We start from the raw sequence: 525225 nt of genomic DNA on the forward strand, positions 1-525225 counted from the left end.
CATTCCTGGAACTCAGTGCTGCATATGACACAGTTAACCATAAGTTGCTTACTCAGAAAGTGTATAATGTCAGTAAGGACTACACTCTTTCTATGTTCGTGCAATGCATGCTACAGAACAGACGCTACTATGTAACCTTACAATCTAAAAACAGTCGATGGTGGACACAGAAAAATGAACTTGCACAGGGTAGTGTCTTGGCTCCAATATTATTTAACATCTATATCAATGATCTTCCCATCAGCCACCAGACACGAATGTTCATATATGCTGATGATGCAGCAATGGCCACACAAGATAAAACCTTTGAACAGGTGGAGAAGAATCTCACGGGAGCCTTAACAGAACCTGCTGCCTATTACGACAGCAATAATCCCAAACCAAACCCCAGTAAATCTGAAGTATCCGCCTTCGATCTTAGGAACAAACAAGCCAAACGGAAACTCCGAGTCATGTGGCAAGGGGAAGAGCTGAAACACACAAACAGCCAAAAATACCTGGGAGTAACATTGGACAGAGCACTTACTTTTAAGCAGCACTGTCACAATACTAAAAAAAAGTTCTGTGCCAGGAACAACATACTGCAGAAGCTAACAGGTTCATCGTGGGGAGCTCAAACACATGTTTTGCATACCACGAGTCTGGTGCTGAGTATCTCAGCAGCGGAATATGCGGCGCCAGTTTGGAGGAACTCTGCTCCCACTAAGCAAGTTGACGTCGCTGTAAACGAAACTGTACATTTTGCTGCAGGATGCCTCAAACCAACTCCCACAGACATAATTTATCCCATCATATGCATAGCACTACCCACTATCCGCAGACAAGAAGCCGCCGAGATCGAAAGATCAAAACAAAAGAATGATCCTCGACACCCGATGCATATGGACCGAAAACAACGTGTCCAGCTGAAATCCTGCAGGAGTTTAATTGAAACTACTGAAGAGCCCGTCGCAAGGCGGCTATCTCTCTGGGAATAAGTGGTGCCACACTCCACAATGGAACTTCTTGAGGAGGGATCTGCAGGATTTCAACTACCTTATACAACTTGGAGGTCATTAAACCGGCTGCGTACTGGAGTAACTGGGTGCAAATCAAACTTATTTAAATGGGGTTACAGTGATAGCGATAGGTGTGAATGCGAAGCAGTACAGGACTTGGGCCACGGACTGATCTGCCCAGATATGTCTATAACATGCACTAAAGATGATATTTTGAAAGTCAATGACAAAGCAAACTACGTTGCTAATTACTGGGAAGGGAAGATATAATTGGTGCACCCGGATACAGAAGAAGAAGAAAAAACAGGAAGCAACAAGTGAATAAAATGTGTCATGCAGAATGGCAAAAGTGATATGTAAGCAGCAAATCTGATGATAAGTGCGCTAATGAAACATGGAGCAGACTATGTGCTCGATTGGAATGCAGCAGCACCCAACGCTTAAACATGTTAATTGATTTTTTTGTCAAACGTGTCGATACAAAGGATATAATCGTAGATGTAGTTAAGCTGCAAAAGTTTTTTGTAGATCTAAATGGCGGATAAATGAATTGTATTTGTCATTTCCAGTGCATGAAAAAGGTGACAAAATAACAGTCAAAACAAGATACCAAAAGAATAAACAAAGCAAAATTTTCGCGGAATAAGTGAAAACAATGAGGACACTGAGCAGCAGATGGTCTTTGGAAGTCGTGACAAAACTGATGTGTATGCTGCGTTTACTTCATATGCCATGCGTGCGTCTACTGGAAACTACATTGCTACAAATAAATGGTAAAGTCATAGTGGTGCTACGAAGCATATCACTTCAAATAAACAATACTTTGTTTTGTACAGCGATTTTTATGTTCCTGAAGTGATTACATGGGAAAAACACGGTACTAATATGCGTGTATTTGGTTAGTTTACAATTAATTTACTATTAGACATTCCAATGAGTGATACAGTGCTAGAACAGAAAATGCTTGATGGAAGTGCTCATTTGTTCTCAGCCAAAGCAGCTGTGTGTAACTGCTATAATACAACATGTGACTATAAAAGAGTAACGATTTGTAACAAAGGCAGTGGCAAGGGTGTCATGGCACACAATTTGGGAAACAGGCTGTATATATTGAATAGTCATGCTGTCAGATCAGAAATGAGAAATCAACTGAATTCAGTGACACACTCTGAAATACTGCAAGTTACCGTTAAACATTTGGCTATCAAAATAAACAACACCTGAAGAACATTTTGAAAAACTTGATGTCAGTGTTACAGATTGTAAGGATGAATTTTACAATGGCTGTGTAACAGAAAATATGCAAAGATTAGTATTCAGATAATGAGTAAACCACTCCACAGTTGCTGACGAATTAATCCATGCAGTTACTGATGGATCAATCAGTACAGAGTCGTTTGGAGATGCTCGATTTTATGTATGTTTTAATGACAATTTCAGTCAACTCTGTCGAATTTTCTTTCTGAAACACAAATATGAGAGATATGATACAATTAAACAATTTTTAATTGAAGCTTGAACCAACAGACACTGCATTAAACAATTAAGATACGACGGAGGCAAAGAATTTAATAACAAGAAAGTCAAGGACTTTCTTATACGAGGGTAACTCAATTATTATCCGCAATTCAGTTATATTTTTGTTTGTAAAGTACTAAGTAACGTACTTAGTTGCAACAAATCGAGGGAAAGGACCAACAAGATGACCTTCTGACAAAGCCAGTTGAGCGATTTCAGTTAAATTTACTGTGAGTAAAAATTGAAACAATATTTATTTGTTTGATTTTTTCCTTTTGGAGGAAGTGGGACATTAAAAGAGTAACTGTTTAAGGATTCAGAATGAACTGTTATTCCATGGTACTTTCGAAATATCCTTGGATTTGACAGAAACTCATAGTAGGCAGCCACATATGTAGCTCAAATACATATTTGGGACAGCTATTCCTTAGTGTAGTATTTCTCTACTTTGCACACATACTGAATCCTGGAATGGTTTAAATGCATTAGCTTTGTAGATATTTGACACTTGAATTTATCGAAGTATATAGGATTCACAAAAATTTGTGGTAAGTTAAAGGCTGGTCTACATGCAACAATCTGACTGAGGCCACAATAAATCTCCACAAACCTGAAGTGCCTACACGACACAATGTCAGTCTACTGCTGCCCTGCCATATGTTGGACTACGAGAGAAAATTCTGTGACTAGCGTTGGCTCTCCCGCAAATGATATTTCAGGTCACAGCATTAATTGCTAATAGTGGAAATTCTTTTGTGTTGAGTAACCGACTTGTGTTACAAGGAAAAATACAGATTCATATGGAAAGAACGATCTTTAGTAAAGATGTGGCTCCTGAAGGGACAGCAGCTTTCATATCTTATATGCCTTCGAGATTGATGAGGCGAATCCAATGACTGGTAATATCATTTTCGAGTGGCTGTAGAGACATACAAATATCTACTGACACACAATATGCCATGATACTAGCGTGAGGATGTTGTTTCTAGCTATAATGTTCAGTAAAATGATTAAGTAAATTGATGACAGTTTAAATTAGGGCATAAAAACGTTTTGTTGCTCTAATGCAGCATATAAGGTACAGAACACACATATAAAAAGAATACACAACACACATAGAAACTAACAGCAAAGAACCTATACAGGTTGTAGGCACTTCAGTTAGGAACTGCACAACTGATATGGTTGCAGGTTCGAATCCTGCCTCGGGCATGGATGGGGGTGATGTCGTTAGGTTAGTTAGGTTTAAGTAGTTCTAAGTTCTAGGGGACTGACGACCTCTGATTTTAAGTCCCATAGTGCTCAGAGCCATTTTTGAACCTATGAAGGGTGAGTCACTAACTATTACCACTTAGAATAACTCTGAAAGTATGATAGTAACAGAAACGTTTGTTTGACAATTGTTGCATGGGACAACGGGGACCATAAGATGGCGTTGGTTTTTTGTTGTTGGGTAGGGTCGCGTCAGAGTTATGAAGGTCAACTTCTTTTTTTTTAATGGGGTGCTAAACGTCAACGAAGGCTAATGTACAGGTGTTCGAATTGATGACCTTTGGTATCAGTGCAGTGCAGTAGTCTTCTTAGCATGGATTGAGTGTTATTCTTTATCACTTTGGCACTTATCGAAGCACATGCTCTGACAATTCTCTCTCGTATATCGTGCAAATACTAAATATTCGCTGAATACGTCGTAGCCATCTAACGTGCCATTGACGTGTAAACACATTCGCAATGTAACACTAATAGGAAAGGTAAGACTAGTATCTTCGAATCAAGTGAATGTGAATGATGTATTCCCTTGAAGAACTAGTCTATATGCTTCTCATTTATGGAGAATGCCAACGAAATTCAGTGAGAGCTAGAGAATTATACGCTGGAAGATATCCTAAATGTACTCACCCTACACGTCGTACAGTTAAATATAAGTATGATAAATTGAGAACAACTGGATCTTTACACATTGGAAACAGATCTGGCAAAGGAAAGTTACTAACGAGGAAACAGAAATTGGTACTCTTGCCATTGTGAATCGAGATCATTCTGTTAGTTCATGTCAAAGTGCAAGGGAATCTGGCATGAGCTAGAGTAATGTTGATTGTGCTGTGCATCGCTATAAATATCATACTTACCATATCAGTCTCCACCAAGAGTTAACTGGTACAGATTGTATGCATCTCAGTGAATTCTGCTGATGGGCTCAACTTCAGATTGAGAGGGATGACACATTTATTAATCTGATTTTATTTACTGACAAGGCTACATTCACGAGCCGTGGGAATGTTAATTTGCATAACATGCATTATTTAGCAACTCCAAATCCATGTTGGCTGTGGCAAGCTGACACCAAAAACCGTTGTCAGTGAAAGTATGGTGTGGGATTCAGAGGAACAGAATTATAAGCCTCTATTTCATCGAAGGAAATCTTAATGGTTGGAAGTACTACACATTCCTCCAAGAAAAGTTAGGTCTGTTGTGCTATGGTAGGCTGTGCAACCTGACACCCAGCTGGTGTGAGTGTGAATATACCATAATTTTTCGCACGCCATACACTTATAAATGATAATCACTCTGCTTGTAAGGATTGTTATGCTGTTGGAACATGACGTCACTGTAGTAAGTGTGCTGGCACATGCAGAGAAAATGACTATGTTTGTTCATAAAGGGTGTGGGAAATTGCGATTTCACTACACTGATAGCTGTAAAGGGGTTGAAAGATTTCATGTGGAAAGTTGTGTTCAGTCATTGGAAAGATATAGATTTATGTGAGATATTGATAATTCCAGAGACGCAGTCGTCAGGAGGAGGTATTTCCAGTACATCGTTCATTGTCAAATGACACCAGATTGGCTCTATAATCATAATATTTAATTATAATTACACTGATAAATATGTGGATGTTTCTGGCTTAAGGCACGATACACAGCTGAGATGACTGAACTTGACAGGCAGGGTATAAGCACCCAGTTGACCCGAACGTGTCGTCCCCTGGGCAGGTGAATAGCGAACTAATACTCACTATGTGTCGTGCAGCCTTTGGAGTCGCGGGTGTTGAGATGATTCTGCGAATTTTATGTGGAAATCTGAGATGATTCAATGTGGCGAGTGTTTGCGTTTTACAATTATGCCTCACCCCCACACAAATTGACCAGGTGTCTGTTTCTATTCTTTATTTGGATAAGAAAACCTCGAATGTGATGTTTGCATCCAGGTGGTGAAAAATAGGTGGAAGAGACAGTTGCCTGTTCTCTCGACATGAGAAACACATACGATTATAAGCATCAAAGCCTTAGTTTATTTTGTAAAGTGCAGGGATGTCTGGACTCTGTTATATCATTGAAAGGCGAAAGAAAAAAATTCGAAGATTGCAGCTTCTAATTCAACACTTTTAACCATTACATTGCAATGAACTAGCATTATATCAGGCTTTGTACTGTAGCTCACGAAAGCTTTAACATCATTATGTGACTTTAAGAATAACAAATCGCACCAAGAATGACGTGTTTTTATAAGTCTTCAACGTACCATTGCTTTGAAATGGCATACTTTTAAACCACCCAAGTAACAGTAAGAAATTACAGAATCCATATGGTGTTTTCCAAGCACCCAGCCTTCCTTCAGGCTTGTGACCAGGATACACTCACATGACACTGGTAACTACAGTGACACATTAGAAATTTACACAATGCCAAAAAACTTGGGGACTGTACACCTCCACTATCCTTTATATGTACAAATTCCTAATCTGTCCCATCCTTTGCTATGAAAATGTTGCACGAGTATCCACCCCTCCCCAGTACTGTATGTCCATCTAGATTCTCGAACACCATGCACTCCACCTCGCTTTCTGCATCTATTTACCTTCCCCAAAGGATCTTTAATCAACTCAATACATACCTGCAACTTCTTACTCAGACTGAACACCTCCAAACGATCTACACTACCCATAAACTCAACTGCAACAATCCTATAGTTCCCTCTCTATTTCACAATCCTCATATGATGCTGCAGCTTTACCAACATATTCTACGAGCCCCCCACTTACAACAAGCTCCACAAACTCTTCCAAAGAAACTTCATCCATCTCCCCCTTCCAGATCATGAACTCCACCCCAACATTTACCCCTCCTACTAACTATAGGTCTGACCTACGTCATCAGGGCTTCCTCCCCTCTCCAAATGTCCTTACCCTTTTTTTCCCTTCTGCCTTTCTTTTCCCCTCTTGTTTCCCAACAACTACTCAAGTCACCAATTCCCCAATATACTTTGCCCCCTCTTCTGACACAACAACTATTCCTTCCCCATCACTGCAATGTACTAGTCCTCTGTCCTCATATCCCCACATCCCTACCCTCTTTACCAGACAATCTTTTGTTCTTCAACAACTGACTCCATAACCCATGGCATGTTCATCCAGTTTCTAGTGACTGGAAAATGCTTCTTTTTCATATCGTTGTTTCGGCAGCATGTTCTAAATGTGCGCTTATTATTACTATTTTTAACTATTAGCAGAAAAAGTCATCCATGGAATAACTCAAAATTTCCATTTTATTTTTCACCCTTAAATAGTTTTAAATTCAGTGTATATATCTCTGCTATATGTTACAGTATTATGAAAAGGAAAGTTGCCACTCACCATATAGTGGAGATGCTGATTCGCAGATAGGCACAACAAAAAAACTGTCAGAAATAAAGCTTTTGTACAGTAAGGCCTTCGTCAAAAATAGATGAAAGACACACACACACACACACACACACACACACACACACACACACACACACACACACACACACACACACACACACACACACAGGCGCGCGCGCACGCAAATGCAACTCACACACTGATGACATGAATGAAAAACGTAACACATTCATGAACAATGTCAGTATCATGTTTGAAAACTGTTTTCCTCTAAACGTTACTCAAATTAAACAGAAGTCTATAATAAAACCATGGATTACACAAGGAATAAAGATTTCCTGTAAGACAAAAAGGAAAATGTATCTGTCGACCAAGAATAGTTCCAATGCTGATGATTTAGCTAAATACAAGGAATACTGTAAAATATTTAAAAAAGTAATTCAGACATCTAAACAAATACACTACGAGAAGAAGATAGCAATGTCAGGGAACAAAATAAAAACAATATGGGATATAGTGAAAGAGGAGACTGATAGAACCAGAAAGGAACAGGAGCAAATAGCACTAAGGGTGGATGGCACATTAGTAACCGATGGGCATAGTGCGGCAAATCTATTTAACAAGTACTTTATATCCATTACTGATAGAATGGGATTGTCAGGATCAGTAAATAATGCCCTTGAATATCTGAAACTAGCCTTTACAAATAGCTTCAGGTACATGAATATGTCACTCACTTCACCAAAAGAAATAACTTCCATAATAAAATCTTTAAAAACGAAGGTTTCTAGTGGTTAAGATGAAATATCAACACAGTTAATTAAAGCATGTTCTTGTGAGTTTAGTACAATTCTAAGTTACTTGTGTAACCAGTCAATTATAACTGGGACATTTCCTGACTGGCTGAAATATGCAGATGTTAAGCCTCTATTCAAGAAACTGGATAAAGAGATGCCATCAAACTACAGACCGATTTCACTTTTGTCAGCATTCTCAAAAATTTTAGAAAAAGTAATGTACAGGCAGCTTCTCAACCATCTGACCACAAATAACATATTATCAAGAACGCAGTTTGGATTTCTGAAGGGTTCTGATATCGAAAAGGCTATTTACACTTACAGTGGAAATGTACTTAATTAATTAAATAATAAGTTACAGGCAGCAGGTATTTTCTCTGATTTGTCAAAGGCATTCGATTGTGTAAACCACAACATTCTTTTAAATAAATTAGAATTCTATGGTGTCACGAGCAGTGCTGCAAAATGGTTCAAGTCATACCTCACTAATAGGAAACAAAGGGTGTCACTGCAAGGGACTAGTGAATTAAGTCATCAGTCATCATCAGAATGGGAAGAAATTACATATGGTGTCCCACAAGGATCCATCTTAGGGCCATTGCTTTTTCTGGTATACATTAATGATCTCTCATCAGTTACACTGCCAGAAGCAGAGTTCGTTTTGTTTGCAGATGGCACAAGTATTGCAATAAATAGTATGTCGAGTGTAGTTCTAGAAAGATCCGCTAATAATATTGTCACGGATATTAATAAATGGTTTAAAGCCAACTCACTGACATTAAACTTCGAAAAGACTCACTATATGCAATTCAGAACCTGTAAGAGGTTTCCACCCAGCATATGCATAAAGTATGGAGAAGAGCAGATAGAAGAGGTTGACAGTCTTAAATTCCTGGAACTACAACTTGATAATAAATTCAGTTGGAAAGAGCACACCACAGAACTGCAGAAACCCCTTAACAATTCTGTATTTGCAATTCGAGTATTAGCAGACATAGGCGACATAAAAGTGAAAAAGCTTGCATACTTTGCCTACTTTAATTCCATAATGTCATATGGTATAATATTTTGGGGTAACTCTTCAAGTCAAACAAAAGTTTTCAGAGTCCATAAGCATGTAATACGTATTATTTGTTTAGTTAACTTATGGACGTCGTGTAGAAACCTCTTCAAAGAACTGGGTATACTGACTACTGCCTCTCAATATATTTACTCCTTAATGAAATTTGTCCTAAATAATATATCTCTTTTTCCAACAAACAGTTCAGTTCATACATACAATACCAGGAACAAAAATGATCTGCACGAGGACTTAAAAGCACTTACTTTAGTTCAAAAAGGGGTCCACTACTCTGGAACACTCATCTTCAATAATTTGTCAGCAAACATAAAAAATTTAGTTACAAATAAAGATCAGTCTAAAAGGAGCCTGAAAGACTTACTAGTGGCCAACTCCGTCTACTCCACTGACGAATTTTTTAATAGAAACAAATTATGTGTTGTATATATTTATACTATTAGTATTGTTATTTCAGCTTAAAAAAGAGTGACATGTTCCACATCTACGAGGATCTCCTCAACACGGATCTATGGAACGAAAAACTAATCTAATCTAATCTAATCACACGACTGCAGTCTCAGGCAACTGGCCAAAAGTTTTGTTTGTGACAATCTTTCTGTTGTGCCTATCGCGACTCAGCATCTCTGCTATATGGTGAGTAACAATATTCCTTTACATAATACTATTACATTCCATTCTGAATTTTACATTGTTTGATTGACGCTATATGTTTGTTGATTTATTGATCCATTTTCATCTACAGATGCACAATGTACAAGAGATATTTGGATTTTTATGTTAAATTTAACAATTTTATGTAAAATTATCCGTTTGTACATAATAACACACATTAATATAGCAATTAATGATGAATACTTAAATAAGTGTTGTTATGCTACATACAGAGAGACAATATTCAACTGTTCTTCTGTGTGAGATTACATTGGGTTAACAGAGAAACATTTATTTTTGTAGATATTCACTTACTGTGTAACAGCAGCTATCAACAAAGTCCAACTTCAATTTAGATTTGAAGTGACTAATGTTCCGTGTGTGTTTAATGGTATCTGGTAAGGCACTGTATGCTTTGATACTAGGATGGATAAGACTGTTTTGAAGTAATTTTGTGTTGGCACTTTGAACATGAACATTCAATTTTTGTCTTGTATTGTCGCTGTGTATTGTGTGAGTTTTAGTGATGAGTGATCTCTTTGTGTGTAAGTTTTGTTTTAAATACATTATATTTTCAAGTATACAGGGTGGCCCATTGATAGTAACTAGGCCAAATATCTCACGAAATTAGCATCAAACGAAAAAATAAGAAGAACAAATCTGTTCGAGAGTGATGGAGGAAAATCAGATGGCACAATGGATGGTGCACTAGATGGCGCTGCCATAGGTCAAATTCATAGAAACTGCATTTTTAAATAGGTACCCCCATTTTTATTATGTATTCATGTAGTATGTAAATAAATAGGAATGTTTGAATTGGAACATTCGTTTCATTTTGTGATGGATGGCGCTGTAATATTCCAACACTTATAATATGCCTCACCCATTTAGGTGAACAGTTGGTGACAATGTGGTTTTTTAAATGAAAACACAAAAAGTAATTACACTTGAACTTTATTTCAGTTATTTTAATGTGATACATTTGTTTTTGTGACCTTATCATAAACTATGGAAATGCATGCTGTTACTGTGTGAGCAACCATAATAACCTCCTTAATGTAATGAATGCTCAAAATGATGTCCTTCAACGTCATTGCATTTGGAAATATGTGTAGCGAAATTCCTCTCAACAGCGTGTAGATCGCCTTCAGTAATTTTTGCACAGGCATTGACATTGTGCTGATGTATGTTTTCAGGCATTGTCGGCGAATAACAATAAATATATCTTTCAATTTTCCCCAGAGAAAGAAGTCTGGAGATGTAAGGTCCAATGAACATGCTGCCCATGGCATAGTCATTAAATAATCTACTTAATTCCACTTCAGCTGCACGCATGCTATGGGGCAGACATCCATCATGTAAGAAGGACATCGCCATTCTGTTATGAAGTGAAAACATCTTGTAGCAGAATTGGTAAAACAGTAATTAAGAAATCGGCATACATTGCACCATGTAGAGTGCCATAGATAAACTAAGGGCCATTTAGATGTCCTCCCATAATTCCACACCATACATTAACACGCCACGGCTGCTGATGTTCCACTTGTTGCACCCATTGTGGATGTTCTGTTGCCCAATACTGCATATTATGCTGGTTTACTGTACCCCTATTTATGAATGATGCTTTGTCACTAAATAGAAGTCTAAAAAAATCTCTTATGGTCTCGTTTTTTTTATTTTATATCCAGTGGCAAAAATTTACAGGATGTTCAAAATCATCGCCATGCAATTCCTGGTGTATTGAAATATCGTAAGGGTGAAATGTATGATGATGTAGATTTGTCAAAACCAACATTCTTGAAATTCCCGATTCCTGCTCTGTTTGTTTGCTACTGATGTGCGGATTAACCTTGTAGCCACTACATAGCCCCATTTTATTAATGATAGATTCGGTCATATTCTTAATGTTCAACTTTATTGTGAAGCAACGAGCCAGACATTAACATGGAACATCTAAGACAAAAACAAACACAAAGCAAAGAGTAATTGGTTATGTGCACACTAGAATCTTTGCCGCTGCCCCTGTACTGTGCACACTCAACTATTCGTCTGCGTGCTCCCACAGCCTTAGCTGCAGCTAAAATACTTTATTTGTTGCAGTTCTTCGTTATGTCATCTTATTTGGCTGAACACTTCCGGTTTCTTTAAATACATTAACTACCCGACAAAAGGTCCGGACACTTGGATGCTGTCTGTCAAGATAACGATTAAAACACATAGCACCGGCTTGTTGAGCATTTTGGTCTCAATAGCCACAAATAAACACCATATCTACCGTTTCTGCGACTGTTAAAGTTCCTTTTTAACAAGATTATGTCTCCTACGTAATTATTGTGAGTGGACAAGCGTATTATCATACCTAATTTAAGTAATGAATTGCACACAGTGCTGTCAGATGCATTGCAACATTTGTGACATTATTACAGTGCCACCCATGACAAAGCAAAACAAATGTTTCAAATCAAACACGCCTATTTATTTGCAGACTATACGAATATGTAATAAAAAGGGGCACCTATTTTTTTTTAAAAAAGCAGTTTGCTATCAATTTAACCTAGTAGGTCATCCATAGCACCATCTGTTTTCCTGTCACGATCGAACAGATTTGTTCTTCTTATTTTTTCGTTTGATGCTAATTTCGTGAGATATTTGGCCCAGTCACTATCAATGAACCAGCCTGTATACATACAAGGAAGAGGCAGGATCATCCTTTTTTGAAACAATGGCCTATGTGATTTGCCATTATGAACCCTTTCCATTACTCTTATATTTTTTTTTGAATTTTGAATGTTTTAGTTTCATCTCCAGAATTTCCCCAGAACATAATCTCATACTGTATGTGAGATTGTATGACTGCATAATATACACACTGAAGAGTGTTGTAGCAGGTACAAGTTATTACTGTACGTAACACAAAACAAGAAGTACTTAATTTTTTGTTCATTTGCTCAATGTGTGCTTTCCATTTCAAGTTGTCTTGTAGATGAAGTCCAAGAAATTTGGTACAGGTTGTTTTGGTAATTGTCTGTCCATATAGCTCTAGATTGGGTGATATCAGATTATTTGTTTGTGCTGTGTGTATATCTATTCCTACAGTTTTTCCAGTGTTTGTTATTGAGTCATCGTTATCAGAGTAACACGTTAGCATGTCAGTGGCTTCTCTTACGTTTTTACAAGGGTTTCATCTGAGCTTGTATCATCAGCAAATTGAAATATTTTACTGCTGTCATTGCTTATGTTTAGGCCATTTACATAGAGTAAAAACAGAACAGGACCCATTACTGATCGTTGTGGCACATCATTTTTAACAGTGAGTAGCTTGGAATTATATTTCCTAATGGCATTATCCCCTTCCTGACCTATTTACATATATTCTTCCCTGTTCTTAATATACGAGCTGAGCAGCGTGTTAGCTGTTCTCCTGATGCCAAGATTTTCTAGCTTGTGCAGCAATTTATCATGATGTATGGTGTCAAATGCCTTCGACAGATCTAAAAATATGTCCAAAGTAAGTTTTTTGTTGTCTGATGCTAACAAAACCTCTAATAGAAAGGAATGAACGGATGATTCGCTTGAACAGTTTGCTCTAAATTCATGTTGAGATTCTGACATAATGCCATTATCCTTTAAGAAGTCTGTTAGTCTCTTATTGAAGAGCCTTTCAAAACATTTTCGAGAAGACAGACGAAACTGCCAATGGTCTATATCATCTTTGTTTCAGTTCTTGTACAATGGCTTTGCTTTTGCTATTTTCAAACAGGAAGGAAAAGTTTCTGTAGCAAAAGATACGTCACATAGATGACTTAAGAGCTTAGTAATCAATCCCCACATTTCTTTATAATGAAATCTTATATATCATCTACTACTACAGAGTTTTGGATTTTGAGTCTTTTTATTGTGACCTGTACTTTTCTAGATTTGTTGGGTATAGGAACATTGATTTGCTCGAGACTTTTTCCCTGTTTATGTATTCTGTTTTCTGTTTGTGGTTTGTTGTAGTAGTTTCTCTGTTACATTCATAAAATAATTATTAAACCCATTAGCTTCTTCTTCTGGGTTATTATTAGTCTACATTTAGGACTCCATATAAGATCTGTTTTTCGGTTTCATACTAATTTATTTAGTGGAGTATCAAGCTGAGTGGCACTCTGGAGATCTATATAAACATATTACATTTAACTTTAATGCTGTAATTTCTATGCCTGGCATTTCAAAATCTTTCTCAGTGTTTAAGGATTCAACATTGTATAAGTTATTGAATTTGTTACCTTTGTTTCCGTATTTCCTCTGTGTGCAATCTCATTTCTACTAGTTTGTGCTGCTAACACATAATCCATTATTTTCACTGTCATTAACTTATCTTCTTTCAGCCAGTTTTTAGTTAAGCAAAGGATATAACATATCAGTATTCACTTGACACCAAGATTTCCAGCTTTCTTACTTTATTCCTAAGTGACTGTATATTCTGATGAAGAAGAGTGACCTGGTGGGATTTTGGATTTGTTCTGATTGTACTTGGCTGACCCCTTACCTTTATTCCTGAAGTTAAATTTTGTGGGAAATCTTCCTTCTCATCTTGGGGGCTTGAGTTTGATTTTTCCGTTGGTCACAAGAAAATGTCTTGATGGTGAAAAGGGGCAGTTCTTTATCTCTTTGGTCATTCTTCTTGTATGGTTGATGTTGATGTGGTTTCTGCTTTTGCTGCAAGGACTGCTACTGGAGGTATTGTTGATAGGTGCATTATTTATCATTGAAGCCTTTTGGGAATAAAAAATCTTGCAGAAGACATGGTCGACTGGATCTCCTGTAGTTATTGCTTCTGGTATTCACTGCACATTTCTTGTAGTTGTATCTTGCATATCTTTGGATGTGGAACTTGGATGAGTTGCTATTTTTTGACTAGATGTTGCTGCTGGTATCATATCCTGGTTTAGTCTATGGTAGTTTTCTTTTGCTGTCTTCTTTGAGTGATGAAGATGTAGTACAGTTCTTTCTCGTGGCTCCTCGTATATCTCTCACCATTGTCGAGTTTGATAAATCGGTTTTTGCTGTTGATTTTTCTTGTATTTTCCCTGTCATATTTGCTGATAGATCTTTACATTGTATGTATATCAGAGCTGGTATTTGCAGATTGACACCTACTGCTAGCTATAAATGTCTACATAATTTCTGCTTGCCCTCCATTCGCAAGTAAAGTCCATATTTTGTATCATCGCTTCTGCTGAGGAATTTATTGACGTCCATTACTATTAAATGGTCGAAATTTTTCGCAGTGCTCATGAAGAATTCGTTTGCAGCATAGATTCTGTTGTTCAGTTTTGGTACATCGTATCTGTATGGAATTGTGCACAAGATTACTTTTTTGTGGACTCTCTTTTGAAGAGAATCTGTTAAGGTGCATTTGAAATCCTCAGATTTCTATAAGATGTCGTTTGCCCCACCTAGAATTATGACTCTGTCATGTTTCGTATATGCTTTCGTCTTCATGTCTATGTTAAAACGACGTCCTTTAAAGGAGCGTTAGGTTTTATAATAGAAGAGATGTAGTGTTTTTGATTTTAAAAACTGATCATAATTTTTGCACATGTCTGTCAGAGAGAATTAATACATTCACTGTGTATCATTGTTCGGGGAACTGGTCGCTTTTTTAAAAGTTTTCGTTTGTATTAACTCTGTTGGCTTTATCAGGGCAATTCATAACACAAGCACTTCAGTCCTTCGCCGCAGTATTTTTGCTTCCGATGCTTTCATTCTGCTATTCTTTCTCGCTGTTTACAGTTTTTGAAGGTTTTGTTTTGAGTGGTGTACTCGATTTAAGATAACCTAACAGTTCAGTATTTTCATTTTGAAGATTCATTAGATCACTTTTTTAAGTATGAATTGCTGATTGCATATTTATGATGCACTCTTTTAAATGTTAAATATCAGCTACACACTTAGTACATGGCATATTTTCTCTTTCAATGGCTGTATTTCCGTGTGGAAAAACATTGTTCACATCAAACTCAGGAGTCATTTCGTTTGACTTCATATACATACCGGTTGTTCACTATTTCTGGATCTTCTTTCCGAACAATTTTTACTTCATGCCATTGTTAATCAACAATGAACTTCAGAATGCACAACGTTTTCTTCTTTTTACATCTACTTTACTATTTTGTTGTCCATTGGCTGAAGAGCGAGTTGCTTGTACCGCTGACAGTCCACCCTCTCACTCACATGGTTCGTGTGGGGGAGGGGGGGATGGCGAATGTTAACGAAAGTCGATAGTTGTTCCCTGCGGTCTTCGATAAGTGCGTTTGACGTCATGAGTGCACAAAGTCTCGGCGAACTGTACGCGCAACGTGACTGTGATGAGGTGGTGTGGTTCTTTTGCGTTCCGGTATATGGTGCTTAGCTTGAATCACACGAGTGATGTCAGTATATCATGACGAAGTAGAGATTGAAGATTTTGAATATGATGAAGAACTGGAAACATATTTTTATCCTTGTCCATGCGGCGACAGGTTTCAGATAACTAAGGTTCGTAGTCTTCGTGCAACAACAGAGAGTTAAGCATCGCTGCTTGTAACATTTATTTGTTTTGCGCAGAAACATATTGCTTCAAAGATTTTCATGAGCTTCTCTGAAAGTATTAATATTCCGTGATCATCGATTACGGTTTTATTATGGATTGGTTCTGAACGGTTGAACGTCCTTTGTGTGCGTTAGACGGTCTGTGCGTATGTTTACACGCCACTGTAAGAATATGGTATTTTAACTTAATTATAGGTATGTATGTTTATTTCCATAACTATTACATAGATCCTTTTAAGCATGTGTGATGCTCGTATATAGAACGAATTTTAATAAACAATATCTGTACAAATGTAGTTCCCATAGAAGGTGATACAGTTAATTAACACAAACAGTAGCAGGGCAAATTAAAAAAAAAAAAAAAAAAAAGATAATACTAGAACAAATCAGAAATTACGCGGAAAAAAAGTTATACAACGGCTAGCTGATGTTGTACAGTACATAATATTGAAAATAAGTGTACAAAAACTGTATACGGCTATTGGAAAAGTTCATCGAAGGAATAAAAATTATTTTAATGAGATTACAGAAGCGTCCGATTCCACCCGTCTGCTTTGATCCATGTCGTCATCAATATGGCGCAAGTGTCCATTCTCAGCATCTGCAATATGGTGTCTAAGATGTCACTAATATTCACGGCAACAAACACGAAAATACTTATAAATAAAACAAAAACATTTCCCTCCACGTATACAATGAAACTAACGATACAGCTGCGGGAAATCGGTGTTTTTTTTGGGGGGGGGGGGTTGAGGCAAGCTAAATACAAAAGTACAGAAAACCTCACCACTATCCCAAAGCACACAAAATTACGAATAATTTAAAAAAGCACAGGAATTGGACACTTCCCTTGACCTACTCCGCGTCGTAATGACGGCACACACACCACCACCCTTACGTCATGGGTCAAAGCAGACGGGTGGAATCGGACGCTTCCATTGACTCGAATTCTCTCTGAAACCAATGAAATGTAGCATTATCATAGTAAAAGGAAGAAGCACTAAGAAATGTATCTTTGATACCGAAAGGTGTACAGTATTCCAGTATTAAAATATTTAATTCCATGCCAAATAACATCAAATGCTTAGATAGTAAAAGAAGTGTCTGACTCCACCTGTCTGCTTTGACCCTTGACGTAAGGGTGTTGTGGTGTATGACGTCATTACCACGCAGTGCTGATGGGTTGGTAGTGTTTGATGGTGCCCTCTGGTGGTGTATGTGCATATGTACTGAGTGTAATGTGTTGTGTTGGGTTCATATGAGCTTTTGGTGTTGTATATGTGAAGTCGTTGGCAGTGTTTGTAGTTTGGGACGTAAGTGTTGGAAGCTTTGTTAGATGTTATTGGTTTGCTGTGTGTAGTGCAGTAAGATGTTTAATTTACTGTGTGGCATCTGTTCTTAGGTATGGATTGATGATGAAATATAACAATGCTATGTTGCGGTCAGAGACAGGAGAGGACATGTTGTCCATTATTAAATTCCGCCGATTATTTGAACTAATTGCGGAGATTGTGATGTGTAGCATTTGTCGCGAGAATGTAAGGTTGACCACAGTTCCAGTGTCTAGGACCAGGGATGGATACATGTGGCGGTGTCAGCGTGATAATGCCTGGTGCTCCATTAGATGTGATACCTGGTTCAAGAAATGTCGGTTGGCCATGACAGATTCTTTTGCTGACGTACTATTTTTGTTATGGGTCCTTGATTAGTTTTTCTGGTACTGACAGTTGTGGTTGACCTGTATAGGTCAAGGGAGACGTCCTATTCCATTTTTCGTAGTTATAGTTGTCTATATTGGTGTTTTTGTATTGTCAGCTGTGGTTGATCTATATAGGTCAAGGGAAATGCCAGTTTCAAATTTTCGTAGTTGTAGGTGTTTGTGTTTTGGTTTTGTCAGCCATAGGCCAAGGGAAATGTCTGACTCCAATTTTTGTAGTTCGTGTTGTTTTTGTAGCATGAACTGTTGCGGTTGACCTAGTAAAAGAATCCAAAGGAAATGGACTTTGTGTCACTGATTTGCTGAAATGCATTCCCAGATTGTGGTGTTGAAATAATTTGGATGATGTAATAACACATTTGCAAGTTAAATCTTTTAAAACATGATTTTAACTGACATTTGCAGGTTACTTTTGATTTGAAACTATAAATAGCAAGTATGAGGTTATATTTCCGGTTTTGTAGCGTTTTGCTATGCAGACTTTGAATAGTGATTACGTATTGGAATTTATTTTACTAATTACATTTGACAACTATTTCATTCTGTTTCCTGCTACATTTTATATGCATATCCTGTTTTTGTAAACCACCTGTTTCTTAGATTTTTGCTGACAGGGTGTTAAACTTCAATCTTACTTTTTGTTTTTCTAGATTTTCTTGAAAGTAGTGTCCATGAAACTCTATGGAGATTATGTATGTTTAAATTAATAGTTATGAACCCACATGTGCAGTCTGTTTTAACGCTTTTCTGAAACTTGTAATGTAATTTGGTGCAAAGAGGCGAGTTGTGCTTGGGAAGTGGGGTACTGATCACATGAAAAGCTGTACTGGAAACAGAATGCATGCATTTACAATGTTGTTACATATCGTTATAAAATCAAGAGATATTTAACATTTTGCGTTAACTTGCCAATTTCGAGGCAGAAGTCATTGTAAGAAGTTGTCTCGTCATGATAGTGGATGGCTATGGAATTAGTTGTTTGATTGTTGATGAGTAATTGGTGATGTTTTGCAATCGTAAAGTCATGAAAGGGTGAAATTTTGTGGTGGTTATTCGCCATTGTATCTATGACGTGAGTATGTAGATGATTGTGGTGTACTGGTGTATTGCAGAAATACTGATTTTTTGTCACCAATTAAAGCATCATGTACTGAATATGCTGGTAGCTTGTGGGCTTATTATGTGATCTTTCTGTGAAGATGATGTACCTGAGCTCTCTGTTAGAGGTCGTTGCTCATGCTCCTGACTGGCAGTCACCATAAAGTCAAGTTGGATTAAGTTGTATACATAGCCCATAAAAGACAGCAATCAAAAAATTAGGAGAATCACCGGATGGTAAATAAAATTACTCAAGGCACTGGTTAATGTTGAAATGCAATTAGAAGTCACAAAAGGTTATAACTTGGATATTCTCTAGTTTCAACTTCATGGACGACAGCAGTTGAGTACCATGCACAAGTTGTTCTCTCACATGGTTTGAATTTGCAACAGTAGATCAGACTCGGTGTCGCTGCTGTTGCATATCTGTCATGCAGGGACTAAACTGACAGGTGCAGCATTGCGAGACACAGTGGGACAGGGAGGAAGGTAGGAAACAGAGGTGAAAAAGAAGAATGGGGAAGGAGAAAGAAAAGTGAGTGCAGTGACAGAGGGGACAAGAATAGGAAGGAGGTGATATGAAAGACGGGGTAGAAACTGTTGGGCGGAGGGTGTGGGGCAGTAGGTTACCATAGTTTGAGGCTGGAATAGTTTCAGAAATGGGGAACATGGTGCAAGGATAACTTCCATCTGTGCACATCATAAAAGCTGGTGGTAGAGGGGAGGATCCAGATGGCCCAGGTTGTGAAGCAGCTGTTGTAATCAAGCATGTTATGTTTAGCTGCATGTTGTGCCAAAGGGTGGTCTACTTTGCTCTTGTCCACAGATTGGCAGTTGCCATTAATTCTGATGGACAACTAGTTCATGGTTAAACTAATATAAAAAGCTGTGTAACAATTTCAGCAGAGCTGGTAATAACATAGCTGCTTTTACAGGTGGCCCAGATTCTGATGGGGTAGGATAAGCCTGTGGCAAGACTGGAATAGGAAGTGCTAGGTGGGTGGATTGGGCAGATCTTGCACCTGGATCTTCCACAGGGATATGATTCCTATTGCAAGGGGTTGGGATTGGGAGTGGTATGGGGGTTGTCTAGGATGTTGTGGAGGTTGGGTGGACAACGGGAAATCATTTTAGGATCTTTGGTAGGATGTGTCTCATTTCAAGACATGATGATATGTAATCGAAACCATGATGAAGGGGGCTCTCCTATGTAGTTTGTTCATGCAATTGTGTGCAGAAATGGCATGGGAGATCTGTTTGTGGACTAGGTATGGGGGATAGTGCCCGTTTGTGAAGGCTTTGGAGAGACCCTCAGCATACTGTGCAAGGGAGTCCTTGTCACTGCAGATATGCTGTCCCCAGGTTATCAGGTTGTATGGGAAGGATTTTTGGTGTGGAAGGTATGACAGCTGTTGAAATACAGGTACTTTTGGTAGTTGGTGAGTTTAATGTGGCCGGAGGTGGGATGGAGTCATCAGAGATGCAATGAGGTCAATATCCAGGAAGGTGACACAGTGGCTGAGGAGGACTAGTTGAAGCGGATGGGGGAGAAGGTGTTGGAGGTTCTGAATGTGTGAGGATAGCATGCCTTGGGCTTGACTCCAGGACATGGAGATATCATCAATGAATCTGAACCAGGCTAGAGGTTTGGCAGGCTAGGAAGGTCTCATCTAGATGGCCCATAAACAGAGGGTGCCATTGATTTGTTTTTGAGCCTTCTCTTCAAAGGAGAAGTAATTGTGAAGTTGGCAAGGTACGTGAGGAATGAATTAGTGGGTTTGGAGTCTGAACAGTATTGGGAAAGGTAGTGTTCAATAATGGTAAGACCATGGGAATGAGGGATCTTGGTGTGTAGGGAAGCTGCATCATCAGTGACAAGTAGGGAACCAGGAGGTAAAAGGGTGAGGATGGTGAAGAGTCGATGAAGGAAGTGGTTGGTATCTTTGACATGGGAAGTGATGTTCTGGGCAGTTGGTTGGAGGTGTTGGTCAGTGAGGGCTGAAATTCTTTTAGTACGGGCACAATAAACAGCTACAATGGGGCATCCAGGATTGTTGGGTTTGTGGATTTGGAGGAACACACAGAAGTTGTGTATGAAGTTTCGTAGAGGTGAGAAGGCAAATGGATTCAGGGGAAAGGTTCTGAGAAAGGCCTGAGGCTTTAAGTGGGGATTGGAGGATATGTTGTAGTTAGTGAATGGGATCACTCAGGCAGAGTTTATAAGCAGAGGAGTCAGAACCTGTGTCTGTAGGTAGGATGACTAGGTAAGGGTTTGTTTTGAGGTTGTGTTTGGCTATCATTTTTTCTGTTGAGAGGTTGGTATTCTGAGAAAGGGACCTGGGGAAGGATGGTGAGGTAAAAGAGAGGAGGCAGGAATTTCTGGAAGGTGATCAAGGGATTGGGGGGGGGGGGGGTTCATATTGTATGGTTGTACGAACTGGGAGAGCAGGGTTCAGTGTTGGGATAAAGTTGACATTGGTTGGAGATACTGGTGGCAAAGAGGTGTTTCCATTGCAGGTTTTGGGAGGAGGAGAGTAGGTCTTACACAGCCCAACATGGTTAAATTGGGGTGTAGGGCTAGAGATGAATAGGACTGAAACTTGTGTGAGGTTGATGATTTGGGTGGAAAGATTAACAACAATGTTGTGGGAAGGTTTCAGCTCTGTATTTGATGCAATATTGCTGGGGAATTGTACGGGTGTGGTAAGTTGGAAAGGTCAGCTGACAAGGTTTGGGTACTGTGTCAGTTGATGAGGAGGAAGATTGTGGATAGGATAGGGGTTCGACAGCAGTGCTCAGAGGTGGCATTAGGATGTCACTAATTCAGATAACTTATGGAGATAATGTCTGTAGTGCTCCTCCAGGTGCACACACGCGATTCAATTTCACAGAAGTGATATATATAGCAGGGATTGCTCTGTAGCTGTATTTTATGGAGGGAACAGAGATTTTTCTGTGCCATGGAGATGTGCTTTGGCAGTACCAGGTTTGTGATGGCAGGGGACTGGCGAAATCTGAAAAGTTGCAGGTTATTGTGGACGGAGTGGGATCCCGAGAAAAGCGTTGTTATAGTAAGGCTGTTGGGGAGGGTTCTGTGGTTTAGGCACCATGTGTGAATGGGTTTTAGACAGGGAAAGGGATCAGAACAGGTGCAGAAAGATGGAGCAAAGATCCACTGTGGCAGTGATGGTGTAGGAGAAACAGGAATGACACAGAAATGGGCAAAGGAAGATTATAGGTGGTTGCGAGGGGAGCTGGAAAACAAAAGACATGTTAAAAATACACACACACACACACACACACACACACACACACACACACACACACACACACACACACACACACACACACACACACACACACACACACAGAGAGAGAGAGAGAGAGAGAGAGAGAGAGAGAGAGAGAATATGTGCAGATACATAAAAGCATACAAAAACACATTAAACGATGTAAAAATACAAACAAATATGTTAAAAAGGTACAGAAATGTGGGAGAAGAGAAACAGGTGTGTGTGTGTAAAACACGTTATCATTATGGTTAGTACCATTCTGTCTTTTCCTTATATTGTTGATATTCCAAACTGGGGGTTCCATTGTCATGTTTGAAACCATTTATTATATGTCAATGTTGGAATAGGGATATATCAGCTGCAGCACAGTGTTTTTAAACATTTTAGGTTAATGTTTCATGTTAGAGTTAAGCTGATCAGCCATAACTTTATAATCACTGACTTACTATCCAGATGGCAGCATCACTTGGTGAGGAATGACTGCTAGTCACACACACACATTCCATGTAGTGTCAGTGAGTGTACTGTCCATGTGTAGAATGTGGAAGGTGCTTGATGTGTCGTGAGTTTAACCGACGACCGATTGTGATGGAGGCTCAGCACGAGCATTTAGGGAATTGCATGACTTGTTGGGTGTTCGAGGACTGCTGTGGTGAGTCTCTTCAACACGCAGTGAAACCAAGGGAAACCATGTCCAGATGCCTTGGGATTGAGTGGCCACCCCTCATTAAAGATGTAAGCCATCATAGGTTGGGCAGACTGGTAAAACAGGACAGGCAGTGAAGTGTTGTGGAACTAACATCAGACTTTAATGCAGAGCAGAGTACAAGTGTGTCTGAACACAGTGCACTGACCCCTACTAACGATGGACCTGCGCATTGGGCAACCCTTACATGAGCCAATGTTAACACAATAACATTGGCACCTACCACAGAAATGGGCGTGTGATGATTGGCACTGGATGTTGGTGCAGTGGCAGAGCATTGCTTTGTCTGGTGAATCTTGATACCTTCTTCATCATGCTGATGGGAGGACATGAATCCATCATCTTCCAGGGGACAGCTTCTTGACACTTGTAGTGTGGGACAGAGACAATGTAGTGGCTGCTCCATTATGCTTTGGGCTACCAAGAGACCCCTTTGCTTCCATGCCACAATGCGTCACAGCTGTTATCTATGCCAAAGGTGGATGTACGGGCTATTAGGTAGGTGATTAAAGGAAGTCAAATAGCATTCAGAATAGACACTTCGATTGTCCCAATTTTATCAGTTAACTTTAAGAGTATTCATAACAAAATTTCTGAATTTACTACGCCCCAGGAAAGTTCTCGTGCTCAAATTATTCTTGGGACTAAGAGCTGGCTGAATCCAGAACTGAGATATTTAGTGAGTTGTGGAATGTGTATCAGAGAGAGAGAGAGAGAGAGAGAGAGAGAGAGAGAGAGAGAGAGAGATATTAGAGGCCATAGGAGGGGGAGTGTTCATTGCAATTGACAAAAATATTCTCTTTATTGAGGTCAAAGTTGAGTGTGACAGTGAAATCATCTGGTCATGTGTAACAAGTATTGGTGAAACCAAGTTCATTGTTGAACATTTTTACTGGCTACCCAATTTGGCTCTGACAGTTCTAGAATCATTCAAGGAAAGTCTATGGTCAATAGTGCATAAAGACCCAGAGCATACAATACTAGATGGAGGCAACTTTAACCTGCAGAGTATAGAGTGGGATGCTTATGGATTCATTGCAGGGGAGGGGGCTGCAGATGGTCAGTCAAGCAAAATACTTTTGAACATGTTTTGTGAAAAATGTCTTGCGCAGCTACCTCGGCGGCCCACACACTTGGAAACACCTTGGAGCTTGTAGCTGCTAATAGGCTGGATGTTATTAACAATGTCAGTAGAGAGATGGGGATTAGCGATCATGTGATTACAGCAGCTATGATTATGAAGTTAATAAATCAGTCAAGAAGGTTAGGAGAGTGTTTCTGTTAGAGCTGATAAGCAGTGAATTGGCATCACTTAATTCTAGTAAGGTGGATGTAGAGGAATTATTGGCCAAGTTTAAACAGATTGTAAATCGTAGTCTGGAGAGTTATGTGCCTAGTAAGTGGATAAAGGATGAAAAAGACCCACCATGGTTTAATAACGAAATTCGGCAGATACTGAGAAAGCAGAGGCTGTTGCACTCCTGGTTCAAAAGGAAATGCGTAAATGACAAGAAGTGAAGGTTAGTAGAGATGTGTGTGTGTGTGTGTGTGTGTGTGTGTGTGTGTGTGTGTGTGAGAGAGAGAGAGAGAGAGAGAGAGAGAGAGAGAGAGAGAGAGCGAGAGCGCAAAAAGAAATCTGAAGTCTTAGATTTCATGTTTAAGAAATTTTTAACACAGGAGAACATACAAACATACCATCATTTGACCATTGGGTGGCTCTTGTATGCATGGGAAACAACTGAAAGATTTGAAAGCAAATAAACCACTATTTTACAAATAGTACTGTATAGCCTTGGCCCCTTAGCTAGCTTGCATTTATTGTGAATCTCTCACCAAGTGCAAAGTCCCAGGCAACTGGAAAAAAGTGCATTTGACTCCAATATATAAGAAAGGTAAAAAAAAAAAATGGACCTGCAAACTTCTGTTTGCTGCAGAATCCTTGAACATAATCTCAGTTTGAATACAATAAACTTTCTTGGGACTGAGAAGCATATGTGCACAAATCAGCATAGTTTTAGATAGCATCACTCTTGCAAAACTCAGCTTGCTTTATTCTCACATCATATACTGACAAAGCTATGCGTGAAAGACAAAAGGCAGATTGCATACGTCCAGATTTCCGGGAAGCAATTGCTATGGTTCCCTGTTGTAAGCTGTCAATGAAGGTACGAGCATATGGAAGAAGTCCACAGATGTATGAGTGGCTTGATGACTTCTTAAATAATAAAACCAGTATGCTGTCCTCGACAGTGAGTGTTCATGAGAGACAAGAATATCGTCAGGAGTGCCCCAGGGAAGTGTGATAGGATAGCTGTTGTTTCTATGCGCATAAGTGATTTGTCAGGTAGGGTTGGTAGCAATCTATGGTTGTTTGCTGATGCCATGGAGTATGGTCTGGTGTTGAAATTGAGATTGCATAGATAAAATTTGACTTAGACAAAATTTCCAGTTGGTGTGATGCTCGGCAGTTAGCCCTAAATTTTGAAAAATGTAAGTTAATGCGGATGAGTAGGAAGATTAAACCTGTAATGTTCAGATATAATATTACTGGTGTCCTGCTTGACACAGCCCAATTTTTTAAATATCTGGGCATAACAATGCAAAGCGATTTGAGGTGAAACGAGTATGTGAGAACTGTGGTAGGGAAGGCTAATGGTAAACTTCAGTTTATTGGGAGAATTTTGGGAAAGAGTGGTTCACCTGTATAGGAGACCACATGCAGAACATTGGTATCCCCCATGGTGACAGGGGGGGGGGCGGGGGGGGGGGGAGCAGGTTGGATTGATGGATGACATCAAAGCAATTCAGAGGCGAGCTGCTAGATTTGTTACTGGCAGGTTCAAACAACATGTAAGTGTTAGAGAGGTGATAACAGGCTACCCTTTGCCACGCATCATACGGTGACTTGCAGAGTATCTCTGTAGATGATCATAATATTCTGGCTGATCACTTTACATACCAGTGGTGGAGGTGTTTAGAATTCGTTTCCCCTCTGCAGGTCCGGGGGTTAGAATAGGTCCGAGGTATTTGTAGCTGTTGTACGAGACGTCTAAACGGAGTCTACACGTTTCGGCCTTTGCGTTTTCCACCATGCACTAAGCAGTGTCGCTTTTTGCACTGAAGATCACCATAGACTTCTCAGCACCTCATATCCAGCACGGTAGCCAGTCCGTTGTGATGGGGCTTCCATGCACCCTGTTGGTCGTAGCCCCCTGACAACACAGTGATACCTCTGCTGATGCCTGCGCCGTTAACTCCCCACATATGCCATGGAGTAGATGCCCATCTCCCAGGGGCATTGGGACTCCCAACAATGGCCATCCTGCTAGGTGGCCCTTGCCAAGGCTGGGTGGCGCCCATGGGGAGGGCCCCTGGTTGGAGAGGGTGGCATCAGGACAGATGACATGCCATGAAGCCTAGTACGTCATCTCTTGCTGGTGGTCCGCTGGCAGCAATCTCTAAGCAGGCAACGTCTGATTTCAATGCTAAGATATATGATTCCAAACCGTTCCCCTCCCTGGCCACACCATGAGAGGGATTCCAGGCTAATGATGGCAGTGATACCTACTCGTCCCCATACCTTGTATGCACGAGAGTTGATGAGGAATCTTTCCTGTCCATGACGCCTCAGTTTGGGGAGGTGTAGGGCTTGTCCAAAATGCGCTCTGGGTCAGTTTTGATAAAAGTAGCATCCTCTGCCCAGTCATGAGCATTACTCGCGTGTGACAATTGGGATGTTTCTGTTACCATCACGCCCCGTAAGGGCTTAAATATAGTCCAGGGTATTATATTCCACCGGGACCTTCTTTTGCAGTCTGAAGATTAGCTGGATGCCAATTTAGACCGGCGGGATTTTTGTTTCGTCCTGCATGTCCACCGGGGTCCAAGGGATAATCAGGTTGCCACTGGAGCCTTCATCTTGGCCGTTGAGGGTGATATATTGCCCGAGAAGGTCAAGGTGATGGTCTACCGCTGTGACGTGAAACCATATATCCCTCCCCCAATGCGGTGCTTTAATTGCTGAAAGTTTGGCTGTATCACTTCCTGCTGTTCTTGCAGCGTCACATGTCGAGATTATGGATGTCCATCACATCCCAATACTCCACATGCCCCGCCTCCCATCTGTGTCAACTTACCAAGTGATGGAAGCAGGAGTGTTCAGAGTGGTATGTCCGACTATTACATGCCATACGCTAACTTCAAGTCTGGGCAAAGTTTAAATGTGTTTTCGGGTACCAGACCCCGACAGGTGTTCCCGGTGTTAACATAAATGGCGTGTTATCTACTGAAGCACACGTGATTGCCGAGTACTTTGCTGAGCACTGTGCTCGAGCCTCTGCATTGGTGAATTACCTCCCAGCCTTTCGCACTCTCAAATGGCGGCTGGAAGGGTAAGTCCTCTCATTCACTACACACCACAGTGAATCCTATGATGCCCCATTTCCAGAGTGGGAGCTCCTCAGTGTCCTTGCACATTGCCCCGACACAGCTCGTGGGCCAGATCGGATCCACAGTCAGATGATTAAACATCTGTCATCTGACTACAAGTGAAAACTTCTCGTCATCTTCAGCCGGATCTGGTGCAATGGTGTCTTTCGATTGAATGGCTGGACAGCACCATAATTCCGGTGCTCAAACCTGGTAAAAACCTGCTTGATGTGGATAGCTATTGGTCCATCAGCCTCACCAACGTTCTTTCTAAGCTGCTGGAATGTATGGTGTGTTGACGGTTGGGTGGGGTCCTGGAGTCATGTGGCTTACTGGCTCCATGTCAGGGTGGCTTCCGCCAGGGTCGCTCTACCACTGATAATCTAGTGTCCCTTGAGTCTGCCATCCGAACAGCTTTTTCCAGATGCCACCTGGTTGCCATCTTTTTTGACTTACGAAAAGCATATGACTTGACCTGGTGACATCATATGCTTGCCACATTATACGAGTAGGGTCTCTGAGGCCCTCTCCCTATGCTCATCCAAAATTTCCTGTTGCATTGTACTTTCCGTGTCCAAGTTGATGCCTCCCATATCCAGGAGAATGGGGTTCCACAGGGCTCTGTATTGAGTCTCTCTCTATTTTTAGTGGCCATTAATGGCATAACAGCAGCTGTATGGCCACCCGTCTCACCATCTCTGTATGCAGACGACTTCTGCATTTCGTACTGCTCCACCAGTACTGGTGTTGCTGAGTGGTGCCTAGAGCACCATCCACAAGTCGCAGTCATGGGCTGTAGCCCACGCTTTCCAGTTTGCTGCCACAAAGTTGTGTGTTATGCACTTCTGTCAGCTTTGTACCGTTCATCCAGAACCAGAACTTTACCTTAATGACGACCCATTCACTGTAGTGGAGGCATATCAATTCTTAGGACTGGTTTTCAATGCCCGATTGACTTGGTTTCATGAACTTCATCAGCTTAAGTGGAAGTGCTGGCAGCGCAGCACCTCAATGCCCTCCACTGCCTGAGCAACACCAACTGGGGTGCAGATCAATCTACGCTGCTGCATCTTTACAGAGCCCTTGTTCAATCCCACCTTGACTATGGGTGTCTGGTTTATGGTTCTGTGGCGCTCTCTGCATTGCGTTTACTCAACCCAGTGCACCACTGTGGCATTTGCCTAGCGACAGGAGCTTTTAGGACGAGTCTGGTGACCAGTGTCCTTGTGGAGGCTGGAGTCCCTCCATTGCAAGTTAGGCATGCACAACTGCTGGCCAGTTATGTTGCATGCATTCGTAGTTCTGCTGTGAATCTGAATCGTCTCCTTTTCCCCACACACGGTGGTTCATCTCCTGCATCGGCAGTCCAGGTCAGGGCTTGTAATTGCAGTTCGTGTCCGATCCCTTCTTCCAGACTGGAGTCCTTACCGTCACCACCTGTACTTGAGGTCCATGCATGTACACCTCCATGTTGTACACCTAGGCACACCCTGCGGGTTCGGGGGTTAGAATAGGCCTGCGGTATTCCTGCCTGTCGTAAGAGGCGACTAAAAGGAGTCTCAAACTTTTCGGCCTTATATGATGGTCCCCTGTTGGGTTTGACCGCCATCTTTCAAAATTTTCCGAAGAGCGAGCCGATTGGGGAAGAAGGGTGCCTTACTTGGTGCATTGTGTCAATCTTGCGATCAGACCTTTCGCCAGCTTATACACCGTTGAACTTTAGTCCTGTCCGCTCTCCATCTCCTCGGCATGACTCTTTTTCTCCGTGCAGATAACACCTTGAACTGTGCAGTGCCTCTTTCTGCACCGACGGCGACCATGGACCACATGTTACCTAACATCCAGCACGGTAGCCAGTCCCTTGTGGTGGGGCCGCCATGTACCCTGTTGGTTGTAGCCCCCTGACAACACAGGGATCACTCTACTGATGCCTGCGCCGTTAACTCCCTACGTATGCCAAGGAGTAGATGCCTATCCTCCTGGGGTATCGGGACTCCCGGCAACGGCCATCCTGCCAGGTGGCTCTTGCTGTGGCTGGGTGGCGCCCGTGGGGAGGGCCCTTGGTCGGAGTAGGTGGCATCAGGGCGGATGACCCACAATGAAGCGTGGTACATCATCTCTCGCTGGTGGCCAGCTGCCAGCAGTCTCTAAGCGTTCTCGGGCTCAGTTTAATGCTCAGAAATATGATCCGAAAACGTTCCCCTCCCTGGCCACACCGTGGGAGGAACGTAAGTCTCAGGATGGCAGTAGCAGTTATTCGCCCCACTTCTTAGTTTGTACGAGGATTGATGGGGAGTCTTTTCTCTCCACAAAGCCTCAGTTCTTCGTCGAGCATTTAGAGGACAAGTTTGGGGAGGTGGAGGGCTTGTCAAAAATGCACTCTGGGTCAGTCCTGATACAAACGGCATCCTCTGCCCAGTCACGACGGTTACTCGTTTGTGACAAGTTGGGGGATGTTGCCGTTACGATTACACCCCATAAGAGTTTAAATATGGTCCAGGGAGTTATTTACCATAGGGATCTTCTTTTGCAGTCTGAAGAGCTGCGCGCCAATTTAGAGCGCCGAGGTGTATATTTCGTCCGGCGCGTTCATCGGGGTCCGCAGGAAAATCAGATTGCTACCGGTGCCTTCATCTTGGCCTTCGAAGGGGATACATTACCGGAAAAGGTCAAGATGATGGTCTACCGATGTGACGTTACGCCCTATATCCCTCCCCCGATGCGGTGCTTTAAGTGCTGGAAGTTTGGCTATATGTCTTCTCGCTGCACTTCCAGCCTCACATGTCGAGATGGCGGACGCCCATCACATCCCAATACTCCATGTGCCCCACCTCCCATCTGTGTCAACTGCGGGGAGCACCATTCACCTTGCTCGCCAGACTGCTGAATTTTCCAGAAAGAGCGTAAAATCATGAAATACGATACCCTGGACCGACTAACCTATACTGAGGCCAAGAGGAAATACGACGAACTCCATCCTGTGAGAATGTCATCTTCCTACGCTGCTGCTACAACACCTGTGCTAGCCCTGTCTGTTTCTCCAATTGTGGCCGGATCGACGAGTAGTAAAACTCCTCCTGCCCCCTCGCCAGTGGGTGGCTCTACCCACCGGGTTGCTCCTGCGCCACCTACCTCAGGAGCAACACCATCCCACCCATCGGGGACGTCCGTCCCCACTTCTAAGCCGGAGAAGTGTCCAACTTCTTCGGCTTCTCACGCTCGCAAGGGGTCCCTTGGGACCCTCCCTTCCCAGGATTCCGCCAGCGAGAAGCCTGATGACCGACAATGGCGTAAGTGCCCGCAATCAGCTGGTTGTAGGGCTTCAAGATCCTCCTCCGTCCCGGAGACTGAATCGGTGAAGCCCTCCCAGCCGGTGCGACCCAAGGAACGGCGTGAGAAACCCAAGAAGAGCTCTCAGCCCAAGGAACTCGTGGCAGCCATCCCACTGCAACCTTCCAACTCTGCGTCTGAGGATGCGGTGGAGATTCTGGCGTCCGCTGAGGACCTCGATCTTGCCGGACCATTAGACGCCATGGAAAGCACTGTCACAGGTGCTAAATCGGAGTCAGCAGGTGACCCAGCGGCGTAATCTCCCTTCCCAGTCCTGTCACGCCTTTCTCAGCCATGGACACCATCCTCCAGTGGAACTGCAGAGGTTTCTTCCACCATCTAGCTGAGCTCCGCCAACTTATCAGCCTTCACCCTTTCCTCTGCATAGCTCTGCAGGAAACTTGGTTTCCGGCAATGCGAACCCCCACCCTCCTTGGCTACTGGGGTTATTATAAGCTTATGAAAGCTTATGAAAGGGTGTCTGGTGGCATCTGCAAATATGTCCTGAACTCTCTTCACAGCGAGTCTGTACCTCTCCACACACCTTTAGAGGCTGTCGCTGTTCGGGTGTGGACGCCACAGGCTGTTACCGTCTGCAGTCTTTACCTTCCACCGGATGGTGATGTCGCGCAGCATGTCCTGGCTGCTCTGATAGCTCAATTGCCTCCACCTTTCCTGTTACTGGGCGACCTTAACGCCCATAACCATCTGTGGGGTGGGTCAGTGGCAACAGGTCGAGGCGCCATCGTTGAGCATTTATTGGCGCAGCTCGATCTCTCGATATTAAATGATGGTGCCCTTCGCACACTCCCGTGTGGTGCATGGCACATACTCCGCCATTGACCTTTCGATCTGTAGCCCTAGCCTCTTACCGTCTGTCCAATGGAGAGTGCATGACGACCTGTGTGGTAGTGACCACTTTCTGATCTTTGTGTCACTGCCACAGCGTCAGTCTTCTGGGTGCCCTAGCAGATGGGTTCTGAATAAGGCTGACTGGGACTTGTTCTCCTCCACTGCCGCTATTGAGCATCTCTCTAACGATGACATTGATGCAGTGGTTCAATCGATCACCACCGGCATCGTTACTGCCGCCGAATCTGCCATTCCCCGTTCTTCTGGGTCCCTTCGGCGGCGGACTGTGCCTTGGTGGTCGCCTGAGATTGCTGAAGCGATTAAAGCTCGCCGGCAGGCACTCCAGCGTTACCAGCGACATCCCTCAATCGACCACCGTATCGCCTTCAAATGGCTGCGTGCGCGAGCCCGCTGCATTATCTGCCAACGCAAGCAGGAGTGCTGGAAGCGGTATGTGTCCATTGGCCTCCATGTCACTCCATCGCAGGTCTGGGCCAAGATTTGCTGCCTCTGTGGCTATCGGACCTCTGTCAGTGTCCTGCGCTCTCACTGAATGTAGCAGTTTGTACTGACTCCGACGTCATTGCAAACCGCTTGGCAGAGCACTTTGCTATGAATTCCGCTTATGCCAACTACCCCTTGGGCTTCCGCTCCATTAAGGAGCGGATAGAATGTCTGAGTCTTTCTTTTTGCACTCACCATCCTGAATTATACAATGTTCCATTCAGTGAGTGGGAATTTGGAAGTGCCCTCGCCGCTTGTCCTGATACCGCTCCTGGGCCAGATAGCATCCACTCTCAGATGCTGAAACACCTTTCAGTGGACTGCCAGCGACGCCTCCTCGATCTTTACAACCGCATTTGGGTCGAGGGTGAGTTTCCGTCGCAATGGTGGGAAAGTCTTGCTGTCCCCATTCTGTAACCAGGGAAAAACCCTTTGGAGGTGGACAGCTACCGTCCCATTAGCCTCACCAACGTTCTTTGCAAGTTGCTTGAACGGATGGTGAGCCAGCGCTTGAATTGGGTACTGTAGTCTCAAGGCCTTCTGGCTTCGTCTCGGGGTGGGTTCCGTAAAGGCCTCTCCGCCGCCGACAATTTGGTGAGCCTGGAGTCGGCCATCCGTACTGCCTTTGCCCGCCGTCAGCATCTGGTCGCTGTCTTTTTCGACATGCGGAAGGCGTATGACACGACATGGCGTCATCACATCCTTTCTACACTTCATGGATGGGGTCATCGGTGCCCTCTGCCGATCTATATCCGCAGTTTTCTGTCGTATCGTACCTTCCGCGTGCTCGTCGCGGCCTCATATAGTTCCTCCCAAGTCCAGGAGAACGGTGTGCCACAGGGTTCTGTTCTCAGTGTGTGTCTGTTTTTAATAGCTATTAACGGGCTCGCTGCGGCCGTGGGAAATTCTGTCTCTGCTTCCCTGTATGCTGACGACTTCTGCCTTTACTACAGCTTTATTGGCATTGCAGCTGCTGAACGTCAGCTACAGGGCGCAATCAGCAAGGCACAGTCTTGGGCTGTAACGCATGGTTTTCAGTGTTCCGCAGCCAAGACCTGTGTTACGCATTTCTGCCGGCGACGCACTGTTCACCCAGAGCCGCGGCTTTATCTTGACGGCGAGCTTCTTACAGTGGTGGAGTCACGTGGGTTTTTGGGGGTGGTTTTTGATGCCCGGTTGACTTGGCTGCCTCATATTCGGCAGCTTAAACAGGCGTGTTGGCGGCATCTAAATGCTATGTGATGCCTGAGCCACACCAGGTGGTGCGCCGACTGATCTACTCTCCTACGGCTTCACCAGGCGTTAATCCAGTCCCGTCTGGACTACGGTAGTCTGGCTTATGGGTCAGCATCCCCATCTGAGTTGCGGCTGCTGGACCCAATCCTCCACAGCGGGATACGCCTTGCCACTGGTGCCTTCCGAACCAGCCCTGTGGACAGCATACTTGTGGAGTCAGGTGTCCCTTCACTGCGGTTACGACGCCAACAATTACTGGCTGCTTATGCTGCCCATGTTTTTAGCTTGCCCGAGCATCCAAATTATCGTGTCCTCTTCCCGCAGTCAGTCGTTCATTTGCCAGAACGTCGGCCCCGGTTGGGTTGTCCGATCGCCGTACGTGTCAAACAGCTTCTTTCCTGGCTTGGGTGTTTCCCTATACCACCTCCTTTCTGGGCCACTCTGCGTACACCCCCGTGGTGTGTGCCTTGCCCTTGCCTTCGGCTCGACTTGGCACATGGCCCGAAGTACTCAGTCCCTCTGGAGGCCTTCCGACGCCGCTTTTATTCCATCCTGGCCACGTATCAGGGCTCTGGCGTTGTCTACACCGGCAGTTCGATGCTTGCTGGTCTAGCTGGTTATGCACTAACTCTAGGGGACCATTCTGAACAACGTTCGTTGCTGGCTGGTTGCAGTGTTTACACTGCTGAGCTGGTCGCCATCTTTCTTGCCCTAGAGTATATCCGCTCCTGCTCAGGTGATTCCTTCGTTATCTGTAGCGATTCCCTGAACGGTTTACGAGCTCTCAACCAGTGTTTCCCTCGTTCTGGTCTGGTGATGGCTATCCAGGAGTCCCTGCATACTCTCTCCCGTAGCGGCAGGTCTGTGGTCTTTGTTTGGACCCCGGGCCATGTTGGTATACCCGGCAATGAAACTGTCGACCCCCTGGCGAAAGAGACCACCAGTGCTCCATCTCTGGAGATTGGCCTCCTGGCGGCTGATTTGTGGGCAATCTTACGCCGCAAAGTTCTCTCGTTCTGGGATGGTGAATGGCGCGGTCTGACCACCCCTAACAAACTCCGTGCCGTCAAGGACACGACGACTGTGTGGCGGTCATCCATGCGAGCCAACCGCAGGGACTCAGTCGTCCTTTGTCGGCTCCGCATTATTTACTGTGTCGTGAGGATGCCCCTCTTTGTCGTTGTGGGGCGTCCTTGACGGTGGTCCATATTCTGTCGGAGTGCGCCCTTTTAACCGTGCTCAGGCAGACTTTGTCAATGCTTGACACGCTCTCTGCTCTTTTATCAGTTGACGCTGCCATGGTGGACTTGATTTTGTGTTTTATTCGGGCAGGGGGTTTTTATCCTTTAATCTGAGTCTTTTAGTGTTGATTCTGGCTTTTAGCCTCTGATTTTAAACTGAGTTTTTAAAGTGTTCTTGGTGGTTGGCTTTTCCTCTTTTTCTCTACTGTCGGCCAGCCACCGTCACACTGTGTGTTTTAATTTGTTTTGTCTGGTCTCTGTCAGAGTATTTCATGTCCTGTTTCGTCTGCTGTCTTTCCTGTTGTTCATTTTTTATTCTCTTCGGGTGGTTTTAGTTTTTATGGAACAAGGGACCGATGACCATAGTAGTCTGGTCCCTTTAATCCCACAAACCAACCAACCAACACCTAGGCCACGGCTTTGCCTGGACCTTTCCCATGGCCCTAAGGACTCAGTAAACCCCATGGCTCTCCATTGCCACTTCCTCTTGATTCTTGACATGTACCGAGGTCACAAAGTGGTTTACTCCGACGGCTCGATGGCAGATGCTAATGTTGGCTTCGCGTTATGTCCATGGAGAACATATTGAACAGCATTCCTTACCTGATGGGTGCAGTGGTTTCACTGTCGAGCTGTTTGCTATATCTCGTGCTCTTGAGCACATCCGTTCATGCCCTGGGGAGTTGTTTCTTCTGTGTACTGACTCCTTGAGCAGCCTGAAAGTTACCGACCAGTGCTACCCTCATCATTCTTTGGCAGCAACCATCCAGGAGCCCATCTATGACCTGGAACGGTCCAGTCATTCAGTGGTGTTTGTCTGGACCCAAGGTCATGTCGGAATCGCAGGCAACAAACTTGCTGACAGGTTGGCCTAACAGGCTACACAAAAACCGCTTATGGAGATCGCCTTTTCTGAAACTGATCTGCATTCAGTATTACACCCCGAGATTTTGCAGCTTTGGGAGACGAAATGGCATAACCTCAGCATGCATGCGATTAAGGATGCTATGAATGTGTGGCAGTCCCCTAAGTGGGCCTCTCGCAGGGACTCCGTGGTTCTCTACCGGCTCCGCATTGGTCACGCTTGGGTGACACATGGGTACCTCGTGCGCCGCGATGACCCACCTGTGTCTGTGTGGCGCCCAGCTGACAGTGGTCCATATCTTGGTGTGCTGTCCATATTTGGCTGCGGACTCTTCATTTACCAGACTCGTGGCCATTAATTTTAGCTGACAACACCTCATCAGCTAATTTATGATTTGTATGTGATGGTGGTTTTTATCATTCTGTATAAGTTTTAGCACATGTTCTTTGTCCCTTTGTGTTCTGCACTCTAATGCTTTTAGGGTGGATATTTTAATGTGTTGCAGAGTAGCTGGCTTTTCCTTTTTATTCTCATGGTCAGCCAGCCACGGTCATTTGCAATCTTGTTTTACCCCTTCTCCCTTTTTTCTTGCTTGTGTTGTTTTCTTTTCCTGTTTTGTCCAAAGTAGTGTTGGTTGTCCTTCTGTCATTCTTCTGGTTCTTCCTTTCTCCTGTTATTGTGCTGTATGTCTCCTTTCTTTTCTTCTTTCCCTTGTGTAATTATTTTACTGAGAACAAGAGACTGATAACTTCGCAGTTTGATCCTGCCCTCGACTCCCCTCCCCCCATTTTTAAACCAACCAACCAAACTGTTCAGGTTTTGGTCACATCACTGTTCGGGAAAAAATGTGTTTTTGTGAAAATATTGATGTTTTGAAATTCTGTGTGGAAGTTTAGCTTACTTAGCTTTGCAGAATAGACTAAAATGAGATTTGTTTGAGTGGATTGTCTACTGCATTTCATGATGAAACATTTGTTGCTGCATGTGGAACAATATGTAAAAGAACTTATAGGTTTCTTAAAGTATTTGAAGTGTCTGGAGGTAGTGAATATATTTAGAAACTCTGACCATTGACACTGGAAAGTGTGATAAAGAAATAAAAAGATGACTCATCCTTGGCCGAGCCACATTAGCTAAACTCATGAAGATCTGACAGAACTAAATAATATCCAAAACAACAAAGATGCACCTGGCAGAATCATTTGTGTTCTCTGTGTTCTTGTATGGGTATGAAACCTGGACTGTGAAAACTAGTGACAACAGCTGAATTGATGCCTTTGTAATGTGGTGTTGGCTGAAGATGTTACATGTATCTGAACAGAGAAAAGAACAAATTCTTCCATTATAGAACAACTTATCATCACAAGAAGTTTATCTTTCCATGTTAGTCAAAGAAATCCCCAGCACACATATTAAGAAGAGCTAAAGACTAGTGGGGATGGGTATGGGTAGTCTAAGATCCAATTACTTAAGAAATAAATGAAGTGGGGTCACAACTTTCAACAGCGAGTAAACCGACTGCTGATGATACCGTAGAAAGTAACACATGGAAATCAGTTGTTACTAATATTATTCTTGTTATTAATATGAGTTCAGTATGAAATATTGGTATTTTATTACTGTTCTAAATTTGAAAAATTAATAGCACATTCTTAGCAGATGTATTAGTGTAAAAAAAAATTTTACAGGAGGAGCTGAAAGCTGGGGAAGAAGTAGCTACGTGCCCAAGTTGTTCACTCATTGTGAAAGTGATATATGATCCAGTAAGTGTGTTTCAAATGCTTCTGGTAGTGGAGACAGACTGTTCTTAATTTTGAAATTAATTGTATGGTTTTTTTTTCTGAATTACGTGACATGACCATAAGGTTTCTTTAAACATAGGAAAATTTCCAAGACGAAGAAGAAGAAAGAGAGACTGAAAGAAAGCCTGTTCCTAAGTTTGTCAACTAAAACTAGAAGATAATGGTTGGACGAGGAAGGGGCCGTGGTTCCCAGCTGACAGGAGTAGAGCAGCTGGGCTTTGGCGTTGGGGAGTCAATGCCAACTCCTGTGCTGCAGCCGCCACCTCTGTACCCACCACTGGAGAATAGACCTGTGCCCCTCAGGTAAGGACTTATCTAGCTGGGAATTACTCGGATTAGCAAAGGAATGTGTTTGTGCCATTCCAAAAAGTGCAGTGCAAGTCTTTTTAAAACTGGGAGTGCATATACTTATGTTCATCATCTAACATTCACTCTTCAGATCATTTTCAAACATGTATGGTGCAGTGACCTCTACACGAGACAGAACTTGAAAAATAGATTCTTTGATGTCTCACGACGGTGCCGGCAGTTGCCTCTGACCCGAGCTGTTTGCCCGAGCCCAAGCGTGTTCTCATTGTCCCTCTGCCTCAAGATTTCCCACCCTCCGCAGCTTGTCTGTTGCTTATACTTCAGATTACTGCTCGTGGCCCAATTTCGAATTTTTACTCTTCGGACTGAGCATATTCAGGTTGATGGAGTGTTTGTACTCGGACTTTCCTCTCACCGACCACACTCCCAAGGTATGGCAACTTTGTTTTAGTGGTTTAGAAAGTCTGTTGCAGTTTCCTACCATCATCCTGGATTAGATACATGAGTGTACTGACTGATCTGTGACATCTTTGTGATTGGCTGTTATTAAATTGAAAGCTGTTGTCACTAAAATGATTTAATGAAAGGCATAAGAATGGTTTTTTAGTTTATTTGAAAGTGACTTCATGTAAATTTTATTGTGACCTTTCTGTCGGTTACTGAGTTGAAATGCAGTACTTTATCAGGATTTAAATTTGGTTGTTATAACTGCCCTGTGTATGTACTTATGAGTCAAAGTCGGACATAAACTGTGCAGATCATTGCTGTGAATCATGCAGCTACAGGAAGCAATATTATAAGTAAGTCGATGACTCAAAATTTAGTTGGAAGTGAAAGTTAAGATTACAAGTAATGTTAGCTCAAATTAGTACCTATGAACGAAGCCAAAAGTCATCTATAGACAACATACACCATCAATATTTCCAACTCGATGTCCAGATACAGAAAGTGAGATAACTGCCATATTTAAGGACTGGTGTACAGAGGCCCCAATAGCAAGATAAAAACTGCTGATCTAGCCATCAAGAGGAGTATTTATTGCTTCTAATGGTGTTACTGCCTTCCCCTGATGTCATGACTACTGAAATTGGAACTACTATTGCTGTCACACACTACTCAATTTTCTTGTTACTGAAGTGGTGAGATATTAGATCCTTCCTCTCCTTTAACCAGGCTGTAGGGGCCAGTTCTCCTTATGGTGCTGTGTCTTTCACAGCTGCAGACAGTGTTGCAGTCACTGGGGGCCTCCAAAACCTATTGGCTGTGGCGGTCTCTTTACGGCATGGACTGAGGTCAGACCTGTGGGTGAAAATGAGGGCACAATAAGTGTGGCATCTGGAAGTCAGGTAGGAGAGGTGACTATACTCACTGGGGGTGACTGGAAGGCACAAGTGACAGTGTTGGTCCTTTGAGATGGCAAGTTGGTTTTCGGTGAGATCGTTTCAGGGACAGAGCTGATTTTGACATCGTGTGGAGTGCTCTCGTCTGGCCACTATTTTGAACTGTTAATGCCTCCCCTACAACTTCAGTAACTGGCATGAAAATAAGGCTTCAAGGTCATCTCGTCATCTTACAGCATTGCCAGTTTTTTAGTGATAATTTCAAACGTTTGTAAAAATTTAAAAATATTTGGCAACTCTATTTTTAGTCTAGAGTATGATGGAGTACTTTCCAAAAGAAAATTCTTGCTAGCTGCTAGGAAAAAAATGAAAACTAACCTTATAAGAAATTTTGGAGGAAAATAATTTTTTACTTCAACCTGTGGCAGTAACAGAATCACTAATGTAATTGTACTGAAAACTATATATGAACATCCTCAAAGTTTACAGATACATATGCTGAATCTTTTATTTCGGAAACATAAAAGTATTCTGAGATAAAAAATAATATTATAAGAGGTGTGAAACTGTGCTGACTGCATAGAAAAAAATGTAGTCGCTAATGAATTTTCGTTCTGTAGGGCTGCAAAGAAACTTCCCACAAGAAAGTTGTTGAGAATTATTTTAGGTAACATTTCAGACATCATTATTGTATCTTATCACGTACAGAGGGAAATTACTTCTGCGATAATCCATGCGCAGCAGCGCACGTGTCGTTGTAAGCCATCGCCAAGAGTTTTGTTCGGACAGCTCATTGCATCCGTGACTCAAAATGCCAATATATGCCATGCAGAAGTAATTGTTATTTTGAAGCCTATATTTTCACTGAACTTAAGGAAAATATTTTTTCGAAAGTTTTTGTGAAATCCAAGTTTTATCTAAATTTGCTGTAAGTCTATTACACTCGGCATGCAGTAGACATGCTTCGTACACAGAAACCTCTTTCTTACTACTGTAATATTCTCTGCCTTGTGTTACAAATTTCGTCCACCATTACAGTTTCTGAATTAAAAACCAAGTGAGCAGAGAAGACGGTGCATTGAAGTGACTGGACAGAATAATAAATTTTATCATGGACATTACCCTGTATTTCTCTAGCCATTGGATACTGTCCTCTGTCATACTAAAGTAATACAATTCTATGTTCTAGCTTTTTTGTAAAAGTTGTCAAATATCATGGATTTCTGTGCTCTTCTCGGAGAATCAGAATAGGTGCTGGGACTGTATAATGTTAGTGCACTATACTGTTGATACAGAAGCACCACAACATTTTGTCATTTTATGAACTGCATTACCCTTACTATGAAACAGCTAGTAAATCATTATATGAAAAAAAGGAGTTAAATTTTGAATGTACAAGTAAACCGAATGCAGTAAGATTATATCCAAATATAAAGACATTTGATTCAGGTTTTTGTTAATTAATGCAGACTTGACAATCTTATTTTAATTGACAGTTACTGTCGAGTAAACTAATTGCCACCACTTCTGATAAATTTATCAGACGTCTACTGTAAGGGAAAAGCATTCGCAGTATGTCTTCTATAACTAAGATGAATAGACAAACATTTAAATCAAGTCAGCTTTTTACATAGACAGCACTTACCTAAACTGAAGGATCTTCTGTCTCAGTGTCTTCAGATTCACTATCGCTTGTTTCAGCCAGGTGTATCATCACAGATTCCACTATGGTGCCTCTTAAACCCTGGTTCAAGAAATCAGTTTCTTGCAGTGCTTGTGCTTGTTTTACACACCTCCCCCAATCCTGCTGAGTAACATTATCAAGAGCTTCGTGTCTTAGCTTCTTGACATCAGCCCCTGCGGGTTCGGGGGTTAGAATAGGCCCGCTGTATTCCTGCCTGTCGTAAGAGGCGACTAAAAGGAGTCTCAAACTTTTCAGCCTTATATGATGGTCTCCTGTTGGGTTTGACCTCCATCTCTCAAAATTTTCCGAAGAGCGAGCTGATTGGGGAAGGGCGCCTTACTTGGTGCATTGTGTCAATCTTGCGATCAGACCTTTCGCCAGCTTATACACCGTTGAATTGCAGTCCTGTCCGCTCTCCATCTCTTGGGCATGACTCCTTTTCTGTGTGCAGATAACACCTTGAACTGTGCAGCGCCTCTTCCTGCACTGACGGCAACCATGGACCACATGTTACCTAACATCCAGCACGGTAGCCAGTCCGTTGTGGTGGGGCCGAAATGTACCCTGTTGGTTGTAGCCCCCTGACAACACAGGGATCGCTCTACTGATGCCTGCGCCGTTAACTCCCTACGTATGCCAAGGAGTAGATGCCTATCCTCCTGGGGTATCGGGACTCCCGGCAACGGCCATCCTGCCAGGTGGCTCTTGCCGTGGCTGGGTGGCGCCCGTGGGGAGGGCCCTTGGTCGGAGTAGGTGGCATCAGGGCGGATGACCCGCAATGAAGCGTGGTACATCGTCTCTCACTGGTGGCCAGTTTAACTCTCCGAAGTACGATCCGAAAACGCTCCCCTCCCTGGTCACACCGTGGGAGGAACGTAAGTCTCAGGATGGCAGTAGCAGTTATTCGCCCCACTTCTTAGTTTGTACGAGGGTTGATGAGGAGTCTTTTCTCTCCACAAAGCCTCAGTTCTTCGTTGCGCATTTAGAGGACAAGTTTGGGGAGGGTGGAGGGCTTGTCAAAAATGCACTCTGGGTCAGTCCTGATACAAACGGCACCCTCTGTCCAGTCATCACGGTTACTCGTTTGTGACAAGTTGGGGGATGTTGCCGTTACGATTACACCCCATAAGAGTTTAAATATGGTCCAGGGAGTTATTTACCATAGGGATCTTCTTTTGCAGTCTGAAGAGCTGCGCGCCAATTTAGAGCGCCGAGGTGTATATTTCGTCCGGCGCGTTCATCGGGGTCCGCAGGAAAATCAGATTGCTACCGGTGCCTTCATCTTGGCCTTCGAAGGGGATACATTACCGGAAAAGGTCAAGATGATGGTCTACCGATGTGACGTTACGCCCTATATCCCTCCCTCGATGCGGTGCTTTAAGTGCTGGAAGTTTGGCCATATGTCTTCTCGCTGCACTTCCAGCCTCACATGTCGAGATTGCGGACTCCCATCACATCCCAATACTCCATGTGCCCCGCCTCCCATCTATGTCAACTGCGGGGAGCACCATTCATCTTGCTCGCCAGACTGCCGAATTTTCCAGAAAGAGCGTAAAATCATGGAATAAAAGACCCTAGACCGACTAACCTATACTGAGGCCAAAAGGAAATACGACGAACTCCATCCTGTGAGAATGACATCTTCCTACGCTGCTGGTACAACACCTGTGCTAGCCCTGTCTGTTTCTCCAATTGTGGCCGGATCGAAGAGTAGTAAAACTCCTCCTGCCCCCTCGCCAGTGGGTGGCTCTACCCACCGGGTTGCTCCTGCGCCACCTACCTCAGGAGCAACACCATCCCACCCATCGGGGATGTCCGTCCCCACTTCTAAGCCGGAGAAGTGTCCAACTTCTTCGGCTTCTCACGCTCGCAAGGGGTCCCTTGGGTCCCTCCCTTCCCAGGTTTCCGCCAGCGAGAAGCCTGATGACCGACAATGGCGTAAGTGCCCGCAATCAGCTGTTTGTAGGGCTTCAAGATCCTCCTCCGTCCCGGAGACTGAATCGGTGAAGCCCTCCCAGCCGCTGTGACCCAAGGAACGGCGTGAAAAACCCAAGAAGAGCTCTCGGCCCAAGGAACTCGTGGCAGCCATCCCACTGCAACCTTCCAACTCTGCGTCTGAGGATGCGGTGGAGATTCTGGCGTCCGCTGAGGACCTCGATCTTGCCGGACCATTAGACGCCATGGAAAGCACTGTCACAGGTGCTAAATCGGAGTCAGCAGGTGACCCAGCGGCGTAATCTCCCTTCCCAGTCCTGTCACGCCTTTCTCAGCCATGGACACCATCCTCCAGTGGAACTGCAGAGGTTTCTTCCACCATCTAGCTGAGCTCCGCCAACTTATCAGCCTTCACCCTTTCCTCTGCATTGCTCTGCAGGAAACTTGGTTTCCGGCAATGCGAACCCCCGCCCTCCTTGGCTACTGGGGTTATTATAAGAACCGGCAGCTTATGAAAGGGTGTCTGGTGGCATCTGCATATATGTCCTGAACTCTCTTCACAGCGAGTCTGTACCTCTCCACACACCTTTAGAGGCTGTCGCTGTTCGGGTGTGGACGCCACAGGCTGTTACCGTCTGCAGTCTTTACCTTCCACCGGATGGTGATGTCGCGCAGCATGTCCTGGCTGCTCTGATAGCCCAATTGCCGCCACCTTTCTTGTTACTGGGCGACTTTAACGCGCATAACCATCTGTGGGGTGAGTCGGTGGCAACAGGTCGAGGCGCCATCGTTGAGCATTTATTGGCGCAGCTCGATCTCTCGATATTAAATGATGGTGCCCTTCGCACACTCCAGTGTGGTGCATGGCACATACTCCGCCATTGACCTTTCGATCTGTAGCCCTAGCCTCTTACCGTCTGTCCAATGGAGAGTGCATGACGACCTGTGTGGTAGTGACCACTTTCCGATCTTTGTGTCACTGCCACAGCGTCAGTCTTCTGGGCGCCCTAGCAGATGGGCTCTGAATAAGGCTGACTGGGACTTGTTCTCCTCCACTGCCGCTATTGAGCATCTCTCTAACGATGACATTGATGCAGTGGTTCAATCGATCACCACCGGCATCGTTACTGCCGCCGAATCTGCCATTCCCGTTCTTCTGGGTCCCCTCGGCGGCGGACTGTGCCTTGGTGGTCGCCTGAGATCGCTGAAGCGATTAAAGCTAGCTGGCGGGCACTCCAGCGTTACCAGCGACATCCCTCAATCAAACACCTTATTGCCTTCAAACGGCTGCGTGCGCGAGCCCACCGCATTATCTGCCAGCGTAAGCAGGAGTGCTGGGAGCGGTATGTGTCCACCATTGGCCTCCATGTCACTCCATCGCAGGTCTGGGCCGAGATTCGCCGCCTCTATGGCTATCGGACCCCTGTCAGCGTCCCTGCGCTCTCACTGAATGTAGCAGTTTGTACTGACTCCGACGTCATTGCAAACCGCTTGCCAGAGCACTTTGCTCTGAATTCCGCTTCTGCCAACTACCCCTTGGGCTTCCGCTCCATTAAAGAGCGGATAGAGTGTCGGAGTCTTCCTTTTTGCACCCACCATCCTGAATTGTACAATGTTCCATTCAGTGAGTGGGAATTTCGAAGTGCCCTCGCCTCTTGTCCTGATACCACTCCTGGCCCAGATAGCATCCACTCTCAGATGCTGAAACACCTTTCAGTGGACTGCCAGCGATGACTCCTTGACCTTTACAACCGCATTTGGGTCAAGGGTGAGTTTCCGTCGCAATGGCGGGAAAGTCTTGTTGTCCCCATTCTGAAACCGGGGAAGAACCCTTTGGAGGTGGACAGCTACCGTCCCATTAGCCTCACCAACGTTCTTTGCAAGGTGCTTGAAAGGATGATGAGCCGGCGCTTGAATTGGGTGCTGGAGTCTCGGGGCCTTCTGGCTCCGTCTCAGGGTGGGTTCCGTAATGCCGCTCCGCCGCCGTCAATCTGGTAGGCCTGGAGTCGGCCATCCGTACTGCCTTTGCCCGCCGTCAGCATCTGGTCGCTGTCTTTTTCGACATGCGGAAGGCGTATGATACGACATGGCGTCATCACATCCTTTCTACGCTTCATGGATGGGGCCTTCGGGGCCCTCAGTTGATCTATATCTGCAATTTTCTGTCGTATCGTACCTTCCGCGTGCACGGCACAGCCTCATATAGTTCCTAGGAGAACGGTGTGCCACAGGGTTCTGTTTTAAGTGTCTGTCTGTTTTTAATAGCCATTAACGGGCTCGCTGCGGCCGTGGGAAATTCTGTCTCTGCTTCCCTGTATGCTGACGACTTCTGCCTTTACTACAGCTCTATTGGCATTCCAGCTGCTGAACGTCAGCTACAGGGCGCAATCCGCAAGGCGCAGGCTTGGGTTGTAGCGCATGGTTTTCAGTTTTTGGCAGCCAAGACCTGCGTTACCCATTTCTGCCGGTGACGCACTGTTCACTCGGAGCCCCGGCTTTATCTCGACGGCGAGCTTCTTACAGTGGTGGAGTTACATAGGTTTTTGGGGGTGGCTTTTGATGCCCGGTTGACTTGGCTGCCTCATATTCGGCAGCTTAAACAGGCGTGTTGGTGGCATCTAAATGCTCTGCGGTGCCTGAGTCACACCAGGTGGGGCGCCGACTGATCTACTCTCCAACGGCTTTACGAGGCATTAATCCAGTCCCGTCTGGACTATGGGAGTCTGGCTTATGGCTCAGCATCCCCATCTGTGTTGCGGCTGCTGGACCCAATCCTCCACAGCGGGATACGCCTTGCCACTGGAGCCTTCCGGACCAGCCCTGTGGACAGCATACTTGGGGAGGCAGGTGTCCCTCCACTGCGGTTACGACGCCAACAATTACTGGCTGCTTATGCTGCCCATGTTTTTAGCTCGCCCGGGCATCCAAATTATCGTGTCCTGTTCCCGCAGTCAGTCGTCCGTCTGCAAGAATGTCGGCCCCGGTCGGGTAGTCCGATCGCCGTACGCGTCAGACAGCTTCTCTACGGGCTTGGGTGTTTCCCTGTACCACCTCCTTTCCAGGTCCACTCTGCGTACACCCCCATGGTGTGTGCCTCGCCCTTGCCTTTGGCTCGACTTGGCACATGTCCCGAAGGACTCAGTCCCTCCGGAGGCCTTCCGACGCCGCTTTTATTCTATCCTGGCCACGTATCAGGGCTCTGGCATTGTCTACACCGGCGGTTTGATGGTTGCTGGTCATGTCGGTTATGCACTAACTCTAGGGGACCATTCTGAACAACGTTCGTTGCCGTCTGGCTGCAGTGTTTACACTGCTGAGCTGGTCGCCATCTTTCGTGCCCTAGAGTATATCCGCTCCTGCTCAGGTGAGTCCTTCGTTACCTGTAGCGATTCCCTGAGCGGTTTACGAGCTCTCGACCAGTGTTTCCCTCGTTCTGGTCTGGTGATGGCTATCCAGGAGTCCCTGCATACTCTTGCCCGTTGTGGCAAATCTGTGGTCTTTGTTTGGACCCCGGGCCATGTTGGGATACCCGGAAATGAAACTGTTGACCGCCTGGCGAAAGAGGCCACTAGTGCACCATCTCTGGAGATTGGCCTCCCAGCGACTGATTTGCGGGCACTATTATGCCGCAAAGTTTTCGATTTATGGGACACTGATTGGTGCAACCTGCCCATGCCAAACTAACTCCGCCGTATCAAGGAGACGACTACTCTGTGGCGGTTATCCATGCGAGCCAACTGCAGGGAATCAGTCGTCCTTTGTCGGCTCCGCATTGGCCACACTCGACTCACGCACAGATATTTACTGTGTCGTGAGGATCCCCCTCTTTGTCGTTGTGGGGCGTCCTTGACGGTTGTCCATATTCTGTTGGTGTGCGCCCTTTTAACTGTGCTCAAGCAGACTTTTGCGCTGCCTGATACGCTCTCTGCGCTTTTATCTGACGACTCTTCCTTAGCGGACATAGTGCTGCATTTTATTCGGGCAGGGGGACTTTATCGCTTACTGTAATTGTGTGAGTTTTTGTGTTCATTCTGGCCTATGGCCTATGATTTGTCTGATTTTTTTTTTTCCATGTGTTTCTGAATGGTAATTAGATTGGCAAGAACTTTCCCCACCACAAAAAAACAAGTTTGGCCCCTGGTATGAATCCTGTGGTTAATGAACCAGTGTGGGCGATGATTAATTGGCTACCTCTACCAGTAAGCACTTTCGAACTGCGTTTCGTGTGGAGTCATGCTATATATACTTATTGGTGTGGTTCTGTGAAACCCAAGTTTCATCCAAGTACACTACAGGCCTGGTGTCTTCAGCACGCAAGAAGTGCATTGTATGAAAAAACTTCATTTTTGCTGCTGCAGTGTCTCTGCGTTCCATTAAGAACTTCCACCCCTCCTTACACTTCTTGAATCGGAAACCAAGGGAACGGAGAAGACGAAGAATGGAGGACTCTGAACCTGAGTAATTAATTTTTTCACGGAGGTCAGCCTGTATTTTTTTTAGCCATCGGACGTTATCCTCTACATCTACATCCACATCCATACTCCGCAAGCCACCCAACGGTGTGTGGCAGAGGGTACCTTGAGTACCTCTATCGGTTCTCCCTTCTATTCCAGTCTCGTATTGTTTATGGAAAGAAGGATTGTCGGTATGCTTCTGTGTGGGCTCTAATCTCAGATTTTGTCCTCATGGTCCCTTCGCGAGATATACATAGGAGGGAGCAATATACTGCTTGACTCTTCGGTGAAGGTATGTTCTCGAAACTTTAACAAAAGCCCGTACCGAGCTACTGAGCATCTCTCCTGCAGAGTCTTCCACTGGAGTTTATCTATCACCTCCATAACACTTTCGCAATTTCTAAATGATCCTGTAACGAAGTGCGCTGCTCTTCGTTGGATCTTCCCTATCCCTTCTATCAACCCTATCTGGTATGGATCCCACATTGCTGAGCAGTATTCAAGCAGCGGGCGAACAAGCGTACTGTAACCTACTTCCTTTGTTTTCGGACTGCATTTCCTTAGGATTCTTCCAATGAATCTGTCTGGCATCTGCTTTACCAACGATCAACTTTATATGATCATTCCATTTTAAATCACTCCTAATGCGTACTCCCAGATAATTTATGGAATTAACTGCTTCCAGTTGCTGACCCGCTATATTGTAGCTAAATGATAAGGGATCTATATTTCTGTGTATTCACAGCACATTACTCTTGTCTACATTGAGATTCAATTGCCATTCCTTGCACCATGCGTCTGTTCGTTGCATATCCTCCTGTCACCTTGTTCATTTGACCTGTAGCTTCTGACCGAATAGTCAGCTTGAGATTTCCAAACAGGATGAAAAGAAGTGGTGGACGGCTGTGTTATGTGGTTCCTTTTGCCGAAAGAATGAAAGTTGGCTAATGTGAACTGTAGTATTCCCACTGTGGTCCCCCTCTCCCAAGGGGCTTAAAACTCTTTTGTGAGTATGTACTTGGCAACCTGCACTGTCATCATGGTGGATGACATGCCTATGAAGCAGATGAAGCTTTCTCTCACTGGTGGTCACATGGCTCCAGCAGGTCTTCAGAAGGAAAGAACTTGGTCAGTGCATAGAGATATGACCCCAAAACGTTTCCTTCTCTGGCTACGCTGTGGGAGAAATGCCAGGCTAAGCGACAAGCAGAGATACTCCCCCAATACCTGCTGTTTACAGGGACAGATGGGGATTCTCTTTTGCTCACAAAGCCTTTATTCTTTGTAGAGAATATAGAGGGTAAGTTTGTGGAAGTTGCAGCCATCTCCAAAATGAATAGCCGGTCAATTTTGATTAAAACAGCATTTCCAGCCCAGTCACAGGCGTTGGTTGCTTGTGTGACAAGCTGGGTAACATTTTTGTGACCACAACCCCCCATTAATCTGAACATGGTTCAAGGTATCATTTTCCATCATGACCTCGTCTTCAAGTCCGAAAATGAGCTACGCATCGATTTGGAGCAATGGAGTGTACTCTTATCTGTCGTTTCCATAGGGAGACAAGGACAGTTGGATTGCTACTGGTGCCTTCATTTTGGTTTTTGAGGGTAATTCGCCACCTGAAAAGATCAAGGTGATTGTATACTGATGTGAAGTGATATTGTATGTTTTGCTGACCCCCCTCCCCCTGCTCACCCTTCGCCATACAGTGCGCAATGCTTCAAATGTATGAAATTTGGGCATGTGTCTTCGCTTTGCGACACCAGCCCAGTCTGTAGGAGTTGCAGACAACCATTGAACTTGAATGTTCCCTCTGCTCCTCCTCTGTTTGCATAAACTGTGAAGAGCACAATTCTGCCTGCTCACCAGACTGCACCAGCTTTCAGAGAGAAAAAATACGGAATATAAGACTGTACAGACTTACATATCAAGAGGCTGAGAACAAATGAATGTCTGCACCCTGCACACATGGCAACATTGTATGCTATAGGCTATGATGAGGTCGCCCCTCTGCTGATGGTACTTTCCTCTATTATGCATCCTTTTGTGAGCCATCATGGCTGCTCGACTATGCCTGCCCTCTGATGGTTGGGGGCTCTCATCCTGCTGCTTCCCCAACACCCACTTTGGAGGCAATGGTTCTCCATCCACCAGGGACCTTGTCCCATCCCATAGCTGGAGATGCATCACTATCACCTGGCTTCTTACACCAGGAAGGAGTCCCTCAGGACACTCCTCAAAGACATCTGCCAGTAACTTGATACCTGCCAGTAGCTGAAGGAACAACAAGCTGCCGGTTGTAGGAATTCATGATCTTTTTCAGTCCCTGAAACTAATTCAGTGAAACCCTCCTAGTCGTTCAAACCTTCTAAATAACAGAAAGACAAAAAGAAGTCATCCAAGACGAAGGAAATCCCAGTGGACCTGACGCCACTGGACCCTACATGTTCTGCTTCTTTGGCTGCGGCAGCAACCCCAGTAGCCTCTGAGGCTCCAAATTGCACCACACACAATGTCTCGTAATCTTTGTGTCTTAATGTAATAGCTTCTCGCAGCAGGTGAACCTAGGACGTAACCAACCTCCTTAGTCCTTACACGCCCTCGCAGTATACAAACAGCACAATTCTCCAGTGGAGTTGTAGTGTTTTTTTTTCTGCCACCTGGGTGATCTATGACGTCTCTTAAGCCCCTCTCCTGCTTTCTGCTTTATCAATTGAAGACATAAAGTCTGAAAATGAGTTTGTGATAATATTTTTGGTACTTTATTTTATAGGTCCGTCTTGACCACAAAAATTTTTACACTTCACTATTACCGGTTTTGGCTACTGCCATTTTCAGATCTGTTACAAAACAAAAACAGTGTGTAACCAACTAAGTCAAGTTTGCTGACACAAAATCTCTAAAAGTCCCTGATGCTATGTAAGGAAGGAATTTCAAGACTTGTTTCAGAGAGGATATGAATAGCCAAAATAAGAGTGCTTTTGGTACACATTAGATGGAGAAAAACATTTGGTAGGAAACAGAGAATAATATGAAGGTGTCGCATAGGGCACCGAAGCGACAGTTATTGAATCTACTTGAGGAAATGGAGATTTATGTGCACAATAAACGACAACCAGAGTTACTGCTGAATGAACAGAAGGATTTGAACCTATATGCTTCTGTCACCCAATCTGTGGCCCTTTGTACCTGTGACCATCTTGGCCACCTCCTGGTGTCCATTATTCCTCGCCAGTCTTTGAATATGGTTCTAGGAGACATTTTCCATGGGGACCTCATCCTTCAAACTGTTGAGAAACTCTGGGCCACTGGAAGGTGGGGTGTTCATTTTGTCCGTAAAGGCTGTAAGGACAATTGCATTAATATTGGTTCCTTTATTCTGGCATTTGAGAGGGACACTCCTAGAGAAGGTCAAGGTTAATTGTGATCGGTGTTATGGAAGCCGCACATCCAGCCACCAACCAAGTGGGATTCAGCCCATTTGCCTCGCATTTGGATTCTTATTCCATGCTTATTCAGTGGAATTGTAATAGCTACTACCATCTCCTTCCAGAGTTGCAATTCCTTATTTTCTTTTACTCTGTAGTTTGTGTCCCCATTCTCCAGGAATCTTATTTTACTGATACTCATTCACCAGCCTTTTGTAGGTTCCATACTTTCTGTTAGAACCAGGTTGGCACTTTGAGGGCTTCAGGTTGGTATCTACATGTTGGTCCATACAGACTTTTAGTATATGGATTCCCATTTGTACTGAATTAGAAGCGGTTGCTTTCAAAGTACATTTACACTCTGGGGTCACAGTTTGCAATATCTAACTCCTTCCTGCTAGGCCAGCTACAGCTGCTGCCCTAACTACCTTCCTAGAACAACCCTCCCCTCCCCTCCCTTCCTCCTCCTCAGGGTTTTAATGCCCATCACCCCGTGTGGGGCAGTGCTTCATTTGATTGAGGTCTCCTTGTAGACAAGCTTCTTGTGGACCATGACCCATTTCATTGCTATAGATCTTTCGCTCACTTCCCCTCCCCTTCTCCCTTCATTACAGTGGTCGCTGCAAAATGACCTCATCAATAGTGGCCACTTCCCGTTGATGCTCTTGCTCCCTGTCAGCCGCACAATGATCAGGTTAATCCCTTGGGCTTTCCATAATACTGGTTGGCTTCTGTATATTTCCCAGGTAATGTTCACCATCTCTTTGTCGGGTTGTATTGATAGTCATCTGTGACATGTCTGATACAATTATTTGCCTTGTCATCGTTGCAGTCCCCCACTTGATGGACTCATTTTACCTTTTACTGCTGGCCCGTCCCTTGTTGGACTACGGCCATCACCACCCATCACCATTGTCGGGCTTTGCGATACCTTAATTGCCACCCGTCCTCATACAGTCTTATTACCTTTTCAATGTCTTTGTGCCAAAGTCCATTACTTAACCAAACAGAGCAAGTGGGTGTTTTCCATCTGAGTTCTTGATATTCATATGACTGCTTCTCTTTTTCTCCAAAGGCTTTTTTAATTTTCCTGTAGGCAGTATTTATATTTCCCCTAGTTATATATGATTTTATATCCTTACATTTGTCCTCTAGCCATTCCTGCTTAGCCATTTTCCACTCCTGTCAACCTTACTTTTTAGATGTATCTACAAACAAAGATGATGTGACTTACCAAACAAAAGCACTGGCATGTTGATAGACACACAAACACACAAAATTCAAGCTTTTGCAACCGACGGTTGCTTCATCAGGAAAGAGGAAAGCTGAGGGAAAGACGAAAGGATGTGGGTTTTAAGGGAGAGGCTAAGGAGTCATTCCAATCCCGGAAGCAGAAAGCCTTACCTTAAGAGAGAATGAGGCCACTCGTGGAAGTGTTTTAAACATGACTATTTGTAATTGATTTCAATGTTCTTACACACTCAGTTCCATCTTGTGTTAAGATCCATTCTTTTTAGATGACTTGGTCATCTTCGGGTCATCCTCCCAGTGATTGCTAGTCAGTTGTGACTGTCAGTAAAGATGAATGGAGTGGAGAGATTTTATGGGTTTTAAATTTTCATCTGAAAAATGAGATTAGGCTAATTTGAATAAATAACATATATTTTTTATTACAGCTGGTTTTGGCCACTAGAATATTATTCTGTGTAAAGAAACAATGTTTTGTGAGCACTGCTATGTTATCAGTAAGATTCTTGGCTTAAATAATTCTTGAATGCTTGAGAAAAAGATTTACTTTATGGAACTGGCTGGAGCTGAAAATTTTTCTAGTGTTTAATATTCACATAAAATACCGCAGAAAACATTTTTTTAAAATTATAATTGTACTATTCACCTTTTCAATATGCCCATACTAACAAATGAAATGTTTCAAACTATCAACTTACTTGGTTGTCGCACCTGTAGGGTGTTTGTGTCACTATGTGGCTTGTGGCTCAGCTATCACTTGGAGCTTAATATTGCAAATATTGTTCACTGTGAGGGAATTAGGCATGTTCTTCTGTCTACATATTCCTAGTCTTTGTGTTTAAGTTGAAGGCCTGTCGCCTACCTGGCAGCAGCTCCTTATGTTGTGTTATGCACACAGCTTACATTCGACACAACAGTTAATGCCGTTGTTTACAGTCAATTGGTCAGCATTGGAAGGAGTATTTGTGAACTAACCGTGAGTAATATTCATTTGAGACCTAATGGCCCTTGATGCAGACCATGTTTCTAACTTCAGATGGAAGACAAAATTCTGGTTGACAAGGCCAAGAACTATTTCTTCAGGGTACACTGGGTGTGTTTCAAAGCCAGTGTGTTACAAAACTGTATGGTATGACTGCAACTATGTTGTTGTTTATACTGGTGTCCAAGGAACGGCACTCTATTGGATGCTTAGTGTTATTTCCTGAATATAGCACAAGGATCTGGTGTGCAGAATACTGTGCCATGATGTGTAATCTCACATTGCTACTGAGATATGAGATGGTCTGTCATTTGGCACTAGAAGAGATATGTGCAAGTGCAGAGAGAGCCTAGTTGTGACATATAAAGTTTGGACACGTTAAGAAGTTGTTAAATCATAAGATATAGATTTTTATGAACAAGAAGGAAATTTATTCATTATAAATAGTACTGTCAGGTGTGTGCAGGCCAGGGAGAGAGACAGTGGCCAGTTCTGGCAGGACAGAGGGAGCAGGTCACAAAAACTGAAGTCTGTGATGGAATTAGGAAGGAAACGCCTCATAAGCAAGCAGTAACCGATGCCATTGAGAGCTTGTATCTCAGAGACAACACACTTTCGCGGCAGCCAGCAGTGAACACGATTTGTCTCCTGCAATCCTATTGGCTACACACTATGGGTACCCAGAGGGCAGATTGTAAGCAGTTCACATTTTGTGGGAACACACGACCCCTGCCAAAGCGACTAGCTTACTTGCCACATAGGCCACAACGAATTATACTCAAACAGTATGGGAACATATTTTAATGTATAAATTGAAATAATTATTACAGTAGTTGGGCAATCTGTATAGGCTTCAGGCACAATAAGCTGCAGTTGGGGAAGCCAGTGGTATGGCTCTGGAGGTCTTCTGGCAACAGGGGCATGGTAACTGGCTTCTGATTAAATCATACTGTGATGTGTGGCTTCCTCCTTCAACGAGAGGATTTACCAGTGTGTGATCACACATTATTTTAGCTGCTGTATTATAATTTCCGTGTATTTTAACAAAGAATTTTGTAACATGTCCTTTGAGAGAATTTTACAGTTTTTTATACAGTATCCTTCTGTGTGGATGTGTGAATGGGAATGTAGTATGTATCAGACTTAAGTTAAGAATTTTAGCTCATAAATTGCAACCATAATTTTTAACCATATTTCTGTCAAGTTATTTTAGTAATGACCTTGGTCTTCCGTAGTGCAATAGAAAGTGGATCAAACACTTGAACTGTAATATGATACAGAATAAACTGCTACTCACCACATAGTTGAGCCACAGGCAGGCACACTGAAAGCAAACTGTGTAGAAAAATTCACATTCTTACATGCACAATTTGCAAGCACATGGCCTCTGTCACAATTTTTTTTCCCCCGCCCTATATCTGGAGGTGGACTATTGTTCGCCAACTTATAATATCTAACAGTCTTCTTTCAGTATGACTGTCTCCTGGTAAATGTTATTATTTTGTGATGGATTTTTTATTGTTTGAAGCAACTGAACTGTAATTTATTTGCTTCCAATTTTTCAGTAGGAGCATATAGCTTAGTTTTTCAGTGAGAACCTCAGCATTCTTTTGTAGTCTAACTGCTGCATCAGTGCCAGTGCTAACATATACACATATTGACAGGTTTTGCTGGCATATAATAAAATTTTGTTAAATGAGATAATTTCTTGTCAGATGCACTCCAGAAGATGAGTACTGTGTGGAATTGCGGAGAGATTTCATCGAATGCTTGCACGACTCTCCTGCATACCTTGTGGCACAGACAGTTCGCTCTGACATCGAACGCTACTCGGATCGTTACCAAGCGGCTGTGTCAAGTAAGTCGAAGCAGCAGCCGCTTACTTTTCCCACTTCTCACCTTCCCTTGGAACTGAGGCCTGTCGTAAAAGACAAAGCAAAACGAGAAAAGGCGAAGAAATCGAATGCTACTTCAGGAGCGTCAAAGGCTGTTGACATAACTACGAGGTAAGTTATTAGATTTATTATAAAGAATGACTGTCACTTGCTAATCTGACACACAGTCGCTTTTTCCCCTCTTTCAAAGAGTCTGATGTTTCTGTTTGACGCAAGTGGGAGGGAGATATTAGTGAGTAGTATTAAGATTTGGTATCTCAGTACTTCTTAGTAAGATTAACCCACTTCTGCCTGAATTAATTTTCACTTCTGAATTTTATAAATCAAACATTTATTTGTTCATTGTAATTAATGAAACTACTACAACAAGCTAAATAAAAAAGTAATTAATTATTTAAGCAAAAGAGGGTGTAACATATGTCATGCTAGATAGATCATACATTTTAAGTGAAAGAGATGACAGTAAGTAAAATAAAGCAGTGTCTGTCATTTACATTATATTAAGGCAACAGCATTCATTTTCTTTGGTATTGTGCAACACACACTATGCACAAACCATCATCACATTTGCAGCTCATTGTTCTTGGAGTTCCTTTGTAGTTTTCTGCAGTGCAGTGTTGTCTTTTTTTCTCTGGCATCATATCTACCATATGACCTCTTTAATCATTTCTGATGTCAAGCAGCACTCTGCCTTGACTTGGGTTACCTGCAGGGTGATCAGGACCTGTAGGGATTGCTGCATTGGAAGTCAGGTAACATTTCACAGCATAACACTGAAATTACAGTTGTGGCATATTCATAGCTGCCTTTTTGTAGATAAGCCACACATTATGTACAGACGTATCCAGTAGCCACATAAAAATTGGCTACCACTATTTCTCTCCTCTGATGTTCACTCAATATAATGCTATATTTTTGTGCATTTGGTCAGTTCCCCCCATATTTTTGTTGTATTCTCCAATAACATATGCTTGCAGTACAATTACTTTTTTCTTCTCGTCTGGAATATCAGCTGAGAGCTCACCGGATTGCTCGCACAGCTGGTTGAAACAATTGTTACAGCAGAAATATCTAGCCATCTTTTAATCATCATTCCACTTTCTGTGCAGTTCTTGTAATCATAATCTCATGTCTTATTCCTTTTGGACATTGTCTTAGAGGGTATAAGTTGACATTCTTTAGGCAGAAGATTCTCACAAATAGTGCCAGTTGCACCATAATCTTGTTCTTTTAGGTGAATCAACTATGTTGGCTATGTAAACAGATTGTCAAAATAAAACCTGTAGGGCAGATTTTTTACTTTTATCAGCACGTAAATCAATCATTTGAACCAGAGGCACAACACATTTTCCAAATGCCTTCTCAGACACTTCGTTCCATTGTGGATCAGTTCCTTGGTGTATTTAAAAATCTGATAGATAACCCATGTTTGTGTTTAGGGACCGTGCTTTGTACCCAAATCTAATGGGTTTACCTTTGAGAAATTGAGAGACTTGAGTTTCTCCTGACGTATACAACTTTCAAGTAACTTCCAGGAATTTCTGTGTCACCTGGCTGAATTCCTGGAACTTTGAGAAATTGTTTTCATCCATACCTGCCAAAATACTGTATCATGATCTCATTGTAATACAAATCTTGCTCAGGCTGAAAGTGGAGAGAAAACACTTTTCTTAACATATCTGTTAATGGACAAAGTTTTCACATTTTATCATTTACATTAATTTTTGTGTAAGGATATGAGTAAATGAATCTCATAATTGTTTCAAATCTGTATCTTCTCATCTTGTGCACCATTTCATTTCTCATGTCCAACCCTGAATCCCAGTAACATCTGCTAGGTAGAGGGCTATAGCCCAAGAGAATTAGAATTCCTAGAAAACATTTTATCTCCTATTGTGTTATTGTGGTAACTGGATAGTTCTTGAACAAAGCATATTTTGTAGATTCGGTACTGAGAAATTTAATTATTTCATCGTTCCAAAACAGTTCAAAGTAAAGCACTGAACTGGAGACAAGCTTCTGTATTTACTGTAATCATTCTCAGGAAATAAAGAATTATCACTTTGCAGATCCTCCAATCTCTTAAGTTTTTGAGATCTGTAGCTTTTCTATTTCATATGAAATGACATTTCCTGGTTTATCATGAGAGCAGTCAGTCCCAGGTTCACCATCTAGAGCAGTCAGTCTCAGGTTCATCACCTAACCTGTTTTTGTAGGTCAGTACCCCTCCTGGACCAGCATGAAGTTGCCTTGGTCCAAGATTTTCTATTTTTCCATCCCCATCTTCTTCACCAGAATATTCATCTGATTCTACATTAGCTTCATATAACCATTGCATCTTTCTCCTCCTCAAGAATAGCCAGTATTTTATGCACAAACAGGCTTCTGAGAAAGAATGAAACATTATATTGACTGTTCTGCCTAGAGAAAAATATGTGCAACACACAATTAAAAACTGGATTTGGAACCATAATAATTGCATTTTGTGGCTAACCTTAATACAAATTTCAACACCTTTAACATTATAATTAAGCAAAGCTTTTAAAAATGGTGTAGTATATTGCTTCAGAAAATAGTACAACAATACATATCTCAAATGCATGCATTGTTGCCAAAAAGAGAAAACAGCAGTAGAATGTTGGGTGACATATGCAAATGTAGTTCTCATGCAGCATTCTTGTATAAAACGTTCTTAATAGTCTTGCCATGTCAAATCAGAATAAAAAGCATACTTTCAACGACAATCATAATCTTCATCAGGATGTCTAAGGAGGTTATAAACAAAAATTCAGTTGCTTATTACAATTTGACACTGCTTGAAAATCAGTTCTATGCTGAACAGATAGAGCTGCCATTAACCCAAAGATCGATCCGAACACCACAGTGCTCTGCTAGACACAATCCTGTCAGAGGTTACATTCCTCTGATCTACACAGCCTGTTATAGAGGGACTTACTGTTTAACCTAGACTCTGAACCATAGTGCATCTCACCATTTTTCATCTAGGCAGGAGTTGCTAGAGGTGAAAGTAGTGATAAGTGACACAAAAATATTCCAGGACTGACTATCCTTCCCGAAACCTTTGTATCCATAGTCTGTCAGTTCACCAGTGAGCCAACAACCCACTGTGGATGATATTGGGGTGAAAATTATTGTGTGGAAAGTGTCACTTTACCATTTTTATTATGAATCTAACAAAGTACTGCAACCTCAAACCAGCCACACTTCTCCAACCTATGACCCTCATCGGACCTTACCTTTAGGGCAGTTATCAGTATGCTGTGCTCCAACATGTGAATTCTGCCATGATAGAAGTGAACTATATTTCAGAAGCTCAGTGTCCTCAAAATAAGGATGCACATTTGAAATTAGATAAAACAAGATCAAAGCTGGTGCTTCAATGTGTGTGTGCCGCTGCTCGAGATATAAAGGCCACACAAGAAACCTCACTAACATAAGTTCCTGTTTTATAAATGCCTCTACACATCTATCTGCACATGGTTCTGTGTTTGGAGTGAACATATTAAATTAATAGAAGTGGATGGTATAAAGTTTATTGTGTGTGGTACATGTTCTCTGTGCGCCAGTGTTTGGATGTCTGCATTCATTTTTCACAAAGCAGCCTGAAGATGGCATGAATGAAATGTTTAAACTAGTTGCTTGAATAATAAAATTTTAAGGAATAATTACCACTGCTGGCATCCTTTTTCTGTGAATTATTGATCAGGCACAGTTCTGCATATACATCTGTATTCCGAATCTACAAAAACAGCTAATTATGTTGAGGAGTGCTTTTAAAACACTTTACCACATGGGACTTCTCCCACCTCACCAGGATAGTTACGAAACCTGCAAATACATAATACTCCACCACTGCCGGTCCCAAGTCCGGGACCTCATTTCGCAAGTGATGAGGAAGGAGGAGGGGGAGGAGTAACACCTCGTTAAAAAATCTGGGTCTATCAGGCTCCGGATGGTAGAACCCTGTAAGGGCCCCTGCCTAGGGTTACTAGATGAAAACCTGGTCAACGGTCTGAAAGGCGGAAGAGGAAGTTCAGATTTCCAACGGTGGAGAGAGCGGAAGAACTACCTCCAGGACTCACAATCTTGGTTGTATATTTTGTGGTGTTTAGGCCACACCCAAAATAACTTTCATCAATCATGGAAGTGTGTGATGTAAACTATTTTACCCAAGTTGAACGTTCAACCGTACGCCAGTACGTCGGCAGACATTCGAATTCTGAGGAGTCTGCAACATTGCACAAAGACAAGTCGGAGTGTCTTGGAATCTCATCTAAATTTCAACATAGGCAATCAACGTACCTAGCAACTTTCAATGCAAACTCATTGTTGAAAACCGGGAAACTAAAACATCTAACAGATACGCTAAAGAACCACAACATACTCATAACAGCCATTCAAGAAACACGATACATGGATACAGATACCTTTGATTCCGGAGGTTTTAGAATATACAAAGGTAAAGTGGTAGAGTAATGAAAAATGTACCACATCTTGGGACAGCCTTTATAATCATCAAACAAATCCTTAACTCAATAGTTGGCTTTGATTCCCAATCAGAAAGAATCTCAAGTCTTACATTCACAAGCACAGACAAAATCTACACAATTATCAATGCACATACCCCTATAAATGAGGATAACAGGAAAAACAAGGAAAAAGTGGAGGCCTTTTGGAATCATCTAGATGACATTATTCAGAAAATTCCAGATAAAAACATCATTCTTCTTGGAGAGTTTAATAAACAGATTGGTAAAGAAAAAAGATGTAAGAAAATAGTTGGAAACTATCCTGCACACAAGAGAACAAACAGAAATGGTGTGAGACTAATAGAACTTTGCCAAGCACACAATTTAATTCTTAAATCCACAGCTTTCAAGAAACTACCACGAAGACAAGACATGGGTATCCCCAAATCCTAGTTTTGGGGATTTCAACTTGATCATGTGGCAATCAAGAAGATTTCTAGCAAAGAAATCATGAATGTTAGGGTACTCGGGTGCAAACTTGGATTCTACCTTTCTAAAATTAAGTTCAAAGTCATCCCAAACAGGAAACACAGCATGAAACAAATTAAGGGTCGGAAGTATAGCACAGAAAAGATATTAAAATCAGATGAATTCACAAAAGCAACAGAAACCATTCAGACACAACACTGGGGATATTAAGGAAAACCTCATTACTACAGCCAAACGGATGGCACCTAACAAAAAAAGTAAAAAGCATGCCTGGTGGTCGCTGGAATGTGATGCCCTCATTGAAACGAGAAAACAGGCATGGCAAAATTGGCAATCACAGTAAACAGAAGAAAGTAGACTGAATTTCATTACAGCTAGAAAACTGGTAGATAAAAATATAAAACGGATTAAGAAGACACATGAAAACAAAACTCTCCTCCAAATTGATGAAGAATTTGCTAAAAACACAAGAAGCTTTTACAGAACTTTCAAACAAAGGTTATCAAGATACAAAGCACCCACCCTCCAATTTAGAGATGTAAATGGGACCATTCCTCACAAAAACACGGAAAACTGCAAAATACTAGCAGGCTACTTTGAGAAACTCTTGAATTGTGAACCCATTCTTGAAAAATTTGAATCCATCCCACACAACCGTGAGAAGCCGGATTCAGAACCACCAACAACTGAAGAACTACAGAATGTCATTTCAGAACTTAAAAACAACAAGGCGTCCGGAGAAAATCAAATAGAGGCTGAACTATGGAAAAAGGCTGACAAAAATGGTTACATCCCTAAAGTGGGTTTTTGATCAAATCTGGAAAGAAGAGAGCCCCGCAGAATACCTATCCACAAGAAAGGTTTGAAGACAGACCCCAACAATTACAGAGGAACGTACAAGATTCTTTTTAAATTCCTTTTGAACAGGGCAGAGCCGCAATTGGATCCGCAAATCGGGCAATACCAGGGAGGTTTTAGAAAGGGTAGATCATGTTCGGAACAAATTTTAAACCTCAAAAACTTTATGGCATACCAAAAATCAAGGGCAAAGACGTATGTAATCTCCTTCGTTGATTTCAAAAAAGCATATGATTAGATTGATAGAGAATCTCTATCAGTCCTGGAAGAAATGGGTTTGGATAAGAAAACAACTAATATTATAAAAGCGACCCTTACAAATACATTTTCGAAAGTTGAATTTATGTGCGAACTATCGGAACCCTTTGAAATAAAAACGGGAGTGCCACAGGGCGATGGGCTCTTACCATTGCTGTTCAATTGTGCGCTTGAGAAAGTAGTCAGAGAATGGAACACAAATATTAAGAGTGGTATAAGACTGGGTTGCAAAAAGAAGAACCTTAAAGTAAATTGCATTGCTTTTGCAGATGATATGGCCCGGTTTGCTGAAACAATAGAAGCAGCACGGGAGCAAATCCTTGAACTAAAGAAACAAGCAGCTAAAATTGGTCTTCACATCTCCTTTGAAAAAACTAAGATATTGACAAACATCAAGCACTCATGTAAATACCTCAAAGTTCAAGAACAGAAGATTGAAATAGTAAAAGAATTCAAATATCTTGGAGAATGGATTAGTTGGAATGCTGGGGAAAGCAAAGCAATGGAATCCAGAAAAAATAAACTTGAATTGGCCTTCCAAATAACAAAAAATACATACAACAAAAAAATCCCTTTCATGGGGGTCCAAAATTACACATTACAAGACAGTGATTAAGCCAGAAGCACTGTATGCAGCAGAAACACTTAACATGAATTTCAAAGGCCAAATGGAGAAACTTGAGCTAAAGGAAAGAAAGTTTTTAAGAAAAATCATTGGGCTAAAATTTCAATACAGTAAGATTATATAAAAAAAAAATGAAACTCTCTACAAGAAAATTGAAAAACTTTCAGATTCTATGCGAAAAAGGAGAATTAATTTTTATGGTCATCTTCTCAGAATGAATTCAAACAGGTTAACTAAACAAATCTTTGACTTCTTCCGTAACCAAAAAACGAAGCCCAACTGGTTTAAAGAAACTGAGAAAGACTTAGTGGAATTAAAGATTTCAGAAAATTCACTTATTGATCGAACTGCTAAATTAATTACTAAAGATGAAAACATAAGGTTCCAAGACAAATCCACACAAAAGTACAAACCCTTCATCTCGGAAGAAGAGGGGAGAAGATCAGAAAGAATGAAGAAATACTGGGCCCTAAGAAAAGAACAACACACAAAGAAATGATTGATCCAGCATACCCCAAAGAGGGTGAAACGAAAGAAGACGACATAATTTGGTATTCCCCAAGTCAGTAAATCCCACAGACTGGGCAACAATGGTATCACAACATGTAGGTAATTAACAGCTTGCCAGTTTACCACACTCACGTACCTTCACACCTGGGATAAACGCATCACACATGCCATAAGCTTAGTTTATTAACAATTGCTTCTAAGAATTGACAGTTTGTGACCAGCAGAAAGATACACTGAAGAGCCAAAGAAACTGGTATACCTGCCTAATATTGTGCAGGGCCCCCACGAGCATGCAGAAGTGCCGCAGCATGACATGGCATGGATTTGACTAATGTGTGAAGTAGTGCTGGAGGGAACTGACACCACGAATCCTGCAGGGCTGTCCATAAATCCGTAAGACTGAGGGTCTGGAGATCTCTTTTGAACAGCACGTTGCAAGAAATCCCAGATATGCTCAATAATATTCATGTCTGGGGAGTTTGGTGGCCAGCGGAACTGTTTAAACTCTGAAGAGTGTTCTTGGAGCCACTTTGTAACAATTCTGGACATGTAGGGTGTCGCATTGTTCTGCTGGAATTGCCCAAGTCTTTCGGAATGCACAATGGACATGAATCAATACCGGTGATCAGACAGGATGGTTATGTATTTATCACCTGTTAGTCATATCTACATGTATCAGGTGTCTAATTGCACATATCCCACATCATTACAGGGGCTCCACCAGCTTGAACAGTCCCCTGCTGACATGCAGGGCCCATGGATTCATGAGGTTGTATCCATACCTGCACATCCATCTGCTAGATACAATTTGAAAGAGACTTGTCTGGGCAATGTGTTTCCATCAACAGTCCAATGTCCATTTTGACAGGTCCATGCAAGATGTAAAGATTTGTGTTGTGCAGTCATCAAGGGTACACAAGTGAGCCTTCAGGTCCAAAAGCCCATATCGATGTTGTTTCGTTGAATTGTTTGTATGCTGACACTTGGTGATGGCACAGCATTGAAATCTGCAGCAATTTGTGGAATGTTGCACTTCTGTCACGTTGAACGATTCTCTTCAGTTGTCACTGGTCTCGTTCTTGCAGTATATTTTTGCGGCCGAAGGTATGTTGGAGATTTGATGTTTTTACCAAATTCCTGATATTCACAGTACACTCATGGAATCGTCATACAGGAAAATCCACACTTCGTCACATTTTCAGAGATGCTGTGTCTCATTCCTCGTGCACCAATTATACCACCACGCTCAGACTCACTAAGTAAATCTTGATAAGCTGCTGTTGTAGCAGCAGTAACCGATCTAACAACTGCGACAGACTCTTGTCTTATATAGGCATTGCCGACTACAGTGCCATATTCTCCCTTTTTAAATATAACTGTATTTGAATATGCATGCCTATACCAGTCTCTTCGGCACTTCAGCGTACCTCAAACACAGTCATAAAGTTCACTGTTTGTGTGACTTTACTTGGACAATGTTACTAGCACTGTGTGTACTTTAGGACGCTTGCTGTGCAATCCCAGTGGAACCACAAACTCATCCCATCCAAACCCTGAGCCACCTGTGCTCTAACAATGGTGCTTCATGCCACTTCTCACACTTCTTATTGGCAGCAATGTCAAACACTATTGTTTCCCGAATATTAACTCTGCTTTTCATTATATCATTGTCTGCTGTTTTCTGGCCTGGAGACAAACTGTGAATCTTGCATTAATAAATACTGATGACCTTGTCAACAGGAACTGAAGTGAAAAGGTGTCCGTCCGTCCCCATATACTATGTCTTAAGTTTTACCTTCAGTTCTTTCTCAGTATCACTGCGTGTACTCCTTCCCTTTAGAGACCCCACTGGCTCCACTCCATGTTGACTGGTGATATTGGGGCCCACTAACTGCAGCTGCCGCCCACACATGCCATATGGCCCACTCATATCCTCACATACCTGAATAATTTGATAGGCTTGCTGGATTAAAACACAAATATCCCCACTACATACACTCTGATCTTTATGCTGTTGTCACCATTCTTAGTGAAAAAAATATTGCTTCAATGAAGATGTTTACCAGCTAATTACTTTCCATAATGAGTATGTTTAATTGGTTGAATTTTTGACTGGAGTGTAAACTGCGTTATGGTAGTACAATGCCATATCTCACCTAGCCTCCACTGTTTTTAAACTTCAATGACTTAAAGAAGAACATCAACCAAATTTCTAATCATTGATGGTATTAGCTGGGAATCTTTTTTCCACTCTTCCTATCACTAACATTGTAATTAATTAACTTTTCTGCAGAGATTAGCTTTTTCACCAATTTTACTAATTAAGTTTCCATTCTGTCATTAAGAATGCCAATTAGCCAATCAACCTTTATTGTCTATTACAAATATATAACTCTCATTTAATACACATCTAAATCTTTCCCAGATATATGGCCTTGTGATATTGTTGTTTCACTTTGACATGTATATGCTTTGTTTAGCCATAACACTTTTCGTTCATTATTTAATCCGTTTATCTCTATTCACTTTCTCATACGAATCATCACTTTACACTGTGGACAGGATTGGACAGGGAGTTTAGTTCTCCACCTTGAGGTCTACCATACTCAGGGGTGATATAAGAAGGCAATGGTGATCAGTGCTTTGCTGTGATGCCATCTACACCTTCAGACTTTCTGCCGCTGTACACACTGATCCATACTTTTTGCCTCTTTTTTCCCCAACTGTGGGCATCAGTGTGTCTGATTAAATTGTCAGACCACACTTATTGTCTTAACCTTTCACCTGGATCCGTAACTGCCTTGACCTAGATACTTTGTCGAAAATTATCTGTTTACTTAATTCTTACTGTTCTCTTTTTGTTATCATCATTCATACTGTTCTCACTAAGGGATTCTCATACTTTGTTGGGAACACTTTGTCTCCTCCATAGGTTGTTCTGCCCTTCTAACGCACCCTGCCACCCTCCCAGGCCCCCCCTGTGGGCTCACTGTTGTTTGACGGGTTTGTGCTTGGCTAACATGGGACCCCAGCCTTCACAGTATCTTTCCCCTTTCGTGCTGCATGTCTATCCTCTTGCTATTCTCCCCCCTCCCATGGGGAAAATGCCTGGGATGTTTTTGGAAATATGTTCTGCATTTTCAGTGGTCAATACCAGTACAGTCTCTCCATTGTTATTCATTTCTTTTTTCTTTTTTTGTTCCCCTTCTCCTATCCTCCTCCAGCTTTGGTGTTTGAGGTTCCTCTTCTTCTTCCTCCCTGCACGCTCTTGAAGGCCATTGCACTTTTCTTTTGGAGACTACTTCCGATTCTCAAGCACAAAAACTGCTTGTAGCTTCACTCCTCCACAGCTATCCTGTTCATGCAAGGCCCCTTGAATGGTGAATTCTTCCCATGGTGTTAATTACAATAATCTGCTTGATGGTCTGACTGAGGCAGGAAAACAAATGTGCAGCTCTGATCTGTGTGTCATTGCAGTCTGTCGGATAATGAAAATGGTAGTGCATCCTTAGTACCCATACACACTTTTTTTCCCCACTTTTGATGGAGTGGTGCTTCCGTCTGAGATGAAAGCAGGCTATGAGGTCATCACAGTCTGACTGTACATTGCGAACCCAATGCGCTGCTAGCAGTGTCATCATTTCAACCACACTCAAACGTCCTGTTGACACCCATCCAAATGTGTAACCTGTGGTAGGGACGCTCATGAGGGTGATTGTCCATGGCCTTCTCCCTGCTGTATCAATTGCAATGGTGACCATACCATCTCTTCCCGAGATTGTCCCATATATCTTGATGAGCGGGCTGTCCAGCAGATCTGGGCAAAGGAAAAACTGTCTTACCCTGTCAGTCGCAAGTTGTTGCATAGTCAGAAGCCCTGTGTTCTACCGTATGGCACTTAAAATACTGTTCTTGCTACATTTCGCTCCATGAAGGACCCGGTCACACAGAAAAGCAATCTCAGATTCAGCACCGCAGTTGTAAAATCACCCAGTTTCAGGGTAGCATCACTGTCTCCCCTCCAGCATTGCAACAAGCCACCAACTTTCGCCTCCCAGGGCGAGGTCACCTGCTAAACAACCGACAGACTGAAAAGAACAGAAGGAATACTACCGCAAAGACTTCTTACGTCCCTGCAGCCAACAGACATCTCAGCCTTTCTCTGTCAACTGAAAAGGCACCAAGAAATTGAACAAAGGCAAGCAGTCTTCGACAGTGTCACCACATATTACTTTCGCCCTGATTACTTTCGCCCAGCCGACCTTGTTGTTCGTGCACACTGGCAACCGTTTTTCTGCCTTGGACTCCACAGACTGACAGAAGGAGAATGCTGACATATCTGTAGATCTCATGGAGCAGGATCCTCCAGCCTCTGCACCCTGTAGCAGTCAGCCTTCGAAGGCGGGTATTCACCAGCAGCCGAGGTGACTCCCCTTTGTTTTTTCCTTCTACCCCTTTCCTCGTCACGAGACTCTTCCAGTGGAATGATTGCGGCCTTCGATCCAATGAAGGGGACTTAGGGCTCCTCTTGGAATCACAGTGTTTACTTCTTTTTTGCCTCCAGGAAACAAAATTGCATCCTCACAACTGCTTTGAGCTCTTGCATTTCTTCCTGGTCCACTTTGACCTTCCTCCCGAGGAAGGCATTCCGTCTCAAGTGGGAGTCATGCTGCTCACCAAGGATAACATATATAGTCAACCCGTCTTCCTGACTATCCGGCTTCAAGCTGTTGCAGTTCGTGTTTTCCTTCCTCACTCGATCTTCTCCCTTTGTACCATGTACATCCCTCCTTCATTCAGTGTTACCACTGCAGACTTCCTCAATCTTATTGGCAACTCCCTCACCCCTTGCTGCTACTTGGTGACTTTAATATGCACCATCCCCTTCGGGGCTCTTCCAGAACCTGCCCTCTTGACTGATCTGTCAGCTTAACCTCATCTGCCTTCACGCAGGAGCACCCATGTTCCTTTCAGTCTCATATTCCTATTTGCACCTCTCCTTCTGCACAGCTCAGTTTGTCCATCTCAAGTGGTCCATTCTCTAGCACATACTTCAGCGACCATTTCCTGTGTGTTATCTGTTTGCTGACTCGTACCAACCTAGGTGCGCATCCAAATCGTAGCTTTCTAAGGTCGATAGGAGGCTTTACTCCATACTGGCGACCTTAGACAAACATTTCCCCAGTTTTGATGACCAGGTAGAATAGCTTACAAATGTTATCCTTACTGACAAAGAATGTTCCATTCCTCCTATTCCTCTTTACTGTGCCATGTCCTGATGGCTTGATGGACTGAGGTGTGCCGCGACTCGGTTCACATGTAGAGACGTGCTCTCTGTGTTTTTAACAGTCAACCTATGATGCACACTGCATCATTTACTAGGTTTGAAACAGCTTCACACCCTCTTCCGTTGTGTGGAGCAACCTCCAATGGCTCTCTGGGACCAATTCCCAGCCGGGCCATAGCAAACAGTGTCGTAGCTGATCCTGTTGCAACCTCCAACACCTTGGGCTGCTTTTTTGTGGAGATTTTGAGCTCCACCCACTATCACCCTGCCTTCTTCCATCGGAAATGAGTGGAGAAGACTCGGGAGATACCTTTTATCTTCTCAGAATCGTGAGTGCTACAAAGCCGCCTTTACTATGAGGGAGCTAGATAATGCCCTCACTCTACCCTCATCCTCTGTCCTAGGGCCAGATGATGTTCACATTCAGATATTGCAGAACCTTTCTTTTGTGGGCAAGTACTTCCTCCTTCACATGTAAAGTTGCATCTGGGCAGAGGGCACGCTTCCCAGATGCTGGCTTGAAGACAGTCATAACCATGCCTAAGCCCAGTAAAGACAAACACCTTCCTTCCAGTTACATGCCCCAGTGCTCTCACTAGCTGTGTTTGCAAGGGGATGGGACATATGATTCATGCCCAGCTGGTCTCACCATTTGTCAACCAATGCACAACGTGGATTTCAAGCATGCCATTCTACAATTGACCATCTCTTCATTTTGTTCACTTTATTATGAATGGATTTCTATGGAAATACCAGATTGTGGTAGTGTTTTTCGATCTGGAGGAAGCCTATGACATCTGCTGGACGATTGGTATCCTCCGTGCTCTCTACATGTGGAGCACCCGAGGTCGCAAGCTCTGTTTCCTTCGGCAATTTTTAAGACTGAATTTTCATGGTACAAGTGGGTTCTGCCTTGTTGGACACCTTTATCAAAGAAAATGGTGTGCCTTGAGGTTCCATCCTGGGTGTCATCCTCTTTGCTATTGCCATTAACCGTATCATGGCCTGTCTCCTCTTGGGTGTCTCCAGCTCCCTTTTCGTTAACGATTTTGCAATCTATTGCAGTTCTCCTTGAGTCATGTCTTCAGCAATGTCTCAATTGTCTTTATTCCAGGAACATTGACAATGGCTTTCACATTTTCACTGACAAAACTGTATCTATGAATTTCTGGTGGAGCAATTGGTTTCTTCCACCATATTTACATCTTGGGCCTGTTGCTCTTCTGCTCACTGAAACTATAAAATTTGTGGGGCTCATGCTCAATAGGAAACTTTCTTGGTCCTCCCACGTGCCTTATCTGGCCACCCACTGTATGCTGTATGGGTCCTTAGCGGTACTTCCTGGGGAGCTGGTCGGGCCACCCTCTTCTGTTTGTACTGGTCCCTTGTCTGTCCAAAACTAGACAATGGGTACTTTGTTTATGCATCTGCACATCTGTCCCCCTTACGCTGTCTTAATACTACCCAGCATCGCGGCATCCATTTGGCCACTGACGCCTTTTACACTAGCCCAGTTGAGTCTGCATGCAGAAGCTGCTGAACCACCGTTGCTATACTGCTGTGTATTTTTCCTCAGCCGGTATGCATGCCATTAGTCTGCTATGCATGGCCACCCATCTTGTGCCGCCTCCTTTAATGACACTTTTGATCACCAGTGTGGGGTGTGTCTCTCTTCTCTGTTACCTCCTGGAATTCTAATTTGGCTCTTGCTATGGCAGCTTAATTTCAAGCTACCAGCAACTTTCCTGGTGGGTGTAAGCCCTTCACCACCTTGGCTTTGTACAGCGGCCCGTGTTCACCTTGGCCTTCATTCTCTTTCTAAGGACGCTACTCCAACCCCACTCTTATCACTGTAAGTTTCACAATCTTCGCATGGAACTCCGCGATAGTCGCTTTGTGCCCACTGATGGCTCTTGGACTGACTGTGGTGTTTGGTGTGCCTATGTCATTGGTAACAACGATTTTATAGTATTAGCTTCTGGAACACTGCTCAATATTTGCAGCAGAGCTCTTCGCCCTGTATCTGGCCACGCAGTTCATTCAGAGACACAACTGTCTGTGCCCTTCAGAGCCTCTGTATGCTGTACATTGTCCATACCTTAGTGCCGTGGGTCTAGGAAAGCTGTCTTTTGTTCACTCTAGATGGAGCCACTGTGATGTTTGTGGGTTCATGGTCACATTCACCTTACAGGAGAGGAAGCCGCTGATGCAGCTGCCAACATTGCAGTCCTCGTACCGCGGCCTGCTAGTTTTTCCATTCCCTCCGACGAGTCTCTGTGTTGCCATCTGTCAGCAGGTGGTATCACTTTGACATGACCACTGGTCCTCTCTTCGTGGGAACAAGCTTTGGGGAATTAAGCCTATCCAAGCAGCTTGGATGACCACTTCTCGGCCCTCTTGCCGTGAGATCATTTTAGCTGGGTTTCATATTGCCATTTGTTAAGTAGGGGACCTCCTCCCCCACTTTGTGCTCATTGCTCTCAACCTTTGATAGTTTGCTATTTCCTATCAGAATGCCCCTTTTTTAACCTCTTACATTCTTATTTATGTTTGCCATCTTAGTTCTCGGCCTTTTTAGCAAATGACACGTGGGCTGTGGACCACATTGTACTTTTTATCTATTGTAGCAATATGGTGAAGGGCATTTAATCTTTAGTTCAGGACTTCCATTTCTCTATGGTGTATTTTATGGACCTTTCTTCAAGTCCCTGTTTGCAGCTGTCTTTCCTTTCATTGATTGGGCTTAATGTGTAGTTGTTTTTAACTCCTGTTCTTTCATCCCGCCCACCCTTTTGTGTTCTGTCGTTCTTACATGGATGTGTATGACTAGTTGTTCTTGCACCCTAAAATAAAATAAAATATATTAAAACCCTCCAAGGTTGCCAATGGCCATCTTCCATCCTGCACCTTGCCCTCCCAGATGGCCTTTGTACAGATCTGTAGGTTCCCCTTGTCAGGCAGGAACCTATAATGAACATTTTACTGAACAGGGACTACTTCTGGCTATCTTATCTGCACACCATTCAGTCTGTGGCCCTGATTCCATTCATGACCTGTTGCTTCAACACTCCCTCCCCTCCTCTGTGCTCCCCATCCCTCCCCTCCTCTGTGCTCCCCCCTTTCCCCCCTCCTTTCCCCTTCCCCCTCATTCCAGTCAATCAACCGACCAAAAGAAATTTATTCTATCTCTGACCAGGTTATAGGCAACACATCCAGTAATGCTTATGTGAACAATTTTGGGTGCTCATTTCCATCTGGGTGATAGTAATTAAATTTCTGACAAAAACTGAAGCCGCATCTGCTGAAGTAGCAAACGAAGCCAACATATACCTGTCTTGAAAACTTAGTGTGCTTGCTTTTAATCAATTGCGCATCCATTATCAGATTATGCACAACTATATTCTTTGAAACAACTCGAGCTCTGCAACCAGCACCTGTGTTTTGTCTTTCACATGCACCCTAAATTATAATTCTGTTCCACTTACACTAGTTAACTTCATTATTAATCTCTCTCTCTCTCTCTCTCTCTCTCTCTCTCTCTCTCTCTCTCTCTCTCTCTCTCTCCCCCTCCCCCTCTCCCTCCCTCTCCCTCTCCCCCCCCCCATACCATTGCATTTGTTGAGGAATGATAACCAGTCTCATTCATTTCCAACATTTTTGGGACTGATTCTTTGTGTGGTTCATCACCATTATTGGATGCTGCAACAGTATCGGAATCTACCTTTGTAGTAATCTTTTTCAATTCTCTCTCCACCTGCTGTTCTAATTAAAATTTACATTTTGTAAACTATTCACCAATTTCATGCCTCGTCTCAATTTTGAATCTTACCATTTCCAACTACACATGAGAATTTACTGCTTGCGTGTTAGAATTTACTTTACATATTTTAGTGATGAGTTCCATCTGGAGATTACTGAATTTTGCAATTAGTGACAGCAGCAAGACATTTCGTAATCAGGCTTTACCCCTGGGGCCTACTGCTTTGCCACTTCATCTATTTCTGCTTGAGTGCCATAAACTACGACCAGCATTGAACTACTCACATTAATTTCCAGTGGTTAAATTTCACTTGTTCTAGTGCTACAGTGCTTTGAGATTCTGCCCTCGTCTCCGTGTCAGACAGTACTCATGAATACATATCTGGACCAAAACTTCTGAACTCCTCAATCCTCTATTGCACTATTAAGTGTCCATACTAATTAGGTCCTTATCTTATACATTTGTTTCTATAGCATCTTTAATTAGATATGACATTTTGCCTTAGAGTTATTATTTTGATGTGTGAAACCATTTGAGAGTCAAGGAATTTTACAAATATCTCATTCTGGTTTTATCACTGGCACACATTTTTGGGATGATGCACTTTATGTACAATCCATTTTCTTGAAATTGGTGATAGATAGCAATATCCTCCCAAGTTAAAAAATAATTCATTATGTTCACTACATTTCATACGCAGCAACATATGACTTAACATGCACCAAACACAGAAATGCAGATTCATAGCTGTTGTCATACTTTTGATACAACCACAGTAGGAGATTTCGCTCGTCACCACCCTCAAATATTTATAGTGTGCTGAGGGCAGTATGAGAGGAGAACGAGGAGCACACTGAAACACTGATAATGATCAGTGACGAGAAAGCACACATTTAGTGCTGAATACTCTACTTTGTATAAATCAGCTCAGGCAGCAGATACTGAAGTTAAACAACTATTCCAGAAGCTAAGGATAGATGGTTAATAGTTCTTGTCCCACTAGAATGTTCACTGAAGATGGGCTGTTATGGAATCGCTAGAAGCAGATAATGCGACGCAAAGTACACAAGAGAAGACTGTCTTCTCGGTAGTCGAGCTGACCTGGAACTTCATGCTCTGCTGTGACACCGGCGCGTATCACTTGTCTGGTGGTGCCACTGCTGCAGCCTTGTGGTGCAGCAATCACTGGGTTATATTCTCTCTCTGGAGTGGGTTGTCGACCTATCAATGCCTGTTGGTGCATGCTGTGCTTATGACACCACACTCTTCCACTCAAATATCCTGGCCGTGGTTGCATATGGCTGCAGTGCAAACTGAAGGCAAGGGAGGTGGTCTGAGTGGAGATGCAGCAGATGGGACGGAAATTGGGACTGCACCCAGTGACAGGCTTCCATCTGCACTTCAGCATTCACCCTGAGCCCTCACGGGAACATTTGGCAAACTGCAGGGAGGGCACATGCAGACATCTAGGGCTGGAGTCTCGAACAATGGAGGACCACGGCTGTGATTGCTGTTATAATAGCATCGGGGATGAGGTTGTGTCTACCTCCACAGGAAGCACCTCAGGCTGACATGCCATATGGTCTGCAGCAGATAGCCGTGACCCTCGCTCCTGACTGTGTGCTGAAACTGTTGAATGAAAGATAGCAGCAGAATGATTGACTGCCAGGGAGTGAAGCTGGTTCCCATTGTCTTTTGAGCAGCAACCCTGTAGGGAAAGAAACCAAGCACATGTTGTGTCAAAGGACGCATGAAGCAGTCCCCTGTTGCCATTGCTGTCAGGCTGGAAGGTCCTGAAGTGCACTGTATTCAGGATCTAAAAATGAGAATTTTTGTACTGACCAGTACTCCTCTTTGGTGCGTGCAGCAGATGAAGCAGGGTGCGATGCTGGCAGCCTTGCAGAAGTTCTGCCAAGGAAGGTCCATCTTAAGGCATCACATGGTAGTTGGACAGGAACAGTTGCAATGCCTGCTCCTTTAACTGAGTTCTACGGAATTTATTCATCTGCGCCTTGAATGTTTGCACGAAATGTTCAGCTTCACCATTTGATTTCAGGTGGAACAGTGTCATGGTCTCAGATTCAGTACTGTTGGTCGTGCAAAATTGTTCAGTTTCCTGTGAGGTGAGCTTTGGTCCATTGTCAGACACTAGCTCTTTGGCAAGTCCTTGATGCAAAAGATTGAAGTAAGTGTTTTGATAGGACTGGCCAATGCCGTAGAGTTCATTGGCACCACAAAGGGAAGATGCCATGTCTTCAGTCTGGGCATCCATCCCTGGCCAAGAATAATGGTGTCACTCAAGCTGACCTCGCAGTACCTCAGTACCCCTGCTGCAAAAACCTTACAACAGGACTTAACAACTGGCTGGTTTTGAGCATGAGTACTCGTGTCTGCTCAGGCACATGCTCGCGAGTAGGTGCAAGGTCGTGGAGTAGGGAGGGAGGGGAAATGCGCGCGCACGTTTGAATAGGGCCGCAATGCGCGTATTGAATTCGCGCCGACTGTGTAACATTTAAAGTACTACAATCAGCTCTAACAGTCACTTCACTGGTTAAGAATCATGTCAAGTCGCCGTTGTGTAACCCCAACCATGATTTCGCTGTTCAACCTCCATTGGGAGGAATTGTATCTGTTTACAGAAAAAGATGGTGTTGCAAAATGTTTAGTATGTCACAAAACGCTGAATTCTAGAAAATTTAATTTGCAGCGACATTATATATTGTACCATGCGAAAGACTACGGAAGTGGAAAATGGGATGGACCAGATCGTGCACAGGAAGTTATTAAACTTAAAAGGAAGCTATCCAAAGAAGATCTTTATGGCGAAGAAAAATCAACTGAGGGAGCTCTGAGTGAGTTGCAAAATTGCTTTGCTTTTAGCAAAATCCCTGTGCCCCTTCACTGATGGCGATTTAATAAAAGAATGTTTGGTTTTTGCAGCGGAGCATTTGTGTCCACCTCAAGTTGAACAGTTTTGGATTGTGCCATTATCTAACATGACCATTATGCGTCGCATACAGGACATGGCAGACAATGTCCAGAGCCAGCTTGCAAATATCTGTAAATATTTTATGGCGTATTCTCTAGCTCTGGACGAAAGTGTTGATATCACAGCTTGCCATATTTATTAGAGGTGTTAATAGGTCTTCAGGTGAGGGAGGAGCTCCTCAATGTAGTAGCCATGAAGAACCCTACAACCGGAGGTGATATTTTAAGTAGTGTTGAAGAAAGTGTCGAAAATATAGGATTGTTGTGGAATTCTTTAGTTTCAGTGTCTACAGATGGTGCACCAGCGATGACAGGGAAAAAAATCAGGTTTTGTTGCACTGTTGAAGGAGAAAATGCAAAAACCGACCATGCCGAAAGAAATAAGGGGCGTTCACTGTGTAATCCACCAGGAAAACTTATGTGCAAAGAGTATCACTCTAAAAAATGTGATGAGTGTTGTTGTTTGTACAACCAATTATATAAGGAAGCAACACAGGCAATTTAAAAGCTTTCTTGAGGATGTAGAAAGCCAGTATGGTAGCCTGCCTTATTACAGTGGCGTCCACTGGCTTAGTCGTGGCGAATTATTAAATCGATTTTTTTGCCTATTAGATGAGACAAATATGTTCATGGAAATAAATAACATGTGTGTTCCTAAATTGAAAGAGCCTTCGTGGAAATGTGATCTCGCGTTCTTAGCAGATGTAACTAGCTATCTGAATGCTTTGAACATTGCACTACAAGGTAAAGATCTGCTAATTACTCATTTTATAGATCGAATACGAGCTTTTAAAATGAAATTGACGCTTTGGGTAAGTCAGCTGGAAACAGGAAATCTAGCTCATTTTCCTAAATTATCATCCATGCAAGATGTTCACAAAGACTGTAAACGTTATTCACATAGTTCAGTTGCCCTTAAGGAAGAATTTGCTCAACGCTTTCAAGATCTGACAGCACTAGACAGTGATTTTGATCTGTTCTCCTCTCCATATTCAGGGAATATTGAAGAGATTCGTCCTGAGCTGCAACTAGAAATTATTGAACTGCAGTGTGACAGAGCACAGAGACAAATTTCAGAACAAGAAAAACATTTTGGGATTCTACAGACACTTCCCTCAGGATAGATTTCCTCCTTTGCATAAACTGGCGGCTACAAAAATATCAATGTTCGGTTCCACGTATGTTTGTGAACAACTGTTCTCTGCAATGAAATGTAATGCATTGTCTGATCGAAATTTAAACTGCACGCTGCGCCTACAGTGCACAAGAACAATTACTCCGAACATAGATGCAATTGTAAAGGGCAAAAAGTACAAGATAACCGAGAATCCCACACTTCAGTGACACCTTTTATTGTGTAACAGTTCACAAATTAATACGAATGTAGAGGCATACACTAAGCTAATAAAATTATGTGGCACGTGTACATTCTCCTTTATTTGTTTCATTTGTCACAGTAATAATTAGTGAGTGATATCCCTGCAGGTGGCCGCGGATTTACATTGACTGGCGGCAGCTGTTGTGTGCCCCACGTGACTCTCCCTCACTCTCCGCTCTGGTACGGTAGTGGGGGTAGCGTGCTTGCGCTGCTCCATGCTCGCGCTGCTCCATGCTCGTGCCTTGCTGCTCACAGCTTGCTCCGCGAGCACGTATGTTGTGAAGCCCTGCCTTACAACATCCTGCTGAGAGGTGCATGGGATGCTAACCTGGGCCTGGTCATTCGCTGTTGGGAACAGTAAAATATCACGCAGTGCTGACAAGGATTGGCGGTGAACGAAGTACAAACATACGTACGGCAGAACTGTGTCTTTCACTTTCCTTGGCCATCCCGTGTGCATGTAATTCAGCACAGTGCCTAAATCTGCAATTATAGCTGTCTCCTGTGCTGTGCGATGAAAGACCATCGAGAAATTGTAATCTGCAGAAGCATCCAGTGTGTCTATTCGACAACACGATGCGTCAGAGGAGTAAACTGACCATCCTTGACCACCTGTAACTTTGAAAACATATCAGCGTTGAAGTGTTGAGCCATAGGGTGATATAAGATTTCATAGTTGTAGTTCGTCGGCAGGAAAGCCCATTGTGGCAATTTTTGTGCCGTATTTGGCAGGACAGCATTGATTGGGTGGAAGAGTGCGTGGGTTATGATCCATGACCAAGTAGGACTGACTTCCATAGAGGTAATGATGAAACTTGGCGGCACTATAAATGATCACCAATGCTTTTTATCAATCTGACTGTAATTTTCCTGAATCTGTCAGAAGTTTGAGGCAACTGCTATTAGACGATCTGTTGATTGAACATGTTGCGACAGAATGGTGCATAGGCCAATAGAAGCAGCATCAACTGCTAACACCATTGGTTTGGCTGGATCAAAACATATGAAGCATGTAGTACTAAGTAGTGCCCATTTCAATCAATTAAAGGTCAGCTGAAATTCCCTGGTCCATGCAAACGGAACATCCTTACACAGTAACATGTGAAGCATGTGAAGCAGAACCGCAGTCTGAGAGGTGTGAGGGATGAACTTGAAGTAGTAGTTCAGTTTGCCTAACACTGGATTGCAATTCCTTTAGAATTTTAGGAGCCAGCAAATCTTTGATGGCTCACAAGTTACTCTGTGGGGTGAATACCCTGCATTTAATGACATGTTCCAGATATTCTATTTCCATCTGGAAAAAAATGGCACTTGTCTTGAGGCAGCCGTGCCACTTGTAGATTCTGCTGTTGTTGTTCTGTTAGCTCCATCACAGCTTGCAACAACTGCTGCATTTGCTCACTCTGTAACTGAATAATGGGCATTAGAGAATCAATCGTCTTGTGATGCAGAAGCCATCCCTGTAAGGAATTTCGATTAGATGCCACACACAAAATAACACACTCGTCTCGGCAATAGTGTCTGTCCTGAATCAAAAGTCCACACACTGATGTACCATGTATATGGAAAGAAATAACAAGAAATAAATAAGAAGCAACAAGGGTAAGTAGGTAAAATCAAAAATTAATTCTGTAACTTGCACAGATCCTTTTTCTGCGTAGCGCCAGCTGTTGTATCACACGTTTGATGCAACCTCAAAAGGCGATTTTACGTGTTGTAGCCCTCAACTGTTTACAGTGCTCTGAGGGAAACACTGTGAGAGGAGGAGGAGGAGGAGGAGAACATTGAGACACTGATAATGATTAGTGACAAGAGCACACACATTTATTGATGAATACTCAGCTTTGTACAACCCAGCTCAGACCGCAGATTCTGAAGTTAAAACTGCTGTTCCAGAAGTTAAGTGTTTGTCCCACTGGAATGTTCACTGAAGGCAGGCTGGTGTGGACTTGATAGAAGCAGATGACGCAGTGCGAAGTACGCACGTAGAACATGGTCTTCCCGGTAGTCGAGCTAACTTGGAATGACCCACTCTGCTGTGGCACCACCACTTGTCACTTCTCTGGTGGTGCTACTGCTGTGGCTTCGTGGTGCAGCAATCGCTGGGCTACATTCCATCTCTGGAGTGGGTTGTCGACCTGTTGACACCTGTGGTGCTGCCTGGTGGTGCATTCTATGCTTAAACACAACAATAGAGACAACCTTTACTTTTCACTGCAAGAATTTCTTGCAATAATTTACCTAATGTCGAAAGATTACAATAACGATGTCCATTAATGAAATGATAGGCAGTTCATCATGAAGTGGAGAATGAAATAATAAGATATGCAACAATCACACTTTTTTTACCAGATAGTTTCTTTAAAATCGTTTTAGAATGATTGCTGTTCGGCTGTCTTGCATACTTTGCCACTCACTGAGTCAAGTTAAGCAGCTAACTTGCACTGAATCATACACCATTTGAGAGGTTCACCATGTGAGGTAGTCATCACTTCCACCTGCTAGCTGGCATCACACGTCATCTAGCAGACTTATGGTGAAGTGAGATAAGCCATTGTCTTTTCCCTGCTTCTTTGATTGGCTTTACAATAATGCTTGTATCACCTCCAAAAAGGAATAAAATGATGTGTCATTAACATTAACTACAATAATGTCAAAAATAAAGGTTGTGAGGTGGGTCCTGCGTGGACAGTGTAGTCAGTAGAGCACTTGCCTGCGAAAGACCAAGATCACGGGTTCGAATGGTGGTCTGGCACATAGTTTTAATCTGTCAGGAAGTTTTAAATTGGAACACACTCCACTGCTGAGTAAAAATTCATCCTGGTTTTGGAGAATATTTTAAACAAGATTAATAACAGATATATTTCCAGAATCTGAGATGCAGTCTATTCTATGGCACAGTGTGAAATCATTACCAAAGTCGATTGGCATAGGGATACACAGTGCCATAGAATAGACTTCATCTCAGATTCTGGAAATATATCTGTTATTAATCTTGTTTAAAATATTCTTAAATTAAAGTCTTATGTTGTATCAGTCACTGACAGTGCAACAATTTGATTCACACATCAATAGAATAGTTTTGTAATATATGGTACAGTTCTGTAGAAGCCAGTCAGTTATCTTAGTAAATGAATACTGGCAGTTAATTGCTAATTATATTCATGGTTCCTCAAACATTTCTTTCTTGTATAAAACTAAACCGACTCTTTTCCCATAACTTTCTGAAAAGGGGGAAAAAATATGTCATTCTCTTACTCACTGCATTCGTCTTACACATGGTAAACTTGTTACCAACTTCTTTGACCATCTTTACTACTTGAATAATTTTAGACAAATAAACCCAAGTGAAATAATTTCTCTCTGTTTCTCACCATTTCATTTTGTCAGAAATGATACTTTCTTGCTCCGTTAATAATTATTTTGTCACGTCTCATATAACAAATGTGCTAAGGTAAGAAAAAAGTGTTATTTGATTTTTGAATTGTACTCTAAATTATAATAATATTCTGTGGTTTAGGTTAGAAGAACTAGAAAAGACAGAAGGTCAGCTAGGAGATGCAGAAGAGGAAGAAGAACAGAAGGAATCTGAGGAAAAGGATGCAGATGATGCGGAAGACAAAGATGAAGAGGAGATTGAAGACCCCGATGAGGAAATGGACGATGGAACAGATTATGCAAATAATTATTTTGACAATGGGGAGGGCTATCTAGATGATGACGATGACAATTTGGAGGATGGGCCTGTATATTGATGTGTAAATGAATGTAAATAGTGTGATAGGTTTTTATCATGTAAATATGTAACATACAACATAATTGTAATGGCTTTCATTGCCACTTGTTGACAAATTGTGTGATGGCTTCTGTCTTGGGGTTCTTTGGCCAATGTTTGATTAATTATTTTTGTAATGTTTGGAGGGTGAAGCTATGAGACTGCCAGCCACTCATGCTGGCGAAAAATCATAAAAATCTTCAAACGGACGTCGCCCAAAGGACCTGATTCAGAAGCCACAGGCAATTTGCCATTCCCCACAGATTAAAGAATCAATATAAAAAATTGATTGTTTGTGTGTATATTTATAAATATTTTGTGTCTAAGATGTTCATATTGTGTGGCATTGTAAAATTAATAGTTGTATGGCAACTCTTCCTTTCTCAAAAAGGAAGCACCTTGTAGCCTACCTGATTTACCTGCACAGATGCCTTCAGTAGCTGGCACCTTCTTCAAAAAATGGCTGGAATGTTGGTGGTGATAGGAGGCTATTGTCAGTAATGTAGTCCACACCAAAACTTATAAGTTCAAACACTTCAGTATCACTTTGATGTTGTCTGATCTGCGGTTCATGGCCAGTTACCGAGTCATATACTTCAGTTCAATGCAGATAAATAGGTAGCTATGTATTGCATCTGGCAATCATTGTCTACCGTATTTACTCAAATCTAAGCCGCACCTGAAAAATGAGACTCGAAATAAAGGGAAAAAAAACATTCTGAATCTAAGCCACACCTGAAATTCGAGACTCGAAATTCAATGGGAGAGAAAAGTTTTAGGCCGCACCTTCAAATTGAAACAAAGTTGGTCCATTGTAATATGAGACACAATTTAAGTCGACGATACCGCTACAGTAGTTTGGTTCGAGTCGTAAGCTTAGCAGTTAAGCTTTACCAGGTAGCCATTGCTATGCGTCAGGCGCTCCGTCCGTATTTATACGGTACCCTTCCTTTTTCACGTGCTTCGTCTGGTTTGAATTGATTGCTTATTTTTCTTTGATCTGATAAGTGCCGTATTCTTTGTTGTAGGTGTTTACGTCACTCTAAGCTGAAAATGCATTACTGTACTGTGTTGTGCATTGTTTGTTGCAGTCTGATAGTGCGCTTTTAAGGCCTGTCTCCGCTCGTGGCATGGCTTGCTTTTGTGTGCGCTACCGCCGCTTAAAAGAAAAAAAGAAAGAGAGGACTCATCTCATTAGTAAAACAATGGCAAGAGACTGCTATTTGTTGTTACTTACACAGCCGCTTTCTTTGATAATTATCAACAAGAACCAAATAATAGACTGCGTATGATAGAACATGTTCTGAATGAGAGTTAGGCGAAAATTTTCTCCGTTTGAAAATCTTTTGCGGGCGCTTCTTTAGTACATAAAATTCTGCACAGAAATTAGTCATCTTAGATTTAAAAATCTTGTCAGTTGCTGTGCTTCATTTCTGACTGTATCACTATTAGGCATAAGAATAATATGAATATAAACATGACACAATATGTATATTCTTCCACGTTTGCTGGTGTCTCACTCTAGTATCGTAGTTTATTATGCATACAGGATTTAAATGTGATAGCAGCAAACACGAAAGAATACATGGCAAAATGTTTATATTCGTATTATTCTTATGGTGAGGAGAACACTGAATGTGATTCACATTTCATCAGGTTCCTATTAGCAACCATCTCTTCTCACAGGTAGGAAAAAATTCAGATTGTAGAGTTTGCCACATTGACAAATATCCCTAACAGTCTTGCCAGTCGGATTTTCGCACTACATTGAAATTCTGCTACATTCAAAGATGAACAATACACAATTTGTATTTACTTCGTTGGATAATGTATGAAAATGCAGTGGTCGAAACTCGGGATGGAGGAAAAGTCTTGCCTTCCACTACTCTCTCTCTCTCTCTCTCTCTCTCTCTCTCTCTCTCTCTCTCTCTCTCTCTCTCTCTCTCTCTCTCTCTTTTTTTTTTTTTTTTTTTTTTTTTTTTTTTTTTTTTTTTTTTTTTTTTTTTTTTTTACGCAGTGGTTTTGGCGCCAGTATTTATCTTTGTGCCTACAAAGCATGCCTGTGTAGCGCTACATATATTTGACGGCAGAAGTTAGTTGTGGCGGCACCTACCAACATTTTTCAGAACTTCCGCTTGCTTTAGACTCAATTCTAAGCTGCAGGCAGTTTTTTGGATTACAAAAAGCGGAAGAAAAGAGTGGCTTAGATTCGAGTAAATACTGTAGTTGCAACGTGAGTACAGTAACCTAATACCAATATGGCAGTCGATGTAACAGTGGCAAAAAATTATCATTGAAATCACAAAACAGAACACTTTCTTCAATAGCAACACAGTTAAGGCAGGATATCTCAATATTATTCAATTCAAATAGAATTATTAATGTTAGCTAGAAGTGCAGTCAGATTTTGTTTTCATTAAACAACACTGTCATTGTAGGTCATTGTTAGAGATCAGTACAGTCACATTAAAAATGATTATAAAAAATTGTCACTGAAGTATTAAGTAACAAGTGGCAGGATATAGAACACGCTATGAATGTGATGCACTTTTTTGGTTTAACATATCCATAGGGCAGCTGTGGTACATTTGCCATATAGGTGGGGATAGGCATCATTAGCCACTACAGTCTCACCACAGACTAACGATTCCATGATAGGGTTGAGTGTTATAAAGAGTTGTGTAAGAATAAACTCTTACTTTGAACACTTACAATGCTTTAAAATTTGGCTAGGTTGGAATGTACTGTTTTTTTTATGAACAACAAGAACCAATAGAATTTTGGATTACAGAAAATGTTATTGTAACAATATTACGAGAAGAAAAGTTGTTACTCAGCATATAGCAGAGATGCTGAGTTGCAGATAGGCATAACAAATAGATTTTCAGCTTTTGGCCAGTGGCTTTTGTCAACAATACACACACATACGCGTGCATACACGTGCTCACGTAGACGCAACTCACACACGCAACTGCAGTTTCAGGCAACTGAAACCACAATGTTATTGGTTTTAATTTATAAAGAAATTTCTTCTGCAATGTGACTTCCCCTCATTTACATGCCTAGGTTTTACATGACATTTTTAATTAGTAAGTTAATCAATCTTTGCTGTATTTCATGTCATACAGAAAAATTATGGCAACAAAAGTTGGTAGTCAAAGTTCAGAATCTCATAGAAGTAATGGCAGAATTTAATGTGAAAAGTGAACATTAAATTCTGTTATGCCAAAATTTTTCCCTGGTTCAGAAATATTGTAGATCCAGGGGTGATGGTAGGTTGAGAGTTTGGGTTGGCTGTGAAGTTTGTCAGGATAGCTGAGGCAGGTAGGGCAACTGCTCTAGAGAAGTGGAGCATCCTGCTTAGTCCCAGTCCAGCACAGATACTCACTTTCCCAGTGATTTATTTCAATGCCCCTAGTGGCTAAAGTCCGATCTATCATAATAAAATAAAATACATTACTGTAAACTTGGAATACTGCACAATTGAATTGTTTAGGCACTAATACTGAAATGTGTCTTAGCTAACCCCAGACCTGTGCCGTGTGAATATTTTCAAATAATGATATTTTCTAGTTAACATGATCTCTGGCCAAATTAATCATACCAATCGATTCGGAATACTCAGATGGATGATTTTCATAATGAAGTTGCCTAACTATGAAGTTGCCTAACTATGAAGTTGAAGCTTTCATGTGTCTACTACAGATTATAAAAATGACTGTTAGAAATCAAATTAATTTGGAAAACATATGTTAATTTTTTGGGGAGGAAAACGCACCAGGTGGAGACAACCCAATCTGCCACTTCTCAATGTATAGTTTGGTGTAACACGAGTTGCTAAACTATGGCCCATTGGACAAATCTGGTCCGCGACATCAGCTCATCCAGCCCACCGATGGCACTTCAAAGTGCTTGATAAAATGTATGGTGCATGAGCTGTTGTGATAAATTTAAAAAGTATAAATATTATTTTTAGAAAAAAGGACATCTTAAATATTATTCTGAGAATATAGGAGACCTCCTGACTGCTATGTTCTTAATCTTACCATTTTCAGTTTTAAATTATTGTATCTATATGTAGTACAGAATGATGATGCAGCCCACCCTCGCCACTTTGTCAGTTATCCGGCCCACTGTGAAAAAAAGTTTGGTAACCTCTGATTTAACAGTATCTAAGACAGAGAAAATGAAAGACAAGTACGATGAAGGAGTTATTGCAATGAGATAGAAATTGGTAGATGTGATGTACATGCACAGACAACCAAATGATTGCAACTTTAGACAAATTGGATGATTTGTTATAGACAAAGAGCTACATAAATTGAGCAAGTCAATGTGGTGTTCCATCTCTAGCCCTAATGCAAGCAGTTATTCAGATTGGAATTGATTAATAAGAGTTGTTGAATATCCTCCTGAGAGATATCGTGCCAAATTCTGTACAATTGGTAAGTTAGATCGTCAGAATCCTGAGCTGGTTTGAGAGCCCTGTCCATAGTACTGCAAACATTCTCAATTGGGGAAAGATCCAGAGACCTTGCTGGTCAAGGTATGGTTGGTAAGCATGAAGAAAAGCAGTAGAAGCTCTTGCCATGTGTAGGTGGGCATTATCTTGCTGAAATGTAAGACCAAAACAACTTTCTATGATGGGAACAAAACAAGGTGCAAAGGGTGCTGCTATGAAAAGAAATGGCAACCCAGACCATCATTCCTGTTGTCATGCTGTATAGTGGGTGACAGGTTGGTATTCCACCTGTGTCCGGGGCATCTCCAGAGACACCTTCATTGGTTATCAGGGTCCATTTTGATGCAGGTCTCATTACTGAAGTCAGTTGATGAGATTCCAGCCAAAGACACTGCTCTAAAACTGCCGCTGTGTGAAGTTCACAGAATAAAGCAATGGTATGTTTTTTAAGTAAAACAGATATCAGAAAGCTGACCAGGGTATTTATTATTAGCCCTGCACCAAGATTTCTTGAACTGTTTGTATGATAAATTTTTCACTAACACTGAATTTTTAACATTTCTCATTGGTGTAACTTCATCTTTATCATTTACAAAGCTGGATACTGAGGAAGAGTTCTTACCAAGTCATTCAAATTCTGCAATGTGTTGTCTTCAGAAGAAATTCTGAGTGCTGTATTTGCAGAAAATAGATTGAATGTGAATGTAACCATCTGTTAGTGAAAGGGCTTTCCTATATGAGATTTCTGGCAGTAGCTGCACTGTAATGAAGTTATTTGTAATAAAACTTTCCACATTAATTGACAGTGCATCCCTGCTCCCAAAGTTGCCTCGTACAACCTGCTGCCCTTAAGGCCGCATGACACATAGCCCCTGGTTCAGTGTGAGCCACTGCCTTGTCTCACAGGCCCCTAGTTCTTGCTGCTTGAGCCTCATACACACCTAGTGACATAAGTCACAGAATTTGGGCCGAGGTGTGCAGTCATTTCACAACATTTTTCTTGTGTCCTGTGACTATCGTGATACAACAGCCGCAAGTATCAGGTCCCCAGTGGTAACGGGGAACATGCGACAAATTTATGTGACTTCTTGTAGTCTAAGTTTTCACAGTCTGTTCCTGCTTGCCTGCTGTGGAGACAATGGGGAAAATTTTCAGGCCTTCTTTTGTCTCTAGGATGTGGCATCCAAAGTGTACAAAAACAGAAGCAGGAGGCAGCATGCTGTGGAGCATTTGACCAAAAATACAAAATTTCACACTGTTGTTGTTGTTGTTGTTGTTGTTGTTGTGGTCTTCAGTCCTGAAACTGGTTTGATGCAGCTCTCCATGCTACTCTATCCTGTGCAAGCTTCTTCATCTCCCAGTACCTACTGCAACCTACATCCTTCTGAATCTGCTTAGTGTAGTCATCTCTTGGTCTCCCTCTACGATTTTAACCCTCCACACTGCCCTCCAATACTAAATTGGTGATCCCTTGATGCCACAGAACATGTCCTACCAACCGATCCCTTCTTCTGGTCAAGTTGTGCTACAAACTTCTCTTCTCCCCAATCCGATTCAATACTGCCTCATTAGTTATGTGATCTACCCATCTAATCTTCAGCATTCTTCTGTAGCACCACATTTCGAAAGCTTCTATTCTCTTCTTGTCTAAACTATTTATCGTCCATATTTCACTTCCATACATGGCTACACTCCATACAAATACTTTCAGAAATGACTTCCTGACACTTAAATCTATACTCGATGTTAACAAATTTCTCTTCTTCAGAAACGCTTTCCTTGCCATTGCCAGTCTACATTTTATATCCTCTCTACTTTGACCATCATCAGTTATTTTGCTCCCCAAATAGCAAAACTCCTTTACTACTTTAAGTGTCTCACTTCCTAATCTAATTCCCTCAGCATCACCCGACTTAATTCGACTACATTCCATTATCCTCGTTTTGCTTTTGTTGATGTTCATCTTATATACTCCTCTCAAGACACTGTCCATTCCATTCACCTGCTCTTCCAAGTCCTTTGCTGTCTCTGACAGAATTACGATGCCATCGGCGAACCTCAAAGTTTTTATTTCTTCTCCATGGACTTTAATACGTACTCCGAATTTTTCTTTTGTTTCCTTCACTGCTTGCTCAATATACAGATTGAATAACATCGGGGATAGACTACAGCCCTGTCTTACTCCCTTCCCAACCACTGCTTCCCTTTCATGTCCCACGACTCTTTATAACTGCCATCTGGTTTCTGTACAAATTGTAAATAGACTTTTGCTCCCTGTATTTTACCCCGGCCACCATCAGAATTTGAAAGAGAGTATTCCAGTCAACATTGTCAAAAGCTTTCTCTAAGTCTACAAATGCTAGAAACGTAGGTTTGCCTTTCCTTAATCTTTCTTCTAAGATAAATCGTAGTGTCAGTATTGCCTCACGGTTTCCAGTGTTTCTACGGAATCCAAACTGATCTTCCCCGAGGTCGGCTTCTACTAGTTTTTCCATTCGTCTGTAAAGAACTCGCGTTAGTATTTTGCAGCTGTGACTTATTAAACTGATAGTTCGGTAATTTTCACATCTGTCAACACCTGCTTTCTGTGGGATTGGAATTATTATATTCTTCTTGAAGTCTGAGGGTATTTTGCCTGTCTCATACATCTTGCTCACCAGATGGTAGAGTTTTGTCAGAACTAGCTCTCCCAAGGCCGTCAGTAGTTCCAATGGAATGTTGTCTACTCCAGGGGCCTTGTTTCGACTCAGGTCTTTTAGTGCTGTGTCAAACTCTTCACGCAGTTACATATCTCCCATTTCATCTTCATCTACATCCTCTTCCATTTCCATAATATTGTACATCGCCCTTGTATAGACCCTCTATATACTCCTTCCACCTTTCTGCTTTCCCTTCTTTGGTTAGAACTGGGTTTCCATCTGAGCTCTTAATATTCATACAAGTGGTCCTCTTTTCTCCAAAGGTCTCTTTAATTTTCCTGTAGGCAGTATCTATCTTACCCCTTGTGAGATAAGCCTCTACATCCTTACATTTGTCCTCTAGCCATCCCTGCTTAGCCATTTTGCACTTCCTGTCGATGTCATTTTTTAGACGTCTGTATTCCTTTTTGCCTGCTTCATTTACTGCATTTTTATATTTCCTCCTTTCATCAATTAAATTCAATATTTCTTCTGTTACCCAAGGATTTCTACTAGCCCTCGTATTTTTACCTACTTGATCCTCTGCTGCCTTCACTACTTCATCCCTCAAAGCTACCCATTCTTCTTCTACTGTATTTCTTTCCCTCATTCCTGTCAATTGTTCCCTTATGCTCTCCCTGAAACTCTCTACAGCCTCTGTTTTAGTCAGTTTATCTAGGTCCCATCTCTTTAAATTCCCACCTTTCTGCAGTTTCTTCAGTTTTAATCTACCGTTCATAACTAAGAGATTGTGGTCAGAGTCCACATCTGCCCCTGGAAATGTCTTACAATTTAAAACCTGGTTCCTAGATCTCTGTCGTACCATTATATAATCTATCTGAAACCTGTCAGTTTCTCCAGGCTTCTTCCATGTATACAGCCTTCTTTTATGATTCTTGAATCAAGTGTTACCTATGATTAAGTTGTGCTCTGTGCAAAATTCTACCAGGCGGCTTCCTCTTTCATTTCTTTGCCCCAGTCCTTATTCACCTACTACGTTTCCTTTTCTCCCTTTTCCTACTACCGAATTCCAGTCACCCATGACTATTAAATTTTCGTCACCCTTCACTATCTGAATAATTTATTTTATTTGATCATACATTTTTTTCAATTTCTTCGTCATCTGCAGAGCTAGTTGGCATATAAACTTGTACTACTGTAGTAGGTGTGGGCTTCGTATCTATCTTGGCCACAATAATGCGTTCACTATGTTGTTTGTAGTAGCTTACCCACATTCCTATTTTCCTATTCATTATTAAACCTACTCCTGTATTACCCCTATTTGATTTTGTAATTTCACAATATAACATAGAAAACAATTTAATAGACCAGTTCAGGAGAGAACACAAGGGACTGTGAGAGTAAAAGAAGTGTTTATTCTCCAAACAAAAGTCAAACTGGTTTAATTACTGCCCACTACAGTTTTTACTACAAGGCGTGGAGTGGAGAGGAAATTGGTATACAGACTGTGGCAAATACAATGAGGATAGGTACTCTTAATGAGAAAGCACATATTATATTTCTTAATTTGTACAGTATGGTCATTGAGTTTTATCTGTACTATGATGACAAATGTTAATTATATATGTACCCACCATCCAGCCACAAAGGAGAACTCACCTTGTGAGTCAATGCCATCCAGGAGTGGAGCAACAGAATAGCATTCATCACTGGGGTTTCAACCACCTCTTGTGTCCTGAAGTGAAGAATATCCTATCCATTAACTTCCCACTCATCCCACAGTAGTATTCTGCCACCCACTGAACCTATGCAGTATCCGTGTCCATCCCCATTCTGCTCCTGCACCCTACCATTGCCCCGTGTCTCACATTCCTGCAATAGACCTAGATGCAATATCTGTACTCCCGCCCCTATCACTTTGGTCCAGTAACAGGCATCTCATATCCTATGAGAGGCAGGGCTACTAGTGAAAGCAGTCATGTGCTCTACAAAGTATGCTGTAACCACTGTTCTCCTCACTGTGACCATGACAATTAACAAGCTGGTTGTTTACATGGATGGCAATTGACAAACTGGCCACGAGACAGCTGGGGCACCAGTTACTAAAGCTGCTGCCCAACACAGTGCTTCACTTCGATGACTGCTTCACTACCGTGCTATCTGGATCCTTCCTGTCATTGCCAGATTTCTCGAATTGTGCAATTTGTAACTTTCCCTATAATATACATCTTATTTTGCTGTAACTCCCTCGCCTTCACCTACCTGTAACCTTGCCTGCTCTGACTCTAGCACTATACTGCCTTCTCTTCTGCCACTAGTTTGTTTTCCCCTCTCTCCTTCTCCACTGCCCTCTTGCCCCCCCCCCCCCCCCCCCCCTCCCCGAACTACTTCCCAACTGTGCCTAACAGCTGTACCCTGCCTCCACTTTCCCGCACATTCTCAAAAGTAGCAGTACACCTTTCCCCATCCTTACCGTGCTATCCTCCCCCTCCCTGTGTGTGTGTGGGGGGGGGGGGGGGGGGTTCCTACTCTGTTGCTCACATTCCCAAATACTGGATAAATGAATTCTGGGTATTCACCCATTTTCATTATAATGCTCGGCTAACCACAATATGGTTGTCTCCCTGTGGAGCCGAGTCCTGAAATAATGTAACTGGCATAATTTGAATAATAAGATGAGTATGAGATCAAAGAGGGGAGGCTGAATCTTATTGGTGGAGTTGGGGTGACAATGATTATAACTCACACAGTTGCATCAGGTGTATGGGTAGGGTGTGGGTTCCACTTGGTGAGCTTGAATATAACTTGCACAGTTGGGTGAGGTGTATGGTGATTCCCTTGTGGGAGGAGACTGACAGTTGACTGTAAATGAAGTTAGTCCTACTAGTCTTACCTAACATCCCTTGTACTATACATGACCTTGAGGTTAGAGCCCGGTTATAACCAGTTTGGTTCCCAAACCGGTACTGCTTGATTACAGCTACTTAGCAGCTGTCTTGAGAGTTGTGGCAATTGGGCAGGAGAACAGACCAAAATCAATCACTCTGCTGGAGAGATTCAAGGAGACTCAGCAAAATGAATTGTCCCGATATTGTGGGTAGTTAGTGAAATCAGTGGTGAAGAAAACAGAAAACTACATTGCATTAAAAGTATCTTATTTGTTGTTGTTGTTGTTGGGATGTTTAAGGGTGACTAAACAGCTAAGGTCATCAGTCCCCCATATCTTATTTGCCAGACTTTTAAATGTCTAATGTAAACATTTTACTGTGTAACTAAATTTGCAAAAATAAATAACATTTTTAACATAAACACCAACTGTTAAGAACGAAAAAGTTTACATGTTTATAGTTAGTGTAATGGAGAATCGTGTGTCAGTTTTCAATTACAAATGCCAGAAAACTGAATTTTTGTCAATTGCTGTGACATCTACCACAAATGGAAATGGTGTATTGGGTAAGGCCTAGGTATTTTTTGGCGTAGAATCCAAATTGCAATAAAAATGGAAGTGTGGGGAGGAGTCAGAGGGAAGCCAGTTCTAGCAGGGACAGGTGTCCCCTTCAAAAATATTAACTTTTTATATGGAAGACTTTTTTGGAATAGTGCTTACTTTTCAAGATATTTAGTTGTTTCAGGTTAAACAAGCTGCATACAGGGTGCATCATCATTAACAGCAAAATGTGACACTACTGAGAGAATATGATAGCAGAAGCAACAACATTCCAGTAAACATGGATATGGAAACAAGCCGTTTCCGAGATGATTACAAAAGTATAGTTACAACCCGCCACTGACTTCAGCATGGAATATTGCCCTAGTTTGTACAAATCTGCAAGGTTTTGCAACCTTTTGTAACACGAGCATGAAGACTCTGAACATCTTGTGCTTGCCCTCCATACACAAGAGCTTTCAAGTGCCCCCACAAATAAAAGTCTAGTGGGTTTAGGTCCAAAAAGCATGGATGCCAAGTAATTGGTCCACCTCGACCTATCCATCCATCACTGAACCCGTTCCTGCCTGGTCTCTATGCTCACTGGACATAAACCCACTGGACTTTCATTTGTGGGGGGCATTTGAAAGTTTTTGTGTATGGAATCCCAGCACAAGATGTTCAGAGACCCTGTGCCTATATTATAGAGGGATGTAAAACCATACACAATACTCCAGGGATACACCAGCGCATCTGAGATACATGTATGAGGGTCACTCCAAAAGAAATGCACACTATTTTTTTTTTTAAATCCATCTTTTGTTCTACATATTTGAAAGTTTTACAGTGTGTAGATACATCCTTTAGGAACAATATTTTCATTTCTCTTGGAACCAGTGCCTGTATAACCGCACAGTAAAATTCTGGACCAACGTGTTGGAGCCACTGGCAGGGTGCACAAGGGAGTCATCATCTTCAATCCTTGTTCCACAAAGAGAGTCTTTCAATTCCCCAGAGAAATGATAGTTAGGTGGAGCCAGGTTAGGACTGTAAGGTGGGTGTTTCAGTGTTGTCCATCCGAGTTTTGTGATCGCTTCCATGTTTTTTTGACTGACAGGTGGCCGTGCATTGTCGTGCAACAGCAAAACGTCCTGCTTTTTCCGATGTGGTCGAACACAACTCAGTTGAGCTTGAAGTTTTTTCAGTGTCGTCACATATGCATCAGAATTTATGGTGATTCTACTTGGCATGATGCACACTGGACTCGCATTCGGGAGGACGGCGGTTCAATCCGATCTTCGGCCATCCTGATGTAGGTTTTCCATGATTTCCCTAAATCACTTCAGGCAAATGCCGGGATGGTTCCTTTGAAAAGGGCATGGCCGATTTTCTTCCCCGTCTTTCCCTCACCCGAGCTTGCGCTCCGTCTCTAATGACCTTGTTGTCGACGGGACGTTAAACACTAATCTCCTCCTCCTTCTCCAGTTGGACATGATGTCCATAAGCAAGAGTTCTTTGGAATCGAAAAACACCGTAGCCATAACTTTTCCAGCTGAAGGTGCGGTTTTGAATTTTTTTTTTTTTTTAATTCTTGGATAAATTTGTATGATGCCACTCCATTGATTGCCTCTTCATCTCTGGTGAAAAATGATCACCTGTTACAATTCTTCCACCATTCTTGTACTGTCCCATTTTTCTTGTTTCTTTGTGAGCCACTGTCAACATCCTGGGAAACCACCTGGTACAAACCTTTTTTAATGCCAACACTTTCAGTGTTCTGCAAACACTTCCTTCCCTATCCCAATGTAGCATGATAATTCATTCATGTGATGCGTCTGTCAGCAGTCACCAATTCGTTAACTCTCTGCACATTGTCTGGATTGTGTGCAGCATGAGGCCTGCAGCTGTGAGGAGAATCCTCAATATTGCTGTGCCCGCTTTCATCACATAACCTGCTTGCCCACCAAGTAACTGCACTGCGATCGGCAGCAGCATCTCCATACACCTTTTTCAACCTCTTGTGGATCTTTCCCACTGTCTCATTGTCACAGCACAGGAATTCCATGACAGCACGTTGCTTCTGACGAACGTTAAGTGCAGCATCCATCTTGAAGACATGCTGTGACTACACCACTCACGGGAACAGGTTGAACTAAGTTTGAAAACAAGCGGGAAGGATGTATCTACACATTGAAAAACTTTCACACATGCAGAATGAAAACTGTATTTTTACAAAAATACTGTGCATTTCTTTTTTGGAGTGACCCTAGTATCAATGCACATGGAGGGCACATTGAACATCTCCTGTGAGAAAGAGTTGAATGTGATATGCTGGTGTGTTCTGTTTGTGTATGTTTCTCATGATTAATGAGTTGTAGAAAATAAGTTACAACATGAAAACAAAGTGTTTCCAGACCCATGTTCGTACATTATGTAATCAAAAGTACCTGGACACCCCCAAAAAGATACTTTTCCATATTAGGAGCACTGTGTCACCATCTACTGCCAGGCACTCCATACCAACGACCTCAATTGTCATTAGACATGTTGAGAGGGCAGAATGGGGAGCTCTGCAGAACTTGCGGGCTTCGATGATGGTCAGGTGATTGAGTGTCACTTGTGTAATACATCTGTATGCGACATTTCCACACTTCCAAACATTCATAGGGATACGTATAGCACAAAAGCGTACAGGCCGACCTCATCTGTTGACTGACAGAGACTGCCGACAGTTGAAGAGGGTCGTAATGTGTAATAGGCAGACATCTAGCCACACTATTACACAGGAATTCCAAACTGCATCAGGATACTCTGCAAGTACTATGACAGTTAGGTGGTAGGTGAGAAAATGGATTTCATGGTCGAGCGGATGCTCATAAGCCACAAATCATACTGGCAAATGGCACCTCGCTTGGTGTTCGGAGTGTAAACATTGGATGATTGAACAGTGGAAAAATGTTGTGTGGAGTGGCGAATCACGGTATACAATGTGGTGATCCAGTGGCAGAGTGTGTGTACGGCGAATGTCCGGTGAACGTCATCTGCCAGCGGGTGTAGTGCCAACAGTAAAATTCGAAGGTGGTGGTGTCACGGTGTGGTTGTGTTTTTCATGGAAGGGGCTTGCACCCCTTGTTGTTTATCATGGCACTATCACAACACAGACCTACATTGATGTTTTAAGCACCTTCTTGCTTCCCACTGCATCTTTCAACTCGATCAAGCACCTAATCATAATGCACGGCCTGTGGCGGAGTGGTTACATGACAATAACATTCCTGTAGTGAACTGGCCTGCACAAAGTCTGGACCTGAATCCTATAGAACACCTTTGGTATGCCAGGAAGTTTCGCTTTTTGTATATTTTGGAATGCTGACTTTGTGCCAGGCCTCACTGACCAACATTGATACCTCTCTTTCGTGAAGCACTCCATGGAGAATGGGCTGCCATTCCCCAAGAAACCCAGAAACTGACTGAACATATGCCAGTGAGAATGGAGCTGTCATTGAGTCAAAGTGTAGGCCAACACCATACTAAATTCCAGCATTACCGATGGCAGGCAGCATGAACTTGTAAGTTATTTTCAGCCAGGTGTCCGGATACTTTTGATCATGCAGTGTATAACATAATTTCTTCGTCTACATTAGAAGAATGTGTCCTACAGTTTGTGCTATACATTTTTGTTACACCCTGTATACAAAAGGCAGTGTCCCGACTCACTGACTCACCATCGATCAGCTCAAACCACTGAGGATAGCAATTTGAAATTTACAGAGAGTGTTTGTTGATCTTATCCAGCAGGTGTCTATTAAGAAGAGATTTTTCGATATTCGAACTGTAAGGAAGTGAAATGTGGGGTGAAAGGGTTTCTAACAACATGTTGCTATTAAGGAAATTTTCAAGCTAGAACTGCAAAAATAATTAGTATTAGGCTTCTTGGTGATAAATTTAAAAAGAAATACGTGTTTCAAGAGTGTTGTAAATTCAACACCTAAGGGGCATCGGCTGGAGTGGCAGAGTGGTTCTAGTCGCTGCAGTCTGGAACTGCACGACCGCTACGGTCGCAGGTTCGAATCCTGCCTCGGGCATGGATGTGTGTGATGTCCTTAGGTTAGTTAGATTTAAGTAGTTCAAAGTTTTAGGGGACTGATGACCTCAGAAGTTAAGTCCCATAGTGCTCAGAGCTATTTGAACATAAGGGGCGAAATATGAGATGAAACGTTTTTAGAGAATAAATTGTTAGAAAAGAACAACTAAGGTAGTTTTAAAGCCACATATTTGGAAATTGGTATTGATTTCTTAGTTAAGAATAAAAATTTGTGTTTCAGTGTTTTTATATATTCAACCCCCAAAGGGGTGAAGTAGGGTATCAAAATGTTTATGAACTATTTCATTTTGGAATCTATGTTAGAAATAAAAAAAAGTATGTATTTCGAAATTCAATCTCTAATGGGGTGAAATAGGACTTCAATGGTTTATGAAAGCATTGCATTATGAATGCATTATGGAAGCATTTTTAAAGCTAAATCTTTGAAAACTGATATTTGGCTTCTCAGCTAGAAATGAAAAAAAGTAAGTGTTAGACACGTTTTAGAAATTCAACCTCTAAGTGGGTGAGATAGGGCCAGACAAATTCACTGATTCGTCATCGCCCAGCCCAAACCACCATAGGTGGAAACTTTAAATTCGGTGAGGCGTGATACAGTGTAAGAGAGATTGTCCGAAATTCCTCTTCTAAGGGGGTGAGATAGCAGATGAAAAGTCTTTATGGAGATATGTCGCTATTATGTCAATTTTGAAGCTAGAACTACTAAAATTGTTATTTGGTTTCCAAGTCAGGAAAAAAAATGTGTTTATGATTTTTGGAAATTCAGCCACTAAGGGGATAAAATAGTGGATAAATTTTTTCTGAAAATAAATGATTATTAAAGAAGTACCACAGAATTTTTAAAGCTTCCTATATGAAAACTGGTATGACTTCTCAGTTAAAAATTAACAGTACGTGTTTCAGTGTTTTTGGAAATGCAGCCCCCAAAGGAATGAAATAAGGGATGAAAGGTTTAATGAAAACCATGGACTCCAGCTACCACAGTCACTTTTTGCTCAGATGTTCTGGTACATTTGGAAAAGACCATGCTTCTGTGGTCTTAATTAGCTTGAAAAGTTCAGCAGGTGTTTGCAATTTGTGATCAATATAAAAATTCGAGTGAAGGAAAACAAGAAAATCTGTACAGACCATACAGCCTACGCGAGCCAAGCAGCGGGCGCTAAGCTAGTTGGTTAATAATGAAGGGAGGTTACAAGCCTCATCTGTGTTTTACACTTACACCAATTGCGTCTTACGACTCGAGCTAGGAACCAGCGTCTCACCTCTTCTCCATGTTCATTGTAAATACGTGAAGAAACTGATCAAGAAGCCACCCAGAATCCCATTTTCCTATCATCGTGATATCTACCTCCTTATCTGACATCCTAGTAATTTTGTACTGTCTTTTACCACAGGGACCTGAAAAAGCTCAGCTCAATCCCATCACCATCTAACTCAGTGAGCAGCCACCTGCGTGCCAGAGGCGGATGACGTCAAATCGCGCATCAACTCCGATCTGAGGGTGAGCTTCTGACCCTCGCCATGGAACTACACGGCAGAGTCCTGCATGGCGGCCCGCTCATGGGCCTGATCGACCCAGTCCACGTGCTCAGCTCCTCGCGTGATGTGGCTCCACTGTCAGCTAGCATCACTGGGCTACACAGCTGGCTGCAGTCCATGGCACTGAATGGGCCGCCAATTAAACGTACATCCCGCACTGCGACCAAGCTCAAACGCTCTAGTTGTGCTGTTACCACCTCTCAGTGAGGGATTTCCCTATATACCGTGAAAAGCGTTTAACACGAAATGGATGGGGCCAAAATATTTTTATTTGTTAAAAGAAATTTATTTTACACTATGCTTGCGAAATGAATTCTCGATAGTATGTTACTAGTAATTTTTTGAAATGATATTTGCTGCTATTTGCAGTTATAATACATATCGTTAGATACTTTTGTTTACTCTTTGAATATCTTCATTTTAATCAAAATGGTGGGTCGTATTCGCATAGCCCCCCATGAACCATGGACCTTGCCGTTGGTGGGGAGGCTTGCGTGCCTCAATGATACAGATAGGTAGGTGCAACCACAACGGAGGGTTATCTGTTGAGAGGCCAGACAAACGTGTGGTTCCTGAAGAGGGGCAGCAGCCTTTTCAGCAGTTGCAGGGGCAACAGTCTGGATGATTGACTGATCTGGCCTTGTAACATTAACCAAAACGGCCTTGCTGTTGTGGTACTGTGAATGGCTGAAAGCAAGGGGAAACTACAGCCGTAATTTTTCCCCAGGGCATGCAGCTTTACTGTATGGTTAAATGATGATGGCGTCCTCTTGGGTAAAATATTCCGAAGGTAAAACAGTCCCCCATTCGGATCTCCGAGCAGGAACTATTCAAGAGGGCGTTGTTACCAAGAGAAAGAAAACTGGCATTCTACGGATCGGAGCATGGAATGTCAGATCCCTTAATCGGGCAGGTAGATTAGAAAATTTAAAAAGGGAAATGGATAGCTTAAAGTTAGATATAGTGGGAATTAGTGAAGTTCGGTGGCAGGAGGAACAAGACTTCTGGTCAGGTGAATACAGTGTTACAAATACAAAATCAAATAGGGGTAATGCAGGAGTAGGTTTAATAATGAATAAAAAAATAGAAGTGCGGGTAAGCTACTACAAACAGCATAGTGAACGTATTACAGTGGCCAAGATAGACACAAAGCCCATGCCTACTACAGTAGTACAAGTTTATATGACAACTAGCTCTGCAGATGACGAAGAAATTGAAGAAATGTATGATGAGATAAAAGAAATTATTCAGGTAGTGAAGGGAGACAAAAATTTAATAGTCATGGGTGACTGGAATTCGACGGTAGGAAAAGGGAGAGAAGGAAACATAATAGGTGAATATGGATTGGGGCTAAGAAATGAAAGAGGAAGCCGTCTGTTAGAATTTTGCACAGAGGATAACTTAATCATAGCTAACACTTGGTTCAAGAATCATGAAAGAAGGTTGTATATATGGAAGAATCCTGGCGATACTAAAAGGTATCAGATAGATTATATAATGGTAAGACTAAGATTTAGGAACCAGGTTTTAAATTGTAGGACATTTCCATTGGCAGATGTGGACTCTGACCACAATCTATTGGCTATGAACCGTAGATTAAAACTGAAGAAACAGCAAAAAGGTGGGAATTTAAGGAGATGGGACCTGGATAAACTGACTAAACCAGAGGTTGTACAGAGTTCCGGGGAGAGCATAAGGAAACAATTGACAGGAATGGGGGAAAGAAATACAGTAGATGACGAATGAGTAGCTCTGAGGGATGAAGTAGTGATAGAAATCCTTGGGTAACAGAAGAAATATAGAATTTAATTGATGAAAGGAGAAAAAAAAATGCAGTAAATGAAGCAGGCAAAAAGGAATACAAACGTCTCAAAAATGAGATCGACAGGAAGTGCAAAATGGCTAAGCAGGCATGGCTAGAGGACAAATGTAAGGATGTGGAGGCTTATCTCACTAGGGGTAAGATAGATACAGCCTACAGGAAATTAGAGAGACCATTGGAGGAAAGAGAGTCACTTGTATGAATATCAAGAGCTCAGATGGAAACCCAGTTCTAAGCAAAGAGGGGAAAGCAGAAAGGTGGAAGAAGTATATAGAGGATCTATACAAGGGCGATGTACTTGAGGACAATATTATGGAAATGGGAGAGGATGTAGATGAAGATGAAATGGGAGATATGATACTGTGTGAAGAGTTTGACAGAGCACTGAAAGACCTGAACCGAAAGAATGCCCCGGGAGTAGACAACATTCCATTGGAACTACTGACGGCCTTGGGAGAGCCAGTCATGACAAAACTCTACCATCTGGTGAGCAAGCTGTACAAGACAGGCAAAATACCCTCAGACTTCAAGAAGAATATAATAATTCCAATCCCAAAGAAAGCAGGTGTTGACAGATGTGAAAATTATCAAACTATCAGTTTAATAAGTCACAGCTGGAAAATACTAACACAAATCATTTACAGACGAATGGAAAAACTGGTAGAAGCTGACCTCGGGGAAGATCAGTTTGGATTCTGTAGAAATGTTGGAACACGTGAGGCAATACTGAATCTAAGACTTATTTTAGAAGAAAGATTAAGGGAAGGCAAACCTACGTTTCTAGCATTTGTAGACGTAGAGAAAGCTTTTGACAATGTTGACTGGAATAGTCTTATTCAAATTCTAAAGGTGGCTAGGGTAAAATACAGGGAGTGAAAGGCTATTTACAATTTGTATAGAAACCAGATGGCCGTTATAAGAGTTGAGGGGCATGAAAGGGAAGCAGTGGTTGGGAAGGGAGTGAGATAGGGTTGTAGCCTCTCACTGATGTTATTCAGTCTGTATATTGAGCAACACTAAAGGAAAGAACAGAAAAATTTGGAGTAGGTTTTAAAATCCAGGGAGAAGAAATAAAAACTTTGAAGTTCGCCAATGACATTGTAATTCTGTCAGAGACAGCAAAGGACTTGGAAGAGCAGTTGAACGGAATGGACAGTGTCTTGAAAGGAGGATATAAGATGAACATCTACAAAAGCAAAACGAGGATAATGGAATGTAGTCGAATTAAGTCGGGTGATGCTGAGGGAATTAGATTAGGAAATGAGACACTTAAAGTAGTAAAGGAGTTTTGCTATTTGGGGAACAAAATAACTGATTGTGGTCGAAGTAGAGAGGATATAAATGTAGACTGGCAATGGGAAGGAAAGCGTTTCTGAAGAAGAGAAATTTGTTAACATCAAGTATAGATTTAAGTGTAAGGAAGTTGTTTCTGAAAGTATTTGTATGGAGTGTAGCCATGTATGGAAGTGAAACATGGACGATAACTAGTTTGGACAAGAAGGGAATAGAAGCTTTCGAAATATGGTGCTACAGAAGAATGCTGAAGATAAGGTGGATAGATCAAGTAACTAATGAGGAGGTATTGAATAGGATTGGGGAGAAGTTTGTGGCACAACTTGACTAGAAGAAGGGATCGGTTGATTGGACATGTCCTGAGGCGTCAAAGGATCACAAATTTAGCACTGGAGGGCAGAGTGGAGGGTAAAAATTGTAGAGGGAGACCAAGAGATGAATACACTAAGCAGATTCAGAGGGATGTAGGTTGCAGTAGGTACTGGGAGATGAAGGAGCTTACACAGGATAGATTAGCATGGAGAGCTGCATCAAACCAGTCTCAGGACTGAAGACCACAACAACAATTCACACAGATTTCTTAGCCATTAGGCACATAACTAGGCTTCGACACATCCAGAACCGAATTTGAAAACTGACTGGTTAGTATAATGAAATGTGCTGACACTGCCAGTTCTTGAACCTTCCAAAAAGCAGTATTGTTTATTCTTTTCGGTCTAACAAATAAACAAAAATAAGAGCACAACTTCTGAGAGTTGATACAACTGCACGAAGTATGCAATGAATATATAATTTTACTGAGAAGCTGATTATTGTCGTGTCAAACCATTTTATTTCATGCTAGGGAAAAACTGATTATGACATTACGCCGGATCCGCAGTACTATTTCACATCAACCGATTATTTAAATTAAACGTTTTCATGTTCGACGATTGTCACTGTTCTAACATCAAAACATGATGACCTGGCGTGCGATAAGGTAGCCAATATAATGTCTGCAATGCAATAATAATTCACAAATAAAGAGTTTCGTTTATTTGGCTGCAATAAATGAATAATAATTTGAGAAAAGTTTACATAAATTAAAGCCACAAGTCAAACATATACAATAATCGACACTCGTGGCGTGAAAAACATTTACAACACATTCATTCATTCATTTTCTCTGATACTGGGGTTGCTATTAAGAAAGAGAAGAGCATTAACATTGTCTGGGTCTAGAACGTCCCGTCGCGCACTTAGAATGAAACTTCCAGAACTAAAATTTTTCTCTGATGCGAAGCTGGATGATTATACACACAAAATTTTTCTGGCTATCTTCAGGAAAGTCGGAAACATTTGTCCGTTTTCGTTCCAATCATAAGCTACATTTTTGGCCAATTTCCAATTCTGGTTTAAATACCTATCTAACTCGTCAGTGGGAGTAGCATTGTCTTCAATATCTGCCCACAAAGCAAACTTCTGCACTTTTGTTCATGATGGTAAAGCAAAGACTTTTAATATACCGTCTGGCAAATCATCAGAATGTAGAACTACTGGAAGAAAGAAAAAAAAAAAAGAAAAATAAAACACAAATTTTCCGTTCTTAAAAATACTGGAATTATTTTCCAGCATTTGAGGACTTCGTCAAAGTTGATCTCAGATTCCACGTGAGCAGTCTGATAAACAATTCGCGTATATTTGGCTACTATTTAGGTGATACGAGGGCTGCTATATATATTTCTGGCCTAATAATGAAAATACGAATATTTATCAACGAAAATGGTTTATTGTTTTTCAAAATATTCTCCATCAAGATTTATACACTTTTGCATGCGCTCAAACCAATTTTCGAAGCACTTTTTCCACTCCGATTGAGACACCTCCAAAACATGGTTTTTGAATGCTGCAACAGCATCTTCTGGCGACGAAAATCGTTGACCACGCATTTTTTTCTTGATGTGTGGGAGAAAAAGAAGTCATTGGGTGCCAAGTCAGGGCTGTACGGCGGATGACCCATCACTTCGACGTTTTGGCCGGTCAAAAAGGCGCTGGTTTGAGCCGATGTGTGACAGCTCGCATTGTCATGGTGCACAATGATTCGTCTTCTCTTGTTCATTTTTCGAATTTCTCCGAAGACTTCAGGCAAACAAATGGTGGTGTACCACTCAGAATTGACCGTCCTACGTTGCTCAAGCGGAACAGTCGCCACATGACCAGTTTTGCCGAAGAAACAGGCGACCATTTGCTTCGAAGTGCTTCTTCCACGAACAACGTTCGTTGGATTTGGCTCGTCTTGGAAGACCCACACGGTCGATTGCTGTTTTGTTTCGGGCTCGTACGCATAGATCCATGATTCGTCACCTGTGACGATCTTATAAACGTCTTTTGAAGCACCGCGATCGTATTTTTTCAGCATTTCTTTACACCAATCCACACGAGCTTTCTTTTGAGCGATTGTCAAATTGTGCGGGATCCAACGAGGTGTTCATGCAATATCGAATGTATGCTGGTGGGAGAAATGCCTAGGCATGCCTCTATCTCACGGTATGTCACATGACGGTCTTGCATTATCAGTTCACGTACGGCATCGATGTTTTCTGGCACAACGGCTGTTTTTGGACGACCTTCACGGAATTCGTCTTTGAGCGAGCGTCGGCCACGATTGAATTCGTTGTACCAGTTTTTCACAGTGCTATAGGATGGTGCTTCGTCGCCATAAAAAGATTTAAGTTCATCGATGCACTCTTGTCGTGATAATCCACGTCGAAAGTTGTGAAAAATGATCGCATGAAAATGTTCACGAGTTAATTCCATTTTTGTGCCAAATTGATTTCTTCAAGTCCCTGTAAAAGAAAAAAAAATTGTCGTAAATCAAAAAGTTCCGAGTACATTTATGCTAAAAAATGTCAAACTTTCCAATGGAAATGTCAGATTGCACCTGGCAACACTTAGTGTTGCCTAGGCCAGAAATATATATAGCAGCCCTCGTAATATACCTGAGAGAACCGTCTTTTCTGTGGCCGAATTTAGTTCTATTTGGCAGACAACTCTTTATGAGGGAGCGTCCTTTTGTGAATGGTCATTCGAAATTATTGATGTAATAGTTACTGAATTGTATGCTTTACCTCTTCCATAACTTCACGCATTTGAGATCCAGACATTATTTTCAGATGGCGAAATGGTGCCTTTCCCTCTAGCATAATTTTTTCATGCGGATTCGCAATATGTATTTCAGAGGGTTCTCCGTGCTGAGGTTCTTTACTTGTGCTTCAGTAGCCTCATCTTCCATGGCAACAGGAAATGCAGTGTAGGTGATTTTTCCGCTCCCAGTTCTTTTGAGCTCTCCTTGAAGGAATGTATGAAATATCCCTGCTTTACAATTCCTCGAATAATTTACGTGCTAATGAATACCAGTTTAATATAAAAACACAACGGCTGAAACACCGTAAGAACATAGATCAATTCGTCCGTCAACGTGATGTCAATCCTTCTATTCTCTCTATTTCTCGTTTCTCAGAGAGTTTTTTTACACAATACCAAATACTGCCTTTTGACGGATTTGTCAATCGCGTTTCCATCGAGTATCGTTCGACTGCTCCAGTGTTTTCTCTAGGCTACCAACAAGGCCTGTTTGCTATGGAAATGTCACAAGTTCCTTCACTGCAGTCGGAACAAAATGAAGTTGCGGGAAATTGTATGTCATACACCGCACATTAAAAGCGTTTTTTTAGCAATGTGTTTAGCATGTGACAGGAACAATATAGTCCAGAATATCCATGAAGAGCAGCGATAGTATTGGCACCTTGGTCAGTCGTAAAAACTACATCTTTTGAGATAAATCGTCTCAAAAATTCCTTTCTAATATTTCCATCTGTTTTAGACTCATCTGCAAACAGGGTCGTAAACAAGAAACGTGGTCTGAGGTCCCAATTAACAAAATAAGAAACTGTCAGGTAATGAACCCTCTTTGCGCTACTAACCCACATATCTGTGTCGCCTTGCATTATTACTTCAGGCTGTCTGCCCCTGTAGATGAGTGGTCAGCGCGACAGACTAAAGCCCAGGTTTGATTACTGGCTGGGTCGAGGATTTTCTCCGCTCAGGGACTGGTGTTGTGTTGTCCTAATCATCATCGTTTCAGCCCCATCGACGCGCAAGGCGCCGAAGTGGCTTCAAAATCTAAAGACTTGCATATGGCGAACGGTCTACCCGACGGGAGGCCCTGATCACACGACACACAGGGTGTTACAAAAAGGTACGGCCAAACTTTCAAGAAACATTCCTCACACACAAAGAGAGAAAATATGTTATGTGGACATGTGTCCGGAAACGCTTACTTTCCATGTTAGAGCTCATTTTATTACTTCTCTTCAAATCACATTAATCATGGAATGGAAACACACAGCAACAGAACGTACCAGCGTGACTTCAAACATGTCAAAATGTCCTCCGTTAGCGAGGATACATGCATCCACCCTCCGTCGCATGGAATCCCTGATACGCTGATGCAGCCCTGGAGAATGGCGTATTGTATCACAGCCTACCACAATGCTAGCACGAAGAGTCTCTACATTTGTACCGGGGTTGCGTAGACAAGAGCTTTCAAATGCCCCCATAAATGAAAGTCAAGAGGGTTGAGGTCAGGAGAGTGTGGAGGCCATACAACTGGTCCGCCTCTACCAATCCATCGGTCACCGAATCTGTTGTTGAGAAGCGTACGAACACTTCGACTGAAATGTGCAGGAGCTCCATCGTGCATGAACCACATGTTGTGTCGTACTTGTAAAGGCACATGTTCTAGCATCACAGGTAGAGTATCCCGTATGAAATCATGATAACGTGCTCCATTGAGCGTGTGGAAGAACATGGGGCCCAATCAAGACATCACCAACAATGCCTGCCCAAACGCTCACTGAAAATGTGTGTTGATGACGTGATTGCACAACTGCGTGCGGATTCTCGTCAGCCCACACATGTTGATTGTGAAAATTTACAATTTGATCACGTTGGAATGAAGCCTCATCCGTAAAGAGAACATTTGCACTGAAATGAGGATTGACACATTGTTGGATGAATCATTCGCAGAAGTGCACCCCTGGAGGCCAATCAGCTGCTGATAGTGCCTGCATACGCTGTATATGGTACCGAAACAACTGGTTCTCCCGTAGCACCCTCCATGCAGTGGCGTAGTCAACGTTACCCTGTACAGCAGCAACTTCTCTCTGACGCTGACATTAGGGTTATCGTCAACTGCACGAAGAATTGCCTCGTCCATTGCAGGTGTTCTCGTCGTTCTAGGTGTTCCCCAGTCGCGAGTCGTAGGCTGGAATGTTCCGTGCTCCCGAAGACGCCGATCAATTGCTTCGAACGGCTTCCTGTCGGGACACCTTCGTTCTGGAAATCTGTCTCGATACAAACGTACCGCGCCACGGCTATTGCCCCGTGCTAATCCATACATCAAATGGGCATCTGCCAACTCCGCATTTGTAAACGTTGCACTGACTGCAAAACCACGTTCGTGATGAACAATAACCTGCTACGTACTGATGTGCTCGATGTGCTTGATGTAGAGCAATGAGTCGCATGTCAACACAAGCACCGAAGTCAACATTACCTTTCTTCAATTGGACCAACTGGCGGTGAATCGAGGAAGTACAGTACATACTGACGAAACTAAAATGAGCTCTAACATGGAAATTAAGCGTTTCTGGACACATGTCCACATAACATCTTTTCTTTACTTGTGTGTGGGGAATGTTTCCTGAAAGTTTGGCCGTACCTTTTTGTAACACCCCGTATACTTAGGTCTAATTTCCTTTCTAAGTTTTTTTCACTTTTTCTGTGATGTGTTGTGTGAGACAGTTGTGGGGCCAAGCATAATAGGTTTTGTGGATACTTTTCCGTAAGTCGTATCAGTGTCGACAAATCTCTGAGCCAGATCCAAAAACCCATTTGTCAGTAAATTTGACCTGGGCAGCTTTGGGGAAGTCGTTGCTGGTCAACATATGCCACTTGTTTGTTAGACACACACGAACGTCGTGAAATATGCATATTGCCAGATGACCCTTAAGCATGTAAGTAAAGTCATTGCACTCCACACAACAAGTATAGTTACCACTGCTGCCACCATCATCCGCTACAGGCTTAAATATTGATCAAACTGAACTTCTGAGCTTTGGATCAGGTTCTATGGTTCTATAGTCACCAGCCATTAGTTTTCGTTTTATTCTCCGTTTTCTTGATATCTTTGCTTTCTTTTCAAAGCACTTGCAATTTCCGCAGTCATCTTCTATATACTGAGAAAACAAAAAAGTCTCTTATACCATCACTTCTGTTTGACACGTAATAAGACAAAGTATCTACGCAAAAGATTAAATACGGACTTTCGTAAACAATACCCTAGAATTTATTAACGATTCGCAACTCATTTATGTGTCCGTCGCAGTACGATTTCTACTGTGTTGGACCCGGCCGGCCACGGTGGCCGAACGGTTCTAGGCGCTTCAGTCAGGAACCGCGCGACTGCTACGGTCGCAGGTTCGAATCCTGCCTTGGGCATGGATGTGTGTGATGTCTTTAGGTTAGTTAGGTTAAAGTAGTTCTAAGTTCTAGGGGACTGATGACCTCAGCTGTCAAGTCCCATGGTGCTCAGAGCCATTTGAACCATTTGTTGGGCCCGCTGTGTTACAAGGGATCCATTTTAGAAGTATGGAGCCGTCACAATGTTGTACAGCTGGTGCCATCCTGATTATACAAATTAAAACAGCCTAAACCGCGTGCATGAAAATAGCCGAGGCGATTAGTGTCATTAGGTAAGGCAACTAAGTAGCCGATGTGAGAAATGACAGCAACGAACTAAGAAGCAATATGATGCAAAAATACAAAATGCCAGTCTTTCTACGAGTCCTTCTGCAAAGTCGCATGCTCCTTTGGATTAAACTCACTTAGATTTCAGACAAAATACGTGTTTGTGGGTTGTTGTTGTTGTTGTCTTCAGTCCTGAGACTGGTTTGATGCAGCTCTCCATGCTACTCTATCCTGTGCAAGCTGCTTCATCTCCCAGTACCTACTGTAACCTACATCCTTCTGAATCTGCTTAGTGTACTCATCTCTCGGTCTCCCTCTACGATTTTTACCCTCCACGCTGCCCTCCAATGCTAAATTTGTGATCCCTTGATGCCTCAAAACATGTCCTACCAACCGATCCCTTCTTCTAGTCAAGTTGTGCCACAAACTTCTCTTCTCCCCAATCGTATTCAATAGCTCCTCATTAGTTACGTGATCTATCCACCTTATCTTCAGTATTCTTCTGTAGCACCACATTTCGAAAGCTTCTATTCTCTTCTTGTCCAAACTAGTTATCGTCCATGTTTCACTTCCATACATGGCTACACTCCAAACAAATACTTTCAGAAACGACTTCCTGATACATAAATCTATATTCGATGTTAACAAATTTCTCTTCTTCAGAAACGCTTTCCTTGCCATTGCCAGTCTACATAAGATAACAAAAATCGCAATACGTTTAGAGAGGAAGATGGTTTCTGTCTCAGAACGATCTACACTGAAGTACCAGAGAGACTGCTATAGGCGTGCGTATTTAAATACATAGATATGTAAACAGCCAGAATACGGCGCTGCGGTCGGCAAATCCTATGCAAGACAATAAGTGTCTGGCGCAGCTGTTAGCTCGGTTACTGCAGCTACAATGGCACATTACCAAGCTTTAAATGAATTTGAACGTGGTATTATAGTCGGCGCACGAGCGATGGGACGCACCATCTCTGAGATAGTGATGAAGTGGGGATTTTCCCTTACGACCATTTCACGAGTGTACCGTGAATATCAGGAATCCGGTAAAACATCAAATCTCCGATATCACTGCGGCCGGAAAAGACCCTGCAAGAATGGGACCAACGACGACTGAAGAGAATCGTTTAGTGTGACAGAAGTGCAGCCATTCCGCAAATTGCTGCAGATTTCAGTGCCGGACCGTCCACAAGTGTCAGCGTGCGACCCATTCAACGAAACATCATCGCTATGGGCTTTCGGAGCCAAAGGCCCACTCGTGTACCCTTAATGACAGCACAACAGAAAGCTTTACGCTTCGCCTGGGCCTGTCGACACCGACATTGGATCACTGATGACTGTAAACATACACTCCTGGAAATGGAAAAAAGAACACATTGACATCGGTGTGTCAGACCCACCATACTTGCTCCGGACACTGCGAGAGGGCTGTACAAGCAATGATCACACGCACGGCACAGCGGACACACCAGGAACCGCGGTGTTGGCCGTCGAATGGGGCTAGCTGCGCAGCATTTGTGCACCGCCGCCGTCAGTGTCAGCCAGTTTGCCGTGGCATACGGAGCTCCATCGCAGTCTTTAACACTGGTAGCATGCCGCGACAGCGTGGACGTGAACCGTATGTGCAGTTGACGGACTTTGAGCGAGGGCGTATAGTGGGCATGCGGGAGGCCGGGTGGACGTACCGCCGAATTGCTCAACACGTGGGGCGTGAGGTCTCCACAGTACATCGATGTTGTCGCCAGTGGTCGGCGGAATGTGCACGTGCACGACGACCTGGGACCGGACCGCAGCGACGCACGGATGCACGCCAAGACCGTAGGATCCTACGCAGTGCCGTAGGGGACCGATCCGCCACTTCCCAGCAAATTAGGGACATTGTTGCTCCTGGGGTATCGGCGAGGACCATTCGCAACCGTCTCCATGGAGCTGGGCTACAGTCCCGCACACCGTTAGGCCGTCTTCCGCTCACGCCCCAACATCGTGCAGCCCGCCTCCAGTGGTGTCGCGAGTGGCGTGAATGGAGGGACGAATGGAGACGTGTCTTCTTCAGCGATGAGAGTCGCTTCTGCCTTGGTGCCAATGATGGTCGTATGCGTGTTTGGCGCCGAGCAGGTGAGCGCCACAATCAGGACTGCATACGACCGAGGCACACAGGGCCAACACCCGGCATCATGGTGTGGGGCGCGATCTCCTACACTGGCCGTACACCTCTGGTGATCGTCGAGGGGACACTGAATAGTGCACGGTACATCCAAACCGTCATCGAACCCATCGTTCTACCATTCCTAGACCGGCAAGGGAACTTGCTGTTCCAACAGGACAATGCACGTCCGCATGTATCCCGTGCCACCCAACGTGCTCTAGAAGGTGTAAGTCAACTACCCTGGCCAGCAAGATCTCCGGATCTGTCCCCCATTGAGCATGTTTGGGACTGGATGAAGCATCGTCTCACACGGTCTGCACGTCCAGCACGAGCGCTGGTCCAACTGAGGCGCCAGGTGGAAATGGCATGGCAAGCCGTTCCTCAGGACTACATCCAGCATCTCTACGATCGTCTCCATGGGAGAATAGCAGCCTGCATTGCTGCGAAAGGTGGATATACACTGTACTAGTGCCGACATTGTGCATGCTCTGTTGCCTGTGTCTATGTGCCTGTGGTTCTGTCAGTGTGATCATGTGATGTATCTGACCCCAGGAATGTGTCAATAAAGTTTCCCCTTCCAAGGACAATGAATTCACGGTGTTCTTATTTCAATTTCCAGGAGTGTATTTCCTGGTCTGACGGGTCTCGTTTTAAATTGTGTCCAGAGGATGAACGTGTACGGGTATGGAGACAACCTCATGAACCCATGGACCCCGCGTGTCAGGAGCGGGCCTGTTCAAACTGGCGGAGGCTCTGTAACGTTGAGGGGCGTGTGCACTTGGAGTGATACGGGACCCCTGATATGTCTAGGTGGCACGTACGTAAACTTCCTGTCCCATCACCTGCATCCATTCATGTCCATTATGCATTCCGACGGACTTAGGCGTTTCCAGCAAGACAATGCGACACCCCACCCGCCCAGAATTACTACAGAGTGACTCCAGGAACACTATTCTGAGTTTAAACACTTCCGCTGGCCACCTAACTCCCCAGACATGAACATTATTGAGCATATCTGGCATGCCTTGCAACGTGTTGTTCAGGAGAGATCTCGAGTCCCGCATAGGCTTACGGATTTATGGACAGCCCTGCAGGATTCATCGTGTCACTTCCCTGCAGCAATACTTCAGACAGTAGTTGAGTGCATGTCACGCCTCGTTGCGGCACTTCTGCGTGCTCGCCGGGGCCCTATACGATATTAGGAAGATATACCAGTTTCATTGGCTCTTCAGTGTAAAGTGCACGTGAAATAATATTAATAGGTCTATATACGGGTAGAAAACGGCCTCAGAGAAACGAAAATCGAGAAAAGACACGAAAGTATTATTGTATGACTGTGTACATCGAAGTAATAACAGCAGCTGTCTTATAACTGAATGGCCGACCAGAGTAGCCGAGCGGTTCAAATGGCTCTGAGCACTATGCGACTTAACTTCTGAGGTCATCAGTCGCCTGTAACTTAGAACTAATTAAACCTCAGGACATCACACACATCCATGCCCGAGGCAGGAATCGAACCTGCGACCGTAGCGGTCCCTCGCCTCCAGACTATAGCGCCTAGAACCGCCGGCCCGAGCGGTTCCAGGAGCTTCAGTCTGGAACCGCGCGACCGCTACGGTCGCAGGTTCGAATCATGCCTCGGGCATGGATGTGTGTGATGTCCTTAGGTTAGTTAGGTTTAAGTATTTCAAAGTTCTATGGGAATGATGACCTCAGAAGTTACATCTCATAATGCTCAGAGCCATTTGAACCATTTATAATTGAATGTCAGATACAAATGCATCTAATGAAATTAATAATAGTGCACCGCTGTAGTAGGAAGACATGTAAATAAACACTACTAAATTTGTCGATGTTTTGACGCGAAGTCGTTAATAAAAGTAATTTACTTTGGTAAATACCGAATCAGATCTCATGCCGGCACCCTCAATTCACAACTAAGGCCAATCTTTGAGTCTTTGTTTCCTGACCTAACATATTTGCCTCTATTTTTTTAATCAAGAATTTGTCAACTTATATGAAGGGCTTATTTCAATAGTGGTACAAGTGCATTTTTGTTCCTTCTGAAAAATCTGCAGTTGAGATACCAGAAATATACAAGTACATATACTTGAATATTTCTGGTATCCCAGCTCCAGATTTTTCAGCGCTCATTTAACTTTAGGACTCTGTATCTCAGAATGAACCAAAATGGTCTTGTACCACTATTGAAATAAGCCCTTCATATGTATTCGTCTTCCATTAACATTAACCACTGGCAGCTTCACTATTTAATTGTTGTCAGATTGTCTTTTTTCACATTCCTTGCGATATTTCGTATGTTAAATATTTGATTACGTGTTAACTCTTCTTAGGTCCTGAGTCGTACCATTGGTTTTTCTTTTCCCATAATGCATACAGCTTTGGAAAAATTTGAAGTCCTATGTACCTACAATTTTCGCCAATAGAAGCAAGTGCACAAGGACAAACATCAGTAATGGGAAAGCAGACTACGGTTTCTTTTTTCGATCCAGATACACGTAAGACGTCACACTGGGATTTATTTCAATCAAATTTGTCATATTCCAGCTTTAGACACTACAAAAACTATACATAGTTTCAGAAACCGTGGTATGTTAAATTTTAAAAACAAACTTGTAGATGACGCTAATATAAACTAAATTGAACCTTACGACGTGGCAGCGGCGTGTATATGCTGCATGTGATGAGTGAAACGTTCTTCCCAATACAGCTCTAATTAATATTAGATGAGGTGACACCCACAACACTTAGTTTTGATTAAATGTTTAGAGAAAATTTTACTAGTGAAATAGAATTACATAAATTAACGATAAAATGATGCCCGTGGTGGAAATAAGAGGTAAAAATAAAATACAGTGCGGAGCAGCCTAGCCTGTGCAGTGAAATCGTGGTCTCCTTTCGCCTGACCGTCTATTAGCCAGTGCGGTGTCAGCTCATGATGGTCTGACATGAGACGGCTGCAGCAGCCCGCTGCACTCGGTTCACAGATCCAACTTGGGGCCCTATTCTCTATCGTTCATACCGATCGGTGTAGTAGGTTAGTCTCGGTAGTGACGTCATTTTCGGTTCTTTATCGAAATATCCTATTCAGCAAGCTTCTGAGACTTGTTACCGAACACTCCTCCCACTGATTTTACGACAATTCCACAGAGAGGTTTTGGATTTCGGTCTGGCCCTATCGATCAGTGAGCTGTGCTTTATGTACACCTATAATTTGTTATTTTAAACATATTTAGCGGTTTTAGCTTTGGATTTAGTGATTGTATTACTAAAGAATCACCAGAGGACTCATCCAGTTGGAAAGTGAGTTCATAGTAGATTATTTTCGTTTGTTAGAAATATGGTTAGGTTAGGTTGTTACTGTGAATGATTACATCAAAAAAACGTTTTCAGTCAATATTATCTCAAAACACGTGTTACTTTTATGCAAATAAGAGTTTAAATATCATTTTATCAAGAAATCGGCTGTGAACTGACGTGTATTTTTTACCAAAAATGGTTTAGTTAGTAATTATCGAAACGTGTTTACAACTTTCAAGTAACAATGGAAAGCAATTATGTGAAGCCTTATATGGGAAACCTTCCAAACTATCACGCGTTTATGACTTACGCAGCACTGTTTGGCAACGAAGTCAGCCTCTGTTCCTCTACGCAGTAATACAAGAATTGAGGCCCACATTCCAGTAGTTCGGCGTGGTCAAGTGGTTAGCGCGCGTGAATGCGATGCGGAAAGTCATTTGTTCGCGCATGGCTAGATGTAAAAAGTTTTTTTTCCCTCTTCATATATGCAACACGTTCTGAGACATTGTTATTCGTGTAAGTAAAGATTTTTCTGCAATATTCGTTATTACTTACATGTAAGAGTGCACTTCCTCAGTAATGATTTCGTGATGTCTGTGGGTTTAATATACGAAATATGAAATTGTTGGGGATGAAATTGCTGTGAGTGAGACAACCGACAGTGACCTTTACATTTTTTCTTGTCAGAAATAATTCACCATTTTTTCCGAATATGTAGCGATTTCCGAGTACGCGGTTAGACAGGAATCTAAGAGCACAACTTAAATTACTGGGAATGTAACTATCAGCAGTCATCTGCATAATCTTGCTTGTCATAAGTATTTATCTGCGATCGAATCCTCAACCACAGTAGACAGAGATGAAAGATCTCTGCTGAATATTTTTAGACTGTAGCACCATACACGAAACATTTTCTTTCATGAGATGCATGTTATAAACTTCGATGAACTGCAGGAGCTCTCGAAAATGCGTTTTTTTTTTCAATTTCGTTTTTAAGACCCAAATCGTTGACGCATTATATAGGGAAGTGGGCTACTTAATTATCTAGATCTCTAGGAGTATGTTATAACCACATTCTGTTTATCTTCTTATTCTTTGAAACTCGCAGAATCAATTTTTGGCGTGTTTTTATAGATGTATTAGTACAATGTGAAACTCTCAGAATCATGTTTTTGTGTGTTTTTATAGATGTATTACTATAATGTGATAATACACTATTCCTAACTCATTTTCCGAAATGTAAAATCCAAAACACGATGTCAGTGTGAATGAGAAGAAGATAACACAATGCGGTATTTACGACAATCTGCAGAATACAGTCAAATACGCTATGCATGCATGGAAACATGCGGTCACAGAAACTGTAAAAATTTTTATGCATTTCAGCTAAGACTCATGGAAATGGATATACTGCGCCTGATACTGTTAAGGAGGCAGCAAGGATGATGAAGGAGGGCACGTCAGCTCGATGGAATGCGGTGTCATGGGTTATGGCAACGTAAACGCAATTTTCAGAACTAGGAAGAATGGTGCGCCTGTGTCTTCTGCTAGCCGCTCTGTGTCCGTGGCGCTGTGCGCGCTGCAGTGCGCATGCGCGGATCTGCGGCAGCTTGCTCTTGATTGGCTTGTGTGACACGAACCGACAACAGCGCTTCGGATCTCTAGACCTGAATGGTACCGCTGCCGAAATGCATAGTGAATAGCGCGGGAACTCTAATTCGAGTACTGGGACGTTCGGTGCTATTGACTACCAAAACTATCGGCACAATGGCGGAAAGATACAGAATAGGCACCCTGGCTTGTTTTGTCCGAGACTTGTCCGGCCGCTTTGCAGGACCCTGTTATAGGGTGCACCATCATGCGCATACCACATTCCTCAAAGTGATGCAAGAGGCATGGGTGAAATTTGAGCCCAATTAGAGGCGACTTAATCGAAAAGTTTACATTTCGAATTCATTTGCACTAACTGGCACAAAAATTCGTGTAGAAGTAAGTTACTACACAAATGGCTCACTTGCGGACCCACATTAACCACCACATTTGTTAATATATTGTCGCTTACTTCTAACTGTGTCACTTTTCGCTTTTAATTATTATGCACTCAACACTTACTCACAGCAGTATTTTCGCCATAACTCATCGCTAAAGACACTCCTGTTCACAGCTATTATGAGTTTTATGCTGTTGTGGTTTTCCAGTCAATCGTTCTAAGACCGTTAATACACAGACACGAACCGTGTCAACGAAACAACCATTTTAGTTGTTGTTGAGCAAAACTTGTCAAATGTTTTGAACTATGTTGTGACTGTCCGTGTAACAAATTTTCAACCTGATGACGAAGAAAGTTAACGGCGAATCACAAAGTCGACTGCCGATACATGAACGCCTCGGAATCTACAGTGAAGCTTGATGATCAGAGGTTGTCGGGCTCTGTTGACAACTAAAGCTGACCATCTGTGCTATACTCTACGCTGCTGCATTCTGTCTTAGCGTGCGTGCTCCTCACTTAGTGAACAGTCATGTGGGCAACGGTCCCTTCAAAGATTTAAAAGATTGCATTTCCCATAAAGCAACAATAGTTTCATTATTTGCGTCTCTGCCTTATTATGTCGTAATGTAAGTAACCACTTATTAAATGACAACATTCATTTATCATCTTATTTTGGCGTCTCTATGATTAGATATCTTCAGATTTCAGGAGGTCGTTCTTTTATTTATTTGCATTCTGGGTTTTGTCTGCTCGGCATTTTCAAATTACTCTACTTTTTTCTAATTACTCTACTTTTTTCTCGGAATACAAACGTCTCAAAAATGAGATCGACAGGAAGTGCAAAATGGCAAAGCAGGGATGGCTAGAGAACAAATGTAAGCATGTAGAGGCTTATCTCAATAGTGGTAAGATAGATACTACCAATAGGAAAATTAAAGAGACCTTTGGAGGAAAGAGAGCCACTTGTATGAATATCAAGAGCTCAGATGGAAACCCAGTTCTAAGCAAGGAAGGGAAAGCAGAAGGGTGGAAGGAGTATATAGAGGGTCTATACAACTGCGATGTGCTTGAGGACAATATTATGGGAATGGAAGAGGATGTAGATGTTAATGAAATGGAAGATATGATACTGTGTGAAGAGTTTGACAGAGCACTTGCTGAGTCGAAACAAGGCCCCGGAAGTAGACAACATTCCATTAGAACTACTGACAGCTTTGGAAGCGCCAATCCTGACAAAACTCTACCATCTGGTGAGCAAGATGTATGAGACAGGTGAAATACCCTCATACCTCAAGAAGAATATAATACTTCAAAACGCAAGAAGAGCAGGTGTTGACAGATGTGAAAATTACCGAACCATCAGCTTAATAAGTCACAACTGCAAAATACTAACGCGAACTCTTTACAGACGAATGGAAAAACTGGTAGAAGCCGACCTCGGGAAAGATCAGTTTGATTCTGTAGAAATGTCGGAGCACATGAGGCAATACTGACTCTACGACTTATCTTAGAAGATAGATTAAAGAAAGGCAAACCTACATTTCTAGCATTTGTAGACTTAGAGAAAGCTTTTGACAATGTTGACTGGAACACTCTCTTTCAAATACTGAAGGTGGCTAGTGTAAAAGACAGGGAGCGTAAGGCTATTTACAGTTTGTACAGAAACCAGATGGCAGTTATAAGAGTCAAGGGGCATGAAAGGGAAGCAATGGTCAGGAAGTGAGTTGACAGGGTTGTAACCTATCCCCAATGTTATTCAATCTGTACATTGAGCAAGTAGTAAAGGAAACAAAAGAAAAATTATTGAGTAGGTATTAAAATCCATGGAGAAGAAATAAAAACTTTGAGGTTCGCCGATGACATTGTAATTTTGTCAGAGACAGCAAAGGACTTGGAAGAGCAGTTGAACGGAATGGACAGTGTCTTGAAAGGAGGATATAAGATGAACATCAACAAAAGCATAACGAGGATAATGGAATGTAATCGAATTATGTCGGGTGAGGCTCAGCGAATTAGATTAGGAGATGAGACACTTAAAATAGTAAAGGAGTTTTGCTATTTGGGGAGCAAAATAACTGATGGTGGTCGAAGTAGAGAGGATATAAAATGTAGACTGGCAATGGGAAGGAAAGCGTTTCTGAAGAAGAGAAATTTGTTAACATTGAGTATAGATTTGTCAGGAAGTCATTTCTGAAAGTATTTGTATGGTGTGGAGCCATGAATGGAAATGAAACATGGACGATAAATAGTTTGAACAAGAAGCGAATAGAAGCTTTCGAAAGATGGTGCTTCAGAAGAATGCTGAAGATGGGTAGATCACATAACTAATGAGGAGGTATTGAATAGAATTGGGGAGAAGAGTAGTTTTGGCACAACTTGACAAGAAGGAGGGACCGGTTGGTGGGACATGTTCTGAGGCATCAAGGGATCACAAATTTAGCATTGGAGGGCAGTGTGGAGGGTAAAAATAGTAGAGGGAGACCAAGAGATGAATACACTAAGCATATTCAGAAGGATGTAGGTTGCAGTAGGTACTGGGAGGTAAAGAAGCTTGCTCAGGGTAGATTAGCATGGAGAGCTGCATCAAACCAGTCTCAGGACTAAAGACCATAACAAACACCAACAACTTTTTTCACAAAAGCTTCGCAAGTTCTTACTCTTCTTCCGCCTTTTATCGCGATTTAGCAAGTTCTTTATATATACGTGATGTCTCAATTCCTGCAGTTTCTTCCCGAATAACGCTCCGTCTCGAATTTCTGTGGATTTCGCGACAGTGTTTTTTGATCTCGTCATAAATCTGAGCACTGTCTGAGTACGATCGATTTCTGTGTAGCACCATGCTGCACGTTTCCGAAAGCGACTTCGCCTTCCCGTGCTGCTCTTATTTCACTTTGCTTCAGGAGGAAAATACATCTCTCCGGAATTTTGTAAGGCTTTGTCCAAATCAAAAGTTCATTAACACCCACAAGAGACCTGGTTTGGATTTTAAGCTGTTGTCAGGTATTACTAACGTATGCGATTCGCGTCTATGTTCTAAGCCCACTTAGAAGCCGAAACAGCACTACAGTGGATGTTAATAACATTTTAGTTTGAAAGAAGTTCACTAAAATAAATTCTTAGCGGCTGTGGAACGCAACGTAGAGAAAATTGTGAAAGAAAATAAATCACACTTGTAACGCACATCCACACATCCTGGGTTTAGCATCCATTATTTCTCTGTGGCGGCTTCGTATGCTGTCTGCCACGATTAACTTATGTGGCACTTTGGACCATTCAGGTAAGAGTTTATACTACACAATTAGGGCAAAGTACTTACCAGTCGGCCGGCCGCTTGTGGCCGAGCGGTTCTAGGCGCTTCAGTCCGGAACCGTCCTGCTGCTACGGTCGCAGGTTCGAATCCATCCTCGGGAATTGATGTGTGTGATGTCCTTAGGTTAGTTAGGTTTAAATAGTTCTAAGTCTAGGGGACAGATGACCTCAGATGTCGAGTCCCCTAGTGCTCAGAGCCATTTGAATCATTAACTTAGTCTGCTGTCGGGAAGTGGAAAACAGGTCGATTTTGTGGACGTAGGATTCTGAAGCCCAACGCAACGGGCCTTTTTCACATATATGGAGTATTGCTAGAAATGGAAGTAGGTAGCTGCGTGGATGTGATCGCCAACTGCTTACCCTAACACATACGTCACAGGACTAGTCGCATTTTGTCAGGGTAACTTTCCTGTTGTCTTCCGTGCAGTAGACTGTGGCAGCTGGTAGTGAAACCTCTCGCTCCTGTGACGGATAGGAAGAAGCTGCTCGACGACTCGCCTGGAAGCGGATGTGGATGCGGATGTGGTACCCCAGACATAAACGTGGCCCGCAGCGTGCCCAGGTCTGCGGCTGTAGACTAAATATACAGCACTAACAGGGCAGCAGGGGCTTCGCGCCATTCATCTTGGTCTGGGAAGCTGCCAGCGGTTCCTTCACACCTGTACGCCTTGCGCCTAGTTGCCCCGTGCCTGTGTTCGCCTCATATGCAAGAAGATGCACGCTTGAACGTCCACTGCTCTTTCTCGACACGTGCGCAAGCGCGATTCCGTTCACACGTTCGCACGTAGATGCAACCACTCGCGCTGTTCCAATGGCCAGTAAAGGGTGGTCCATTGATAGTGACCGGGCCAAATATCTCACGAAATAAGCATCAGACGAAGAAACTACAAAGAACGAAACTTGTCTAGCTTGAAGGAGGAAACCAGATGGCGCTATGGTTGGCACGCTAGATGGCGCTGCCATGGGTCAAACGGGTATAAACTGCGTTTTTTTAAAAATAGGAACCGCAATTTTTTATTACATATTCGTGTAGTACGTAAAGAAATATGAATGTTATAGTTGGACCACTTTTTTCGCACTGTGATAGATGGCACTGTAATAGTCACAAACGCATAAGTACGTGGTATCACGTAACATTCCGCCAGTGCGTACGGTATTTGTTTCGTGATACTTTACCCGTGTTCAAATTGACCGTTTACCAATTGCGGAAAAGGTCGATATCGTGTTGATGTATGGCTATTGTGATCAAAATGCCCAACAAGCGTGTGCTATGTATGCTGCTCGGTATCCTGGACGACTTTATTCAAGTGTCCGGACCGTTCGCCGGATAGTTACGTTATCTAAGGAAAAAGGAAGTTTTCAGCCACATGTGAAACGTCAACCACGACTTGCAACAAATGATGATGCCCAAGTAGGAGTTTTAGCTGCTGTCGCGGCTAATCCGCACATCAGTAGCAGACAAATTGCGCGAGAAACGGGAATCTCAAAAACGTCGGTGTTGAGAATGCAACATCAACATCGATTGCACACATACCATATTTCTATGCACCAGGAATTGTATGGCGACGACTTTGAACGTCGTGTACAGTTCTACCACTGGGCACAAGAGAAATCACGGGACGATGACAGATTTTTTGCACGCGTTCTATTTAGCGACGAAGCGTCATCCACCAACGGCCGTAACGTAAACCGGCATAATATGCACTATTGGGCAATGAAAAATCCACGATGACTGCAACAAGTGGAAAACCAGCGACCTTGGCGGGTTAATGTATGGTGCGGCATTATGGGAAGAAGGATAATTGGCCCCTATTTTATCGATGGCAATCTAAATGGTGCAATGTATGCTAATTTCCTTCGTAATTTTCTACGGATGTTTGTGCAAGATTTTTTACTGCATGACAGAATGGCGATGTACTTGCAAAATGATGAACGTCCGGCATATAGCTCGCGTGCGATTGAAGCGGTATTGAATAGCATATTTCATGACAGGTGGATTGGTCGTCGAAGCACCATACCATGGCCCGCACGTTCACCGGATCTGACGTCCCCGGATTTCTTTCTGTGGGGAAAGTTGAAGGATATTTGCTATCGTGATCCACCGACAACGCCTGACAACATGCGTCAGCGCATTGTCAATACATGTGCGAACATTATGGAAGGTGAACTACTCGCTGTTGAGAGGAATGTCGTTACACGTATTGCCATATGCATTGAGGTTGACGGACATCATTTTGAGCATTTATTGCATTAATGTGGTACTTACAGATAATCACGCTGTAACAGTATGCGTTCTCAGAAATGATAAGTTCACAAAGGTGCATGTATCACATTGGAACAACTGAAATAAAATGTTCAAACGTACCTACGTTAAGTATTTTAATTTAAAAAACCTACTTCTTATCATCTGTTCGTATAAATTGTGAGCCATATGTTTGTGACTATTACGGCGCCATCTAACACAAAGCGAAAAAAGTTGTCCAACTAAAACATTCATATTTCTTTTCGTACTACACGAATATGTTTTAAAAATGGGGGTTCCTATTTTTAAAAAAACGCAGCTGATATCCGTTTGACCTATGGTGGCGCTATCTAGCGGGCCAACCATAGCGCCATCTGGTTTCCCCCTTCAAGCTAGAAAGCTAGACAAGTTTAGTTCTTTGTAGTTTTTTCGTTTGACGCTTATTTCGTGAGATATCTGGCCCGGTCACGATCAATGGACCACCCTGTATATTCGCTTTGCCGGAAGAGCTGTTGCCACAGCCTGTGTATTCCGAGACGAAGACGAAATCGTAGAAATACGTAATACGTGTGTGAGCCTGATGGAGGACATAAAGGTGACAATGACTAGCGTATTTAGCAACTGCATTCGTGATTTCGAAGTAATATTGCATCCTGTTTGGCCACAGCAGAAAATAAAAAAATACAGAGACGCTATATCTGCAGCGACTAAGTTCTGTCACTTCGAATTATTGTTACCGGGAACCCTTAAGGCAGTTTGAAGTTCCATTTCGAGTTATCTGCTGCATCGAAATGTAAGATCAACCAAGAAGTGTTCCAGGCTGTGCTGAAATGCCTGGGAAACTACACTTATCTGCTTGATGAGCACTTAGCTGGTTTTTCTCCGGAAAACGAAACTCTTATTCTGAAGGGCCAAAGAAACTGGTATAGACATGCGTATTCAAATACAGAGATATGTAAAATAAACAGAATACGGCGCTGTGGTCGGCAACGCCTATATAAGACAACAAGTGTCTGGCGCAGTTGTTAGATCGGTTACTGCTGCTACAATGGCAGCTTATGAAGATTTAAGTGAGTTTGAACGTGGTGTTATAGTCCGCTCACGAGCGATGGGACACAACAGCTCTGTGGTAGTGATGAAGTGGTGACTTTCCCGTACTTTCATTTCACGACTGTACCGTGAATATCAGGAACATAAAATCTCCGACATCGATGCGGCCGGAAAAAGGTCCTGTAAGAATGGGACCAACGACGACTCAAGAGAATCGTTCAGTGTGACAGAAGTGGAACACTTCCGCAAACTGCTGCAGATTTCGATGCTAGGCCATCAACAATGTTAGCGTGCGAACCATTCAACGAAACATGATCGATGAAGTTCAAAAAAATGATTCAAATGGCTCTGAGCATTATAGGACTCAACTGCTGTGGTCATAAGTTCCCTAGAACGTAGAACTACTTAAACCTAACTAACCTAAGGACATCACACACGTCCATGCCCGAGGAAGGGTTCGAACCTGCGACCGTAGCAGTCACGCGGTTCCGGACTGAGCGCCTAGAACCGCTAGACCACCGGGGCCGGCGATCGATGAAGTGCTGAGTGCTATTGACAAGGGATTTCAGATAGATTCCGTATTCCTGGATTTCCGGAAGGCTTTTGACACTACCACACAAGAGGCACGTAGTGAAATTGCGTGCTTATGGAATATCGTCTCAATTATGTGACTGGATCTGTGATTTCCTGTCAGAAAGGTCACAGTTCGTAGTAATTGACGGAAAGTCATCGAGTAAAACAGAAGTGGTTTCTGGCGTTCCCCAAGGTAGTGTTATAGGCCCTTGCTAGTGCGAAAAGTGGCAGTTGACCTTAAGTAACGAAAAGTGTGAGGTCATCCACATGAGTGCTAAAAGGAACGCGTTAAACTTCGGTTACACGATAAATCAGTGTAATCTAAAAGCCGTAAATTCAACTAAATACCTAGGTCTTACAATTACGAATAACTGAAATTGGAAGGAACACGTAGAAAATGTTGTGGGGGAGGCTAACCAAACACTGCGTTTTATTGGCAGGACACTTAGAAAATGTAACAGATCCGCTAAAGGGACTGCCTACGCTACGCTTGTCCATCCTCTTTTAGAATACTGGTGCGTGGTGTGGGATGCTTACCAGATAGGACTGACGGAGTAAATCGAAAAAGTTCAAAGAAAGGCAGCACGTTTTGTATTATCGCGAAATATGGGAAAGAGTGTCACAGAAATGATACAGGATTTGGGATGGGCATCGTTAAAAGAAAGGTGTTTTTCGTTGCGACGGAATGTTCTCACGAAATTCCCATCACCAACTTTCTCCTCCAAATGCGTAAATGTTTTGTTGACACCGTTCTACATGGGGAGGAATGATCATCAAGATAAAATATGGGAAATCAGAGCTTGTACGGAAAGATATAGATGTTCATTCTTTCCGCGAGCTATACGAGATTGGAATAATAGAGAATTGAGAAGGTGGTTTGAAGAACCCTCCGCCAGGCACTTAAATGTGATTTGCAGAGTATCCATGTAGATGTAGATGTAGATAAAGGCTTTAGGAGCCAAAGGCCCACTCGTGTATCCTTGTTACTGCACGCCTCCCCTGGGCCCGTCATCACCAATATTGGTCTGTTGATGCCTGGAAACATGGTGCTTGGTCGGACGAATCTCTTTTCAGATTGTCAAGAGGATGGACGTGTACGAGTATGGAGACAACCTCATGAATCCATGGACCCAGAATGTCAGCAGGGGACTGTTCAAGCTGGTGGAGGCCCTTAATGGTGTGGGACATGTGCAGTTGGAATAATGTGGGACCCCTGGTACGTCTAGATACGACTCTGACAGGTGGTACGTACGTAAGCATCCTGTGTGATCACCTGCATCCATTCATCTCCGTTCTGCACTCCGACGGACTTGGGTTTGGCTCCAGGAACACTATCCTAGGTTTAGATAATTCCATTGGCCACCAAACTCACCAGACATGAGCGTATCTGGCATGCCTTGCAACGTGCTGTTCAGAAGAGATCTCCACCTCTCTGGAGGATTCATGGAGTCAGTTCTCTACAGCACTACTTCAGTCATTAGTAGAGCCCATGCTCACGGAGGCCCTACACGGTGTGGCAGGTGTACGAGTTACTTCAGCTCTCCAGTGTATTTAATCCTCAACGTTGGCAGCCGATAATCTGAGAATATCTGTTTAGTTCTAAACATGCAGCACTGTAGATGAATATGGGAAGGTAGCGCTGAAGGGATAAGCCGTTTTCTTTTACGTCGGTCAAATCCAGCGCGCGCGCGTGCGAGTGTGTGTGTTTGGCGCTTGGCGATGACAGACGGCCTCATTTTGTTCAAAAGTTTAATTAGATCTTTTTTACTTTACTTTAGATTTCCGTATCTCAGTAAGTAAAAGTGGAATCCTTATAGGATCACATTTTGCCCGTCAGTCTGTCTACCTGATTGTCCGACTGTTAAGGCTCCTCTTTCTCACGAACAAAATGGTTCAAACGGCTCTGAGTACTATGGGACTTAACTTCTGAGGTCATCAGTCCCCTAGAACTTAGATCTACTTAAACTTAACTAACGTAAGGACATCACACACATCCATTGCCGAGGCAGGATTCGGACCTGCGACCGTAGCGGTCGCGCGGTTCCAGACAGTAGCGCCTAGAACCGCTCGGCCACCCCGGCCGGCCTCCTCACGAACAGGCTGACGTATCAAGTTTAAATTTGTATTACATACTAATGTATATGGTCCATTCGCGGTATAAAAAGTTTAAGCTTCTAAGCGGATGTAATCAAAAGATACGGGCATTCTTTTCATACTCGCAAATTCACTATAATCATGATATTTGTCAGTACCCAAGATTTCACACTACAAGTAAAGAAACATCCGAAAATTTACAATTATATCTCTGTAAAAATGCCTTTTTGTCGTTGCAAACCTACATTGCGTTTGTAATTTGTCAAAAATCTCAGGAACTACTCTAGAAATTTTGATATGGTTTTCAGTAACATGTGGAGTGATTCGCGAGAATGGAATGTGTGTTTAATTGCTGAAAGTAAGGAGCAACTACAGCCGTAGTTTTTCCCGAGGGCATGCAGCTCTACTGTGTGGTTATATGATGATGGCATCCTCTTGGGTAAAACATTCCGGAGGTAAAATAGTTCCCATGCGGAACTGTGGGCGAGGACTCCTCGGGAGGACGTCGTTATCAGGAGCAACAGAACTGGATTTCTGCGGATCGGAATGTGGAATGTCAGATCTCTTACTCCGGCGAGTAGGTTAGAAAACTTAAAAAGGGAAATGGATACGTTAAAGCTAGATATGGTGGGAATAAGTGAAGTTCGGTGGCTGGAGGAACAGGACGTCTGGTCAAGTGAATATACGGTTATAATTACAAAATCAAATAGGGGTAATGCAGGAGTAGGGTTACTAATGAATAACATAACAGGGATGTGGGCAAGATAATATGAACAGCATAGTGAATGCATTATCGTAGCCCAGATAGACAAGAAGCCCACACCCATCACAGTAGTACAAGTTTATATGCCAATCAGCTCTGCAGATGATGAAGAGAATGAAGAAATGTATGATGAGATAAAAGAAATTATTCAGATTATTAGTTAAGGGAGTTGAAAAATTAATAGTCATGGAGGACTAGAATAATAGGAAAAGGAAGAAAAGGAAAAATAGCAAATGAATATGGACTAGTGGAACGGAATGGAATAGGATCCCGCCTGTCAGAATTTCGCACAGAACTTAATTTAATTATATCTAACACTTGGTTAACGAATCACGAGAGAAGGCAGTGTACATGGAAGAGACCTGGAGAGATTGGAAGGTTTCAGATTAATTATTTTATGGTTAGACAGAGATTTAGGAACCAGATTTTAAATTGTAAGGTATTTCCAGGGGCTGATGTGGACTCTGACCACAATTCATTGGTTATGAACTGCAGATTAAAACAGAAGAAACAGCAAAAAGGCAGGAATTTAAGGAGATGGGACTTGGGTAAACTGAAAGAATGAGAGGTTGTAGAGGGTTTAAGAGGGAGAATTAGGGAACTGAATACAGTAGAAGAAGAATGGGTAGCTTTGAGAGATGAAATAGCGAAGGCAGCAGAGGATCCAGTAGGTAGAAAGACGAGGGCTAGTAGAAGTCCTCGGGTAACACAGGAGATACTGAATTTAATTGATGAAAGGAGTAAATCTAAAAATGCAATAAATGAATCGGGCGAAAGGGAACGCAAACGTCTAAAAAATGAAATCGGTAGGAAGTGCAAAATGGCTAAGCAAGAATGGTTAGAGGACAAATGTAAGAATGTAGAAGTATATATCACTAGGGGTAAAATAGATACTGCTACAGAGAGTTAAAGAGACCTTCGGAGAAAAGAGAGCCACCTGTACGAATCTCGAGAGCTCAGATGGGAAACCAGTCCTAAGCAAAGAAAGGGAAGCAGAAAGGTGGAAGAAGTACATGGAGGGACTGTACAAGGGAGATATACTTGAGGGCAATAGTATGGAAATGGAAGAGGTCGTAGAGGAAGATGAGAAGGGAGATATGATACTGCGTGAAGAATTTGACAAAGCACTGAAAGACTTGTCGAAACAAGGCCCCGGGAGTAGCCAACATTTCGTTTGAGCAATTAATATCCTTGGAAGAGTAGCCATGACAAAACCCTTCCATCTGGTGAGCGTGATGTATGAGATAGGTGCAATACCCTCAGACTTGAAGAAGAATGTAATAATCCCAGTTCCAAAGACAGCAGGAGCCGACAGGTGTGAAAATTGCCGAACTATGAGTTTGATAAGTTACGGTTGCAAAATACTAACACGAATCCTTTACAGAAGTGTGGAAAAACTGGTAGAAGCCGGCCAGGTGGAGAATCAGTTTGGATTCCGGAGAAATGTGGGAACACTCGAGGCAATACTGACCCTACGACTTCTCATAGAACACAGGTAAAGGAAAGACAAACCTATCTTTATAGTATTTGTAGACTTACAGAAAGCTTTTGACAATGTCGACTGGAACACTCTCTTTCAGCTACTAAATGTGGCAGGAGCAAAATACGGGGAACTAAAGGCTATTTACAATTTGTACAGAAACCAGATGTCAGTTATAAGTGTCGAGGGGGGCGAAAAGGAAGCAGTGATTGGGAAGGGAGTGAGACAGGGTTGTAACCGATGTTACTCAATATGTATATTGAGCAAGCAGTAAAGGAAAGAAAAGAAAAATTTGGTATAGGAATTAAGGTCCACGGTGAAGAAACAAAAACTTTGCGGTTTGCCAATGACATTGTAATTCTGTCAGAGACGGCAAAGGACTTGGAAGAGCAGATGAACGGAATGGATAGTGTCTTGAAAGGAGGATATAAGATGAACATCAACAAAAGCAAAACGAAGATAATGGAATGCCGTCGAATTAAATCAGGTGATGCTGAGGGAGTTAGTTTAGGAAATGAGGCACTTAAAGTAGAAAATGTGTTTTGATATTTGGGAAGCAAAATAACGGATGATGGTCGAAGTAGGGAGGATAGGATGATGGTCGAAGTAGGGAGGATATAAATGGCAGACTGGCAATGGGAAAGAAAGAGTTTCTGAAGAGGAGAAACTCCTTAACATAGAGCATAGATGTAAGTGTCAGGAACTCCTTTCTGAAAGTATTTGTATGGAGTTTAGTCAAGTGTGGAAGTTAAACATGTACGATAAACAGTTTATACAAGAAGAGAATAGAAGCTTTTGAAATGTGGTGCTACAGAAGAATGTTGAAAATTAGATGGGTCAATCAAGTAACTAATAGGGAGGTATTGATTGAGGAGAAAGAAATTTGTGACACAACCTGAGCAGTAGAAGGACACATTCTGCGGCATCAAAGGGTCACCAGCTTAGTTGAAGAGGGAATCGGGGGGGGGGGGGGGGGGGGTAAATATCGTGGTGCCATTTTTTGGCAGGAGAATGCTTGTTCATAAATGACTCGAGAGTCTATGAACCATCCACGTGATGTTCAGGTATTTCCATGACCAGCAAGATACACAGATCTGACCCCAGTAGAGCATGTGTGGGAAGATCTCGGATATCGACTTCGTCCAAGAGCTAGTATCCGAGATATGGAGGACCAGTTACAACAGATGTGGGCCAGTTTGATACGACAACTTCATGACACCCTTCCCAGCTGTATGAGTGCATGCATCCAGGCCAGAGTATATGCAACGTCTTCTTTCTTTGTAAATGTGATTCGATTTTGTAATGGGTGAAGTAGCAACACGCTCTTACCCCGTGCAGTTCCATTCTGTCCATTCCTGCTGTTCTGGGTGCTTCACTTCCTTCGTCAGGGAATGCATATGCGAATCAAAGCAACCGGAAGAGAAATGAGGGCGGCTGTTACACATAAAGGGGTCCAGATCACTCTCTTCTTCGGGATGTATTCATTGGAAGTGCGAAAGAAGGCTTTTTGTATTCTTCAGGTTCATGTTTGTTGTTCGTGAGTAGCTGTAGACAGTCATTTCATTTCACCCTGTTTTAAAATCCGTGGAATTAACGAACTACAAACAAGGAAACGGACATTAGTACTATTGAGATTCCTTGTGTTTCTTATTAGACAGCTCAGTGAATGTGCTAAGACGTAGGAAACAAAGCACCAAACGGAGAGAACCGCAGATAGTCTCCCGACACTGTTGGACGTGTGATTCTGTCTGGGCTGGGGAGATTCCTGCGCCTGCGCTCGAGAGTGGCCCTTAGCTATACGGACATTTCTGAAATCTTGCTTCTCCCTCCCCCCCCCCCCCCCCCCCCCCCCTACCCTCTCATCCCCCAAAAGCACTCCGTTTTTAGGCCATCGGGACCCTCAGACCGCCGTGTCATCCTCAGCTGAGGATGCAGATAGGAGGGTCGTCTGGTCAGCACACCGCTCTCCCAGTCGTTATGATGGTTTTCTGTGACCGGAGCCGCTACTATTCGGTGGAGTAGCTCCTCAATTAGCATCACGAGGCTGACTACACCCCGAAAAATGGCAACAGCGCATGGCGGCCCGGATGGTCACCCATCAAAATGCCGGCCACGCCTGACAGCGCGTAACTTCGGGGAACCAGTGTATCCACTGCGGCAAGGTCGTTGCCCCTCATCCCCCACTCTGTGAAAATTTCATCTCAATCTAACAAATTCCAGGCGACCCTCAAGTGCCTTGAAGTTGGAACATAGCAGCCTCAAGACGTATTTCCTTACATATTCCTTACATGGTCAGTCTGGGATTGATCTGCAATGCAATGCAACTGCAGCAAGACTTCACAAGCCGAGATCACTAAAAAAGCATTTTACATTGTAAACATTTCAAAGCATAAAATCCCATGATGACAGCATAGCTCTGTCGAAACTAATCATCCAATAAAACGCTTTTTTGAGCAATCTTAACTTGTGAGGTTTTCTTCAACTACCAAAACAATTTCCATTAAACATATTCTATTCTTCCTTATCTCCACGAACACGAATTCCTTACAGCCAAATGGAAAAACTGGTAGAAGCCGACCTCGGGAAAGATCAGTTTGATTCTGTAGAAATGTCGGAGCACATGAGGCAATACTGACTCTACGACTTATCTTAGAAGATAGATTAAAGAAAGGCAAACCGACATTTCTAGCATTTGTAGACTTAGAGAAAGCGTTTGACAATGTTGACTGGAACACTCTCTTTCAAATTCTGAAGGTGGCAGGGGAAAAGACAGGGAGCGTAAGGCTATTTACAGTTTGTACAGAAACCAGATGGCAGTTATAACAGTCGAGGGGCATGAAAGGGAAGCAGTGGTTGGGAAGGGAGTGAGACAGGGCTGTAGTCTATCCCCGATGTTATTCAATCTGTATATTGAGCAAGCAGTGAAGGAAACAAAAGAAAAATTCGGAGTAGGTATTAAAATCCATGGAGAAGAAATAAAAACTTTGAGGTTTGCCAATGACATTGTAATTCAGCCAGAGATAGCAAAGGACCTGGAAGAGCAGCTGAATGGAATGGACAGTGCCTTGAAAGGAGGATATAAGATGAACATCAACAAAAGCAAAACGAGGATAATGGAATGTAGTTGAATAAAGACGCTCGATACTGAGGGAATTAGATTAGGAAATGAGACACTTAAAGTAGTAAAGGAGTTTTGCTATTTGGGGATCAAAATAACTGATGATGATCGAAGTAGAGAGGATATAAAATGTAAACTGGCAATGACAAGGAAAGTGTTTCTGAAGAAGAAAAATTTGTTAACGTAGAGTATACATTTAAGTGTCAGAAAGTCGTTTCTGAAAGTATTTGTATGGAGTGTAGCCGTGTATGGAAGTGAAACATAACCGATAAATAGTTTGGACAAGAAGAGAATAGAAGCTTTCGAAATGTGGTGCTACAGAAGAATGCTGAAGATTAGATGGGTAGATCACATAACTAATAAGGAGGTATTGAATAGACTTGGGGTAGAAAAGGAGTTTGTGGAGCAACTTGACTAGTAGAAGGGATCGGTTGGTAGGACATGTTGTGAGGCATCAAGTATTGACCAATTTAGTATTGGAGGGCAGCGTGTAGGTTAAAATTTGTAGAGGGAGACCAAGAATGAATATACTAAGCACATTCAGAAGGATGTAGGTTGCAGTAGCTACTGGGAGATGAAGAAGCTTGCACAAGATAGAGTAGCATAGAGAGCTGCATCAAACCAGTTTCAGGATTGAAGACCACAACAACAACAATATCTCCACTGAATAGTTGTCTTTCTTGAGAGTAATGTATATGACTGTGGTGTACATAGTTCCGCGTAGTCAGCGCGTACACAACTTTTGTGGTGTCACCGCCAGACACCTCACTTGCTAGGTGGTAGCCTTTACATCTGCCGCAGTCCGTTAGTATACGCCGGACCCGCGTGTCGCCACTATCAGTGATTGCAGACCGAGCGCCGTCACACGGCAGGTCTAGAGAGACTTCCTAGAACTCGCCTCAGTTGTACAGCCGACTTTGCTAGCGATGGTTCACTGCCTACTTACGTTCTCAATTGCCGAGAAGATAGTTTAGCATAGCCTTTAGCTGCGTCATTTGCTATATGTTGAAGCGTCTTTGTGGAAAAAATCGCTATTGATAGAAAACATCCTGAAGAAATATTTTGTAACATGTGCTAAAAAAAAAGATGAAAGTCAATATTCGTAAAAGAAGAAAGAAATTTTTGTGTTTAATATACCTATTTTCTTGACTTTTCAATCTTCCTCTTCATGTATTTTCTAAATACCAAAATAGCTGTAGCTGTATTTGAGCTGACTTTTGTTGGCATATTGTCATCAAACAAAATTAAAGCCACAGTTTCTGCAGCTAAGTACCAGAGGTGATTTTAAAATTACTGGCTCAGTATCTGGATAATTTATGAGTTGACTCATGAATAGGGTTATGATAAGGCACTCCTAAGGTGGTTGCCTTGGTGCTGTGACGAGGCAACGGTTCGTGAGGGGCTGCTGCGACCCGGGTTCGGTAATGTAACTGCAAAGCTGCACAACCGGACCAACAAGAAGAGGCCGCCGCTCTATGCGGTAACCGTGCAGACGGCCGACGGCGGGGGCGACATCTTCGGCTTGCGCAAGCTGCTGGGCTTCCCGGTTAAGACCGAAGCTCTCCCGTGCGCCAGTGCTTGAAGCGCCAGGGCGAGGGCCATGTCACGAAGTACTGCCGCTACGCAGCGTCAGGTGCTCTGGCGAGAACGACAGTCGCGCCTGCGACCGCGACAGAGAAGCATTGCCGACGCGCCCGGTTTGGCGACCCGCACGCCGCCAGCCAACGCGGCTGCTCGGATTTTTCAAGCCGCAGTCTCACCGAAGGCAGCGAAGCGGCCGCGACCGTACCGACGCGCCGGAAGAAGCGACGACGACGGGCGCAGACCAGCCCGGCCCAGCACAGGGACAGCGCAGAGGCAGCTTCCCCGTCGTCGTCGCCTCTTCCGGCGCGTCGGTACGGTCGCAGACCAGCCCGGCCCAGCACAGGGACAGCGCAGAGGCAGCTTCCCCCGCCAAGAGCGGCGTCTACATCAGCACCACCATGGAGGAAGCAAACAGCAGCCCTCAAAGCCGTCATGGCGGCAGAGAGGGCTGCGTTCGCAGCTGTTGTGGCTGCAGAGAAGGAAGAGGCCTTGAGGCAGCTGCATGCAGTTCTTGCCCGCGTCTAGCAGAAGGGTATCGAACCAATGCGAACGCTCCTGTAACCTCGCAGAATGGCTTTCGGGTGCCTGCCTCACCGGCCGCAGGGGAAGAGTTCCAGGAAGACAATCGCCACCCCAACGGTACCGACGGCGACGCCGACCATCGTGGGGGCAGCCACCGCAAGGGATCCAGAAGTCAAAAGGGCAGCCTACGTCGCGCATGCGCGACAGAACTGCCTGCAGTTCTCCGATCAATCTGTGGTGCAGAGCTGCCCGATGAGCAGCTGCGCAGAATGCGCCACGCACTAACAGGGGACGCCGACCAACAGCGAGATGCCGTCGTTCAGCACCAGTCTCATGATGCTTTGCCAAATCACTGACGTCACGGCACAGCACAGGGCGCAAGGCAACACACTGCACTGCCGCACCGAACTCCTTTTATTATAACCACCAATGGCACAGACACGTTATTTTCTTGCACGATACCCGCTATTAACGTATTCTACCCTTGCATGAACTGTCGCAGTCAGAAAGACATCCGCAGCTGCTCTTACTACCCGACCCAACTATTTTTCTCTTGGCGCTTGTCTTGGCACTTTTTTCCCTACACCCTTCAAACCGCTACCCTTCGACTTTCGACCCAGTCTATCTCCAGATGAGCGCGTATTAATGGTTAACCTTAACCAGACGTATGAAGACATCGCAATACACACATCGTGCGACACCTCACTTTAGTGAAAACTAACACTCATGCAGAGATCGCAGTAGACCTTGTAATGGTACTTGAATTACGCAACCATTACGGCACCTCACCAGAACCTCTCGGTACCAGCAATATTCTACTGCGATTCTGTTAACTACTTAACATATTCCTGAGACAACATTCAGATTTTATTTTATTTGTGATACATCGATATGTTTATATTGCAATGATATTGTTCTTATGTGTGTTCTTTCTTTTGTGGTGGTTAGTGTTTAACGTCCCGTCGACAACGAGGTCATTAGAGACGGAGCGCAAGCTCGGGTTAGGGAAGGATTGGGAAGGAAATCGGCCGTGCCATTTCAAAGGAACCATCCCGGCATTTGCCTGAAACGATTTAGGGAAATCACGGAAAACCTAAATCAGGATAGCTGGAGACGAGATTGAACCGTCGTTCTCCCGAATGCGAGTCCAGTGTGCTTTCTTTTGTCACCATGATCTTTGACGTACTTGTAACTCTGGGCGCGTAACTTTTGGGCGCGTAAGCGATTATTAGTTAGTTGTTAGAAAGTCGGACCTTGATAAAGTCAAGTCTTGGACGTCATGTTGGAAAGACGCATATTGTAGCCAGTTTATAAAATGTAAACTGTAACAGTGAGGAAGATGTTTTCAAGTATGTTTTGTATTGTGAAGTGACGTTTTGTGTGTTACGTGCTATCGCAACAAAAGCAATAAAAAAAGAAGTGTAACTTAAATTCGGAATGCTGATTATTTTTTTTACATCACCGTTGTGCTAACTTTGAAAGGTTTAATCTTCAAGAATGGTTTGTGAAGAGCATCTACAAAACTTTTGAATATCGCAGAATAAAACCTAGGCCTCTTTGCATCCGAGCTTGGAATCATCGCCACCTAGATTTTCGACGATTGAGCCATGATTATACAACGAGACCAGCGTGAGAAACACGAAAAGATGAGTGCCTAGTTTATTCATTATTACATGAAATGACTTTAATAACTGTGCTCTAATGACACCTGCCACATAGTAACTTAGTTGTTGCCCGAAAATGCAGTATTTAGCAGCGTGAGCAACACCACAATCATTATTAAATTTTGACCTTTGTTGTGGTAGGGTTGTTAGAACCTTTTGAGTTGGCCATCATGTCGGTGTGCGCGTGGAGGGTCTCCACCTCTTTATTTTTTTGCTGGACTTCCGAAGGCAACTGTGCAGTCACCGCCAGACACCACACTTGTTAGGTGGTAGCCTTTAAATCGTCCGCGGTCCGGTAGTATACGTCGGACCCGCGTGTCGCCACTGTCAATGATTGCAGACCGAGCGCCGCCACACGGCAGGTCTAGAGAGACTTCCTAGCACTCGCCCCAGTTGTACAGCCGACTTTGCTAGCGATGGTTCACTGACTTATACGCTCTCATTTGCCGAGACGATAGTTAGCATAGCCTTCAGCTACGTTATTTGCTACGACCTAGCAAGGCGCCAGTATTCGTACTATTGATATTGTGAATCATGTACCATAAAGAGCGACGTTCTCCATGAATGGATTAAAGTTAAGTATTCCACCAGCTAGGTCCGTTTTTCTCAATTCGAATTCCCTTGTCATGTTCCAGACCTCACGCCAGTCTGGGTGAGCTAAAACGCGTGCATTTCGGCCTACTTTAGAAAAACACGGTTGGCTCTCCTGCCAACCACAACAGTAACGATACATGTCTCTGTTGCCACTGCATCGTCCTTCTAAACTGCAATAGCCATCCCGGCAGACGAATTAGAACATCGGCACCTTATACACTGTGTGATCAAAAGCATCCGGACACCTGGCTGAAAATGACTTACAATCAGTATGGTGTTGGCTCACCCTTAGCCTTGATGACAGCTTCCACTCTCGCAGACATACGTTCAATCAGGTGCTGGAATGTTTCTTGGGGAATGGCAGCCCGTTCTTCACGGAGTGCTGCACTGAGGAGAGGTATCGATGTCGGTCGGTGAGGCCTGGTACGAAGTCGGTGTTCCAAAATACCCCAAAGGTGTTTTATAAGATTCAGGTCAGGGCTCTGTGTAGGCCAATCCATTACAGGGATGTTACTGTCGTGTAACCACTCCGCCACAGGCCGTGCATTATGTACAGGTGCTCATCGTGTTGAAAGTTGCAGTCGCCATCCTCAAATTGCTCTTCAAAAGTGGGAAGTAAGAAAGTGCTTAAAACATCAATGTAGGCCTGTGCTGTGATAGTACCATGAAAAACAACAAGGGGTGCAAGCCCCTGCGATGAAAAACCCAATTACACCGTAACACCAACGCCTTCGAATTTTACTGTTGGCACTACACACGTTGGCAGATGACGTTCACCGGGCATTCGCCATACACACTCTCTGCCATCGGATCACCACATTGTATACCGTGATTCGTCACTCCACACAACATATTTCCACTGTTCAATCGTCCAATGCTTACACTCCGTACACCAAGCGAGGTGTCCTTTGCCATTTGCCAGTATGATTTGTGGCTTATGAGCATCCGCTGGATCATGAAATCCGTTTTCTTATCTACCGCCTAACTGTCATAGTACTCGCAGGGGATCCTGATGCAGTTTGGAATTCCTGTGTAATAATGTGGATAGATGTCTGCCTATTACACATTACGACCCTCTTCAACTGTCGGCAGTCTCTTTCAGCCAACAGACGAGGTCGGCCTGTACGCTTTTGTGCTGTACGTGTCCCTTCACGTTTCCACTTCACTAACACATCGGAAACCGTGCATCTAGGTATGTTTAGAAGTGTGGAAATGACACGTACAGATGAACGTCACAAGTGGCATCCAATCACCTGACCACGTTCGAAGTCCGTGATTCCTCGGAGCGTCCCATTCTGCTCTCTCACGATATCCAATGACCACTGAGGTCGCTGATATGGAGTACTTGTCAGTTGGTGGCAGTACAATGCACCTAATATGAAAAACTTATGTTTTTGGGGGTGTCCAGATACTTTTGATCACGCAGTGTACCTTCTTGACTTCAATTGCATTTTGGAAGGCATTGCTACCTTTTCTTCCTTTGATTGCGAGACTCTGCCAACTCTTTACTCGCTATTTAGTTTTTACGAAAAGAAACAATAAGCATCCCTTATGGTCTTATTCTGTTAACTAGCTGAGTCTGTGACATTGCCCAGCTATGTATGTATTCCAATCTTCTATTAGTCCATCTGGTCCTTTCCACTCTCCATGTCCATCACCTCCTTCACCCCTCTCTATCCATCTCCTCCACCCAGCCTTCTCCTCTAGCCCACTACCCTTTATCCATCTCTACCTGCTTCTCTCTCTGTCCATCTCCACCTGCCTCTCTCTCAGTCTACCTCCTCCTGCCCCTCTCTTGTCCATCCCCTCCCCCCTCTCTATGTCTATCTTCTCGCCCAGCCCCTCCTCTGTCTCCCTCCTCCCTTTTACTTTATCTGTGCATCTCCTCCTCTCCTGTATCTCAGTCCATCTCCATCTCTCCCCTTTCTCTGTCAGCTGACCGAGCGGTTCTAGGCGCTTCAGTCAGGAACCACGCTGCTGCTACGGTCGCATTTTCGAATCCTGCCTCAGGCACGGATGTGTGTGATGTCGTTAGGTTATTTAGGTTTAAGTAGTTGTAAGTCTAGGGGACTGATGACCTCAGGTGTTAAGTCCCATAGTGCTTAGAGCCATTTGAATCATTTGAATCTTTCTCTGTCCATTTTATCCCCTCTCTGTCTCTGTCCATCTCTTCCTCTGCTTTCTCTGTCCATCTCTACCTCTCCCCTCTCTCTGTCAATATCATCCTCTCCCGTACCTGTGTCCATTTCCACTTTCGTGCGTCTGACCATCATCACCTCCCCCTTCTCTCTCTCTACGTTGTGACTCTCGTCCCAATAGTTGGCTTGTGGTTCCATCCTCACACTATTTCTTTCCAGATCGTAAATTATGTGTGTGCCAAATCTGGTTGAAATATTTCCAGGGGTTTAGAATGAACTTTTTTACCCACGGATTTATCCGCATATGTACATGTCAAATATGTTTCATAGACATACTTCAATTTTTGACTCGTATTGTCTACATATTTTACCTGTACCTCTAGTGAATTTCGTCCTGTAGTTTGAGTTTCACCCAGCTCAATTTTATGACTTCGTAGCTCCTGATATAGTGTCGTACAGCGAAACAATTTGGCAGGTACATCCAATGGTATATATGGCTACTATGTGATAAATGTTTTTTGAATAAAGTAGTAAAGAGGTAATAAATTAAAATGTCACCCATGATGCGACAGTTTTTCAAACATGTCAGTGTTTAGGAAGTCATATCTCCTGAATCATGTGTCGTGCTATGATATATTTTTGTAGGTACACTCAGCGGCATATCTGGATACTGTCTGCAAAATGTGTTGCAAATACAGTTAGTAATAAAGAAGTAATCAATGTAAATGTCATGCATGATGCGGCAGTTTTTCACGCATCTTAGTGCTTGTGACTTCATTTCTCGCGAACTATGTGCCTGACAATGATACAATTTTTCTGATACATTCAGTGCTGTATATGAACAGTATCTGTGAAGCGAGTCGCAAATACCGTTAGTATTAAAGAAGTAATAAATTAAAACGTCTTTCTTCATGTGGCAGTTTTACTGCATAAACAGCGAAAATGTACCAAACGGCAAACTTTTTTTCTTCTCATCATTTTCTGGGATTACCGGAGAGCAGAAGTTTCGTAAATGTTTGAAATTACGTGTAAAGTTTGTTGCAAGTCACTAAGTGCTCTCATTTTCAAAGACTGGATGACTAATTTATATTGCGGTTCTCTGTCTTAGCACATCTTTATTTTGTAAATCATTGTGATATGTAAGGCAGTGGGTGTCTCCTACTGTACCACAGAATGGTGTTTCTTCCCATTTCATTCACGAGTGGAGCACGGGAAGAATGACTGCTTAAACACCCCTGTGTGTGTATGTATGTGTGTGTGTGCTCACATCTTAACCACATGGTTCACATGGCTCTTACCACTATGGGACTCAACTGCTGTGGTCATTAGTCCCCTAGAACTTAGAACTACGTAAATCTAACTAACCTAAGGACACCACACACATCCATGCCCGAGGCAGGATTCGAACCTGCGATCGTAGCAGTCCCACGGTTCCGGACTGCGCGCCTAGAACCGCGAGACCACCGCGGCCGGCACATCTTAACCGTCTCTACGCCAATGGTACTTGTTGCATTGAAGAACATCTGTAGATTCTTCACTTAATATGCGTTCTTGAAACTTTCTAAGTAGGCTATCGCAGGATAATTGGCATCTCTCTCTTCAAGTGTCTGACAATTCGTGTTTTTAACGTTTTGTTGATGTTCTTCCACAAGTTAAGCAAACTTGAAACAATCTGTGGTTACCTTCTTTGTATGCGTTCAGTACTCTCTCTTAGTAATATCTGGTATGCGTGTAACTAATCTGAGCAGTGTTGTAGAATAAGATGAACGAGTGTTTTGTAAGCAGTCTCGTTTTGTAGACACTGTCTTTAATAGTTTTTATAGCACCTTCTTTAAAAATCTGGAATTACACACATCAAAAAAGTTTTGCATCACCCCGGTTCCCAGAACTCCTGAAAACTGAAGTTGACTGTGGACAGTCTCTTTGACCGTTCAGAGATGTCACTAAGCCGCGCAGGATACATCATGCATCAGGTATCATGTGATATGGAACGAAAATCATTTCTACTAGCATTTTCAGGTCCCACTGTATTTCAGCTTCTTCAGAAAGTGTCACCTACCTGTGAACCACTGACTCTATAATATTCTGAATTCAAAGGAAGTCTTAAGAAATGTTTTGACTAGCAAGTTGATGTCGCTGCTCGCAGACGTAGATTCTTCCAGTGTTTCAAGAAATCAAGTCAAAACTAAAATGAGGTGATTACTCATTTGTGAAGGCCTGACTCAAGAATGTCATTTCTGTTGTGAAAATGATCAGTGTAAAAAATCTTATGCAGACTCACTAATGCGTACATGCTTACTGACAATAAATAAATTATGAATAATCCGCCTCGATTGAGAAAATTCCCGGTGTTTACCCAGGTTTCAACGTGGGTAACCACGCCTTGTTCAGAACAAAATAAAAAACAGCTTGCCTAAATGGGCATAGTAAATTTCTAAAATGAACACCCACAACGGCAGGTCCGCATAAAATTTATTAACATTACACGGTACACACCACAACAAGGCGTGGTTATCCACGTTGAAACCCGGGTAAACACCGGGAATTTTAGCAATCGAGGCGGATTATTCATAATTTATTTAGATAATTAAGATTGCTGACGCTCTGCAATGATGAAAGTTCTTACTGACAATAGGTTAGAAAAGAATCTGTTTAGTCTAACAAATCTGTATTTACAAGACCGTGTGCCACCTTTTTGGACGTAAGGAAAAACGCATGCCTACTGAGGTGACGAAAGTCGTGGGATAGCGATACGGCCGGCCGGAGTAGCAGTGCGGTTCTAGGCGCTACAGTCTGGAACCGAGCGGCCGCTAGGTCGCAGGTTCGAATCCTGCCTCGGGCATGGATGTGTGTTAGTTAGGTTTAAGTAGTTCTAGGGGACTGATGACCTCAGAAGTTAAGACGCATAGTGCTCAGAGCCATTTGAACCATTTTGATATCGATACGGACATTTACAGATGGCAGTAGTATCGCGTAGACAAATCATAAAAGGGTAGTGCATTGGTGGAGCTGTCGTTTGTGTTCAAATGGTTCGTGTGAAAGGGTTTCCTACTGGATTATGGCCGCACGACGGGAATTAGCAGACGTTGAACGCGGAATGGTAGACGGAGCTAGACCCATGGGACATTCCATTTCGGAAATCGTTAGAGAATTCAATATTCCGAGATCAACATTGCCGAGTCTGCCGAGAGTACTAAATTTCAGGGGTCGGACAACGCAGTGGCCGACGGCCTTCATTTAACGATCGAGAGCAGCCACGTAGACAAGCAACTCTGCGTGAAATACCCGCAGAAATACACTCCTGGAAATTGAAATAGGAACACCGTGAATTCATTGTCCCAGGAAGGGGAAACTTTATTGACACATTCCTGGGGTCAGATACATCACATGATCATACTGACAGAACCACAGGCACATAGACACAGGCAACAGAGCATGCACAATATCGGCACTAGTACAGTGTATATCCACCTTTCGCAGCAATGCAGGCTGCTATTCTCCCATAGAGACGATCGTAGAGATGCTGGATGTAGTCCTGTGGAACGGCTTGCCATGCCCTTTCCACCTGGCGCCTCAGTTGGACCAGCGTTCGTGCTGGACGTGCAGACCGTGTGAGACGACGCTTCATCCAGTCCCAAACATGGTCAATGGGGGACAGATCCGGAGATCTTGCTGGCCAGGGTAGTTGACTTACACCTTCTAGAGCACGTTGGGTGGCACGGGATACATGCGGACGTGCAATGTCCTGTTGGAACAGCAAGTTCCCTTGCCGGTCTAGGAATGGTAGAACGATGGGTTCGATGACGGTTTGGATGTACCGTGCACTATTCAGTGTCCCTTCGACGATCACCAGAGGTGTACGGCCAGTGTAGGAGATCGCTCCCCACACCATGGTGCCGGGTGTTGGCCCTGTGTGCCTCGGTCGTATGCAGTCCTGATTGTGGCGCTCACCTGCACGGCGCCAAACACGCATACGACCATCATTGGCACCAAAGCAGAAGCGACTCTCATCGCTGAAGACGACACGTCTCCATTCGTCCCTCCATTCACGCCTGTCGCGACACCACTGGAGGCGGACTGCACGATGTTGGGGCGTGAGCGGAAGACGGCCTAACGGTGTGCGGGACCGTAGCCCAGCTTCATGGAGACGGTTGCGAATGGTCCTCGCCGATACCGCAGGAGCAACAGTGTCCCTAATTTGCTGGGAAGTGGCGGTGCGGTCCCCTACGGCACTGCGTAGGATCCTACGGTCTTGGCGTGCATCCGTGCGTCGCTGCGGTCCGGTCCCAGGTCGACGGGCACGTGCACCTTCCGCCGACCACTGGCGACAACATCGATGTACTGTGGAGACCTCACGCCCCACGTGTTGAGCAATTCGGTGGTACGTCCACCCGGCCTCCCGCATGCCCACTATACGCCCTCGCTCAAAGTCCGTCAACTGCACATACGGTTCACGTCCACGCTGTCGCGGCATGCTTCCAGTGTTAAAGACTGCGATGGAGCTCCGTATGCCACGGCAAACTGGCTGACACTGACGGCGGCGGTGCACAAATGCTGCGCAGCTAGCGCCATTCGACGGCCAACACCGCGGTTCCTGGTGTGTCCGCTGTGCCGTGCGTGTGATCATTGCTTGTACAGCCCTCTCGCAGTGTCTGGAGCAAGTATGGTGGGTCTGACACACCTGTGTCAATGTGTTCTTTTTTCCATTTCCAGGAGTGTAATTTGGGATATATGAAGAACGTATCCTTTAAGACAGTGCGGCGAAATGAGGCGATAATGGGGTATGGCAGAAAGCGCCTCTCTTGAGCTCGAGACCAAATCGGTTGGACGCAGGACAACTGGAAAACCGTGGCCTGGTCACGTGAGTTCCGATTTCAGTTGGTAGGAGCTGATAGAAGGATTCGACTGTGGTGCAGATCTCACGAAGCCAAGGAGCCAGATTGCCAACATGGCACTGTGCAAGCTGATGGAGGCTCCAAAATGGTCTAAAAATGGTTCAAATGGTTCTCAACACTATGAGACTTAACACCTGATGTCACCAGTCGCCTAGACTTAGAACTAATTAAACCTAACTAACCAAAGGACATCACACACTTCCATGCTCGAGGCAGGATTCGAACCTGTGACCATAGCAGCAGTGCAGTTCCGGACTAAAGCGCCTAGAGCCGGCCAGTGTGGCTGTGTGGTTCTAGGCTCTTCAGTTTGGAACCGCGCGACCTCTACGGTCGCTGGTTGGAATCCTGCCTCGGGCATGGATGTGTGTGATGTCCTTAGGTTAGTTTGGTTTAAGTAGTTCTAAGTTCTAGGGATCTGATGATCTGAGATGTTAAGTCCCATAGTGCTCAGAGCCATTTTGACCCTTAAACCGTTCGGCCACAGCGGCCGGCCAAAATGGTCTACGTTTACAAGAAATGGATTGGGTCCTCTTTTATGTAGCGATACCTGGAGGTCATATTCAGCCATTCATGTACTTTATGTTCCCAAGCAGCGATGCAAGTTTAATGGATGACCATTCGCCATGTCTCTGCGCTCAGTTGTTTGCGACTGGTTAGAAGAACATTCTGTTCTGTTCGAGCGAATGATTTGGCCATCCAGATAACCGGACATGACTCCCATCGAACATTTATGGGACGTAATAGAGGGATCGATTCGTGCACAACATCCTGCACCGGCAACGCTTTCGCAATTATGGAAGGCTATCAATGCACCATGGCTCTATTTTTCTGCAGGAGACATAAAACGACTTGTTAAGTCAATACAAAGTCGAGTTGCTGCACTAAAGTAGGTGCGAGATGACTAACGTAAACTCAGTGTATCTGCTGGAGCAATACAGTGCGGAACGGTGACGTATTCGTTACACTTCGACAGCCGGCGCGACCAAGGGAACATCAGGGCCAGACCCGGAAAACAACGGGCGCGTACGATCCTCGACTGAGACAGTCAGTAAACAAGTTTCGAAACACTAAATTACAGCCTTATTCACGCTGTGGCGTAAACCACAAAAGAGACGACTAGTTTCATCGCGTTGCACGTTGTAATTAGTATAAAAAGTCCGGACGAGGGACTGAGATGTGTAAAACGAAGTACAACTGACAAAACTGCAGGAACTCAAGCATGCCACAATCGTTCACAGTAAAAATTCAAGTTCTAGTCACATCAAACATGTGCCAATTGAAAACTTGCACAGATGAAAATCACTTGACTGCGAACTTTGATGGCAGTAACAAGTCGTTAGCTGTGACTCTTCTAGTTAACAGGGTCCCAATAAATTCTGAAACTGACACAGGGTCGTCAATTTCAATCGATGATCCACAGACGTATCGAAAGTTTCGAATGCCAGTTAATAGATTTTTAACAGTTTTATGTTCAGTTACAGCAGTCAGGAGATTCAAAAAATGGTTCAAATGGCTCTAAGCACTAAGGGACTTATCATCTGAGGCCATCAGTCCCCTAGAACAGAACTACTTAAACCTAACTAACCTAAGGTCACAGAAAATGCCAGTAGCCTCTAATTTGTTATCTAATGAATTCATTCTCACTGTACACGTGGTCTGGTGACAAACTGGTGGCTGTTTTTCATTTTGAAATACTATGGATATGTAGGAAACAGACTCTTACTCTCCTAGGATATCACTGTCTCGATTTTTTTGAAGGAATCATGCGAACATACCATAATTTTGGAAAAGTAATCTAACGAGAATTTCGTAAAAAAGTTGACACTATTCACCTCCAGAAACTATGAAGGTTTGTGGCAGGGAATCAATGTTGTATTTGGGGTCCAAGGTGGTAATTTCATCTTCTTAAAGTCTGCAATCATAGTGTGTGGAACTTGCAAGCTTAATATAGACTATTCCTTTCCCCCAACTACATACAACAGTGACGAGTATTTGAAAACCATACAGACTGCATCAGTGGACTACTAGGAAAGTGCTCTACAGTTTGACATTTGGCAGACTTCCCATTATCTTAAACTTTAGGTAAGCCGATTTTCTGACCAGTTGAACTTATGGTAGCTGGTGTGGAGGGGAAAATTGTTTAAATGTAATGTTGGAACCTAGCACAAGTGAACTTGGCGTAGGAGACGCGAGATGGCATGAGGCAGAGAAGCCTTTCGCTCCCCAATGCTTGTTTAAGATGTGAAGTAGAGATATCCAAACTTGAGTTAGGAGAAGCAATTGCAGTGATCATACACTTCTGAGTAGCCCATATTTCGGAATTCTACACTGTTATAAAACTCCGACAGGTCTGAGTTGGATTGTGGCGTAATAGATCCAGTGCCAGTATCCAAGTCTTGGATTCTGACGTCATAAGTCTGAGCCATTATACCCCAGTCTACATATTTGGTCGCCATCTTGAATTCCGAAGGGCATAGAGCTTGTCCCATTATTCCAGGTCTTGGATCCTAATGTCATAGAGCCAGTATTCCAGGGCAGCCATCTTGCATTGCCACCTTCGATTCTGATGTCGTAGATTCAGTGGAAACGTCTGATGTCGCTATACTTTGCCTAAAACATACCAAACCATGGAGTAACGGTACTTTAGCGAGGTCCTTACATAAGATGTGTCTCACTCATTGAGTGGTATTCTCGTTGTTCATGTATATTTTTACTGTCGTTGGATGGTTCTTACACACTGTAGTCCTGTAAAACTATCAGCTCTTGAGAGAAGAATGTTGCAGTTTCTTGTACTGAATACAAATCCTGCCCTATTCTATCCCTCAGCAAACACACACACACACACACACACACACACACACACACCAGTAATGATATGTTCTGTAAAGATGAGCACTACTATGATCAATGATCATGACATTTATGTATGGTCGAGACGAAAGTGTAGAAGCATGACGCGAAATTCACTTCTTCGGTAAAATTTTCGTTGATTTAAGCACAAAGTTGGGTGAGCTGCCGTTGATGTGTGCTGGACGAGCGAATGAGAAGCTCTCCTGCTAACCTTGCAGAACTAGCACTCCTGAAAGAAAGGATATATCCTTTCTTTCAGGAGTGCTAGTTCTGCAAGGTTAGCAGGAGAGTTTCTGTAAAGTTTGGAAGGTAGGAGACCAGGTACTGAAAGAAGTGGAGCTGTGAGGACTGGCGTGAGTCGTACTTGGGTAGCTCAGTTGGTAGAGCACTTGTCCCGAAAAGGCAAAGGTCCCGAGTTCGAGTCGCGGTGCGGCACACAGTTTTGTAGCGCTGTGTTCTTGCTTCCCACATCGATGTTATTGGGCAATTTGTAATAGTGGCAGATGTGAGGTAGCATTACTTGTGTACAGCTGTCGACTGTATCAGTTTAATATCTAATCGTTCTCAGTAACGTCTCGCGAAAAGAACGCCTGTACGTACACCCCATAAACAGTTTCGCACTCTTTATAACGCTAGTATGATCAACTCTAGACTCTCACTTCTAAATTTTATCGGCGAGGGCTATATATGGTATTGAACTTGCCGCCTTTTCACCAATAGATTCTGTAATTTTTAGCATTAATTTTTCACGGAATAAACGTCTACATTCCTTTGAATTGAGTCACTGTAAACATAGTCCATTACATGCAGCATGATTCCAAACATAGCACTGAACATACATGTACCACAGTCTCTGTCCTCCCCAAAGCTATACCTCAACGCGATAATTCAAGGGATATTTTCTTTTTCTACATAGAGTTTAGTGTTCCCTATATAATATCAACTTTAGACAGAAAGTTCATCGATTCTGATACGTTTTTAATTGATTTCATCATAAAATTGAAATGGAAGTTCAGTGTTGTCTAAATTTACATCACACCAAGGGATATCTACAATGAAAATCGTAGCAGCCATGCCTGCGACGACGCCCAGCTCCCGACCAGTTGCATGGCTGGTTAATGTAGGTTTATAAGGAATCATACGATGATGATGTGTTTATAGATGCATGTAGGTTTCTGTCTCCTGTCTCATTAGCATGACGAAGCTGTTACTTGCCCAGTGTTCATGGATGGTGCGAGGGATGTCAGGCCCCTGAGATTCGTGGCCCAGTGTGTGCTGGAGTTGCTACAGCTCAGTGCTGGTCGCTACTGCAGGACAGAGGAATGACTCTGGACGGCAGTACAAGGGCGTGTGCGGAAGACTCTTAGCCTCCCTGGGTTTGAGCGTACAGTTTAAACTTAAGTTAAACAGCCACCAGTTTCAGTCACCAGACCGTACATACACTGAGAATGTACTTAATTCATTAGATAACAAATTATAGGCTACTGACATTTTCTGTGTCCAGTCAAAAGCCTTTGACCACCTGAATCATAGCATTCTATTTAGTAAATTAGAATATTATGGTGCCACCAGCTGTGGTGCACAATGGTTGTCTAACTAAAAGGAAACAAAGGGTGCTATTGCGAAATACTAGTGCAGTAAGCAGTTAGTCTTCTGACTAGCAAATATATATATATATATATATATATATATATATATATATATATATATGTGTGTGTGTGTGTGTGTGTGTATGTATATGTGTGTGTCCCTCAAGGTTCCATCTTAGATCCACTGCTTTTTCTTGTGTACATTAAAGGGGTGGAGGCACGGGGCCCTTTCCTTAACTGGTATTCGTTTATTTAAAGACACATCCGGACTTAGGAGAAACAGTTTGCAGTGACCTCTGAGTGAATAGTACCTTATTGTCAAGTAGGTTAGCAGACAGGACTGGAACTGTACAAATGTCCTTTGTCTCTAACGTCATACAGCTAGGGCCAGTTTGCTAGAAGTTGGAATCTGACGATTTGGAGCCTATCCCAGTGTGCTCCGGTCACGATGTTTAATCGCTATCTTGTGCTTCAGGTCATTCATAACATATTGTGACGTCATAGTAGAGCTGTGTCAGTACCTCAAGTCTAGGCCAGTATGCTAGAATTCCACACACTTATAAATAGGTCAACAGCTATTACGAAGATTCTGAAACCATAGAGCCAGGGCCAGTGTTCAACTCTAGGCCAGTATGGCCCAATATCTCAAGTATATGCCAGTATGTCATAATTTTACGCTGTTATACATAGCCTGGGTGGTCTGAGCTGGATAGCTGCATCCTAGAGCTGTACCAGTATGCCCCAGTCGCCATGTTCGACTGGCATCTCGTGTTTCAGGGCAGCCATATTGGATTCTAACGTCAGAGGCTGCTACTCACATCCTAAGTCTCAGATTATGACACCATAGAGCCATGCTGGTATTTTTGTCGCTCAGCATGACATTGCAGTTTACACTGAGGAGAAAACTCTGCTTCCATAGGAAACACACTAGTGCACTAAAGTTATTTTTTGAATTTTTTTTCAGAATATCTTGAAAGCCCTGCCTAAATTTGAATCACCGCCATTTTTACATTGGGGAATTGAGCTTTATCAGAGATGGGAGGGTTGGGGGTTAGGAAATCCCGTGACTCATTGATGATATCATTAATGATGTTATCAGTGACATCATTAGTCACATATTTTTTGTCAGAACTCTCCTTACTATACTACCAATACAATTTGTAGTAAATCAGCATTTGTGATTAAGTGACTGAAGCACATACAATAACTAACATATCATTACGTTACATTGTATTAATACTTGTTCCATAGATCACAAATATGACAATTTCGTAATGATGTGGAAATTGTCACTTTAACATAAGGTTTCTTTACATGATATAATTCATTAAACTTTTATTTTTATTTATTTTTTTAGAATTAGTTCTTCATATCTAAAATGTATCTATTAAGTAAAAGTTCGCATTCAGAAATTCTTTTGTTTTTAAGTGTTGGTTAGAGTTTTAATGCAATTTGGTAAATGACCAAAGACTATTGTGGCAGCATAATTCACCCCTTTCTGAACCAAAGTTGGATTTAACCCAGAATAGTGAAGAAGATCATCCTTTATCCAATGTTGTAGCTAAGCACTTCGCTATTATTTTTTAATTGATATGAGTTATTAATAACAAATTTTATAAGCGAATATATTTATTGTGAAGCTACTTTGAATATCCCTAGTTACTTTAATAAATTTCAGCAAGGTGGTCTTGGAAGGGCTCCAGATATTATTCTGATTACATGCTTTCGTATAGTAAATACTTTTTCTCTTAGTGTTAAATTACCCCAACACATGTTGCCAAGTGAAAGCAGTTAATGAAAACAGGTATAGTAGGCTAATTTACTGATATGTTTATCATCAATATTTGTAATGACCCTAATATCATAAGTAGTTGAACACGAACGTTTCAGAAGGTCATCAATATGTTTCTTCTAATCCATTTTCTCATCAATGCACACACTATGAAATTTTGAGTGCTCTTGTTTGTTGGATTTGGTTACTATACTTGTATCATCTGCAATACAAACTAACTTTGCATCTTCGCAAATGTAGATTGCCAAGTCATTAATATACACTCCTGGAAATGGAAAAAAGAACACATTGACACCGGTGTGTCAGACCCACCATACTTGCTCCGGACACTGCGAGAGGGCTGTACAAGCAATGATCACACGCACGGCACAGCGGACACACCAGGAACCGCGGTGTTGGCCGTCGAATGACGCTAGCTGCGCAGCATTTGTGCATCGCCGCCGTCAGTGTCAGCCAGTTTGCCGTGGCATACGGAGCTCCATCGCAGTCTTTAACACTGGTAGCATGCCGCGACAGCGTGGACGTGAACCGTATGTGCAGTTTACGGTCTTTGAGCGAGGTCGTATAGTGGGCATGCGGGAGGTCGGGTGGACGTACCGCCGAATTGCTCAACACGTGGGGCGTGAGGTCTCCTCAGTACATCGATGTTGTCGCCAGTGGTCGGCGGAAGGTGCACGTGCCCGTCGACCTGGGACCGGACCGCAGCGACGAACGGATGCACGCCAAGACCGTAGGATCCTACGCAGTGCCGTAGGGGACCGCACCGCCACTTCCCAGCAAATTAGGGACACTGTTGCTCCTGGGGTATCGGCGAGGACCATTCGCAACCGTCTCCATGAAGCTGGGCTACGGTCCCGCACACCGTTAGGCCGTCTTCCGCTCACGCCCCAACATCGTGCAGCCCGCCTCCAGTGGTGTCGCGACAGGCGTGAATGGAGGGACGAATGGAGACGTGTCGTCTTCAGCGATGAGAGTCGCTTCTGCCTTGGTGCCAATGATGGTCGTATGCGTGTTTGGCGCCGTGCAGGTGAGCGCCACAATCAGGACTGCATACGACCGAGGCACACAGGGCCAACACCCGGCATCATGGTGTGGGGAGCGATCTCCTACACTGGCCGTACACCTCTGGTGATCGTCGAGGGGACACTGAATAGTGCACGGTACATCCAAACCGTCATCGAACCTATCGTTCTACCATTCTTAGACCGGCAAGGGAACTTGCTGTTCCGACAGGACAATGATGGTCGTATGCGTGTTTGGCGCCGTGCAGGTGAGCGCCGCATGTATCCCGTGCCACCCAACGTGCTCTAGAAGGTGTAAGTCAACTACCCTGGCCAGCAAGATCTCCGGATCTGTCCCCCATTGAGCATGTTTGGGACTGGATGAAGAGTCGTCTCACGCGGTCTGCACGTCCAGCACGAACGCTGGTCCAGCTGAGGCGCCAGGTGGAAATGGCATGGCAAGCCGTTCCACAGGACTACATCCAGCATCTCCGATCGTCTCCATGGGAGAACAGCAGCCTGCATTGCTGCGAAAGGTGGATATACACTGTACTAGTGCCGACATTGTGCATGCTCTGTTGCCCGTGTCTATGTGCCTGTGGTTCTGTCAGTGTGATCATGTGATGTATCTGACCCCAGGAATGTGTCAATAAAGTTTCCCCTTCCTGGGACAATGAATTCACAGTGTTCTTATTTCAATTTCCAGGAGTGTATGTTAAGAACAATAAGGGACCCAAGACTGAACCCTGTGGGACACCATTCTTGATACATACATATAGACAATATAATTCACGCAGAAGAGCGACCTGATGCTATATTTGAGCTAAATGAACAGTCAAGGTAGCAACAAAATTTGTTTATTAACTGGTTTTGGCTTATGTGAAAGCCATCTTCAGAATTTTGGCCCCCTATAGCCGGTTCTGGAGGCTCCTCGCTTTTCTCGTGATACCACGACCTTTGTCTGAAGATAGCTTTTACATAAGCCGAAACTGGTTAATAAACAAATATTATTGCGATGTTGACTGTTCCTTTTGAACCCATTCTTGATACTAGAGGACTCTACTGATTTTTGCAGACTATCTGTACTGTTAATTTCAAACTTCTGTATTTTTCTAGTTAGAAATGAATTAAACTATTTGGGCATTACCCCACTGCTATAATACTTAACCTTATCTAGAAGAGTATCAATACTCATGCAGTCAAAAGCCTCTGAGAGATCACAAAAAATTCCATTAGGTGATGTTGCTTATTCAGAGCATTTAATATTTGGTCAGTGAAAGCATATATAGCATTTTCTATTGAAAAGCCTCTCTGAAAACCAAACTGAAATTTTGTTAGTAATTCATTTTTACAAATATGTGAAGCTACTCTTGATTATATAACTTTTTCAAGATATTTGGGTAAAGCTGTCAGAAGTGAGGTAGGTCAATAGTTGTCAGTATCAGACCTATCCCCACGGTTTAACAATAGCATATTTCAGTCTATCTGGAAAAATGCACTCTTTCAGTGAGCTACTACATATGTGGCTGAGAATCCTATTTATCTGTTGGGAACAAGCTTTTAGTATTCTGTTGGAAATGCCATCAGTTCACACAAACTTTTACTTTTGAGGGGATTGATTATTTTCCTAATTTCAGTAGCAGAGGTGGATTGAATTTCTATTTGCATAGGTATTGCCTCTGGATATACACCCTCGCATTTTACAACGATCATCTAGCTCTTGATTTCTCTAAAGTACTTAAAAATGACAGTTAAAAATGTTTTCTACTTATGAGCTTTTGTTAACAAACTTTTCATTGAGTTTGTTAGAAATACAGTCTTCGTGTGTTCTCAGTTGCCTCGTTTCCCTTTTAAAAATATCCCACATTGTCTTAATTTTATTATCAGAGGTGCTAACCTCAGGCATAATGCACATATTTCTGGAATTTTTAATAACATTTCTTTATAGAGTGCAGTAGTTTTTATAAAATTTGTCTGTTTCTAGATCATTACTTCTCATAGCTATTAGATACATGTCCCTTCTCTGTTTACAAGATATTTTTATCCCTTTGTGAAGCCATGGCTTTTTAGATGTTTTCTGACAATTATGCTTCACTGTTTTCTTAGGGAAACTGTGTTCAAATAAACTCACAAAAGTATCATGAGACATGTTAAATTTTAAATTAACATCAGGTTTCCTGTACATCTCATCCCAGTCTAATTGTTGCGAGCTTTTACTAACATTTGCAATTGTTAAATCGAAAATTGAATGCTCCATTTTGGAGGATTGTTTTGCATCACTGTATGGAGGTATGTCATGTGCTGTAACTAGCTGTGCATCATGATAAGAAAGGCCAATATTGACAGGAAAAGTTTTTATTTACTAAATTTGTCTTGGTATACAAAAACGTTATCGATCGGTATGTGGCCTTCCTGTACTACCTGAGTAGAAAAATCAATAACTGATCTCAAATAGAAAGCGCAAAGCACTTCAAGGTCATTCCTTCTATCAGACTCTTTCAGAAAATCTAGTGTAATCCCCGCAAACAATTATGTGCTTCCCTCTGGCTGAGAGATACAACAACAATGAATCCAATTTTTCCAGAAACAGCTGAAAATTTCCCAGTGTGGACCTATGCACAGCTACAATTATAAAAGTACCATTGTTTAGTTTAAGCACGCAGGAATATGCACAGCAAACGGTTGAAATTTTTGCGACATATTCCTAAGATCACGATGGCGTACATCCTTAAAAGTGTTCTTGATATCTTTATCCGTTTACAAGATACAGAGATTCAAACGTATGCCACTTGTAGACGAAAAATTCGGTATCAGGCGATATCTAAACAATACATATCTGCAGTAAACTGCCCAAATTTTAACGGCATATTTTCTAGGCGCTTCTTTAGAATATCCATCTGTCCGTTTTCAAATGTCTTTAGCCGTTATCGAGAAATGCCACATAAACTTTTTTGGGGGGGGGGGAACAAAAATCCAGTCGCGGCTTCTGAGACGGCTATGCACAGCATATGGCTGTAACTTTTACAATGTATTCCCATGATCACGATCTTGAAAGACTTCTAAATTTTTCTTGATGCTTTTATCCGTTCCCATACGAAAACGTAGTTTATAAAGTGACGTAACACGGAGAAATGTGCTCTAAAGTGTCTATGCTATCACCTGGGAACCAATTTTTAGTGCTGAAACATATGCAATTTTTTTCTCACCCAAACTCGGGTCTGAGGTGTAAAATTAGTTTTGCTTTAATTCAGTTTCACGTAAGTAAACCATTCAAATTTTACTGAGCAGTACATTGTCTTCCATAAGTGCACCGGGGAGAAGAAGGGAACTAGCGGAAAAATACTTCTAAAAAAAAAAAAGTGACTGGAAAGTGGGGTACCAGCCGCCTAAAAATTTGGCATTTTTGCATATTCGCGCCTTTTTATGTAGGGAGAGAAGAAGACATTAGCAGTCACAGAGAGACGGAAAAGTGATAAATAGTGGAAGATGATAGACAGAGGCTGCGTTGTAGAAAGAGCGAAGGAGACAATGTCTGTGTGAGACAAAGAGATAGACACAGCGGCAGTGGAACATGGCTGACAGTGCCAGAACAGTACTAGAAAAAGAATGACGAAGACAGTGCCTTGGGGGGGGGGGGGGGGGATGATAAGGTAAAGTGGAAGTGAAAATGAAACAAATAAACCTGAACCGTGAATTTTCTTTATTTACTGGCTATTCATCAAGAACATTGACACATTTAATCACACTAGGTGAGCATGGAAGTAGTTGCCAGGAAGTAACTGATGGAAAATACTTTTAACAAATATGCATTTATTCCTAAAAGCCTTTTCAAAAGAGATTTAAAATAATATTATAAGCAGAAAAGTACACTTGAAATATCAAGTTACAGTTTTATTTAGAGGCAAAGAACATTATTAACAGAGGGGCCTTCAGGCTGAGAAACTTGCTTGCTCCCTTTCAACATGGTCGTAGTCATGACCGCTCACAACAACCTCTGAAAGAGTACACTGGTGCAAATCTGCAACACACCAGATTACTTCAAACAAAAATTTTAACAACTCATACAAACATGTAAACTATGCACCCCATGGAAATCGTAGAACCCTCAAAGTATTTGCCACCGAAAGTGCAATTTTTTAATTTTTTTAAGGGCTCTTACGGTGGAAAGGTGGAAATCTTATGACCTAAAATGACTATTTAAATAAAACCAATAAAATGCAGACTTACATAAAATGTACAACATGCTCAATATTACACTTATACCACCTCGAGAGCTGATAAGCAAGATACAAACTATTTCAAGAATTCTGCATTTAAGCAATAAATTCGTTAACACCGAATCCTACAAACATGACAGAGGCAGCTATTAACGTACGGGAGACCGACAGACAGACAGAAACTGCCTAACAAATGCGGGTGAGAGACAGACGAGCAAGCTGGGGGCGGGAGACTGACCAAAAACATAAGTAGAATCTAACAAGTAACTGAAACAACATATCACTACTCACTTAACTTCTAATAACTAGGATTTCTGGCAAAGACACCCCCAAAACGCTCTTCCGAACCGTCCGCTGCCAGTCACTTCAACGGACGCAGGAAGGCGCGCTGATTTCCCGTCTCACGCCGTCGCACCTCTCCCTGTCCAGACCGATGTAGTGGGTTGACTGCTGTTGCTCTCGTGGTGGCCGCGAAGCCACTACGCCTCGCTATGCGCCGTGGCCACTGGACTCACGTGGCGACCTCACTTGCGCCGACGCTCCAGGCGGACAAGTCATCTTGTGTCCCAGGGCGCGACCTACCAACCGATCGATCCAACTGCCAATGCCCATTGCCTGAGCAAACTCGAGCAGACTGGCGGCCTAACACATACTAGCACTCCGAATAACAGACACTGACTGTCCCACACTGACCCGGCTGACCAACTGACCACACTCGCCGAGACTTACAGACTGACACTTCTCAGACTGACTGACCCAGCCTCACTCCGACTGACCAACTGCCCCGACATGCTTCGACTGACAGACTCACCAACTGTCGCGCTCATAGCGCCCCTTAAATGCACGTGAACAGGCAACTTTTCCCCTTTCCCACTAGAGGGAGACACCAAAGCTGCGATTGCAGCAGCGGCGCCACCGCCAGCAACGGAGGGCGACTGCTTTACACTACGCGCTGCAGCGCGCTTTTCAAAACAGCAATTTTAACTACGGCTCAGAGCCCTCGGTCACACATTTTTAGTCTTACTGACCAGGTTTCAACACTTCTAAGAGTGGCTTCATCAGAATTTAGACATACAGAGTAGTTTATAACATAATTACAAATTAATGGAAGAATTGTTTTTTAATATATAAAAAAGTGCAAGTGCTGACTAAGCTAGTCAGAGACAGTACTCACATGTCAAGTATAACATAAATAACAAGCCAGAAGGGCTTTAGTCACCAAAAGGAATGTGTGAAATCGAGCCTCTAAGGGCTGCTCATACCTGTACAGCCACAGGTTGCAACGGTCACTGAAGCAAGTAGCCATGTTTAAACTGAAGTGCAAGTGCTTGCGAGCCAGTGATAGTGAGAGACAGAGTGTTTGACAGCGACAATGAGGAAGAGAGAGATAGTGACAGTGAGAAGTGACAGCAGTAACTGAAAGGAAAGAATGAAATATTGGCAGTAAGAGAGAGAGCAAGAGGGAGTCAGTAAGAGCGAGAACAGACTGTAGTAGTAGGGCAGACTAGGAGACAGAGACAAAAGCCAGGCTCCACCTCTCGGCTGATGTAAATCTACAGAGAGGCAAATTAAGTGTTTATCTTTTTCTGTTTTCCTCATGGTATCTTTGTTAAATTTAGTCGTGTTTTTCTGTTCAAGAGGTTTAATCTTGCTTTTTTGTAAGTGTAAATTCATTCAGCCAGTAGCGCAGTAGATGATCATTTGTGCTAATTTGAAGGCTATCCGTAAGCCAGTCAGTCAAACCGCAGGTCTCGGCCGGTACACGTTTACAGAGTGGCAACTTAGATGTTAATCTTTTTCTTTTTTTCCTCGTAGTAGATTTATTAAATTACGTGTGTTTTTTTCTGTTTAAGAGGTTCAATCTCGCGTTGTTGTAATGGTCAATTCATTTAGTCTGTAGTGCAATAGTTGTTCTCCGAATAGCCAGCTACATAGCTCTTTGCCGCCCGATGTGACCGAGCGGTTCTAGGCGCTTCAGTCTGGAACCGCGCAACCGCTACGGTCGCAGGTTCGAATCCTACCTCGGGCATGGCTGTGTGTGTGATGTCCTCAGGTTAGTTAGGTTTAAGTAGCTCTAAGTTGTAGGTGACTGACGACCTCAGATGTTAAGTCCCATAGTGCTCAGAGCCATTTTACATAGCTCTTTAACGCATCAGCGTCCATTCGTGGCACATCAGGAGGGCAGCAAGTTGCGTATCTAGGATTCTTAATCTGCTTTTATAGTTTACTACTTCAGTTAGCACGGTTAGGATGTGTGCATGCTGCGTGAGGATGCAGGAGGAGATGGCCGCAGATCGCGAACAGCTGAATGCGCTTTTGGCTACGATCTGCCTCCTTCAGGCTGCTGTCTCGGGGTGTAGCGTTGGCAGAGAATCCGGCACATCACATGGAACATGTCAGGTATCGCTTGTTTTTCCCATGGGCGCTGCTTCCGAGCCATCTCCTACTGTAACCGCCGCGGTGTACCCGACCTCACCACAGGGCAAGCGGTGGGTGGTAACACGTTCGCGTCACTCAAGGCAGAGAGCCAATGTCGAGACTGGCCTCGCCCATTCACCCTGAGAGTGGACATCTGTCTCAAGCAGACACAAGGGGCGGAGAGGGATTTATCAGTTATTGGGAGCTCCAACGTTAGGCGCATTAGGGAGATACTATTCAGGGCTGGAAAGAAACCCAATGTGCACTCAGTATCTCTGTTGGGAGGGGGGGGGGGGGGTTCATCCGAGTTGCGGAGGCGGCCTTGCCTGCGGTACCGAGCGTGCTGGGTGCGGCTGACTGCAAGTTGTGGCTCACGTCGGCACCAACGACTCCGGTCGCATGGGTTTGATGCAACCCTCAGTTCATACAGGCGGCTGGTGGAGGTGGTGAAGACTGCTGGCCTCGCGCACCAGGTGCAAGCAGGGCTCGCAAATTTGCAGCATTGTTCCCAGGGTTGATTGGAGTCCTTTTGTTTGGAGTCGTATGGAGGGTCTCAAGCAAAGGCTTCGTCGATCTTGTGACACCATTGGCTGTATATTTCCAGACCTGCGTTATCGTGTAGGGATTTTTAGGACTATCCTTGATAGAACAGGGGTGCTCTACACAAAAGAAGCAGCTGCTCAGGTAGCAAAGCACTTGCGGAGTGCACATGAAGGTTTTTAGGATAGATGGTAGTTTGAGATGCTCTAATGGGCACTCGCCAGTCGATACACAGCAAGGGACGTCAGACGGTGTTCAGATAAATGACACTTGGACTGTCAAATTTTTTCAGGAAACTGTCGGAGTATTCGTAATAAAGTTTCCGAATTTAGTGCCCCCCAGGAAAGTTCTCGGCTGAAACCCGAAGTAGAAAGATCTGAGTTATTAAACGAGTTGTGGAGCATATAACAGAAAGACAGATTAGAGGCAGTAGGAGGCGGAATGCTCATTACAGTTCACAAAATTGTAGTGTCTATAGAGGTCGAAGTTGAGTGTGACAGTGAAGTTATCTGGTCTCGTGTAACAGGTGTAGGTGAAATTAAGTTAACTGTTGGATGTTTTTACCTGCCACCCGAATCGACTGCGATAGTTCTAGTCATTCAAAATCAGTCTACGGCCAGTAGCGCGTAAATACCCAGATCATGCAATACTAGTTGGAGGCGACTTTGACCTACCAAGTATCGACTGGGATGTCTACGGATTCATGCGAAATACTTTTGAACACTTTTTCTGAACATTGTCTTCTGCTGCTGGCTCAGCAGCCCACACAGAAAGGAAATATCTTAGACCTTTTAGCTGCAAATAGGCCGAACCTTACCGAAAAAGTCAGTATAGAAACGGGATTGGCGATCATGTCATTATAACAACTAAGGTTACGAAAGTTAATAAATAAGTGAAAAAGGCTAGGTGAGTGTTTTTACTAGACACAGCAGATAAGTCCGCAGCTCGTGGTCGTGCGGTAGTGTTCTCGCTTCCCACGCCCGGGTTCCCGGATTCGATTCACGGCGGGGTCAGGGATTTTCTCTGCCTCGTGATGACTGGGTGTTGTGTGCTGTCCTTAGGTTAGTTAGGTTTAAGTAGTTCTAAGTTCTAGGGGACTGATGACCATAGATGTTAAGTCCCATAGTGCTGAGAGCCATTTGAACCATTTGAACAGCAGATAAGCAGTTGCCAGAATCTCACTTGGACAGTGAACTGACATCACGTAGTTCCAGTAAGATGGATATAGAACAATTATGGGCAACGTATAAGCAGATTGTAAATCGTGATCTGGAGAGTTATGTGAGGACGAAAAAGACCCACGATGGTTTAATAACGAAATCGGAAGATGCTGAGGAAGCAGATGTTGCTGCACTCACGGTTCAAAAGTGAACGTACAAGTAACGACAAGTCTAGATTAGTAGAGATTCGTGCGTCTGTGAAAAAATCTACGCTCGAAGCATAAACCGCTACCACCTCACACCTTAGCGAAGGATCTGGCAGAGAACTCGAGAAAATTCTGATCTTAAGTCAAATGTCTAAGGCTTTCATTCAGTCCCTTGCTCACCAGTGTGATGTGGCAGTTGAATATAGCAAAACGAAAGCGGGAGTTTTGTATTTCACCTTCAAGAAATCGTTCATGCCGGAGAATACAAACATACCGTCGTTTGACCGTTGGACATACTCCCGTATGGACGACATAGTAATAAGCACACTTGGCACAGAGAAACAACTGAAGGATTTGAAAGCAAATAAATCACCAGGTCCAAAATAAATTCCAGTTTGGTTTTACAAAGAGTACTCTACGGCATTAGCCTATTATCTAGTCTGCATTTATCGTGAATCCCTCGCTCAGCACCAAGTCCCAAGCGACTAGAATAAAGTGTACTTGATTCCACTATATGAGAAGGGTAGAAGAACAGATGTGCAAAATTACAGGTCAATGTCCTTAACTTCGTTTTGCTGCAGGATCCTTGAACATATTGTCAGTTCGAATATAGTAAACTTTCTTGAGTCTGAGAAGCTTATGGCCACGAATCAGCATGATTTTAGAAAGCACCGCTCGTGTCAAACTGTTTGCCCTTTCCTCACATGATATACTGAGAACTATCCATGACAGGCAGCAGGCAGATGCCGTATTACTACACTACTGGCCATTAAAATTGCTACACCACGAAGATGACGTGCTACAGACGCGAAATTTAACCGACAGGAAGAAGATGTTGTGATATGCAAATGATTAGCTTTTCAGAGCATTCACACAACGTTGGCGAAGGTGGCGACACCTACAACGTGCTGACATGAGGAAAGTTTCCAACCGATTTCTCGTAGACAAACAGCAGTTGACCGGCGTTGTCTGGTGAAACGTTGTTGTGATGCCTCGTGTAAGGAGGAGAAATGCGTACCATCACGTTACCGACTTTGATAAAGGTCGGATTGTAGCCTATCGCGATTGCGGTTTATCGTATCGCGACACTGCTGCTTGTGTTGGTCGAGATCCAACGACTGTTAGCAGAATATGGAATCGGTGGGTTCAGGAGGGTAATACGGAACGCCGTGCTGGATCCCAACGGCCTCGTATCACTAGCAGTCGAGATGACAGGCATCTTATCCGCATAGCTGTAACGGATCGTGCAGCCACGTCTCGATCCGTGAGTCTACAGATGGGGACGTTTGCAAGACAACAACCATCTGCGCGAACAGTTCGACGACGTTTGCAGCAGCACGGACTATCAGCTCGGAGACCGTGGCTGCGGTTACCCTTGCCGCTGCATCACAGACAGGAGCGCCTGCGATGGTGTACTCAACGACGAACCTGGGTGCACGAATGGCAAAACGTCATCTTTTCAGATGAATCCTGGTTCTGTTTACAGCATCATGATGGTCGCATCCGTGCTTGGCGACATCGCGGTGAGCGAACATTGGAAGCGTGTATTTGTCATCGCCATACTGCCGTATCACCCGTCGTGATGGTACGGGGTGCCATTGGTTACACGTCTCGGTCACCTCTTGTTCGCATTGACGGCATTTTGAACAGAGGACGTTACATTTCAGATGTGTTACGACCCGTGGCTCTACCCTTCATTCGATCCCTGCGAAACCTTACATTTCAGCAGGATAATGCACGACCGCATGTTGCAGGTCCTGTACGGGCCTCTGTGGATATAGAAAATGTTCGACTGCTGCCCTGGCCAGCACATTCTCCAGATCTCTCACCAGTTGAAAACGTCTGGTCAATGGTGGCCGAGCAACTGGCTCGTCACGATACGCCAGTCACTACTCTCGATGAACTGTGGTACCGTGTTGAAGCTGCATGTGCAGCTGTACCTGTACATACCATCCAAGCTCTGTTTGAAGCAATGTCCAGGCGTATCAAGGCCGTTGGTTGTTCTGGGTACTGATTTCTCAGGATCTATGCAGCCAAATTGCGTGAAAATGTAATCACATATCACTTCTAGTATAATACATTTGTCCAATGAATATACGTTTATCATCTGCATTTTTTCTTGGCGTAGCAATTTTAATGGCCAGTGGTGTAGATTTCCGGAAGGCGTTTGACACGGTGACTCGTTGCAGACTGTTAACAAAGCTACGAGCTTATGGAACAAGCTCGTAGTAGCTCGAAGACTTCTTAAATAACAGAACCCAGTATGTTGTCCTCGTCGGCGAGTGTTCATAAGAGACAAGTGTATCGTCAGAAGTGCGCCAGGAAGCGTGAGTGGGCATCTGTTCTCTAGTCACAAAATGATTTGGCGGACAGATGGGCAGCAATCAGCGGTTGTCTGCTGATGATACCTGGGTGTACGGTAAGGTATCGAAGTTGAGTGACTGTAGAAAGATACAAGACGACTTATACAAAATTGCTAGATGTCAGCTAGCTATAAATGTGGAAAAATGGAAGCTAATGAGGTTGAGTAGGAAGTACAAACATGTAACGTTCGGATACATCTTTGCTAATGCACTGCTTGACACAGTAAAATCGTTTACATATCTGGGCGTAACGTTGCAAAGCGATATGATATGGAACGAGCATTTGAGAAATACGGTAGGGAAGGTGAATAGTCGACTTCGGTCTTGGAAGAGTTTTAGAAAAGAGTGGTTCATCTCCAAAGGAGATCGCTTGTGGGACCCTGGTGCCACCTACTCGTGAATACTGCTCGTGTGTTTGGGATTCGCACTAGATCTGACTAAAGGAAGACATCGAAGCAATTCAAAGGCGGGCCGTTAGATTTGTCACCGTTTGGTGCGAACAACACGTAACTGTTATGGAGATGCTACGGGAGCTCAAATGGGTATCCCTGGATGGAAGGCGACGTTCTTTTCGAAAAACACTATTGTGAAATTTTAGAGAGCCGGCATTTGAAGCTGACTGTGGAACGATTCTTCTGCCGCCAACATACATTGCGCGTAAGGACCACAAGGATAAGAGATAGATAGTCGTCTTTCCCTCGCTCTATTTGTGAGTGATACAGGAAAGGAAATGGCAAGTAGTGGTACAGGGTGCCCTCCGCCATGCACCGTACGCTGGCTTGCCTTGTGTCTATGTAGACGTAGGTGTAGATGTAATAACAATGAGTTCGGCTTAATGAGCGGGTGAGAAACGACAACTTGGAGTGCATCGGTATGAGCGACTTACAGCGATGGACTAATGAGTGTGAGTTAGTTACATTTAAGGTAGCTTGTGGGCATTTGAAATGAGTTGCGTATTTTAAAAAAGCGCGACTATGATCGAATGCCAAAATTCTTTAGAAAATTTTAAAGGTGTTGAGGAAGGTAGAATGAGGCAGCTGGTAGTCACGTTTGAGAGTCTATTAAAATCAAAAGAAATATATTCGCATTTTTGTGTGCTCCGATAGGAGAATTTTTCAGCTGGTAGTGTATAACCGAGACGTCAAAAAGATAATAATGCAAGCTTCAAATGAATTCACAGAATGATCTGATGAATGGACAGTAAAATAAAGAAGTTAATATTTCGTTGAGAGCATTGGGCTTTGTATATTATCAGGTTTGACCTAATGCTATGGCGTACGATACGAAATGCATGCATTCATGTCCGAAACAACATTGCATTGTAATTGGGAATATCACAGACACTGCAATTTCGCATTTATCTGTCGACATTTCAAGTAAAATGTCTCCCCTGTACGGGAATATACATAATGGATATACGAGTTACAGGTTTTAGACACATGGTTAATGACATATGGTAGTTGGGGCCTGGCCGTGAGTCGTGCACGGATAGCCAAATGGTGAGGCGACCGCTCGTGGTAAACGGGGAATCCAGGTTCGAGTCTCAGTACGGCACAAGTTTTCAGTGTCGTCATTCCACTATACAGCTGATGGTTGTCCATATTCGTAACTGCGAATACATCCTATGTACAAGTTTGGCAGTGAAAAATGGACCCCCAGTGCAGAAAAAAATTGTTCAAATGGCTCTGAGCACTATGGGACTTAATTGCCGAGGTCATCAGTCCCCTAGAATTTAGAACTACTTAAGCTTAACTACCCTACGGACATCACACACATCCATGCCCGAAGCAGGATTCGAACCTGCGACCGTAGCGGTCGCGCGGTTCCAGACTGTAGCGCCTAGAACAGCTCGGCCACTAAGGCCGGCCCAGTGCAGAAAACCATTCCAAAATTGTACGTTGATCTTGGAATAACGGCGAAACGCATTTTGCAGATTACTTGAGAACGAGGGGAAAGATTAGCTTAGGGAACAGGCTAGAGTGGAAGTGTGATAGGTTAATGGAAGAACAGATGTAGCTACGCGGATTGATGTTAGATGGACCCCCAGATGTTCTTTCAGCTTGCCGAAGAGTTGGAAATGACATGTTGTAATACAGAGGGGTCCAGAAGAACGTATCCACTTTTTAAAGTTCATAAATGGCAAAATAACTGACGGTCTCATCTTTGGTAGTGTAATGGTTTGTAGTTCCGGTAATCGCACAAGCATTGTATTGCATTGTTTTGTTTTGTCAGATGACAGTCGCCAGATAGTGTTTTGTTCTTAGTTGCACCTAGTTACTCGAGTAAAAATGGCTGGTGCAAGCCTTACATTCGATGGAAGGAAGTCAGTTTTGAAGTGGTATTTTAAATACGGAAACATTAATGAGGTTCAACGGCAATGACGAAATGAGTATCAAACAGAGTCACCGACACGTTTAACGATTCGTCGCATCCGAGACAAATTTGAAGCCGAAGGCTGAGTTAAAGACGTACACAAACAACGATCTGGACGTCCTGTAACAGTAACACGTCCAGCTAACTCCCGTCGTGTGTTTCGACAATTCACTCGCTCACCACAGAAGTCTGTGAGACAGTGTGCCGCTGAAACTGGAGTGAGTCGCTCAAGTGTTCGGCGAATTTTGAAGGCAGGAAAGTGGAAGTGCTTCACCCCACGACTGCTACACTCAATGAACGAGGACGACCCAGATCGTAGAATGGAGTACTGCGAGTGGTTTACTAACATGGTGCGCAACGATGAAGAGTGTGCAGAGATGATTGTGTGGTCTGATGAGACACAGTTCAAACTCAATGGTACAGTAAATCGCCACAATTGAATCTACTGGCACGCCGAAAATCCGAACGTCCATGTAGACAAAGCCGTGAATTTGCCAGGAGTAAATGTGTGGTGTGGGTTGTCTTACCGGGGCTTGATTGGGCCATTCTTCTTTGACCGCACAGTTACCGGTGAGGTGTACCTTCAGAAGCTTCAGGCATCCATTTTACCTGCCATCCGAGACTTATATGGAGACGGAAGAGTTTACTTTCAACAAGATGGTGCCCCAGCCCACTAACAAAATAGTGTTAGGGCGTATCTCGACGAAAATCTACCAGGAAGATGGATAGGCCGTACGGTGCTGTGGAGTATCCACCACGTTCCCCAGACCTAACTCCTCTGGACTTTTACCTGTGGGGAACACTAAATGACGACGTTTATCGACACAAGCCACGCACATTGGATAAACTTCGAGAATCCATCGTACATTCGTGTGCAAATATCCAACTGAACACGTTGCAGTCAGTAGTTCGTGCTGCAGTTCGGTGGCATTGTTTGTGTGTGGATGTTAATGGGTCAAATGGCTCTGAGCACTGTGGGACTCAACTGCAGTGGTCATTAGTCCCCTAGAACTTAGAACTACTTAAACCTAACTAACCTAAGGACATCACACACATCCATGCCCGAGGCAGGATTCGAACCTGCGACTGTAGCAGTCGCGCGGTTCCGGACTGCGCGCCTAGAACCGCGAGACCACCGCGGCCGGCGTTGATGTTAATGGAGACCATTTCGAACACCTACAGTGATATCTTCAAGTTGGACTTTAAGCTACACTTTCACCAAAAATAAGACAACTCCGCCAATTAGTTTGCAAGTTATGGACTTTTAAACAGTGGATACATTTTTTGGACCCCTTTGTATTTGGACTTTGTGGCACATCAACAACACACTCGTCTGTGCGGCCTCGGCCAACTTGTTGGCTCCATTTCACCACGACTCGACGCGACATAGTATTTAGTCCGCCAAAATTTCACTGTGAATGTGCGTGCAGTTTAGACGGTTTGTCTACAAGAACTGTGCTCTCCCGCGCAATTCTGCTCTGATGTACGTTTTCAGTTGCTGCGCCATTTCTCTTAGACGCTGCCGTACATGTGTTGCCCGTGCCGCAGCAGAATTATGCCTGCTGGACTCCCGGAACGTTTATTCTTCTCTGACAACGCGTTGCTCTTGTTGCGTAATGGTCTTAGCGTGGAACGACATGTGTAACTTACTTTTTGAAGTCCTTACGTATAACTTCAGAGTATTTTACTTCTTTTCTTAAATACCACGTGGCGTGTTTTTTTTATAAATAAGTACCGTTTTTAAATTAAAAAAGGCGTGCTAAGATATCTCAATAATTTTATTTTTACATGAAAGCCTGTAGCTTAATCTACTTTTCTACATAATTTCCGTCAATATTGAGGTACTTGTCATAACGTTGTACCAGATTTTGAATTACCCTCCTCATAGAAGTCTGCCGCCTGACTTGTTAACCACTGCATAACCACTGTTTTGACTTCGTCCTCGTGTTGAAGACGCTGACCGCCCAGGTGTTTCTTCAAGTACAGGGACAGATGGTAGTCACAGGGCGCAAGATCGGGGCTGTACGGAGAATGATCCAGAGTTTCCCATCGACAAGATGTGATGAGTTCGATGGTCTGATTCGCCACATGCAGCAAAACGATGCCCTTGCTCAACTTCCATAGACTGTTGCTTTGATTCTGGTGTGACGAAGGCCACTCATGATTCATCGCCCGTAACAATTTGGCTTAAGAAATCATCACCGTCATTGTGGTACCACTCAAGGAAAGTCAATGCACTGTCTAAACGTTTGGTTTTGTGCACAACCGTCAACATGTTCAGTACCCAACGTGCGCACAATTATCGGTAATTCAAGTGCTCGGTCACAACACCATACAAAACACTACGAGAAACATTAGGAAAGGAACTTGTAGATGACATCGGAAGTTCACTGAGGCTTTTTGCGGATGATGCTGTGGTATATCGAGAGGTTGTAACAATGGAAAATTATACTCAAATGCAGGAGGATCTGCAGCGAATTGACGCATGGTACAGGGAATGTCAATTGAATCTCAATGTAGACAAGTGTAATATGCTGCGAATACATAGAAAGATAGATCCCTTATCATTTAGCTACAATATAGCAGGTCAGCAACTGGAAGCAGTTAATTCCATAAATTATCTGGGAGTACGCATTAGGAGGATTTAAAATGGAATGATCATATAAAGTTGATCGTCGGTAAAGCAGATGCCAGACGGAGATTCATAGGAAGAATCCTAAGGAAATGCAATCCGAAAACAAAGGAAGTAGGATACAGTACGCTTGTTCGCCCACTGCTTGAATACTGCTCAGCAGTGTGGGGTCCGTACCAGATAAGGTTGATAGAAGAGATAGAGAAGATCCAACGGAGAGCGGCGCGCTACGTTATAGGATCATTTAGTAATCGCGAAAGCGTTACGGAGATGATAGATAAACTCCACTGGAACTCTCTGCAGGGGAGACGCTCAGTAGCTCGGTACGGGCTTTTGTTGAAGTTTCGAGAACATACCTTCACCGAGGAGTCAAGCGGTATATTACTCCCTCCTACGTATATCTCGCGAAGAGACCATGAGGATAAAACCAGAGAGATTAGAGCCCACACAGAGGCATACCGACAAAATCTTCTTTCCACGAACAATACGAGACTGGAATAGAAGGGAGAACCGATAGAGTTGTCCGCAGCTCGTGGTCGTGCGGTAGCGTTCTCACTTCCCGCGCCCTTGTTCCCGCTTTCGATTCCCGGCGGGGTCAGGGATTTTCTCTGCCTCGTGATGACTGGGTGTTGTGTGATGTTCCTTAGGTTAGTTAGGTTTAAGTAGTTCTAAGTTCTAGGGGACTCATGACCATAGATGTTAAGTCCCATAGTGCTCAGAGCCATTTGAACAATTTTTGAACAGAGTTACTCAAGGTACCCTCCGCCACACACCGTCAGGTGGCTTGCTGAGTAAGGATGTAGATGTAGATATAGATCCCGCAAGGAGGAAATCGTAAAGCGTCTGTTTTCTCTCACCTTATTGTCCACTTCCTGCACCAAACTTTCATTAACGACCGAAGGACGCCCACTCCGTTGTTCATCATCCACATTTGTGCAGCCATCTTTAAATGCTCTCATCCACTTTCTTGCCATTCCATCACTCATAATTTTTCTGCGTAAACTGCACAGAGATTACGATGAATATCGATCGCTTTTAGGCCTGTAGCACTAAGAACTCTTATAACAGCCCGTCCTTCACAGTCGGCGGGACGCACGATTATTGGAGGCATCCTAAACACTCAGTACACAACGTAAACGAGGAAGAATCAGACTGTAACGGCGTCAGTGTGTAGATTAAGGTGCAGGTTTTCATGTAAAAATAAAATTATTGAGATATCTTAGCACATCTTTTTTTAAATTTCAAAACTTTACTTACTTAAAACACGCGGCTCGTATAACGCAAGGGAATTGGGTGGTTACCGTAGTCCAAGAGTGCAACTGTCTATTACTTCGATGTGGATAGCACACCTCGTTTCGGAGAACACGCGGAGAGGACAGGAACTTCCGTGTTGACGACCGCCTGGGGGCTGTGACGTCATGCGGGCAGTCGGTAAGTAGCGGCATTTGCGGTGGACGGCGGTCTTCGCTGCCAGCCAGTAGAGCCGCAGCTGGCAGCGGGCGAAGATGAAGTCGTGGTCATGGCTGCTGCACTTGGCGCTCTGCTCGCTTCTGGGTGAGTTCACTTTCGTGTCGTCTATTTTTACGTGTTTAATGTCCGTCAGCCAGGTTTGACATCCTGAATCTCCAGGGTTTAGCAACGGTCTCTCGGTTCTACATCTACACCCATACTCCGCAAGCCACCTGACGGTGTGTGGCGGAGGGTACCTTGAGTACCTCTATCGGTTCTCCCTTCTATTCCAGTCTCGTATTGTTCGTGGAAAGAAGGACTGTCGATATGCCTCTGTGTGGGCTCTAATCTCTGTGATTTTATCCTCATGGTCTTTTCGCGAGATATACGTAGGAGGGAGCAATATACTGCTTGACTCCTCGGTGAAGGTATGTTTTCGAAACTTCAACAAAAGCCCGTACCGAGCTGCTGAGCGTCTCTCCTGCAGAGTCTTCCACTGGAGTTTATCTATCATCTCTGTAATGCTTTCGCGATTACTAAATGATCCAGTAACGAAGTGCGCTGCTCTCCGTTGGATCTTCTCTATCTCTTCTATCAACCCTATCTGGTACGGATCCCTCACTGCTGAGCAGTATTCAAGCAGTGGGTGAACAAGCGTACTCTAACCTACTTCCTTTGTTTTCGGATTGCATTTCCTTAGGATTCTCCCAATGAATCTCAGTCTGTCATCTGCTTTACCGATGACGAATTTTATATGATCACTCCATTTTAAATCACTCCTAATGCGTACTCCGAGATAAGTTATGGAATTAACTGCTCCCAGTTGCTGACCTGCTATATTGTAGCTAAATGATAAGGGACCTTTCTTTCTATGTATTCGCAGCACATTACACTTGTCTATATTGAGATACAATTGCCATTCTCTGCACCATGCGTCAATTCGTTGCAGATTTTCATGCATTTCAGTACAATTTTCCATTGTTACACTACAGTATCATCCGCAAAAAGCCTCAGTGAACTTCCGATGTCATCCACAAGGTTATTTATGTATGTTGTGAATAGCAACGGTCCTACGACACTCCCCTGCGGCACACCTGAAATCACTCTTACTTCGGAAAACTTCTCTCAACTGAGAATGGCATGCTGCGTTCTGTTATCTAGGAACTCTTCAATCCAATCAACAATTGGTCTGATAGTTCATATGCTCTTACTTTGTTCATTAAACGACTGTGGGGAACTGTATCGAACGCCTTGCGGAAGTCAAGAAACACGGCATCTACCTGTGAATCCGTGTCTATGGCCCTCTGAGTCTCGTGGACGAATAGCGCGAGCTGGGTTTCACACGATCGTCTTTTTCGAAACCCATGCTGATTCCTACAGAATAGATTTCTTGTCTCCAGAAAAGTCATTATACTTGAACATCGACATTCGACCGTCGGACTGCACAACTCACTTGGCATAGAACAGGCGTGCGAATCTCAACAGATAATACACAAAATGCCAGTTTATCAGTAACTGTTCTAAGTTGTCTTGAATAAGAGGATGAGTCTCTCCTGTGCTAGCATCTTCATCTCTGGCTAACTACTGCACCCGCATCCACCAGAACCTGTTTACTGTAGTCACGATTTTGTCGCCCTCTACATTACCACGTTACCCCTACTCTCCCCTCCATATTACACTGACGATTCCTTGATGCCTCAGGATGTGTACTATCAATTGATCCCTTCTTGTAATCAACGTGTGCCATTAGTGATACGATACGCAGTTAGCTCTTTATTCGCACGAAGTAATGGCCGCTATCGACAGAGGATCTCAAGTTGATTCCGTATTTCTAGATTTCCGGAAAGCTTTTGACACAAGCGACTTCTAATCAAGTTGCGGGCCTATGGGGTATCGTCTCAGTTGTGCGACTGGATTCGTGATTTCCTGTCAGGAAGGTCGCAGTGCGTAGTAATAGACGGCAAATCATCGAGTAAAACCGAAGTGATATCAGGCGTTCCCCAGGGAAGCGTCCTGGGACCTCTACTGTTCCTGATCTACATAAATGACCTGGGTGACAATCTGAGCAGCTCTCTTTGGTTGCTCGCAGATGATGCTGTAATTTACCGTCTAGTAAGGTCATCCGAAGACCAGTATCAGTTGCAAAGCTATTTAGAAAAGATTTCTGTATGGTGTCGCAGGTGGCAGTTGACGCTAAATAACGAAAAGTGCGAGGTGATCCACATGAGTTCCAAAAGAAATCCGTTGGAATTCGATTACTCGATAAATAGTACAGTTCTCAAGGCTGTCAATTCAACTAAGTACCTGGGCGTAAAAATTACGAACAACTTCAGTTGGAAAGACCACATAGATAATATTGTGGGAAAGGCTAGCCAAAGGTTGCGTTTCATTGGCAGGACAATTAAAATGCAACAAGTCCGCTAAAGAGACAGCTTACACTACACTCGTTCGTCCTTTGTTAGAATATTGCTGCGCGGTGTGAGATCCTTACCAGGTAGGATTGACGGAGGACATCGAAAGGGTGCAAAAAAAGGCAGCTCGTTTTGTATTATCACGTAATAGGGGAGAGAGTGTGGCAGATATGATACGCGAGTTGGGATGGAAGTGATTAAAGCAAAGACGTTTTTCGTCGTGGCGAGATCTATTTACGAAATTTCAGTCAGCAACTTTCTCTTCCAAATGGAAAATATTTTGTTGAGCCCAACCTACATAGGTAGGAATGATCATCAAAATAAAATAAGAGAAATCAGAGCTGGAACAGAAAGGTTTAGGTGTTCGTTTTTCCCGCGCGCTGTTCGGGAGTGGAATGGTAGGGAGATAGTATGATTGTGGTTCGATGAACCCTCTGCCACGCACTTAAATGTGAATTGCTGAGTAATCATGTAGATGTAGTCGTAGATCTACACATTTATTCATTAATATTCATCTGCAGCGCCATATTGCAAATCCTCGTACTCCTCAGAAGTGCTTATTTGTCGACGTTTGGCAATATTATGAAAACGATAGACTGCTACTCACCATACAGCGATGTTCAGTCGCAGATAGGCACAACATAATAGTGTCAACACTCCATCGTGGATTTTCCATTGTTTGATATCTGCCACGTTTCACATTCGTATAAGGCTACGCTCCAGGCAAATACCTCCACAAAATACTTCTTACACGTAACGTTTCATTAGATGTTAACAAATATCTCATTTTCGGAACTGATTTTCCTTCTATATCCCCTCTGCATTTCCTCTCTGGCCATCGTCAGTTATTTTGTTGCCTAAACAACAAAACCCATCCTCTTTTAGTGTCTCGTTTCATTTTCTAATTCCCTCAGCAGCGCCTGCACTATATTACCTCTGTTTTACATCTGTTAATATTCCTTTGACGTCTTTTCAAGGAACTATCCATTTAGTTCCACCGATCTTCCAAGTTCTTTGCGCTTTCTTACAGAACTGCAATGTCATCAGCAAACCATAAATTTTTATTTCTTCTCCGTGAAATTTATTTATGTTTACAAATTACTATGTGGTTTCCTCGCTCAATGTGCAGACAGAATATATAATTCACAATCGACATTAAGCTAATAACACGAAATGAAATTCGTATAACGTAACTTGCGAAATTGTCTCAAACAAATCTCTGAGCATGAAAAATAGCTCTCGAATCCACTATCATCTCAGCACTGGTGAATATCTTAGCCATTCATTTTTAGAACTTGTAATTACCCGTAATCATATATTGCACCGTGTATCTAATAAAGCCTGTATCACCAGCGTGTATCTAAAAAAGCCTGTATCAGCATAAATATCCACTTAATAAAGTTCTTGCTCATTTTATGTTTTCACAGACATTAACAATTTAAATTCTTCCGAATTTTAAGTGCACCAGTATTTGACTTTCCCATTCCATTGACTTAATGAAGAATGATAACAAATGCCGTTTTAGGAATTGTATTCCATTAGTCGGAGGCATGATCTTTACGCCGCTGCTAGTGTCAGCAAACTACTAGAGTTAATAAAGGTTGCGCTCCTGAAACACTGCGTCCGTCTTTTATAGGTTACTCATTACTGCAAAACGTGTGTTAAGAAATTAAGGTCTATAACACGTCGAATACAAGTTTTCAACGTTTAGCAACATGGTATACCACATATAATAGTTTCTTGTTTAGGTTGTTATACCAGATACATTAGCAACGGAGTAACAAATTTGTCGTGTTTGCTCTTGTAATATTTGTTACACACTGTAAGTAAAGCTCTGTATATATGTTGTTACGTTGTTTTTGTCGCCGTCGTCGTCGTTGTCGTTGATGATGTTTGTGCCGTCGTCTACGAACTGAACGTTTTATTTCAGCTCTTAGCGCTTGTCTGCTCTGTACAAACCTCTTCATCTCTGCATAAAAACTGCAACCTACGTCCACTTGAACCTGGTTAGTCTAGTCAAGGCATGGTACCCCTGTACATGCACAGCCCCCCTCCTCCTACTCTCTCTCTCCCCTCTCTATCTCTCTCTCCCCTCTCCCTCCCTTCCTCTCTCCTATCACCAAACTGATAATTCCTTGATGCCACGGGAAGTGTCATATGAGACTATCCCTTCTTGTTTCCCTGGTTCGATACAGAGCCTATCTATCTAATCTTGTGAAGCAGCAAATTTCAAAAAGCCTCTATTATCTCCTGGTCTCAACTGCTTATCATCTACGTTTGACATTCGTAGAAGACTGTAGTCCAGACTAATACTTTCTCAAAAGACTTCCTAACACTCGACTATTTTATTCAACTTTAAGAAATTTCTTTTTTTTTTTTTTCAAGGAAGCTTTTCTGCTGTTGTCAGACCGCATTTTCTGTCCTCATCAATTATTCTGCTGTGCAAATAGCTACACTGTAATTTCCTACTCTAATTTCCTCAGTAACATCTGATTTAATTCGAATACATGCCCAGAAGCCTTCTTTTAGTTTTGTTGATATTCATGTTATTATTATTCTCAGGAACTATCTATTCTGGTCAAGTGATGCAAAAACTTTGCCATCCTTCATAGAATTACAATGTCACAAGAAGAAAAAGTTATTAGTCCTTCTCTATGAAATTTAATTAATTTTTCTAATTTTTCTTTGTTGTAATATTTGCTCAGTGAATAACACTGATTACTGGTATGGTTTCCCGGTATACTTGCGTTCCATCCTTATTAACTTCGTCGCCGACGGGATGTTTAACCTTAAATTTCGAACCTTCCTTCGTGCAACTTCGTAAAGGGTGTGAAATCGGCACTTTGTGCAGCTTATCACTAGTTAACAATAATCGCTGTATATAAACGGCAATGTGCGGACTGGCTCACTCACAGACTCATCGCCCAACCCAAACCACAAAGAATAGAATCTTAAAATTTCCAGACGCCGTTGATTTTATACCGCAGGTGTCGATTAAGAAGTGATTTTTAGATATTCCGTCCCTAAGGAGGTGAAAGAGAGGACGAAATTTTTTTTGAAAATAAAGCACTATTAAGGCAATTTTGAAGCTAGACCTGCGGAAATTGGTAATCGTTTTCTCGATCAGAAATAAACACACGTTTCAGTATTTTTGGAAATTTGTCGCCTATGAGAGTGAAATACTTGGTGAAAGCTTTTGGAAAATAAATCATGATTAAAGAACTACTAAAACATTTACAAAGCTACATTTATAAGAACTGATATTTGACTTCTCCGTCAGATATAAAAAAAATAGGTGTTTCAGTGTTTTTGGAGATTGGACAACATAAGAGAGTGAAATAGGGAATGAAAAGTTTAATGAAATTATTTCATTAAGAAAGTATTTTCAAAGCTAAATTGATGAAAATTTGGATTTGGGTTCCCTGTTAGAAATTTAAAAAAAAAATGTTTCACTGTTTTGGAAATTCAGCCCCTGAGTGGAGTTAAATAGGGGATAAACATTTTTATCAAATGTTGCATTACATTACAGTTTGGAAGCGAAATATATGAAAATTGGTATTTGACTTCTCGGTTAGATATTAAGAAATTAGTGTTACGGGACGAAAGTTTCTATGAAATCTCGCCACAAGAACGGAAAAGGCATGGTTAACTGAAACCTTTGATTCGATCTAGCAGAACAGCTTTGTTTGTCATTAGTACATTCGGAAAATACCATGATTCTATTGCCAGAATTAGCGTGAAATGTTTAGCCGGTGTTGCAATTTGTGAACAACAAAAAATTCGAGTAAAGAAAAACAAAAAATACCTATGCAGACCATTCAGTGTACGCGAGTGAAGCAGAAGGTGATAAGCTAGCTTGAGACACAGGCAGCATCTCGGACTTACATTCAGAAGATCTTAAACACTGTCTTCCTTCTCTGGCAAATACATGTGCAGTTGAGGTAACTGCCTTGTATACTTGACCTTCTGAATACACTGGGATACCCCACAGTATGCTCCAGCGTACAGTAAGAAACAAAAGTAATGAGCATAGAAACCGTACGAGGTGCGTTGCAGAAAAACCTGAGTAGCTCGGAAAACAATCAGTTACATCATACATTTGTGCTCCTTACTCAGTTGCGGAGACGGTTCGTGTTGTAACTTAACGTGGCCGAAGTCGTTTTAATGTCTCTCAGATCTGCGTGAGGAGACTGACGGTTAAAAGACAGCCGATTTCCTCCCAAGTACTGCCGTATCCGCATTTTGTGATCAGAGTCCATAATAATCTCGAAATCGACAGGACGTTAAACCGTGATGTCTCTTCTTCCATTTCGAGACTGTGGTCCGCTTTTTATTAAATTTCTTTTTCCGCATTTCGAAATGAGGTAGGTCTGTAGATAACAATTATTAGTTTCCTCGAGGAACGTTTGTTGCCTACCAGCCGTCGGCACACGGACCGTGCAGTCGAACGTTAACGTGGAGCGTGGCAAGTTCAACGTGCTGCTGAACGCTCAGGGGCGATGCGACTTGTGCATACGGTACGTGGGCCCCAACGTGGTATACACTATCGCAACGCACTCCAGCGGCAGTTCAGGGATGTTTCTAGTTCGTAAATCACACTGTTTACTCAACGGGCGCGCGTAAAATTCCCACGTTAGCTCTATTACAACGCACATTTCCTCCAACGTCCACGAAAAGGAAAGTACAATGTCCAATCAGTGAGGACATAAGTTACTAAAAGTTCCACTACAAACAGTGCGGTACAAATTTGGAATGCTTCTCCACATAAGATAAACATTATTTCATCATTCCCACATTTTAGTAAAACCTCAAGGTCAGTCTTACTTGATCACTATCCCTACCCAGTAGCAGAATCTTTGCAATATGTGAATTACGAAGCGTAAAAGAAATAGGAGCAAAATATCTCTATACAAGTAGCGCAAGCTGTCCTGTAAATCAAGCAAATCGAACAAAGTCCCCCTCAAAAAAGGTGAACTTATGTTTACATAACGTCAAATATTATAGCATATATCAATATTAAACTAATAATAATGTATCAGAACCTAATAAAAACGCGAATGTTAGGGGAAAAAATTTGGTAGTGTTTGGACATAAACCACTGCCCCAATTACGAGTGCATCAGTGGACACTGACGCTACTCCTTACACTATACCAAGAACACACGCCAAGCATCTAATCACCTTGCTAAAAAGATAAAAAGATAATCGTAGATAATTATGTTATTAATTGAAATTTAATTATAACAAATTGTACCAAGAACAATAAGTTTTGGGTGGATCTTCAGTGTGTTGCAGCCTTCAAATAGCCTACTCACATAATACGCAAGTTACAATAATTCTTTTGCCACGGATATCATGTTTCTCATTATTTTATTGGAACGAACTACACAGTTAACAACGGGTTTTCCAGTGATTCTCAATTTGCTGGTGCTCAGAAATGGCATATATACATAAAGGCTTCAAATGAATGCCAAAATGGCGCCTCACAACTCTGCACTGAAGGGAGACGGCTTGCGTGTGACGTAGTGGCGTTGTGCCATCTCATTGGTCAACGCTCAGACGCAAGCTCGGAATATCTGACATGCCAGGTATTGCTCTGCACGTTCGGAAACACTCCCGAACGTGCTATTCCACGCTGTGACGTCAGAAACATGCCAACGCTCAACGCTCGGATGCTCGGTTCGTGTGCCGACGGCTTAAGGAAATGTCGACGCGTTGTAGGTAGCGCAGCGGTTGCGGGGAATACCCGCGAGTTTCTCCCCGCTCCAGGTGTGCCGCTTCTGCCGAAGGTCGGCAGAGCTGCGCGGGTCATCAGAGGTGCGCGTCAAGGACGCTTCGAGATTTGGCTCCAGCGACTGAGAGATATGCCGCGCTGAGGGAGCCTGGCTCCACCTGCCACTACACTGTGTTTACCACAAGATATAAACATCACGACACAATTCTTCCGCGTTTGCTGGAATCTCATTGGATTTCGTTAACATGGAGCGGGAGCCAAGCTGTCTCAAGTACAGTCAAGCACATCCCCGGATCTTCGATATTTCCGAATCAAGGCAAGAACCTGATAGTGCCCCCTCTCCCCCCCCCCCCACCCCCCACCCCACCCCTCCTTCCTCACACTCAAGCGTTTGAGATTAGAAGTCCAAAATTTAGAAATTTTGTAGCGGACATCTTTCTGAAGATTTTGATATAAGTAACATACGTTCCAGGAAATGTAAGACATGTTATTTTGTCTTAAATGTGCCAAGGCGCAGAACCACGCCTCTTCACACAGCATTCTTCTATCGCACGTCACAAGATTTCGTTCTGTGGAATTCAAATGTGTATATTTTGTAATGGAAGCAATCAAACCTATGTTCAGGGCAGTGGAAATTAAAATATCCCATAGTGCCTCTGCTACTCCCATTCGGCCGGTTTGACATCCCAACCCTCTTGCAACAAACTCACAAATAATACTGGTGACCAGGAGAATAACAACTCTACAGAAAATTTGCACTCTTTATTGCCTATTAGCTAACAACTTTCTTTTTTGTGTGACATAAAATTAAATATAGGAACGGTAAGCAAGACAGTACATATTTCTTCAGTCATTAGGTCCCCGCATTTTATGCTCTCTAATGTTGCTACAGCTTTACACGGTGTGCTTTCCTTTCTGCGAAAGACTCTGTTACCTCATCAAAGTCCGTCAAACATTTTGCTACATGAAAAATGAAAATGTTGTCTAATACTGAAAAAGCTGTTAATACGAATAGTAACCAAGACTGGTATGGTTTCTCGATTTGATTACGTCTATTTTGTCTCTGTCTGCTAGATAAAACGAAATAGGCCTTTCTAATATTGCACCAGTTGTAACACATGAAACAGGCGAGAATGTTTTGGCACAGATGGTCATTTTTATCTGCCTCATTTACAGAAACAACACGACAGAATATACACTCCTGGAAATTGAAATAGGAACACCGTGAATTCATTGTCCCAGGAAGGGGAAACTTTATTGACACATTCCTGGGGTCAGATACATCACATGATCACACAGACAGAACCACAGGCACATAGACACAGGCAACAGAGCATGCACAATGTCGGCACTAGTACAGTGTATATCCACCTTTCGCAGCAATGCAGGCTGCTATTCTCCCATGGAGACGATCGTAGAGATGCTGGATGTAGTCCTGTGGAACGGCTTGCCATGCCATTTCCACCTGGCGCCTCAGTTGGACCAACGTTCGTGCCGGACGTGCAGACCGCGTGAGACGACGCTTCATCCAGTCCCAAACATGCTCAATGGGGGACAGATCCGGAGATCTTGCTGGCCAGGGTAGTTGACTTACACCTTCTAGAGCACGTTGGGTGGCACGGGATACATGCGGACGTGCATTGTCCTGTTGGAACAGCAAGTTCCCTTGCCGGTCTAGGAATGGTAGAACGATGGGTTCGATGAAGGTTTGGATGTACCGTGCACTATTCAGTATCCCCTCGACGATCACCAGAGGTGTACGGCCAGTGTAGGAGATCGCTCCCCACACCATGATGCCGGGTGTTGGCCCTGTGTGCCTCGGTCGTATGCAGTCCTGATTGTGGCGCTCACCTGCACGGCGCCAAACACGCATACGACCATCATTGGCACCAAGGCAGAAGCGATTCTCATCGCTGAAGACGACACGTCTCCATTCGTCCCTCCATTCACGCCTGTCGCGACACCACTGGAGGCGGGCTGCACGATGTTGGGGCGTGAGCGGAAGACGGCCTAACGGTGTGCGAGACCGTAGCCCAGCTTCATGGAGACGGTTGCGAATGGTCCTCGCCTATACCCTAGGAGCAACAGTGTCCCTAATTTGCTGGGAAGTGGCGGTGCGGTCCCCTACGGCACTGCGTAGGATCCTACGGTCTTGGCGTGCATCCGTGCGTCTCTGCGGTCCGGTCCCAGGTCGACGGGCACGTGCACCTTCCGCCGACCACTGGCGACAACATCGATGTACTGTGGAGACCTCACGCCCCACGTGTTGAGCAATTCGGCGGTACGTCCACCCGGCCTCCCGCATGCCCACTATACGCCCTCGCTCAAAGTCCGTCAACTGCACATACGGTTCACGTCCACGCTGTCGCGGCATGCTACCAGTGTTAAAGACTGCGATGAAGCTCCGTATGCCACGGCAAACTGGCTGACACTGACGGCGGCGGTGCACAAATGCTGCGCAGCTAGCGCCATTCGACGGCAAACACCGCGGTTCCTGGTGTGTCCGCTGTGCCGTGCGTGTGATCATTGCTTGTACAGCCCTCTCGCAGTGTCCGGAGCAAGTATGGTGGGTCTGACACACCGGTGTCAATGTGTTCTTTTTTCCATTTCCAGGAGTGTAATTCACGAAGAACCAATATCAAATGCCTATTACGCTCATTACAAGCAAAAAATCTTATGTGCGGAAGTAGTTTCACGTTTCATTCATACGATCCAGTTTTTCAAGCATGAGATCGAAAAATAGTAGTAGTACGAAGTTTGTATGTAAATTCGGAATCGTCATATTTTTCCACATAATTTGTGTGATGTCCTGTTTCTTCAACTTCCTCGTTCTCAGAAACAATCTTTCCATCATTAATTCTTTAACTATTCCTGGCATTGTCAAAACATATTCTTCGGTGACCGTAACTAAACTTGCCAGAATCACCGTTCTGCTATCTCGCATTTATTCTTAGGTTAGGCGTTATTACGTCTTTCCACGAGAAGTTTTCCGCACTATTCCGAGAATAGAACTTCTGAGGCCACTTACTGGGGACTGTACAACTGACCGTTAATAATGTAGCGCCCTGCCAAAAATTTTCTGTTAAAATTTCATTTTCTTGGATACACCGAGAAGATAATATGTAGTCTTTCTTACCCTGTTATTCTTATTAGGCGTTTATTTCCACTCTGGTAGTAGTATGAATCTATGGATTTCGTTAGTGAAAGTTTATTTCTTCTTGATGCGACGGGGATTCCCCTGGCAGGAGACATCACGCACATTATGCACGCATTCAAAAGTCGACTTATGATTCGTTCAGAAATCAGAATGTTTTAAAACATGTTCAAAAACCAACGGGAATGCGTTTCAAAATCATACGGATATTCGATAAACTAACGTGTGCTGGATGCTAGGAACTACTGTGAAACAAGATTTTTTTCCTTGAAGAATATGGATTTGGCGCCTCACTGAAAGAGCCGCACGGGGTAGATACCCCTGTTTGCCCCATTCCCCCCCCCCCCCCCTCCTCCCAGACCTGGGCCTGGCCAAGTGCGATAATAAGAACACGCTGTACGCTGTGCGTTACGCCCATGGCGACTGAGCGGTAAAGGACCCTACACACGCACCAACCTACTGACCGACCCACAAATGGGACGCGTTTTCTCGACCGACAGACGAACTTTCGTTCGACAGCCGATCCACCCCGTCCAGTCGCTCCAGCCAACACATTGTGCCGTTGTGTAGAGCTGCCTTACCAAGATGTGTTCGTCTTTTGTCAATACGTGCGTGATTAAATGCTGTTATAATATACGTGAAAGGGTATAAGGCGGACGAAACTTTCACAGAATTTCTGGAAATATTTCAAGATTGCAGATGCTTGTGGGTCATGTCATGTGAGGAGTATAGCAATATAGATGCAAGACAGGAATAATCCATAATGGTTTCTTGTGGAACGTAGATAGAATAGAAATCCGTGGACCTTCTGTATTTCTGCTCTTAGATTTTATTTCCGGTACCTGTTGGAAATGAAATCTAAAAATCTAAATAAATATTCAGTTGATTTTAATTCATAAAATATACTTGCTTCTTTGTTAAGAGTTTAATAAGTCCAGTCTATATCCAAGTTCTTTGCTCTGAAGAGCAAAGTGTGGGATTTTTTTCACAGTTCTAAAATTGCTAAAGTCTTCATCCCTTACCTATCTGTTGTATTTATTAGATGATTTATCAGCTACCACGCCTAGTCATTTTTCTTCGAATTTGAAACGACTTTCTTAAATTTACACATCATCATTTTTGTTACATACATAAACAAATTAATGAAGTTTACATGAACATCTGTTCTTTTGCTTTACCATGGTGTATTTCCTCAGCGAATCATAAAACAAGCGTTCTTCGTTGTTTGCAGCCGATAAATATCTGGAAAAAATATTTTTTTGTGCCAGCAGCCATTCAATTTTATTTATTCTCCTCCTATTTTTGTACTAGCTATTACCTTCATCGGAGATGATAATTTACATTACTTTGTTAAAATTACATCTCTGCCAAAAGGGCAACATGACGAATGTGAAGAATTATCACAATAATTGTTTCACTAAAATTCGACTGTAGTAGATTTACAGATTAGAAGTGTGTACACACTTACTCTTAATTCGTAACTTTTTATACTTGACGTCTTTTTTGGCAGAGACGTACTTTTGACCAGTTGATGCACAGAATCAACTCCTGTGGAGATGGTAGCCAGTACCAAAACAGGTGCAGAATAAATAAAATTGTACAGTCATTGGCACAAAAAATAATTCTTTCCAACTATAAATCGCGTTGCAGGTTTGAGGAATCATTTTAGCTAGTAATTGGGGGGATACAACAGCACGGTCGCAAGTTCGAATCCTGCCTCGGGCATGGATGTTTGTGATGTCCTTTGGTTAGTTAGGTTTAAGTAGTTCTAAGTTCTAGGGGACTGATGACCTCAGGTGTTAAGTCCCATAGTGCTTAGAGCCATTTGAACCATTTGATACAACAGCAGTAAATGTGAGGCCGTCTTAATTTCTTCCACCGGCTAGAAACCTTATTATAGCTATACCTAACAGCGTCTCTTCAAAGCTTATAGCCTCTCTCATGACTGAATTCTGTTTCGTTAAGGTTGCAATGCATTGGCGCATGTGTAGGGGCGTTGATACGGGATAACAGCTTTACCGGCGCATTCAATTGGAACAGTACTGGCCAGCCAGTGGTCCAACTAACCAGCAATGATATGAGCAGTTGCAGTTCAGACGTAAAAAGGGAAAAGGGAACGAAATAATTTTCGGTAATACACCAGCGATACCCACGCTACTTAGGGGACCAGACGGAAAGCATAACATTTTCTCGTTTTTAGATAAGCAGAACTGTAATTAAAAACAAGAATGGTGAAAATTGCTAAGTTAAACAGAGAGTAATTTTCTGCGGGAGATATGAGTGACGCAAAAGCGTGTTGCAGGAATTTTACTGTATTGTTAAATACAGGAGCCACTGAGGTATTACTTCAATCAGTCGTCTGGTAATCTACGAACTCCTTCCATATCCGAATCCGAGAAACACTTTTCAGTGCTGCTACTCTCATCTGCTACATTGATAACGAGTCGATCAACAACAGTATCTGTGAAGCAGTCCCAGCGCCACATTTTTTCCTCTTCTTTTATGACGTGCCGTTCTGTATCCCACCAACGTTCGGCAGTTACAGAGCTTCTTCCATTAGTTCCAGAACGCCCTCAATGTAAATGCCACGTTATTTCTCGCGACAAATCCGTTCATTTGGTTCCAGAGCAGTTCTATTGGGTTCGTATTGCAATGCTACGATGGTGACTGTAAAAATGCAGTATATGTAGGGTGTGAAAATTGTTTTCCATGTTTCGACGACGTTCGATCACTCTGCTCTCATACAGTCCAAATAAAAAAATATTTGATTTTTCATTTTTGTTTGAAAAAATCTGACTTGTTATGTTTTCTCAACGTAAACAACTTTTATTAATAGTCTTTTATAAAATATCGACAATTAAGAATTTATATTTGCAATGAAAACTGGAATTTTGTGTGCAATATGAAATCAGAGACAAGAAGATGTGTATTTTTTATTAAAAAAAGACGATTAGATTTATGTTAATTAGAATGTATTTGATGAATTTTACATTTAAAGGTGTATTTCAAATTGATTAGAGAAACGAAAGACCAATGCGAGATTTGAACCACCTATCCATCGATTATACAGGATTTCCATACTACAACACTAATACTTCAGCTGCGCACCACGTTTTAAAAACCGCCTTAACTGTAGTAAATACATTCACAGCTAACTTTTTTCTGTAAATTTGTGAAAAGCATTCAGAACAATCTGTTTCTCACCACTTTCACTAATGGTGTTTCACTATGGAGGAGGAAGCAGCGCCAGCCACTTTCACACTACACAGTAACAGTGCAACAATCAGGACACAAACAGTACACAGACTGCGACAGTACACGATTTTTGAAATAAAAGCTACGTAGCTAAAATAAGAAAATCGTTGACGGCTGTTAATACATTAGGACATACTAAAATTTCATTTACTGTAACATAATAATATGATAGCTAACATCATAATATGATAGCTAATACATAATTAGGGCCTCTTTCCAAGAGCGTAACAGTACCAGTGTAGGGTCAGAAAGGAAGGGCGACAGTGTTGGCCGCCTTCCGGCCGGTCGGCGTTGACAGAATCCAGGCGCATGCCCTATCTTTCTCAAACGATTTTGTGACAACTATTCAGCAAAAAAATATCATTTTTGCGTTACTTACAGTTTTATACCTGTGTTAGGTTCATGATGGTGTCCCTCCTGCGGGTCCGGGGGTTAGACTAGGACCGAAGGTATTCCTGCCAAAATATGAGGCGACTAAAAGGTGTTTCACACGTTTCAGCCTTTATGTGATGGGCCCCTGTAGGGTTTGACCTCCATTCTTCAAAATTTTCCCAAAGAACTAGCCAATTAGGGAAGGGCGCCTTACAAGGCACATCGTGTCCATCGTGCATTGAGATCTTTAGCCCAGTTTCTCGTCATCTCGTTGCAGTCTCTTGGGCGAGGACATCTTCCTGGGTGCGTTGTTCACCATTTTATATGCAGTGTCGATTTCTGCGTCGACGATGACCATGGACTTCTTTGCACGTGATATCCAGCAAGGTAGCCAGTCCGTTGTGGTGGGGTCGCCATGTACCCTGTTGGTTGTAGCCCTCTGACCGCACAAGGATGGCTCTGCTCATGCCTGCGCCGTTTCCACGTATGCCATAGGGTAGATGGCCATCCCCCTGGGGCATCGGGACTCCCGGCAGTGGAAATCCTGCCAGGTGGCCTTTGCTGCGGCTGGGTGGCGCCCGTGGGGAGGGCCCCGAGTGGGTGGCATCAGGGTGGATGACATACGATGAAGTGTAGTCCGTCATCTCTTGCTGGTGGTGACATACCAGCTTTCTCTAAGCGATCACAAGTTCAATTCAACGCACAGGAGTACGACCCCAAATCGTTCCCCTCCATGGCCACACCATGGGAGGAACGACAGCTAAGGATGGCAGCAGATCTTATTCGCTCCGTTACCTTGTATGTTCGAGAGCTGTTGGGGAATCTTTCATGACGATGAAGCCACAGTTTTTTGTTGAGCATGTAGAGGACACGTTTGGGGAGGTGGAGGGCTTGTTCAAAATGAGATCTGGGTCAGTCTTGATCAAAACAGCATCCCCTGCCTGATAACGAGAGTTACTCGCTTGTGACAAGCCGGGGGATGTTTCTGTAACCATCACCCGCCATAAGACCTTATATATAGTTCAGTGTATCATATTTCACAGAGACCTTCTTTTGCAGTCTGACGATGAGCTGCGCGCAAGTTGAGAGCAGCGAGGTGTACATTTCATCCGGCGTGTCCACCGGGGTCCAAAGGATAACCAGGTTGCCACAGGTGCCTTCATCTTGGCCTTTGAGGGTGATATATTGACGGAGAAGGTCAAAGTGATGGTCTACCGGTGTGATGTAAAGCCCTATATCCCTCCCTCGATGCAGTGCTTTAAGTGCTGGAAGTTTGGCCATATGTCTTCCCGCTGATTCCGATATTGCGGACGCCCATCACATCCCAATACTCCATGTGCCCAGACACCCATCTGTGTCAACTGCAGAGAGCATCATTCTCCTTGCTCTCCTGACTGTAGGTTTCTCCAAAAGGAAAGGGAAATCATGGAGTACACGACTCTGGACAGACTGACCTACACTGAGGTTAGAAGAAAATTTGAATGCCTGCATCCTGTGCGTATGACATCGTCTTATCCGCTCCTACAACAGATCTGGCACCATCAGCTCCGCCAATCTAGGTCACCTCTCAGAGCTGGAAGACTGTACCCGCCCCCTTGATGGTAGGGGGCATTTCCCTTCCTATTGCTCCTGCATCACCTACTTCGGGAGAAACACCCCCCAACCATCGGGGACATCTGTCCCCATATCTAAGCCAGAGAAGTGTAAGTCTTCTTTGGCTTCTTTCGCTAGGAAGGGGTCCCTTGGGTCACTCCCTTCGCAGGTTTCTTCTAATGGGAAAGACGACACCTGCCAGAGGATGAAGAGCCGGTCGTAGGACTTCACGCTAATCCTCAGTCCCAGAGACTGAGCCAGTGAAGTCGTCCCAGCAAGGGAAACCCAAGGAGCAGTGAGAGAAATCCAAAAACAAAAAACCCCTAAGACCAAGGAAATTGCGGTGCACCCACACCACCGCCATCTACAAGCTCTGCGGATAAGTATGGGGTGGAGATTTTGGGATCTGCTGAGGACCTAGATCTCGCCAGACAGACACAATGGATATAGATTGCTCAGGCAATAAATTGGTGGCAGCAGGTGACTCTGAGTCGTAAACTGCCTCATTGAATGTTCCATGCCTTCCCAGTCTCACGATGTCACCCTCCAGTGGAATTGCGGCGGTTTTTTTCACCGCATGGCTGAGCTACAGCAACTGTTAAACATTACACCTGCTATTTGCATTGCCCTCCAGGACACCTGGTTCCCAGTACTGCGGACCCTTGCACTCCGCGGCTTTAGGGGATATTACAGGAACCATAGTGACTATAATCGGGTGGAGTTTGTGTTTATGTCCTAAACTCGGTGCTCCTTCAAACCTCTCTTGAAGCTGTGGCTGTCAGAATAAGGACGACGCAAGAAATAACAGTCTGCAATATGTATCTTCCTCCAGATGGTGCAGTATCCCTGAATGCATTAGCTGCATTGATTGCTCAACTCCTTAAAACTTTCCTACTTTTGGGAGATTTTAATGCCCACAACCCCTTGTGGGGTGGTACCATGTTTACTGGCCGAGGCAGAAGAGATGTCGAAACTTTACTGTCTCAGTTCGATTTCTACCTCTTAAATACTGGGGCCGCCACACATTTCATTGTGGCTCATGGCCATTGATTTATCAATTTGCAGCCCAGGACTTCTCCCATCTATCCACTGGAGAGCACATGACGACCTGTTGATAGTGACCACTTCCCCATCTTCCTGTTACTGCCCCAGCATCAGGCAGACGGATGTCTGCCCAGATGGGCTTTAAACAAGACGGACTGGGGACCTTTCACCTCTGCTGTCACCTCAGCGGTGACTCCCCCACACGGTAACATCGATATGATGGTTGAACAGGTGACTAGCACAATTGTTTCTGCAGCAGAAAACGCGACCCCTCGCTCTTTAGGGTGCCTGAGGCGTAAAGCATTCCCTTGGTGGTCGCCGGAAGTCGCTGAAGCAATTAAGGAGCGTCGTCGAGCACTACAGTGGCATAAAGCGGCACCCTTCCCTGGAGCTCCTCATAGCATTTAAACGGCTCCGTGCCCGTGATCGCAACCTTATCAGACAACTGAAGGAGGAGTGTTGGGAGTGACACACCTCCACGAATGCGTGCCACATGGCACCTTCCAAAGTCTAGGCAAAGATCAAACGTCTTTTCAGGTACCAGGCCCCAACAGCTGTCCCTGGTGTTGCCATAAATGGTGAGATATGTACTGACGCAAACGCAAATGCCAAGCGCTTTCCTGAGCACTTTTCTCGAGCCTCTGCATTGAGGAATTACCCCCCAGCCTTTCGCACACGCAAATGGCGGCTGGAAGGGAACATCCTCTCATTCACCACACGCTGCAGTGAATCCTATAACGCCAATTTACAGAGTGGGAGCTCCTCAGTGCCCTTGCACATTGCCCTGACACAGCTCCTGGGCCTGATGGCATCCACAGTCAGATGATTAAACACCTCTCATCTGACTACAAGTGACACCTTCTCATCATCTTCAAGCGCATCTGGTGCGATGGCGTCTTTCCATCACAATGGCGGGAGAGCACCGTCATTCCGGTGCTCAAACCCGGTAAAAACCCACGTGATGTGGATAGCTATCGGCCCATCAGACTCACCAACGTTCTATGTAAACTGCTGGAACGTGTAGTATGTCGGCGGGTGGGTTGGGTCCTGGAGTCGCGTGGCTTTCTGGCTCCATGTCAGGGATGCTTACACCTGGGTCGCTCTACCACTGATAATCTTGTGTCCATCGAGTCTGCCATCCCAACAGCATTTTCCAGACGGTAACACCTGATTGACATCTTTTTCGACTTATATAAAGCATATGACACGCCTTGGCAACATCGTATCCTTGCCACATTGTATGTGTGATGTCTCTGGGGACCACTCCACATTTTTATCCAAAACTTCCCGTCGCTCCCTACTCTCTATGTCCAAGTTGATGACTTCCATAGTTCCATCCATATCCAGAAGAATGGAGTCTTGCAGAGCTCTATATTGAGCGTTTTAGTGGCCATTAACGGTCTACCAGCAGCTGTCGCCCCCCCCCCCCCCCGTCTCACCTACTCTGTATGCAGACGACTTCTGCATTTCGTACTGCTGCTCCAGTACTGTTGTTGCTGAGCGGCGCCTCCAGGGAGCCATCGACAAGGCGCAGTCATGGGCTCAAGCCCACGGCTTCCAGTTTTAAGCCGCAAAGTCGAGTGTCATGAACTTCTGTCGGCGTCCTACCGTTCATCCGGAACCCACATTTTACCTTAATGACGATCCACTCACCATAGTGGAGACATATCAATTCCTAGGACTGGTATTAGACGCTCGATTGACTTGGTTCCCTCATCTTCGTCAGCTTAAGCAGAAGTGCTGGCAGTGCCTCAATGTCCTCCATTACCTGAGCAACTCCAGTTGGGGTGCAGATCGCTCTACGTTGTTGGAGCTCTACAGAGCCCTTGTCCAACCCTGAATTGAGTATGGGAGTGTGGTTTATGGTTCGGCAGCACCTTCAGCATTGCATTTACTCGACCCTGTGCAGCACTGTGGGGTTAGATTAGCGACAGGAGCTTTTAGGACGAGTCCGGTGACCAGCTTACTGGTGGAGGCTGGTGTCCCTCCACTACAGATCAGACGTGCGCAACTTCTCGCCAGTTACGCAGCACACATTCATAGTTCCCCTGAGCATCCGAATTACCATCACCTTTTCCCGCTTGTGGCAGTCCATCTCCCTCATCGGCGGCCCAGATCGAGGGCTAACGATTGCGGCTCGCGTGCGGTCCCTTCTCTCCGAACTGGAGTCCTTCCCTTTACCACCTCTGCTTGCCGTTCCTTCACGTACGCCTTTTGGTCTACGCCTCGGCCGCAGCTTCGTCTGGACCTTTTGTATGACCCTAAGGACTCCGTTGACCCCGCCGCTCCCCGCTGTCACTTCTTCTCGATTCTTGGCGTGTTCCGGGGCTCTGAAGCGGGTAACACCGACGGCTTAATAGTTGGTGGTCACGTAGGCCTCCCATGTGTTCATGGAGGAAATATTGAGCAGCACTCCTTGCTAGTTGGCGGCAGTGTTTTCACGGCAGAGCTGGCGGCCATATCTCGGGCTCTTGAGTACATCCGCTCATGTCCTGGCGAGTCATTTCTCCTGTGTACTACTGACTCACTGCGCGGCCTACAAGTTATCGACCAGTGCTACCCTCGCCACCCTCTGGTAGCGTCCATTCAGGATTCCAACTATGTCCTGGAACAGTCCCGCCGTTCCGTGGTGTTTGTGTGGACCCCAGGACACGTCGGAATCCCCTGCAACGAACTTACTGACAGGTTGGCCAAACAGGCGACGCGAAAAAATGGTTCAGATGGCTCTGAGCACTATGGGACTTAACATCTGTGGTCATCAGTCCCCTAGAACTTTTTTTTTGTCATCAGTCTACTGACTGGTTTGATGCGGCCCGCCACGAATTCCTTTCCTGTGCCAGCCTCTTCATCTCAGAGTAGCACTTGCAACCTAACTCCTCAATTATTTGCTTGACGTATTCCAATCTCTGTCTTCCTCTAGTACCATGGAAGTCATTCCCTCATGTCTTAGCAGATGTCCTATCATCCTGTCCCTTCTCCTTATCAGTGTTTTCCACATATTCCTTTCCTCTCCGATTCTGCGTAGAACCTCCTCATTCCTTACCTTATCAGTCCACCTAATTTTCAACATTCGTCTATAGCACCACATCTCAAATGCTTCGATTCTCTTCTGTTCCGGTTTTCCCACAGTCCATGTTTCACTACCGTACAATGCTGTACTCCAGACGTACATCCTCAGAAATTTCTTCCTCAAATTTAGGCCGGTATTTGATATTAGTAGACTTCTCTTGGCCAGAAATGTCTTGTTTGCCATAGCGAGTCTGCTTTTGATGTCTTCCTTGCTCCGTCCGTCATTGTTTATTTTACTGCCTAGGTAGCAGAATTCCTTAACTTCATTGACTTCGTGACCATCAATCCTGATGTTAAGTTTCTCGCTGTTCTCATTTCTACTACTTCTCATTACCTTCGTCTTTCTCCGATTTACACTCAAACCATACTGTGCATTCATTAGACTGTTCATTCCGTTCAGCAGATCATTTAATTGTTCTTCACTTTCACTCAGGATAGCAATGTCATCAGCGAATCGTATCATTGATATCCTTTCACCTTGTATTTTAATTCCACCCCTGAACCTTTCTTTTATTTCCATCATTGCTTCCTCGATGTACAGATTGAAGAGTAGGGGCGAAAGGCTACAGCCTTGTCTTACACCCTTCTTAATACGAGCACTTCGTTCTTGATCGTCCACTCTTATTATTCCCTCTTGGTTGTTGTACATATTGTATATGACCCGCCTCTCCCTATAGCTTACCCCTACTTTTTTTCAGTATCTCGATAGCTTGCACCATTTTATATTGTCGAACGCTTTTTCCAGGTCGACAAATCCTATGAACGTGTCTTGATTTTTCTTTAGCCTTGCTTCCATTATTAGCCGTAACGTCACAATTGCCTCTCTCGTGCCTTTGCTTTTCCTAAAGCCAAACTGATCGTCACCTAGCGCATTCTCAATTTTCTTTTCCATTCTTCTGTATATTATTCTTGTAAGCAACTTCGATGCTTGAACTGTTAAGCTGATTGTGCGATAATTCTCGCACTTGTCAGCTCTTGCCGTCTTCGGAATTGTGTGGATGATGCTTTTCCGAAAGTCAGATGGTATGTCGCCAGACTCATATATTCTACACACCAACGTGAATAGTCGTTTTGTTGCCACTTCCCCTAATGATTTTAGAAATTCTGATGGAATGTTATCTATCCCTTCTGCCTTATTTGACCGTAAGTCCTCCAAAGCTCTTTTAAATTCCGATTCTAATACTGGATCCCCTATCTCTTCTAAATCGACTCCTGTTCCTTCTTCTATTACATCAGACAAATCTTCACCCTCATAGAGGCTTTCAATGTATTCTTTTCACCTATCTGCTCTCTCCTCTGCATTTAACAGTGGAATTCCCGTTGCACTCTTAATGTTACCACCATTGCTTTTAATGTCACCAAAGGTTGTTTTGACTTTCCTGTATGCTGAGTCTGTCCTTCCGACAATCATATCTTTTTCGATGTCTTCACATTTTTCCTGCAGCCATTTCGTCTTAGCTTCCCTGCACTTCCTATTTATTTCATTCCTCAGCGACTTGTATTTCTGTATTCCTGATTTTCCAAGAACATGTTTATACTTCCTCCTTTCATCACTCTACTGAAGTATTTCTTCTGTTACCCATGGTTTCTTCGCAGCTACCTTCTTTGTACCTATGTTTTCCTTCCCAACTTCTGTGATGGCCCTTTTTAGAGATGTCCATACCTCTTCAACTGTACTGCCTACTGCGCTATTCCTTATTGCTGTATCTATAGCGTTAGAGAACTTCAAACGTATCTCGTCATTCCTTAGAACTTCTGTATCCCACTTCTTAGCGTGTTGATTCTTCCTGACTAATGTCTTGAACTTCAGCCTACTCTTCATCACTACTATATTGTGATCTGAGTCTATATCTGCTCCTGGGTACGCCTTACAATCCAGTATCTGATTTCGGAATCTCTGTCTGACCATGATGTAATCTAATTGAAATCTTCCCTTATTTCCCGGCTTTTTCCAAGTATACCTCCTCCTCTTGTGATTCTTGAACAGGGTATTCGCTATTACGAGCTGAAACTTGTTACAGAACTCAATTAGTCTTTCTCCTCTTTAATTCCTTGTCCCAAGCCCATATTCTCCTGTAACCTTTTCTTCTACTCCTTCCCCTACAACTGCATTCCAGTCGCCCATGACTATTAGATTTTCGTCCCCCTTTACATACTGCATTACCCTTTCAGTATCCTCATACACTTTCTCTATCTGTTCATCTTCAGCTTGCGACGTCGGCATGTATACCTGAACTATCGTTGTCGGTATTGGTCTGCTGTCGATTCTGATTAGAACAACCCGGTCACTGAACTGTTCACAGTAACACACCCTCTGCCCTACCTTCCTATTCATAACGAATCCTACACCTGTTATGCCATTTTCTGCTGCTGTTGATGTTACCCGATACTCATCTGACCAGAAATCCTTGTCTTCCTTCCACTTCACTTCACTGACCCCTACTATATCTAGATTGAGCCTTTGCATTTCCCTTTTCAGATTTTCTAGTTTCCCTACCACGTTCAAGGTTCTGACATTCCACGTCCCGACTCGTAGAACGTTATCCTTTCGTTGATTATCCAATCTTTTTCTCATGGTAACCTCACCCTTGACAGTCCCCCATCCGAATGGGGGACTATTCCGGAATCTTTTGCCAATGGAGAGATCGTCATAACACTTCTTCAACTACAGACCACATGTCCTGTGGATACACGTTACGTGTCTTTAATGCAGTGGTTTCCATTGCCTTCTGCATCCTCATGTCGTTGATCATAGCTGATTCTTCCGCCTTTAGGGGCAATTTCCCACCCCTAGGACAAGAGAGTGTCCTGAACCTCTATCCGCTCCCCCGCCCTCTTTGACTAGGCCGTTGGCAGAATGAGGCTGACCTCTTATGCCGGAAGTCTTCGGCCGCCAATGCTGATTATTTATCAAAATTTAGGCACATGGGTACATTATCCCTAGAACTTAGAACTACTTAAACCTACCTAACCTAAGGACATCACACACATCCATGCCCGAGGCAGGATTCGAACCTGCGACCGTAGCAGTTGCGCGATTCCGGACTGAGCGCTTAGAACCGCTAGACCTCCGCGGCCGGCCAGGCGACGCGGAAACCGCTTCCGGAGATAGGCATCTCCGAAGCTGCCCTGCAACTCTGTCTTACACCGCAGAGTTTTCCGACTTTGGGAGACGGAATGACATAACAGCACGCACAACAAACTGCATGTCATTAAGGAGACTATGAATGTGTGGAAGTCTTCCTTGCAGGCCTCTCGCAGGGAATCAGTTGTCCTCTGCCGGCTCCGCATTGGCCATACGTGACGAGGACCCACCTCGGTGTCGCTGTGGCTCCCAAATGACAGTCGTCCACCTCTTGCTGGACTGCCCACTTTTAGCCGCTCTGCGGCAGACTTTGAACTTTCCCAGTACCCTGCCATCCGTGTTGAGCAACAATGCCTCCACAGTAGCTTTAGTCTTAAGTTTTATCCGAGACTGGATTTTATACTTCTATGTAGGTTTTAGCGCATGTCCTCTGTCCCTCTGTGTCCTCCACCCTAGTGCTTTTAGGATGGAGGTTTTAATGTGTTGCAGAGTGGCTGGCTTTCCCTTTTTATTCTCGTGGTTGGCCAGCCACTGTAATCTGCTTTCATGTTTTACTCTCTGCTTTTTCTAGCGTCTCTCTGTTGTTTTCTTGTCCTCTTTTGTTCCTTTTAGTGTTCGTTGTCTTCCCTTCGTTCTGGTGACTTTTCCTTTTTTCCGTTTTGTGTTATATGTTCCGTCCGTTTTATTCTCACATTTGTGGCATTGTTATATTAGGAAGAAGGAACTGATGACCTCGCAGTTGGGTCCCTTCTCCCGCCTTTAAACCAACCAGTCGTGATGGTGTGGTCATAGTTACAATGGTATATACATGGAAGTAAGAATTTCAAAAAAGTTGGCACTGAAAAATCGGGGTCGCTATGATTATGGGTTTGGTGCATATTACATAATGTTGCCGATATGACATTTAGCTACACATCGAATCTTTTTTTAGACTTGGATGGGGGACTCAGCCTGTCACCAATCTCAAGAAAATTGATCTGCTATAGCACACTCGTTTGCGATCGCGCCGCACCAGTAATAAAACCAGAGTGAAATAACAACAACATTCTTCATATTTAATAAACTATTTGAGACATCTAAAAGAGATTTTGGCAAATGATAGTGCAGAAAGAGGAGAATATTTTGCCATGTTTTATTATGCATCACTTTATTATCTACCGTGTTATTCCACTAACTACAGACTTTTTTTAATGAAAAATTTAAATTTTTAGGCCTATCGATAGATGGTGAAGCGAAAAATGCTATGGGTTTGAGAACAATATAATTGAAGATGTTACACATTCATTTTGTACCAAGGATGCTCTCTTTCGTAAGCTGCTCATCTTACTGTTCCTCAAGTCCCCACTTAATAAACCACTGTTTCAGAATTCTCTCGCAATTGTCTGCACAACGTGTTAGTGAGGTGACATTTCAGAAACTCCGCTGTGTTTTGGCAAAATAAGCAGATTTTAACATGGCATCAAGAGAAATCTGTAGGTTTCATTCAAGATTCACCACTCGTGACTCTTCTCCGAAAGCAGTTAATGGTTAGTAAGCCAAGCGAAAGTAAGAGCTTCAGTTTAGAACGGCACTTCTCCTCCAATGCTCAGCATTTCCCGTACAGCACCTGACTGTAACCCCCACCACTTCCGTTCTTCACATGCATACCGATTGCTACTGGCCACGGTATTTTGGCAGACTCTACGTGTGCTACAGCTGCTGACTTTGTTTACATCAGGTTTCTTCTTATGAAGAACGATGCATAGAGGCAAGGTGTGCCGGCGGTCTGTCGGTGCTACCTGCTGCCACTGGCTAACCTCTTGTGACCAAAGGCTTTCTTATGAAGTGTATCCACTTGAAAGTAAACTTCCTCAAGTCGGTTACAGAAGCTATTTCTGCAAGTTCTTTGGCGTGGAAACACCCCCGGCAAGTCGACTTTCACAAGTTCCGTCAGCTTGCAGAAGTAGCTTCCTCCAGTTAGGGGAAACAGTTTGTTGCCTCTTACTGCGAGTACTTGCCGAACTTGTCGAGTGCTGAAATTTATTCTCAATTTTTTGTACAAGTTTCATATGTTAAATTCTGATGCGAAAATATCATTGTCAAAAAGAAAAATGCAGCAAAGACAGACAGGCCGTAACAAATGTATCATTGGAACCCCTAAACATACACTACTGGACATTAAAATTGCTACACCACGAAGATGACGTGCTACAGACGCGAAATTTAACCGACAGGAAGAAGATACTATGATATGCAAATGACTAGCTTTTCAGAGCATTCACACAAGGTTGGCGCCGTTGGCGAAACCTACAACGTGCTGACATGAGGAAAGTTTCGAACCAATTTCTCATACACAAACAGCAGTTGACCGGCGTTGCCTGGTGAAACGTTGTTGTGATGCCTCGTTTAAGGAGGAGAAATGCGTACCATCACGTATCCGATTTTGATAAGAGTCGGATTGTAGCCTATGGCGATTGCGGTTTATCGTATCGCGACATTGCTGCTCGCGTTGGTCGAGAACCGATGACTGTTAGCAGAATATGTAATCGGTGGGTTCAGGAGGGTAATACGAAACGCCGTGCTGGATCCCAAAGGCCTCGTATTACTATCAGTTGAGATGACAGGCATCTTATCCGCATGGCTGTAACGGGTCGTGCAGCCACGTCTCGATCCCCGAGTCAACGGATGGGTACGTTTGCAGAACAACCACCGTCTGCACGAACAGTTCGACGACGTTTGCAGCAGCATTGACTATCAGCTCGGAGACCATGGCTGCGGTTACCCTTGACGCGACAGTGAGATGTCTTCAAATTTTAGCTGATTTTTTTTAACGTTACAATAAACATAATGCGTCGCATTAATATTGAAAGTAATGAATACTGCATGCAAAAATCGAAGAGTAATTAAAAGATAATCTCATGGTGCCATAGCTCGCCGCATTTTGGTATCCTGTTATCGATTATTTGATTTTGCAGTGGACTAGAGATGATCGAAACTAGCATATGGTATTCTCAGAAAACTTTTAATTTGGGCGAAGTTCTCTGGTTTCATTTCATTCAATAGTGTTTCTTGATATTTACATACGCCTGTGTCCATTTCTTCGCCCACAGATTTCTTTCTTTTCGTTAACTTCGATTTTCGTAACGATTTTTCTTCAATAAAACTAATGTTACAGTGGTAGCGGCTGCACTGTTTTTAACCACGACATTGTAAACCCCCACTTGCCTATCACACGGCCCTACGATTATGGAACACTTTTGCAAGTACTTGCAGTAAGTCCCTTAAATGAACTTGCCGCAGCGACTTGCAGAAGTAAACTTGCACAAGTTTTTATTCTCATGTGGACTCTTCAGCAAGGACTTGCAGGAATTGCTTGCGGAAGTTAATTGCTAATGGACCCACACATTTACGTTAGACACAGTCATCTGAGTGTTCCATAGTTTGGTAAGCTATCTGACGATTCGGCGTCGGTCCAGACCTTGACCGACTGCTTGTCGTTTTAATCCTTTCGTCTATGATTTTTCGAGAGCAGATTTGTCATAGGAATACGCATATTGTTATCGTATACTTTTGTTTTTCACATATACATGATTATTTACGTCATATGAAAAAATATACTTGTTCTACGGTGTTATAGCACCATAATTATTCATGTAGTTCCATTCTTTATTGTACATCACGAGTTGTTTTTCATTTATTTTTATTAGGACCTGATCTGATGCTTATACTTGAAGGGTTGATTGACTATCGTTGCACAATGTTATACAGTGGCGTATCTTTATCAGATCACGGCGTGTTGCAGATGAATTAAGAACTTCGGATTTTTTATTTTTGTTTGCCATATTTGGTAAATGGGCTATTGGGCCCTGTGGTATTTTAACTTCAGTAATCCCGCTCTCTCTCTCTCTCTCTCTCTCTCTCTCTCTCTCACACACACACACACACACACACACACCATTCTTTAATTCTTTAATGCCCTTTCTTACCGCCATCTGGCAGTTTAATTTCTCACAGAATGACTGGTATTTTCTCACTCTTACTACTTTCGGAATGGGAATAACTTTTTCGAAAATTCCACCTAGGAAAATCGGAATCAGTGCACAGGTCTACAAGGCTAATCTTGTAGGAGTTGTAAAATGGAGTGACTAGATAATGTTTTGAATTGCAACCCACAGCCGGAAACGTACCGTTTTTGTGCTGCAATCATTTGAAAACGTGCTGGTAACGCGTGATGCAGTACATCACTTGTTTTGCAATTCCACTCATTAGCCAAAGAAATTGCTTGTGTACTATTTGTCGCGTACCCTTCAACGCGATGCAGCACGGCCTCTTCGCAGTCTCGTGTGCGGCGTCTCCTTGGAGCACCACACTAACGCATGCTGACGGTAAAGGAAGGTACCCTTTTCCGAAGCTGTTGCGTAAATGTGGCTAAAAGTGTACGCGCACAATGGAGCAGGACGTTGTGGAAAGCGATCTTGATAAAGGCGAAGAGCAGCTCTTTCATTACCCTGAGCTTCGCCATTCAGAAGGATTGTGTCGGTGTATTCTGCAAACGTGTACTCAACCATGTGGCTCTAACATTCACACACACTTGAATGAGGCTGAAACCACACCAGAGATATGACATCAAATGACATCAGCCGATGTGACGTAACTACCTCTTGCCCAAGCCCCCCCCCCCCCCCACCATGACTACCCTCTTTCATACCTACCTAGCAAACATGTTTTCAAATGGCTGTAGCGCGGAACGGAAACGGTATATTTATATTAAAAATGAAGAAATTTCTCCAGCTGTACTTAAGGTGTCGATTTTATTTTGGCAACTAGTTTCAACGTTGTAACAACGTCATCTTCAGGCCCATACACTTGTTGACGTCTCACGACTGACTGCTAGAATCAGCCGCATGCAGTTGACGTCAACAAGTGTACGGCCTGAAGATGACGTTGTTACAACGTTGAAACTAGTTGCCAAAATAAAATCGACACCTTAAATACAGCTGGAGGAATTTCTTCATTTTTAATATACACTCCTGGAAATTGAAATAAGAACACCGTGAATTCATTGTCCTAGGAAGGGGAAACTTTATTGACACATTCCTGGGGTCAGATACATCACATGATCACACTGACAGAACCACAGGCACATAGACACAGGCAACAGAGCATGCACAATGTCGGCACTAGTACAGTGTATATCCACCTTTCGCAGCAATGCAGGCTGCTATTCGCCCATGGAGACGATCGTAGAGATGCTGGATGTAGTCCTGTGGAACGGCTTGCCATGCCATTTCCACCTGGCGCCTCAGTTGGACCAGCGTTCGTGCTGGACGTGCAGACCGCGTGAGACGACGCTTCATCCAGTCCCAAACATGCTCAATGGGGGACAGATCCGGAGACCTTGCTGGCCAGGGTAGTTGACTTACACCTTCTAGAGCACGTTGGGTGGCACGGGATACATGCGGACGTGCATTGTCCTGTTGGAACAGCAAGTTCCCTTGCCGGTCTAGGAATGGTAGAACGATGGGTTCGATGACGGTTTGGATGTACCGTGCACTATTCAGTGTCCCCTCGACGATCACCAGAGGTGTACGGCCAGTGTAGGAGATCGCTCCCCACACCATGATGCCGGGTGTTGGCCCTGTGTGCCTCGGTCGTATGCAGTCCTGATTGTGGCGCTCACCTGCACGGCGCCAAACATGCATACCACCATCATTGGCACCAAGGCAGAAGCGACTCTCATCGCTGAAGACGACACGTCTCCATTCGTCCCTCCATTCACGCCTGTCGCGACACCACTGGAGGCGGGCTGCACGATGTTGGGGCGTGAGCGGAAGACGGCCTAACAGTGTGCGGGACCGTAGCCCAGCTTCATGGAGGCGGTTGCGAATGGTCCTCGCCGATACCCCAGGAGCAACAGTGTCCCTAATTTGCTGGGAAGTGGCGGTGCGGTCCCCTACGTCACTGCGTAGGATCCTACGGTCTTGGCGTGCATCCGTGCGTCGCTGCGGTCCGGTCCCAGGTCGACGGGCACGTGCACCTTCCGCCGACCACTGGCGACAACATCGATGTACTGTGGAGACCTCACGCCCCAAGTGTTGAGCAATTCGGCGGTACGTCCACCCGGCCTCCCGCATGCCCACTATACGCCCTCGCTCAAAGTCCGTCAACTGCACATACGGTTCACGTCCACGCTGTCGCGGCATGCTACCAGTGTTAAAGACTGCGATGGAGCTCCGTATGCCACGGCAAACTGGCTGACACTGACGGCGGCGGCGCACAAATGCTGCGCAGCTAGCGCCATTCGACGGCCAACACCGCGGTCCTGGTGTGTCCGCTGTGCCGTGCGTGTGATCATTGCTTGTACAGCCCTCTCGCAGTGTCCGTAGCAAGTATGGTGGGTCTGACACACCGGTGTCAATGTGTTCTTTTTTCCATTTCCAGGAGTGTAAATTTATACCAGCTGACATCCCGTTATCCTCTATTTCATCTATGGATGTACGAAGATGAAACGGTATGTGTCCGGACATGGTTTCCAATTCAAAATATTATGTACTAAGTTCCGTCTACAAATCCTAGAGGTGTGTAATAAGAATTTCCGTATATCCTGTGCACATATGGCGTCTCTCCTACGAGTCGCCAGGCGCATTTTCTCTGGAGTTTCAGCAGGTATTTGCAATTTCCTGTTCGCACTCTGTTACTGGAGTGCTCATCACTTCTTTCTGCGATGCCTAGTGTCAACGGAACGCGGCAGAATGCTTTACGCTACAGACAAGGTGATTTTTAGAGCGGAATTTTGCGTGCCCGCTCGATAGAGCGGTCCGAGATTAGACTAGTGTGATATTTATTTCATCGATGTGTATTAATAGACAGCAAAAGTCGAAGAATAACAGGTACTCCAACAGTGGCAGCACTGTACTGGCCAGCACTGATTGCTACCGCCAGTCATGCAGCCCCACTGAGTCGCTCCTGGATTGCTGTTTATTCACCGAGTTTCGCATGAAAGAAGATACGAGCACCGTTTGTTTGCACTGAGTCCAGCTACACAGAGCAAAAACTTAACTTCAAATATGTGCTGACACCCGGGAAAATGCGCCTGTGTACTATTATATACATATTATCATGCTCATAAATTAAGGATAATGCTGGTACATGGTGAAACAATGCTCTGGTGGGCAATTTACGGGTTTAAATCACCTCGGGGTATGGCCATGCGGTGCATTTGACCTCCGGTCGTTGCACGGTGGCGCTGGCAGCAGTCCACATACGCAGAAGTGTGTTGGTGCATGTCAGAGTACAGTGCAGCGAGTAAGTGTGCAGACGTTTTCAGACGTGCTAATGGTGACTGTGTGCTGAAAATGGCTCAAGGAAATATTGATGACATTTGAGGGGTAGAATACTAGGGCGACTGGAGGCTGGTCAAACATAGCATGTCGTACGACGAGCCCTCCGTGTGCCACAAAGTGTGATCTCAAGATTATGGTAACGATTCCAGCTGACAGGAAAAGAGTCCAAGTGCTACAGTACGGGACGTCCACAGTGTACAACACCACAAAAAGACCGACATTTCAGCATCAGTGTCCGCAGACGGCCGCGGAGTACTGCAGGTAGCCTTGCTCTGGACCTCACCGCAGCCAGTGGAACAGTCTATAGACGACTGAACAGAAATGGTTTATTCGCCCGGAGACCTGTAAGGTGCATTCCACTGACCCCTGGTCACAGGAGAGCCCGTAAAGCCTGCAATCAAGAACACAGTTCATGGTCATTGGAACAGTGGTCCCACGTTACGCTCACGGACGAGTCCAGGTATAATCTGAAAAGTGATTCTCGGCGGGTTTTCATCTGGCGTGAACCAGGAACCAGATACCAACCCCTTCATGTCCTTGAAAGGGACGTATATGGAGGTCGTGGTTCGATGGTGTGGGGTGGGATTATGATAAGTGCGCGTACACCCCTGCATGTCTTTGACAGAGGAACTGTAATAGGTCAGGTGTATCGGGACGTCATTTTACACCAGTATGTCCGCCTTCAGGGTTGCAGTGGGTCCCACGATCCCCCTGATAGATGATAACGCACGGCCCCACCGAGGTGCCATCGTGGAGGACTAGCTTGAAACAGAAGGTATCAGGCGAATGGAGTGGCCTGCCTGTTCTCCAGACCTAAACCCTATCGAGCACTTCTGGGATGCTCTCGGTCGACGTATCGCTGCATGTCTTCAAACCCCTAGAACACTTCAGGAGCTCCGGCAGGCACTGGTCCAAGAATGGGAGGCTATACCCCAGCAGCTGCTCGACCACCTGATCCAGAGTATGCCAACCAGTTGTGCGGCCTGTGTACGTGGGCATGGTGATCAAACCCCGTACTGATGTCTGGGTACACGCGCAGAAAACAGTGGCGTTATGTAGCACATGTGTTTCGGGACGGTTTTCTCAATTTATCACCAATGCCGTGGACTTACAGTTCTGTGTGGTGTGTGTTCCCTGTGTGCCTACGCTATTAGCGCCAGTTTTGTGTAGTGCCACGTTGTGTGGCACCACATTCTGCTGTTTCCCTTAATTTATGGGTATGAGTGTCTATATATAATGTGTGCATTATTATTGTTATTGGAGATGTTATTGTCCGACCAAAAAGAATTCATATCCCTATTATTTTCCTGCTTCGTTGTGTTCTGAATTTTATTTCTGTAGTACCCAGTCCATTTCTGTCAATAGATGCCCCTAGATGTTTAAATTTTTCTACCTGTTCCATAACTACTCCGTCACTGATATGAACTTCAAATTCAGTGTCACTATTCACCACCAGATATTCAGTTGTCAGACTCATTTGCAGTCCTCATTTATCATATTCCTTATACAAATGTATCATGAACTCAAAATCGAATTGATCTTGTGCTAGAACACTTTGATCATTATAAAATTTAACTGAAACAGCCGTAGATCGTCAGTAATAATTACCATTACTCCACAGCTGTTCTTCCACCTTCGGAGAGCCACTCCTACATATAAATTGAACAAGATTGGTGACATGCTACAACTTTGTCTTAGCCCTTTTGCGTAATTAATAACTTCCGATAATTTTGACGTTCTTTTAAACTGTACTTTATTATCTCTGTACATTTCAATAATAATCTGTAAAAATGGCAGGCATCCATATCTAAATCTTTCAAAGCCTCCCGGAGTTTCTCTAGGAACCCTCTCATAGGCTTTAGCTAAATCTATCGCTGACGCTCGCCATAAAATAATGAAAGGAGAAAAATATATCCCTTACTAGATTTTCGTTGTTCGTGTTGTAAAACGGTACCATCGGGCATGACGTTTTAATTACGTCTTTACTTCTAACTCTATTCGCAATACGCAGCATCCACATATGCCACTGACTGTATCTTTAAAATTATTACTGTACGGCGCATATTTCAGGAGATACGAGGATTTTTTTCATAGGAATTACATTCTCTAAAGAATCGCGGGTGGGAAGGCTACTGTTTCCCTTTCTGCGCTGCAAGCCGATCCAGTGATGGCCGGCTGTGGGCACAGCAGGTGTGTTGTTCCTGAGCTGTGGCCCAGTAGAGACCTCCACAATGCTGTTGGTTGATTGATTGATTGGTTGGTTGTTGGTTGATTTGGGGGGCCAAACAGCGAAGTCATCGGTCCCATCATATTAGGGAAGAATGGGAAAGTAAGACTGCCTTCCCTTTCAAAGGCACCATCCCGACATCTGCCTGAAACGATTTAGGGAAATCAGGGAAAATCTAAATTAGGATGGGCGGAAACGTTAATAAATCGTCGAGCTCCTGAACGCGAGTCCAGTGTGCTAGTCGCTGCGCCACCTCGCTCGGTGCGCTGCTGTTACCGTCAACTCAGCACATGTTGCATATGTAGGGCGTGACACTTGAACACTGGTGTGTTCCACAGAGCGGGCTCTTCACTTGTCTGTCCTGCTCGCGAGGACAGTAGTTAGTTGGTTAGTTAGTTACTGTTCCAAAGACCATTTGAACGATTCTTTTATGGAAATGATGTGGAACAAGTAAGTTTACAGGAAATGTGTACATGATTATTGTTAACAATAATGGACACATCATTTTATTCCTACTCATGCAACTACATTTAAAAACAAGAAACAAGGCTCTTTTTCTGGCTACCAGTTTCTAAGTAGAGTTCCAAAGGAATAGAACACATCATTCTATCCAAGTCATGCGACTACACTTAATAACAAGCCTTTAATTTTAAAAAAAATACCCGATAACAGTTTTTAAGTCGATATTGAATATACGGCGGCGCGATTCCTTTCGTCCTGCACCTACCTGTGTGAAATCGTTGCAGCAGACAGCCGGTAGGAAAGCCGAGCAGACACCTACCGTACTGCGACTCGCACCAGGCTGCGTACAACGTAACTATTCCAAGAATCGGGAAAAGGTCTTAATTTTGAATGAAAGGTGAAAATACTGGCAAAACTTCGGTACATTCTGAATTCGAGAATTACACGTTCACTGCAAACTCACGCTAATCCTAATACAGTCATGCACAAACCCTTTCATTCACGTTAGCAAGTATATGGTAACGTATTTCCCGAAATCTGAATAGCTACTAAGCACGGATTGTTCTCAAATGAAAATGCTTGCCACACTATGAAGTTTATCGGTGTCTAATGCACTCAGTTTTTTGTTACCGATCTGCTCAATATTCCATGCGGAATTACTGTCTTTTCTTACACAAAAAATTACTTAAAAAATCGATACTTTCTAGAAAGAACAAATATGCCTTCACTTTAAAACACTTTTGAGACATGTAGCACAACTAAAGCCGGCGAACTATAACTTCCTGGTATTTTGATATTTTGTTTATACTTTACGTTATTAACTATGTTCATTTGCACTCGAATTAGCTTTCCTTTTACCATAAACTTACTTAACATATTATGATACAAAATTCGCCATCGTCTGCATTCACGTTGTCTTAAATATTTCTCACTCTTGTTCGTACAGCGTTTATCAGTAGAGCAATGATCTACATATTTACTTTAGATCACAGTCACGCATAATTCATACTACTAAAAGCATATACAAAACTGTACAAATTTAAATAAACAAAAAAGCTTTCAAGAAATAAACAGAACAATAAAAAAAAACATTCTCTTGGCCTGTTTCTTGAACGTCTCTGTCCGCTATTGTCCCCTAGCAGATGAAAATTAGAACTACGTACTCGACTGAACCTGCTTCATACCATCTGTCATTTTGCACACGAGTCATTCTCCCGATAGACAGGCTCTAGACAGGAGCAATATAAGGCACCACGCCTCAAATAGAACAGGAGTTATCCAGAAGAAATGATTTTAAATTAGACTTCAACCTTTCCTCGCTAATTGTTAGACATTTGAAAGAAAAAAAATTATTGCTTCATATTGAACCCCTCTCTGAGCCGCTGACAGTTTTAACACTGGATAATAAGTCATTTTTCTCACTAGTGTTGTAGGTATGTACATCACTGTTCCTCTCAAATTCTACCTTATTTATGACGAATTTTATTAACGAAAATATGTATTGTGTCTACGCAGTTAAAATTCCTAGTTGCACTAAGAGGGGCCTATATGACGTCCATGAATAAACGCCACATATTATTTTTACTATTCGCTTTTGTGCAATCATCAATTTCTTTCTAATTGATGAGCTACCCCAGAAAATATCGTTAGTTTTAGAGATGCCAAGGACGTCTGAACAGCTGAACTGCAAAAGGAATGGGAAATGGAAAGCGTAACAAGTTTGAAATATGATGAAGAGAGGGAATATTGTACTACAGAGGACTGCCACTTTCATCCTAACTTTCAATTCGCCCATCCTTCCGGAGCACATCAAGACTTAAGTTATTCAAATGAAGTTAAGATCTTATGTTCCCAGTTCGATACGTTGCCATAAGTACTTACAATAAGGTCACAACAAAAATCCAGGCTTAAGTATAAAGTACTCAGATAATCTCGCTGTAGCGGCAATTTAGAGTGCCCGAGAGTGTTTGATACCTTGGGGTAACAGAAAGGACACAAGGCCCAAAACCTCCTGTTTTGCCAACTTAGTTTGCTTGCACTCTGAGAAAAGCTGTAGTCAGTGCTGCCACGACAACACGTGCAATAGATGCTTGCATAAACACGTGTGCCTCGTAAACGTATACACAATGACGATGCCACTAAGTCTGCAGCTAGTGCTAAACCAGTTCCAGACGAGGTTGCTACAAATCTGCGCAGACAACCTTCAAGCTCAAAGCTGCATCTTCAAAGTAGTCAAACTTATGCAGACGGTCTGCATCAGACACAAAAAACGCGAGATTTGTGCCTGTAACCAGTGAAAATACGAAAAAAATCTGGCACGAAGCCTCCAGACGTCTTCTTCACCCACTGGCACGCAGAGAAGAAACGGAGTGAAAGGAAACCCTCTCGGTCTATGGGTCCCTCTACCGCAAAAGAATTTGAGATGCTTGAGAACACACTTGGAAGAAGCAAAGCTTTTAACACAACCCTTCAGACAACCCTTTGTGTAAATCCACACCATCCACTGGAAGAATGACGTAGGTGGCTACAGGCACAAGTGTGGAGTGGCAATATTTGTACACGATACAGATCGTTCTGTAAATCGCACTCCCATTACCCACTTCCAAGCTGCAGCTGTTCAATTTTTGAGACTGTTATGAACAACTTTGTCGTTCCTGTATCTCCCATCTATGGATAATGAGGTCCTTTAGAACCCAATCTACCAACTTTCGCGTCCTTCAATGAGACCCGCCTGCGAAATCTACAGAAAGCTATACTTACCAGCGCGGCAACAGTTTGTTCACAATCAATGACCTCTCACTTTGCTTTCCCACGCTAGCTAATACAGTCCTTTCGGAAGAGACGGAGGATTTGCACTGTAGTAATCACTTACCCTTTTTGATCCACCTGTTAGCTGCATTAGCACCCGTGACCAAGCCACATAAACGGATGTTAGACAAATCCAAGTGTATTCTTTATAGCAAATTAGTTGTATTCAAACATAAAACAAGCACTCAGGGCATGTTGGAATATTTGATTAGCACCATCTACAGGGCAGTCGATGTGTCTGTCCTGCAGCTGTCCGTTAAATCTGGCTCGCCCAGTCCAGCGGAGGAACAAAGAGTGTCATTTAGTCGTCACGGAGAGGCGGATTGCGCAACAAAAATTCCACCGCAATCCATCCGCTGATAACCGTGCAGCCTTTTCTTATTGCTCGGCCAAAAGCTCGGCGCCTCCTGAGAGACAGCAAGTGGCGGTCGTGGCAAGAATTTGTGCGACCTATTATTTTATTAATCATGACAGTTCCGGCCGTGAAAGTTTACATTTTACGACCTATTAACCGTTCCACATCAGCTGAGGGAGTCGGTGAGAAAGAACAGTGCAAAGCGAGATTCCGCTTTCCTCCACTCGCGGGACTCAACTGAAAAGACACTGTTGGTCTTCAGCACCAGTACCAACTGGCGAGTACGATCCCCCACGCCTTTTGTACGGAGGAGTTAGAACGTGCACTACCTGTGACTTACAGTATGTAACCGGGACCGGATAAAGTGCACTGCGACACTATGCGACATTTGAATACTGTCTCGAAGAGCTGCCTCCTCGTGCTCTTTTATAGAATCTGGCGAGAGGACTAAACCTTTATTCTTGCTTGGAAGCAGGAAACGTGGGAGGGACTGCACCAGCTAAAGTAATTATCGCAGTATAGCAAGTACCAGTGGTTATACTGAAGACAATGGATCGAATGATCAATGGTCGTTTATCTGGTCTATAAACCAGAATACCCCTCAGTCGCCTCCAGCGTACTTTTATTACGACTATTCTTCACTCAACAATCTAAAACTCCTCGAGCTACCAATACATGAGGTTTTTTTGAGGGGAAAGTACTTGGTAGAAATATTTTTTGGTAGTCGAAAGGTCTGTGACAGCACACAGAGAATCGCACAGGCCTGTGAATGGGCCTTCCAGGATTGCCTTCCCGTTATACTGTGAGTCTACTTCTCAGTGTGGTATTTTAGATTCAGATATAGCAGTGTACTCTGATAGACATAGTCAGGAGAATTGTGACCCTCAGGGGAATAGACACTACTGGCCATTAAAATTGCTACACCACGAAGCTGACGTGCTACAGACGTGAAATTTAACAGACAGGAAGAAGATACTCTGATAAGCAAATGATTAGGTTTTCAGGACATTCACAAAAGGTTGGCCCCGGAGGCGACGCCTCCAACGTGCTGACATGAGGAGAGTTTCCAATCGATTTCTCATACACAAACAGCAGTTGACCGGCGTTCAAGACGGCCTAACAGTGTGCGGGACCGTAGCCCAGCTTCATGGAGGCGGTTGCGAATGGTCCTCGCCGATACCCCAGGAGCAACAGTGTCCCTAATTTGCTGGGAAGTGGCGGTGCGGTCCCCTACGTCACTGCGTAGGATCCTACGGTCTTGGCGTGCATCCGTGCGTCGCTGCGGTCCGGTCCCAGGTCGACGGGCACGTGCACCTTCCGCCGACCACTGGCGACAACATCGATGTACTGTGGAGACCTCACGCCCCAAGTGTTGAGCAATTCGGCGGTACGTCCACCCGGCCTCCCGCATGCCCACTATACGCCCTCGCTCAAAGTCCGTCAACTGCACATACGGTTCACGTCCACGCTGTCGCGGCATGCTACCAGTGTTAAAGACTGCGATGGAGCTCCGTATGCCACGGCAAACTGGCTGACACTGACGGCGGCGGCGCACAAATGCTGCGCAGCTAGCGCCATTCGACGGCCAACACCGCGGTCCTGGTGTGTCCGCTGTGCCGTGCGTGTGATCATTGCTTGTACAGCCCTCTCGCAGTGTCCGTAGCAAGTATGGTGGGTCTGACACACCGGTGTCAATGTGTTCTTTTTTCCATTTCCAGGAGTGTAAATTTATACCAGCTGACATCCCGTTATCCTCTATTTCATCTATGGATGTACGAAGATGAAACGGTATGTGTCCGGACATGGTTTCCAATTCAAAATATTATGTACTAAGTTCCGTCTACAAATCCTAGAGGTGTGTAATAAGAATTTCCGTATATCCTGTGCACATATGGCGTCTCTCCTACGAGTCGCCAGGCGCATTTTCTCTGGAGTTTCAGCAGGTATTTGCAATTTCCTGTTCGCACTCTGTTACTGGAGTGCTCATCACTTCTTTCTGCGATGCCTAGTGTCAACGGAACGCGGCAGAATGCTTTACGCTACAGACAAGGTGATTTTTAGAGCGGAATTTTGCGTGCCCGCTCGATAGAGCGGTCCGAGATTAGACTAGTGTGATATTTATTTCATCGATGTGTATTAATAGACAGCAAAAGTCGAAGAATAACAGGTACTCCAACAGTGGCAGCACTGTACTGGCCAGCACTGATTGCTACCGCCAGTCATGCAGCCCCACTGAGTCGCTCCTGGATTGCTGTTTATTCACCGAGTTTCGCATGAAAGAAGATACGAGCACCGTTTGTTTGCACTGAGTCCAGCTACACAGAGCAAAAACTTAACTTCAAATATGTGCTGACACCCGGGAAAATGCGCCTGTGTACTATTATATACATATTATCATGCTCATAAATTAAGGATAATGCTGGTACATGGTGAAACAATGCTCTGGTGGGCAATTTACGGGTTTAAATCACCTCGGGGTATGGCCATGCGGTGCATTTGACCTCCGGTCGTTGCACGGTGGCGCTGGCAGCAGTCCACATACGCAGAAGTGTGTTGGTGCATGTCAGAGTACAGTGCAGCGAGTAAGTGTGCAGACGTTTTCAGACGTGCTAATGGTGACTGTGTGCTGAAAATGGCTCAAGGAAATATTGATGACATTTGAGGGGTAGAATACTAGGGCGACTGGAGGCTGGTCAAACATAGCATGTCGTACGACGAGCCCTCCGTGTGCCACAAAGTGTGATCTCAAGATTATGGTAACGATTCCAGCTGACAGGAAAAGAGTCCAAGTGCTACAGTACGGGACGTCCACAGTGTACAACACCACAAAAAGACCGACATTTCAGCATCAGTGTCCGCAGACGGCCGCGGAGTACTGCAGGTAGCCTTGCTCTGGACCTCACCGCAGCCAGTGGAACAGTCTATAGACGACTGAACAGAAATGGTTTATTCGCCCGGAGACCTGTAAGGTGCATTCCACTGACCCCTGGTCACAGGAGAGCCCGTAAAGCCTGCAATCAAGAACACAGTTCATGGTCATTGGAACAGTGGTCCCACGTTACGCTCACGGACGAGTCCAGGTATAATCTGAAAAGTGATTCTCGGCGGGTTTTCATCTGGCGTGAACCAGGAACCAGATACCAACCCCTTCATGTCCTTGAAAGGGACGTATATGGAGGTCGTGGTTCGATGGTGTGGGGTGGGATTATGATAAGTGCGCGTACACCCCTGCATGTCTTTGACAGAGGAACTGTAATAGGTCAGGTGTATCGGGACGTCATTTTACACCAGTATGTCCGCCTTCAGGGTTGCAGTGGGTCCCACGATCCCCCTGATAGATGATAACGCACGGCCCCACCGAGGTGCCATCGTGGAGGACTAGCTTGAAACAGAAGGTATCAGGCGAATGGAGTGGCCTGCCTGTTCTCCAGACCTAAACCCTATCGAGCACTTCTGGGATGCTCTCGGTCGACGTATCGCTGCATGTCTTCAAACCCCTAGAACACTTCAGGAGCTCCGGCAGGCACTGGTCCAAGAATGGGAGGCTATACCCCAGCAGCTGCTCGACCACCTGATCCAGAGTATGCCAACCAGTTGTGCGGCCTGTGTACGTGGGCATGGTGATCAAACCCCGTACTGATGTCTGGGTACACGCGCAGAAAACAGTGGCGTTATGTAGCACATGTGTTTCGGGACGGTTTTCTCAATTTATCACCAATGCCGTGGACTTACAGTTTTGTGTGGTGTGTGTTCCCTGTGTGCCTACGCTATTAGCGCCAGTTTTGTGTAGTGCCACGTTGTGTGGCACCACATTCTGCTGTTTCCCTTAATTTATGGGTATGAGTGTCTATATATAATGTGTGCATTATTATTGTTATTGGAGATGTTATTGTCCGACCAAAAAGAATTCATATCCCTATTATTTTCCTGCTTCGTTGTGTTCTGAATTTTATTTCTGTAGTACCCAGTCCATTTCTGTCAATAGATGCCCCTAGATGTTTAAATTTTTCTACCTGTTCCATAACTACTCCGTCACTGATATGAACTTCAAATTCAGTGTCACTATTCACCACCAGATATTCAGTTGTCAGACTCATTTGCAGTCCTCATTTATCATATTCCTTATACAAATGTATCATGAACTCAAAATCGAATTGATCTTGTGCTAGAACACTTTGATCATTATAAAATTTAACTGAAACAGCCGTAGATCGTCAGTAATAATTACCATTACTCCACAGCTGTTCTTCCACCTTCGGAGAGCCACTCCTACATATAAATTGAACAAGATTGGTGACATGCTACAACTTTGTCTTAGCCCTTTTGCGTAATTAATAACTTCCGATAATTTTGACGTTCTTTTAAACTGTACTTTATTATCTCTGTACATTTCAATAATAATCTGTAAAAATGGCAGGCATCCATATCTAAATCTTTCAAAGCCTCCCGGAGTTTCTCTAGGAACCCTCTCATAGGCTTTAGCTAAATCTATCGCTGACGCTCGCCATAAAATAATGAAAGGAGAAAAATATATCCCTTACTAGATTTTCGTTGTTCGTGTTGTAAAACGGTACCATCGGGCATGACGTTTTAATTACGTCTTTACTTCTAACTCTATTCGCAATACGCAGCATCCACATATGCCACTGACTGTATCTTTAAAATTATTACTGTACGGCGCATATTTCAGGAGATACGAGGATTTTTTTCATAGGAATTACATTCTCTAAAGAATCGCGGGTGGGAAGGCTACTGTTTCCCTTTCTGCGCTGCAAGCCGATCCAGTGATGGCCGGCTGTGGGCACAGCAGGTGTGTTGTTCCTGAGCTGTGGCCCAGTAGAGACCTCCACAATGCTGTTGGTTGATTGATTGATTGGTTGGTTGTTGGTTGATTTGGGGGGCCAAACAGCGAAGTCATCGGTCCCATCATATTAGGGAAGAATGGGAAAGTAAGACTGCCTTCCCTTTCAAAGGCACCATCCCGACATCTGCCTGAAACGATTTAGGGAAATCAGGGAAAATCTAAATTAGGATGGGCGGAAACGTTAATAAATCGTCGAGCTCCTGAACGCGAGTCCAGTGTGCTAGTCGCTGCGCCACCTCGCTCGGTGCGCTGCTGTTACCGTCAACTCAGCACATGTTGCATATGTAGGGCGTGACACTTGAACACTGGTGTGTTCCACAGAGCGGGCTCTTCACTTGTCTGTCCTGCTCGCGAGGACAGTAGTTAGTTGGTTAGTTAGTTACTGTTCCAAAGACCATTTGAACGATTCTTTTATGGAAATGATGTGGAACAAGTAAGTTTACAGGAAATGTGTACATGATTATTGTTAACAATAATGGACACATCATTTTATTCCTACTCATGCAACTACATTTAAAAACAAGAAACAAGGCTCTTTTTCTGGCTACCAGTTTCTAAGTAGAGTTCCAAAGGAATAGAACACATCATTCTATCCAAGTCATGCGACTACACTTAATAACAAGCCTTTAATTTAAAAAAAAATACCCGATAACAGTTTTTAAGTCGATATTGAATATACGGCGGCGCGATTCCTTTCGTCCTGCACCTACCTGTGTGAAATCGTTGCAGCAGACAGCCGGTAGGAAAGCCGAGCAGACACCTACCGTACTGCGACTCGCACCAGGCTGCGTACAACGTAACTATTCCAAGAATCGGGAAAAGGTCTTAATTTTGAATGAAAGGTGAAAATACTGGCAAAACTTCGGTACATTCTGAATTCGAGAATTACACGTTCACTGCAAACTCACGCTAATCCTAATACAGTCATGCACAAACCCTTTCATTCACGTTAGCAAGTATATGGTAACGTATTTCCCGAAATCTGAATAGCTACTAAGCACGGATTGTTCTCAAATGAAAATGCTTGCCACACTATGAAGTTTATCGGTGTCTAATGCACTCAGTTTTTTGTTACCGATCTGCTCAATATTCCATGCGGAATTACTGTCTTTTCTTACACAAAAAATTACTTAAAAAATCGATACTTTCTAGAAAGAACAAATATGCCTTCACTTTAAAACACTTTTGAGACATGTAGCACAACTAAAGCCGGCGAACTATAACTTCCTGGTATTTTGATATTTTGTTTATACTTTACGTTATTAACTATGTTCATTTGCACTCGAATTAGCTTTCCTTTTACCATAAACTTACTTAACATATTATGATACAAAATTCGCCATCGTCTGCATTCACGTTGTCTTAAATATTTCTCACTCTTGTTCGTACAGCGTTTATCAGTAGAGCAATGATCTACATATTTACTTTAGATCACAGTCACGCATAATTCATACTACTAAAAGCATATACAAAACTGTACAAATTTAAATAAACAAAAAAGCTTTCAAGAAATAAACAGAACAATAAAAAAAAACATTCTCTTGGCCTGTTTCTTGAACGTCTCTGTCCGCTATTGTCCCCTAGCAGATGAAAATTAGAACTACGTACTCGACTGAACCTGCTTCATACCATCTGTCATTTTGCACACGAGTCATTCTCCCGATAGACAGGCTCTAGACAGGAGCAATATAAGGCACCACGCCTCAAATAGAACAGGAGTTATCCAGAAGAAATGATTTTAAATTAGACTTCAACCTTTCCTCGCTAATTGTTAGACATTTGAAAGAAAAAAAATTATTGCTTCATATTGAACCCCTCTCTGAGCCGCTGACAGTTTTAACACTGGATAATAAGTCATTTTTCTCACTAGTGTTGTAGGTATGTACATCACTGTTCCTCTCAAATTCTACCTTATTTATGACGAATTTTATTAACGAAAATATGTATTGTGTCTACGCAGTTAAAATTCCTAGTTGCACTAAGAGGGGCCTATATGACGTCCATGAATAAACGCCACATATTATTTTTACTATTCGCTTTTGTGCAATCATCAATTTCTTTCTAATTGATGAGCTACCCCAGAAAATATCGTTAGTTTTAGAGATGCCAAGGACGTCTGAACAGCTGAACTGCAAAAGGAATGGGAAATGGAAAGCGTAACAAGTTTGAAATATGATGAAGAGAGGGAATATTGTACTACAGAGGACTGCCACTTTCATCCTAACTTTCAATTCGCCCATCCTTCCGGAGCACATCAAGACTTAAGTTATTCAAATGAAGTTAAGATCTTATGTTCCCAGTTCGATACGTTGCCATAAGTACTTACAATAAGGTCACAACAAAAATCCAGGCTTAAGTATAAAGTACTCAGATAATCTCGCTGTAGCGGCAATTTAGAGTGCCCGAGAGTGTTTGATACCTTGGGGTAACAGAAAGGACACAAGGCCCAAAACCTCCTGTTTTGCCAACTTAGTTTGCTTGCACTCTGAGAAAAGCTGTAGTCAGTGCTGCCACGACAACACGTGCAATAGATGCTTGCATAAACACGTGTGCCTCGTAAACGTATACACAATGACGATGCCACTAAGTCTGCAGCTAGTGCTAAACCAGTTCCAGACGAGGTTGCTACAAATCTGCGCAGACAACCTTCAAGCTCAAAGCTGCATCTTCAAAGTAGTCAAACTTATGCAGACGGTCTGCATCAGACACAAAAAACGCGAGATTTGTGCCTGTAACCAGTGAAAATACGAAAAAAATCTGGCACGAAGCCTCCAGACGTCTTCTTCACCCACTGGCACGCAGAGAAGAAACGGAGTGAAAGGAAACCCTCTCGGTCTATGGGTCCCTCTACCGCAAAAGAATTTGAGATGCTTGAGAACACACTTGGAAGAAGCAAAGCTTTTAACACAACCCTTCAGACAACCCTTTGTGTAAATCCACACCATCCACTGGAAGAATGACGTAGGTGGCTACAGGCACAAGTGTGGAGTGGCAATATTTGTACACGATACAGATCGTTCTGTAAATCGCACTCCCATTACCCACTTCCAAGCTGCAGCTGTTCAATTTTTGAGACTGTTATGAACAACTTTGTCGTTCCTGTATCTCCCATCTATGGATAATGAGGTCCTTTAGAACCCAATCTACCAACTTTCGCGTCCTTCAATGAGACCCGCCTGCGAAATCTACAGAAAGCTATACTTACCAGCGCGGCAACAGTTTGTTCACAATCAATGACCTCTCACTTTGCTTTCCCACGCTAGCTAATACAGTCCTTTCGGAAGAGACGGAGGATTTGCACTGTAGTAATCACTTACCCTTTTTGATCCACCTGTTAGCTGCATTAGCACCCGTGACCAAGCCACATAAACGGATGTTAGACAAATCCAAGTGTATTCTTTATAGCAAATTAGTTGTATTCAAACATAAAACAAGCACTCAGGGCATGTTGGAATATTTGATTAGCACCATCTACAGGGCAGTCGATGTGTCTGTCCTGCAGCTGTCCGTTAAATCTGGCTCGCCCAGTCCAGCGGAGGAACAAAGAGTGTCATTTAGTCGTCACGGAGAGGCGGATTGCGCAACAAAAATTCCACCGCAATCCATCCGCTGATAACCGTGCAGCCTTTTCTTATTGCTCGGCCAAAAGCTCGGCGCCTCCTGAGAGACAGCAAGTGGCGGTCGTGGCAAGAATTTGTGCGACCTATTATTTTATTAATCATGACAGTTCCGGCCGTGAAAGTTTACATTTTACGACCTATTAACCGTTCCACATCAGCTGAGGGAGTCGGTGAGAAAGAACAGTGCAAAGCGAGATTCCGCTTTCCTCCACTCGCGGGACTCAACTGAAAAGACACTGTTGGTCTTCAGCACCAGTACCAACTGGCGAGTACGATCCCCCACGCCTTTTGTACGGAGGAGTTAGAACGTGCACTACCTGTGACTTACAGTATGTAACCGGGACCGGATAAAGTGCACTGCGACACTATGCGACATTTGAATACTGTCTCGAAGAGCTGCCTCCTCGTGCTCTTTTATAGAATCTGGCGAGAGGACTAAACCTTTATTCTTGCTTGGAAGCAGGAAACGTGGGAGGGACTGCACCAGCTAAAGTAATTATCGCAGTATAGCAAGTACCAGTGGTTATACTGAAGACAATGGATCGAATGATCAATGGTCGTTTATCTGGTCTATAAACCAGAATACCCCTCAGTCGCCTCCAGCGTACTTTTATTACGACTATTCTTCACTCAACAATCTAAAACTCCTCGAGCTACCAATACATGAGGTTTTTTTGAGGGGAAAGTACTTGGTAGAAATATTTTTTGGTAGTCGAAAGGTCTGTGACAGCACACAGAGAATCGCACAGGCCTGTGAATGGGCCTTCCAGGATTGCCTTCCCGTTATACTGTGAGTCTACTTCTCAGTGTGGTATTTTAGATTCAGATATAGCAGTGTACTCTGATAGACATAGTCAGGAGAATTGTGACCCTCAGGGGAATAGACACTACTGGCCATTAAAATTGCTACACCACGAAGCTGACGTGCTACAGACGTGAAATTTAACAGACAGGAAGAAGATACTCTGATAAGCAAATGATTAGGTTTTCAGGACATTCACAAAAGGTTGGCCCCGGAGGCGACGCCTCCAACGTGCTGACATGAGGAGAGTTTCCAATCGATTTCTCATACACAAACAGCAGTTGACCGGCGTTGCCTGGTGAAACATTGTTCAATGGCTCTGACCACTATGCAACTTAAATTCTGAGGTCATCAGTCGCTAGAACTTAGAACTAATTAAACCTAACTAACCTAAGGACATCACACACATCCATGCCCGAGGCAGGATTCGAACCTGCGACCGTAGCGGTCGCTTGGCTCCAGACTGTAGCGCCTAGAACCGCACGGCCACTACAACCGGCTGAAACGTTCTTGTGATGCCTCGTGTAAGGATGAGAAATGCGTACCACCACGTTTACGACTTTGATAAAGGTCGGGTTGTAGCCTATCGCAATTGCGGTTTATCGTATCGCGACATTGCTGCTCGTGTTGGTTGAGATCCAATGACTTAGCAGTAAATGGAATCGGTGGGTTCAGGAGGGTAATACGGAACGCCGCGCTGGATGCCAACGGCCTCGTATCACTAGCAGTCGAGATGACAGGCATCTTATCCGCATGGCTGTAACGGATCGTGCAGCCTCGTCTCGATCCCTGAGTCAACAAATGGAGACGTTGCAAGACAACAACCATCTGCACTAACGGTTCGACGACGTTTGCAGCAGCATGAACGATCAGCTCGGATACCATGGCTGCGGTTACCCTTGACCTTGCATTACAGACAGGAGTGCCTGCGATGCTGTACTCAACAACGAACCTGGGTGGACGAATGGCAAAACGCCATTTTTTCGGATGAATCCAGGTTCTGTTTACAGCATCATGATGGTTGCATCCGTGTTTGGCGACATCGCGGTGAACGCACATTGGAAGCGTGTATTCGTCATTGCCATACTGGCGTATCACCCGGCGTGATGGTATTGGGTGCCATTGGTTACTCGTCTCGATCACCTCTTGTTCGCATTGACGGCACTTTCAACAGTGGACGTTACATATCATATGTGTTACGACCCGTAGCTCTACCCTTCATTCGATCCTTGCGGAACCCTACATTTCAGCAGGATAATGCACGACCGCATGTTGCAGGTCCTGCAGGGGCCTTTCTGGATACAGAAAATGTTCGACTGCTGTCCTGGCCAGTACATTCTCCAGATCTCTCACCAATTGAATGGTGGCCGTGCAACTGGCTCGTCACAATACGCCAGTCACTACTCTTGATGAACTGTGGTATCGTGTTGAAGCTGCATGGGCAGCCTTACCTGTAAACGCCATCCAAGCTCTGTTTGACTCAATGCCCAGGCGTATCAAGGCCGTTATTAAGGCCAAAGGTGGTTGTTGTGGGTACTGATTTCTCAGGATCTATGGACCAAAATTGCGTGAAAATGTAATCACATGTCAGTTTTAGTATAATATTTTTGTCCAATGAATACCCGTTTATCATGTGCATTTCTTCTTGGTGTAGCAATTTTAATGTGTTTTCAAACAACTCGAGGTGTGGCTGGTGGACTTCACTCCAGGGTTTAAGGAGTAAGTCCATGTGCCTTACGTTTGATGAGAAACTTAACTGGTAGCCACATCTGAAGCATCTCGATGCAAAAGATTGCAACGATCCTGCTTCCATCGTTCCCGAAGACAACATTTAAACACAGTTTAACCGTTAACCACCGTAATAAAGTTTAGTATTTCTTGAGACAGGGCAGTTTCGGCTTGTGGTAGGTCTGTGTTTCCCGTTGGCCGAGAAAGTCGTCTGGCGCGTCCGCTCCATCGTAATGGCCAAGTCGCACTGCACGTAGTCGGCAGGATAAGTGCAGTCGCTACCGGCCAGAACACACCTCTCCGTGTGGATCACCACCAGCCCCCTGTCAATGCGTACTATCCCATCCGTCTCTAAACACACTTCTTTTTGGTACTCACTGCTAATGAGTTACCTGTGGAACTAATAATAACTAGCCGGCCGCTGTGGTCGAGCGGTTCTAGGCGCTTCAGTCCGGAAGCACGCTGCTGCTGCGGTCGCAGGTTCGAATCCTGCCTCGGGCATGGATGTGTGTGATGTCCTTAGGTTAGTTAGGTTTAAGTAGTTTTAAGACTAGGGTACTGATGACATCAGATGTCAAGCCCCATAGTGCTTGGATCCATTTGAACCACTAATAATAGTTTTATTTCCATGATATGCTCCATAGACTTAAATCATCGTCTTGGAATGAAGATTGTCTGTTGTGCTGTTCTGTCAGAATGCCATGTTTGTGCGTGAGAGAAAACTTGAACAAAAAATATAACCGATATGTTAAGAGTGCGACGTGCATATTTCGAGATAATACTAGTAAACAATGCAAGCAAATCTGCTAAATTTCAGGCCATTCAATGGTTTCAACATCTTATACATTGTGTACACAATGCTACCGCCTTTTGTATATGTTTACATCGCTATCCCACGATTGTTGTCACCTCAGTTTTATATAACTCAAAAGTAATAATTCCCCCGTATGCGTGCCTGTATGTGCTCCCATTTTCTGGACGTGTCAGCGCTCTCATCTTATCCAATGTTTAACATTAGTGGTTTAAAGCATTCTTTTATGCAAGGTTTCCGGTCTGAAAGGCGTTCCTGTGTCATCCCTAGTAGGAGTTACTACAGGGTGTTTCAAAAATGACCGGTATATTTGAAACGGCAATACAAACTAAACGAGCAGCGATAGAAATACACCGTTCGTTACAATATGCTTGGGACAACAGTACTTTTCAGGCGGACAAACTTTCGAAATTACAGTAGTTACAATTTTCAACAACAGATGGCGCTGCAAGTGATGTGAAAGAGTTAGAAGACAACGCAGTCTGTGGGTGCGCCATTCTGTACGTCGTCTTTCTGCTGTAAGCGTGTGCTGTTCACAACGTGCAAGTGTGCTGTGGACAACATGGTTTATTCCTTAGAACAGAGGATTTTTCTGGTGTTGGAATTCCACCGCCTAGAACACAGTGTTGTTGCAACAAGACGAAGTTTTCAACGGAGGTTTAATGTAACCAAAGGACCGAAAAGCGATACAATAAAGGATCTGTTTGAAAAATTTCAACGGACTGGGAACGTGACGGACGAACGTGCTGGAAAGGTAAGGCGACAACGTACGGCAACCACAGAGGGCAAGACGCAGCTAGTGGAGCAGGTGATCCAACAGCGGCCTCGGGTTTCCGTTCGCCGTGTTGCAGCTGCAGTCCAAATGACGCCAAATTCCACGTATCGTCTCATGCGCCAGAGTTTACACCTCTATCCATACAAAATTCAAACGCGGCAACCCGTCAGCGCCGCTACCATTGCTGCACGAGAGACATTCGCTAACGATATAGTGCACAGGAGTGATGACGGCGATATACATGTGGGCAGCATTTGGTTTACTGACGAAGCTTATTTTTACCTGGACGGCTTCGTCAATAAACAGAACTGGCGCATATGGGGAACCGAAAAGCCCCATGTTGCAGTCCCATCGTCCCTGCATCCTCAAAAAGTACTGGTCTGGACCGCCATTTCTTCCACAGGAATCATTGGCCCATTTTTCAGATCCGAAACGATTACTGCATCACGCTATCTGGACATTCTTCGTGAATTTGTGGCGGTACAAACTGCCTTAGACGACACTGCGAACACCTCGTGGTTTATACAAGATGGTGCCCAGCCACATCACACGGCCGACGTCTTTAATTTCCTGAATGAATATTTCGATGATCGTGTGATTGCTTTGGGCTATCCGAAACATACAGGAGGCGGCGTGGATTGGCCTCCCTATTCGCCAGACATGAACCCCTGTGACTTCTTTCTGTGGGGACACTTGAAAGACCAGGTGTACCGCCACAATCCAGAAACAATTGAACAGCTGAAGCAGTACATCTCATCTGCATGTGAAGCCATTCCGCCAGACACGTTGTCAAAGGTTTCGGGTAATTTCATTCAGAGACTACGCCAATTATTGCTAAGCATGGTGGATATGTGGAAAATATCGTACTATAGAGTTTCCCAGACCGCAGCGCCATCTGTTGTTGACAATTGTAACTACTGTAATTTCGAAAGTTTGTCCGCCTGAAAATGTACTGTTGTCCCAAGCATATTGCAACAAACGGTGTATTTCTATCGCTGCTCGTTTAGTTTGTATTGCTGTTTCAAATATACCGGTCATTTTTGAAACACCCTGAACATATGGTCTTATTACAGAAGAGGGTTGTGCCTGCTCTGCGTTTTTCCTTAGTGCAGAATCGCAGTTTTCTGGCGTCTTCTCTCACACACTACAAGGCAGTAAACTCCCTGTCCGTATTTCCGTTCTTCTGAATATTAACTATGGTCATAGAAAAGAGCGTTTGGCGTAATTGGCCGGGAGGGTCCTTACGGGGCAGGTCCGGCCGCCTTGGTGCAGGTCTTATTACATTCGACGCCACATTGGGCGACCTGTGCGCCGGATGGGGATGAAATGATGATGGAAACAACACAATACCCAGACCCTGAGCGGATAAGATCCCCGACCCAGTCGGGATTCGAACCCGGGCCCGTACGACGGCAATCCGTTACGCCTACCACTCAGCTATCGGGGCGAATAACACTGGTTATGTCACCGTTGCATACCTGGCAGACGTGTTTAACTTAGCGTCATCCCAGACAGTACTAAAACATTTTTATTCCTACGCTTCATTACTATACTGCTGTGTAACAGTAAATTCTGTCCAAAATTTTATTACTAAATATATGTAAATGAGTAAATAACGTTACAAAACAATTCTGTGAGACATATCAAAAATATAATGTTTCAAAGGTCAGAAATATTTCAGATTTTTATACTAAGATTTGCATTACCACGTTTTGAAATAATGAAATATAACAACCGCAAAAGCCATCTATGGTATTAAAGCTGTCCCTTAACATTTATGCCGAGACACTGTCTCGTAAATTCACAGAAATAATGGTAAGGGATACAGCTCAACATTGTTTACATGCGTAAAGAATTATTCACATTTACTTGATTAGCAACAGCTTTTGAAGCGAATTTGAATTCAGGTTGCTTGGTTCGTAGATTCTGGGGGAGGGAACCAAACAGCGAGGTCATCGGTCCCTTGCGATTAGGAAAGGCTGTGGAAGGAAGTCAGCCGTGCCCTTTCAAGAGAACCATCCCGGCATTTGACTGAAACGATTTGGAGAAATCACGGAAAACGTAAATCAGGATGGCTGAACGCGGGTTCAAACCCGTCGCGCTCCCGAATGCGAGCCCAGTGTGCTACCAGCTGCACCGTCTCGCTCGATTGGCGGTCAGGAACACATTCAGGAACGTTACTTGAGTCGCAGTTATCCTCCTCAACCCCAGATTGGCGCACATCATCCCTCAAAAGCATTTTCCTTGCTCGAAAACCACACACGTTGCTATTATCACGATTTTCGCACTTACCACTGCTTACTTGCACACAGTCCAACAAAGTTGCCACTAGTGGGAATCTTAAATTAGAAATATAACTGCATTTCTCGGTTTATTGTGGAACTATCGACTAATACGAATAAAGCCCATCATGTACAACGTTAAGTCAGCAGGACAGCCGCAAGTCGCAATTGATATTTGTCCGTTTCGCTCAGTTTAAGAAGAGGATCGTTAGGAACTGTGAAATGTACAGTTTCTGGCGATGCTTTCGTTAAATTGAGTGAGGCCGGCCAGTGAAAGAATTGAGACTGGTGGCTGTTTTACAAACTTAATTTCAACTGTTACATTACAATGAAGATCTTCATTTGTGAAGTTGATCGGTTGCTTAGTTTGTTATTTATCTACAGACCAAGGCTTCCAGACCAATAACGCAGACACAGATAACGCAACTAAATATCTTGGTGATTAGTTAAGGATATAACGCTTCTTGTAGTTCCAGTGAGGATGCTGTTAAATTATCATTTATTTATCTATGAACACTGAATCGTGTCAGAGCTGTGGAGCACTGCCTGCACGAAGTGTTGCTCAACTCCCGTCCCTCCACAACTCTGAGCATGCGCAGCGCGTGGCGAGCATGGGACCCCACCGTGAGTCACCACGGAACTTCCTCTGTCGTTCCCCTGTTAACGCTGCACTGCAGTTCCCGCCACTTCCCCCGCTCCCCATCTGTCTATTCTCAGGTTGTGTTACCCCAGTACTAACGAGATTTAAAAAAAATTGGGTATAACATTTTTTTCGCGGTTTCACTGGTAATCCTGATTATCTTTGGTTGACATTGGGACTGAGTGGACAAGATTATCGTTAGAAGCAGTATTTTGGTTGGCTATTTAGCTAACATGTAAATCAACGTTGAGTATGGGCGTAATTTGCAATATTAGAGCGTGGAATAATGGTATTGTGTATGTTCAAAGGACAAATACGTGACATTAAAATAAATCTGTTGGATTTTTAACAGCATACTATGACGATCATCCTTCACATTACTCTTGTTAATGGTGAGGTTGAAATTTTACCCTGGATTATTTTCTTATTTTTGACACCATTCAGTCACGTACCATACGACCTTCAGACTCACGAGACACTTAATCTGCTACGTATAATAGCTTTCTTTACAGTTTTTTTACAGGTAAAATTGAAAAGTCATGAAAGTTTCTTCTTCTAAAACATAATGTCATTCATACCAAGAAAAGTTCGTTGCACCATTACTTGTCGTCGTTTTACAATCTGATAGTGATTATACAGAGCTGCTTTCTTTGGTTAATTAATGTTTTGGTATACGCTCTTCTATTATTGTTTAAGTGGAGGAACATGAATGTTAACGACAATGTTTCCTGACTTAGAAGCTTGTTTCTGTCAGCATTGGATAATTACAAAGATGATGTGCAAAAAATTTTTCTTGACTAACAAAGGTAAATTGATGACATCTGTGTTCCTCTGTGGAGCAGTGTCTCATTGTTCAGCAAAGCGTGTAGTGGGGCGATGTGGCTCAGAACCCTCGAGATCAGATAGGGTACAACTTGCATAAATGCCATCTAGGATCGGAAAGCAGAGATACATGGAACAGTTTCATATACGTGTCAAAGTTATACTACACTGAAGTGCCAAAGAAACTGGTATAGGCATGCGTATTCAAATACAGAGACATATAAACGGCCAGAATACGGCGCTGGGGTCGCGAACGCCTATATAAGGCAAAAAGTCTATGGCGCAGTTGTTAGATCGGTTACTGCTGCTACAATGGGAGGTTATCAAGAGCAACCTTACGGAAGTGCAACCCTTCCGAAACTTGCTGCAAATTGCAATGTGGGGTCATCAACAAGTGTAAGCGTGCGAACCATTCAACGAAACATCGTCGATATGAGCTTTCAGAGCCGAAGGCCCACTCACGTGTCCTTGATGAATGCACAGCACAAAGCTTTACGCCTCGTCTGGGTCCGTCAACACCGACATTGGACTGTTGATGACTGGAAAAATGTTGCCTGGTCGGACGAGTCTCGTTTCAAATTGTATTGAGTGGATGGATGTGTAGGGGTATGGAGACAGCCTTATGAATCCACGGACCCTGTATGTCAGCAGAGGACTGTTCAAGCTGGTGGTGGTTCTGTAATGGGCGTGTGCAGCTGGAGTGATATGCGACCCCTGGTACGTCTAGGTAGAACTGTGACAGGTGACACGTACGTAAGCGTCCTGTCTGATCACCCTCATCCATTCATGTCCATTGTGCATTCCGACGGAGCTGGGCAATTCCAGCAGGGAAATGCGACACCCCACACGTCCAGAATTGCTACAGAGTGGCCCAGGAACACTCTTCTGAGTTTAAAACACCCAGGCATGAACATTATTGAGCATATCTGGGATACCTTACAATGAGTTTTTCAAAAGAGGTCTCCACCCCCTCGCACTCTTATGGATTTATGGACAGATCCGCAGGATTATTGGTGTCAGTTCCCTCTAGCACTGCTTCAGACATGAGTCCAGCCCATTCCATGTCATGTTGCAGCACTTATGCGTGCTGGCGGTGGCCCTACACGATGTTCGGCAGGTGTACCAGGTTCTTTGGTTCTTCAGTGTATTAAACAGTAGCTATCTGGGGATAAATCAAGGTAAATTTTTTTGTCAATTTCACCAGCCTAGAGGGATTTGCCTCAGAGTGATACTTTGAAATATGTGTTCGTCTTACATCATTCTCTCATAACAACATTTTCCAGGGTACACTGTTGTCTCATTTTTTTCCACGTTCATAGTTTTATGTGCATGGAGAAATGGTCATATAAGACCACTATATACCTTGCCACAGCGCATGAATGGCGAAAAGGTCCATCATGTCAGTTGCAATGATTTGTCAGAGTTTGAGTTGGGATAGCACGGAACTCGCTCTTACAACACTTGTAGAGGGTTTCACCTTCTGACAGAGCAAGCATGTCTTCACAATTTGCTGCACTTCGCTCCTCATATTCAAGAACTGACAATACGAATTGATTTTATTTGCACAGTTGATGACACCGAAGTGCCCTCAAATCTGATGTATGTACCGTATTAACTTTTCCTGACAATCCGCTAGTATGTACAAACACCAGTCATCAGCTCTCGATGTTAAAATAATATTCCATCATAAATCACATAGTTGCTCATGAGTCTATCAGTAGGATCTGTCGATGATGAGAGTTTCACTTTTCAATTCTTTTCGTGAAGTTGGCTCATATTTTTACATACGTGGAGATAATATTTTGTCGAAGTTGTATCCTGCATAGCAGAACCTTGAATTCAATAGATTGCTCTTCACTTTTTGTACCTCCTGTAAACCTTCTGGTAAGCATGATAAAGTCTCCATCACGGCATGCTTTTAGCCTTTGACGTAAATAGTTTCAAAATCATGTTAGTGAAGGGCCAATGACCACCAGACCAATCGAGGCTGTAATAACTTAAAGCTCACTAGTAAACTTGATGGCCAACGGTTGTAGTACACCTTAGTGTGATTTCCAGCAAGATTCTAGTCAATTTTCTTGAATCTTTAGAGTACTGCAAGGACCGCTAATTCTGTAGTTTAATACCACCTCTCACAGTCGTTTTATACGGCTTGTTAACGCTAGAGAGCACACTGTGAGCTTACTACTAATAGTCTGTACTTGGAACGAACAAGTACCAATCCATATCGAAGAGGCGTCAGTTGCGAGGCAGAACTTGGATGGTAAAGCATGTTAAAACCTACTTGATTTTCTCAAAGATTGCATGGTAGTCTCTGGACACGAATTGTTTCCCAAACAAATTCAGCATTAATTGCAGTTTAGTAGCTGGTCAGAAACAAATCGCCCATAAAATGATGCTAATACGATAAAGCATTTTAGCCGTTTCGTTATTTGGTGTATAGGAAAATTATTTATTGACCGAATTTTTTCCTCAGCTGGAAGAATTTCATGTGTAATTATATAGCTTAAAATTTGATTATGCGAGCAATGGGCTGAAGTACAGACTCATAGGGGGCTCCAATAACATTCCACTCCAGCATCCCTCGTCTCTCCATAGTGACTGCCGGTCTCCTTGCCTAATGGAATGAAGTATGATTTAAGGCAGAAAGTATCGTGCGGTATATGACATTTAGGTGACATTGATGTCTCCAGATTGCACTGGGATTTCGTGAAATGCATTTCCGCTCCTTAACAAAATATTTGTTAAGTCAGACCATAGTTGTCTACTTAAATATGTACACTCCTTTATCTTGTTATCTACTTGTTCCGAAACGTCTATCAAAGTAGTCATTGCATTCACGCATTTAGTCTCACTGCTTATCAGCTTAATCTTTGTGCCTTGGCAATATTTACCATGATGCACAATGTACTTTAATATTTCTACATCGATCTCAATACCGTCAAAGAGGAAAGGTCAATTGTAGCATTCCTTTCCTGGAGAAACTTTCACATTAGTCAGAGAACAGGACAAATTTGGCAGAACATCCTTTTTATGCATTTATAAAAGGACTATCTGAGTAGCTGAGATTGCTGGCATGTGAATTTATTCTAGTTCTAACAATCCATTTCTTCCTTCCTCCCCCTCTCTCTCTACCTCCCTCCCTCCCTCCCTCCCTCTCTTCCCCTCCCTCCCTCTCTCCATATCCTCCACTATCCTCTCTGTCCACCTGCTCCTCGCAACACTTTGTCCAGCTGCTCCTTTCCCCTCTGTCCATCTCCTTCTCTCCTGTCTCTCTCTCCAGTGTCCATCTCCTCCACTTCCTTTTCTCTGTCCTCATCCCCATTCTCTGTCTATTCCCTCGTCCTTCTTATGTGTCCATGTCTTCCTTGCCCCTCCCTGTCGCCCGTCTCCTCTTGCCCCGTCCCTTCCTCTCCCTCTCCCTCTCCCTCTCCCTCTCCCTCTCCCTCTCCCTCTCCCTCTCCCTCTCCCTCTCCCTCTCCCTCTCCCTCTCCCTCTCCCTCTCCCTCTCCCTCTCCCTCTCCCTCTCCCTCTCCCTCTCCCTCTCCCTCTCCCTCTCCCTCTCCCTCTCCCTCTCCCTCTCCCTCTCCCTCTCCCTCTCCCTCTCCCTCTCCCTCTCCCTCTCCCTCTCCCTCTCCCTCTCCCTCCCCCTCCCCCTCCCTCTCTCCCTCTCCCTCTCCCTCTCCCTCTCCCTCTCCCTCTCCCTCTCCCTCTCCCTCTCCCTCTCCCTCTCCCTCTCCCTCTCCCTCTCCCTCTCCCTCTCCCTCTCCCTCTCCCTCTCCCTCTCCCTCTCCCTCTCCCTCTCCCTCTCCCTCTCCCTCTCCCTCTCCCTCTCCCTATCCCTCTCCCTCTCCCACCCATCCCCCCTCCCACCCTCCCTCTACGTTATCACCCTCACCCCAATAGTACGTTACAGGTTCTTACGCCCACAGAATTTCTTTTGAGACAATAATGTGTACCAAGTTTGGCTGAAATCGATCCAGGACCTTAGGAGACTTTACCCTCAGCTTTGCCTGCATACACGCGTCACATGTGCGTCACATACATTTAATAAAATTGATACATATTCGTCCTCACCCTGTTTATGACTTCATATGCACTGAACTGTGTGTTGTACAATGATATAATTTTGTAGGTACATTCAGCGGTATATCTGGATACTATGTACCAAATGTGCTGCGAATGGGGATAGCAGCAATAAAATAAACTAAAACGTCATGTTTGATGCGATAATTTTACTGCATGAACAACGAAAATGTAGTAAGCGAATACATTTTTCCTTTTGTGGGGTCTGTCAGCGAGAAAAACTTCCGTAAAAGTTCGAAATTACGTGTATAGTTAGTTGCAAGTCTATAAATACTCTCATTCTCAAATACTAGATTAATAAAGCCTGGGTATTCACAAATTGTACTCTACACTGCCTTTTCACTGCCACTCCCATACCATTGATAGGTAGCTAGTCTTATCCCCAACAGCAATTCTTCATGGACAGTAAGTGATACGTGTTCGAAGTTTGGTTGAAATCGGTCCATTGGTTTAGGACGAGATGTGGCAAGTACATACATACATACATATTCATAAATACATTTTTATAATACGTATTGGTGCATATGCACTTACAATTTAATATGTGCTATAATACAGAAATGCAAAAACCACCGACTAGTTACGAGATAACTAGGAAACAAGACGCAATGGGTGCGTTGCAGATGTTGGAAGAAAAGCTCCAGAAACGAGATTTGTACCATACACTATGGTATACATGTTGGTGTGTTGAACGTTTGTAATTATTCTTATGTCAATCTCACTTGTTCTCTCAAACAATGACTGAAAAGAGCAGCAGTTTCACGATGTTTATACACTAGTAAATTACGAGGAACACATTCAGAATTTCAAGCATTAGTGCTCGTTTTTCTAGTTGTTTCTATAAGCCACCGAACTTTCGCTTGTCTCTATACATTTCCTTGTTCCTTTCTATTTGTCTTTCCTCCTCTTCCTTTCTCTCTCCACGTTATCGCGGCTGCCCCAGAAGGAAGTTGCTCGTCCTTAAATCCCACATGACTTCTTTCCAGCTAGTAAGCAATATGTGTACCAAATTTGGTTGAAATCTATACAGGGGTTTCGGAGCTACTTTTTACCTTATTTTACAACATATATTTAACATATTTCACACGTATCCATACCACTACTCATATCTGACTTGTCTCTCTAGCGAATTTCGTCCTGTAATTTTATTTTGACGCAGACACATCCAGTGGTATATGCGGCTGCTGTAGTGCAAATAGAATTGGTAGCGAAGGAGTAATAAATTAAAATGTTATGGCTATGCGACGGTTTTACTTCATGAACAGCGACGATACAGTAAGCAATAAACTTTATTTCTTCCATCATTTTGTGGAGGTTGTCAGCGAGAAAAAATTCCATGATAGTTTGGAATTATGTGTAAAATTTGTTACTAGTCACTAATTGCTTTCATTCTCAAATATTCATGAATAAGGTATCGGTACTCGCGAGTCGTTCACAGCATTGCTTTTTCAACCCCGCCTCTTTGATAGGTAGGTTGTTCTTACTCCAAACAGCGATTTTTTTGAGATAAGTGTTCCAAGTTTTGTTGAAATGGGGCCAGTGGTTTAGGAGGAGACGTGGGACATACAAACATACATACATACATCCATTTATATAACAGATGTGGATAACCATTCGCTGTTCGATCAATGTTACGTAATTTCTTAGTGGATACAAATTTTCTCCACAGTGAGTTAACGGTTTCTCCTTGCAATAGTTCTATAATCGTTAAACATCTGCATGCGTATTATGGGTATCGTTTTTGACAGTTCGATGCAGATGTAACAGGACTCGCTACTTAAACAATTTTCTAAAAGTGTTATTAAGCATCGATGGGGTTTTAGCACTTCACTTTCTGGGGTGTCCATTAGTACCTAAGTGTTTGAGACTGTAATATTGCTCTGCTTCTACATTACTACAGAATGAATGGTACTGAATTATGAGACATTTGGAGACTTACCATTCAGTTCCATTTTTTCTTTCACAGTTGTTGGAATCACAGTAATAGTTTTTGCAATAACAGTCTTGTATTGATTATCTCCTAACTGGAGAAGAGGCACCAGTTCGAACTGTATAACTGAACTATGACACCACAGAAAGATAGTCGACCTAAGTTTGATTGTCGTAAATGGCAGACAGAATTTACCACATCCTCCGCGTTTCAAAACTCCGGAAAGGAACGGATCTCTGGCCAGCGCTTCGCGCAGTTTTGATTCCTCAGTTAACTGGCTCTCGGTAGACAGGGAGAATTCTAAAATATTAGAACTTAACAATTTATATTTTATTACAATTTATATGGATGTTAGTGTTTCACTGTCTTGCCTTGCTTTGAAAACTGTCACATGCTTATTTGGAGGCTGTGCTTCCTGGTTCGGGATGAAAGTCATTTTCAAATGATCTCAAAAGAGGGGAGTTGTTTGTCATTGCTTTCATGAGGCGCTGGAAAGATTCGGAAAACTGTATAGCTTTGCTTGTAGTACGCAGGAGAATTTATAAATGATTCCAAATTTCGAAAATTTTCAAGTTGCACGTGTTTGCTTATGCAGTTCTAAGTACAGACTAGAGTTTTAAAAGATTTCTCCATATAAGAAATAAGATTAGAGTATTGATTGTCCTACTGAAGAGGGCATGGTGTCTCATTTCATAACGTGTGGCGTATTCGTAAGGAAAAATAAATGGTGTCAGATTCGCTCATTCTATATGGTGGTTCAATGCCTAAATCAAATTAATTTTATTGTAAGCCGAAAACGAATTTGGTCTTTGAAACATCACACGAAGATGCAGGTTCGAATTATCACCGTATACAAGTGATTGTACACCGTCACTCTTATTAGCCTTTTTCGACAAAACTTCAATACATCACACACTATAATTTTTGCCACTAATCATTCTTTGCCCATCTGCAATACTTCACTGACGGGCAAAACGCTCTAAACATCAAGCAGGAGTTGTGTGACATAAACGGAAGTTGGTGGACGTGTTTCTACCCCCCAGGGAGCACACAACTCTTGTGAGTTCGTGCTTGGGTACGACGGGGTCCCAACAATCCATGCTGCAAGCTTAAACTTCTACTATACCTTCCCTCTTTCCCTCTCCATCGGATGGTTTTCTTGATGCAGACCCTTCTTAGACCTTATTTGTGACTCGAGTTTCCATTTCCAGCATTTGCTACAACTTTTCATTAAATAAACACATGGCCCTCATTGTTGGATTTGACCTGCCACCAATTTACAAAATACTCTAGAAGTGTGGTAGTGCAGGGAAGGTCACCCAATGCGGGCATGCTCCACCTTTGTACTTTTCCATCTTTCCACAATTTCCTTTGAAAAGGTAATATACACAAAACCCAGGACGGTAGCCATCCTGTTGTAAGGGGGGAGGGGGTCGTCAAGTACGTGCATGGTGGTAGCCGCCTGACCAAACAGGGATCGCACAGTTGGTGCCTGAGCTGAAAACCCCCCGTGTATGCCAAGGCGTATGTGCCCATCATGACTGGTGCATGGGGACTCCGAGCAATGAATTACTTCCCAGGTAGCCATTGGTGAGGGTGGGTGGCGCCCAAGGAGAGAGCCCCTGCCGGCGTGGGTGGCACAGTGGTAGCTGAGCTGCAAATGAAGTTACCTCACGCTGGTGGCCACATGGCCCGAGTAGTGTCTGTGGAAGGACAGTCTTCTTTCAATGCGGAGAGCTATGACCCTAAAATGTTAACTTCCCTGGCTACGCTATGGGAGGAACGTAGAGTTAAGCAGCGAGCAGAGAAACACTGCCCCAAAACTTAGTTTGAACAGGTACTGATGGGGAGACCTCCTAGGCCACAAAGACTTTATTCTTCGTAGAAACTACAGAGGACAAGTTTGGAGAAGTTGCAGCAATCTACAAAATGAAGAGTGGATCAATTTGATCAAAACAGCATCCCCTGCCCAGTCATGGGCGCTGCTTGCTTGTAACAAGCTGGTTGACATACCGGTGACTGTCACTCCTCATGGTAGTGTTAATATGGTTCAGGACGTCATTTTTCGCAGATACCTGCTCTTACAATGTGATGAGCTACAGGCTAACTTGGAGCGACGGGGTGTACACTTTTTCCATCTGATGCATAAGAGGTCGTTACCAGACAATAGGACAGTAGAGTCGTTTGAGGATGACTCATTGCCTGAAAACGTCAAGGTGATGGTATACCGATGGATGTGAAACCATTTCCCAACCCCTATGTGGTGCTTCAAGTACTTGAAATATGGGCGCTGAGTTGCAATGTTAGCCCCATCTGTAGATATTGTGGACGAGCGCTGCATGCGGACGCTCCTCAAGCCCTCCCCCCCCCCCCCCTCCCCTCCGCCACCCCATCTGTGTCAGTTGTGGAAAGCACCAGTCTTCCTGCTCGCCAAATTGCCAAATTGCACTGATTTCCAGAGAGCAGGAAGACACAAGAATTCGACTCGGTTAAATTAGCTTACCAAGAGACCAAAAAGAAATACAAGCAATAGCACCAGCATCTACAACAAGGTCATACACTACATTTACGACGATGTCGCCGCCTTTGGCGATGGTACTCGTACCTTCTACGCCTCCTACTGTGGCCCTCAAGACTGTGACAACTATTCCTGCTCCCATGATGGTTGGGGGCTCCCCTCTCGCTGCTTCCCCAACATCTACTTTGGGATCGATGGCTTCCCGCCCACAAGGGACATTGGTCCCCACATCCCAGCTGGAGACGAATCACCTCCCTCTGGCTTCTCTTGCCAGGAAGGGGTCCCTCAGAACACTTCCTTCCAAGGTTTCTGCGGAAAACGCCGCTACTTGTGACCCATTTTCATAATTTTCTCTACAATGTGGAACACAACACTTGTACACCATTTCGAATGATTACACCGACACAGGATGCTGGCCGCAGGGCTTCGTGATCATCATCTTTACTTGAAACAGATTCAAAGAAGCCCTCACAATCATCGAAATCAAGACAAGAAAAAGTCATTCAACCAGGAGGACATTCTCGTGGCCCCCACGCCACTTGACCCCTCCTGTCCTACTCCTGGGGCAGAGGAGGAGATTCCGGCGACCCCTAAGGCGCCAGTTCGCATCACACAATGGAACCTGGAACCTATGTATATTGACGCCATGACCCCTCAACCACTAGCAGCAGATGACACTAGAGCATAACCTGCCTCCTTGGCCCCTTCAGGGACTCACATTATATCGACAACATTATCTTCCAGCAGAATTGTAGCGGTTTCTTCTACTACGTGGCGGAGCTGCGACATCTTGTAAGCGCTTCCCTTGCCTTCTGCATTGCCCTGGTTTCCAACAAAGCAGACCCCAACTCTTCGTGGTACTGGTGTTATTATAAGAATCGTGCTACCTATCAGACTCGTGCACAAAGGCCCGGCCTGGGGGCTGCAGCCGCAGTAGACTAAAACAGTGTCGGCGTTGCCGACTGAACGCGTTGTTCATTTCGTTTAAGATGTGAAGCACTGCAAGAAAAAGAAGCGCCAGTTACAAAGCAATATGCACAGGAAAATCTGCACTATATAACAATGTGATTAATTTCTGTGGATTTATCTGCATAAGCAACACGGAATAAAGTGTTTATGTTGGCTAACCTACCTAGTAAACAAAACTTTGGTTACCGTTTAGGCGTGTACGTTGATTTCAGAAGACGCTGTTTGATAGTTAGACTTGATCTACGGAAATACAACCGTTTTATAATTCTGAGGATTCGATGTAATCATTCGAAATGCTTTAAAAGTGTCGTGTGCCACGTTGCAGTGGAAATTATGAAAATGGGTCACAAGTAGCTGTCTTTTCTTTTCCTAAAGGCACAGAACTCCAGCGGAAATGGATAGCTGCAATAGACCGTAAAAATTTCCAGGTTACACAGAATTCGGAGGTAAGCTCAGCGTATTTACAATTCAGTTAGTTTCAGGGTATGTGTGATTTAATATAGAGAGCAGAGCAACTTATGCCATGTTAAAGTTACCATGATGTCTAGTTGTTCAATAACAACGTAATTTTGGTTGACTTGATGCTCTTGTATAGCAGAGCAACTACACTGTATACAGTACTGAATCAGTGACAGACACTGACTTATTTATGCTGGAACAACTTTAGCTTTGTAACTTAAAATACTGAATCAGTATTAATGTATTTGTCCTGAAAGTAACAGACAGTAAACCTATGTTTGCGTTGGTACTTAGTGGCATTATTTCCCTTGGGTGTTATCATATGTTTTTGATACGTTTTGCTCGTTATTTCAAGATCTGCGAGCTCCAGTTAACTGAGGACCTCATTCTGAGACTTAGTGAATATTTCGACAGTTCCACAGGGAAGAAATTTTCTGTGCCTCTTCCGAAACCTCGGCTTAAACCAGGGACCATACCATCGATTCTGCCTAACTGTCCGAAGTACTTTACATCAGATTTTTGCTCAAGGGAAAGTGGAGATGAGAGACGAGAGCGTCTGGAAAACAGAGTCTTAGAAATAGCTATTGCAACCAGTGTAGCAACTCGTGTCCATTATGGACAAGAAGGAAGTTTCGTGAACTTTAATGACTTTCGTAAGTGCTTAGAGGTGATGAAGCAGCCCAAAGATTGGCATACTATAATGTCGAATAGTGCCATTAGTTTAATCTAATAGAAACAACAGATTTTCCTACACTTTTGTTTTCTGTTGTGATGAATACTGACTGGAGTATGCAGTTATATGCTGGTAAAAGTGTAATCACAAAACTTGGTACAGGGAAGTTCCCATTAACTATAAACCGTTTAAATGACTTAATAGACTTTGTTGATAACTTGGGAAAGTTCAGCAGAAAGAACTATTATAATTTATTGATAGACCACTTGCTATTCTCAACCAGTTATCTGGAAATATGGCAATTTTTTTATGAGACTGAAAGTAGCAAAACTAATTTTTTATGTGAACAAGTCAATTTAATGGGTTTCCAAAAGAACCATTACAGATACTCATCAAATTGTATTATATCTTGTAGTATTTTGTTTTCAATAACGCCACATGCCTTCAAGTTTATAAGAAGCACACACTACCTTGTGTTACCCCATTCTAACACATTGCATGACTTTTCACATTTTCAAACAAAACCAGCAGCTGAGCAGCTAGGTGGCAATTTTCTGTTGTATACAAAACAGAAGTTCCAGTTTCTTTGTGAATCAGTTAATGTTGTTTCACTGGTGATTGGCGAAATTCACTTGAAGCCTTAATTGGACTTCACAGGAGCTAGCATTTTGGGTGCTGCATTCAATTCTAAAAATGTGGCAATTGGTACTCAGGTTTTTATGATACAAACTTTTCTTTCTTCATATAAAGATGTAGTTCACATCCTTCCAGTGCAAAACATAAATGGTGAAGAATCTTCACTCTAATTAAGAAAATAGTTTCTGGACTACACGCAATAGTTTTCGGGTAGTCTGTGTTGTTAGTGCCAACAATTCAGTTAACAGACGGGCAGGCAAGGTCATTTTCTTCCATTCCTCAACTGTCAATTGTTCACAAACACCCTTGTGATGACAACCCCTTTTTATGTTTTAGATTCTATTCACATATTAAAGTCTGTCGAACGATTGGATCAATAAAAAATGTCCTGATCATACATCAAAATATCCCCAGTTTGGAACTGTTTCAGAAAGTACATAACTGCTTGTGGACAAGTTCACTGCAGTTAAAAAGCTACATGACATAGAGTGTACACAGATAATAAAATTTGCCAACAAACTTAATTTAAAATCTCTTTATCCAAGCAACCTGGATCAAGAAAATCTGGAACTGGTGCTTAATGCTTTCAGTGAGATGACTGTCCAAGGTTTGTGTTGCCTTGGGAAACATCGCATTGAAAGTCTTGAGTGCATTACTAAATTCATTAAATTAATTTGTGAATGGAGGAACATTTAAAATGTTAGTCCAGCTGGTAGAGATATCAGTTTCGAGGATGGACTGCAGAACCACTCTCCAGCACAAGTGATGAAAATGTAAGATATTTAGAAATTTTTTAAATCATGTTTAGCTATCTGGAAACATCGTCCTTATCATACATTTGGATTGTCCAAAGACATACATTTGGCCATATCAGATACCACTTATCTTCTAGAAAAGACCAAATATTGCACTGAGGACTTGAATTTTAAATATCTTTTGCCAGTAAAGGTTTAGGCAGATGCTCTAGAAGTGAGATTTGGCAAATATTGTACAATGGCAGGATCTCAATATTTGGTACCTTTGAGAACGGTATTTGAAGTTGAATCGTATCTAAGAATTCAGACCCTGCCAGCGTTGAAAATTCCAGCATCTGATCTTGGAGAAGTTGACATAGATTTAGATTCTTTCGAGACTGATCGTGTATATGATGTCACCTTACTATAACCACCGCCAGACTTTGACAGTGTAATGGGTTTCAGTGAGGAACTAATTCAGTCTGTTCAGGAATACTCGCCTGTTTTTACATACTTGTCAGCATACTGTGCCAAACCTCTTCTTAGGAAGCTGAGATGTGACACATGTAGAACACATTTAGAGCTAGATAAAACATTATCAGTAATAGAAAATGAAGGTTATTGACTTATAAGAAAGGTGGATAGAGGTGGATTGTATTGTCCTAATAATGACGTTTTAATGCTGTTATTTTTACTCATTTGGTTGTTAAGAACTTGGTGTCTGGAGAACATGAACACGGTTTGCTCATCCAGAGAAATTTAGTTATGAGATGTTGATGTAGTTAAAAGAGAAGGCATCTTCTTAAGGGAAGTTTCTTTTTAATCAGTAGATCGCACAGACGACAGAATTCTTCAGTGTGTAATAAAAATAGCCTGTAATATGTTTCTCGTTAATTATGTTAACAAATTAACGATATCCATAACGGCTATACCAGCAAAAACAGAAAACTGTCAACTGTAAAGCGTATGGAATAAATTTTGTGACAGGTTAACAAACATGTACATTTGTCATTTTCTCCTCATCCTTACTTTTCTCTTCTCGAAATGTTAGGCGCGTAATGGGGCCCCTTAGGGATATGGCGGCTAAGGAGGGGAAGAAATCCAGTGTGCACTCCGTGTGCATTCCGGGAGGAGTCATTCCTGATGTGGAAAGGGTCCTTCCGGATGCCATGAAGAGCACAGGGTGCAGCCAGCTGCAGGTGGTGGCACATGTCGGCACTAATGACGTGTGTCGCTTTGGATCTGAGGAAATTCTCTCTGGATTCCAGCGGCTATCTGATTTGGTGAAGGCTGCCCGTCTTGCTTACGAGATGAAGGCAGAGCTCACCATCTGCAGCATTGTTGACAGAACCGACTGCGGACCTTTGGTGCAGAGCCGGGTGGAGGGTCTGAATCAGAGGCTCAGACGGTTTTGCGACCGTATTGGCTGCAGATTCCTTGACTTGCGCCATAGGGTGGTGGGGTTTCGGGTTCCGCTGAATAGGTCAGGAGTTCACTACACTCAGCTGGCGGCTACACGGGTAGCGGAGGCTGTGTGGCATGGACTGGGCGGTTTTTTAGGTTAGAAGGCCTCGGGAAAGTGCGGGATGGGCTGCAATGTCAAAGGGTGCTTGGCAATTACAGGACGTGCTTGGATCAAGGAACAGTCGGAATTATAGTTGTAAACTGTTGTAGTTGCGCTGGAAAAGTCCCTGAGCTTCAAGCGCTAATAGAAAGCACAGAAGCTGATATCGTTATAGGTACAGAAAGCTGGCTAAAGCCTGAAATAAGTTCTGCAGAAATTTTTACGAAGTCTCAGACGGTGTTCAGGAAAGATAGATTAGGCAGAATTGGTGGTGGAGTGTTGGTGTCTGTCAGTAGTGGTTTATCTTGTAGTGAAGTGGAAATAGATACTCCGTGCGAATTGGTGTGGGTGGAGGTTATACTTAACAGCCGAATTAAGTTAATAATTGGCTCCTTCTACCGACCCCCAGACTCCGATGATACAGTTGCGGAACAGTTCAGAGAAAGTTTGAGTCTCGTAACAAATAAATACCCCACTCATACGGTTATAGTTGGTGGGGACTTCAACCTACCCTCGGTATGTTGGCAAAAATACTTGTTCAAAACCGGTGGTAGGCAGAAAACGTCTTCCGAGATTGTCCTAAATGCATTCTCCGAAAATTATTTCGAGCAGTTAGTCCACGAACCCACGCGAATTGTAAATGGTTGCGAAAACACACTTGACCTCTTAGCCACAAACAATCCAGAGCTGATAGAGAGCATCATGACTGATACAGGGATTAGTGATCACAAGGTCATTGTAGCTAGGCTCAATACCATTTCTTCCAAATCCATCAGAAACAAACGCAAAATAATTTTATTTAAAAAAGCGGATAAAGTGCCACTAGAAGCCTTCCTAAAAGACAATTTCCATTCCTTCCAAACTGACTATGCGAATGTAGACGAGATGTGGCTCAAATTCAAAGATATAGTAGCAACAGCAATTGAGATATTCATGCCTCATAAATTGGTAAGAGATGGAACGGATCCCCCGTGGTACACAAAAAAGGTCCGAACGCTGTTGCAGAGGCAACGGAAAAAGCATGCGAAGTTCAGAAGAACGCGAAATCCTGAAGATGGGCTAAAATTTACAGACGCGCGAAATTTGGCACGTACTTCGATGCGAGATGCCTTTAATAGGTTCCACAACGAAACATTGTCTCGAAATTTGGTAGAAAATCCGAAGAAATTCTGGTCGTATGTAAAGTACACAAGCGGCAAGACGCAGTCAATACCTTCGTTGCGCAGTGCCGATGGTACTGTTATCGACGACTGTGCCGCTAAAGCGGAGTTATTGAACGCAGTTTTCCGAAATTCCTTCACCAGGGAAGACGAATGGAATATTCCAGAATTTGAAACACGAACATCTGCTAGCATGAGTTTCTTAGAAGTAGATACCTTAGGGGTTGCGAAGCAACTCAAATCGCTTGATACAGGCAAGTCTTCAGGTCCAGATTGTATACCGATTAGGTTCCTTTCAGATTACGCTGATACTATAGCTCCCTACTTAGCACTCATATACAACCGCTCGCTCACCGATAGATCTGTACCTACAGATTGGAAAATTGCGCAGGTCGCACCAGTGTTCAAGAAGGGTAGTAGGAGTAATCCATTTAACTACAGACCTATATCATTGACGTCGGTTTGCAGTAGGGTTTTGGAGCATATACTGTATTCAAACATTATGAATCACCTCGAAGAGAACGATCTATTGACACGTAATCAGCATGGCTTCAGAAAACATCGCTCTTGTGCAACGCAGCTAGCTCTTTATTCGCACGAAGTAATGGCCGCTATCGACAGGGGATCTCAAGTTGATTCCGTATTTCTAGATTTCCGGAAAGCTTTTGACACCGTTCCTCACAAGCGACTTCTAATCAAGCTGCGGAGCTATGGGGTATCGTCTCAGTTGTGCGACTGGATTCGTGATTTCCTGTCAGGAAGGTCGCAGTTCGTAGTAATAGACGGCAAATCATCGAGTAAAACTGAAGTGATATCAGGTGTTCCCCAGGGAAGCGTCCTGGGACCTCTACTGTTCCTGATCTATATAAATGACCTGGGTGACAATCTGAGCAGTTCTCTTAGACTGTTCGCAGATGATGCTGTAATTTACCGTCTAGTAAGGACATCCGAAGACCAGTATCAGCTGCAAAGCGATTTAGAAAAGATTGCTGTATGGTGTGTCAGGTGGCAGTTGACGCTAAATAACGAAAAGTGTGAGATGATCCACATGAGTTCCAAAAGAACTCCGTTGGAATACGATTACTCGATAAATAGTACAATTCTCAAGGCTGTCAGTTCAACTAAGTACCTGGGTGTTAAAATTACGAACAACTTCAGTTGGAAGGACCACATAGATAATATTGTCGGGAAGGCGAGCCAAAGGTTGCGTTTCATTGGCAGGACACTTAGAAGATGCAACAAGTCCACTAAAGAGACAGCTTACACTACACTCGTTCGTCCTCTGTTAGAATATTGCTGCGCGGTGTGGGATCCTTACCAGGTGGGATTGACGGAGGACATCGAGAGGGTGCAAAGAAGGGCAGCTCGTTTTGTATTATCGCGTTATAGAGGAGAGAGTGTGGCAGATATGATACACGAGTTGGGATGGAAGTCATTACAGCATAGACGTTTTTCGTCGCGGCGAGAGCTTTTTACGAAATTTCACCAACTTTCTCTTCCGAATGCGAAAATATTTTGTTGAGCCCAACCTACATAGGTAGGAATGATCATCAAAATAAAATAAGAGAAACCAGAGCTCGAACAGAAAGGTTTAGGTGTTCGTTTTTCCCGCTCGCTGTTCGGGAGTGGAATAGTAGAGAGATAGTATGATTGTGGTTCGATGAACCCTCTGCCAAGCACTTAAATGTAAATTGCAGAGTAGTCATGTAGATGTAGATGCAACTGCATTGTTAACACTGAATGTGCATAATACTAGGGCCTTTATTTTATTCGCAAAGATTTCATTTCATTGAACGCAGTATTCTGGTGCATTTTGACAGTTCTGGTGACACAGACAGAGAAGGGCGTCAGATTTATAAAATCTATCTTTTTTCTTTGTTGGTGAAAAATTAGTTACATGAGCGTTTATGACTAAACTATTTCCGGCGACAATAGCGACGCGATCCTCTGTGAGTCATTTTTGTCCCAATGAATTACATTTTTGTCGAAGTAAGTACACTTATGATCACCAGAATAGTAATGTCATTCAGTCTGCTTTTACTGTATCTCTGTCACAGTAACTCTACTAATGTAATTTACAGTCTGTGGTTTATGTAGGTTTCTGTAGCAACGTTTTTCTTAACAAGTAGTAAAATTTTGCTTATGATCACAAACGCAGTAGAAGGAAATCGCAATGTTATTGTAACCAGCGTAGCATGCATTTTGTGCTATAGCATACAGGAACGGTACAATTTCCTTGAAAATGGAGCACAGATTAATAGCCGAGAACCAATTCGTATGATTTTACGAAGGAAGCACACACACGTGCAGTGTCAAGTTTTGAGTTACACACTGAGTGTCCTTGTTGCCACATTCAAATCTGCTTCAGTAGAGTTTGTAAGTATTCATGTGAATAACATTCTAACGTAGTTGAAATAAAACAGCAACTGACGGAATGACAAGTCAGTAGTTTACGAAAATGCTCATTCTCGGTACAAAAATTGCCTTGCATGTGTTGTTTCAAACCCACAGTAATTCTCGTTTCAGGAGCTGTCGATGGCCCTTAAATATTAAATCGTTTCATTGAAAAAATCTGTAGTCGCTTGAAATTCACGCAGATACGGAAGTTTCGAATACTAATCATGCGGAGAAATTCTCTCCTCTTTGCGTACTATCGTTCACCAAAACCTTGTTCAGGTACCTGAAACCATTTACGAATATTTTGACTGTTTCATTCTAAGTTTTTCACTGGCGCGTGAGCTCGGGACGAAGCGCTTTACATACCATCCACTTTCACGAGATTGGTAATGGATAGTAAAAGCCTTCAAACTTCCGAATTTCTTGCTGTAGTTTACTCAGCCCTAAAATATCACAATAAATATGTCCAGTAACAAAATGATAGGCAGTTCATCATGAAGCTCAAAAAAATGAATTTGTAACATGTACGAGAACCAAATTTTTTTACCGAGTAGTTTCCTTACAATCGTTCGAGAAAGACTGCAGTTCGGGCGGCTCGTGGGTCCTGCCGTTTGCAGGGTCAAGCCAGCCACCTAGCTTCCCCGTCGAATCATGCCACGTACGACAGGTTCAGCATGCGAGATAGTCGTCACCTCCACTTGCTAGTCGGTAGCCATGCGCGTCATCTAGCAAACTTGCAGAGAACCTTACTTCTTGTGAGGCGGGCTTCAGTGCAGTTTCTCCATTTTTTTCTCCCTTAACTCAGAAAATGAACGCGAAAACTAAACGTGGTCTGCAGAGGAGGGAGAGTATGTCAAGGAAAGTGAAGTAAGAGAAATACACTACTGGCCATTAAAATTGCTACACCAAGAAGAAATGCAGATGATAAACGGGTATTCATTGGACAAATATATTATACCAAAACTGACATGTGATTACTTTTTCACACAACTAAGGTGCACGGATCCTGACGAATTAGTACCCAGACCAACCGCCTCTGGCCGTAATAACGGCCTTGATACGCCTGGGCATTGAGTCAAACAGAGTTTGGATGGTGTGTACAGGTGCAGCTGCTCATGCAGCTTCAACACGATACCACAGTCATCAAGAGTAGTGACTGGCGTATTGTGACGAGTCAGTTGCTCGGCCACCATTGATCTGACGTTTTCAGTTTGTGAGAGATCTGGAGAATGTGCTGGTCAAGGCAGCAGTCGAACATTTTCTGTATCCAGGAAGGCCCGTACAGAACCTGCAACATGCGGTCGTGCATTATCCTGCTGAAATGTAGGGTTTTACAGGGCTCGAATGAAGGGTAGAGCCACGGGTCGTAACACATCTGAAATGTAACGTCCACTGTTCAAAGTGCCGTCAATGCGATCAAGAGGTGACCGAAACGTGTAACCAATGGCATGCCGGGTGGTACGCCAATACAGCAAATACGAACACGCTTCCAATGTGCGTTCACCGCGATGTCGCCAAACACTGATGCGACCATCATGATGCTGTAAACAGAGCCTGGATTCATCCGAAAAAATGACGTTTTGCCATTCGTGCACCCAGGTTCGTCGTTGAGTACACCATTGCACGCGCTCCTGTATGTGATGCAGTGTCAAGGCTAACCGCAGCCATGGTCTCCGAGCTGATAGTCCATGCTGCTGCAAACGTTGTCGAACTGTTCGTGCAGATGGTTGTTGTCTTGCAAACGTCCCCATCTGTTGACTAAGGGATCGAGAAGTGGTTGCACGATCCGTTACAGCCATGAGGATAAGATGCCTGTCATCTCGACAGCTAGTGATATGAGGCCGTTGGTATCCAGCACGGCGTTCCGTATTACCCTCCTGAACCAACCGATTCCATATTCTGCTAACAGTCATTGGATCTCGACCAACGCCAGCAGAAACGTGCCGATACGATAAACCGCAATCGCGATAGGCTACAATTCGACCTTTATCAAAGTCGGAAACGTGATGGTACGCATTTCTCCTCCTTACACGAGGCTTCACAACAACGTTTCACCAGGCAACGCCGGTCAAGTGCTGTTTGTGTATGAGAAATCGGTTGGAAACTTTCCTCATGTAAGCACGTTGTAGGTGTCGCCACCGGCGCCAACCTTGTGTGAACGCTCTGAAAAGCTAATCATTTGCATGTCACAGCATCTTCTTCCTGTCGGTTAAATTTCGCGTCTGTATAACGTCATCTTCATGGTGAAACAATTTTAATGGACAGTAGTGTACTATACACTGGCGAGTATAGAACCACATAGCCTCAAACGAATCATGAAAGTTTAATATGGATGGCATTTGAGCCTATAGTGGTAGGCGATGGGAAAGCGATAATTTTGTTAGCTGTACGCTGTGCAGTAACATTTACGGTCGGGCTAAAGGGTCAAGTCGCACTTCGTACGTTTCTCGCAGGTTTGCCTCAATTTCTGGAAATCAGGGAAATATCAGGGAAATTTCAAAATCACTGGAATATTCTTGTCGTTGTCTCGGTAAATGAAGTGGTTTGTTTACTGAGTTGTCATGCATTGTCACGGGATGCCCGCAGCTGAGTACGTGCACCGCTTCCCCACTGCCTCCTTCCTACTGCTTCTCCCCTTCTCGAAACTCTCCTCAGATTGCAGTCAGTGCTGGCACCATTTCTTGCCGCTAGCCCAGCTGCTACCGACCAGAGAGAGGCAGGGAGGCGTGAGGAGCGGTTTGTTTGGATCTGATTCTGAAGACTATTGACGCAGCGGCCGAAGACAGTGATCATGTGTGCATAAGTTGTCTGACTCATTGTGTGAAAGTGTGCGCGCTCTCGTTTTCTGACAAAGGCTATGCCGAAAATTTAGTTGTGAGAGTGTGGTTGTCTTTTCTACATGCCGGTCTGCGGCTCAGGGATCATCTTTATGGTAAGTTGCTACCGATCCTCATTAGTATGGATTCTCAGAGTATTTGCTCATGTTACCTTTTGCTTGGCTTGATCACCGCGCTCTCATTTCGTCAACATGGTGTCTGTGGACTTCCACAACGGGCCAAAACCAGAAAACTGCGGCTGTCGCCGGCGGTTTATACGTTATGTACTCATATATTTCTCGAAAGAAAAATCACACAGTGCTTGCAAAATGAAGTGTGACATTGATGGCCGGGTGCAACAGCCAGGGAAGTTCGGCCACCGGGTTGCAAGTCTTCTTTCAGGTCACGCCACATTGGTCGACTTATGTGTCGGTCATCATGAAATGATGACGAGGACAACACAACACCCAGTTCACGAGCGGAGAAAATCTTGGCTGGTAATCGAATCCGGACTCACTGCATGGCAGGCAAACACGTTACCACTCAGCTAAGCGACGGACACAGAATACCGCTAAAATAATAGAGATAACACAGTGTGTAATAACTGACGATAATGAACACAGTAGAACCAACATTTTACTGGCTGTCACCTATAGTGTTCGTTTACCGAACTCTTCCCCGCCTTATACACTTCTTGCTGGAGGCCTACTTTTCTCTGGGTTATTTCTGAAATCAGTGAAGGTATTTTAAATGTCTTGCGACTCCAAGGAAATGCGTATTTTTGTCTCCAATTGTGTTTCGTTTAATTGAAATAAAATAACACCAGTGGTCTTAATGAAACACAAATACCATTTGGCTAGCTTTCTCCATCTAAATACAGTTCATTATAAAAGATGTTGATGTTAGTGCTTAAGATTTTTGCTCATGCGTTTTTAAATACAGGAGACCCTACGTTTTTTTGTAAACTTTACTCACCCAGAGATCTCAAAATTTGTCAGGAAAAAAATGCTAAAACTTGTCTGGAAATCAGGGAAATATCAAGGAATTTCTCTTGGGGAAATTTTTGACAACCCTGTCCCCTCATTCAAGCGTGTTTAATAAACTATGATCTTGTGTGGACGAGAAAAGCATTTCTAAACGTGCTCAGGAGATAGATACGTGGCTATATGTGCGCGAGACCTAAGTCGTACAGAACTATAGAAAGTGAAGCTTCTTTTGATCTTGTCCAGACGTTAATCGACACTGGAACGACTTACGGAAAAGTATCCGCAAAGGCTGTTATACGTCGTCCCACTACTGTGTTGCGGCTCTGGGCAGAAAGCGCTAAAAGCCTGACAGATATAATTTTGCGTGAGGTAATTGTTCATATAACAAAAGGTGAATGCTTAGCAGCTACAGACATGTGGATGTGCAGAGCAAGAAACCATTATCTGATATGTACTGTCTCTTGTTTTGTTGACAGGACTCTCATCTCGTGTTTTGTTTACAACACACGTTCCAGATGAACCGAAAACAGGTGATAATGGTATTGCGCGGGATTCTTCACAATTGAACTGTTCCTGCCATATGCCAAATACCGTGCTACGAAATGCTTTTAATGCGGAGTATGTATGCGTCAATTGTCCACAGGTTCATAGTCTTTAGACAGAGGCCAAGGAACTCGCCACTTAGGCAAGGAAATGCGTCCTTCTCAGTGCTCTTTGTAGATCACTGGAACAATTGAACGATACTCTCTAGAACAAGCGGCTGACAATGTTGCAATCGATAGGAAGCAAATTTTCATTACTGTGCGGAAGGCTCTCAGAGAAGGCAGAAACAGCTCGAATTGAAAGAATTGATATCAGGCCGAAAGAAAACTAATGTCTCCTCTCACGGTATGCGTGCTATTCTATTACTGTAATTGTTATACATCGCCTACCCCATAACTTTTAAAACATGAGGATTTTTATAGTCCTTGAAAGAGGCGTCCAAGGAATTAGAATTGGAGAAATCACCTACATAGAACCTTCTGTGATCAGGGAAGATGACACTGTTACAGCATTTGGGTCAGGCGCCAAAGGACAGAGAAGCTTCGAAATACGACTTTAACGTAAATGCCTCAAACTATACTTAGCGGAAAAGTTAACTGTCCAGAGGTGTCATGACGTAGCATAATTTCGTCATTTAAAAACGATATCTGAAGATAAGAGGCGTGAAGTCATGGCAGAGTAGAGCTCACAGTGGTGCAGATTTGCAAAACTATATATTATAGAGCCGTTGTACTTTCCCAATCAGGTGAAAAAACTTTATGGTTAAAGAGGCATGAGCAAGTCACAAAGAGAGAATATTTCATCAAATTGCACAAAAACTGCACTACAAGAGAAAGTAAAGAAGTTTGCTTTGTGTGCAGATGTCGACAGTAGTCTAACTCCGGTAGATGAGTTGGAGAAATTTTTAAGTCAGACTTGCAAAATGGAAGAAAATGTGTTTTCTTACTGGAAAACGAGCGGGTAACAGTTTCCGCCTCTTCAGAAGATTGCCATAAAAATATTATGCATACAAGTACCTAGTTCTGCTTCTGAAAGGAATATCTCCTAACTTAAGACGGTCACTTTTACATCCGGAACATGTTGATCTATTTTTTATTCGTAGTAACTCTATCAGAGACACGTGAGTATGCTGAAACTCTTCTCAGACATTAAGTTACACTGAATAAAATGTTCTCGGGTTTCCAACTGTGTCAATTGCTTATAACTACTACGTGCTTTCGGCCAAGCACTCCTTGGCCATTGTCAAGTGTTATGACTGCCAGTGGGCTGTTGGTGCGCCGTTATATACGATAGCTGCCGGCTGTGACGTCACTGGTGCCCGTATATAATGGCGCACCAACAGCCCACTGGCAGTCGTAACACTGGCCAAGGAGTGCTTGGCCAAAAGCTCGTGTAGTTTTAAGCAATTGAAGCGGTTGGAAACCCGAGAGCATTTTATTCAATGTTATCGCCGCGAGACTCTGCATTCATACATTAAGTTACACTGTTTTTCAAATTAGTCTTGAATTTTGTAACTTACATATAACTAAGTTCATTTCCAAATTATGAGTGAGCAGCAGGACCAATATTGGCAGCTTTATTTCAGCCTCAGCTTACCATGTTTTATTAAATTTAGTATTTAGAAAAATATTTTACACAGAAGTGTCTTCATCATATATGTTGGTGATGTTTATCGATGTTTCAAAACCCTCGGATGACTTAGATGACGCTGAGACAAGTAGTTTAACATATGACATATGTCAGGCAGTACCCCAAAAATTGGCGATAAATCTAGAACGTCAACAGATGACGTACCTCGCCGCACGTGCAGCCGTTGTGCTTGTTGATCCTACCCTCGCCGGGGAGGGGGGGGGGGGGGGGGGGTGCAATGCTGCACAGGCCTGAGTGCACGACTATAGCGCGTGAGGCTTGGGTTTCGAATTTTGCATGTGGCCGGAAGTACTTTATTTGGTTAGAGAATTACGTGTTGGGTTTGAAGTAATATTTATTATATCACTTGGCGGCATCGTGGTCCCCGATAGTTAATTGCAATGTACAGTACAACAAAAAACCAGCGTCTTGCGTCACAAGTGAGTAAAAGTTTCCGAACTGCTTAGTTGCCAGTAAATGATTTACGTTTTCTTCACTAAATAAATCTGCAAACAAAAAAGGGTAAAAAGGGAAGAAACACAAAATAAGAACATATTTTGCTTGGTTACAGCGAGGACAATAATTTTGTAATTTTTGTAATTTCTACGTTGACAACAGATCTTATTTACAAAAGGTGCGATGAAAGATCAGATATCAGCTATTTATTACAAACTATAAAAGATCGAAACACAATGCTCGTGTCACAGGATAGAGAAAGGTTCCAAGTTCGCCAGAGCTGCGCTGTTGTTTGTTTGAAGCAACATGGTGACTGCACCATAACAGAAATCATTTTGTGTTGGAATTTGAGCGGATTCAACCCATTGCTCAAGTGCAACGCGCATTCCACCGTCGGTTCAGCAGGAGCCACCTCTGCACAAGCGTACTTATGACTGGCTTACAAAGGTCTTTGAAGTTGGTTGTATATGCCAAGGGAAGAACACTAATTGGATACGCGCCTCCGAAAATGTCGAGCGTATCCGAGATGTGTTCACACAAAGTCCTCGGATGTCCCCAGTACGGCTACACTAGGAAAATTAACTTTCTCAAACCACGGCATAGTGTGTTTTTCAGGAACAACGCCTTACTAGTTAGTTACGGCAGAAATTGCGTCCCGGCGACCATAACACGAGGTACGAATTTTGCATTTCAGCTCTCCCGCATATGGCATAGGTCACTTTTCCCGAACGGCTCGTCTTTTCAGACGAATCGACGTATCATTTATCTGGCAAAGTAAACCGGCGTAATGTAAGAATCTGCGTGCCACAAAATTATGGCATCGTCGTCGAACATGACTCACCGAAACAGAATTGTGCCGTTTCTGTTCGCAAAGTTTGTGGACCCCCGTTTTTCGTGGAGGAAACTGTGACAATATTGTCGTACCTGGAAATGCTGAAAAATAGGTTGTTTTCTCAAATTCACAAAGATCAGTTGTAAAATTTTGGAATACGTATTATGTTAGAGTATATTGAATTTTCTGGAGACTGGAAATCTACTCTGTAGGAATCAGAATGGCTTTGGAAAAAGACGATAGTGTGAAACCTAGCTCGCGCTCTTCGTCCACGAGACTCAGAGGACCATAGACACGGGTTCCCAGGTAGATGCCGTGTTTCTTGACTTCCGCAAGTTGTTTGATACAGTTCCCCACAGTCGTTTAATGAACAAAGTAAGAGCATATGGACTATCAGACCAACTGTGTGATTGGATTGAAGAGTTCCTAGATAACAGAACGCAGCATGTCATTCTCAGTGGAGAGAAGTCTTCCGAAGTAAGAGTGATTTCAGGTGTGCCGCAGGGGAGTGTCGTAGGACCGTTGCTATTCAAAATATACACAAATGACCTTGTGGATAACATCGGAAGTTCACTGAGGCTTTTTGCAGATGATGCGGTGGTATATCGAGAGGTTGTAGCAATGGGAAATTGTACTGAAATGCAGCAGGATCTGCAACCAATTGACGTATGGTGCAGGGAATGGCAATTGAAACTCAATGTAGGCGAGTGTAATGTGCTGCGAATAAATAGAAAGAAAGATCCCTTATCAGTTAGCTACAATATAGCAGGTCAGCAACTGGAAGCAGTTAATTCCATAAATTATCTGGGAGTAGGCATTAGGCGTTATTTAAAATGGAATGATCATATAAAGTTGATCGTCGGTAAAGCAGTTGCCAGACTGAGATTCACTGGAGGAATCCTAAGGAAATGCAATCTGAAAACAAAGGAAGTAGGTTACAGTTCACTTGTTCGCCCAGTGCTTGAATATTGCTCACAAGTGTTATTGCTCACCAGTGTGGGATCCGTACCAGATAGAGTTGATAGAAGAGATAGAGAAGATCCAACGGAGAGCAGCCCGCTTCGTTACAGGATCATTTAGTAATCACGAAAGCGTTACGGAGATGACAGATAAACTCCAGTGGAAGACTCTGCAGGAGAGACGCTCAGTAGCTCGGTACGGGCTTTTGTTGAAGTTTCGAGAACATACCTTCACCGAGGAGTCAAGCAGTATATTGCTCCCTCCTAATTATATCTCGCGAAGAGACCATGAGGATAAAATCAAAGAGATTAGAGCCCACACAGAGGCATACCGACAATCTTCCTTTGCACGAACAATACGAGACTGGAATAGAAGGGAGAACCGATAGAGGTACTCAAGGTACTCTCCTCCACACACCGTCAGGTGGCTTGCGGAGTATGGATGTAGATGTAGATTCTAATGATTTTGTTTTTTTGTATGACGGCGCCCTGCTTCACTTTCACCTTGAGATGTGGCGTTAACAAAATACTATCTTACAACACTGTATTGGAAGACGTGGGCAATAAGATCTTGTTCGTCGCTTTTGGCCTCCCAGGTCACCAGATCTCACCACTTCCGATTTCGGTTTTTGTCTGTGAGGATACATAAGAGACCCTTTCTTTGTCCCACCTATGACAGCTACTCTTCAAGAGGTGAGAAATCGAATTGCTGAAGTCATCACTTTAATAAACTTGATTTGTGTGTCTTGAAATCGACTACCGTTTCGACTTTTCTCGAGCAATGCTTGGTGCTAATGCCGAGAGTATGGTATAGCGTTTGTCCCAGCACAAAACTTTGAATAGTATTCGTTAAAAACAGTCTTGGTTGCAATTTTAGTTTTTTATTTTTCAATGACACGTTTCACCTTATTTAGGCATGTTCAGGTTATCTTTTCTAGATGGACGCGAGAGGCACCAAGATTTGCATAAAGCGTTCCCGTTCACAGGAGCGAGTAACAGTAAGATGGGGGCTCAGGTAGTAAGCATAATGTCCATCTTACCCTGTTAATCGCTCCTGTGAACGGGAACGCTTTATGCAAATCTTGGTGCCTCTCGCGTCCATCTAGAAAAGATAACCTGAAGATGCCTAAATAAGGTGAAACGGGTCATTGAAAAATAAAAAAAACTTAAGTTGCAACCAAGACTGTTTTTAGCCAATACTGTTAAGCACTGGTTTGCTGTATGACACATATTAATTGGAAGAAAAACTTTGAATCTTTGTCTGTCCGGTAACATGCATTAAGTGTTTCTGTGGTATGTCCACGTAGCGTTGCCCGTGCGGTGGGCTGCGGCAGCCCAGAGCCTGGCCGCCGGGCCGCTCTGCACTACTCTACTACCTACGACAGGGCGCCGGGCGTAGTTTGCACCTGTGTCCTGGACGCTTCATATAGCGAACTTGTGTCTCTTAATAGGCCTCTTTGGAGGCTGTGGCTGTTCGGGTAAGGGCGTCTCGTGGTATTACCATCTTCAATATTCACCTCTCTCCCGATGCTGACGTGTCTCAGACCATACTGTTTGCGTTGCTCCTCCCACCTTTCCTTATATTGGGTGTTTTTAACGCCCGTAACTCTTCATGGGGTGGAACTACGACCACTGGCCGGCTTAAAGACATCAAAAACTTACTGGCACAACTTGACCTTCGCCTCTCAATTCGCCACGCAATTCAGTGTGGTTCACGGAACTTCCTTGGCTATTGACCTTTCCATTTGCAGCGCTTGTCTCTCATCCATCCTCTAGAGAGTCCGCCTTGATCTGTGTAATAGCGACCGCTTTCAGATCTTCCTGTTCCTCCCTCAGCGTCATTCTCCTGGATGCTTGTCCAGATGGGCTCTAAAGAGTGCTGACGGGGTCATGTTCGCCTCTGCTGTCGCCCATGGCTCCCAAGTGCATGGAGATATCAATGAGGCAGTCCAGAATACAACTATAGCTATTCTTTTAGCAGCTGATTTGGTGATCCCCTGTTCATCGTGCCCGCCATGATGGAAGACATTACCTTGGTGGTCGTCAGAAATCGCAGAGTTCATTAGAGATCGTAGGCAGACTCTCCAACGCCATGTAGCACCTCATTACCTTTGAGTGGCTCCGTGCCTGGGTCCCAGAGGGCTGGGAATGATTTGTTTCAAGCACTGGACCACGTTCCTCTCCTTCACAGGTTGGGGCTAATATTAAACGTCTCTATGGATACCAGATATTCTGGTGAACCTGGTATTATCTTGAATGGCAATTTCTACTCAGGCCCAGACACCGTCGCTGACGCGACCGCTGCGGTCGTAGGTTCGAATCCTGCCTCGGGCATGGATGTGTGTGATGTCATTAGGTTTAAGTAGTTCTAAGTTCTAGGGGACTGATGACCTCAGATGTTAAGTCCCATAATGCTTAGCGCCATTTTAACCATTTTTGGAACCGTCGCTGAACATTTTCCTCTGCATTATGCTTCAGCCTCAGCGTCTGAGAATTACCAACCATCCTTTCAAGCTCTAAAACAGTGGGTGGAAAACATTGCACGGCCCTGATACAGCCCCAGGGCTTAACCATAACCACATTCAAATGACCAAGCATCTACTGGGATACTGTCAGCGTCATATCCTTGAATCTTAACCACGTCTGGAGCGAAGGCGAGTTACCATCACAATGACGAGAAAGCCTCATCATCACAGTTCTGAAAGCTAGAGATGGACAACCTAGAGATGTTCTTTGTAAGTTGCTTGATGTATGCTGACCCAGCGGCTGCGTTAGCTCCCTGAGTCCCAGGGTCTTCTGGCTCTGTCCCAGAGTGGTTTCTCCAAGGCCATCCCACTACTGATAATTTGGTTTGGTTTTGGAGTCTGCCATGCAAACAGCATTTGCGTGACATCAACACCTTGCAGCTGTCTTCTCCAACCTGAAAAAGTCTTATGACACCACATGACGACACCACATCCTTGCTAGTGGCCGAGCGCTTCTAGGCAGTACAATCTGGAACCGCGCTGCTGCTAACAGTCGCAGGTTCAAATCCTGCCTCGGGCATGGATGTGTGTGATGTCCTTAGGTTTAAGTAGTTCTAAGTCTAGGGGACTGATGACCTCAGATGTTAAGTCCCACAGTACTCAGAGCCATTTGAACCATTTGAGCATCCTCCCTTTAAGGGAGGGCAACTTAACGTGGTCCATTGTGGGGTTAGTAGAACACCATTCTGCTGCTTGTTCTGTTCAGACAGGGTTGCAGCTGTCTGGGCTTGGAGGCTCAGCCCTACCTACTCGTTTACTCTTCTTCCTCTCTCTCGTGTAATCTGTTAGACTTGTTCTTTGTCTCTGTGTGCTTGTCTTGTTCAGTCCGTGTTGACAGTATTTCCTGGCAGTTCATGGATTACCTCTCGTAAGTGGCGGGGCTAGGGATATACGTCACTTAATTGCACTCTGCTTTGGTTTTTTTTTGCTGCTCCCTAGATTGGGCACCATGCCTGCCTTTCTTCCTTGGTCTCCCTTTCTTCTTTTTGTCCCTTAGCTTCGTTGACCTTTTGTAGACGTTGGAGTTCCCTTCCCCTGTTACGCGCTAGGCTCTCTGATCTACAGTGATATAGACCTGTCTATTCGAGCAAAAAGGGACTGATGACCTAGTAGGTTGGTCACTTTAATCATCCAGCCAACCAAGCAACCTGTTTCTACATCTGAAAGATGTCTCTTCAAATTTTGCACCAGTTGAGTAGCCCCACTATGAGGGTACAAATCAGATTAGCTTTAAATGCACGCTGTAACGGTCGTGAGCGTTAATTATCTTTGACATTGGACCAGGTGAGCTGACGTTAGACAAGAATGCTTTTAAGTCGACAGAGCTGCCGTTACCAGCACCACACTGCAATTGAACGAGTTCGTGTCATAGACCTACGAGAAGCTGGCTCTTCCTTCTGCGATACTAAAGAAAGACTTGGCACGAATGTAACCACTGACTGCTGGCAGCGGTGGTCACGGGAATATACAGTCACAAGAAGACTGGGCTCCGGATGAGCACGTGGCACAACCTAGAGGGAAGACCACCGTGTTCGGCGTCTGGCTCATCTATTGCATCTACAGCAGCAATTTGAGCAGCAGTTGGCACCACAGTGACAGAACGAGTTGTTACCTTGAGGACAGCTTCAAGCCAGTCGCCCTGTAGCTTGCATTGCACTGTCACCAAATCACCGCCATTTGCGACTTCAGAGGTGTGAAGAGAGAACTCGTTCGAGGGAACGATGAAGATCTGTTGTGTTTTCTGACGAAAGTTGTCTCTGTCCAGGGGCCAGAGAGGCCGAATGTTGACTAGGAGGGGGCCAGTTGAGGGCGTGCAACCAATCTGTGTGCTAGACACACTGGACCTGAATCTGAAGTTATGGTCCGGGGCGCGATTTCGCGTGGTAACAGGAGTGCTGGAGTATTTATCCCACGCACCCTGACTTCAAAATTGTACATCGATCTGATGATTCTACCTGTTGTGCCGCTATTCACAAACAGCATTCCAGGGAGTGTTTTCCAATAGGATAACGTTCGATCACATACTGCTGTTGTAACCCAGTAGGCTCTGCAGAGAGTCGACATGTTGCCTTGGCCTGCTGCTCGATCACCCGATCTGTCTCCAATAGAGCACATATGAGACATAATCGGACGACAGATACCACCGGCAAAATAATTTGGTTCCCCTTCTAAGCAACCACGCAGAAATGAGTGTTTATGTATGGTGGACATCGTGGTATCTTGATCAATTGATTACTGGAATCGTTTCCAAAAACAAGCCCAATTCTCAGCATTTCCAGAAAACGCCTCAAGTTCCATAGTCGGCAGTCTGATATTAGGTGGTGGAACAACTGAAATGACGGTCCTACTAGGTTGTTTATCACTGACTGTAGTGGAATTCGTTAAGTTTCGTCTGCATTCCCAGTGACATGCATACAGTAGCGCGCTTGGCTGTGTGATGTTAGTCACATTGAACAGATCAGGAGCGTAATCAGCGTCATCGAGAAGATGGTGTATTTTGTTATCAAGATCTGTTAGTGTACACAATAGTTCCTGCAATCGATCATTGAAATATTCATAATCTTCAATGTTAGTTGTGTCACCAAAGTTGTGTACTTCGTTCAAATACGTGTAATATTAGCTGTTGCTCTCGCCCGCACTCTTTTCAAGCGTTGTACTTGATTGTTGCTACCAGCATTTTCAGTGTCAGACATTGTGAAGTGATTGCAACTGTCTACACGCATCATTATAGAACGTAGTTTAGCTAACAACTAACAGATGACAGCACCAGTCATAAACAATCTACAGGTATAGTATAAGATCTGACAGTCCGTTAAACAGCCAATCGAACAGCTACAACAGCAGTATAGAGGGGCAATAATGTAATCAGTTGCCTTTACAAATGGCACCAAAAACATATGGCATGATAAGACAGTAGGACTCGACTGTGTATGCAGACGGTTGTCGTCAGAGTGTTTGTTGCGCGGCGTGACAAATGACTGCAGTAGACCCTCGTGGTATTGCTACGTGACGTGCGTCCAGAATCGTGGTTCACAACAGCTACCGTAGCAATCAGTTCCCGGGTTCGGGCACCAATCCTTATATTGTGAATCACAGTAGTAAAGCAGCGATTTACAGTGTAACACAACACTGTCTTTAACAGTCACAGAACATAAATATAGCAGAACAGTTTACTACATGTTACGTCTTACAAAGAGTGTCATTAATCAGAGGTATAAGTGTTCCGATGACTTCAATGCCAAACACCTGTACAGCAAAATGCCTGCACGTGTGCATTCAACATTCTGGTGGTGACATTGGCTACTAATGTACCAGGATTTCACATTTGCAGTGGCTTATCTCGCACTCACATTACCCTGTGATCTTGCAACGTTAATCTATTACTTAGACAAAAATATTCCCCAAATTTCCTTACTCTACATTATTTTTATGGCGATGCGATTTTCTTCCGTCAGCGTATTTTCCATAATAGGTATTAGGGTCACTTTCGAATAGTGTAGGCTGATATACGAAATTAAATAATTAATCACATTTATTTCATGAACAATTACAGCCATCTTTATGGTGGTAAGCCACATGAGTGAATAAAGACAGAATTAGAGTAAACCATGACGGGTTTATTCCTTTATAATTTCTTACAATTTCTTCTGACGAAGAAGTTTTATTATTTATTTAATCGTATGGCTCACATGCAGTTTAAAAATACTGGTATATAACATTAAACAATGGAAAATCCAGGATGGAATGTAACAATATTATGAAAAGGGAAGTTGCTACCATATAGAGGAGATGCTGAGTCGCAGAAAGGCACAACAAAAATACTGTCGCAATACAAGCTTTCTGCCCCAAAGATCACGACACACACACACACACACACACACACACACACTACTTCAGCTGTCAGAAGCTGCAGTCATGTGTGTGAGAGTTGCGTTTGTGTGTGTCTGTGTCATCTATTTTCGACAAAGGCCTTGATGGCCGAAAGCTTATATTGTGACAGTCTTTTTGTTATGCCTATCTGCGACTCAACATCTCCGCTATATGGTGAGTAGCAACTTGCCTTTTCATAATATTTGTGTATAACATTAGTAATACTGTATATAACAGGAATATGAAAATACACTCCTGGAAATGGAAAAAAGAACACATTGACACCGGTGTGTCAGACCCACCATACTTGCTCCGGACACTGCGAGAGGGCAGTACAAGCAATGATCACACGCACGGCACAGCGGACACACCAGGAACCGCGGTGTTGGCCGTCAAATGGCGCTAGCTGCGCAGCATTTGTGCACCGCCGCCGTCAGTGTCAGCCAGTTTGCCGTGGCATACGGAGCTCCATCGCAGTCTTTAACACTGGTAGCATGCCGCGACAGCGTGGACGTGAACCGTATGTGCAGTTGACGGACTTTGAGCGAGGGCGTATAGTGGGCATGCGGGAGGCCGGGTGGACGTACCGCCGAATTGCTCAACACGTGGGGCGTGAGGTCTCCACAGTACATCGATGTTGTCGCCAGTGGTCGGTGGAAGGTGCACGTGCCCGTCGACCTGGGACCGGACCGCAGCGACGCACGGATGCACGCCAAGACCGTAGGATCCTACGCAGTGCCGTAGGGGACCGCACCGCCACTTCCCAGCAAATTAGGGACACTGTTGCTCCTGGGGTATCGGCGAGGACCATTCGCAACCGTCTCCATGAAGCTGGGCTACGGTCCCGCACACCGTTAGGCCGTCTTCCGCTCACGCCCCAACATCGTGCAGCCCGCCTCCAGTGGTGTCGCGAGTGGCGTGAATGGAGGGACGAATGGAGACGTGTCGTCTTCAGCGATGAGAGTCGCTTCTGCCTTGGTGCCAATGATGGTGGTATGCGTGTTTGGCGCCGTGCAGGTGAGCGCCACAATCAGGACTGCATACGACCGAGGCACACAGGGCCAACACCCGGCATCATGGTGTGGGGAGCGATCTCCTACACTGGCCGTACACCTCTGGTGATCGTCGAGGGGACACTGAATAGTGCACGGTACATCCAAACCGTCATCGAACCCATCGTTCTACCATTCCTAGACTGGCAAGGGAACTTGCTGTTCCAACAGGACAATGCACGTCCGCATGTATCCCGTGCCACCCAACGTGCTCTAGAAGGTGTAAGTCAACTACCCTGGCCAGCAAGATCTCCGGATCTGTCCCCCATTGAGCATATTTGGGACTGGATGAAGCGTCGTCTCACGCGGTCTGCACGTCCAGCACGAACGCTGGTCCAACTGAGGCGCCAGGTGGAAATGGCATGGCAAGCCGTTCCACAGGACTACATCCAGCATCTCTACGATCGTCTCCATGGGAGAATAGCAACCTGCATTGCTGCGAAAGGTGGATATACACTGTACTAGTGCCGACATTGTGCATGCTCTGTTGCCTGTGTCTATGTGCCTGTGGTTCTGTCAGTGTGATCATGTGATGTATCTGACCCCAGGAATGTGTCAATAAAGTTTTCCCTTCCTGGGACAATGAATTCACGGTGTTCTTATTTCAATTTCCAGGAGTGTACATAGCTACATATGAAGGGCTTATTTCAATAGAGGTACAAGTCCATTTTTCTTCTTTGTGAGATACAAAGTTAAATGAGCGCCGAGAAATCTGCTGTTGAGATACCAGTAATATTCAAGCATACGGCTTCTTGCTAGAGATGAACCTTTCTTTCTGTTTGTTTGGATCATTAATTTCTGAAGCATTATAGGCAGAAGAGTGGAGGTAATGGATTTGTACCACTATTGAAATAAGTCCTTCATATAAAACTAATTGACAATATCTAAGTTAGTGATCCACATAAGAGCCGTATCATTAGCTTTCACGCGGCCGTCCCAACACCCCTGGTAGGTTCACCGTAATGGTGAGGAAGTAGACGGAAAGACGACAAATGGTTTGAAATTTTTGAGCTTATGCTTCCTCAAGCGATCGGGAACAGATAAAAAATTTAAAAAAAATATTGAATTCTAGCAGATACGATATGTTAGTGTTCAGGAAATTGTTGGTAGTCGAGACCACTTGACCAAAGTCTCGCGTGGATCATTTACTTATAAACAAAGCAATAGGCATCTCCTCACAAATAATGCAAAACGATAGTGGCTACATGGGAAAACGTTTCCTTCGTTTAGCAATAAAGTTTACCCCACGTAACGACAGATACAAATGATGGTTTTGTCAAAAGCCAATTCCGAGAATTTCTGTACTTCAGTGTTGATTGAATGTTGATTCTAAGCGAACCCATCGACTTGCGAGCCTTATCCTATGGTTACCCAGCTGTAATGAGCTGTAATGTTACGGTAGGCTTATCACAGAGTTTGGTGACAGATTGCGCTGTAGCCGTTTACTCAGTATGGCGGCAGATTAAGCAAGTATGACAGCCATGCTTTCCTTGTCAACGTCTGCTGCGGTTTTCTATCGTAACGATTCTGTAAGTCTAAACGAACAGAACAGGTTTGTGCGAGTGGTGCTTCCAGTGCTGTTATCACTTTCAGTACATGCACCCTCTCCGTGACCCCCTCCCACGTTTAATTATGACTATTTGCAACGCTGGCTGGAACGTTGGTTCCACCGACTTATAACGACAGTTCTCACGACGCCACCTTTAAGGCAACGTCCGCAACGCCAGTCGCACCGAACATTGGCTTCTGGTGTGTTTTATCAGAAATGCCAGATTGCGTCATTTACCAGTTTACTAATCATTCTGAACACAATCTAAACTGTAAAGGAATCCCATTACATTCGTGAGTGGGCTTTTTCAAGCGATATCTTCTTATATTTATTTGTCTATACAGGATGTTACAAAAAGGTACAGCCAAACTTTCAGGAAACATTCCTCACACACAAATAAAGAAAAGATGTTATGCGGACACGCGTCCGGAAACGCTTACTTTCCATGTTAGAGTTCATTTTATTATTTCTGTGTATGTAATGTTGATGCCCATTTGATGTATGGATTAGCACGGGGCAATAGCCGTGGCGCGGTACGTTTGAATCGAGACAGATTTCCAGAACGAAGGTGTCCCGACAAGAAGACGTTCGAAGCAATTGATCGGCGTCTTAGGGAGCACGGAACATTCCAGCCTATGACTCGCGATTGGGGAAGACCTAGAACGACGAGGACACCTGCAATGGACGAGGCAATTCTTCGTGCAGTTGACGATAATCCTAATGTCAGCGTCAGGGAACTTGCTGCTGTACAAGCTAACGTTGACCACGTCACTGTACGGAGAGTGCTACGGGAGAACCAGCTATTTCCGTACCATGTACAGCGTGTGCAGGCACTATCGGCAGCTGATTGGCCTACACGGGTACACTTCTGCGAATGGTTCTTCCAACAATTTTTCAATCCTCATTTCAGTGCAAATGTTCTCTTTACGGATGAGGCTTCATTCCAACGTGATCAAATTGTAAATTTTCACAATCAACATGTGTGGGCTGACGAGAATCCGCACGCAGTTGTGCAATCACGTCATCAACACAGATTTTCTGTGAACGTTTAGGCAGGCATTGTTGGTAATGTCTTGATTAGGCCCCATGTTATTCCACCTACGCTCAATGGAGCACGTTATCATGATTTCATACGGGACACTTTACCTGTGCTGCTAGAACATGTGCCTTTGCAACTACGACACAACATGTGGTTCATACACAATGGAGCTCCTGCACGTTTCAGTCGAAGTGTTCGTACGCTTCTCAACAACAGATTCGGTGACCGATGGATTGGTAGAGGCGGACCAATTCCATGGCCTCCACGCTCTCCTGACCTCAACCCTCTTGACTTTCATTTATGGGGGCATTTGAAAGCTCTTGTTCACGCAACCCCGGTACCAAATGTAGAGACTCTTCGTGCTCGTATTGTGGACGGCGGTGATACAATACGCCATTCTCCAGGGCTGCATCAGCGCATCAGGGATTCCGTACGACGGAGGGTGGATGCATGTATCCTCGCTAACGGCTGACATTTTGAACATTTCCTGTAACAAAGTGTTTGAAGTCATGCTGATACGTTTTCTGTTGCCGTGTGTTTCCATTTCATGACCAATGTGATTTGAAGAGAAATAATAAAATGAACTCTAACATGGAAAGTAAGCGTTTCCGGACACATGTCCACATATTTTCTTTCTTTGTGTGTGAGGAATGTTTCATGAAAGTTTGGCCGTACCTTTTTGTAACACCCTGTATAGATGTCGTTATTATACACACATACTGGGTGCGTCACCTAACATTACCGCTGGATATATTTCGTAAACCACATCAAATACTGACGAATTCATTCCACAGACCGAACGTGAGGAGAGGGGCTAGTGTAATCGGTTAATACAAACCATAAAAAAAATGCACAGAAGTATGTTTTTTTTAACAAAAACCTACGTTTTTTCAATGGAACCCCGTTAGTTTTGTTAGCACATCTGAACATATAAACAAATACGTAATCAGTGTCGTTTGTTGCATTGTAAAATGTTAATTACATCCGGAGATATTGTAACCTAAAGTTGACGCTTGAATACCACTCCTCCGCTGTTTGATCGTCTGTATCAGAGAGCGCCGAATTACGTAGGGGTCCAAAGGGAACGGTGATGGACCTTAGGTACAGAAGAGACTGGAACAGCATATTACGTCCTCATGCTAACACCTTTTTATTGGTCTTTTTCACTGACGCACATGTACATTACCACGCCGGGTGAGGTACACGTACACACGTGGTTTCCGTTTCAGTTACGGAGTGGAATAGAGTGTGTCCCGACATGTCAGGCCAATAGATGTTCAATGTGGTGCCCATCATTTGCTGCACACAATTGCAATCTCTGGCGTAATGAATGTCGTGCACGCCGCAGTACATCTGCCCTTTCATTTGTCTCTTTAAAGCTGTAAGGGCAACCCCCCCCCCCCTCCCACACACACACACCGGGGGGTTCGAGTCCTCCATCGGGCATGGGCATGAGTGTGTGAGTGTTGTTCTTAGCGTATTCTTCCTCTGTTTCCCAGCGAACCATCATCATAGTTTTATAATATTTTAGATTTTTGTGCTAATCTGAATAATAAATCTTCATATTAGTCGCACTCTCATACTCAGACTATGGATGGGGCTCGCACGTAAAAGCCAAGCTCTGTGCTTGGTCGCCGTTGAACTAATTGAACGACCAGTGCTTAAGAGGCAATTCGAAATCTCGCAACTCATGTTTCGTGTATCACTCGCAGCATAGAGCAGACTTCGCCATTTTATCTAGACATTTTAGGGAAGTGAATATACCCTCTCTTACCTGTAAAAAAAACTTCCAGTTTCTTATTTAGTCTGCCTAAGAGACGTTTACACGCTTTATCGCTGTAGCTTTCGATCTTAATGACATTCTAACGATGTTTGTGTGTATGTGTGTGTGTGTGTGTGTGTGTGTGCGTGTGTGTGTGTGTGTGTGTGTGTGTGTGTGTGTGTGTCGGAAAATGTGTTCTACATACCTCCTCTCTGTACGTGCGCTCTTCGCTGGAACCAATACTGAAGCGACATCAGTAAGATCTAATGAAAGTTACGACGGAATTCTATAATTTGTATAGGCTGAAACCTCTTTTCCGATGTGAGTCCATCGCGAGACCATTTTCGATCCCTCCTCTTGAAAGTCAATACCAAAATAGTAAAGTGCACTAGAGCATCTCAGTGAGGATGCGTGTTCAAACCTTGAGCTACTGGTTTTGATCCAGGCGTAGAATTCGGCCGTTGCTTTGAGTAACTCTCAAAGATCGCGCTACAGTGCTGCTTCCATAGACGTTTCTTCACCTACGAATGGTTTGGGTGTCTGCGTAGGGATTCCGTTCCTTGGGCAATGATGAGTGGTGTATGAAAAACTTTACACCCACCAAATATCTGAGATTTGCGTGTTATTCTCAATGAGTGTATATAATGTGGCATGTCATTGGTTGTGTGGCCACAGAATAGGGAAACATATTGAGTGCGCAGAGCAGGAGTTACCTCCCAAGTCACGTAACTTGGACAAGCGCCAGATTTGCCGGTAAGCGCACTGCAGTGTTTGAATGTCGTTAAACCGCTAGCACAGGTGGATCCGGTTCAAAAGTCCCACTGAATTTGTATCACTATATTGTAGTCATCTGAACAATCTGTATTGGATAACTGGAATGAATTGTGCTTACAGTTTTTTCCCGAAATTTGTTGTAAGACCTATATGACCACACTGCTGAGGTCATCGGTCCCTAAGCATACACACAATCTAACTTAAGCTACCTTACGCTAAGAACAACACTCACACTCGTGCCCATTCCCGATGGAGGACTCGAACCCCACGGTGGGGGAAGAGGGGGGCGGGGGGGGGGGGGGGGAGCCCTTACAGCTTTAAAGAGACAAATGAAAGGGCAGTTCGCTTGTTTAAAAGATGTTCCACAGTTCAAATCTGTCTGTATTGTGGTTTTGTTATTAGGTACTGTACTGTACTTGATCGTATTGCTGAGTCTGTTGTGACCCTTTCCAAAAGGGCTTCAGCGTGTGTTGAACGGAAAGTGTTCAGAAAGGAATTGAACTTGGAATATAATGAGAAGGAAATTAGTGAGTTGTACCCTATTATTTTTATCGGCTTTTCTTTATTCATTATTCTGTATTAAACTTGGCAAAACAACAATAAATACACGCACACATGAGTATGCCCTCCCCCCTCCTTCCTCCTCCCCACCCTCTCCCCCCACCCCCACATACCTTCCCTATCCAAAAAGTCGTTTATGAAGTGTTTTGAAGGCATTTCTATGGATGATATTCGTCATTTTTTACTTTCTGGCACCATCTTTTAAAGCCTCACTAGCTGAGTAGCTTGCATTACCCGAGTGTGTATTTATTGTATTCTTCTATTGTATTATGTCCTCCTTCCCACTCTCTCTATTCAATTCCTTCCTCTCTGTGCACCTCCTCCAACCCCGATCTCTGTCGATCTCATTTTGCCTCTTTCTCTGTCCACTACCTCTTCCTCTATATCTGTCAATCTCCTGCTCCTAGCTCTGTCCGCCTGCTCCTTCCCCCTCTGTCCATCCTCTCCCCCCTCTAATTCCACGTCCTCCTCACCCTGTCCCTCTCATCCCCTTTCCTTTTGTGTGTCCATCTCCCCTCTGTCCATTTCCTCCTTCTGTGCTGTCTGTTCATCTCCCCCTGCTCCTCCTCCCTCTGTCTCTGCCTGTCTCCTTCTCTTCCCTTGCTCTGACTATCCCCTCCTTCACCTCTCTCCGTCCATTTCCCCCTCTCATTTCGCTGTATGTCTCCTCCTCCTCCTCCTCCTCCCCCTATCTGTGCCTCTCTCCTCCTTTCCTTTTGTTATATGTTCATCTCCTTCTCTCTCCAGGTTGTCATCCTCTCCCCTGTAGGGGGCTGGTGGTCCTTTCTTCTACAGTATTTCTTTCCAGATCGTAAATAATATGAGTACCTAATTTGATTGATATCGTTGCAGTGGTTTAGGTTGAGTTTTTACATGTGGCTTTGCCCGCATACACACGTGTCAGATATATTTCACATATATTTAAAATATTTCACACGTTTCTGCACACGCATTTCATCCGTATCTCTAGCGAATTTCGCCCAGCAGTTTCGTTTCATTTTCACGCAGCTCAATGTTTATGACGTCGTATTCTTGAAATTGTGTGTCGTACAATGATATATTTTTGTAGATACATTCGACAGTAGACGTGGATACTGTCTGCGAAAATTGCTGCGATAATTTAGTAGCAACGAAGTTAAATATTTAAACTTCTAGCATGATGCAGCACTTTTTCTTGTATCTCAGTATTTGACATCATATCTCCTGACCTAATTATCGTACAATGACGTATTTTTTCTGGCACATTCAGTGGTATAAGTGAATACTGTCTGCAAAATGTTACGAATATAGTCAGTGGTAACAGGTAATAAATTAAAATGTCATGGTTCATGCGGTAATTTTCCGTATGAACGGCAGAAACACAGTAAGCGATAAATTTTTTTGGTTCCTTAAGTTTGTGGGTGTCGTCAGCAAGAAAAACTTTCGTAAAGGTTCGAAATTATATTTAAAGTTTCTTGCAAGTTTCTTTGCTCTCACTATCAAACAGTGCATGACGGAACCATGGGTATTCGTGAGTCGTGGGCTACACTGCTTTTTCATCCCCGCCCAATTGAGAATTATTGCCTTTGGAGAAGATGTGGCGCGCGCACACACACACACACACGTTTCAAGGCGAAATTGCTGAACCATTCAAAATCAAAACAGGAGTCCGACAAGGAGACGAACTGTCCCCAATTCTCTTTAACTTGGTTTCAGATAAAATAGTAAAAACATGGGAAAACACAGAGGGTATAAGCATGGGCTAAGGAAAGAACAAATTTGAAGTGAAATGTTTAGCCTTTGAGGGTGATATGGCATTGATAACTGAAAAATGAACAGACGCAACAGTTATGCTTGATCAGTTACACGAGATTGCTGAAAAGACTGGGCTAAAAATATCCTATGAAAAAACCGAGTATATAGAGCACAAACATAATACAGAAAAGTTTATGAAAACAAAGTATCGAAAAATTAAAAGAGTTGATAGATTCAAATACCTGGGGGAGTGGATCCAAGCCAATGGACTGGATAACCCAACAAATAAAGAAAGAATAAAAAAGTTAGAATTTGCGTATAAATTAACACAAAACTACTACAATAAGAAATCAATATCCATACAAACGAAGATTAAACATTATAATTCAGTTATTAGGACACAAGCAACGTATGGATCAGAGTGCCTAACATTGAATAAGAAAGGTGAATTAAGAGAATTAGAAAAAAGAGAGAGAAAAATATTAAGAAAAATTCTAGGTCCTGAGAAAAACAAGGAAAATAGGTGGATTAATAGGAGAAATGAAGACCTATACAAAAATACAGGAAAGATCACAGATACAATGAGGAAAAGACGGCTAAAATTTTATGGACATTTAAAAAGAATGGAAGAAACATAGATTACAAAGAAAATTTTTAATTACGTTAGTAAGCTGAAAAAAACTGTAGGATGGATAGAAGCAGTAAAGAAAGACGCTAACAAAATAAGTGTTACAGTAGAAATAATACGTGACAGGAATAACTTTAGGCTACTAACAGAAAACGCAAACTATGAAGAAGGTGAGCCACAACCTCGACCCAAGAGAGTGTGGACAGATGAGCAGAGACGAGCAGTTGGCGAGAAAATGAATTAGTACAGGGAAGAACGGAAGAAAAAGAAACACCATAACTGTTAAGTTGTATGCGGTCCATAGCTGGCCATATATATATATATATATATATATATATATATATATATATATATATATATATATATATTAGAGCGTTCAATAAGTAATGAAACGCATTTGTTTGCTGAAAGCAGATTGAGAATTCCAAACACTCCACATTATTCCACACTCTTTTGGCTGCAAAATCCTATTTTTCGTCATAATCTTAGTTGAGTGCTGTTCCTTTAGACCACCTTACTAGGAGGATATGTATGCTCGCATGGTACTATTCTACTTGTGGTCGTCGCAGCCAAGTCTTGCTTTATCAGATCTCCCCATGATCCACGTACTGCTTCCCGCAAAGTGCACCCTTCATTGGGCCAAATAGATGGAAGGCGGAAGGGGGTCGAGATTCGGACTGTAGGACAGAATGCGGAAGAACAGTCTGGTAAGTGTTGTGAGCTGCTCTCTGGTCCTCATATCTCTGTGAGGCCTTGCCTCGCCATGAAGAAGGTGAAGTTCGTTTGCATTTTTGTGGCGACTAACATGCTGATGTAGTTTCTTCAGTTTCCTGAGGGTAGCACAATACAATTCAGACTTGATGGTTTCGCAGTGGGTTAGGACATCAAACAGAAAAACCCCTTCAGACTCCCAAGAGACTGTCGCCATGACTTTACCAGCTGAGGGAGTGGCTTTGAACGTTTTCTTTAGAGGAGATGTTTTGTGGGGCCACTCCGTGGGATGCTGCTAATGCGCCAGCAGTTCTGCACAGATGATCCTTCGTCTTCCGTCAGGCGGCGAGAGTGCTAGCCGACACACGCCATTAAGTATCCCAAACGGCCAAACGGTGGACGAGTGTATCAACGCTATCAACAGAGAGTACAGTTCTGCAGCGAAATATTTGGTTGTGTTCTTCGATCACGTCGAATACTGCAGGAGTCACAGCTATGTGAAGTCAGGTGGCATATGGGGAACCAGACAGATTTGTGCGACTTTGTTGCGTTGATGGCATACGCCTCAACCAACGACTCATCGTGCTTTTGTTCACTGCTAGTCTCTGTAGACATCATATCCGCGATGCTTTGGTTTTCCGCCAAAAGAAACTGAATGAGAGCTCTTTGCTTGGAACACACCTCCATTACAGACGCTATTTTGAAGGCTACGTACAGCGCCACCACTTCATGAAACTATATGGGCTGAAGCGGGAATATTCCACAATCTCACAAATAAATTCCGCATTTTTTCAATCGATACTGGCAGAGAAAAAAAGTTATATATGTTTATACAGGGTGGTCCATTGATCGTGACCGGCCCAAATATCTCACGAAATAAGCGTCAAACGAAAAAAACTACAAAGAACGAAACTTGTCTAGCTCGAAGTGGGAAACCAGATGGCACTATGGTTGACTCACTAGATGGCGCTGCCATAGGTGAAACGGATATCAACTGCGTTTTTTAAAAATAGGAACCCCCCATTTTTTATTACATATTCGTGTAGTACGTAAAGAAATATGAGTGTTTTAGTTGGACCACTGTTTTCGATTTGTGTTAGATGGCGCTGTAATAGTCACAAACATATAGCTCGCAATTTTAGACGAACAGTTGGTAACTGGTAGCTTTTTAAATTAAAATACAGAGCGTAGGTACGTTTGAACATTTCATTTCGGTTGTTCCAATGTGATACATGTACCTTTGTGAACTTATCATTTCTGAGAACGCATGCTGTAAATACCACATTAAGGCAATAAATGCTCAAAATGATGTCCATCAACCTCAATGCATTTGGCAATAGGTGTAACGACATTCCTCTCAACAGCGAGTAGTTCGCCTTCCGTAATGTCCGCACATGCATTGACAATGCGCTGACGCATGTTGTCATGCGTTGTCGGTGGATCACGATAGCAAATATCCTTCAACATTCCCCACAGAAAGACATCCGCGGACGTCTGATCCCGAGAACGTGCGGGCCATGGTATGGTGCTTCGACGACCACTCCACCTGTCATGAAATATGCTATTCAATACCGCTTCAAACGCACGCGAACTATGTGGCGGACATCCAGCATGTTGGAAGTACGTCGCCATTCTGTCAGGCAGTGAAACATCTTGTAGTAACATCGGTACAGCATTACGTAGGAAATCAGCGTACATTGCACCATTTAGATTGCCATCGATAAAATGGGGGTCAATTATCCTTCCTCCCATACTGCCGCACCATACATGAACCCGCCAAGGTCGCTGATGTTCCACTTGTCGCAGCCATCGTGGATTTTCCGTTGCCCAATAGTGCATATTATGCCGGTTTACGTTACCGCTGTTGGCGAATGACGCTTCGTCGCTAAATAGAACGCGTGCAAAAAATCTGTCATCGTCCCGTAATTTCTCTTGTGCCCAGCGGCAGAGCTCTACACGACGTTCAAAGTCGTCGCCATGCAATTCCTGGTGCATAGAAATATGGTACGGGTGCAATCGATGTTGATGTAGCATTCTCAACACCGTTTTTGAGATTACGGATTATAGCGCAATTTGTCTGCTACTGATGTGCGAATTATCCGCGACAGCAACTAAAACACCTACTTGGGCATCATCACTTGTTGCAGGTCGTGGTTGAAGTTTCACATGTGACTGAACGCTTCCTGTTTCCTTAAATAGTGTAACTATCCGGCGAACGGTCCGGACACTTGAATAATGTCGTCCAGGATACCGAGCAGTATACATAGCACACGCCCGTTGGGCATTTTGATCACAATAGCCATACATCAACACGATATCGACCTTTTCCGCAATTGGTAAGCGGTATATTTTAACACGGGTAATGTATCACGAAGCAAATACCATCCGCACTGGTGGAGTGTTACGTGATACCACGTACTTATACATTTGTGACTACGTCATCTATCGCAAAGCGGATAAAGTAGTCCAACTAAAACATTCATATTTCTTTACTTACTACACGGATATGTAATAAAAAATGGGGGTTCCTATTTAAAAAAAACAGTTCATATCCGTTTGACCTATGACAGCGCCATCTATCGGGCCAACCATATAGCGCCACCTGTTTTCCCCCTTCAAGCTAGGACGAGTTTCATTCTTTGTAGTTTTTTCGTTTGACGCTTATTTCGTGAGATATTTGGCCCAGTCACTATCAATGGACCACCCTATATATGTGATTTTTCGGATTGTTAGTCGAACAACAGATTGCAATAGTACTTAGAAAGTGTATTTTTTGGGCAAACATACGGTTTCCTAAATAGGACACTGCCTGTTTACATTAACAAACTAAAAGTAGGTTAATTGGAATGTCAGTGTCTTTGTTGCACGCTTCTAGTGAGACTCGTTTATGAGATATCGTTTTTTGAGAAGTTTCCCCACTGACACTTGTTTGTGTCACTCAAACTGCGTAGTTGCTAGGTACTATATTATGTCTGCTTACAGTGTGTCCCTTCAGTGCATTGCTACTTGCTGGTTAGTTAGTGTGTCTGTCCAGGCAGCTGATCGTGAGTGGACGACGAGATTTACGGATGCAGGAAAAGCCTACATGGTCATCATGTATGAAGAGTGTAGGAAGAATGCAATTTGTTCTTGTACGATGTATGTGCCAAGACATCCCAATAGCCACCAACCATCTCGGCAATTATTTATCAGCCGCTCCAGTGAGTCACGTGGAAGCGGTGGTTTAACACCCACACAACGTAACAGAAGAGAACAAGTGACGACAGAAGAGGAGACATTAATGTTCTTGCTGCTGTTGCAGTTGATCCACACGTTGCTCCCACGCAATCACGCGTGGAAGTGATGTGATTCACACTCTACTCCCACGATAAAGATACACCGAGGCGCATACGTCACAGCACGTGACGCTACAGGGCTTAGAGTGCCAGCAAACGTCTCCAGCTGAGAGCAGGTAACTACGTCACACAAATTTAGTAAGTCTTGACTACGTGTTTAAAAGCGTGGGAGTTCTCGATAGCACATGACGAAGTTAAGACCTTTGTTGGGCACCTTTTTAATTAGATGCTCATTTCCTATGGGCCCTGCACAGAGCCCTGAGTTCACCAAGTGTGGCGGACAAGGCGACTAGTGTGACGTCACACGTTCGTTGCAGGGCCCGTATTCCTCGTTGGCCCCAGTCACTCAAATGTCCTACACATTCTCCATCGACATAGGCTCCATTCCCATCGCAGCTCTCTCTTTCAAGAGCTGCACAGAAACGATTATAAGAATAGTGTTAATTTCTGCACTTGGGCATTAAGACAGGATACGCAAGATGTATCATGTATCTTGTTTAGTGATCAAGCTACATTTCGAATCATGGCCAGGTAAACCGCCGAAATACGCACTATCGGTCTGTTGACAATCCATGATGGCTTCGTCAGGTCGAATGTCAGCCTCTAAGGAGTATAAACATGTGGTACCAGATTGGAAGTTTGTATTGCCGCTGGCAGTGGTCACTCTGAGCACAGCCTGTAATGGTCATTTGTCTCGTTGCTGGTCAGAATCCACATAAATAGTGCAGGCATTTCTTTTGTTCTTCAGTGTATAAAACCGCATGTATCATAAAAGTTTTGGTGTGGTAACTTTCCAAAATACTATATCTCGTAAACGACTCGCACTAGAATCCCGCAACAAACATCTCCGACATTCTAATTTACCCTAATTTAATTTATTAATTTCAACAGCCATTGTTCCATTTAAAAAGTGTATATTTTCACAAAAATGAACTTTCAAAAAATGTTCAAATGTGCATGAAATCTTATGGGACTTAACTGCTAAGGTCATCAGTCCCTAAGCTTACACACTACTTAACCTAAATTATCCTAAGAACAAACACACACACCCATGCCCGAGGGAGGACTCGAACCTCCGCCGGGACCAGCCGAAACTTTCTAAGTAGTACTTCAATCTAGTGGTTGGCTAACAATACGAGCCCCTGACTACCAATCCTTTGTGTGAAAACCGCACGTGAATTGCGCTTTACATTTCCGCAATTTTTGCGGTACAAATTGGGAGAGGGAAGGAGGGGAAAAGGTGGGGGGAGAAAACAGGTGGGGATGGGAAATGACTGTCATGTATAAATCTTACCTGCAAACGGACACAGTTCGAAACGAATACAGTTTACATTGTCATAAAAATGTGTCTGCACACTTACATAAATTAGTCCTACCATATTAACTCCTTACTACCTGAATCTTGATATTTTTCGGCACTTACAGTGCCTCTCACTAGTACGTTAATAGTAATCGGACTTCGCGGCATTTGATATAAGAAATGTTTCCCCCTTTGACATCTTTCCATTTGCTTCTGCAGCAGCAATTATTATCCATTTCTATCACTAACAACTAACCCTGTAAATACAGGGAAAATAAAAGTAATACTGAAGTGTCGGTCGTGGAACAAAAGGTAGAGAGACGGTGGGGCAGTAATGCAAAGACAAGTGACTGTCGGCGTCATGGTAAGACCGCAGGGTGGCCCTACTGGTATGCAGCGGCCATGGCCGACAGTCTTAAAATAATGTACTCTGGTTTCAACTCGTGTCTGCACTAATCTAGCACCAACCGCGTCAGCACCACCCATGTCTTTTATACTAATTTTATCGAAAAGTCACTTTTATCGTACTTTATTCGTATTATTCTGTTTTAATGGCAAAGAAACTGATATTTTAATATAATTAGATTGACGAGGAGCAATATGGCTAGCGGCGTAGGGAGAGTGAAGTAAAAAAAAAAACAAAAAAAAACAATGCCGTAGCCTCATTCGGACAGCTCACGCAGATAGCCAAGTGACTGGGAGAACCAGAGAGTTTACTTCACTTCCAAAACCGACCGTGGATGCCGACAGTATCACCAGCTATCGATGGCCCTTAAAAGTTAAATTTTCATTACAAAAGTCTGTAGTTAGTGCTATAAGTTCTTGGATAACGATGTTTTGCATAATAACCAAATGGCAAAATACTCTTCTCTTTGCGTGTTATCATTTGTCAAACTCTCATTTCGACATCTAAAACCGTTTATGAAATATGAGGAATGTTGTGAATATTTCTCTCTGGCTTTATCACTTATACGGCGCGATCGCAAATGAATGTGTTACGTGGATAAATTTTCTCAACATTGCTGACAGATTTTTAAATATACAAGGGTTAAATAAAAATAATGGAAACTCGGTTAAAAATCATATAAGAATTTATTCACAGTCGTACATTGCATTAGATGCTCTCAATATAATCGCTCCGCAACTCGGTCACCTTCGCCCACTGGGTTGAAAGGCAAGACTAAAGAAAAATTCAACATGTTAGCTAAATTTCATAAAAGCAACAAAATATGTAATATGCACCAAACGCAAAATCATAGCGATCCCTATTTCTACTGCAAACCTTTTCGAAATTGTCGCAGTGTCTTACTTCCACGTAAATATCATAGTAACTATGACCGTTAACGAAATGGTGGGCACGTCATAATGAACCTGACACATAAAGCTACAAGTAAAGCAAAAATAACTTTTTCCTTTTTTACCGAGTAATTACTGTAAAATCGTTTGAGAAATATTGCAGGGCGTGTGCCTCGATTCTGTCATAGCCGACCGGCCGAAAGGTGGCAAGCACTTGGTGGCCGTCACTTCCGAACAAGCGAATGAACTCGACCAGCCCTTTGGACGAAACCTGGCCAGCGCGCACCGGCCACCGTATTCCTACGCCGACTCTACCAACAGCTTCACAGAGCTGTTGCTCAAATGAGTATTGTCCACCAGAGGACTGTCCGGCGAAGAGATTTTATCCGGCCCGTGCTTGAGCGAAAATTTTTAAAAGCAGTATGCCCTTCTTCCCGCTCGTTCAACTCTTAAGGTCTCTAGGAACATTGCCTTTACTTGTTTACAAATAACAGAAATGCCATCAGGAACGTTCCACCTGCAGCTGACTGTGACTTACGGCTGTTTTTGCGGTTTTATTTATTGATATTTTACATATCTAGTTTGGTATTACAAAACGGAGGAGGAAATTTCCATGGTCATCGACCAGTCAGTACATGAAATTAACATCAGAAAAGTAATAATACACTACTCTACATTAAAATTGCTACACCACGAAGATGACGTGCTACAGACGCGAAATTTAACCGACAGGAAGAAGATGCTGCGATATGCAAATGATTAGCTTTTCAGAGCATTCACACAAAGTTGGCTACGGTGGCGACACCTACAACGTGCTGACATGAGGAAAGTTCCAGCAGTTGACCGGTGCTGCCTGGTGAAACTTTGTTGTGATGCCTCGTGTAAGGAGGAGAAATCCGTACCATCACGTTTCCGACATTGATAAAGGTCGGATTGTAGCCTATCGCGATTGCGGTTTATCGTATCGCGACATTGCTGCTCGCGTTGGTCGAGATCCAATGAGTGTTAGCAGAATATGGAATCGGTGGATTCAGGAGGATTAAACGGAACGTCGTGCTGAATCCCAACGGCTCTGTCGAGATGACAGGCAACTCATCCGCATGGCTGTAACGGATCGTGCAGCCACGTCTCGATCCCTCAGTCAACATATGGGGACGTTTGCAAGACAACAACCACCTGCACGAACAGTTCGACGACGTTTGCAGCAGCATGGACTATCAGCTCGGAGACCATGGCTGCGGTTACACTTGACGCTGCATCAAAGACAGGAGCGCCTGCGATGGTGTACTCAACGACGGACCTGGGTGGACGAATGGCAAAACGTCATTTTTTCGGATGAATCCAGGTTCTGTTTACTGCATCAAGATGGTCGCATCCGTGTTTGGCGACATCGCGCACATTGGGAGCGTGTCTTCGTCATCGCCGCACTGGCGCATCACCCAGCGTGATGGTATGGGGTGCCATTGGTTACACGTCTCGATCACCTCTTGTTCGCACTGACGGCACTTTGAACAGTGGACGTTACATTTCAGATGTGTTACGACTTGTGGCTCTACCCTTCATTTGATCTCTGTGAAAGCCTCCATTTCAGCAGGATAATGCATGACCGCATGTTGCAGGTCCTGTACGGACCTTTCTGGATACAGAAAATGTTGGACTGCTACCCTGGCCAGCACATTCTCCAAATCTCTCCCCAATTGAAAAAAATCTGGTCAATGGTGGCCGAGCAACTGGCTCGTTACAATATGCCAGTCACTACTCTCGATGAACTGTGATATCGTGTTGAAGCTGCATGGGCAACTGTACCTGTACACGCCATGCAAGCTCTGTTTGACTCTATGCGCCCAAATTGCGTGAAAATGTAATCACATGTCAGTTCTAGTATAACATATTTGTCCAATGAATATCCGTTTATCATCTGCATTTCTTCTTTGGGTAGCAATTTTAATGGCCAGTACTGTATATCCAGCATCAAGATATACAAGAAAAACAATGACTTCTGGGTACCAGAGTACCAATTGTGAGGATTTCTGTTCATGGCATATCATCGATGTTTTTACCAGTGTTCGTAAAGATGACGATCTCATAGATCCTTGAAACCTTTTTCGATATTATTATCCATCACCGTGATCCAAAGGTTTAAAGTTAACGAACTTGTGCACGTAAATTACACGTAATATCTGATCTGAGGCCTAAATGTACGTTTCACAGGGGTAGTGAACACGTGGAAAGGTTCTAGGGTCATCGCGAGGGTTTGTAGTCAACATTTTCCTCCAGTAACACTTTACGCACTGTATGTGGAATGGACACTTCACGCATATACAAATATGCCCAAAGCGGCACTGCGGTGATAAAATATGGGCTAAAAGTATTGTCTAGGAATTCTGCCTTCTCTATTCGCTAGACAGTCAATGAAATAACTCATATTAATGAGTTTTATTACAATTAATCAAATACAATATTTAACTGCACAGATGCCTAGCAAGCAAAGTGTGTCATACGAAATAATCAGTCTGCAGTGACTGCTGACTTCTAACCGACAAAAGTGTGCCCTGAACTGCTATCGGAGTGGCTAACTTTGAAGCTGCTTCTAAGTGGGTCGTCACCAGTCGAGCGTGGCACTTACACGTCTTCTTCACCTAGGGGCCGCTGCTGTCACGTTGTCTTCCTGGAAGGGTGTCGGTCAACGTGCGATTGGATGACGTCTTCTCACAGCCGTCTCTTCTCTTTCGTTCCCAACTGGCGTGACGGCGCTTGACTTTACGCCATAACAAAAATGGTTTTAACATGCCTGCAAATAACTTGAAATGACTGCAAAAACTTATGTAAAACTGCAAATTCGTTTAAATATTTCTAATAATATTTTTATGCTTTATCTATATAAATCACAAGCCGGTCATTTTCAATGAACTGCGATCGATGAGCAAAGTATACAGAAAAATTTTAAGCAAACAATTTTGTGTTAACCTCATACCATACGAACTTATTTGTTGTTTATATGAGTCAAAGTAAATGAATGTGTCGAACTATATCAATAAATTGTCAAAATTTTACTGACCTATAAATTCGGTTTATACAAGCAGCACACCTTGCTGTAGCAGGGAAAAGAAGGGAACTGCTGGAAAAATACTCAGCCTTCCACACCAAGAAATTTGGCATGTAAACATATTCGCGCCTTTCTTGTGCTGAAAGAGAGTAACAGGGAGGCACTTGAGTTGGAAGAGAGAGGAAACCGATGGGATAGAAAGAGAGGGAAGATTGTGACTGTGGAAGGGAAACAGTGGCAGTGAAAGAGAGAGAGAGAGAGAGAGAGAGAGAGAGAGAGAGAATGATGGATGAAGTCAATAGTAATGGCAGCCAAATGGAGGCGATATTGATGGTTAGTGAGAGGCAGGCAGTAAAGGAAAAAGAGGGGTGGATGAAGATAAAAGCAGTGGACATAGAAGAGAGGAGACAGTGAAAATGAAAAAAACAGAGGCTTGGGGTGTCTGGATCCTTAATGACTGGCGAACTTTAACATGTAGGTGTAGGGGAGGGCGCATTTTGGGTGGAAATTTTAAACAAATGGGTGTTGTTGTTGTTGTCTTCAGTCCTGAGACTGGTTTGATGCAGCTCTCCATGCTACTCTATCCTGTGCAAGCTGCTTCATCTCCCAGTACCTACTGCAACCTACATCCTTCTGAATCTGCTTAGTGTACTCATCTCTCGGTCTCCCTCTACGATTTTTACCCTCCACGCTGCCCTCCAATGCTAAATTTGTGATCCCTTGGTGCCTCAAAACATGTCCTACCAACCGATCCCTTCTTCTAGTCAAGTTGTGCCACAAACTTCTCTTCTCCCCAATCCTATTCAATACCTCCTCATTAGTTACGTGATCTCTCCACCTTATCTTCAGTATTCTTCTGTAGCACCACATTTCGAAAGCTTCTATTCTCTTCTTGTCCAAACTAGTTATCGTCCATGTTTCACTTCCATACATGGCTACACTCCAAACAAATACTTTCAGAAACGACTTCCTGATACATAAATCTACACTCATGGAAATGGAAAAAAGAACACATTGACACCGATGTGTCAGACCCACCATACTTGCTCCGGACACTGCGAGAGGGCTGTACAAGCAATGATCACACGCACGGCACAGTGGACACACCAGGAACCGCGGTGTTGGCCGTCGAATGGCGCTAGCTGCGCAGCATTTGTGCACCGCCGCCGTCAGTGTCAGCCAGTTTGCCGTGGCATACGGAGCTCCATTGCAGTCTTTAACACTGGTAGCATGCCACGACAGCGTGGACGTGAACCGTATGTGCAGTTGACGGACTTTCAGCGAGGGCGTATAGTGGGCATGCGGGAGGCCGGGTGGACGTACCGCCGAATTGCTCAACACGTGGGGCGTGAGGTCTCCACAGTATGTCGATGTTGTCGCCAGTGGTCGGCGGAAGGTGCACGTGCCCGTCGACCTGGGACCGGACCGCAGCGACGCACGGATGCACGCCAAGACCGTAGGATCCTACGCAGTGCCGTAGGGGACCGCACCGCCACTTCCCAGCAAATTAGGGACACTGTTGCTCCTGGGGTATCGGCGAGGACCATTCGCAACCGTCTCCAAGAAAGCTGGGCTACGGTCCCGCACACCGTTAGGCCGTCTTCCGCTCACGACCCAACATCGTGCAGCCCGCCTCCAGTGGTGTTGCGACAGGCGTGAATGGAGGGACGAATGGAGACGTGTCGTCTTCAGCGATGAGAGTCGCTGCTGCCTTGGTGCCAATGATGGTCGTATGCGTGTTTGGCGCCGTGCAGGTGAGCGCCACAATCAGGACTGCATACGACCAAGGCACACAGGGCCAACACCCGGCATCATGGTGTGGGGAGCGATCTCCTTCACTGGCCGTACACCTCTGGTGATCGTCGAGGGGACACTGAATAGTGAACGGTACATCCAAACCGTCATCGAACCCATCGTTCTACCATTCCTAGACCGGCAAGTGAACTTGCTGTTCCAACAGGACAATGTACGTCCGCATGTATCCCGTGCCACCCAACGTGCTCTAGAAGGTGTAAGTCAACTACCCTGGCCAGCAAGATCTCTGGATCAGTCCCCCATTGAGCATGTTTGGGACTGGATGAACCGTCTTCTCACACGGTCTGCACGTGCAGCACGAACGCTGGTCCAACTGAGGCGCCAGGTGGAAATGGCATGGCAAGCCGTTCCACAGGAGTCCATCCAGCATCTCTACTATCGTCTCCATGGGAGAATAGCAGCCTGCATTGCTGCGAAAGATGGATATACACTGTGCTAGTGCCGACATTGTGCATGCTCTGTTGCCTGTGTCTATGTGCCTGTGGTTCTGTCAGTGTGATCATGTGATATAACTGACCCCAGGAATGTGTCAATAAGGTTTCCTCTTCCTGGGACAATGAATTCACGGTGTTCTTATTTCAATTTCCAGGAGTGTATATTCGATGTTAACAAATTTCTCTTCTTCAGAAACGCCTTCCTTGCCATTGCCAGTCTACATTTTATATCCTCTCTACTTCGACCATCATCAGTTATTTTACTTCCTAAATAGCAAAACTCCTTTACTACTTTAAGTGTCTCATTTCCTAATCTAATTCCCTCAGCATCACCCGATTTAATTTGACTACATTCCATTATCCTCGTTTTGCTTTTGTTAATGTTCATCTTATATCCTCCTTTCAAGACACTGTCCATTCCGTTCAACTGCTCTTCCAAGTCCTTTGCCGTCTCTGACAGAATTACAATGTCATCGGCGAACCTCAAAGTTTTTACTTCGTCTCCATGAATTTTAATACCTACTCCAAATTTTTCTTTTGTTTCCTTTACTGCTTGCTCAATATACAGATTGAATAACATCGGGGAGAGGCTACAACCCTGTCTCACTCCTTTCCCAACCACTGCTTCCCTTTCATGCCCCTCGACTCTTATTACTGCCATCTGGTTTCTGTACAAATTATAAATAGCCTTTCGCTCCCTGTATTTTACCCCTGCCACCTTTAGAATTTGAAAAAGAGTATTCCAATCAACATTGTCAAAAGCTTTCTCTAAGTCTACAAATGCTAGAAACGTAGGTTTGCCTTTTCTTAATCTTTCTTCTAAGATAAGTCGTAAGGTATAAGGGTATAAGGAAAAAATAAGTTGGTCCCTCCCTCAGAATTTAATGAGGTGTTAAGATATGGCGGAGAGGCAAAGGTAAAAGGAGACAGTGCAAGAAAGAGAGGAGAGAGTGGCAGTGTAAATCAAAGGGAGGGACACACACACACACACACACACACACACACACACACACACACACAATAGCAGTGCGGAGGAGCTACTGAGAGTGAAAGCTTAACTACAAAGGGAGAATGGGTACAGGGATTTAGTTTGATCTGTGTAAAATGAGAGCGAATATATTGGCATGTGAAAATTTTTGGAGAGGAAGGCAAAATGAGGACTGAGGCAACTTGTTTCCCACTTTTCTATCAGTCTCTCTCACACTCTCTATCTTTTTTCTTTTTAAAAAAGTACATATTCCCTTTTTTGTGCTCTGACAGGAATATTTTTCCGCTGGTCAGAATTTTCAGCAGCAGATCTGAAAAACGGAATCAATTATCTCAACGCTAAATACCTGCTGATTAAGTCCAGTCCAGGATTTTTGCAAGTATTTGTTAGTTTTCTCCATTCGTGACAACACGTCATGTACAGGGTGAGCCAAAATTCCGTTAATATTTGAAAATTCTCTAATTTACGGCCGGCCGCGGTGGTCTCGCGGTTCTAGGCGCGCAGTCCGGAACCGTGCGACTGCTACGGTCGCAGGTTCGAATCCTGCCTCGGGCATGGATGTGTGTGATGTCCTTAGGTTAGTTAGGTTTAAGTAGCTCTAATTTCTAGGGGACTAATGACCACAGCAGTTGAGTCCCATAGTGCTGAGAGCCATTTGAACCATTTTCTAATTTACGGAAGAGAGTAGGTAGAGAGGTAAGAGTTGAGGTACATGCCTGAAATGACATTTTTTTAAAGACCAAAATCGAATTCAGGAACCGACCAACAACTGACGCTGGATAACAACGTGACAATGACGCCGCATGAGAATCGTGTATAAAATGTACTGTAGAAAAGAAGGGCGTCGGGTGAACAAGCAGTAGCGGCATGTTGATTTTGCCAGACAACTCACTATCAGAATGTAGAATCCGATACTGCAGCTTTACGATACTATCACCATATGAAGGGTATTTGAATGGGTAAAAGTCCAGTGACAAGAGACACTGTGAAAAAAATGATCACGGAGTTCGAAGCCACGGGTTGTTTAGAATTGGTCCCGTAGTAGGCTACTGTTGCTCGGACAGCTCAAAAAGAATTGGAGACTTAGTGTACTCATCTCCGCATGGTGAAGTCAGCGCTCATGACGTTGGATCTGCGTTCCACGCACTACTGTTTGGAGAGCACCAATGCGTACCATCCGACGCTATCCTTACAAAATTTAGCGTCATCGTAGAATGTTAGCCACCGATATTGTGGCGCAGAGAGCATTTGCGGTTTGGCACTCAAAACATTTGGATATGATGACGATTAGATGCCTAACGAGTTGTGGATCGACAAAGCCCATTTCACGTTCGAGGATCTGTCAACACCCACAACTGCAGAATTTGGACTACCGAAAACCCTTGAACTGTCGTAGAAACATCACTTCATGGCGAGAAAGTCACGGCGTGCCGTGGATTTGCCATTTCAGTCGTGCTCGGACCGTTTTTCTTCGAGAAAATGCAGCGTGTTACAGTTGATTCGACCAATAAGAAGGGTGTGAGTTACGGCGATATGTTAAATCATCCATAACCCAGATGATAAACACTTGCTGGAAGGCAAAACTTTTATGCAGGATGAAACTCCACCCAATATTACTACGTGTGTGAAAGATCTCTTTCGCACATCGTTTGGTGAGGCTCGCGTGCTGAGCTGTACTTCCGTCATGATTATTGGCCTCACAGGGCCCCAGACCTCAACCCTTGTGATTATTACACAAAAGAATTACAGACTTTGACTGCGAGCAGGCAGTGATTGAAATCAATGGGGAAAGTTGAAAATTTGTGCTGGACTGGGACTCGAACCCAGGTCTCCTGCTTACTAGGCAAAAGCTCTGACCACTAAGCCACCTTTTTTTTTAAAAAAATCTCATTTTGTTCGTTTTTGTTGGTTGTATCTGCTCGGGGGGGGGGGGGGGGGGGGACGTCGCAAGACACCCGTTTCAGTTCGTCGTTGATCCATTTACTAAGTTTTTATTTTATTACAGAGGGCGGGTAACCCTCTGACCAAACACGCTGAGTTTCCGTGCCGGCTGCCACCGGGACACAGTGGTCATTGCTATTGCACGGACTAGCTTAGGACGCCTCCTGTCAGACCCAAAATCTCAACTTATCCACACAATACTAACTTAGTGTCCTTTGCCCATTATCCTCATTACTTGCGGCATTTCGCTGTTTCCTGTGAGAGTTCGAGCCTGGTGTGAATCTGCGCAGAAGAGATCATTGGCCATCTCGCCTGATATCACAGCCGGAAGATGAAAGAAATATGGGCAACCAAAAAGGCAATCAAGATGAAGCCGAAGACACAAAGCCGACAAGAAACATGGACAGCGGGCCGGAAACAGAAACACAGCGTGCGAATGAGGGAAGTTTGGGCCGCAAGGAAGGCAGCAAAAGGAACTGGCCACGTAGTTCAGTCCAAATGCGCTCTATAAGGACAAAACACGGGTGTTACAGAAAGGTACGGCCAAACGTTCAGGAAACATTCCTCACACACAAATAAAGAAAAGATGTTATGTGGACACGTGTACGGAATCGCTTAATTTCCATGTTAGAGCTCATTTTAGTTTCGTCAGTATGTACTGTACTTCCTCGATTCACCGCCAGTTGGCCCAATTGAGGGAAGGTAATGTTGACTTCGGTGCTTGAGTTGACATGCGTCTCATTGCTCTACAGTTCTAGCATAAAGCACATCAGTACATAGCATCAACAGGTTAGTGTTAATCACGAACGTGGTTTTGCAGTCAGTGCAACGTTTACAAATGCGGAGTTGGCAGATGCCCATTTGATGTATGGATTAGCACGGGGCAATAGCCGTGGCGCGGTACGTTTGTATCGAGACAGGTTTCCCGAACGAAGGTATCCCGATAGGAAGACGTTCGAAGCAATTGATCGGCGTCTTGGGGAGCACGGAACATTACAGCCTATGACTCGCGACTAGGGAAGACCTAGAACGACGATGACATCTGCAGTGGACGAGGCAATTCTTCGTGCAGTTGACGATAACCCTAATGTCAGCGTCAGAGTAGTTGCTGCTGTACAAGCTAACGTTGACCACGTCACTGTGTGGAGAGTGCTACGGGAGAACCAGTTTTTTCCGTACCATGTACAGCGTGTGCAGGCACCATCGGCAGCTGATTGGCCTACACGGGTACACTTCTGCGAATGGTTCTTCCAACAATGTGTCAATCCTCATTTCAGTGCAAATGTTCTCTTTACGGATGAGGCTTCATTCCAACGTGATCAAATTGTAAATTTTCACAATCAACATGTGTGGGCTGACGAGAATCCGCACGGAATTGTGCAATCACGTCATCAACACAGATTTTTTGTGAACGTTTGGACAGACATTGTTGGTGATGTCTCGATTTTGCCCCTTGTTCTTCCACCTACACTCAATGGAGCACGTTATCATGATTTCATACGGGATACTCTACGTGTGCTGCTAGAACATGTGCCTTTACAAGTACAACACAACATGTGGTTCATGCACGATAGAGCTTCTGCACATTTCAGTCGAAGTGTTCGTACGCTTCTCAACAACAGATTCGGTGACCGATGGATTGGTAGAGGCGGACCAATGTCATGGCCTCCACGCTCTCCTGACCTCAACCCTCTTGACTTTCATTTATGGGGGCATTTGAAAGCTCTTGTCTACGCAACCCCGGTGGACGGCTGTGGACGGTGTGGACGACTGTGATACAATACGCCATTCTCCAGGGCTGCATCAGCGCATCAGGGATTCCATGCAACGGAGGGTGGATGCATGTATCCTCGCTGACGGAGGACATTTTGAACATTTCCTGTAACCAAGTGTTTGAAGTCACGCTGTTACGTTCTGCTGTGTGTTTCCATTCCATGATTAATATGATTTGAAGAGAAGTAATAAAATGACCTCTAACATGGAAAGTAAGCGTTTCCGGACACATGTCCACATAACATATTTTCTTTCTTTGTGTGTGAGGAATGTTTCTTGAAAGTTTGGCCGTACCTTTTTGCGTCAATATATACGGGGTGATCAAAAAGTCACGATAAATTTCAAAACCTAATAAACCACGGAATAATCTAGATAGTGAGGCAAAAATTGACACACAAGCTTGGAATTACATGCGGTTTTATTAAAATTAAAAAAATAAAATAAAAATAAAAGAAAGGTTCACAAAATGTCCGACAGATGGCACTGGGCAGCAAAACTGCTACCATGACGGGTGAGAGGTACGCCGATATGTTACGGAATCGCATCTTTCGCAGCCTGGCTGATAAACACCTGCTGGAAAGTAACGATGTTTATGCAGGTTGTCGCTCCACCCCAAATTGCTAGACGCGTGAAAGATCTCTTGCGCGCGTCGTTTGGTGATGATCGTGTGCTCAGCCGCCACTTTCGTCATGCTTGGCCTCCCAGGTCCCCAGCCCTCAGTCCGTGCAATTATTGGCTTTGGGGTTACCTGAAGTCGCAAATGTATCGTGATCGACCGACATTCTAGGAATGTTGAAAGAAAACATCTGACGCCAATGCCTCACCATAACTCTGGACAAGCTTTACAGTGCTGTTCACAACATTATTTCTCGACTACAGCTATTGTTGAGGAATGATGGTGGACATATTGAGCATTTCCTGTAAAGAACATCATCTTTGCTTTGTCTTACTTTGTTATGCTAATTATTGCTATTCTGGCCGGCCGCGGTGGTCTCGCGGTTAAGGCGCTCAGTCCGGAACCGCGCGACTGCTACGGTCGCAGGTTCGAATCCTGCCTCGGGCATGGATGTGCGTGATGTCCTTAGGTTAGTTAGGTTTAAGTAGTTCTAAGTTCTAGGGGACTCATGACCACAGATGTTTAGTCCCATAGTGCTCAGAGCCATTTTTATAGCTATTCTGATCAGATGAAGCGCCATCTGTCGGACATTTATGAACGTTTGTATGTTTTTGGTTCCAATAAAACCCCATGTTATTCCAAGCATGTGTGTCAATTTGTATCTCTCTGTCTACATTATTCCGTGATTCATTCAGTTTTCAAATTTATACTGACTTTTTGATCACCCGTGTGTGTAATTGGGGGGTGGGGGGGGGGGGGGTTCTTTTGGACATGCCATTATGAATTAAGATACAATGTAATTACAGTGTGGTTATTGGTTGTGGGGTTACCTGAAGACGCAAGTCTACCGTGATCGTCCAGGATCCTTAGGGATGATAAAGGACAACATCCGGCTGCAATTTCTCACCATACCTACTGATATGCTGTACAGTGCTGTCCACAACATTGTCCCTCTACTATAGGTATTGTTGGCGAATGATGGCCGATACGTGGAGCAACGTTGTTGCTAAAAATTGTTACGTTAATCATTGCTTTTGTATCATATGAAGCGCCATCTGTTGATCATTTCGTGCATCTTTTTTTTATTTCAGTAAAACTCCATGTCATTTGAAGCAAGTGTATGAATTTTTACTTCTCTACCTGTATTATTCCGTACTGAATCTTTAAATGATAAAGGACTCTTAGGAGACCTTGTAGCTGCCTCCACTCTCTTAGTTTTTCAGAAGCGATTCTTTGCCTCTTATCTTGTCTCAGCCTTTTTTTTTCCTTTGTTCTTCAAGTGACTTACAACGGCATGAAATTTCGTCGAGTGGTTGATCTTGCTTCCATACGACACGACTATCTAGTATCGAACAATATCTTAAATGCCTAAAGTCGCCCATTATTCTTCACAAGAGTGTGCCAACGATGAGTAGAAGCTACAAGAAAGACATACGGTCGTAGCAAAACTTGGAAAATATCAACTGATTCTGAAGATTTCCGTTACACTACTTTGGACCACGAGTATCACAGAATAGCCAACACAGGACACACAAAACGCTGATGAATTCAGTTCCTTTACCTTCGCATTTAAATCTGAATATTTCCCACTCATGTTATTCGCATTGTCATAGGACTGCGTACGGCAGTCTTCTATCACAATATTGCATTTTACAAAGAGGTCTAGGATATCCTTCCTAAGACATTCTTTCGTGAGTTCTTCCGTCAAAACAATACCTTGCTACAACAGCTAGCTGATCTTCATGTGCCGTGTCTACTGTTGAATCTGCAACTACTCTAAAGTATTTCGCTAAATTTCGCCAACTATTGTACATAATACGTTGTTTCCGATAAGACTGATGAATTCTCCACTGGTAGTGTTGGGCAAATATAACGGATAGTTTCGACCTTTAGAGCCATGCTCTAGGCTGATGATGTTTCAAAAATAGGTCAAAATAGGCAATTGGTTCCAGAGAACCTAAACAGTCACCATTATTTGGGGATCTAAAAATTTCGTTATTGGCACATGTTTAACGACTTCTACCACGTACCGAAGCACTTTTTGCCAGTAATTTTCATCTGTTTTAATCTGTCAAGGAACATGCACATAATGAATCAGTACTTCCGACAACAGACCATATGGAATGTAGTGAAGTGGAAGACAGGACAACCAGCCAGACAACAAGACACCACTATTGAACTGAATGGAAGGGAAATAGATGATGAGTCGCAGATAGCAGATGCACGTAATAATCTTTTCTTAAATATAACAGAAAGCATAGGGACAAACTTTTCAATATCACATCAGTATGTCGAAAATGTAACTTTCATAAAATTCAGTCTTATGAATGTATCGCCAGCTTCTCCTTCTGAAATTAAGAAAATTATACATTCTTTCGAAAATAAAGGCTCATCTGGTTTTGATTACGTGTTCAATAGAGTAGTAAAAATTTGTTTCCATGTGATAAGCCCAGTCTTATCCGAAATATATGATGAGCACTACCTCAAGGCATTTTTCCGTAGAGACTGAAATATGCCGTTCTTAAACCCCTCTTTAATAAAAGTGATAATCGATATGGCAATAACTACCAACCTATTTAAGTGCTGACACCATTCTTCAAAATTTTTGAAGTTATGTATTCTAGAATACTACCTCACTTTAACAATAATAGTATCCTTAGACAATCACAGTCTGCGTTTCAGAAGGGTTGCTCTACTGAGAATGCCATTTACACATTCACTCATCAGATTTTACAAACACTTAACAATAAAATAGCGCCAGTTGGTATTTTCTGCGACCTCTCTAAGGCATTTGACTTGTGTATTCTCCTAGATAGATAGACATTTTATGGGGCTGATGGTATAGCCACATCTAACCAAAAGAAAGCAGAAAGTTGTACTTAGTAATTCAAGTAACATAGATCGGGGACATAATTCTGAAAGGGGAGAAATCAAACATGGAGTTCTCCCAGGTACAATGTTAGGTCCACTACCATTCCTCATGTATGAAAGTAATCTTCCATGTAGTATACAACAAGCAGTATTAGTTCTTTTTGAAGGCGACACTAACATTGTAATCAATCCAAGCATACGTACAGAAACAGAAGAAATGCTAAACAAAGTTCTTAAATTTTTAAAAGACACGACATTCGCAGTTCGGCAGATCTAGAGGTACTGCACCAATGGTAAATGTAAAACGTGGTGAGTAAATGATAAATATGGAGGGAACTTCCATATTGATGATAATTTAAATAAAAAGAATTGTACTCCTAAACCGGCTTAGTTCAGCAACATTTGCGCTTAGAGTCATTGAAGATCTTGGGGAGAGACAAATCAATAAGTTGACATATTTTACATACTTTGATACAATAATGTCATACAGAATAATGTTCTGTGGAATTCATCCTTAAGAAAGGAAGTCTTTATTGCGCAAAAACCTGCTGTAAAAATAATGTGTGGTGCTCACCCACGATCATCTTGCACACATCTGTTTAAGATGTTGGGTGTTAATCCACCACAGTTCAAAAGGAACAACGAGAAACAGAATTACAATACCAGAAGGAAAAATGACGGTCATTACTCCACATTAAGTTTCTCTTTAGCACAAAAAGATGTGCACAATGCTGCAACAAAAATATTTGATCACCTACCCACTGATATAAAATGTTTCTCCTTGACAACTTCTTCTATTCCGCAGAAGAATTTCCATTACTATAATGTGTAAAAAAAAACCTTAAAAATGTTCAAAATGTAGCTTTATATACAAATTAATTTGCGATGTAAATGTAAAATGACACGTTACGCTTCATTACGATCTATCGTGCAAAATGATCCATGGAACATCTAACCAACTAATATGTGTTGCAGTTCACTGTCGATACGCCCCTTTTTCTTAGATCGCAGAAGCCATGTCACTGAAATTTTTCGATGATCCGCGCTATTTGTTTTCATGATAAACCACTTTTTGTTCCTCCTTTTTCCCGTCAGAAAATCCATAGGCTGAAAATGCAATACGTATGTTGTCCAAGTCCATATTGTCACTCAGTAATTTACAGAAAAACAAAATACATTTCCTGTAGATTCGGAATAAAACAGTCTTTCTTTTTTCTCTCCACTGAGCAATTTTGTAAGAACTATTTTTTTTCCTTTATATGGTTTTTAGATACGTTTAGATTTACTTAAATCATCTAAACTGTCCTTAAAATAATTCTAACCTTTCGATAAACACAGTTCCCCGAAACGTTTTTCACATTTTTTCCCCATTTCAGCGGATCTTTTATCAATGTTGGCGACTTAACTAATTCACTTTCAGTTCTGTTAACGATTTCGATTTTATGACCGGGTAGTTTAACAATCGCATTTAAGACCGCCTCACTTTCGGAGTAGCTGCTCCACAATAATTTCAGATTCACCGGAACTTGTCAAATTAGAAGAAGCAGGCACACTACACTACCAATCGACTAATCTTTCTTCGTAATATACGAAGTCACTTTTGGCAGTTTCTTAAAAAAATTCAGCTGCCGCTTTCTGTTCTTTCCTCTTGTTGGCACCACTGCCAAACTTCCTCACACGATGGAAATGGAAATGAGCGTTTGACATCATTGGCCGGGAGGGTCCTTACGGGGCACGTCCGGCCGCCTTGGTGCAGGTCTTATTACGTTCGACGGAACATTGGACGACCTGCGCCCCGGATGGGATGAAATGATGATGACGACAACACATCACCCAGTCCCTGAGTGCAGAAAATCCCCGACCCAGCCGGGAATCGAACCCGGGCCCGTAGGACGGCAACCCGTCACACTGAGCACTCAGCTGTCGGGGCGGACTCCCCACAGGATGGGATTCCATTTCGAGTCTGTCACACGAGAAATGAAACTCAAGTATGAGTAGTACATTAAATGATTACAATAAGCATTGGCACCATACTTACTAATCAGACAGTCCGCAAATATACTGTACGTTACAACACACTAAACGATACTGTCACACGAATTAACAGTTCCACTTTCTGCTAATAGACAAGCGGTAAAAGAAGCGAAGTAAAGAAGGAAGGGCCGGGGAGTGAGTGTATCTCACAACGCACAAATGTGTACGAAGTAAATCGCCTGTTACTATGGTCAAAAAATTGTACTCGACTCCACGCATACACAGTTTATAAACTGACGGATCTTGGTGGCATAAAAGGAAAGTAACTATTGCGCATTTACGCAGTGACCTAATTTTCCTGCTGGATTCGGATTAGGTTTCCGATGATTACAGGAGACAGCAGAACACGTCTATTTGATGAGCAAATATGAAGGCAGGAGGCCGGCACAGTCATTCAGCGTACAAGAAATCGACAAACAATGATCGATACTCGAACGGTGATCGTTTTTGCAATCCTGTACACAAGAAAGCGATCCTGAACACGTTAATACACAGTGCAAAAGTTAGTTCTGACGACAATAACATACGGTACCTAAGATACGTGTTCAGAGAGAATTATTATAACAAGAGAGACATTGCAAAAGTTTTCAGGTGCCACCGAAAGTGGACATCTTGCGAATCGGCAAGTCAGCTGCTTCCCTGCCAAACTGTGGGGCAACGAGCAGCAAGTTAGGACGTGTGCTACAGAAAAATGAACTGAGACCAGTGCTCCGGTCAACTCCTAAGATATGAGATATGCTGCGACCTGCTAAAGGCGACATAGCTCTTCGTCTGTTCGATATGTGTAGTGTCCCTTGAAAATGCGGCAGCATCTATAAATGTCGGACAATTCGCACAGTTGCAGAGCCTTATACCGAGCACAAGCGACAAATTAAACAGAGGGAGATTCACAGATCGGCCATAGCTGAGCATTGCCTGGAAAACGGACACAACATACGGCTTAAAAAAGCAAGAGTTCTTACTCATGCATCAACATTCTGGGATTCCGTTATAAAAGAGGCGGCTGAGATCAGAATGAACAGCAACAATTGTAACAGAGACCGGGAGTACACACTTACTAGGGCGTGGGGGCGGGCTTTGGATATCGAAAGGAAGCAACGGCGGATGCTTAACGCTTGTAGTGAGGCGGGTCGGCAGTTTCAAACGTGGCGCCGGCCTTTGACATCATCTGACGTTACTCGGTCCCGCGCGAGGCCTACAGGCTGCGGCACGTACGTACGTCACGAAAGTAGGCGTGCGGTCGCTCGCTCGTTCAACTCAGCAGACAAACTAAACGTTTCTACACCTGTTAATTCGTAACTAGGTGTGTACGTCCAAATGCAGAATTGCATATTTTACTGGAATCCGCTATTATGGACTCTTACTGTTATTAGTCCTACAATGATTGGCAGTCCATAGGCATACTTATAATTTGTTCGGGCTGTTGTGGAATACAATAAAATTAAGATCTTGCCAAAATGATTATCAGCTGCATAAGACACAACTTCTTGTATGAAATGAGGACTGTTTCGCAGAAGAGACTAAATGCTATAAACAAGCCGTTATACCATTTGTACCGGGAAATGATCATAAACTAAATTTTGTTGTAGTACTGTTAGTAAGACTTCATAACAGATTCCAGTATAAGATGCAATTCTCTTTCGTACGTACATACCCAGTTGCGAGTTAATAGGTTTAGAAATGCATTTTGTCTGTTGAATTGAGTGAGTGAGCGAGTTCAGTCCTACGTTCATGACGTACGCGCCGCAGCGTCTGCACTAGGCCTTATCTGCTATAAGCTGCCCAACTCGCCTTCTGCACATGAGTCATTTTGGCCCACTCCGATTGGTGCCAGAAGCTGCAGTTCTGAGTAGATAAGTGGAAAACCGTGCCAGCCTCGGCCTTTCCCAAGGTGGCTTCCGCCAGCTCCCCCTACCTGATGATGTCCTCCTCCCCCCCCCCCCCCATCTACCCCTCCTATCAACTTTGATCCTCCCCCCCACACTTCCTGTGTCCTTTCCTTTAGGCACCCTCCCTCCCTTCTCTTTCCTTTTCCTCCCATCCCCCTTCCTCCACCCCTCTCCTCCAGGCTTCCCCTCCCCCTTCCTCCGCAGTCATCCGTGTTATGTGCGCCGTGTCAAAAAGTGTTAGTCTCGTCCATCGTGAACGGCTTCATGTTTATTGTTTTTTGTATCTAAATTTTTTGCCCGCCGTTTTTATTGTATTGTCTGTGCCACCTATATGTCATATTATTGTACCACTCAAGGATGAAAAGCAGCGTAATGTGCTGCTGACAGCCCACCTTGTATGAGGTGATTAACATTACAATAAAGAGAAAAAAAAACCAGCCTCGGCAGTCAGCAGTTACTCCTGACGACGATGGTGCAGATAGTCATCAAAAGCTCGAGAATTTTATTCGAACTGACGTGGCTTGAAAACAGATTTTATTCAGATCATGTGATTGTATTGTATAGGAGACACGTCAAGTTTTGGCTTATGATGTACATAGTTATAGGAATTATTTTATACATAACAGTATTGTACAGAACACTATAATATTAAATCATTAAACTGTTCTAATGATCATCTCGTCATTCATAAATTCCTCAATTGAGTAGTAGCGGTTTTTCACCAGGAGATCATATAGTTTTCTGTCCACTGATCCTGTATCCATGCTCAGGACATCTCTACCCTCGAGTTTATTGTAGCCTTTCATTCCCATGTGCTCGGGTGTCTGTTGGCGGAGTTTTAAATGCTGTGTTGGACACAGGAGATTTTTGTGTTCAGCGTTGTAAATATGTTTGAAATAGTTTTCTTCTGTAACTAAGATTACTGAGTAAAAAGATGATGATTTCAAATATATGCAATGCAGGGATAAGTAATTCTTTTTTTCATGGTTGTTGAAGTTTTTTTGCTATAGACTTCAAATCCCTTCAGTGCAATGCATAATAATATTGGCAAAATATCATTATATTGTTGCAAACATAGAAATATATTAAGTTTGCTGGATCTCTTCCAGTATTTTAGCTTTGCATTTATCTCAATTTTGCATGCTGTCATCATACTGATTAACTTCCTTAATGCCCCATAATCCTTCAGGATCTTGTAGAAGCCTAGTCTGTGGATAGCATCAGGCATTTGGGGGAAATTGTCAGTTTTGACAACTTGGCTTCCTTTAAATGCCAATATTCCTCCCACATCTGCCTCATAGTAAACACATTAGTTGAATTTGATTTCATTATGTGAGCAAAAATTGCAAAGTTAAAATATAGAGATAGACTCCAGGTAACCTCTGCCCTTTACTGCACAGTGCTTTGCAGACTGTGGACATAAATGTAGATGTAGAATGAAAGAATGAGTGCAGAGCTGATAAAAGCAGGGAGAAAAAGGCTGCAGAGACCATTACATATTCTCATTAAGTCAGTATGAATGCAACTGGATACCCAGAAAAATTAAAAATGACCTACTGTTGAATCAAATAGCCAAAGGGATTGTAGCAATGATAAAGTGATGTTGTTGCTGAATGTGACTGAAATGTGTTGTTAATCCTGGTAAAAACAAAACAAAAACAAAAACTACAGCTATTGAACATTTTCACAGAAATGAGGGAAGACATTTTTGAATTGAACTTAACTGAAAAGCGGGCTATGATAAAACTGTAGATTTGAGACAAGTGTGAAACGTGTTTGTGAAGAATGTTATAATAGATACATAAGGGACGTTCAGAAATAAACGAACTGGAGTCTGAAATGCACAAACCAGTGACAGGAGGGTAATATTGTGGCTTGTGTAATGAGGTGTGCTTCCGACCAGAGCGTGGAAGTTCACAGCCCATTGCTAGAGGGCACGGGTGCATGTCACGTTACTATACAGAGCTAGCAACAGCATGCATCAATCGTCCAACGCTGCCAGTCACACTGCAAACAGTGACATGGAGGTGTCAAAAGAAGAGCAAAGAGGTGTTGTTCGTTTTCTAATAGTGGCAGGAGTAGGAGGAACGGACATTCACTGAAGAATTCACAAGTGTATGGGGAATGTTGCATGTCCCTTGCAAGGTTCAAGGCATGGCACAAGTGCTTCAGAGAAGGACAGGTGTCGTTAGCCGATGATGCATGGTCCGGAGCACTACACTGCATTACCGATGACATCATTCAGCTGGTGGATGCACTCATTACCCAGGACCGCTGAGTGAAAGTTAATGCCATAGCCAACGTGGTCGGATTGAGTGTCGGAAGTGTTCCCACGATCGCAAAGGAACAACTGCACAATCACAAAGTGTGTGCAGAATGGGTGTCCCACAGTCTTCAACCACACCAGGAAGCATGTCTAATGGCCCACTGTCTTGCTCATCTGCAGTGATATGCTCAGGAAGGGAATGCGTTCCTGGCACGAGTGGTGGCTGGAGATGAGTCATGGTGTCATCACTTCGAACCAGAATCAAAACGACAGAGTCTTCAATGGAAGCATCCAAGGTCACCACCACCAAAAAAAGCCAAGGCCATCCACATGAGTGCAGGAAAGGTATACTGATGTTCTTCTTTGACCGAGATGGACCCCATCTGATTCACTTGCTGCAGCACAGGACAACGGTGAATGCCCAATATTACTCGCAAATCTTGACTACCCTTTGCCAAGCAATCAAACCAATACTGTATGTTATGGCTCATACCTGTGTAATATACCTATATGCAAGACCTGTCCCATACATCCTTCCACCACCACCTACTCCTGTCCGTTCACTAACATCACCTATCACATCAAAGGTTGGGCTACCTGCGAAACCAGTCATGTAATCTACAAGCTTAACTGTAACCACGGTGCTGAATTATATGTAAGCATGACAACCAACAAGCTGTCTGTGCGGCCACTGACAAACTATGGATAAGAAACAAGTGAACCACCCTGTGGAAGAACACACTGCCAACATGATATCCTTCATTTCAATGACTGCTTCACAGCCTGTGCCATATGGATCCTACTCACCAACACCAGCTTTTCTGAATAGCACAGGTGGGAACTTTCCCTTCAGTACATCCTACATTCCTGTAAACATCCTGGCCTCAACCTTCGTTACTCAGTGTCCTCACCCATCCAGCCTCCTCCAGGTTCCCATTCCAACACTGGACAGCTGTCATTCTACCATCACATCCAGTCTTTTTATTTCTCTCCTTTTTTGCTACTCCCCCTCCCCTCCCCACCTCTCCCCTGCTCCCCCATCTAACTTAAGGCACTTCACTGTCCACCACCTCTCCATACAATCCCTCCTCCTCCCTGCCCCAGCCTCCTCCTTACTCTCACCTAGTTGCACTCCCATCATGCACTGGCGTGACTGCTCACAGTGTGGTTCCAGTTGCCTGAGATTGCAGTTTTGTGTGTATGTGTGTGTGTGTGTGTGTGTGTGTTGTGTGTGTTTTGTCTATTGTTGATGAAGGCCTTAACAGCTGAAAGTTTTAATTGTAAGAGTCTCTTCGTTGTGCCTGTCAGTGACTCAGCATCTCTGCTACATGGTGAGTAGCAACTTTCCTTTTCATAATATTGTTACATTCCAGCCTGGATTTTCCATTGTTTGATTTGTTTCTTTATATTTTTTTGTGAGCTGATTTGAAAGTTCATAGAAGTCTTCTGCTTTTGAGTTGCTGAGTTTGGCAATTGCTTTACTAACCTGCCTGTAGGAGACACAAGTCCAGCAGAAGTTGCCATATAGATTACTATCTAATGCTAGAAGCAAAACTGCAGCCTTATTTGCAACTTCAGTGAGATTTTTGTTTGAGCCAGAACAGGTGAAGTGTGCTTTTATGGTGTTTGGTTGGATTGGAATGTTGTGTTTACTTTTGGAGCTTATCTCTGTTTTGATCACTTTCCATGTTGCTTTACACTTATTTGTCAAATTGAGTATGTAGCTATCACTGGCATTCCTCTCGGCTGCTCTGATTTCTGATCTATACTCCCTTCTCATTACTATGTAAGCTTCCTTCTGAACTTGATACTGTTTGCTATCTGTCATAGTGCACTATCATTTCTTCCCTAAGTTTATGCAGGTGTAGCATGTACCAGTTTCTCAGTTCTTGCAGTTTATTGTTCTGGTCCTGCTTTATGTGTTTTGTGTGATATTTGGAACAACATGAGTTAAGGTTTCTACTAATAATTCTAAAAATTTCTGTGTTGAATCATTGGCAGACATGTCATTAGTTAAGTACTGTATCAGAGTTTATGTGATTAAGATAGGTTTTAACTGATTTAATTTATGTTCATTGATTGGCCTGATTCCTCTTTCTAGTTGAGTTGAAGAACTGTCTGTTTTGTTGTTTAAGGGTGCCTAAGCCACAGCCCTGCATGATCTGATATCCTGAGGTTTACAGTACCATATTCAGTTTTATTTGTCTGAAATTGCATATTGGATTATCTAAGCAAGCACAGAGCCTGGTGGGTTTGTCATTTAGACGATAGAAGTTTAACGATCTTAACATATCAAATAGGTGATTTCCATGTTTGGTTCTATACTCAATACCTATGGAAAAAAAATAAAGGAAAATGAGCGTACGGCATTGTGGGCCGTGAGCCCCCCTTTTGGGGAAGTTCGGCCACTGAGGGCAAGTACTTATTGCATTCGATGCCACATTGGGTGACTTGTGCATCAGAAATAGGGATGAAATGACGATGAGGGAAACACAATACCCAGTCCCTGAGCGGAGAAAATCTCTGGCCCCAGCCAGGAATCAAACATGGGCCCCTTGACATGGTATTCTGATGCACTGACCACTCAGCTAATGGAGGCAGACTATGTTAATAACACCAAATATTAGAACTAAGCAATTTTTGTCTTTTAAGAACATTATTGTCAATTTTTTTGAGATTTCCTGGAAATAATTCTATGTTATTACTAGGAGAGTGGTACACTGATAAGTAAAACACAGATATTTAACTTCAGCTTCAAAGAAATTCCTAGCCATCATGAATTAGTAACTGTCAAATTTTTGGGTGTTCTTTTTGACGTAAATTGTCCTGGTAACCACACATTAAAAATATATCTGTTAGACTTTCAAGAGTTATTTAGTTAATAAGAAATTTAAAAACATATGTTCCCAATAACTGTGTAAGGTCAACAGATTTTGCTTTGTTCCAAAGTATCACATTATATGGAATTGTATTGTGTGGTAGTAATCATTATGTAAATGACATTTTACCCTTGCAGGAGAAAATAATAAAAATAACTGATTACAATAAAACAGAAAATTTTAAACCTTTTTTCCTTAAACAAGAATGTCTGACAGTAGTAAACTATAATGTTTATTGTATGTTAGAAACAATAGTTCTAATTTTGTATTGAGAAATAGTATACAAAGGTATAACACTACAAATAGAACATGTGTAAACATGCTATATCACAGATTATATAAATTACATAACTCCTACCTAATACTTGGACTAAGGACGTTTAATAGCTTAAGAGTAGATTTTAAAGAATTACCTGTAAATATTTTTAAAGCTAAATTGTATAAGCTACTAGTAAACAGTCTTTTTTTACACAGTCAACGAATTTTCTGAAAGTAAAAAATACTGCATTCTATCATATAATTTCTAGTTTTACCTATTTCATGTAAACTAAATTATACTGATATAGTAATTTTGGAGACTTGGAAGCTCTTCCTGAGGAAAGCTATGTAGACTTCCTGGATAGATTTAATATAAAAAGATTTGTCATTGAAACAGGAATTAACTTGCAGGTCAATCAGTTATATCTGCTCATGCACAGATGTGCTTTCAACTGAAATGCAAATGGTCTTAAAAACAGGTTGGAAACACATGTAGGATTGAGAGTGTCCTCAAAATCTTTATGAAACTGTCCCTGTAGTTCTTTCAAGGCCACAATGAATTCTTCAAACTTCATGTTCTCTTTAATGTCAGTGATCTTAGGGAAATGGACTGCCTTTGTCAGAATGTGTCCCTCCTATAATGTGATTTTCTTTTTAAATGCATCCTCATCAAATCATAAAGAAGTTATGTACCTTGCAATGTCTCATTGTGGGCAACGTGCAGTCAAGTCTACCTAAAATGTGAAGTCTGCACTTCATTCTGAATGTTTTAATTTTCATTCCTGCACTCCTGTTCCCTTCATAAATTACAAAATTTTGAGTTTTAAATTGAAACTAGCATTCCAAGCATGCCCCTTGACATAACCAATGTACTTGGCAGTAATATATGAAGTCTCCATACTATTCGTTTGGTCTCATTGAAAACTGTGAACTGACAATGGAATAATGTGTGCAACTTCATAAATTTTACTATTTGTACCACCAATTTCTTCATGTGCTCCAGGCCTGCAAATACAGCACTAAAGTGCTTTCTGATGTATGGAACAATGAATCTTGTCCATCTGTTGTTATAATTTTTTGCTCTTCCACTGTCAACGAAATCTTTAAATTCCTTATGCTTTGTACTGTAATGTTGTCCCATAGCAAACTTGCAGTACTTGTTGCTTATGTAACTTAAAAATTCTCATCCTTTTCTTCTGGTATTCCACTTAATTTTTAAGAATTGCAACAATAAGTCACTAGACTGCATTTTTATATGCAGACAGTCACTGGACTGGTGAATGTCTTTCATACGGTTAACAAACAGCTAAGGGTAAACAGCACTGACAGCACAATTGTCCCAATCTCAAAGTTATGCTGACCAAAAAATGCCACACAGTAATGCTAAATGAAATGTTGCACTGTTCCAGCTACTTCCAAGAAGGACCAAGCAAAGCCTAAAGACAGGCCACAGCTTGTCCCGTCAGTGGCCCTTGCATGCGGCATGCATGAATTTTGGTACACCCTGGCTTGCCCTACACTAGATAATCAGGCCTGACAATGTAATGGTATAGCATGTGCATGGAAACTGAGAGGTCATGAAACTAGACTCTAGTTGGGCCACACCAAATTTTCAGTCTGCTATAATCTAGCCTTCACCACTCAGTGATGTGGTCATGTGGTTTGGAATCCACATTAAACTGTAGTTCCTCTTTCCCAGTTTGAATAACTGGGATAGATAAGGGACATAAGAGTTGCTAAATGAGCTGCATACAATTATTATACATCTTCTTACACCTTGCCAGTAACAGACATTCTGTATATTGTGCCACTAATTACAAGTCTAAATGCAATGTATAAGTTTGTGGCCATATGAACAATATTTATTGTTTCACTGACAACTTTTCCCTCACTGTTGCTACAAAATAAATTTATTCCCACATATATAACTACACTTTTATAATTCCTGCAATATTTGTCTGGATATCCTTCATTTGGGTTTAGAATGTGAAACTAACAAGTATCACCGTCGCTGACATACCTAAAGCTTTTGCAAAGACTGTGTCCAACATAGACCTTTAGTGAGTTAAGCCAGAGTTTACCCATAACTTCATTCATACTATAAAAGGAATGCTGTTAACCCCAATAAAGTCAATCCATTGGAAATTAAAAATTCCATAACAAAATAGGAACCATATCACCTGCAAGTAAAGCTGCATGGAAACACTAATGAATCCAAGCATGATTTTTTTTAAATGAAATGTAGATATTAAGATACTTATTTATGACAAAGGTAACCAAGCAAAAACTGTAGGTATGTTAGTAGATTATACACATAATTATATGATACAATATTATTATATTATTCTTTGTTTGTACCTAAGTTTGTGACTCTGTGGCCTTTCACTGTAACTTCAGGTCATAACTTAATGTAATTTAACAAATAAGTATTAATAAATTTGCTGTTATATGTCCAAATGCTAATTTACTTACAATTTCTTCAGAATCTAGTTGCACTGGAAGATCACAATGAACCCTCATTAGAACGAGACCAATAAGTCTTTAATTTCCCATTTTATTTCTAACTAGGTGAATATCTGGCATTGCCTGTGTATGTATTTATTACAATCTTCTGTAAGCTCATCTCCTCCTACCCTTTACCCCAATCATTTGCTCCTCTCTCATCTCTCTCTGAGCATCTGCTCCACCCCCATTGGCACTGATAACCCTGTAGTTTAGTCCCTTTCTCTCCAAACCAACCAACCATCTCTTTTCTTTTATTTTCTTTTCTTTCCTGCATTGCTGCAAGTGCTGCTCATTTACCTTCTGCATTGCTTTGTTTAGTTTTGCTGTCAATGAAAAAACTTTCATTAGTATAAGTAGGAACATGATAAACTGGCTATTTTCCAAGGTGGTCAACAGTTGGTATGCTTCAGCTGTGACATCTCTACTAGCAGTGACTCGAAGTGACCCAAGTGTTGTGGTTACTGCAGGAAGCATTTCTCAAAATCTTTTCACAGCCATTCACATTTCAGTCCACTGTCAGCCTTGAATGAGATGAATTAATTTTATCCACAAATTTCTTCAGTAGGTAGACCAGAAGCAGAGATTGTCAGAAAGGTTTACTACATTATTTAAGATTCTGATGCAGTTCTGTATCATCATTATCTCACATGAATGCATTAGAACCTAAATTAAGAATATGCACCACCTACTGTGTGAATCATACTCTTGTGTATTGTTCTGCTATTGCTGTTGTTTGCCTCTAACCAACTGCTCATCGCTACAGTGCCATCAGAGCCTTGCACAGTCAGTTTGTACAAATCCAACTCATGAGAAGTGGTTACAGTCTTCATTGATAATGAATGAGCTGAAACTTCTTATACATAGATAAAGTCAAGAAAATCATCACTAACAATTTATTTTCCAGATGAGCATAACCCTAGTTGTTTTTGCTGTAGTATGTATTAGGCTTTATTAGCCGTTCTGAGCACAAAAATGGAATAATGCTCTAAAATTATCATTATTATCGAAAAACTGTTAGAAACTAACCTCAAAGAAGATCAGTTTGGAATAAATGTAGCGACACCAGAGGCAACACTGACCCTACAACTTCTATTAGAACATAGGTTAAGGAAGAGTAAACCTATGTTTATAGCATTTGTATACTTTGAGAAAGCTATTGACAGTGTTGACTGGAGGGTTCTGAAATTCTGTAAGTGGCAGGGGTAAAATACAGGGAGCAAAAGACTGTTTGCAACTTGTACAGAAACTACACAGCAGTGATGAGTTGAGGTACAAGTTACGGAAGCAGTGGTTGAGAAGGGAGTGAGACAGTATTGTTAACTATCACCAATAATACTGTACTCATTCTGCATATTGAGCAAGCAGCAAAGGAAACCAAAGAAAAATTTCAAGTAGGAACTAAAGTTGAGGGAGAAGAGATAAAAATTTTGAGTTTTGCTGATAACATTGTAATTCTGTCAGACAGCAAAGGACTTGGAAGAGCTGTTGAACAGAATGGAAGGTGTTTTGAAAGGAGGAGATAGGATGAGCATTAACAAAAGTAAAAGAAGAATAATGGAATTTGATCAAATTAAATCAGGTGAGGCTGAGGGATTTAAATTAGAAATCATGTACTTAAAGTAGTAGACTAGCTTTGTTATTTGGGCAGCAAAATAACTGATGGTGGCTGAAGTAGAGAGGGTATAAAATGTAGACTGGCAATGGTAAAAGATGTGTGTCTGAAGAAGAGAAGTTTGTTAACATTGAATCTAGATTTAAGAGTTAGGAAATCTTTTCTGAAAGTATTTGGTATTTAGCAATGTGTGGAAATGAAATGTGAATGATAAAGAGTTCAGACAAGAAGACAATAGAAGCTTTTGAAATGTAGAGCTACAGAGGAATGCTGAGAATTAGATGGGTTGATCACATAACTAATGAGGAGATAGTGAATAGAACTGGGAAGAAAAGAAATATGTGGCACTATCTGGCTAGAAGAAGGGATTGGTTGGTAGGACACATTCTAAGACATCAAGGGATCATCAGTTTAGTGATGAAGGGAAATGTTGGGGGAAAATTGTAGAGGGATACACGAGATTAATGCAGTAAGCTGATTCAGAAAGATGTGGTTGCTGTAGTTGTTCAGATATGAAGAGGCTCGCACAGGATAGAGTACTATGGAGAGCTGCATCAAACCAGTGGTGGAACAGATGACCACAACGACAACAATAATATGTGCAGGTTCATTTATTCCAACTTCTCCAGAATGCCAGCATTCTCTTCGGACTATTTCTTGTCTTTCACACAGAAGAATTGTTTTCACAATAGTTATTAATCTTTTTCTGTTCTTTGCAGTGACTTTACTATTTTCTACATTTATCATCTCCATAACATCCAGTGCCTCACCCTCCACAAACTTTTCAAAATTTGCTGCCTGCTTGACAGCTGATTTTTGATTTTCTTATTGCATTCTAATCAAAGCTCTCTGAAGCTCTGTTCCATTTAGTAAATGGTTTACTAACAAAGCCTCCAAGAACTTGAAGACCACAACCACTGTGCATTTTTAAAAGTAAATACGTACTTTGCAAAATGCTCCCTGCATGATGTTTCAGTACGCAAGCCATAAGTGCCTGGTAGTCAAATGATGCTGAAAAGAAAGCTGCTTCTTGCCAGTGATTAACTTGAAAGTGTTTGGTGGGGTCCAAAGCTCTTTTAATGCTGTCAGTTTTTCCTCACCATTAGTTCAAGAATGACTGACATCTCTCCCAGTATCGTAATATATGAAAATAGCTGGAGACAAATCACCACGATTGTGAAAGGAAGAAAATAATTAAAATTAAACACTGAAATGATGACAACAGGCGTACATTTTCACTGGTACACAATTACTTTTAGGAATGGGTTGATAAATCATAGTCTGTTACTTTGTCACGGTGTTCTCTCATGGATATTTGTGAGAGACACTTTTTGAAATATAGGGATGATTGATCTCATGGATATGTCTGACACACACTTTCTGGAATATCTGTGATTGTTCCACAGAATAATGCATAACTATTATGGTGTAGCATGTGTCGAAAATAATGCCTGTGACAAATTGTAAATTCAATAGTTATACAGGTTCTCTATTAACCACCAGCATTAGTGCAGTTTTGGTGTCATTGGAGGATCACCCAAAATAATCTCCTACAACTGATAATGCAAACATATGTATAGCTTTTCTTAAAAAATTAATGATGGCAATACTGCAACAAATGTACTATATGGCATGTTTATATAATTTGTATTCATTTTTTAAATTAAGGCTCAAAATATTCTGTTTTAAAAGAGTGTTATGAATTGTTAGAAATTCCATATCCAACACAGAGAAAGTCTGCTTTCTTTCTTATGGAGAAGTATTTTGGTAAGGTTTAATGAAAGGGCAAGTTTAAAACTTTAATAACATTAGGTTTAAAATTTTTGAATATCTGCACTTTATGCAGAGTGAATTCAATCAAAATTAAACTTTTGTACTGTTTATGTAAAATATATTTTAATTTTTGTAGCTTTTTTGCGTCAAACCTGTAATTCCTATACCTAAAAACATGCCTTTTAGAGAGAATACACATGGAGAACACATAAGAAATCAATAGGATTTCTTTCTATGTTGCTTAAGATTGATTGTTGCTATCTACAATCAATATGGCTGATATATAAACTAATATTTCTTGAGGGCCGAGTCCCATAATACTGCTTGGAACTTGTAATCTCCCCCTCCCACAATTTGTTGTTGTCACTGTCTTTGTGGTTAACTCTTGTAATATGTTACGAGAGGAGTAAGATTTACAATAAACTTTTTACTTATCTTCGTTTCTCATAGTTGGCTCCAGTTCTTCACGTCTAGGGCCTGATTCTTGAAGCTGAAAGTTTCATATTTTAGGATCTCATGGTTGCAATTGACATAATTAACTTTGAAGAATTGCTTACACTGTATTTTTTTGTTTTCACAAATATTTTGTTCTCTCACATTTTTCTATGTCACACTGTCTTTTGAATTTGCACATTAACAAAGCCAAAATTATATTGTTCTTTCCAAATATAAAAACACAACCGATCACATCGAAGGCATGCCCACTACTACTTCATTCTGCGGTAGTAATGATGTTCCAAAGGGTTTACAAATTTTATTGACAAATGAATTTCTATTAATTTATATTATTATTTTATAAATGAATCCAGAAAAAACATAATAAATAGCATCAGATTGCATAATTAATAACAGGAATTTTAAGTGTGCCAAATATTTCTTAACTTCAAATGATTCTAAAAAAAAAAAAAAAAAATTGAACTGTACATACAGAGCAAGTACATATCAATCATAGCAATGAAAATAGAATAATTACTTTTTATACATTTTAGTGAGTAATATAACACAGAGTGTACAAAATCATATGATTTTATTTAGAAAAACAGCTGAGATAATATTATCCTGTTCAAAATTCGAAAATATTTCCAGTATTGAGTACTTCTGTTGAGGAAAAGTAATGCTACAGGATAGTGCCCATATCCAACTTGTCAATAGAATTCAAAAGTTTTCATGATGAGAGCTAATGCTGCCAATGTATACTGCAGTAGCCATTATGCATTCAACTGCTTATTGTATAATCTTGTGCAGTGTGCTTGATATAATTGTTGTCTCTGTTGTTGTTGTTGTTGTGGTCTTCAGTCCTGAGACTGACTTGACGCAGCTCTCCATGCTACTCTGTCCTGTGCAAGCTTCTTCATCTCCCAGTACCTACTGCAACCTACATCCTTCTGAATCTGCTTAGCGTATTCATCTCTTGGTCTCCCTCAAACGATTTTTACCCTCCACACTGCCCTCCAATACTAAATTGGTGATTCCTTGATGCCTCAGAACATGTCCTATCAACCAATCCCTGCTTCTAGTCAGGTTGTGTCACAAATTCCTCTTCTACCCAATTCTAATCAATACCTCGTCATTAGTTATGTGATCTACCCATCTCATCTTCAGCATTCTTCTGTAGCACCACATTTCGAAAGTTTCTATTCTCTTCTTGTCCAAACTATTTATCATCCATGTTTCACTTCCATACATGGCTACACTCCATACAAATACTTTCAGAAACGACTTCCTGCCACTTTAATCTATACTCGATGTTAACAAATTTCTCTTATTCAGAAACGCTTTCCTCACCATTGCCAGTCTACATTTTATATCTCTACTTTGACCAACATCAGTTATTTTGCTCCCCAAACAACTTTACTACTTGAAGTGTCTCATTTCCTAATCTAATTCCCTCAGCATCACCCAATTAAATTAGACTACTTTCCATTATCCTCATTTTGCTTTTGTTGATGTTCATCTTATATTCTCCTTTCAAGACACTGTCCATTCTGTTCAACTGCTCTTCCAAGTCCTTTGCTATCTCTGACAGAAATACAATGTCATCAGTAAACCTTAAAGTTTTTATTTCTTCTCCTTGGATTTTAATACCTACTCCGAATTTTTCTTTTGTTTCCTTTACTGCTTGCTCAATATACAGATTGAATAACATCGATGAGAGGCTACAACTCAGTCTCACTCCCTTTCCAACCACTGCTTCCCTTTCATGCCCCTCGACTCTTATAACTGCCATCTGGTTTCTGTACAAATTGTAAATAGCCTTTCTCTCCCTATATTTTACCCCTGCCACCTTCAGAATTTGAAAGAGAGTATTCCAGTCAACATTGTCAAAAGTTTTTTCAAGTCTACAAATGCTAGAAACGTAGGTTAGCCTTTTATTAATCGATTTTCTAAGGTGAGTCTTAGGGTTAGTATTGCCTCACATTTTCCAACATTTCTACAGAGGTCTGCTTCTACCAGTTTTTCCATTTGTCTGTAAAGAATTTGCCTTAGTATTTTGCAGCCAGGTCTTATTACACTGATAGTTTGGTACTTTTCGCATCTGCCAACACCTGATTTCTTTGGGATGGGAATTATTATATTCTTCTTAAGTCTGAGGGTATTTCACTTGTCTCATACATCTCACAAGATGGTAGAGTTTTGTCAGGACTGGCTCTCCCAAGGCTGTCAGTAGTTCTAATGGAATTTTGTCTACTCCCGGGGCCTTCTTTGACTTAGGTCTTTCAGTGCTCTGTCAAACTCTTCTTGCAGTATCATATCTCCCATTTCATCTTCATCTACATCCTCTTCCATTTCCATAATATTGTCCTCAAGTACATCGCCCTTGTATAGATCCTCTATATACTCCTTCCACCTTTCTGCTTTCCCTTCTTTGGTTAGAACTGGGTTTCCATCTGAGCTCTTGATATTCATACAAGTGGTTCTCTTTTCTGAAAAGCTCTCTTTAATTTTCCTATATACAGTATCTATCTTACTTCTAGCGAGATAAGCATCTACATCCTCACCATTTTGCACTTTCTGTTGACCTCATTTTTGAGATGTTAGTATTCCTTTTTGCTTCTTTCATTTACTGCATTTTTATATTTTCTTTTTTCATCAGTTAAATTCAATATTTCTTCTGTTACCCAAGGATTTCTACTTGCCCTTGTCTTGTTACCTACTTGATCCTCTGCTGCCTTCACTACTTCGTCCCTCAAAGCTACCTATTCTTCTTCTGCTGTATTTCTGTTCCCCATTCCTGTCAATTGTTCCCTTATGCTCTCCCTGAAACTCTGTACAGCCTCTGGCTCTTTCAGTTTATCCAGGTCTCCTTAAATTTCCACCTTTTTGCAGTTTCTTCAGTATTAATCTACAGTGCATAACCAATAGAGTGTGGTCAGAGTCCACATCTGCCTCTGGAAATGTCTTACAATTTAAAACCTTCCTAAATATCTATCTTACCATTATATAATCTATCTAATACCTTCTAGTATGTCCAGGGTTCTTCAATGTATACAACCTTCTTTCATGATTCTTGAACCAAGTGTTAGCTATGATTAAATTATGCTCTGTGCAGAAGTCTACCAGGCGGCTTCTTCCTTAATTTCTTACCGCCAATCCATATTCACCTACTACGTTTCCTTCTCTACCTTATGTTTCTCTGTGCATCATTTCTATCACAGGGTTCTTCCATGTATACAACCTTCTTTCATGATTCTTGAACCAAGTATTAGCTATGATTAAATTATGCTCTGTGCAGAATTCTACCAGGCGGCTTCCTCCTTAATTTCTTACCGCCAATCCATATTCACCTACTACGTTTCCTTCTCTACCTTATGTTTCTCCGTGCATCATTTTTATCACAGGAAGAGGTCAGAACATATCACTTGCTGCAAATTTTGTCAGCACTGAGTAAGGTCTTCCCTCATTCCCTGTTGCAACATTCCACATCCCAGGGCTCCAAAAGTGCTAATCTCTTCCCTCTCCGCATACTGAACAGCTCACATGTCAAGAAAAGTTGGGCTGACTATAACTTAACTTGCTTTTAACACTGTTAGAGATACTTTTCAGCCAATAGACAGCCAGCATTTTGGTGCATCACCTCCAGGATTGAAACTTTGTCTTCGGTGAAGACATAGCAAGAAATTACACATTGAGGGTCTGGAAAATAGGGTAACCATGTGCAGAAGGGGGTAGCTGTTGTCTACCAAAAAACCCACTGACCTGACAGTCATTTACAAATTTACTTCAGTCCTCTTCATCCCATGGACTTAAGCAGTTTGAGGGGATTTCCTAGGTAGCAAATCCTCATGCAGTGAACTCTTTCACTGCTGTATGTTTGATATTTTGATCTCTCTAATGTCTTCACATGTGTTAACGTGCTGGATTCATATTGAGGACAGTTAGGGTTCAGTAACTATCTGGCCATCTGTATTTGGGTTTTGTGTGGTTTCTGCATATTGCTCAAAGAAAATGCTGGGGTAATTCCTTTGAAAAAAAAAAAAAAAATGGACGATATCCATTCCTGTCAATTCTCAATCTCACAAGGTTCTCCATTTTTAATGACCCCATTGTCAGTAAGACATTAAACACTAGCCTTCCTTCCTACTAATAACTGCAATGGGAATGTGGTGTGTGTGTGTGTGTGTGTGTGTGTGTGTGTGTGTGTGTGTGTGGTACATGACACATAGCAAAGCTGTATGTTTTTAGAAGTTTTATGAGATTGAATGAACAAGGACTGAGTGGCATTGAACATTTCTTTATTCATCATGTTTTATTTGGTTGAGTAGTGTAAGCTTTTTTCCTTGTATTCACTTTATCAGAATATTATATGACTTTAATCAAGCACATACTGATTAGAGAACAAAATGATTTTTATTTTATTTTCTTCGTTGTACACACGGTTGTAGTTACCATAGACAATTTCCTGTCAGCTTTTCTCCTCTTGTTGCCAATTCTAAAATCATACACAAATAATTGTATTGTACCAATTGTTTCAAAGTTACAGACTTCAAACATCTGTTGAAGGAAACTGGAGTTGTAGTGTGGTTTGTTTGCCTTGGGCCTTTTGGCTGCCTACATTTCTTTAAATGTACCAGTTTTCCCAGGAAGTAAGTTGTGTATAAAATAACTTGCTCAAGTTTCCATTTGTCATGCTATTAAAACTTAAAACTTTGTATGCTTTTGTATTGATTTGCCACTGAGAATGTTTCTCAATTTCTTACAGCTTACACACACGTGTCTGATGCGGCTGTAACACAAGTAAAGAGAGCAACAAATTGTGGGTTAGTATTTTGATACAACAATTGATGTATCATGTTTTTATATGAAATCTGAACTTTAAATTTCCTCACTGGACTTTTTTAAACTATGGAGAGGAGACTGAAACTAAGAAACTGGTCTTGTTGCCCTGTAATATGTAGAATATGAATGTACTGGAATTTGGAAGCATAATGATGGATATTTTGAGCATTGGTGCTAAAAAAAATAGTTAAATGTGTACACCCTGGAATAACAGTGTGTGTAATTTAGATAGATTATGTACAAGGTGACTTCTAAAAGTAGGTTACACTGTATTATTTCAGGCTAAGTAACTTCTATTGAATGCTGCTGTACACTTCAAAATGATACAGATACATGACACAATTCTGCAACACAGTCACCTAGTTTCTGCAAACAGACTACCAGTCATTCAGTTCCTTGATGATAGAAACCTGCTCCTCACTGGCAAAGCTACTAGAGAAATACTATGTGATAACCCTCATTATCAGAAAATCTGCGATAGCTGTGAATCAGTTCCTTGATTATGTGTACACCTTTGTGTGTTGTCAATATTGATGGCCTTTCTTCCCAGTCAGCATCACCTGTGTTGTGAAGCCTTGATGAAGTTGTTGGCACTGTTTCACTTTGGGTGGTCATTATATTGTACAGTGTGCCCATGAAAGAATGTGCCAGTTATAAATTTTAATAGTAGCAACTGTAAGAGTTGTAGAGTTTTGGTTAAATGTCACAATTTATGAGTAACTCACAGTTTTAGATAAGCAAATGTACAAGTACTCATATTTTGTTCTCCTCGTGCTAGCTACACAAAATGGGTACTACAGAGTATAAAGTGTTTCGTGTTGTGCAGTTTATGGAAAGTGAATCTGTAATTTCAGTTCCGCATGCATTTCATTTAAAGTTTAATTGTGATTCCCAATGTGACAAAAACATCTATTGATGGTATAGTCAGTTTGAAATGACTGGATGTGTATGTAAAGAGAAGAACATGGAGTGACCAAGGAGTCTATCAGTCTGAAGAGGATGTTGACTATGTCAGAGCATCATACCTTGGTCGTCCTAAGAAGTCTGTTTGGAAAGCAAGTCTTGAAGTTCAGCTGCCAAAGATGACAGTGTGGAAGGTTTTAACAGAACCTTTACATAAGTATATCTGAACTGGATACAGGTGTTACACACTTTAAAGTCAGATAACTATGGTGTATGTTACAAGAGCATAAGTGAAATGCTGCAGGGGGAAGATGACTTCCTCAATCATGTGGTGTTCAGTGACGAGGCAACTTTTCATCTAAGTGACAGGGTAAATTCCCATAATGTTAGTATGCATTTAAAGTTGGTTCTTGAAAGTTTGTTAATAGACTTTCCCAGGATAGTTTGTCTATCTTCAGGGGCCTTCCAGTTCAGTTCCTTCAGCGTGTCAGACAAGCCAGGTGTCTGAGAGCAAAATACTTCACGCAATACTTGGGCTGTACCTGGACTTATGGTGATACTTTTACTGCAATGAAATCATAATTTTTTGCAAAAAAGCACTGAAGTAAACTTGGGAATTTGAGTCTCTGGGGATAATGTGAAATGGGTCATTATTAATTAAAATGTCCTCTACTACCAAGTTTACAGATTTTCAGGTGTAAGATAATCTAGGTGGCATACCTGTGACCATCACCCCTCACAACATTGAATAATAGTCTGAGGAATCATATTCAACAAAATCTGAAGAGCCAAGGAGATGCAGGAGCTCCAGACTAATATCCAGTGGTGAGGTGTATATTTTATCAGACATTTACAAAAAGGACCCAAGGATAGTCACCTGGATACAGGTGCTTTTATCTTAACCTTTGAAAGGAGTGTCATACCAGAGACGGTTAACATCATTGTGTACAGATGTGATGTGAAACTGTGTGTCTTAGAGCCTATGAGGTGCTTTAAATTTTTACGCTTTGATCATATGTCACTCTGCTGCATGGCAGACCCAAAATGTGACAGTTGTGGACAATCACAACACAAAGGTAGTCTTTGTGAACTTTCATCTTTGTGTGTCACCTGCACAGAACATCACACTCCTCATTCGCCAATTTGCCCAGTTGCCAAGAAAGAATGGAAAACCCAAGAATACAAATCTGTAGGCCACCTGTCATATACAGAGACATAGACGGAATACAGATGCCTATATCCTAAGGATATGATGACTAGTTATGCTAACATCATGACCACCCTCCCCTCCCCCCAGGCACTCTATCTCAATCTTCCCAAACCAGATATCCCATCATCTTCCTCTCCCATGATTCCTGCAATATTTTCTTCGGTAACAACTTCCCACGCAAGGTTGGAGAAGTGTTCTTCTTCAACAGCTACAGGCAACAGGGCTCTCGGGCTCCACCTCCCTGGCAACCCCTAGACTGGAGGCCCAACACCAAATGATGACTGAAGGAGAGATGGGCTGTGGGTACCAGTGCTGCCTGATCTTCTTCTGTCCCTGCACTCGATGCAGATAGCCCCTTGAACAGACCTTGTACGTCAAAGGCTATGAAGAAAAAGAAGAATAAGAATCAGGTAAAGGCTCCTCAAGTGCCTCAGAGCCACCCTATCTCCTTCCCCTGTGCAGTTGGATTCTGAACCAATGTTTGTGGATATAGTTCCATCGTCCCTGATCACAGGTAGTGATCCTATGGCATGACCACTCCTCCTGGCCCCTTCATGCCTATCCTAGTCACCACTGATGTAATCGTTCAGTAGAATTACAATAGGTACTACAGGCATCTGCAGGAACTACAGTACCTTATTTTCTCTTCTTCAGTTGATTGCATTGCTCTCCAGAAAAATCACTTCACTGGTGACAATTTTCCAGTGCCTTGTCATTATCATGCACTCTGTCAGAACTGCACTAGTCGCAAGAGGGCATCTGAAGGGGCCTGTACTTTAGTTTGTACATATGTGGTGAATGAATTGCCCTTCATATGTGATTGGAGGCAAATATAGTGCAGTTAGAAACAACCTAATAATTCATGTTTGCAATGTTTATGCATCTCTGGGCAGGCCACTTACTTATGTTGAACTGACCATATTAATCCAAGTACTTCCCACGACCAGCTCCCCTTTCCTCTTGCTTGGAGACCTCAGCACACACCACTCCCTGTGAGGGAGTACCACTTCATCTGATAAGGGTCTTCTGACTGACAAGCTTCTCATAGATCATTACCTATGCTTCCTCAGTGATGGTTGTTCTACCTAATTCAGTGAAACTCCTGGTACCTTTTCTGCTGTCACTTTAATGATCTCATACCTTAATCTTGTAGCATTGCTACATTGGTCACTACATGATGACCTATGTGACAGTGACCACTTTCCAGTGTTCCTGTCATTTTCTTGCCACCACCAGACAAATCAACCATCACACTGAGCCTTTGTATCAGTTCATCAGGTCTTGCAGAACACCTTGTGATCCAGTCTGTGACAGCATTGTCATTGTCTTCCTATACATATCCAACTACCTTTCTGTTGCAGAAGTGACAGGTTAACGACATCCCCTTATGTTTCACTCCCCATCAAGCTGAATTCTATAATGAACAATGAACTGACGGGAAGCTACTTCCAGCTCTTACTTTGGCCCAGAACACACTCCCAGGCCCTGTTTCAATTCAAAATCAGATGATTCAGTACCTAGATGTTCCTCAAAAGCATTATCTCCTCAGGTCTTCAACAATCTTTGGCTCAAAGGGCCATTCCTCTCACAATGGCAAGGTAGCATAATTGTCCCAATCCTTAAGCCAGGCAAAAAACCCAATATCTTTTGACATTTACTGGCTGATTGTCATGATCAACATACTCTGTTAGCTGCTTGAAAGGATGGTTGCCCACAGATTATGCTGGATTCTTGAATTTTGGGAACTTTTGACCCCCTGTCAGTGCAGTTTCTGGGAGGGATGAACCACAAATGACCATCTGCTTAAGCTGTAAACAGCAATCTGACAGGCTTTTCCTAAAAGCCAACACCTTGTCACAGACGTATGACATTGTTTGGTGACATCAGGTTTCTCACCATTCATGACTGGTGCTTTCAAGACCCTCTATCAATTTTTATTTTTCAGTTTCTATCCCAGCAGTTGTTCTGTGTAATCTGGGTGTTGCACTTTGTTGAATAGTGCGCTCTCTTGACTGTAATGGACTGGGTGGAACAGCTTTGGGTGGATGGAACATTTCCTGTCATATGCAGAGCCCTGGGGATGCCCACCTGCTGATTTTCCTATCTCCTTTTGCTTTTATTATTGATTGTACAGAAGATGTCCATTACATGTTTAGACTTCTTACTTCCCTTCCACTGTTATGAATCTCCTGACTACATCAGAAAATGTTCTCAGTGGATGTCTCTACTTCTGGATGCACCACTAATAGATTAAGGGACTGATGACCTCATTTAGTCCCTTACCCCCACAGTCAACCAACCAGCTCTAATGTCTTGAATTTTCTCCTTGTGGTCATTTCATGACACATATCTGGGAGGAAGTAAAATGTTATTGGACTCTTCCTGGAAAGTACTCTCTCCAAATTTCAGTGGTAAGCATCTCTTTGATGCTAGCTGCCTCTCTTGTAGCATCTGGCACTAGAATCTTTTGAGCATCTCTGTAGTGCTCTCATGCAGGCTAAACAATCCTGTGATGAAGCACACTGCTCTTCATTGAATCTCCTCTATCTCATCTGTCAGTCCTACTTGGCAAGGGTCCCAAACTGATGCAGAATACTCAAGAATTGGGTGAACAATCACTTTATAAGCTGCTTCTTTGGTGACTGAATTACATTTCCTTTAGATTCTTCTTATGAATCTGTCTGGCACCTGCTTTTCTACTATTTGTTTTCTGTGTTGTGTCCTGACATTAAGTATATCCACCAATATATATATTTTCTGCTGAAGCTACTATAGCGGGTGTGGCTTACTTGGATGTGTTGCAAGGATAGCTCTTTGTCCAATTTGAAGGTGAACCTAAAACCTGTATTTGTTTAACTGGATGGATAAAAAAATATGTACTCACCAAGTGGGAGCAGAACACACACATAAAAGATGTGTTATAACTGCAAGCTTTCAGAGGCAGTGGCTCCTACTTCAGTCAGAAAGGTTGAAGGGGAATGAAGAGGAACAAAAGGAAAGGACGGAAGAGCTCTAGGAAAACGGGTAGATTTTGGGAAAGGTACCTTGAACCGCAGGTCAGGAGACTTACAGTATGGGACAAGAAGGAAAAACTGATTATTGCGGACTGCATCAGATGAGATTTAAAAACATGAGAGCTTAAAGGTGGAAGACAGGGTAAAAGGTAGGCAGAGATTACTGCATAAACATCATACATGAGTTAATAAGAGAGAGAGTTAAGTGCATTTCACGTAACAGAGGTGGGAGGTGGGTGGTGAAAAATAGATGGGTAATACAATGAAAGATGTAGAAAAGTAAAACAGAGTGAAGGAAAGAGTAGTTACAGTGAAAAAATGCTGAGATGGAAGAAATTAATGTAAATTAAGGCCATATGGGTGGCATGTTGTAGTGCTAGTTTTTACCATCAGAGTTCTGAGAAATGGTGTCTGCAACTGAATATTGCGAGTTGCCAGTATACACCCTCTGCCTCTGCCCATTCATCCTAATTGATAATTTGGTGGTAGTCATGCCAATGCAGAAGGCCAAACACTGTTTACATAACAACTGGTATATGGCATGTATGGGCTACAGAATGCTGTTCTAGGTGTGGTGGGCAAAATTTCAGACAGAATGGGTCTCATTTCAGGGCATGATTTTAGGAAGTCGTGGGCCTGTCAAAGTAGCTGATTAACACATTTCTGATGAAGATAATACTGAGTTACCAATGGTGTCCTTTGAAGTTGTTTTCTAGTGGGATTAGCAGTACCAGGATTCAATGTGAAATTTCACATTGTCATATTCTGAATCCCACGCCACTTTCTTTGATGTTGATTTCATCCTCACTGAAGACCAGCTACACACTTCCATCCACATTAAACCTACCAACACACTAATGTACTTACATTTTGACAGTTGCCATCCTTTTCATGTCAAACATTCCCTCCTGTACAGCCTAGGCATCTGAGGTGAACATATTTGTTGGGATTCAGACTCTTTACAGCAACAAATCACCATTCTCACTCAGCCTTCATTGCACTTAATTACCCCACCAGAATAATTAAAAAGCAGATTTCCTGGGCCATCACTTTGAATCCTGCTAGTGCTGATCCCTCGAAAAAACAGCTTCAGAGCACACCATTGGTGGCTCAGTATTATCATCGTCTGGAATGTGTTAATCAGCTACTTTGACAGGCCCATGACTTCCTAAAATCATACCCTGAAATAAGATCAGTTCTGTTTGAAATTTTGCCCACCACACCTAGAATAGGTTTCCGTTGCCCTCCCAGTCTCCGCAATATTATTGTCAGACCTTATGCTCCTTCTGCATCCATCTTCCTACCCTATGGTTCCTACCTCTGTGGCCATCCCTGCTGCAGGACTTACCCTATGCACCCTCCTACCGCCCCCTATAATAGTCCTGTAACTGGCAAAACATATACTATCAGAGGGAGAGCCACCTGCAAAATGACACCTCATATACCAGCCGTTATGTAAACACTGTTCGGACTTCTACATCAGCATGACTACCACCCAATAATCAATTAGGATGAATGGGCAGAGGCAGTGGGTGTATATTAGTATCTTTAAATAACTTGGTGCAGAGCATACTCTACAACATGATGTTCGTGACCTTGGTGCCTGTTTCACCAAACATGCCATTAGGATTCTTTCCCCAGATACTAGTCTCTCAGAACTCTGTAGGTGAAAACTAGCACTACAACATGTCCTTGATTCTCGCCACACACCTGGCCTTAATTTATGTTAATTTTTTTGTCTCAGCATTTATTCACTGTAACTATTCTTTGCTTCACTCCATTTTAGTTTTCTGCATTTTTCATTGTCTTATGCATCTATTTTTCACCACTCCCCCACCACCTCTGTCACGTACAATGCACTTAGCTTTCCATTCTTATTAACTCATGTATAATTTTTATGTGGTAATCCCTGTCTGCATATTACCCTATCTTCCACCTTTAAGCTCTCAGGTTTCAAAATATTGTCCGATGCAGTTCCCAATAATCACTCTTTCCCCTCTTATCCTGTGCAGTAAGTCTCCCCTAACCTGTGGTTCTGGGTGGCTTTCCCAAAATCTACACAATTTCCTACACCTCTCCAGTGCTTTTCCTTCATTCCTCTTTCTTCCCCTTCAACCAATCTGTCTGGAGAAGGAGCCAGTGGCTCTGAAAGCTTGCCAGTTACAACAGTGTTATATGTAACTGGGACCACCATGTCCTCGAGACTGTAAAAAGGCTATCCTCAGCAATTTTTGCCATTAGGACAATCTCACAATTTGGAGACATACATGTTACGAAGTCCACATACTTTGCATACTTCCACTCCATTATGTGTTATGGCATCATCTTCTGGGGCAATTCACCCTCATCTAATAAAATCTTCCTCATGCAGAAAAAAGTAGTCTGTATAATGTTCCAAGTACCCCCAAGAACCTCCTGTCGTACGCTCTTTAAAAGACTTGGAATACTTTCCACAAACTGCCAGTATATTTTTTCCCTAATGAGTTTCTTGGTTGACAATCCTGCCCACTATGAAACCAATGAAAGCTTCCATTATCACAATACAAGAAAGAAGGCTGACCTCCACTTTGAACTAAAACGCTTAACTCAGGTACAGAAAGGTGTGCATTACTCCAGTGTTAAATTATGTAACTTATTACCGAACTATATAAAAAGTCTACATAGTAACAGTGCATCATTCAAAAACAATCTAAAGACATATTTAATCGAGAAAACGTTTTACTCCCTTGATGAATACTTCAACAGAGAAAAGTAGTCTTTGTATGTATTTATATTTACTGTTGTTTGTTTATGTTATTTTTGTTCCTATTTGTAACCATATACTTACTGTGACAAATAGGCTTTTGCAATGTGATAAATTTTGCATAATGTATTATTCCTATGGCTTTATTTTAGCTCATTATTATTTTTGCAAGTCTTATGCAATTTATGTCTAGTTCTGCTCTTGTAAACTAATTGATACAATGGTGTGTGAACATATATTACTCAAGTTGTTCTACATCCTAGCGTCATACGCATAACAGGATCTATGGATTTTTTAGATAAATAAATAAATGTGCATGGTCTGCCACCACTTAGTGAGTAGACATTCTTAATCTATCCAATTAAATAAATTCTCAGTAATTAATTGTTTTCATTGTTATAAAACTTGTCTTAGGGATTTCTTTTTACAAGAGTGATTGAACGTTAAAGCCCCAGAGCATTGGCTTGCTCATGGTTTTTCTTTGGTCTCCATGTTCACCTGACTTCATACCATGTGATTTTTTTTTTCCTTTGGGACTTTATGAAAGACTGTGTCTACGTTCCATCAACATCAAATGATTTGCCAGGGTTGGGACACAGAACTGGTGAGGCTAATGTTTAATTAACCTGAACCTGAATGAAATTTTCACTTTGCAGCCGAGTGTGAGCTGTTATGAAACTTCCTGGCAGATTAAAACTGTGCGCTGGGTTGAGACTCAAACTCGGGACCTTTGCCTTTTGCAGACAATTGCTCTACCAACTGAGCTACCCACTCTTGTCTGTGAAAGGCAAAGGTCCTGAGTTTGAGTCTCAATGTGGCACACAGTCTTAATCTGCCAGGAAGTTTCAATCTGAATGTGTTAACCAAAGAGTGGGAATAATTTGATTTTAGGATGGAGTTGTGCATTGTACCTAAAGGTGCACATATTGAACATTTGTAAGAAAAACTAAGTTAATTTATGATCAGTTTGATGTATTATGTATTGTTAATAGTGTCAATTAAACTGTTACAATATATCATTGAAACTGGGACAATCTTTTAGGGAAACACTGTGTTTGGTCTGCATCCCACAGAACTTCACAGTGAACCTGTGTGCAGTTTAGACATTGTACTCACAATAATTATACTGTCCAGTGTACTTCACATCCAGAGGATGTTTCCATTAGCAATGGCATTTCACACCAGCCACTGTGATGCACCTGTTACCTGTTCCACACCACAGCAGAACTGTGTCTGCAGGAAACCCAGAACATATACACTTTTCTGACAATGCGCCACTCATGTTGCCCAATGAGCTTAGCATGGGATGACATATCTAGCTTACTTTTTGAAGTTCTCTCATATATGGTAAAGCAATATTTGTAACTAGAAATTGAAACGCCCATTTTTTTCTGTATTGGTTTTGACCAGGGTATCTAGAAATTATTTAGAGTGATAAAGTTTACTGCTATTTTGTAGTATTTTTATGAACGAGACAATCAAGGAATGTGTAATAAAAAGTTATAAAATGCACTCCTATTGAAAATGCCATGTGCAAAGCACACACACACACACACACACACACACACACACACACACACACACACACACCTGCCTCTGCATGGTTGTGAGGTTCTGGCCAACCACAGTGGGCAACCATTGATGCTTGAGTAGCATGCATGGTTATGTTGGATGAGATGAAAAAGGAGAGGGGAAGCAGGAGGGAGAGGTGGGGAAGATTAGCCAACAGCTGGTAGGGATGAGCAGCAAGCTCGTGGTATAGTAATTAGCAGCAGCGAGCTTGCTGTGACCACGGACAGGGAAATTGTTCGTAATGTCAAACGTGCAATGATGCAGAAGTGTAAATTTGGAGGAGAAGGTTGAACAGAGGAAGAGAGACATGTCAAAAGAGGGTATGAGCACAGGATGAGTGATGTGGGGGAGGGAGAGGGGCTAGCAGAGATTGATTGAGAGTGGCTGATACAAGGGGTAAGAACCTGAATCGCAAGAGTTGTGAAACAGCTATTTGATTTAGAGCATGCTGTGCTCTGCAACCTGTCTGAGGTGTGAACTCTGCTCTTCACCACAGTTTTACAATTGCCATACATTTGGATGGGCATGTGGATGATGGCAAAGCCATTATGTGTATAGGTGATATGATATCAGTACCTCCCAAATAACAAAGAGTTGAGAGTAGTTGTGGCAAAGGGGTGGACTATGATATTCCATGGATTGGGTGGACAGCAGGATATCATTCTGGGAGGGGTAGGAAGAATTGTGGTTTCAGAATGACAATAAAGTAATCATGCCTCTGATGAAGGATGTAGTGAAGTTGTTCCAGTTCGAGATGATATTGGGTACTTTAAGGAGGGGGAAGGTGGGAGGGTGTTCCTTTGCAACTTGTTCACAAAGATAGTCGGGATAGTCAAAGTATTAGAAGTTTATTGGGATGTGACTTAAGAAGTCTGTTTTGTTGCTGTATAGTAGCTCGCACTGCCCAGGCATGTATTTATTCCAGTCTTCCATTAGTCAGTCTCTCTGTCCACTCCTTCACCCTGTCTCTTTGCTCATTGGCATTTCCCCCCTCTGTCCATCCACTCTTCACCCCTCTGTCCACCTGATCTCCCAGCCCCCTCTGTCCACCTGATCTCCCCCCATCTGTCCACCTGATCTCCCCCCCCCCCCCCTCTGTCCACCTGATTCCCCCCCTCTGTCCACCTGATCTCCTCCCATTTTGTCCACCTGATCTCCCCCCTCTCTCCACCTGATCTCCCCCCTCTGTCCACCTGATCTCTCCCCCCTCTGACCACCTGACCTCCCTCCCTCGGTCCACCTGACCTCCCATCCCTCGGTCCACCTGATCTCCCCCCCTTGGACCACATGACCTTCCCCCCTTGGTCTTACCTGACCTCCCCCCTGGTCTACCTGACATGCCTCCTTGGTCTACCTGACCTCCCCCCTCAGTCCACCTGACCTCCCCCATCGGTCCACATGACCTCCCCCTCCCCCTATGTCCACCTGACCTCCCCCCCTCTGTCCACCAGACCTCAGTCCACCAGACCTCCCCCCCTCAGTCCACCTGACCTCCACCCCTCAGTCCACCTGACCTTCACCCCTCGGTCCACCTGACCTCCCCTGGCGGTCCACCTGATCTCCCACCCTCGGTCCACCTGACCTCCTCCCCTCTGTCCATCTGACCTCCCCCCATCTGCTATCTGACCTCCCCCCTCTTTTCGTCTGATCTCCCCCTCTTTCCATCTGATCTCCCCCCCCCTTTCTGTCTGATCTCCCCCACCTCTTTCCATCTGATCTCTCCCCCCTGATCTCCCCCCCCCCCCCCACATCTGTCCGTCTGATCTCCCTCCACCTCCGTCCGTCTGATCTTCCCCCCACCTCTGTCTGTCTGACCCCCTCCCACATCTGTTCGTCTGATTCTCCCCCCCCCCCCCTCTATCCGTTCGATCTCCCCCTCTATCCGTCCAATCTCCCTCCCCCCTCCCCCCACTGGTCTGTCGCTCTCACCCCCTCTTTGTCCATTTCCTCCAATCTCCTCTCCCTGCTCATTTCCTTCTCCTTAACCTGTCTGTTTCCTACACTCCCCCCCATCTCCCTGTCCCTGTCCATCTCCTCCTCTCCCCTTTCTCTGTTTGACCCAATAGCTTGCTGGTGGTTCTTACCCCCCCACAGTATTTATTTCCAGAGTCTTACTAATATGTGTGGCACATTTAGTTGAAATCATTCCAGTGGTTTACAATGACCTTTTTGGCTGTCGCTTTGCCCACATACAAGCATGTCAAATGTATTTCAAGTGTATTTAATATATTTCACTTGTATGTGAAAACACATTTCACTTGTATCTCTAGCGAATGATGTGCTGGCATTCTTTTTCACAATTCATTGTTTTTGATGTCATACCTCCTGAACCATCTGGTGTATAATAGAATAATTTTGCTTCTACATTCAGTCGTACATGTGAATACTGACTGAAGAATGTGTAGCAAATATAGTTAGTAGTAAAGAAGTAATGAATTAAAATGTTATGCTTCATGCGGCAGTTTTCCTGCATGAACAGTGAAAATGTAGTAAGTGATAAACTTTTTCTTTCATCATTTTGTGGGGCTTTTTAGGGAGGAAAAGTTTCACAAAGATTTGAAATTATGAGTAAAGTTTGTTTGCAAGTCTCAGAGGGCTCCCACTCTCAAATACTGGATGACTAAAGTATGGATATTGGCACATCATGCATGTACACTACTTTTTCTCCCCCACCCCTTTGCTAGGCAGGTGGTTCTCACCACAATAGCAATTCTTTCCAGACATTAAGTAATATGCATACTGCATTTGACTGAAATCAGTTTAGTGGTCTAAGAAGAGATTTGGAATGTACATACATACATACATACATACATAGAAGTACTTCTACTTCTGTAATAGGTATGGATGTCCATAATTTTCAGTGAGATCTGAGTTTACAATAGCTTCCCTGCTAACTACGCCTTGTTTGCTACAAATTGTGTACATATGAGATTATGCACGGTATATTAAATGAACTCGTGTTTCCATAAAGGCCATATGCTGACTGAAATAATGAGCTTGGTGAAAGACCACCATTTTAAAAGTTTAAGTAAAAGTATACAAGTAGAAAAGGGGTAAACAAAATAGCACTGCCCTCTGATCTTAGTTTATATGGGGGTTAAAAATCTTAACAATAAGATACATTTAACAAAGTTACTGTACTAAGAGAATACGTTTGAGCTATAATTGATTACACTTAAAGCTGTGAATGTTACCTGACTATATAACGGCACATGAGGCCATGTGAATGGAGTATTACAGTAGCTGGCAGGATAATATTTATACAGGTCAAAGGCTGCTACACATTAATATATTCTATCTTGAGAGGGAAACACACAGTTACATTAAATGCCTGCAGTAAAATCAATTGTGGAAGCAGAATTAGCAGAAATTTTAGTGACATCTATGTACTGGGAGGATGGACTCACCATACCGCGTAGTGTGGGAACAAGAAGACATTAATCACATTACACTCTTTGCCAGTGATGGTAACATGCAATAGACACCCTACTGAGTTAGTTGCTGACCTGGGTACAAGGTACCTTACAGCATCTCAGTGGTTCTGTCAGTGTCATTGTCAACATCAGAGTCTGTCAGGGGTGTGTGTGGGTGGTCATGAAAGAAATACCACATTAAAAGTAAGGAAATTAGAAATGAAAGATAAATAAGAACAAAAAACTCCTGGTATTAAATCAATAAAGTGATGGTATGCAAAGTCTAACAAAACAGGCAGCATTGAAGATTGTCCTCAAAGTGGCAGGCCTTGTGTGTCTGATGCAGCTGTTGATCATGTTTGGCAATCATTTCAATGGAGTCCATCTAAATCAACTCGTCAAGTATTACGTGAACTTCAAATACTGCAAGCAAGTGTGCTGAAGATTCTTCATGAAAGGCTTAGGTTTAGTGCTTACAAAGTGCAAATCATGCAGGCCTTGCAAGCAAATGATTTGCTGACACATGCTGAATTTGCAACTGAAATTCTCAACAGGATTGTTGGTGCAACAATTACTTAAATCGCATATGCTTTACTGATGAATCCACTTTTCATGTCAGGGGAATGGTAAATAGACATAATGTCCATATATTGGGTTCAGAGTCTCCACATGCTACTGTACAGTTACAGTGAGACAGTGAAAAAGTAAATGTTTGTTGGGGCCTCATGCATAACAAGGTTTTTGGACAATTTTTCTTCACAGAAAAATCCATTACTGCTAACATTTACTTAGACGTTTTCCAACAGTTCATTGCCCCACAGTTAGAATAATATCAACCATGGATAATTTTCCAGCAAGATGTGGCACTCACTCACTGGACTTTGAAAGTGTGTAATTTCCTGAATGAAACATTTCTGAACCAGTGGATTAGAAGGAACGGTCCAACACCCTGGCCACCCCACACATTAAGCCCCTAGACTTTTTTTTTTCTGGGGCTATATCAAGGACAGAGTCTTCATCACACCACTTGCTGATATCGACAAACTGAAGGCTAGGATACAAGCTGCTGTGGGTACTGTGACAGAACACGTGATATGAAACACCTGGCGGGAACTGGAATACTGCCTCAACATTCTCCAAGCTACCAAGGGAACACATGTTGACGTTTGTAATACTAACCCATGTAACTGCATCAAATGTAAATTATTATGTCAAAAGGTTATTCTGTAATAAATTGTTATAATCAGGGCAAGACTTTGTGCTCACCCTGTATTTCAATGGAAGTCTGCAGGTACGTAAATGTTTTTTTCATTTTTCACTGATAGAGCTGACTATTGGGAGATAAGGGTTGCTACAAATAGCTGCAACTCTTGACAAAGATCATGATATGTGCCTTCAAGGTATGTTACGTTGCCCTGCTGCGTTGTAATGAAAGCTGAAAGATTTATCTTATTGCCAGTGTCCACTTTCCAGGCCAATGTAATTTGAAAGCACAGAAAGGAGGATATCCTGCACTCTTATGCTCACTGAAAAACGCAGTCCTCACAGTTTACTTTAGCTCACAGGAGAATATGCACTGATGTGGTACAGCTTTTATTTGAATAGTAGTTGGGCACAGAAATGAAAGTACACAAACTGTGTGTAGACAGTAATTCAGTGATGCCAAGAAAGCCACTCAGAAACAATAAGCAGAAACAGGCAGTGCATCTGACATGCTGTAAAAACAGTCACAGCAAATGCGTACAGAGTTCATACAAGTTAACCAATAAATGGAGACCTGAGATGTAGCAAAAGTTTTCTTCTGTACTAAAATAAAACTTTAAAACTATTGTTTTTGTATTAAACTATTTACCAAAAACTAGTTGCAGGTGATGTAAGGAGTGTAACAGCATACAATAAGACTAAAACCTTGTTCTGTCTGAACACAGTGAAGTATGAAACTAGACAAATTTTTGTAGTGTTTCCACAGGTACCTTGAGTGTAGCTTAGGGCAACATACAGGTTTTATTTGATAAAATTTGGATCATGTAAAAAAGTATCTTCATTTAAAATTTTAGAGTCTACTCAGCTTAGTAGTTTGGGTGTGATACAATCCTGATGGCGTCCATAGATTTTGCTGTTAGTTTCATGGTATACCCAAAAATGAATAGTTTACACTGTTAGGATTTGTTACTTCAATGACAGAAGTATTTTCAGAAGTTTGTCAGTGACAGAAGTAAGCACTGCACTCATATGTTTACAAATGCAAACTAACACTGAAGTTACTTGGTTTGGATATACAAATTTACTGATTTTGCTTTGTGTATTGAAAATGTAATGAAATTGCTTTGCATCTTTCGACAGGTTTTATTTATATTTGAGCTATTGACTAGAAAAAATGAATTTACTGAATTTGCTTTGTGATTTGGGTACCTACTTATTACATTTTGATTTTGTTTTTTTTTTATGAATAAAAATGCCTAGAAAATGGTAAAGTCTTTTTGATACATTAGACCAGCTAAGAAACTGCAGGATTTCAAGAATCCAAAAAGATCATCAAGTGAGACTTACAGCAGCTCAAGACATAATGTTTAACTTGCTCTTTGGAAACTCATCCTGAAAGTGAGGCAAAATGTGACTCTGATCAACAATTATCTTACTCTTGACTACATATTACAAATAAGAAGTAAGTTGTCTGGCCATAGATACTTAATGCTGCCCATGCAAAGCTGGGCGGGCTGCTAAATCTTTAGTCAGTAAAGGATATCAATTTCATAATTTAAAATGCTCTCGCTGTTACTAGATGATCATGTTAAATGAAATTTGTTTGTTGGAAAAAAATTCTTAGTACTGGTGAGTTACTCACATAAATGATATGCAATTAATGATTGTGTGGTAAATGTTGCAGCTGTGTAAAAAATGTGTTCCTGAGACTGTAGTTAGTAATTTATCACTGCTTTGTCATATTTCTTTACATACAAAGACTTCTACCACTGAAATTGTACAACAAATAAAGTTTTATAATATTACCTTTCAAACAGTAGTGCCTAACAATGTTATTTTGTAATTTTTAGCAGCTGCTCTGGAATGAACTATCTCCCTAGAAAGCTCAATAGTACAGCATGTCCAGCAAAGGAGTCCCTGATTTCAAAATTAAATATCTTGAAAACTAAGATCAATAGATGAGCACAAGAACAAGTATGTTTATTGTGAAAGCCATAAGAATTTTATACAGAAGTTTCAAAATAGTTTTGAAAGGCTACCAACAGAGAGTGCTGTATGCTATGCAGTTCATACAACATTAACATGTATAATTAAACTCATTCTCCAACAGCCTTTGCATCACATCACAATCTTTTCTAATGTCCACCACTCAAAGTGGTGGTGCAAATGAACAATGAAATTTTCCATCACATCATGTAGTCTCTTGACTCAGATGCCACACAGACTGCCAATTCAAGCTTGGCCACCAGGGTGGGGTGATTCCGGTAGACAGTGTATATAAATGTGTTCCACAAAAAGAGTCATAAGAAATCAGATCAGGTGAATATGGAGACCAATCCATGCCTGCACCAGTAAAGTTGCAGTAATACCATGCAGTGATTCTGTTCCTGAAGTATTCATCAAGAAAGTGAAACCTGTGTTTGATGAAGTGTGGTGGCTGGTTGATTCCCCAATGCTTGTGGCTGGTTGATTCCCCAATGCTTGTGGTGTGGTGACAAACTGTTCCGTAATTAGAATATAATGTTCACTAGTGATAGTTTTTCACATGAAATAAGAGCCATCAATGCCTCTGCTGCATACTTTAGGCCAAACAGTAACTCTGGGAGCATACAGTGTCTTTGCTTCACACAACTGGGGACATTTGGAACCCCAAAATTGCTAGTTTTGTTTATTCATGACTCTGTTATGATGGAAGTGTCATCTGAGACAGATGCCGCTAATATCGATCCCTCATTATCAGTATTTGTGAGAATCTGGTTCACAGTCAGCCCTCTGTCACACAGCTCGTACTGATACAGCCTGGTAGCTTTGTATTTTGAATGGAAATGTGTGAGGGCTGTGTCCCAGTATTTTCTGTATGCTGGAATACTTCAAACCAGTCTCTGCTTCAATTCTTCAGACAGATTTCCTTGTATAATACACTCTTTGTGGGACATCCACAACTATTGTTAAATTTTTAATGAGGAATAAATCCTCTCCCACTGTGTTTGACTACTCATTTATTTGGATAAAATCATAAACATAACTTGGGTTTCAGGATGTAAATGCCATCTGCAGTCACTTGAAAAAGAGATTTACATCCCAAAACAGAAGACTTGTCAATTACAACTTGAGCAGATTTACTCATTATGGAAAAAAAGGATTTCTGTGTATTTTGCTGAATAATTTGAGGATCAATGATTACATTTTCAGGAGTAACTACAGTTGGCCTAGGGCCAGCAGTCCATGCTGAATCATAAACCAACACTGTCTGTCCATTGGAATTTGGTGAAGAACTTACTGATGGTTTTCGCTTCAGGTCCTTCTGGAACTTTAAATGATGTTTGAAAACTGTACCTTGTATTTTAACTGGTGGTGTTCCAGTACCAGAAAAACATGTTGTTCAATGGAATACATAATTTCACCTTTTCCGTCAGTATGCTGACCACCTCACATGTTGCAATGGTAGAACCAACTACTCTGAGCTTCAGCATATGATTTGTGGGGAGTACTCATCGTGATTACTGTGACATCTGTTAGCAGCTTTTTGAACTATTTTGAAACTTCCATATAAAATGATTACAGCTTTTTATGATAAACATACCATTTGTTGCATCTATCAGTCATAGTTTTTGAGATATTTAATTTTGAAATCCAGGGCTTCTTCACTGGATGCCTTTTATGTGCAGTATTTTCATTATTTATTTGCATTTTCTGAGGATCACAATTGTAATCTTTGACTATAGCATGTGGCTAGGCAGGCCTATGGGTACATTTGATTTGTGAAAAATATCACAATGTGATTACTATTTATGTGATAGTCTTATGCTGCTGCTTTTTATGCACTGATTTAATAAAGTTCAAAATATATGTTAGAGACATTTCTCCTGCTCATATCATGTTTTTGGTTGTTGCTATTGTCACAAGAAATGTGTTCTTGTTAAGTAGTGAACTTATTTTGTTCTTTTTGTTTCTTATAACAACAAATGATGTTAATTAAAAAGTTATGTAACTTCTGAAATAAATTCTTATGGGTAATGCATATTTCGATTACATTAATCTACTGGTAAATATACTGTTCATTAATAAGTATTGCATTTTTTCAGAAAGAGCAAATTTCGGTGTAAAGATGAAGCCTGCATAAATAATGAATCTGTCTGTGATGGGGTTAGAGACTGTGCCGATGGCTCTGATGAAGACCAAGACTCATGCTTCAAGGTGTTGGTGTAAGCATCATTTATTGTAATTATTCCATCAATTTTCTTTGGTGATTCTTAACTTTTTTCAATATAAGCATATGCTTGAAAAATACATACTGTAAGATATATTGTATTAACTTTACATATAATTTTTCTCAGGAAAATAGAATGCAAATGGTTAGATATAATTTCAAAATGTGTTCATAATATGAAACAGAAATAAGAAATCACAGTACAATCTGCAAGTAAACTAAAGAGACAAGCAGGTGAGTTCCCACTCTCTCTACACAACTACATCACAAGGAGCTCCTATATGCTATTTTCCATTGTTATAGTGGCCCTTCTGCAGTATGCCTTTTAAATGGGATTGCTCACTTTCCAGCAAATGTCTTAACAAGTTATGGAATGCAGAAATTAGGAACTAATATAACTAAAGAAAAGAGCACACATAAACAGAATCCACATAAATCACCACACACTGCACTGCACTGAGAAACAGGACACTCACTCTTTATCATCCTGTATGGCAGGTAGAACACTCTTCACTCTTCACCCAACTCAAGTACTGGTTGTTTTTCATTTTACCAACAAACTATAACCTTAAATTTCTACTGCATTTGGGTAAAATCACAAGAAAGGAACCAACAGAGGCAGTGGGAGGTGAGTGAGGCTTGTGTTTGTAAACTGTTTGTGTTTCATAGTAAAGGAGAGAGAACTTTTACTACAACAGGCATTGCCCTTGGGGGAGGGGGGGGGGGGGGGGGGGGGGGGGGGGAAGGGGTCAATTTGCTCATGGAAGGCACACTTGGAAGAGTATTGAAGCACAGACTGAAGAGGAACTGGTTGTCTTCTGGGTTCTAGCTGCATATCACAGTGGAAAACACAGGCATATGGTGAGACTACAGCAAACATTTGTGCAATGTTGTACATAATGCATGTGTTGAGACTTGTGATCATATGTTCAACAGTTGCTATGAGCTGAAGTCAATGCTGAAAAGTATGTCATTTGTGTCATTTAGAAAAAAGCCACAAAATTCTCTAAAAATTGCAAATTACCAATCTCTGAGCTCCATCCTTTTTAATTGAGAAAGATTGCATAACTTAACTTGCACGTAAAAGTATCGTACCTGTGACAGAAAAATGAACAGAGTTGTAAGTGATAACAAGCAGTTAATGCAAATAGAGCAGGATCTGCATTCTGTAGACACACAGAACTTTAGCTATTTGTGGTGTTCCATGAACTTCACATGCTGTATATTGTGCAAAAGATCTGAGTTTGTATGGTGTTCAAAGCCTTGCTGTATATGACTTGAGGTTAACCAGCTTACACTATTCCAGTGATATTGGTTTTCTGTTAGACTAAATTCTGTGTAGATTTGAGCCATCAGCATTGAGCAGATGGAATATCAAATGTTGCAGAGAAACAGGATATTTATTTCATTATTTTTATTGGGATGAGACCTCTCTGAAAACAAAGAAAAGGAGATTTCAACCAGAAAAACACACTGGAGAGATGTACAGACAAACCACCTTGTAGTGGGGAATATGTGATGCACTTGTCATAGCAGACTTATATTAGGTTCACTCAGTCAAATGGATCTCTGCAAGTGTGGACAGTTACATACCTAGCTGTTTGTGAGACAAAATTCAGCTAAACAGTGGTTTTGGGAATCCTTTGGAGAACATGACCACATACATACCTAAGACACTGTGGGTATCAAGACATATAATAAAACATAACCAAATGCAAAAAGAAAAGTGTTAATAGAACAAATATGATCATTTGGAAGATGATATCATAATCATATGAGATTATGGCATGTGTTATACTTATAACACAGAAAACACCATTTACTTTCACTATGTAATATATTTATTGGCACAAGATAAATCAAAACACAAAGAAATAGTTTTCGACAATCACGGTAATTCTCATGACGAATATCTAACACCAATTAGTCAACAACCAAAGTAAGTAAAACGACGTACAAAAAAGAAAAGATGTTAATATTTTCTGTCAGTTCTGCCACAGAGCCGCCGCCCCCCCCCCCCCTCCCCCCCAGGAGCGCGGAGTGCATAGGAGGAGTGATGAGGAGTAAGTGATAAAGGGAAGGTAAACATTTAAGGCATGACATAATCTTGAAGTCTGAGAGGTGGCCATACGGTGCAGCCAGCACAGATGATAGCAATAGGAGTAGGAGGATTCAGGGAAGATGAAGGAGAAGTGGGAGTTACTCTTATAAATAAAACATTATTGGAGTCTACATAGGCTGAAATGTCATTTTGTGAAGTATCAGGAGCCACATTGAAGCACTGTAATAACTTAATGTCTTTCTGGTCAGATGGCACAGAATTGTTTTGAATTTCAAATAAAAAAAGAAAAGTGTCCACAACTTTTATTTTTATAGAGTCCACATCATAGTCACTCAAGTTCACTTGAAACAGTACTTCATTACTGCTGGCACTCGGAGGCGTGAAGTATAAAAGAGGGGCGCCTTGACTTGCAGAGAGTATTTGATTAGCTTGTGGAGAAGGGAGAGGACAGGCCTCTGAAGTTTCTTGCAAAACAAATTCATTATCGTGTGTGTAGGTGCTGTTAAGGATCCATGCTAGTTTCAAGCTCTCTATGGACACAACAGATGGTTTGTTCTTAAAGAGGATCATATAAGTATTTTCAGTGCGTGACACGACCCGGTATGGGCCAGTGTAGGGTGGAGCAAGGGGTGGACGCATGGCGTCTTCTCTAAGCATCACATAGTTACAAGAACTGAGGTGTGGGTGAATGAAAACTGGAGGGGTAGCATGCGATCGAGGTTGCGGAAAATGTAACTTGGTGATATGCTGTCGAACCTGTCATACCAACTCGGGAAGTTGATCCTTGGGAAGTAGCGGAGGATCATCAAGAAAATCCGCCAGAAGTGGGAGGTTTTCTCCGTATACCATCTCAGCAACTGACGCTTTAAGGTCTTCTTTGAAAACCGTCCTCAAACCTGAAAGGACCCAGGGGAGTGCCTCAGTCCAAGAGGAAGAATGACCCATGAGAGGGACCTTCAGGGTATGGTGCCATTGTTCTATTAGGCTGTTAGAGTGTGGGTGATAGGCTGCAGTTCTGAATTTGTAGATACCACACAGTTGACAGAGGCAGTTAAACAGATTAGATTCAATCTGTCTCCCCTGGACTGTGGTAAGTGAAGTAGGGCAATCAAAATGAGAAAGTCAATGGTGGACAAAAGTGTTAGCTACAGTGTTGGCCGTAATGTCCGCAATGGGGATAGCCTCAGTCCAACATGTGGTACGATCTATCATGGTCAGTAAGTAATGGAAGTTGTTAGATATTGGTAACGGGCTGACGATGCCAAATGGACATGATGGAATCTACCTGAGAGCACAGTAAATTTGCCTAATGGGGGCTTAGTGTGTTTGTGTATTTTGGCTCTCTGGCCAGGTATGCATGCTCTTGCCCACTGATTACAATCTCTTTTTACATTAGGCCAAACGTATCTCTCTGTAATAAGGCGCGTAGTCGCGCAAATACTCGGGTGAGCGAGATTGTGGATTGTGTCGAAAACGTCTTTCCTAAGAGCTTTAGGAACTATAGGACAAGGATGACCTGTTTTAATGTCACAATAGAAAGAGCAATCATCATTAGGGAAGGGAAGTAGAGCAATTTGTAAGGAAGTATCAGAGTCAGAGAGAAGGTGCTGTATTTCTGGGTCGGAAAGCTGGAGCTCGTGTAAGGGGTGAGGGTCATTAGCTGTCTTCAGGGAGGACAGGCATGACAGGTAGTCTGCTGCAACATTGTAATTACCCCTGATATACTGAAAGTCTGAAACATATTGTAATACCAAACCCATATGGCGAAACCTTCTGGGTAGTACATCTAATGCTGGTTTGTGGAGAGCCTCGACAAGGGGCTTGTGATCTGTGTAAACTGCCACAAGTCGGGCTTCAATATCTGTACGAAAGTACTTTACGGCCTCATAAATGGCGTAAAGTTCATGATGCAGACCACTTTCTTTGTGTTTCGGTGAGCTTTTTTAAAAAGAAATGCAGAGGTGTAGTACCTGTTGGTAGGGTCAGGGTGAGGGTGAGACAGGGTAATAGCGTTCACCAAGGCATCCTTAAACGAGTCGAAGGCTCACTGCATGGTCTGATCCCATTCTATGTGTCTGTCACCTGTGGTATTCTTTCCCTTTAAGGGCTCAGTGAGACGGGCTTGAAGAGATCCTGCATGTGGAATGTGGAGTCTAAAAAAATTTACCATTCCGAGGTATCTATGTAACTCTTTATAGGTTTGAGGGAGGGGAAGGTCAAGTATTTGTTGTACTCTATCTGAGGTGGGATGAATGCCCTCATTATTGAGCAAATGTCCCAGGAAAATAACCATTCTCCAGTTGGGATTTGTCATGATTAATCTCAACTCTGCATCATTCCAATCTATCAAAAACCTGTTGGAGGTGTTGTTTGTGTTCCTCGGCAGTTGTGGAGAAAATAATAATGTCGTCTAGGTAGGCATAGCAAAAATTAAGGCCATGTAGAATGGTGTCAATGAATCTTTGCCAGGTCTGGGCGACATTCTTCAATCCATAAGCCATACCTTCTGGGTGCATCGGACTCTGATGGTTGCCTTTTTGTAGTCTAACACAGAGAAAAAATTGGCAACGAACATGGATTGTGAAAAAGCGTGGAGGTGTGGGACAGGGTAGTTATCAAGTATTGTTATGGCATTCAAATGCCTATAGTCTCCACAGAGTCAAAAGGAATTGTCCTTTTTGGAAACAACATGTATTGGGGAGGACCATACACTGTCCAAGGGGCAGACTATACCGAAGCGTAAAAGTTCATTAATACATTCTTTGGCAGCAGTAAGTTTTTTTGCATTGAGGTATCGGGGGTGAGAACGGACAGGCGGTCCCTCAGTTGTGTTAAGCCTGTGACAGATGCCCCTAGTAATGGCCTTGATTTTGTGAATAGGTGTGGCCAAAATACGTGGAGGGATGCAGGAAGGAGCCACGTTATCATTGGTGCGCTGTAAGTGCGAAAGGGAACTAACCTGAAATACGTTATCATTGAACGGTAGTTCAGTGAAAGCTGCAGTGTTGTCCGCGGAGCTGCGCTGTGCGACAGCCGGCGGGGTTCCATTGACTATGGTGTTACTGCATGAAGGAATCGTTGCCCGGCGTTGCCTGTAACAGCTGTCGACTCTGTGTTTTGATGAAAGGCGGATGGTGAAGCGCAGGGTGTGTAACTAAGTTAACTACAGCAGCTTTGACCTCCTCAGATAGAATAGAAACTGTCTATTTGTCTTGTTGACAGGACGTATTCGAGCTGCATTCTGTCAGCGTGGGTGGGGAAAATCCCGCCAAAAATTTTTGTTTAAAATCTACTGAACAGACGGCACGTGTAATTAAGTCCAAAGAAAAGTTATGAGCATTAAAGAAGTCCAATGCAAACACTGGATCATTGATTTCTACTACCGAAAATGTCCATTCATAATTATGTGTATAATCGAAGTAAATGCGAAGTTGCGTTACACCATATACCTTTAATGAGGAATTGTTGGCTGCTCTGATTTGGTGAAGCGAATGCGTGATTGTAGAAGTGACCATTGAATGTGGAATGACACTCACACTGACACCAGTGTCCACTAAAAACCATTTCTGAGAAGCTATATCCTGGATATACAAAAGTCCGAGAGAATAATTCGGAAGTACTAGACTGTGATCTGTTAGGCGACTTGACGTCACAGTGCGGACCGGTGCACCTATAGCAGCCTGGCGTGTGTGTTTGGGTGCATTGCACAGGGTGAGTGGCAATTCCTGGCTGTATTACCATAAATGGAGTGATACCAGCACAGAGGATAAACTTGTTGATCCTGTGTTGTTATGGGGTGAAGGACGTCGCCTGAAGCTGTGGTATGGGATCTGGTGCTCAACCAGTGTACTCTGTCTGATGGTTTGGAAAGATCGGCCTCTGCCACGCAGGGGGGGCATAATATTGAGGGGGGCACATGTAGAAAACTTTCTTCGGTTGATTATCTTATATGCGGCATCAGCCAGCAATAATATTGCTTGTAGAGGTTCCTGATCGTGTGATAGGAGCTGCAGTTAGATAACTTGCGGCAGCTTTGCAGCCCAGAAAGAAAGTAAATCTTCATCTGACATAGTTTTGCTATAAAAGACTGCTCTGATACGCTGCCACAGTTGTGAAGGAGTCAAGTCTTTGAGATGTACATCTTGCAGTATGTATAAAACAGACTCTTGCGTAGTCTTAGTTAGACGTTCGCAGATCTGTTGTTTTGCCAGTGTGTAACGACTTGCGGAGGCCGCCGACAGCACTAAGCCCTGTACCCACTCAGCATGGTTGTCTAGGGCATTAATAAGCGCAATAAATTTAGCACGATCTGAATCAATGTTTAGAGCGGTGAATGTGGTCTCTACTAAAATAAACCACGTATGCTGATTGTCCATTGTGAACCTTGGTAATTTAGGAATTTTCTCACTCTTGTGTTGTGGATGTAACAGATTTGATAGCACAGCAGACAGGAGTGGTGGAGTGTTTATGAAGCTGTCACTCGTGGCGTTCACGGCGGCTGGTTTAAACACGGCTGGCGCGGGAGATGCGGCAGGCGCAGCTGGGGCTGCGGAAACAATCGGGGCGCGGGATGACTGCCCAACCAGTAATTGTTGTCACTTAAATTTGTACTCATCTGTTTTTGTAGTGAGTCTTGTAGTGGGTAGGGAGAGAATGTGTCCCAAACCGATTTATCAGCAATATATGGGGAGCTCTAAGTGATTTGTGGGCTCGAAAAGTCTGTGAGGTTCCTAGTGTTGCGGCACTGTTGCACACTACATGTCACAAGTGGTTGTACATACGACGCACTGTGAGTCACAAATTTAGGCACAGCACTCATGATTGGTTTGTTATAGATGAACGTAGAAAAAGATTTCATAGCAGGTGACATCACTGACTATGTTGAAAGAGTCCACAACTTCATTGTTGATGACGGAGAAAACTCCACGGTGTTGTACTTATCTTCCAATTTTATCCCAGTTGTTGGTGGTGTTGTGCATAGGAAACCATGGAAAGGCTGTGTAGAAGCACCATTAGTATCATGTTGTAGTCCGAAAGGAACGATGTGGAGATGTCGAAGTAAACGGCCACATTGTCGAATCGGACGTATGTTGCACATCGGAGGTCACCAGTATGGCATGTGTTATAAGTATAACACAGAAAACACCATTTACTTTCACTATGTAATATTTTTATTGGCACAAGATAAACCAAAACACAAAGAAATAGTTTTCGACAATCACGGTAACCGTCATGATGAATGTCTCACACCAACTAGTCAACAACGAAAGTAAGTGAAACAAAGTACAAAAAAGCAAAGATATAAATATTTTCTGGCAGTTCTGCCACAAGATGAAGTAAGTCCCAGAACTGGTACCTGTATTATATTTGAAAATCAGATGAACTGTTTGCAAGAACTCCGCAACCAGTTGAAATACTATCAACCCACGTATTTTCCATTAAAACAGTATTGACCCATCATGAAACATAGATATTGATTAGACATAGGGTATTTAAATACTCAGTAAAATAACAAATGCTTTATATCATTAATTTCACAAAGATCATCAAATTTGAATTTGTAAAGATGATCGACATAAATTAACTAGAAGGTCCATAATAAAGCAAAAGGCAGACAGTGGATTGGGACTGGAGGAAACAATAGCTTTCACATACTTTTGGTTCACAAATGTTGCTGTAATGTACATATTATAACATTACAAACTACCAGTGCCACAGCAGAAATTATAGTTTATAGTTTTGTGTTTAGCTTCTTTAAAGTTATATGAACAAAGTGTTTCACTGGTTTTATGAAATTGATAGTTGTAAGTTAATAAAGTAAAAATAATACTCATCTTTCATCTAAATTGTCATGCCAACAATGGGGGTTGCAGTCTCTTCACTACAGTTTCTATCTATTTGGGTTTTTAGTATGTGGTACATAGGATGATATTCTAAACAAATTCTTGCACACACATATTTTAAAAGATATAGTTCCCCCTGTTTATGGCTGGTTGCAGTACCAACATAGCAAGGTCATAGAGGGTAGTGTTACATGGCTTGAGTCATCCAGACTGTTGTGCCTATACTTATATACACATATTCTGTAGACTAATGCCTTGTTGATGCAACCACTCTCTTCTCTCATTGGCTATTCATTTCAGTTTTATGTAGTTATCATATCTGATCCTCTTCTAGGTGGCTTCCAAATACTTCATCCTAGGCTGTCCTCTTCCTTTCATTCCAGGCACTCCCCTTTCAAAAATGTTATTGATGAATATTTTATGTCTTATGAAAAGTTCAGCAATTTTTTTTTCCATTTCCCTTAATAATCTTCTCTCTTCTTTGACTTCCTTTAAGACTTCCAGGTTGATTTTTCTATCCATCCAGAACAAATCTAGCCATTTTCCACCATATCCACATTTAAGGAACTTAAAGTTTATGTCTGTGTACATTAAGTCTGTGAACACTTTCAATTATTTATTGCATAAGAACTAACCCCTCCTCCCCTTGAACCATAGACCTTGCAGTTGGTGGGGAGGCTTGAGTGCCTCCGCAACACAGATAGCCGTACTGTAGGTGCAACCACAATGGAGGGGTATCTGTTGAGAGGCCAGACAAATGCATGGTTCTTGAAGAGGGGCAGCGCCCTATTCAGTAGTTGCAGGGGCAACAGCCTGGATGATTGACTGATCTGGCCTTGTAACACTAACCAAAACGGCCTTGCTGTGCTGGTACTGCGAACAGCTGAAAGCAAGGGGAAACTATGGCTGTAATTTTTCCTGAGGGCATGCAGCTCTGCTGTATGGATAAATGATGATGGTATCCTCTTGGGTAGAATATTCCGGAGATAAAATAGTCCCCCATTCAGGTCTCTGGGTGAGATTACTCAGGAGGACGTTGTTACCAGGAGAAAGAAAACTGGCATCCTACGGATCAGGGCTTGGAATGTCAGATCCCTTAATTGGGCAGGTAGGTTAGAAAATTTAAAAAGGGAAATGGACAGGTTAAAGTTGGATATAGTGGGAATTAGTGAAGTTTGGTGGCAGGAGGAACAATACATTTGGTCAGGTGAATACAGGCTTATAAATACAAAATCACATAGGGGTAAGGCAAGAGTAGATTTAATAATGAATAAAACAATAGGAATGTGGGTAAGCACCTACAAACAGCACAGCGAACTCATTGTTGTGGCCAAGATAGACACAAAGTCCACACCTACGACAGCAGTACAAGTCTATAAGCCAACTAGCTCGGCAGATGATGAAGAAATTGAAGAAATGTATGATGAAATAAAAGAAATTATTCAGATAGTGATGGGAGATGAAAATTTAATAGTCACGGGTGACTGGAATTCGAGAGTAGGAAAAGGGAGAGAAGGAAATGTAATAGGTGAATATGGAGGATGTCTCCCGAAGTTGGAGACGAAACGTCAGGAGAGAGTTTTATACTTCGACCATGGCCCATCAGCCCGGAAGTTTTATGTGAAGAAAATACCAGCCGTGAAAGCTTACATTGTATGATCAGGTTTCAGATAGATTATCTAATGGTAAGACAGAGATTTAGGAACCAGGTTTTAAATTGTAAGACATTTCCAGGGGTACATGTGGACTCTGACCACAATCTATTGGTTATGAATTGTAGATTAAAACTGAAGAAACTGCAAAAAGGTGGGAATTTAAGGAGGTGGGACCTGGATAAACTGACTAAACCAGAGGTTGTACAGAGTTTCAGGGAGAGCATAAGGGAAAAATTGACAAGAATGGGGGAAAGGAATAAAGTAGAAGAAGAATGGGTAGCTTTGAGGGATTAAGTAGTGAAGGCAGCAGGGGATCAAGTAGGTAAAAAGACAAGGGCTAGTAGAAATCCTTGGGTAACAGAAGAAATATTGAATTTAATTGACAAAATGAGAAATAATAAAAATGCAGTAAATGAAGCAGGCAAAAAGGAATACAAAGGTCTCAAAAATGAGTTCGACAGGAAGTGCAAAATGGCTAAGCAGGCATGACTAGAGGACAAATGTAAGGACGTGGAGGCTTATCTCACTAGGGGTAAGATATATACTACCTACAGGAAAATTAAAGAGACCTTTGGAGAAAAGAGAACGACTTGTATGAATATCAAGAGCTCAGATGGAAACCCAGTTCTAAGCAAAGAAGGGAAAGCAGAAAGGCGGAAGGAGTATATAGCGTGCCTATACAACGGAGATGTACTTGAGGGCAATGTTATAGAAATGGAAGAGGATGTAGATGAAGATGAAATGGGAGATATGATACTGCGTGAAGTGTTTGACAGAGCACTTGAAGACCTAAGTCGAAACAGGGGTAGATAACATTCCATTAGAACTTCTGACAGCCTTGGGAGAGCCAGTCCTGACAAAACTCTACCATCTGGTGAGATGTATGAGACAGGCAAAATACCCTCAGGCTTCAAGAAGAATATAATAAATCTAATCCCAAAGAAAGCAGGTGTTGACAGATGTGAAAATTACCGAACTATCAGTTTAATAAGTCACAGCTGCAAAATACTAACGTGAATTCTTTACAAATGAATGGAAAAACTGGTAGAAGCTGACCTTGGGGAAGATCAGTTTGGATTCTGTAGAAATATGGGAACACGTGAGGCAATACTGACCCTATGACTTATTTTAGAAGCTAGATTAAGGATAGGCAAACCTACATTTCTATCATTTGTAGACTCAGAAAAAGCTTTTGACAATGTTGATTGGAATACTCTCTTTCAAATCTGAAGGTGGCAGGGGTAAAATACAGGGAGTGAAAGGCTATTTACAATTTGTATAGAAACCAAGTGGCAGTTATAAGAGTTGAGGGGCATGAAAGAGAAGCAGTGGTTGGGAAGGGAGTGAGACAGGGTTGTAGCCTCTCCCCGATGTTCAATCTGTTTATTGAGCAAGCAGTAAAGGAAACAAAAGAAAAATTCAGAGTAGGTATTAAAATTCATGGAGAAGAAATCAAAACTTTAAGGTTCACTGATGACATTGTAATTCTGTCAGAAAGGACTTGGAAGAGCAGTTGAACGGAATGGACAGTGTCTTGAAAGGAGGATATAAGATGAACATCAACAAAAGCAAAATGAGGATAATGTAATGTAGTTGAATTAAGTCGGGTGATGCTGAGGGAATTAGATTAGAAAATGAGACACTTATAGTAGTAAAGGAGTTTTGCTTTTTGGGGAGCAAAATAACTGATGATCATCGAAGTAGAGATATAAAATGTAGACTGGCAATGGCAAGGAAAGCATTTCTGAAGAAGAGAAATTTGTTATCATCGAGTATAGATTTAAGTGTCAGGAAGTTGTTTCTGAAAGTATATGAATGGAGTGTAGCCCTGTATGGAAGTAAGACATGGACAATAAATAGTTTGCACAAGAAGAGAAAAGAAGCTTTCGAAATGTGATGCTACAGAAGAATGTCCAAGATTAGATTGGTAGATCACATAACTAATGAGGAGGTACTGAGTGGGGAGAAGAGGAATTTGTGGCACAATTTGAACAGAAGAAGGGACTGGTTGGTAGTACATGTTCTGAGACATCAAGGGATTACCAATTTAGTATTGGAGGGCAGTGTGGAGGGTAAAAATCATAGAGGGAGACCAAGAGATGAATACACTAAGCAGATTCAGAGGGATGTAGGCTGCAGTACGTACTGGGAGATGAAGAAGCTTGCACAGGATAGAGTAGCATGGAGAGCTGAATCAAACCAGTAGATCACTTACCAGTGGTAAGTGCGAAAAGCAATAATGTCTCTGTCAACAAAACTTTCAAGTCCAGGAACACTTGGTACTCCAGTACCTCCTCGAACAATGGCAACAGTAAACCATCCGTTACCATGACCAAACGTATCATTTATATCTAAACTAAAATTAAGTCTACAACCGACGAAAACAGCAGGACCATCCAGCAGAGCTTGTGCAGCGACAGACTTAACTGGAATACGATTCTTCTTGTCTCCAGCTGTTGTAGCAAACTCGATGTTCTTGATGGTCTTGTAGACTGTTTGTTTAGAACGGCGGCGATATCTTCTGTAAGGCATCTTGGCAGCGTTCAATGCAGTTGCCTGTGCAGCAGCAACAGCGCGACGTAGCCGCTGCGCGGCTCTCGCTCGCTTATATACATGTCCAAACACACGTGACCTTGATTCGGACTTAGAATATTTCTGCCGGCTGGCAGCGGTTGTAGACTTAATTTTAGTTTAGATATAAATGATACGTTTGGTCATGGTAACGGATGGTTTACTGTTGCCATTGTTCGAGGAGGTACTGGAGTACCAAGTGTTCCTGGACTTGAAAGTTTTGTTGACAGAGGCATTATTGCTTTTCGCACTTACCATATTTCTGAATTAGCTAATAAGGATTTTGGTAAATCTGCATATGTTTCTCCTTCTTCCTTGTCATTGTATACTCGTAACAGGAGGAAAATATCTGTTAACGAATCTGTATTCATTTGGGTTAAAGGCAAAGGTGTATGTGAATATGTAAAATTTGTTGGTGATTGTGATTGGTAGATCACATAACTCATGAGGAGGTACTGAGTGGGGAGAAGAGGAATTTGTGGCACAATTTGAACAGAAGAAGGGAATGGTTGGTAGTACATGTTCTGAGACATCAAGGGATCACCAATTTAGTATTGGAGGGCAGTGTGGAGGGTAAAAATCATAGAGGGAGACCAAGAGATGAATACACTAAGCAGATTCAGAGGGATGTAGGCTGCAGTACGTACTGGGAGATGAAGAAGCTTGCACAGGATAGAGTAGCATGGAGAGCTGAATCAAACCAGTCTCAGGATTGAAGAACACAACAAGAAGAACTAAACATTGTACAGATGTAATACATATTGCATTTTGAAGAGAAACTCTGAAAGTTTTTTTTACAAACATTCGATATGCGAACCATGAGTGACTCAGCATACGTCAATACGATAATTGAATTCTTGCCATACCCATTCCAGCATGGCATCGTTGACTGTGGCATTTGCTTCCTGTATTCTCTCCTGGAGCTCTGCTACATCATGTGGTATATACACCAGATCTTTAATGTGTCCCCACAGAAAAAAGTCATACGGAGTGAGATCTGGTGATCAGGAAGTCCATTTCAGCTGTCCCCTTATGCAGCACGGCCATGTTTGCGGCTAATGCTGACTATTGCCAAATTACTAAACTACACTGTGGCTGTATGCATGAGGAAAGAAAAAAAAAAAAAAGAAAACTTTCAGGGTTTCTCTTCAATATGACATATGTATGATATCTTTACAATGTTTGGTTCTTGTGCAATAAATAATTGAAAGTGTTCCCGGAATTCATGTGCACCCTGTACTGAGATAATAGACACCCTGGTCCAACTCCTTTTCTACTGTGGTATCTTCCTCTACCTTATTGATGTCCATTTTTGTGCTTTGGTTTTGATGCAGTTGACTAATAATACTTACATCGTTTCAGTCAAGTCCTGTCTTTTTTTTTTTTTTTTTTTTTTTTTTTTCACCATAGTTCTAAAGAGTAGTTGCCAGTTCACATTGTCAAAAGCTTATTCTAAGTCAATGAATGTAAGATAAGGTCTTATGCTCTTACCTTCCTTCTCACCAATTGCATGTGCAAGGCCAAATTACTTCTCTTGCTCCTCTGCCATCTCTGAATCAAAATTGGTCTTCTCCAATATACTTATCTACTTTTCCTTGTATTCTGCTTTTAACTGTAGTAATTAGTATTTGGGAGGCAACTGATAACATTGATAGTGTTCTATAACTGGTGTAGTTGCTTTGGTGCCTTTCCTGTTTTAGGTACAGTCATAATAAGCATTTTGTGAAGTTTTCTGGCATGATTTCTCTTTTGTAGCAGTCATTTATTTGAATAATTGGTGTTTCATTTTATTACATAAATTTTTCACCGACTCTGCAGGGATGCCATCAACACTGCTCTTCTTTGACACACTAAAGGGCATCATCAAATTCATGTCTCATGATTATAGGACCTTGCATTTCTCTTTCAAACTCATTGATGTCTTCAATTAGATTATTTTCATCATCATATTTCTTGTCATTGTACTGTTCTTCTACATATTCTTTACAATGAACTCATATCTCATCATTGTCTGTCAGTGTGTGGAGGCTGTGGGAGGTTGCGATTGGCTCATGTTTGACAGCTAGCAATCAGCTGATTGCAAAATGTCAGCTGCGACAGCCACAAGAAGTGTTGGCAGTTGACTGCTCTTTGCTGATGCACAAATGTTCCACACAATGAACTTTTTGTTGCTTCTTACATTTTTACTTTTGGTCAGTTGTTGATGGAGACTGTAGGGTTAATACTGGTTACACTTAACTGAACATTTTTTTTTCTTTTACAGTTTTAGAAGTATGCCACACTATGTGTCATTAGAAGTAAAGTGTTGAGATTAATTATGTATGCAGTCTTCTTCTGTATATAAACACAATATTGATTCACTGGTCATGCACTTCAAATCAATGCCAGTGACAAGTGATATCCCTTTGTTTATTTTTTACTACTATAGATTTTGTTCTAGGTTTACATTGAAGAACTTTGACTTTCTCATAAAGTTGATCTTGTCTTCCTTTTTTATGACCTCCTTCCATCTCTTTACTAGAGATTTTATCCCATTTCTCTTTCTCTTGATGTCCTCCCTGAGCTTATTCCATTCCTGAATTGGGTTTGGAATTTCTTCTGTCATTAAAGAATTTCTGGGCTCCATCTTCCTTTTCCCCAAAAACCGTCATTTTATTCCAGTGCATCGGCTCATCACTTCCATTATATATTTTATTGGTTCTTTCTTCAAAAGCTATATTTGTTTCTCTTCTTTCCATCCTTCTACTCTCATTTCTTTTCCACAGCTCTCTTGGCTCTTTTAGATATATTGTGGCACTTGGCCAACACAAGTTTATAGTCACTATCAGTGTCTGGACCTGATTAGCTGTTACATGATTTTATCTTGTTCCTACACCATTGCTTCATTAGTGTATAATCTAACTGAAATGGTCTTTTGTTTGGCACCTTCTATGTGTACTTTCTTCTAAGAGGAATTTCAAATGACATGTTTGTAGCGAATATATCATTTTGATTGCTGAAATCTACCAAATGTTTCATTTGTTTTCCCCAAGCCCAACTTCCTTCTATCTTTTTGCCTGTATGGGATCCCACTACCACATTAAAATGTCCATTATTGCAACACTGTCTTTTCCTTTAGTTACAGTTCTTCAGTATCATCTCACACAATCCACACTTCTTCCAAGTCATGAGCTAGTTTTGGGAAATACGTCTGAATTATTACCAAGTACACAAGCGTACTATTTATTTTTACCATCATTAACTGGCTACTGACATAAGTATTGCAAAGATTACTTGACCATTTTCCTCCTGTTATAGTTGCCACTCCATGTTTTGCTGTGTTCTCACCACCACTATAAATTATTCTAAACTTGTAACTGTACAAATCCCTATTTCCTTCCTGTCTTGTCTCACATAGACCTAATACACCTCTCTTATTCTTCCTCATGTGGTCTTTCACTTCATCCAGTTTTCCTGCTTTTAATAGCATTCATGCAGTCTGCACTCCCTTCTTCTTGATAATATCTTGAGAAGCTCGCTACCTGTCCTGCCACATTGAGGGTTCCAAAACCCAAGATCAGTAACTGATTCCCCATTGCTGTCAACTTCCATTGTTGTATTTTACATCTTCAATAGAGTTGTTCCCTTTTGCCTTCCCCATTCTATGCTACTGACTGAGATGCATCAGTTCCTCTGCATTCACGTATCCTGACCTTGATTTGCTTATCCATCCTCTCAGGAAGCTGTTGCGTTTGACATAAACGAGGGGAGGCACACTTAGACTAGTGGCCACTCTGTCCCCTATTAGTCTCCTTTTATGACAGGCAGAGGTTATCATGGGTGAATTTTAACCCACAACCAACACAGGTATGTCGCCTTGCAATTACCAAAAAGACTGCTCTGCTGCCCCTCTTCAGGAATCACAGATTTGTATGGTCTCTATGCAGATATCCCTCCATTGTGGTTACACATATAGTGCAGTTATTTGTATAATTGAAGGATGCAACAACCTTCCCCTCCCAACCCTCCCTCCCCCCCTCTCCCTCATTGAAGTCCATGTTTCTAGTTCACTAATGGGCAAGAAAAAAGACCCAGTTACACTTTCAGTGATCAGTTGCTTACTACTGTTGTAGATAAATGGAAGCTGTCATAAAGATCTTACAACAAGGAAAAGGAATTCAGCAATCAATCACAAATCCAACCTATATTTTTATTGCAGATCTAGAGTTTGCCTATTGCATAGCTATCTTCAGTGCATTTGAATCAAGTCCATAGATTTGTTAAGCTTTTGACAACACATATTACCATAAGATTTTAAGGCATACCTGACCAGACAACATGTATTGTCAAAAACTTAACAAGTTTATATGACTCGATTTAAAACCAGTGAAGATAGCAATGCAATAGGTAAAATATAGATCTGCAATAAAAATACAGGTTGGATCTGCAACTGATTGCCGAGTTCCTTTTCCTTTTTTGAAAATGTATTACAGTCACTGTGGACAATTGTTCCGTTGAAATCAAACTTTGATAAAGATCTTAATAATTTATCCAAATATGAAGACACAAGACAACTGAATGTACATGTCATAACATAAAGCACTACTATACAATTTCAGTGAAATGTGGAGATACTAAATCACATGCAAAAATGAACTTCTGTGTTTGTGATGTATTACAGATTGCTTATTTGGCATAAAAATACTGATTATTTTTCTCTGGCATTTAGAAATCATTCTTGCACTTAACATATTTTTTTATGTTGGAACAGGCCTGCAGTTACTAATTTCATTGCAAGTGATGTGCTACAGCCTTCAGTTTCTTGTACAGAAGAAAAGTTCCAGTGTCCCACAGGAGAATGTATTAATTCTCAACTGAAATGTAATGGCAGAAATGACTGTCCGGACGGTGCTGATGAACGTCTTCCAGAATGCCGATCTAAAATTCCCAGCTGCAAGTAAGTATAGTATTTAAATATTATTCATTTACCATCACTGAGCAAATATTCTAGGCAGAAAAGCTGGTTATTTTAGCGTCCCAGCTAAGGTTCTAAACAGGGTGCTTAAAAAAAGAAGTGCATCAAATTTTTACAAGATAAAACTAGGAAAAAGGTTATATGCACACTTATGTTCAGATAAACAGATAACCTTAAAAGACTAGAGATAGGATGTTCATGTTCACAGGACTTGTACATTAGTGTTTTTGTAGAAATAATTAACATTTGAACTATGTTGGCCCACAGGTCCTAAGTCAAAATTGAAATTGTGGCACAACACCACCTACCATTAAAATTTGGCGTAGCTCCTATAGTTCCTATGAACTGAAGGTAATGGATCAGTGTGACTTGAGCAGACATACTGGATGCCTCACAGACATTCACAAACTGTACCATCAAACCAGTGAGTCTGAAGAGGGCATATTATTGGCATGAGAAAATGTGATGCTACCATCTGGAAAATGATGCTCGTGTGCAATGTAGTGTTTCGGCAGTGCAACGGGTGTGTGCAGAATGGTTCACGGAAGGCTGTAGAACACGATGAGATGGGTCAGGTCATCACCCCCCCCCCCCCCCCCCCCCCAAGAAGACTGACACCTTATCTGAATCGTGTTGTAGGACATATCTGCATCCTCCTTTACTCAGGCACAGCAGTGGAACCATATAACACAACATACACTATCGGGGCTGACAGTCCGTTGCCGTTCATAACAGCATGGCTTACATGCATGTTGTCCACCTCTTCACCCACCTTTGAAAAATGTGCAGAAAGATGTATGGAACGACGTCACTGGGAACCAGAATGGCATCAGATAATGTTTTCAGACAAATCCAGATTTTGTTTGTGTGAAAATGATGGCCACATTTTGGTTTGATACATACTGGGGGAGTTGCATCACAGTGATTGCATTCACACAAGACATGCAGCACCAGCTCAACACCTTATGGTGTGGGAGGCTATTAGGTACAACCACAAGCCACAGTTGATATGTGTCCAGGGCACTGTGATCAGCGTGACCTACATGAGTGATCACATGCTGAACTCAAATGCTGTTCATTTCTGCAGAATGTACTAATGTACATGTCCTGTGAATATTTATGTCCCATCTCTAGTCATTCAAGATGCTCTGTTTTTTTTGAAAATGTGTGTGTGTGTGTGTGTGTGTGTGTGTGTGTGTGTGTGTGTGTGTGTGTGTGTTCACTGTTTAGAAATTGTGCTGACACAAGAACAAGATCAGTGAGTGTCTTCATGGGGTATGAACAATGTAAAAAGGGAAATACAGTCCCATTATTACATCTGGCAGACTCAGTATTCTGCTATGGTCAAACCAGTGGTGTTAATTGACAGTCCTACATTGCTTATGCCAAATCGTGTCATCAATGACATATTTTGTCGAAAAAAAGTGTCTGCATGCTTTCATCAACCGGAGATGCAGGGTCATTTCTGATTATGACAAAAAAATCACAGTAGACCTCACACAGTTGGTGGACCAGAAATGAGGAGTGAGTGTTTTGAAGAGTAGATGATGATTCTGAAGTAAGTGTGCAAAGAACTGGTGCCGATAAGATTATAAACCACATTCCTATGTGGTCAGTTCTGCACACATAGTTACTGTACCCACTCAGTGTGAGCAAGCCCTCAGGTTGCAAGACCACCTCATCATGCCATATTACAGTTCTGCCAATGGATTCGAAAGAGGAGTGCTGAAGATCTGTAGTTCACAGCTTGCATTTTAATACATGAAACAGGATTCACATGAGGTGGGATAGTAGACTACCACAGTAATCACATGTTGACAGATGCAAATCCCTCAGCAATCATAAGCAGTGCAAAAGTTTTGTTTTAGCATTGGTGGATAGGATACTACTTATAAACACCCTGTATATAGCACTAAACAATCTCTCTGATTTTGTAAAGTGCAAAACATTCTTAATTCTGAGAATGATCTGAGGACAGATTGGAGTATTATTAATCATGGAATGCATCAATTTTGCTGTGCTACTGATACTGAATTCCCAGATGGTAGTAGCAGCAGACAGATGATATGGAATTAAAATCATTGGCTACTAAATTTAAAGAATTCTTCCTAACAATAGCTGAAACCACAGGGACAAAAAGTTGTTTGTCAACAGCAGAACCAATAAACATAATTATAGAGGAAGTTTACCATCAGACATCAGTTTTGCCAACTCATTTGTTAGAGAGATGACAAAGATCATTAGGTCACTAAAAAAGTAGAAATAATTTTGGCTGTGATAGTATCACAGCTTAAGTACTAAAATCATGTGCTGACTCAGTAGCACCAACCGTGAATTACCTATATAATCGATCAATGCACCAAGGAATATTTCCTAAAAGACTGAAATATGCAGCACCCAGTAGTAACACAAATATATGTAAGAGTAATTAAGTTACTGAACTCTAATTATAAGCCAATTTCGCTCATTCTTGTTAGCTTACCAGAGGATACTGAACCATATTTCTGAAAATAACCTTGAAATGGCAGATACGTTCGTCTATGTGAAGGCTTTTGCATAGTTTCACAAATTCAGTTGTAGTAGAATTGAACAACAAAATCTACCCTGTTGGAATTTTCTGTTATCTTTACAAGGACTTTAAATGTGTAGATCACAAAACTGTACTATGGGAACTAAAATGGTACGGAATTAAAGGTCTTCGTCTTGCACAAATGGAATCTTATTTTAACAGTAGAAAACAGAGGATCATTAAAAATGACCCCTATGACAGGAATGAGACTGAATTCAAAGTGAGGAAACATTAAATTTATGTACCACAAGGTTTGAAGCTTGACCCACCCCTGATCTTAGTCCATGTCAATGATTTATTGGAGACAGTGTAGGATTCTTCAAAAACTGTGTTTGCTGACACAAGTGTATTGATAAAAAGTTGTTAGTGAATAATGAGAGTAAGGCAATAATGCAACAAAGGGGAACCTGCCATTGGTCACTTTCTGATGCAATCAAAACCTGGCATGGTGACAGAAGGACGAAAATAGAGGGGCACCTCGTTTGGCATTGGTGCAAGCACACAATAGTTTGCGAGAAAATTATGGTAAAAGTTTCAATGTGACTTCATCAGGCTACTCGTGTTGCAGAAAACAAAGTATGTTGGTAGTGCAGTGGCTAAGTGCACAGTTTTGGAATTTTGTGCCCTGTGTTCAGATTCAATCTTAGATTCTGTTTTTCTTCAGTTTTTACAGAAGTATGCAATGCTAGTACTTTTTATGATATCATTAAATAAAATGGAGTTAATGGCAAAATAAATAAAAACTTCAGACCTTATTAAAAACATATTTTATCATCACAGTTGACATGGATTGACACTTTCCGGAAAGACCAACAGTTTTCATTTGTCTCCAGAAGTTAGTGATAAATTTGGTCCTCAATTCCATCAGGATGTAAACCAATCAATGGAATTACACCGCAATGTGCACACAACAGCCACAAAATCTGGAAAGCTTACAAAGGAAACCCATTACCAGTTAGTGGACAAAGTAAAGCAACCTTAAGTAAAAATACAGCCATTTCTGTACATTATTGACTAGTGGGTTGGGCAAAACAATCCCTCCTTATATGACAGGCTGTTTGTCAATGAAATCAAGATAATGAAGAATTCATTGAAAGTAGCTTCTCCTTAGTGTATGCCATTATATTAGCCCTGTGACATATACTTCTACTGAGAGTTAAAGAATTACGTTAGCTGATTGCAGAAGTGCCCTACCCTCATCACACATCAAGGAGAAATCACAAGTAGAAGTGATGCAATTAAAATACAAATCTTGATCCATAATCAATTTCGGGCTCCAGCTGCTTTTGAGAAAATGCTTAGATATGGCTAGTTTGCTACAAAATCATCACAAATTTGTGAAGTTGTTTTCAAATGATATTCTCACAAAAAAAGGGACTTTGATATTTGTGCATTCACACAGTGCTTGTGATATGCTGAATTTTTATACTTTGAGTGTTTCTACAAATGTACTGATTCTCTTGAAGTATGAAAGTAAAAGTAAAAGTAAAAACTTACATACTAAATTTTTTTATGTTTTTCATTTTCAGTTACCGTTAATTATATTGTATTGTATAAGATTTGTGATGATACGCTCTGTTTTGAATAAGATTTGAAATGCTTATTTCTTTTGTTGGTAATTCCACTGTATTTCACAATGTCACAAGAGATAATAATGTGATATACATCTGCAACAACAAAAGAAAAACAAAACACAAGATTGGATTTGAACATGTGGTGCAAAATTTCTAAACTGTGCTCTTAACTACTGTGCTACAAACTGACTTGGTTTTACAATGCACAAGTGGACTGATGCTGTTGCATCAAAAGTTTGACTGTATTTTAACAAAAGCTATTGATTGTTGGCACCTGCACCTTTATCAGCCTTATTTCACCATGCCAAGTATCAGAGAGTGACCTATGGGTATTCCCCCTTGTAGCATAGATACTACATAGGAATCAAATGGAATTTTTGTTTATTCAAGATAATTTATGAGTATTTTTGCAATATATTTTAGTTTCTCAAGGGTAGGAAATACTAACTTTTTATGTCTGGATCATCTACTTTACTGTTGTTCAAAGCCATTCCATTATCTGCAGGAAGCCTCCATATTCGTTTTTAAACTTTGCATAAATACATGGGTCTCAGGTTATCATAAAGCAAATGACTGAACTAACAATTCCTAGCTTTATTGACTTTTCTCTGTGTTCACATCATCTTTCATCATACAATTATAGAGACTTTTCATAAGTTAGAACACTTCACTATCCTGGCCAATCAACAAATCCTTACAGAGTCTACTCACAACCTTATAGTCATCGTCATTCAATAATCTCACAACAGTAAGGTCTCAACACCAAGTTGAAGATATTAAGATTCAGAGACAATGCATTCCAAAGATTTATTTGAATAAAAATAATATATGTACTTTTTATATTAAACTGAAATCAAGAAATTATATTTTCAAAATACAATAACTGTTCTGTATTCTTATCAAAAAGGTAAATAAAAATAAAATGGCTAATAACTGGTTTTACAGATGCAAAAAGACCACACACATAATTCATTATTGATGGCATCCCTATTCAAAAGTAAATCTACATCTACATCTACATCCATACTCCACAAGCCACCTGAAAATGTATGGAGGAGGGTACCTTGAGTACCTCTATCGGTTCTTCCTTCTATTCCAGTCTCGTATTGATTTGTCAAAATTTTGTGTATGCGAAATGTCAAATTGAACACAGAAATGAACTCCCATATCTTAGATGCATTACAAGGTCCAAGTACATCCATACCAGATACACCCAGGAGAATAATGGAACAGACTTACAACTGGTTCATAGAAAACCCCATAACCTATATCCTGCAAAAACTTGTCTTATGAAATTTCATACAATCACAAATGACTTATAGCAACAAGAAGTAGAGATCAATGGGTATACACTGTATGAGGGCCCATGTCTGAAGTTTTTGAGTATCCATGTAGATAATAAACATAGGTGGCATCAGCATGTGGAACAGATAACTAAAATGATCAGTTCTGACTGCTTTGCTCTCATAAATGTCTCACTGTGTTGACCTGCAGGAGAGACTGCTAGCGTCCTTTCATTCAGTTCTGTCCTATGGCACTATCTTCTGGGTTATTTCAGATAATGATAAAAACAAATGTAATGTATGGTGCATAGGTAGGCAGAAAGATGCATTATTGAATGAGTACATGATCATTGGAAGCAGTCACATCCACAAAATATGTATGAGTATGGATATGGATAGATTTAAAGTGGAATGATAACAAACTAATAACAGGTATGGCACACGTCAGACTGTAAGTGTAGTCCACCTACAAAGGAGATAACTCACAAAATCCTCATTTGAGCAGTACCCATACCACTTGGCAGTCTAGGAACGGAACCAGATAGAAGGAATAGAAGAAATTGATAAGATCCAAAGAAGAGCAGCACATTTAGTTACTGGTCAATTTAGAAAGCACAAAAGTGTCATAGAGATGCTCATCAAACTCCAGTAGCAGATACTACAAGAGAGGTGTTGTGCATCACAGTGTGGTTTATCACTAGTTCTGAGTCTCTATGTTCCATGAAGAATCTTCCATAAATAGATTCCTCCTATGTATATCTCACAAAAGGATCACAAAGGTAAAATGAGAGAGATTGAAGCTCACATGGAGGCTTACTGACATTCATTCTCCCAAGTAACTGTTTACAATTGGAACTGGAAAGGGGAGAACTGATGGAGGTACACAAAGTACCCTATGCCACACACCCTAAGGTGGATTGCAGAGTGTAGATGTAGATACAGAAAGTGTTTATTTTACAGAAGTGTGGAATGAGAATATTGTATAAAGTTGACAGTAGAACATTGTGCAGAAACTTCTTATGGGACCTATGGGTTGTTACACTTACATGCCAATACACATTCTTCCTAAAGGTGGTTAATAACAGGACTGAATTTAGGATGGACTCAGCTATTCACAACCAGAAGTATAAATAATTTCCATGTAGACAATATTCCCCTCTCTACAGTTTGAATTGGAATCTTATAATCTTGTTAAAAGTCTGTAACATGTTGCTGGTGGTATCAAGCAGGAAAATCCCAAATATTTGAAAACAAAGTAAAAGAATACTTCATTATTCTCTTCTTCTACAATTTAACTGCAATGTTGAAATTCCTATCTGGAACTTTGGTTGTTTGTAACTCCAATCATAGTATGCATATGTACAAAGTTACATTCACATCAGACCATGTTTTCTAGATGCTCCACTGTTTTTTCTGTGGTATTTGGAAAGAACTTTCAATAATTGACTTCACCAATATAACATGCATACAACTTGTTCAATAGTAACAATAACACTGCAAACCAGCATTCCACTACCAGGATAAAAAGGGTCAACTAGTTTAAAAACTTCTCAGTTTACTTGCCACCTCAAATTCAGATACAACCCCAAGCTTCTAATGATTGCCTATATCAGTGTCATTGGAGGCTATGTCTGTCTGTCATGAAACTGGCAAGGCTTTCATTTTAATGCCCATATGATGGCATCTGATTGGATAGCTTATGTCATGATGACATCACGGAAATGGTGTGTACTGAGAAGGCACTCTATACATCCATGGATTATGTTTGTTTTCTCTATCCAGTGTTGCTATCAGGCAGTATGTCAACAAGTGGCTCCAAAACCTCAATAATTTTGATCCTAACTCCTCTGTCACACGCACCAGACCAGCAGTAGGAATAACAAGTTGATGACTCAGTATTCTGATCCTAGGTTATCCTAAAAGAGTTGGTCTACACCTCTAGCATGAGAACAACATAAAAAACTTTTTATCTTTACTGAATTCGCTGCATTCATACTTTCCAATTTGCTGCTGAAAATTTGTTTGCCCTGTCCATACCTACATATGCCTCAGGCTCATCAGTTTCTTATTGAAGCAACAAGTCAAACTAACCTTTCACATTCACCATAAAGCTGTCAGATGAACTTCAAGGTCAATTCCTTATGATACCTATTGCCACTTCCCAACTCCCTTTCTGTCCAGATCTTTCCTATCCCGCATAATTCAGCCTGAAGGACTGCAGTTTCCCCCTCCTGTTTCATTATTGTCCCCTGTCTGCTACACAGCCAACAAAGTCACAGATCAGCCTCATTTACTTCCCCAATTCCCACACCACTAGAGTCACCCCAATGGGCAAATCTACAGCACCCATCACACTCAACTCCAGAACTAACAATTCTATTGCAATTTGTTCACTTCTCACCCATGATAAAAATAGTACTTTAGGAAGATTAAGCCAGTTAAACTAATGATAAACAAGAAAAGATATTTACAAAAATTAGAGCTGTTTTGCAATTGTATGTAAACAAACTACTAGTGTAACATTCCTGAATCAGACAATTTAAATTTATGCTACATTCCAGAAATATAAAGTAAATAAAGAAGGGATACACTCTAGTGAAATTTCTGGATATAAAAAATAACAAATAAATGAGATTCTCCAGGTTTAGTGTGTGAAATTGTAAACAAAAATAAGACTACAACAAAACTTTATTATCTTTTCACATTGTGTGGAACAACGCACAAAGAAAAATGAGACATTTGATAGTAAGTATAAAACCACAGTAATACACTTAACTACTGAGAAATGTGCACTAAATGAACTAATATTACAATCCAAACAACTTATTTTTACAAGAGTACAGAACCTGGCACTTCTTTCCTTTCAGAAAGGTGGTCCAATATTGTGTTATAAGCTAGATTCTCAAAAATATTTGAAAAAAATGGAGAGGAGTTATGTGGGACTGTAATTGAAGTTAACTCGCTTATTGCCACTTTTGTCAATAAAAATTGGTACTGCACATTCAAAACTGTAAGGAAATAAACCTTAACTCATCACATCAATTAACTGGAAAGAAACCTTTGGGGTGGGGTTGTGGGATTTTGAAGTTTGGATAATATTTCGGTACATTGGTTGAAATATCATTATATCCAAAAAAGTTACTGCTTATCAGTACCCTAACAATTTTTGTGCTCTTTGACAGCTGATCTGGTATAAATGATGTCTGGTGGTGGGGTAAGCAGTACTTGCCTACATAAATAAGTGGGTCTGCTTACAGTGGCTCATTCTTTTCTTTTTACCCCTGTGTTTTCAGTGACAGTTAGGAAGAATTAATTGAATGTAGTGACCAAATATTTGACTGGGAAAAAAGACTTAGTAAATGGTAAATTTCAAAAATGAGTATAAGCAAATATGACTACAAGAAAAATTCAAGACAAGTATATTTGTTTTTGGTCTGATTGAATCTGTTTGAGTCACATTGTGTTGACAGTTGTGAATAGTATATGAAATGAACATTTTTTTGTTTTCTTTTTTACTGTAAGTTGTTCATTGTATGTTACCATAGTGATACAATAAAATTTGTTTGCAGAACACTAACAAACTCAATTTAGATGTTTCTGTAAGACAAATAAATTTCTGTTTCAGTGCTGATGAGTTCCAGTGTAAGTCTGGGTCTTGTATTGCATCATCAAGTGTTTGTGATGGAAGACGTCACTGCAATGATGGGAGTGATGAATCACGTGCTCTTTGTGGCAGTGGCATTGATGGTGACAGGTAATAATTCATTTATGTTTTAAGAATTATTTCCACATACTTTATTGCACCTAATTATCATACTCTTTTTCACATGTTCCAATAGACCCTGCTTGTATCCAGCAACCACTGAACATGGAACATATACAGTCTTTGGATGTGAGTCATGTACACCTGATCCTGGTAAACCTATACAGGAGGGTACAACTATCTTGCGATACACTTGTGATCCTGGATATGAACTTAAGGGTGAAAATGTTCTTTTTTGTCGCAATGGGCAATGGAGTACAAATACACCAACATGTGAACAGCGTAAGTAATGCATCAGAGTACACTGACAGATCTCCATCAACTTTGGTCTCTACTCTTGACTGCTTAGTGACCTGAAGAGCAGCCTTGGGTTGTGTTTCAGATCCTTAGTGGCCTGAACAAACCATAAAGCTTTTGGTTGTTTGGTTCATAAAATTATAATTAGGAAATTGAAAAGTATTGGCTTTAATGGCAGCCTTCTCATATGGATGAACACTGGACTTCTAAATGGAAATCAGATGGTCATGTTGACAAACTGGAACTCAAAAAGTAAAACTAAACTCAGAACTGGGAAATGTAGAATGTGAAGACCCACAAAATTTGATACTAAGTTCTAACCTGTTCCTAATCTACATAAATGACACCCATTCACTTTGATTAATAGTTCAAAAATGGTAACATTACTTAATGCAAACTTAATAATCAGGGCCTTAATCTGTCATATTCTGCAGAGCTCAAATGATAACTGTACAGTCCTACAATTCACACCAAATAATTTGTCTTAAACTCACAAAGATTCATTTAATATAATTTCAAACAAATGAAAGTGACATGCTTATTGCTAGAAATAAAAATTATAGTCATGCACCTTATAAGACAATATGTGTAAAACTCCTTGGGGTAATTGAATCAACACACTGATTAATTAATAAAGAATTTTGTCAGTTTGGAGACCAGGGTGCTGACTAATTTAATATCTTTTCACTCACTGTTCTTTTATGGAATTGTCTTCTGGGATAGTGCCCAGAATATCCCTTATCCAACTACAAAGGGTGGAGAAGATAGATTCATTCTTCTTGGTACCAGAGCACTTGATAGTTACTTTAAAAAAATCTCAAGTGTCAGCTAGGCATGCATTTACCAAAACTTGTGTGACTCTGTGTTGTGCCCCTATATGTCATCACCTTACTGTAATGTACATAGACATGCACTGATGAGAAAAAGATTTGCTGGGAGTGACTATCAGAAAGCCCTGCCTGACTAAACCAGATACTTGTTCTTACTGTGCCTTGCCTTAGCCACTCAGATGAGATCAAACTCCTCACTCAGCTAAGAAGAGGGCATAATCCAGTAAGATGTATAGCATACTCCAATGAGAGTACCCTCCAATATACGGTGCCTGTGGAATACAGGTTTCAGATTGCCCCATTTAAACTGATTGTATTTTACATTTGAACAAGAGGATAAATGCTAGGTTACTTCCAAATCTACTTCCTGTTTGATGAAAGTATGGATGTGGCACAACTTCCTAAGTTTGGTGAAACATCTTGTGTTATTAGGAATGAAATTTTAAGGGATTTGTTGAGTGACTGGCTCATTCAGGTATTATGAAAGTGATCACCCAGTTAGACTTCAGCAGGTTTTACTAAGAAGATCGGATGCACAGTCTATTGTTAATGTTATAGCCTGAAGGGCAGGGCAGATATGTGTGAAACTGGAAGTGTATTAAATTATAATCATACATTAATCACATTCATCTCAGACTATTTTAGTAAATATCAAAATGTCTTAATAATCTCACCATATACCACTAAACCCAACAAGCTGTCATCAGAATGAATAGCCACCAAACTGGAACCAAGAGCAAAGTAGACCCACCCCCCTCTGGCACAACATGCAGCTGAACATAACATGCTAGATTTCAATGGCTGCTTTACAATCTGAGCCATATGGTTCCTGCCTTCCACCACCAACTTTTCTGAACTATACAGACAGGAATTATCCTTACAACATGTTCTCCACCCCTGAAATTATCTGAAATTATCTCAGCCTCAACCTATGTATGGTAACCTAATATCCCCGCACACCTACACCATTCACCCAACAGTTGCAGTCCCCTCCTGCCCCCCCCCCCCCCCTCCCCCGCATATTTTGTATTGCATCCTCTGCCAATGTATCAATCCATCCTTTCCCCTTCCCTGCTACTCAACTTCTCTGCTCCCTCCCCCCCCCCCCCCCCCCCTCTCCACCACAGCCCAATTTCCGATGTTGCAGCTGGCAGTCTCTAGCCCTGCACATCCCATGAGGCACTCTTCTCTTCCCCCACATGTACCCTGCTATCCCTCCCCCTTCACTGCCCTCCTTCAAATTGCTCCATCTGGCTATAGCTACTAACATTTTTAAAGATGATTTAAAGTGAGAAGTAGACATACAAACTTCCCACTTCTTTTAAACAAGGTGATTTACTTGAGATTCGCAGCCGATCTTCTTTGCTGGCTAGCTGGCGGCTGGAAAAATCTCTTGACTTCATCTCCGTAGACTGATGCTAGGTGCTAGGTATGGGAATATTTAAGGCTCTCTCTCTACTTGTAAAATAAGTAGATATGCAAACTTTACTTTTCATCAACCCACAGTATATTTGGACTCCATACAGAATAAAATCCTTACTTTCCACATACATATATGATTTCCAGTAAGACACTCGCTCCATCCAATGTCAGAAACAAATTTAATTATATTTATAAAAGAGCTAGCTTAATAACCACGACTCTGCTTCACATGAATCATAAAATAGGTCTTGCCTCTACCAAGACTAGATTAAGAGTTTTTAAAATTACTTTTTTTCAACTGTTCAGCTTTCACATAACAATAGTCAATGTCACAGTAGGCACAGAGATGCATAGAAACTCCATGGTTCTTCCTCTAAAACATCTATGGATTGCCTGACAAGTACTTGTTGGTGCCGTTCAACTGCCACATCTACTTTCTTCTCGTTACTGACTTTAAACCTGCACACACAAATATGTGATGTGCAGTAGGTAGGATTTTACTATCCCACACTCATAACTTGAATATCATGTGTTCGAGATGGTAGAAGCCTGAGTGGTTCTAGAATTCACACAGAAATTCTCGAATCACTACATATCCCCCACCCCAGATTAAACACACGATATTTTATACATAATCATTATGCAACTAATATTGCACATAATAACACTTTATATTTCAGCAGTATACATGTGCTTTCTTTCAATAACTGTGAACAATCTTTCACTTCCTGTTTCGCTATTCATTCTTATTTTACTTTGACCTGTGGTTTTAGTCAGCTTTTCTAATATTTAGGAATTGTGAGGACTGTTTCTCTTTTCTTTATTTTGCTTTTCAATTGAAAACTTCAGGCGTTTATGACACAAGAGTAATCTATTTTCTATTCTTATCTTTCTGTACTACCTTTTTCCTAGTATGTACTATTTTCACTGGGTTAACTGAAAGTGTTCTTTTGGAGACTCATTTATTTCTACAAAACATAATAATGCTAGTCATTCATAGAATTTATACTTTCCAGAATAATTCCTATAAAATTTGTGATTTTTGTCACAATACTGTCCCCTTCTCCTGGGATCAGTACCTATTCCTTACTTGTGGGTTGACCTTATGAGAGCACTTCCTCTTTCCATTCTGGGAGGAACGCCCCTTATAAAACATCCCTATTTTTTAGGCCACAGGTCATCCTATCTCCACATAGGTACACCTGCCTTTTATACTTAGTGAATGCTCAGTACGCCCCCATTATCTTTTCTGAGTAGGCCTCATGGTTCATTACCCTAGTATACATTTCTGTGTATAATATAATTAAGTATTCTCTGGTAAAGATAGATTTATATCTTAAGCTTGACATTTATTCTTTAATACATCATTTACTCCCCAGAGTCCTCGTCTACTTATCAACTTCAACATACATTATTCCTGTCCCACTGTCCTTCAATTCATTAGAGTATTTATTTTACTGACATTTCTTATTGGTGATCATGGTTAACGTTCTCTCCTGCTTTCAGTTTCTCTCTTTGCTCGTGCCTCTTTCATAGTTTATATACACCTTTTTCTTATGTATATTTGATTTAGAATAGTCATAACTTCCTATATACATGTGAATATTTCTAGATGTACCCACATTTTCCCCTACAACACTTGATGCTTCTGACTTCTAGTCTGTAATTGTATGTTTGTGTACTTGTGTATATGTGAATGTGTGTTTGTGTAGTCTGATTCTTTGGCCTCCTTATCTAAAGTAATATGTAGGTTATTAGAAGCCATGCTAATAAGGAAGGACTTCAGTGACAGAAGTTTATGAATATGGAAAGAGGGAAAAATGGAGAGATCCTCAAATGAGAAGTAAGAAAGGAAAAAATAGATATGGATGCTAGGATCAAAGAAGAGAAAGAAGATAGCCCCAAAGACAGGAAACCCTTTCCACCCTCATTCACCAGGATCCATACTTCTCAGGTACTTGCGTGAGATGGCGGAGGAGGTTTGGTGTTAAATTATCTCCTACAGAACGGACTTGTCCCACCTTCACTGTCGAAGTCCCCGAAGTAAATTCTAGCAATGCTATGGAAACGGCAAATGATGAAGAATCAGGCACACTTGTTTGGGATGGTTGTTTGAAAGGTGTGCTGTGTGTTTTGTGTTAATCATGATTTATCTTTTCATGTAAATCACGCTCTTATCTATAATACCCATCCCATTCAAAGTTTTATACAATCCCTCCCCTCTATATCACATCTCATAAAAGGTATAAAATACTCTATACAGAATAGAAAAATCAATACACTACAGTATAACAATTGTTCAGCTAGTCACATCTTATTATATTTTGCATAAATATAATAATCTATTCAGTTTATTTTGTCTAGATATCACTTCTTTTTGGTGATTTTCTTAAGTTGTTATCTATTTTATAGTCATATTTGGTTTTATAAGCAGGATAGTTCTCGATTTTAAAGGATACATGACAGAATAGTTTAAAATTTTAAAGGGATTTGGTGCAGGTAGACTATTTTGGAAGAAACACTGAAAACAACTTGGGATCTGATGGTTGTCACTCCACCTGTTAACTCAAAATGTTAATGTCCCGGGGGGAGGGGGGGGGAGGGGGGGGGGGAGGGGGGAGGGGGGGGGGGGAAGGGCTAGATGACTCTACCCAGGACCCATGGATCTGATATTAACTTTTCTTTTGCACTGAAAGACCAGTAATTTTCTTTAAATTTTTTTTGAAAGTCCTCCCAAGAGGAGGAAAAATTCTCAATATTTACTGTAATCCATCCTCAGGCCTCCCCAAGAAGGTACCCCACAGCAAATTAGATTTTTTTAGAATCTTCCCAATTTTTTGGTAGTGCTTGGTTAAACCTTTCTAAGAAATGGGACGGATATACAACTCCATCCAGCTTAAATTTAGGGAATTGTCTAGGTAACCCTGAATTAGTTCCCCATTGTTAATCAGTCACAGCTTCACTAGTTAATACCACATTAGGTGAAGTTACCCTTTTTCTACTTTGTCCTGGATAAACTTGAATTCTCTCCACAAGTTGTCTATACCCTTCCTGGTATCACTAAGTTCAGAAGACAGAATAGGCGATGCGTACCCAGATGTTATTCTCTTGTTAACTTTTCGATCTATAATTTCTTCAAATTGTTCCTCCAAACTACTTACATTTATAATAGTTCATTATTTTCTCTTTGAAATTTCTTTCTACATCATCTACTCATGTACTGACACCTGTAATTTGCAATTGAATAATTGGTGTTAATTCATTATTCTTATCTACACTCTCTTTCAAAATATTCAATCCCTGCTTTCCAGAATTAAACTTAACATTGCACACATTTTCAGAAGATCCTACTTTTCATTAATTTCGGATTCCATGTTATTACATCTGTCCTCAGTGTTAAAATCTAACCTTTTTGATAAGTCTTTGAAATTGTCATTCTGTTTCTGTCTAAGGTCAGTAAACACTTGATTTACATGAATAGTCAAGGAATTAGTCAATTCATTCTTTAAATCTATTTTTAAATTCTTTACTCTACTATTTACAGCATAAAATTCAGTCCTAAGAGCACCCATGCCTTCACATAGATTACTAAATTCTTTGCTTTGTCAGTCAACTTCGGCAGTTAGGAAACCTAGATTTATCGCTTGACTATTTAAAGCTTCACTCTGGGTGCTTAACTGAGAATTTACCAAGCGTAGTTCTTTACTTAGAGTAACACTTTGATCTTTGATTAAATTTAACACCTTAGCCCAGTCAGGTGTTTCTTTGCTAAGTCTCATAGCTGTAGCTGGGTCTTGAGTTTCTCCAACTTCTTATAAATTTTCCATACTCTTAAATGCCTTAACTCTTGTAATCATTTAAAACTAACTTTAAATATGATAATTACACAAATAAAAGTTCAATCAACAGTATGTACCACTTGGACTAAAGTAATGAAGTTTGGTTTCACGCTCACCCAGAGTAGAAGGTTCGTTGTGTAGGTGAGAAGATGCAGCAGCAGATCAGCACCAGTAAAGCTGTGAATTTTCTATATCTTCACAATTTTTCATTTAAATTTTGCTTCATTGGATATTTGACCATATTCCAATGTCTCAGAGTAAATCCCTTGCCGTGTTATGTATGGTTGCTAGGACAACACAAAACAACTTCTTCTATAGTTTTTGACTTAAATTTCCCATTTTCTCAGGTCCTTCACACAGGTCACCACGTTCTAACATTTTTGATGGTGATTTAAAGCGAGAAGTAGACATACAAACTTCCCACTTCTTTCATATGAGGTGACTTACTTGATTTGATATACTTGTACATTTTGTAAAATTCCATTACCTTACCTTTTTTGGTATAATTTAAAAACCCTTTTTTTCACTACAAACAGAATAACTTTCTCCTGCATTACTTTTATACTCAGAAAATAATCAAATAAGTCTTAAATCTCTTAAATTTTACATAATCACTGTTGCATAGGTTTTTTGTTCCCATTTACTATCAAAAACGACTGCTAACCAACATTTCTACTCAAAATACATGTGTCACTCTCTCAAAATGTTAACCATACAGATCGCAGACATCAGGCAATTAGCTTGGATCCTGGTCAACATAACCTCAATCAAACATTAGTCAGTTTTTGTCTGCATTATAAAGTTGTTCTTAATTGAAAATGTCACTTTAAAAGCCTAATTCTCATCATTTGTGGGAGTTGTTACTGTTTTGTTCTAATATGAAAAAATCAGCAGATGAGTCTCATCAAATGCTCTCAAGTACATATGGTAAGGATGCTATTAATGAAAGAACATGTCTTGAGTGGTTTCAACCCTTCAAGAATGGTGATTTTAATGTCATAAACTGACATAGTGGTGGAAGAGAGACTGTTTTCAAAGATGCAGAATTGGAGACACTGCTGAGTGAAGACTCGTGTCAAACTCAAGAAGAATTGATTTGACACAGCAAGCCATTTCAAAACATCTCAAAACTATGGGAATGATTCAGAAAGAAGGAACTTGGTCCCATGTGAGCTGAAACCAGAGATGTTGAACAGGAATTGTGTGTTTGTGAACAGTTGCTTCAGAGGCACAAATGGAAGGGATCTCTTCATCAGACTGTGACCAGAGATGAAAAATGGGTTCATTATGATAACCCTAAACACAAAAGGTTATGGGGATATCCCAGCCATGCTTCCACATTGACAGCCAAACTGAATATTCACGGCTCCAAGATTATGCTCTGCATCTGGTGGGACCAAATGGGAAGTCCTACCCCACCTGCCGTATTCTCCAGACATTGCTCCCTCTATCAATCACCTGTTTAGATCAATGACACATGGCCTGGCTGACCAACACTTCTGATCTCATGAAGACATCGCAAATTGGATTAATTCATGGATCGCTTCAACAGATGAACAATTTTTTCGATGCAGGATTCGTACACTACCTGAAACATGAGAGAAAGTAGTGGCCAGTGATGGAAAATACTCTGAATGATACATGTGTAACGAATTTGTTTCATTAAAGCCTCAAATGTTGGGGGAAAAATGGCAGAAGCAAAGTTGTACACCTTGTATAAAAATAAAAGTTTTCTCGTAATTTTTGTAAACATTTTTGTGCACCAAAATATTCATAGCTTTCATGAGTATAGCTCACAAATTTTTTAATAAATTGTCATGGCCAGCATAATTTCCAAACATCTTGAGTCTTATTGGGTTCTATTTGAGATAATTCATCAAAAAGTTGGTCTAAGTGTGAAAGTTTAATGATCTGGTCTTTGCAAAACTCTTTCTTATCCCCTCTCTGCTCCCTGTACATTGGACCATTAAAAAACCCACTCTTTATCCTTGCCTGTTCAGTATCAGACCAAAACTTTTTCAATAAACACTTTTCAAATTCGTCTTTGGATAAATTTCTACAGTCAAGTTGGTTGGCCCATGACAAGACTTCCCCTTATTTTAATAAACTTAATTTTTAATTTATCACTCATATCAGGGAGAAAACTATTATGGAAATATTGTATAAAATCAACTGGACGAAAATGTTTGTCACTGGGGAAACTCTTTAGTGGCATAGTAGGAAAGTTTGGGTGTCCTACATTACAGAATATTTTTAGATAAGCCCCATCTTGTAACTGTTGTACTTGTTTTTTGATAATAGTGACATCACTATGCAAGTCTGACACATTAGAGTCTGTTATCTCAGATATATTCTGAACTTTGCCATCTTCATCTAAGGCAACAATGTCTATTTGTTCAATTAGCTTATTTATAAAGGTTACAGTTTGTTGACTAGTGTCTCCAACAGCATCTTTACATCTAACTTCAACAGCACCTATCTCAGATCTGAGAACCTTGTCTACTTTCACTATTTTTGTCTCTGAAGATTGTATTTTAGATTCTCGAGCCTCTACCCTCCCCTCTACTTTTTTCACTCTTTCATCTGTAGCTTTCATTTGAGAAAACTCACCAACTAAGTCTTTTTTAACATTTGAAATTTGTGCATTAAGCTCTCCTCTAATGAGATTACATTCTGAGACTACTGACTTCTAAAGTCTTTCACTATTTTTTCCATTGATGACAGTTTTTTTCAAGTTTTTCACCGTTTATTCCATTGATGACATTAATGCCATAAACATGTGTTCTAAATTTAACTGTTAGTGTTTTTCACTCAGCATTGTTTTACTTATGTGTGACAATACTTGTTTTTCACACTCAGGACTTGAATCTAACACACTACTGTCTAGCAATCCTGAGGTTGCACTGATTTCATTTGACTGTTTTGGTGGACTGTTGTCTAACACCCCGAAGCATGTCTTTATCAGCTATGTCCTGCTTAAAGTCACTAATTGAAGCTGGTAGGTTTGGCATATTTATTTCAATTTTCTGATCGCGATCCATTCTTTGTAAATTTATTTATAATTTATCAGTGATAAAACCTGGAAACCTGGAAAAAATGTTCACACAACACTGTACTGAGAAAACACAAAAATAAGTGTTTTAATTGGTACTTAGCTTAGTATTGTCCTAGGTTGGGTAGGTGGCATCAACTTCAACCTTTACAACCATGTATGTCCGTAGTGTTGCGTCCTTCCAACACTTCTCCATGTGTACTATGTCAAATTATATTTGATTTAAAATCATTCCACTCTGCAGCACAATTACATGCTTTTTAGTCACCTGAAGCACAAATACTGTCAAAAATCCAAAAATATAAGTATCCTGGTCATAAAGGCCCAAGTTTAACAACCCCCTTTTTTATACACGATAGGATGGCTCGTAATTGTAATTGTAATAAATGTTCATGTAGAAGGAAAAATTCTTCCCTGGGTCCAGTGGTAGTTTTACAGAAAAAAATACTCATCTTGGTTTTATTTTATTTTATTTTATTTTATTTTATTTTATTTTTTTAGGATCTCCTTCAATCAGTTGCTTGAGTTTCTTCTGTCTGGTACCCATATTCTTTTGTAGGTATGGAAACCTAATAGATTGCTGTGTTTCTTGAATGACATAGACAACAAGCTTATTCATATTTAATTTTCATGTTTAATTACAATGTTCACTCCGTGAAATACATTCCATTTGCACGCAACTCGAATTTACAATTTGTCCAATTACTGAGCACAACAGAAAAAAAGCTATACATCCCTCCTTCCTTTCCACCAGAAAACATACAACTCACCCCCAGTTAACATTATTCCAAAGTACATCAGTAAAGATATAGTCATACTAAGATTGAAACATAGAACATTAAATCGAAATATTTACAGAAAATGAAATTCACTCAGCAGCACAATAGAACAATTATTATAATATATATTCACATAAACAAACATTTATCTTTTTGCATTACAGTAATTTTATGAAATTTGTTTTTTAATCACAGGAGTTCAATTTTGCAAGATTTTTATAAAATAATTATTTTTTGTATTTCTCTTTTTTATTAGGCATTTGTAGTTTGTTGAATGAGTTAAGTATTAAGTACCAGATTTTAAATGTATTTTACCCTTGTGAATTTTTTAGATAAATTAATTTTATAGGTGCCAGACAAAATTTTATAATTGTGTTAACATGACATATACTATTATATAGTTGGAGTTTAAAACATTTCAAATAAGATAGAAAAGAGGACAAGATCGTACATTTGAGAATATACATGATCTAAACAGCTTATTGCATGTTACAGGATGAGTCAGTAGCTTTTGAGAAACAGTTCTCCAAATTCAATATAGAGATGTGACCAGAGTTCTGACGCCTGGAGAATATTTTTGATATAGAGCTGACTGGTATTTTTGACATACAGGGCATTTAGCAAACTTTGTTTCATTGTCTTTTCTATAGTTTTCTAGTATCAACACTCTCTGGCAATGTGCTTGGTTGAAACTACAACTCTGTGGCATTGATCTGTTGTACTTTTGACTTAGGCACTGCAGGAGTAACCACACCTGTCTTGCCAGATTCTGAATGCGTCATAATGACAAGTGTATTTAGTCTTTGGTTGATTAAGTGACTTCTTATCACTAGGATCTTTAGGCACAAGTCCGACAGTTAACTTTTAGTTTACTGTGAAAATTTCCACAGTGTCTTTACTAACGTCTACTGCAAAACAAACATCTGCCAATGAGTGAAATTTTTTGTCTTGCCCTACGGGAAAACATGTAAGCAAATCCAAATTCACAAGTTGTACTATGGATCTGAAGTAATTTCACAGTCATAATTCAACAGAAATAGCACCCAGCACTGCAGTTGTTGAGTTGTCAATGTAGGGACATTGTTGTTTGGTCCAAATGTAGACATTAAAGACTTGTGGTCTATGAGGAGGACAAATCTGTGTCTAATGACATTTGTTGACGAAAAATATAATCACAATCTGTCATTTCTTTGTGCCACTGTCAAAGTCTTTGAATAAACACAACTGTTTGTTCAGAACCATGATATCACTGTAACAGAATGGCACCTATGACATAATCTGAAGCATCCACAACAGTTGTGTGCATCTAATTCAGCTTGTATGTTGTAATACATCTGGCATCAAGCAAACATTGTTTTAATTTGTTATATGTGCATTGGCATACTCTGTTCCAGTTCCATTTGGTGTCTTTTCATAACAACTTGTGCTTTGGTTTGCTGATGGAAGCTCCATGAAGGAGAACCTTCTAGTAATAGTTTATTTCTCCTAATTGCAGAAAGTAATTGCATGATGTCCTTGGGAGCATGAATGCTTTTAATGGTAATGATATATTGTGGCAAACTGTGTGTACTCAAAGTGTTTAACTTTGCATTGAAAGAAGATGCATTTGTCATTGTTATGTTTCAAATTTGCCACTTGTAGAATCTTGAAAACGTATTTAAAATTCTGTGAAGCTGTGCCTGTGATGATTATGACATCAAGATAGTTCACAGCATTCAGAGCTTTCTGAATTGATTGTTCTGAATACCTCTGAATGGGCAACCTTTTGTAATGGTAGAGATCAAATAGAGTATTTATCACCATAAATTGGTTGTGTACTGTCATCCAAAGTGATTACATACCAGCAGCTAATTTTGGCACCAGTTCTGCAGGCTTGAGAAGAGGACGTGAATCAATAATAAATCAAGAATTAACCATTGCATTGAAATTTATGCAAATGTGAAGTGAGCCATTTGGTTTCTGTACAACTATGTGCAGCATTGCTTTTGGCTGCTGGTTACAACTTTGATAACTCATTCTGTTCAGGATGATACAGTTCCGGCTTCACTTTATCTTTTAATGCTAAAGGGATATTGTGTGCTTTGCAAAATTTTGTTGCTGCATTTGACTTAAGTGTAAAGTGTGTCTTGTAGCCTTGGATTCTTCTCATTGCTTTGGAAAAAAATATGACCATCTTTTTGCAACAGCTTATTTAATTTTCCATTCAGAATGTCAATTTGAACTTGATTTACTCATTCTTGCATGGTGAAGCCCAAAGTATTTGAGAGGTCCAGTCACAGTAAATTTCTTCTTTTTGCAACTGCAAATGTAGCCTGTTTTATAAATTGTTTATATGTCACATCTGTTGAAAATTGCCCTTTTATTAGAAACTCACGATTGGTGTAACTGAACAGTACACATAGAAATTTTGTTAACTTTGGTAATCCTCACTTCTGGTACACCTGCAGATTAACAATTGAAATTGATGACTTGTCTCAGTTTGAAAACTGAAAGAGTTACAGGTAATAAATGAGTTGTTATTCACAGAAAAGACAGCATTCATACTATGTTTCATCTGTAAAAGGTTTAGAATTTCCACAAGTCTGTCATGAACATTACTTGACATTTTATTATTAACCACAGCTGTATGTTTTAAGTGGCTGATTTTTTTGTCAGTTGTGCATCATTTTGCACACCTCAGCTCTATGTTTGTCCTTCTTCAGCAACTACAAGATGTGTTTTGATAAAATCAATTCTCTCTTTTGTGGTTTACACCACAGGGAGAACAACATTGTGATTTTGTATTTTGAAACTTGTTTACTGACTGTTTTTCACATAGTGTGCATGTCATCCATTTTATGGGTCTGCCCATACAGTTCACATGGATGTGCTGGCCATGTGCATGTAGTGAACTCATCAGTGACTTCTCATTTTATTGTTCTTGGAGTAACAAGATCACTTGTAATTAGAGAAAAGGAACAGCTTGCAGGGCATCATGTAGCAGATCTGAACGTTTTAACAAATGATTGGAGCATCTTGCCCCATTACATTGACCATTCAACACAGAAACTGCATAGTCATTGCAAACTACAGTCTCCATGCCGACTTATCTCAAGGCGACTAACGGCTACAGTCTCCGTATCGAACATAGCCTGAGACTCAAGTAGCGTCTTTCCAATGCCACTCTGCCACTTTATTTTAACCCTTGCACCCTAACATTGATCACTCAAGACAGAAGCTGTTTTTTGCCCTTTAAAGGACAGAGTGTTTCAAAATCACACTAACTAACTTCAAGATGTAAAAAGTATCTCGAGTTACAAAATGATGATAGGAACCTGTGTCTGGAAACGTCAGCCAGTGATGGTATAGGGTCTCAATGTTATCTTTATATGTATGTATATGTAGGGGTGTATCAGTGATTATTGTACAAACTTCCAGGGATGATGGAAAAGGATAAATGTATCAGACTGTAGGAGATTGAGATAAAGGACCCTGGTCCAGAAATGAAAAAGTCAAAAGTTATTAGCAAAAATCGGTCTGATATCTCTGACAGTGCAATACATGCACTAGTACTGTTGTTGCTAGGACTGTGGGGTAGGCAACTTTCTAGAGGAAATATGAGCACTTGCTCATTTAGCTACTGATGGGTGTTAATAGTTCTTTTTTCTTCTTTTTTTGAGTGTTCAGTCTTCTGACTGATTTGATGTGATGTGCCACAAATTCATCTCTTGTGCCAACCTCTCCATCTCAGAGTAGCACTTGCAACTTGCATCCTCAATTATTTGCTGGATGCATTCCAATCTCTGTCTTCCTCTGCATTTTCTGCCCTCTACAGCTCCCTGTAGTACCAGGGAAGTAATTCCCTGATGCCTCAACAGATGTCCTAGCACCCTGTCCCCTTCTCCTTATCAGTGTTTTCCACATATTCCTTTCCTCTCCGATTCTGCAGAGATCCTCCTCATTCCTTACCTTATCAGTCCACCTAATTTTCAATATTTGCCTTTAGCACCACATCTCAAATACTTCAATTTTCTTCTGTTCCAGTTTTCCCACAGTCCATATTTCACTACCATACAATGCTGTGCTCTAAATGAACATTCTCAGAAATCCCTTCCTAAAATTAAGGCCTATGTTTGATGCTAGTAGACTTCTGTTGACCAGGAATGCCCTTTTTGCCACTGCTAGTCTGCTTTGTGTTGAGGGATAGCATCTTTGATTAGTAATCAAAACGTCCTCAGTCCTGGGTTTGATACCCACAACTGCTTAAATTTTGATTGATAATCAGAATTGGTAGCCAAATACTTCTGGAATAAGAAGTCATCCGCATTCTGCCAATGGCCTTGTCAAAGAGAGCAGAGGAGCAGACAGTTGTTCAGGACACTCTCTTGTCCTTGGGGGTGGGAAACTGCCCCTAAAGGCAAAAGGAACAGCAATGGTTGATGGCACCAAGATGCAGAAGGGAAGTGGAAATCACTGCATTAAAGACACGTAATGTGAATCCTCAGGACATGTGGCCTGTAATTGAAAAAGTGTCATGATGATATCTCCATTGGCAATGGATTATGGAATAGTCCTCAATTCTGATCCTCGGGAGGGGCTACCAAGGGGAAGGTGACCATGAAAAAAAATTGAATAATCAATGAAAGGGTAATGATCTATGAGTTGGGGTATGGAATATCAGAAGCTTTAATATGGTAGGGAGGCTAGAAAATCTGGAAAGGGAAATGCAAAGGCACAATCTAGATATAGTACGGGTCAGTGAAGTGAAACAGAAAGAAGAAAAAGATTTCTGGTCAGATGATTATAGGGTATATCAACAGCAGCAGAAAATGGTATAATGGGAGTAGCATTCATTATGAAAACCAAGACAGGCCAGAGAGTCTGTTACTATGAACATTTCAGTGATAGGGTTGTTCTTATCAGAATTGACAGTAAACCAACACCAACAATGATATTTCAGGTATATATTGTGACATCACAAGCTGAAGATGAAGAGAGAGAGAACGTTTATGAGGATACTGAAAGAGTAATACAGTACGTAAAGGGAGAAGAAAATCTAATAGTTATGGGGCACTGGAATGCAGTTATAGAGGAAGGAGTAGAAGAAAGGTTAGAGGACAATATAGGCTTGAGACAGGGAATGAGAGAGGAGAAAGACTAATTAAGTTCTTTAATAAGTTTCAGCTAGTAATAGAGAATACTCTGTTGAAGAATCACAAGAGAAGGAGTTATACTTGGAAATGGCTGTGTGATATGGAAAGCTTTCATTTAGATTACATCACGGTCAGACAGAGTGAGGTATTTATTTGTTATGAGACTCAAATTTTCTCTGACCTGTTCAGCAACTATATCATCGGAGTCTGTGGGTCGGTAGAAGGAGCCAATTATTAACTTAGTTCGGCTGTTAAGTATAACCTCCACCCATACCAATTCGCACGGAGTATCTACTTCAATTTCACTACAAGATAAACCACAACTGACAGACACAAACACTCCACCACCAATTCTGCCTAATCTATCTTTCCTGAACAGCATCTGAGACTTCGTAAAAATTTATGAGAAACTTATTTCAGGCTTTAGCCAGCTTTCTGTACCTATAACGATTTCAGCTTCTGTGCTTTCTATTAGTGCTTGAAGCTCAGGGACTTTCCCAGCACAACTGCAACAATTTACAACTACAATTCCGACTGTTCCTTGATCCAAGCATATCCTGTATTTGGCCATGCACCCTTTGACATTGCAGCCCACCCCGTACTTTCCTGAGGCCTTCTCACCTAAAAAACGGCCCAGTCCATGCCACACAGCCTCTGCTACCCATGTAGCCGCTAGCTGAGTGTAGTGAACTCCTGACCTATTCAGCGGAACCCAAAACCCCACCACCCTATGGCGCAAGTCAAGGAATCTGCAGCCAACATGGTCGTAGAACTGTCTGAGCTTCTGATTCAGACCCTCCACCCAGCTCTGCACCAAAGGTCCACAGTCGGTTCTTTCAGTGATGCTGCAGATGGTGAGCTCTGCCTTCATCTTCGCAAGACCGGCAGCCTTCACCAAATCAGATAGCCGCTGGAATCCAGAGAGAATTTCCTCAGATCCAAAGTGACACAGGTCATTAGTGCCGACATGTGCCACCACCTGCAGCTGGCTGCACCCTGTGCTCTTCATGGCATCTGGAAGGACCCTTTCCACATCAGGAATGACTCCACCCGGAATGCACATGGTGTGCACACTGGATTTCTTCCCCTCCTTAGCCACCATATCCCTAAGGGGCCCCATTACGCGCCTAACATTGGAGCTCCCAACTACCAATAGGCCCACCCTCTGCGATTGCCCGGACCTTGACGGCTGAGAATCATCCTCTGAAACAGGGCAGGTATCTGCATCTGGCTCAGCGAGAGACAGTACCTGAAACCTGTTTGTCAGACGCACCGGGGAGGCTTTCTGATCAGCCTCCGGGGACGTCTTTTGCTGCCTGCCACTCCTTGGAACGATCTGCCAATCAACCACAGGCGAGGGCTCAGCCCCACTGCGGGCAGCAACCGGGGCAACCACAGCAGCAGACCGAGCTGGGGACAGATGGGACAAGGTTGACATCTCCGTGATACCCAAGTCCAGCTCCCCACAGTGGTGACCATTGGCAACAGCCTCAAGCTGCGTGACCAAAGTCAGCGCCGCCTGCAACTGTGAGTCAAGGGATGCCAACTCAGCCCTCATCCGAACACAGCAATCACAGTCCCTGTCCATTCTAATCAATGTTGAACAACAGTTACTGAAACACGTGTCCATGCCTAGACAACACAAGGGAAACACACAAAGAATGTATGAACTAACCTGTACAAATGCCTAATGAATGCGCTACAATCTGCCTGAATTTACGATTATAGTAACCGAAACTCGAAATTACACCTATACCAAACTCACACACAATTTAAGTAAGAATCTATGAAGAAAACACAGAGAAGAAGCTATATCCTACCTTGCTAATCATAATGAATGCTACTTATGTTATACAATTTTCTGCTGCTGTTGATATACCCTATAATCATCTGACCAGAAATCCTTTTCTTCTTTCTATTTCACTTCACTGACCCCTACAGTATCTAGATTGAGCTTTTGCATTTCCTTTTTAAGATTTTCTAGATTCCCTACCACATTCAAGCTTCTGATATTCTGCACCCCAACTCATAGAACGTTATGCTTTTTGATTATTCAATTTGTTTCTGATGGTCACCTCCCCATTGGCAGTCCCGTCCTAGAGACCTGAATGGATGACTATTCCCGAATATTTTGCCAATGGAGAGATCATCATGACACTTCTTCAATTACAGACCTGAGGATACATGTAGTGTCTCTTTAATGCAGTAGCTTCCACTGCCTTTTGGATACTCTTGCTCATGCTTTTGACCATTCATTGCTCTTAAGGTATGTTTTTTAGAGAATATGTTTACTAGACTTTATTTTTTATTTCTATACTATTGCCTCTGAAAGTTGACTATCCTACAGTCATAGCTACATCCCTACCCATACATATACTCCACTATCAGGATGATATTCACTTGTAACCTTTGGCTCATTCATTTCTGGACCAGGGTTTGGTATCTCAAACTGATAAATTTATCCTTCTCCATCATCTCTGAAAGTTTGTAACATCATCACTGAATCACTATGCATATATACATACACATACTGGGTTCCTATCCTCATTATGCACAATTTCATCAAGGCACTGTTTTTCAAGATTGTCCCACTCCTCAACAGCGATTTACTGTAGATCCCTCAGACTGGTTGGTAGGTCGCATCATCTGAAAACAGCCCTTTTCAATCCATCTCAGGCATGTTCGATAGGGTTCATATCTGGGGAACATGCTGGTCACTCTAATTGAGCAATGTCGTAATCTTGAAGGAAGTCATTGACATGTGCATGAAGGGGGTGTGAATTGTCACCCATGAAGATGAATGCCTCGCCAATATACTGCTGATGTGGTTGCACTATTGGTCGCAGGATGGCATTCACATATCATACAGCTGTTATGGTGCCCTCCATGACCACCACCAGCTGCACTCGCTGAACAGTGTATCTAAGGCGTTCAGCCTGACCGGGTTGCCTCCAAACACGTCTCCAACAATTGTCTCATTGAAGGCATATGCAACACTCATTGGTGAAGAGAACGTTATGCCAATCCTGAGCAGTCCATTCAGCATGTTGTTGGGCCCATCTGTACTGTGCTGCATAGTGTTTTGGTTGCAGAGATGGACCTCGCCATGGACATCGGGAGTGAAGTTGCACATTATGCCGCCTATTGCTCAGAGTTTGAGTCATAACACGATGCCCTGTGGCTGCACAAAAAGCATTATTGAACATGATGGCCTTGCTGTCAGGGTTCCTCTGAGCCATAATCTGTAGGTAGTGGCCATCCACAACAGTAATAGCCCTCTGGCGATCTGAGTGAGGCATGTCATCGACTGTTCCTGTCTCTCTGTATCTCCGCCTTAACAACATTGCTTTGGTTCACTCTGAGATGCCTGGACACTTCTCTTGTTGAGAGCCTTTCCTGGCACAAAGGAACAATGTGGACATGATCAAACCGTGGTACTGACCATCTAGGTGTGGTTGAACTACACACAACACAAGCCATGTACCTCCTTCCTGCTGTAACAACTGGAACTGATTGGCTGCCAGACCCCACTCCATCTAATAGGCACTACTCATGCATGGTTGTTTACATCTTTGGACAGCTTTAGTGACATCTCTGAACAGTCAAAAGCACTGTGTCTGTGATACAATATCCACAGTCAACATTTATCTTCAGGAGTTCTGGGAACCAGGGTGACGCAAAACTTTTTTGTTTGTTTTTTTATTTTGTTTTTGTTTTTGTTTCATGTGTGTGTATGTGTCTATATTCCTTCTGTATCATCTGTATGAATATTTACCACCCCCATACCTTGTGACGGATGTAAAACTTGAGCAGCTTCATTTATTGCTATTCCCAAAGAGTACATACTTATGTGTATTTCATTGTTATGTTTGAAGGATTAAATTTGAAAAAGTACATCAAACCTTGTGCACCAGATTCTTTTTAAAAAACAAGATGTTTGCAAGTTTTTGGAGGTGCACTGAAATTTATCAATTGTTTATACTGTTGGGTCTATACAGGGGCATTCTGTCAGCTGCCCAGCAGTTTCCACTAATGGTGTCTCTAGGATTAGACTTACAAATGAATTTTCAGGGTTGAGATTTCTATGCAGTTTTAAAGGCACTGGAGAGCTATCACTGGAATAACTTTCTCATCTGCTCTGATTCTGTAACTACATTATAAATGAGTTCGCAAATGTACGCAGCAATGTTGTCCAATACATACAAGACACACTTAACATACCGAATTGTCAAAGGAGGAAGTAACAATCTGCTGGGTACCAGCCATGTGGGAACCCTGGGAAATGAGAAACTGATGTGACAGCAAGGGATGTATGGGAGGAAAATGTTACTCTGTGCTCTCCTCTCCAGTACTATTACCTTGTTGTTGAGGAGGAGACTTGTCAGTGAGAGAATGTGTGGCTTGAGGTACAAAATAACAAATTACTGCTGGTGAAACCCTTAGTTATGCCACAGTGGTCATTGCTAGAGTCACACAGATATAAAGGAGACGCCTTGGCTTGCTGAGAGCATTCTGCTGTTCTGACACACAGCACAGGCACATCATCTTGTGGGAGCACGCACCACTGTGTGGCGCTTGTGTCAAGGCGTACCAGTGTCACACTGCCACATATTACTCAATTGTATTTTGTAGATTGTATGAGAGGATATAGATTTTTCTTTGTAATGATTTTCTGTGTTGCCAGGGTTCCTGCCCCAGTTATTGTGTAGGTTGTTTTAATTTATGTAAGAGTGGCTGCTTCCTTCCTTTTTTAGTTAGTAGTCAAGCCACCCATGCTAATCTGAACCAGTCTTACAGTTTTGGCTGTTTAAATTTCTCCTTGAATAGTTTTTATTTAAGCGCTTTTAACATCCATGTATAGGCCTGTTATCCAACATTTACTACTTCTCACAGTGGCTGGTTATTTCCCTGCATTTATTAGTGATCAGCAAGCCTCATGTACTGTACAATAAATTTTAGGACTTTCTTCAATTATTTGTCTTTCATTTAATACTGTGTATCATTACTGTATTATTACAAATGTCTGCTTGTGTCTGTGTATGTGCGGATGGATATGGGTGTGTGCGCGAGTGTATACCTGTCCTTTTCCCCCCTAAGGTAAGTCTTTCCGCTCCTGGAATTGGAATGACTCCTTACCCTCTCCCTTAGAACCCACATTCTTTCGTGTTTCCCCCTTCTTCCCTCTTTCCTGATGAAGCAACCGTTGGTTGCAAAAGCTTGAATTTTGTGTGTATGTTTGTGTTTGTTTGTCGGTCTATCAACCTGCCCGTACTTTCATTTGGTAAATCACAGCATCTTTGTTTTTAGATATATTACTCTATTATAGTTATATTTAAGCATGAGGAAAGAGTATGAATGAAAGTCTGTAGATGTGCACTCTCCCACGTATGAATTTTTGTTGACTGTGTGAATGTATTGACAAGTGGCCACTGTCTCTGTTGTCTTTGCCAGACAGTGTTTCAAGCATCTTAAGTGTGCATGCTGTAGAGCACTCTGCAACCATCGTAACCATCGCCCATCTTCACAGCCACTTTGGTTAATCTTACTAGGCTGAATTTGTCATTCAAAATGGCCCCATTCAGGAGCCATAGGTTGTCTAATGTTTTCGTATCCTTGTTTAATGATAGCTCATAATTCCTAGTTCATCTGCCATTCTCAAGACACTTAGTTTTTATGCGACTGTATTCTCCAAAACTGAGCTGGGAAATCTGGAAATTGATACATGTAACAATATAAACACTTCTTTCGCTATCCCCCATGGATATTTTGACATACCAGTTGTCCAAATGTGTGATTCATTTAGTCAGGAAAACACAACATATGTTTTAAATGAAATAAATCACATATATTGGTAACTGATGTGTCACATTCTCTGTACTGACATTGTGATACAGTTGCTCTGTGGCTTCACAACAGGTATCATCAGTGTAGAGTTTGGTCTTGCAATTTTAGTATAAATCAATGTATTGCTTTGAATCTAGTTTCTAATAGCAATAAAGGCCCCAATGGACCCATTACTTAGTGTGGTTAGAAGCGTCGATCACTTTTTCGGAAACCCCATAATTCCCACCCAGTGAGAGGCTTAAGTGACAAATTTGGCTCAGAGATGCGTACAACCTTCTTCTGTAATGGTACAAACGCAAGGCACCCAGCAATGTCACTCTTGGGATCAGTGGAATGTGAATGTCAATCCAAATTCTTCATATGCTCTGACTCGTTTAGTGTGCTGTATACAATTCAGTCTATGTACCCAGCATACAGAACTCACCAAAACATCTGTGACACCATCCTGCACTTGCAATGACAAGGAATGGAGGTATCATTCTGAATATGAGGACATTTGGGTATCTGTGGGAGTGAGTTGGCCAATACCATGGCCAAGGAGACGTGTACCCTTCCCAATGTAGCTGACTGTGCTATCTGTCTCCGCACTGCCCTGTCATTGTTGTAAAGGTCTGTCATAAGTCTTTGGGAGAAAATATGGTTGGGTGTGATGAAAAATAAGTTTCAGTCAATAAAAGAGACTGTAAGGCCATGGCACACTTCCTTCCAGCCAGTTAAAATTGATGAAGTCTGTTTAACATGACTTTGAATAGGTCACAGCCCCCTGACCCATGGCTTCCTGCCAAGATGTGAAGAACTGTCTGTTTGTGATTCATGTGGTGTACTGATTATGGTTCTCCTCATTTTAACTGATTGTATTTTATATAATGACAAGAGGGTTCAAGTTGGTTTACCGAAAGGCCTGCACTCAATTTTAGATGATAATGAGCAAAATGTGGCATGTGTTTTATGCTTTTGTCTTTTATCTTCTCTTCTACCTAAGCTCTTAGGTAGAAGCATTTAATATGATAGAGAACAACTGGCTCAAGCAGTTACTATTTTTATGATCCATCAGTCTTCTTTTCTGGACTTGTCTCTTAGTGGCTGTCCAGATTATACACTCCTGGAAATTGAAATAAGAACACCGTGAATTCATTGTCCCAGGAAGGGGAAGCTTTATTGACACATTCCTGGTGTCAGATACATCACATGATCACACTGACAGAACCACAGGCACATAGACACAGGCAACAGAGCATGCACAATGTCGGCACTAGTACAGTGTATATCCACCTTTCGCAGCAATGCAGGCTGCTATTCTCCCATGGAGACGACCGTAGAGATGCTGGATGTAGTCCTGTGGAACGGCTTGCCATGCCATTTCCACCTGGCGCCTCAGTTGGACCAGCGTTTGTGCTGGACGTGCAGACCGCGTGAGACGACGCTTCATCCAGTCCCAAACATGCTCAATGGGGGACAGATCCGGAGATCTTGCTGGCCAGGGTAGTTGACTTACACCTTCTAGAGCACGTTGGGTGGCACGGGATACATGCGGACGTGCATTGTCCTGTTGGAACAGCAAGTTCCCTTGCCGGTCTAGGAATGGTAGAACGATGGGTTCGATGACGGTTTGGATGTACCGTGCACTATTCAGTGTCCCCTCGACGATCACCAGAGGTGTATGGCCAGTGTAGGAGATCGCTCCCCACACCATGATGCCGGGTGTTGGCCCTGTGTGCCTCGGTCGTATGCAGTCCTGATTGTGGCGCTCACCTGCACGGCGTCAAACACGCATATGACCATCATTGGCACCAAGGCAGAAGCGACTCTCATCGCTGAAGACGACATGTCTCCATTCGTCCCTCCATTCACGCCTGTCGCGACACCACTGGAGGTGGGCTGCACGATGTTGGGGCATGAGCGGAAGATGGCCTAACGGTGTGCGGGACCATAGCCCAGCTTCATGGAGACTGTTGCAAATGGTCCTCGCCGATACCCCAGGAGCAACAGTGTCCCTAATTTGCTGGGAAGTGGCGGTGCGGTCCCCTACGGCACTGCGTAGGATCCTACGGTCTTGGCGTGCATCCGTGCGTCGCTGTGGTCCGGTCCCAGGTCAACGGGCATGTGCACCTTCCGCCGACCACTGGTGACAACATCGATGTACTGTGGAGACCTCATGCCCCACGTGTTGAGCAATTCGGCGGTACGTCCACCCGGCCTCCCGCATGCCCACTATACGCCCTCGCTCAAAGTCCGTCAACTGCACATACGATTCACGTCCACACTGTCACGGCATGCTACCAGTGTTAAAGACTGCGATGGAGCTCCGTATGCCACGAAAACTGGCTGACACTGACGGCGGCGGTGCACAAATGCAGTGCAGCTAGCGCCATTCGACGGCCAACACCACGGTTCCTGGTGTGTCCGCTGTGCCGTGCGTGTGATCATTGCTTGTACAGCCCTCTCGCAGTGTCCGGAGCAAGTATGGTGGGTCTGACACACCGGTGTCAATGTGTTCTTTTTTCCATTTCCAGGAGTGTATATCATTGATTCTAGTGGTCTGCCTTTACTTGCTTGCTCCATTGCAGCATTCAGAGGAGTCGTGTGTGTTCATGTAAAAAAAGAGTACAAGGGAGCGTATGTGGTCTTATGTTCTATTTTAGACTATCCTCTTTTTGTGTGCTATAGGCCCATTCATCTCACACAGTCAGCGTAAGGGTGCTGATGACTGATGGTGAATGCCCTCCAGATGCAGCACCACCACCAACAACAACAATCAAACAGCTAAGTGTTTACACATTCGGTGAAAAGGCTACTGCTCAGAAGTTCATGTGGTGTTTAAGGTGAGTTAATGATGATGCATTGGCACTAAATTTCGCACAATTCTGCCTGGTGTTGCCATGGATGTGTCACAGGATGGGATAATTGTCATGCCCCCTCTTAACCTACATTTCATCCAATCTTTTAACACCTTTGCAAAGGAGGTCAGAACCATGATGCCCAGCATTAAAATCACACAACTTTTTTATGAGTGGCTGAGGAAAACATTTCAGACACACTGACACTCAGAATCAACACAAAAAGGGTGCATGGGGTGGCATAAAGGGCAGCAATGAATACTCCCCTTTCCTTGGGGCGTTGATCCCCCTCACATTTTGTGGTCAAAAACTACAGTTTGCTGTGAAGTGAGCATCAGGAAGATGTTCTTTACAACCTTTGACAATGCTGACAGTCTCAGGCATTCAATCCTTTTCTAAGGGCATTGTGGTGCTGTATCCCAATAAAACACAATCACTTACATTTGGAGTGCAGTGTGACTGTAATTTTTGCTCTCATGTACAGATTTTTCTCAAAAATATCTCACAGCACCCTCCACAACCCTGGATGGCTGATACTCCAACTTTTCAAGAATTTTGCAAGGCACTCAAGAGTGTGAAACCTGGGAAGGCTCCTGGACCTGACAGCATCCCGATGGAGCTTATTGAGGGTGGCAGCTTGCCTCTGAAAACTAGACTCTTCTCACTCATTCTGTTAATGTGGGAAACCCACAAGGTATCAGCTGACTTGAAGAACTCCACAATTGTCACCATCTTCAAGAAGAGTCTGTGGGATCTACCGGGGAATATCTCTACTCTCTGTCACTGGCAAAATTTTTGCAAGAATCATTTTAAATCGCCTCCAGACACTTTCAGAGACTATACTACCTGAGTCTCAATGCGGGTTTTGACCTTCAAGAGGGACAATTGACATGATTTTCTGTGCTCGACAACTACAGGAGGAGTGCAGAGAACAGCAAAAGCCTTTAATACTTGTTTTCTACCATCTAGAAAAGGCCTTTGATACAGTTCCCAGAGAAGCCATGTGGATGGTCTTAAAATGCTTCGGCTGCCCTGAACAGTTTGTTGACTTGATTGAAGCTCTCCACAATGATATGACTGGACAGGTCCTCTGCCAGAATGAAACAACTGGTGAATTCCCAATAACAAGTGGGCTTAAACAAGGATGCGTTCTTGCTCCAACATTATTTGCATTGTATCTGGCAGCTATGCTTTACAAGACATCCGTAAACAATGCAGAAATAGAACTAAAGTACAGGTTCGATGGAGGATTATTCAACCAGTCCAGACTCCATTCAAAGAGGTTCACCAGTACCACTCGTGTGACAGAGCTGCAGTATGCTGATGACAATGCTTCTCCAGCTCATTCACCTGCATAGTTGCAGCTGTCAGTTGATTCCTTCAGCAGGGTGTACGAATGATTTGGTCTCTCCACCAATATTCCAAAGACAAAGGTGATGGTGCAGCCAACTCCTGGCTCCTCTGTTCCTGATTTCAGCATATCCATTTATGATACACCCTTGGAACAAGTGGACCATTTCCTCTACCTAGGAAGCGTACTGTCATCTAACTGCTCATCTGGAAAATATGTGGAGAATAGATTATGTGCTGCCCATGTAGCATTTGGATGTCTTACAAAGTGAGTCTTCCTGAATAAAGACCTGACACTGTACACCAAACTGATGGTGTACAAAGTAGTTATTTCCACCCTGCTATATGGTTGTGAAACCTGGATGTTATATTGCTGTGATCTGAGGAACCTAGAATGCTTCAACCAGCAGAAGTTAAGATGTATCATGAACCTGCAATGGGATGACTTCATATCCAACATGGCTGTTCTTGAGAAAGCAAAAATGTATAGCATGGAAGCTCTTATCATTGGGCATCAACTCAGATGGGTTGAACATGTCCAGCGGATGAAAAATGACAGACTTCCATGCCAAATGCTGTACAGTGAAGTGAGCACAGGTAAAAGGCCTTGAGCTGCCCCTCTCAAACGTTATAAGGATCAGTACAAGAAAAATCTGAAAAACTTGAACATCGATCTGCGTAACTGGTCCACAATAGCAGAAGATTGAAGTTGCTGGCGCTCAGTTGCCTCAAATGCTCTTCAAAACTTTGAGCTGGAATGTTGAAGACTGGAGAATGACAAATGCTGGAGATGTAAACTCCTCAAGGTCAGCCATGTCCTCCACCTTCCATCAGCTGTAATGTCTGTGGCTGCCTGTTCCACGCTAGGATTGGATTGCTAAGCCATCAACAACACTTCCACATCTGAACCGTGATAAAGGAAATCTCAGGAGAGAAATGAAAACTCGGATACGAGTATCAGCCAATGATGACGGCGACAGACTGGAACCACTTAAAGCTACTCAATGAAATTTGAATGTGATCCAGAGCAGGAAAGGGTGGTTATGCTTTTTCAGCACCACTATTTCATGTTTACCTTTTGTGTTATTGCGGAGGGATGCAATATTGACACATGGGTGAATAAAATGGCAAACGGTCTCTCCCTAAGACCTTCCCCAGTCTGACAAAACTTTTGATGACACCTGCCCACCTTTGTTGACAACTTTAAAAATGGATCTGTACAGGCAGTAGCCATCATGAAGTCCTGTGTGCTTACAGACTGGCAACTACTTTGAAGCTCTCAGATTCTGGATGGCCTATTATCAGACACAAGAGCAACAATCTGGCGGCAAGACAGCAGTTGCAAAGCATGCCTGTAGGCACCTTTTTCTGCTTTGGATTATGTACAAATATCATAGAAATGTGGTGCAAATGTGACATCACTAACCCACCTTACCCATCATGTGAACTTCTGAGCTGTAGCCATTTTTTCACACATGTGAACACCTTGCTGTTCAAAGCATTGTTGAGCCCAAGAGTGATGTTGCTGGATACAACACTTTTGCACCATAACAGGGAAAGGTTGTAAACACCTTTGAGCCAAATTTCAAACTTAAGCTTCACATTGGGTTGGATTTATGTGGTTTTGAAAAAGTAATGCTTCATTTCTATTGTGCAGTGTAGTATATCTGTTGGCATGGCTGCCTTGATAACTTCAGTTTGGATGCACAACTGGGCCTGTGTCTCTTGGGGGAATACAGGACTTGCTGCAAGCAAGTAAATGAATGGACGGTGGAGCTACTAGTACATGGCAAGGAGAGAATTTGGATCAGACAAGAAGCATCTCTGGATGGCTGAGACGGTTATGGCAATTGTTTTTATTAAGCAGGAGATCCAGGTTCAAGTCACAGTCGGGTAAAAAGTTTCATCTTTCACCATTATGTTATTTTGATATTGTAGCTGGAGTCTGTCTCTCCTTTGAGGTTTCTATTATTGTTATCTAATTGTTCCATGTTCTGCAAACAAGACATTTTCATAATGAATGAATATTAATCATATAACTTTTCACTGTTATGTTATTACATAGGACTGCTGTTTTAACATTAATTAGTAATTAATAGCAGTGATAATATAGGGCAGAGTTTTTGAGGTTAGTAAATAATTTATGTATGTCAAAAGCAGGACCAGAATGAGTGCTGAACCTTGCAGGACACTGTGTTTGTATCTTCACTCAGAATTTATTTTAATTCCTGCAGTATCATTTGTTAAAGTGACCCTCTATTTTCTATGTTCTTTAATGCCATAACATTTTAGTTTACATAGAAAATCTACACAAAGGCCTTGGCAAGACCATAGAAAATGCTAACACTGTAACTTTTGTTATTTAGTTCTACCATGACAGAGATAGTGAGATCACACATTTATTTCTCTGTAAAGAAGCCTTTACAAAACCCATACTAAGCTGTCTTGAAGGCATTTTCAGGAAGTGGCTCAATATTCTGTTATAAGTAGGATATTCAATAATTTACATGATATAGCTGAGCTTTGAATGCTGTAATCTGACTTGATATAATTTATTTAGTATGTAAAACTGAGAGTAATATATTATGTACATCTTCATTTTGTATTTCAGGAAAGTGTCCTAGACTCACATCAGAATCAATTTATGCTGACTGCTTCTATGGTGAATCGAGGTTCACTTGTGACTATCCAGTTCTCCCAGGAACAAAAGCAGTTGTGGATTGCAAATTATATTATACTTCAGCAACTGGACTAAAACAAAGTCTGACATGTGGACTTGATGGTCAGTGGAATAGTGTAGTCAAGAAATGCTATCCAGGTAAAAATGCATCAAAGACCTTGCAGTGCATCTCCATCTGAAATAAGTTACTAGTATAAATAAGATGATGGGAAGTCCTGATTGAAAATCCTCAACAAGGTAATAACTAAGATTGAAAATTTGCTAGCTATTAGATGAATCATTCATAGATGTAGAGTACAGTTACAAGGGCATTTCAAATATGAACCAGATTTAGCTGCGGTGTCTGTGGTAGTGCATGCAAATGGGCACAACATTGACAGGATGTTGTTGGGGGGGGGGGGGGGGGGGGGATGTCTGGAATAGCATTGTGATGCTGCAGTTAGTGTGCACGAGGTACACAAGTCCCTTGCACAGTACATGATTGCCAAGTTTCTTGCAAAAGAAGGGGCTACAAATTCGTGGAAAATTTGAAGAGGCTCTGTGCACAGTTTGGGAAGAAGTTCTTTCGAAGACCCAAGTGTATGAAAGGCATAAAAAAAATTTGTGGCAGAATGAGTAGATGTGGGAAAATTACACCACCAAAGATGACCATGGACAAGCATCATACCAGATAACAACTGAATTGCTTTGGTGGTAGGAAGAGCCAGCACGCAATCTGAAACATGATTCTTATACGTGACAATGAAAGGCCACAGTATGTTGCTTTAAAGAGGCGAAAACTGGAGGAAATTCATTGTCAAACTCTGGGACATTACAGTCTAGATTCATCACCCTGCAACTACCATATATCTGGACTGCTGAAAGAACAACTTGGAGGACACAGGTTTGATGACAACACAGTGGGAGAAGAGTTGGTGTGCAAGTTGCCGCGCTCATGTCTCTCTGCTTTCTTCAAGGATGGCATCAAAAAGTTGCCAATTCCATGGGAAAAATGTGTAGCAATGTCAGAAGACATGTAAAAATATGAAGTGGGTGTAATTTTTTAGATCCAAAAAAGCTTACAGAAAACAATTCTGTATCACATTTGATCTTTCCCTTGTGCATACACAAATGCAGGGAGAGAAAGGGAAGGTTGGGGAACAGTGGTTGATGGCCCAGAGGGAGGTAGCAGGTACACACAAGACAGAAATATGACACAGGCATGGGCATAGGCACAGGTGAGTTTGTGCACTGGAGACAACAGTAGATAGACAGCATAAGAAGGAGTAACTTTTAAGACTGGGGAAGAGGGTATGCGTGTAAGGTGAATGAAGCAAGGGTTCTGGGCAGGATGGTAGTGGTTGTGAAGCATAGTGCTAATGGAAATTTCGGCCAGAAAGGGTTAAAGGAATGAGGGATATGTTGCAGGGATAGCTCCCATCTCCATGGTTCAGAGAAGCTGTTGTCGGGAGGAAGCATTCATACATAATAGGCCCCAAAGCAGCCACTGAAATCTGGCACACCATGTTCAGCAGTATGTTCAGCCACCTGGTGGTCAGCTCTCCTCTCAGACACCGTTTGGCAGTGGTTATTTGCATGGGTGGGCAGCTGGTCTGTGGTTGTGGGCACATAAAACGCTGTGCAGAAATAGCAGCAGAGCTTGTATATTATGTGGCTGCTATCATAGATGGCTGTGCCTCTGATGGGATAGGGTAAGGCTGTGCTGGGTCTGGAGAACATGTTGGATGGTTAGGTCTTGCACTTAGGTCTTTCACAATAATATCAGACATGTGAATAAGGGTTGGGAGTAGTTGTGGCATAAGAATTGACCAGGATATTGTTTAGATTGGGTGGGCAGTTTGTAATCTTGCCCTCCCACACATCACCATTAAATTTTTCTTACTCTCTTCATTAGCTTCAAAAGCTTCAAGAGGAGTCAGATAATGAAAAACTATTTTACTTATCTTCATTTTCTCATTGTTGGCTGCAGTCAGGTCTAGGGTAGATTCTTGAGGCAAAAAATTTAATAACTTTGTGGTTCCAGTTGACATAATAATGTTTGAAGATTTGTCTGTCTTTCTCTTGAGTTTTATTTTTTGTCACATTTTTTCAGTATCATGCCATCTTTACTATTTCCACTTTGGTAACACCACAAATTACGTTGTTATTGCCAGATATACGAGGGCAAGTCAATTATTATCCACAAAGTAGTTATAAAACTTTATTGTAATCAAACAGGAAACTTACTAGAACATAATTTTTTGACATAATCTCCTTGTGTTTCAATGCACTTGGTCCATCATTGTACAAGCTTCCTGGTGCCCTCATAAAAGAAGGTTCTCAGAGCTGCAAGCCAGGAATGCACCGCTACTTTCACTGCTTCACGTGAGGTAAATTGACAGCCCCGTTAATGCCTGTTTGAGTGGACCAAACAAGTGGTAGTCAGAAGGGGCAAGATCAGGATTATATGGAGGATGATCCAGTACTTCAAATTTGACTTTCTGGAGCATTTCAGTATTGTGTGCGGCAGTATGTGCCGGGCATTGTTGAGCAACAACACAACAACTTTTGACAGCAATCCTCAGTGTTTGCTTCAAATTGCAGGCTTTAGCCTAGCAGTAAGCATTTCAGTGTAACATACACTGTTTATTGTTGTGCCCCTTTCCCCATAATGTTTCAGTACTGGACCTTGTGTATCCCAAAAAACCTTAAGCATCAGTTTTACTGTGGATGGTTGGGTCTTTAACTTTTTCTTGCATAGCAAATTTGGATGTTTCCATTCCATACTCTGCTTTTACTCTCCAGCTCATAATGATGGATCCATGTTTCATCATCAGTAATGATCTTGTCTAAGAAGTTGTCCCCTTCATTACCATAATGATCTAAATCTTTTTTGCAGATGTCCAAGCATATTTGTTTAAGCAACTGTCAGTTTTTTGCTACCTATCTTGCACAAACTTTATGAAATCCAAGTCTGCTGTGAATGATCCTGTAGACAGAACTCGGTCATCTGGTTCCTTTATTGTGCATAACACTTGTTCGACTATGTCAGAATTTTTCAATCCATTCATAGACACAGTGTTTTAGCAAACCACTGTTCCCGTACTGTACCAAAAGTCTTTGATGAATTTCAGCCCTGATATGCCTTCGACCACAAAAAATGGATCACTGAACGTTGCTCTTCTTTGGTTGAAATAGACAGTGGAGCAGCCATGATTAGCAGCATGGCAGCGATAACAAAACTAACCTAGTAGCTTGAAAGTTGCAAAGATATAACAACAAATAATCAAAGCATGTTTCATCAACATAAAAAGACAGTACTACCAAAATAAACAAAAATATAACTAAATTGCTGATAATAATTGACTTACCCTCAAATAAACAAGTCTGATTCCATCCGAGGCATGCCCACTACTACTTCATTCTGCGGTGCTAACAATAGTCCAAAGAGTTTACAAAGCAAAAGAGTTTACAAACTTTCTTGACAAAAGAACAGGTTATATCATTATTTTGTAAACAAATCCAAGGATAAATTTAATAAATATCATCTGATTGTGCAATTAATAACAGTAACTTTAAGTATGCCAGATATTTCGTAATTTCAAATATTTCTAAAAGAAAAGTAATTCTAACTGTATGTATCAACTGTAATAAATTAATTTATTTTTATACATTTTAGCCTGAAATATAATGCATGGAATACAAGGTCAAATGAAATTCATTTAGTTACTTGAAGCTCTGACAAAGGATACTGTTAAGTTGTTTCAGTCACCGATGGTGAGTGGTGGTGGGAGTTGGGAAGTGGGGCTACTTTACAGTCAGTTCTCGGGGGTGTTGCAAGGATTGGGACATGTGAAGATATGGTGTGGGAAGTCTGCACAGACTAGGTTTGGGGATATTATGTCTAGGGTTTTTTTGGTGCAGTCAATTTCAGTGCATCAAAGGAAAACAATAACTCACCTGGAAGCACAGTGTCAGGTTTGGAGGATAGTGCCTGCTTGTGCAAGTGAGACCTTCAGCATACTGGACAAGGAAATTCTTGACAGAAAAGATGAACTGTCCAAGGCGGCCAGACCTTGCAAAAGTGGTTTTTTGATGTGGATAGGATGGCAGCTACCAAAATTCAGGTACTCTCTATGGTTAGAGGGCCCAATGTAGCCAGGGGTATGGATGGTGCCATCAGAAAGGCTGAGGTCATCACCCAGGAATGTGGGATGTTGGGATGAGGAGGACTGGGTGAATCATATGGGAGAGAAGGTGTCGAGGCTGCAAAAGCAGCCTTGTCATACACCAGCTGTGCCCTGTAGTTTAAGTCGAGACGACCACCAACTGACTGTCTCCTACCCCTCCACCTGAATGAATAGCCACCAGCAAATAGTGGCTGAGAGCAGAGTCAACTGGCTAACCCCCAGTAGCAGAGCACACTGCTGAGTACTGCATGCCTGATTTCAGTGGCTGCTTCACAACCTGTGCCATGTGGATCCTCCCCATGCTTTCTTGAATTCAGTAGATAGGAGTTGCCCCTGCAACACTTCCTTCACACCCATAATCTCTTGGCATCCTGCTTCACAGCCACCTCCACTCTGCCCCAGGATTCCCACTTTACTCAATCTGCCCTCACACCCTCTTCTCTGCAGTCTATGTTCTGTAGCCACCTCCCCCCTCAGTTCACTCTCCGCATCACTGTCATCATACACTGCTCAAACTCACCGGTGCCTCTGTCTTATTTCTACCTTGTGTGCTACTTGCTACTCCTCCTTGCACTATCCACCTGCTACCTGTGTCTGGGCTGTCAGCCACCCGTTCCCATCCCCATCTCCTACTCCTTGCCACCTTTCTTCCTCTCCCAATCCATCCAACACAACTGCTCACTACAGTCGAGCTGCAGTACAGGCATTGTGTATTAGTATTATGCCAGCAGTGTAGTCGTAGAGGTGCCTGTCTGGGAGGTGGGTGAGGAGGGGGTTGGGGGGGGGGGGGGGGGGGGTGGAGGAGTAGGCACTCTACCTCATATAAGTGTTTGTCTGACTGCTGGCAAGTATTCAGACTTGTTATGTATACGTTGGCATCTCAGTTCCTCCTCCGTTTGGACATTTGCTACTTTTGCTCTTAAATTATTTATAAGCTAATAATTTTTATGACAGTGAAACCTCAAGTGTTTCTGTGAGGTGGGTCATTGTGTAACTACAAATATGACCAGAAAATGGTGAGAGTGCCTGAATACAGTTATCGTAAAATAATAAATAGCAATCAGTAGACAGATAAGAATTTTTTTTCTAGAAATAAAGGTTGTGAATCACTATTTACTGAGAAGTGTATCCAGTTTTGATAAACTAATTGACTCTGGAATTGCAGGACATTATATTTCTAAATATTTAACCTAATGGTTAAATTTGGATTTTCTTTGTGTACTAAAATCCAAAATTCCTTTAACTTTGGGACAATTACCTGGAATATCTTGTTGATGTATTATGTATTTTTCCAGATTATCTTCAACAAAAAAGTGTAGTTTTCAGTGCAACCTCATTGTCTCTAGGAAAAAAGCTCTCCCTAGTTATAGCAGATCTCTTTTCAACATTCTCATTCATCATGTGCTGAAGCCTTGCATAATTTTCTTCTCATATTAATTCCTCTTTGATAAAAATCATTTTCCCTCTTCTTTTGGTAGTAATGAATCAAAGTGATAAGGATACTATGTTATGTTTCACATCAGAACATAATTCCCTTGTTAAATATGTATGAAATAAGGCATGAAATATTGAAAGTATGCATTGTGGTTAATTATTAACTCTTGTAGGGTGCTAAAAAGTAGATCATTGTCCAGTTTGTGTTAAAGAGATTTTGGAAGACTGAGAGTCAAGAGTATTAGCTTGTTATACATTTCTAAAAAGAGTTGTGATGGAGATCAACAAAACTTCCACAGTCAGAACACAGTGTACTGTGTCAGAAAGTGCTAGAAAATTCTTGTCTCCCACCCCTCTGCCCCCCACCAAATTTACCTGTACATTAAAAACTTAAACCAAGCAAATGATGAAGCACATGCCAAAACAGGAGGAAAAAGAGAAAATAAGCAATTCCTCATTTAAGAGTTTTTTAATACAGTGATATACTTTCTATCACTGTTTCACTGATGTTCAAGCTTGTAAATGGGTGAAACTAAACTAATCATCCTAACATTGTAGAAGAATCAAAATATGTTGAATACAGACTTCACAAGTCACTTCCAGACATCATTCCTATAACCACAGGGTAGAAGTCAGAAAGTGGTACATGCGAGCAGTCAACAGAAATAACCAGTTCAAGAGCTCAAGCACTTCCCTTGTTGATGTGTTGTGCTAAATGCATATAGATGGTCTCACAGCTGGCCTGAGAATGTTTGAAATTGAAACACTTAAAAACAAATAAGAAATCATACCATAGAAAAATTTCTTATGTTATAAAAAGCTCTGAAAATAGTCTCTTCGCTTCTGTTTATTAATAATCTCTAATACAACAAACTGTCCCAAGTAATTTAAACACATGCAAGTGCTAATGAGAAGTCATTTCTGACTGTTTATGGAACATGAAATGGAATGAATACATAAGGTTATATTATTAATTTTTTAAGGAATTGGGGTGGGCATGAAACACCATATTTTTTGTGTAAACACAGTTACTGTATATAAAAATCTGCAAAGGGGACCACATACAAAATTTAGGAAAGACTTGCTTATGAACACCAAGATAATTTTTGTGACAAGGAAGTTAAAGATCAAAGTGACTCAAATATACTGTCAAGTTTTGATCACTTTGGTTTTGCACTAAACAGAAATGTTACAGTGGTGCTCACAGAACTGAGACAGAATGCTCATACAATAATTTATATTATAAAAGATACACACACTTTGGACATCACTGGTGACTCTTGAGGCAAAAACTTGCGTCTATTTGGAAATGTGACTCCAGGTCCTTAACATGCTTCTATGCCCCATGAGTGAGCCAGATGCTGAGTTTACAAAAATGAAAGACATCACTGTCATACACTATAGAGCTGGGCACATGTCTGTAAAAAAAATGCATTTTGATCATGTAATGTGACAGGGTGTTGTAGCTGTCTCCTTTCATTATTCACCATGACTCTAAGTCCTCTAAGTAATCTTTAATTGTGTAGTATGCTTTACTTATGAAGTCTAACAATGGAAAATCTGGATGAAATGTAACAATACCAGAGAAGGAATGTTGCTCCTCACCATTCAGCAGAGATATTTACTATTAAAAACAGTCTTGATCACGATTTCTTTATCAAGGTGACCGGTTTCGACCACTTTTGTGGTCATCTTCAGACCTACAAGTTGTATACAAAGCTTTAATTAGAGGTCTACATACATTAAAGAAAATACATAAAGTTATAAAGCTACAAAACAATGAATTACCATTGAGTAGGAACCTCTTTCTGTTGGAGAATCACTACTGGAGAAACCAGTGCAAGTCTTACTATATATAATGGAGTCTCTGCCCACTTCTGATGGCATGATGTCATTACTAACCAATGAGTTATAAGTCATATAACAATTTAAAATTTCTTAGTTAAAAGAACATTGTCAATAATTAAAATACACACTAAACTTAGCTTATTAAACAGCTATTGTCAATTAAAAAATATTTAAATATGAAGGATAAATGATCTATGGTTTGGCAGTACATGGGTTGCCCTCTCAAGGCCTGTTAGTGAACCACTGGTTGCCATGGTGAAGTTGGATGCCATTCCCAAGATGAGGCAGCAGGCTTCTTTGCACTGAAGTTGTTGTAAAGTTGATAGACGAACTAGTGGTTCCCATGATGAGGACAAACACCAGTGCAAAGATGTGGCAGCAGGCTTCTTTCTAATGAAGTTCTTGCGAAAGTGGAATGGCAAAGACTGTCATGTCAGACAATGTATTGTTGAGTAGCAACATGTCTTTATTGAAATGATTTTCAATGAGTAGGCTGACATGTATACTACATGCTGCACAAATACAATACAAAGTAGTTGAACACACACACAGAATTACGAGCTTTCGCAACTGGCAGTTGCTTCGTCAGGAAAGAGGGAAGGAGAGGGAAAAATGAAAGGATGTGGGTTTTAAGGGAGAGGGTAAGGAGTCATTCCAATCCCGGGAGCGGAAAGACTTCCCTTAGGGGAAAAAAAGGACAGGTGTACACTCGCACACACACACACACACACACACATATCCCAATGTGTGTGTGTGTGTGTGTGTGTGTGCGAGTGTACACCTGTCCTTTTTTTCCCCTAAGGGAAGTCTTTCCGCTCCCGGGATTGGAATGACTCCTTACCCTCTCCCTTAAAACCCACATCCTTTCATTTTTCCCTCTCCTTCCCTCTTTCCTGACGAAGCAACTGCCAGTTGCGAAAGCTCGTAATTCTGTGTGTGTGTTTGTGTGTTTTGTTCATGTGCCTGTCTGCCGGCGCTTTCCCGCTTGGTAAGTCTTGGAATCTTTGTTTTTAATATATTTTTCCCATGTGGAAGTTTCTTTCTGTTTTATTTACATACAAAGTAGTTGTCCATCTATATGAAATATTGTGTATGAAGTTCATATGTAAATTACATGTGACCATTTTTAAAAGGCATTGCTATTCCTTAAGTTATATGCCAGTCTTATAAACCAATAAAAATAATGGAAATGGAAGGAATTTAAATTATAATACTATGAGTCATAGTGTCAAAAATAAAGAGATGTGAATTAGCAATATGCAGTCTGAAAACATGTAAGCAAAAATTCTAAAACAGATAGTCAGTCATAAAATAATGTTTGTTGAAATAAAATTACAATGTAAAGATAAAAATATTTCCTAAAACTCTTAATAATTTTAAAAACACAAAGGACAGAAGAGTAAACATTCTAAAGCAGATCATCGAAAAGCTAAAAGAAATGTTTGTCTTTGAATTGAAGTTGCTCATTTAAAACAGATAATGGATTACTTTTGTGAAATGAAAAGATTTCAATTTCTTCTAAAGTATTTAGCAGTGGTTCTTTTGGCACAGTATGTAATATTTTCAAATTATTAGAAATGCAACCCTCAGAATGATTGTATCCATCAAGATGTTGATCAAATATTGATTTGGTACATGCAGTACCAGTAGTATGTTCTTTAAAACGTGTTAGAAAGTTACGGCCAGTTTGGCCAATATACTGTTTCTCACAGTCATTACATATTATTTTGTAAACACCTGACTTTTGGTGCTTCAGTTTCATCTGTAGAGGGTTATTAAATTTAAATGCTATTGTCACACTTGTATTCTTAAATAATTTATTTATTTTATCTGAAATAGGTTCCATGTATGTCATTTTTGTAAATCTCTTCTTGGAATTTACAACAGCATCATTTGTTTCTTGTAATTTTTGATATAACAGATCAACCTAATGGGAATTATAATTGTTAGCAACTGCTATCTGTTTTAATGTAGAAGAACAACTTCAGTGGAAAGAAGCCTGCTGCCTCATCTTTGGAATGGTGTCCAACTTCACCATGGCAACCAGTGGTTCCAAATGGTTCACTAACAGGCCTTGAGATGGCAACCCATGTACTGCCAAACCAAAGTTCATTTATCCTACATATTTAAATATTTTTTATTTGACAATAGCTGTTTAATAAGCTAAGTTTAGTGTGTATTTTAATTCTTGACAATGTTCTTTTAACTAAGAAATTTTAAATTGTTATTCGACTTATAACTCATTGGTTAGTAATGACATCACGCCATCAGAAGTGGGTGGAGCCTCCATTATATATATAGTAAGAAGTGGACTGGTTTCTCCAGTAGTGATTCTCCAACAGAAAGAGGTTCCTAGTCAATGGTAATTCACCATTTTATAGCTTTTCCTTAACGTATGTAGCCCTCTAATTAAAGCTTTGTATACAACTTGTAGGTCTGAAGATGACCACAGAAGTGGTCGAAACCGGTCACCTTGATAAATAAATTGTGATCAAGACTGTTTTTAATAGTAAATATTTGTAAGATATTGATCACTGCCACTCCCATAGTGTATTAAAAAATAATTAATATAGCGGAGATCCTGAATCGTGATAGGCACAATAAAAAGATTTACACACTCATAGATTTTAGCCATTAAGGCCTTTGTCAGGAGTAGACACACACACACACACACACACACACACACACACACACACACAACTTGCACACATGTCTGCAGTCTCAGAGAACTGAAACTACACTGCGAGCAGCAGCACCAGTGTATGATGGGAGTGGTGACTGGGTGGGGGTAAGGAAGAGGCTGGGGTGGGGAGGGGGAGGGATAGTATGGTGGGAGTGGTGGACAGTGAAGTGTTGTAGTTTAGATGGAGGGCAGGAGAGAAGGTGCGGAGGGGGGAGGGGGTAAGTAGCGAAAAGGTGAGAAATAAAAATAAATTAAAAGACTGGATGTGGCAGTGGAATGATGGTTGTGCAATGCTGGAATGGGAACAGGAAGGGGGCTGAATGGGTGAGGGCAGTGACTAACGAAGGTTGAGTCCAGGAAGGTTATGGGAACATAGGATGTATTGCAGGGAAAGTTCCCACCTGCGCAATTCACAAAAGCTGGTGTTCGTGGGAAGGATCCATATGGCACAGGCTGTGAATCAGTCATTGAGATGAGGGGGTATTATGTTTGGCAGTGTGTTCAGCAACAGGGTGGTCCACTTGTTTTTTGGCCACAATTTTTTGGTGGCCATTCATGTGGACAGACAGCTTGTTGGCTGTCATGCCTACATATAATGCAGCACAGTGGTTGCAGCTAAGCTTGTAAATCACATTATTGGTTTCACAGGTAGCCCTGCCTTTGATGGGTAGGTGATGATAGTGAGCAGACTGGAGTAGGTGGTGGTAGGAGGATGTATTGACAGGTCTTGCATCTAGGCCTATTACAGGAGTATGCGCCATGAGGTAATGAACTGGGAGCAGGGGTTGTGTAAGGATAGACGAGTATATTGTGGAGGTTCGGTGGATGGTGGAATATCACGGTAGGAGGGGTGGGAAGGATGATGGGTAGGACATTTCTCATTTCAGGGCACAGTGAGAGGTAATGGAAACCCTGGCAGAGAATGTAATTCAGTTTCTCCAGTCCTGGATGGTACTGAGTTACGAGGGAAATGCTCCTCTGTGGCTGGACTGCAGGACTTTGGGAGGTGGTAGAAGACTGGAAAGATAAGGCACAGGAGATTTGTTTTTGTACAAGGTTGGGAGGATAATTATGGTCAGTGAAGGCTTCAGTGAGACCCTCAGTATATTTAAGGACTGCTTGTCACTGCAGATGCAACGATCATGGGTGGCTAGGCTGTACGGAAGGGACTTCTTGGTATGGAATGGGTGGCAGCTGTCGAAGTGGAGGTATTGCTGGTGTTTAGTAGGTTTGAGTTGGACGGAGGTAGTGATGTAGCCATCTCTGAGGTGGAGGTCAATATCTGTGAAGGTGACTTGTATGGTTGAGTAGGACCAGGTGAAGCCAATGGGGATAAGTTGTTGAGGTTCTGAAGGAATGTGAATAAGGTGTCCTCACCTTCAATCCAGATAGCAATGAATCTGAATCAGCGAGAGGTTTAGGATTCTTTGTTTTTAGGAAGGATTCCTCTAGATGGTCCATGAGTAGGTTAGCATAGGATGGTGCCATGCAGGTGCCCATAGCCGTACTGTGGATTTGCTTGCAGGTAATGCCTTCAAAGGAGATGTAATTGTGGGTGAGGATATAGTTGGTCATGGAGACTAGGAAGGAGGTTGTTGGTTTGGAATCCATAGGGCATCTGGAAAGGTAGTGTTTGATAGCGGTAAGGCCATGGGCATTAGGAATGTTAGTGTACAGAGAGGTGGCATCAATAGTGACAAGCAGGGTGCTGTGTGGTAAAGGGAAAGGTACTTTGGAGAGTTGGTCAAGGAAATGGTTGGTATCTTTTATATAGGAGGATAGGTTCTGGATAATAGGTTGAAGGTGTTGGTCTACGAGAGCAGAGATTCTCTCAGTGGGGGGACAGTAACCAGCCACAATGAGGCGTCCTGGGTGGCTGGGTTTATGAACTTTAGGGAGCATGTAGAAGGTGCGCGTGCCGGGAGTGGTAAGGGTGGGTAGAGAGACGGACTCTGTGGAGAGGTTCTGGGACGGGCCTAAGGAGTTGAGTAGTCTGGAGATTCTGCTGGATTGGTGGAATGGGATCACTGTGGCATGGTTTGTAGGTGGAAGTATCTGACAGCTGACGGAGTCCTTCTGTCATGTAATCCTTATGGTTCAAAACAATGATGGTGGAGTCTTTTTTTGCGGGTAGGATTATAAGATTGGGATCAGTTTTTAGATGGTGGACCGTGGTTCTTTCTGCAGATGTAAGGTTAGTATGCATGTTGAGGGATTTGTGAAATGATAGTGAGGCAAGGTTCGAGGATAAGAAATTCTGGAGAGTTAACAGGGGATGGTTTGTAGGCAGTGGGGGTGGATCACAGTTGGATGGAGGAGTGAACTGAGTTAGACAAGGTTCAATATTGGTCTTTGGTTGAGTCTCATTGGTCAGGTTGGTGGCGAAAAAGTAGGGACTGGGAGAAGGAGAGAAGGTCTTTAACTAGTCGTGCATGGTTGAATTTGGGAATAGGGCAAAAGGTGAGACCTTTGGAAAGGACTGATATTTCTGTCAGACCAAGGCTTCTGGAGGAAAGGTTCATGACTGTGTTGCGGGTCTGATTAGGTTTTGGGTTCTGTGGGGTGGTGGGAAGGAGTTTTGGAGGTTGTTGTAGAAGTGGTAGATAGTAGTACTCCAAGGTGGTAGTAGGAAGTAGGCAGAATGGAGAGCTTTCTGAGGTGGCATTGTGCTTGTTGCTCAAATTCCTGCAGGGAAAGAGTGAAGTGTGTGTTATGGGTTCCAAGAATTTGGGATTACAGAGCAGGAGAATTTTGTGGATGGAGAGAAGGTGTTGCTGGCAGGATTGGGCTTGGTTGATGTGGTTTTGCAGGACTATGTTGGTGAGGGCTAAGGATCTGTGGAATCTGAACAGGTGGAGGTCATTGTGGAAGGAGGGGTGGCAACCAGAGATGGGTAATTTGATGGTAAGGCCATTAGGGAGGTTTTCATGAGCCAAGCAACAATGCAGGAACAGTATGTGGGACTGGGATCTGGCTAGGGATAAGGAAACTTTTCTGCATTGACGTAGATTGAAGGAGCAAGAATCCATGGTGGTGCAAAAATGCGAAAAATTACATAAGAAAGTAGTATTACATCCGAAAAATTACGCAAAAATACACCTAAATACATGTGAAAAGGGCGAAATGGATGCACAGCGGTTAGAAAAGAGAGGCAGTCTGAGGAAGATGATAATAGTGGAAGGCAAAAACTCACTAAAATTGGTGAGAAGTCACAAAGGTCACAGTAGAGAATAACTAATCAGTAATAAATAATATATATTACTGTGGGTAGCAGGTTTGAGGGCAGATAAGTGTAAAGAAGTGGGACGGCAGATGTGACTTGATGAGGTGGATTTAGTGGGTGCAAACAGGGATAGAATGGAGAAAGTGTGTGTGTGTGTGTGGGGGGGGGGGGTGCAGAGGGGTTCATAGTTAGAGATGTAAGATCATGTGGCACCAGAAAAATGTGAGAGATAACACAAAGAAATATGGGAACTGACACAGGGAGCGTGATTAGTTTGAAGGTATAGGCTTAATTATATTGGCGGGAGTAATGAGGGGCATAAGATGCTGCGCCAACAATCAGCGAGGTCTTGAGGCCGTCTGTTGTGCACGGCCAAGTCGGTTGATACAGTGTGGCTCATAAGTAGAGCATGCAGTGCTGTTCATAAGGCAACAAGAGATACACAGGAAAAAAAGAAAGAAGGATGGACACTGAGTATAGCGATGCAAAAGGAAGTAGTTACAAAGAAAAACAGCACAGGGTTAGGATCGAAGAAAAGCCGTCAGGCAAAAATCAAACAATGGAAAATCCAGATGGAATGTAACAATACCAGAGAAGGAAAGTTGTTGCTCACCATACAGTGGAGTTGCTGAGTCGTGATAGGCACAATAAAGATTTACACACTCATAGCTTTCGGCCCTTAAGGCCTTCTCTAAATATACAAAGGATCTCACTGAAGCCTTCACTGACCATAATTATCCTCCCAACCTTGTACAAAAACAAATCTCCTGTGCCTTATCTTTCCTGTCTTCTACCACCTCCCAAAGTCCCGCAGTCCAGCCACAGAGGAGCATTCCCCTCATAACTCAGTACCATCCAGGACTGGAGAAACTGAATTACATTCTCTGCCAGGGTTTTGATTACCTCTTGTCGTGCCCTGAAATGAGAAATGTCCTACTCACCATCCTTCCCACCCCTCCTACCGTGATATTCCACCATCCACCGAACCTCCACAATATACTCGTCTATCCTTACACAACCCCTGCTCCCAGTTCATTACCTCATGGCGCATACTCCTGTAATAGGCCTAGATGCAAGACCTGTCAATACATCCTCCTACCACCACCTACTCCAGTCTGCTCACTATCATCACCTACCCATCAAAGGCAGGGCTACCTGTGAAACCAATAATGTGATTTACAAGCTTAGCTGCAACCACTGTGCTGCATTATATGTAGGCATGACAGCCAACAAGCTGTCTGTCCACATGAATGGCCACCAAAAAATTGTGGCCAAAAAACAAGTGGACCACCCTGTTGCTGAACACACTGCCAAACATAATACCCCCTCATCTCAATGACTGATTCACAGCCTGTGCCATATGGATCCTTCCCACGAACACCAGCTTTTGTGAATTGGGAGGTGGGAACTTTCCCTGCAATACATCCTATGTTCCCATAACCTTCCTGGCCTCAACCTTCGTTAGTCACTGCCCTCACCCATTCAGCCCCCTTCCTGTTCCCATTCCAGCACTGCACAACCATCATTCCACTGCCACACCCAGTCTTTTAATTTATTTTTATTTCTCACCTTTCCGCTACTTACCCCCTCCCCCCTCCGCACCTTCTCTCCTGCCCTCCATCTAAACTACAACACTTCACTGTCCACCACTCCCACCATACTATCCCTCCCCCTCCCCACCCCAGCCTCCTCCTTATTCCCACCCAGTCACCACTCCCGCCATGCACTGGTGCTGCTGCTCGCCGTGTAGTTTCAGTTCTCTGAGACTGCAGATGTGTCTGCAAGTTGCGTTTGCGTGAGTGTGTGTGTGCGTGTGTGTTTGTGTGTCTACTGCTGACAAAGGCCTTAATGGCCGAAAGCTATGAGTGTGTAAATCTTCTTTTTATTGTGCCTATTACGACTCAGCATCTCTGCTATATGGTGAGCAGCAACTTTCCGTCCCTGGTATTGTTACTTATGAAGTCTGTTTTAGCTGCCACCTTACACAGATATATTTTTGATCTCCTTGGGCAATGTATTATACAATTTTATTCTTTGATTTAAAATGCTGTTCTAAGTTTTTATTTATTTTGCTTGATAAATGTAACTTAAAACTGGATCCTGTTCTTTGATTATGTGTGGAACTGTTTCTAAAATAGTAATGTTTTCCCTGATATGGACAATGGATTGATTGCCTTTTTAAAGGACATCATATTCACCACTGACTATAGAGATTATTTATTCACAATTGCAATCTTGGCCTTACGGACATTTTCAAGTGCTACTCCAAAAGATTTTTCTTTACCACACATCATGTAACAAAATTCTTTGCAGTACCACTTGATAATGGCCTTGAAGACAAAATTGCAGTTTGGAAATAAGTGATGTCTACAGTAAATAGCAAATATGATGTGCTTTAAAAAATTCTCTGCCAATTGTAAAAAATGAACAAGATTGGTACATACACTTGGTTGCTGCAGTAAGGGTACCCAGTTTTTTAAATAGTTCTCTCCAATGAGCATGACTACTACTTCTAATTATTATTATTATTATTATGGTCCTTTTTTGTTATTTAAAAATGTAGTGCAAGCTTTGTGCTTTTCATTTTTTTTGAAACTCATATCTAAGAACAGAGTAAGAGTAGGTATAGTATAAAAGGAAATAATTTGTTTAACATAATGTACTGAGAATGAGGAAAAGTTGCTGATTCAAATGAGTTTGACAGAAAGCAGGTTGTAATGACCTCGTAGCTGGCATTGTGTACTTTGTCATCCACAGTGGGCTAAGCCATCTTGAGGGTTAACCTTTCAAACCTCCACCAGCTATTTCCTCTTTATAACTTGAAGGAGGAGCCTGTATTTCAGGAAGTTATGAACACTGTATTCAGTTTCATGTTTGATAAAGTGAGGCAGCCAGGGCAGACTATATCCACAAGTAAATACATTAAGGTGCAATTTTAGCTAAGCAATAGTGGGCATTGTGGCAGATTTTCTGATGTACAAAATAATTTTTAACATTAATGGCTTCCAATGTAACTCCAACCTTGTTAATGGAACTATGTACTCTTTTCACTGTTGCATTGGAAAGAGGATTACAAAAGAACTTAGACAGTAACCGGTGGAGCTAAATGAAACTGTAAGAGGATAACATCACTGCAAACAGTATTCCACCCTCAGGAGAGGAGGTCCCACAGACATCTGTTTTTCTGTACCAAATGTAAGCAGGCAAGTGACTCAGGCACATTTATTTCTGCATTTCAAGCCCACCAGTCAAGTGCTCTGCTGTCATAGTGATCAGAAAAGTCACTCCTGAAGCTATTAGGCTTTCATAACTTAAGTCAATAAAGTAGATAAGATGTCTCTTTATGGTAAATGTTACCAAACAGTTAGAGCAACAGAGCAGTTGTATTCCAAAAAGCATCCTGATCATATTGAGCCCTCATGATCTATCTTTGCAAATACTGTAAAATAAATCTGAGAAAATGTCAGTGTGAAAAATAAAATCTTCCACTCAAAAAGAACAGCAATTGATGAAAGAAGGCATAAAACATTTGAATAGTATTAACAAGCAACTTTATTTCACTGTGAGGCAGCTCGTGTGTGGGAGTGTAACCAGCTGAAAGATTGTTCTGTAAATATTGCATTGCAGGACACTTCATCATTTCCACATTTTTCTCCATTAACAACTTGGTGGCAATGACTTTCAAAATCAGTTAAAGTTCTCCAAACAGTGCCTATGATGCACATTTACATGTAAGATTTTTTTAATGAATCATCATTAAAGAACCATGGGTGACTTAATCTTAGCAGTATGCACTACTGGACAGTTGAAAATCCATGCAGGCTGAGAGAAATGAGTAAATCAACACGGGCATGGGCTTTTCAACAATTGTATCGTTTATTCTTGTTTTTATTTGCAGGACTCTGAATTGCCATAATATCTTCAGTTAATAACAGATACACATCTGTAGTTTTTGAAAGACATCCCATTGGCCATAAACAAAATGATTTTGTACTGACATGATGCATGTTCCACCGATTTTGCACAGATAATTACAGACCTTCTTAACAAAATATTTGCGGCTCGCTGGATCAGTTTTTTGTTAAACACAAAATGGAAAAATGCTCTACACACTCACAAGATTTAATATCTCTGGATTTCTTTGTGTGGGAAAAATTAAAACAATGAGTCTACAAGGAAACACAGACTCCCAAAGACAATTAATGCCAATTAAGACAGTCCTGTGCTGTAATACGCCCAGATGAAATTTATTGAGGATTACTGTCTGTCTGGAATCTCTTCATGGAAGTCTTGGTGCTCAAGATCAACATTTAGAGAACTGATATGGTGGTCATAATATTAGATACATGAACCATACCTGCATGTTTACATATACACTCCTGGAAATGGAAAAAAGGACACATTGACACCGGTGTGTCAGACCCACAATACTTGCTCCGGACACTGCGAGAGGGCTGTACAAGCAATGATCACACGCACGGCACAGCGGACACACCAGGAACCGCGGTGTTGGTCGTCGAATGGCGCTAGCTGCGCAGCATTTGTGCACCGCCGCCGTCAGTGTCAGCCAGTTTGCCGTGGCATACGGAGCTCCATCACAGTCTTTAACACTGGTAGCATGCCGCGACAGCGTGGACGGGAACCGTATGTGCAGTTGACGGACTTTGAGTGAGGGCGTATAGTGGGCATGCGGGAGGCCGGGTGGACGTACCGCTGAATTGCTCAACACATGGGGCGTGAGGTCTCCACAGTACATCGATGTTGTCGCCAGTGGTCGGCAGAAGGTGCACGTGCCCGTCGACATGGGACCGGACCGCAGTGACGCACGGATGCACGCCAAGACCGTAGGATCCTACGCAGTGCCGTAGGGGACCGCACCGCCACTTCCCAGCAAATTAGGGACACTGTTGCTCCTGGGGTATCGGCGAGGACCATTCGCAACTGTCTCCATGAAGCTGGGCTACGGTCCCGCACACCGTTAGGCCGTCTTCTGCTCACGCCCCAACATCGTGCAGCCCGCCTCCAGTGATGTCGTGACAGGCGTGAATGGAGGGACGAATGGAGACGTGTCGTCTTCAGCGATGAGAGTCGCTTCTGCCTTGGTGCAAATGATGGTCGTATGCGTGTTTGGCGCCGTGCAGGTGAGTGCCACAATCAGGACTGCATACGACCAAGGCACACAGGGCCAACACCCGGCATCATGGTGTGGGGAGCGATCTCCTACACTGGCTGTACACCTCTGTTGATCGTCGAGGGGACACTGAATAGTGCACGGTACATCCAAACTGTCATCGAACCCATCGTTCTACCATTCCTAGACCGGCAAGGGAACTTGCTTTTCCAACAGGACAATGCACGTCCGCATGTATCCCGTGCTACCCAACTTGCTCTAGAAGGTGTAAGTCAACTACCCTGGCCAGCAAGATCTCCGGATCTGTCCCCCATTGAGCATGTTTGGGACTGGATGAAGCGTCTTCTCACGCGGTCTGCACGTCCAGCACGAACGCTGGTCCAACTGAGGCGCCAGGTGGAAATGGCATGGCAAGCCATTCCACAGGACTACATCCAGCATCTCTACGATCGTCTCCATGGGAGAATAGCAGCCTGCATTGCTGCGAAAGGTGGATATACACTGTACTAGTGCTGACATTGTGCATGCTCTGTTGCCTGTGTCTATGTGCCTGTGGTTCTGTCAGTGTGATCATGTGATGTATCTGACCCCAGGAATGTCTCAATAAAGTTTCCCCTTCCTGGGACAATGAATTCACGGTGTTCTTATTTCAATTTCCAGGAGTGTATTTGCTACAGTATGACGGATGTGGTTACAATGTCTTTTGCAACAGAGTCCTTAGATAAGAAGTTCTTGGTTTACTTGCTGCATCAAATTCAGATGATATCCCAGGCTTTTGTTGACTGTCTACATCATAACCATTATCATCATCATGGGACTTATCTGACTGCTATGAAATTTGCATAGCTTCCACTTTTGTGCGCAGAGGACAAGATCTGCGGGCCTGGATTGCATCACGATATCATGAAAATGGTACACACAGAGGTGGTGCCCACTACATCCACAGATTACATTTGCACACTCTATCCAGTGTCACTTGCACTGCCACCACTCACTTCTCCATGTGTTGCTAAGTGCATAGCTGGGTGTCCATTAAAGTTGTTCTCATATAGTTTAACTTCAGCTGCTTCCCCAATCACAGAGTCCCAATAACTTGATGCGTGGGCAAGATTCTCTCTAATCCAAACAAAAGCTTGTGTTTGCTAATAGCTACTGCTGAATTTTTGAAATTCCTGTCTTTGAGGCAATACTGATGAACACAGTGATCAATGGTAACTCTTACAGACTGGCCCATATAACTGCTGCCACACTCACAAGGAATATTATAAATTCCTGGTACTTTCAGGCTGATATTATCTTTAATGGGCCACTACATTTCTTTAATTTTACTGGGTGGCTACATCACTGAACCAATTCCTTGCCTGTTTAGGACTCTACCTACCTTATTAGTTGTTGCATTTTACTCCTCTTACTAGGTGTTGCACAGCAGAATTCAATCTGCACTATGTGTTGATCACCCTGGCTGAGTTTAACAGTGTTGCATCTTGTTTTCCTCCATGGTGATAACTTAATATCACAGGCAGAAAACATAATTAAATTACTGGCACCTATAGTTTGCCACTGCAGACGCCATACAACAAACTCAGAAATATTTGTTGGTGTTATAAAACAGATCAGGATAGACACTCAATTGAAATCTTGGCTAGCCTTGACATGATCTCTCTTTTTATGGAAGCACCAGTGGCATGCACAATAAAACTATTGTCTTCACCATTTCTCCCCTGAAATTTTAAATTTAGTTGAGCACGCTGTGACATGCACTTTTTTTGTATGGTTAAAATTATTATGATGTGGCTGATCAAACTGACATGATTTCACCAATGTCACCAGTCATAGATGAATTTTTCATGGAGGATTTTGAAGAACAAGCAATGATAAGTGCTCCCTTCTGTCCATTCTACTCTTTCCCATACATTTACAACACATTTTCAGTATCACCATATGAACGGTATACATCCTAACATAAGATTTACAATGGGAATTTACCTTTCTTAGATGTGTTGGTCAGACAGAAATCAAATGGATGACTCAGTCATTACATGTACAGAAAACAAAGGCATTCTGTCCTGTATTACAAGGGTATAGCTTTCACTGTCAAGCTCAGAAGAGAGCTAGGCTGATTGCTCTGGTACACAGAGCCAGAATTATTTCTGACAAAGGCCATGCAAGCTCTGAGATTAACCATCTAATAATGGTGTTAAGAAGAAATGCTATTCCACTCATGATATTGAGTAAACCATTCAACTGTGGCAGCAGGAGCAACACATAGCATGACTTGCATTCTGTGGTGCAACAACCAATAAGACAGGTAGCATCCTAAACAGGCAAGGAATCAGACAAGTCTTTTGGCCACCTGGGAAAATTAAAGATCTGTTGGGACCCATTAAAAATAATCTCAGATGGGTAGTATGAAGGATTTATAATATTCATCATGATAGTGGCATTAGTTATGTGGTCCAGGTTGTACAGACTGTTGCTGATCACTGTGTTGAGCATCACCATCACCTTTACTGTAGGAATTTACGAAAATCGGCATGGTTAAGCACAGCCTGTTAAATAAATTTAAGGTTTTGTTTGAACGAATTAGGTTTCTTACTTATGTTTCAAACTATAGGGACCATGTGATTGGGCAAGCAGCTGAAAGTAGACTATGAGTAAACGACTTTTTAGATACACCTAGCACAGAAGCATGCATTTGAGAAAGAAAGAGCACAGAGGAAGGTTCTCACAGTTCACCACCCAATGCAAGGGATGGTGCTGCAAGCAACAATGGAAAGAGTACACAAACATAATCTATGGATGTAGAGAGTGCCTTCTCAGTACACACCACTTCCGTGATGTCATCATGGCATAAGCTAGTCAATTAGATGCCATCATATGGGCATTAAAATGGAAGCCTTGCCAGTTTCATGGCAGTCAGACTTAGCCCCCAATGACACTGATGTAGACAATCATCAGAAGCTTGGGGTTGTATCTGAATTTGAGGTGGCAAGTAAACTGAGAACTTTTTAAACCAGTATGGTAAACATTTGTTGACCCTTTTATTCCTGGTAGTGGAATGCTGGTTTGCAGTGTTATTATTGTTCCTATTGAACAAGTTGCATGCATGTTCAGTTGGTGAAGTCAGTTTTTGAAAGTTCTTTCCAGATACCACAATGGAGCACCTAGAACACATGGTCTGATGTGAATGTAACTTCATACATATGCATACTATGGGTGGGGATGTAAATGATTAGAGTTACAAACAATGGAAATTCCAGATATGAATATCAGCAATGCAGGAAAAGACAGATTGTTACTTATTGTAAAGACGACATGTCAAGTTGCAGACAGGCACAATTATGTTTTAATTGTGCCTGCCTGCAGCTTGATGTGTCTTCTTTATGGAAAGTAGCAATCTGTCTTTTCCTAGATTTATGATTGAACTTAGAGTTTAATGTGACAGGCAGAGGAGCCACTACAACAGATTAGTGTTGTTTGTGTTTAGTGTTGTTACCAGGGCAGATAGTGTAGATAATGGACACGAACAGCATCAGATCAGCACGAAGGTCACACAGATGCTGTGCACCTGTCAGAATTTCTAAGCTGCCTCATCACTCTATCCCAGACGATCATCATCGGTGAGTATGATGGCGACCTGGGCAGGGGTCCTATCCTTCCAATGTTTGGGAGAAGTACATTGGTGTCACTCGTGGTGTCACGGTATGGGGGCACACTCAGAAATGACATCAGGGAATGGCTGGTAGTACTCTTGTGGCACAACGCAACATCATAGACATTGTAAGTCATTGTGTGCTGCCCCTCATGCAACAGCATTGTGGTGCCATTTTTCAATTGGATGGTGCTCTTCCACATATGGCACATGTCTTTGTGAACTGTCTGCAAACTGTTGTGATACTCCCCTGACCAGCAAGATTCCCAGGTCTGTCTCTGATGGAAAATGTCTGGCACCAGCTTTGACATCAGCTCTGCACCAGAGCCTGTGCCAATTTGCTGGATATTGAGGACCAGCGACAACTGTTGTTAATGAGCTTGCTTCAGGAGAGGATATAGCGGTTTATGCCCAAATCAGTATTTGCTTCAATGCCAGATAGGGTGCAACATCATAATAATAAGGGCGTTCATACTTCCAAGTTGTTTGTAAATTTGGTTTGCTTTTCTAATCACTGAAATAACTTTACAAGTTTCATTATGTTTCCTCCTTCCCCTCTGGATGCTTCACCTTTTTTGTCAGACAGTCACTCTAGAAATACTTTCAATTGTGTGGTGTTTTACTGTTTATTCATATTTATTTTATATGTTATATTCCCTAAAAACAAAATATAACGAGAATGAGCAAAACTTTCCATGCCCTTGTCCAGTGGCGGATATAGAAAAATGTCAAGGAGGGGGGGCTAAAGATGTCTTGAACTACCTTTACATTTATCATAATAAAAAATAATCAAGTCAGATGCAAAGTTTAAGAAAGATTTATTGAAACTGATTATACAATATACAAGACAGTGCCATCTTATGATATCAAGATCACTGGAATGGCCACAGCTTTTCTCGTAGATATGTATTAGCCATCTATGTGCCAGTCAGAAATGTATAAAAACAGTGATGTGGACACACTTGCTATGTAAGAAAGTACAACTACTCGATAACGTGATTTAAACGAGTCAACTGACAAAAGGAATGATGGAATAGCGTGTGGGCTGACTGGCAGGGGCAGTGCGAGTGGCAGTGTGGGCAGCCCCACAAGGGGCATGGGGGGTGCCCTGCGTGCCCCCATATGTATCCACCACTGCCCTTGTCGCGCATCCAGAAGATGCTGTGAGGAAGGTGGGCGTGAAGAGAAATACAGTCAAGAGACAGTGTGATATAGTCATCACTCTGTTTATAAGACTAAAGTTCTTTTTCCATTTTCTCATATTTGCTGATCTTATGTATTATTGCCCCTCACTTCCCTCTCTCTGCTTGCCCATCCCCTCCCAGCACTTTTGGTTGTAGTCAGTTGTTTTGTAGCACTTTTCCATTGACTTGGTAGTATGAAATTAATTTTTTTTGACAGTTATGGAAGGAAGCTTTCAGAATTTAAAAAAATGCTCAAAATAACCTTTACTACAAAACTAAATATTAGTATTGTTATAAAAACTAAGGAACATCACCACAGACTTCTAATGGATATAAACGGATATTCAAAAAAATGAAATTGTAATAAGCTTCAAATCATATGGAAAACTATATACAATTTCTTCTACTTTTTAATATGCATAATTTCTATTTTTAGCATGTGGAAAGGACCGATCTGGAAATTTCCCTCTTCTAGCTAATGGTGAAAATGTAAAAGGTGGAGAATTTCCATGGCATGTGGGAATATATAAAAATGTAGGAGATATTTACGCAAACATTTGTGGAGGTTCTTTGATTTCTCTTACATTCGTACTATCAGGTACGTATTGGTGATTATAATATTTTCTTATTTTTAGTATGAATTACTTTCCACACTGTACTTCTTACACTTTTTGTGCCTGTTCTTCACCAGGATTTGGTATAACACTACTTTTCCTGCAGTATAGATGTGTCTTATCTATGTATTTTAATTTAGCTGTTACTTTAAGTGTTTGATTTTATTGTTCTTACTCGTTATTTGCCCACTTTCCCATTCTTTGTCACTTCCACTGTATCTGCTATTTTTATCCTGTTTTCTCACTTTCCATCTCCCCACCCCCCTGCCCCTTCCCTTACCCCTCCCCTGCCCCCCCCCTCCACCCCCCCCCCCCCCCCACCCCCACTCCACCTACAGTCTCTTGAGCCTGCATCCTACTTACCCATTGTTTTCCTCCATTTGCTTTTATTTCTCTGTCATTCCTATTGCAGCTGTTTGTTTACATGAGTGTGAATTATTGTTACTAACCTATATGCATGTAAAAATTTATGTAAAATCATTTTGTAACAAGCAAGAACTTTAAATTTTGTTATGAAAATACTTAATGGTTTCTGATGGTGGCATGTGTGATGGCAGCGGTGGCAGCTGCTGCTGCTGCTGATGATGATGATCATGATCATGGATGTAACATTTTGACAATGTGTTTAATTAATAAATCATGCTTACTGAGACAACTGGGATATTTTTCTTGATTTAGTGAAATAATCTGATTTTTTTATTTTCTTCAGCTGCTCACTGCTTCTGGAACAATGCAAAAAGTGAGAAATTTCCTGAGGACCTTTTCAGAGTAATAGCTGGAAAAATTCACAAAAGCTACACCACTAAAGATCCTGGCCAAGAAGAACGAGCAGTAAGTTAATGGTGAAAACATTCACTGTCACTGTTACATGAGGTGTTAGAAGATCTTATTTGATATTATTTGTTTGTCCTTTCATGTTTTGATAAACTGAATAATCAAAACTGAAGACTTTATGACCTGTGAAACCATTTAGCTGGCCGTTGTGGCTGAGTGGTTCTATTTGCTTCTGTCTGGAACTGCGCTACTGCTACAGACACAGGTTCGAATCCTGCCTCGGGCATGGAGGTGTGTCATGTCCTTAGGTTGGTTAGGTTTAAGTAGTTCTAAGTTCTAGGTGACTGATGACCTCTGATGTTAAGTCCCATAGTGCTTAGAGCCATTTGAACATTTTTTTTAAACATTTATTTAATTCAGTGTGCTTTGATACTCATTTTAAATGAGCACAATTGTTTGATACTAAATGTGGTAGACTGAAAATTGTATTAATTTAGGCTTAAAGTTCTTGAGCATATTTATTTACCATAGGATGTGAGAAATAGGTAAACTCATACAAGTAACAGAGTTATAACAATTTCTAGTTATATGAAATGATCACATAGGATCAGTCTTAGGTAAAGTAATTTTTTTCCTTTGAAGAAGTGGAGCCCCTTCATGCCAACACTTGCATGACAACCATCACATAAAGTTCTACTGTCACCACTGTGGAAAATGTTGTTATTTGTGCCAGGAAATCACAGAATGCTGGTCTGTGATTTTGTCCATATGTCTGGTGGAATCACCTAGTAATGTGGCTCCATCTGGGGTACAATACACAGAAACATTTGAAGGGTAACAGTTTAGAGCAGAGGGGAAATATGTGCAACAGTGGAAGAAACACTTTTCAAGTTGGCAGACTTCAATTGGTTGACAGAATATTAGAGAGATGCAATCAGTCTACACAGGAGATAGCTGACAAAACACTCACATGATCCTGAAAGGTTACCTACCTGTGATTTATATTCTTCTCTTGGTATCTTACGAATGGAAGTTCATAGGATTGCTCTAAAACTGACATTATTGGAAGTAGTTTGCTAATGTGCACTGCACAACTTCTGATCACCATGACATGTTCCACAGTTATCATCACTATTAACCCTATGATGACTAATTCCACCTCTTACATAAGGTGTTTTCCACAGGCAGGAACTTTCAATATCATGCTAACCAGAGTGACAATGGAAAAAATGGTGCCTTTTTATACATGAACGGACATTCCAAAGTAGATATCAAACTACACAGTGGACACAGTTTCATAATGACTGACAATGATGCACAGAAATGAAAGAGCAGCTAAAAAATTATGAGCAGACTCTAATCTTGAACTCATTACTGGTTTCCACATGTGATACATGCTTGTATGCTGTTCCTCCAACATTTTTAGGCCTCAATTGACTATATAAAGATGGCATATGAACATACTGTTATTTCTGAAACTATGTAATGGTTTGAAAAACTGCTTCATTAGATTTTACGGTTGGACTGAGTTACATGTTAGAATTATGACTCATTATATAAAATGAACAGCTAGTCATGTACAAAAGTTTGCAGAATGTACTAAAGCTTGCAGAACTATTTTGTGTCTCTGCATTATGAACTACTTGTGTATGAGTATGGCAGACATATTTAGACTTACTATAATTTATGTTAATTTCAGAAAATTATCAATCAGTAGCTTAATTAATTAATTAATTAAGAGTGTCATTCACTTCATAAAACTTAAGGAAACAGAAGTTGAGCAGCAGAATCTGGAATCTAATTAGTACAATGGCAAAATTTGCAATGGAGAGTATACGTCTTTCCAAACTTTAAATTTTACTCAAAATCTGTTATTCTGTACTGGAGTAATGAGTTCAATTGTTAATTTGTAACTTTTAAATTAGGCATTCTACTAAATATCAGCTTCATTCATGCATGATATTTCCACAAGATGACTTCTTATCTACATCAGGTGCTACCTGAAACTGCTTGTCAGGTGGAACAGTTCTAGTCCTTAACTCTTGAGGTGACCTTTCTGTAAGTTATACCACGAGGTGGTCTCTCTGGGACCCCTATGTTTAAACCAAGATTTAATGCAAAACTCATATGAATTTTTTAATTTATGCTATGTAACATTTATTTCCACAATTATTTAAGTGTTGTTCAACTGCTTCTAGTTTATTTTGTTGCACTAAACAAAGCCTGCAGCATTACACTATTTATCACACAAAAGCACATAATTTTCTGTGGTTATTTTAAATAGTACACATAAATAGACTGTTAGAGTACTGAGTTTTACATTCTGAAAAATTATACAATCTCTGTAGCAAATAAATTTCCATGTTGTTGTTGTGGTCTTCAGTCCTGAGACTGGTTTGATGCAGCTCTACATGCTACTCTATCCTGTGCAAGCTTCTTCATCTCCTAGTACTTACTGCAACCTACATTCTTCAGAATCTGCTTAGTGTATTCATCTCTTGGTCTCCCTCTATGATTTTTACCCTCACAAATTTACATATAGAATTAAATTCCAGGGTTTAAATTGGCACATAAAGATTCCACCTGATAGCTACAAAAAGAAACTCTGTCAGATTCACATGGATTTCTGGGAACTACATATTTCTTATCACCACTCTGAACACATTCAATTTTAACAGACACTTTAAGTATTTCATTGAAGAAACCATCAGGTCCCCATCACAACTTCCCTGAAGTTCATCCTCTGAATGATATTCTTGTTCGATAGCAGAACTGTGATCACTGGATAATGTAAAATCTTCATCTTTTTCATTTATTTTTTGACCTATATCAGTGGCAACTTCTTCCATAGACCGACTAAAATGTCATCAAACTCAGGAAAGTTAAAACTGACACATTCATATGAACACATTTTGAGCTATATGGAACCATACTAAAGAAAATGTATGTAGTTCATGAGGCACTGTCTAGGAGACTCCAACACCACCAGCCAGTGTGGCCGAGCAGTTCTAGGTGCTTCAGTCTGGAACTGCGTGACCACTAGAGTCGCAGGTTCGAATCCTGCCTCAGGCATGGGTGTGTGTGATGTCTTTAGATTAGTTAGGTTTAAGTAGTTCTAAGTTCTAGGGAACTGATGACCTCAGATGTTAAGTCCCATAGTGCTCACAGCCATTTGAACCATTTTAACTCCAATGCCTATCAATAAAACATTTCAACAATAAACAAGGAGGCAATTACATTTTTGTCTGGTGTTCCAGACAGTGTGCTGGTGTTTTGTCTTCAGTTCAGTACACCTGTCCATATGCTGCCACTACATTTTCAGTCTGGTGTGTTTCTAAGTGTTACCTCTTTTATGGTTCATTCCACGTGTCTACACTGTGCACTCTGTGGTGTTTTTGTAGACCTCTGCTTCTACTGCGTCCATTGTGTTTTCAGCAACTCAGATGTATAATCGCATGCTCTACTGAGATGGTGCTCAGTGTCACAGTTCATAAGGTTTTTTAACATTCTTACCTCCATAGGCTCTGTTATAGCACTGTCCCAGTATCTGAATGTCTCTGTCAGAATCGTCATTTTATCATAGTTCATGGAAAGATTGAGTACCAGGCAATACTTGGCAAGAGCTGATATAGTTGCCTGGCTTAGTCTGGCGTGCCTGTGATGTTGTTAGCATCTGATGTCCTCTGCCCTAGTAGTTTGGCCAATGTATGACTCCCCACATTAGCATTACTTATTGTAAATCCCTGATTTTCATATTCCTAGGTTATCTTTCACATTTTCCTGTAGTCCTCTTATATTGGTATGTGAACAGAACATAAACATTTGATGTTATGCTTCCTGAGAATCCTGATGATTTTGGCAGAAATAGATCCTGCATGGGCAGATACACCAGTCTTCGCTTCATCTTGCCGTTCTTCTAGATCATATGGCAGAGTGGCTGGTTGAAGGGCCTTCTCAGTCTGATTCACTGTGTATCCATTCTTGCAAAACGCTGATTATAGATGCTCTCTTTCTGCTGCTAATCTATCTGAGTCCAACAAGGTGTGCCCTGTGGACCAACATCTTCAGAACTCCATTCCTCTGTCCTGTGTAGTGACAACTGCTGGCTTGCAGAAATTAATCAATTGGTGGAGTTTTTCAATACATACTGTGGCCTAACAACCCATATGTACTCCTTTTAACAAGTACATCCAGAAATGGCAGCTGACCACACTTTCCCAGTTCCATGGTGAATTTAATATTTGGGTATCATAGGTTAAGAAGTTCCAGAAACTCATCGATCCTCTTACTACCACTGGCTCAAATTACAAAAGTATCATCAACTTATATGGTTAGTATTCCTCAGGGTTCTAACATCATGGTGACTCCTAGAAATGTGCCCATTTCAAGTTTCATCAGTGCAATGGAGAAAGCCAACACACTTCCACCAAATATGGCAGAAAAAATTAATGGGAGACCTGCATGGCACTCACCAGGACAAAGCCTTGCACACCTGTGGTTCTGGGAAGACAGAAGCATTGTGGTGTTGCCAGCAGACAAAGGTAATTCCACAGCTGGTTTGCAGCTGGCTGATTATGATGAAAAAGTGCATCAACTTTTGCAAGACCATGAACACAGATTTTTGCAATGTGATTCTACAGACAAATTTGACATGACACCAACATTCTCATAAAGGAAACTGGTATATGTGACAAGGTCATCAAACATCTATAGTTGAGAGTGCCAGTTCCACCTAGACTATTTGGGCTGCTGAAAATGAACAAAGACGGTGTGCACCTGCACCCAGTTGTCAGCAACATTGGTCAATCAATATACCCAACTGCCAAGTTCTTGAAGAAACTGCTGCTCCCTATATGTGGGCAAGTGCATTCACCACATTTGCAACTCAGAAAGCTTCTTGCAATGTCTCCAGCAAATACATATCATAGGATCTGATATAACGGTCCATTTTGGTGTGGTACCACAGCTCACCAGGCTGCTGCTGATTATAAAGAAATTTGCTGATGCTCTGTTGAACATGTGCAGGCATACACTCATCTCAACTTATTTTCAGCAAGGGAGCCAATATTAGGAGTAAACAGAAGGTGCAGCCAAGGGCAACCTTTTGTTTCCAGTGGTTAACTATATGTTCAAGAAGAGATGTGATTGATATGTTTGTGATGAGCACTCATGTAGGGAGAGGCTGAGTGAGTTTCTAGAACTTCATAACTTACGCTACCCAAATATTTCTTTTAAAAAATAAGGATGGTCAGTTGCCATTTCTGAATGCACATGTCAAAAGAAGAGCAGATAGGTCATTTGGCCACAGTGTGTATTGCAAACCTACATACAATGATTTATACGTGCAAGCCAGCAGCTGTCACCTCACAGATCAGAAGAATCGAGTTCTGTAGACACTGATCTACATCTACATCTACATCCATACTCCGCAAGCCACCTGATGGTGTGTGGCGGAGGGTACCCTGAGTACCTCTATCGGTTCTCCCTTCTATTCCAGTCTCGTATTGTTCGTGGAAAGAAGGATTGTCGGTATGCTTCTGTGTGGTCTCTAATCTCTCAGATTTTATCCTCATGGTCTCTTCGCAAGATATGCGTAGGAGGGAGCAATATACTGCTTGACTCTTCGGTGAAGGTATGTTCTCGAAACTTTAACAAAAGCCCGAACCAAGCTACTGAGCGTCTCTCCTGCAGAGTCTTCCACTGAAGTTTATCTATCATCTCCGTAATGCTTTCATGATTAGTAAATGATCCTGTAATGAAGCACGCTACTCTCCGTTGGATCTTCTCTATCTCTTCTATCAACCCTATCTGGTACGGATCCCACACTGTTGAGCAGTATTCAAGCATTGGGCGAACAAGCGTACTGTAACCTACTTCCTTTGTTTTCGGATTACATTTCCTTAGGATTCTTCCAATGAATTTCAGTTTGGCATCTGCTTTACCGACGATCAACTTTATATGATCATCCCCAGGGCACACACCTCATCACACCCAGATAGTTTGGCAGCAGAAAGAGAGTATCTACAATCAGTGTTCAGAAAGAATGGATACACAGCCAAACAGATTCAGGAGGACCTTCAATCAGCCACTCTGTCACATGACCTGGAAGAACAGCAAGATGAAGCAAAGACTGTGGCATATCTGCCCTATGTGGGATCTATTACTCCCAAAATCACCAGGAGTCTCAGGAACCATAACAGCAAGTGTGTGTCCTGTCCACCTACCAAAATAAGTGAACTAATGAGCAATGTGAAAGATGAGCTGAGACTACACAATTTTATAATATATTTTGCCAATGTGGCATTGGCCACACAACTAGGACAGTGCATACCAGAAGCAAACATCATCAGAGCACACCTCACTAATACAGGCAACCCATACCAAATAGGACTCAAGGGATATTGAATCAATGCAAAGAAAAGCAGCACAAATGATCACAGGTTTGTTTGAACCACATAAGAGCATCATGAAAATGTTGCAAAAAATAAACTGGCAGACACTTAAAACTACATTAATCATCCTATGAAAATCTACTTGCACAGTTCCAAGAACTTACTTTAAGTGATGAATCTAGGAATATACGTCCCCTATTTTTTTGATTTCACACAGATTACAAAAACAATCTTAGACTAATTCCTGTGTGCACAGTGGTGTTTAAGATCTCATTCTCTCCATGTTTCATATGTGATGAAGGTCAAATAGACCTAATAACTAGTATAATGAGAAATATCTTTTGCCATACACATCATATGGTTTTCAGAGTATGGATATTCTTGCTAGATATCTCAACAATAAGACTCATTGTCTTCGTCAGGTGCTATCTGAAACTGTTCATCAAGTAGAAGGATCCAGTATTAATACCTAACACCCCCCCCCCCCCCTTTAGTTTGTTCTCACCTTCCATCTGTAGTCCACTGCTAATAGCTGCATCCTTAGGCATTCCCTTTTCAGACCAGTATGCCAGGTTGTGTGGTGGCATTGTATGCCAGGTTGTGTGGTGGCATTCCGTCTTTGATCTGGTGCAGTTCCAGGTGTTCTCTCTGTGGCCCTATCCCTCTAGAAGTATCCTACCATGTTCTGTCTTTAGTCCAATGCACCTGGTGCTCTGACTGGCTGGGGTTTGTTCCTCATGTCCACACACTCAGTTCATCTTTTGTGGAGTGCTTCTGCTACCTCCATTGTGTTTTCAGGTACTTTAGTGCAAGATCCCAGGCTCTATTGTGTTGGTGCCTGGAGTCTTGGTTCATAAGGTTTAATGTCACCTTTGTAAACTCTCTTATAACACTATCCAAGTACCTGGAGGTCTCTGTCATAATCCTCATTTCATCATAGTTCATGGAATAATTGAGTTGCAGACAGTGCTTGGCAAGGGGTGATATAGTTGCCTTTTGGCAAGCAACACAGCCACAACAAAGTGACTTGTAATGACTACAAGGCTTTTCCAGAGGAATGAAATATGTGATTATTGATGTATGTCCATGATATTTTTTTCTTAAATGGATGTCTTGTTCTTTATTTTGGCTATACAGTATTCCCATTTCTCTATACTGTGACTTTTGTAAGACTTGCTTTGATGAAGACCTAGAATAGCACTGTAATAAGTGGTTATAATGATCTTATTTGTAGTTCAAAACACCTTGTATAAATTCTACCAGAAAGCTAAACAGATTGTCAGTTAAATGGTATTTGATGTTATGTGGCACTGAGTGCTGCACATGCCCACTGGCATAATTATCTTCAGCCTGGCTGCCACAGGGTTAACAATCATCAGAATCATGGTCATCTGAATAAGTAGTGGAGTTTACAATTTTTTGAAACTTCCTGAAAGATTAAAATTAAATTTTTAACAGGGACTGAAATGTGAACCCTTTCCTATCACAGATAATACCTTTACCAACTGAGCATCCAGGCATGCTATGTGAACTCTGATTCTTGTGAATAGAACCCCTTATCAGGAACAAAAAGGAGTGTACATTTATAAAACAGCTGTAACTGAAATACAGTTGTTGTTGTTGTTGTTGTGGTCTTCAGTCCTGAGACTGGTTTGATGCAGCTCTCCATGCTACTCTATCCCGCGCAAGCTTCTTCATCTCCCAGTACCTACTGCAACGTACATCCTTCTGAATCTGCTTGGTGGTCTCATCTCTTGGCCTCCCTCTACGATTTTTACCCTCCATGCTGCCCTCCAATATTAAACTGCTGATCCCTTGATGCCTCAGAACATGTCCTACCAACCGATCCCTTCTTCTGGTCAAGTTGTGCCACAAACTTCTCTTCTCCCCAATCCTAGTCAACACCTCCTCATTAGTTATGTGATCTACCCATCTAATCTTCAGCATTCTTCTGTAGCACCACATTTCGAAAGCTTCTATTCTCTTCTTGTCTAAACTATTTATTGTCCATGTTTCACTTCCATACATGGCTACACTCCATACAAATACTTTCAGAAACAACTTCCTGACACTTAAATCTATACTCGATGTTAACAAATTTCTCTTCTTCAGAAACGCTTTCCTTCCCATTGCCAGTCTACATTTTATATCCTCTCTACTTCTACCATCATGAGTTATTTTGCTCCCCGAATAGCAAAACTCCTTCACTACTTTAAGTGTCTCATTTCCTAATCTAATACCCTCAACACCACCCAACTTTATTCAACTACATTCCACTATTCTCGTTTTGCTTTTGTTGATGTTCATATTATATCCTCCCTTCAAGACACTATCCATTCCATTCAACTGCTCTTCCAAGTCCTTTGCTGTCTCTGACAGAATTACAATGTCATCGGCGAACCTCAAAGTTTTTATTTCTTCTCCATGGATTTTAATACCTAATCCAAATTTTTCTTTTGTTTCCTTCACTGCTTGCCCAATATACAGATTGAATAACATGAGGGAGAGGCTACAACCCTGTCTCACTCCCTTCCCAACCACTGCTTCCCTTTCATGACCCTCAACTTTTGTAACTGCCATTTGGTTTCTATACAAATTGTAAATAGCCTTTCACTCCATGTATTTTACCCCTACCACCTTCAGAATTTGAAAGAGAGTATTCCAGTCAACATTGTCAAAAGCTTTCTCTAAGTCTACAAATGCTAGAAATGTAGGTTTGCCTTTCCTTAATCTATCTTCTAAGATAAGCTGTAGTGTCAGTATTGCATCATGTGTTCTAGTATTTCTATGGAATCCAAACTGATCTTCCCCAAGGTCAGCTTCTACTAGTTTTTCCATTCGTCTGTAAAGAATTCGCATTAGTATTTTGCAGCTGTGACTTATTAAACTGATAGTTCGGTAATTTTCACATCTGTCAACACCTGCTTTCTTTGGGATTGGAATTATTATATTCTTCTTGAAGTCTGAGGGTATTTCGCCTGTCTCATACATTTTGCTCACCAGATGGTAGAGTTTTGTCAGGACTGGCTCTCCCAAGGCCGTCAGTAGTTCTAATGGAATGTTGTCTACTCCCAGGGCCTTGTTTCGACTCCAGTCTTTCAGTGCTCTGTCAAACTCTTCACGCAATATCATATCTCCCATTTCATCTTCATCTACATCCTCTTCCATTCCCACAATATTGTCCTCAAGTACATCGCCCTTGTATAGACCCTCTATATACCCCTTCCACATTTCTGCTTTCCCTTCTTTGCTTAGAACTGGGTTTCCATCTGAGCTCTTGATATTCATACAAGTGGTTCTGGTTTCACCAGAGGTCTCTTTAATTTTTCTGTAGGCAGTATCTATCTTACCCCTAGTGAGATAAGCCTCTACATCCTTACATTTATCCTCTAGCCATCCCTGCTTAGACATTTTGCACTTCCTCTTGATCTCATTTTTGAGATGTTTGTATTCCTTATTGCATGCTTCGTTTACTGCATTTTTATATTTTCTCCTTTCATCAATTAAATTCAATATTTCTTCAGTTACCCAAGGATTTCTACTAGCCCTCGTCTTTTTACCTACTTGATCCTCTGCTGCATTCACTACTTCATCCCTCAAAGCTACCCATTCTTCTTCTACTGTATTTCTTTCCCCTATTCCTGCCAATTGTTCCCTTATGCTCTCCCTGAGACTCTGTACAACCTCTGGTTTAGTCAGTTTATCCAGGTGCCATCTCCTTAAATTCCCACCTTTTTGCAGTTTCTTCAGTTTTAATCTACAGGTCATAACCAATAGATTGTGGTCAGAGTCCACATCTGCCCCTGGAAATGTCTTACAATTTAAAACCTGGTTCCTAAACCTTTGTCTTAGCATTATATAATCTATCTGATACCTCTTAGTATCTCCAGGATTCTTCCATGTATACAACCTTCTTTCATGATTCTTGAACCAAGCGTTAGCTATGATTAAGTTGTGCTCTGTGCAAAATTCTACCAGGCAGCTTCCTCTTTCATTTCTTAGCCCCAATCCGTATTCACCCACTACTTTTCCTTCTCTCCTTTTTCCTACTACCAAATTCCAGTCAACCATGACAATGAAATTTTCATCTCCCTTCACTATCTGAATAATTTCTTTTATTTGATCATACATTTCTTCAATTTCTTCGTCATCTGCAAAGCTATTTGGCATATAAACTTGTACTACTGTAGTAGGTGTGAGCTTCATGTCTCTCTTGGCCACAATAATGCACTCACTATGCTGTTTGTAGTAGCTTATTCGCATTCCTATTTTTAATTCATTATTAAACCTACTCCTGCATTACCCCTATTTGACTTTGTATTTATAACCCTGTATTCACCTGACCAAAAGTCTTGTTCCTCCTGCCAACAAACTTCACTAATTCCCACTATATCTGACTTTAACCTATCCATTTCCCTTTTTAAATTTTCTAACCTACCTGCCCGATTAAGGGGTCTGACATTCCACGCTCTGATCCGTAGAACGTCAGTTTTATTTCTCCTGATAATGACGTCCTCCTGAGTAGTCCCCGCCCGGAGATCCAAATGGGGGACTATTTTACCAGCGGAATATTTTACCCAAGAGGACACCATCATCATTAACCATACTAGTAAAGCTGCATGCCCTCAGGAAAAATTATGGCTGTAGTTTCCCCTTGCTTTCAACTGTTCGCAGTACAAGCACAGCAAGGCCGTTATGGTTAGCGTTACAAGGCCAGATCAGTCAATCATCCAGACTGTTGCCCCTGCAACTACTGAAAAGGCTGCTGCCCCTCTTCAAGAACCATGCATTTGTCTGGCCTCTCAACAGATACCCCTCCGTTGTGGTTGCACCTATGGTACGGCTATCTGTATCGCTGAGGCACTCCCCACCAACTGCAAGGTCCATGGTTCTTGGGGGGGGGGGGGGGGGGTGAAATACACATAATTGTAAATAATAAATAGAGACTTTGTTCTGCATTTTATTTACAATTATCTTAAATACAGATGATTGTAAATAAAATGCAGACCAAAGTCTCTACTTGGTGGACTAAAATTTTGTGCCATATCTTAAAAAGATGCAAACACTAATTTAGTCATGTTCTGGTTCACCTTTTCAATGAAAGATTAAATAAAGACGTGTAAGTGGAATACGCCATGAGAAGAACAGAAATAAATGGAAATGAGATGTGTACCTTTTGAAGATGACATTCCACTTTTGGCCAGTAACTGGAATGCTGCACAAAGAATACTGGAAATCTTGCATGAAGTCACTGGAAAAATGAGTCTCAAAGTCTCACATGAAAAGAGAATATTATGGAACACAGACACTAATTGGTTATGGGAAGATTGAAAGGACAGTTCAATTCAAATACTTAAAAGAATGAATACAACCAATGATTGGACAAAGAGACAGTCAGAATCAGAAAATGAGACCTCACTTACAAACCAATTATAGAACAGGTAGAAAAACTCAGTGATATCCTACAAGGCCAAAATCTGGCACTATCAGTAAGATACTAAGCCAGAAGGACACCATTCTTTGGAGTGTCTTATTTAAAATTGTTTAGATTCTCGGGAAAATTCTGGGGTCCCTGGAAGAATACTAATGTACTTGGAAAAAAAAGGAAAATACATGCTCTGCAAGTACACCAAAAAGGCCATGAACACATTGTGGAAATGATGTTTGAAATGTTATGGACACCTTTTAAGAATGGAAGAAAACTGTCATAGCAAAAAGATCTTCAATTACATCATATCATTAAAGTCCCCCTATTAAGTGGCTAGAAAATGTCAAGAGAGATGTACAAGAAGATAATGCAGCATTAGAGATAATCCAAAACAGAGAAAAATCAAGAAGCCAAGTCAACAGCATAAGATCATTTGAAGTGAAATCACTAAAAATTATGTCCATGCATTACATTTCTGAGATGGTGAGAAAGAAAAGAAGGAAAAGAATAAAAAGGAAGAAAGGAAAAAGAAAGACCAAGAAGCATTAGGTCATCCATTGTCTGTAGTTGGCCTAATTTGGAGGAGGAGGAGGAGGAGGAGGAGGAGGAGGAGAAGGAGAAGTTGGTGGTGGTGGTGGTGGTGGTGGTGGTGGTGTGTTTCCATTTGAATTGAAGTTTGTAAGTCAAGTCAGTGCTAAAAGGTATTACCAACAAACTGGAAAACTCTCAAATAATCTGTGTAATTCTAATCCAAAGCAAAGTAGTAGAAAAAATTATTGCACCAAGATTAGAAAATTTTAATGTTGAAGAACTGTTAAGAGAAATCCAACATGGTTTTAGAAAAATCTACTTAAAATCTGCCAAATGTGATGCAGTGGATACAATATTAATGAAATAAGATGAGAAAGAAAGGGTAGTTATGTTTATTCCTAGATCTGTTATGTGCATATCATGAGTTGCTGTTTGATAAACTGGAAACTTATAATTTGTGAAGAATAGCTAAAGTCTTTTGCAGTCACACTACAAGACAGATGTCAGATAGCACCAATCTCACACAAAGTGGGTAACATTATTAAGAAGTGCAGCTCCAGTTCAACTATAGTAAAGTGTGTTGTGCCACAAGGTTCCCTTGTGGGGCCTTCGTTGTTCATATTATATATTAAATATCTACCTACAGTGCACAACAGCAAGGTACTTAACTATGCAGATCACACAACAGTTGTTAACTGGAAACACAATGGCAGCAGTGCGACACTAAATTGTTCTGGTGTCTGGTTGCTTGAAGAATTACTTCCAAAACAATTGCTTAAGCATAAACCTTAGTAAAACAAGTCTATATCTATGTCACCATCACAGCTCTGCAATTCACACACCAGTGCCTGACAGAGATTTCTTCTAACCACCTTTGGACTATTTCTGTACTGTTCCACCGTCTTAACAGGTATGAGAAAAGTGACAATTAAAAGTTTTCTGTGTGTGTTCTCTTTGTCCTAATGTAGACTGAGAACAGTAAAATATTTTCATACTCTGAAGAGAAAGCTGGTGACTGAAACTTCATAAAAAGATCTTACTGCAAAAAAATGCCCTTTTTTTTAATGATTGCTACCCCAAGTTGCTTATCATATCTGTCATACTCTCCCCCCTATTTTGTGATAATACAAAACTAGCTGTCCTTCTTTGGACATATTTGATGTATTCTGTCAGTCCTATCTGATAAAGATCCCATACTACAGAGCAATACTCAAGCAGAAGGTGGACAGATGCAGAGTCTGCAGCGTTCTCTCTTCCCGCGCCCAGGTTCCCGGGTTCAGTTCCCGGTGGGGTCAGTGATTTTCTCTGCCTTATGATGACTGGGTGTTGTGTGATGTCCTTAGGTTAGTTAGGTTTAAATAGTTCTAAGTTCTAGGGGACTGATGACCAAAAGTCCCATAGTGCTTAGAGCCATTTGAACCATTTGATAGGTGCAGTGAAGACAGTATCTTTAGTAGATCTGTTGCATTTTCTAAGTATTCTACCAATAAAATGTAGTCTCTGGTTTGGTTTGCCTTCCCCACAACATTATCTATGTCATTATTCCAGTTTCAGTTGTCTGTAATTGTAATTCCATGGTATTTAACTGAACTGACAGCCTTCATATTTGTGTGGTTTATTGTGTAACCAACCAAAATTTAACAGATTTCTTTTGATACTCATGCAGATGATTTCACACTTTCCCTTATTTACAGACAGTTGCCACTTTTTGTGCCATAGAGATATCATGTCTAAGTCATTTTGCAGTTGCTTTTGATCTTCTAGTGACTTTACTAGAACAGTTGATCTCAAACCTTTTTCCTCTGGGCCCCCCTTCACAATAACAAAACAGTATAACCTCCACTCTCCCCAGCCTACTTTATTAATGCAACTAGTCATCTTTTTATATTTTTTTACCTTATTCCCAGTTTTAACAAATTGAATCTAGGACTTTATGTAACAGAAATCAGAACTAGGTGAGTTATTATAACAAAAATACAGAACAAATTGCTTGTCTTTATCACATTTTCATTTTTAAAAAACTATGAAATTAACAGTATTTACAATTCAGAAAACAATGATTACAAGAGCATTAAAAATTTAAATTACAAAGCTCTGTTTGATGGTGAGTTAGCTTTTGGGAAGAAAGTTTCTCACGGCACGGTGTACTAACAGAAACAGTAACTCAAAAGTTTTTTGCTTAGAGTTGGCTTTGAACATTAGTTAGACTTCATAGCTGCCAAAGCTGAAAATCCAGTCTTGCCCATGTATGTTTTTGCAAAAGGAATCAGGATCTTCATTGCATTTTGGCTTAGCATTGGGAATTCCTTGCTAACATGTATCCAAAACCCCAACAAAGTCACTTCATTAAACTCGCTCTTAAGTGAAGCACCACAAGTGAGACTAATAAATTGTTCTTGCTCTTATGTATTTGCACATGATAGCCCAGGAGCATTTTTGAATGGATTTTAATCCAATTAAAATTTTCAAAATCATCACTGAAATAATTTTTGAAGTGAACATTTAGTGTTGTAAGATAATGGAGGGAGGCAGGCTTTTATCTCAAGTGGAAGTATTGGATTACTTCTGGCCTATAACAGTGATACTAGAGTAGGGACGTATCTAGCATGCCACTTTCCATTTGGTTTTGTCACAGCTTTAATTAATCTACGAATTCCTTCACTTTTTCACCCTAAGTTAGTATGGTATCATGATTACCTTGAAATGAATTGTTAAGAGAATTAATTTTCTCAAAAATGTCAGTAAAGTAAATCATTTTAAATAGAAAATATCCATTGCTTATGTAGTCTGCCAGAGAGTGAATTTTCTCTTTTAAGAAACAGAATACCTCAGTCCTCAACACAGACACTCTTTCTAGTTTTTACTCCTTGAAAGCCATGAAGCATCACTGGAAACAGTAATTCTGTGCGTTCAGCACCCATCTCCCCACATGTCACCTTAAAAATTGTTGAATGTATAGATTTTCCATTGGTAATGTTAACTCTTACTATAACCACTTGCAGTGCTTCATGAAGGTGGCTAGAGCCTCAAATATAGCATGCAGAGTGTCCATATTGCATCAGGAGCTACAACTTTAACTTCCACTTGTAGTTCAAGATGAATTACTTTCACTGAGTGAGCTCCATCTGTGTATAGTCCAATGCAGCTATTTTATGATACCTGTTTTGATCCAAAAAAGTATCTATCAGAAAGGCTTTGAGCTGTAGCTGTTCTCAGTACTGGCTCTCAGAAAAGCAATTCCTCTTGAATGTGTAAGAAGAATAGTAACTGTTCTGAAAGAACAGATACCAATGATGACCATGCAGCTTCTCTAGAAAGAAATGATAGTTAATTGAAACCCCAGCTGCCAACAGGTGTTGTTTATATACCTCAATGAGGGCAGCTGAAAATGTGTGCCCTGACCGGGACTCGAACCTGGGACCTCCTGCATACATGGCAGACTCTCTATCCATCTGAGCCACTGAGGGCACAGAGCACAGTGTGACTGCAGGGACTTACTGCTTGAATGCTTCCCATGAGATCCACAATCCCAACTGTCCATTACCTACATTCGTAATGTTCCTAAAGGATATTTGCCCATTCACTCATTACTCATGCCAACTAAGGTGATGATTCCCGTAAGCGTTCGGGCAAAGTGTGCCCATTCACACAGAATGTTTTACTCCTCAACAAAATGAGTACACGTCATCAATGAGCATCTTTATGAATATCAGTCTACATCTACAATTACATGGATACTCTGCAAATCACATTTAAGTGCCTGGGAAAGTGTTCATTGAATCACTTTCACAGTAATTCACTATTATTCCAATCTTGTATAGTGTGCAGAAGAAATAAACACCTGTATCTTTCCGTGTGAGCTCTAATTTCCCATATTTTATGATGATGATGTTTATCCCATGTAGGTTGGTGTCAATAAAATATTTTCACATTGGGAGAAGAAAATTGATGGTTGAAATTTTGTGAGCAGATGCCATTGCAACAAAAACTGCCTTTGTTTTAATGATGTTCACCACAAATCCTTTATCATTTCAGTGACTCTCTCTCCCCTATTCGGCAATAATACAAAATGTTTTTATTCCTCTTTGAGCTTCCTCGATGTACTCCGTCAGTCCTATCCAGTAAGGATCCCATACCACACAGCAATATTCTAAAAGTGGATGGACAAGCATAGTGTAAGCAGTCTCTTTAGTAGAACTGTTACATTTTTTGTGTCCTGCCAATAAAACACAATCTTTGTATAGCCTTCTCCACAACGTTTTCTATGTGTTCCTTCCAATTTAAGTTGTATGTAATTGTAATTCCTAGGTATTTAGTTCAATTTACAACCTTCAGATTTGACTGATTTATGATGTAATCAAAGTTTAATGGATTCCTTTCATCACTCATGTGAATGATCTCACACTTTTCATTATTTAGGGTCAATTGCCAATTTTTGCACCATACAGATATATTTTCTAAATTGTTTTGCAATTTGTTTTGATCTTTTGATGACTTTACTAGTCAATAAACAACACCATCATCTAAAAACAACCTAAGACAGCTGTTCAGATTGTCTCTCAAATCATTTATATAGATAAGGAACAGCAAAGGGCCTATAACACTACTTTGGAGAATGCCAGAAATCAGTTCTGTTTTACTCGAGGACTGTCACTTTGTCCACTGGAAATGCAAAACAGTTGTTATACTGTTTATCATTAAAATAATCAGAAACATCTGAAATTCTTCTATGCTCTGTGTCATTAGGAATAGGAATTTCTGAGCAAATGAGTTGCCATACATTGTTGATACTAATTTGAGATCCCCCGTCGATAGCACTCATCACTTCTTGTGAATAAAGGTTTAGTTGTGTTTCATAATAATGATGTTTTGTGAATCCATGCTGATATGTGTCAATATCCCACTACCATTGAAGTAATTCATAATGTTCAGACAATGTGTATGTTCCAAAACCCTGCTTCAAAATACACTTGTTGGTACAATAGTGGGTTTTCTGGTTTGCATCAGGAGGAGACACAGAGGATACTATAACACATAAGATATTGGTTCACTTTATTACAACATATATAAGAAGAATCGTTTAACTTTAAACAATACTCTTTCCACAGCAATGTTATGAGTATTCACAACTGCGTCTGCTCAATAAAGTGTCATCTGATACAGACAAATTACAAGATTCTTAGTCAGAGTACAATTAAAAACATTTTTCACAGTGAATTTTACCTAATACATAGATTGCACATCTGGCCTACTAGAAGATGATGATGTTATCTTGCTTCATGATTGCAGACTGGGGCTGAGTGGTAATGTGATCCATTGTGTTGGTGTAGTGAAACATTTCTGGGCAGTGCTATGCTGATGTTACTCATTTGTTAATGCTGCTTGCAGTAGCTACCTTCTCTTGTAGTTACACTGTGAGGTACCAACCTTGCTCTTCACGCAACACCACAAAATGGGTCTGTAATTCAACTTATGACTCCTATTTCCTTTCTTGAATACTTGTGTGACATGTGCAATTTCCCAATTTCCCAGGATTTTCGCATGGATCTTTTGTTGAGCGAGTGGTTGTATATGATTGCTAAGTAGGCTTCTGTTGTATCAATATACAGGGTGAGTCACCTAATGTTACTGCTGGATATATTTCGTAAACCACATCAAATACTGATGAACCGATCCCACAGACCGAACGTGAGGAGAGGGGCTAGTGTAATTGTTTAATACAAACCATACAAAAATAAATGGAAGTATGGTTTTTAACACAAACCTACGTTTTTTAAAATGGAATCACTTTAGTTTTGTTAGCACATCTGAACATATAAACAAATACGTAATCAGTGCCATTTGTTGCATTGTAAAATGCTAATTACATCCGGGGATATTGTAACCTAAATTTGATGCTTGAAACCTTTGACATTCAGTTGTGTGTTGTAACAAACACGGGCCACGGTCGGCGAGCAGCATCTGCAGGGACATGTTTACGATGATGACCATGTTTACGAGTGTGGCTGTAGTGCACTGTTGCGGTCTGGTCTAGCTGTCACATGTAACGCTTGCTGCTATTGTTATTCTGCATTCGTCTCTGCACGCAGACCAACTGAAGTACACCATGTTACCAGACGTCTGTGATAGTGTAGTGTTGTAGGAACTGTGACCATGGTGTATTCTAACTCTGAAAAGGCGGATATGATACTCATCTATGGCGAGCGTCGACAAAATGCAGCTGAAGCCTGCAGGGTGTATGCAGAATGGTACCCAGACAGAGAGCATCCAACGTGCCGCACATTGCAAAACATCTACCGCCAACTGTATGCAACAGGTATGGTCACAGCACGCAAACGGGTCTGTAACAGGCCCGTCACAGGAGAAGCAGGTGCAGTTAGTGTGTTAGCTGCTGTTGCCATGAACCCACACATGAGTACACGGAACATTGCAAGAGCCGGTGGACAGAGTCAAACTAGTGTCATGTGCATACTGCATTGTCGCCGCTTTCACCTGTTTCATGTGTCGCTACATCAGCAATTACATGGTGATGACTTTAATCATCAACTGCAATTCTGTCAATGGGCATTAACAGAGACAAAGTGGGTTTCACAAACCATGGGGCAGTGAATCTACGGAACATGCATTACTGGTCCATGGACAATCCTCGCTGGCTCAGACAGGTAGAGCGACAGCGACCGTGGACTGTAAATGTATGGTGCGGAATCATTGGCGACCACCTCATTGGTCCTCACTTCATTGCAGGGGCCCAAACCGCTGCAACATACATCGTGTTTCTACAGAATGATTTTCCAACGTTGCTCGAAAATGTCCCACTGGAAACGTGTCAACGTATGTGGTATCAACATGATGATGCACCTGTACATTCCACAATTAACACTAGGCTGACCATTGACAGGATGTTCGACGGGCATTTCATAGGATGTGGAGGATGCATAAATTGGCCAGCCCATTCTCCTGATCTTACATCTCTGGACTTCTTTCTGTGGGGTACGTTAAAGGAGAATGTGTACTGTGATGTGCCTACATCCCCAGAGGATATGAAACAACATATTGTGGCAGCCTGCGGTGACATTACACCAGATGTACTGCACCATGTACGACATTCATTACACCAGAGATTGCAATTGCGTGCAGCAAATGATGGCCACCATATTGAACATCTATTGGCCTGACATGTCGGGACACACTCTATTCCACTCCATAATTGAAAACGGAAACCACGTGTGTACATGTACCTCAACCCTCATGGTAATGTACATGTCCATCAGTGAAAAAGACCAATAAAAAGGTGTTAGCATGTGGACGTAATGTGCTGTTCCAGTTTCTTCTGTACCTACGATCCATCACCGTTCCCTTTGGATCCCTACGTAATTCGGTGCTCTCTGATACACACGATCGAACAGCAGAGGAGTGGTACTCAAGCGTCAACTTTAGGTTACAATATCTCCAGATGTAATTAACATTTTACAATGATGGCACTGATTACGTATTTGTTTATATGTTCAGATGTGCTAACAAAACTAACGAGGCTCCATTTAAAAAAAACGTAGGTTTGTGTTAAAAAACATAATTCCGTGCATTTTTTAATGGTTTGTATTAACCAATTACACTAGCCCCTCTCCTCACGTTCGGTCTGTGGAATCGATTCATCAGTATTTGATGTGGTTTATGAAATATATCCAGCAGTAATGTTAGGTGACTCACCCTGTATTCAAAGGGAACCTAATTGGTGTACTGTCTGACCAAAAGACTAGCATTTAAATAAGTGCTTTAAGCTGCCTCACTACACTGAAGATATCTGCTGCTAAGTTACTTGCGTTGGCAGGTGTTTGTGATTTGAATTCTGGAATAATGAATTTGTCTTCAGTGAAAGAATTTTGGAAAATTGTGTTCAATAACAGTGCTTTAGTTGCACTGTCATAGGTAATACAATTGTCGATATCATGCAGTGAAGATATAGATGTGTCTTGCCATTGGTGTGCTTTATATATGAATCTCATTGGATTTACTGTCAGATTTTGAGACAGAGTTTTTATGTGGAAGCTATTAACAGCACCTCACATTGAAGTATGTGCTAAGATTTGTGTTTGAGTAAAACATCACCAATCTTGGAGATCTCATGTTCTTTTAAATTTGGTGTGCTTTCATCATTGCTTCTGCAATAGTGTTCTGGCCTGTTATGTGTACCATGGGGGTTCAGTGCCATATTTTATTAATTTATTTGGTATAAATCTCTCAATTGCCTCAGATACTATTTCTGCCCCCCCCCCCCCCTCCCACACCTCCCTTGTGGTACATGTGGGTACATGTGTGGTGTGTACAAGGCATTGAGTTACTGCAGCCTTTGTTCTCTCCTGGTCTGTATTTCCTTCCCAATCTGGCTATTCCTTTTATTCCAGTATTCCTTTTCAGCCTTGTGTCTCATGTTCCCACTCTTCCACCCCATCCCACCTGCTTTTTTTACCTCCCTTTCTAAATTCTGTTTTTGTAGTGTGAGCCATTTGGGGAAGAATTCAATCCCTAGCATTTCTGTGGGTTCCTCCCCTTCCCTCCCTAACCCCCCCCCCCCTTTTCAGTTGGTTACCAGTTTATGTAGCCAGCCCATGTGGTGAGGCTGTTTGTTATCTTTTCTTCAGCATCACTTGCCTGGATGCCCTTTAAGATGGTCTTTACTAATGCAGATTGGGATGACTTTTTCTCAGCTGTCATCCTGTCTGCTCCACTACACAACACCATTGATGAGTCTGTACAGAGTTTTTCTGACACAATCCTTTCAGCACCTAATTTGATGATTACTTCTTTCTTGAGTTCTCCCCATTGAAAGACTGTCCCTTGGTAGACCACTGAAATTTCTGCATCTATTTAAGACTGCCATCATGCCCTCTGATGCTACAAATGGCACACATGCCTTGACCACCTACTGCCCTTTAAACAGCTTCATGCCTCAGCCTGTAATCTTCTTAAATGCCACAAACAGATTTTTTGGGAACAATATGTCACTGCCATAGGGCCACATACTCCATCTTCACAGGTCTGAGCAAAGATTAGTTGAGTTTTTGGCTGCCGTCCTTCTGTACATGTCCCAGTGCTTTCCCTGAAGTGTTCTTTTCACCAACGCAGACTTTATCACTGAGCATTTTGCTCAACATTTCACATGGGCCTCAGCACTGTCCGGAGCCTTCTAAAGCCTATTTAGGAAGTGGAAATTCACCATTGCACTCGCTCTCTGCCCTGAAATGACTCTTGGACCAGACTGGGATCACAACCAAGTGCTTCAGTACTTACCAATGGCTAGCCAATGTCATATACATGCCCTTTTTAACTGTCTCTGGAGCTAGGGGGAATTCTCTTCCCAATGGCAAGAAAGTGTCATTACTCCAGTTTCAAAATTGGGTAAACCACCTCTTTAGATGGACAGCTATTTTTTCGATCAGTTTAATGAATGACCTGTGTAAGTTACTTGAACATATGGTGAGTCAAAAGGCTCTATTGAATCTTTGAATCCTGGGAATTTTTGGCTTCAAACCAGGGTGGTTTTTGCTGAGGCTGCCATACTGCACATAATTTAGTGTGCCTGGAGTCTGCTATCCAAACGGCCTTTGCCTGCCATCAACACCTAGTTGCAGTATGTTTCAATCTGCATAAAGTTTATGATCGATGAAGTATTCCACACTCAGAACACTTTCACAAGATCGCAAGTAGGTCTAATTAAACTTTGTTTATTTTAACAAGAAGACTCCACAAATAAAACAATCTGATGTTTCTACTGCAGCACAATAAAAGAAAATAAACGTTCTCCAGAAATTATTCTTAGTAATTTGAAGAAACAGTTCATCACAAACATTTGCTCTTGAGTGAAACAAAAATATATCTTTGAGAGTATATATTATATTCTCTTGACCAATGAAAAGTCTGTCTTCAAAACAAAGTACATATTCAAAGTCCTATCATACGAGCACCATGACTTGTCCATGGTGCATAGCAACAGAACTCTGAGCACAGATCGCAGGAACACAGCCGTCCAGGTGGTGAAGGTGAGTCCAATCCAAGGTGGTGTCCAAATGGTGATGGTACATCAGTCACTGGCTGGCAAAGATGGAACTGGCTCAAGTCAGCATGGGTGGAAATATTCATGTGGTGGAAGGCTACAAATTCTGAAGACGCAGCAGATGCAACAAGAGGTGCATGTCTGGAGTGATACCTGTTGCTGTCTTCTGCACCCTCTGGCTCATTATCAGGAGGCACTTGAAGGCTGAGTTAGATATTGAAGAAACCAGCCAGAGTGCAGGGGTCTAGCTGACAATAACCCAATAGGCGAGATGTACTGTAGGTTGGTGGTGTTGAAAGCAAAACTGAGAGACATGTCATTTCTTCCCTCCCTTTGAAAGCAACAGATGAGAAGTGGGGGCAAGCGTCTGAGTCATCAGTGACATTGCTGTCTGTGTGTTTATTTCTGGGTCATGACTGAGGTGCTGAAGGGTCAATGTCCACTGGAATGAGTGGAGGTGATGCTTGGCAATGTGACACATTGGGAGGAGGCAAAAGCAGGTCCACAGTGTTCGCCTTAGACCTCACTGTGCCCATGTATCTGAATCAGAGCATATTGTAACATGCTCTGGTGGAGGAAAGGTACCATGGTAAGGGCAGATTTGATAGAGATTCTTCTGGCATTGGATGTCCATGAAGCCAATGTGGCTGTCCACAGAAAAATTCATAACCCAGACAGGGTCTTGGGGCATGAACCTGTGTCAATTGGAGGGAGAGGCAGGATGAGATTTGTTCTGACAGTGAAATATGGATGGCAAAGATCAAAGAGGTCAGTCACGCAGCCTCTCTGTGAGTGAGTATCGATCCTATGGGGTGGCTGAGAATGATGCTATGAAAAGAGCGATGACCACATAGAAGGTATAGTAATGGCAGAGTTTGGACGAGTCCTTCCAGAATAAAACTCTGTATCAGAGCCTTAATGGTCTGAGTGGTGGAGGTAGAAGTCATACAGAAGACAAGCTGGAACACATTGCCAGCATCCATGATGAGGAACCAAGGAACGGTCTGGCAAAGTCAAGGTGGTGGCAGGGGGCAGATGTTTTTGGCCAAGGAAATTATTGGCATTTCATAGTGGCTTGCTTGCTATGGCATGTAGGGCAGGCTGTAACAGGGACTGTGATGGTGACATTCATACCTCACCAGTAAACACACTCCCCCCTCCCCCCTCAGGAGACTTGTGTGGTGCACACAAGGCCCCGAGCTATTGCAGTCCAATCTTCCTTCCCCAGCTGCATTTCCTTCACACTGCTCCTTTCTCCCTGTTCTTGCTCCCTTCTGTGCTGTCTCCTGCTTCCCATATCTGTGTTCTGATTTATGTCAAGCTGTCTGTCCACCTAGTACCCTGTATTTCTTGCAATTTTGTTCCCCCAGCCTGTTCTCTTTCATCCTTTTTGGTGGGTAGGTCCTCGCTTGAGGTTTGACCCCCAGTTCTGAATTTTCTGTCTTTAGATTGACCCATTAGGGGAAAACTCCCCGTCTCCCTAATCCCTGCCCCTCAGCATCTGTGGTGTGGATTCCTCTTCCCCCTTCCTTTTAATCTTCCTTCCCTGCCGTAGTCCCCCTCCACCCTGCTACACCAGGAGCACATGTAGCCAGTCTGTGTGGTGGGGCTGTTATGTACCCATCTGACTGACCCACCTAACACCACAGGGATTGCACTACTGGTATCTAACCTGTTCCCACCCCATGTTTACCAGGGACTGGTTGGTTGTCTTCCTGGGGTATAGGAACTCGTGGCAATTGCCACTGTACTAGACAGCCCTTGCTATGGCAGGGTGGCACACATGGGGAGAGCCCGTGACTGGAGTGGGTGGTATCAGGGTGGACACTTCATGCATGAAGTGTATTAAATGGCAAAAATCTGGCCATTCTCAAATGGCCATCTCTTCAAATGCTGCTTTTATGACCCAGCATCCTTCCCTTTCCTGGGTACACTGTGGGAGGAGGGACAAGCTCGCCATCTTGGGATGAAACATTTTCCCCACTACCTTGCCTGTTCTAGTACAGACAGGGGGATATTCACTGCCGCAAAGCCTCTTTTTTTTTTTTTTTTTTTTTTTTTTTTTTTTTTTTTTTTTTTTTGTGGAGAATGTGAAGGACAAGTTTGGTGAAGCGCAGTCCTCAGTAAGCTGTGGTTGGGCTCCCAACAACAATCAAAGCTCCTTCTGCCACCCAGTCTGGCAGCTCTTCATGCTTGTAATAATCTTGGCAATGTCCCTGTGTGTATAACCCCTCACCAATCCCTGAATATGGTCCAGAGAGTGATTTTTCATAGGAACCTCATCCTGCAAACTGATGAGGAACTCCAGGCTAATCTGGAGTGACCCAGTATTCATTTTGTTCGATGTGTGCAGAAGGGTCGCAAATACAACTATACTAATACCAGTGCCTTCATTCTGGCTTTCATGGGGGATACCCTCTCAGAGAAGGCCAACGTTATGTGCTACAGATGTGATGTGAAGCTGTACATCCCACTACCCATGAGGTCCTTTCAGTGCAGGCATTTTGGGCATATGTATTCCCATTGTATGGTAGACCCTTTGTGTGGTGACTGTGGATGCCCTCTCCAAAAGGGAAGCTCCTGTGTTCTGCCCCCAGCTTGTGTCAGCTGTCTTGACCACCACTCTCCTCGTGCACCAGACTGCCCAGCTTACAAGAGAGAAAAGCAGATCTATTGGTACAAGTCCATGGGTCACTTTCTTCAACTTTTGCCTCTGTCCCATCCTTTCCCCCTCCTACTTCTTTGTTACTCAGCCCCATCCTAATCTCCCCTCCCCCACTCTTGCAATTCAAGGGGTACCCTCTTTCCGGATCCTCTCAGGCTGGAAGCCTGCCTCCACAACTCGGCCATGAGATGCACCATCTGTGCGCCCCAAGGTCACTCGCTCTCTTTTGATTCTGGATATGGCAGGAGCTAGTATCTCCTCCATGTTATGCCCTCCCCGACCTCCTAAAGAGAAGAGGAGGAAACATAAGTCCCAGGACAAGGAACCCCCACCCCATTGTGCCCCCAGAGGTGTGATTTCCCCCCTCAAAAGCTGAGTCAGACATTATATTTATTGATGACACCCCATTCTTGTCAGTGACAACCACTGATCGAGTGACATGACCACCTCTCAGCTTCTTTACGTCTAACATGGACACTCACCACATAATAATCCAGTGGAATTGCAATGGACACTCTTGTCACCTACCAGAAATACAACACCTTGTTTCCTTCAATTCTGCATTTTGTCTTGCTCTTCAAGAAACGCTTCCATGATGACTACTCTTCAATGTTTCATGATTATTGGGCATATTGTCAGAATCATGCTGGCCCCAGGATGGAATCTGCAGGAGTCTGCACTTTTTTTTGCTCCAATATCATCAGTGACTGGATTCCCCTTTGTACCAACCTGGAAGCAATAGCGGTTAGAATGCAAATGACTCCAGCAATCACTGTTTTCAGTGTCTACTCCCTCTGGGAAGCATACTTCCTTATATTGAACTGTCTGCCTTAATACAGCAACTCCTGCCCCTGGTTCCTTGGGGACTTCTGTGCTCACTACCCTCTGTGGGTGAGTGCCACTTTGATGGGTATTAAGGGACTCCTAATTGACCAACTTACTATAGTCTTTGGCTTGTGTTTCCCCAATGTCAGTCCCCTACCTACTTCAGTGTCGCTCAGGACACCTTTACTTCTCCCCTGCTCTCATGGCTTCACTGAATTGGTCACCCCTTTATGATCTTTGTGACAGTGACTACCTTCTGGTTAGTCTATCATTTCCCTGCCACCACAAGGCAGACAGGCTCACACGTTAGGCATTACATAGGGTCGATTGGCCTTTATGTATACAGAGTGGTACAAAAAGGTACGGCCAAACTTTCAGGAAAGATTCCTCACACACAAAGAAAGAAAATATGTTACGTGGACATGTGTCCAGAAACACTTACTTTCCATGTTAGAGCTCATTTTATTACTTCTCTTCAAATCACATTAATCATGGAATGGAAACACACAGCAACAGATTGTACCAGCATGACTTCAAACACTTTGATACAGGAAATGTTCAAAATGTCCTATGTTAGTGAGGATGCATGCATCCACCCTCCATCGCATGGAATCCCTGACACACTGATGCAGCCCTGGAGAATGGCGTATTGTATCACAGCCATCCACAATACGAGCACAAATAGTCTCTACATTTGGTACTGGGGTTGCGTAGATAAGAGCTTTCAAATGCCCCATAAATGAAAGTCAAGATGGTTGAGGTCAGGAGAGCGTGGAGGCCATGGAATTGGTCTGCCTTTACCAATCCATTGGTCACCAAATCTGTTGTTGAAAAGCGTACAAACACTTCGACTGAAATGTGGCAGGAGCTCCATCGTGCATGAACTACATGTTATGTTGTACTTGTAAAGGCACATGTTCTAGCAGCACAGGTAGAGTATCCCGTATGAAATCATGATAACGTGCTCCATTGAGCGTAGGTGGAAGAACATGGGGCCCAATCAAGACATCACCAACAATGCCTGCCCAAACGTTCACAGAAAATCTGTGTTGATGATGTGATTTCACAATTCCGTGCGGATTCTCGTCAGCCCACACACTTTGATTGTGAAAATTTACAATTTGATCACGTTGGATTGAAGCCTCATCTGTAAAGAGAACATTTGCACTGAAATGAGCATTGACACATTGCTGGGATGAACCATTCCCAGAAGTGTACCTGTGGAGGCCAATCAGCTGCTGATAGTGCCTGCACACACTGTACATGGTACAGAAACAACTGGTTCTCCCGTAGCACTCTCCATACAGTGATGTGGTTAACGTTACCTTGTACAGCAGCAACTTCTCTGATGCTGAAATTAGGGTTATCGTCAACTGCATGAAGAATTGCCTCGTCCATTGCAGGTGTCCTCATCGTTCTAGATCTTCCCCAGTTGTGAGTCATAGGCTGGAATGTTCCGTGCTCCCTAATATGCTGATCAATTGCTTCAAACTTCTTCCTGTCAGGACACCTTCGTTCTGGAAATCTGTCTCGATACAAACGTACTGTGCCACGGCTATTTCCCCGTGCTAATACATACATCAAATGGGCATCTGCCAACTCTGCATTTGTAAACATTGCACTGACTGCAAAACCACATTCGTGATGAACACTAACCTGTTGATGCTACATAGTGATGTGCGTGATGCTAGTACTGTAGATCAATGAGTCACATGTCAACACAAGCACCGAAGTCAACATTACATTCCTTCAATTGGGCCAACTGGTGGTGAATCGAGGAAGTACAGTACATACTGACAAAACTAAAATGAGCTCTAACATGGAAATTAAGCGTTTCTGGACACATGTCCACATAAAATCTTTTCTTTATTTGTGTGTTAGGAATGTTTCCTGAAAGTTTGGTCGTACCTTTTTGTAACACCCTGTGTATATATTTCTGCTGTGTACTTTGACACCTTTCTCTCGAATTGCATTGATGCTGTCATGCAGGGTGTCTCTGCCACTATTCTTCATGCTGCTGTCACTGCTGTCCCCCTATCCACAGATGACCCCCCATCATCGACCGGTACCGTGGTGGACCAAGGATGTAGCAGTCGCTGTCCATGACTGCTGACAGGTGCTGCAGCAATTTCAACACTCTCCACAGACCACCCTCCTCACTTTTAAGTATCTCCCTGATAAGGCTCATTACATTATTAAGCAGAGTATAAAGGAATTTTTGATGTTTTATGCTTCCTCCCTGGGGATGTGTGCCTCTTCCCTCATGTTTGGTCCATGCCCCATAGACTTCTGGGCCACCAACAGCTGTCAAATGTCCAGGGTCTTATCCTACAAAGTGCTCTTTGTACTGGTCCTTTGGTCCTTGCAGAATACCTTGTGACACACTTTGCAATGGCATGAGCATTCTTGTCCTGTCCTGCTGCCTTTCTTTGGCAGAAACACTGAGTTGCTCAGATCCATCTCTGTTTCAACACCCACCATGCTGAAACCTATAATGAACCCTTTACTGAATGGGAATTCTTACATGTTCTTCCCACTTCACATGACATGGCCACAGGCCCAGGTTACATCCACAACTAGATGATCCAACACTTGGACATTATCTAGACATGACATCTAATCAGGGTCTTCAACCACATTCGGCTCACGAGAGCTTTCCTGTCACAATGATGAGACAGTATAGTTATCCCCGTCTTTAAACCCAGGAAGAATCCAATGTATTTTGTAAACTGCTTGAGAGGATGGTTAGCTTCCCATTATGTTGGGTACTTGAATCTCGGGACCTTTTGTCCCCGTATCAGTGCGGCTTCTGGGAAGGACAACATCCAATTGAACACTTACTCAGATTGGAAGCAGCAATCTGACAGGCTTTTATTAACTGCTGGCACCTTGTTGCAGTCTTCCTTGACCTTCATAAGGCACATGACATGGCTTGGCACCATCACATTTTAGTTACCCTCCATGACTGGGGATTTATGGCCCCCTCCCAATTTTTGTCTGTGAAACTTCATCCCACCAGCTCTTCCAGGCTCGAGTTGGCACTTCACTCAGCACTCCTCAGATTCAGGAGAATGGTATCCCACAGGGTTCTGTATTAACTAATCACACTCCTTCTCATCGCCATCAATGAGCTTGTTTATTCTGTTGGGCCTGTGGTTACTCGGGCATTGTGCACTGATGATCTTTTCACATGGTGTAGCTCCTACTCTGTAGCATCTGCTGAGTGCCGGCTCAAAGATGCCATCCAAAGAGTCTCTGCGTGGGCTACCTCTCATGGCTTTCAGATTTCTCCTTCCAAAATGCAAGTTATGCATTTTTGTCATTGACCCACTGGACACCCAATCCACAACTTTATTTAGGTGACCAGCTCCTCAATATTGCAGCACAGTCCTATTTATTGGGCCTTATTTTTGATAAAAAGCTGACAAGGCTGCTGCATTTTTGCCACCTGAAGACTACGTGCATGTGGAAGCTTTATGCCCTCCATCTCCTGGCCCATACATCTTGTGGTGCAGACTGTGCTTTACCATGTGCTGGTCTTGTCTAGACTAGATTATTATAGTCAGTTTTATGGCTCAGTGGCTCCTTCCACTCTGAAAATACTTGACCCTGCCCTGTTCATCATTTCGAGGTGCGTGTGGCTGTGAGCACCTTTCACACTAGTCCCATTGTCAGTCTCTTCACAGAAGTAGGGATTCCCCCTGCAAATATGATGGAGCTAACTCCTGATTTCTTATGTAATCACCACTCATGTCCTCTTTGCAAATGAGGGATGTCTCCCTCCTGATAGTCAGATTGCAAGTTGGGATGCATCTCACTTCCCTTTGTCGGAATCTCTATCTCCACTCACTGGAATGTGCCCTTTTTATTCCTTCCCCCCTCCCCCCCCCCCCTGCCCTCCATCCAACCCATCTTGGATGGTGCCTAGACCATGGATTAGGACCAACCTAAGGTCTCCATAGTGTCTTGTATGTTCCACCCTAGCAGATTTCTGGGATTCCACCATCTTCTACACTGATGGTTCTAAGATGGTACATAAGGCAGGATACACCTTAAAGTCTCCTATTTGTTTATAATACCATTTATTGCTGGGATCATGTAGTGTGTTCACAGCAAAGCTACTAGCCATCAACAGGACCTTCCACTTTGTATCTCAGGCCTCCAACTCAATGATCAGCCTGCAGGCTATCAACCAATGCTACTCTTGTTGCCCTTTGGTCTCTGCTATCCATGACCATCTCTCTGCCCTTAGTTGTGCCACCTGCTCAGTTGTCTTTCTCTGGGTCCCAAGTCGTGTGGGCATCCCAGGGAATGAACTGGCTGACTGTTTTGCTCTTTCCCTTTTGCGATTCCAGCTGCCAATTTATGGCTCTGTGTCAAACTCTCTTTGCACAAAAGTAGAATTAAATCTGCTGTGATACTGCTCTCAGTAATAAGCTCTTCACAATCAAGGAGTCTGCTGCGGTTTTGCACTCATTTCACAAGAAATCCACTGTATTTTGCTGTCTATGCATTGGTCACATCAGGCCCACTCATTGTTTCCTCTTGTGTACTGAACCACCCCCACAATATGGTTGTGGAGCCAGACTGACAGTATCCCATATGTTGGTGGAATGTCCCCTTCTTTTAGCCCTTTGAACTAAGTATAGTCTTCCAGATTCCTTAAATTTAATATTAGCAGATGATTAATTGTGATTGAACAGGTCCTCAGTTTCCTCCATGAAAGTGGTTTTTATATTCAGATAAAAAGTTTTGCTGTACTCGTGGAGCAGGGATAGGATGGTTGTGGTTGGGACCTCTCTTCATGTTTTCTCAGTCTGGGACCCATAACCACTCCCTCTTGCAAAGACTACTCTTTTACCCCTCTGTTTTCAGATTTGGGCTACCATTTTATACCTTCTCCTTTGTGTATTTTAACTTCCTTTTTGTAGTTTGACTCACTGTTAGTGGACCTTCTGTCTTCCATGTGTGACTTTGGAATCGCAGGACTGATGACCTCACCATTTAGTCCTATAACCGCCCTCAACTATTCAATCAGTCAATAAATCACCAGTAAACATGTTGTCTGACCAGTCACTTTGTGAAGACAAGCCCCCAGTGGCCCTCATGTAGTGACTGGAGGATATAGGTGTGGAGGCCCCTGGAAATGACCTCCTGAGTGTGACTGTTATCACCCTGTACCGGCATGATGCCATCGCATGAGGAGAGCTCCTGTTGACATGCCCAGAATTCCTGTAGATCCGGATGTGCTAATGCTGTTCATTTGGTCAACCAACCATGCTGTAGATGCTGCAACACATCACAGAGAATGATGTCATTAGCCATGTGCCGTCAAATGAGCCCCACATCCAGGGGAAGCTGTGTGATGGCAGCTTTTGCGTTGAGGTCCAGGTGAGAGTTCACTCCAGACTCAGTATTGAACATTGGGTCATGCCCCACTCATAACTTGAAAAGTAGGTCTGGTGCTGATGACTTGAGGAGAGGCAGCAGTGTGTTATGATCTGTGAGGAAAGTGAATGGTCAGCCATAGACAGGCATGAAATTTCTTGATGCCAAAGATGATAGCTAAAGTTTTCTTTTCAATCTCACTATAACTGCATTGGTCTTCATTGAGAGTCTTAGACACAAAAGCAATTGAGCATTCCACAGCACTGACCCCATGAGAAAGTAATGCCACTACTCCATAGTCAGATGCATCCTTGGCAAGGGTGAGAGGTAGGCAAGGATCACACATCATCAAGCACACAGGTTGGAGGAGAGCCTGTTTTAGAGTTTGGAACACCCTACCGAGTTGTGGGGACCATTGCCACTGAGCATACTTGTGAAGTAGGTGATGTAAACGCGAAGCAATGGGAACCAAATGCGGGATAAAATGCCAATAGTAATTTAGGGGCCCCAACAATGACTTCAGTTGGGATTTGTTTTGAGGGACAGGCAATTTTTGTATTGCTTCCACATCTTGAGGAATAGGATGAATGCCTGAAATACTGAGCACATACCTAAGATATTCCACTTGTTGAACAAAAGGGCACACTTGTCTTTGTTACACCAGAGTCCTGCATGATAAAGTACTGAGAACAAGATGTCAAAATTATGTACAATGTCGTCTGCAGATGCTCCAGTCACTAATATCTCATACAGTTCATCCCAGAAACCCATGCAGTAAGTGTTCAAGTTATCATTGACATATTTCCAGTAAACTTGCTGTTCTAAAGGGAAGGTAATTGTTCTGAAAGAGGCCCAATGGCATATTTATCACCAACAATTTCCATGAGGCTTCATCTAAAGGAAGCTGGATGTAGGCAACACAAAGGTCAATTTTGGTGAACACTTTGCCCCTGTATATTTTGAACAATATCTCTTCCATTTTTGAAATGGGGTACAACTCCATGACAGACTGAACATTCACTGTTGCCCTAAAATCCCCATACAAGCTTAATGCCCCAGTGGTGGTAGACCAACGCCCAATGACTATTGGACACAGGCATTAAGATGCTGTTGTCTTGCAAATCTTAAAGTTCCTGCTTCAGCTCGTTCCTGAGGGGAAACAGGACTGTGTGAGCTTTCCAGAGCTTAGGAACAGCAGTAGAGAGGAGGTTAATATGAGCCTTGAAACCTCAGAGGCCAGACAAGGGTACTGAGAACACAGCAGGATAAATGGCAAACAAATCGGAAGCATAGGAACTGGCTGCCACCTGGCTCTCTGAGGTGCCAAGTACTGTGAAAGCCCAATTCTAGGGCATTGGAGAGGTGAAGACCAAGAAGACTACAGAGTGAGGCGGCACAGTGGCTAGCACACTGGACTCACATTCAGGAGGATGACAGTTCAATCCTGCATCCGGCCATCCTGATTTAGGTTTTCCGTGATTTCCCTAAATAGCTCCAGGCAAATGCCAGGATGGTTCCTTTGAAAGGGCGTGACCGACTTCCTTCCCCTTTCTTCCCTAATCTGATGAGACCGACGACCTTGGTATCTGGCCTCCTCCCCCAAACATCCAACCAACCAACCAAGAAGATTGGAAGTTACAGCAGCGTTTACTACCAGAACATGTCCTGTGATTGATGTTGCACTAAACTGGATGCAGGCAAAGAAGGCAGACTCACAGAAATGAGATCATTTCTAAAACTATGGATTGGGGTGCTGAATTATTGGATAGGTGGGGCCCCCAATTGCTTGATAGGTCTGCCAGTATATGGTACTGGTGGATGGGACTATGTCAATTTGTAGTTGGATGAGGACACAGTCCATCAACAACAGGAAAGACATGAACCTGTTTGAATGGGGAAGGATGGATTGGACAAAATAAACATCTGGTGATGTGACCTCCCCATGAGGAACTCCAGATTTGAGGGCATCTGGGATTGCCCAGTTGGCTGACATGGCTTGGGAGGAGCAGCACACTTCCATCTTGTAGTCCGATTTTCCACATGCGGTGCACTTCACACATTGAAAGTGACACTATTGCTGTTCATGGTGAATGAAACATTGACCATATGAGGGTAGCTGGTGCAGGCAGTGCCCACCCTGCTGTACCTTGCCAGAGTCTGGAGGGGGGAGGAGAGTTCCCCTTGAGAGGGTTAGGAAGTGAACACTGAAGATGGGTCCTGCAGAGTTGCGGACGAGTGCAGGCACTACTCAAATGCCCGAATAATGGGGACATGAGATTCTAGGACAGAATCTTTCAGTTTGGAAAGGTCACGGCAAAGCATCATCTATGGAATGTACCAGCACCGCGTCACACACCAGTGAAGAGGCATAGGAATGTTTGCACTGAGCATTTGTGCATTGGAAGTGACAGTCACATGAGCATCCCTGCAGGCATGTGATCCTCTCCTAATAAGATTCATTGGGCATTTTAATGCAACAAAAATATTTGTGGTATGCAACTGCCACATGAACCTGAAAGTCAAAATACTCCAAAAGACTGGATTTTATCATTATATAAGAAAGAGAGTCTGGTACAGTCTCATGATGTAGTCAATGGATCAATTTATAAATTGAGGGCCAGGAGTTGGGTGTGCTGCTGCATATCATCTGTTGTTCTGTGCACAAGGAAATGTTGCTCCACCCACACTATGTAACAGAGCCTAGATTGCATGCTGCAGCTGAACTCACAGAATGGCAGTAGTGGCAACTGGAAGTTGAGGACTGAGGAGTGGATCTGGTCCAGGTGCCCCACAAATTCTGGTGCTGACTGTGGGAGCGCAGCAAACCTCTCCACAAGAAGTGCATTAGTGTGCAGGATATACTGCAGCAGAAGGATGACAGGATGAGCAATGTACACTTGCTCATCAGTAGCTGCCATGACAAAACAATAGCACAAAAGTACAACCTGGAAAAGACATATGAAAGTCTTTGAAGTACCTTGTCGCCAACTGAAGTGCCCCACTCAGAGTACTTTCACAAGATTGCAACTAGCTGTAATTAGACTATGCTTATGTTAACAAGTAAACTTTGAAAACAGAACAATCTGTTGTTTCTGATGAAGTACAACAAAAGAAGAAAAAAATTCTCCCAAAATTCTCCTCTGTAGTCTGAAAGAAAAGTTTGTCACAAACAATTGTTCTTCAGATCCTTGAAAGTATAGATTACATTCCCTTGACCAATGAAAGCTCTGGCTTGAAAACAATGTATGTATTCAAAGTTCTACCTTATGAGCAGCATGACTTGTCCATAGCTCAGAACTCCGCAGCTCTGAGTACAGATCATGGGAGCACAGCTGTTCACAAGGCAAATGCGACATCTAATCCGAGGCAGTGTCCAAACAGTGATGGCACATCAGTCACTGGATGGTGAAGATGGGACTGTCTCTAGCCAGCTCCACACAGTGAGAAATACTCGCAAGTAGGTTACAATTTTCCTGTTGGCTATCGAAGTTGCAGTGAATGCAGCAAGAGAAGTATGTCTACAGCAAGCAAGCCTCATTGCTATTCTTTATGCCCTGTGGCTGGTTTCCAGGAGTTTCTCTGGAAGCTGGGCTGGTCACTGCGGAGCCCAACTGAACACAAGAGACAAGCAAATAATAACCCACTAAGTATAAATGCATTACCAGTTGGTGGCATCACGAGAAAAGATGAGAGGCATGTCAGATATCACTTGGTGCCACCACATCATTGCCGCTTACATGAGTGGGGCCTCCATGGTCTGCTCTTAACTTTATCAAGAACTTTTCTTCATATAATAATTTTCAGGTATGGATTGGCACCTTCTGTAGGCTTTCCCATATGCAGAAGAACAGGGTTCTACAGCATTCGGGTTTGAGTATCCCTCCCTTGTCAATGGCCATCAATGGTCCGGTGGTGGCTGTGGGGCTTACGGTGTTCCCCTCTTTGTATACTGATGGTTTTTGCATTTATTTTTATTCATCCACATTAGGCATTGCTGGAATCAGACTGCAGGTATCAATACATCAAGCACGGTCTTGGCTCTCGCTCATGGTTTCCATTTTTCAGCTGCCAAGACCTGGAATACACAGTCCTGTCTCCACCATACACTCAATTCTCATTTGGATCTGTACCTTGATAGCCATTCTCTTTGTGGTGGACCTTCACTTTTGAGACTGATCTTTGATGCCCTATTGACATGGCTCCACCATCTTCATCAGCCAAAGGTGAAATGTTGGTTGCACCTCAATGCTCTTTGATGTCTCAGCAATTCCAACTGGGGTGCAGACTGCTCAACTCTGAAATGGCTCTACAAAGCAATGGTCCAGTCCAGTCCTGTCTACATTATGCGAATTTTGCAGACAGTTCAGCATCACCTTCAACATTAAGCATGCTGAACCTGATACACAATTGTGAGGTATGACTGGAAACTGGTGCCTTTCAGACTAGCACCATTGTGAGCCACTAGTGGAGGCTGGGGTTCTACCAGTGTGGGTTCCATGCCAACAACAGTTGATTACTTATGTGTTACACACCTGCTACTACCTAGAGCACAGATCTTTCCAGATACAGAAATCCACCTCCCACCACAGTGGCCGAGGTATGGGGTTATGATCGCCATCCGCATCTGTTCCCATTTTTCTGAACTCTAGTTTTCCCCACTGCCACCTCTTCCCTGCAACCACTCATGTACACCTCTGTGATGACCTCTGACCTCTGTGGTGCATCCCCTGTCCACAGCTCTGTCTTGACCTCTTGACCTGTCACAGGGGAAAAAAAAAAAAAAAAAAAAAAAAAAACCCTCAGCTCATTTTGAGGCCCTCCACCAACAATTCTTCTCCATTCTCGGCACGTCTTGGGGTTCAAAAAAAGCTTGTACTGATGATTCACTGGTTGCCAATCACAATGTCTTTGCCTACATTCATTCAGAATGTAATGAACTCTGCTCCTTGCTGGATGGCTGCAGTGTTTTTACTACAGAGTTGGTAGTGATATCTCATCCTCTTGAACATATATGTTCCTGCAGTGGTGAGTCCTTCCACATCTGTAGAGACTCTTCAAGCAGTTTACATGCTCTTGACCACTGTTATCCTCACTGTCACTTGGTCCTGACTATACAAGATTCACTTTTTGACCTTGAACAATTTGGATAATCGTTGGTCTTGGTCTGGACCCGGGGTCATGTTGGAATCACAGGGAATGAACCTGCTGACAGGCTGGCCAAATTGGCTACTGCCAAGCTGCCTCTTGATACCAGTATTCCAGGCTCAGACTTTCAATTGGTATTATGCCATCAAGTTTTAAGTATTTAGAGTACAGCGTGACATACTCCAATCTTGCCAAACGAACAATGGATTATAGAGGAGACCAAAAATTTGTGGAGACCCTACATATGGGCCTCTAGCAAGGACTCCATCATTTGCCACCTCTGCATAGACCATACGTGTGTGACTCATGGTCATCTCCTCTGACATGAAGATCTGCCCCACTATTGTTGTGGTGTCCTGTTGATGGTGGTTTGCATTTTACTGGACTGTCCTTACCAACCCACCCTGTATTTGTATTTGTATTTGTATTTGTATTTATTTATTTATCCTATGGATCACATATTGTACAAAGTACACATGATATAGGACAAGTCATTTTTCTTAACAAATATGTAGTTTGGAGAAAAAAATAGGCAATGGACTGCCATTTAAAAATGTACACAAAATCGTTCATTGATGAATATAGTAGCTTCACATACAGAGAATACAAACAATTTACATGGGGAACTAAGAAACATGTAGGCAATGTACAGCTACTTTAAATTTACACAAATAATCACTGAGATTACAGAATAATGAAAATGTCAACTGGAAACACAACAGAAGGACAATGTCATTTAAAAACTACATTAAACATGAAATTAACATTGAGATTTCACAGACAATTAAGTTTTAATACTAATAGAATGTGTACTTGTACATTCATAAAGCTAGTTGAAAAATTTTGGGAAGTGAAACTGAAACATAGTTGTGTATAGTAGAAATTAGTTTATTATTTTGCCTACAGAATGTTTTACTCTAATCACAGTATTTTACAAAGGAACTTTATAATTTTTCATTTCCAGGAATTCTCATACTGAATAGAAACAGTGCTTTGTCAGAAATGCCTTTAGTTTATATTTAAATATTGGATATGGAGCAGTTTGTATTTGTTCTGGAATTTTATTGTGTAATACGACACCCAGATGAGTTATATATTTTTGGTATGATGATATCGTTGAAAAAATTTGATGGATATTAGATTGCCCTCTGGTATAATGAACGTGTATATCATTGTTTTGGATTAATTTGCCTGTTCTTGAGAGGTATTCCCTGGTGAATAGGATTGTTTCTTGAATGAATAGGGATGGGATGCTTAGAACATTAAGTTTTATAAATTGAGATTTACATGATTCCAGCTTTTTGACGCCACAGATTATTCTCAGTGCTCTTTTTTGTAGTTTAAATATATTTGTGTTGTGAGTTGAATTTCCCCAAAAGATGATTCCATAGCAGAGCAATGAGTGGAACTGCGCATGGTATGCTTGCATTAGTGTGGATTTACTTGCAGTGGATTTTAGTATCCTTAGTCCATAGCACAATGATGAGAGTTTCTTTGATAAGTTGTTTATATGTGTGTCCCATTTTAAATTTTGTTGGACCCATAGACCCAAAAATTTTGTTGCATTTACATTTTCAATTTTATCATTATTTAACTTTACTTGGATAGTTTTTTGACTGGATGTGGGAATTAGATCGAAGTTGATACATACAGTTTTCCCACTATTAACAATTAGGCCATTTTTGTTAAACCACTCAGAAAGTTTTTTCATAGAGTTATCAGATATTGTCTTCTTGACTTGCTACCTCTAGTGTTATTGGACAATGCCTCCAGCAGCTGAGCTGAGGTTATGCTTCATTCATGAAGGGGGGTTTTTTACCATTGTCTCTAAGAGAGGGTACCTCAGCCTTGTCAGTCCATTGTGGGGTTGGCAGGATGCCATGCTGCCTTTTCTACTCTGAATGAGCAGTAGCTGTCTGTGCTTGGTGGTGTTCCCCAGTCATTACCACACCCACTCTTTTGCTCTTGTACCATCTTCTCATGTGCTCTGTCTGACATGGTGTTCTTCCTCTGTTTTCCTATGTGTGTCTCACCCTGTGAGTGTCACTAGTCTTTTATGGGTATTCTTATAGGGGTGCTTCGAGTAAGGGGTAGGGTGGGGGGTATGTCCCTTATCACAATTTGTGCCTTTGGGGTCCTCTGGATGCTCCCTGGAAGGGTTTCGTGCACTAGGTCCTTCTTTGGTGTGTAGTTTTGTTGACTTGCCTGTTCTGAGTAGGAGGGACTGGTGACCCCATAGTTTGGTCCCTTTCATCATTAAACCAACCAACCAACTGTTCAACTATTTCTTTGAATTCGAGCCTCACCTGGTGTGCACTTCCATAGTTATTTCAGAAGAAATGTCTGGAGTCTCTTAGGGAGACATCATGGCATTTTTTTAAATTTATTTTTTAAATTTATTTATAGTTTGCTTTTACTTATGGTATATTGGGATGTTTTGCTGGTCAGTCTTGCTATGACCACCTTGTAGTTACTAATCCCTGTATCCATCATGATGCTCCCTATTTACTCAGGATTATTTGTTGCTAAGAGGTCAAGTGTGTTTTCACAACTGTTTACACTTCGTGTGGCCTACTGAACTAACTGCTCAAAACATTTTTGTGGGAAAGTATTTAGTACAATTTCTGATGACATTTTATTTCTACTACCAGCTTTGAACATGTATTTTTGGCAATGTATCAAGGGTAGACTGAAGTTACTACCAACTGTAATTATATGAGTGTGTACCTATTTGAAATGAGACTCAAGTTTTCTTTGAGCTGTTCAGCAACTGATTGTTTGGTTGGCTGATTTGGAGGAGGGGACCAGTGAGGTCATCAGTCCAATTCAGCAAATGAATCATCTGAGCCATAACGAAAGAAGGAGGGGGGGGGGGGGGGGGGGGGGAGAGAAACCAGTTATTAATTTATTCCAACTGTCAAGTATAACCTTGACCAATTCTAACTCAAAGGGACTGTCTACTTCAGTTTTACTACAACATAAACTTCTTCTAACAGCAACAAACACACTGCCACCAACTCTGTTCAATCTAACCTTTCTGAAAACCATTAGGTCCTTTGTGAAAATTTTGGCTTTAGTTATCTCTGGCTTTAGCCAGCTATCAGTGTCTATAATGATTTGAGCTTCAGTGCTTTCTATTAAGAGTTGGAGTTCTGGATCTTTCCCAGTACAGCTATGACAGCTTGCAACTACATTAATGAGTGTTTCCCTCTTCCAGTGTCCGTCCTTTATCCTTTGAAACTGAAGCCCTTTCTCCAATTTCAGAGACTCTCTAATGTAAAAACTGCCCAGTCCATTCCACACAGCCCTTGCTACCCATGTACCAGCCTTCTGTGTTTAGTGGACACCTGACTGATTAAGCAGAACCTAAAGCCACACCACCCTGTGGTGCAAGTCGAGATAGCCGAAATTTATGTTGTCACAGAACTGATTGAGTCTTTGACTCAGACCCTCCACTCAGCTCTGTACCAGAGATCCACAATCAGTCCTGTTGATGATGCTACAAATGGTGACCTTTCCCTTCACCTTGCAAGCAAGACTGGCAGTCATTAACACTTCATCTAGCCACTTGAATCCAGAGAGAGCCTCTTCTGATCGAAAACAACTCACATTGTTAATACTGGCATAAGCCATCACTTGCAGTTGGCTGCATGTGTGCTCTTCATGGCATTCAGAAACTTTTGTTCCATATCTGGAACGACTCTTCTCAGTATGCATGTTGAATGCACACTGGATTTCTTCCTCTTCTTGACACCAATATCACTAAAAGACTCCATTACTTGTCTGACATTTGAGCTCCCAACTATGAGTAAATGCCCAGATCTTGTGGGTTGAGAGGCTTACTCCAGAACAGGGTGAGTGACTACATCCAGCTCACATTTTTTTTTCAGTCACATATATTGCCTGAAACCTGCTTATCAGACAAACTGGGAACGCTGTTATATCAGCCCCCTGGAAAGTCTTTTGCTGCCTGGCACACCTTGGAACAACCTCCCACTCAAACACAGGTGAAGGGTCATCCTCAATGCAGACATTAATGAGGGTGGTCACAGTAGTGGACTGATTTAGAGGACATGAAGAATTGCTGAACATGCTGTGTTTCTCAAGTCCAGCCCCTCACAGTGATGCCCTTTGACAACATCCTCAAGCTATGTGACCAAAATCAGCACTGCTGGAATTGAGTGATGGGTTAATGAATCAGCTTGTATCTGAACACAACAATCACAGTCAGTGTTCTTACTACAGATAGCAGACAGTAATTAAAATGCCGAACTGTGTTTGCAAGGATATACAAATATGCAATAAATTTAATATGCTAGACTAAAATGCGCAGAGGAAGTAAAAATATAAGACACTTCTGTTCATTAGAAACTCATTAACATTCACAAACAAAACTTTCAAGTACTACACCACCATCCTGATGAAGATGCAGTGGAATATTGTGCTGATGGTGGAACACAAATGAAATTAGATGACAAAGCTACTTTCCTTGGTGTAATATTAGACAAGTATGTTTCTTGAGAACATCTCAATGATATTGTGTGGATGCCAAAATCAGTAATATCTCTGAACTGAGACTGAGGTGGATGGGTGGCATTTCTAAGTGAACCAGAGCCAAGACAGTTCAGTTTAGATCTGTGAATGGGTTAGTGTGCTCTATCACATGTGTGGCAGCGTTGCCTACAACAAATAATTGCATAGCCATCTGGTATAATGAGTTAACGAAAAAAATATTTATTTGCAAAAACTCACAGTGAGAAGAAATTAAAAAAACAACAGAGAAGTAACCCACATCAATCTTGCACACTTTACATCTGTACGTGTTAATCACCAAGTTATTCACTGCCTTCAAACGTGGCTGTATGTCTTTTGCATTGTGTGGCGCACGGCTGACAGGAAGCGAACTAATGTCTGACCCGGTATCCACCAAAAACCTGGTACCCGTAAGTATGTCTGATACATACAATCTTTTCGAAGCAGGAGGCATATGTATTGACAGTTGCTGTCGCTGACATGAAAACACTGCACTGTGTCTGTACATAACTTGGTTGTCTGAGTAGGCGCACAGTGATGTACATCTTGTAGCATCTCACCCATAACGTTTATGGTACCAACACACCTTATGCTCGTCCTCTTGTTGACTTCATGTTTCACACCCAGCCTGGCCTCTCTTGCACTTAAAGATAACTTGTGGTTGCTGTAGCATGCGTAGCTCCGATCGCAAATCCTCTATTGCATTTTTTAAGTCTCTAATTTCATTTGAACTTTTTGTTGTTTGTCACGTTGCGACTTCAGCACAGTTTACTGTTATATCGTCAGTTTGGATGTGCTGGTAATGGTAGTTACCATATGTGGCATCTGTTGATGTCATTGCGACTGTTGCAGTAGGCTCATGCGTCTTGTAGATTCTGTCTGCAGTGAGCAGCAGTTTGTCAACTAATATTTCGTTGCATATAGCTAGTGTAGTTCTTACTTGCGTTGGTAGCTGTTGTTGCCATACGTGGAGTAACAGGCTACCAGAGACTGTCAAACTATCTACCAGGCTGCATAAATGATGCCAGTATTCTGATGGGATCCTATCTCCCCGTTTCTCTGGGTACAGTAATTGTTCGACTGTGATGTCGACTGACTTCTCACACCAAGAAATTAATTCTTCTTTCAGTCAATAGTATGCTCCTTGTGTACACTGGTGCAGCACCGCCCCTATTTCTGACTGGCTTGCATCTACAACAATAGCTAGCTGTGCGTAGTGAACTGGATGAGCAAGCAACACTGCTTTGCTGAGGCTTTCTTGAAGATCATTAAATGCTTTGTCCATTTCTTGTGTCCACTTAATTATTCATTGGCTTTTGGCATCACGTCCCTTGAGTGCATCAGTGAGTGGTGCTTGCACCATAGCCGTTGCTGGCAGGTGTCGTCTATAAAAATTTATTACTCCCATGTATTGTCATAGCTCTTGGTAGTTTGTCGGTTTTGGAAGGGCCTGTATCACCGCAATCTTCTCTGGCAGAGGAAATATACCTTCTGATGACACAGTATGGCTGAGGAAAGTGACTTGGTTCTTGTGCATGACACATTTATTTTCGTTTAAAACTACTCCGTAGTCAGATAGACACTTGCGAAGTTGACACAGAGCTCTTCATGTGTTTGACTATCCGGAGAGAAAACCAAGATGTCATCAAGATAAGCAAAGCAAAATGTTAATCCCTTTATCACCTTGTCAATAAAACGCTGTGAAGTTTATCATAGTCTATAATTTCTGAAGTCCCGCAAAACGTGAAAAATAGTCAGCCACTAAATTTTCTGTGCCTCTTAAATGGTGTATATCTGTTGTGAACTGACTTATGAACTCAATATAATGGAACTGTCTTGGTGAGCACTTATCACTGGTGTTTTTAAAAGCCGATGTTATGGGTTTGTGGTCTGTAAGCACAGTCACTGGTCTAGCCTCTATTTGTGGGTGGAAGTATTGAATTGCTTCAAAGATCACGAACAATGTGTGTGGCTGAGAAGGCATGAATGGGGGTGCCCATAATTGTAACTGGACAGTCAAACACATGAACAGCATCTGTGTCAACTTTGCGAGCATCTATCTGACTACGGAGTCATTTTAAACAAAAATAAATGTGTCATGATCAAGAATCAGGTCACTTTCCTCAGCCATACTGTGTCATCAGAAGGTATATTGCCTCTGCCAAAGAAGATTGCCGCAATACAGGCCCTTCCAAAACCAACAAACTACCAAGAGCTACAATGATACATGGGAGTAATAAATTTTTATCGACGTCACCTGCCAGCACCCGCTGCGGTGCAAGCACCACTCACTGATGCCCTCAAGGAACGAGATGCCAAAGGTTGACGAATAATTAAGTGGACACAAGAACTGGGCAAAGCATTTAATGATCTTCAAGCAAGCCTCAGCAAAGCAGTGTTGCTCGCTCACCCAGTTCACTACGCACAGCTAGCTATTGTTGTAGACGCGAGCCAGTCAGCAACAGGGGTGGCACTGCACCAGCATGCAGAAGGGCAATGGCAACCACTACGGTTTTTCTCTAAAAAGTTACAGACTGCACAACAGAAATGGAGCGCGTATGACAGAGAATTGATTGCGATCTATGAACAATTCGATACTTCCGGCCACAAATAGAGGCTAGACCAGTGACTGTGTTTACAGACCACGAACCCATAACATCAGCTTTTAAAAACACCAGTGATAAGTGCACACCAAGACAGTTCTGTTATATTGAGTTCATAAGTCAGTTCACGACAGATATACGCCATTTAAGAGGTACAGAAAGTTTAGTGGCTGACTATTTTTTACGTGTTCGCGGAATTTCAGAAATTATAGACTATGATAAACTTGCAGTGGAACAGACCAAGGATGCAGAGCTACGACATCTGTTAAATGGCCCGTCTACAGGTCTGAAGTTCAAGCAAATTCTGGTGCCTAACTCCAAGCGGAAGCTGTGGTGTGACTCTTCTCAAGGCAGACCAAGACCATTCATTTTAGAAATACTGTGCAAGATGGCATTTGACAGTGTCCACACACTAGCGAACCCAGGAGCCAATGCCACAATCAAGCTGCTGACAGACTGCTATGTGTGGCCTTCTACAAAAAGAGACACGCGCCTTTGGGTACGTTCCCGCATACCTTGTCAACAAAGTAAAGTAGGACGACATGTGCGTGCTGATATTGGAGATTTTCAAGGTACCTTTGCTAGATTTGCACACGTTCATGTGGACCTGGTTGGACCTCTCCCACAGTCAGAGGGTTACAGATATTTGTTTACGGCCATAGATAGGTGCACAAGATGGGCAGAAGCAACTCCAATAGTCGATATTTCAGCTGAAACTACTGCTAAGACGTTTCTGTGTACGTGTGTTGCCCGTTTTGGTTGCCCCCTTCATGTCACAACCGACCAAGGACGTCAGTTCAAACCTACGTTGTTCCTCGAGCTATCCAAAATGTGCCGTTTCCAACTCCACCACACGACTACCTATCGCCCTGCCAGTAATGGTATGGTCGAACGATGGCACAGAAAACTCAAAGCAGCGTTGATGTGTCATCAAGAGAGATGGATGGAAGCATTACCATTAGTGTTGTTAGGCCTGCGGACAGCTCACAAACCCGATATTGGTGCATCAGTTGCCGAGATGGTTTACAGTGAACCCCTACAGATTCCTGCAAATCATTTAGCACCAACCTCACTATCTGGATCAGAGGGCCTCACACACTGGGAGCAGCAGCTAAAACGTCACTGCACAAACATATGTTACCTGCCACCTTCTCGTCATGGCAACTGTAAGATGTTTGTACACAAAGACTTGTACAATTGCTCTCACATAATGTTGCGAACAGACTCAGTCAAATTGTCTTTACAACCACCATATATGGGCCCATTTCGGGTGCTGAGTAGAAATAAGCATACCGTGGACACAATGTACAATGGTGTTCCGACAAAGGTATCTGTTGAACGTGTCAAGCCAGCATAGGTTTTACCCTCTTCAACCTCTGACACCACGCCTGTGCGTCAACACATGATGGACACAGAGCATACCAAAACACCGCTCAGTACATCATCCAAGACAGGTGAATCACCACCACAAACAACAATGTCACCGCCCCTGAGACACCCAACGCACACCAGAGCTGGACGTTGAATAAAATTCAAGTATCAAGATATCCCTGGGGTTCCGTACTTTAAGGGGGGGGGGGGGGGGGGACTGTGTGGCAGTGATATTTTTCATGTCTGGTGCAAAATGATATCAAAAGTGTGCGAGAGTTTTTTTTTTTTTGTAATGTGTTGTTTTTTATCTTTGCCATAAGACTATGGAATCTCCTAGTTTTTGTTACTTCTCTGTTTTTTTTTTTTTTTAGTTTCTTCTCATTGTGAGTTTTCACGAATAAATATTTTTTCATTAACTCACTATATCCAGATGGCTATGCAATTATTTGTTGTAGGCAAGTCGCCTACATATGCTATACGATTACTACTGGTATGTTCTCTGCAACCAGTAGGCAAATCCACCACATTTGTGACCTGTGACAAAAATGTAATGCAGATGATTCATTCCATACCATAATAATACACAGTGACATTACATCCATCTTGAATCAGTTAAACCACACCACCAAACCCTTGAGACTGTGCATCATGGATTAACATGAATGACATGCATCATTAGTGTTGCTAGTGTAATGACTCTCAAGCAGTGCTCCAATACTAAATAAATACAACTACGAGTGTTGCTTCTCAAAATGACGTATGTTGTGGCATGCCATGACAGTGGCCACCACCAAATGGTTTTCTGTTGTACTTTGACCAGGATAAGTTCACAATCCAGTAGGACAATAATGAGATTCCCATATCAACCACATTGCTGACGCTATTCAGAAATACAACCACCAAATATTGCAGAGTTCAACTATCAGATCTACAACCATGCCACAAGTGTTTCATGATACTTCATTGTTTAAACCATTTGGTTTGACAATATCAGTGCAACCACAAATGGGTCATACCTCGGGCCAGGATCCCAGCATACAGCCTGAGTTGCTGTCATTCCACCCAGAATAATTGCCACTTTGATTCGCAACAGTGGACTGTTTATTCACTTCATTTGGTATCTTGGATGATAACTCTCATTTTATGATATTAATCTGCCTCTTAGCAGAGCTTGCCAACATTACTAGTGATGTCATCCTTGCACCAACCAAAAGAAACAAATATGAAGTGGCAAAAACCGCCTACTACAACTCTTGTCACACACCCATGACCAACAACTGAAACAGGCAATCTATCATGAACAACTTGTCAATGAAACATTGTCCCAGCTGTAGCACTGATTACAGATGCTATTCAATGGGAACCTCTTGCCAGATGTGGCATTATGGGCTCTATGGATTGTTGAGCTTCCACTGCACCTATGACTTGGCATGACTACTCACAAGACAGAGCCACTACAGAAGTTATGCCTGGCACACAGAATATTCACTGTGCTACAGCATAGACAACACATCAATGCTGTGAACAGTAAAATGCTGCGCAATGCTGCACCTCAGCCAAATGCCGCGCACAACAAACTGCTTCGACCTGTGCCAGAAATGCATGATGGTGATGTGACTGCATCCAGGCAGGACACTGACCTGTGCAATACACATACCACTGTTGTCCCAGATGGCAATGATGCACCACTTCAAGGACACAGAGTCATTGGTATCATGCTCAGTTTAGTGGCACTGCATGGAACTGGCAGCCCACTGCGACTACTACAGCTCCTCCAAGCTCCAAATGCAGGATGCAGTGACTGCACTGGCCCATGCTGACACACCAAGCCGCCAATGCCCACAACAAATGGAATAAATATTATCTGCACCACTTCCTCCATTCAGAGAAAGACTCTACTGAAACATGTAAATACTTCCTTGTTGCTGTAGGGTCAGACATCAGTGTTGTACTGTACAACACTATTTGGTGCAACATCCCTACAATTCTCCACTGCAAATGACCCATCTACCAACATACATGGAACCACTAACTTTACCTTGGAATTAAGCTCTGACCAACAATTTCCATGGAGCTTCTTCATTACAGATGTGAGTGTACCAGTGGGAGGAATTAACTGCCTGGGGCACTTTCACCTTTCACCTGATTCAAAAACTGCAGCACTACCACATCACACCACCAGACAATTCACCTTGCCCTCCTTCTCTGTCAGAAACTACCTCATACACAATGCATGGCAGTTATCCTATCCCAGATATTCAAGATATTACACACCCTCTCAAAGGTGCCACTATTTTCACCATCATTAATTGCAAGAAAGCTCACCTCCAAATACCTGTTACTCCAGATGACGTCTCAAGGATTGCAATAATAATACCTTTTGGGCTCTTTAAGTTCCTTTTCTTGCCTTATGGTTTAAAGAATACAGCTCAAATTTGGTAACACTTCATCAACAGGATCATATTCAAATTCAGTTTTTGTTATGCTTACCTGGATGCTATTCTGCTATTTTCAGCCACCCCATATGATCACAAATGACATCTGAAACTAGTTCTCCCTGCCCTGCAGGACACAGACATGATCATGAATGAGGATGTATCACAATAACAAAATACTGAAGTGACCTTCTTTGGACATGTACTGAATGCAACAAGAATTAAACCCACCTAGAATGTGTGGAACTCTTAATGCAGTCACCTCCTCCATAGAATTACGAAGAACTAAGCCACTTTCTAGGCTTTATAAAAGTCTATCAACACATGCAGCAGCAGTAGGAGGGGCTGCTCTCACAGATATTCTTTCTGTGCTGAATATACAAAGAAATAGGACATTAGAATGGACTGTCAAAATGCAAAAAGCATTCAGAGTAGCCAATAATGTTGGTAAAGTGATCACCGTGGTGCATGCAGTATCCAGTGCTCAACTCACTGTTGCAACAGACGCTAGTGATAAAGCACTCAGAGTGGTCTTACGAGAAGTTATGGCTGGCTAAGTACGAACACTTTATTTCTTCTACAAAAAAAGAAAAGGAAAAAAAAAAAAGAATTTGACTGTCTAGCAGTCCAAATGGTTATCATCTCAATCTCAGAACACAACATACAATAGACATTTGTCATCTACGTGTTGCTAACAACATAGCTGCAGACTACCTCTAATGGGTCAGTGCCATTTCTTTTCAACTAGACTATGACAAATGTGAATAACAAAATGGCTCTGAGCACTATGGGACTTAACATCTATGGTCATCAGTCTGTGAATAACAGCATTAAGCCATGACCATTACAGATTTACTTGAAAAAGATTCCACCAATTTTTGCATAAGGTGGTAGACAGTTCCAGGGACTAACACACAGGTACTATGCGATGTGTCCCAAAACAGAATTTGGCTACTATTTCCCACATCCATGCACCACACAGTTTTAAATTCAGTTGACAGCCTGGTGCACCACAGGGTTAGGCAAGCAGTACAGTTCATCACTAAACATTTCGTTTGACTGAAGAAAAAAAGAGTCAGACCTGGGTACAGGCCTGTCTGGTGTGCCGGTGCAGCAAATTTGATGATCATACACAAGCTCAACTAGGTCACATAAATATACCAAGAACATGTTTCTGCCACATGTGTCTAGACCTTGTAGGTAACCTTCTGGAATCAAAATGGTACAGATACTGACTATCAATTATCGACAGAGCTTTTTGGGTAGAAGCAGTCCTAATAAAAGCCATAACACCAGAGGCAATAGTTTGCCCATTTATAGATGCTTGGGCAGCTCGATTTGGCAGCCATGAAATGAGAATGGTGGATAAGGGATGACAGTTTGAATCTGCACTATTCAAGTTGCTCTGCAACCTCTGAGGCATTATATGCAATTGCACAACTGTGTACCACCCTCAGAGTAGCAGGCCTGTCAAGAGGTGGCTTGTAACTCTCAAGGCAGTACCTGTGTGCCACAGATGGCTGTGGATGGAAGATTAACCTTGTGTTTTACTAGGCATTCACACGGCATTCACAGAAGACTGTATCTTCACATTTGTCAACAGAAAGTATACTTACTATCAAAGTCCCAAAGGAATCACAACAACCACCACAACATCAGACTGCTGCAGAGAGAGAGAGAGAGAGAGAGAGAGAGAGAGAGAGAGAGAGAGAGAGAGAGAGAGAGAGAGAACATAGTCTCTTTCTACAATAGTCTGGGGGGTCTGGGGGCTAAGTGAAACACAAATTTCCCAGTAGTAACACCACTATCCTCACACAAGACAATAAAAACAAATAGCAGAACCATAAGTTTTAGGAGCTTGTAACCTACTCATGTGATTGTCTCCATGTACATCTTCTAATATTACCCTCCCACACTTATCACTATTAAAATTCTCTGTCTATAAAAGTTTAGAAAGCTCAATGAGGCATGCAATATATATAAAAGAAAACTTTTTACTTATTTTCATTACCTTGTTGTTGTTGGCTCCAAGTCTTGTTGTGTCTAGGGGTAAATTCTTGAAGCTGTAAGTTTTGTAATGCTGTGGCTTCTTGTTGAACTGAATAACTGATCAAGATTTGACTGCTGCTAGGAATATCTGCTTATTTTATCCCATTCTTTTATATCACACCAACTTCACAATTCCACTTCAAAACACTAATTCACATTGTTGTTGACAAAGTTAGAAATATACATGCATTTTCCTCAGAGACATGCCCTCTTCTACTTAACATTCTGCAGTACTCACAAAAATCCAAAGAGTTTACAAAACAAAAGAGTTCACAAACTTTCTTAACAACAGAAGAATCATCATCAAGAGATAACATTATTATATAAATGAATATGGAAATAAATTTAATAATTAGCTTTAGATTGTGGAATTAATTATATGAATTTTAAGCATACACGAAATTTCATAATTTCAAATATTTTTAAAAGAAGAGCAACTTTAACTGTACATACAGAGTACTAACACATTAATTTCTTTTTACATATTTTAGCGCAAAACATAACACATCGTATACAAAATCATATGAATTTCATTCAGTTAAACAGCCGAGAATATTTACTTATACACAAATTGGTAGTAGACAAGAGGAGGGTGACCAATTACAATCTTCTATACTATCCGATGGACTTCAGGCAATAGTGCTGTATCTACATATTGCTTAATGCCTGTCTTATATAATTAACCACATAACCAAAAGATAGTGTAGTTTTTATTTTTTTAATTACTTCCTGTTTACATCAGTCTAAAAGAATTAAATTTAGTGTCAGTTAACATGATATGTTGTGATCCATTTCATCTGTTGTGTACTTCATATGTCCATACTGCAATATTTTTAATCATCAGATCTACAGAAGATGTATGGTGTGTACATCAAACATCAGTAAAAAATAAAATAAATACTACTTACATGTAATATTTGACAATATTTGTGAACATGAGTGCTTGTATTTTTTAAAAATATCTTTAGAGTCATTTGCTTCTACATTTTGTTACTTATACTAACGTTAAACATCAGTAAAAATCTTATTTGCTGACAAAAAAGAAAATTTTTGTTTATATTCACATAAACTGAAATAATATTTGTTTCTGATATTTGCAGGTAAAGTTTATTGATATTCCTCAAAGTTTCCAAGGGGCATCTATGGCCTATCATGATGACATTGCTGTACTGGTCATGGATTCCCCATTTCCGCTAACTGAGATGATTCGTCCTGTGTGTGTGGATTGGGATAATCTTTACTATGTTGGACCAGGTGATAAGGGACATGTATGTTGAACCCAGTAAGGAAACAACTGGTGATGTTTTACTTAGTTGTAAGACAGTGAAATTAAATATGCGCCATGAATTTATTATTACTTGATAGCATGATCAGTTTATTTGGCTCTCCTAATACTGCAGATTATGACTAGATGTATAATACTATCATGTCCATAGGAACATAGTAGAATGCCTTTGCACAGTTCCATATTAGTAACATGTACAGAAAAATTGGTAAACAAATCCATCTATCAGAGTGCTTCAAATTAATGCCTGTCAAACAATGGTAACTCCAGGTTGAAATATCAGCAATGTAATGAAAAGATAGGTTGCTACTTATCATAAAGATGACCTGTTAAGCTGCAGACAGCCGCAACTATGGATGCTTACACATGAGCTTTTGGTGACAGCCTTTGTCGGAAAAGGGAACACACATTTTCATTCACACAAGCAAGCAACCTCATGCACACATGACCACCATCTTTGGCAGACTGGATGGAGGGAATTCTGATCTGAGCTGCCAGATGTGGCAGTCATGTGTGCTTGAGATGTGCTTGCTTGTGTGAAGAATGTGTGTGTTTCCTTTTCTGATGAAGGTCATGGCTGAAAGCTAATGTGCAAATATCTTTTACTTGTTCCTGTCTGCAACTTAATGTGTCATCTTTATGATAAGTGGCAATCTATCTTTTCCTTATATTGTTAAATTAATAACTGTGGTATATAAAAAGAAATCCTAATGAAAAGTTATATTAATAATGGGAAAATCTAACAAAACAAAATCTGGGATGAAATAACAGGATGATTATTAGGAAAGATTTTTACTTCCACAGACAACAGACAGGAAGTACTGAACAGCAAAACGACACATTTAATAGTAGACTGTTGGGCTTTAATTCTCAGATAAAGTCCTTTGTCAGGTGGAGAATCACATACACACATTCATACATTCACAGGTCACACACACATGGCCGCTGTTATCTGCAAGTGCTGTTTCTCCAATGGGGTGAATGGTGACCTTGACTGGGGTGGTAATGGGTGTACAGAAGAGGCATGGGCCATGTGCAGAGCAGTCAAGTAGAGATGGGGAAAGTGCTGTATTCCTTCTTGTGGGAGCATACATGGTTGTTGTGGACTGATAGGTGCAGCAGCAGGAGGCTGTGCTGAGGAGGGAATGAATAGGAGAGAAACAGAAAAAGGGAAAGGGCTGTGACAGTGAGTAGAAAGGACAAATGTCTGGAAAGGGAGCGGGGAAGATAGACAGGTAGATGGACTAGCAATTGTTGATACCTGCTGCTTCTGGTGGGGGGGAACTGTTTTCGAAGGGTCGGAGGTAAGAATCCAGATGATATGGGCTGTGAAGTAGCCACTGAAGTCAAGTACACCATGCTGATTTTGCAGGGTGTCCCTTACAATTCAATGGTTCTGTGGTCTCTTGAACAGAATTGGCAGTAGGGAGGATGTGTGGGACAGGTCTTGCAGCCAGGTCTTTACAAGGGTATGAGCCCTGGGGCAACGGGTTGGAAGAAGCAGCATGGCAGGGATGGATGAGGATATTGTGAAGGTTGTGTGCGACGTGTGGAGGGGATTTTTCCAGTATCAGCACGCAACAAGAGATAGTCAAAATCCTGGTCGGGAATGTGATGTACTTGTTCCAGTCCTGGAGGGTACCGAGTCACTGGACAGTGGTTATGTTGGAAGGTTGACACGTGCTCCAGAGGTCAAGATGCAAGAAATCTGTTCCTGTACAAAGTGGGAGGGTAATTTCAGTCTGTGAAGGCCTCAGCAAGGCCCAAGGCTTTTTTTGAGAGTGAATGCTCATCATAATTCAACTGTGGATGGCTAGGCTATATGGAAGGGGCTTCTTGGTGTGTAATGGGTGTCATCTGCTGAATTAATGTGTTCTGTTGTTTGGTGGGTTTTATATGAACAAAGGTATTGATGGAGCCACCTTTGAGGTGGTTTGTTGGGCTTAGGTGGAACAAGTGAAGTGTATGGGGGAAATGTGGACATTCTGGAGGAATATGGATAGGGTGTCCTCACCCTCAGAGCAAATCACAAAGATGTCATCTGTGGATTTGAACCAGTTTGGTGTTTTGGGATTCTGACTTGTTGGAAATGATACCCCCAGATTACACACAAATAGGTTGGTATAGAATAGTGCCATGTGGGTGCCAGTGGCTATGTGATGGATTTGTTTGTACGTGAGACATTCAAAAGAGAAGTAACTCCGGGTGATGTTTTTGGTCATGGTGACCAGGAAGGAGGTTGTAGGTTTGAAATCAGTCAGGTGTTGGAAAAATTACTGTTCAATGTTAGCAATGCCATGGACATTACAGATGTTGATGTAGAGGGAGGGTACATCAAAAGTGATGACCAGGGTGCCTGATGGTAAAGTTACAGAAGCCCACTCATAACTTCCATACTCTAACTTCCAGATATACTAATCTGCCACACATTATAAAACTCTCTCCTCCACCCTACAGAAGACAGAACCTAAACAAGCCCACAATGCAGTTATGAACCTCTCCTCAAAAAGCCTCAGTGTTGAAGAAGTATCAGTCTTTTTCTGAAGGCCTCATCTTTTGCCCCACTCCAAAATTCAATCATGCTGGACTTGTTAAAGATTTCCTCTATGTGTCCTTACAATGGAAACACTTCTTCATCACCAACTTTATCAATCAGACTCAAACCTAAAACCAATACTGAACACTACTGTTACTCAGTTTACTACTCCATCTAATTGTGATGCACCCCTATCCCCCTGCCTCCCTTTACAGAATTTCTAATCCTTAAACCTCACCTCACCACTGTGTCTCAACTTTGCACCTGCAGAAAGAATTGCAACTCACCACCTAAAAGCAGATCCTGACCTGATAATCCTGCCTGCTGACAATGGTTGCGCTGCAGTTGTAATGAACCTGACAGATGGCCTCTTCCAGATGATAGGCATGTCCACCTACAATTCCTGCCACAGTGACCCCATCCCAGAAGTGCAGCATGACCTTTGTTTCCTCTTCAAATCTGTTTGTCCATCCTTGATTGCTTCCCCTGAATCTATCTCTGTCCTCACTCCCATTACCCGCTGAACTCCTCCCTTTTACATGCTTCTTAAAATATAAAAAACCCAGCTACACAGTATGCCCTACTGTGGCTGGGTACTATGGCCTCCCAGAGATAATATTCATGGACCAGCACCCTATTACCCAGAACCTACCATCCCATATAAAAGGCACTAGCCATTTCCTCTACCAACTGTCCACATTTTCTACTCCTTTACCACCTAATGCCCTTCTTGTCACTGTTGATGCCACCTCCCTCTACATCAGCATCTCCAGTATGTGCGGCCTTGCTGCCACTGAAAGCTTTATTGACTTCAAGCAAATCACCTCCATCCTGGTCACTATGACCAACTATATCCTCACTAATATTACATAGGAAACACTTTCATGACATGACTATGAAGTCTTTTGCAATGGAGTCCTTGTATAAGAAATTCTTGGTATCCTTGCCGTGTCAAATTTGGCTACCATTCTGCAGTGCAACAACCAGCAAGATAGGTAGAGTTCTGAGCCAGCAGGAAATCAGACCAGTCTTCCAGCCACCCAGGAAGATTAAGGAAATTCTGCGACCCATGAAAGATAATCTTGGCCTGAGAGTACCAGGAATTTACAACATTCCTTGCAAGTGTGGCAAAAATTATCTGGGCCAGTCTATAAAAACTGTTGCCGATCTACGTGTGGAACATCAGAGTCACCTGAAATACAGGTATCTAGAAAAAACAGTCGTGGTTGAGCACAGTTTGTTAAATAAACATAAGATTTTATTTGATGAAACAAGAATAGTTGCCCACGCTTCAAACTATTGGGACTCTGTCATCAAGGAAGCAGTTGAAGTTAGACTATGTGAAAATAATTTCAACAGAGACTCAGGATATGCACTCAGCAATGCATGGAAGTGTGCAGTTGATAAAGAAAGAGCACAGAGGGAGACTTCTTACATTCCTCACAGTTCTCTGCCTGTTGCGATGGATGGAGCTGCAAGCAACCCTGGATAAAGTGCGCAAACAAAATCTATGGACATGAAGCCGCCACCTCCACATGCACCGTTTTCACCATGATGTCACCCACCCAATGAGAAGTCGTCCACTACTTATAAAAGCAGAAGCCTCATTGGTCTTTGACAGCCAGTTCTACCCCTGATGAAGATGACTGAGGTAGTCATCGAAAGCTTGGGACTTTATCCAAATTCGATGCAGCAAGTAAACCAAGAACTTTTTATGCACTTTCATGATGTTATGCAAAATTATATTTTTGGTCACTAACCAGTTTTTGGCTCCTTAGACCATTGCCAAATAACTACTGAATGTTGACAAAAAGTTAAAATAACATATGACTTACACTGGTATCACTTATGAAGAAGATACAGAAGAAACAAAAATGATGACATGTAGGGCATTGACAGAGGAAAGCATTTCATGTTTACATCATGCAGAAATAGATAAAGTTAATTAAAAATGGAAAACAAAGTTTTTATATGGATATCATTATATTTAACAACATATGAGAAATAAAGTTGAGTTTACAATATTTGTAATCTAGCAACAAGATCGTGTCTGCAATTTAACTCTGGCATAAAGTATAATTTAAATTTATATTTGCACAACTAAAACTTAATTTAACAGAAAGAGGAGAAAGGAAATTGAGTTTAGTTGTTTAATAGAAATCTGTCATTCTTTGTCATACATTTATTGATCTCAAGTATTTCCAGTGGGGTCCCTTTTTTAACAGTATGGTAAAACTCAAAAATCTAAGGGGAATGTTCAAAAATTATCCCAAATTGACTATTAAGGAAATAAAAACTAGTTAAAATCTTCTAATATACAATCTTTAATTATAAGTTTACATTACTTCTCCACATATTCCCCACCCAAATACAAGCATTTGTCATACCATGACACTAGGACTTTTATCCATTCCACAAATAATGGTGACACCATGTATTTCAGCCAGAAGTGATGGAGTCCTTGAGCTAAGTTGTGAGTTATAAGTAGCCAGCCAGGCCTTCATCTTGGAGCTGAGATGAAAGTGACTTGGGAGGATGATGAGAAATCTTCCAGTCATAAAGTCTTAGTTCCTTCAGAGTATGGAGTCATACATCATTGTGGAGGAGACTGATTCCTTTGGTAAACATCCTGCATCATTTGTTTTAGATTGACATTCAGAGTTTTGTGTTAGTATGAAAATAAACCAGCAATGTTACACTATCATCACACATTACTCTCATGAAATCTGTTGTCAAAATTCATTTGTGACCCAAAGAACTATAACTATCATTTTGCAATATCTATTGACATTTTTGGACTTATTGGGTGAATAAGCGTACATCCAGTGTTTGGGTTGCTCCTAAGTTTGAGTTCATGTACTGCATCAATGTTTCATCTCAGTCATGATCCTATTCAGAAATTCTTCCCCCTATTCATGGAAGCACTGAAAGAATGTTAAGGCTCAATCTGTTCTTTCAGTCTTTGTGAACATCTATTAGACATTGTGGTACCACTGTGCACAAAACTCAGGGTAACTTGACCTTTTTATGAAAACAGTGTAAATTCCCAGATGGAACAAGTTGTAAAATAAACACACACACACACACACACACACACACACACACACACTAGCAACACTAGTTTTTGAGCTCTGGCTCACTTTCTGACAGAATGTACACACCCACACATACTACCAACACAGTGATGCTAATTATTAGAAAGCAGTTGCCTGGGGTGATGGATGATGTGTAGGGAACAACACAGGAGGGAAGGAAAGGGTAGCAGAAGTGGGAAAGACAGATAATGCAGTGACTGTGCAACGAAATGAAAAGGGTTCTGAGAGGGTAGGGCATCCAAGAGAGAGGGAAACAGGCAGATGGAAAATGGGGGGGGGGGGGGGGGGGAGGGAGATAGATAGATAGATAGAGAGAGAGAGAGAGAGAGAGAGATAACAGGGAGCATGTGAGAATTCAGGATGTGCTGGAAAGACAACTCCCACCTGGAAGCTTCAGAGAAACTTATGCTGGGAGTATCCAAATGGCTCATAGAGTAAAGCAGCATGTTTGGTAACTGGATGCTTCAGTTTGGAGGTGGCCGTATATGTGTGTAGACAGTTGGTTGCATTTTTATGCCAACATGCTGCACTGTAGTTGCCACATAGCAGATATATAGTGTACCCCTGCCGTTCCTTGTATTGGAAATTCCTGTGACCAGACTTTAGTAGGAGGTGGTGTGTGGGTGGATGGAACAAGTCTTGCACCTGAATCAGCCACAAGGGTATGACTTATGGGATTCAGGATTGCAGTAGGGATAGAAAATGACATTCTGTAGTTTGAGTGGACAGCAAAACACCACTGTGGGTGATGTCAGCAGTGTTGTGGGTGGGATACCCCTCATCTCAGGACTCACTGAGAGGTAGTCGAAGCCTGGATGGAGGATGTGTCTGAGCTTTTCAAGGTCAGAGTGATACTGAGTGATCAGGGAAGTGCTAGTTGCTGCTGTCAAAGGTGGAGATGGCATGGGAGATCTGTTAATGGATGAGCTGGACTGGATAATGTCTGTCAACAAAGGCTCTGATAAGATTATTGATTTATTTTGACAACATTTGCTTTACACTACACTTGCAGCTCCCATGAGTGATGAGACTGTAAGAAAGAGATTTTTTGACATATAACAGGTGACAGCCGTCAAAGTGGATGTACGACTGTCGGTGGTTGATGCAATTGATATGAACAAATATATTTATGCAGGCATCTGATAGGTGGAGATTAAAACTGCAAAAATGACTTGTTGAGATGAGACTAACCAGGTCAGTTGGGTTTGGCAGTATGCGTTAAGCCTATGGAGGAAAGAGCAAAGATTGTCCCTACCATTAAGTCCAGACCATGAAAATATCATAAATTAAACTGAACCATGCAAGGGTTTTAGGTGTTGCTGGATAGGAAGGATACCTCCAGATGACCCATAAACAAGTTTGCACAGGATGGTGCCATGCAAGCACACACAACAATATCATAGATTTGTTTATAGATTTGGCTCTCAAAAGTGAAATAAGTGGGGGTCAGTGTGTTGTTGGCAAGGAGGATTGAGAAAGAGGTGGTGAGTTTGGTATCATGACACTGGGAAAGGTAGTGTTCCATGGATAGAAGACCATGGGCATGGGGGATGTTGGCGCATAAGGATGTCACATACACAGCGACCAAAAAAGGATTTGGTGGTAACAGGATAGGAACAATGGGAAGGCAGTGAAGGAAATGAGCAGTGTCTTGAATGTAGGGTGGGAGCTTATAGACAGTAATTTGGAGGTGTTGGACAAACAAAGGAAGAGGTTTATTCTGTGGGAACATGGTACCCAGACACAGTGGGATGACCAGTGGGGAGACCTGTGGGGTTGGTGTTTGCAGAGTAGGTAAAAGGCACGTGTGCAGGAGGTTGTTAGTGTGAGGACTGGGATCGATTAAGATGTCAGGTTTTGCAATGGACCTAAGGCCTTGAGGAACTGCTGGTTGTCTTGTTGGTCTTCTGGAATGGGATCATGGTTATAAGGCTTTGTATGCAGAGGTTTCAAGAAGTTGACAGAGACCCTCGTCACATAACCACTATGATTAACGACATCTGTGATGGACCATTTGTCTGTGAGAGGATTATAAGGTGTGGATTGGTTTTCAGGTTAAAGGTAGCTGTGTGTTCCGTAGGAGTGATGTTGAATTCACTGGGGAGGGATCTGTGAAATGGCGAGACCAGGTTAGAATTAAACCTCCACTAATTTCTCTCTCTCTGTCACACACACACACACACACACACACACACACACACACACACACACACACACACACCCTCTTCCCCCTCCACTTCCTTTTCCACCTCTTTTCCTTTCTCTTCCCCCTCCATGTCTCCTCCTTCATCTCCACCTTCCTCTTTTATCCTCCTGTCCCCCCCCCTCCCCCCTACCAACTACCCTCTACCCTCCATATCTCTTATATGCTCTACTCTTAAAACTTCTTTTGTCATGTGGTCTGGTCACAGTCATCTGTCTTTATTGTCTTTGAAACCTTAGGCACACATCAGAAAGTTTGGAAATTATGAACGAACACCTGGCACACACAGTTTTCAACCCACTGCACAAGTTCAACAGTCACACTTGAATGCCTATGTCAATCATTTTTGGCATGCATAGCTGCTATGTGACCAGTCTCAACTTTTCTGCACCACTCCCTCACACCATCACTGATAACCCTACCCTGTACCCACTACACAGTTGTTGGCAAACTTCAGCAGCATTAACTACTTCTGCCTGTAGGAATAGCAGAATGTACCTTACCACTGGTTGCTGCTTGAACACTGATGAATGCAACTGAGAGCTGACTGACTCACTGAGGCCTTCAGAGTGTCATTTTCCAATTTCCAGTTATGCAAGCACCATGAGGATACAAGTACTTTTTTTAATTTTTGATGATAAATGAGATGTTGGTCTGTAACTAGCCCTTATAAATCTAATGAGTGGTTTCAAGTTAACAGGAGTTCTCAAGTATTTCCATTTTATCTGTGTTTATGACCTTCAGTTGTCACCCGACAATGATCTAAGAAACCAAAAGATGATTTGTGACCAAATAAATGTAATTTCTGCAAACCTTAGGAAAGTCTTTGTTGTGTAATATTCTTGTAATGTTGTGACGTTTACTACTGTGGTGCATGTGGGCTTTGTGTCTGTCTTAGCTACAGCAATGCATGTTCTATGCTGTTCCTAGTAGCTTACCCACATTCCTATTATATTATTATTGATTATTAAATCTATTCCTGCATTACCCCATTTGATTTTGTATTTATAACCCTGTTTCCACCTGACCAGAAGATCTGTTTATCCTGTCACAGAACTTCACTAATCCTACTATATCTAACTTTAAACTATCCATTTCCCTTTTTAAATTTTCTAACCGACCTGCCTGATACGGGATGTAACATACCACACTCTGACCCACAGAGTGCCAGTTTTGTTTGTCCTGAGCAACCCCACCCAGAGATCTGAATGGGGGACTACTTTAACCACTGGAATATTTTTCTACACAGGAATCCATCATCATTTAACCACATGGTAGAGCTCCATGCTTTCAAGAAAAATTATGGCTGTAGTTACCCTTTGATTTCAGCTGATTGCAGTACTAATGCAGCAAGGCTATTTTGCTGGCTGTTAGGTATTGGGAGAAAGGAATGAAAGAGAAACCCACTCTGTAGAATTTTGTGCAGAGAATATTTTAATCATGACTAACAGCTGGTTTACACAAGATGGTTGTACATGTGGAAGAGACCTAGAGACAACAACAGGTTTCAGATTGATTATTTAATGGTAAGACAGATCTTGGAACCGTATTTTAAATTGTAAGACATTTCCAGGTGCAGATGTGGACTCTGACCACAATTTATTGATTACAAGCAATAGATTAAAACTGAAGAAATTGCAAAACTGCAGGAAATTAATGAATGGGAACATGGATAAGCTGAAAGCACATAGGTTCTCAAGAGTTTCAGAGGTAGCATTAGGGCACAAATGACTGGAAGAGGGGAGCAGAATACAGTAGAAGAAGAATGTGCAGCTTTGAGATATGAATTCGTGAAGACAGTGGATGATCAAATAGGTAAAAAGGCAAGACCTTATTGAAATCCTTGGATAATACAAGAGATATTAAATTTAATTGATAAAAGAAGAAAATTTAAATATGTGGTTAATGAAGCAGCTGGAAAGTACTGCAAATATTTAAAAAATGTGATTGACAGAAAGTGCAAAATGGCTAAGCAGAAATGGCTAGAGGACAAATTGAAGAATATAGAGACATATTTCATGAGGGGAAAGATAGATACTGCCTACAGGAAAATTAAAGAGGCCTTTGGAGGAAAGAGAAACCGCTGTATGAATATGAAGAGTTCATATGGAAAACTACCACAAAGAAGAGAAAGCAGAAATGTGGAAGCAGCATATATGGGGTCTATATAAGGAAAAAATATCTGAGTACAATATTGTAGAAATGGAGGAGGATGCAGATGAGGATAAGATGGCAGACATGATAGTGTGAGAAGAATTTGACAGAGCACTGAAAGACCTAAGTTGAAACAACACCCCTGAGTAGATGACATCCTGTCAGAACTACTGATAGCCATAGGACAGCCAGCCATGAAAAAACTATTCCAACTAGTGTGCAACATGTATAACACAGGTAAAGTACACTCAAACTTCAAGAAGAATATAATACTTCCAATTTCAAAGAAATCAGGTGCCAACAGGTGTGATTATTATTGAACTATCAGTCTAGTAAGTCATGGTTGCAAAATACTAACACAAATTCTTTACAGAAGAATGGAAAAACTTGTAGAAGCCAACCTCAGGGAAGATCAGATTGGATTCCAGAGAAATGCAGAAACATGTGAGCCTGTACTGACTCTATGACTTCCCTTAGTAGATATGTTAAAGAAAGGAAAACCTATGATTGTAGCATTTGTAGACTTAGAGAAAGCTTTTGACAATGATGGCTGGAATACTCTCTTTGAAACTCTGAAAATAGCTGGAGTAAAATACAAGGTTTAAAAGGCTGTGTACAGCTTGTACAGAAACCAGATGACAGATAAAAAGAGTTGATGGGCGAGAAAACAAAGCAGTGGTTGAGAAAGGAGTGAGACAATGTCATACCTATCCCCAATGCTATTCATTCTGTACATTGAGCAAGCAGTAAAGCAAACCAAAGAAAAATTTGTAGTAGGAAGTTCCGAGGGAAGAAATAAAAAACTTCTAGGTTTGCCAGTGACACTGTAAATCTGTCAGAGATAGCAAAGGACTTGGGAAAGCAATTGAACATAATGGACAGTATGTTGAAAGGAGGGTGTAATATGAACATCAACAAAAGCAAAACAAGGATAATGCAGTGTAGTTGAATTAAATCAGGTGATCCTGAGGAAATTTTATTGTGAAAAGAGACACTTAAAATAATAAATGAGTTTTACTATTTGGACAGCAGAATAAACAAAGGCCAAAGTAGAGGGGATATAAAATGTAGATTGGCAATGACAAGAAAAGTATTTCTGAAGAAGAGCAATCTGTTAACATCGAATATGGATCTAAGTGTCAGGAAGTCTTTTCTGGCAGTATCTGTATGCAGTGTAGATGTGTGTGGAAGTGAATCATGGCTGATAAACAGTTTAGACAAGAAGATAATTGAAGCTTTTGAAATATGGTGCATGAGTAGATCAACTAATGAAGAGGTACAGAATAGGAGCAGGGAGAAAAGAAATTTATTGTACAACCTGAGTAGAAGAAGGGATTGATTGACAGGACAGATTCTGATTGTGAGACGCCAAGGGATCACCAATTTAGTACTGGAGGAAAGTGTGGGGGATAAAAATCATAGAGGGGGGACAAGAGATGAATATAGTAAGCAGATTCAGAAGGATGTAGGCTGCAGTAGTTATTTAGAGATGAAGAGGTTTGCACAGGATAGTGTTGCATTAGAGCTGCAACAACAACAACAACAACAACCATGTTCTGACAAATATAACAAAAAATTCTCTTAATGTTATATTATCACCCATAATTACTTCTCTTCTGAAGGCATCACCTACAACAAATCTGCCGTATGGCCATCTAACCCTTCCTACCCACACAGACCCCTAAAATGCCCAATGTGGTCAAGAGACTGGAAAAACAGTGGAGGTGACTGCTGTGTGTAAGAAAAGGAAAAGTACAGACCCACAAAATTACAGACCTGCTTCCTTAACATGACTTTGCTGCAGAATTCTTGAATATATTCCTAGCTCAAATGTAGTAAATTTCCATGACAGAGAAGCTTCTGGCCACAAACTGTCATAGATTGAGCAAGCATCATTCCTACTAAATTCAGCTTATCTTTTTCTTGCACAATATCCTGAAAACTGTGGATGAAAAGCAACAAGCAGATTCCATATTCCTAGATTTCTGGAAAGCATTGGACATGGTGCCACACTGCAGACTGTTAATGAAAGTCCAAGCATATAAAATAGTATCCCAGATATTACACGTGGTCTGAAGACTTCTTCAAGAGTATAGCACAGTTCGTTATCCTTGATGTTGAGTGTTAATCAGAGACAATGGCATTGTCAGGAGTGCCCCAACAAAGATTGATAGTATCTTGTGCTTTCTGTGTATATAAATGATTTGATGGATAGGATGAGTAGCAATCTGTTACTGTTTGCTGATCATGCTGAGACATACAGGAAAGTATCATAATTGAGTGACCGTAGAAGGATACAGGATGACTTAGACAGAATTTCTCATTTGTGTGATAACTGGCATCTAAATGCTGAAAAATGTTAGTTAATGCAAATTAATAGGAGAAACAATCCTGTAATGCCCATATACAGTGTTGTTGATATGCTTTATGACAAAATCACATCCATATCTATGTGTAGCACTGCAGAGTGAAATAAAATGGTATGAGCATATAAGGGTGGTAGCAGGGAAGGCAAATGATTAACTTAAGTTTATTGGCAGAGTTTTACAAAAATGAAGCTCATCTACAAAGGAGACTGCATATAACAACACTTATACAACCCAATGTTGAGTATTGCTAGAGTGTTGGATTAAAGGAAGACCTTGAAACAATTCAGATGTGTGCTGTGAAACTCAATACCAGTAGGTCTGATATCACACAAGTGTTATGGAGATGCTTTGTGGGCTCTAAAGAGAATCCCTGGTAGTAAGATGACATTCCTTTTGTGAAATATTAGTGAGGAAATTTAGAGATCCAGCATTTGCAGCTGACTGCAGAGCTATTCTACCGCTGCCAACAGATGCTTTGCATAAGATCTGTGACGACAAGCAAAAAAATTTGGTCTGATAGGGAGACATGTAGGCAGTCATTTTTCCCTCACTCTGTGAGTGGAATGGGAAAGGAAATGGCTAGCAGTGGTGCATGGTGCTCTCTGACGTACACCGTACAGTGGCTTGTGGAGTATACATGTATGCTAAGGAGCCAAAACATTACGACCACCTGTTTAATAGTGTGTTGATCCACTTTTCAAACACAGTACAGCAGTGATTCTGCTTGGCATGGATTCTACAAGTCTCTGCTAGGTTTCCAGAAGTATATGGCACCACTAAATTCCTACAAATTATGGTACAGTGATTTGTGGACATGCACCTGTCACCCGATGTGTTCTAGTTGGTACAGATAAGGGGTATTTACTGGCTGAGACATCAGTGTGGGTGCACTATCAAGCTCTTCAAATGACTGAAGTGCGATTCTGGCAGTGTGTCATGGAGAGTTATCCTGCTGGAAGATGTTACCACTAGAGAATACTTCAATCATGAAGGGATGCAGGTGGTCCGCATTAATGTTCACATAGCTCACTGCTGTCATGGTGTCTTCAAGTATTACCATAGGTCCCATAGAAGCCCAACTTAATGTACCCCATAGCACAATTCAGCTCTCACTGCCCTGAATCTGTGGCGCAGTATATGTTTCAAGTAGACATTTGCCTGGAAGACAGTGTGTAAGGACTCAATCATTGACCTGGTGTAACAAGAAATGTGATTCATATGGCAGTGAAAACTCAGTGATGCTGTGCCCACTACAGTAGGGCATTTGACTGTTTTTCTTTTTATTTTTTTATTTTTTTAATTTTATTTTTATTTTTGTTGGCAATTGTCTTAAAAACTTTGTGGTACTAACATGCTTTTTTCCTCTTGAATTTTAGTATTCTTTCATAAGAACAGAAATGAAATTAGAATAATTTGAAACCTGCTGAAATGCTCCATTTGTCATGTGGTACCTGTGATGTTTCTGGATGGCTTTCTGCTTTTACTGTCATTATGCTAATTCACAGTGATGCCTTGTTCTAGAATTTACATTTCAGAAAATGTGTTACAAATGGTGTGTAGTACCATACTGTACCAATACATCTATAAAAACTGGTTTTTGAGCATTCCAGAGAATGAGAAGATGTGTAAAATGAGGTTGCACTGTACTGTCAAATTGCCATCACAAAAATGCACAAGTTCACTAACTTAATTAAAAATATTTGGGGCTGAAAAGTTAACATTAACTTACCTCCAAGTTATGGTCTCCCAATGTTAGGGACCGATGACCTTGCTGTTTGGTTCCCTTCCCTCAAATCAACCAACCAACCAACCAACTGACTGTTTCGTTGAAGGAAAGAATCACTCAACAAAATTAAACTTCTAATGAAAATTATCATTTTACACAACTTCACCTCAGCCATTCAGTAGCTCAGTTGTTAGAGCAACACCATCGATTTTATAAGATGATATCTATAGATAACTCTTTCGAAACAAATCCAAAAGAACATTTTAACTTATTTGTAAAATGACTTGACAGTCCTCCCATATGAAAACCAAATCAAAATTGCAAAACTTTCACCACAGCAGTCAGAATCAGAATATTATTGTGTTTTCCTTTCACACAACACATTCAAAAAGATTTTCTGGTTAATGTGACCACATGCTTTTACTTTATTAGAAACAATGTTTTACCTTTGTACTGTCCAGCTAGGATCCTTATTGTTTTAACCTTTTGCAGTTTCATCATCTTCCATAATGCTGAAGTAAGTCTCCTTCAAGTGTTAACATTAGTTTACACTCACAAACCTCACAGCCCTTATGTTTATGTCACCTGCATGTTGTACCTCTTTGTCCTACACCTTGTTGTACTTTAGGTGTATGGTGATATCTTCACTAATAGCAATGCTTTCCAAAAAAGGGAATTGTTTGTTGGCAAAGAAAATGCATATATCCTCTGTTGTCCATTTTTCAGACTAAGCCCAGCGTGTAGCTACATGTAATACATCGCACAATTGAAACAACTGCTACTATCAGTTCTTACTAATGCTATCTTATTTTTTCATGTAAAACTTTTAAAAACATGTGACCCTTACAGGATTTAAACTTGTGACCCCTTAATCTGTAGTCAGATGCACTATCCATTGCGCCACCGAATGCTAGATGCGGATGCAGGATGCAGGATGTCGGCCGAGTGTCTTCTGCAAAGGAAATTAGCTCCAAGTTTTGCCAAGAACAATTTTATTGGACTTTGGGTCACAGGTCATGAGTAATAGTTGACAGTCTAGTTATTATATATGGATCCATATGCAAAAGTTCTACATTGCCTCAGTTTTAAGCCAGTTTAATAATGTTGCAGGGAGCAGGGAAAAAGAATTACAGTCATACAAAATATTGCCATTGTAAATGAGTGGAGCATAAAAGTATCAACTTTCACGAAGCTTCCACTATCAGTGTTCACAAAATTCGTTCCTATTGTCATTTAAAAGTTGTAATTGCATCTTCTATCACTAAATATGTAAACTGTTTGCAGAAAAAGTATGTAAAAACCACATAACTTTGATTAACATTCTCATGGCAAATGTATAGCTCCATCTTACTCCTAGTCTGTGACATCACCAGTGCATCAGCCAATAACAGAGCATTTTCAATCATATGACCAGATCTTGATATTTAATGATTTTCAAGTTTTATTATTGCATGAAAATAACACATTTTGTGAGAATACTGGTTGTAAATGCTATTTAAGTGTTATAATCAATCAGGACAACAACAGTCTGAACCATATTTTTAACAAAGGAAAATAGCATATGTAAGTAACGATGTTGTTGGGTCAACAGCAGAAACACGTAGGGGTCATGTGATGTAGTGCTCAATGCTCAACAATGGCATTTGAGCGGTGTGCTCCAAATCACTTAAGTCTGTATGAGCATTGTACTCTGATGTCAGATTTAACACAGATTGCTGCCTGTCCTGGTCTATTCAGTGAGGGTTCCTTCGACCTCTACATTTTTAGACCAGGCTGGATAATCCAATACCGTACGGTCCACTCATTATCTTTTAATCACTTTCTATAGGTGCCCACAACAGTAAAACACAAGCAGCCAACCAGCTTCACTGTTTCAGAAATTCTTTTTTCCAGCCACTGTGCCACAACAATGTGCCCTTTGTTAAAACAACTTATATCAATCGATTTCAGCATTTGTGGTCTATCTGTCTACTATGACGACTGCTCATTCCTCTCTCTTCCACTTAGAATCTTTCCTGGCTGCAACATGTGCTCGCAACACCACTAGGAGGCATACTATCTTGCAGTGGACAGTGCTCATAATGTTTTGGCTCATCAGTGCATGTGGATGTAGATTTACTATTGAAATCTTCATGATCAGGACTAAGGGTGAGAAACTCTGTCCACGTTCCTCTAGAACCTCAGCATCTTCTCCCCCATTCACTTCATCTGGTCCCCCTCAGCCCAACAATCCATCTTTCTCAATATTGAGATGCAGCTTACATGAGCAGGAGGAAGGAGGGAGGTGTTGCAAGTTACACAGACATACATTAATAACCAAAGACCACAGGTGTAATTTTAATGTCATCAAATAACTCATAAAATATGGGGCAAGTATTGCAACTTACACAAAGCAGATACAGAATATATTAAAAACTATAGACCACGGATGTAATTACAGCCTTCCTTCTACTTCCTCATTCCTTCAGCCCCTCTCCCTGCCCTCCACCATCCCGTGCCTATTTTCCTCTTCAATTCCGTCTCCCACCCCCCCTCCCCCACCCAACTATATCCCACTTCCAACTCATTCGCCCCTTCACTGCCCTTAGTGTCCCACACCCAGCATCCACCCTCTCCCCTATGTATCCCCAGTCCACCCTAACATGTTGGATGCTTTGTTTGTTTTGATATGTCCCATCTGTGCTCCCAATAGGTAGACAGTTGCTTGCTATCTTTGAAAATATTTAAAGATGCATATTGTCTTCCTTTATAATGATAGACTTTACATTGATGTAATGTAATGAGGGGTATTTATAATGATCTGTGCATTGTAAACACTATAACTGATATGTTTCAATCTTTGAGATCAGTGCCATGTTGCACGTAGTCAAAGTAAAATGGTTCTCAGGTTCAGTGCCTCCAGTCTGGTATGCAACATCTTGAAGTGACATCTTTTGAAAATATGCTTAATGGCAGTTGCAGATGAATGTACATTTCTTTGTATTGCTCACCTGTATGAGTTTTCTTAAGCATATTGTAAGTGCTTGTACTCGGTGTACACATTCAGACCTGATGTATCACTGGTCCTACAGTATTTGTATACAAGCATTTCTAATTTTGTCTTTTGTGTCAGTTTTGGCCACAGGTATTTGATGATAATTACTCAAAACACAACATAAATGCAGTGAAGACATTTCCAAGGAATTACTAAATGCCAAATATAAATGGCTGCATACCTCAAAAATGGATGACTTCATCTGTCAAATGGAAGTAATCTTCTATTCCTTGCATACTACAGCACCTCGATGGTTGTTAAGTTATTGTCTCCCTTTACACATTGAGCTAGATGTTCAATGACTTTATATAATCTTTGTATCTCTTGATTGTCTGATTCTGATGTTACATGTACACCTAAATTCTTGTTGTTGGTACTGGTTTACTGGTGTTTTTGATGAGAATAATAATATTGCCAAACTGTTCAGAGTAACTCCTATCTGAACTACCTTCCTATTCATGATGACAATTTCTGTTTCTGTTGATATTACCCTAAATTTTTTGGATCAATCTGAACTTCAGTCACCGCTCACTATACCTATTTGCATTTCCCTTCTTAGATTTTTTAGATCTTCTATCACATTCAGACTTCTGACCTGTGGAATTCCACCCTTTTGGTGGTTATTCAATGTTTTACTCATAGTTATCTACCATTTGGCAGTCCATTCCCAGGGACCTGATTGGGGGATTAATCTGGAATCTTCTGCTAATGGAGAGATCATGACGACACTTTTTTGGTTGCTGGCCATATGCACTGTGGATACAGATTAAGTGTCTTCCCAGTGGTTTCCATTGCCTTCTGCGTCATCATGCAGTTGATCATTACTGATTCTTCCACATTTTAGGTAAATTTTCCATCCTAAGGCCTACTGGATTCCCAGAACCTCTGTCTGCTCCTCAGCCTTCCCAGACTCTCTATGCCAGATGTCTGTTTGATCTCCTGGTTACAAAAAGGTCTGAACTCTCTGACTAAGTTAATGGAATGAATTGTCATAAGACCATTATATCATCACTGAATATGGTTGTAGATAGGAATGTAAAGAAAATTGGGAAGATATTTCTGCTTAGCAAGTGTAACAAGAAACATATTTGAGAGTTCTTGAGTAGTCAACATGATGCATTCATCAGCAGGTCTTAAAATTTTGAACATAAATGACCAAAGTTCAAGAGTTTCATAATAATTCATTTTAGACCAGTACATGCTGAGCAAAGTTGTGAGAGAGCGGAAATGTGTAGTTCGACAAGTGTGTTAGAAAGCTGCTCAAAACCAGAGAGAGCTTCACTGATGATTTAAATGTAGTCAAATGCTCATAAACAAATGTAACATACTGTACATGAATAGACAGCAAAACACCATGTGATTGCAATCTCTGGAAGCAGTCTCATCCATAAAATATCTTGAAGTATGCATACAAAGCGATTTAGAATAGACATCCAACATAAAATGAATTACAAGTATGACAGGTGTCAGATTGAGATTAATTGGAAGTGTAGTCCATTCACAAAAAATATAATTTACTAGCTCCTCATTTGACAAATACTTGAATATTCCTTCTCAGACTGGGATCTGTACCATATAAGACTGATATAAGAATTAGAGAAAGTCCAAAGAAGAGCCCACTGCGGGTTCATTTAGTAAACATGGAAGTATCATGGAGCTCATCAATCTCCAATGGCAGGTACTACAAGAGAGGTGTTTTGCATCACAGTGAATTTACTGATAAAATTCTGAGGGTGTATGTTTCTGGTAGAGCCAACCAATATATTGCTTCCTTCTCTGTATATTGTGCAAAAACACCACAAGGTAAAATTTGAGCTCACACCAAGTGTTACTAACAATTGTTCTTCATATGGGCCATTCTTGACTGGAAGGTGAAAGTGCAAAGTGGAAAGAGAGACAGAGAGAGAGGGGGGGGGGGGAGGGGTGACAGTGGCACACAAAATACCATCCACTACACACTATAAGGTGGTTTGCCGGGGTAGACGTGTAGCTGCAATGTCAGAGAACAGGTCCTGCAGAACTCGGCAGCAGCATCTCACCCATTTTGTGGCTTGCCATTGAATATCACTGCATGTTATGGTGCACAGGCACAGTATCCAGTGTTACTCTGCAATGGCTTTCATTTCACTAATGTACAAAGTTGTGCACTTTTAACTGACTGCCTTTATATTGCTTACTGTTTTGATTTTATTTCACTGTAAGGTGTTTTTAGGCTTATTCATTCAATCCCTGCTTACATTGAATATAAGGTAACACATGTTTGCAGATATACAACAGGAGAAAAACATTTCTTGAGTAGTTTATATAGGTATAGTGTCATGAAATAGTTTTACCTTCAACACATGCTTAGGAATATTAGTATGTAAGGTCATGCAAAAGAAATATAAACATGTGATAGCTTTTGTAATTTGAAGTGACTAACAGTAGTCTAGCTCTACCTGCAGCATTTTCTTTTTGATTTGTCCCAGTGTAAAATAATAACTGAGAACACTATTTTATACTCCAGTAGTTCAAAGTTCCCATATATCTTCCACACTTCTTAACCTTTTGATCTCTACTATCTGTTATCATGCCTGTGTAATTATTGTATAACTATATTGTAGGTTGCAGGTTGGGGTATAACAGAAAAAGGAGAACCAAGTGAAGAACTCCTTTCTGCAGAATTTCCTGTAATTGACTATCGGGAATGTCTCAAGAAAATTAAACCAAATTACCAGATCTACTTTGGAAGTGATAAGATTTGTGCTGGATACAGGAATGGTATTACTGAACATTTTCTTAAAATTATATTAATGTAAACATTTATCTTCATATTTTATAATAATAACTACCAGCAATTTGCCATACAGTGCAGTATGGTTAGAAAGATCCACTGTCACGTTCCCAATGGCCAATATTAAAATATCTGGACCATAAAAGTTGTGAAACCATATATGCAGACACCAACTGCAGATGTGTGTCACACTCAGAAAACCCATGAATGCAGTTATGCAAATGAATTAGATTAGATTAGATTAGATTAGATTAATACTTGTTCCATAGATCATGAATACGACACTTCGTAATGATGTGGAACGTGTCAGGTCTTTTTTTTTTTTTTTTAATTTTTTGGAAAAACAGCAACAGAACGTACCAGCGTGACTTCAAACACTTTGTTACAGGAAATGTTCAAAATGTCCTCCGTTAGCGAGGATACATGCATCCACCCTCCATCGCATGGAATCCCTGATGCGCTGATACAGCCCTGGAGAATGGCGTATTGTATCACAGCCGTCCACAATACGAGCACGAAGAGTCTCTACATTTGGTACTGGGGTTGCGTAGACAAGAGCCTTCAAATGCCCCCATAAATGAAAGTCAAGAGAGTTGAGGTCAGGAGAGCGTGGAGGCCATGGAATTGGTCCGCCTCTACCAATCCATCGGTCACCGAATCTGTTGTTGAGAAGCGTACGAACACTTCGACTGAAATGTGCAGGAGCTCCATCGTGCATCACCCACATGTTGTGTCGTACTTGTAAAAGCGCATGTTCTAGCAGCACAGGTAGAGTATCCCGTATGAAATCATGATAACGTACTCCATTGAGCGTAGGTGGAAGAACGTGGGGCCCAATCAAGACATCACCAACAATGCCTGCCCAAACGTTCACAGAAAATCTGTGTTGATGATGTGATTGCACACTTGCGTGCGGATTCTCGTCAGCCCACACATGTTGATTGTGAAAATTTACAATTTGATCATCTTGGAATAAGCCTCAACGTAAAGAGAATATTTGCACTGAAATGAGGATTGACACATTGTTGGATGAACCATTCGCAGAAGTGTACCCGTGGAGCCCAATCAGCTGCTGATAGTGCCTGCACACGCTGTACATGGTACGGAAACAACTGGTTCTCCCGTAGCACTCTCCATACAGTGACGTGGTCAACGTTACTTTGTACAGCAGCAACTCCTCTGACGCTGACATTAGGGTTATCGTCAACTGCACGAAGAATTGCCTCGTCCATTGCAAGTGTCGTCGTTCTAGGTCTTCCCCAGTCGCGAGTCATAGGCTGGAATGTTCCGTGCTGCCTCAGACGCCGATCAATTGCTTCGAACGTCTTCCTGTCGGGACACCTTCGTTCTGGAAATCTGTCTCGATACAAACGTACCGCGCCACGGCTATTGCCCCGTGCTAATCCGTACATCAAATGGGCATCTGCCAACTCCGCATTCGTAAACATTGCACTGACTGCAAAACCACGTTCGTGATGAGCACTACCTGTCGATGCTACGTACTGATGTGCTTGATGCTAGTACTGTAGAGCAATGAGTAGCATGTCAATACGAGCACTGAAGTCAACATTACGTTCCTTCAATTTAGCTTTACTCATAGAGACAGATTTTGCAAAAATACAAATCACACATTATCATACCCCTACCTGGTACCAAATTAAAGCAGGCTTCAATGAACTTCAATCCATATCCTGTTCATTTCTGAGTTCTATTCTTTCATGCAAAATGATTATAAATTTGTGTAAAATGTGTAACAAAGTATTAAATTAACAATACCATTTTCCTTGAAAGAAGTCGAATGTTCGTACTTTATACTGTGATGTTTATTCTACAACATATGTACAAATACTAAATGCCTGTGAATTGAAACATTGCGGTCACTGAGTGGTATACACAGTCACAGTCTGGGACTCGAACTCAAATTTACTGCCATGCAATTGCCTCAACATTTAGACTACCTGAGCACCACTTCATTGTCACAGTATGACTGATGTTATTGCATTTTCATTAATTTAATCTCTATGAATATTGAAGCCCCTTTGAATGAATTGCATCATTAATGGCAAAAAAAAGTATCTTTGAGTGGATATGATCTGAGTGAAGAAAATGTAGAACATCTGGAATATGGATGCAAAGTGTTAATGATACAATTTCATTACAGTTCATTTAATTGATTTCAGAGTTCTTGCATATTAATAAAACTAAACTTCATTATTGTTGTTATTAGCATCATTATTAATTATTAAAATTGAGTCTTGACATTCCTATGCAAAGGCCGACATAAAAGGCACTTCTCAAAAAGTGAAATGTTTGAAATTTTTTAATAAATTGCCACATTCCACTATAAATACACTTTTCAATAATTTCAAAAGTAGATAATATAACTGGTTAATAAACAATTCATTACACAGTTTAAGAAAATTCTTGGATATTAGTAGTGCTTAAATTGAGTTTTAGGATTATGGCTACAATTCTGTACAATTCTGTTCTCTATTCAGATCATCTTGTTCCAGTCCTTTCCTCTTAGTCAGCCTGGCATTTATTGATTTTAGACCAGAAAATTTCATGGTTTTGGACATCTTGCAAAGTAATTATTGCAAGATTCAGATCAGTTTTAACTTCACCAGCTCATGTGGTTGTGTCTGCATTGGCTTTGCTCCTGTTGTCATAAAAATCAATTATTTTTTTATGTGTCTGTCTGGGCTCATTCTTTTAATGTGTTTGTAGAATCTTAATTTACATTTTCTAATGTCACTGTGGATATTTGCATATTATTTGATTACCTGATTGCTTCTAAGTCAGAATTGTTTGTCTACAAGTTCTGATCCTAGAATTCATCAAAAAATTTTGCATAACTTTTTCTGAATGTTTCCTTTTTATCAGTGTTTTCAATTTCTGTTTTTGTTCAGAATTAGTGTTTTTAATCATTATATTGTAATGTCTTAGTTTTGTGTGTGTGGAATACGTTTCTTGTTGTAGATATTATGGGCAATTCAATATGCTGTGTTCAGATTCTTGCACCAGATTTTGTTTGCTTTTGTTTACATTCAATTTTCTTGAGTGGTTTCATTGAAATATTTAAATTTCAAAACTTGTTTACTTTTTCTTTCATTCATATGCATGGACTTTGCTGCTTCTTTGTTGCAGGTAATGTATTCTAACTTTTCTAAAGATATCTGGAGAGTGAGTTTTTCTGCTGTTTCTTTCAAGAGTTCAATCTGACTTTGGACTAACAAAATGTCATGAGTTAATAGTGTTGAATCCTTGCCAAATTCTAGGCAATCTCAAGGTAACTTTCTTCTACCTAAAGTGATTGATTGTTCAGTTTTGAGGATTGATTTCTGTTTGTGCCTTTCCTGTATCATGTTCTCAAGGACACAGTTGAAAAGTAATAGAGCCAGCCCTCATTATTGTCTTATTCCTATTTTGGTTTCAAAAGGATCTGAGAATTCCCTCATATATTTAGCTTTGGACTTTGTCAGTGTTTGATTTATGATTGGAAGTATTTTCAGATCTAGGCTTTGTTCTTATAATATTTTGAAGAGTGGTTCATGGTTATCTGAGTCATTGGTTCTTTTGAAATCAACAAATTCGCATACACAAATTTTTCCTACAAATTCTCTGATATCCAAGGATTAGCCTTAGGTTCAACATTAGCTCTGGAAATGAATGTCCTGGCCTGAGTCCTGCCTTGATACTCTCCTATTTTTGGTTGAAGTCGTTTATGTGCTCTATCAAGAAGACAATAAGATGGAACTCTGTATGCAGCTGATATTAGTGAGATTCTCCTGTAGTTATTTGTACCTGTTCTCTCTCCCTTCTTGTGTAATGTGTGAATTAGTGAATTTTCCAATCTTCTTCAATTTGTTCTGTTTGCCAAATATCTAGCAAGAATTTGATGATTTCTCTTATGGTGTTTGAGCCAGTGATTTGAGGATATCTGCTATGATTCTATTTTCCCCAGCACTTTGTTATTTTTTAGTCTTTTGATCTGTCTGTCTATTTCTTCTTCATCTGGCAGTAATGACTTTGAATTAGTGCCCTCAGGTTCTTGTGGTGTGAATTTTTGTGTTGGTTCTGAAGAGTTAACTAGTTCTTTGAAATGTATGGCAAAGTCCTTAAAATTTTGTTGGTTGTTTAAAGTCAACTGTGCATTTTCTTTCATGAAGTGAACACTTTGTGTTGCCCCCACCCCCCCCCACCCCCTCCCCCCCTTCCCATTTTCAACCGACCAACACTTTGTGTTTGATAGCCTATTGATTACTTTTGAAGCTCCTGTAGAGTTTTTGTGTGGTTTTCCTTTCGAAGTCTTTCTAAATTACGTGTAGTTGTTACTTTCCATATTTTCTTTTGATCTTTCTGATTAATTCGGCTATTGCTGTCTTCACTATAGGGAATGTCTTGCAATTGTCTTCTGATTTACTGCTGTTCCAGGTGCATGCATCCTGTTGAGACTGAATTGCTTGCTTATGTTCCTCATTCCATCAATGGTGCTTTTTCCTTTTCTGCACAGAAATTAGTGTTTGTGCTGTGTCAATTAATTTAATTTTCTGTTGTTGTCATCAATTTTTGACTGCTTTTTCTCTAGTTCTTCCATGAATGTGTCCTCTTTTTTGTGACCCTCTGAGGTTTTAAACATGTCAGGTAATGATCTGAGCCTATTGTTGCACCCTTTCTGACCTTAACATCAATAGTTTCTCTGTGGCTTGAATAAAAGACTGCTACACAGTCAATATGGAATTCACTGATGAGTCAGTTTGGTGATTTCCATGTCACAAATTTTGATGGATTCATTTTGAAGTTCGCTGACATGATTTTAAGGTTGAATATCCTGTAAAGTTCAAATAATCTACATCTATTCTGGTTGGTTCATTTATGTGCTGGGAATTTTCTAGTGTATTTTTGTACTTTATTTCTTTGCTTAGCTGTGCACTGTAATCACCTAGCAGGATTTTGACATGGATATGTGGATTTTTAGATACTATTTCTTCTATTGTTTCCAATGATTTCCCAATCTTTTCCCAGTTACTTTTATGATAATGAATACAGGCTGAAGCAATGAATTAAAATTTATACCAATGCCAGTATTCAAACCCAGGAGTCCTGATCATACTAAATATTGCACCATCCTGGCACCAAAGCTAATACATCTTTATGAATTACTATAATACACACTCGATTCACACTTTGGTACAAAATTTTATTTCGTTGTTTCAGCCTGTATTCATTATCATAAAAGTAACTGGGAAAAGATTGGGAAATCATTGGAAACAATAGAAGAAATAGTATCTAAAAATTGTCATAGCTAAATCTGAGACTTAATATGTCTCTGGGTATCTTATTAATGGTTAGTTTTATTTTCAGCATGTTTAATTAATTAGTGTACATGTTTTATTTGCACTTATTCTGTTGTTTACAGAATTCACAGAGGTGAATATCTCCCTTGACTGCAAAAGCGGCCCCTAAAAGTGATGCATTTTTCAATATTTGTTTGTCTGTTTCACTTTTGAAAAGTCTGCAGTTCCCAAAAACCATTGCATTTTCTTTAGATTTGTTTCTTATATGACACTATTTGTATTTCTTGATCATTTAGGGTTCCTGTAGTGATGCAACTTTCATGTTCATAACTGACTATTTATATTTAGTTTGCTATTTTTGGTATTGACTAATGGACCAGGATGATGTGTAGCTTGGGTAGGCAACAGGGTACCACTTCAAGAGAAATGGGAATGGTGTTGCGTAGGATGTCCCTGATTTATGGACATGATAATAGATACCCCAAATCCTGGCAAAGGGTATGGCTCAGATGTTTCAGTCTAGGATAATACTGGATGAAAAGGGGGTTACATTTTGTAGCTAATTCTTGGGAGTGGTGTGAGGATTAGGAATGTGTGAGGATATGGCACAGGAAATCTGTTTACAGACCAGGCTTGGAGGAGGGGTTGGGGGGTGAGTGGGAGGGGAATACATTGCCTGTCTGTGAAGGCCCTAATGAGACATTCAGTTTATTGGACAAGCGAGTTCTCGTCATTTCAGAAGTGCTCTCTGTGGATGGACGGGCTGTATAGGAGTGATGTTTGTGTGCATACAGGGTAGTGACAGTGTCAAAATGCAAGTACTGTAAGTGGTGTGGGCTTAACACAGAGAGAGGGAGGGTGGAACCATCAGCCTCCAAGAATGTGGCATTGTTGACTTAGGAGGACCAGCTGAAGCAGATGAGAAAGAGGGTACTGAGGTTAAGGAGGAATCATGATAGGGTGTCTTGGACCTGAGCCCAGATCATGATGTTATCATCAGTGAGCCTGAACCAGGACTCATGGCTCACTATTCTTTCTCAGGTCCCTTCTTAAGAGCACTACCCTTTCAACAGAAGAAAGGATAGCCACTCACAACCTCAAAACAGATCATGATCTAATCATCATTCCTGCATACAAAGATTCCACCACAGTTGTGGTGAACTGCAGTGAGTGCCTGACAGGAAGCTTTTGCCAAGCATCCAAGTCCTCCACCTACAAACTCTGTTGTAGACTTCCCAGAAGTCCAAGATAACCACCAATCTCTGCTGAAATCCTTAAGCGCATTTCAAAACCTCTCCCCTGTCTTCATCTCCTTTCTCACCGAAATGACACCCCACTTGCAAACCTTCTGCATGCTTCCCAAAATCCACAAACTCAGCAATCATGGATGTCCCACTGTAGCTGTTATTGTACTCCTATTGGAAGAATTTCCACTCCTGTTGATCAACCAATTGCCCTAAGCCTAGCTTCTCACATCAAATCTAGGAAGTTCTTTCACGGCTTTCTACCATCCCCACCCCTTTATCAGCAATTCCAACTCATTTCTGTTAATGTCACCTCTCTGTATACCAACATCTGTCATGTCTATGGCTTTGCCACTATGGCATGATACCTCTCCCAACATCCTTCCCAATTCTGGACCATACCATCTTACCCAATTGCCTTTCCTTTGAGGGTAAAGTATACACACAAATCTAAGACACATCCAGGGGCACGAGCGAGGCACCCTCCTATGCCAACCTTTCTAAGAAACTTTCCTAACCTCCCTTAAATCCAATCATCTTGTCTGGTTCAGGCCATGGGTCTACTCAACACCATGTGCCACTCTAATGGACATTGACGTCCACCTCCTTGATATGTCCATCCACTTTTTTGTTCATATTAAACAAACTAACCATCAACAGGACCAGCATTTCAACACCTGTCATGTCTTCCACACAAAAAAATTACTCCCGCTCAACCTGGCAATCTATGGAAGATATTCCTACAGCGACAAGAATTGCATTGCCCGGTGTGCTGAAGGTCTCACGAGGGCCTTCACAGACAGCCATGACTCTCCAAACTTAGTCTAAAAATAGATTCTCCATGCCATATCCTCACATACAATTAATCATCTTACTAACCCATCAGCACCAAGTATCACCATGGACTGAAACAACTAAACTACTTCTTTTGCCAAAACTTTGTGTATCTATCATCATACCCATAAATTATGGACATCTTCTCTAAGATCATTCTCACCAATCCTAACGTATTATTCTGTTGCCTATCCAAGCTACACATCATCCTAGTCCATTCTTAAGCTACTCCCACTGACAACCCCTTGCCATAGGGTTCATAGCACTGTTGAAGATCCAGGTGCAAGAACTGCTCAATACACCCACACAGCAGTTCTTACTCCATCCTGTCATAGGCTTATCCCACTGTGTCATAGGCAGGCCCACCTGTGAAAGTCGCAGTGTCATATACCAACTCTGCTGCAATCACTGCAAAGCATTTTATGTCAGTATTACAAACAACCCCCTGCCCATTAGAGCACCTAATAGTGGCCAAGTACCAGGTTGTCCACCCAATGGGGGAACATGCTTTGAACACATGTTCAAGTTCAATGGCTGCTTCATAACACAAGCCATCCAGATCCTTACCACTAGCACCAGCTTTTATGAACAACATAGGTATGACTTATTATTGCAACACACTCTTCACTTCCATAATCCTCCTGGCCATAGCCTCCACTAACCACTTGTCTCCACACTGTTGCCTTCCTCTTTGCCTGTTCTGCCTTCCTCTTTTTGCATCCCTCCCAATCCAAGCCTAATGTTACCATCATCTTGCACTGCATCTCACTGGCTCTGGTTCCTGTACATGCACACCCTCAACCCCTTCTGCACCTCCCCTCCCTCTCCCCCTTCCCTCTCCCCCTTCCCTCTCCTCTCTCCTCTCTCTCCTCCTACCCCCCCCCCCCCCCTCTCGCTACTCACACCACCCAACATAATCTGCATCCTGCCCCAGAACGCCTGCTGAAATGCAATCCAAGCCTCATGTGACCAAGCAGTGCACAGTAGAGTTTCAGGGCAATGGTGGGGGGGTTATGGGTATGTATAAGTGTACTCTACCTCAGGAAAGGATTTATTTCAAAAGCCAGCAGATTTCCTTACTCTTTAGTGGGTGCCTGTTAATGACTCAATGCTGTTAGTTGGTGAGTGGCCACCTTTACTTTTAAATTATGTACATCCTGCCAGAACTTTCCATACAAATTTGTGTTTTAATAGTTTTTCTTTAAGTAGGTCATGCTGCTGGACATTTTTAAAAGAAATTTCCAACTTTCTCGCATCTTTTTCAGATTCTGTGAATTGTGCTGCTTTCATTTCCTTATGTTGAAAGTAGGTTAATATCCTTTTAGATGTACTTTGTGGACTCATTCAAAACTTGTGACCATAAAGGGCAATCTTCCTTTTCTGAATCAGGTCACTTACCTTCTCTGCATACTTATATAGTTCACAGTTGTGATTACTTCCATACCCACTGTTTTCTTTGATGGGTTTCAAGATTTTTCTCAAAAGCTTTTTTTTTGTTGGCCTTATGCTTCTCCATTAGCCCCTTTTTGTTCATTATAAAAGTTTCTGCCACATGTAGAGCCTCTAGTCAAATAATAGTGCATGTGTCTGCTTTTAGCATTTAAGGACATCAATCTATTACTGTAAAAGTTAGTTGGAAGGTCATTTCTGTTTCGTTAATGGGTAACACAAAGGCTTCTTTCATTGATAGGTTACTAGCCATTCACCCAGCTATTTAAACTTTTCTGCCTGTTTAATTTTTCCTAGTCTGACCTCTAGCTCTCTTGGTGCTAGTTCATAAAGTGCATCTTCTCAAAGGAGAGACTCAGCCTTTGAACCTGTGACTCTTTGCCTTTAAATATGTCTGCTTGTGTCTGTGTATGTGCGGATGGATATGTGTGTGTGTGCGAGTGTACACCTGTCCTTTTTTCCCCCTAAGGGAAGTCCTTCCGCTCCCGGGATTGGAATGACTCCTTACCCTCTCCCTTAAAACCCACATCCTTTCGTCTTTCCCTCTCCTTCCCTCTTTCCTGAAGAAGCAACCATCGGTTGCGAAAGCTAGTAATTCTGTGTGTGTGTTTTGTTCATTGTGCCTGTCTGCCGGCGCTTTCCCGCTTGGTAAGTCTTGGAATCTTTGTTTTTAATATTACAGGGAGCGTTTCCACCCACGCAATTCAGGAAGCTGCTGTTGTGAGGAAGAATCCAGATGGCACAGTGCATGAAGCAGTCACTGCAGTAAAGCACATTGTGTTGCACAGCATGCTCACAACTTGGTGATCCACCTGTCTCTTGACTGCAGTTTGCCAGTGACCACTCATCTGGACAGAGAGCTTTATGGTTGTCACATCAGTGTAGTATGTGCAGCTAAGTTGGTAGAGCACATGACTGCTTTCACAGCTTTGATGTAGTAGGAGGTGCCCATGACAGAATTAGAGTAGTGGGAGGATGTGTGTAGGTCTTATATCTATGTCAACCTAATACAATCAAAGATTAGAGCAACACCAACTCTTCTTATGCCCTAAAATGAGAAATAATCTCTACACCATCCTCCCCATCCCCCCCCACAGAGTTGCTCCATCACCTGCCCAACTTTTGCAGTACCCTTGTCAACGCATATTTCATCCCTGTTCCCAACACCTTCCTCATATCCATTTAGTAGATCTAAATGAAAGACTTGCCCTTTACATCCTCTCATTACTGCCAATTCCAGTCTTGTCACAGAAATCTCCTACCCTACCCACTTGTGAAAGATGCCATGTGATCTACCAACTTAACTGAAATTATTGAGCAACATTTTACATTGTCTCTAAGTAACAAGCTGTTTTTCCATGCTAAAGGCCATGCCAAATAGTGACTGAGGGGCTGCTGGACTATCCAGTTACTGAGCATGCTTTGGAGCACTGTGTGCTTGACTTCAGTGGCTGCTTCATGGCACATGCCATCTGGGTTCTTCACACTAACTACAGGTTTTCTAAATCATGTGGTTTGAAACACTCCCTATAAAGTATCCTCCATTCCTATAACCCCTCTAGCGTTAACCTTCATTAGTCCCAGTCCTACACATGCCTTCTACCTCACCAACACACTTGCATAGTCCTTTCCCCATCTCTGCTTCTCTCCTCTCCCCTATTTCTCCTAAGAGCAGCCACCCAGTGCTTTGCCTGATGGCTTACCATCATGTGCTCAGCATGTCCCTGCACATTTTTACAGGCAACATTCCCCACCTGCTTTCTCTCCCTATACTTAACAACATTTCTCTTCTGTACCCCTACTACCCACCACAGCAAAGACTGCTGCTCACCTGAGACACTGTTGCAGTCAGGACTTGGCACCCAGAGCTGACAATAGCTGTGGCATGTGTTATGCATGTGTGTGTGTTTTGTCTATGTATGAGAAAGGACTTAGTCTGATAGCTAATAATATCTTGCAGTCCTTTTTTAATATGCCTGTCTGCCAGTGAGTGCAGCCTCTGTTTGGTGAGTAACAATCTATCCTTTTCATAAGTTCTGAGATAGATAGTGTAACAGAACATTTTGTTAAGGAAATTTTGATCTTGATGGTCTTGTAGTGTACAAGTTAATGAATCTTTTCTTGTTTACAGGGACAACTGCGTGTAATGGAGACAGTGGTGGAGGGCTCACCTTCATACATGAACTCAATCCATTAGGACCTTCAAGTAAGCTTTATTTTGTGCAGGGCATTGTTAGCACAAGTGGAGGTTCTAGTCAAATTGGTACTTGCAACCTGGAAGACTATGTTGCATTTACTAAAGTATCAGAATTTAGAAGTTTTCTTGACAAGTATAGAGAGTATTAAACTATTAGATACTCAATTTTATTTTGAAAGGCTATTGCTTCTTTATAATGTTAAGGGAATTGCAACAACTACAGCTCTATAATAAAAGAAATCAGTTACTGTTTTTTATAACTACAACTCCACAGATAAATTCTCTAAAAGTAAAATTTTCAGTTTAAGAAGGAATGTCTTATTTATTGTTCTTAATGAGAAGCTAATTGGTTTTATCATTAATTTTGGGTTTGTAACTTGAAGCTTGTGAAAGAATTTGAAATGTTACAAACTTTTGTTGGGTCATGTTCTAGAATTGTATGGAAACAAGCATACAAGCTGTCAAGGTTGCTCTTGCTATGGGCTGCTGCTCAGTTGCTCAAGTGCTGAGATCAGTTAACATTCCTCATCGTATCCAATGATACTATTTAATATTAGTGTAATAGTTAATTTTTTGTTATGAACAAAATGTCTTTTGACAAATACTACTTGCTGCCTCCAAAAATAAAAATGGTTGGATGCAGACATAAACATCCTAAAAGTAGACCACAAGTAAAATACTTGCAAAGAATACATTCAGTTACAGTGAACCCCAACTCACCTGTTCTATCTGGCGATAACAGTGTTAATTCTCATAATAATTCTAGCAAACTTGGCTATCGGACTTTGCAAATCAATGCAGGTTCTAGTTTGTGTTGTGATAAACAATCAGATAATTGAATTTTGTGATTAATAAAGAACATCAGATAATAGTGTGAAGCTGAACACAACCTAAATGTGATGGTAAACAGAGTTTAAGGCTCATTAATTAGCTTTCAGTAAAATAACTGAAGGCTATTGAATTAATTTTGTATATCACAGGAGGTGATGTAAAGCTCAATTTTTTTAGATTTTTTAGATTCAGTTCAGATTACTAAAGTGGAATACACACATAAGATAACATTTTTTGTTGTATCATGAAAATATCATACCTTAATAAATAAACAATTATTAATTGTGAATGACTGAATAGTAGATCATATTCTGTGGAAGAATCAGAAAAAGAAGTGGGCTTTAACTCATTTTACAATTTGTTTTGTAATACACAAAGAATCAGTTAGTGGAGCCTATAAGTAGCACTGAACCCCTACATTGATAACTGATATAGCTGCTTTAAGTGGCAGCCACTCAAAGCAAAGATATTGCTGTAGCACCAAGTGTGCAGTCATAAGTATTTTAAATACATGTAAATAAAGTAAAGTTACACAGTGAGGTGACCAATGTCATGGGATACCTCCTAGTGTCATGTCTGACTTCCTATCACCTGGTGTAGTGCAGCACATCAATGTGGCATGGACTCGACAAGTGGCTGGAAGTCCCCTGAAGAAATTTTGAGCCATGCTGCCTCTATAGCCATCGATAATTGTGAAAGAGATGCTGGTCCAGAATTTTGTGCATGAATTGACTTTTTAATTGTGTTCCTAAATGTTCAATGGGATTCATGTCATACAATCTGGGTGGCCAAACAAACAGTTGCAGCCCTATGAAATGGTGCATTGTCAACCATAAAAATTCCATCTCTTGTGGGAACATGAAGTCCATGAATGGCTGCAAATGGTCTCCATGTAGCTGAACATAACAATTTCCAGTCAATGATCTGTTCAGCTGGAGCAGAGGACCCAGTCCATTCTATGTAAATAAAGCACACACCATTATGGGAACATCTCCAGCATGCACACTACCTTGCTGACAACTTAAATCCATAGCATCATGGGGTTTGCACCACCCTCAAACACTACCATCAGTTTTTACCAACTGAAATCAGGACTCACCTGACCAGATCACAATTTTCCAGTTATTCAGGGACCAACCAACACTTTCATGAGCCCAGGAGAGGCCCTGCAGGCAATGTCACGCTATTAGCCAAGGCATTTGTTTCAGTCGTCTACTGCCCCAGCCCATTAACACCAAATTTCAATACACTGTCTGAATGAATACATTCATCTTAAGTCCCCCTTTGATTTCTGCAGTTATTTGATGCAGTGTTGCTTGTCTATTAGCACTGACATTTCTATGCCATCTCCACTACTCTGTCATTAAGTGAAGGCTGTCAGCTACTGTATTGTCTGTGGTGAGAGATAATGCCTGAAATTTGGCATTTCTGGTACACTTTTTACACTGTGGATCTTGGAATATTGAATTTCCTAATGACTTCCAAAATGGAATGTGCCATGTATCTAGCTATGGCTACAATTTCATGTTTAAAGTCTGTTAATGCCCATTTTATGGCCATAATCACATCAGGAAACTTTTCACATGAGTCACCTGAGTACAAATGACAGCTCTGGCAATTCAGTTTTCAATTCAGTTCAATTTTATACTTTTTGTACAAGATACTGCAGCCACCTCCACATGTACATATCACCATCTCATGACCTTGTCAGCTCAATGTATTAAAGTGTATTGATTCAGAGCTGTAGAGTTCAATAAAAGTGTAGAATGAAAAAATTACTTTACATCTACATTTTCTGTAGGTGGCCAAGTATGGATGTATGAATAAAGGAACATTGCAAAAAATTTATAACCTCCATCCAAAAATGCTTGATAGTTTCAAATCAGAAGATTAGTTCAGCAGATTACACATCACTTAAGCTTGGTCTACACATAAAGTTTTCTCATCAGTCTTGCATGATCTTGCAAGACTGATGACAAGACTGATATAAATCATGCAGCTACACCATTCAAGCTTCAGCCGAGTTTTTTGCTCAGTTGTTCCAAAATCATCATGGAGAAAACATTTCTAGTGGTGACTATTGCACTATGTGTTCTTAAACTGAACAAGAAGAGAAGGTCTGCACATCACTCATGATGGTCCCAAGATTTGTTATTGAAAAGAGGGACAATCTCCCATGTGAATCTTCTCTGAGAACTATGGCAGGGAACAGAAGACTGGCACAATTACTTATGTACGAACATAGAAACAGACTGTAAACTGTTATCTTTTGTAACCTCAGAAATGGAAAAAGGAGACAGTGTTATGAGGGCAGCTATCAGCCACCATGAGAGACTCAGTTCTAAGTTTTTTAGCAACTGGCAGGAACTATAAGGACATGGAATATATAACTATAATTTCAAAACAAGCTTTGAGCCACATCATACCAGGAACCTGTGAAGCTATATACGATGTTCTGAAAAAGGAGTATTTGAAGGTAAGTAAACGAAAGGTACAAATATTTTGCTTTTGGAAAGCAATGAGTTTAATGAAAATAAATGAAGATTAGACAAAAATAGAATGACATTAACAGATTACAATTTTAAGCAAAAATTTTAAGTAAACATTAACTGCTTGAAAAATTAAATTAAAAAATAAAATTTTCAGGAAATATTTTATAGTTAGATTAGGGCCTGAATAATTTTAGGTAGCACTCCTGAAATGTTCCAGGTAGTTAGAAATTCTTGGTAAGCTTGAGGAATTGTCTATATTTATTAAATTACTGTTTGCACTAGTAATAGGCTGAACAGTGTGACTGGGTTGTGAATAGCTCATTGTGCTATAGGGGAGATTAAACTGATAATTATAAGAAAAAAACTGATGCATTAAACTCTGTACTCTGGAAGAACCACCATAGTTAGTTAACAACTGCACAACCTTTTTTTAACGCTTTCAGTTCAACTTAAAAAATATCATTAGTAAGCTTTCTCACAAAACCATGTTGGTTCCCTTTAAGATCACATAATTTATATGCTATATATTTCCCATAAATATCAAATTCATCATCAGAATGAACAGCTTCCAATTTCTAAGCAGCTAGTCTAAGTTCATCTGTAATTGGCCCACTGCTTTTAAACTAATTTCTCTTTTTGTCGACAGAAAATTGGTCACTGCACAGTGCTGTGTCACAGCTTGATACACTTCTTCTTGCAGGTTCCACTCTTCCTTCTCTTGATGTTAGATAAGGGCAAAATTCAACATCTGTTGGTTATTCATCTTCATTTGCCAATTTTTGTTCCTATTAATTAAAATAAAACAAATCTGTTTATTTTTTATGTTCCACAAAACAAAAGCAAAATAAAACATTTGTTTAACTTTCACTATTGTTTGATTGGACCAGTCTGCCTTTGTTTTCAGTTTCCAAAGACTGAAAAAGAATGGGCAGACACAGCTGAAGATTTCAACATGTAATGGCTGTTTCCTCATTGCTCTGCTGCAATTGATGGGGCACATGTAAAAATCATACCACCAAAGCATAGTGGTTTGTATCATTTTAATTACACAAACGCGCAAAGCATTGTACTTATGGCAACTGCCAATGCTAATTGTGAATCTATCTACTGTGATGTTAGAACAAAGGGCGGGATTTTGGATGGAGGCGAGTCCTATGAAAAATTGTCACAAGATAGCTTCAAGATTCCAAAAGCAGAGAAAGTTGCAAATCGTAATCAAGTACCTCCCTATGCATTTGTTGGTGATGAAACCTTTGGACTGCAGTATAATGATGGCTTGCTGTGTATTGCACATTTTATAAGAAGACTTTGTTCTTAAAGCTATTATCACCTGAGATACTTGCTGAAGGACACATAGAGGATGGTTCTGTGTTAGGAGTGAGAGTTAACTCCAAAATTATGCATGATCTACAACTTAGTAAACATGGCCTGGTTCTAGAAAGTACAGGAATTGTAAGGGACAACTGTAAAACATACTTCAACAATGAGGGATCAGTACCCTAGCTAGACAAAGATATCATGTAATTTAAAATGTATGTGAAATGGTGCACTTCAAATGGGTGTTCACATGTCACATTGTAAAAATTTACTTATTTTGCTTTAAACATCCAGGCACTAATTAGAAAGAAAAAATGTCACAGAGATTAATTTTGTCTGCATTGCTTTACTAAATATGCTACATATTATTTTCATTTGCTGAAAATACTGGAGAGCCTCATTGTAACTTATGGGGATGTAGAACCACTGGCTCTACTCCCCAGTAATATTACTGCCCTACCACAACAAGAACAACTGTAGCTCTGCCAGATCAGTTCTCTGTAGTACAGGCTCTATGCTACACACATTGTGTTTATGCTGCAAGAATAAAAGTATTCATAGTACGTGACCACAATGTGAGTGATTATTTATCGTCCTAATTACTCTCCACATGCAGTGGTGACCCTGTTATTTTCTTTTCAACTGCACTGTGAAACACCAAGTTATACTCATGCTGGCATGCTGCCAATCACTATGGGATACAAACTTTACACCACAAAGAATGCACCACATGAGGGTGCTTCATCACCTGGCATCACTACAGACAATTTATTTGTGCATCTATTTGGTGTTCTCGCTGATTATCAGATGATATAACCAGTGCAACTGTGGTTCTTGAATGGTCAACAGTGTTCCCATTGTTTAAACAACTGCCAAACCAGGGTGTCATTACCTCTTGCCAAACAGACGAACACACAAAATTGCAAATCAAGTACAATGTTATCAGTGAAGGTGGTGAGACAAAGCCTGCCACTCCATAATTAACTGTGCTATATCAACAGTGATCATACATGATGAACAATGGCTGCCTGCTGCCATCTTCAACTCCCACCTAACCAGTGCTACTAATATACTGATCAGTGACAATGTTAATGAACTATACTGCAATAATTTTCATTCTAATGACTCAGCATGTGTCAACATTCCATATGCAATTTACCAAATTATGGACACCCTCCAGAATACTGCAATTGTTGACAAACAATCCCCCCAATATATATGACACTTTCCACTGCAGAGAACCAATATTTAAAGGTTATTGTGGACAAATCCATTCTATAAGTGACCTCCCTGTGCCAGACCATATTTTTCTATTCTCTATGCCTGAACTTTACATTCTGTGCAATACCATATGTCATCCAGGCGAATCACATTTGGTACAGCTGCGTTGCAGCCCGCGTTACGTCATAACAATGACGTCACATCCACAACACCTGTGCTATGTTCCTGGTCATGTCTGCCACATGACGTCACTCAACAAGCAGGCAAAACATGTCTACGTGCAACTGTGCAGGGTTTTCACACCTCATGACCACAACATATCAATACAGTGAGCCTGATCACAACTACAAGCCATGCATCATGGGAACACAAGGAGTACCTACAACAGCCGTCACCTTGGGTGCCCTAGACCAATGCACCAAATGCCATGATTGCCACCAACCAGGACCTGTTCACCAAGCTATTCCTCAGTTCCCTGCTACAACACCATCCTCCACAACGCCAACGCACCAGCTGGGTGCGCTGCCAATGTTAAGATGTCTCTGGAAGCATAGTATTAATTGTACACATTGGAAGGCTTGTGTCCACTATCAAATAACTGCTGCAAACATTTGCTGAAGTGTTTACATTAGAACAGAAACTTACTCAGGTTTTCTTCTTGAAGCCATTGGAGCAAGTTAATTTCAGGAACTTGCTGTAAGTACTAGTAACAGAAGTGTTTTCACTACAGTCATGTTGTGAGATAGACAAGTGGAAGTTTAAGTGTCATGCTTAAAAAGCAGAGCACTCGCCAATGTTGTTGCATTATTATTAATGAATAAAATTTGTTATGAAACACAACAATAAAGAAACATTAAAATGAAGAAATGGATGCAATGGAAGACATATTAATGTTATCAAGAAATGCTGTCAATAAACTAAAATTGAAGGACTTCACTTAGATTTAAATCTTTCAGAGGCTGTCATATGCAAATTTTGATCATCTCTTGCCTATTGTACACTCAAATATTTGATACAATGTACCAAAATGTTTATGGTAACATAAAAAAATGGTCCAAAATTTAAACACATCTGCATTACCATTTGATTTTCCCTTCTGGTGAAACAAATCAATTGGTATATTCATGTCGCACTTCCATGGTTGGCAGTGCCAGTTATGTGTGTTAACAGGTACCAGTGGTACATTTATTTTGGCCTTATCATGGACAAATAGTAGACTGGAGCAGAGCTAGGTTTGAGTGATAAGACTGATGTGCTTCTATATGCCCAGACTTGTCGACAGACTTGCATGTACACAAAGCTCCAGCCAATCAGTCTTTCAAACTTCATTCAGCTCATGCAAAGACTGTTAAACTTCTGTCTACACATAACATTTTATTTGACAAATCTGGTATGATCATGCAAGACTGACAACAAAACAGTGCTGTGGACCATGCTTTAGATGAAGTGGGTGGCATAAGTCAGGACTAGTTGTTTAGCTGTTACAAAGCTGTCACTGATCTGTTAAATTCTGTGTTAGTCTTCTGGAAGCATGATTCTTATCATTCTTTTACTGTTCTGTAGATACAAAGTACAAAGTCATTTAGTAGGTGACATGTAATTTATCATGGCCTCATTAACCACAACGATACAAATGCACATCATATAAAGAAATAGTGTAAAACACTGGTACATTAATGACAGAGATCAGTACATTTTACTTTGAAGCTCAGCATCATTTTGGAGGAGAAGTACTTAAAAGCTCAGATTTCATTGTTTGTGGATCAGATTGAACCCCAGATCACATGGAAAATGATGCTATTTGCAACAAATTTCAAATAGTATCACTTAAAGCCAATCACACCAAAATCTTTTTTAATGGAATTAATGACACACAAATTATCAGATAAATGATCTAGGAGCTTGATGTTTGTGCTGAAGCAACAGCATAGCAGTCAGTAATGTCCCTACGTACGAACCAGTACTCAGCACATAGGGTAGGCACTGAGCAGCAGGCAGACCTTATGACAGAAAGAGTGTAGTGCAGCAAACTCTGTAATTTCAAGAATGACCAAATGGTTCAACAAAATTTTACTTATCTTATGTCATGCTGATCTTCTCCATGTTGAATCTGCCTCTCAGTCTTCCAGGATTTTCATTTGATCTGTGCAGATTATGTTTATATGCACTACTTTACTTGGGATAAAAGCACTGGCCATAAAATTATGGTTATTTATCCTCTGGTAAATTAACTTCTGCACAGTGTGATAATACATCACACAATGCATGATAATGTTGTGCAGTACTTAAACATAACTTGACATCCATGTCTGCTCATTAGCACATCCAAACAGATTCAGATTTGTCAAGAAGAAATGCCTCATAATGGTGGAATAACCACCCACACTAATTGAATGATTACGTTTTAGATCCTTATGTAGGTGATTAAAACAGAACAATATTAATGATAACAACATTTCAGATGTTGTAGTTTTCCATTAGCTAATTCCAAATTTATGTAATCACTTTTATATGTGGTAACATAATTCATAGGTTTCATTTTTACAAGTACAGGTAATCTGAACTCACAAGTTCTTCCATAAATTCTCTAGTCAGATTTGTATTTTAAGGTATGCTTTTCCCTGGAAGAGGGTTTTTAAGTGTTGGTTATTATTTTAATGGTACAGAAATGCCAAAGGAATAATGGTGTTAAAAATTTTGCAATTGGTGTGTGTTTTGGAAATCTGAAATACAACACCATTGTTCTGGGGAGAAGAGAAGTATTGTGTGGTGTGGCACAGTAGATAGTGGGTATGCTAGACAAGAGCAATATCCATGAAAGTGACAAAGAGGCATGCAGTCTTGATCAGCTCCTTGTTGGCCTGCATGGAGGCATACAGCCAGAAGAAGCCTGCATGGTAGTGGCACCTTAGTTGCAGCAAAATGTAAGAGATCACTGGAGGGCACTATATTTTCACATCTGGCACCTCAGTTCCAGGTACTGTTCAGAAAGATCTGGCAGTGTCCCTGTTGTGGTGCCACAGACATCTGGTCATCATTGGTTGGCCTAGAAAAGGTCAGTGATGAGCGTACAGCTGAAGGAAGTGTGCTGGGTTATGGATAAGGTCTTTTGAGTGGGAGTGGGAAAAATGGAGGTGGGGAAGTAGAGGAATGTCACCACAAGGAGCTCTCTGGAACATGACTGGAAATGGATGACTTGTCTTCCCAACACACTTAAAAAATATGGTTTTGATGAATGAACATTATCCTGTCATCTGCACCCATTGTTAACATATGGCACTTCCTCTAATGCCAGATGACCACTAGGATCCAATTGTCCTGGCTCCTGAAAACCTATTCGCATACTCAGGATCCCAGCAAGAAGTGTGGAAACAATGGAGTAGACAGCACTACTGAATCCACAGCAGGAGTGAGCGTGGTTGGTTACCATGAAGGAGCTCCACTGCATTTTTCTCTAGAATTGGTGTAGCACTGTATGAACATGATAAAAGTCTTAAAGTGTCATCTGTAGATTAATCATTGACCTATTTCTTCACCTGTGTTTTGAAAGTGTGCATAAGTCTCTCAGCTTCACTTTTGGATTGGGGTGGAAATGTGGTGATGTGATGTGTTGAATGCCATTCTGCTGGCAGATAGTGTCAAAAAGCTGTGCCCAGAATTGTGGCCCATTATCTGATACAGTCATGCAGAAAAGATCTTCTTTGGTGAAGATTATAGTGAGTGCCTTGGTAGTGGCCTCTACACTGTTGGAAAGGCTGCAAACAGTCTCAGAAAGAGGCTGTGAAATCGAGATTAATTCTCTCCGTAGGTTGCAGAGCCACTGGCCAGGGTGAGATACACCAGTGACGTGCCACTTGCTGTGCTTCACATTTTCACATTTATGAAAGTTGCAGATGAGGTGCTCAATCTGCCTGTCAATGCTGGGCGTATAGACATATCACCTGGCTAGCATCTTTGTACGAGATACCCCCCAATGTCCATGGTGTAAGAGACACAGAATACATGGCCAAAGGGGTTCTGGAAGGGCCTTGTGTGGACAGTTTTGCTGTGTTGTTAACAAAATTATCTCATCCACAAGAACAATCATATGATGGAGGTGAAAATGGTGCTGTAAGTCATTTGAGTTCTGACCGAGGATCTGGCCTAGCCATCCCCAAAGGAAGTAGTGGCACACTTACTGTAATGTTGCTTCCTTGCCCATGACACCTGCAATACAGGATCTGGGGATGGGAAAGTGGTAGATGGCTTGCTGGGCCACATCATCTAAGTAGAAACAAAATACCTCTACTTGATTGAATGCCACATTGGGGCACATGGGGAAGCATGAAAGGGCATCAGTATTTGCATGCTGAATAGTGTCTTGGTAATTAATCTCATTGTTATATCTGCTTAGAAAAAGAGCCCATCACTGAAGTAAATAGGCTGTTCAGCTGCGCTAGAGAATGGTAGCTAAGGCTTATGATCAGTGATTAAATTGACTTTGTCTCCATTGAGAAAAAGTGGAACATTTTTAATGCAAAAATGATTTCAGTACTTCCTCTTAAATCTAGAAGCACTTCTTGTCGGCAGTGTTGAACATTTTTGAAGCATAAGCAATTCACAGTTGAGATCTCAGCATTACAGTGTCCTACATGGCACCCAATACCTGTTCAGACACATCAAGAGCCCCCACCAACTGCTCTCCCAGCTGGAAAATGGAGAGCCAAGGTACGAAGAGTAAGGGCTGTTCAAGGATCTGGAATGCCTGTTCGTAATCTACCAGGTAGGTTATCTGGGTGCTGCAACATAATTGTTAGAACAATTTGTGTAGGGTTATTCTTCAGCCACATTACTAAACAGAATATGTTAGCCTTGGATGGTACGAGGAAAAAACTTACTGTAATTGGTAGTTTTTATATATATATATATATATATATATATATATATATATATATATATATATATATATATATATATATATATATATATATATATATGAAAGAAGAACTGACAAGACTATGAAGAACTCAAAAGGCAGGATTCTGAAGAACACAAAAGCTCAATCTCTGTTTGTATTTTTTCCCTTTACTCATTGTCATTAAATCGTTACTGTATCCAATACGAATACAATGTAAGACACTTAAGTGGGGGTGAATGCCCTTACACAGCTACTTTTACTTTCTTCTATTGCAGTGAGCTATCAGACCATATTCTGTAAGACACAGATTAACTGATAATTTCTTATTTGTTGACTGCTGTTGACACTTTGAGCTTCATCTTTAACCTCAGTGCAGAATATGTGCCTGAATGGTTGATGCTGGTAATCAACATGGCATGGTAATTGCTGTGGCACGCACAGCCATGCAAATACAATGGGTGGCTACTGCTGCAGAATAATCCACACCTGCAACGTAGTTCTGGCGTGTTCCGCCAGTCGGCACTAGAGGCGTTGTCCACCAAACATGAAAGCAGCTGCAGAATACTCACGCGTGCGACCCCTTTTTCTGACGCGGATGGTAATACGATGACATCACCATCCTCCAATAGGGTATCGCCAAGGGCCACCAATCCTCATGACAGAATCTGCGGAGGAAGACTAGAGCCGCCGGGTTAATTAGCCAGCAGGAAAGCAAACAGGCGTCTTTAGACCTGCCACAGAATGCCACCAGGAAGAAACATCGTCGTAGCTGGATCAACCAGGTGCCCGTCTTCAATACGCCAGTCTACAACCTGGAAGCAGCACCCGTCTAACTCCTCGGCATCTGTGGGAGAGCATCAAGAGAGCACTACCAAGGAATGTAAAATCAGTTTAGTTATAAAAGTCAATTTTATTGAGGTTGTATATTCGTGTTTCGATACTAAATTTTTGGGCAGGAGAAAAGCCTTTTTATTTTCCCAAGAAGGTTGTCTGTTGTAAAATTAAGTGATGTCCTGGCTACACCTAATAAAGCAAATTTCATTATCATGTGGGTGTTGATCAGTGTATATAACAGTAATGACAAGCACAATTTTAATTTCAGAACAGAAACCACTGTGTGTTACAAACAAAACAACTTAAAGTGAAATTACGGTCCATGCTGACCATTAACAGGCACTGGTGGTAGTGAATTTTGCTAGTTCCTTTAAAAGTACAGATACAGAAGGTTTTACTAGTGAAATGTGTAAAGTGAACAGTACAAGAGAAGAAAACATCAGATAAAGTGTGTGGTATAAAAAATGGAAACAAAAAGAGAATTTACTGACAAGTCAACAGTGTTGTCAGATACTGTGAAGTAATCATAACAACAAAAAGGTTTGCCTTTGTTTGAGCTGGTTTCCTGTTAGAGGAGTGGTACTCTGTAGATTAGTGGCTGCTTTCCTCCTTTTTAACACTCTGTCTACGATGGATTGGGCTTGGGATGGCGGTGAGATTGCCTTCCCTCTTTGCATGCTGAGCTGGATGTTCATGCACAGCCTTAACTATATATCTCATTTTGTTTTTTTACTGATAATCGAACTGATGTCCATTACATTTTTAGCCTTTTTGCTTGTACTGTCCTGGGTCTCTTAACCAGGAGGCATTTTTTACTCTGCAGCTGTCTTCACTGTTGAGTGGGTTGGTTGGCATTGTAATTGGGTTGGGTTTCCCTTAGCATGGCTAAGCAAAAAGAGACCATTTGTCTGCTCTAACCTACATAACAATCCAATCCACATATTTTTAATACTCAGTATATGGACTTCCAGCTGTGTTACCAGTATTCTCTTAAGTGCATTGCTTTTACCTCTCCTACATACTTTCGCCATCCTGAGCACATTCCTGGTGATTGCTGTTGCCTCCAAATGAACAACTCCTCACTACTTTCTCCCTTACCCCCAGTCAGCTAACTAGTTGTCAACTGCACTGGTGAAATGGTTCACTATGGAACTTAACTTCTGAGGTCATCAGTCGCCTAGAACTTAGAACTAATTAAACCTAAGGACATCACACACCTCCATGCCCAAGGTAGGATTCAAACCTGCAACCATAGCGGTCGCTTGGTTCCAGACTGTAGTGCCTAGAACTGCACGGCCAATAATGGAATGCCATACTACGAGAACTCATTACTAACTTTGCAGAGCATTCACAGTGAACTGTGGTGATCACACACACTATTAAAAACTATATCCCATCTTTTGTAACATCCAGGGAACCATAATGAAACCCAGTGACTTCAACATAATTATTGTCTTAGAATAAAAGTGTCATCTCTGTTCGTCACATTGCATAATTCTTTCACAAGGTGAGTGTGACCGATTTTGTCCATATTTCTGGTATGTGCAGGGATCTGGTCAGTAATGAAAATGACAAAAGTGGTGTAGCAGTTCAGGCTGCTTTATTTATCTTGTCATTTGTTTGTCCTTGGTGTCAAATTACTGCGTCACTACACTGGCTGAAAAATGGGGTTTGTAATTTCGACACTGACTACTGTAAATAATGTAGCCGTCATGTGCACAGTTGTGTTGCACTGTCATTCACTTCCACTGTTTACACAACCCCCCCCCCCCCCTCCTCCCCCCAATAATACACAGTTATATGTGTATGGCCAGTGCATTATTGTTTAAATTTTCCATAAGCCTCATTAATAGTTTACAGGCAAACCCCCACGTACTGTACAATAGTTTTCTGTTGAACATCTACAAGCAGTAGAAACATAACCACATAGTTGACAGTTCTTCAAATAAATTGAACAGTTACTGTCATTTCTTTAACACATGGCCTATTTCACTGTTAAGCGGACGCATTGTTGTCATTCTACGCAACACAGGTTCCTCGTCTGAAACTCGGCCATAGACTGACTGCCTTGTGACCAAAAATTGGGCCCTTATATGTTGAGTTGTTGTCCTCAGTCCTGAGACTGGTTTGATGCAGCTCTCCATGCTACTCTATCCTGTGCAAGCTGCTTCATCTCCCAGTACCTACTGCAACCTACATCCTTCTGAATCTGCTTAGTGTACTCATCTCTCGGTCTCCCTCTACGATTTTTACCCTCCACACTGCCCTCCAATGCTAAATTTGTGATCCCTTGATGCCTCAAAACATGTCCTACCAACTGATCCCTTCTTCTAGTCAAGTTGTGCCACAAACTTCTCTTCTCCCCAATCCTATTCAATACCTCCTCATTAGTTACGTGATCTATCCACCTTATCTTAAGTATTCTTCTGTAGCACCACATTTCGAAAGCTTCTATTCTCTTCCTGTCCAAACTAGTTATCGTCCATGTTTCACTTCCATACATGGCTACACTCCAAACAAATACTTTCAGAAACGACTTCCTGATACATAAATCTATATTCAATGTTAACATTTTTCTCTTCTTCAGAAACGCTTTCCTTGCCATTGCCAGTCTACATTTTATATCCTCTCTACTTCGACCATTATCAGTTATTTTACTTCCTAAATAGCAAAACTCCTTTACTACTTTAAGTGTCTCATTTCCTAATCTAATTCCCTCAGCATCACCCGATTTAACTTGACTGCATTCCATTATCCTCGTTTTGCTTTTGTTGATGTTCATCTTATATCCTCCTTTCAAGACACTGTCCATTCCGTTCAGCTGCTCTTCCAAGTCCTTTGCCGTCTCTGACAGAATTACAATGTCATTGGCGAACCTCAAAGTTTTTACTTCTTCTCCATGAATTTTAATACCTACTACAAATTTTTCTTTTGTTTCCTTTACTGCTTGCTCAATATACAGATTGAATAACATCGGGGATAGACTACAATCCCGTCTCACTCCCTTCCCAACCACTGCTTCCCTTTCATGCCCCTCGGCTCTTATAACTGCCTTCTGGTTTCTGTACAAATTATAAATAGACTTTCGCTCCCTGTATTTTACCCCTGCCACCTCCAGAATTTGAGAGAGAGTATTCTAGTCAACATTGTCAAAAGCTTTCTCTAAGTCTACAAATGCTAGAAACGTAGGTTAGCCTTTTCTTAATCTTTCTTCCAAGATAAGTTGTAAGGTCAGTATTGCCTCACGTGTTCCAACATTTCTACGGAATCCAAACTGATCCTCCCCGAGGTCCGCATCTACCAGTTTTTCCATTCGTCTGTAAAGAATTCGCATTAGTATTTTGCAGCTCTGACTTATTAAACTGATAGTTCGGTAATTTTCACATCTGTCAGCACCTGCTTTCTTTGGGATTGGAATTATTATATTCTTCTTGAAGTCTGAGGGTATTTCGCCTGTCTCATACATCTTGCTCACCAGCTGGTAGAGTTTTGTCATGACTGGCTCTCCCAAGGCCGTCAGTAGTTCTAATGGAATGTTGTCTACTCCGGGGGCCTTGTTTCGACTCAGGTCTTTCAGTGCTCTGTCAAACACTTCACGCAGTATCGAATCTCCCATGTCGTCTTCATCTACATACTCTTCCATTTCCATAATATTGTCCTCAAGTACATCGCTCTTGTATAAACCTTCTATATACTCCTTCCACCTTCCTGGCTTCCCTTCTTTGCTTTGAACTGGGTTGCCATCTGAACTCTTGATATTCATACACGTGGTTCTCTTTTCTCCAAAGGTCTCTTTAATTTTCCTGTAGGCAGTATCTATCTTACCCCTAGCGAGATAAGCTTCTACATCCTTACATTTGTCCTCTAGCCATCCCTGCTTAGCCATTTTGCACTTCCTGTCGATCTCATTTTTGAGACGTTTGTATTCCTTTTTGCCTGCTTCATTTATTGCATTTTTATATTTTCTCCTTTCATCAATTAAATTCAATATTTCTTCTGTTACCCAAGAATTTCTAGCAGCCCTCGTCTTTTTACCTACTTTATCCTCTGCTGCCTTCACTACTTCATCCCTCAGAGCTACCCATTCTTCTTCTATTGTATTTCTTTCCCCTATTCCTGTCAATTGTTCCCTTATGCTCTCCCTGAAACTCTGTACAACCTCTGGTTTAGTCAGTTTATCCAGGTCCCATCTCCTTAAATTCCCACATTTTTGCAGTTTCTTCAGTTTTAATCTACAGGTCATAACCAATAGATTGTGGTCAGAGTCCACATCTGCCCCTGGAAATGTCTTACAACTTAAAACCTGGTTCCTAAATCTCTGTCTTACCATTATATAATCTATCTGATACCTTTTAGCATCTCCAGGGTTCTTCCATGTATACAACCTTCTTTCATGATTCTTAAACCAAGTGTTAGCTATGATTAAGTTGTGCTCTTTGCAAAATTCTAGTAGGCGGCTTCCTCTTTCATTTCTTAGCCCCAATCCATATTCACCTACTATGTTTCCTTCTCTCCCTTTTCCTACTACTGAATTCCAGTCACCCATTACTATTAAATTTTCGTCTCCCTTCACTATCTGAAAAATTTCTTTTATTTCATCGTACATTTCTTCAATATCCTCGCAATAATAGGTGATGAAACTACACATTGTTCTAAGTTTCATTTTCAGAAATTTCAATTAAAACTTAACCCATTAAATTAACAGAATACTTCGATAAATTGTGTCTTTTTAACAGTTTCTTCCACTACAAGGGTTAAGCTAAATTATTTGTTTAAATAATGAAATTAACATATATAGTTATGCAAACAATACTTTTGACAAAACTGTTAATTACTTTGGAATTAATTAAGGGTTGTCTTTTCCAACATGTTTTCGAAAGATCCAAATAGGTCCTTTAAAATTACTAATAGATGTTTCTCGAAATGTTTATACTTAATGCAGAATTTATATTTGTTTACATATCAACAATAGGATTTAAGTTATGAAACATCTACTGATTTCACCATATAATGAAAGACACTAACTAGTAATAGTCAAAATGAATTAGAAAATCAATTACATACATAAAACAAATCACAAAATTAGATATGGTGTTATGTTATTTAAAACTGAGGGCCAATCTTTCTCTATATTGAAAATTTAGATTATATTCATGAATGCTGATGATAAATTGTTAAAATTAAATAAACAAATTTTAAGGAGGCAGATGGCAAAACAAGAGGGGAATTAAAATTATTGCAGCTTGCTTCATCGCATCGGGAGCACCAGGCAGCTAAATTTTTAGAAAAATAAAGCATTTTTTCACATGGGAAAGGTGGGGCATCAGGAATTTCTGTCAGTGCAGTTTTCAACCGGAGGTTGGTGCAGTAGAAAGATGAGAGAAGGTAATGTAAGGGTGATGGGGCTAAGTCCCTATGCATTGGAATGTTTACTTTTTTAAATTTTCTATTTTTACATTACTTTTTTTTCTTTCTCTCTCTCTCTCTCTCTCTCTCTCTCTCTCTCTCTCTCTTTTTTTTTGTCATCAGTCTACTGACTGGTTTGATGCGGCTCGCAGCTCGCCACGAATTCCTTTCCTGTGCTAACCTCTTCATCTCAGAGTAGCACTTGCAACCTACGTCCTCAATTATTTGTTTGACGTATTCCAATCTCTGTCTTCCTCTACAGTTTTTGCCCTCTACAGCTCCCTCTAGTACCATGGAAGTCATTCCCTCATGTCTTAGCAGATGTCCTATCATCCTGTCCCTTCTCCTTATCAGTGTTTTCCACATATTCCTTTCCTCTCCGATTCTGCATAGAACCTCATTCCTTACCTTATCAGTCCACCTAATTTTCAACATTCGTCTATAGCACCACATCTCAAATGCTTCGATTCTCTTCTGTTCCAGTTTTCCCACAGTCCATGTTTCACTACCATACAATACTGTACTCCAGATGTACATCCTCAGAAATTTCTTCCTCAAATTAAGGCCGGTATTTGATATTAGTAGACTTCTTTTGGCCAGAAATGCCTTTTTTGCCATAGCGAGTCTGCTTTTGATGTCCTCCTTGCTCTGTCCGTCATTGGTTATTTTACTGCCTAGGTAGCAGAATTCCTTAACTTCAGTGACTTCGTGACCATCAATCCTGATGTTAAGTTTCTCGATGTTCTCATTTCTACTACTTTTCATTACCTTCATCTTTCTCTGATTTACTCTTAAACCATACTGTGTACTCATTAGACTGTTCATTCCGTTCAGCAGATCATTTAATTATTCTTCACTTTCACTCAGGATAGCAATGTCATCAGCGAATCATATCATTGATATCCTTTCACCTTGTATTTTAATTCCACTCCTGAACCTTTCTTTTATTTCCATCATTGCTTCCTCGATGTACAGATTGAAGAGTAGGGGCGAAAGGCTACAGTCTTGTCTTACTCATTTCTTAATACGAGCACTTCGTTCTTGATCGTCCACTCTTATTATTCCCTCTTGGTTGTTGTACATATTGTATATGACCCGTCTCTCCCTATAGCTTACCCCTACTTTTTTCAGAATCTTGAACAGCTTGCACCATTTTATACTGTTGAACGCTTTTTCTAGGTTGACAAATCCTATGAACGTGTCTTGATTTTTCTTTAGCCTTGCTTCCATTATTAGCCGTATTGTCAGAATTGCCTCTCTCGTGCCTGTACTTTTCCTAAAGCCAAACTGATCGTCACCTAGTGCATTCTCAATTTTCTTTTCCATTCTTCTGTATATTATTCTTGTAAGCAGCTTCGATGCATGAGCTATCAAGCTGATTGTGCGATAATTCTCGCACTTGTCAGCTCTTGCCGTCTTCGGAATTGTGTGGATGATGCTTTTCCGAAAGTCAGATGGTATGTCGCCAGACTCATATATTCTACACACCAAAGTGAATAGTCGTTTTGTTACCACTTCCCCTAATGATTTTAGAAATTCTGATGGAATGTTATCTATCCCTTCTGCTTTATTTGACCATAAGTCCTCCAAAGCTCTTTTAAATTCCGATTCTAATACTGGATCCCCTATCTCTTCTAAATCGACTCCTGTTTCTTCTTCTATCACATCAGACAAATCTTCATCCTCATAGAGGCTTTCAATGTATTCTTTCCACCTACCTGCTCTCTCCTCTGCATTTAACAGTGGAATTCCCATTGCACTCTTAATGTTACCACCGTTGCTTTTAATGTCACCAAAGGTTGTTTTGACTTTCCTGTATGCTGAGTCTGTCCTTCCAACAATCATATCTTTTTCGATGTCTTCACATTTTTCCTGCAGCCATTTCATCTTAGCTTCCCTGCACTTCCTGTTTATTTCATTCCTCAGCGACTTGTATTCCTGTATTCCTGATTTTCCCAGAACATGTTTGTACTTCCTCCTTTCATCAATCAACTGAAGCATTTCTTCTGTTACCCATGGTTTCTTCGCAGCTACCTTCTTTGTACCTATGTTTTCCTTCCCAACTTCTGTGATGGCCCTTTTTAGAGATGTCCATTCCTCTTCAACTGTGCTGCCTACTGCACTATTCCTTATTGCTGTATCTATAGCGTTAAAGAACTTCAAACGTATCTTGTCATTCCTTAGAACTTCCGTATCCCACTTCTTTGCGTATTGATTCTTCCTGACTAATGTCTTGAACTTCAGCCTACTCTTCATCACTACTATATTGTGATCTGAGTCTATAACTGCTCCTGGGTATGCCTTACAATCCAGTATCTGATTTCGGAATCTCTGTCTGACCATGATGTAATCTAATTGAAATCTTCCCGTATCTCCCGGCCTTTTCCAAGTATACCTCCTCCTCTTGTGATTCTTGAACAGGGTATTCGCTATTACTAGCTGAAACTTGTTACAGAACTCAATTAGTCTTTCTCCTCTTTCGTTCCTTATCCCAAGCCCATATTCTCCTGTAACCTTTTCTTCTACTCCTTCCCCTACAACTGCATTCCAGTCACCCATGACTATTAGATTTTCGTCCCCCTTTACATACTGCATTACCTTTTCAATATCCTCACACACTTTCTCTATCTATTCATCTTCAGCTTTCGATGTCGGCATGTATACCTGAACTATCATTGTCGGTGTTGGTCTGCTGTCGATTCTGATTAGAACAACCCGGTCACTGAACTGTTCACAGTAACACACCCTCTGCCCTACCTTCCTATTCATAACAAATCCTACACCTGTTATACCATTTTCTGCTTCTGTTGATATCACCCGATACTCATCTGACCAGAAATCCTTGTCTTCCTTCCACTTCACTTCACTGACCCCTACTGTATCTAGATTGAGCCTTTGCATTTCCCTTTTCAGATTTTCTAGTTTCCCTACCACGTTCAAGCTTCTGACATTCCACGCCCCGACTCGTAGAACATTATCCTTTCGATGATTATTCAGTCTTTTTCTCATGGTAACCTCCCGCTTGGCAGTCCCCTTCCGGAGATCCGAGTGGGGGACTACTCCGGAATCTTTTGCCAATGGAGAGATCATCTTGTTACTTCTTCAACTACAGGCCACATGTCCTGTGGATACACGTTACGTGTCTTTAATGCAGTGGTTTTCATTGCCTTCTGCATCCTCATGTCGTTGATCATTGCTGATTCTTCCGCCTTTTGGGCAATTTCCCATCCCTAGGACAAGAGAGTGCCCTGAACCTCTATCCGCTCCTCAGCCCTCTTTGACAAGGCCATTGACAGAATGAGGCTGACTTCTTATGCCGGAAGTCTTCGGCCGCCAATGCTGATTATTTGTCAAAATTTACGCAGTGGTGAGGATCGAAACCGGGACCGAAGACGTTTTGATTATGAATCAAAGACGCTATTTACACTGTAAATAAACCAAGATATGGACAAAGTAACCCACTCATATACCGTGAAATATGGGAAAACATTGCCAATAGTCTACGTATGCCTACAATAGAGCACTGACTCTTTCAGACCGACAATTTAGAAAATGGTGGATGAGTACACAGCTAAATGTGGGAATGTCTTCATTACTTCATCATTTGGTTTACTGTAGAAATTACAAACAAAACCTCTACTGAAAGATTGCCATTGTAAAGTACTAATGTGGTTCCCCAAAATGCACTCCCCTACTTCAAATCTGTGATGTTTATTTTTATCATCAGGTAAATAATTCAGTCAGAAAGGTTCAAACCTGCTCTTCATCAAGAGACAACTAGCAGCTACGACCAGAAGGCAGACCAGAGCTGCTGGAGTTGGCGGTCATGTGTGCATGATATGTGCTTGCTTGTGTGTATGAATGGTGTGTGTTTCCCTCTTGCTGTTGAAGGCTGTAACTTTATGTAAATGTCTTTTAATTGTGTCACTCTATGCCTTAATGAGTCTTCTCTATGGTAAGTAGCAATCTATGTTTTCCTACATTGTTGTTAAACCAACCTTGTAATCCTGAAATGCGGCATTTGTAATGTGTGCAAGGAACCAAGAAAATTACTGGTTTCTTTGTTTTTATGATGAATATCACGACAGCATGTGTAAATAGTTAACTGTGAAATAATAAAAGTATCTAATTTCATATACAAAGATGTCTTATATGCCTTATAATCACTTACTGGAAATTTATTTCCAATCACACATTTTGCTTTGCTTCTTATTTGATACCTTTTATAAGTATATTAATAAATTCTATATACTGAATATTATTTAGGTTTATTTGCTTTTTTTCCCACTGTGTCTACCACTGCCTGGAAACTACTCTAATGTAAATGCCAGATACCTTGCCTGACCTGTGCCAAAAATGCAATTTTCTTTAAATGATTGGCTGTCTGTCACTTTAATTTCTGGCCAAGAACTGCATACTCCATAATTTTGGACAATATCAGTGTGAAGAGTAGACATGGTCCTCTTGCCAGTTACCATCTTGTACTACATTGTAGCAGTTCTTTCTATGTATGGTCCAAGTTTCACCATGGTATCTTACTTGGCAGTAACACTTCCTGCAAATGTTGCTCATCTCCTTAAGTTTTGAACACCAGTGTATATTTTGTTTCACTGCATAAGGAATTTACATTTTTCTTTTTGATGATTTAAATAATTGTCTACTGGGTTGTGTATCCATATACATTTACTGCATGAATTTGTGCAATATGTTGTCATTGTGGAAGCATCTTCAATACTGGAACAAAGTACCAGCTTTTCTGTTAGAGTTTTTACATATACATTGTTCCATGAAGTTTTCATTGATGAGCTTTGCCATTTCTGATTCAGAGGGACTACTTATGCCATCCATGAAGAATTGGTAGTGCTGCACCACACTTGCTGTGATGTATCTCAAACAGATAATAATAAGAAAACACAAATAAATATTTGTAATGGAGAAAACATATAATATTGTACGTAAAAAAACCAACAAGTTATAAATCCATTGACTTTAACATAACTTTAATAAATAACATGATTACTCATTTAAATACAATTATTAGGGCACAGAGAGCTTTGCACATCTGACTTGAAAGAGAAAAAGCCTGACTTTAACAATATGAAGATTCTGTACCCTGAAACACGCCATCTCATATAAATGGGTAAGCAAGTTACTGGTTCTGAGCTGGTGTAAGCTGTTGCCAGCACACAGGTTGGCAAAGATAAAGTGAAGATCGACTAGTAGTAGGTGCTGGATCAAACATGCCTATCATGAGAGAGGCTAGAGACATTCGCACAAGCAACACACCGCAAACACCCTTTTGACAGATGTATTTAGGCCACCGATGTTGACCAGAGACCTCACTCAGTCACTGACTCACTCTTCTAGTTTGACGTCTGGAATTGTACTCACAGAGTGGGCTTAGTTCATCACAGGCTGCAACAGTACAAAGTGGCCGGGTTTGTGACTATAGCAGACCAGTACTTAACATCAGTATGCAAGAGGACTACTGTTATTGATGAGCTAGTACCACAACACATGGACTCTATTCAAGTCAAGTTTCCAGTTCCCTTAAATAAAGAACCATATTAACCCACATGTGCATTTCTGTTGTAGGCAGAGGATACTGGCCAGCTATAACAACATCCCCTCCCTTGGTTCTTTGCAGAACAAGGCTCTACAGGATCTTAATTAATACTAATTCAGATATTAAATATTATAATTAAGAAATTTGAATATAATTTGTATGTGTATTCATGTTTTCAGCAATTGATTATCCTTGTACTTAAACATTCATATCAATTTGCTTTGCTTCTTAAAAGCTACTATTTCAAGTTACATTGGGCAAATATATAGGTTATTTTGTGTTATCATTTATAATTACTATTCTTTTTAGTTTTTCTTTTAGTCAAACACCAATACCACTATTAATGTAACAAGTAGACCCTGTGGAATGATATGTTCCATGTCTAGTCACACAGACTGACAAAAGATGTTCATGGAAAGTGGAAATATTGGCTAAGTAGGTATTACATGTGGAACATCCTACTGTGTGCACTATGGTTTACCATATTTGCACATTCAGTGTAAAAGGCGTCAGCTCAAAACATCGATATGTAGTGCTGGTAAGTGTCTCCACCTGCTGCGGAATACTGCTAATGCATTGGTATTTGTGACTTGTTAGTACCTTGAAAGCCATGGAGAAAAGCTTGGCGGAGGGGGATAATGTCAATGTTTGAACAATTGAAAAATGAAGGAGAACTGCCATTCTGATGTGTCAAATCAGTACAGCGATACACACTATGATCTATCTTTGAGCTACATAACAGATGTCCACCCTGACCTGTGAGATCTGTATCACCTACAATTTCAAATGAAGGTGTGTAGTGAAAACTTTGTGAGTGTAATACAGAAGTGTTATTGCAGAAACTGATTACATCATTTTAATAGCCTGAATAGATCGAAGCACTCTTTTAATGCCCACCCACAGTAAAAGGGGAAGACATCACATGTTGTAGTATAGTGACACTAAATAGGATATCCACTACAGCAAATAAAGAGTGGCAACCACAAGATATTTGTAGCCTAAGTTAAAATTTGGCACACATATCAGCTTGCTGACAGATCACGCGTGAAGTTCTGGTGGTTTCTGGTGACTAAAGGGGGCAGGGTGGTACTGTTGTGCCAGACTTTCACTCCCACTCTATTATTGAGCTTACATGGAGTTGTTTCGCTGATCTTCTTTTCAGGATAGCTGGCTGCGATTGTTCTGAGGCAAGTGCTGCGACTACCTGCCTGTGCCAATCAACCGTCCATTACACACCAGTCCTGCACACACATAATCGTGGTGCAGTAGACACAGTTCCACTTTCACAGACTCATCTTTAAAATAACACATGTTTGAGATGGTGGAAATACAAGTGTCTCTAGAATTTACCCTGAAATTCTCCCCTTAGCTTGAACATGTGATATTTTTACATGTTTATTATGTACATCAATATCGTATTCATATAACATTAATTTATAGTTCAATCAGTTTGCATGACATTCCGTTTAACAATCATCTACTTAATCTATAGCTCTCCTTTTACTACCATTATAAAACTTGAGCCTTTTTCAAAATCTAAAATTCGCGAGAACAAGAATTTTTCTGTTTTCTGTTCCCTTTTCCTATCATAAATTCTAAGTGTGCATGACCCATGCATATTCTTTTGTTTGCTCTTACTTTGTTTACTACTTTTTCTAAATATGTATTTATTGCTTGCTTATTACACTCTGGAGGAACTCTGGGTAAATAAACATGCTCTTTTTGACCCTTGTAACTTCACACAACACTTAACAATGCAAGTGGAAAAGAGAATTCAAACTTACCAGAATCATCTCTACAAAATGTCTGACTTTTGTCATGATACTGCCCTTTCCCTTTTAGGCACAGTACCTATACCTTACAGGTTGATATTATGAATGCATTCCCTCCTTCTGTTTTGGTAGGTATGCCCCTTTAAACAAATTTCTAATATACTATGGTAGAGGTCAGTCCCCTTCATGGTGCCCCTGCCCGCATAGTATATATCAGCCCTTCTTGGGTCTGCCTAGCTGCCCTTTTCCATTCAATCAATGCTGGGTGCACCCTCCTTCTCCTTCCTAAGTAGGCTTCATAGTCAATTGCCCTAGTATACATCTTTATGTACACTATAATTCAAAACTATCTCCTAGAAAAACTAAAACTCTACTTTACACCTCTCACTCACTTCTCAAAACTTTCTTTAACCCCTTAGAGTCCTCCCTTACTCTTCCAGTCGTAAGTTTCCAATAGACACCACACTTGGAAATATTATTTAATATATACTCTTTCTTATACTCTACTTCTCCCACTATCCTACAATTTGTCAGAATAGTTGTTAGACTGACATCAAATCCGAATGTATTTCTGTACACTTAGGTATACCATGTAGCATAATGAACCACAATGTGTACCATCATAACAACCATGAATACTTCTAGTTCTTATGTACATAAATATATTCCAGTACATAACTGTATGTGATGTGGAACCATCACCTCACATAACCTTGTGTGCATACCCATCATTGTGTGCATACCCATCATTATGTGCACAGTTTTCTCCCCTCCAACATATTATGGCTCTCATATTGTCTCTTCTGTTTGTGTCTTTGTGTTTCATTGCGTTTATGTGTATGGGTAGTTATGCAGCCTGATTCTTCAGCCCGCTTGTGTAAAATAGCTTGAAGTTTATAGAAAAGCACAGAAATTGAGGAGGACTTCAGCGATAGAGGTGTATGCATATGGAAAGAGGGAGAGATAGACCAGAACTCAAATGAGAAGTAAGGAAGGAAAAAATAGAAATGATTGCTAAGATCAAAGAAGTGAGAGAAGATAGCCCCAAAGACAGGAAACCCTGCCCACCCCCCTACTCCAGGATCCAGGGAAGTGAGATCCTTGAGTGAGAAGCTGGAGAAGGTATGATGTTAAACATCTCCTACAGACTGGACGGACATTCTCACCTTCATCTTTGAAGTCCCCAAAGAAAGATCTTAGCAACTCCTATGGAGCAGCAAATGGTGACGAATCAGTCACACTTGTCTGCGGGGTTGTCTGGAAGGTGGGATGTGTGTGTCTAGTGTTAGTGATGTTTGTGCCGATACTACCCACCACTTTCAGAAAATCTCATGGAGAGTTTGGAGGTTTCTTTTTTGACCTTGTGATCATTAAAAAAATCACCTCTGTGAATAATAACCACACTACTTTACCTTCAAATAGTTATTGTATTTAGCTCATCTGGCAGAGAGTTCTAAGCTGCGTCAGTGAGGTATAGAATCAGCACCACTGAATAGCATGGGCACCGGTAGCGTCGAACGTTTGTTGTGGCATTGGTGGGTGCAAAGTCAGCAACTCAAATGGCAACCAGCAACGGTGGTGGGTTACTGCACCGGCATCGGCTGTTTACTGCGTCGGCGTCGGCTGGTTACTGTGTCAGCGTAGGCTGGTTACTGCGTCAGTGTCGGCTGGTTACTGCGTCTGCGTCGACTGGTTACTGCGTCGGCTGGTTACTGCGTTGGTGTCGGCTGGTTACTGCGACAATGTTGGCTGGTTACTGCATTGGCGTCAGCTGGTTACTGCATCGGTGGTGGCTGGTTACTGTGTGTGTGAGGAGTACTTCCTTCCCACATCCAAATCTTCTTAATCAAATCCTACAAACCAATTTCTCCATCTTGTTATTAAGGGGTGCTATAGCACTCTCAACTTCCTCTTGTCTCATTTTTTTTCCAAAAAGATTCCTCCTTTTCAAGTCCTGACCACTTTGGTTGACGATATCTTTTCCCTTCATGCATCCACTAGTACACTTTTACTACCATGTAATGTTTGACTGATACCACTTGTTTAAGATGGAGACAGTCTTGATTTGATTTTGATTTGATTTTATCAGGGAAGCAAAAACAACACTGGTCAACCCCACTGCTGCCCACACTGAAAAAGAGTTTATTGTTCAGTATTGTTCCCTGTGTGTCTAGTAGAGCCAACCAATGCCCTTGAAGAGTGCAAAGAAATCCTTTACCAGTGCTTTGCTAGACACAATTTTTTCAGGTCTGGTTGATCCGAATATTCTGTGTCTTTTAATCTCCAGTGCCACACATTCGAAGATCAAATGTGATGTCGTTTCCTTGCCCATACCACACATCCTGCAATTGGGGTAGTCTTCTATTATTACCATTGTATGTAGGTGCTTTTTGAAATTCCTGTCGCCTGTCAATAGTCCAATCATGAGTTTTGTTTCTCTCCTGTTCAAGCCCAGGATTGAGTGACTTCTCTCACAACATGGCTTCAGCATCAGTACCTTGTTTTTGCTTTAGGACCTTAGCCCAATCTTCTACATGCTATCTCCTTGTCCAGTCTCTTACTTTTATTTTGATCATCGTCTTGGTGATTGTCAGAACAGGTTCCGATCAATAAATGGTGTCATCGCCCTATTCTGGCCAATGTACTGGCTTGCTCATTACCATTAATCCCTGAGTGAGCAGGGACCCACAATAGGTTTACTCTATTGTTTTCCCCTTGTTGCAGAAGCTGCCAGTCCTTTCAGGGCTGCTTGGCTGTCTGAATAAATGAAAATGCTATGACCTTTATAGCACCTCCACAAATTCTCCTCCACACACGCCCTAATAGCAGATATCTCTGCTTGAAACACAGTGGCAATCTTCCCTAGAGAGACTGCACTCTTCAGCCTTGGTGCACTCCATATACCCTGGCCCCAACAATTTGTTCTGTTTACGAACTGTCAGTGAACCAGGTTATGCCCCAAGTATGGTGTTGAAATTAGTTCTCACATGGCTCTCTACTTTCAATTACTACATTGAAAGGCTTGTTGAAGCAGCTGGGAGTTATTTTATAATCGGCCGGCATTTCCCCAGTCATACCTATGTCTACCTCACTCAGTATTTTTGTGTGAGTTTCAGTTTTTACCAGTCTTTGACTAGTGTGCTCCAGCTGCTGCCTCCATTATTACCCACAGGTGTAATGGGGACACGTCCAATATGGTTCCTATCCCAGCAGTGGGTGTAGTGCTAATTCTGCCTGTAATGACTAAGCAGGCCAATCTCTGCACCTCAACAAGCTCCTTAGCAGTTAATTGCTGTTCTACCTTATTCCTCCGCACTGTAGCCCCACAAGTGATCATAGTTCTTACTACCGTGGTGTATATCCAGTACATACTCTTTGGGCTTGAGCCCCAGTTTTCACCACAATCTCTCCTGGTACTCCCTGGAGTACCACTTGCCTTGCAACAAGTGCTGCTTATGTGGGGGGTCCATGATAGTTTCTCTGTTACCCCTAGATATTTCACGGTCCCTTTTAATGGTAGATTTTCATAAAGAAGATTGAGATTCCAACATGTATGTTGGATCTGCTTCCTTGTAAATGGTAGTACAACAGTCTTCTTAGGACTGACTCCTAGATCCTATTTCCTACACTAATTCAGCGCAATCTCCAATGCTCCTTGTGCCATAGCTCTGACTGTACTTCAAAATTTGCCAAGTATTACAACAACAAGATTGTCCACATATCCATGGCAAAAGCACCGTCCAGAGTTTATTTCTACAATGAGTTCATTCACCACTTGGTTCCACAGTAGAGGGGACAAGAGCCCTCCTTGTAGACAGCCTCTGGTGGTGTTGATTACCATTTTTTCTTGCATAATGGTGGCTTCTACATTTCCACCAGTAAGCGTGGTTCTAATCCACCTGCAAATGTTGGTCTCCAAGCCATGCACCTCTGCTGCCTTAACCATGGATTCGAAGGTCACGTTATGAAAAGCCCCTGTAATGTCCAAGAAGATGCAGAGGTCTATTTCCTGTATATGTAGTGCTTTCTCCAACTTTCCAGCAAGTTGGTAGAGTGCAGTTTCACACGATTTTCATGGTTGGTATGGATGTTGGTTTATATGTAGATGGTCCCTAGTTAACCTCCTCTCCCTAACATGCATGTTGACCAGTTTTTCCAATGTTTTAAGAAGAAAGGACAGGCTGATTGGTCATATCCTCATACATTGGCCTTGGTATGATCAATTCTCCCTGGTTTTGGAATGAAGCCAGATGTTAGGAATGATTCCTGCTGCTAATCATTAATTGATATATTAATGTGTTATTATGTACAAATATATCTAAAAACAAAGATGATGTGATTTACCAAAGAAAAGCACTGGCAGGTTGATAGACACACAAACAAACACAAATATACATACAAAATTCAAGCTTTCGCAACCAACGGTTGCTTCATCAGGAAAGAGGGAAGGAGAGGGAAAGATGAAAGGATGTGGGTTTTAAGGGAGAGGGTAAGGAGTCATTCCAATCCCGGGAGTAGAAAGACTTACCTTAGGGGAGGAAATGGACGGGTATACACTTGCACACACACACATATCCATCTACACGTACACAGACAAAAGCATATATTTGTAAAGGCAAAGAGTTTGGGCAGAGATGTCAATCGAGGCGGAAATACAGAGGCAAAGATTTTGTTGAATGACAGGTGAGCTAAGAGTGGCAGCAACTTGAAATTAGCGGAGGTTGAGGCCTGACGGGTAACGAGAAGAGAGGATATACTGAAGGGCAAGTTCCCATCTCCAGAGTTCTGACAGGTTGGTGTTAATAGGAAGTATCCAGATAACCCGGACAGTGTAACACTGGCCGTGCACCAAGGCATGTTCAGACACACGGTGATCCTCATTACCAACAAGTGTATACCTATCCTTTTTTCCCCCTACGGTAAGTCTTTCCTGCTCTCGGGATTGGAATGACTCCTTACCCTCTCCCTTAAAACCCACATCCTTTCGTCTTTCCCTCTCCTTCCCTCTTTCCTGATGAAGCAACTGTTGGTTGCGAAAGCTTGAATTTTGTGTGTATGTTTGGGATTGTTTGTGTGTCTATCAACCTGCCAGCGCTTTCGTTTGGTAAGTCACATAATTTTTGTTTTTAGATATATTTTTCCCACGTGGAATGTTTCCCTCTATTATATTTATTATGTACAAAGGTATATTATATGTAAAACTGTTAATATTAACAAAAAAATCCAAATATCTCTTGCACATTGTGCAGCTGTAGATGAAATGGATCAATAAGTCAATCAATAAATCAAACTAAATAACCTACATAGGAATCTTATTAAGTTAACCTCGTGATTACTGCAGGAGCGCTGGAACAATTCCCACTGCCCTTTGGATTTTGCTATCGTCAATACTTTCTCTGGCAGATTCCCAGTTCTTCTTTCAAATACCTGAAAACTGATATCTCACAGGGATCTCAGCCTTGTCTATGTTGTCTGACAGAATACATTAAGGAAAATAAGTCTTGAGGAGGAATTCCAGCTTTTCATGTGCTGTCCTTGAATAATCCCCAACCTCTTTCCTTAAAGTTCCTCCTGGATTAGTTGGTATCCTAGTGAGGATTTTGTGAAGCCTGTCTTGAACAGCCATACCCTCTACCTCCTCACAGAATACCTTCCAGGACGCCTGCTTTGCTTGCTTAACTGCAAGACTGTATTTGACAAGGACCTCCCTATATTCTGCCAGTTGTCTTTTCCTTCTTGCAAGGTTAAACAGTCTTCATACCTGTTTCCTCTGTGATTGCAGGTTATTGTTCCTTCCAAGATACATCCCTATTCATCCACTTCTTTGTGATTAAGCAGTTGTCATAGTATGAGGTCATGATGGCAAAGGTCACTGCATCTGCTACCTCCTTAAACCCTACTGGATTCTTTATAAAAGTACTAACTTCCCAATAGGCTTAAGTCGAGGTCCCTCCTATATGTCTCCCAGTCCATTTTCCTAGGATTCCTATAGGCCATGGCCTGTCTATTGCCCATTTCAACCTTGAATTTAATATACATGTGGTCTGGTGAGGATAGCTCTAAAACCACATGCCTTTCACATAACTACCCTTTAAAGTGTAACCAAACATTATGTCAATTACCTCTTCCCTTATATTCTTAAATGTATCTAAAAAAATGGTTCAAATGGCTCTGAGCACTATGGGACTCAACTGCTGTGGTCATTAGTCCCCTAGAACTTAGAACTACTTAAACCTAACTAACCTAAGGACATCACACACATCCATGCCCGAGGCAGGATTCGAACCTGCGACCGTAGCATAAATGTATCTTCCTTGCCCCTTTTGAGGCTCTCTAAGTTATTAGCTAGAAGAAATTCTAGAAGGTTCTTACCTCTACTATTGGCGTCAGTGCTGCTCCACACTAAGTTGTGGGCATTAGCATCACAACCAACCAATAGCTGGTCACCCTGTTGTGCACAGGCATCTGTCAGTCGCTTCACCCCAAGAAAAGGAGCAGCACTGTCCTCATAAGGAAGGTATACCAAGGCCATTACAAACTCCCTCGTGATACCTTCCTCATGCTGCCACATCCTGATGATCGCTAAGTCCCAAGAACAAAAGTCCGCTGTCAACATGAAGGGGACTCAATTTTTTACATAAACGCACATTCTGGAGTTTCTTGTATTTCTAGCACAAACCAGCTTTCATCTTGTGCCGCCGAGGCCCAATACACCCCCTTTATACAAATAGGGTTCCTGAATGAGGGCCACGTCCACTTCTTGTCTTCCCAAAAGACAACTCAGGGAAGCAGTGGCTCCTTTACTGTGTTGCAGATTTATCTGCAGCACATTCAGTCTCCATATTGCCGCCAATGTCGCTTCTGATGTCTTTGATTACCCTGACGGTAACCTGTAAGAACCCCAAGAATAGTCTCAGGTCCTGCCTTCAGGGACTTCTCTCCGCCTTCCATCACAAGTGTTTAGCCGTTTGCTGCAACCTTCCGGCTGAATATTGTGCAATCCTCTGTCGAGACTTTCGGGTTTCGAGACCCAATTTTCTCAATCAGTCTCTGGAGAGGTATCCTTAAGGAGTTTCGGCACCCAGTCTAACATCTTTGCGGTCTTGAAGAGATCAGCCACTGTCTTTCACATCCTCCCGTGGTGAAATTAGGGGTACATTTTTCCTTAAGCCAGTCCACTGTACCCACTCCCGCACCCTCACAGACAAAGAAAAGAGCACTGTGATCCAGATACACTCTCCTAAATTTGGTTCCTTGACCAGCGTCTTCGCCCCCCCCCCCCTCCCCGCCCCGCCCCCAAGTCTTCTCAAAGAGAATCATTTGCAAAAGCTCCTCCTGCTGTGAAGTGATCTTGACCAGTCGAAAGCCTTGCATGACAACTGCCACCCTAAAAACCAAGACTGCAGATTTGTTTCCCTATTTTTTGCCCTGTCTTTCTCTGGATACGTATATCCTTAGAGGTGAGAGTCTTAGATTCCTCCCTTGTTCTCTTACTGCCTGCCCTCGATGCAGATGGGGTTTGTACACCCCCTTCGCCCTGGGATAGTCTTTTCTTGGAGGTCATGGGCTCAATCCCTTTTAGTCCCCTCCACTTTTGTTTAGGAAGCCATTTTCCTTCCTATAGCTTTTGTTCTCTAAGACGTTTCCTCCTCTGAGCTCCAGACAAGTTTGTGATCTTAATCTGGTCCAATTTCTTAGCAACCATTGACACTTCTTGAACAGGTCTGTTCCCCTGTCCAGCGGAAGGGATGTTTTCCATCAGTTCCAGTCACGATGTTTGGGTGTCTGAGGTCTCATCTTGTCCCTCAGTATTGCTATTTTCTTTTGTGTCCATTTTGGTCCCATGAGAGTTGGGGATCTAAAGAAACCTCATGCAGTGCAAGGATAATTACTCAGGGAGGTCGCCTGGTATCCCTGAGGCTCCATTCACGACACATCTTTGCATGTGCCATGCACCTCTCAGCACAGATCGCATCACACCTTGAGTTGGGTATTGAAGATTTGGGAAAGAACAAGGAATGGATATGGAATGAAGGTCGTTGAGGGGTACACTTTATCTGGTCCACGTGGGCTTTCATTTAATATTAAATGAAATGATGAAGTGGCCCTCGACTACGCACCCTCTGACTCAGAGTTGAAATGCTAAAAGTTTAGGCTGGTTTCGTTGTCTAGGGGCTGGGATACGCAGTTGCCGTATTACAAGCCAAATAGCGCTGAGTCTACAGTATACAGTATGAATACACACATGAATCGAATGGGCAAAGGTTCCTATCACTCGGCAATTGCGAATAAATATAGAAATTTATAAATAAAGATTGCAATTAAATAAAATCTGCAGGTACTATCCTAACGACTTTAAATGTTGAGTACCATAGTAGAAGTATTTTCGAGAATGCGGTATATTTCTACAAAACACTTATTGGTGTCAGTGGTCCAGCATTTAAATGAAATATAAGTTGAATGACAGGGAAGCAACAGATTCCCACTGCACATAATTAGTTATGAACGACAACACAGCTCGCGAGATATTCACTTCTAAATGCATACTACGTATTCACCGTAAAAACCTCGGAAATCTCACAAGTTCGCAAGTCGGTACTCCGAAGTATGTCTATCTCTCGCGACCATGCGCAAACCGCTGCACACTGCAAGTCTCTCTCGCGACGTGCGTCCCTGGTGCCTTCACGTCCAGCACTCTCGTGTCCTGTGCCGTACCGTCCGAGAACTCCGCCGTCTCCTCTCCGGAAACCATGCTCCTCCCCAACCTCCATATTTCTCTCTCAGTAATGAACACTGTGACTGGCTACAGCGCTCCCTCCATGTCTCCAAGCCCCGTGCACTCACAAACACATTGAAACACATACGAAATACTGGATATACATTTAAATAACTCGAAATTAAATAAATATTCCTACGGATGGACCATAAACACGCCCTAACACACATTATTAAATACATAAACAAATTAAATAAACATATATCAAAGGAATAGCAAGAAAACGTAGGCTAGTAGCCTAATGTCTCTGTGTTTTCTAAAACACAGTAAATATTTAACCAATTTCTTCATGCATCGGATATAAACAAAGACATGGATGAATAAACGTATTTATAAGCATGCTGTTACCGTTTTTTCGTGTAACTGTGGAGTACTTATGGCCTGACGCGATTGATAGTAATCGGCATACTTTGACCTCCAATAATTCATGTACTATTAAATTACATTCCTGTAAATCATACCAATTTAGGTTTACACTAATACACTCCTGGAAATTGAAATAAGAACACCGTGAATTCATTGTCCCAGGAAGGGGAAACTTTATTGACACATTCCTGGGGTCAGATACATCACATGATCACACTGACAGAACCACAGGCACATAGACACATAGACACAGGCAACAGAGCATGCACAATGTCGGCACTAGTACAGTGTATATCCACCTTTCGCAGCAATGCAGGCTGCTATTCTCCCATGGAGACGATCGTAGAGATGCTGGATGTAGCCCCTGTGGAACGGCTTGCCGTGCCATTTCCACCTGGCGCCTCAGTTGGACCAGCGTTCGTGCTGGACGTGCAGACCGCGTCAGACGACGCTTCATCCAGTCCCAAACATGCTCAATGGGGGACAGATCCGGAGATCTTGCTGGCCAGGGTAGTTGACTTACACCTTCTAGAGCACGTTGGGTGGCACGGGATACATGCGGACGTGCATTGTCCTGTTGGAACAGCAAGTTCCCTTGCCGGTCTAGGAAAGGTAGAACGATGGGTTCGATGACGGTTTGGATGTACCGTGCACTATTCAGTGTCCCCTCGACGATCACCAGAGGTGTACGGCCAGTGTAGGAGATCGCTCCCCACACCATGATGCCGGGTGTTGGCCCTGTGTGCCTCGGTCGTATTCAGTCCTGATTGTGGCGCTCACCTACACGGCGCCAAACACGCATACGACCATAATTGGCACCATGGCAGAAGCGACTCTCATCGCTGAAGACGACACATCTCCATTCGTCCCTCCATTTACGCCTGTCGCGACACCACTGGAGGCGGGCTGCACGATGTTGGGGCGTGAGCGGAAGACGGCCTAACGGTGTGCGGGACCGTAGCCCAGCTTCATGGAGACGGTTGCGAATGGTCCTCGCCGATACCCCAGGAGCAACAGTGTCCCTAATTTGCTGGGAAGTGGCGGTGCGGTCCCCTACGGCACTGCGTAGGATCCTACGGTCTTGGCGTGCATCCGTGCGTCGCTGCGGTCCGGTCCCAGGTCGACGGGCACGTGCACCTTCCGCCGACCACTGGCGACAATATCGATGTACTCTGGGGACCTCACGCCCCACGTGTTGAGCAATTCGGCGGTACGTCCACCCGGCCTCCCGCATGCCCACTATACGCCCTCTTTCAAAGTCCGTCAACTGCACATACGGTTCACGTCCACGCTGTCGCGGCATGCTACCAGTGTTAAAGACTGCGATTGAGCTCCGTATGCCACGGCAAACTGGCTGACACTGACGGCGGCGGTGCACAAATGCTGCGCAGCTAGCGCCATTCGACGGCCTACACCGCGGTTCCTGGTGTGTCCGCTGTGCCGTGCGTGTGATCATTGCTTGTACAGCCCTCTCGCAGTGTCCGGAGCAAGAATGGTGGGTCTGACACACCGGTGTCAATGTGTTCTTTTTTCTATTTCCAGGAGTGTAGCTTTCTAAAGACACATATAATGACGAAATCGGATGAACCGTTTAGATTTTGGAAATTCGTTGCTGGGTGTTACTTGTATTGGCTAATTTATCGACAGATACTAAACTTTAAACTACTAAATTTATTGAAAATCTGATAACACCATCAGAATCTTCATGCAAATAATAGCATTGTACATGTTTCTTTTTGAGGTATCATGGTTCATCTGACCACTATTAATGTGAAATGTTTGCCATTAAGGTTTCACAAAGCCCACCATCTTTGGCACTCCCAGCGACACAGCAGCACAATGGAATTCCCAGCCATTTGGCTGGACAATGCACCGGGGCTACCCCTCTCGTCCGGCTAACATTCGGCACCAGCCGCTGTGGTTGAGCGGTTCTAGGTGCTTCAATCTAGAACTGCGTTGCTGCTACAGTCGCAGGTTCGAATCCTGCCTCGGGCATGAATGTTTGTGATGTCCTTAGGTTAGTTAGGTTTGAGTTGTTCTAAGTCTAGGAGACTGATGACATCAGATGTGAAGTCCCTTAGTGCTCAGAGTCATTTGAACCATTTTTTAACGTTCGGTACCATGTGTTTGCTGTCAGGCCCTGGCTGGCCGAGCGACCTGTGCGGCCACGCCAACTCCAACTTAGAATATTTTCAGGGCGCCACAATTCGCTCGTTACCTCACACCCATCAGCCAAGGCCTTACTAACCATAGGTGGTTCCCACAGCTGGCGTAGCTCTCAGCTTCACGCGAACACATAAGACTCCCCACCTGCACGGACAGTGCTACTTCAATGTGGTGAACCCCAGAGAGGTGGAGAGAGTGTTGGTGGAAGCAACACCTTCTGGGGATGGCCAGCACCAAAACAATGATCACATACATGGCTGTAATATAATGCTATTGGTCTCTTTGAAATGGAACTTCAGACTTTGTTACCTCGCTTCTGAGAACGATGAAATGTAATGGCCATAGCTTTGGGCAGCTGTTTGGAAACGCTCCACAATGCAGAAAACTCTTCCATTTTGCATTTGTTGCAATGTCTTCCATATTTTTCTAAACAAGAAACACCACCTCTCTCTGCTACTTTAACTATCCTGTGTGTTGTGGAACCAGCATAGTTTACACCCTGCATTCTCCAGCTTCCTGTGAGAGCAAATGGATTAATGATTTAATGTCGGTTTAGCACCTAACATAGACCTCGAAGTGACTGCGGAAAAATAAAATGATGGTGGTGTGCAAAGTTGTAATCATACTCTGTGCGGAGGCGTTACAGCGGAAAAGCAATGTATCAAACTACTTATGAAAGAACAACACAGGAACCCTTTCTTGCAATCGATAATATGTGGGATATAATCCTCCTGTAGTAGGAATGAACTGGTCTGTGCAAGTGACTTCGATCACAGGTCACCTGCTGTATAATTAATAGGATCGCCACATAAGCTCAATGTCAACACACAGACGGTATTTTTTATCGTTACATCTGAAGAAAGATATGTGGTAATAACTTATTGAGTTCTCTACCTGGTGACGTTAGTGGAGTTCTTAAAGTTTATAATTTTTCTTTGCTGGATGGTACAAAATAACAATGATAGAGGAAATGTTTGTGTGACAGAGGTGAATGCACTCTCAACAACACAGACCTCTCACGCTGCAGAACCTGTATGTAGTCTGGAAATTCGCTGAAATGCGGTAGCAAAATTCTCGTCCTTTTTCCAGTTCTCATGTGATGTGGGGTATTCCTAGTCTTCCTGATAAGAAACACCATCATAATATCTCATAATGTCTTTTCTACTACCTTGTGTTGCAGGAGAAAGCTTCATTTGTCGCTGGCCTTACCAACTGTGTATGGTTTGTGGACTTACCACAACATGCTCCCATTTCCACTGAGTGGTCAAGACATGGTCCTGACGCGGTAACTCAGCTCACTGTGTTTCTCCATGGGATGCATAAGGTGGTAGATACAGCACTCTGCGTCTTCCGCTCAGTTTCGACTTAAACTGGGAGGATCATATGAAAAAGGCTGCGGGGAGTGTGGGGCAGAAACTGAGGAACAGTTACAAGCTACCGAGGGATTGCCTAAATCATCGTTGAAGTTTTGCTTTTTTAGGAGATACGTTCGAAAAAGGTAACTCTTTTCGAGATAGTACCATGCATATGATTCATCAGTGGCTGTAATCATTAAAAGACATCTCCATAGGATTCAACGCATGCGGTTGATTCCAAATCGCAGACAGCATTTCTACCAGAAAGCTTAATACTTTTTTTTTCAGTCGTCAGTCGTCTGATTGATTTGATGTGGCCTGCCACGAATTCCTCTCCTTCACCAACCTCTTCATCTCAGAGTAGTTCTTGCAACCTACGTCCTCAATTACTTGCTTGATGTATTCCAATCTCTTAACACTATACAGGGCGAGTCGCGTAAGACGTAACACACCCATTCTTCTTGGGGCGATTGCACGTATCGTCGAGCGGTGTTCGGCGAATCATAGCCGACTATGGGGCACATACTTTGGTTCAAATGGTTCAAATGGCTCTGAGCACTACGGGACTCAACATCTGAGGTCATCAGTCCCCTAGAACCTAGAACTACTTAAACCTAACTAACCTAAGGACATCCCACACATCCATGCCCGAAGCAGGATTCGAGCCTGCGACCGTAGCGATCGCGCGGTTCCAGACTGAAGCGCCTAGAACCGCTCGGCCACATGGGCTGGCCATACTTTGGTACATGCACAATAATCACAAAGTTTATATTGATCGAGATAATGAGGCAAGTACATGTTTTTAAATGGGAGAGAGAGAGAGAGAGAGAGAGAGAGAAAGGGGGGGGGGGGGAAGGGAGAGGGAAAGAGTGAGAGAGAGATCATATGTTACTACAAGTATTTCTCAGGTATCAAATACCAAAGTGTTGCCAGCACCTGACACTTTGTATGGGTGTTAGCGCTACTTCCAGGTGAAATGCGGCCTGCACATGCAGGAATACATGAAGTGGCTGGCCTGCAAAGTGGTCTGTTCATGGGCGTGCAATGCTCTGCTGTTGGCGTGAAAGATTGTTAACAATGTAATGATGGGTGGTGTTATACTGACAGCATTCATTGTGCGATCAGAAGAAAAAGTGCCACGATTGTTTAAATATTCCATACTGCATTGTCTCTCACAAAATGTTTAAATAAACAATATTCCGTACACTACAGTCAATATCTCTACAAATTTTTTAAATTAATAAGTAAAATATATTCAAACATCATAACACAATATAAGTGTAGACCGAATGGACCTTGAATTCAAAGAAATTGTATCCTCGGTAATTGAGTGATTTATACCACACAAAATTAACAAACGACAGCGCTGATCCTCCTTGGTGCACAAAACGGGTCAGACCACTGCTGTAGATACAATGAAAAAACATGTCAAACTTAGACGCAAAATCTCCAAGATTGGCAATCTTTTGCAGAAGCTCGAAATTTAGGGTGGACTTCAATGCGAGATGCTTATAATTGTTTCCATAACGAAACTTTGTCTTGAAACCTGGCAGAAAATCCAAAGAGATTCTGATTGTATGTATAGTATGCTAGTGGCAAGACACAATCAATGCTTTCTCTGCGCGATAGCTATGCAGATAGTATCGAAGACAGTGCTGCGAAATCAGAATTACAAAACGCAGCCTTCCGAAATGCCTTCACAAAAGAAGACGAAGTAAATATTCTAGAATTCGAATCAAGAACAGCTAGCAACATGAGTAACATTCACGTAGAAGTAGATATCCTCGGAGTAGTGAAGCAACTTCAATCATTTAATAAAAGCAAGTCTATTGGTCCAGACTGTATAAAAGTTAGGTTCCTTTCCGAATATGCTGATGCAATAGCTCCATACTTAACAATCATATACAACCATTCGGTCGACGAAAGATCCGTACCCAAAGACTGGAAAGTTGCACAGCTCACATCAATTTTCAAGGAAGGCAGTATGAGTAATCCATTGAATTACAGGTCCATATCATTAACGACGATATACAGCAAGATTTTAAAACATATGTTGTGTTCGAACATTATGAGTTACCTCGAATAAAACTGTATATTAACACACAGTCAACACTGATTTAGAAAACATGGTTCTTGTGAAACACAACTAGCTCTTTACTCACATGAAATGTTGAGTATTATTGACAAGGGATTTCAAATTGATTCCGTATTTCTGTTTTTCTGGAAGGCTTTTGACACTGTCGTGAAATTGCTTGCTTATGAAATATCGTCTGTTATGTGACTGGATTCGTGACTTCCTGTCAGAGAGGTCACAGTTCAAAGCAAATGATGGAAAGCCGTCGAGTAAAACAGAAGTGATTTCTGGCGTTTCCCAAGGTAGATGCCCTTTGCTATTCTTTATTTATATAAACGATTTGGGAGACAATATGAGCAGCCATCTTAGGTTGTTTTCAGATGACGCTGTCATCTATCGACCAGTTTAGAAAATATGTGTGTGGTGTGAAAATTGACAATTGACCCTAAATAACGAAAAGTATGAGGTCATCCACATGAGTGCTAAAAGTTAAACTTCCATCACACAAGAAATGAGTCAAATCTAAAGGCTGTAAATTCAACTAAATACCTAGGTATTACAATTATGAAAAACTTAAATCGGAAGGTACACATAGAAAATTTTGTGGAGAAGGCTAACCAAAGACTGTTTTATTGTCAGGACACTTAGAAAACGTAACACATCTACTAAGGAGACTGCCTACACTATACTTGTCCATCCTTTTTTAGAGTAGTACTGTGCGGTATAGGATCCTTACCAGATAATCGAAAAAGTCCAAAGAAGAGCAGCACAGTTTGTTTGATCGTGAAACAGGGGGAGAGTGTCACTGAAATGATGCAGGATTTGTTGTGGACATCATTAAACAAAAGTGGTTCTCTTTCAGGAGGAATCTTGTCACGAAATTCCTATCATCAACTTTCTCCTCCGAATACAAAAACATTTTGTTGACCTATATAGAGAGAAACGATCACCATGATAAAATAAGAGAAATCAGAGCTTGTACAGAAAGATATAGGTGTTCATTTTTTCCACGCTACATGAGGTTGGAATAATAGAGAATTGTGAAGGTGGTTCGATGAACCCTCTGCCAGGTACTTACGTGTGATTTGCAGAGTATCCATGTAGATGTAGATGAAGACCACCATATATTCAATAAACTGTTTAAATAAACGATTATCCGCTCATTGCCGTACCAATCAGAAATTGTTTAAACAATATTCCATACACTGGAATCGATTTCCCGCGTAATAGCCAACCAAATGAGTGGAGGTGGGTGGAAGGGGAGGGTTAATTGATTGATTAATTAATTTATTTAATTAATTATCAAGAAAATTATAGTGTGGGAGGGTCACTCGAATAATTGAGACGCCAAAGTGTGCTTTTATCGGCGAAGGGGAGTTCGTGTGGTAGGGGAGGTGAAGGGGAGGATGGATTATCCGCAGCGGGTCACAAACCACTTAGCGGAACAATAGGTGAAGGGGAGGATGAGAGAGTCATAAATCAGTGAGCTGTCACAATTTAATTAATGTGATGCCAATTCGATATAGAGTGGTGTATAGCAATAGGCTAAGTACCCGTAAATCAAAAGAGAACATTGCATTATCAGCTGATATCTAGCAGAACACTACGTTTGCACCTGAGTGTACTCTTGCCTGTCATGTACCTGCATTAAAACAATCTGCCAGAACGAAGTTTGTCTCCCTACTTGTAACTAGGCAGGAACCCAAGAAAAATGGTTCAAATGGCTCTGAGCACTATGGGACTTAACTGCTGTGGTCATCAGTCCCCTAGAACTTAGAACTACTTAAACCTAACTAACCTAAGGACATCACACACATTCATGCCCGAGGCAGGATTCGAACCTGCGACCGCAGCAGTCGCGCGGTTCCGGACTGAGCGCCTTAACCGCTAGACCACCGCGGCCGGCAGGGAACCCAAGAAGACAACTTAAATTGCTGTGGTTGAAACGAAAAACAACAAAAGTCATATTCTTCCTTCTCACTAATATTCGGCTCTTTATTTCGGAATTTGTGGCGATTTATGAGTGTGTGGTTAGGGTGGAAGGTAAGAGTAGAGCTTTATTGTTGCGGGTAAAACTGGCTGCAATAAAATTTGTATTTTTGCTTCTCCTACATATTTGTCTCTATTTCCCTATGTGTAGCAACTTTTGAGGGTGTGGTTAAGCAAGAACCTAAGAGGACAATTTAAGCTGCTGAGAGTGAATCGAGGAGAAATAATATTCATATTCTTCCTTGTAACAAGGTCGATAGGCGATCAAGCAGTCGTTGACATTGCTTGTGACGTCAAAACTATGTCATGTTTGCAGGAATTGTTGTGAAACGAGTATTACCCTCACATTATTAACTGATGACATTTTCTTCGGATTATATCTTGTAAAAGGAAAAGTTGTAATTTATCAAATTACGTCCGATGTGGAAGTGGAACCTACTCATTGTATCAAAGGATACTAACGTTGTGAACTGTAAAAATATATGATTATCTACATTAACACATAGGTACGTTCAGTGAATTCGTCGATAATTAGGGAGCTCCGTTTCACGTACCAGGAACTTCCTCGACGTAAGATACAGGGAAGCGTGAAGGCGCGATGGGTCCGTGGAATCCTGCAAAGCAGTTCTTGTGATTCACGGAAACTTTTTAAAAGATGAAACTGCATTTAGTGTACGACTTATGCAGAGTAGCCTATCGTCCTCCACGCTGAGCTTCGTCATAGCCCATTAGACGAACTGCTTCATTCATAAATCTGACACAGCATTTCATTGATAGGAAAAACCGACTGGTTAAAACAGATACAGTTTTTTAGTTATAAATAACTGACTTTTTCGGTGTTTATTTGGTCTCAGTTCTAACTTGTGTATTTTATGTTTTACTAATAACCGAGTAAAAAAAGTCAGCCGCAGCACTAAAATTTTCGTTTTTAAACAAACCGCGTTAGAGCAATTTTTATTCATAAAATTTGCATTGGTTTGAAATATTGCGTTACTATGGGAAATGCGAAAAGCGATCAGTGATATTTTAATGACAATAGAAACGAGCAACAAATACATGGCATAAGAATTGGTACAGCACTGCTGTCCCTTTTACCTTCTGTCTTGGTTTCACCTTCAGTTGTTCATATTTTAAGGAGCTCTTGCCTTAAGGGCCAAAGACATGCGGATTTGATACACAACGTGCATGGGTCACGGCGTGCACAGTTGACCCTTACCACTCTAACGACAAACTTAGTCAATGCCACCATGTAGAACGCACTGCAGCAGACCTTTCTTTATCCCCGTTCGCTTGGCATAAATTCCGCTACACATCACACGCCTCAGATATGCCAATACAGTCAGCATGTAGTAAAATTGGATCAGACATCAGTATATGTCACACTGACAGAAAAACGAATTTTGCGTGATTCTGAATAAAATATAGTGTGATAAGTTTCGGATTTTATCGTACGGTCATTATTTGAGGCACTGAGAACCACGAAGCACAGCATCGACTGTGAAATGCTTCTGACGCCTGCTGATCTTATGGTGCGTCAGGGTTATTTATGCTGGAGGCCCACATTGTGTACATGAACATGCATGAAAACTTGTCTCAGTGGTATCTTTGATATTCACTTAAATGTGGAATCTATGACAGTGTACTTTTAGTCCTTACGTTTCCCGGCGCCGCATTAGTATTCTAGTCAAGTGACCATGTTGGTGGACAGCACTACTTGAACGTAGTAATTTTGACAAAAGGCTGTTTTGGGTTTCGAGTTGGTTGTTTATTGTCCAGGAATCTTCTTTAGGTGCAGCGCCAACGTGAACTCTCTTGAATCTATTTTAAGTGCTAACTGAAAAGTAAATTATCAGGAGAGGTTTGCTACAAAGGAATGGATTTGGTTGTTTACTGTCCAGCAGTCGGCTTTCGTTCAGTGTGCAAGACCTGGTCTATACGGTACATTCTCGTTGCCGTCGCTCGACATCCGTTGTAATCAGAATGGCACTATCCCACTCTGAAAACTTTTTTTACGAAGGGTTGTAGGAAGGAAGTACAATGCTCCATTAGTAGTAGAAGATTAAATATTTATCTGTCATTCTTAATAAATAATAAAAAAGGAGGAAATTATGGTAGTATACGATAAAAATAGAAATATAATATGACTTTATCTTGAAATCGGACAAAGTAACACGAAAAACAGAGTTCTTCACCCTCAGTTTGCACCGCCTAGCACTGACTACTCGGAATTTCCAAACAGTAGTACGATCCCCTATTACAACATGATTTTTGAGCATAGTTTCAAAAAAATTTTAACCAATAATAGAATACTGGTGATTTTCGTAGTATTCAATCACTTATCACATTTCGAAAAAAGTAGAGAATGGTGGGCGGATTAAGTTTCATTTTATTTACCTATTTGATTTAGTATTTTGAGTCTATGTACCTTGAAACTGAGAGAGTCTAAATTTTTCACTCTTTGTTCAATTTCTACGTTTGTTACAGAAATAATAGGAATAAAAAACCGAGAATGGGCTTTTTCGGGAAATGGTTACTTTGAGCGTCTGTTTAACAGTCAGATTAAACTAACATTGGGAAAGACGTCCGATGTCGTTAACTATCATCCCTAATTTCACGCAGAGATAGTCAATCGCCGTTAAATAATTTCAGCAAAGAATGAAGGCTTTCACGGCTGGTCTTGTCATCACTTAACACTTCCGGGCTGAGATGCCGTGGTCCATACATAAGACTCTCCCCTGACGTTTCGCCTTCGACTGCGGAAGGCATCTTCCGAGGACAACTGCTTTTTTTATCATCTTTCATTCCTTACCCGGATGGGGGAAGGCGGGCACATGGAGAGCCTAGTACTCTTTGGTGCCTTAGCTTAGCTTATTTTCTTCTGTTGGGACACCATTTATTTGTTGATATGGGGAAATTTCTTTGTAGTTTCCTGTTGATTCTTTTGTTTTCTGGTGAGAGGATGTGACGACTCTGGTATTTGCCCAAGTGCTAAGGGAAACCTCTCGAAAACCTTAGCAAGAGTCCTTGTGTTTGATGTTGTTATCTTCTGCCTTTGTTCTTCTACTTTTTTTGTGTGATTAATCTTCTATGAGGTGGCTGATATTTTTGGATCAGAAGCGGGTGGTTCGGGCAATAAGTGGTGTAAGTTTTCGAATTTCTTGTCGAACCCTCCTCGTGAGTCTGGGTACTTTGACATAGGCCTCTCAGTATATATATATTCCTTACTGTCATTTCTTGTTAACAATATTATCTTATTACCAAGAATAAGCAGCTTTCACTCAGTTGCTACTCGACAGAAATCAAACCTGCATTTGGATCGGACTTCCTTAACTCTTGTGCAGAAGGTGTGCAGTATACTGCTGCATCTATTTTCAATAAGCTATCGCTAGAATTCAGAAATCTTATCAGTAATCCACACGCTTTCAACTCGAACCTGAAGAGTTTCCTCACGATTCTCTCCCATTCTGCCGAGGAGTTCCTTGAAAAATTAAGCTGATTCTTGTTGAATTGCTGATTGCTTTTACTTAAACGTATGGCTTGAATTTTTTCGGTTTCAGAATCATCTTATGTGATACTGCGTGAAGAGTTTGACAAGGCACTGAAAGACCTGAGTCGAAACAAGGCCCAGGAGTAGACAACATTCCAATAGAACTATTGACGGCCTTGGGAGAGCCAGTCCAGACAAAACTCTATCATCTGGTGAGCAAAATGTATGAGACAGGCGAAATACCCTCGGACTTCAAGAAGAATATAATAATTCCAATCCAAAAGAAAGCAGGTGTTGACAGATGTGAAAATTACTGATCAGTTTAATAGGTCATGGCTGCAAAATACTAACGCAAATTCTTTACAAACGAATGGAAAAATGGTAGAAGCTGACTTCGGGGAAGATCAGTATGGATCCCGTAGAAATGTTGGAACACGTGAGGCAATACTGACCCTACGACTTATCTTAGAAAATAGATTAAGGAAAGGCAAATCTACATTTCTAGCATTTGTAGACTTAGAGAAAGCTTTTGACAATGTTGACTAGAATACTCTCTCTCAAATTCTGGAGGTGGCAGGGGTAAAATACAGGGAGCGAAAGTCTATTTATAATTTGTACAGAAACCAGAAGGCAGTTATAAGAGCCGAGGGGCATGAAAGGGAAGCAGTGGTTGGGAAGGGAGTGAGACGGGATTGTAGTCTATCCCCGATGTTATTCAATCTGTATATTGAGCAAGCAGTAAAGGAAACAAAAGAAAAATTCGGAGTAGGAATTAAAATCCATGGAGAAGAAATAAAATCTTTAAGGATAGCCGATGACATTGTAATTCTGTCAGAGACAGCAAAGGACTTGGAAGAGCAGTTGAACGGAATGGACAGTGTCTTGAAAGGAGGATATAAGATGAACATCACCAAAATCAAAACGAGGATAATGGAATGTAGTCGAATTAAGTGGGGTGATGCTGAGGGAATTAGATTAGGAAATGAGACACTTAAAGTAGTAGATGAGTTTTGCTATTTGCAGAGCAAAAATAACTGATGATGGTCGAAGTGGAGAGCGTATAAAATGTAAACTGGCTGTAGCAAGGACAGTGTTTCTGAAGAAGAGAAATTTGTTAACATCGAGTATAGATTTAAGTGTCAGGAAGTCGTTTCTGAAAGTATTTGTATGGAGTGGAGTCATGTATGGAAGTGAAACATGGACGTTAAATAGTTTGGACAAGAAGAGAACAGAAGATTTCGAAATGTGGTGCTACAGTCTGAGCGCGTGTGGGGTTGATCTATTATTCTGTTATTCTGCGCAACGGATTAATCTGAGATGTACCCTTTACCCTGTGGCTCCTGCAAGATGCAATTTCCACCCCCACTGTACTACAGAAGTCAGACAGACGTTCCTAACTTTCTCCTAAAGAGAAATGCCTGAAGAATTTGTCTCCGTACACCATAATCTCCTCAGTAATTATTCGCGCTCTGGTCTCGCCAGTTGCTGTTTCAAACATCGTGACCTCTTTCAAAATTTTGATTCCTGAATCCATATCCGCCACTGTATGAGTGTCCATTACCGTTCCTACTTCGGTACCAATTGTGCTGGTTATCGTTTCTATGCCAATTGTCTCAATTGTGCCACTGTCCTTGTCTGTTAAATTGCCTGAAATTATTGGAGTTAGGATTACGATTATTATTATTATTGGAATATTTGTTCCCAGTCCTCTCCTTTTGCTGCTCCCTTTCCTTCTTTTTTTTTTTCACCTCGTCTTCTTTAAACATAAATTCAAGTTCCCTTAAAACCTATTTGAATTCTTCGGTATTTTCATTTTTTCCTTCTGTTGCCTGTTGATACTTTACAGGTAATTTCATTCTACACAGACGTATCAGCTCTCCTTTACTGTATGACTTGTCTAGGCATTGATTCTTTTTGTCCATTGTATCTAAGAATTTTACCACGCATTTCTCTCCTGAGTTTTCATATGGTGTCATCTGAAGTAACTCGTATTTAATTTTGTTTTGCGCCTCCTTGGACCAATATCTTTCGAGAAATGCTGTTCTGAACTGTAGGTAAGACGAACAGGTAGCCGCGATCTTTTGCATCATCTCTGCTACTGCCCCTGACATGTGTGCACAAATGAAGTCAAGTTTGTGAGCTACGCTCCAGTGGTTTGGTAAGCCTACTTGAAACTGGTCGATGAATGTGCGTGCATGCAAGCTATCGCCTTCTTCCTTGAAATGTTGAAATTTTCTAACTGTAAGGAAGTGGTCTGTATCATATCTACTCATAAATCTGGTTTGTGGCTGATTCATGGACTCAAATAATCTGCCACTGCTTGTGTCGTCGTGTTTATTCTATGGTAATCTACTGCATGTCTGCCTATTCTCAATTTCCTGACTCATATCCGAGTCATATCGTATCATTGGTGAACAAGTGTTGTTCGTGTGTTTCTACTCCCGTCGTTCGTGGTATAGTACCTGTGCTGCTATTATGTTGTGTCATTGGATTTACTGGTAGTTGCCTGTCTTTCGATTGGTATCGGCTGAATGTATGTGTTCCGTTTCTCTAGGTACTGTGCCTGGTCCTGTGGCATGTCATGTATTACTTTAATCGGGGTTTTCTGTTTCGATTCCTGCGCGAGTGTTACGTCTCGCCCTGGTTCGACTTGAACTTTCTTAGACCGGGCGTGTTCGTGTACGGAATTAATGCTTGACGCGTCAGTTGTTTCGCTGCAGGTGTAATCGGTCTCGATCTTTTCTTCGACGGTTTGTCTCAACTCTGTTCGAAGCTTTTCAAACTGATCTTTGTTTTTAAGTTCTATTTTATTAATCCGCTGATCATACTTTTTCAGTGCAACCTTTGCGACCTTGCTTTGAATTGCTTGTTCTTCCGAAATTTGTATTACTGTTCGAGTGGCTTTTTTCGTAAAACGTTCCACCTTTTTGTCAAAGTTTACGATGTCCAATTGGACCTTGTCCACGTTAGTGCGTAATTTCTGCTGACCTTGTGTTAGTACCTGAATTCTTTCTCTAGATTCTTTAACGTCTTTGTTTATTTGAGTGATCTGACTATCAATTCTGGCGATCCCTTCTTCCATCTGGATTTTGACTTGTTGGATCTGTGTCTTAATCTCTTGTCTCAAGTTCTGATTATCCTGTTGGATCTGTGTCTTAATAGCCTGATTATCCTGTTTCAATTCCTGATACTGTTTTGTCATTTGTGTAAAAATATTATTAATATCCTGATTATGTTTCGTCATACTAGCGTTTATTTTCTGTAACATCTCCATGATCGCGTCCTGTCCTGTAACACTACCTTCTGCTGAACTATGTATTCTCGATCTATTGTTTTCTACTCGATCAGTTACGTCGTTTACTGGGCTATGCTGTGGCGTTTCTAAGTTTGATAACTGCAATAACACGTGCTGACTGTGTTGAGGACTAGTTGCGTTTGTCATTGAACCATTACGTGGCGCAAACAACTCCGCATCTGCCCTCTCTGTTTTGTATGTCCTTTGTTTGCAGGTACAGTTGCGTCTGTTACGGAACCTTTTCGTGGCGCTCGTAACTCCGCAAAATTCTGTGTCTGCTGTTGGGTCATATTTAGAATGTGTTCGATAGGTTCGACGTATTCTAAATGTTTTCCCTCTTCCTCACAGTCTGCTTCTCTTTGAACGTTAGCTAACTGCCGGTTCATTAACCGTATTGACGCGTATTCTGTCCCTGAATATGCGACAGACAAACGCGTTTCCTGTGATCGTTTCCCTTCTAATCTTTGCCATTTCCTACGTGGGCTATCTATTTCTGGATCAGAATGTGCCCTACCTGGAATTTCATATTCTGGAAATTCGATGTTCTCATCCCTTCGATTCCCATTTGTCTGATCTGTC

General features: G+C 42.0%; 2 protein-coding genes across 2 annotated transcripts; both read left to right on the plus strand.

The window, feature by feature from the left end:
* The first annotated feature begins 16121 nt into the window (after positions 1 to 16121).
* On the plus strand, positions 16122 to 79334 carry LOC126282211 (DNA-directed RNA polymerase III subunit RPC7-like). Its single transcript, XM_049981760.1, has 4 exons — positions 16122 to 16209; positions 37415 to 37638; positions 54431 to 54721; positions 78774 to 79334. The coding sequence occupies exons 2-4, from the start codon at positions 37496 to 37498 to the stop codon at positions 79006 to 79008; spliced, it is 669 nt and encodes a 222-aa protein (XP_049837717.1). The 5' UTR covers positions 16122 to 16209; positions 37415 to 37495; the 3' UTR covers positions 79009 to 79334.
* Positions 79335 to 163173: 83839 nt separating this feature from the next.
* On the plus strand, positions 163174 to 477922 carry LOC126282207 (modular serine protease-like). The gene is made up of 12 exons (XM_049981753.1): positions 163174 to 163285; positions 297798 to 297855; positions 316018 to 316137; positions 333024 to 333209; positions 342279 to 342407; positions 342493 to 342698; positions 370410 to 370616; positions 394239 to 394400; positions 395126 to 395247; positions 445707 to 445874; positions 465612 to 465768; positions 476737 to 477922. The coding sequence occupies exons 1-12, from the start codon at positions 163237 to 163239 to the stop codon at positions 476949 to 476951; spliced, it is 1779 nt and encodes a 592-aa protein (XP_049837710.1). The 5' UTR covers positions 163174 to 163236; the 3' UTR covers positions 476952 to 477922.
* The last annotated feature ends 47303 nt before the right edge of the window (positions 477923 to 525225 follow it).

Source organism: Schistocerca gregaria, chromosome 7, assembly GCF_023897955.1.
Source record: "Schistocerca gregaria isolate iqSchGreg1 chromosome 7, iqSchGreg1.2, whole genome shotgun sequence".
Lineage (NCBI taxonomy): Eukaryota > Metazoa > Arthropoda > Insecta > Orthoptera > Acrididae > Schistocerca > Schistocerca gregaria.

Bases quoted from the DNA above. Each gene is read 5' to 3' on its own strand.
- LOC126282211 (XM_049981760.1), top strand. From the start codon at position 37,496: ATGGTTGGACGAGGAAGGGGCCGTGGTTCCCAGCTGACAGGAGTAGAG. The intron at 37,639-54,430 runs GTAAGGACTTAT...ATTTCTTGTCAG, and splicing joins AATAGACCTGTGCCCCTCAG to ATGCACTCCAGAAGATGAGT. The intron at 54,722-78,773 runs GTAAGTTATTAG...TCTGTGGTTTAG, and splicing joins GCTGTTGACATAACTACGAG to GTTAGAAGAACTAGAAAAGA.
- LOC126282207 (XM_049981753.1), top strand. From the start codon at position 163,237: ATGAAGTCGTGGTCATGGCTGCTGCACTTGGCGCTCTGCTCGCTTCTG. The intron at 333,210-342,278 runs GTAAGTATAGTA...TTTCTGTTTCAG, and splicing joins TCTAAAATTCCCAGCTGCAA to TGCTGATGAGTTCCAGTGTA. The intron at 465,769-476,736 runs GTATTACTGAAC...TCTTGTTTACAG, and splicing joins TTGTGCTGGATACAGGAATG to GGACAACTGCGTGTAATGGA.